We start from the raw sequence: 576716 nt of genomic DNA, 5'->3' as shown, positions 1-576716 counted from the left end.
TCAGTGTACATTGAAGGTGTACATTGACATGAGGTTTATTGAAGGAAATTTGGCAGTATTTATCAAGCTTTTATATGCACATACCCTTTGACTCAGCAATTTCATTTCTAGGAATTTATATTAAAGATAACACACAGGTAGGCAGAGATGTAAGGAATGTTTGCTGTAATATTATTAGTCATATTAAAAACTGGAAATAATTTAAATGTCCAAGGAAAAGACGGGTTAAATTATGGTATATCCATTTTACACTATTACAGTTCTTCTAATTGCAAGCAAAAGAAAAAGGTTCTGGGTGGTTTTGGGGGGAAATGAGAAAATACTAAAAATATACTATATTTCATGAAAAAGAAGGAAAAGTTGAAGCATAAATACTCAGGAATGAATGTAATCAGGGCAGTTTCAGAAATGGGGGAGTTGTCCTATTTACTTCATATAATTCTGTACTGTCTGTGTGTGTGTGCGTATGTGTAATGAGAAGGACTCATAATGTTTATAATTTTAAAATCTATAGGAAAGACTTGGTTTTAGGTTTTGTTTACACAAAAGCTAGCGTAAATGATGTATTCTTAGGGCAGCAGTTTAGATTCATTAGGCCTAGTTTTACTGTTTGTGCAGACCTCAAGTCACTCTTTCAAAATTCTTCTAGACATAGTAGATTAGTTTTGTTTTTTTTTAAATTATTTATTATTTACTTTTGGTTGCATTGGGTCTTTGTTTCTGTGCGCAGGCTTTCTCTAGTTGTGGCGAGCAGGGGCTACTCTTCACTGCGGTGCACGGGCCTCTCATTGCAGTGGCTTCTCTTGTCGTGGAGCACGGGCTCTAGGTGCATGGGCTTTAGTAGCTATGGCACATGGGCTCAGCAGTTGTGGCTCGCAGACTCTAGAGCGCAGGCTCAGTAGTTGTGGCACACGGGCCTAGTTGCTCTGCGGCATGTGGCATGTGGGATCTTCCTGGACCAGGGCTCGAACCTGTGTCCGCTGCATTGGCAGGCGGGTTCTTAACCACTGCGCCACCAGGGAAGCCCCCATAATAGATTAGTTATTTGCTACTGCATAGCAAATTATTCCAAAATTTGATGGTTTAAAATAGCAAATATTTATTATTTCACAGTTTGTGTTGGTCAAGCATTCAGAAGGCGCCTTGCTAGGTGGTTCTGACTTAGGGTCTGTCTTGAGATTTTAATTTAGATGTCAACTGGGGCTGCGGTCATTTTAAGATTTGCTGGGGCTGGAGAATCCACTGCCAAGATGGTTCACTCACATGGCTGTTAGCAGGAGGCTTCAGTTTCTTGCTGGCTGTTGGCTGAGGGCCTCAGTTCCTCACTACATGGACCTCTCTATAGGGCTGCTTGAGTGTCTTCACAACATAGTAGCTGCCCTCCCACGAACCTTCCAGAGAGTGATGCAAGAGAGAGCAAGGCAAAAGCCATAATGTCTTATTATACCCTAGCCTTAGAATGAACATACCATCACTACTACAGTAGTCTACTGGTCACAAAGACCAACCCTGATCCAGTGTGAGAGGGGATTATACAAGGGAGTTGTTTAGGAAGATGTACTGTTTTCCTTTACTCTCACAGTCTAATTCTGGTCACCAAATATGTGGGGATTTTCCCACACTGACCAGTATTCCAACACCAGCTGGTTGTCCTGTAATTCAATTCAGTTCTGACATTATCCACCTAGAGCTGGTGTCAGACGCCATAAGTTAGGGGCTTGGTCCCATACGACTGTCCTCACTTCAGATGTCAGTCGCAAGTACCAGGTTGTCACCTGTATTTCTGATGACTGACAAGTTATAAATTGGGGTTCCCACAACTCCATCCTCAGGTTTGATAATTTGCTAGAATAGCTCACAGAACTCAGGGAAACACTTATGTCTGCCATTTTATTATGTAATAAAAGATATGATGAATGATACAGATGAACAGCTAGATGAAGATATACATAGGGGGAGGTCTGGAAGCGTCCTAGACACTTCTGTCCCTGTGGAGTTGGGATGTGCTACCCTCCCAGCATGTGGATGTGTTCACCAACCCAGAAGCTCCTTGAACCCTATATATACTTCAGGGATTTTTACAGAGGCTTCATCATGTAGGCATGATTGATTATTAACTCAGTCTCCAGCCCATCTCCTCTCCTCAGGTAGGAGGTGAGGCTGAAAGCTCCAAGCTTCTAATCATAGCTTAGTCTGTATGGTGACCAGCCCCTATCTGAAGCTATCCAGGAGCTGACCAAGAGTCACCTCATTAGAGCAAAAGATGTTCCTATCATCCAAGAAATTCCAAAGGATTGAGGAATTCTGTGTCAAGAATCAGGGTCAAAGGCCAAATGTCAAAACAAAAATGGGCAATTCCCTGGCAGTCCAGTGGTTAGGACTCGGTTCTTTCACTGCCCAGGGTGCAGATTCAATCGCTGGTCAGAGAGCTAAGATCCCGCAAGCCGTGCGGCCAAAAAAAAAAAGATGTTCCTAGCTCCTTTATCACTTAGAAAATTGCAAAGGTTTTCATTGCACTGGCCAAAGGGCTAGGGATGAAAACCAAAATATATACTTAGATTTTATCACAGTATCAGAGGGGTCACTACCAGGAGGCAGGAGTCACTGAAGGCCAGCTTGGAGGCTTCTGGGAAGTGGAAATAGGTGGTTTGGGGCCAGTGCAGGAAAGGAAGCTTCTCCCTGTATATGCTTTATTTATGTATGTATGCATTTATTTATTTATTTTTGGCTGCGCTGGGTCTTCGTTGTGGCACACGGGCTTCTCTAGTTGAGGCGCAAAGGATCTACAGTGGGCAGGGCTCAGTAGTTGTGGTGCAAGTGCTTAGCTGCGATATGTAGGATCTTAGTTCCCTGACCAGGGATCGAACGCGGGCTCCCTGCATTGGGAATGCAGAGTCTTAACCTCTGGACCACCAGGAAAGTCCCCATATGCTTTTGTATTTTAAAATTTTTGACCCATGTTGAATGTAATACCTATTTAATAGAGTAAAGGAAAAAAATTCTCCCACCAGTTCCCTGTTATTTAGACTGGTTGTTCTCAAATTTAGCATGTATCAGAATCACCTGAAAGGCTTGTTGAAACACAGATTGCGGGACTGCACCATCAGAGTTTCTGATTCAGTAGGTATGGGGCAGGGATTGAGAATTTTTATTTCTAACAAGTTTTAGGGTGATGGTGATATTGCTGGTCCAGGGACCACACTTTGAAAACCATTGATTTAGATCCTCTTGGTCTAATATGATAGCCACTAGCCACATGTGATTATTAAGCACTTCAAATGTGTCTAGTCCAAATTGAGATGTGCTGTGTAACATACACACTGGATTTTAAAGACTTAGTAAAATAAAGAATGTAAAATATCTCCTTCGTAATTTTTAAAATTGATTCTATGTTGAAATGATAATATATATATATATATGGGGTTAAAGAAAATATATTAAAAATAATTTCACCTGTTTCTTTTTACTTTTAAAAAATTTTTATTGAAATATAATATAGTTGATTTACAATGTGTTAGTTCCAGGTGTACAGCAAAGTGATATATCCATATCTATATCTATACACACATATACATATATGAATATATTCTTTTATATATATATTCTTTTTTAGATTCTTTTCCATTATAAATTATTACAGGATATTGAGTATAGTTCCCTGTGCTATAGAGTAGGTCCTTCCTTGTTGGTTTCTTTCTTTTTACTTGTTGGTTTGTTCCTTTTTACTTTTTGGTTACTGGAAAATTCCACAGTAACATATATGGCTGGTACTGTGTTTCTATTGTACATTGCTGATTAGATCATTCTTCTCTCCTGTTCAGTGCTTACTATTTCTGTGTCCTTCAATACCAGGAGTATGCTAAGAGATAAACTGGTAAACTAAATTGTTCATAAGTGATGATGACTTAGTAAATTCACTCCCAGTTAAACTATTTTTATTTTAACAGGAGGCTCTAATGGCCACATAAAAAAGAGTAACTAATAGGAGGATTTTTCTGACATCTTGACAGTCAGGTGGAAAAGGTACCTTTGGTCAGGCAGACCTTTTCAACCCTTCCCAGCTTCCACTAAACTCCAACCACTTATATGGCCTCAGTGTATTGCAGGAGAGGGCCTGAAGGGCAAAGAAGAATTCATTCCTTTTTCTCAGGCTTGAAAGAAGTTTTTTCTTGTAATGCAGGCATATTAAAAAAGAAAAGCTAAATTAATGTGAACTACGCAACAGTTCTTTTAAAGTCTTTTCAGTTATTGCTTCATGAATGTCATGTTCTTTTCTTTAAGTGGGTCAAAATAATTCACTGAATTCATTCAGTAGTAAACATTTTCACATTTTAACTTAATCATTTTTAGTTACTGTATCAAGGAGAAAAATTAGCTTTTAATTTCCATATAAGAATTCCAACAAATTTAGTCATATGAGTTAATTATTAATATAGTATCCTTAATAGAATTATGTAAAATATTTTGTAATTAGTTTTCTCAAAGTTATATATTCTTTTTTTTTTTTTTTTTTTTTTTCCGGTATGCGGGCCTCTCACTGTTGTGGCCTCTCCCGTTGTGGAGCACAGGCTCCGGATGCGCAGGCCCAGCGGCCATGGCTCACGGGCCCAGCCGCTCAGCGGCATATGGGATCCTCCCAGACCGGGGCACGAACCCGTATCCCCTGCATCGGCAGGCGGACTCTCAACCACTGCGCCACCAGGGAGGCCCGTATATATTCATTTAATTTGAGTCAAGCTGTTCTATTACAGTTTTATTATGTCAGACAGCAGTCTTCCTTTCTATTTTCTGTTCTCAGATTGTTGTAGATTGGAAATAGATTTTTCCCTCAAGGTCATTCACCAAGTCTATACACTAATTAAAAGGTTTCCAACAACAGTGCTCCTATTGGGAAGTTTGATTCCTTTGTTATCCGTCCACCCTTTAATGAAATATTTTCCCAAGTGGCAAACAAATTTCACTTTCTCAAGTGATTTTTTGGGAATTTACCTCCCTATCTGTAAAATAACATGCATTGCTGCTTCTTATTTTTCAAATTCAGGCATTATCTATTGTCTTCCTTTCATGAAAGATGAGGATTGAACTCTTTTGCCATCCCCTACCATGTCACGTATGCACCCTTCCCATTTCCTTATCCTTCTTGTACATTTAATTTATAATTTCAATAGATCAACATATAACATTTATTTTATTATGGCTATGTAAATGATAGTCTTATCAAATTTAGTATTATACTATGAGTCCTTTTCATTTCTTTCACATTTTGCCTTTTGTGGGGTTATCTTGTTTTTTAGATTATTTAGCTTTCTACTTATTTATTATTAATCTAACCCCAAACTTCATCTGGCTATATAAATCTCCTGAAACATTTAAAAATAGTAGTATTCTAGCAGTAATATTCTTTTTTTTTTTTTTTTTTTTTTTTTATATTTGAGATTTTTAATACATATTCTAAAATGTCAAGCTTGACTTAAGCTAGCTCTAGGTTTCCTTCAGGTTCTAAACAGCTGTGATTTGTGCACAGTGCAACCAACTCCAGTAGCGTCTCAGTTCCCACGTTGCTTCCTTTTCTCACTTCTTAATCATCTTTGAGCCTTGAGCAGCTAACTCTTTCCACCTCTCTTTGTTCTGCTGGATGATGTCCACCAGGTTGTTTTTGAAGCTCTTCAGGTCCACGCTTGCAAGGGAGTAGTCTGGGGAATAGGTTCCATCATTCATGGTGCCTTTCATATTTGATCGTCTGCTTGCTCCATAGGAAGGAGTTTTGGTTTTTGAGTCTTCCTCTATAAGAGGAATAATAATTTTCTCTGTTGAGTCTGTCAGAAGAGAAAATGTTGGCTCTACTATGAAATCAATGAAACCTATTTGGGACTGGGCCACCATCGTTGACTTCCGATCACAAAGTGGGGAAAATGGAAGCCCTAATTCAGCTTCTTTATCTCCCTGTAGGAAAAACTCCTCCATCAGGGCCATGGTCCATCGGTGGTGCAGCTGCCAGGATTTGGCTGGGTGACTGATGTCTGCTGCATGGAGGATCAGGGACATGGTTTTGGCTTTGTCAAGCCCTTCAGGCTGCTGCAAACTGTTTCTTATATTTTTAATTTGCTGGAAGTGACCAGACATGTCTGTAGACAAAACCATTTCAATCACTAGGTTCCGAAGATCCCTCCAGTCATCTTTGGATAAATTTACCAGAACATTCATTTCTTCTTCTTGCATAAGTCGATAAGCTGCACTCACATGGTGATTTTCAAGGACAGAGCGATCATTATACAAAATGGCAACATCTGACCTTGTCTGAATATGAAAATTGTTTGTAGTTCCCGTATGCTCATAATCATGAATGGCAGCAGCAAAGACCATTGCTAAAATTTCCAGTTCAGTGAGCCAGTGCTGGGTAGGGCAAAGCGGAGAGATTCCCGCACAGAGGATCGGTGCCAACCGGCACTCACCAGCCCGAGAGGCTTGTCTGCTCGCCCGCCGGGGCGCGCAGCGCTGGAAGCTGAGGCTCGGGCCTCGGTCAGAGCGCAGGGAGAGGACTGGGGCCGGCGGCGAGAACTCAGCCTGAAGGGGGCCAATGCGCCACAGCTAGCCGGCAGGGAGTCCGGGAAAACTCTGGAGCTGCCGAAGAGGCAAGAGACCCCCTCTTCCCTCTTGGTTTCCCGGTGCGCCAGTAATATTCTTTCGATTTAATCTTATTTTAGACATCTTTTCCAGAGTCTTCTGATTGGCTCTAGTCTATATTGGTTCCTCTTCAGGCCTGTGCCACTGTCTTGTTGGAGCTGCCTTTGCTATCATCCTAGAGTTTTACTTTTTTGGTTTTCTGTTTTGGTTGGACCCTCAATATTTTGTCATATTTTTTCCTCCTTCTTGGTTTATTCCTTCGTTTTGGTGGAGTCCATTCCTTAGTTGTTTTTGAGAATAGGTAAATGAGGAGCAATTGTTTTTTGAGATGTTCTATGTCTGAAAATATTTTTACCTTACTTTCATACTTAATTCATAATTTGGCTGAGTAGGGAATTCTACGTTGGAAATAATTTTCTCTCAAAGGAATTTCCTGAGACCATACATTAATATTTTCACAGTAGTGTTGCTGTTGAGAAGTTTGATGTCACTTTGATTGTTTTTTTGTTGTTGTTGTTGGTTTTTGTTTTGGTTTTTTTTAACATCTTTATTGGAGTATAATTGCTTCTTTGATTGTTTTTTAAAATCTTGCTGGAAGGATTTATTCTTTGTCCTTGGTGTTCTGAAATTTCATAGTGATGAACCTTGGTGGATGTTCATTTTTCATCCATTTTGCTAGGCACTTGGTAGGCCCTTTCTGTCTAGAAACTCATGTCCTGTGGTTTGGGAAAATAATTCTAAATTATGTCTGGATTATTTTCTCCCCTCTATTTTTCTCTATTCTTTTTTCTTTCCTTTTTTTTCACCTCCTAATATTTGAAAATGTCATCCATTTCAGCCTGATCCCCTATATTTTTCTCTTCTATTCCCTATCAGTTTTTTTTTTCAACTTTCTGGGAGCTTTCCTCAAATTTAACTTCCAAAACTGCTATTGAGATTTTAACTTCTGTGATCATGTGTTTACTTTCCAAGAGCTCTTATTGCTCTCTAAAATTTAGAATTTAAGTCCCTTTTAAAATTGTATCTTATTCTTGTTTAACAGATAAAATATCTCTGAAGATATGAGACATAGTTTTTGTGTTTTCTTCTTGCTCAACATACAGGTTTCCTCCAAGTGGCTTTTTCTCTTTGCTTTGGTTACTGTGTTTTATATGAGATGCATGGCTGTGTGCTCATATTTAATTGAGTTGCCTCTAGGCTCTGCAGGTGGGACTTATTCACTGTGGGCCTTTACTATTGGGCTGGCCAAAAACTTCCTTCAGTTTTTAAGTAAAAATAAAAGACACATTCTTCATTTTCACCAAGAGCTTTATTGAACAACATATTCACCATTTTATGGACTTCCCCAGTGGTCCAGTGTTTAAGACTCCACCCTTCCACTGCAGGGGGCACGGGTTCGATCCCTGGTCGGGGAAGTTCCACATGCATGCTGCGTGGTGTTGTCAAAAAAACTAAAACAAACAACATATTCACCGTTTTGTTCTACTACCTTCTGCCATTTTTCAGGCAACTTCATAATTCCATCTTCCCAAAACATTTTATTTTTTTGGGCAAAGAACTGTTCCAGGTACATTTTACGGCCTTCCAGGGAACTGAAATTTTTTCCATTAAGATAATTTTGAAAAGACGAAAATAAATGGAAATCCGAAGGTGCAATGTCTGGTGAATAAGGCGGATGAATCCCAGCCAAGCTGTAACTGTTTTTGCCTGGTCATCAAAGAAACATGCGGTCTTGCATTATCCTGATGGAAGATTATGCGTTTTCTGTTGACTATTTCTGGATGCTTTTCGTTGAGTGCTGCTTTCAGTTGGTCTAACTGGGAGCAGTACTTGTTGGAATTAATTGTTTAGTTTTCCAGAAGGAGCTCATAATAGAGGACTCGCTTCCAATCCCAACATATACACAACATCATCTTCTTTGGATGAAGACCGGGCTTTAGTGTGGTTGGTGGTGGTTCATTTCACTCGCCCCACGATCTCTTCTGTTCCACGTTATTGTACAGTATCCACTTTTCATCACCCGTCACAATTTGTTTTAAAAGCGGAACATTTTCATTACGTTTAAATAGAGAATTGCATACAGAAGTGTGGTCAAGAAGCTATTTTTGCTTACCGTATGTGAAACCCAAACATCAAAGTGATTAACATACCCAAGCTGGTTCAAATGATTTTCAGCGCTTGATTTAGATATTTTGAGTATGTCGGCTATCTCCTAAGTGGTATACGTTGATTGTTCTCAATTAATGTCCCAATGTGATCACTTTCAACTTCAACTGGTCTACCTGACCATGGAGCATCATCCAGCGAGACTTCACAAACCACTTTTGACATGTTTGATCAGTCACAGCACCTTCTTCATACACTGCACAAATCTTTTTTTGTGTTTCAGTTGCGGTTTTTTTTTAATTTTTTTTTGTCTTTCAGTTGCGTTTTTACCTTTCTTGAAATAATAAAGCATAATATGCCAAAAATGTTGTTTTTTTCTTCCATCGTCAATATTAAAATGGCTACACAAAAATTCACCAGTTTTTTTCAATGCATGCTGATATGACACCTGTCACAATACAATCTAACAGAATTGTTTAGAATGAAGTTAAACACAACTCATCTTTATAGACCTGGCCATCAGCATTCTGGAAGCTGAGGCAGGAAGAAAGCTAGGAAGTAGGGGAAGCATCTTAACATTTATTATAAAAATTTTTCACTTACTAAACCTGTTTTTAGCATGAAACTCCTGCCTTCAACTGAACCTGGTATCCCCCAGACCAGAGACCCTATGTTTTACCCTCTCGAAAGAATAAGCTTCTATTCTCCTGCCAGTATGGAAGAAGCAGAGTTGTTTGTCAGCATATGTGAAGGTTAGCATCTAGGAGCCTAACATTTCCTAATCATATTTTCAGTCAGTCTTCCTGTTTTTAGCCACTCCTTTCTCCCCAATTCCAGAGGTACCTGGTGCCAACAATTCCTGAGTCTTTTATGAGTTCTCTGACAAAAATCGGATGGATGCTCTACTTTCTCCAATGCTGGTTGAAGACTGTGCTTTCTTAGGTCTTACTAAGTCAGTTAATACCCATCCATTTCATCTACATTCCAGCAGCCAAAGTACTGTTGCTGTTGCCTCCCTTCTTGTTTTCTGTATTCCTGCTGGTTTATGCCTCTTTAAAAAAAAAAATTTACTGTTGCTATAATGGAGTTTTGGCAAGAGGGAACTTTTTGGCAAAAAAAAAAAAAAATCACAGCTGTTCGAAGTAACTTTTTAATAGAAGTCAGGAATATTTTAAATACTGTTTAGAAAAAAATTAGTATAAAACAGATGTTGAGAGACTTCCCTGGTTGTCCAATGGTAAAGAATCCATCTTCTGGGCTTCCCTGGTGGCGCAGTGGTTGAGAGTCCGCCTGCCGATGCAGGGGACACGGGTTCGTGCCCTGGTCAGGGAAGATCCCACATGCCGCAGAGCGGCTGGGCCTGTGAGCCATGGCCGCTGAGCCTGCACGTCCAGAGCCAGTGCTCCACAATGGGAGAGGCCACAACAGTGAGAGGCCTGCGTACCGCAAAAAAAAAAAAAAAAAAGAATCCACCTTCTAATGCAGGGGACATGGGTTCGATCCCTGGTGGGGGAACTAAGATCCCACATGCCACAGGGCAAATAAGCCCACTCACCACAACTACTGAGCTTGCGTGCCTCAACTAGACAGCCAGCTTGCCGCAGACTACAGTGCCCAAGTGCTCTGGAGCCCATGCACACAACTAAAGAAAAGAAAACCCTCATGCCACAACTAGAGAGAAACCGTGCCACAACGAAAAATCCCGCATGCCTCAACAAAGATCCTGCGTGCTGCAACTAAGACCCGATGCAGCCAAAAAAAAGATAATAAAGAAAGAAAGGAAGAAAGAAAGAATATTTTAAAAATAGAGGGCATGCACACGTTAAAAAAAAACAGATGTTGAATTGGACAATGTAGTGAACAAATCACACACATTCTACTTCCTATCTCTCCAGTTGCCTGATGAAATGATTCAAGAGTTGTAAAAAGGAAAAATTTTATCATGCTTTCAGAAACTAAAGAGGAACCCCTTTCACACCTTAGCCTTCAAGTAATTCTTGTGGAGCTGAGTCACATGAAAGGTTTGGAGGAGAGTAGCACCTATACAGGCAATTTTTAAAAGTCTGGGATTAATTCATTTAAGGATGAAAAAGAGGGCTTTCTCACAGATTACCTTTATTTGGGAAAAAATATAAGCTGCTATCATCTTTATTTTTGGTTACTGAAGGATAAGCCACATCTAAATATATCCTACTCAACAACATTGCAAAGTGTTGATAACAGTTGTAGCTGGATGATGTGTACATGGCAATTTATTATGCTTTTTATTTTCTACTTCTTTTCAAAAATTACATGGTAAGAATTTTTTAATCTAAGGAAATATATATCCTACTCATTATATTCAACAGATATTCATTGAGCACCTATTATGTGTTGAGTACTGTTCTAGACACTGGAGATTGAATAGTGAACAAAACAGACAAAATCACTACCCTTGTAGAAGTTATGTTCCAGCAGAAGGAGAGGTAATAAATAATAAACATAATAATTACTAGTTTATGTGGTATGTTGGAAGATGGTAAGTGCTATGGGAAAAAATAAAGCAGAGGACAGAGAGGATCAGGAGCAAATTGGTTGGAGGGCTAGTTACAACATTATTTAGGGTGATCAGGGAAGGCCTCATTTGAAAGGCATCATTTGAGTGAAGACTTGGAGAGGTGAGAAAGTTAATAGTGAAGTTATTTGTGGGAAGAGTGTTCCAGGCAGAGAGAACATTAGAGCAAGGTGACCACTGTGTCTGGAATAGAGTGGGGAGGAAAGCAGTAGGAGATTAGGTCAGGGAGGTGAGGTGGGGTGGAGGGAACTTCAAATCATATGGAGTCTTGTTGGCCATTGTAAGGACTTTTGTTTTTACTTTGAGTGAATGCAGTGAGATCATTTTAGGAGACTATCTCAGTCATCCAGATGAGAAATGATAGTGGCTTAGACTGGGGTGGTCACAATAGACATGGTGAAAGGTATTTCACATCAGTGAAATTCCTTAAGCCTCCACCACCTCCCTTGCTTTCTTGCTCTGGGAGGGTCTTCACTTGCAGGCCTGTTCCATGCCCATGGGTTTACCCTGGGGGTAAAGCCAGCAGGATGCTGTAGGCTTGGAGTGAGAGGCCTTCCTCAGGGGAAACTGAACAGGTCAGTGACTGATACAAGTTCTGAGGGAGTGCAAACCATCTATCAACAGAGATTTTTTCCTTAAGGAAGTACTGCAGCAAAATAAAAAATGAATCACAATAAAAGAGGACAAAAAGGGGAAGCATGATTTATTAGAAACTGTGATAAGCAAAGAAATCAATAAAGCTTACAGTTAAGTATAAATAGTTTTTGATAAAGTGATTTTGAAGTTTAATGAAATTCTTTGGAAGAGATCTTAAAATAAAAGAGAACAAATAAGAAAAATTAATAACAATTTTGAACTGAATCACGATAAAAGTGGAAGTGAGGTATAAAGTAGGGGAGAATGAAATCTTGTTAAAAGTATCCTGTGTAGGGTAGCAAAATTATAGATAAACTATCTTGATGCTCATAAACATATTGGCTCATATCATAATTCTTAACAAACTATGGGCAACCACAAGTAAAAAAAGATTTAAACAGAAATTGCAAACCCAAATGTCCACAGGGGCCAGAGAGGTAATGTACATTTTTTTTCTTGAAAAAATAGTGTATTATAGTTAGCTTGGGCCGCCATAACAAAGTACCATAAACTGGTTGGCTTAAACAACAGAAATTAATTTTCTCACAGTACTAGAGGCTGGAAGTCTGAGATCAGGGCGGCATGTGGGATCTTAGTTCCCCGACCAGGGATCCAACCCATGTCCCCTGCATTGGAAGGCGGATTCTTAACCATTGGACCACCAGGAAAGTCTCCAAATTCCGGACTTTTAAATGTTGACTCAAAACTTTTAAATACCCTATAAGACAAACACCCCAACCATATCTGGGGGTTGAATATAAAGCTATCAATTTGCAACCTCTGAGGTAAGACTTCAAACTTACTAAAGAATAAAGCAAAATACATAGACTGCATGAGCCAAAATAGTGAAAATAAAAACAAATATATGATTAATCACTATAAAGGCAAATATAGTAAATTCTTCCAATCAGAGGCATAGGTATGTTGAGAAAAGAAAAAACAACAACAAAACCCCAGCTAAAGATGCAGCTAAAACAGACATGACTAAGAAAGTTTGAAAATAACAGGAGATGTTCATTTCAAAGCATACGCTAACAAAAGGAAGGCTTTTGTGGCTAAAATGATAAGGAAATGTGTTGGCTCATATAACTGGAAGGCTAAAGTTAAGGTGGGGTTTATGGTTATTTGTTTCTGTAGCTCAATAATTTTATCAAGGACCCAATTTATTTGGTCTATCTGATTTGCCACCTGCCAGATTATATTCATCCTAAAGTTGGCCTCTTTTATAACAACAGGATGGCTGCCAATTACAATCTGAATATAGATTTTCATGTTTATGGGTAGTGGAAGACAGTTGCTTACCCAACTGTTTTTAAAAAAAAAAGAGAGAAAGCCCATCCCTTTTGTCCAGTTGGGACAGTTTAGTAAATTGCCTATTCCCAAATGGATAATGTTTACCTGGAATGCCACATTCTGATTGGTTTAGGTCTAGATTCCTAAACCAACCTGTTTTAATTATCTATTACCACATAACAAATTACCCTAAAACTTCATGGCTTAAAAGAACAATAAACATTTAGTATCTCTCAAGGTTTCCATGAGTCAGGAGAAGCTTAGCTGAGCTGTGCTGGCTCAGGATCTCACATGAAGATTCAGCCAAGAAGTCAGGTAGAGCTGCAGTCCTCTGAAAGCTCAACTGAGGCTGGAGGGTTTCTTTTCAAGGTGGCTCACTCACATGGCTGATGCCTCAGTTCCTCTCTTGAGGGTCCTTTCCATGAGGCTGCTTGAGTATCCTCACAACATGGTGGCTGGCTTCCCGATTCATTCTATGAATGACTCAAGAAGGAAAGCGCAGAGTAGAAGTTATGTCCTTGGAAGTCACATAGCACCATTTTCATCATATTCTATTTTTTAGATGTGGGTCATAGTAGAAATGAACTTCTTTTTCCCAATATGTAATTTCAACCAAAGTTGCAGAATTGTTTCCTGTTAGCCTTTCCCGGGCCATCATTACTCTGGCCAAAACTGAGTCTTGTAATAGCCCTTAGAGCTGAGGTGTTGGATCAGTCTCATCTGAAACACATGGACTGAAAGTGGGGGAGAGATAGTTCCCCAAAGCAAAATCAGGGTATCATTTCCAGAAGAAGAAGGACTAGATACTGGACAAGCAAAAATAAAAGATGCCCACTATAGTGTCTTTGTATTATTTGAAATTGTTACAGGAAGCGTGCTTTACTTTTAGTAAAAAAAAAATTAATTTCAATACACAAAAAGTTTAAAGATATTAACGGTGGTTATCTCTGCATAGTGGGATTACAGTAAAATTTTTCCTAGTTTTCTGTTTATTCCAAATATTCTTTCATGGGCATGTCTTACTTTTATAATCAGAAAATAATAATAACTACTATTTTATAAAAGATAAAATTCACCACTATAAGAATGGAAATAGAATGCAGTACTGCAAAAATAGAATGCAATACTACATTTTTTTAAAATAAATTTATTTATTTATTTTTGGCTGCGTTGGGTCTTTGTTGCTGCACGCAGGCTTTCTCTAGTTGTGGTGAATAGGGGGTACTCTTCGTTACAGTGCATGGACTTCTCATTGCGGTGTCTTCTCTTGTTCCGGAGCACGGGCTCTAGGTGCACGGGCTTCAGTTGCTGTGGCATGCTGGCCTCAGTAGTTGTGGCTCACAGGCTCTAGAGCACAGGCTCAGTAGTTGTGGTGCATGGGCTTAGCTGCTCCGTGGCAAGTGGGATCTTCCCAGACCAGGGCTTGGACCCGTGTCCCCTGCATTGGCAAGCAGATTCTTAACCACTGCACCACCAGGGAAGCCCAGTACTACATTTTATTTCAAAACCTATATAGCCAAAGTCACAGACAGAGAAAAGAAAGAAGGCATGACTATACAATGGGTGGAAAATGTAAACCATGATTGCTGGAGCAAAATCAGATATACCAGTAGTTAATATATGAATTTTTTTAAAGGTAAATTCCAGCTATATGTTATATTGACCACAAAAATAATGCAGAATTGTTGAGAATTAAGTAGAAACTAAGTATAATTAAGTAGAAATCACATAATTACAAAATTGTCTTTCTGGGAACAAAGCATGTCCCTCCTTTCATTAAAAGCCTCTTCTGTATCCCTTTATTGTTTTGTGGCTATTCTCACATAGGTCTTTCACATTTCTTATTGACTTTATCCCTTATTCTTATTCTTTATTCTATATTCTTAATCTTTATTCAGTTTTTATTGCATTTATAATCTTTCTTTCCATTATGTTTCCTAACTTGCTATGATTTGTATATAGGAAAATCACTGCCACTACTGTCAGGAATGTAAATTAATAGAGTATTAAATACTTTCCAAATAGTCAAATCTACAGGAAGGACAGTAAGAGCATCAGGAGTTGTAATTAAGCAGGAAAATATAAAAGACTGCTTCCTTTCTTGTAATTCACTTGAAAGACAGTAACTGTTAAAACAAAACAAATGTAAGGAGGGGCTTATAATGGAGAAGGAAAGGATATGAACATATTCATATAAAGTATAAGAGGGTAGGTGAATTTATTTGTAAATTTTTATTTGTTATAAAATTATTTCATTGTGAGGCAGGAGGTGTCAGATAAGTAGGATAAGGCTTAAGTAGAAAGTGGGAAATGGGAAGAGATATATTTAGTATTGACTCTAAATAGACTCTAATAAGTTAAGAATACATATTATGAGCCTTAGAGGAAACACTGAAAAAGTAATAAAAAGAGCTATAGCTAAGCAGCTAATAGGAAATAAAATGAAATATTTAGAATATTAGATTGTTATTCCATTTATAAGAAATTCTAAAACAGAATTAATCAATAGTACTAGAAAATCACATTGGTGGTTGCCTGGAGTGGGGCAGCTGGGGAGATTGACTGCAAGTGGGGCACCAGGGAACTTCTGGGGAGATGGAAATATACACCTTGAGGGCTTCCCTGGTGGCGCAGTGGTTGAGAATCTGCCTGCTGATGCAGGGGACACGGGTTCGAGTCCTGGTCTGGGAGGATCCCACATGCTGTGGAGCAACTGGGCCCGTGAGCCACAACTACTGAGCCTGTGTGTCTGGAGCCTGTGCTCCGCAACAAGAGAGGCCGCGATAGTGAGAGGCCCGCGCACCACGATGAAGAGTGGCCCCCGCTCGCCGCAAGTAGAGAAAGCCCTTGCACAGAAACAAAGACCCAACAAAGCAAAAATTAATTAATTAATTAATTAACTCCTACCCCAACATCTTAAAAAAAATATATATATATATACACCTTGATTGGGGTGGTGGTTACATACATGTGTACATTTGTCAAAAGTCATCAACCTATACACTTAAGACACATAACTTTTATTGTATATAAATTATGCCTTAATGAAGTTGCTTTTTTCCAAAAATTATTATATCTTTGAAGAGTAAATCCACTTGGTGACTTCAGCTGTGGTATACATCTATAGTTTTTGCTTGCCAGCTATCTCTGACCTCATCTTTTGGTAATATCATCTGATGTTATTTTCTTAGGTAACTACTACTTTTCTACTTGAGATAGTCTTTTTTGTTTAACCTGTTTTATTTATTTCTGGATCCCCACATCCAGAATATGGTCTGGAATAAAATGTATGTTCATTAAACACATTTTTTAAAAATAAATTTATTTTATTTATTTGTTTTCTTTTTTTGTTTGTTTTTTGGCTGTGTTGGGTCTTCGTTGCTATGTGCGGGCCTTCCTTAGTTGCAGCGAGAGGGGGCTACTCTTCCTTGTGGCGTGCGGGCTTCTCGTTGTTGTGGCTTCTCCTGTTGCAGAGCATGGGCTCTAGGCACACAGGATTCAGTAGCTGTGGCACACGAGCTCAGCTGTTGTGACTCACGGGCTCTAGAGCGCAGGCTCAGTAGTTGTGGTGCACAGGCTTAGCTGCTCCGCGGCATGTGGGATCTTCCCGGGCCAGGGATTGAACCCGTGTCCCCTGCATTGCAGGCAGATTCTTTTTTTTTTTTTTTTAATAAATTTATTTATTTTTGGCTGCGTTGGGTCTTCGTTGCTGCGCACAGGCTTTCTCTAGTTGCGGCGAGTGGGGGCTACTCTTTGTTGCAGTGCGCAGGCTTCTCATTGTGGTGGCTTCTCTTGTTGTGGAGCACAGGCTCTAGGCACGCGGGCTTCAGTAGTTGTGGCTCGTGGGCTCAGTAGTTGTGGCTCACGGGCTTCAGTAGTTGCGGTGCACAGGCTCTAAAGCACAGGCTCAGTAGTTGTGGCACACGGGCTTAGTTACTCCATGGCATGTGGGATCTTCCCGAACCAGGGCTCGAACCCGTGTCCCCTGCATTGGCAGGCAGATTCCCAACCACTGCTCCACCAGGGAAGCCCCCAGGCAGACTCTTAACCACTGTGCCACCAGAGAAGTCCCACATTTTTTTTTTAATTGGGGTATTGTTGCTTTACAATGTTGTGTTAGTTTCTGCTGTACAGCAAAGTGAATCAGCTATATGTATACATATATCCCCTCCTTTTTGGATTTCCTTCCCATTTAAGTCACCATCTACTTGATATAATCTTGGTGAATAGTCATATATATTGCCTTGTCCTCCTCTGGCCAAAGTTGGACATGTGACCCAAGCTAGCCAGTATGACCTTCTATCCTTGGAATTTGAATCTTGAGTGGTGTGATCCCAGGACCAAAAATGGTTGGAGCTGTTTTATCCTGCTAGTGTTCAGCTCTTCCAAGATGGTCCATGCCCATCACTGCTTTTGGATCTCAGAGCTTCTTGAGAGACAGATTTCTCTCTCTCCTCCATTAAGGGCACTCTCTGTTACATTGGAATTGTCAGCCCCTGTGACAGGCTGCCAGTGGCCAGCTCTGGCTGTCTCAGGATCTTGGGTATACAGAAATCATTCTGCTGTTCTGAGCAACTCTTGGGTTACTCAAAGCCCTTCACAAATGCCGGTTATCCCCAGGTAGTCATTATACCACGCCCATATCATGCTGGGGTGCCCTGTGATGTTGTCTAAGGCCCATCTGCCTGGGCCTATTAAGCTGCATTTCCTACTATGTGTTCTTTACTCTCTTTATGGATTCTAATACTTATGAAAGTAGACCTTCTGCATTCACCGCCCCCCCGCCCCAAATCTTTTTTTCTTTCCTACTCTAGGACCCATGCAGGGCTGTGGGGGTGAGGGGTGGAGGCGGTGAAGGCACAGGGCACAGGGCACTTCCACATAATCAGTTTCCTATACTTTCCACTTTGGGCTTTCCCCCTTCTTCCTTTCTCCTTTCCAGCAAAAACAGGCTTGTGTAAGGGATGGGGAAACTGTTTTCATCAAATCTACTGTGTTGTCTATGTATGTAAGTTCTTTCTATTCCCCAGCAGAGCCTAGACTTTTGAAATGCACAAGCAAAGAAAAGGATCCTTGTTTCCCTCTTCTGTGTCCTCTCATTTAAAACAAACGAGCATAGAACCATTCTATCTACCGCCTCAATGGGGGGAAGGGTGGTTGTTCATATTTTAAAATGAATATCTTACCACATAAACAAACTGTATGAACATCTTTATACATGTCAGTTTAAACATGTGAGGAAACATCTATAAATTAAGTTGGAATTTGCACGTTTTTTAAGGCTCTTGATATGTATTGCCTAAATGTTTTTTCCAACATAACTTTAGTGTCTCTAGCTATGTATTTAATACTTTGTCTTCTTATTGGGCTAGCCGATCACTCTAATGTGAATTTTTGTGAAATACAAAGATATTTTAATACCACTTTGTGTTCATTACGATGGCTAATTATCAAAAAAATGGAAAATTACAAGTGTGAGGATGTGGAGAAATTGGAACGTGTATGCATTGCTGGTGGGAATATAAAATGGTACAGCTGTTGTGGAAAACAGTTTGGCAGTTCCTCAAAAAGTTAGAAGTAGAATTACCATATGAGCCAGCAATTCTACTTCAAGGTATACACCCAAAAGAATTGAAAACGACTCAAACAGATGTTTGTATACTTTGTTCATAGCGTTATTCACAATTGCCAAAATGTGGAAACAACCCAAATGTCTACGAACAGATGAATGGATAAAAAAATGTGGTATATACATACAATTGAGTATTATTTAGCCTTAAAAAGGAATGAAATTCTGATACAAGGTACAACATGGATGAACCTTGAAAACATGCTAAGTGAAATAAGCCAGACACAAAAGGACAAATATTGTATGATTCTACATATTTGAGGCACCTAGAATAGGTGAACTCACAGAGACAGAAAGCAGATTAGAGATTACCAGGGGCTGGGAAGAGGGGGGAAATGTGGAATTACTGTTTATTTATTTATTTTATTTATTTATTTTTGGCTGCTTTGGGTCTTCCGTTGCTGCGCACGGGCTTTCTCTAGTTGCAGCGAGCAGGGGCTACTCTTCACTGCGGTGTGCGAACTTCTCATTGCGGTGGCTTCTCTTGTTGCGGAGCACGGGCTCTAGATACGCGGGCTCAGTACTCGTGGCATATGGGCTCAGTTGTTGTGGCTCGTGGGCTCTAGAGCACAGGCTCAGTAGTTGTGGCGCACGGGCTTAGTTGCCCCACGGCCTGTGGGATCTTCGCGGACCAGGGCTCAAACCTGTGTCCCCTGCATTGGCAGGTGGATTCTTAACCACTGCGCCACCAGGGAAGTCCCCACAACATTTATTGTCTTGTCCTCAAGATGCTTAGAGGCCTGTTGGGGAGATAAGGCATCCACATATGATGTAATTAAATTATAAGATATCATTATAAGAGATGTTACATGGAAGATTATAATGTGATCTTTTAACTTTTTCTTTTCTCTTGAATTATACATTCTCCCTCTCTTTTGATATACTCTTTTTACTCTCTTATCTTTAACTATCCTCAAAAATTATCAAGTTTCCCCCCCCCCAAGTCTTGAAACCTTTCCCAAGTCTGCCTGTGCATCTCATAGAAACCTCATCCTTAAAAGATCCAAAACTGGACCCAAACTCCTCAGTATGTTGTTAAGTTCAGTAAATGACCTCACCACATATTTTGTCTTCTAGGTTAAAAATCTGTATCATTTGTATATTTTGACTAAAAAGTTTGGTGGGGAGTTGGATGTGACTCGAATGCCCTTAGGTAGGATAATATCTATACAAGATGGCTCAAGAGTTATATGACTATATCACTTTGTGTATAGTTTACTTTGTTCCCATTTTCTCTCTTTGAAAAGTTAAAACTTTTCATTGTCACAACTAAAGAACCACAACTTTGTTTCACAATTTTGCATGTATTTTTTTACATTCTGAAAATTAGAAAATTTCCTAGAACTTGGAGGTATAGTGTCAAGGTGAAATGAACTCACTTATACTGTAATTGCTCAAGTAAATCTATTCGTGTTATTTTCCTATGAACTTCTTTTTTAAAGGATTTTATTTATTTGGCTGCGTTGGGTCTTTGTTGCTGCACGTGGGGTCTCTCTAGTTGCGGTGAGTGGGGACTACACTTCGCTGCGGAGCGTGGGCTTCTCATTGTGGTGGCTTCTCTTGTTATGGAGCACGGGCTGTAGGTGCATGGGCTTCCGTAGTTGTGGCACGTGGGCTCAGTAGTTGTGGCTTGCGTGCTCTAGAGCACAGACTCAGTAGTTGTGGCTCACAGGTTTAGTTGCCCTGCAGCATGTGGGATATTCCCCGACCAGGGCTTGAACCCGTGTCCCCTGCATTGGCCAGCGGATCCCCAACCACTGTGCCACCAGGGAAGTCCTGAACTTTTTTTTAACTCTTATTGCCTTTATTTAAAAAAAATTTTTATTGGAGTATAGTTGATTTACAATGTTGTGTTAGTTTCAGGTATATATTTTCCTATGAACTTCATTGCAACTGAAAATACTTTGGGAATTGACCTATTTTGGAACTTTTTTTTTTTTTTTTTTTTGCGGTACGCGGGCCTCTCACTGTTTTGCGGTACGCGGGCCTCTCACTGTTGTGGCCTCTCCCGTTGCAGAGCACAGGCTCCGGACGCGCAGGCCCAGCGGCCATGGCTCACGGGCCCAGCCGCTCCGCGGCACGCGGGATCCTCCCAGACCGGAGCACGAACCCGTGTCCCCTGCATCAGCGGGCGGACTCTCAACCACTGCGCCACCAGGGAAGCCCCTATTTTGGAACTTTTATATGACTATTATATCCAGAACCAACTCATTATCTCCTCACTACTCTCATGATATCCTGTGCAAACTCTATCACAGTATTTCTCACATTATATTGTGATTGTTGATTACATGTCTGTCTTTCCAAGAATGAACTTCAAGCCTTTATTCCATGCACTGGACCAGCACTAGCAGCAGAAATACAAAACCACTCAGACCTTCTAGGCTAATCCTCTACTTCTGAGTGTCAGGGTTAGTAGACAGACTGCATACAGGGCACGTTCCAAGTGGATTTCCTCAAAATTAGGACTGGCAAATGATAGGTTTTATTTTCTATTGCTCTTAGGGCCAAATGGGGGTGTTATGTATGTTAATGAAGACAGTAGAGATCAAGAATTGGGGAAGCATCCTAGTAGGTAGCTGTTTGGATTAACTTTGGAGACAGGAAGCCACATGTAGCAAGCAGGGTGAATTTAAAGGGGTCAAGACAAGATGGACAGTAACTATGAACATGTCCAAAAAACTCCTGAGTTTTCTGCAGATATGGGTAATGGTACTGAGGGATGAGAATTGGGCAGGATTTCCTATCTTCATTGTTTCCCTAAGTGACAAGAACTGGTTGGCAAAGCCTTGCTCTGTTCTTTGACGGTTGCAAGTATCAGGACCCAGTCATTTTGCCTATATGATGTGTGCTGCCACAGGTGTGCCTTGATGATTCTATTTATGAGGTCCATGTGATTTTTGGCCTGTGGTTGATGGGTGTTGATTATGTGGATTTAGACTTGGAGGGCTCTGAAAAAGGCTCTTCAAATTTAGAACAAGAATCATTGTTTCCATTCTGATTCTCTTTGGTTAGGCAGTTCATTCTTATAAGTAGTATAGCAGAGCCATTGTCAGAAAGTTAAGAAAACTGTCCAACACAGGTTATCAATTGTCTCATTCTCATGAATGAATTCATATGTTTAGTAATGTATAACCCTGAGAGGGAATAGGTTGACTATGGAGTCTAAAGTGATGGATTCCTGGGAACTTTAGGGGATTGGAATGGGGTGTTCCAGTGACCTGCTGTGGCATAACCACTATAACCTTAGTGATATAAATGAAGAACCATTTTATTATGCTCCTATGGGTCAGGAATTCAGACCAGAGCAGGGATACTTGTCTCAATCAGTTCCTTGATGCCTGGATCCTCATCTGGACTGGAGTGGCTGAAGGTAACTCAAATGTCTTAGAGATGAGGAATCATCTGGAGGTTTCTTCACTGAAACAACTGGTACCTGAGCTGGGATGACTCAAAGGCTGCATTCAGCTGGGATTGTTGACTGGGAGTGTTTACACGTAGCCTCTCCACGTGGCTTGGGCTTACTCAGAGCACGGTGGCCTCAGTGTAGTTCATCTTTTTACGTGGTGGCTCAGGAATCCAAGAGTGAGTATTCCAGAGAACAAGGTAGACTCCATATAGCCTTTTCTGGCCTAGCATCACTTCTGCTGTACTCCATTTGTTGAAACAGACACAATCCAACCAGAGTCAAGAGCAAGGTATTGCTCAATACTTAGACCCCCACATCTCAATGAAGGGAGAACCTGTAATTTAAAAATGGTCAAAATGTGTATTGCCTCTTAGGATTTCCAGGATTCCTTCTGGACCAAGTTCATGTCTCATACAGCTCTGTATAGTGCAAGGCTTTCTGCCAAATTTGAGGCCACCAGTAGTCAACGGTTAAAGGAGATTTGGTAGACTGTAGGGATAACATTGTGATACAAAGGACCTCTGTCCGCCAAAACGTATAGATGGCCATGACAGTTTAGCAGGCCTCTTCTGTATTCTATCCTTCTGTAGCTGGGAGTGCATGATTAGAGATCTTCCTCCGGCTCTGCTGGTCATAGATGATTACTGTCTTCTTGCTGACACACAAATCTGATCCTTTTGCTTCCTTACAATCCTTTAAGGATTCCCTATCATCTCCAAGATGAAGTCCAAGGTCATTAGCATCACATTAGCCCCTTCACGATCTGACCCTGACCACTGAAAACTCAGATGTTATGCTATCATACAGAATATGAAAGGCAGTATTTATATAATAATAATAATTATTATTATTATTTTTCATTACGCTGGCCTCTCACTGTTGTGGCCTCTCCCGTTGCGGAGCACAGACTCCGGACGCGCAGGCCCAGCGGCCATGGCTCACAGGCCCAGCTGCTCCGCGGCGTGTGGGATCTTCCCGGACCGGGGCATGAACCCGTGTCCCCTGCATCGGCAGGCAGACTCTCAACCACTGCGCCGCCAGGGAAGCCCCTTTATGTAATTAGGGAGTTCAAATACCAGCTCTGCTGGGACTCGTTAATTTTCTAGAGTACAAGGGAGAAGCTTTCTTCCCTCAATTGAGGACAGTCCACAACAAAAATGGCCTAGTTTCCACTAGTTTCTCTGTTCATCCGGTTCACAAGGGTCTGGCCTGCCGATGGATTCTAATTCTGGATTTAGTGCCTTAAGGTAGGGATTCGTTGTTTATGTGAAATTAAAATGTAACTGGGCAGAGCTTCCCTGGTGGCGCAGTGGTTGAGAGTTTGCCTGCCGATGCAGGGGACACGGGTTTGTGCCCCGGTCCGCGAAGATCCCACATGCCGCAGAGCGGCTGGGCCCCTGAGCCATGGCCGCTGAGCCTGCGCGTCCGGAGCCTGTGCTCTGCAACGGGAGAGGCCACAACAGTGAGAGGCCCGCGTACCGAAAAAAAAAAAAAAAAATGTAACTGGGCATTTGTATTTTTTTACTTGCCAATTCTGGCAACCCTACCTTAAGGCCAATCACAGCTTTCCCAGGTTCATGGACTACAGAGAAGAACTGGTACAGACTGAGAAGAGGACTAAGTGTGTTTCCTTCTTTCTTTCCTACCAAACTATTTAACCATTTAACATTGAAATAGCAGGGTGAACTGGAAGAGCCACTTCCAATTCCTTTAGCTCTAAATGTCAGCACATTATCATCATTGTTTTCAGGTTTTACATTGCTACAGCGTGACTACGAGATTGACAGTGTCACCAATTACGGCCAGTCATTTCCTTGTTAAATTCCTAGAGCAGAAAGATGTTGCATAAAGTTCTTGAAATCACTGACTTGGAAAATTAAGTTACATAAGTAGCAGATATTCAGGCTGAGGACGGAAGGAAACAGATATCTTCATTTCTGTTTTACCACAGTCATATCACAGTTACCATTTAGCCCTTTTTCTCTCACCACTATTTGTAAATCCATAATAAGGCTAACCTTCCCACCAAATTCTTCTAAAACAGTTCTCCCCCCCCCCTTTTTTGGTAAGTTTCATTTAGAAAAAGAAACATAGTAAAGTTCAAACAGGTCAAATGGTTACACAATGCAAGTCTCCCTACCATCCTGATCCCTAGTTCCTAGGCCAAAGGTTCCTAACTTGGCTTAGGGACCGGAGTCTAAGGGAGGGTTTCCAGAGTAATGTGAATTCTCTGAATGCATGATTTTTAATGGACTGATAACTCTGCATCCAAACTTCTACCTGAGCCTGGAAAGGGTCCGTGCCTAAGAGCCCCCGAAGCAGGATTGGCTGAAAGAACTGATGCGGCCGGTGACTCGGAAGGAGCTGCTTAAAAACCTGTCATAACTTGTCGCAGTGAAAAAAGCTCACCCCCATCCACGAAACTCCAGCGCCCTCGGAAAGTATGTTCCCCGAGGGCGGGATCACGGATCTTTTCTTCCCAAGTGTTTCGCCTGCCGCATTCCTTCCCTCCAGCGCGTCGGCGTATGCTGACGTCATGACGCCGCACACGTAGTCCCGCCCCTGCAGAGAGAGGCACTGGGACGGATCCCAGGGTGCTCGCAAACACGGAATGTGAGGCCTCGGCCTGGCTGCCCCCGGATCCCTGGCCCGCTGTCCACACGGGCCTGCGCCCGCTTCCGCCGCCCGCAGCTCGCCCGGAGGAGCCAGGGCAGCCGCGCCCTTCTGCTGTGTGCCCGCGTGGCCGCCGCCGCCCCTCGGAATCCTCCGGGGCCGCCGAGGAGTTCGCTACGGAGGGAGGCGGGGGCCTTCGGGAGGAGGAGGCGGAGGAGGCGGAGGAGGAGGGAAGGAAGATGGCGGCCGTGGAACTAGAGTGGATCCCAGAGACCCTCTATAATACCGCCATCTCCGCTGTCGTGGACAACTACATCCGCTCACGCCGAGACATCCGCTCCTTACCCGAGAACATTCAGTTCGATGTTTACTATAAGGTATGGACCGTGGGCCAGCGCTCTGCTCTCCTGCCGCAACCCCGGGGGCCGCACCCCCTTCCACGTCCGCGAACCCCCGCGTTTAACCCCTTACCCCTTGTAGCAGGGTCGTCTTCCGAGACATATGGGGCGGTGTCGGGGTGACCAGTATAGAAACACCCCATCTGGTAGCCTCTGTCCCGCAAGCTCTTGGGCCTTGATGGATACGTCTTCCTAAAGAGTCTTTTCCCCCCTTTGGTGTTCCCTCCTACATTGGGGCCCCTTTGGGTAGGCCTTTTGCGTGGACTTCCTCTATTGCGCCCTTGTCCCACTCAGTCTTTCCCTTCTAGCCTGTGTCTTGGGGATATTTTCTGCCCTCCCTTCCCAATTAGGTGTCACCATCAGCTGGACTTTTCTTTGCTCTTTTCCCCTCCTTTCTAGTTTCTTTTCTCGCCGCCTTCCTTCCCAAGTTTTTTTTTTTTTCTTCTGCTTCTTGTTCCTTAACTTTACTTATTTCTTCCTAATTGGGAGGGAGTTGAGGAATTACTGGAAGTAGTCGTGTGCCTTATTCGCATATCCTTTAAAGCTTTGGTTTTTGTTTATACTAGGGGTTGAAAAGGGGGGTTTATTAACATGGGAGTGGTGATAAACTACTTGAAAGGGGGGAAATCCTTAAAAAAAAAAACTTTAGAATTTAAAGTATGTTCATATATTTACAAGTTGTAATCTTGCAGCATTCCTAAATCGCTCCCCCTCAGAAATCTGAACAAAAAGTTTCCAAGTCAGTCTCCAAGTAGTTTCAGGGGTAAGTGTCTTTAGACGTGGACAGTTTTGCAGTGTTTAGAGAGGGAGGAGAACTTTATGGACTGGGAGCCTCCCTTTTCCTCTCCCCCCACATTTGAATGTGAACAGTGGACTTATTATTCAATCCTCTTTGCCTTGAATCGGCGTGGATAACGCCTCTTCTCCTGTAGCCACCCACGCAAAATTTGACTAGAAGTAAAGTGTGATTTATTTTTTAGATCTAAACACTTCCTCTTGATTTGTAAGTTGGCTGGAACATTGTAAATTGATATTTAACAGATGTGTATGTTCTTATATATGTATGATGTTTTATGGCAGTTGTTTCATCGGGAAGGTTGCCCGCTTTCTCCACCCCGAATATTTTTTCAGAAAGCAGCTGACTTGCTGCATTCTACTAAATCCAGCTGCTTTACACCAATTCTAACAATTAAATTTTTTTCCCCCTAGATATTTGGGGAATATTCATTTTGGTCATTTATGTTATTATTTGGGGGGAGGGGAAGTTAGAGAAAAATCTCCCTTTATTCCAGATCCCTTTGATACATTGATTTACTTTTGTGCATATCTAAGGAAGTTTAATATATTTAAGATTCATTCCTCCCAGGAAGGATGAGTTGGATTTCTTTCTCAGGCTGGGAAACTGCAGCTTTTTGTGTATGCTAACTCTATCTATTTTAATAAATCACGTGTAATCTTTTACACTTTTTAGAGAAAATCATTGGAAATTTAATCAAAGTATATTTAGTGGTTGAATTCTCTCAAAGTACTTGGATATCTTCTAGTAACTTTATTTCTAATTAAAGCTTTTCATTTGTGGATTATTAATAGTGAGTATGAACAGATGGTGCTTTTGCCACATTTTCTGTTTCACATAGTCCACAAAGTTTTAATATGGTGTCTTTTTTGGTACACTTGTACTCCTTAATAGCTGTGTGCCTGTAGGGAATATGGCACTGTACTAAGGTGAAGGAAGGTGTTTAACATGTGCCTGGAACTGTAAGTGCTTTTACACAGTTATTTTGTTTAAGCCTCACAATTAAATTGTAAAGTGGGGTATAACCCTGTTTTATAGGTGAGAAATTTAAGTAATTTAGTCTAGGTCTCATACCTAATATTTAGTTCCTGAGTTCCTTGCTTTCTTGCTTAATGTTTACAGTTTCCACTTTTCTCCAATTTAGAGCCAAGGAGAAACTCACAGTCAGATCCCTCCCTCCAGCTGTCCCAACTTCCATCAATAGGCATAGTCATAGACAAAATAATAGTATTTGTGCAGTCAAAAATTTCCCCATCCTGATTCACCATAGTCCAGTGTCACTATGTTAGTTTTTGTCAGTAGCTTCAGGTGAAGGCACAGTCATAAAGCTTTAGGAAATGGGGTTATGGAATGAATGGGAGATGAGGTAGACAGGCTGAGTGCTCCCTAAAAAGGGAAGGGAGAGGGGTATTGATATGTAGAAAGGATAAAATGTGAAAGTTGTTTTTTAAGAATGGAAGATGTTAGAATATATTTATTGGCTGAATGGCAGAAACCAAAACGAAATGAGAGGTTGAATATACAAGTAAGGCAGGAAATAAATTATGGAGCGGAGTCCTTGAGTAGGAGCGTTAAATTAATGAGCCTTGCCCCTTCCTTCACCCTGCATAAATTAAGGTATTAGTCTTTTTATTTATTTATTTATTTTAATGTATTTATTTTTGGCTGCATTGGGTCTTGGTTGCTGCGCACGGGTTTTCTCTAGTTGCGGCAAGCGGGGGCTACTCTTCGTTGCGGTGGCTTCTCTTGTTGCGGAGCTCGGGCTCTAGGTGCGCGGGCTTCAGTAGTTGCGGCTCGTGGGCTCTAGAGCACAGGCTTAGTAGTTGTGGTGCATGGGCTTAGTTGCTCCACGGCATGTGGGATCTTCCCGGACCAGGGCTTGAACCCGTGTCCCCTGCGTTGGCAGGCGGATTCTTAACCACTGCGCTACCAGGGAAGTCCAAGGTATTAGTCTTACATTGGAGTTGAGGAAGGAATACTTCTTCCTCTAAGATCAGATGCAGAGTTAAAGACATAAAGTGTCTACATAACTAAGTTTGCAAAGAATGGTAGTTTTGAATTAGGAGGTAAGATCATCTGCTGAGAATCAGGGATAGGAGTGGTGGCTTTTATGTAGAAAGGCTAAACAGAAGTTGCAAATGGCTACTAAGTTATATAGAAAGGGAGGCTCAGTAAAAATATGTTTTAAAAAAAATGATAGGAGATATAGATGGTTCCATAAAACAGTATCCTACAGGATAATCTTTGAATCAGAATGGGTTTTCTCTAAGGATACTCAACAATTTGGGTATAGAAGTAGGTAAAGTGAATAGAAAGAATTGTAAAATTGTAGACCAACTGAAGGCAAATAGAGTGAAGGGCTGGGTTCTTCAAAGAGTGAAGTTTATGAACTTTTCTTTTTATTGCAACTGCTGAATGGTCTATTTTATCCTGTTCCAATTACAGAATTTTCCATAGAGTTAAGTTTTGACCCAGTGAAGTGTTTCCATAATGTGTTCTATTTATTGTTTTCAGTCTTAAACTTAATAATTTGGGATTTTAAAAAATTATTATTGTAAGTCTCATGCTGAAAACTATACGAATTAATGCCTGATTTAGTATTAGAGTTGAATTAATTTTTTCTTTTTCTGTGTTTATTTCTATTCTTAGTTATACACAGCCTCAACTAATATTTTTTTTAATTGGCTGGTGACAAATTGACAAAAAAATCTTGCCACATATTTGACAACCAAAGAGTTAATATTCTTTTCACATAAAAAACTCTTAGGCTTAATAAATTGAGAGCAAAAACTTTAGGGGAGGCAGGGCATAAAAAAACATAAATAGCCAGCCATACCATGTATCTGGATGAGAAGGTAATATGTTGTAAATACGTCCACTCATGTCAGTTTAAGCTGTGAATTTATTACAACTTGAATCAGAATCTCAGAATTTTATTGGGTGTAGGAAACTGATTAAATATATTTATATGGAGGAATGAATTACATGAGAATAAATGAGCCAAGGAAATTTTTAAGATGTACAGTATTTAGGATAGTCAAGTGTATTAGAAGGCTATATATTTTTAAACAACATGGTATTGGCATAAGAACAGCAAAGAGGGAAATTGATTTATAGAACATAGTAGACAGAACATTACTAGAACATAGTAGACAGACTAGATAGAAACCAAAGCATATTTAAGAATATATTACATAATAAAGTTATAGGAGAGTGCTGTATTTTAAATAAATGGGGGAAAATTGGTTATTTGGGGGGAATGTTAGACTTCTACTTCACACCTTATACCAAAATGAATTCCAGGTGAATTAAAGATTTAAATATGGCAAATGAAATCATAAAAGTATCAGAATAAATTATGGGGTCAGTATCTTAGAGTGGGAAATGACTGAAATTCTTTTTTAAGAAATTATTGAGGTAATTTACAAATTTAAAAAATGTCAAACTTTATAAAAATGAGTAATGTAAAACGTGAAGTTCTCTGTTACTCATCTTGCCAACACTAATGCTGTCTTGGCATAGAGAAGGCTTTTCTAAGCCTGAAACCAAAACCCAGGAGGAAAAAAAAGAAATTGATACTTTTGAGTACATTAAAAAATAGGGGGGAAATTGTAAGCACATTTTTTTTTTTTTTTCGGTACGCGGGCCTCTCACTGTTGTGGCCTCTCCCGTTGCGGAGCACAGGCTCCGGACGCGCAGGCTCAGCGGCCATGGCTCACGGGCCTAGCCGCTCCGCGGCATGTGGGATCTTCCCGGACCGGGGCACGAACCCGTGTCCCCTCGGCAGGCAGACTCTCAACCACTGCGCCACCAGGGAAGCCCTAAGCACATTTTTAAAAAAGACTTTGCAAATGGCAACATTAGTCACATGAGGGGTGAATATCCTAATACAGAAAGATCTAATACTAATTAGTATGTAAAGGACAACCAACTTGTTTTCAGAAGACCTGAACAGCTGGCTTATACAAGGAGAAAACATCTAATACTAATCATAATAAATATCAAAAGATGCTCAGATGAAATGCAAATTAAAATGCAGTATCAAGCTAAGTCAACCATGAAGAAGAAAGAAAATCTGGAGGGCTTACACCATCAAATATCAAGCTGTAACAAGGTAAGATGGTTTTGGCACATGGGTAGACAAATAGACCAATGGAGCAATGCAGTCCAGAGACAGACTGACACATGTATACTGTCACCTGGTTTATAATAAAAGTGACACAGCAGCACAATGGAGAAAGGAAAATCAAATAATGGTGTCGGTCAGTTAGATATCCAGGTAGGGGAAGAAGGATCACGATCTTAACTTATATCATACACAGTTACCATTTTTGGGTGGATTGCTGATCTAAGTGTGAAAAAACAGTTTTTTAGGAAAAAAAGTTTTCACTATGTCAGCAAAGATTTATTAAATAGAATACAAATGAGCTAAATATAAAGATAACTTGAAAAATTGGACTACGTTAAGATCAAGAACATCTAATCATAAAAAATACCATTAAAAGGGAAAAGCTGGGGCTTTCCCGGTGACGCAGTGGTTAAGAATCTGTCGGCCAGTGCAGGGTACACGGTTCGAGCCCTGGTCCAGGAAGATCCCACATGCTGCGGAGCAACCAAGCCCGTGCACCACATCTACTGAGCCTGCGCACCACACTGCTGAAGCCCGCGCACCTAGAGCCCATGCTCTGCAACGAGAGAAGCCACCACAACGAGAAGCCCGCGCACTGCAATGAAGAGTAGCCCCCACTCACTGCAACTAGAGAAAGCTCACGTGCAGCAACAAAGACCCAACTCAGCCATAAATAAATAGATCGATAGATAGATACCATTAAAAGGGAAAAGCCAGGGCTTCCCTTGTGGCGCAGTGGTTAAGAATCTGCCTGCCAAAGCAGGGGACATGGGTTCGAGCCCTGGTCCAGGAAGATCCCACATGCTGCGGAGCAACTAAGCCCATGCGCCACATCTTCTGAGCCTGCGCTCTGGAGCTTGTGCACCACAACGACTGACTGAAGCCTGCACACCTAGAGCCCGTGCTCCACAACAAGAGAAACCTCCGCAGTGAGAAGCCCGCGCACAGCAACAAAGAGTAGCCCCCGCTCACCGCAACTAAAGAAAGCCCGCATGCAGCAACGAAGACCCGACACAGCCAAAGATAAAAATAAATAAATCAATAAATTTTTTAAAAAGGGAAAAGCCATGCCACAGAGTAGAAGATATTTGCAGCTCATATATCTGACAAAGGAATCATCCTGCATCTAAAGCACTAGAAATTAAGAAAATAAGAACCCATTTTTTTTAATGGAGAAATAACTTCAATAGACATCCAAAAGGGGACAGTCCAAGGGCCTGTCAAACATCTGGAAAAATGCTCAACCTCATTTTGTCTTCAGGGAAATTGCTGTCCTCCTCTACTTTCCTCAGAATGACTAAATGAAAAAGAAAAAAGTGTTGGTAAGGATATGGAGCAGTCAGAACTCTCATATACTGTTAATGGGAATGTAAATTGATATACCATTTTGGAAAACTAGCATCATCTACTAAAACTGAACATATATATACCCTATAATTCCATCTCAAGATATATACACTTAAGAATGTTCAGGGAGTCCCCTGGTGGTCTAGTGATTAGGATTTGGTGCTTTCACTGCCATGGCCCAGGTTCAATCCTTGGTTGGGGAACTGAGATTCCACAAGCTGTGCAGTGTGACCAAAAAAAAAAGTCATAGCAATACTATTCGTGATAACCAAAAAGTGGAAACTATCCCAATGTCTATCAGTAGGAGAATTAATAAATAAATTGTGGAGTAGTCGTATAGTGGAATATTTTGCAATGAAAATGAATGAATTGCAACTGTTAGAAACCATATGGATGAATCTCACAAATGGTGTTGAGTGAAAGAAATCAGTCATAGGAGTATGTATCAGAGGCTCCCAAACTCTCTCCCCTCATAGCACCCTTAGGCCAAAAGAAATACCTAACAGTTCTGTTCATTAAGTAGATATAAACAATTAATCATACTTACATCCTAACAACTTAAGAGCCATTAAAAGAATAGTGCACAAAAATTGAAAGAACAAGGAGTAGTGTACTTCATTCTTAAATAACCACAGTTACTTATTACTGGGTTGTGTGTTTGTCGGGCACTGTACAACTTCTCACATCTTGGAATCAGATTGGTCACCACCATTCCATTTTCTGTTCCATAATGATTTTTGCACATTACTTTTATTATAGCAACCACTGAAAATGCTGCTTCACAAAGATAAGATGTTGTTGAAAGGAATGTAGCAATCTAGTATTTGGCATGGTTTAATACAGATGTGGAATATTGTTTCTTCCAAACTTAAAATATCTTGCAGTGCCCCCAGGGAACCTTGGTGCAGTTTGGAAAATGTGGATAGGTAGTGAGATTCCATTTGTTTAAAGTTCAAAAACAGGCAAAATTAATCACAAGTATATAAGTCAGGAGCAGTTATCCTTGGAGGATAGTGACTATGCAGGGCCACAAAGGGAGATGTGTGGGATTCTGATAATACTCTGTTTTATGATCTGCATGTTGGTTATGGGTGTGTTCACTTTGTGAAAATTTATTGAGCTTTACATTTTATTCTTTCATTTTCTTTTTTAAATTATATACATATATTTTTAAATTAATTAATTAATTAATTATTTTTAGCTGCATTGGGTCTTCGTTGCTGCACGTGGGCTTTCTCTAGTTGCCGCGAGCGGGGGCTACTCTTTGTTGCGGTACGTGGGCTTCTCATTGTGGTGGTTTCTCTTGTTGTGGAGCATGGGCTCTAGGTGCGTGGGCTTCATTAGTTGTGGCACGTGGGCTCAGTAGTTGTGGCTCACGGGCTCTAGAGCACAGGCTCTGTAGTTGTGGTGCCCGGGCTTAGTTGCTCCGCACCATGTGGGATCTTCCCGGACCAGGGCTCGAACCTGTCCCCTGCATTGGCAGGCGGATTCTAAACCACTGCTCCACCAGGGAAGTCCTAAATTATATATATTTTTTATTGAAGTATAGTTGTTGTACAGTATTATACAAGTTACAGGTGTATAGTATAGTGATTCACAATTTTTAAAGGTTATACTCCATTTATAGTTCATATAAAATATTGGTGATATTCCCTGTGTTGTACAATATATCCTTGTAGCTTATTTTGTGCATAATAGTTTGTACCTTTTAGAGCTTTATATTTTAAATATGAATTGTGCACTCATCTGTGTGTATGTTATACTTCAATAAAAAGGTTTAAAAATTAACATTCATCTTCACTTACTAGATTGTCATGGTTTAATGATTCAAATAACTCATACCCTTTAATCCACAATACCATTAAATTTTTTTTTCCTACAGGAATGCTTGTTGACTGTGTAGAAAATTCTATTTGGGGATATTAAGTACAGTATTGTTTATGATGGCAAAAATTGGAAACAACTATATGCTAATCAATCAGGAATGGAATATCATACTGCAGTTAGAAAGAATGAGGATGCTGGGACTTCCCTGGTGGTCCAGTGGTTAGGACTCCGTGCTTCCACTGCAGGGGGCATGGGTTTGATTCCTGGTTGGGGAACTAAGATCCCACATGCCACATAGCGTGGCCAGAAAAAAAAAAAAAGAAAGAATGAGGATGCTGTGTATACTGAGGTAGAGAGCACATGGGGAGAATAAAAAGCTTGTTACAAAGTAGTGTGAATAATATAATCCTGTTGTTTTTAAATGGAGGAATATATGTGTACATTTGTATATGTGTTGAAAAAAATTAGAGGAACACAAAATTTCATAGTGTTTATTCAAGGGATAGGATTATAGTCATTTTTAACTTTGTACATATATTCTCTTAAATAAATGATATCCATTTATTGATGTTACTATTGGCTTACTGTAATATTCTAAGTAGAATAAATTCCTCAAATTACTAGTTTTATCATGCTCACTATATTACCTTTAAAAGGTTTTAAAATTAAAATAATTTAAAATGTTTCCTTAGCTTCCAAGACATTTGAGAGTAGGAAAAAAGAATCCACTCAAACATCCTTTGACAGATTTTTTTAAAGAAACTTGGATCAACAAAATTATTTCCTAAAGTATCTTCCAAATATCCTAAAATCCAGGAACATTATTAATATTTTAATTTAGTAGGTTGTGTTTTACACTTAACATTAATAAAGGTCTCTAATTATTTAAAGAAAGATAACAAGCAAAGTACTTATTATGTTGTTTTTGTTTATTATCCTCTCTTTTTTTTATACTGCTTGGATTTTTATGACTATATTATTTTGATATATAAAAGAAATAAAATTGAATTCTTGAGAATAAGATATCTGGGACATGAAGTTGTACTAAGAGGGGAATAGCTTAAAAATTGATATTCTAAAATATTAGCGTGACCAAGAAATAAGTTGAGGGACTTCCCTGGTGGCTCAGTGGTTAAGAATCCGCCTGCCAACGCAGGGGACACGGGTTTGAGCCCTGGTCCAGGAAGATCCCCCATGCCACGGAGCAACTAAGCCCTTGCGCCACAACTACTGAGCCTGCACTCTAGAGCCCTCAAGCCACAACTACTGAAGCCTGCATGCCTAGAGCCTGTGATCCGCAACAAGAGAAGCCACCGCAATGAGAAGCCCGCACATTGCAACGAAGAGTACCCCCTGCTTGCCGCAACTAGAGAAAGCCCACGTGCAGCAATGAAGACCCAACGCAGCCAAAAATAAAAAAATAAAATAAATAAATTTAATTTTTAAGAAGTCTTTAAAAAAAAAGAAATAAGTTGAGGTGATTGGTTTAAAAGAAAAGTAAATAATTCAGCTAAGTAGTTAATTCACTAGCTAGCCAGATCAACAAGTGTGAGAGAAAGCTCACATTCTCAAAATTAGGAATGAGAAAGTAAAAACAACCATAGATACAGTGGAAAGGGGAAAAATAGCTTTTTAAGTTATAGAATAGCTTCTTTAGATGTACAGTAGCTTATGTAATTCTGTGCTAATCAGTCTGAAAACCTTACTGAAATTGTGTTTCTAGGAAGATACAAATGATCCAAGAGAGAAGTTGATAGACTAAAAACTGTAAAAGAACTGAGAAATTGTACTTTTCTCTTTGTTCACATGCCTCCTCCCTCAGCAGACAAAACTCCCGCCAATGTTAGATACTTTCTTGGGTATATTCAAATAACATTTGATATTATTGGTATTTAAGTGATTTTTCGGACTTATTTCTGGAGCTGTATACTACATATTCAACATTCTTGAAGGGCTAACCAATGCAGTTAGAATAAGAAAAATCTAGCAAAATCAAGTGAAAAACTACAATAAGATAATTCAATAGGAGGATGATTACACATTTATAATTAAAAATTTGATAATTTTTCTATATGCAATATAGGAAAGAATATGTTTGACTTGTTAAAAGAAAACATGCCATGGAGTAAATCCAAAAAGAGGTGTACAGAAATCTGAAAGTCTTCAATAAGTGTAGAAGAAACATATTTTCTTCTTAGATTGGAAGATTCAGTTTTAAAGATATGATTTCTCCGTAACTCTTGTGTCTTGGAACCAAGTTTAATAACTTAAAAATGTGTAATGAAAAAAATAGTTTTTAACATCCATAATGGAGAATTAAAATTTATGAAACATAGTGAAAACTCCTGCAAATCAGGAAGAAATAGAGGACCAAAAAGAAACGTGTTGTCATGTTGACAGTGGTTTTCTCTAGATGGTAAAATTGAATGAATGTTACTCTTTTTTATAAATTCTTTTCTATATTTTCTAATTTAAAAATGTATATATGGGCTTCCCTGGTGGCGCAGTGGTTGAGAGTCCACCTGCTGATGCAGGGGACCACGGGTTCGTGCCCCGGTCTGGGAAGATCCCACATGCCGTGGAGCGGCTGGGCCCGTGAGCCATGGCCACTGAGCCTGCACGTCCAGAGCCTGTGCTCTGCAATGGGAGAGGCCACAACAGTGAGAGGCCTGCGTACCGCAAAAAAAAAAAAAAAGTATATGCAATTCTGGAATCAAAGGGAAAAATGTTTTAAAGTTGGCTATCTAGAATACAGAAGTGAGTTTTTGGGGGGTTTTTTGTTTTTTACAATTAAAAAAATGCAGTATAGTTGATTTACAATGTTTCAGCTGTAGAGAATGAGTTTTCTTATAGAGGCAGAATGTTTTGTTATAACCATACTATCTTCTTTCTAGTGCTTCATGGATACACTCCTAATTTTCACCAAGATTGGTAGTGAAGCTTTAAGAAGAGGAGTCGAGAAACTTCTTACCCAAATGTAGAGATCACTGATACGTATTGAGTTTTATGTGGCTGGTTATCATTGTTGGTTAGATTTTACATCCAACTAGTTTTTTGTTTTGACCTTCCATTTGTACCATGGTAGCATCTTCCACCATTAGCACAATCATGGTATCTTGAAAATTATGCCATTGACCCATCACATGAGAGACAGAGTTAGAGAATCTGTGTATTAGACATAAGTTCATTCTTGTAATGATTGGGGAAAAAACTCAATTTCTCATTTAATGGATGGCAAATCTAGTATCATCTTTATATGTGGACGGTGTATTTAAACGTTAGGAAAGGGTTGCCTTCCCGTTTGAGAGTTAACTGTTTCTTGTGCTTTAAATAATGTGAACATTTCCACTTAACCTTTTGCTTACTTAACCAATAAGCAAAGCACTTTGCCCTGCAAGATAAAAAAATCATGTTTGTTGGTCAGTTGTATTTTTTTTTAAAGTATGACATAGAACCAATGAGTGGAACAACTGAGCAATTAAAATGTTATAAGAAGCAAGAAATTAAAATATTTGGTTTACCTCCAGAAGAAAGCATTTATTGGGTTGGCCTAAAGGTTCCTTTGGTTTTTAGGTAAAAATAAAAGACACATTTTTCATTTTCATCAAAAACTTTATTAAACAACATATTCACCATTTTGTTCCACTACCTTCTGCCATTTTTCAGGCAGCTTCATAATTCCTTCTTCGCAAAACATTTTATCTTTTTGTGCAAAGAACTATTCCAGGTGCTTTTTACAGTCTTCCGGAGAATTGAAATTTTTTTCCATTAAGAGAATTTTGTAAAGACCGAAATAAATGGAAATCTGGAGGTGCAATGTCTGGTGAATACAGTGGATGAATCAGAACTTCCCAGCCAAGCTGTAACAGTTTTTACCTGGTCATCAGAGACATGCAGTCTTGCATTATCCTGATGGAAGATTACGTGTTTTTTGTTGACTAATTCTGAACGTTTTTCATTGAGTTCTGCTTTCAGTTGGTCTAATTGGGAGCAGTACTTGTTGGAATTAATTGTTTGGTTTTCCGGAAGGAGCTCATAATAGAGGACTCCCTTCCAATCCCACCATATACCCAACATCACCTTCCTTGGGTGAAGATCGGGCTTTGGTTTGGTTGGTGGTGGTTCATTTCGCTTGCCCCATGATCTCTTCCGTTCCAGGTTATTGTACAGTATCCACTTTTCATCACCCGTCACAATTTGTTTTAAAAACTGAACATTTTCATTACATCTAAATAGAGAATTGCATGTGGAAATATGGTCAAGAAGCTTTTTTCGCTTAACTTAACGTGAAACCCAAACATCAAAGTGATTAACATAACCAAGCTGGTGCAAATGATTTTCAATGCTTGATTTGGATATTTTGAGTATGTCGGCTATATCCCATGTAGTATAATGTTGATTGTTCTCAGTTAATGTCTCAATTTGATTGCTTTCAACTTCAACTGGTCTACCCGACCGTTGAGTATCATCTAGTGAGAAATCTCCAGTACAGAACTTCGTGAACCACTTTTGACACGTTCCATCAGTCACAGCACCTTCTTCATACACTGCATAAATCTTTTTTTGTGTTTCAGTTGCGTTTTTACCTTTCTTGAAATGATAAAGCATAATATGCTGAAAATGTTGCTTTTTTTCTTCCACCTTCAATATTAAAATGGCTACACAAAAATTCCCCAATTTTGATAAGTTTTTTTTAATGCACGCTGATATGACCGCTGTCACAATACAGTCTAACAAAATTGTTTCGAATGAAGTTAAAGAAAACTAAGTGCTATTAGAGCCATCTTACAGGAAAAAACGAATGAACTTTTTTGCCAAGCCAATGCTTTTTAATTAAGTGTGCGTTATATTAAAATACTTCTGTGGTACTTTAATCCAAGAATGTGTAATCTGACAACACGTTAAGATTGTAATTAAACAACAGATAAAGGACATTACATGTAATATACAATGTAACATGAGAGCAAAGTAAAGGAATATCAAGTTATATGCCAAGGTTAATTTTTTCAGAGCTACATTTCAAGTGAATTTTGAGATTAGAGAACAAGAATAAATGTATCTTATGTGTGTTAAACAAAACAAAATATTACTTTATTTTTATTTATTTTGGCTGCGTTGGGTCTTCATTGCTGCGCACGAGGTTTCTCTCGTTGCAGCAGGCGGGGGCTACTCTTTGTTGCAGTGCGTGCTCTCGTTGCAGTGGCTTCTTTTGTTGTGGAGCATGGGCTCTAGAGCACAGGCTCAGTAGTTGTGGCACATGGCTTTAATTGCTCTGTGGCATGTGGGATCTTCCCAGACCAGGGCTCGAACCCATGTCCCCTGCATTGGCAAGCAGATTCTTAACCACTGCACCACCAGGGAAGTCCCTAGACCATAGTTTTGAACTTGATTTCTTTTATATCTTTTTCTAAACCTTTCTGAGTTTTTGTTTTGGGGAATAAGCCTAGATTATTTTGGGTTTGTTTTGTTTTGTTTTTGATTTTTTTTTTCTTTTCCATTATTATTTATCATGGGATGTTGAATATAGTTCCCTGTGCTATACAGTAGGACCTTGTTGTTTATCCATTCTCTATGTAATAGTTTGCCTCTACCAACCACAAACTCCCAGTCCATCCCTCTCCTTCCCCCTGTCCTCCTTGGCAACCACAAATCTGTTCCCTGTATCTATGAATCTGTTTCTATTTTGTAGATAGGTTCATTTGTGCCATATTTTAGATTTCACCTATAAGTGATACCATGTGGTATTTGTCTTTCTCTTTCTGACTTCCTTCACTTAGTATGATAATCTCTAGTTGCATCCATGTTGCTGCAGATGCCTTGCCACTTCTTAATTGTGTGATTTAGACCAGATTATTTAACTTTATATGCCTCAGTTTCCTCATCTGTGGAAGGACAGAGTGAGTTGCTTATGAAAAGCACCTAGAACAGTGCCTGGCACGTACATATAAGATCTCTGTAAGGATTAAATGCTCTTTTTATTCTGGATTGGTATTCAAAAATCCCATTCATAAAATGTAGAAATTTTCATTTTTGGGGATAAGCCTAGTAAGGATTTTCTTTTTTTGAATTATAGTTGCTGTACAGGAAAGGATGGTTTGAAACAGTTAAATCACTACTCTCTCCCCAGAATTTAAATGCGGACCCCTTTTTAGCTAGAAAAATTAAACGGCTGAGAGAAAAAAAAAAAAGCTTGTGTTTGTTAATAGGCATACTTATATTTAAAATTGTTACTAAAGTTACTACTTTCCTAAATTTTAGTTTCAAATCCATTTGTTAGGAAATTTTCAGTATTAAAGGGATACTATGAGTTGTAGAACATATAAAGTTTAGTTTAATTGTCTTTATTTGACTAGTAAGTGTAGGCAAAAAAAGTTGTACAACTTTCCATTTCTTCTGTCTTACAAAAGAAATTCTAAGCCTTAAGTTTGCTAATGATGAGTTACTTTGGTAAGAAACTAAGGTTTTTTGGTCCTGTACTGTTTTTGGAGTATGTGTATGTATATATTTTGATACGTGCATTTGTTTTTCTGCCCCAAATCAGAAATATATCACAGTGTTAAGCCCCCAAATAGGATGTGATTATAAATTCTCAGCTTTATTTTCCCTGAGTTATTCTTTATTGGTTAACTGTGAAGGTATATGTGAGGGAAGGGAATTTTATCATATACATTCCCAGAAGCTTTTTTTGGGGGGGGCCACACTGTGTGGCTTGCGGGATCCTAGTTCCCTGACCAGGGATCAAACCTGTGCCCCCTGCAGTGGGAGCGCTGGGTCCCAGCTACTGGACTGCCAGGGAAGTCCCTGTTTTTCTAACCTCAGAAAACATCATCTCCAAAAATAGCGAATCTTTCCTTATGAAAGTTTATGGTTAAGATGAATATCCAATCACTGTTTGAAGATAACATTTCTGCCTCCCCTTCCTGAGCATGTGGCACTCCCTGTCCCCTCCCTTCCAGCAGTCATTATTGATTTGTATTCCTATATCTACCTAATCTGACCTGGCCTCCATTATGACTAGTGATTTATGCCTAAGAGTTTGCTAAATGAGTTTGTAGTATGTTTTCCCTGTGCAAAGTTAACTGGCCCGTTTGGCAGATGAATTCAGGATCATGTTCTCTTTCTGAAACCCATGTTATTGTCAAATGAGCTAAGTGTTAAGTGCTTACTAATGTAAAGTGAGTTGATATAATAAAATTCCTGCCTTCTGAGGCACTGTATTTATATAGCATATATAAATTCAGTAACATTTGGTGAAGTTGAAGCAGGGGAAAGAGGGGCAGTACTATTTTTTTTTAACTGTGTACATATATTATTTGGGATAAACATTTAACACATGTATTAAAATACTATTTTAAATGGAAGTTTTAAAACATCAGGCAGATCTTGAGTTGCAGTGTCAGGGACAGTGCTTCTGCACACAGCCCGGCCCGCTGAGCTGAGGTGTCAGCACAGCCATTTCTCACTAGGCACTCTGATCTGAAGTACTGGGTGTGAGGCCTCTGCATGAAGCACCCTGTGAACAAGTGAAACCAGACAGAGCACAAAGGAAAAGAAAAAGAAAAGCAAGCTCTGCAAATCCTCTGAAAAAAATGCCTCTGCACCTCTAGCTCTTGCGGAGGTTGGTGTCTTCAGTGGAGCCTCCTATTGCACGGGGACCTTCAAGATGGCAGAGGAGTGGGACGTAGAGATCACCTTCCTCCCCACAAATACATCGAAAATACATCTACATGTGGACCAACTACAGAACACATACTGAACGCTGGCAGAAGACCTCAGACGTCCCCAAAGGCAAGAAAATCCCCACATACCTTGCAGTGTGGCTGACAGGGTCTTGGTGCTCCAGCCTGGTGTCAGGCCGGCCTGTGCCTCCAAGGTGAGAGAGTCGAGTTCAGAACATTGGACCACCAGAGACCTCCCCACCCCACGTAATAGCAATCGGCAAGAGCTCTCCCAGAGATCTCCATCTCAACACTAAGACCCAGCTCCACCCAACAGCCAGCAAGCTCCAGTGCTGGACACCCCATGCCAAACAAACAGGAACACAACCCCACCCATTAGCAGAGAGGCTGCCTAAAATCATACTAAGTTCACAGACACCCCAAAACACACGGCCAGACGCGGCCCTGCCCACCAGAACACAGGCACCAGTCCCCTCCACCAGAAAGGCTACACAAGCCACTGAACCAACCTCACCCACTGGGGGCAGACACCAAAAACAACAGGAACTACAAACCTGCAGCCCACGAAAAGGAGACCCCAAACAAAGTAAGTTAAACAAAATGAGAACACAGAGAAATATGCAGCAGATGAAGGAGCAATGTAAAACCCCCCCAGACCAAATGAAGAAGAAATAGCAGTCTACCTGAAAAAGAATTCAGAGTAATGTGAGTAAAGATGATCTAAAATCTTGGAAATAGAATAGAGAAAATACAAGAAACGTTTAACAAGGACTTAGAAGAACTAGAGAGCAAACAAACAGTGATGAACAACACAATAAATAAATTAAAAATACTCTAGAAGGAGTCAATAGCAGAATAATTGAGGCAGAAGAACGGACAAGTGACCTGGAAGATGATATAGTGGAACTAACTACCACAGAGCAGAATAAAGAAAAAAGAATGAAAAGACCTTGGGACACATACAGACTGAAAGTGAGGGGATGGAAAAAGATATTCCATGCAAATGGAAATCAAAAGAAAGCTGGAGTAGCAATTCTCATATCAGACAAGTAGACTTTAACATAAAGACTACTAGAAGAGACAAAGAAGGAATCTACGTTAATGATCAAGGGATCAATCCAAGAAGAAGATATAACAATTGTAAATATTACGCACCCAACATAGGAAGACCTCAGTACATAAGGCAAATGCTAACAGCCATAAAAAGGGATATCGACAGTAACACAATAATAATAGGGGTCTTTAACACTCCACTTTCACCAATGGACAGATCATCCAAAATGAAAATAAATAAGGAGACACAAGCTTTAAATGACACATTAGACAAGATGGACTTAATTGATATTTAGAGGACATACCATCCAAAAACAACAGAATACACTTTCTTCTCAAGTGCTCATGGAACATTCTCCAGGATAGATCATATATTGGGTCACAAATCAAGCCTTGGTAAATTTAAGAAAATTGAAATCATATCAAGTATCTTTTCCGACCACAACGCTGTGAGACTAGATATCAATACAGGAAAAAAAACTGTAAAAAATACAAACACATGGAGGCTAAACAATATACTACTAAATAATGTAAGAGATCACTGAGGAAATCAAAAAATACCTAGAAACAGATGACAATGAAAACACGACGACCCAAAACCTATGGGATGCAGCAAAAGCAGTTCTAAGAGGGAAGTTTATAGCAATACAATCCTACCTCAAGAAACAAGAAACATCCCAAATAAACAACCTAACCTTGCACCTAAAGCAATTAGAGAAAGAAGAACAAAAAACCCCCAAAGTTAGCAGGAGGAAAGAAATCATAAAGATCAGATCAGAAATAAATGAAAAAGAAATGAAGGAAACAGTAGCAAAGATGAATAAAACTAAAAGCTGGTTCTTTGAGAAGATAAACAAAATTGATAAACCATTAGCCAGGCTCATCAAGAAAAAAAGGGAGAAGACTCAAATCAGTAGAATTAGAAATGAAAAAGGAGAAGTAACAACTGACACTGCAGAAATACAAAGGATCATGAGAGATTACTACAAGCAACTCTATGCCAATAAAATGGACAACCTGGAAGAAATGGACAAATTCTTAGAAAACCACAACCTTCCGAGACTGAACCAGGAAGAAACAGAAAATAAAAACAGACCAATCACGAGCACTGAAATTGAGACTGTGCTTAAAAATCTTCCAACAAACAAAAGCCCAGGACCAGATGGCTTCACAGGTGAATTCTATCAAACATTTAGAGAAGAGCTAACACCTATCCTTCTCAAACTCTTCCAAAATATAGCAGAGGGAGGAACACTCCCAAACTCATTCTATGAGGCCACCATCACCCTGATACCAAAACCAGACAAAGATGTCACAAAAAAGAGAAAACTACAGGCCAATATCGCTGATGAACATAGATGCAAAAATCCTCAAAATATTAACCAACAGAATCCAACCGCACATTAAAAGGATCATACACCATGATCAAGTGGGGTTTATCCCAGGAATGCAAGGATTCTTCAATATACCAAATCAATCAGTGTGATACACCATATTAACAAACTGAAGGATAAAAACCATATGATAATCTCAATAGAAGCAGAAAAAGCTTTTGACAGAATTCAGCACCGATTTATGATAAAAAACTCTCCAGAAAGTGGGCATAGAGGGAACCTACCTCAACATAATAAAGGCCATATATGACAAACGCGCAGCCAACATCGTTCTCAGTGGTAAAAAACTGAAACCATTTCCTCTAAGATGAGGAACAAGACAAGGATGTCCACTCTCACCACTGTTATTCAACATAGTTTTGGAAGTTTTAGCCATGGCAATCAGAGAAGCAAAAGAAATAAAAGGAATCCAAATTGGAAAAGAAGAAGTTAAACTGTCACTGTTTGAAGATGACATGATACTATACATAGAGAGTCCTAAAGATGCTACCAGAAAACTACTAGAGCTAATCAATGAATTTGGTAAAGTAGCAGGATACAAAATTAATGCACACATCTCTTGCATTCCTATACGCTAACGACGAAAAATCTGAAAGAAATTAGGGAAACACTCCCATTTACCATTGCAACAAAAAGAATAAAATACCTCGGAATAAACCTACCTAAGGAGACAAAAGACCTGTATGCAGAAAACTACAAGACACTGATAAAAGAAATTAAAGATGATACAAACAGAGAGATATACCATGTTCTTGGATTGGAAGAATCAGCATTGTGAAAATGACTATACTACCCAAAGCGATCTACAGATTCAGTGCAATCCCTATCAAACTACCAATGGCATTTTTCACAGAACTAGAACAAAAAACTCCACAATTTGTATGGAAATACAAAAGACCCCGAATAGCCAAAGCAATCTTGAGGAAAAAAAACGGAGCTGGAGGAATCAGGCTCCCGGACTTCAGACTATACTACAAAGCTACAGTAATCAAGACAGTATGGTACTGCAACAAAAGAGAAATACAGATCAATGAACAGGATATAAAGCCCAGAGATAAATCCTTGCACATATGGGTCTTATCGTTGGTAAAGGAGGCAAGAACATACAGTGGAGAAAAGACAACCTCTTCAGTAAGTGATGCTGGGAAATCTGGACAGTTACATGTAAAAGAATGAAATTAGAACACTTCCTAACACCATACACAAAAATAAACTCAAAATGGATTAAAGACCTAAATGTAAGGCCAGACACTATAAAACTCTTAGAGGAAAACATAGGCAGAACACTCTATGACGGAAATCACAGCAAGATCCTTTTTGACCCACCTCCTAGAGAAATGGAAATAAAAACAAAAATAAACAAATGGGACCTAATGAAACTTAAAAGCTTTTGCACAGCAAAGGAAACCATAAACAAGACAAAAAGACAACCCTCAGAATGGGAGAAAATATTTGCAAGTGAAGCAACTGACAAAGGATTAATCTCCAAAATATACAAGCAGCTCAATATCAAAAAAACAAAGAACCCAATCCAGAAATGGGTAGAAGACCTAAATAGACATTTCTGCATAGAAGATATACAGATTGCCAACAAACACATGAAAAGATGCTCAACATCACTAATCATTAGAGAAATGCAAATCAAAACTACAGTGAGGTATCACCTCACAGGGGTCAGAATGGCTATCATCAAAAAATCTACAAACAATAAATGCTGGTGAGGGTGTGGAGAAAAGGGAACCCTCTTGCACTGTTGGTAGGAATGTAAATTGATACAGTCACGGAGAACACTATGGAGGTTCTTTAAAAAACTAAAAATAGAACTACCATATGACCCAGAAATCCCACTACTGGGCCTGTACCCTGAGAAAACCATAATTCAAAAAGAGTCATGTACCAGTGTTCATTGCAGCTCTATTTACAATAGCTGGGACATGGAAGCAACCTAAGTGTCCATCAACAGATGAATAGACAAAGAAGATGTGGTACATATATACAATGGAATATTACCCAGCCGTAAAAAGAAACGAAATTGAACTAGTTGTAGTGAGTTGGAAGGACTTAGAGTCTGTCATACAGAGTGAAGTAATTCAAAAAGGGAAAAACAAATACCGTATGCTAACACATATATGTGGAATCTAAAAAAAAAAAAAAGGTTCTAATGAACCTAGGTCAGGACAGGAATAAAGACACAGATGTAGAAAATGGACTTGAGGACACAGGGAAGGGGAAGGGTAAGCTGTGACAAAGTGAGAGAGTGGCATGGACATATATACACTGCCAAATGTGAAACAGGTAGTTAGTGGGAAGCAGCTGCATCGCACAGGGAGATCAGCTCGGTGCTTTGTGACCACCTAGAGGGGTAAGACAGGGAAGGTGGGAGGGAGATGCAAGAGGGAGGGGATGTGGTGATATATGTATACATATAGCTGATTCACTTTTGTTACACAGCAGAAACCAACAGGACATTGTAAAGCAATTACACTCCAATAAAGATGTTAAAGAAAAAAAAAAGTCAAGCAAAAGGCATAAATGATTGTGACATGATCAGAAATCCTGCCATGCTGGATTACTTTAGATATAATTTACTGTTAGTCTGCTTGTGAAGTTTCATGCCTGGAACTGAACTGAGGTTTTTGTGGTCTGAAGAGCCCTTAGTGGGGCCTAGTGACCAGTTCTGGCTTCTAGATATTATCTTTGATATCATTTTGATAATTTTACTTTACCCAGTTTTGTTTTTAAAAAAAAGTTTAAAAAAGAAAGTTTAGTTTCTTGAATATAATTGTTCTTTTTTTTTTTTTTTTTTTTTTTGCCGTACGTGGGCCTTTCACTGTTGTGGCCTCTCCCGTTGTGGAGCACAGGCTCCGGACACACAGGCTCAGCGGCCATGGCTCACGGGCCCAGCTGCTCCGTGGCATGTGGGATCTTCCCGGACCGGGGCACGAACCCGTGTCCCCTGCATCGGCAGGCAGACTCTCAACCGCTGTGCCACCAGGGAAGCCCTAATTGTTCTTTTTTAATCAATTTATCTGTTTATTTTTTGGCTGCATTGGGTCTTCGTTGCTGTGCGTGGGCTTTTTCTAGTTGCGGCGAGCAGCGGCTATTCTTCGTTGTGGTGTGTGGGCTTCTCATTGCGGTGGCTTCTCTTTGTTGTGGAGCATGGGCTCTAGCCACTCCGACTTCAGTAGTTGTGGCACGCGGACTCAGTAGTTGTGGCGCACGGGCTTAGTTGCTCTGCAACATGTGAGATATTCCCGGACCAGGGATCGAACCATGTCCCCTGCATTGGCTGGCGGATTCTTAACCCCTGTTCCACGAGGGAAGTCCTGAGTATAACTGTTTTTAGTGTTTAATAAATAAAGTAATTATATAGCACTTTTTAGTACTTAGCATGTACCATATACTATTATACAAATATTAATTTCTAAATATTATATACAACTATTAAAGTGTTCTCTATGAATTATAGAGATTTGTTAACTTAGCGTTACATTTCTCTTAGCATAAGCATCTTCCCTGATATTACTGTGTAATCTTCACTTTGAGTAATAGTCATAAATTCATCAAATATTAACTCCATCAAATTATATTCATAAGTAAAGTAGAAATTGAAATTAAATTAAAAATTTTAAATGTTATCTTTTTTTGTTTGTTTTTAATTTCAGCTGTACCAACAGGGACGCTTATGTCAACTGGGCAGTGAATTTTGTGAACTGGAAGTTTTTGCTAAAGTATTGAGAGCTTTGGATAAAAGGTAAACTCACTTTGTAACAGTTGTGGTAAACTGTACATATCTGAATTTTACCACTGTGACCATATTTTAAGTGTACAGTTCAGTAGCAGTAAGTACATTCATATTGTTTTGAAACCATCAGTACCACCTTTGCGTTTTGTGTTCAAGAAAGACTGAATTCATCTTCCCCGTTCTGGCTATTATGTAGTAGGAGTTACATGTGGATGTAGGTGACATGGCCTTTGATTGTCCTTGCTGTTCTCTTCAGCATTCTTGCCTAAATTTGCTTGAAATGCCATTTCTTTTTCCGAACCTACATTTCTGGGAAAATAAGAATGTAGTTTTACAAAATATTGTTAATCTCTAATTTGAATGTTGCCAAGTTAAGTAAATACTTGTTAGAATGCGTAGTATATGTCAAGTACTATTCTAGATGCTGGGGTTACAGCAGTGAATGTTTTACAAGGTCTCTTCGTCATGGAGTTTGTATTTTAGAAAGAGAAGATAAAATAATCAACAAGTAACATGTTAACAAATTAACATGATTTCATTGATTAGGGATCCCTTTGGATGTGACCTGTGTACTAAGCCTAAGAGAAATTTCTTGGTTAGTTGACTAATTAAAAATTAATCTGTTAAAAAATAATAGATGAGAGCTTCATTTTGGGACAAGAAGGCCATAGAAAAACTTTTTAAAGAAATTCTTTACTCTTGGAAAAGGTTAGCTTTCTAGGATTTGAATTTCTCTATGCAGTTCTAAAGATGGCCATTATAAAGATTTAGTGGACTACCTCTCTTTCATCTCTCAGGTTATCTTTTTACCAAGTCCAGATCCCTTGGTAAGTGTTTAATATATTTGTGAAACTAAACGCATGTAGTTTGACTTTTTTCCCCCTTTATGCAAAGCAGTGACTTGGTTATTTACAATTTTGTTTAAAGCAGTTTTTTTATTGAGATAATTCACATACCATAAATTCATCATTTTAAACTGTACAATTCATTAGTTTTTAGTATATTCACAAATTTTTGCAACTATCACCACTATCTAATTCTAGAAAACTTTCATCATCCCCAAAAGAAACCCTGTACCCATTAACAGTCACTCCCTATTTCCCCTTACCCCTGGTCTCTAGCCTACCATTAATCTACTCTCTGTTTCTGGGTTTATCTGCTCTAGATATTTCATATAAATGGAACTATACAGTATGTGGTCTTTCGTGACTGGATTTTACCTATAATGTTTTCAAGGTTCATTCATGGCTGTTGTTTGTATCAATTTTCCATTGTGTGGATATACTATGTTTTGGTTATCTAGTCATCTGTTGGTGAACATTTGGGTTGTTTCTACCTTTTGGCCATTATGAATAATGCTGCTATGAATGCTCATGGACAAGATTGTGTGTGGATGTATATTTTCAGTTCTCTTGTATGTATATATAACTAGGGTAAACCTAGGTTTAACTTTTTGAGTAACTCCTAAATTGTTTCCCACAGCAGCTGCACCATTTTATTGGGTTGGCCAAAAAAGTGACTTTGGTTTTTAAGTAAAAGTAAAAGACACATTTTTCATTTTCACCAAAAACTTTATTAAACAACATATTCACCATTTTGTTCCACTATCTTCTGCCATTTTTCAGGCAACTTCATAATTCCATCTTCTCAAAACTTTGTATCTTTTTGAGCAAAGAACTGCTCCAGGTGCCTTTTACTGTCTCCCAGGGAATTGAAAGTTTTTCCATTAAGAGAATTTTGTAAAGACAGAAATAAATGGAAATCTGAAGGTGCAATGTCTGGTGAATACAGCGGATGAATCAGAACTTCCCAGCCAAGCTGTAACAGTTTTTGCCTGGTCATCAAAGAGACATGCGGTCTTGGAGCTCATAATAGAGGACTCCCTTCCAATCCCACCATATACACAGCACACCTTCCTTGGGTGAAGATCGGACTTTGGTTTGGTTGATGGTGGTTCATTTCGCTTGCCCCATGATCTCTTCCGTTCCAGGTTATTGTACAGTATCCACTTTTCATCACCCATCACAATTTGTTTTAAAAACAGAACATTTTCTCATTACATTTAAGTAGAGAATCCATGCAGAAATACAGTCAAGAAGGTTTTTTTTTCTTAACTTATGTGGAACCCAAACATCAAAGCAATTAATATAACCAAGCTGGTACAAATGATTTTCAACGCTTGATTTGGATGTTTTGAGTATGTTAGCTATGTCCCGCACCATATAACGTTGATTGTTCTCAATCAATGTCTCGATTTGATTGCTTTCAACTTCAACTGGTCTACCCAACTGTGGAACATTATCCAGTGAGAAATCTCCAGCACGAAACTTCGCAAACCACTTTGGACATGTTCAATCAGTCATAGCACCTTTTCCATATACTGCACAAATATTTTTTTGTGTTTCAGTTGCGTTTTTACTTTTCTTGAAATAGTAAAGCATAATATGCTGAAAATGTTGCTTTTTTTCTTCCATCTTCAATATTAAAATGGCTACACAAAAATTCACCAATTTTGATGTGTTTTTTTAAATGCACACTGATATGACAGCTGTCACATACAGTCTAACAAAATTGTTTTGAATGAAGCTAAAGACAACTAAGTGCTGCTAGAGCCATCTTACGGAAACAACCAAATGAACCTTTGGCCAACCCACTATGTCCCTATTACCAACGTATGAGGGTTCCAATTTTTCCATATCCTTGCCATCAACTGTTTTTTAACAAGTAGTATTATAGCCATCCTAGATAGTGTGAAGTCGTATCTCATTGTGAGTTTGATTTGCATTTCCCTAATCACTAATGATATTGAGCATCTTTTCTTGTGCTTATTGGCCTTTGTATATTTTCTTTGGAGGAATCTCTGTTCAAATCTATTGCCCATTTTTTAATTGGGTCATTGTTGAATTACAAGACAATTTGGTTTTTAAGATTGATGTTAGAAGTTGTTTTCATCCTTCATTGTCATCAGCTTACATATACAGAATCATTCAGTGATCCACTGAGTAAAAGATACTAGGCTAAATTGTGAATTATTATGACCTCATAATTCATAAGGCAAACAGTTGCTTTTTATCTTATTCCATCTTTGAAAATAATGGTACTGTTACTTCAAAAGAGCAAGTTAGCACTTTCTTTTTTCTTTTTTTAGATTGCAAGTTTTATTTTTGAATCCCCATTGAAAGAAATATGTTAATCTTTGAAACATGTTTGGTTATATGCCACTAAAATTGTGCCTAGAGCCCCTAGTGATAGTCATGCCCCATTCTGGAAAACACTACCGTAGGGAATTACTGGAGGTACCCTGGGGAGGTAGGATGAGGCCACTGTTTGTTGAGCAAGGGTCATCTGTGTCCCAAGTAAGCTGCTTGCTGCTGTTCCTAATTCTCTGAGCTCCACACCTACCAGCATATTTGATCTCTCCTGGCCGGCAACGCTTCGGTGACTCCCTGTCCTCTTCTAGATAGAAGAGTAAACGCCGTAACATAACCTACCAGGTCCTTGGGGATCCTGGGATAGGCCTACCATGGCCCCATCAGGCTGGTGAAGAGAGAGAGACAGGAGACAGGGAGGATCTCCTGGAGGAAGTGACATTTGAGCTGAAGTCTAAGCGATTTAGGGGAGAGAACTAGGTGGTGGTGGTGAAGAGCTTTTTCAGGTAGAAGGAACAGCACGTGCAGATTACCCGAGGCAGGAAGGAACAATGTGCGTGAAAGTTAGCACTTGCTCAAAGGACAAAATATGTTACCTTTCTAAAAACAAAAACGACCTTTTCCTTCTCTTGCAGACATTTGCTTCATCACTGTTTCCAGGCTTTGATGGATCATGGTGTGAAAGTTGCTTCAGTGTTAGCCTACTCATTCAGTAGACGGTGCTCTTACATAGCGGAATCCGATGCTGCAGTCAAGGAAAAAGCCATTCAGGTTGGCTTTGTTTTAGGTAAGTCATGGTAAAACAGAGGGGTGTTTTGTCCTGTAACGTGACTCAGAACTAAGCCTGCTGGCATTAAAGGATTCTCACAGGACATTCCCAAGGACAACATGGGAGGTTATGAGAAGAACTAGATGTGGTATATTAAACATTAACTTTGTGCTAAGTACGATACTATGTATCTAAATGCTGTCTTTCGAGAAAATCCTCATGACATTCCAATGATGTGAAGGTATTCATAGAGTTTTAGAAATGAGGAAACGGACTCAGAAAAGTTGAGTAACTTGCTCAAGTCACATAGTAATGGAGCTGAGTTTAGAATCCTGTGGCCCTGTGATTCCGAACCACTTACCTTTCTACCATGTCAAGCTGCTACCAACCTCTTTCACCAGCTTACTGTGTGTTGTGACATGGGACTTAATCCTTTTGGGACCTCAGTTTTCCCATCTCTAAAATGAGGGTAAATCTCCATTTCCTCATGGGTATGAGAATTCTAAAAACATAAATGGAAAAGGATTCTGAAAAGGTTTTGTATGCTACACACATAGAAAAATATCATTTAATGTTTGCATAACATTTTAGTATGGCTTTTACAAATCTACATAGATAAGTATGTCTCAGGCAATTATTTATTCAAGTTATTGCTACCTTTTTACTTTGTTTTTGGAAAAATTTTTATTTTGAAATGATTGTAGATTTACAGACAATATCAAAACCAGGAAATTGATACTGGTTTAATACTGTTACCTAGACTATAGACCTTATTTAACTTTCATTGGTTTTTACATATACTCATTTGTGTGTGTGTGCGTGTTTTATTTAAAAGTAGTTGACATACAGTATTATGTTGGTTTCAGGTGTACTGCATAGTGATTTGGAATTTGCATACTTTATGAAATGATTGCCACGACAAGTATAGTCCCTGTATAAAGTTATTACGATATTATTGACCATGTTCCTTAGGCTGTATATTACATTCCCATGGCTTATTTATTTTCTAACTGGAGGCTCAGACCTCTTAACCCCCTTCACCTATTTCACCCCACACCTCACCTCCTTTCTCTGGCAACCAACTGTTTGGTCTCTGTATCTACGAGTCTATTTTCATTTTGTTTTGTTTGTTTTGATTTTTAGAGTCGACGTATAAGTGAGATCATACGGTATTTGTCTTTCTCTGTCTGACTTATTTCACTTAGCATGATACCCTCTAGATCCATCTGTGTTGTCACAAGATTTCTTTTCTTCTTTTTTTATGTTTAATTTTTGTGGTTGGGTAATATTCCACTGTTGTGTGTATAAATATATCTCACACCTTCTTTATCCGTTCATTCATCTATTGATGGACATTTAGGTTGCTTACATATCTTGGCTATTATAAATAATGCTTCACTGAACATTGAGGTGCATATATCTTTTTTGAGTTAGTGTTTTTGCCTTTTTTGGATAAATACCCAGAAGTGAAGTTGCTAGATCATGTGGCAGTTCTACATTAAATTTTTTGAGCAACGTCCACACGGTTCTCCATAGTGGCTGTGCCAGCTTACAGCCCCACCAGCACTGCAGGAGGGTTCCCTTGTCTCCACACCCTCGCGAACACTCGTTATTTGTTGTTTTCTGGTGATGACAGCCATCCTGACAGGTGTGAGGTGGTACCTCATTGTGGTTTTGATTTGCATTTCCCTGATGATTAGTGTTGTGGAGCATCTTTTCATGTATCTATTGGCCATCTGTATGTCTTTTTTGGAAGAATGTCTATTCAGATCCTCTGCCCATTTTTTTATTTTATAAATTTATTTATTTTATTTATTTATTTTTGGCTGCGTTGGGTCTTTGTTGCTGCACGCAGGCTTTCTCTAGTTGCGGGGAGTGGGGGGCTACTCTTTGTTGCGGTGCGCGGGCTTCTCATTGTGGTGGCTCCTCTTGTTGCAGAGCACGGGCTCTAGGCGCACGGGCTTCAGTAGCAGCGCACGGGCTTAGTCGCTCCACAGCATGTAGGATCTTCCCGGACAAGGGCTTGAACCCGTGTCCCCTGCATTGGCAGGTGGATTCTTAACCACTGAGCCACCAGGGAAGCCCTACCTTTCATTTTTAACTTCTCACATTAATGTGTGTGTGTGCATGTTTTCTCTCTCTCTCTCTCTTTGGCACGTGCACATTTACTTTCTTTGCCAAGTTTTCATGATCATTTCCTTCAGTATTAGGAAAAAAAATTTTTTTTTGTAGTGGTCATAGACAGTTTGCTTGGAGGAACTTAAGAACATTCTTTTCCGAAAACAACCTTCAGCATTTGTCCTTTGATAGTCCTGTGGAATATAAATTGCAACAAAGAATTGTGACTAAAGAATGTTTCTTAATAGAGTGTTTGTGACCTAGATGAATGTTAATATTGACATCCATTTAGTCCTAGGTAGTCATGTAAAAATCTATGTGGGAGATGTTTAGTATCGAGGAAGATGAAAGGCAGGAAGGCTAATGTTCACTGAGGTCCTCTGTTGTCTCTTCACTTGTACCCGTCTGGCTACTGTAAGGAGCCAGATGGAACAAGTATCTTGGAGTTAGAACCAAGTCCTAACAGATTCAGTTATATTATCAGTCTTGATCCTAAAATTACCAAAACACTGAAAACCCTTCATACCAGAAGTATACATGATGGAAACTTTTAAAAAATAACAGCTTTATTGAGATATAATTCACATACCATACAGTGCACCCATTTAAAGTATATAATTTAAAGGTCTTTAGTATTTTCACAGCGTTCAGTCCCTGGTCAGGGAACTAAGATCCCACAAGCTGCATGGCGTGGCCAAAAGAAAAAAAAAAAAAAAGAAGCTTGAGGAGGTACCTCGCAGAGCTGGGATGCTGCTTGGCTGGTAGAGGTGCCTCAGATTTCTGAGAAGGGAGCTCGTGGGTCTAGAATCCCGACCTCTAGGAGGGACACCCGACTGGCTGGTACTGGTGCCTCTCCGATGGGGTGCTGTGAATCAGGTTCTGTAAGTGTTGGAAAACTGCAGCTGGAATTGGCTTACTGAGATGAATTGCCACTGCCAGAGTAAAGAAACATTACCCTGGGACACTGCTGTTAGCAGGGGCATTGCTGGCAGAAACTGGAAGCTATCAGGGAGTGTCTCTTACTTCTCCAGTCTTACAGTCTTTCTCTCTCGTGCCTTCTTTGGTAGAGACTACTAGGGAGCCAGCTGGCAGAGGAGAAATGTGGTTATAGAGTCCTAGCCCAGCGTCATAAAAGTCTAGAAGGGTTGGTTTGAAGCTGAGAGATAACAGCCTAATAACCCAGCACAGTGCACAATATGTTGAGATAATGAGTAGGAGGTTGCTTCATATGAATATTATAATCTCATTATTCCAGTCATTCAGTGAGGACCCTAAAATGTCATATTTGGGGGGATAAAAAAGTGTTCTAAAGCACACTTCTCTCCAGTTAAAATATTTGTTTCACTTCCTATAGCTTTGATCAAACATGAAACACCAGTCTGAGCAAAATATATTTTTTCTTGACCCAGATACTATTGACGCTATTAAGATTAGTTGACACTATCAAAAAATGTATTAAACTATTAGGAGGGGGTCAGGAGCCTCTAAAAAGATGGACAGTGTCCTAAGGAAATGAGGCCCATATGCCCCATGCATTACGACTGTTGGAGGACAGCAGTTTAATTTTTTGCTAAAAAAACATTAAGATGAGCAAGCACTACTGTCCCTTTCATCTGTGTAACCTCTGTGATGTGCTGTTATGCTAAGAAGATTAAGTTTATTCAGATGTCTTTATCCTCTTTGGGATTGGGTATGGAGAGATTGGAAAGTTATGTTTACCCTGCATGATTAAAATGTTAGACAAATCACTAATTATAGTGGCTAATGAGCTGGAAAATGTCAACTCTGAGGCGATGAAGTACATTTAGAGGGCTAAAACTTTTTTTTTTTAATTTATTTATTTTACTTATTTTGGTGTGCACTGGGTCTTCGTTGATGTGCTGGCTTTCTCTAGTTGCAGCGAGCAGGGGCTACTCTTTGTTGCTGTGCGTGGGCTTCTCGTTGCGGTGGTTTCTCTTGCTTCAGAGCACGGGCTCTAGGTGCACGGGCTTAGTAGCTGTGGCGAGTGAGCTCAGTAGTTGTGGCTTGCGGGCTCTAGAGTGCAGGCTCAGTAGTTGTGGCACACGGGCTTAGTCGCTCCGAGGCATGTGGGATCTTCCCGGACCAGGGATCGAACCCGTGTCCCCTGCATTGGCAAGCGGATTCTTAACCACTGCACCACCAGGGAAGCCCAAGGCTAAAACCCTTGACTCCTGGGACTTCCCTGGTGGCACAGTGGTTAAGAATCCGCCTGCCAATGCAGGGGACACGGGTTCGATCCCTGGTCGGGGAAGATCCCACATGCCGCCGAGCACCTAAGCCTGTGCGCCACAGCTACTGAGCCCGTGTGCCACAACTACTGAAGCCTGCGCACCTAGAGCCTGTGCTCCACAGCAAGAGAAGCCACCGCAGCAAGAAGCCCGCGCACCGCAACAAAGAGTAGCCCCTGCTCACCGCAGCTAGAGAAAGCCCGCGTGCAGCAATGAAGACCCAATGCAGCCGAAAGTAAAAAAACAAAACAAAACAAAAACTCTTTACTCCTTATTCAGGGTCTCAACTTTGATCTAATTTCCCTAGTTTGAAAGTTCCTTTTTTTTTTTTTTTAAATTTCACAGTTAGTATCTTTGTTTCAGACTAAACAGGGGTTTTTTCATTTTAGGTAATAATCATTGTAAGCATGTCATTTTAGCTTTCAAGTGATTTATTATATTATCTAAAGCTTTTGGTTTTTCTTGTCCCTTAGGTGGCTTTCTTTCAGATGCAGGCTGGTACAGTGATGCTGAGAAAGTTTTCCTGTCTTGCCTTCAGTTGTGTACTCTACATGATGAGATGCTTCATTGGTTTCGTGCAGTAGAATGTTGTGTGAGGTGAGTTGGAACAGTCCTTTAATTACATGCTGTAATGGTATTAGTGGCTTTTTAAAAAATATTTATTTATTTTAGGCTGTGTTGGGTCTTTGTTGCTGCGTGCAGGCTTTCTCTAGTGCAGCGAGCGGGGGCTACTCTTTGTTGCGGTGTGTGGGCTTCTCCTTGCGGCGGCTTCTCGTTGTAGAGCACGGGCTTCAGTAGTTGTGGCATGCGAGCTCAGTTGTGGCACACGGGTTTAGTTGCTCCGTGGCATGTGGGATCTTCCTGGACCAGGGATCAAACCAGTGTCCCCTGCATTGGCAGGCAGATTCTTGACCACTGTGCCATGAGGGAAGTCCCTTCTTGGTTTTTTGTGTGTGTGTGTGTGTGTTTTGTTTTGTTTTTACTGTGCTCCGTTTACATTTTTGGAATTGTACATAACCTGATTAATATTTTACTTCTAAATAACCTTTTTTTTTTTTTTTTTGCGGTACGCGGGCCTCTCACTGTTGTGGGCTCTCCCGTTGCGGAGCACAGGCTCCGGACGCGCAGGTTCAACGGCCATGGCTCACGGGCCCAGCCGCTCCGTGGCATGTGGGATCTTCCCGGACCGGGGCACGAACCCACATCCCCTGCATCGACAGGCGGACTCTCAAGCACTGCGCCACCAGGGAAGCCCCTAAATAACCTTTTCTTAAAAAAAATCTTTATTTATTATTTATTTGGCTGCATGGGGTCTTAGTTGCGGCACGCGGGAATCTTTGTTGCTGCTTGCGGGATCTTCGTTGAGGTGTGTGGTGGGATCTTTAGTTGTGGCATGTGGGATCTTTTGTTTTTAGTTGCAGCATGTGGGATCTAGTTCCCTGACCAGGGATCGAACCCAGGCCCCCTGCATTGGGAGCATGGAGTCTTAGCCACTGGACCACCAGGGAAGTCCCTAACCTTTCTTTTTTTTTTTTTTTTTTTTTTGATGTGGACCATTTTTAAAATCTTTATTGAATTTGTTATAGTATTGCTTCTGTCTTATGTTTTGGATTTTTGGCTGCGAGGCACCTGGGATCTTAGCTCCCTGACCAGGGATTGAACCCACACCCCTGCATTGGAAGGCGAAGTCTTAACCACTGGACAGCCAGGGAAGTCCCCCTAACTTTCTTTAAAATACATTTTTTTAACAGATGTACTTAAATGAAAGGCAAGCAGATACAGAAGTAACTCTTTGATTTTACTGTCTTTTTTTTGTATATGTAACGTTTAGTTTTAGCTATTTTCTGTAGGTTTTCTCTCTGTCCGCCCCATTTGATTTGACATTTCTTAAAAAGAATTTTTTTATGAAACTAAGGGGAAATCGAAATAAAGTTGAAAAAATAACAAAATAATTCTTTGTCCTAAATTAACTAGAGTCTGGTCAGTTTATTGAATTTATAGTCTTCTATTTTTTTGAATAAGGGGTCATATTTTTTTTTGTACCTTAGAGATGAGTTAATTAAATCTGCACTTCTTCAGAGCTAGAATACAGGTTCTTCTATATAAAACCATTGTTGATTTATGCTACTGTTGACTAAAGCTCTCTCTGCTCAATCTTTTGAGGTTATTACTCCATTTTATACAGGGCTTACCTGTGTTAGACAAACATTCAAATCCTGAAGTTAATTTTATAATGTGCAAACTTAATTATAAATAATATTTTAGAAGCTTAGGATAATTTCCCACAGATATTTATGATAAATTATAGTAATACTTGTGCACAGAAACTATAAAAGGCTTGGTACTGGACCTGTAGTTTGTAGTACTGACAATCTGTGTCATCTTTCCTCCCCACTTCTGCCCATCCTAGGAATAGAAGACTAGACTATCTCATAGGGATTTTAGGGGCTAGCTAAATGTTTCTTTGTGTATGAACTAGTTAATTTAGAACAGAAAACCCATTTTGTGTCCACAAGAACCTTTTTTTTTTTTTTTTTTTTTTTAACGGTACATGGGTCTCTCACTGTTGTGGCCTCTCCCGTTGCGGAGCACAGGCTCCGGACGCTCAGGCTCAGCGGCCATAGCTCACGGGCCCAGCCACTCCATGGCATGTGGGATCTTCCCTGACCGGGGCACGAACCCATGTCCCCTGCATCGGCAGGCGGACTCTCAACCACTGCGCCACCAGGGAAGCCCCAGAAAACCCATTTTGTATGATTTCATTGTAGATTGCTCTTTCACTGCAAGCAGTCTTTTGACCAAAAGGTAAAACATTTTCTTCTTGTAAGTGCTTGCTTTTTATGCACAAAGTCAGAAAATTTATTCCATCCAGATAACTAACATTTCTCCTATCTGTCTGATTTTAAGTCTCTTATATAAATTTTGCATTAATATAACCAAAAGATTTAGTTTTCTCAAAGGACCAGGACTCCTCTTCTTTTTCCTATTTTGTCATCTTTAGCATGTAGCTCACGTCATTATGTTTGCAAATGCTACGGGCAAGGAGAAGGGCAAAGGGCTCATGCCCGCTGAGTCTGCTTCCTTTTCCTTTTTTTTTTTTTCAGTAAGAAAAAATAGCTTTCCCAGAGGCCTAGCCTTATCTTCTTTACTTATTACCTCTCTTTGAAACTGGGAAACTGGGACACATTCTGCACATCCTCCAACCAGTATAAGGTGGTCTGGAGAGCAAAACATTTTTAACTGTGCATTTTGCTGCCCCAAATGAACTCACGGGTCTACATTAAGGAAGGAGGAGAGGGGAATATTGGACAGGTAACTGTAAATACTGTGAGTGCTCGGGCTGTTTTCAGAACAAGCACATGTGAATAGGAAAATACCTGGGCCAAGAAACAAAACTATTTATACCAGCTTACTGCCTACATACCTAGACATCTTGTTCTTAAGAATTTTAAATTTCAAAATAAAATTTGCTTCTACACAGCTTTGCTTGCTAAATTCTTGGCCATTACAGATGTTAAGATAATTTTTATTATTATAGTAGTATTTTTTGAAAAAATATTAAATTATTCTTACTTAGCTTTTAACTGATTTGGGAGAGGATTATTTTGGAGAACAGATACTAATGAAATCCTTTAGCCAATCCCAGGAGCTTTGAGCCTAATGTAACAGGGTGTTTTTAACTTTAGTAGCACAAAACCATTTTCTAATCTGGGGCTGGCATGGAAGCAGTATAGAGCAAATATCAGAGACTCTTCTTGTTATACCTGGTACCATTTCTCAGTCTTTGTTTTATTCGTTGAAGTCTCTGCCTAGTTTCGTTTACTTGCTTTCTATTTAATAGCTTTGTTTGTTCTGCTCATGTGCGTGTCTATTACCAAACAAATTGAAAACATACAGAAAACTATGAAGAAGAAAATAAATATTATCTGTAACCCTGCTGCCTAGAAATAACCACAATTATTATTTTGGTGTATTTGGGGGATTTTAAGTGAAAAATGGAACTTCCTGAACTGGAGGGAAAAGACTTGAATCTAGATTGAAAAAGAATCTTGAGCCCGAAGCACGTGAATTTCTTGAAATCCAAGGATAAATAGGAGTTAGAAGCTAAGAGAGAAGAGCAATATCTCAATTACTGAGAAAATACTGCACTTCACAAACTTTTAGGATAAAATTCAGATTTTTCAAATTTGTAGATAACCAAATATACCTCCAGGTACTTTATCTGAGGAAAATAGTCAATGAATATCTCTGACCAAATAAAAGTTCAGTAGTAACAAATCTCAAGACAGGGGAAGCTGGTGTAGAAACAGTGGTAAGCAGTGAATATTGTCATATATAGTTGGACGTAATGGAGTGGAAAGAATGAAGAGAAAGTGGTGAATTTGTCATATGTCTTATGTAAGGATTTTTTTTCAAACTGGAAATGAAAGGGAAATTTTAGAAATAACAAGACAGAAATTCTCAGTTACCACATACTATTAAATGTAAGATAAGTTTGTTTGTGTTTTTTCCACCTGAAAATTGAAAAAAGAGTTGCCTTACAAAGTCCCTCATGTTATGTGATGTTCTTTCAAGTCTCTTGTTTTGAACAACAAAGTACTGTTTGGGAAAGAAATGTTAGCCTGAAACTCAGCCAGTGCCAATAACAGGAAGCTCATAGAGGTCACCTGGCAGAATTTTCTTTTTACAGAAGTAATGGAATTTAACATAATTTAACACAAAATTTAGAATTATTCTAGGGGTCATAACCTTATAGTTGTGTTAGATATCTTTAAACTGGCTTCTTGGATATTACTTTGAAATGTGATGCATTAAGTGGTTTGGTTGTGGAGATTATGGGTGTCTACTTGTCTTAGGTGGAATGGGAAAGCCCAACTGTCTTAATGCTTTGCAAATGATTGCTGGTACCTTTGGATAACATTTCTAGGGACATGATACCAGACTCAAAAGTGCTGATTTTCAAGCAAGTGAAAATGTTTTACTCTGAAAAACTGTTAGATGACTCAGAAGTAGTTTGGTGATGATGAAGATAAATGTTTTAAGATGCATGTGAATAGTTTGGGTAACATTTCATAAATTATAAGAAGGAGAATTAATTTTTGAAAATTTAGATTTTAAATATGTATCTATAACATAACATAAAGATGATTTAAATATTATAAATTTCAAAATGTTATCACATATATCCCTAAAACTTGATGTATTCAAGTTGGCAAAAAACCTTTTTGGATGGAAAATTGAGGCTCATGTTATTATGTTCAGGTTGCTTGCTGTTGGGCATATATTATATAATAGCCTATTTTAAAAATACATATTTGGGAAAATGTAGTAGTATAAGAAAGTATTATAAAGGTCTCATCTTGGTAAGGGGAATATGAATGCCTATCATTTAATGTTCAAACATTGTCAGTGCTAGGGAGGGGTATATAATAAATTGACCAATGGAAAAATACAATAGACATTCTAAATTAGAATAGTGGGAGTAGGGGTAAGAATGATTGGAAACTTGTCCAAGGTAGATAGATAAGCAAAGAGAATAGAGGAAATAACTAAGTATGATAACTGAAAAATGTGAAACAGTTAAAACCAAATATAACTATGACCATGTAAATGGGCTCCATTCCCCTATCTAGAAACAGCGACTGCCAGGAAGGTTAAAAAATGAAACCCAGGGACTTCCCTGGTGGTCCAGTGGTGAAGAATCTGCCTTCCAATGCAGGGGATGCGGGTTCCATCCCTGATCGGGGAACTAAGATCCCACATGCTGTGGGGCAGCTAAGCCCCCGTTCCTCAACTAGAGAGCCCGTGTGCTGCAAACTACAGAGCCCACATGCTCTGGAGCCCACGCACTGCAAACGAAAGATCCCACATGGTGCAAGGCAGATCCCACAACTAAGACCCGACGCAGCCAAAAATAAAAAAATAAAGCAACTCTTTAAAAAAAATAAAATAAATAAAAAATGAAACCCAGCTATATATTGTTAAAAGAAAATACCCCTAGACAATAATATTAACAATAAAAGCAGAATTCAGGATAAAAACCATTAGTTGATACAAAAGGGATATTGATAATAAAATGTACAATCCACAAAAAGGCCATAAACCCATTATAGCAAATAAGATAGTAGCCCTCTGCATAAACACAGCACCCTAAAAATACAAAGAATTTGATGAAAAAGATACTACAAAATCGAGTACCTCCAGGATGGGTTAATTCAGAATTCATAGAGGTTAAATATCCCCAGTGATTTTAAGACTGCTGCTGTGGTTTGAGGTATCACATGCAGATTCCACATTGTCCAGCAGAAGAAAGACCATATTTTATCTCTAATGACAAAGGAGCCTTTCTCAGAAACCACCTAGCTGACGTACCCTTGAGTCTCATTAACCAGAGCTAGGTCATTTGTCGACCTCTAAATCAATCAGTGGCAATCTGAATGGGATCACCATGTTAGGATTGGCTTAAACTAATCATGATTTACTTATGAGTCCTATGAGAAAGGGGTCAGTGCCTAACAAAATCAGGGTTCTGCCAACAAGCATGAGATGGGAAAGATGACTTGGTTAGGGAGCCAGCAATATCTGCTACATCTCACAGTGCTTTGCTTCCCCACTTAAAATTAAAACCACACCAGACAGGTATTTCTTAGAAATACACAAGTTACCTAAACTGACCCAAGAAAAAAATGAAAATTCTGAACAAACCTATAACAAAGAGATTGAATCAGTAATCAAAAACCTTCCAAAAAAGAAAAGTCCAAGACCAGAAGACTTCAGTAGTGAATTGTACCAAACATTAAAAGAAGATAGGGACTTCCCTGGTGGTCCAGTGGTTAAGAATCTGCCTTCCAATGCAGGGAACGCAGGTTCGACCCCTGGTCAAGGAACTAAGATCCCATGTGCTGTGGGGCAACTAAGCCTGAGCACAGCTAGAGAGAAGCCCGTGCACTGCAACGAAGAGCCCTTTTGCCGCAACAAAAGATCCTGCTGCCACAATGAAGATTGTGCGTGCTGCAACTAAGACCCGATGCAGCCAAATAAATAAATAAATATTTTTAAAAAAAATTAAAGAAGAATTAACACCAGTTCTTCTCAAAGTCTTAAAAAAAATCAAGAGGAAGGAACACTTCCTGACTTACTCTATGAGGCCATCATTAACTTATATCGAAACCAGAAAAAAGGCATGAGAAGAAAAAAGAAAAGAAAATTACAGACTAATATCTCCTATCAATATAAATGCAGGAAGTCTCAACAAAATACTAGCAAATTGGATGCAATAGAATATAGAAGGATTATGCACCATTACTAAGTGGGATTTATCCCAGGAACGCAGAGGTGATTCAACGTAAGAAAATTAATGCAGTATACACCACATTAGTAGAATGAAGGGTGAAAACCATGGTTATGTCAACTGACACAAAAGACATTTGACAAAATCCAGCACCTTTTCATGATAGAAACATTCAGAAAACTAGGAATAGAGGAACCTCCCTTAATATGATAAAAGGCATTTATGAAAAACTCACAGCTAACATTATATTCAAATCTTTCTCCCTGAGATCAAGAACATGACAAGGATGCCTGCTTTCACTACTAATATTCATCTTTGTCCTGAAAGTTCTAGCCAAAGCAATTAGACAAAAATAAAATTAAATTAAATGCATCCGTGTTGGAAAGAAAGAAGTAAAACTATCTCTGTTCACAGGTGAATTGGAATTCACCAATATTAAAAACTTTTGTACATAGAGGACATTATCAAGAAAGTGAAAAGACAGCCTATGGAATAGGAGAAATATTTGTAAATCGTATATCAAATAAGGGTCTAGTATTCAGAATATTTCAAGTACTACGATTCAGCAACAACAATCAACCCAATTTAAAAATGGGTAAGGGATTTGAATAGACATTTCTCCAAAGAAGATAGATAAATGGCCAATAAGCATCATTTGTCATTAGGGAAATGCAAATCAAAAACAATGAAATACCACTTCACATCTGCCCGTTTGGCTGTAATGTAAGAAAGAAAAGAAAAGAAAACGAAAGGGGGGGAGGGAAGGAAGGAGGAAAAAGAGAGGGAGGGAAGGGAGAGCAAAGAAGGAAAGGAGGGAAGGAAGAAACAAAATAAGTGTTAATAAGAATGGAGAAATTGGAATCCTCATGCATTGCTAATGGGAATGTAAAATGGAGCAGCTGCTTTGGAATATTTGGTGGTTCCTTAAAAAGCTGAGCAAAAAAAATTACCATATGACCCAGCCATTTCAGTCCTAGGTATAAATATCGCAGAGAATTGAAAACTGGGACACAAACAGATACCTGTGTGTTAGTGTTCATTGCAGAATATTTCACATTAGCCAGAAGGTGGAAATGACCCAAGTATCCATCGACAAAAGAACCCTTAAACAACGTGGGTTTGAACAGCGAGCGTCCACTTAATACACGGATTTTTTTTTTCCAGTACATACATACTACAGTACTACACAGTCTACTCTTGGTTGCATCCACAGATACAAAGGGCTGACTGTAAAGTTATATGTGGATTTTTTTTTATTGCCCTGGAGGGTCAGTGTTCCTAACCCCCTGCCCCCCGTCACGTTGTTCAAGGGTCAACTGTATATACAGTGGAATATTATTCAGCCAGTTTTGATGTATGCTACAACATAGGTGAATTTTGAAAGTAATATTCTAAGTGAAATAAGACAGATATATAAAGACAGAATACTGTATGATTTTACTTAAATACCTAGAATAGACAAATTGATAGAAACGAGAAATAGATTAAAGGTTACCAGGAGCTGGGGGGTGTAAGGAGAGAATGGGAAGCTATTGTGTATTATAGTGTGTGTTTGGGGTGATGAAAAGTTATGGAAATGCATGGTGGTGATGGTTGTAAACATGGTAAATATAATTAATACCACCAAGCTGTACATTTAAGAATGGTTAATATGACAAATTTCATGTTATATATTTCACCACAATTTTTTTAAAAGCCCACCAGTCTTTTTTTAAAATTACCCAGGGCTTCCCTGGTGGCGCAGTGGTTGAGAGTCCGCCTGCCGATGCAGGGGACGTGGGTTCGTGCCCCGGTCTGGGAGGATCCCACATGCCGCGGAGCGGCTGGGCCCGTGAGCCATGGCCGCTGAGCCTGCGCGTCCGGAGCCTGTGCTCCGCAATGGGAGAGGCCACAACAGTGAGAGGCCCGCGTACCGCAAAAAAAAATAAATAAATAAAAATAAAAATAAAAATAAAATAAAATAAAATAAAATTACCCAACCCTCCCCTTTCAGTTTATCATTTATTTCTAAAATTCTTAAGTAGTTCGTAGAAAAATATGCTTGCATAAGCAGGAGAGAAATTTTTTCCTTTGGGTTTACTTTTAAGATTTTATTTTTGTCATGTCTATCTAATGAGGATCTAACTAGTCATCTTGATCAATCTTATAGTAAATATATTTATAAACTAGTGACCTCTAGATTTGTATATTTTCCACTTCAAACAATGAATAACTTAACTAATTAAATAGTAATTGCTTTTTTAAATTTATTTTTTAAATTTACTTATTTATTTATTATTTTTGGCTGCATTGGGTCTTTGTTGCTGCGCACAGGCTTTCTCTAGTCGTGGCGAGCGTGGGCTCCTCTTCGTTGCAGTGCGCAGGCATCTCATTCAAATGGCTTTTGTTGTGGAGCACGGGCTCTAGGCGCACGGGCTTCAATAGTTGTAGCTCGTGGACTCTAGATCGCAGGCTCAGTAGCTTTGGCACATGGGCTTAGTTGCTCCACGGCATGTGGGATCTTCCCGAACCAGGGATCGAACCCATGTCCCCTGCATTGGCAGGTGGATTCTTAACCACTGCACCACCAGGGAGGTCCCATAGTAATTGCTTTTGATAATAGCTATTGATCAAGGAGCTATGATTTTATGTTGTCATAAAAATAAAATACTATGGGGCTAGAGGAATATGGGAAATCTCTATCTTCTCAGTTTTGCTGTGAATCTAAAACTGCTCTAGAAAATAAAATCTATCTTTAAAAACTATTAAAATAAAATACTGTGCTTACATGGCAGTGCCACATTTGGAGAGCCTTGAGAACCTGCCTTTTTATTAGGCTGAACGTTGAGGCAAAATTAGATCCTTAGTTGGACCAAAAGTTTTTTGGATCCTTCATCCTGCTCGTTGTCAGCCCAGATGGACACACAGACCCTGAAGAGTCTCCATATGTTGAATTTGCCCTTTTGTTTCAATAGATCATCAGTGGAGACTGGAGAAAATATCAAGCTGTGCTTTTCTGGCATAAAATATGTAGTCTGCTACCCCCACCAATTACTAAATAATTTCCAGAAACTAATTTTTAGGCAGAATATCTATAGTGAAGTTTGCTGGAAATGCAGTTCTTAGTATTGTAGAAATGATTGGTGAGCACTGTTCTTTAAATTCTCTAAATTTAACTTTTTTCTCATTTGGCCATTTGGATAACTATCAAATCTGTATTTCTTATACCAATCCTTTTTTTCTCAAGGGTTTTTTTTCTGGGCTGTTGTAATATCTTCTGTCCTGGTTGCCTTGCTTCCGCTCTTGGCTTTACTGTAATCCATTCTCCACACTGCAGCCAGAGCAATCTTTCTAGAGTTGCACTGTTCAGTATGGTAGCCATTAACCATATGTGACTATTTAAATTAACATTATGGGACTTCCCTGGTGGCGCAGTGGTTAGCAATATGCTGCCAATGCAGGGGACACCGGTTCGAGCCCTGGTCCGGGAAGATCCCACATGCCACGGAGCAACTAAGCCCATGCACCACAACTACTGAGCCCATGTGCCACAGCTACTGAAGCCCACGCACCTAGAGCCTGTGCTCCACAACAAGAGAAGCCACTGCAGTGAGAAGCCTGTGCACCGCAACAAAGAGTAGACCCCGTTTGCCACAATTAAAGAAAGCCTGCACACAGCAACGAAGACACAATGCAACCAAAAATAAATAAATAAATAAATTTTAAAAATTAAAAAGAAAATTAATTAACATTAAAAATTTAAAGTCAGTCCTCGGTCACACTAGGCAGATTTCAGATACTCAGTAGCCGCTTATGGCTACCAAACTGAGCAGAGCAGGTATAGAACATTTCAGGAAGTTCTATTAGATAGCGTTGTTCTACAGCATAAATCAAGTAATCTCACTTTTGCAACCAAAATGACTTACCATGGCCAGTAAGACCCTATAAAAATCTTTCTTTTCTCTACTTTCTCATCTCTCTTTATATAATCTGTTATTCAAAATACTCCAGACACATTGGCCTTCTAACTGTTCTTTGATTATGCCAGAACTTTTTTCCATTTCTCAGGGCCTTTGCACTCGTTACTCCTTCTTTTTGGAACATGCTTCCCCCAGATCTGCACATGATTGCCTCTTCATCATTAAGTGTCAACTCAAATGTTACCTCTGCAAGAGAATTCTTCCCTGTCTACCCTAAGCCCTTCCTTTAAGAAGGCTTTGATCATATCACCCCGTTTTTATCATCTTCGTAGCATTTATCTTTGTCTTACTTAATTGGTGTGTGTCTGCCTAATACACTTTTCCCCACTAGAATGAAGCTTTTTTTTCTTCCAGCTTTATTGAGATATAATTGACATATAGCACTGTGTAAGTTTAAGGTGTACAACAAAATGATTTGACTTAGATACATTGTGAAATGATTATCACAAGTTTAGTGAGCATCTATCATCTCATACAGATACAAAATTAAAGAAATAGAAAAAAAATTTTTCCTTGTGAGGAAAATTCTTAAGATTTACTCTTAACAACTTTCATATATAACATACAGTAGTGTTAATTTATCATGTTATAAATTATATCCCTAGTACTTATTTATCTTATAACTGGAAGTTTGTACTTTTTGTCTGCCTTCGTCCGATTCCCCCTCCCCCCACCTCTTACCTTTGTTAATCACAAATCTGATCTCTTTTTCAATGAGTTTGTTTTTGATGTATAATTGACCTACAACACTATGTTAGTTCCTGTTACACAACATAGTGATTCGATATTTCTATACAACTCAAATGATCACCAGATAAGTCTAGTTACAGTGTGTCACCATACAAAGATATTACAGTTATTGACTGTATTCCCCGTACTGCACATTTCATACCTGTGACTCATTTATTTTGCTGCTGGAAGTTTGTACCTCTTAATCTCCCTCACCTATTTCTTTCCCTACCCGCTTCCCCTGTGGTAACCACCTGTTCATTCTCTTTGTCTGTAACTCTGTTTCTGTTTTGTTATATGTTCATTTGTTTTGTTTTTTAGATTCCACCTATAAGTGAAGTCATACAGTATTCGTCTTTCTCTGTCTGACTTATTTCACTTAGCATAATACCCTCTGGTTCCATCCATGTTGTCATAGATGGCAAGGTTTCATTCTTTTTTATGGCTAATATTCCACTGTGTGTATATACCACATCTTCTTTATCCATTATCTGTTGATGGGCACTTTGGTAGCTTCCATGTTTTGGCTGTTGTAAATAATGCCGCAATGAGCATAGGGGTGCATATATCTTTTCTAATTAGTGTTTTTGTTTTCTTTGAGTAAATACCCAGGATCTTTGCCCATTTTTTAATCGGGTTGTTTGTTTTGTTGATGTTGAGTTGCATGGGTTCTTTGTATATTTTGGATATTAACCCCTTACCAGATGTATTGTTTGCAAGTATCCTCTCCCATTCAGTAGGTGGCCTTTTGGGTTTTTGATAGTTTTCCTTGCTGTGCAAAAGCTTTGTAGTTTGATGTGGTCCCATTTGTTTACTTTTGATTTTGTTTCCCTTGCCTGAGGAGATATATCCAAAAAAAAAAAAAATTACTAAGACTGATGTCAGAGAACTTACTATCTATGTTTTCTTCTAGAAGTTTTATGGTTTCAGGACTTAACACTTAAGCCTTTAATCCATTTTGAATTTATTTTTTATGGTATAAGCAAGTAGTCCAGTTCGATTCTTCTGCATGTAGCTGTCCAGTTTTCTCAACACCATTTATTGAAGAGGCTGTCTTTCCCCCATTGTATAGTGCCTCCATTATTAGAATGAAGCTTCTTATGGTCATGGATTCTTTCTCTCCTGTTTACCACTATATCCCTTGCACCTAGAGAAATAGAAATGACCGGCACATATAGGTGTTCAGTCAATATTTGACTGTGAGAGTCTCTGAAAACTTTATCATCTGAAGTACATACTTCTTTTTACTATAATATTTTACTAGATTTCACTTTTTTTTCATAGTGACAGGGATCATTGCAGACTGCTTGGTCATTAGATCAGCAATTTGACTGTCAAGTGATATTGTCTCTTTATTCTGTATGAGTATACTTACTTTAGCATGAAAAGTTGCCTGTATACAAAACATATTTTTTCTACTTTTATATTTCTGCTTTAAAATATAAATCTAATCAACTCACCATTCTAGAGTTGCCTGATAATTATATTTATTCTTTAAGTTGAAATTTTGTAATATGAAATATACTCCATTCAGATTTTTTTTGGCCGCACTGGGTCTTCGTTGTGGTGTGCAGATTCTTCTTCATTGTGGTGTGTGGGCTCAGTAGTTGTGGTGTGCAGGCTCTCTGGTTGTGGTGCTCGGGCTCCAGAGCGCTCGGACTCAGTAGTTGTGGCGTGCGGGCTTAGTTACCCTGTGGCATGTGGGGTCTTAGTTCCCCAAGCAGGGATCGAGCCCACGTCCCCTGCGTTGGAAGTCTGATTCTTTTTTTTTTTTTTTTTTTGCGGTACGCGGGCCGCCTCTCACTGTTGTGGCCTCTCCCGTTGCGGAGCACAGGCTCCGGCCACGCAGGCCCAGCGGCCATGGCTCACGGGCCCAGCCACTCAGCAGCACGTGGGATTCTCCTGGACCGGGGCACGAACCCGTGTCCCCTGCATCGGCAGGCAGACTCCCAACCACCGCGCCACCAGGGAAGCCCCGGAAGTCTGATTCTTAATCACTGGGCCACCAGGGAAGTCCCCAGAACTTTTTATTAACTTCAATACTGTATTTTATTTGAGGGTTTTAGTCTTTTCTAAAAGCAGATAACTGTATTGTGAGTGTTGGGAGGATACACAGTGGCATTGTGTAATATTTGCCACCTTACTTATTGAATAGTACTGATAATTTAAAATTACTCTCTTTTAGAATAGACTGGAGGCTGCCACGGGGAGAGGGGAGTGGGAGATGGATGGATTGGGAGTTTGGGATTAGCAGATGCAAACTGGTATATATAGAATGGATAAACAACAGGTCTTACTGTATAGCATGGGGAACTATATTCAGTAGCCTGTGATTAAACCATAATGGAAAAGAATATGAAAAAGAATGTATATATATATATATATATATATATATATATGTAAACCAGAGTCACTTTGCTGTACAGCAGTAATTAACACAACATTGTAAATCAGCTGGACTTCAATTTTTTAAAAAGTAAATTAAAAGTACTCTCTTTTTTCTCACTGTACAATGGAATGATAGACATCAGAAGATTGTTAAGAGTGTTTCTCAACTTGGGTTATTGATCTGTTAATATTTTTGGAATAGATATAAAAATTAGAGTTTAAGTATCTGGGTTTTATTTAATACTCCTGAAGAATGCTTCCTAACCTCTTCATACTTAGTTTTCTTTTTTTAATACTTGGTTTTCTTTTAAATTACATTTATATTTTGTTCCATCTCAGGGCTGAGCATTTTCAGAAAATTGTCATGATACATGGACATAATGTTTTAGCCAACATTATAATAGATACATAAATATATGTCCAGTCCTTACTCTGTTCTCCTGTCTTGTATGGTCTATACAGATGCATAGTCTGTTGCTGTCTTGACCTCATTCTGACCTAAAGCATTTTACTACTCTTACATATCACTAGATAGCATGGTTTTGGGACTTCCCTGGTGGTTCAGTGGGTAACATTCTGCACTTCCAGTTTGGGGTGTCCGGGTTCGATCCCTGGTTAGGAACTAGATCCCACATGCATGCTGTAACTATGAGTTTGCATGACGCAACTAAGAGTCCACATGCCGCAACTAAAGATCCCACGTGCCACAACTGAGACCCAGTGCAGCCTAAATAAATAAATATTTAAAAAAAAAATCTAGATAGCATGGTTTTACAGATACTTTGTGTAAAGAATTCTGTATTTTTCCACCATAGAGGATAAAGGTTATAAAAGAAAGAACTGGCAGTACCACTATTTTCAGTGAACTTATCTTACCGGAAAGATAAGTAAAAACAACTTATATGAAGCAACTTAAAATGAGTGGTAACTGATCAAGGGTTGCACGAATATACTAAAAAAAAGAATGGTAGGTAATAGAATTTCATGTTGATTTTTATTGTCTTCATTGTTTTCCAAATTTTTTATAATGAAACTGCATTACTTTGGGATTTGGAACAAAAAGAATTAAGTGATAGATGTAGCACATGGTAAGTGCACGAATACACAAAATATTTAGAGAAGATAAGGAATCGAAGTTGGATGAGATAACCATAGGTAGCTTTCTGGAACGAGCATATACTTTTTTCTGTGCATTAGTCGGTCCCAGCTTCAGCCGGATGGTTGTTTTCCAGTGCTGCCTCATGTCTTCTGTCTCGTGACCTTAACTCATTTGGGTGCTACATAGTGGTCAGTAAGAGGTTATCAGTTCTACCATTCTGGAAATAGCTATCAGAAATAGAGTAATGTTATTTGTGCTTCTGCAGATTGCTTCATGTACGAAATGGAAACTGCAAATATCATTTGGGTGAAGAAACATTTAAGTTAGCTCAGACGTACATGGATAAACTCTCAAAACATGGCCAGCAAGCAAACAGAGCTGCGCTCTATGGAGAACTGTGTGCACTCCTATTTGCAAAAAGTCACTATGATGAGGTGAGTGTTTTGAAGAACATTTCATTGTGACCAGTAAGTATCTATAAAACAAAAGATAAATCCTGTAATGTCATATTGGTTTTAATAGATCTCATTTTGACATATTAGGTTTACCTAAAGCAATATACATTTGTAATGGAATATTTTAAATTAGGCAAAGGGATTATTCTGTGAGATGGATTTTAAACATACATATACAGTTTAGAGCCTGTTTTTGCTTTTGTTTTTAATTTGACCAAATGTATCTCTGCCTAAATTATTTTGAGGGCATGCTCTGTTAAATGAACCTTTAATAGGTGCTTTTTTATTGGATGTGTAGCTCTGGGTGAACTCTCATAACTTGAAGGCATTCGTTTCAGTGGGAACCTAGATTTTATTTATACTTTATTGCATTGTTTTGCTTCTGTCTCTGCATTATGAGAAAGATAGCCTCATTCTTGGCTTTATACTGTTAAATTAAGGCTTTGGTGCTAATGAATACATAGTTGAGAAGTGAGCTGTGTAAGCTTAACTCCTTTATTTATGGAAGAATATCATAATTGCTTTATGCTGTCAGATAGCTGTCATTTAGCTTTCATATTTTAAAATTATCCCTATCTCAATTTTTACCCTGTAATATAAATACGTGTATGTTCCATATTTAAAAGCAAGTCATCATTAGAAGTGAAACTGGAGAATTCTAGAATAATTGTGAAGTGATGTTTACAATCCCAGTGCTAGGATCATCCTGCTTTTAATATCTAAGAGGTATCATCAAGGAATGCATTTGTTGAATCGTATGGTGAGAGTATAAGTTTTTTAGGGAACTGCCAAACTGTCTGTACCAGTATACATCCCACCAGCGATGAATGAGAGCTCCTGTTGCTCCGTATCCTTGCTAGCATTTGGTGTTGTCAGTGTTCTAGATTTTCGCCGTTCTAATAGGCATGCCTCATTGTTTACATTACCTATTTTTGAAAGCTTAACAATTCATTATAAGATGAGTAAGTTCTGAGGATCTAACGTACAGTGCGGTGACTATAGTTAATACTGTATTGTGTATTTGAAATTTGCTAAGAGTAGATCTTAAGTGTCCTTGCTCATCACACACAAAAAAGGTAACAGTGTGAGGTGATGGATGTGTTAATTAGATTGTGATAATCATTTCACAGTGTATATGTATATCAAGTCATCATGAACACCTTAAATATATACAATTTTTATTTGTCAGTTATACGTCAATAAAGTTGGGGGGAAATTTTTTTAAGTTATTAAGTGTATGTGTTAAAATCTAAAATCCTTATCAGCATGCCTGCATTTTCTCAGGAGGTTTATCTAAGTTCTTCGGTTATTTTTGATGCTGAATTCCTGTGTCTGCTGAACTCGTTCTGTCGATGGATTATTTTGCCACCCCTTTTATGCAGACTATTCCATAGCTTATTGACCCAGATATAGAATTTGGCCCCTTTCTATGATTTCCACACACCAAAAACAAAGAACCCCATTCACAGAGGGCCTTTGTGTGGATAGCCTTTACTAGAAATGAGAATGAAGTAAACAGCAACAGTTCAAGTATTAGAAATGCCTACCTTAAAAGTTCTTCTGGGAATTGCCTGGCGGTCCAGTGCTTTCATTGCCGGGGCCCCGGGTTCAGTCCCTGATTGGGGAGCTAAGATCCTGCAAGCCGCATGGTACGCCCAAAAGAAAAAAAAATTCTTCAGGTGCCCCACCATCTTTTTATCTCTCTGCATATGTCCTCCTCTTCTTGGCCATCTCTGTTTCCTCTTTCATTGTTTCTTTTCATCCTCGTTTTTCACACTGCCCTGCATCCTTCTTTCTGTTCTATAAAGTGAGTCATGTCTTGCCATTTTTTACTCATGTACTCAGCTCCAGACCCACCTTAATATGTCCAGACTCACCGATGTATTCAGTGGAAGAAAAGTACCTTTTATTCACCAGTTTCCACTTTCTTTTTTTTAATATTTATTTTTATTTATTTACTTATTTTGGCTGCACTGGGTCTTCATTGAGGCACTCAGGATCCTCATTGCGGTGTGTTTAGTTGCGGCATGCGGGCTCATAGTTGCGGCATGCAGGCTTCTTAGTTGCGGCATGCTGACTCTTAGTTGCCTCATGTGGGATCTAGTTTCCCATCCAGGGATTGAACCCAGGGCTCCTGCATTGGGAGGGCAGAGTCTTACCCACTGGACCACCAGAGAAGTCCCACCAGTTCCCACTTTCTTTACTAGGCAGTTACTATTTAATTGACAGTTATTTTCTTTCTGAACATTTGAATTGGGGTGTCATACTGTGTCTTATTCATGATCTTTGCAACTCGCACATTCATGAGGAGTTTAAGTCTATAGATGTTTCTTGGATAATCTTGATAGTTTATAAATTTGTCATTGTATCTACAGAAAAGTACAGAAATCTTGAGGATATATCAATAGTTTGATGAATTATCACCATATTCTGTTATTAGTCCATGTAGGCTAGGTTATGCTAAGGTAGTATCAACCTCCAAATAGCACTGACTTGGAATAATAAAAGTTTGTTTCTTGCTCATGCTACATCTCATCTTGGGAACTCTGTGGCTCTGCTTAACATCCCATCTATACTTTGATCAAAACCCTGCGTTGTGGAGCAGCCTGTATCTAGAACATTACCAGCCTTGAGCAGAGGCAGAAACATTATGGGGAAGGGATTACTGGTTCTTAGAGCTTTCTCCCAGAAATGCCATGTTTCACCTCTGCTTATATTTTAATTAATATTTTGGCTAAAGGAACTCACAGAACCGTTCTCGTCTTTAACGTGGAGGGGAACTTTATCTTTCCCCGAGGAGGGGCAGTAAATATGTTAAAAGCAGTATTACAACTTACCACAGATTTTACCTTCTTATTCTGGAACAAAATCAGCTTATTAGTATCTTACAAACAAATCAGGTTTTTTGGCCTTAATCTCATATATTTCCTTTTTGCATCAAAATTGCTTCTGAATAGCTACATCTTTTAGGTGGAATGGAAGAGACGGAAGCTTACAGAGGAAAACAAATGTTTACTTTCTAATATTTTCAATTTGTTTTCCCCACATTTTTTGTGATCCCTTCATAATATTATTTTGTTTCTTTGAAGCAGTTCTTACTATCTAAAGTAATTTATTTTGCTTTTTTTCCCCACTAAGCACTAGGAGACGAAGGACATTTTCTGTTGTGCTCCCCAATAGATACCTATGTGCCAGCACATTGCCTAGTACTTAACCTCTCTGCACCTCGTTTTCCTATAATAATAGTACATATCTCAAAGGGGTGTTGTGTCAATTAAATGTGTTAGTGCACATAAAGTGCTTAGAACAATAATTGGCACAAAGTAAGCACTCAACTGAACAGGCAATTAAGATACAAAATAATAAGTGTTACAGTAGGGGAAGGGAAGTACAGGAAGCCTAATCTAGGGCTGAAACCTGAAGGACAACTTAGGTGGTTTAAGGGGTCGGAGGGCGGAGGGGAATGTATTTTAAGGCAGAGGGAACGGTATGTGCAAAGGCTTCTGGGCCACAAAGAACATGCCTCTGATTTCCTGAATATGTGTCACATATCCAAAGAAAAATGTAACAAACTTACACTTTCAAGAAGACTCAGCCTCTGAGAGAAAATTTTAAGTGTAAATATTTTGTATGTGTTCTTATTCAAGTACTTGTAAGCTTGCAGGAAAAATTCATAATCACTTCATTAAATATTGTCAATTTGATATATCACAGGTTTTGCTCTTCTGTAAATATTTTTTAGGCATACAAATGGTGCATTGAGGCAATGAAAGAAATCACAACAGGCTTACCAGTCAAAGTCGTGGTGGATGTTTTAAGACAAGCTTCTAAGGTGAATATAATGTTGAAATTATTAAATGGATTATAGGATTTAGTAAGCTTTAAATGTGTGTAAATTAACCTACTATTTAACAAATTAGGCATTGCATACTCATGGATAACAAAGTCTATTTTCTAAGTTTCTCTGCTCAGTTTTAGAAATCTGGCTTCTTCTTAAACCTTTACAGCAACCTGAATTCCTTATGTCATAGTTGTATGGGCTTTCGTCACTTTTCTCCTAAAAAATAGCCTGGTATTAAATCTTTTAGTCACAGTATTGGCAGTGTCACAGTGTGATAGCTTTTTTTTCTTGACTTGGTAGGCAATACTTATTTGATTTTTTTCTCTAGTTTCTTCTTAATCTATAAAAAAAAAATGCATTAAGTCTTTGAAGCTATTTAGTAATATTTAAAAATTGCTGCTTTTGTACACTGAGGCTCTTTGAAGCATTAATGTACTTTTCAGATATACTGTTTCTACCCAGAGGTTTTTCAGTTTTGAATATTCCATTTTGGTTGGTTTTACTTATGGAAATTTCAATTAGAAGAATTATTCTAAAATTATAGATTTAGAAGAGTTTAAGATTTCTGTGAAATTTATGAAATATGTCATTTTAGAGCAAGTAAACAGCATAAATATTCAGGTTATTATTAGAGCTAGAGGAGACATTAATATGTTTTTAATTAATTTAAAACATTGAATATACATTTAATATAAAGACAGCTTAATATATATGCAAGATTTACATTTCTGTATGCAAATAATATTTACAGTTAAAGACCACTGGCTTTCTCATGAATCAAAATATTTTAAGAAGTAATAGGAATACTTGGAATTCTGTTCATTTAAAAGTTATTAGATGGAAAACTACAAAATAGTTGTAAGCCACTGTAGAACGGGGATATAAATAAATACCTTAGAAAATAATACGGTGAACCCTCCCCGCCTCTATTTTAATAATATGTAAGGATGGGAATATACCAGCTTTTAAAGGTAACTTTGTTATAACAGGTTTGTTCTGGGCATGACTATCAAAATTTTAAGTTTTGTAATTTCCCAGGATATGTACAGATCTGTTTATAATGGAATTTTCAAATACTTGGAAGGAAAGAAATTACAAATAGAACCATTCTATTTATGTTTGAAGATGCTTTTTTCAACCATTATAGTTTGACTATATCAATATAAGCCACACTTCTTTCAACACACTAATTAACTGTTTCAGAGTTATTTAACAATTTTTCACTTTATCTTTAGGCTTGTGTTGTAAAACGTGAATTTAAGAAGGCAGAACAGTTAATTAAGCATGCAGTGTATTTGGCACGGTAGGTGATTGTTATTAAAAATACCATTTCAAATTGTTTCTTTCTACTTTATATCCTAATAGTTTTGTATCTTTTTATAGGGATCATTTTGGATCCAAACACCCAAAATATTCTGATACACTGCTAGATTATGGGTTCTACTTACTCAATGTAGATAATATCTGTCAGTCTGTTGCAATTTATCAGGTATGTTAATAGTTACACTTTTTTTCTTTCACGTAAATTGACTTGCTGACCTATAATTTGTGATGTATAAACCACTATCTAAAAATAACTTTCTGAGCCCTTCCTCATATATGGTACTCCATTATTTTACTAAATAATACCTAGAAGGCTTAAAACTTAATGTTTTAGGAATTAAAGAGAATCATCCAGGAAAAAAGTTCGGGGGTTGTGGGTCAGTATTTAGGAGTAGTTTTCCACCTTTCATTTACCGAGATGATGGCTCGTCTTTGTTGTTGATTTAGCACAAATCATTATAGCTGCCTTTGTAGTAGCAAGGAGGCTTGATAGCAGTTATTTTAGGCTTTACCTCAGTCAGTCTCAGGAAAATGAGGTGTTGTGCCATCACTCTGGACAGGGTATCCTTGATTTTATAGTTTACTTCCGAAGAGGACATAGAGGAAAACGCTAATGTTAATTCCTAAGACATGTGAATGATTTTACTATTAAACCATTGCCTTTTAAGTCAGACTTACTCTTTAGAAAATCAGGCTGTAGGTGAATTTTATGTTCTGTTGTGATTTAAATACAGCAGGACTTTTTTCAAAACTGATGGGATTGAGTATATAGAATATATATTTAAATTACTAGGATGCTTAATTTAACTGGGTAGTGTCTTTTAAGGATTCACAGTATTACCAGTTATTCTCTTGACTCTTTCAGGCAGCCCTTGACATTCGGCAGTCAGTGTTTGGTGGCAAAAATATCCATGTAGCAACAGCTCATGAAGACTTGGCTTATTCTTCTTATGTTCACCAGTATAGCTCTGGGAAATTTGACAATGCACTGTAAGTTCCACTTTCCTTTTCAGTGAGGGATTAAATACTGTTGCTATATTTTGTTTTGTTTTTTCCTAATACAATACTTTTCAGTGTATCTTATGGATTAAATTTGTCCTCCTGGAACTTGAACAAGATACCTAAAATGTTCTTGGAGTCATTTAAAATCATATCAATATAAGCCATTTATTTAGATCTTATGTGGTTTAATTTTAATGTTGAGACATATATCTCCATATAGAACATGACTTATTTTTTAAGTGTCTCCTTCAGTAATTTTTCATTGACTAATACAGTAGTGTCTGGTTAAATCACAGACTTAACCTAAAAACTTGCTTATAACATGCAGAAATACTGAATAATGTAACAGTCATCTTTTTAAATGCATAACTGAGCTTGTAAGAGAGAGAAGAAATCCCCAAGGGCCAGTAATGGACTAAAATCCAAAAAGGATAGGCATGATCTACAGTATGAGCGTTCTGGGGTGGAAAGGCTTAGAAGGCTTAGACGTTTCTGTAACCTTGGTTGAACAGCAATCCTGGGTTTAAGAGACAAGGCATTTAGCCCATAGGAAGCTGTGGCTTAAAAATGAAACCCTCACATGCAGCCAAGATCAAGGCTACACCCTCGGAGAAAGAGTAGACTAGGGAAAAAAACTGCCCACTGGCAAGAGAGGTGACATGGAAATTTGTCCAACTTAAGTTGGGCCCTCAGTTGAAAAAAAAAAAGGAGCCTCACAGGGGAATTTATAATGTATAGATGTCTACGTTGTGTTTGGGCATCATGTATGCAGGAACCCCCAAACTGAGGAAAACATTAAGAAGCACTTTGGGACTGCCAGTTCTCCTGGGATGCTTTTCAGGAGAAAATGCAAAACTCTTGGAAATAATTAACCTTCCATCCAAGCCATACAGACTTCCCATAGATCTAGCTGTACCTGAGATGAACTCATCATAAAAAATATTTAAATAAGGGAACATTTCCCCCATGGGTGAGTCAGCAGACATAATGATCAAGATTAGAACACTAAAAATATCAGTTAACAGAACTTTATGGCTGATACTATAAAGTAAGGTTTCTTAAATGTTTAAAGATATAAAATGGGTTGGCAAACTATGGCCTGAAGGCAAAATAAAGGTTTATTGGAACACAGCAGTGCTCATGCACTCATGTATAGTCTGTGGTTGCTTTTATGCTATAACAGCAGAGTTGAGTACTTGGGACAGAGTGTAGCCACATAATCGGAGGCATTTACTATATGGCCCTTTACAGAAAAAATGTGCTGGCGCTGATACAAAAGAAGGAATCGGTAATATTCTGGAGGGAAAATGAAAAAAAAAGGCAGATTTAAAAATAAAACAACTGAGGGAACTATACTCAGTATTTTGTAATAACCTATAAGGGAAAAAGAATCTGAAAAAATATATATATGTATGTATAACTGAATCACCTGGCCATACACCTGAAACTAACACAACATTGTAAATCAGCTCTACTTCAATTAAAAAAATAAAACAACTGATACATCCTACAGCATGAATGAACCTTTAAAACGTTGTGCTAAGTGAAAGCAGCCAGTTACAAAGGACCACATATTGTATAATTTCATTTATATGAACTATCTAGTTACAGGCAAACAAGTAGAAACAAAGTAAGTTGGTGGTTGCCTAGGGCTGGTGGAGTTGGAGGAAAACGAAGTGACTCCTAAGGGGCACAAGGTTTCCTTCTGAGGTGATGAAAATATTCTGAAATTAATTGTGATGGGTACATAACTCTGTAATATACTAAAAACCTTCAATTGTACACTTTAAACGGGTGAATTGTGTTGGTATGAATTGTCTTAATAAGCACTTTTGTTATAAAAAACATTATAATAGCTGGAATTGGAAAATAGTCATTGACATGAAAACTCAGTAGACAAGTTAAACAGCAGATTAGACACAACTAAAGAGACAGTGAACTGGAAGACAGATCTGAGAAAATTATGATTACCTGGAAGGTGGGAATAGAAGGCGTGGAGTTGTTTGAGAGGATCTGGCAGATAAAATAGACAAACAGCTTGCCTTCTGTTTGACGAGATGGGCCATGAGCAAATAACCAAACATGTCAGGTGAGAATACATGCTATGAAGGAGAATAAAGTAAGCTAAGAGTTTAAAGAGTGATGGTAGATTTTTTAGGGTCTTTTGTGTAGGCTGGTCTGGAAAAACTTCAGTGAGGGTAAGCCATGTGGATATTCAGGGGACAGCCATTACAGAGAGACAGTAAAGCGAATGCAAGAGTCATAGGTGAGCACGTGCTTTACGTGTTCAGAAAACTGCAGTTCCTGTGTGCCTGGAAGGAAGAGAGGGGATTGTTTCTGAGAATGGTAGGAGATGAGGTCAGACAGGTAGCCCAGTGAAAGATCATATTATATTGAGCCTTATAGGCTGTGATAGCAACTTCACAGTTGATTCTGAGGGAGATGGGAATCCACTGGATGTTTAAAAAGTTCAGTCTACAAAAGATTGGAACTTTAAAACAAACAAAAAACTGGTCCTTTTCCACAGATAGTTTTAGAAATTCTCTCAGTATTATAAATTGTGATTTTTTTAAATGCTTAAATTATTTGTAACTTAAAAGAAATGCCAGAGTATATCTATCTGTATTGCAGATTTCATGCAGAAAGAGCTATTGGTATCATTACCCACATCCTACCTGAAGATCATCTTCTTTTGGCTTCTTCAAAGAGGGTGAAAGGTACCCTTTGTAATCTAGTCTCCTATATATATATATATATATATTTTTTTTTTTTTTTTAAGATTTCTTTCGCTGTCAATTATAAGAGATGTCTACTCTGATACTTTAAAATCGATGGTATATGGTATAAAATAGGGGTATTTGTTTATTTCCTCAGGATTAGACTGCATATTACTAAAATAGCCAATTCACTGATTTAAAGTATTTGCCTACAACTCTAAGAATTTACGGTGGTTCATAATGAAAGGTTGTTCATGTCTCTCATATAACATTGTTGATAGGCCAGAATACATTTCTTTTGCCTCTTTGTTTACCTTTTCCTACCTTCCTTCCTCTCTTTCCTTTCACTCATTCATTCATTCATTCAGTCCTTTCTTTTGAGGAGAGGATGGAAGAATCACAAATCATTACTGTGCAGTGACAAGGGTAGGAAACTTAAGATGGGTTTTTCTCATACCTTCAGTTTTATCATGCAAGCTTCTGAAACTCAGTTTCATATCAGGTTACCCTTAAGGCTCTTACCACATACTACTTTCTTCTTTTCTTATTAACTCTTCTGCAAATCACTACCAAGGCTTTCATTTTGCCAACATGATTGGGTCACCCATGTGGTAATTCCATGCATGTTGGGTGACTTTTACCTTAATTCTGGAACTGGGTTTTACCTCCCCTCTAGGTTTGCATTTTTAAAGTCATGCAAGTAATACATGATTAATGTCAAAAATTAAAAGTTAGAAAAGAGAAAAAATTAAGTTACCTGAAATCTCATTGATCCAGAATCAACATTTTGGTAAATATTTTTTTAGACTTTTCTTTCTTCAAATGCTGAAATGAGTGAATAATTTTTTTTAGTTCTATAATCTGCTTTGTTCAATTAATATATTATCAACATTTTCCCATTTCAGTACATGTAGGTATATATCTTGTTTTCTAATGTTCTTAACCTCACCTGTCTTATTGGACCTTTAAATTGTTTTTTAACCTTTTGTTCTTTAAAAATGCTACAGTGAACTAAATCTCTTTTTACTTTTGTGCACATGGACAATTTTCCTAGAAATAAAATTGCCTGGTAAAAGAATATGTGTTTTTAAGACTTTAAATGGAATTTGAGGGTCTTGAATGGGACTTTGAAGTTAAATTATCTTCTTGACTGGTTTGATTGGTCAAGTGAGTTAGGAGGAAACCAGTTCTTTTAGTTGTATTTGGTTAAAGGTTATATAACTTACAAAGTGTGGTTTCAAAATTTTCAACAGTGCTTAGGTACTCCTTGACAACTTTTTTACAACTTTAAAAAATATGCCTCTTTATTCTTGTCTTCCTTGTATTTGCTTAAACAACAAATTCACATCAGCAAAGCATAACAGGTCTGGTAAAATAGAGAGTAATTCTGAAAAATAATTTGTTGTATACCATTGTTTTTCTTAAATTTGAAATTCATTATACTGTGCAAAATAGAATGACCCCAAAAGTGTATTTTTTCATTAAAATGGAATACTTTCATCTTTACCAGTTCTGTGGTATGGGATATGGTTTATGGTTCTAAACCATAAGCATATATAAGTATATACAACTAACATTTGTAAAATTTAGTTTTAAATTTTATGTTCTGATTAGCTTTGATACATGGTTTGGAAATGCACTAATTTTATTGCCTTCTTATTCAGCACTTATTTTAGAGGAGATTGCAATTGACTGTCATAATAAAGAAACTGAACAGAGGTTGCTTCAAGAAGCTCATGATTTGCACCTGTCTTCACTCCAGCTAGCTAAAAAAGCTTTTGGGGAATTTAATGTACAGACTGCAAAACACTATGGAAACCTTGGAAGACTTTATCAGTCAATGAGAAAATTTAAGGTTAGAAGCACGTTTTACTATATTTTTTCTCTCTAAATAATCTTAGGTAATAAAGTATAATCTTAAATAATAAATAAATCTTAAATAATGCTTCTTTAGTCATCTTAAATAATAAGGTATACATTTATTATACTCCTACATTATTTCACATAAGAATTGAGAAAATGGCTAGTATAAAATGACAGGGGCTTCCCTGGTGGTGCAGTGGTTAAGAATCCACCTGCCAATGCAGGGGACACGGGTTCGAGCCCTGGTCTGGGAAGATCCCACATGCCGCGGAGCAGCTAAGCCCGTGAGCCACAACTACTGAAGCCTGCGTGCCTAGAGCCCGTGCTCCGCAACAGGAGCGGCCACTGCAATGACAAGCCCGCGCACTGCAACGAAGAGTAGCCCCCGCTTGCCTCAACTAGAGAAAGCCTGCGCGCAGCAACGAAGACCCACTGCAGCCAAAAATCATAAACAAATAAAAATAAATAAAATTTTTTTAAAAGACAGTCAAAATATAAATAAAATTCAAAAATACAGACCCTAGAAAAATAAATACATCAAACCATAAAGACTAAAACAGTTATTATAGTTAGACTTAAAACATAGCTCTTAGCTAGTAGTTTAAGTACAGCACTTAGCAGAATGCCTGCCACATAGTAGGTATGCAAGAAATATAAGATATTGCAAGTGTTATTAATTATAGTGATAAAAGTTTACTGAATTTAGTTCCCTTTTAGAATTTTGGGTTACAGATTCTTACTATTGTTCATTACAGGGTCACAATAAGGAAGGGATGAGAGTTACTGCTTAAGACATTCATTTTTATCTAAAAATCAGTTTACACATTCCTCAATTAACCTGAGTTTGGTTTGTTGGAATAAAAATTGTCAAAACTCCAAAAAATAAAATAAAGTGTACTTCTATGTAAAATAACATAGTGTAGAGTTTCTTAACAAGGTTCAATTAAATTTTGGAGTGTATTAACTGAAAGAAGAAATTTTCATTTTAGAATATTTTGATGTTAATTTCTTCTAACAATTTTTTATTACAAGGACAGGTTTTCTTTTGTCATTTTGGTATAGGACACTATTACTCTCATCAGCTTATGTGCATAGCTTCCCCAAACCAGTAAGGCTTCCCGTAGGCAACTTTTGGAAGAATATAGTGTGTTCTCTGATCAGATTACCTTATGCCATCCATAAGATGTGTTTGGCATTTAGAAGAATCTTAACTCATGGGGTAAGAATTGTTGACATAAGAAAAAGTATAATCTAATGGTTAATACACCTTAATTATTTTTCAGGAAGCAGAAGAAATGCATATCAAAGCAATTCAGATTAAAGAGCAACTTCTTGGTCAAGAAGATTATGAAGTAGCCCTTTCAGTGGGACATCTGGCTTCTTTATATAATTATGACATGAATCAGTATGAAAATGCTGAGAAACTTTATTTGCGATCCATAGCAATTGGTATGTTACTTTAAAATTTTCTTAGTCAATTGATTAGAGATCAACATGTCATATGTTGTAAAGGGAAGTGTTATTATTAAGACTTAAGTGAGTTTAGAGCTGCTAAGGATATCCAGGAACCACTCAAAAATCATCTGAAACATTTTGCTAAAGATTATTTATTGATGTTGAAGCCACTAGTAAGAAATATGACAGTAGAGTGTCAAGTAAAGGCAAAAGTAGTTATTTTTAAATATTTGTGTAAATACTACCCCCAGCCCATCCTCTCCCTTCTTCTGATTTTAACATAGACCCAGTTTACCTGTTTCTTAACTTGATATAAATGAAATCATACAATGTATATTTTTATATGCGTGGTTTCTTTTGGTGAACATCAATTGTGAGATACATCTGTGTTGTTCATATCACTGTTGCTTGTTAATTTCCAGTGCCGTGTAATATTGTATAGGATTAGTATATCATTATTTAATCCATTCTACTGTTAATGGATATTTGGAACATTTGAATTGTTTTCAGTTCAGCCCTATTACAAAATAAGATACTGTGGTCATCATCTGAATGTTGTGCCTATTAAAACTCTTCCCCATTTTTATATTGACTTGTCTGTCATTTTCATATTGGTTTATAGAAGTTCTTTATATACTTTGGATGTATCTGTTGGTTAAGTGTGTTGCAGATAACTCTCACTCTACTGCTTCTTCCTTCCTTCCTCCCTCCCTCCCTCTCTCTTTTTTTTTTTTTTTTTTTTTTTTTTTGCGGTATGCGGGCCTCTCACTGCTGTGGCCTCCCCCGTTGCGGAGCACAGGCTCCGGACGCGCAGGCCCAGCGGCCATGGCTCACGGGCCCAGCCGCTCCGCGGCATATGGGATCCTCCCAGACCGGGGCACGAACCCGTATCCCCTGCATCGGCAGGCGGACTCTCAACCACTGCGCCACCAGGGAGGCCCCCTCCCTTTCTTTTTTGATTGGTTGTACCGGGTCTTAGTTGCAGCAGGCGGGCTCCTTAGTTGTGGTGTGCGAACTCTGTCTTCTTTAAATTTTTTTAAATATTTATTTATTTATTTATTTTTGGCTGTGTTGGGTCTTTGTTGCTGTGCGCAAGCTTTCTCTAGTTGCAGCGAGTGGGGGCTACTCTTCGTTGCAGTGCACGGGCTTCTCATCGATGTGGCTTCTCTTGTTGCAGAGCATGGGCTGTAGGCACATGGGCTTCAGTAGTTGTGGCTTGCGGACTCTAGAGCGCAGGCTCAGTAGTTGTGCATGGGCTAAGTTGCTCCACGGCATGTGGGATCTTCCCGGACCAGGGCTTGAACCCGTGTCCCCTGCATTGGCAGGCGGATTCTTAACCACTGCACCACCAGGGAAGTCCGTGTGCAAACTCTTGGTTGCAGCATGCATGTGGGATATAGTTCCCTAACCAGGGATCAAACCCGGGCCCCCTGCATTGGGAGCATGGAGTCTTAACCCACTGCGCCACCAGGAAAGTCTCTATTCCTCATTTCTTAACGGTGCCTTTCAAAGAACAGAAGTTCTTAGATTTTAATGTAATCAAATATTGCTCTTTTCTTTTATGGTTAACACTTTTAATATTCTGTTTAGGAAATCTTTTCCTACCCCAAAGTCATGGAGATACTCTTTTGGAAGATTATCTTCTGGAAACTTTATTTTACCGTTCACATTTAGATCCACAGTCCTGAAATTGATTTTTGTTTATGGTGTAAGGTAGCAAACAAATCCCCCACCCCCCGCCTTTTTTTTCCTCCGTATGGATATACAGTTGACCAGGACCATTTTTTCAAAAGACTGTCCTTTCCCCTCTGCTGTGCTACCTTTGCCAATAAATCATATATCCATGTATGTGAGATTGCTCATTATCCGTAATATATTACCTTGCTCAATCCTGGAAGTCCCATATTTTCTGTGTATCTTTTTGCACAAATGTTCAGATACATAAATATTTTATTTTCCCTTTTATACATAGAAGGTGGCAAACTCTTGGTACTTATTTTGTACTTTGCTTTTTTTTTTAACTTGACAGTATACCCTATAAATGACTCCATGTCAGTTCATAAAGAGCTGGGAGCTCCCTCCTCTGTTTATAGCTGCATAGTATGCCTTGAATGGATGTTCCATAGTTGAGTGGATGTTCCATAGTTGATTGAAACAAATCTTCATTTGTTTCTAATATTCTGCACTTAAAAACAATGCTGTACTAAATAGCCTTGTGCATACGTATTTTTCGACTGTTGAAGGTGCTGCCATTCTTTAGATCTCTTTTAAGTCTTAGAGGTAGATTATGGGTAGCACTATGTTGGTGAATGCTGATAAAAGAATTGAATCTATTCTTTTTAAGGGAATAAAACGAAGCCACCTTATTTTAAAGAACTGAGCTTGTGTTGTGGAAACTACTTGTTATTTCATTATTTATTTGAGTTTTCTTTCTTTTTCTGTTTACTTTCAGGAAAGAAACTTTTTGGTGAAGGCTACAGTGGACTAGAATATGATTACCGAGGTCTCATTAAACTTTACAACTCCGTTGGAAATTACGAGAAAGTGTTTGAATATCACAATGTTCTGTCTAACTGGAACCGGCTGCGAGATCGGCAGTATTCAGTGACCGATGCTCTTGAAGATGTCAACACCAGCCCCCAGTCCACTGAAGAAGTGGTGCAGTCCTTCCTGATTTCTCAAAATGTTGAGGGACCGAGCTGCTGAGGGAGGACCTCAGTTAACTAATTTACCTTTTCCCAGATTCCAGGGAATTCATACTGTGAAATCAAAACCATGTTGTTTTTTCGGGGCTGGAATTTGCATTGAAACACTGGTCCAGTCCATTGACCCTATTTGGGTGATCCCTATCTTGCAGAGTGTCCGTAGGAATAAGCATATATTCAGTTATATTCAGCATGTACCGCATGTATAAGTAATCTGGCCCATATTTTCAACCTAGTAGAACAAACAACAGGAATTTTTTTTTTCTTTTTAAAAAATAATTCATTTTGCAGAAAGCCTGAAAGAAAAAAAGAATCCCTAAATAAAACTATTTAAGAGTTTAAAAGAGTTGCATTCTTATTATGTAAGGATGATTTTAACAACTTTTTAACATATAATTCTTCCTTGAGGAGGTATTCAATACTGTATTGTAAAGAAATTTTATGGGGCAAATCTTTATATGCAGTATAGAAAAGTTAACACAAGTACTAATAGAAGAGGGACATCCAGACTTAGGTTTGGCTGCCTTACCCAGAGAAGTGGATGCAACCACTCCAGAGCTCTATTACAAGGGAAGGACTGTCAGATTCATCTGAACTGGACCAGTGTTGATCTGTAAGTAACAGGAAAGCTGATAAACCAGCAGTTTTAACTCTTTGGTTGTTTTGGTTTTGTTGTGTTTTTTTGGGGTACAAAAATGCAAGATGCTCTGATAGCGTTTGCTAACAGGACCAGGAGGATCTGAAAAGGACCAGCCTAATGTAGAAAGGGGTTATTTGGACCAGAAGCTTTAGATTATTATTTTAGCCCCTGCCTATACTTTTATCAGTAGAATGATTTCATTTAGATGTATAATGAAAAGTGATCATGCAAAAATTATATTCATGTAATAGACACCAAACTAGGGAAATTTGGCAATTTCAGTGGCATATTTTAGTGAAGGTACACAGATGGCAATGCCATAAGCAAGTCTATAAATACCTGCTGCAGCCATCTCCCTCATTTTAAATGTTACCCTAATAAGCAACACAGTTAGCAAGTATATTGGCTGAGAGTCATGAAGTAGCTCATGTCCAGATGGGAATTATCGGTTACTGTGTGGTTTATGGGGATTAATGGAGAAAGGAATTATGGAAAACAGCAAGTCTTCTTAGAAATCCTTCATGTTTATGGTAAATAATAGTGCAACTTGGTCGTTTAATTTGAAATTCAAGAGTCAAGTGGAAAGATTCCCCTAATGATATGTCTAGTTCACTAACTTGTCTTTCTGTTTATTGGGTTTTGATTTTTTTTTTAAGCCAGTCAGGTTATTTAATGTTGAGGTAATATTCACATTGGAGACGTTGTGACATGTAGCAAAATCCAAGAAACAAAACAGGTCTTTTGCTGTTACCTCAGTTCTTATCATAGTGGCCTATTTGGTGCCTCTATAGTTAAGAATCAGGGTTTTCCCCCCTATTTTCAGGGGTTCATGACTTGGCTGTTAGAGATGTTGCTCCTGGCTAATGCTGGGAGTGGTCTGTGGGTGAGTGGATGTGTGCTGAATTTTGGTTTTCTTTTAACAGGCACGTTGGGGTGGGAGGGGGAAAAAATCTAAACTGTCCACCACATTGACTACAGAAAAAGTAATTGGAGATTTCAGATAAATGTGATTTTAAACACTTTTTTGGACTTCCTAAATACAACCTTGTTTAAAACTGTTATTTGCCATCTTGTTAGTTATGAGCCAGTGTTTTTAAGTCCCGAAGTGGGCGCTGACTAGGGGAGGAACCTAAAGAGATGAAGCAAGCCCAGACCCTAAGATTATAGCTATGTGATTTTGAAACCTGGGTTTAATCCTCAAATTGAATTATTTTTAATTTTGAAAAGAGTACATTGGCACACGTGCACCTCCCCTTCCAGTTTATTACAATCTAATGCCAAGAGGCACCTCTTTATTAATTACCAAATAGTCTGTGTGACCAAGGACTAACATTTTTAAGTTACTCAGCTCTATCCTCATGGGCCTATATATTTAATACCTCCAAAGATACTTTAAGGATAGGCTTTGTATACTTTTGTTGGTTATTTAGAGTCCTGTGGTATGTTTGTGGTATAGGAATGTCATGGTAAATTGTTTTTCAATAAATATTTTGAAACTTATGTTTTCATATGAAGTTTTTTTTTAATCTATATTTTTGGTTTTGTGCACATATAGCATTTCCTAGGATAAAATCAAGCAAATGACTTTAAGGCCTCATCTTCTCTAATTCAGTTTGAACTCAACTTAGCTCACACTCAGTGATAAAGCAACATGATATTTAGAAGCCTAGGATCACAGGGTGATAATATTAAACGGCAGCCAGTTTTTCTTTTTAAAAAAGTCATTATTGGTAGTTCCCCCTTACTGCCACTGCTTTAATGTAGTTTTCTGTAAATCCATATACTTTGACTTAATGCAGACACTCTAGGTTGAGAAGAGAGATTGCCAGTTTCTGTTAGTGATGTAACTTAATGTGCTATTATTTCTGGTTTTAATGAAGAATAATACCCTAATAATTTTTAAGTGTGGGATTTATCCTTTCAGTAGGGATGTTTAGGATAAGTTAGGGAGGTAAATATCATCATGATTTTTGGGGTTAGAAAAAAATCTCAAAGAAAAGAATAAAATTACCTCACAATAGCCAATTGCTTGAACAAACTTTTTATATATGGTGGAGTTGTGTGTAAGAAATCCTAGACCAACTTAAAAGATTTTTCTGGAAGTTCAGCAAAGTAATATTAAATAAGGGGCCTTTGGTCTCATCCTTCCCTGGCTTTCATTTTTTCTCTCTTACCCAGTCTTTTTCCTAAAGTTTGGTGCTACTCAAGTTGGGTGCATCAGGGAGCCCTGTAACATTCATGAGCCACACGGGTGGTCGGTCACTTCTATGTTCAGTTTAGGAGAGCCAGTTGGGTTTTTTAGACCATAATTTTTATGGGTCCCCAAAGCTGACTTTGCCCGAAGCATTAGGACCCTTACTATCATCAAAATTTGTCTCTTTTCAGCAAAAAATGAACTCATTATTGCTTTGGGGTAATCCCCACACAGGTGTGCTTTCACTTGTGAAAATGAAAGATTTGACAAAGACCTTTGTTCTTAGCCTGTTAGAGAAGGGTTCATAATATTGTGAAAACTAGGTCCAGCGGCTGCAATCATAAATAATGAGAGTGCCATTTGGCTGCGCCTTCTAGTGCAGACAGAATGCTGAACAGTAAACACATGCCTAGAACGTGATTGAAGCTTTTGGCCATACTTTACAGACTGAAAGAATGATTTGCTGAGTAGCAGGTAGAGGCTTTCACCGCTATCCAAAAGTAGAGCGTTCCCACGAAACCTCTTTAAGCCAAAACAGGTGAACAGCAGAGAGGCAGTTACCTTAGGACATGTCTTGCTAATGGATGCACAAAATAAATTGAGATAAGCACGGAAACTCGCACAGTTGTGGCTTGAAGCTGAGATGCTGAGCGTAGTTCTAGGGGAGGAGCTTGGCAGTACCACTCCTGCTCAGGGTGCCACAGCCTCTATAACAGCTGTCTGCAAAACAAGCGCTGAAAGCTGTTTTTGCTTTTCACCTTTTTTCATAAGAGTGAAGATCCTTCTGGATTTTTTTCGGTTAGCGAAAACAGGTGCTAATATAGGTCTTTCATAAAAGCAAAGTAGCATAAAGTGAATTTTCAGAAAGCGGAGGATACCTGTATTAACTGCTACTCAGTTTTGTTGTTTTTTTTCCCCTGAATTTGTAGCCTTGCTGCTTCCAAACTGTTCTTTTTCTGGATGGCAAAGTTACTACTGGAAAAATACTTACTTATAAGTAAAAACGTCTTTAAGAGTTTTATTTTTGCTTTAAGAATTAACATGTATATTTCACCTCTTGGCTTTGGAGGACCTCAGTTCTTGCTAGAAAATTCCTTTTTTTATCTGACATTTGAATTAATCTCCAGCTTGAACACTAGTAGTTGTATTGTCCACAACTCTCAGGAATGTTTTAGGCAGAAAACTGGTTTTTACCCTGTTGGTGATCTGAAGGAGTGTGCTTCGGCATTTTTTAAAATAATGCTATTCTTTAATTACAGTCCTAGGCATCTATAGCATGAGTGGCCTTAGTGAGTTTTTTGAAGTGCACATTTTTTTTTCAAAAGTAAAATTTAAGATTAAAAATATATGCTATATATAGGTGTCTAGAAAACTCGGTTTGTGGTGCACAAGTGTTGGATCACTAAATAACTTTGCAGGTACCATTTGTGTAACATTACTCATTTCTGTAGGTTTCTGTGATGGGAAGATATGTTGCCATGGTAACTAAAGCTTTTCAATTTAGTTCCACTTTTATGATGTGAATGAATGCTATGTTTTATTAAATATTACCAGGTCAGTACTATTTTTATACTTTACTAAGCAACAGGGGATTTTAGTTTAATAGACTCAAAGATCTCTTAATGAAACAATTAAGAGCAAATCACTATCAATTCTTTACAGGAAAATCCCCACTCATAGTGCCACAGTAATTTCTATAGAAATATCTAAGGTCATTGATAGAGTTTTTTAAAGGCAATTAATTCTTCATTGTGTCAGAATGACCTTTCATGTCATCCTTATCACAAACTTGTAGTGCCCACCATTATTTGTAACCATTAAACCATACTAAGTGTGTTTGTAACCAGCATTGTGATATATTCTGTACTTGTATTGCTAAAAATGAATTATTGACTTAATAAATATAGTGTTCCTGCATTCATAGTGTATCTGTTTCCAATTTAGTTGTGCTCACTTTTGGTTGGGACTTGGGACTGCTGAGACGTCACAGACTTTTTATTAGAGAACATTATGAGAGAAACTGTCGGAACTAAAACAACAGTGTGAGCTGTGTGGCAGAGAAGACACATGGGAACAGCATCTGGAGATGGTGCTCGTGAAAGTACTTTGGAAACGATAAGCACTGCATTAATGCAGGGGGCTTTCTGGTCTTTACAGAATTAATCACACCACTCTTTTCCCTAGTCTTCTAACTCGAAAAGGCCGAGAATAGGGGGATGGGACCTGGTGGAAGTTCTGGTGACAATGGGGAAAACCCTGGGTGTGTGTTAGGGTTCAAGCCCTGCCTCTCAACAGTAGGAATTTGAGATATGTCAGTACAAGCCTCTTGGTGTTTTATTTCCTCGTATGAATGGCGGGGTCACATTAGGTCTTTTAAAAAATCCACCGTGAAACAGCATGACTCTAAAGCACTCAAAACAGTTACAGGAAATGAAACGAGAGTTTAAAAGATTACAGAGAAAATTGATCAACATTTAGACAGAATCCCACCTGCACTTGGAATAGTCAGCCCTGACTTCATCACCTGCCACCTTTGGTGATAATGAATTTTTTTTTTTTTTTTTTTTTTTTGTCTGCACTGTGTGGCTTGCGGGTTCTTAGTTCCCTGACCAGGGATTGAACCCAGCCCTCCACAGTGAAAGCATGGAGTCCTAACCACTGGACCACCAGGGAATTCCCTGGTGATACTGAATTTAAATTTTTTTCCTTTTACATCTCCATGACTTTGAACATGCTATTTCCTCTGTTGTATGGAATGCCATTTCTTGCATAAAATCTCCTTCATCAAGCTGAAAGGACAAGGGAAGCTTTCCTTTAAAGCTTGAGTTGCCGCTTCTTGGTACTTAATGCAGCATTTTATTTAAAGCTTTGTTAAAGCCATTGTCATGATCATATGTACACCCACGTTCATAGCAGCATTATTCGCAATAGCCAAAAGGTGGAAGTAACCCGAATGTCCGTCAATGGATGAATGCATAAAAAATGGATAAAAATGTGGTACAGGGGCTTCCCTGGTGGCGCAGTAGTTGAGAGTCCGCCTGCCGATGCGGGGGACATGGGTTCGTGCCCCGGTCCGGGAAGATCCCACATGCCGCAGAGCGACTGGGCCCGTGAGCCATGGCCGCTGAGCCTGCGCGTCTGGAGCCTGTGCTCCGCGACGGGAGAGGCCACAACAGTGAGAGACCCGCGTACCACACACACACACACAAAAATGTGGTACATACATACAGTGGAATATTCTTCAGCCTTAAACAGGAAGGAAATTCTGATGCATGCTACAACATGGATGAACTTTGAGGGCATTATGCTGACTGATATAAGCCAGTCACAAAAGGGAGAGGAGAGTGAGTAAGTTACTGGATGGTTCCACTTACATGAGCTATCTAGAGGAGTCAGAAAGTGGAAGAGTGGTTGTCAAGGCTGGAGGGGCGGAAAGTGGGGAGAGGCTGCTTAATGGGTGTAGTAGAGTTTCGGTTTTGCAAGATGAGAGTTCTGGAGATCAGTTGCACAACAATGAATAGAATGAACAGTACTGTGCACTTAAAAATAGTTAAGATGGTAAGTTTTATGAGTTCCCACAAGTTTTAAAAATTTCTGGACAACTGTATAAAATAGTTAAGCCAGACAGGATATATAAAGTTTGAAAAGAATGTGATCACTTCCAGACAGTACCTTATTTTTTTTTTAAAGGAGGGTTTTTTTAATATATAAATTTATTTATTTACGGCTGCATTGGGTCGTTGCGGTGTGCGGGCTTCTCATTGCAGTGGCTTCTCTTGTTGCAGAGCACGGACTCTAGGCACACGGGCTTCAGTAGCTGTGGCTCGCGGGCTCTAGAGCGCAGGCTCAGTAGTTGTGCATGGGCTTAGTTGCTCCGCGGCATGTGGGATCTTCCTGGACCAGGGCTCCAACTCGTGTCCCCTGCATTCGCAGGCAGATTCTTAACCACTGCACCACAGGGAAGTCCTGGATTATTTTAAATCAAATCCAAGAATCATATTGTTTTGTCTACAAATACTTTACTGTTTATCTTTAAAATATAAAGACTTTAAAAATATATAACTCCAGGGACTTCCCTGGTGGTCCAGTGGTTAAGACTCCATGCTTCCACTAGCGGGCAGGGATTCAAACTCTGGTCGGGGAACTAAGATCCTTCATGCCACGCAGCATGGCCAAAAAAAATTAAAAACCTTAAAATATATATATTGGAATCCTATTACACAACTTAAATCAAAATAAATTTCAGATAGACCAAAGATTTAAGTGCAAAAACTGAAACCCTAGTGCTAGAAGAAGGAAAGATAGAATTTTAAATATTCTTTGAGTGAGGAAGACCTTTCGAAGTCATAAAGAAGCCATAAAAGAAAAGACTGATAATTTAACTATATAAAAATAGGAAATGTCTGCCTGAACAAAGGAAAAAAGTTGTAAAGTCAAAACCCAGGAGCACTGGATGTGAAGTCAGGAGACCTGGAAAGTCCATCTCAGTTCAGCGGTGGTAGCCCCTAAGCCGCTCCTTTCTTCTCTGTAATGGGGTGGAATCTCCCTCACAAGTTTGACATGAAGGTCTGAGGAGAATGGATGCAAAGCACTTTGCCATCTCTCCTGAGTCATAGCATTTGCCGGAGTGTTATTACGAAGAGGAGATGGCCAGGAGACTCTGGTAGCCTGGGGTGGGCATGGGTCAGGTCGCAGTCAATCATTACATCTGTAGTCAGGAGACTCCTCTGTTTGAGACTTCAGGGAAAGTATCCATTATTCACTAGGAGAGGAGCCATCAGTGAGGCATGTTCTTCAGGGTGAGCCTATCCACAGGCAGCTTAGGTCAAGGTGTGGTTTGGGGTTTCCACCAAGGCTCTCCACCCCCAAATAACCTCCCCACCCCCTATTTCTGGTGTCCTCAAGTCCACCTTAGAGATATTGTTACTAAGAAAATACAGCAGATCCTAGGAGAAGTCGTACATTGGGTCTTGTGTGTTACTGACATTTTGTGGGAAGTGAGCGTGTTGGCTGAGAGCAGGTGGGACATGTGTCCGTGGTGTGTGGTATGTGTCATCAGGTCTGAATTCTAGTCCCCCTTCTGGCATTGACTTCCTTCTCAACCTTGGAGAAGTAACCTTTCCTCTTGGGCCTCTTTTATCCCCTCTGAACCCGGTGGTGTTTGGGCGAAAGGTTTATTTTGTTTCCTTTATTCATTAAATCATTAATTCATCAAATGTGTGTTAAGTGCCTGCTACATGCTGGGTACTATTGTAATTGCTTGGGAAGGAACATTCCAGACAGAGGAAAACAGCCAGTGAAAAAGCCCTCAGGCAGGAGTATGCTTGACAGGTATGAGGAAAGTAAGGATGAGGGGAGAGAGGCAACAGAATGGACGGGGATGGTTCATCCAGGGCCTTGTAGGCCGTCGCAAAGACTGGCTTTTAACCTGCATGAGGGAGAAAGCTTTGGGAAGGTTTTGCTTGGTTTTTTTTTTTTTTTTTTTTTTTTTTTTGCGGTACGCCAGCCTCTCACTGTTGTGGCCTCTCCCGTTGCGGAGCACAGGCTCCGGACGCGCAGGCTCAGCGGCCATGGCTCACGGGCCCAGCCACTCCGCGGCATGTGGGATCTTCCCGGACCGGGGCACGAACCCGTGTCCCCCGCATCATCAGGTGGACTCTCAACCACTGCACCACCAGGGAAGCCCCTGTTTGTTTGTTTTAATACATTATTTTCAGAGAAGTTTTAGGTTCACAGAAAAATTGAGCAGGAGGTACCCAGATTTCCTGTATACTGCCGTCCCCACACATGCACAGCCTTTCCCATTACCCACATCCCCCATCAGGGGAGTAGATTGATTACAACTGATGAACCTGCATTGCTACAACATAATCACCCAGCGTCCATAGTTTACATTAGGGTTCACTCTTGGTGTTGCACATTCTATGGGTCTGGACAAATGTATAATGACATGTATCCACTATTCTAGAACCATATAGGGTATTTTCACTGCCCTAAAAAGCCTCTGTGCTGTTGGAGGGTTTTGAGCAGAGCTATGTCATGTGATCTGCCTTTTTAAAATTCTGAGATCCTACTGAATTTGAGGAAGGAGTTAAGAGGCCGCCAAAACCAAGCCTCACCTGTTGCCCATTTTGCTTTCAGGCCTCCTGATTGTCCTCAAGGCTGGTAGGAAGCTCCCCCATTTCCTCCTGGTCTCCATCTCTTTCCACGGGAAGAAGAAGGCTGTAGAGCTCCATAGTTCCTCTAGGTGGCGGTGCTGCCCCGCACACAGGGTTCACCTTCTTATTCTGATCCGTTCCCCAGACGGCCAGCCCTTTCCCTGGGACTTGTCAGTGAAACCTCTCAGAGGAGGGGAGAAAATTGGAGAGCCCCCAGTCGTCAGGGTTACCCTCCAGCCTGCTTGCCCTTCTCTCACAAATCCTCCCTGCTTTTTTTTTTTTTAACTTAATTCTTATTTTATATTGGAGTATATAGTTGATTTACAATGTTGTGTTTGTTTCAGGTGTACAGCAAAGTGATTCAGTTATACATATGCATATACCCATTCTTTTTCAGATTCCTTTCCCATATAAAATCCTCCCTGCTTTGTCAGGACTGTCAGGAACACCCAGTAAGGCTGATCCCAGGTCCCTGCCTTAGCCTCTCATTTTGCTTCTGGGAGGCCGTGGGTACCAGGAGCAAAGAAGCAGCTGGGGCTGCCACCTTCCCTATTTATGCTTCCCTGTACTTGGTCTTCAAGTCTAGACTGATATTCATTTTAACATTTAAAATCTTTGATGATATTCACTCCTGAGTACAAATTGAGAGAGGAAAGGAAAAAGGGTCACACACATTTGTACTGGTCCCATCCACTCCAGCCCATACTGGGCACTGTATGTTGCTGCCTCTAGCAGAGTCCTGATTCTTCTGTGTTCTTGGAATACAATTGGACCGGCTTCTCCTCCTGGAGTTGACCTCCATCCACCTGGCCTTTCTAGCCAGAAACAATGTACCACCTTCACTTCCTCCTCTTCCCTTCCTGTCTCATCTCCCACTTCTGTCACCAAAAACTGTCAACTTTACCTTAGTCTCACAAATTCACTCCTCCCCCATTCATGCACAGCTTCATTGCATTTGTATATACCCTAAGGGTAACAAATACTAAAGGCTAAGAGGATCAAAAGGTGATAGAAAGGAAGTAAAGAAGACCAGTGTGTAAGGCAACAGGGAGTGTGGGGACTGTGGCGAACTGGAAAGAGTATCAGTGAAACCTGAGCCCCGTGTGTGTCTCAGCCCCAGCCAGGTGTGGTCATTTGAGAAGACAGTTCCAAGTGTGGCCAGTTTTTTAAACTGCTCTTGTTTCTAATGTGAAATGTACCAAGTTAATATTGGCAAGTGACTTTTTTTAATAAAAATGTTTTAAACAAGGAGACCACCACAAGGGGCAAACAAAACACATCAGGGGTCTGAATTCAGCACATGGGCTGCAAATTTTGGACCACAGGTTTGAACCAACATCCTAGCTAAGACTTTTTTTATTTCATTTTTAAAAATTGAAATATAGTTGATTTACAATATCGTGTTAGTTTCAGGTGTACAGCACAGTGGTTCAGTTATACATATGTATGCTATTCTTCTTCAGATTCTCTTCCCTTATAGCTTATTACATAATACTGAGTATAGTTCCTAGCTAAGACTATTAATATGGTTACTTCTTTGGTCTCCTGCCTCTACTCTCTCTCACTTCCATGCACTTTGCCTGATAACCGAGTCACACCAGCTCATTCCTGGCATCTCCCTTCTCACTGTCCCCCCGCTAACTTTCCCACGAGATCAAGGGCAGACAGTTTAGGCAGGTGCCAGAGTTCTCACTCTCTGACTGACCCCAGGCCCATTCCGCTCCCACCTGTGCTCTTCCCTGGCAAACACATCAGCGCCTGTGTTACCTCCCCTGAGGTCTTCCCCAGGCACCTGTGTCACCCCGTTGTAATGTCTATTTACATGTATCTCCACCCAGACGGATGGTCCTTGACACAGTGACCACCTTAGCCAAGTCAAACTGTATTAAGGATGTTTATTTCCTTGCCCCATTTATACATAATTAAGACCTGAGCATCCTTTTGACAGAGACAAGTTCTTCTTTCCCCTCATTGGTCCCCCACGCTCTCAGGTACAAGTGCTCTGGGATCCAGGGCGAGCTGGCCGTCTGCCCCAGCTGGGTGTTCTTATGGGCAGGTCTCTGGAGTTTCCGGGGGCTCCCTTAATCTTCTTTCTCTTGAGTTTTGGTTTTTGAGGAAGTTTCCTTAAAGAACCTGAAAAAGGGAAAGTCAGAGACAGTGCTGATGACATCACGAATAGTAAGAGAATCTCAGTCTGTAACATGTGGGGGGCATGGTAGGGACTCAAAGGAAGAACAACAAAATCTTATCTTGCTTCCAACATATGTCCCTTACTCTTTTCTCACAGAAACCCTGTGGGGTAGGGAGACGGTATCCCTCCAATTTACAGTTGAGGGATCTCACACAGGCACAGAGTAAGGAAATAGGCTGCTGTTCAAAGCCTAAAAGCCAAGCTAGGGGTACAGTCGGGACTAGACCTCTGGCTTCCGACTCTGATTCCTCCCCACTCCTCTCTCTAGTTTCACAACCCAATTCCCAGTACTTTGTTGCTGGGTTGTTTGCAAACACTGTTGCCATCTTTTTCCTTAAGAACTGACTCATGAACATGGTGCCCAGGAAACACCATGCAGGTCACTTTTAATTGCACGATAGACTTGGTGATTCACTCAGTCATGGTGGCTCTACCAGGTAGTATGTGTTATCTCATGTAACACAATGTGAAAAACACAGCCTCGTCTGTAATATATCCCAGCCAAAAACATGTTTAACATGAATTCATCGAGACTCTTGACCTACAATCCTGCTCCTGGATAGAGGAACAAGCTTCAAAGATACCAAAAGGAAGCAATAAGAAAACAGCAGAAACTGGAACATTCTTCAGAATAGCCTGATCTCTTTGACAGGCCAGGGTGTAAAAAAGGGGACTCGGTTAGGTTAAAAGAGGCTTAAGAGACATAACCAGGTGAAACACATGGTTTGGGAAACCAGTGCAAAAAATGTCTTTGCTGGGAAAATTTGAAAGTGGAGTATTTAATCCAACAATTAGATGAAATGAAGATGTTAACATGGAAGGTTTCTATAAGTAACTGAAAAAAGCAAGTTCAAATCAAAATCCTATATACGGCATGGTCTCATTTTTGTTTAATACAGGTATTTATATGCATAAAAAACATCTGGAAAGTGCTAACTGGATGACAATGTTTATATTTTCTTATTTTTTGCTGATCTGTATTATCTAATTTTCTAGGATATGCTTATGCTTGTAATAAAATGTTATTTTAAGAATTACAATTTCAAGCCCAATTTCTTTTTTTTTTTTTTTTTTTTCGGTACGCAGGCCTCTCACTGTTGCGGCCTCTCCCACTGCAGAGCACAGGCTCTGGATGCGCAGGCTCAGCAGCCATGGCTCACGGGCCCAGCCACTCCGTGTCATGTGGGATCCTCCAGGACCGGGGCACGAACCTGTGTCCCCTGCATCGGCAGGCGGACTCTCAACCACTGTGCCACCAGGGAAGCCCTCAAGCCCAATTTCTTATCCCACCATCCAAGCCTTTTTCCTGTTACCCGCCAGCCTGCACCTCTGCAATGTGCTTGGCCATTCACCCCTGAGCCAGCCTGTCTACTCACTGCCCCCTCACCTCCACGCACACGTCCCTCCCACCTCTTTCCCCTCCCCCCTCCCTCTCCTTATTCCTTTCTTTAAATCCTGTCCCAAACCTACCTCCTCCAGACGTACCCTTTACCCTGTATCCTGAGATTGCCCATTTGTAGGAGGGGGATAATAATGCCCATCTCATCAGGATGCTGCAGGCTTTGAGTGAAATTAAGAGATACAAAGCTCTTGGTACAGGGAGATGCTGGCCCAAAAGCCTGCACCTCAGTATCCTCATCTGATTCATGGACAGCTTGGCCTAGATCATTTTTTTAAATCAATTAATTAATTTTATTTATTTGGTTGTATTGGGTCTTAGTTGCGGCAGGCAGCCTCCTTAGTTGCGGCTCTCTGGCTCCTTAGTTGCAGCACGTGAGCTCTTAGTTGTGGCATGCATGTGGGATCTAGTTCCCTGACCAGGGATCGAACCTGGGCCCCCTGCATTGCGAGTGCAGAGTCTTAACCACTGGACCAGCAGGGAAGTCCCTGCCCAGGAATTTGTCCTCTGTCTTCTGTCCTCTACAACAATCTCCAGAGTCTCCCCCAGGCTGGCTATGCCTTTCTGCCTGGCCTCAATCATCCCTGCCCGTGGCTCCCCGAGGACTGTGGACAGTCCTTGCCCCTGTTCACATCAGGGTGTGGGTGTGGAAGATGAAGAAATGTCTAGAACGTGAAGCTGAGTCTCTGTGCTCTTCAGCCCCACTCTGTGCCCACCGCAGGGGCAGTGGCGTCTTCCTCAGGCAGTGATTGCGGAAGGGACTGAGGGGTGCTGGCTGTATCCGAGGGCCCTTCAGGGAATCCCCTGGTGGCCCCGTGGTTAGGATTCCCGGCTTTCAGGGCAGGGGGCGCCGCTTTGATCCCTGGTTGGGGAATTAAGATCCCACATGCCGCGCCCTTCAGTGGCGGGCCTCCCCTCACAAGTTAAGAACACACCAACCAACCCTCAGCTGGACCCTGGAGGAACCTCAGCAGGAACTTGCCTGTCTGGTTGTAGAGCCTGTGAAGCTGCTTCGCCTCAAGTTCTGAGAAGAGGGAGACAAATCGCCAGAGCATCCTGCAGGGGAGGAGTCCAAGCCCAAGGCTGAGGGGGGTGGAGCACGGCCCCTCTCCCTCCAGCTTTTGTCCTGTGACCAGGACCACCCAGGGGGAAATGCTGCCTCCTTAATTTTTGGTTGGGGACATGGAGTAACGGGGATTTGCCACACCTTGGATACCCTGTATGGGTGAGGAGCCCCCCACACCACACAGCACTTATTCGATCAGAGGCCATTCCCCCCGGGGTCAGGAGAGTTCTTTGTCCACTCAGTGCTGCCCTGAGTCACTAGCGGGCCCTGTTCTCCCCATCCGCCTTCACCATGCTCACTCCAGGATCCTGACTCTTTCACACTAAGATGAAGGACTAAGAGATTTTCACTAAGGTGTGACCTTGATTCTAGAGGGGTCGGCCCAGGAGTGAGTGCAGTGGTTAGGGTAAGGAGGCTGCCTTACTTCCTCCAGTGCTGGACTTCCCAGGCTTGGCAGTAGCGCTGCAGAAAGGTGTTGATGTGGTCCCCTAAGACCACCAGGCTCTGCTTCATGTACTTCAGCTTCTTCTCCTGGGGTAGGTCCCTGGGCAGGTGCAACTTTCGCAGGAACTTCTTCAGCGGCCTGAGATATTCTTTACACTTAGGAGGGAACAGGTGACGTGAGGGGCCACAGGAGAAAGAGGAGGCAGCTGGGAAGCCCCACAGAGCCAGCAGGTTGGCCCAGCTGCAACCCTTATGGCCCAGGAAGTGTTGAGGAGGCCCCCATCAACCTCTTACCCCACTTCCTTCCCAAGGGTGTGTCCAGTGGGGCTGTGAACTATGAGTCTGAGGCCAATTTCTGACCCAGGTCTCCTGACCTGTGGGGAACAGGGGACAGGGTCCTGGGCTGGCCCCTTACTCACAATTTTGAAGGTGTCCTGGGCCAGGCCCTTGGCCTGGCACACAAGTGAGTCTCTGGCAGGGATGGTGCTGGAGCTCCCCTCTAAGCAGGGTGCGTCCGTCCCCTGGGAGGAGGCAGGGGCAGGAGTCAGCTGGGGGGCTTGGGCTACTGCTCCTGGAGGGCAGTCCGGATGCCAGCCAAAGCCCTTCTCCGTTGTCCCAGTGACCTCGTCCTTGAGCCAGCACTCAGGTGAGTGAGCCCCGGGCAAAGAAAACCATCTCTGAGCATCCCTGCTTAGAAAACCTAGAACGCCTCACCCATTTCTTTTATAATAATTATAGCACAGTATACTAGCTAACTTTGCAAAGCACTTGATAAACATTAACTCATTTTACTCTCCCACAGATTCCGTGAGGCTAGAAATCATTATTCCTGGTTACAGATGAGAACACTAACGGCACCAAGAAGTTTAAGTAACTCCTTGGGGGTAATGATTAGGGATTCATTTACTCCTTCATTCAGCACTTACTGAGGGCCTAAATCCCAGGCCCGTGGGCTAATGGGCACTCAGAAAGTGTATGACGGTGATGGTGATGATGAGAAGGAACTTTCTGACAGCAAGCTGGGGCAAAAAAAAGCTGAACATTCATAACGACGAAGTGACTGTGGAATAATACTTGAAGTCAGAGCACAGGATTAGCCTGACCCGAGATTCACACCTGACCTTTCAAAAGCCTCTCAGCAAAGTGAGCATTAATTCCTGCCTGTGTTCAGGGAGCACAAGGAAGATCCAGGCCCAGACCACTCTGAAGGGAGAGACAGGGAAAGGGAGGGAGAAAGGTGGAGAGGGAACGGGACACAGGCTCCTCCAGACCCGAGAGAGAGGGGACTCTGGCTGATCAATTCCATAAACACACCACACAAATCAGGCAGACCTCACAGACCATAACGCATGTGCACACACACACACACACACACCCGAGCCTGTGTATCTTCATAAACAACAATCATCCTGCCGAGAACCTTCCCATCATCTTGCCGGGTATATATGTCCTTGACAAACATCTGTCTGAATGAATGAACCTTCTCCTGTTCTTTCAGTCTCTTGCCAACTCGTGTACCTCACCCTTTTTCTTTCTTCTCTCCTTCCTTGAGTTTCATACTCTCTGCCTTCCCAAACCAGCCCCTCCAGGGCCCTCCTTTCCTCCCTCCCTCACATGCCCGACCCCACTGCACCTTCTCTAGTGGCTGGTCCCCTTTACCCCTCTGCCCATCTAAGGCTTCCATCTCAACAGGTGTGCTGATGGGCTCCAGAGGTAGCGCTCCTCAGCCCCCTCGGGCTTCTGACCTACTGCTTCTGGAGCCTGAGTGTCTCAGGGAGTGGGCAGGTTGGCACTCAGAACTCGGAGCAAAACCATGGCAACTGCCAACACAGAGCGCCGTGCCCCTCCCCCTCCGCGGCCCTCGTTCCTGGGTGACCAGTCTCTTCTTCAACTGGGACTGGCCTGGGGAAGTGAGCAGGTTGTGCCAGGTAGACCCCGGACTTTGTCAGAGCGCACAGCTGGACAGGAGGGGCTGGCACCCCTTCTCCCAAGAGAACTGTCAGATGCTGTCCATTTTGAACCCGGTTAAGGCTTTTGAAGTCATTTTCCTCCGTGTGTACCATTCATGCCCCTTCAGTTACAGCGTGGGCTTCCCGAGAGTGAGAACCAGGTTTTGTAACATCCCTTTCCCGACTGGGGACGATGGACTAGAGGGTGTAGGGAGAAGGGAACACTATAAATCTGTCCTGGGATAGATCTTCTCTTCCACCCACCGTAATCTCCAGGAAGGGAAGGAGCCCGTTGTGTTGGGTGGTGGTGGTGTTTCCAGAGACGTGTAGAGAAGTACTAGCCACCATGTATTATCTCAACTAACTCTCACAACAGTCTTCCCCGGGGTAGGTCCCAGCTGTGATCCGCATTCATAGAAGACTAGCTGAGACGCAGAGGTCCCGTAAATTGCCTTGGGTCCGCCGCCACTAGGTGGAGCGCGAGGGACTGGGTCGGATTCCAACCGCCCTGGCTTTTCCCTCCTGCGTCGCCCTCGGGGGGGTCAGAGGTCGCGGGGAGGTCCTCGGAGGCTCTCGGGGGCGCGGGTCCAAGCCGCCCCCTCATCCCTACCGCGGCCCCGGTGGCCGCTCAGGGCGCACAGAGGGTCGGGACGCTGGTAAGATCGTGCGGCCTCAGTCCCCTCACCGTGACCCTCATCTTCCTTGGATCGCGGAACTCCCTCTTCTGGCCCTTGCCTTTCTGTCCTCTGGGCCCGGGTCCCGTTTTCCCCAATCCGTTTGGCCCTCCACCTCCCCTGCCTTCGCGGGCACTGGGTCGGACGGCCGTCGGCCAGCCCAGCCCGGGCTGAGGCTGCGGCACGGTCCTCCCACGTCTCCCTCTCGCCATCTGGCAGCAGTAGCCGCGTTTGACAGGGGCATTTGGCTCCTGACGTTCCTAGGGGACAAGGTGGCTTTGCCTCCAAACTGGAGCACCAATTCAAGATTATTTTGCGGCTGTTAAGAAGGATAATTACATTGGCAAGAGTGAGGGGAAAGGAGCTCTTTTACAAGCTTCTATAGGGAGTAATAATTAGTAAAAAAAAAAAATGTAATTTAAAATGTTAAATATGCATTCCCTTTGACTCACAAATTCTACTTCTAGGAATTAGCCCTACGGAGAGATATATGTATGGGGACTGTTACAGTGGTGACAATTTGTAAACAACTGAAGGGTAATCCATAGGAAAGGGTAAATACATTGTGGCACACACATACTTAAAAATACTACTCTAATATTAAGGTTAAGGTTAATTAAAAAAATACTTTACTGGGCCTCCCTGGTGGCGCAGTGGTTAAGAATCCGCCTGCCAATGCAGGGGACACGGGAAGGTCCCACATGCCGCGGAGCGACTAAGCCCGTGAGCCACAATTACTGAGCCTGTGCTCTAGAGCCCGAGAACCACAACTATGGAGCCTGAGAGCCACAACTACTGAAGCCTGCATGCGCCTAGAGCCCTTGCTCCATAAGGAGAGAAGCCACCGCAATGAGAAGCTTGTGCACCTCAATGAAGAGTAGCCCTGGCTCACAGCAACTAGAGAAAGTCTGCGCGCAGCAACAAAGATGCAACACAGCCAAAAAAAAAAAAAAAAAAACCACTTTACTACTAAAATACTACTAATTATTAAAATACTACCCTACCAAATTAAATTTATAAGAATAAATTTAAATTAAATATGAATTGAAATTTCTAAATTGCTAATCTATATCTGTATTTAATGACATGGAGAACAGGAACTGGAACAGCATGTATGATATGATCCCCTTTATTTTAAAATTTATTTTATTGAAGTATAGTTGATTTACAATGTTTTGTTAATTTCTACTGTACAGCAAAGTGATTCAGTTATACATATATTTACATTCTTTTTCATATTCTTTTCCATTATGGTTTATCATGGGATACTGAATATTGTGCACCTTGTTGTTTATCCATTCTCTATGTAATAGTTTGCATCTACTAATCCCATACCCCCAATCCATCCCTCTCCCACACCCCCGCCCCCTTGGCAACCACAAGTCTGTTCTCTATGTCTGTGAGTCTGCTTCTGTTTCATAGATAAGTTCATTTGTGTCATACTTTATTTATTTTAAATTTATTTATTATTTATTTTTGGCTGCGTTGAGTCTTCACTGCTGCACGTGGGCTTTCTCTAGTTGCAGCGAGCGAGGGCTACTCTTCGTTGCGATGCGTGGGCTTCTCATTGCAGTGGCTTCTCTTGTTGCGGAGCATGGGTTCTAGGTGCGCAGGCTTCAGTAGTTGTGGCTTATGGGCTCTAGAGCGCAGGCTCAGTAGTTGTGGCGCAGGGGCTTAGTTGCTCCGAGGCATGTGGGATCTTCCAGAACTAGGGCTCAAACCCATGTCTCCTGCACTGGCAGGCAGATACTTAACCACTCCACCACCAGGGAAGTCCCTGTGTCATATTTTAGATTCCACATATAAGTGATATCATATGGTATTTGCCTTTCTGACTTACTTCACTTAGTATGATAATCTCTAGGTCCATCTGTGTTGCTGCAAATAGCATTATTATTATTTTTTTATGGCTGAGTAATATTCCATCGTATATCCATTGTATACCACATCTTCTTTATCCACTCATCTGTTGATGGACATTTAAGTTGTTTCCATGTTTTGGCTATTGTGAGTAGTGCTGCCATGAACATAGGGGTGCTTGTATCTTTTTGGATTATAGTTTTATCTGGATATATGCCCAGGAGTGGGATTGCTGGATCATATGGCAACTCTATTTTTAGTTTTTTGAGGAACATCCATACCATTTTCCATTTAGACCAATTTACATTCCCACCAACAGTGTAGGAGTGTTCCCTTTTCTCCACACCATCTCCAGCATTTGTCACTTGTAGATTTTTTTGTAATGGCCATTTTGACTAGTGTGAAATGGTACCTCATTGTGGTTTTGATTTGCATTTCTCTATTGATTAGTGAAGTTGAGCATCTTTTCATGTGCCTGTTGGCCATCTGTATGTCTTCTTTGGAGAAATGTCTATTTAGGCCTTTTACCCATTTTTCAATTGGGTTGTTTGTTATTTTGTTGTTGAGTTGTACGAGCTGTTTGTATATTTTGGAAATTAAGCCCTTGTTGGTCGCATCATTTGCAAATGTTTTCTCCCAGTCCATAGGTTGTCTTTTTGTTTTGTTTATGGTTTCCTTTGCTGTGCAAAAGTTTGTAAGTTTGATTAGTTCCCATTTGTTTATTTTTGCTTTTATTTCTATTGCCTTGGGAGACTGACATAAGAAAATATTAGTATGATTTATGTCAGAGAAAGTTTTGCCTGTGTTCTCTTCTAGGAGTTTTATGGTGTCATGTCTTATATTTAAGTCTTTAAGCCATTTTGAGTTTATTTTTGTGTATGGTGTGAGGGTGTGTTCTAACTTCATTGATTTACATGCAGTTGTCCAACTTTCCCAACACCACTTGCTGAAGAGACTGTCTTTTTTCCATTGTATGTTCTTGCTTCCTTTGTCAAAGGTTAATTGACCATAGGTGTGTGGGTTTATTTCTGAGTTCTCTATTCTGTTCCATTGATCCATATGTCTCTTTGTGTGTCAATACCATGCTCTTTTGATTACTGTAGCTTTGTAGTATTGTCTGAAGTCTAGGAGGCTTATGCCTCCTGCTTTGTTCTTTTTACTCAGGATTGCTTTGGCAATTCTGGGTCTTTTATGGTTCTGTATACATTTTAGGATTATTTGTTCTAGTTCTGTGAAAACTTTCACGGGTAATTTGATAGGGTGGTATGATCCCTTTTTTTTTTTTTTTTTTTTTTTTTTGCGGTACGCGGACCTCTCACTGTTGTGGCCTCTCCCGTTGCGGAGCACAGGCTCCGGACGTGCAGTCTCAGCAGCCATGGCTCACGGGCCCAGCCACTCCGTGGCATGTGGGATCTTCCTGGACTGGGGCACGAACCTGTGTCCCCTGCATCCGCAGGTGGACTCTCAACCACTGCACCACCAGAGAAGCCCTGATCCCATTTTTGTAGGTATTTATATGCACATAGAAAAAGTTTTGAAGACTACACTTCAAAATATTGTGGGTGATTTTTCACTTTCTTTGCATATTATCTGCATTTAAAAAAATAATGAATATGGGGTTTCCCTGGTGGCACAGTGGTTAAGAATCCTCCTGCCAATGCAGGGACATGGGTTTAAGCCCTGGTCCAGGAAAATCCCACATGCTGCGGAGCAACAACGCTCATGTGCCACAGATACCGAGCCCACTAACCACAACTACTGAGACCACATGCCACAACTACTGAAGTCCACGCGCCTAGAGCCTGTGCTCTGCAAAAAGAGAAGCCACCTCAATGAGAAGCCTGCACATCGCAATGAAGAGTAGCCCCCGCTCGTCGCAACTAGAGAAAGCCCGTGCGCAGCAGTGAAGACCCAACACAGCCAAAAATAAAATAAATACATAAAAATAAATTAATTAATAAAAAAACATAGTGCTAAAAATAATGAATATGCTTTATTTAGATTTACAATCAGAAAGAAAGGAGAGCTCTGTTTTTAAAAGCTGTTTAAGGAATAAATAACATCATTAAAAATGTAATATAATGCTAAGCTTAAGAACATAATGCAAAAGAGTATTACATTATAACTCATACTTAGGTAAGTGGATGTGAATATGGACCAAGACTGGATGAAAACAGAGAAAAGAAAAAGAGAAGAAACAAAGAATATATGTACATTTATTCCTCCACAAGCCCCAAACGATATCTAAAATTCAGAAGGGGGAATTAAGTATCAGAGCCCCAAAGCTTATCTGTCTCTGCCTGCTCCCTCACCACACTCCACCCCTCCTTTTCTCTCCCAGAGCCTCCGGCAAATCCTAGACTCTGGATGTCTGCCCTATTCCCATAATGGTTTTATTATAAACCATAGGAAGTAGCCTGAAGAGACAATTAAATCTAACAGCGGTCACGAATAATGGCTCAAAGCTCAGTGTTAACTAAGGCAAAATGAAAATCCATTGCCTTCGGGAAACACTCTTCAAAATCCAATTGGTCAGGGTTCCCTGGTGGTGTAGTGGTTAAGAATCCTCCTGCCAATGCAGGGGACATGAGCTCAAGCCCTGGCAGGAAGATTCCACATGCCACGGAGCAATTAAGCCCGTGCACCACAACTACTGAGCCTGCACTCTAGAGCCCGCAAGCCACAACTACTGAGCCCGTGTGCCACAACTACTGAAGCCTGCGCACCTAGAGCCCGTGCTCCACAAGGGAAGCCACTGCAATGAGAAGTGCGCGAACCGCAACAAAGAGTAGCCCCTGCTCACCGCAACTAGAGAAAGCCCGTACGCAGCAATGAAGACCCAACACAGCCAAAAATAAATAAAGTAATTAATTTTTAAAAATCCAGTTGGTCAGCATAAAATGACTCTATAGGGCAAGACAACTCTTTCAACAGTCATTCCTCCAATATTTAATTTAAAAAATAATCCTGTGTGCCACATACTTTAGGCAGGAGGAGATGGGGGTAGAAAGGTGTGTGAATTTGTCCACCCTCCACTTTCTGCAGGCTGGCATGTTCCTTGATGGTATGGACCAATTTCATAATCATCACATCTCACCCCCACTGTAACGTGAAAACTGGGTTCACCTCTTGGTGGGTGTCGAGCCAAAAGACACAACCAAACCAAAGATCGGGAGAAGGAAGGATTTATTACTTGCAGCAAGGAAGGAGAACACCGGGGATCTTTCCCAAAACAGTGTCTCCCAATGGCATAAGTGGGGAAGTTTTAAGCTAAGGGTACATGCATCTTTGTGAAGGGGCTTGGCCAAAGAATTCAGCATAAAATTGGGGCAAAGATTGAGAGTCCAAGCTTCAGTTGATTGACATCATAGGGTCAGAAAAGGTCAACATCATCATTCCAACCCCTTAGATCCTGCAGAACTCAAAGATAAGTATCAGATTTTTATGTGTATCCCTTGAGGAGGAACTAGGGCTCTGTTTTTTTTTTTTTTTTTTTTTTTTTTCGGTACGCGGGCCTCTCACTGTTGTGGCCTCTCCTGTTGTGGAGCACAGGCTCCGGACATGCAGGCTCAGCAGCCATGGCTCACGGGCCCAGCCGCTCCGCGGCATGTGGGATCTTCCCGGACCAGGGCACGAACCCGTGTCCCCTGCATCGGCAGGCGGACTCTCAACCACTGTGCCCTAGAACTCTGTTTTATCACTGAACTATTGTTTCTTTTTCTTTCTTTTTTTTTATACTTTCTTCTTTTTTAAAAAATAATTTTTATAGATTTATTTATTTTTATTTATTTATTTTTGGCTGCATTGGGTCTTCATTGCTGCCCGCGAGCTTTCTCTAGTTGTGGCCAATGGGGGCTACTCTTCCTTCCGGTGCGCGTGCTTCTCATTGCGGTGGATTCTTTTGTTGCGGAGCACGGACTCTAGACGCACGGGCTTCAGTAGTTGTGGCTTGCAGGCTTAGTTGCTCCGCGACATGTGGGGTCTTCCCGGACCAGAGCTCGAGCCCATGCCTGCATTGGCAGGCAGATTCTTTTTTTTTTTTTTTTTTTTTGTGGTACGCGGGCCTCTCACTGTTGTGGCCTCTCCCGTTGCGGAGCACAGGCTCCGGACGCGCAGGCCCAGCGGCCATGGCTCACTGGCCTAGCCGCTCCGTGGCATGTGGGATCTTCCCGGACCGGGGCCCGAACCCGTGTCCCCTGCATCGGCAGGCGGACTCTCAACCACTGCGCCACCAGGGAAGTCCCTGAACTATTGTTTCTTGATTGCTTTTCCTTTGTTCCTGCTTTCTCTCACTTTCCTTAAGATCATTAATTACTGAGACCTGTTCAAGGGCAAGCATTGCAGCCAGGCTTAGATGACAAAATGGCTTAGGCTAAACTGGCTTCTTTTATGTCAAGAAAGCCATGACTGGTTCTTTTTTCCGGGGATCTCCTACTCTATCTGCTTATACCACCCCCCAGTGCACATGGTAGAGCTCACAAAGTTCTATGCTCTGAATTCAGTGGACATGGAAAATGACTTGAGCATCTACTGCCTACGCTTCCTCTCATAGACTTGAAGATTTTCCCATCTCTCTCTCTCTGGGTTAAACAGTGACTCAGAGACTTTTTATTCCCCAAAAGAACTCTGCTCTCTTCCTCTTGATGATAAGAAACCCCAGGGTATTCTAGCATTGCCAGAAGAAGCCTCTTGATCTTACTTTGAATTATCCAATTATCCAAATAGAATTATATCAAGACTTCAAGAGAAAGAGGGTCATTCAATTTCCTGTCATAGCTGGAGTGCTGGATCTTCAGGGCTTGAGACAGTTCCCAGTGGAGGGCCAAGGCATCCCTACTCCAAAGCTACCAGGGTCTGAATCACTACCTAAGGCACAGTCTCTTTCTCTCTCTCTCTCTTTTTTTAAAATTTTTATTGAAGTATAGTTGATTTACAATGTGTGTTAGTTTCAGTTGTATGCAAAGTGATTCAGTTATGCATATGTATATAAATACATATATTCTTTTTTTACATTCTCTTCCATTATAGGTTATTACAAGATATTGAGTATAGTTCCCTGTGCTATATAGTAGGTCCTTGTTGGTTATCTAATTTATATATAGTAGTGTGTATATTTTAATCCCCAAAAGAGTCTCTTAATATGGATCCACTGATGGGCTTGAGGAAGTCAACAAGCCCTTTGGAACTCTAACTAGCAAATTGTATGCGGGGACCCACAGCCTTCATCAGGCAATCAGAGAAGTCTATAGCCCCCAGAAAGTTAGGAACCAGTGATCTAAGAGGTTGCACCTAAGAGTGTGAACCTTCTCAGCTGTAGTTTTCCAGATGGGTCTTTAAATCTGAGCTCGTGCAAGCAAACAGAGACACTGAGAAATGCCAGAAACACAGGTAGTCTGGAGAGAAACAGGATGGAGGAAGAAGGCAAGGGGTTTTAAGGCCTAACTAACCATATTCCAGACCCAACCGAAGAAACCAGGGACTAAGCAGAATGCCAGTGAGGTCCTTGACTATGTCCAGTAAAGCTAAAGCACTGTGTCCCCTGCCAGGGACCTACAGCCAGCCCTTACCAGTGGGAAGGAAGTATCTCTTGTACTAATACAAGGGTGAGAGCCTGTCAGGACAGGGCTGCCTGTGTGAGGCTTTTCCCTCCATCACTGGCAGGACCCAGGCACGTCTGTGCATGCTGATCAGCCACCTCAATGAGAAGCCCGCACACCACAATGAAGAGTAGCCCCCACTCGCCGCAACTAGAGAAAGCCCACACAGCAACAAAGACACAATGCAGCCAAAAATAATTAATTTAAAAAAAGTCATCTCTAAAAAATAAATAAATAAATGAAATAAAAATCAAAATTTATGTATCAGAATTTAGGCATTAAAATGAGTACTAAAAAAAAAATGAGTACTGATATTCAAAGTATTCTCTGATAAAAAAAAAGTCCCAAAGGACTTATGCTCACCTCCCCCTCTTCCAGGGCACCATATTTGTACCCCCTGCCTTCAGGCCTAGATTTGTTGGTACTGGAGGCTCATATCAGGTTTTCCAGACTGAGACAAATTCTGATGAGTAAAATCAATTCACCTCAAAGCTTTGGAATCAGAATCTCTCACGAGGGCCTGGGAATCACTATTTTAATAGATGTCCCAGGCAATTCTTATCATCAGGCACATTTGAAAGATGCTGGAGTTGAATCCCAAATTGGCCCTTGTTGGGTCTAATTTACTAAATAATGGACTCTCCAGCGTTGTGCTAGAGCTAGCTCTGACAGGCTCTAACAGGCTCACCACAGCTGATTGGTAAATTTTCAGGAATTTTGTCAGCTGTTTGTTAAACACAGACATTAAATGATATTGAAACTCCACATACTTGTACACTAATGTTCATAGCAACATTATTATCAAAAGCTAAAAGGTGGAAATAACCCGTGTCCATCAACAGATGAATGGATAAACAAAATGTTGTATATACATACAATAGAATTTTATTCAGCCATAAAAAGGAATGAAAAAAATTTTTAATTTTATTGAAGTATAGTTGATTTACAATGTTGTGTTAATTTCTGCTGTACAGCAAAGTGATTCAGTTACACACATATATATTTTAATTTATTTTTTTATTGAAGTAGAGTTGATTTACAATATCATGCCAACCTCTTCTGTGCAGCAAAGTGACTCAGTTATACACATATACACATTCTTTTTTCATATTCTTTTCCATTTTGGTTTATCCCAGGAGATTGGATATAGTTCCCTGTGCTATACAGTAGGACCTTGTTGTTTATCCATCCTGTATATAACAGTTTGCATCTGCTAATCCCAAACTCCCAATCCTTTCTTCCCCCTTGGCAACCACAAGTCTGTTCTCCATATCTGTGAGTTTGTTTGTTTCGTAGCTATGTTCATTTGTGTCATATTTTAGATTCCACATATAAGTGATATCATATGGTATTTGTCTTTCTGACTTTCTTTGCTTAAGATGATAATCTCTAGGTCCATCCATGTTGCTGCAAATGGCATTATTTTATAAGGAATGAAATTTTTATATATGGATTTTACAATATGGATGAACCTTGAAAACATTATGCTAAGTGAAATAAGCCAGATACAAAAGAACAAATATTGTATGATTCCACTTATATTAAAAAGACAGAAAGGAAAATAAAAGTTACCAGCATCTGGGAGAAAGAAGGAATAGTTACAGTTTCTGCTGGGGATGATGGAAAAGTTTATTGTTGGAAATAGATAATGGTGACAGCTATACAACATTGTGAATATACTTAATGCTACTGAATTGTACACTTAAAAATGGTTAAGGGCTTCCCTGGTGGCGCAGTGGTTGAGAATCCACCTGCCAATGCAAGGGACATGGGTTTGTGCCCCGGTCCGGGAAGATCCCTCATGCCGCGGAGCAACTGGGCCCGTGCGCCACAGCTACTAAGCCTGCGCTCTAGAGCCCGCAAGCCACAACTACTGAGCCCATGTGCCACAGCTGCTGAGGCCCACGTGCCCAGAGCCCATGCTCCGCAACAACAGAAGCCACCACAATGAGAAGCCCGCTCACTGCAACAAGGAGTGGCCCCCGCTCGCCGCAACTAGGGAGAGCCCACACACAGCAATGAAGACCCGGTGCAGCCAAAAAAATAAGTAAATTAAAAAAAAATTTTTAATGGTTAAAATGGTAAATTTTGTGTAATGTATATTTTACCACAATAAAGAAGGTAATTCTGGGACTCCCCTAGTGGTCCAGGGGTTAGGCTGCCCTTCCAATGCAGGGGGCGTGGGTTCGATCCCTGGTTGGGGAACTAAGATCCTATATGCCATGCAGCGCAGCCAAAAAAAAAAAAAGGTTAATTCTGTAAAAATAAAATTATAAACTTAGTTAAATAAATTATATCGGAAAGAAAATAATATTCAAAACTCAGCACTTCTTGATTATTTTTGTACATTTTACAATGATCTTTGCCTGGGAGGTTTTTATGTCTATTGTATCTGTTTGGTGGAGATATATATCACGGTATCCTGTTAAGCATCTCTTCCCATCTCCAAATTCAGTGATGTCATATTGGTAGCTGGATGTTGGCTGCAGTAGGGGTATTTACACAGCAGAAACCCAAAACACTACAAATCAGGGTCTTCTTCCCACCAAACCGTTGGTTAAGCATTTACCAGCACCCCACTGTCTCTAAGCCATAATTTCCTCAATGGTCAAAAGGAGATAACAAAACCTACCTTAAAGAGTTTCTCTGAGGATTAAATAAAGATAGTTCTCTATGTGAGGTGAGGGATGTTAATTAAACTTACTGTGGTGATCGTTTCACAGTATATACACATGTCAAATCATTATGTTGTACACATTAAACTAATACAATGTTAGAGAACAATTAAAAAAATAGAACAAACAAATAAAGTTTGTTCAGGTAAAGGGGCCCATTCACATGCCTGCTGCACAGGAAGAGCTTGGTTGGCGTCCCTTTCTCTAGAGACCATGAGCTTCTCCAGCAACTTTATAACTCCGGGGGCAGAAGGTGATACCTGCAGGCAAGGAGCCTTATCACCAAAAAGAGATAGCTAAGATGATGTGAACGAGAAAATGAGAAGAATTTGGCCTTTGTTTTTACTTTCAGTCTAGAATGCCAGAGGAATTCCCTGGCGGTCCAGAGGTTAAGACTCTGCACTTCCACTACCGTGGCCTGGGTTTGATCCCTGGTCGGGGAGCTAAGATCCCGCAAGCTGCGGTGCAGCAATCCATCAAGGCATGCCAGAAGGGAGAGGAAGAAAGAGGGGACACTGCAGAGCGAGAAGCCAGCAAAACAGATAATGATAAGCTGGCTCACTGTGGGGTGAGTTGGAAGTTGGGTCAGACGGAGACTACACTTCCAATGACATTCCTGGGAAAGGGTGGCCAAAAGGATTAATATGGATTGTATTCACTGGCTGTAAGGTACAAGATGCAACCCTTCACTAGAACCCTTCATGTCTACTCTACTCAACAGCCTCGGATTCGTGTTTCTTTGGGAATGAGATGAATCAGAAAGAATCTAGGCTATCTTATTTTGGGCCCTGGTTGCCAGTGAGAGATAAAGGGACAGCTAAAAGATAAGGTACAGAGGGAAAAATTCAACCAGAAGTTACCACCATGGTGACATAAATTCCTGGGAATTTGGAGAAACCTTGAAAAACACTTTGGACTTCTATCCTCTACAGATTGGAGATCTGCATAAATTTTCTCTAGATTTTAAGAAGCTGGGAGATCTCGGCTGTCAATAGATTGCATTCAATTTTGTTAAAAAATTTAGAGCTATATAATGTTGCATTGCTTGACAAGTGGGGATTAAGACATTCTGGTTTATTTCTATAGTTCAGAAGGTCAGACTTCGAGAAGATTCTTTGTCTTTTTGGACTCCTTCTGGAATTAGGAATATTTTGAGTAAATCCATAAAACCTAAGGCCATTATAGTGTCAAATTACCCTGCTCTCTTTACAAAATGGTTTTTGATGCCCATCAAGATCCAAGCTATCCAAAGAATAGAGTAGGAACAGAGAATGTTAGTAACTTTACAGTGGAGAAGACTGGTAACACTAAATCAACCTAATGATGAAGGTTAATATAACCAATGATGTCATGTGGTTTTCATGTATGCACTCCCAAATATGATGTGTGATGAGAAGGGCGGTTCAACTTCACAGTATTTTTCAAAAAACCCATAACCCCAGTCTAATCACGAGAAAAACATCAGACAAAACAAGATTGGGAGACATTCTTCAAGGTATCTGGCCAGTCTTCCTCAAGACTGTTAAGGCCACGAAAAACAAGGAAAGACCAATAAACTGTCATGGACTAGAGAGGACAAGGGAAACATGACAACTAAATGCAAAATGGTACTCTGCATTGGATCCTGGAACAGAAAGTGAACATTAATGGAAAAACTGGTGAAATCCAAATAAAGCCTGGAGTTTAGATAATAATAATATACCAACGTCTATTTCTTGGCTTTGACAAATATATCATGATAATATAAGATGTTAACAATGGTGGAAGTTGAGTAAGGAGTATATAGAAACTCTCTATAAAACCTTTGCAACTTTTCTGTAAATTAAAAAAGTTTATTTTATTGAAGTATAGCTGATTTACAATGTTGTGTTAATTTCTGCTGTACAGCAAATTGATTCAGTTATACACATATATACATTCTTTTCGTATTCTTTTCCATTATGGTTTATCACAGAATATTGAATATAGTTCCCTGTGCTATACAGTAGGATCTTGTTGTTAAAAAGTTTATTTTTAAAAAATCTGGGACTTCCCTGGCGGTCCATTGGTTAAGAGTCTGCGCTTGCAATGCAGGGGGTGCGGGTTTGATCCCTGGTCAGGGAACTAAGATCCCACATGCTGTGTGGCGTGGCAAAAATAAATAAATAAACAAACAAACAAATAAATAAATAATAAAGAAAGAAAGAAAGAAAGGGTGGAAGTGACCAGCTCTCCATTTAAAAATTTAAAAAAAAATCTGAATTACATGGCCTTTGGTCTAACCCAGGGAACCCACATATCCTTATGTTCTGGGCTTTTCTGTTTAAGGAAATATAATTATATGGTTTATATGTGCCACCTGGCAGAGTATGTTTCAAGGAATCTTCATTTATCCCCACTGGCAAAAAAATGAGTCTCCTAGCCCACAAAAAAGAGATGCATTTGGGAACCTGGTCTCACAAAAGACATTCTCCCTTAAGCTGTTTCAGTAGGATCAAACCTGGCTTCCTTTCCAGGCCTGCACTTGGGATGAATTACCCATTGATGTTTCACTTGTACAACTGTACTATATTGAGATTAAGTGCAACTCTGTGCAGAATTCTGTCCTGAGTAGTTGCATGAGATACAACTACAAGGGATCAACTTGTAGTAGATCAGCTACAACTACAACTACAAGATACAACAGATACAAGGGAAAGAAGCAAGCAGGTACCATTTGGAAGGAGTTCAGAGTTAGTGGAAAGTCCATAACTTCATACAAATCCATGATGATGGTACAAGTGGGTGACGTCTCCATAAGTGCAAGATCCCCATGTTTCAGGTTGAATCCAAAGGGCTGGTGAGAAGCAGAGTATAGAGATTGAGAAATGTGAGGTAAGAGTGATTTCCTAAAATAAGTAATTTGTAGGCCAACTCTGACGGATTGGCAAGAAGGGATTAGGATCTCTCTGTGGAAGGAATAGCATAGGCAAAGTCACGGAGATGGTAAAAAAGGAAGAACTGTGTGCAGGAAAGGGATCCCATTAGCTTGACTGGAGTGGAGAAGCCAGATTAGAGTGAAGAGATGAGAATGTCAAGGAGGATAGCCACCCAAACCAAGGGCAGCATCTCTGATGTCCTCTACAGGTAGAGAAGTGAGCCAGTTAAAGAAGAGAGATGCGCTAGGGCTGGGGAATGGGAAGAGAAAGGGAAGGGAGAGAGAACACTCACAAAGGGCATGGCGGAGGGAGGTATTTGAGGCCATAGTTTCTCCACCTGTTGGACAGAAGGGACTCAATTTCTTTCTTTTTTTTTTATTGGAGTATAGTTGATTTACAATGTTGTGTTAGTTTCTGTTGTACAGCAACGTGAATCAGTTATACATACACATAGATCCACTTTTTTTTAGATTCTTTTCCCACATCGGTCATTACAGAGTTCCCTGTGTTATACAGTAGTGGGACTCAATTTCTCATCTGTGAAGGATTTTGTATTTATAGGACTAGCTTGTGTACGTTGAATGAGGTAGAGAATTCATTTACCAAATACGTATATTTACACTGTGCCAACCACTATGCTAGACTCTGGGGATATAGAAGTGAGTGAAACAAGCCCAGTCTCTGCCCTTGGGGAGCTTTATTGTCTACTCGAAGAGAAAGATGTCAGTCAAGTACTCCCAGAAATTTGTAATTAGAGTGACAAGAATGACATCAGGTATCATGAGAGCTATAACAAAAGGACCTGCTGACCAAAAAGATCTTCAGATTATTAATTTAGTTTCCCACGTTCCCTGATGCTGGAAGGGGGAAATTCTTTGTTTATTTATTTATTTTTTGCCTTGCCACGTGGCTCATGGGATCTTAGTTCCCTGACCAGGGATTGAACCCAGGCCATTGGGAGTGAGAGCACGAAATCTTAACCACTGGACAGACAGGGAAGTCCTGGGAAATTCTTCTTTTTTTAAAATTTAATTTATTTTTTTGGCTGTGTTGGGTCTTCCGTTGCTGTGTGCAGGCTTCCCCTAGTTGCGGCGAGCGGGGAGCTACTCTTCGTTGTGGAGCGCGGGCTTCTCATTGTGGTGGCTTCTCTTGTTGCGGAGCACAGGCTCTAGGCACCCGGGGTTTGGTAGCTGTGGCACGTGGGCTTAGTTGCTCTGCGGCATGTGGGATCTTCCCAGAAAAGGATTGATCCTGTGTCCCCTGCATTGGCAGGCAGATTCTTAACCACTGCACCACCAGGGAAGTCCCTGGGAAATTCTTAATAGAGACTAATATTATCACATATCCTGGAAGAAATTTCTCCTATATCAAAGGCACTAACCATTTAGGTATGTGTATTTGTTTCATGGGATTTTTTTTTCAGTTTAAAATTCAACTTTACTGAGGTAAAGTGAACCCATTTCAAGCCTAGAGTTCAGTGAGTATTAACAAATACAGCCTTATAACCTATAGAGCTATAATCAAGATATAGAACATCCCCATCACACCAAAATTTCCCTTCTCCTTTCCCAGCCAACCTTCACTCCTCCCTCTTCCTTCTGCCCTCACCCCCAGGCCCAGGCAACTATTGGTCTGCTTTCCATCATCACAGTTGTCTTTTCTACAGTTTCATATGAATAAATCATACAGGATGTACTTTTCACAACTGATTTCTGTTGCTCAGCAGACTGTTTTTGAGATTCTTCCATGTTGTCACATGGATGTATAGTCTGTTCCTTTTAATTGCTGAGTTGTATTCTATTGTATGAATATATCAGTTTGGGGGGAGTTTTGTTTGTTTTTTTTCTAAATGGCTATCCAGTTGTTCCAGTACTATTTGTTGAAGAGGTTCTTGCATGAGTTATCTGCTGCTGCTGGAAAATACATTGTTTTACATTTTAATGGCTTAAGACAATCAATACTTATTATCTGACACAATTTCTGTGGGTCAAGAATCTAGCAGTGGCTTAGTTTGGTGAGTCTGACAATGTTTCTCATGAAGTTGCAGTCAAGATGTCAGCCAGGACTGCGTCATCTGAAGACTTGACAGGGGCTGGAGCATTCACTTCCAAGGTGACTTGCTTGCGTGCCTGGCAACTTAGTGCTGGTTGTTGGCGGGAGGCCTCAGTTCCTCATTAGCTGGACCTCTCCATAAGGCTTTTCGAGTCTCCTCAAGGTGACAGTCACGTCAGACTTCTAGCCTACAGAACTGTAAGAGAATAAATTTTGTGTTGTTTTAAGACACCAAGTTTGTGTTAAATTATTACTGCAATAGAAAAGGAATATACTAGGTCATAAAAGACATGTGCCTCCTTCCTTGCAGCCTCTTTTTTTTTTTTTTTTCTCTCCGAACACTTGACTGGGGGGAAGCTAGCTGCCATGTTGAATTTTTCATTTCAGGTATTATATTTTTCACCTTTAGAAGTTTTATTTGGTTCTTATATCTTCCATTTCTTTCCTCATTATGTTTGTGTTTTCCTTTAAATACCCCAATATAGTTATAATAGCTGTTTTATCATTCTTGTCTGCTCATTCCATCATCTCTGTCATTTCTGGGTCTATTTCTGTTGACTGTTTTTTTTCCTGGTTAGGCTATTCTTCTTCCTGCTTCTTGGCATATATGGTAATTTTTTTATCAGATGCTAGGATGTTAACATTGTTGAGTGCCTGAATTTTGTAGTCTTCCCTTAAATACCATAGGCCTTTGTTTTACCAGACATTTAGGTTACTTTCAGATTAATATGATGTTTTCGAGGCTTGTTTTAAAGTTTTGTTAAAGCAGGTCTAGAGTATAATTTACTCCAGAGGTAGTTTAGACCAACTGGTAATGTTTGACACTTCTGAGGTCTCTCTTGAACGTCTTGGGTGGTCAGTGAGGTCTTTCTACTCAGACTGGTCACAATGTTTCTTAGCCCTGTATGAGCTCTGGGAATTGTTCAGTTATATCTCTTTGATTATTCCATGCTCATTCTCCTCGAATTTAACTCTACGTATGGCCACATTAGTATCCAGCAAAGACTCAAGGCCCTCAGCAGATTTTTGGAGCTCTTATTATATAACTTCTTCCATTTTGCTATTTTGTCTAGCAACTTCCAGCTGCCACAGAGACCCTGAACTCCAATCTCTGTCTTCTCAACTCAGTGAGACTGCTGTGTTCTGCCATGTTGTGAATTTATGATCCAGAATGTGCTTCTAGGCATAAAGCCAGGGCAATTGTAGAGCTCAGCTCATTTGTTCTTCTTCTCTCAACGATGTCAGTTCTGGACTACCTATTGTCCAATGTCTAAAAAGAATTGTTTTATATATTTTGTTTAGTTTCCTAGTTGCTATGGCAGAGGGTTAGGTCCCTTTAACTCCATCATGGTCAGAAACAAAGGTCCTCTGTTTCATGGTCATTTTATTAGCATAATCCAGTCTGTGAGAAATGATCAATCTGATAAAATGGAGTTTGTAAACCTAAAAGTTCCTCAAGTGAGGTGACTGCAGTAAGATTAGTGTCAACCTGGGAAGATTTTTATGGGCAGCTAACAAGTCTGTCCAGGTGGCATCTCACCCCAGTTTCTTACCCCATATGGTTATTTGACAAATGTTTGTTGAATAAGTGAATTACTAAATGAACATAATTACATTTAAGCGAGGTCATTCTAGGATCCAGAAGAATGGGCAGACTGATTTGCTCTATCCTAAGAATTTACTAACTCCTTGATCTATGAGTCTAATGGCAAAGAAGTTATCTAAGCATACTCATCATGAGAAACAATGCTAATTTATCAAAGAATGAATGTTCAGCATATGTGTGGGCAAAACTCATCAATATTCTCACAAAGGAAAAATGACTCACAAAGTAGCAACATGCTTAAGTTCACACTTTATTTTATTTTATAATCCATAGTGTAAGTATAGGTTATGAGCATGATTCTGGATCTAGATTGCCTGGGTTCAAATCCTAGTTCCATTAACTAGTTGTATGACTCTGGGCAAATTATTTAAACCCAATAAACTTCAATTTTCTTCATCTGTTAAATGGAGATAGTGATAATATATACCTCATAGGGCTGTTGTGAAGATTAATGATTTGGGACTTCCCTGGTGGTTCAGTGGATGAGAATCTGCCTGCCAGTGCAGGGGACACAACGTTCGATCCCTGGTCCAGGAAGATCCCACATGCTGCGGAGCAACTAAATCCGTGCGCCACAACTACTGAGCCTGTGCTCTAGAGCCTGTGTGCCCTAGAGCCCATGCTCCATAACAAGAGAAGCCACCGCAATTAGAAGCCCATGCACCAGCGTACCACAATGAAGAGTAACCCCTGCTCGCTGCCAACTAGAGAAAGCCCGCGCATAGCAACAAAGACTCAATGCAACCAAAAAAAAAAAAAAAGATTAAATGATTTAGCAATATATATAAAAGATCTTAATCCAGTGTCTGACACATGTAAGAGCTCAATAAGTGCTAGCAATTATTATTAACTTGTTTAAGAGGATGATCCTTGATTACATATCTCGCAAATGAACTCTTTATACATCTTTGGTAGAGCTAATACTAATTTTTAGGTGATAACGCATCTGGTGTTGATGCAAGGATTTCAGAATAATCAGCTTTGAATGAATAAAACTGTATACGTGATGGCCATGAATAAATGTATTAAATGGCCAGCATGTGCTTGTAGAGGTACTTACCGTTCCTACACTGGGGCTTTTACTAGTGATTATTCTTTGCTTGTTTGGGGATTGTGACACTGACTAAAAAGACCCGCCTTCTCTTTAAGTGTCCTTTTCAAACTAGAAACATGAGAAAGTTGTTTCTGGGCAGCCACTATGTTTAGAGTTTGTGCTCTGGGAGCACAGTGATGGTTCTTCAAGAGAGCTAATCCCAGTCTCTTTTTGTTACAAGGAGGCTGATGTGCAACCCTCTGTAATTTCTCCAAAAGCTGAGCCACACTTACAGATGCCTTTAGTGTGTAGGTAACGCAAAGACCATGGAGAAGCTGAGTTTCAGCGAGGCCAAATCTCCCCTCTCAGAGAGGGATCTTTCCAAGACTAGCTCCTTAAGGAAATGGGATGTGGAGGAATGTAGGCTAAAGTATGGGAGGTGATGGTGTCTTCTTGTAGACATCTGGGAAAAGGGAGAATTAAAGGGTCTTAAGGTCCAAAAGTTAATAGAAAGGTCAAGTCAGGACTTGCCCCTGGAATGAAATATATCAAAATATTAATGCTCAGAACCTATTTCATTTTCTTTGAATTTTGACTGTTTCACTATTTTATTTGGAATTAATTTCAAGCTTACAGGAAAGTTGCAAAAATAAGAATAGTACAAATAATACTTGTATGCCCTTTACTCAGATTCATGTATTGTTAACATTTTACTGAATTTGCTTTATCATTTGCATTCTCCCTCTCTCCCATTCTCTTTATATATTTATATATATAAATACATATGTACGTATATATACACACACACTACATATATATGTGCCTACAATGCATATATATATATATATCTTCTGTCCTCAGATGTAACACAGTGCCATTTCTGCTGCATTCTATTCATTGAAGCAATCACGAATTTCTGCTCAGGCTCAAGGAGTGGGGAAATTGTTTCCAGAAACTGTGTGTGTATAAAGATAGTCTTTTCCTGAACAATTTAAAAGTAAGTTCCGGGCTTCCCTGGTGGCGCAGTGGTTGAGAGTCCGCCTGCTGATGCAGGGGACACGGGTTCGTGCCCCGGTCCGGGAAGATCCCACATGCCGCAGAGCGGCTGGGCCCGTGAGCCATGGCCACTGAGCCTGCGTGTCCGGAGCCTGTGCTCCGCAACGGGAGAGGCCACAACAGTGAGAGGCCCACGTACCACAAAAAAAAAAAAAAAAAGAAAGTAAATTCCATACATCATGGTTCCTTTTCCCTGAATAACCTCAGTGTATATTTACAAAGAACAGGTGATCAAGTCAAGAAATACTGTATTCAAAACACAACCGAGGAGCCTCACTCACAGCTGGACCTGATCTAGATGATGAGATCCCAGACTCCATGTCTGATCCTGATGTCGTAATGGGAATTTTGGAGAAAAGGGTGAAGGTATATTGCATATGGGAAGAATGTAAATTGTTGTGACCAGAGGGCAGACTGTGGCACAGCAAAACCTCTGGAGACTATTTCCCCTCCCTCTGAGCTTGGGCAGAACTCTGTGACTGTCTCAAGGATTAGAATGCAGCCGAAGTGACACTGCATCATATATGAAGCTACAGCATAAAAGGTGATGTAGCTTAGGCTAATCCCCCGCCCCTGCCCCGCTCATCTTTGGAAGCTAGCCACAACATTGTGAGGAAAGAAGAAGCACATTACACGTGTAATCCTTCCACTTGACAGTGCCAGCTATGGTCTCAGCCAAAACCAGGATCAACTGCCAGGCACGTGAGTGATCAAACCCTCAGAGGATTCCTACTTCCTAGCTTTCAAGCTGTTGCAGCGGACACTAAATGGACCAGAGGTTAGTTATCCCCACTGAACCTTGCCCAAATTGCAGCTTCATGAGCAAAATAAATGTTGTCATTGTTGTAAGCCAGTAAGCTTTTGGGGGTAATTTCTTGTGCAGCAGTAATAACTAGAATCACATGCAGCAGCACAGGCATACTCACTCATGTAAGCAAAGACATACGCACTAGAATATAATTCCAACGAATGCTCTAGCACGTCAGAAGAGCGAAAAAGTTGAGGAACGGAGTGAGGGATGGAGTATTGAGCGTAGAGAAGATCCTTACACTAGTGTTTGTGTAACGCTAAGTTGGGTGTCGTTAAATAAACGCACGCAGGGGCCTATTAACTAGAATTTAACTCTGCCCATCTTTGTTTTTGTTCCATAGCCACAGAAACTAGAAGATTTAGGTTAATTTAACACCCTTTTTTCAGAAGGTTGCCCATGAGTCCAGGATGTGGTCTGAGCTACTAATTAAAAGATAGTTTGACTGAGTGGAGGAGATTTGAACCATTTTCCTATGGGTTTCTGGGAACAATCTTTGTATTTACTGGCTACTCTCTTAGATTTTTGTATGAATTAATTAGGATGTCAGTATTATTTACTAATGTACACAAAAGTATGGGCCTCAACAGTCTCTTCTGAGTGACATCCAGGATAAAGTTCATGCATTTGTAGAGACCTACTTTCAACCATTAATTTTTTTTTTTGGCTGTGCTGCTCACAGGATCTTAGTTCCCCAACCAGGGATTGAACCCTCAGCAGTGAAAGCGCAGAGTCCTAACCACTGGACCACAGGGGAATTCCCTCAACCATTAATTATTATACTTTAGCGTAATTCATTCTTTTAGATCAAATTTCAGTGGTGCCTCTTGTCCCGAGAACCTGCTGTCCAGTATTGCCCGTTGACAACTCAAAGAGATCACAGCAAAATAGAAATCTCACAAAAACAAACTAAGTTCTAAAAAAATCTACCTGAAAGCATTCCTCAAATGCATATAATTCTTACCGAGTGGTAAAAGTGAGCACTGTTGCCTTGCTAGTTAATAATGGATTTCGATTTTTCAGTTGTTTCAGCAGCTAGCTTTGATTTTGTTGGTACAAAAGGCATTTCGTTTTTTAAAAATTCCATTTATTTATTTATTTATTTTTGGCTGTGTTGGGTCTTCATTGCTGCACACAGGCTTTCTCTAGTTGCAGTGAGCTGGGCTACTCTTCATTGTGGTGCGGGGACTTCTCATTGCGGTGGCTTCTCTTACGGTGAATCACAGGCTCTAGGCGCGCGGGCTTCAGTAGTTGCAGCACACGGGCTCAGTAGTTGTGTCGCATAGGCTTAGTTGTTTTGCAGCGTGTGGGATCTTCCCGGCCCAGGGATAGAACCCGTGTCCTTTGCATTGGCAGGTGGATTCTCAACCACTGCGCCACCAGGGAAGTCCTGGTACGAAAGGCATTTCTGATGAAGCAGAGCTTCTTTGGAGTTCTACTTTATATCTCTGTGCCTTTATTCACACTTTTCTTTTTTCTTGGCATGCCCCCTCCCCTTATTTGCTTTCCTACCTCCCTGGCTTCACCTTCTCACTAAGTCTTCTTGCTTGTTCCCCCATCTCTGAACTTCTAATGTTGGAAGCCCTTTGGGAGTGGAACATGTCCTTGGAGACCTTATCCAGTCTCATGACTTTAAATGCCATCAATCTCTAATGACTCCTCAATTTATGTCTCCAGCCTGGACTCTTTCTAACGTCAGACAAGTATTTAACTCTCTTCACTTGGGGGTCTAACAGGCATCTCAAACATAACAGGTCCAAAGCTGAGCTCCTGATCTTGCCCCACAAACCTGCTCCTCCAATTGCCTTTCTCATCTCAGTGAATTGCAATTCTATCCTTCCAGTTACTTGGGCCACCAGCTTGGGAGTCACTCTTGAATATTCTCTCAGACACTGCAATCCAATCTGTCGATAAGTCCTGTTGGCTGTTCCTTCAAATTATTGTCTTGGACCCAGCCTCTCACCCCTCAACCTCACTGCTTGGATATCTGTAATTGCCTCTTAACTGGTCTCCCTGTGTTTACCTTGTGTTTATCTCTTCTCTCACCTGCCCATTTTCAACACAGCAATTAAGAAATCGTTTAGGGCTTCCCTGGTGGCGCAGTGGTTGAGAGTCCGCCTGCCGATGCAGGGGATACGGGTTCGTGCCCCGGTCCCGGAAGATCCCACATGCCGCGGAGTGGCTGGGCCCGTGAGCCATGGCCGCTGAGCCTGCAGGTCTGGAGCCTTTGCTCCGCAACGGGAGAGGCCACAACAGTGAGAGGCCCGCGTACCGCAAAAAAAAAAAAAAAAAATTAAATTAAATTAATTTAATTTAAAAAAAAAAGAAATCGTTTAAAAATAGGGTGTTCCCTAGTGGTCCAGTGGTTAGGACTTGGTGTTTTCGCTGCTGTGGCCCAGGTTCAATCCCTGCGTGGGGAACTAAGATCTCACATGCTGTGCCAAAAAGTTAAAAAAAAAAAAAGTGAATGAATGGCTGATTTCTTATTTATCCTTCAAGCCTCCTGTCGCCCAAGACCTCCCTCCCTCCCTACTTCTTCAGTTTGGACTAACACCTCTCCCTACTTTCGGTTCCCATAACATACTGTGTTTATCCTGATCATAGTACTTCCCACAGGCTTAAAAAAGTTCACCTTCGATTCAGCACAGTCCTTTGCACACAGAAAAATGCTTACTGTTAAAATGAACTATTGGCAACATTCATACCAAATGTTGGGGCAGTGGGAAGATGTCAAATTAGAAGGAGCGAGGGACTTGTCAACTTCCTGTTTTATTATGAGAATTTCCTTCCTCTTTCAAAGAAATCCAGATTTGATTCGAACCCCCAACCCCTGGGGGGCCTGTAATTGAACATAACTGTCAGAAAACTTTTGACCAAATGCTATTGTATAGCTTTCCAATCCTTTTAGAAGAAAATACTGGGATTTAAAAAAAAATAAATTTATGTATTTTATTTATTTATTTTTGGCTGCATTGGGTCTTCGTTGCTGTGCGCGGGTTTTCTCTAGTTGCGGCGAGCGGGGGCTACTCTTCGAGGCCGTGCACGGGCTTCTCATCACCGTGGCTTGTCGTGCACAGGCTTCAGTAGTGTGGCTCGATTCTTAACCACTGCGCCACCAGGGAAGCCCAATACTGGGACTTTAAACGATGTTAGTTGTTGGATCAGTAACATCAAACAAACGTTTCACCTAAACCTACAATCACAACTTACACATACTGTATAGCTAGCTTCACCTCCTAACTCCTTTTTTTTTTTTTTTTTTTTTTGCGGTATGTGGGCCTCTCACTGTTGCGGCCTCTCCCGTTGTGGAGCACAGGCTCTGGACGCGCAGGCTCAGCGGCCATGGCTCACGGACCCAGCCGCTCCGCGGCATGTGGGATCTTCCTGGACCGGGACACGAACCTGTGTCCCCTGCATCGGCAGGCGGACTCTCAACCACTGCGCCACCAGGGAAGCCTTCCTAACTCCTTTTAAGACTCCAGTGATTTACTCCATCCTCACTTCCACTGTAAACCCCTGAGTTTTCAAAGTATAGCACAATTACTAGCTATTAAAAACTGATATGTAGGCAGGTGCATCTCTGTATCAGAATTTTGGAGTATCAGACTTTATTTTGGGGGGCAGTTTTAGGTTCACAGCAGAATTAAGCAGAAGGTACAGAGATTTCCCACTTACCCCCTGCCACCACACATGCATAGCCTCCTCCATCAAAATAATAAGTTATTGATCAAAAGGAAGCCTCAAGAGATGGAGGACAGTTAGACAAACAGCAGACTGGGAGTTCAGTAAAAGGTGGGAAACAGAATAAAAACATTGCATTCATTAGCCATGTGAGAAAAAAACTCAGCCTGAACTAAAAATAAAAACAGATTTGAGGACTTCCCTGGTGGCGCACAGGTTCGAGCCCCGGTCCGGGAAGATCCCACATGCAGCGGAGCAACTAAGCCCGTGCACCGCAACTACTGAGCCTGTGTGCCACAACTACTGAAGCCTGCGTGCCTAGAGCCTGTGCTCCGCAACAAGAGAAGCCACTGCAATGAGAAGCCCGTGCACCACAACGAAGAGTAGCCGCAACTAGAGAGAGCCCGCACGCAGCAACGAAGCCCCAGCGCAGCCAAAACCAAATAAATAAATTAATTAAACAAACGAACAAACAACCCCCCAAAAGACCAGATCTGAGCTGGCAAGAGAATGTACATTTCAAGAGGTAGTAAGATCATAGAATTTAAGACTTGAGAAAAGCCTGACTGAGTTTAAATTGCTCATCTACTAGATGAAGAAATCAAAGTCAAAGGTACATTTGGCATTTCTCAGATATCTAAGAAAGGTATTAGACTGATAAGCTGGACTTTGGATGACTTGACAAAGCTATTTAGAACCTAGAAACTGAAGTAAGGTATATCCTATCTGTTCAGAGCTGGATTCTGTATTATTCTATGTTTTAATTGCTGAGTGGAATTCAATTAATGGACTTATTCTCAAACTTGTAGTTCCAATTTTGCTGGAAAAGACTGGCCTAAGAGGACAATGAAATTGCCATATGGGAAGGAATAAGGAGATCAGAGGAGGACTAAAAGGAAGCTGATTGGTTTTTCAGTGGCTGACAAGAAAAAGCAGCCACTGATGGTCCTGTCCTTAAGACCCATTGCCTAACATTTGTAAACTATTAATTTAAAAAAGACACAAATACAAGTTAATTGCAGGTGGGGTGGAGAAGGGCAACAGAGGAGCATTATAAAGGCAAAACATCTACACACAGGTTCAGTGGGTAGGGTAAAATGTTCGCCAAGCATGGACTGTGGTTAAGACAGAAGAAAACTTCTAAAGTAGGTCTAAGTGAAAGGCCCTCACTCTGAATGTTGTACTTCTTTCCCGTTCTCAGTTTTAGCTTTTAGTTATCTTGTGAGTTGGAAGCACTTAGGGGATGGGCCCTGTCGAAACCTTGCCAATTTTAGGCACCTTTTTAAAAAAAATTATTTGTTTATTCATTTATTTAATTTTTGGCTGCATTGGGTCTTCACCGCTGCACGCGGGTTTTTCTCTAGTTGCTGAGAGTGGGGGCTACTCTTTGTTGCGGTGCGCAGGCTTCTCATTGTGGTGGCTTCTCTTGTTGCGGAGCACGGGCTCTAGGCTCGCGGGCTTCAGTAGTTGTGACTTGCAGGCTCAGTAGTTGTGGCGCACCCGCTTAGTTGCTCCGCGGCATGTGAGATCTTCCCGGCCCAGGGCTCACACCCTTGTCTCCTGCATTGGCAGGTGGATTCTTAACCACTGTGCCACCAGGGAAGCCCCTAGGCACCTTTTTTTTTTTTTTTTTTTTTTTTTTTTGTGGTATGCGGGCCTCTCACTGTTGTGGCCTCTCCCGTTGGCGGAGCACAGGCTCCGGACATGCAGGCTCAGCGGCCATAGCTCATGGGCCCAGCCGCTCCACAGCATGCGGGATCTTCCTGGACCGGGGCACGAACCCGCGTCCCCTGCATCGGCAGGCGGACTTCCAACCACTGCGCCACCAGGGAAGCCCTAGGCACCTTTTTCAGAACGATAAATAGGAAAGAGAAACATCTCTAATTGCTGATTAGAGAATGACATCGCTTTAGTCATTCTTCAAATATTTTGTCCAGGTTTAAAATGAAAATGAATTTCATGTCTAGAAAAGCAGGGGTTCAGTTCTTTGTTCATAGGATTTGTAATAGGTAAACGGTAATAACAAAAATCAGCTTAACTTGATATTAATGTTAGCAAGGGTGAGGAGAAACTGGCTTTCTCAGATACTCTTGATTAGAATGTAAATTTTATTTTTATTTTATTTGTTTAGATTAGAATGTAAATTGATCCAACTTTTTAGGCAGGCAATTTGGCAACATCTATTAAAACTTAAAAGGTGCATACTCTCAGACTCTGCCATTCCACTTCTGGAACTTCCAGCTACAGATACACTCACATATGTAAAGAAGGATATATGTACTAGGATGTTTATTGCAACAGTATTTGTAATATTGAAACACTTGAAACAATCTAGTGTTCATCAATAGGTAACTGGTTAATTATACATTAAATACAGCATACTATGCTTCTGTTAAAAAGAATAAGATAGATCTGTATGCTGAGATGAAAAGCAGTCTGGGATATTCTATTAAGGGAAGAAAGAAACTGCAGATCAGTAGGTAGACTGAAAAATATGTGTAAAAATAAAGGGAGTATAGATGCATATCTTATATTCATGAAAAATATGGTGGGTATAGTCACAGAAAAGTGGAAAGATAAACACTCCTAAGGAATGAGACTGGGTGAAGCAGGGAGTGTGATCTTTTGTTTTAGATACACTTTTGTACTGATGGAAAAATTTTTTTTACAATGAGTGATATTATTTTCATTAAAAAATAGCTTAAGGGACTTCCCTGGTGGCACAGTGGTTAGGAATCTCCCTGCCAATGCAGGAGACACGGGTTCGATCCCTGGTCAGGGAAGATCCCACATGCCGCGGAGCAACTAAGACCGTGTGCCACAACTGCTGAGCCTGTGCTCTAGAGCTCGTGACCCACAACTACTGAGTGTGTGTACCACAACTGTTGAGGCCCGCGTGCCTAGAGTCCATGCTCCATAACAAGAGAAGCCACGGCAATGAGAAGCCCACACACCGCAACGAAGAGTGGCCCCCGCTCGCCGCAACTAGAGGAAGCCCACGCACAGAAACAAAGACCCAACGCAGCCAAAAATAAATTAATAAATTTATTTTAAAAAAACCCAAAAAACTTAAAATGCTTTAAATAAAAATATAATACAAGTAGGGAATTCCCTGGCAGTCCAGTGGTTAGGATTTGGTGCTTTCACTGCTGTGGCCCTGGGGAACTAAGATCCTGCAAGCCATGAAGCACAGCCCCCCAAAAAACATATATATGGTGACCACAACTTCACATTGTGTCACCATAAGGTAACAAGTCCCTAATTCTGGAAAATCAGTTCTCTTATTATAGAGTCATACTTCCTACAGTGTTGGCCTCACTTTGTGGCAATCCAATTATACAAAAGTCAGGTGCTGTTCCACCCCTTCTTTATTGTATTGACCTCCCTGTCTGTGACTTAAGCTTCTTTGGTAAGTACTAAAATGACTGTATCCTATTCCTATGTCAATTCTCTGGGAATATAAACTGAGGAACACTGTCATTTGGATTGCCCAACTGGAAGTAGAAATTACATACCAATCTCCCATGCTTTACATCTTCGTATGGATAACTCTTTCACAGACATGTAATCATAGTTAAAGCAACGGTTGCCCAAGTGCGACCTAAAGCTTCAAGTCAGGGGGCTGGTTAACTCTTCAATGGATGAAGTGAAAGATGATGAAACTGAACAAACTAAATGATTAATAGAATTCCTTTCAGCATGGCAGGTAGGCTTTAGATTTTCTACATCATCAAACTTAAGTGCTGTATCAATTTTAAGTTATAGAGGGATGTTTAACATTTGACTGCCTGATACCATGTAATACAAACCGAAAGGCAGGTTTTAATCCCTGCATAACATTTAAAATTCTCATCAGACATAACTATCTGCTTCACTGACTTCAATAATATGCTTAATTTAACTCAGACAAGGGAGAAATAGTACTTCCTAGTTTTCTACCTCAACCCATAATTTTGAGTTGTGCTTAATCCATGGTAAAAACTCTGTGATGGGGTGAAATTTTTTATGGCTCTAGGGGAAGCTGGGCCTAAAACCAAGGAGGGAATCTTAAAAGTTCTTGTGTATTAGTACTGCTCTTAAATCTTTCATTATATAGTTTATCTTCTATTCTTTCCTGAGTATTTTGTAATGATTTACTATTTCATGAGATAGATTAATTCCAACCCAATCCTACCTTTCAAGCGGGGCAAGTACTACAAAGAGATAAAACAATTTACTTCCAATTCTACTGTAAATCAAGAGGGTAGATAATCACCCAGGTCTGTCCTTCGTACAGCAAGGTCGCCTTTAGGTACTGATTATTTAGGACAGTAATAATGCCAAGGCATGTTGCAGTTAAACTCTTGAGGGTCCTATCTCCACAGCTGAGCCCTTTCTTAAGATTCACTTCCCATTAATTACTATAATCTAACTGCAGGCTGAAGATGACTGAGTTGTTTTGTCTGGAGACTTATGTCTATGCCAAACTAATCACCCGGAAATTAAAGGCTTTGAAGTACATTCCCAACCCCCTTACTCATGGCCTTTTAGTAGTGAAACTAATCTGAGGCCTTAAAATGAACTACCTCACAGTGAACTGGAAAGGGCAGCACTGTGACTAATGCCACGCCGCTGATCTAGTCTGCCAGGAAAGATGAGTAGAGAAAGAGTTATTACCTTCTCTCTCTAGCAGGACATATTATAATATGTTGGCTTTAGGAACTAAAAATCCTTTTGTTGCCCCTCAATTACCTAAGTAGCACCTTGAGTCTAATCTAATCCAAAGGCTTATTTTTCAAATAAATGGTTGTGTTTCCTTATCCAGAAGTTTGTTGCTGTGGCTTTCAGGGTGAAGACTAACGAAAGCAAACTGAATTAAAAAAAGCAAGGAACTGAATGTATTCCATTGTACGCATATACTGTATTTATTTATTCATCTGTCGATGGGCGAACTGCTTCTACCTTTTGGTTACTGTGAATCATATTCTATCAACACAGATGTATAAATATCTGTCCCTGTCCCTGTTTTCAATTCTTTTGGGTATAATTTCACAAGTGGAATTGCTGGGTCATATGGTAAACCTGGGAAATTCTGATACTGTGCTGCAACACGGACAAAACTTGAGGACATTATGCTAAGTGAAATAAGCCAGTCACAAAAAGGGAAGTACTGTATAATTCTGCTCTTGAGATATTTAAAAATGGTTGGCATGGCCAATTCTCTTATACCGTACCACAATTAAAAAATACTAATAATTAAAAAAAAGCGTAAGAAACGCTGTTATCAGTCTTGTAACTCCCACATTTCTGGCAGGGAGCAACTCTTGCAGATCAGCAAGCTAAGCCTTTGCATTAACAGCTTCCAAAGCCTGTGTACACGAAGCAGGCTCAGAGCAGGAGGTGCGCCCAGGGCCGGCTGGCTGAGCGTATGTGAAAGGAAATCTAGCTTCAACTGGGATGGGGGATGGGGTAACGCGAAAAGGAAGATCTTCTCAACTTTGTCACAACATTCGCTTTCCTTAAGGATCGCCCCACTAGGATAAAGAATTCTCTGGTGACATGAAATCCTTGAGAGTCTCCTTTCCTTTCACAGCTCCCTCCCAATCAAAAATGTCCTTAACGTTAGGAATGCACCGTCTGCCCGCTCCTTTCTCTCACGAACCGCACCGCTAGGACCCCGGCACCCTAAGATTCCATTTCTCTTTCAAGATGCGTCTGGGCCCAGGCCAGACCAACACTCAAGGGCTCCGACCCCGCCCAGCGAGCGCAAGAACGGGTGGGCGGGACGACTGCCTCGAGCGCCCCGGAAGTCACTGCCCCCCAGGCGGGCGGAGGCTCCTGGGCCTCGCGGCTTCGGATTGGCCAGAAGGTGGCGATGATACGTTACGCGCGAGGTCTGGCTCCGCCCCTACGCCCCTGCGCGCGGCCGGGCGGGGTGGGTGGTCCCTGGCGGCCATTACCCGGAACAGTCCCCGGCCTCGGGTCAGGTGACCCTCGGCGGAGCAGGCGGGAGGCGGGGGAGGGAAGAGGGCGTGAGGAGGGAAGGGAAGGGAGGGGAGGAGAGAGGAGAAGGGCGGAGTAAGAGGGAGGGGAAGGGGGCGGGGTGCGAGCGGGTCACGTGATTCGGCATGGAGGCGGTGGCGGCGGCCGGGAGGAGCCGCCGGGGCAGAAGCCGCACTTGTTAGTGTTGGGGGAGGAGGAGGCTGGGGGACGCTAACACCGTCTGCCCGGGACGCCGAGGAGAAGGCGGGAGGGGGGTGGGGGCGAGATCGGGCTCCGACCCCCAGCCGAGGGGATGAGGGGAGCATGGGCGCCAAGGAGTCACGGATCGGATTCCTCAGCTACGAGGAGGCGCTGAGGAGAGGTGAGGGGGGAGGGGTCTGGGCGAGCTGCCGGGGAGGCCGGCGACGGGCTGCCCTGAGGGTGGGTGACCGGGGAAGGGGAGGGGAGCTTGAGGGCGTGGGGCCTGAGGCGGAAGGGAAAGGAGGCCACGATGGGGATACCGTGGGGCAGAAGAGTCGGGTGGGAGCAGTGTTTGGGGATTGGGATCGTGTGGACGGGGGCGAAGCTTTCCCAGAGAGAGGGGTGTCAGGCGCTAGCAGGGCACTGCCCTTGCTCTGTGGTGGCGTTGTTATCCTGGATGTGTCCAGGGAAGTTCCTCCTCCCCCCTTTTCTTGGGTGGCACCAGCCCTTCCAGCCCCCCTCATCCTTTACTGCCATTTTCTCCTATCACTCCTTCATAAACCCTCCAGCAATATCCTAACCTCCTACCTAACAACCCCGGCTGGAAAGGGAGAGGGGAGGCGGCTGCAAAGCCCTCCTTTTGCGAAGTAGAAGCCCCTTCAAGCCCCTTCCAATTGTAGTGTCTCTGCCTTTTCCAAGGGCTTTTGGCAGTCTCTTGGGGGCTGTCACCATCCCCTGCCTGCCACCCCCTCACCCTTTGAGCAGCTGACTTTGATAAGAACGACCTGAAATTGAGTTGTGTTTGAGGTGAGATGAGACTGGACAGCTGGTGTTGCCAGAAGATCTTGTCTTCGGTTTCATCGCCTCAGACATTGGTCAGAGCCTTTCACTGCACTTGATCCCCAGTTCTCATCCCCTCCTTCCCCATGAAATGGCATTCGGAAATCCAGCATTCTGATATTGTGTTATAGCTCCCTTTAGAGACCGGCCTTGCTGTCAGTCCTAGCCTGCTGCTTATTGGCTCTGATGCACTGTATGTTGTCAGCCACCTCCAACCCCCTATCACTTACTCTGATACCGCTGTCCATGATCACTAAGGCACACGCTAACTCGAAGTGTCTATTGCACGGTTTATGGCCGGAATGTGACTTAATTTTTCATGACTGGGATTTCAATGTGTGTGTGTGTGTGTGTGCGCGCGCGCGCGCACGCGTGCGCGCTTGCTTGTATTTATTTCTTTTCGACATTTAATGGATTTTCTTGGTAAGAAGTGAAAAACATTAAGCAGCTTAGGTGCTAGGCATTATTGGTAACAGGTTTCTAAGTCAAGAAACCAGCCGTGCTCCAGGTGATGGTTTTAGTAGCTAAAGATATAAAATAAAAAATCTAGATTACAAGACAGGCATTCAAAATGAGAATTTAATAGTGAACTCTTGTTCATGTGTAGGAAGGAAAGGGGTAAGTTCAGTGGGCCATCACCTGGAAATAGATACAGAATTTTGATATATTCCTGTGGACTGACCAGAATAACAAAAGTATGCTTTTTAGGTCTTTTTTTTTTTTTTCCCCCTGTGGAACAGTATACTGATTGTTCTTAGGGACAATCTCACTTGAACTTTTTTCCTTTCTTCAATATGAGAAATACTCCAAATTCTTGATGTGTTTCCAGCTCTAGAAGGCTAGTCATTTCTGGGATGCTGTTGAACCTGACAGGTCTGGCCTCAATTAGGCAGTGGCTTACATGGCATGAAAGAGGACATCAGTCAAACTGAATTCACCTTCAAGGTTTAGCAGCGTTTAGTTTCTTAAGTTTGAGGGTGTTTTAGCTGACATTAAGGAATTCTGAAATTAAACTTTTATCCAACTCTAGCCTGCCTACTTTCATATAAAACTAAGATTCTACCTTTGTAAATATAAAGGAAATTAATAGTTGGTGTATTTTAAAGTGATTTGACCGAAGGTATTTGTTCAATTTGTTAGGAAGTGTCTGCTTGTTGAATTTTAAAGCATATATTTGAAGAGGTAGCAAAATATTTGTTAAAACCTTATTTAACTGTTGTTTGAATGAATTTATGTTTTATCATTTTTGCTGCAGAGGAAAACTAAGGCAAGAAAGAGAAGCAAGTTGATAACATAGCATTTCTAAATGTAAACCAGCAGCTCTTTCTTTTATGAAGTGGGTAGTTCTTTTGAATATGATACTGTTTACACTAGTAAATGTCAGATTTTGATATAGAATTTTTTTTAGTAAGGTTATAGAAGGAATTTTAAAGCTTTTGATAGAGCTAGAAAATAGTTTGAGAACTTTTTTGGGGCATGTGAATAATGTAAATAGGTACTGAAACTTCCATCCTTAGTCTTAGCTGCTTGCTTATATTGTATAAGGTGAATGGGAAGGGGGAAAGGATTGGACAAATACACATGGTGTGTTATATGAATCATTGTGCGAGTAAAAAGCAAGCTTGATAAACTACTGAAATACCTACTTGCTTGGCTTTACTTAAAAGTACTGAGCACTAAATAATGCCTAACCACAATTAGATAGTATTAAAAAATATCAAGTACATATTGCCACCTACAAATACGGAGTTACAAGCAGTTTATCTTGCAAAATGGGGCCTTGGAAATGGAGTGTTATGTGACAGATAACTCCTACTGAAAGGGCAGGCTAGTGACTTCTCATTTACATTTCAGAAGCTCTAGAAATTAGAAAGATTGGTTTTGCATACTAATTTAGCTACACTGTATATCAGTTTAATAAAAATTAATAATTTCCTTAAAATATACCTTAACTTTTTTTTTTTTCTTTAAGGGAGATGTATTAGTGGTAGCTTTTACTTTTGGCTTGTATCTATCTTTCTTAAATAGAACACAAGCTTTCCTTTGAAGGCTTGACTCTGGTTCAGTTGCATGTATTTTCTGAAGTACAGTATTACTGTACTTTATGGATAGTGAGAATTTTAGCATCTAAATTCTTCATCTCTTTACTTCATTTCCTTATTGCATCTTAAGTTTGTGGCTGTGTATTTCTAAAAATGTATTCTAAGTGCTTGGAACATAGCAATAAAAAAACGTTGAATGAAAGGAATTGCAGTTTAGAGCATTTCAGAACTCTCAAGAAACCTTAAAAAATCTCCAGTTCTTTAATTCTTTCTTCCTCCTCCTCTCTTCCTTCCTTGCACCATTCTGGAAACAGAATTATAAGGCTTTTTTTTTTTAAAGTAAGAATTGACTGAATTAAAATTGTCCTTAGCTTTTAAATTGTAGTAATAAAATACAGTAGGTAAATTTCTTCTAATCCCTTTCTTTAAGTAGAATTTGGCACTTGTATTAGACTAAGCAGCTGGCTGATGTCAAAAAGTTATGTTGTGGATTCACGTTTTCAAGTGTCTCTTTGCTCATACATTCAGCAAATTTTTACTGAGCGCTGTCTCTGACTTAGACACTGAAGAAACAGAGATGACTAAGACCCCTCTCCTATAGCCTGGGTGGATGATCTCCACCGAAGTGTACAGTATATATTGTAAGGTGTGTGTAGGACTGTCCATGGCAAGTGGGAATAAAATATCAGAACTTCTATGTTAAGATTCTTTTTTTGTGTTTTTTTGATTAATGGGCATAATATTTTCAAAAAGTAGTATATATGTATTTAATCTATAAATGATTAACATGCAGTATATTAAGTGCTCCAGTGCTATAGAAGGGAGTGCTGTAGGAATGTGGAGTGTGTGTGGGAGTATTTGGTGATCTGGAAGTGCCATATCACTACTCATTTCATAGTATGTGCTCAATTAATTGTTTATTAAAGAATTTAATTTCCTAGTCACTTAAAGGTTGTTGTGTTTGCTAGTGGAATAATTAGGCATGTAATAGTTGAGGATTTCAGAACTTTTCATTTTGCTTATCCACCAACCCTAATATGCTCTAAAACATTGACTCCCCAACCAAAATTTTATTCTCCATGTTTTGTAGTATTAATATTAAAATTTCATTAGTATTATACTACCTATGATGTGATGTTAACTGGTTTAGTATAAAATATCATTGTATAAATGGAAATTGAATTTCACATGTGGTACCTTCTGGGATGCACTATTCTCTTTTATTAAAGCACTAATTTGCCTTCATCTAAATTTGCTAAATTTACCAGTGAACGCTCTAGCATTAGTGTGGAATGGTAGGTTTGGGTCAAGCCTTTTGCAAGTATGCCTCGCCAGCTGTTATTATATGTAAAGGAGAAAAATGGTGCAATTTTAAATTAGTCTGCTTATATGTAGTCACCTAAGTAGTTACAAAGGTTCTGTTCTTCATAATCTCCAGTTTGACACTCCATATGAAGTGTCAGTGACAAAGAGGAGATAAATACACCAATGAACCCTGGATATGGGGGGAATGAGCAGAATGAGGTGACATCACTTGATGGTTAATGGCCTCCCCATTTACCAAACTGGACAGCTGTTGTTTGTTGTTCATTGTTTGTCTTCGTGCTTGGTTAGTGAGACTTCACAGTGACAGCATTCAGGGTTGCCTTCCAGAAAGATGTGTAAGTCACTTAGACTTGGGAGTGTGGTGACCAACCAACAGCCAGGTGTTTTCTCAGGAGACAGGGAAGAATTTTGGCACTTGATTTTATGATAGGTCCCAGGAAAAGTTAGGGAAGTGATTATTATTCTTGCTGTGGCTATAGAAAATCTGTTTTTGGAGCACTAGAGATTAATGCTGAGAGTTTAGAAGCTCCAATGTTAAACAGCTGCAGAGGTAAAGAGGTTTTTACTTATAAATTAAAAGTTGGTGGTTTGATAGTAGTACTGAGAAGGCTAAGATGGGACTGACAGTTTTTTTTTTAATATTTTTAAACTTTAAAAAAATTATTTAAACAATTTTATTTTATATTGGAGTATAGTTGATTTACAGTGTGTTAGTTTCAGGTGTACAGCAAAGTGATCCAGTTATACACATACATATATCTGTTCTTTTTCAGATTCTTTTCCCATTAAGGTTATTACAGAATATTGAGTAGAGTTCCCTGTGCTATACAGTAGGTTCTTGTTGACAGTTCTTTCCATACTGTTTCTAGAAAGCATGGCTTCTCTTTTCAGGGCTTGTTTATGCTTCTGCTTTTACCTTTTGGGCTTCATGATATTTGTGTTTAAATTGAGCCACCCACTCAGCCTCTTTCCTTTCTTCTAATAATAAAGAGCTCTTGGAGGTCAGAGGTGGATAGTTAATTACTGACCCAAAAGCCTGATAAAACTAGCTTTATGGTATTTACTGTTATAGTCAGAGACCTGTCTGTTAGAAGACCCATCTATTCAAAGATGAAGGCTTTCCCTTGTCACCCCGTTTTCATTAGGGATTTAATATTAACATAAGGCTCTTTTTACTTTAGAGGAATCCCAGGTTTATCACTATCTTGGAACAAGGTTCAGGAAAATTGATGGTTGTTGGAGTCCTTGATAACTGGACTGCATTAAGAGCAAATCTATGCTAAAATGAGGTTTTACAGAGGAAGTTCTCCTCTTTCATTTCTGTAAAGTTAGAATGTCTTAGCATCTTACCCCTTGCAGAAAAAACTTTCAAGGCTTGCTGTGGTGTCTTGCCTTTTCCTAATGACTTGTAAAAGAGTCTAGAGAGATTGCATTGTGAAAAGGCCCTTCTATCAAGCTAGGCCTCTCCTCGTCTTTCCCGTGGCAGTAAATGGCACCACTCTTCCAACATGGTGGGTAAAGCCGAAAATCTATAGACATCCTTACTTCCTCTCTTTCACAGTCTGACCTAACCTCTTATCCCCAGTTTGAGTCTGTTGCCTAGTCATGTAGTTTGGTATCCAGTCCAGTCTGTTGACTTCTCATCTTCACTGCCACTACTCTAGTCCCAGCTGCCATCCTCTCTTGCTAAGATACCATGCAGTGGTTTCCCAGTTTCACACAGTGGCCAGTGTAATCTTAAAATTCAAATCAGATCCTGTCATTCCTTTCTTCTCAGGCTGTTTTCCTCTCAGTCGGGAAAGGCTGTTTATACATTTTCACATGTCTGGCTCATTCTTCATACCTGAAGTCCTAACTCTGGTTGCCTCAGCTTGGCCTTTTCTTATCGTCTTATATGAAGTTGTCTTCTGTCAGTATTGCACTATTCTGTATAGTTCATAATTTGCGATTATCATGTTTATCGTCAGTCATGATGCTGAATCCCCACTGCCAAGATAGGTTCAGTGCCTGGTGTATCTTGTGCTCAGCAAATATTGCATGACTGGGTGAATATACAAATGATGGAGAGAAGATTTGGAGAACTGCATAATGTTTGTGAGGTTGGGGGGTAAAGAGTGGAGTATTGACAGGGATTGAGTATACTGAGCAATCCATCTCAGAATTTCTTTGCCTTTCATCAGCTTTGAAAATCTTTGAAAAAAATTGCTAAAGGTTTTGAATCATAGTTAAAAACATGGGAGCCTTAAAAGTAATATGTAATTTTGTCTGTTTAGTTCAGATATTTAAGTTCATACCTAATAATGTAAAGTCCTGAGTAGTCATTGAGAGACTAGTATGGTGGTAAGTATTATGTTTATGAACACTTAAGAATGTCTTTTAGTAATACTTAATATTTAATAATTTGGCTCATAAAGTGATTTTTTTGAAGCAATTTATTTTATTTTATTTTTTTAATTTAAAAATTTATTTATTTTATTTATTTTTGGCTGCATTGGGTCTTCGTTGCTGCACGTGGGATTTCTCTAGTTGCGGCGAGCGGGGGCTACTCTTCGTTGCTGTGCGTGGGCTTATTGTTGTGGCTTCTCTTGTTGAGGAGCACAGGCTCTAGACATGCGGGCTTCAGTAGTTATGGCACGTGGCCTCAGTAGTTGTGGCTCATGGGCTCTAGGTTTCAGGCTTAGCAGTTGTGGTGCAGGGGCTTAGTTGCTCAGGGGCTTAGTTGCTCCGCGGCATGTGGGATCTTCCCGGCCCAGGGCTTGAACCTGTGTCTCCTGCATTGGCAGGCGGATTCTTAGCCACTGCGCCACCAGGAAAGTCCCTAAATTTATTAATTTGGTCTTTATGTCTTGAAATTATATGCTTGTATTGCTACTTTTTTTTTCCATTTAAGGAGTATTTATTGTGTTCCCACTATTAAAGATGAGGACTTGGCTCTTTTTCTATACTGCTACCAGTCCTCAAAGGACACACGTGCTCCTATCCTCCCATTTCCTTATCTTAGTATATGCATGTTTTAATTTTGGTTAGGGATCATTGTTCGCTGTTTACATAATTAGGCCTTTGTAAATGCTGTTCACAGCTAAGCTATTTAATATACTAGGATTACTTTTCCTTTCCTGTACACTTGATTTCCTCTTAAATATTTCCTTTAATAATTGCTTTTTATATTATTTGCTTAGGTTTCTATTTACTATAATTCAACCGCCAAAGTTACCAACAAATGTTAAATCTACTCCATATGTTTTGTTTTTTAAAAAAATTATTTATTTATTTATTTTTGGCTGTGTTGGGTCTTCGTTGCTGCATGTGGACTTTCTCTAGTTGCCGTGCACAGCCTTCTCACTGCAGTGGCTTCTCTTGTTGTGGAGCACAGGCTCTAGGAGCGTGGGCTTCAGTAGTTGTGGCGCATGGGCTTAGTTGCTCTGCGGCATGTGGGATCTTCCCAGACCAGGGATCGAAACTGTGTCGCCTGCATTGGCAGGTGGATTCTCAACCACTGTGCCACCAGGGAAGTCCCTACTCCATATGTTAATATGCATCAGGTGTTCACTCAGTTCACCATATTAGAAAAAACTTTTCCTGGAACTTTCTGGCCTGCTCCAATCTGTACCTTTTGCCTTTGTGCTTAAAGCATAGCTGCCATCCTGGGATCTTCCTCAGCATTATTCTGGGGATTTCCTTCGCTGTCCTGTGTTGGATCCTGTTGTCTGTATTCTTCGTTTCCTCTTTCTTGATTTACCCTTCCATTTTGGTGGGACACCACCGCGCAGCTTGCGGGATCTTGGTTCCCTGACCAGGGATTGAACCCGCCCGCCAGGCAGTGGACGGGGATCGAACCTGTGCCCCCTGCAGTGGAAGCACAGAGTCTTAACCACTGGACCACCAGGGAAGTCCCGAGTCTGGTGCTTTTTTAAAAATAATTCTTATATCTCTACTTTTTAATTTCCGAGAGGCCTTCCATGCTTTTACCAACTAGTTATTTTGAAGTTCCTTTTTAATAATCCTTATACTTAATCTTCAGTCGTGTGGATCTTAATTTAAGGCTCAGGGCAGATTCACTGCAGTGTTCACTTAGAGACTGGGGTAGGAGGAAGACATTGCCACAGAATACAGTTTTCATGATCATATACCACTAGGGTATAAAACTCCATGAGGGTGGGGAATTGTCTTACTCACTGCTGTATCCTTAGCACTTGCACAGTGCCTGTCACACATTAGCTAATCAATACATATTTGTTGAATGAGTGAATTTTATATCAAAGCAATCTTTTCTAAAAACCACATTGAATTTTTAGAGGGAAATTGGTTCGGATATGTGTGTGTGCTCATGTATGTGCGCCCAGAGGCTTAAAACTCATGTTTTCTTATCTATAGTATATATGTATTTAAATGCATCTTTTACTTTTAAAAAATGGTTAGTTGTATCAGGCATGTTATTATGTCATTTTTGGCTCTGCTTTAAAGTTGGTTTTGGAATCTGTTGGTGAGTAGCTGTGGTAGGAAGCTGTGGTGGGTTTGGAACAGTTGTTTGATTAATAAATTTGGTTTAGAGATTCTTTAGTTTATGTAAGCATCTATAAATGAAATCTTTCACTGTATAGAGTTTTATAGATCAGAAGTTATTCATTTTGTCAGAGATGCTGACTTGAGAATACCTCTTTACAGCTGATTATGGAGGGACAAATTGCTTATTCTTTGTAGGCTTAGAGGTGTAGTAAGGAGCAATTACCTAATGGTGGAAACATTTTATATTGTCACATTGCTGGTACCATAGAGATTCAAACTGAAGTTGACAGATGATTGCCAAGCAAATATATTTATTTTTAAAAATTTTTATTTATGGCTGTGTTGGGTCTTCGTCGCTGCGCGTGGGCCCTCTCTAGTTGTGCCGAGTGGGGGCTAGTGCGCGGGCTTCTCATTGCGCTGGCCTCTCCCGTTGCGGAGCACGGGCTCTAGGTGCATGGACCTCAGTAGTTGTGGCTCGTGGGCTCCAGAGCGCAGGCTCAGTAGTTGTGGTGCATGGGCTTAGTCGCTCCGTGGCACGTGGGATCTTCCAGGACCAGTGCTCGAACCCGCGTCCCCTGCATTGGCAGGCAGGTTTCTAACCACTGCACCACCAGGGAAGTTCCAAGCAAATATATTTAAATAATAAAGGAAAATAGGACATCAACTGAATGAACACTTGGCAATGAATAACATCTCATAGAAAAATGTTCCATTTTGAGTGGAGCATGTTTCTTATATTATTTCAGTAGACTCCAAAACTAAATGCAGCTTCGGGCCCAAGCCAGAAACCTAGTCATCAGTTGAGACTCTTTCTTTCCTCTGTTCACATTTAATCAGTCACAGTGTCCTTTTGGTGCTACCTTCATATTATCTTCTGTTTCTTCTCCACCTTTAAAGTCATTGCCTTAGAAAAGGGCTTCATCTGTCCCCTGGACTATTAGTCTCATACCCCTCCAATCCATTATACATCTGGAATAGTCTTTCTGAAATATACATCTGGTCATTTTACTCAAGTGCCTTTCAGTGGAAGGTACACATGGTTTGATGTCAGTCTTTTTAGCATGGCAAGCCCTGGTAGTTTCTGTGATTTGGTCCTTGTCTGAATACTCTGTGCCTTTGAAAATGCTGCTTCCTAGATCTGGGAATGCCCCCCTTCATTACTTACATACAACAAAATCTCACTGTACAGCTTGATGAAATTTTAGGTATGTACCCAAGTAACCACCATGCAAAACCAAGATAAAGAACATTCCCACAGCCCCAGTAGGTTCCCTCCTAACCTCTCCCAGTTGATACTGCCCTTCAGAGGTAACCACTGTTTTGACTTCTATCACTGTAGATTAGTTTTGCTTATTTTTGAGTCTCGTATGAATAGAATCACGCAATATTTACTTTTTTTGTGCACAGTGAACTCATTAAAAAAAAATTGAGTGTGAACTCATTTTTAAGACCAAATTTTAAGCCTTTTCTCTATGAAGTAAATTCTTGAGAAGATTACTAGTATCTTGAATTAGCGTCAATGTATTATTTTCATTTCTAGAAGCTGACGTAGAGGCTGGCATGAAGCACATGCTCATCAATGAATTTACATACATCTTTCTCCCTGAACCATCTGCCTTACTAGATCCTCATCCATCAAAACTAAACCCAGGCATCAAGTCCTTTTAGAAGCCTTCCCTGATACTGCTCCGACTTTCTCTCCTGCTGTAATATGCTTTTATTGTAGTAGTTATCCCACTGCATTATAGCTGCTGGTTTAATTGGCTGTCTCCTCTACTTTATGTTGAGTTCTGAAATCCTTCAGAATGAGAACTCTGGGGTCTAGAAGGTGCCTGGTAGGGCTTATTAAAATGTTGACTGAATGAATGGGACAACTTAGTGCCTTTTGAATAAAGGAGAACGCTCACAGAATAAAGCTAGTAGTAATAATCTGGTAAATTGTATTTTTACAGGATAAATTATGGTTGTTTCATGATATTTATGCAAATATTTAAATGTTCCAGGAATATAAACATTTAAAATTGGGTTAAAAACTGGCTCTATACTAAAATTACATGAATCCACAAAGCACTCCATAGAAGATACGAAGGAAAACAGAAACATGACCTTATATGCAAGGACTAGTAGATTCCTTTTTTAAATATTTATTTATTTATTTATTTATTTATTTTATTTATTTATTCGTTTGCGCCAGGTGTTAGTTGTGGCAGGCAGCTCATTAGTTGCGGCTCGCGGGCTCCTTGGTTGCGGTTCGCTGGTTCCTTAGTGGGGGCTTGTGGGCTCCTTAGTTGTGGCTTGCCAACTCCTTAGTTGTGGCATGCAAACTTTTTTTTTTTTTAATTTTTAGTTTTCTAAAAAATCTTTATTGGAGTATAATTGCTTTACAGTGGTGTGTTAGTTTCTGCTTCATAACAAAGTGAATCAGCTATATGCATAAGTATATCCCTATACACCCTCCCTCTTGCGTCTCCCTCCCACCCTCCCTATCCCACCCCTCTAGGTGGTCACAAAGCACCGAGCTGATCTCCCTGTGCTATGCAGCTGCTTCCCACTAGCTATCTATTTTACATTTGGTAGTGTATATACGTCCATGCCACTCTCTCACTTCGTCCAGGGTTACCCTTCCCACTCCCTGTGTCCTCAAGTCCATTTTCTACATCTGTGTCTTTATTCCTGTCCTGACCCTAGGTTCATCAGAACCTTTTTTTTTTTTCTTTTTAGGTTCCATATATATGTGTTAGCATACGGTATTTGTTTTTCTCTTTCTGACTTACTTCACTCTGTATGACAGACTCTAGGCCCATCCACCTCACTACAAATAACTCAATTTCGTTTCTTTTTATGGCTGAGTAATATTCCATTATATATATTTGCCACATCTTCTTTATCCATTCATCTGTCGATGGACACTTAGGTTGCTTCCATGTCCTGGCTGTTGTAAATAGAGCTGCAATGAACATTGTGGTCCATGTCTCTTTCTGAATTATGGTTTTCTCAGGGTATATGCCCAGTAGTGGGATTGCTGGGTCGTATAGTAGTTCTATTTTTAGTTTTTAAAGGAACCTCCATACTGTTCTCCATACTGGCTGTATCAATTTACATTCCCACAAACAGTGCAAGAGGGTTTCCTTTTCTCCACACCCTCTCCAGCATTTATTGTTTGTAGATTTTTTGATGATGGCCATTCTGACCAGTGTGAGATGATATCTCATTGTCGTTTTGATTTGCATTTCTCTAATGATTAATGATGTTGAGCATTCTTTCATGTGTTTGTTGGCAATCTGTGTATCTTCTTTGGAGAAATGTCTATTTAGGTCTTCTGCCCATTTTTGGATTGGGTTGTTTGTTTTTTTTGATATTGAGCTGCATGACTTGCTTGTATGTTTTGGAGATTAATCCTTTGTCAGTTGCTTCATTTTCAAATATTTTCTCCCATTCTGAGGGTTGTCTTTCATCTTGCTTATGGTTTCCTTGTTTATTTTTGTTTTTATTTCCATTTCTCTAAGAGGTGGGTCAAAAAGGATCTTGCTGTGATTTATGTCATAGAGTGTTCTGCCTGTGTTTTCCTCTAAGAGTTTGATGGTGTCTGCCCTTACATTTAGGTCTTTAATCCATTTGGAGTTTATTTTTGTGTAAGTGTTAGGGAGTGTTCTAATTTCATTCTTTTACATGTAGCTGTCCAGTTTTCCCAGCACTACTTATTGAAGAGGATGTCTTTTCTCCATTTTATATTCTTGCCTCTTTTATCAAAAATAAGGTGACCATATGTGCGTGGGTTTATCTCTGGGCTTTCTATCCTGTTCCATTGATCTATATTTCTGATTTTGTTCCAGTACCATACTCTCTTGATTACTGTAGCTTTGTAGTATAGTCAGAAGCCCGGGAGCCTGATTCCTCCAGCTCTGTTTTTCTTTCTCAAGATTGCTTTGGCTATTCGGGGTCTTTTGTGTTTCCATACAAATTGTGAAATTTTTTGTTGTGGTTCTGTAATAAATGCCAGTGGTAGTTTGATAGGGATTGCATTGAATCTGTAGATTGCTTTGGGTGGTATAGTCATTTTCACAATGTTGATTCTTCCAATCCAAGAACATGGTATATCTCTCCATCTGTTTGTATTATCTTTAATTTTTTTCATCAGTGTCTTATAGTTTTCTGCATACAGGTCTTTTGTCTCCTTAGGTAGGTTTATTCCTAGGTATTTTATTCTTTTTGTTGCAGTGGTAAATGGGAGTGTTTCCTTAATTTCTCTTTCAGATTTTTCATCATTAGTATATAGCAATGCAAGAGATTTCTGTGCATTAATTTTGAATCCTGCTACTTTACCAAATTCGTTGATTAGCTGTAGTAGTTTCCTGGTAGCATCTTTAGGATTCTCTATGTATAGCATCATGTCATCTGCAAAGAGTGACAGCTTTACTTCTTTTTTTTTTTTTTTTAATGGTACACGGGCCTCTCACTGTTTTGGCCTCTCCCGTTGCGGAGCACAGGCTCCGGACACGCAGGCTAAGCGGCCATGGCTCACGGGCCCAGCCACTCCGCGGCATGTGGGATCTTCCCGGACCGGGGCACAAACCCGCGTCCCCTGCATCGGCAGGCGGACTCTCAACCACTGTGCCACCAGGGAAGCCCTTTACTTCTTCTTTTCCAATTTGGATTCCTTTTATTTCTTTTTCTTCTCTGATTGCTGTGGCTAAAGCTTCCATCTATGTTGAATAATAGGGTGAGAGTGGACAACCTTGTCTTGTTCCTGATCTTAGTGGAAATGGTTTCAGTTTTTCACCATTGAGGATGATGTTGACTGTGGGTTTTTCATATATGACCTGTATTATATTGAGGTAAGTTCCCTCTATGCCTACTTTCTGGAGGGTGTTTATCATAAATGGGTGTTGAATTTTGTCAAAAGCTTTTTCTGCATCTATTGAGATGATCATATGGTTTTTCTCCTTCAATTTTTAATATGGTTTATCACATTGATTGATTTGCATATATTGAAGAATCCTTTCATTCCCCACTTGATCATGGTGTATGATCCTTTTAATGTGCTTTTGGGTTCTGTGTGCTAGTATTTTGTTGAGGATTTTTGCATCTATGTTCATCAGTGATATTGGCCTGTAGTTTTCTTTCTTTGTGGCATCTTTGTCTGGTTTTGGTATCAGAGTGATGGTGGCCTTGTAGAATGAGTTTGGGAGTGTTCCTCCCTCTGCTGTATTTTGGAAGAGTTTGAGAAGGATGGGTGTTAGCTCTTCTCTACATATTTGATAGAAATTGCCTGTGAAGCCATCTGGTCCTGGACTTTTGTTTGTTGAAAGATTTTTAATCACAGTTTCTATTTCATTACTTGTGATTGATCTGTTCATATTTTCTCTTTCTTCCTGGTTCAGTCTTGGAAGGTTGTGCTTTTCTAAGAATTTGTCCATTTCTTCCAGGTTGTCCATTTTATTGGCATAGAGTTGCTTGTAGTAATCTCTCATGATCCTTTGTATTTCTGCATTGTCAGTTGTTACTTCTCCTTTTTCATTTCTAATTCTATTGATTTGAGTCTTCTCCCTTTTTTTCTTGATGAGTGTGGCTAATGGTTTGTCTATTTTGTTTATCTTCTCAAAGAACCAGCTTTTAGTTTTATTGATCTTTGCTATCGTTTCCTTCATTTCTTTTTCATTTATTTCTGATCTGATCTTTATGATTTCTTTCCTTCTGCTAGCTTTGGGGGTTTTTTGTTCTTCTTCCTCTAATTGCTTTAGGTGCAGGGTCAGGTTGTTTGCTCGAGATGTTTCCTGTTTCTTAAGGTGGGATTGTATTGCTATAAATTTCCCCCTTAGAACTGCTTTTGCTGCGTCCCATAGGTTTTGGGTCGTCGTGTCTCCATTGTCATTTGTTTCTAGGTATTTTTTAATTTCCTCTTTGATTTCTTCAGTGATCACTTCGTTATTGAGTAGTGTATTGTTTAGCCTCCATGTGTTTGTATTTTTTACAGATCTTTTCCTGTAATTGATGTCTAGTCTCATAGCATTGTGGTCGCAAAACATATTTGATACGATTTCAATTTTCTTAAATTTACCAAGGCTTGATTTGTGACGCAAGATATGATCTGTCCTGGAGAATGTTCCATGAGCACTTGAGAAGAAAGTGTGTTCTGTTTTTTTTGGATGGAATGTCCTATAAATATCAATTAAGTCCATCTTGTTTAATGTATCATTTAAAGCTTGTGCTTCCTTATTTTTCATTTTGGATGATCTGTCCATTGGTGAAAGTGGGGTGTTAAAGGCCCCTACTGTGATTGTGTTACTGTCGATTTCCCCTTTTATGGCTGTTAGCACTTGCCTTATGTGTTGAGGTGCTCCTATGTTGGGTGCATAAATATTTACAATTGTTATATCTTCTTCTTGGATCGATCCCTTGATCATTATGTAGCATCCTTCTTTGTCTCTTTTAATAGCCTTTATTTTAAAGTCTATTTTGTCTGATATGAGAAGTGCTGCTCCAGATTTCTTTTGATTTCCATTTGCATGGAATATCTCTTTCCATCCCCTCACTTTCAGTCTGTATGTGTCCCTAGGTTGAAGTGGGTCTCTTGTTGACAGCATATATATGGGTCTTGTTTTTGTATCCATTCAGCCAGTCTATGTCTTTTGGTTGGAGCATGTAATCCATTTATATTTAAGGTAATTGTCGATATGTATGTTTCTATTACCATTTTTTAAATTGTTTTGGGTTGTTATTGCAGATCTTTTCCTTCTCTTGTGTTTCCTGCCTAGAGAAATTCCTTTAGCATTTGTTGTAAAGCTGCTTTGGTGGTGCTGAATTCTCTTAGCTTTTGCTTGTCTGTAAAGGTTTTAATTTCTCCAACGAATTTGAATGAGATCCTTGCTGGGTAGAGTAATCTTGGTTGTAGGTTTTTCCCTTTCATCACTTTAAATATGTCTTGCCACTCCCTTCTGGCTTGCAGAGTTTCTGCTGAAAGATCAGCTGTTAACGTTATGAGGATATCTTTGTATGTTATTTGTTGTTTTTCCCTTACTGCTTTTAATATTTTTTCTTTGTATTTAATATTTGATAGTTTGATTAATATTTGTCTTGATGTATTTCTCCTTGGATTTATCCTGTATGGGACTCTCTGTGCTTCCTGGACTTGATTGGCTATTTCCTTTCCCATATTAGGGAAGTTTTCAACTATAATCTCTTCAAATATTTTCTCAGTCCCTTTCTTTTTCTCTTCTTCTTCTGGGACCCCTATAATTTGAATGTTGGTGCGTTTAATGTTGTCCCAGAGGTCTCTGAGACTGTCCTCAATTCTTTTCATTCTTTTTTCTTTATTCTGTTCTGCTGTAGTTATATCCAGTATTTTATCTTCCAGGTCACTTATCCGTTCTTCTGCCTCAGTTATTCTGCTATTGATTCCTTCTAGAGAATTTTAATTTCATTTATTGTGTTGTTAATCATTGTTTGTTTTCTCTTTAGTTCTTCTAGGTCGTTGTTAAACATTTCTTGTGTTTTCTCCTTTCTATTTCCAAGATTTTGGATCATCTTTACTATCATTATTCTGAATTCTTTTTCAGGTAGACTGCCTATTTCCTCTTCATTTGTTTGGTCTGGTGGGTTTTTATCTTGCTCCTTCATCTGCTGTGTGTTTCTCTGTCTTCTCATTTTGCTTCACTCACTGTGTTTGGGGTCTCTTTTCACAGGCTGCAGGTTCGTAGTTCTCGTTGTTTTTGGTGTCTGACCCCAGTGGCTAAGGTTGGTTCAGTGGGTTGTGTAGACTTCCTGGTGGAGAGGACTAGTGCCTGTGTTCTGGTGGGTGAGGCTGGATCTTGTCTTTCTGGTGGGCAGGACTGTGTCCAGTAGTGTGTTTTGGGTGTCTGTGAGCTTATTATGATTTTAGGCAGCCTCTCTGATAATGGGTCGGGTTGTGTTCCTGTCTTGCTAGTTGTTTGGCATAGGGTGTCCAGCACTGTAGCTTGCTGGTTGTTGAGTGGAGCTGGATCTTAGCATTGAGATGGAGATCTCTAGGGGAGCTTTCGCCATTTCATATTACGTGGAGCCAGGAGGTCTCTGGTGGACCAATGTCCTGAACTTGGCTCTCCCACCTCAGAAGCACAGGCCGGACACCCGGCCGGAGCAACAAGACCCTGTCAGCCACATGGCTCAGAAGAAAAGGGAGAAAAAAAGAAAGACAGAAAAAATAAATAAAATAAAGTTATTAAAATAAAAAATAATTATTAAAAATAAAAAAATTTAAAAGTAAGAAAAAAAAAGAAAAAAGAAAGGAAGAAAGATAGAAGAGAGCAACCAAACCAAAAAACAAATCCACCAAGCACTAAAACTATACTAAAAAAAAAAAAACGCTAAAACTATACTAAAACAAGCGCTAAAACTATACTAAAAAAAAAAAAAAAAAAAGGACAGACAAAACCCTAGGACAAATGGTAAAAGCAAAGCTATACAGACAGAATCACACTAAGAAGCATACACATACACACTCACAAAAAGAGAAAAAGGAAAAAAGTATATATATATATATAAAAAAAAGGAGGAAGAGAGCAACCAAATCAATAAAGAAATCTACCAATGATAATAAACTCTAAATATTAAACTAAGATAAACATAAAGCCAGGAACAAATTAGATGCAGAAAGCAAACCCCATGTCTACAGTTGCTCGCAAAGTCCACCGCCTCAATTTTGGGATGATTCGTTGTCTATTCAGGTATTCCACAGATGCAGGGTACATCAAGTTGATTGTGGAGGTTTAATCCACTGCTCTTGAGGCTGCTGGGAGAGATTTCCCTTTCTCTTCTTTGTTCGCAGAGCTCCTGGGGTTCTGCTTTGGATTTGTCCCCGCCTCTGCATGTAGGTTGCCTGAGGGCAACTGTTCTTTGCTGAGATGGGACGGGGTTAAAGGAGCGGCTGTTTCGGGGGCTCTGGCTCACTCAGGCCGGGGGTGGGGAGGAGTACGGAATGCGGGGCGAGCCTGCGGCGGCAGAGGCAGACATGACGTTGCAACAGCCTGAGGCGTGCTGTGTGCTCTCCCGGGGAAGTTGTCCGTGGATCACGGGACCCTGGCAGTGGCAGGCTGCACAGGCTCCTGGGAGGGGAGGTGTGGATAGTGACCTGTGCTTGCACACTGGCTTCTTGGTGGCTGCAGGAGCAGCCTTAGCATTTCATGCCCGTCTCTGGGGTCCATGCTGAGAGCCGCGGTTTGCGCCCGTCTCTGGAGCTCATTTAGGCGTTGCTTTGAATCCCTTCTCTTCACGCTCCCCAAAACAATGATCTCTTGCCCCTTAGGCAGGTCCAGCCTTTTTCCTGGACTCCCTCCCGGCTAGCTGTGGCGCACTAGCCCCCTTCAGGCTGTGTTCACGCAGCCAACCCCAGTCCACTCCCTGGGATCTGGCCTCTGAAGCTGGAGGCTCAGCTCCCAGCCCCCACCCGCCCCGGAGGGTGAGCAGACAAGCCTCTCAGGCTGTTGTGTGCTGGTTGGCACCAATCCTCTGTGCAGGAATCTCTCCACTTTGCCCTCTGCACCTCTGTTGCTGCGCTCTCCTCCATGGCTCTGAAGCTTGCCCCTCCCTTCCCGCCACCCACTTTCTCCGCCAGTGAAGGGGCTTCCTAGTGTGTGGAAATTTTTCCTCCTTCACAGCTACCTCCCAGAGGTGCAGGTCCCGTCCCTATTCTTTTGTCTCTGGTTTTTCTTTTTTTTTTGCCCTACCCAGGTATGTGGAGAATTTCTTGCCTTTTGGGAAGTCTGAGGTCTTCTGCTAGCATTCAGTAGGTGTTCTGTAGGGGTTGTTCTACATGTGGATGTATTCTTAGTATTTGTGGGGAGGAAGGTGATCTCCAGGTCTTACTCCTCCGCCATCTTGAAGGTCTCGGCATGCGAACTCTTAGTTGTGGCATGCCTGTGGGATCTAGTTCCCTGACCAGGGATTGAATCCCGAACCCCTGCATTGGGATCTTGGAGTCTTTTTGTTTGTTTGTTTGTTTGTTTAATTTTTTTGGCTTCGTTGCTCTGCGTGGGCTTTCTCTAGTTGTGGCGAGTGTGGGCTACCCTTCATTGCGGTGCATGGGCTTCTCATTGCGGTGGCTTCTCTTGTTGTGGAGCATGGGCTCTAGGTGTGTGGGCTTCAGTAGTTGCAGCATGTGGGCTCAGTAGTTGTGGCACATGGGCCCTAGAGCACGTGGGCATCAGTAGCTGCGGCTCACGGGCACTAGGGCACACAAGCTTCAGTAGTTGGGCTGTGTGGGCTCAGTATGTGGCGCACAGGCTCAGTAGTTGTGATGCATGGACTTAGTTGCTCCGCAGCTTGTGGGATCTTCCCGGACCAGGGCTCGAACCCGTGTCCCCTGCATTGGCAGGCGGATTCTTAACCACTGAACCACCAGGGAAGTCCCGGGACTAGTAGATTTCTAATTTGTGTTATAATTAGTACCTTTAAGTTTGAGTGCCTCCTTTTTGCAGATGAGCATTGGTTTGATTGGTTCTGAGACACATTTCTCATAAACAGTAAATACTTACTGATATGAATAGAAAGTAAGGGAAAGTCATGTCAAAAGTCCATGCAATTTTTGGAAACTTTTTTCATATAATTTACCACACTTCGATATATACTCCTACTTAAAAAATTTTAACTTCTTTACAGTAAGCATTATGTGGGCTAATTGGTTGGTACTCCTCATTTCATATTTCTGTCATTTGTCTGGGTGACTTTTTCTCTGCTTTCATTTATTCTAATAATTTTATATTGTACAGAGTGTTGGACAGGCAAGATGAGGCTAGAATATGCAGGGTTTGTTCTCATTTGATTCTACCCATCTTTCTGGACTTCTAGACTTTGCCTAAATTGTACCTTCTTCTCTGGAATGTTCATGGACTATCCAGCACTTACCACTTTTGAGCTCCTGTGACTCTTAATTTGTATCCTTGTTATTTTAATATTTTTACATACATATGGTATTGTTTTATGTTTATTAATTTAATCTTCCCACTAGATTGAAAATTTCTTGAGGAAGAATCTTTTTTTTTTTTTTTTTTTTTGCGGTACGCGGGCCTCTCACTGCTGTGGCCTCTCCTGCTGCAGAGCACAGGCTCCGGACACGCAGGCTCAGCGGCCACGGCTCACGGGCCCAGCCGCTCCGCGGCATGTGGGATCCTCCCGGACCGGGGCACGAACCCGTGTCCCCTGCATCGGCAGGCGGACTCTCAACCACTGCACCACCAGGGAAGCCCAGGAGGAATCTTTAAAAAAAAAAACACTGGGGGGGTGGGATGAATTGGGAGATCGGGATTGATATATATACACTAATATGTATAAAATAGATAATTAATGAGAACCTGCTGTATAGCACAGGGAACTCTATTTCAGTTCACTATACAGTAGAAACTAACACAACATTGTGAAACAACTGTACCCCAATAAAAACCAACAACAACAACAAAACCCCACTTTGTACTGTTTTAAACACAGATAGATGTTCAGCATTTGTTTGGTGATCAAGAGAAGCAGATGGTTACAGTCATTGGTGTCTTTACATGATGATGTGTTGCATTTTAAAATTAGTAGTTATTTCTTATTTAGTTTTATTTTAAGATATACAGTTGGCCCTCTGTCCTCCTTGGGTTTTGCATCTGCAGATAAGGAGGGCTGACTGTATTCATTGTACTGTACCATTTAATGTAAAGGACTTGAGCATCTGTGGATTTTGTTATCCACAGGGGCTCCTGGAACTAGTCCCCCACAGATACCGAGGGACAACTGCACCTTTTAAATTTCATTTCCATGTCTTCATCTGAATGTTTAAATAACATGTGGCTCATACCTCAAACTCCCAATTTGCAAGTTTGTAGAAATGTGACTGAAGGTTACAATTATAGGTCCAAGAGAGCTGCACTGCATGGCAGTTCTGTATGTGTTAGAAGAATTTATTAGAAGATAGACAATTGTAGGTTGCACTGCGATTTAGAAGACTTTTGTCATCTTATATATTTGTGTCAGTTTGAGGATTTGAAAATGCACCCAAGATGTCTACTTCTCACCAGTGCCTTTGTGATCCTGGCAGGGGTAAGCTAAGCTGAAAGGGTAGACTTTTATGTTTATCTTAGTATCCTGAGTCCTTATACCTGGAATGATAGATGTTTACGTATTTCCCTGTGCAAGTGGAAACACTGCAAGTGGAGTTTTCAGCCTTTTAAAGTTTTCACATTTATTAAGTCCTTCACAATTATTTCCAATAGTTAAAAAAAAATCTAATTTGACATTTGCACTTCTGTAAAACCCTTTCTAAAAGCTGTGTGTGTGTGTGTGTGTATGTGTGTGTGTATTCCTAACATTAACAAGTAAAATAATATACTTTTCTCATACATATGAGATAGAGAGCAAAAATTATACTCAGTTATGATTTCTAATTGCAGTAGGAACATAGCCTTTTGACCAGTATTGTATTTCCAACTGTCTTAGCATTGTCGTAAGGAACTTCTGAAATGTTTCATGTGAATTTTTGTCTCATCTTCACCGACTCAGGTATGTAATTAATTTTGTTTTTTTTTCTGACTTCAGTCATTTATTATTACTATGGTAAACTATACATAATATTAACTTTACTCTTTGAACCATTTAAAAATGCATAATTCACTGGCATTAAGTACATTCATAATGTTGTGCAACCATCACCAGTATCTATTTCTAGAACTCATTCATCATCCCAAACAGAAACTCTATAATTATTAAATAATAACCCCTCCTCTGCCACCCCCTAGCCCCTAGTAACCTCTGTTCTACTTTCTGTTTCTGAATTTGCATATTCTAGGTACCTCTAATAAGTGGAATCATGCAGTGTTTATCCTTTCATGTCTTATTTCACTTAACATAATATTTTCAGGGTTCATCCATGTTGTAGCATGTAGCAGATTTCATTCCTTTTTATGGCTGAATAATATGTATATTATTAATAATAATGAATATACTACATTTTGTTTATCCATTCATCTGAACATTTGAATTATTTCTACCTTTTTGTTATTGTGAATAATGCTGCTATGAACATTGGTGTACAAAGATCTGTTGGAGTCCCTGCTTTCAGTTCTTTTGAGTATATACCTAGGAGTGGAACTTCTGGGTCATATGGTACCTCGATACTTAACAGTTTGAGGAACTGCCAATCTGTTTTCCAAAGTGGCTGCACTATTTTACACTCCCACCAGCAATGTATGAGGGTTACGGTTTTTCCACATCTTTGTCTATACGTGTTATCTGTCTTATTTTAGTCATCCTAGTGGATACGAAGTAGTATCTCCTTGTAGTTTTTTTTTTTTTTTTAAGATTTAATTTTATTTATTTTTGGCTGTGTTGGGTCTTCATTGCTGCACACAGGCTTTCTCTAGTTGTGGTGAACAGGGGCTACTCTTTGTTGCGGTGCATGGGCTTCTCGTTGCGGTGGCTTCTCTTGTTGCGGAGCACGGGCTCTAGGCTGTGGGCTTCAGTAGTTGTAGCATGCGGGCTCAGTAATTGTGGCACGTGGGCTCTAGAGCGCAGGCTCAGTAGTCATGGCTCACAGGCTTAGTTGCTCCATGGCATGTGGCATCTTCCTGGACCAGGGCTTGAACCCATGTCCCCTGCCTTGGAAGGCAGATTCTTAACCACTGTGCCACCAGGGAAGTCCCAAATTTTCTTCATTTTAAAAAAGTTGTTCCTTTTCATAAAATTAAAAATCAGAGTATAATTGACAAAAAAATTGAGTGATAACGAGTGCATATTCTGAGTTACTGCTTTTTTTTTTTTTTTTGCGGTTCGCGGGCCTCTCACTGTTGTGGCCTCTCCCCTTGTGGAGCACAGGCTCCGGACGCGCAGGCTCAGCGGCCATGGCTCATGGGCCTAGCCGCTCCGTGGCATGTGGGATCTTCCCAGACCGGGGCATGAGCCCATGTCCCCTGCATCGGCAGGCGGACTCTCAACCATTGCGCCACCAGGGAAGCCCAGTTACTGCTTTTTGATTATGTATGTTGGAAGATATGAATTATCCTTTCTTTCCAAATTAATTTAGAAGTTAAAGATTTGTTGGGAAAATTAAAAATGACAGGCCAAAATTATTATTTACTTTTTTCACTTTCCTCCTACTGTCATTTTTGTGCTTAGAATTCACATCTCAATTCTGATTGTCATGTTAGACTTACTTCTGCAGCTTTCTGTCAGATTGCCTCTACCAGTGTTGATGGGATAAGGGTAATCATAACTCTGGCCTTATCCATGGAATGTACTCAGCTCTACTTAATTTAAAATAGGAAAAGGAAAAACAGTATTGACCAAAGACATAATTTAGTATGTGTTATTTATACACTTTATGGGTGTGTATATATGTGTTTGGTCCTAGAATGCAAATTCTGGCATTGGGCTGTATAATTTATGGTTCATTATAGATATTTCTTTAAATGCTCAATCATACTGTTTCTTTAGTACACTATAACTTAAATGATCAGAACTTAAAAAAATTTCTTTGTAAAAAACCTATCAGGAGTAGTTTCAAGCTTCCTTCTTGTTGTATAACCTAAAATATGGAGTGGGCATCTTTTCTTTGGTGAATTGTCATAGTCCTTTCTAAGTATGGGTTACTTCCAACACTTTTTCTCTTTTCAATGTTGTGAAAGTATCTCTGAGGGTTCCTTAAAAGTTTTTTTGTTTTTGTTTTTTTTTGCCAGTGCTGCTTCTTCTGGGACATCTTCATCCTTTTCAACACAACTACTTTCCTTATTTACCTTTCACTAAGTTCCTCTAAATGCATATCTAGTGTCTCTTGAAAGGTAGCAATGTCAATATTTCCATGGTCAGCTGTTTCTTCTAAATCTCCATTTATGTTCAATTTGAATTTAGCATTATCAGTTCATTTATTTGCTACATTTTTATCTTTGTTGGCGAGTTCCCTCTTTTGATTCTCCATTTTCATAAAATATCATGTGGATTTATTATGTAACTACCTTTGCTCTCCACATGAGAACTAAATAACAGATGCTGAGTGACCAGTTATGGACAGACATTTAAAGAAGTGACACTGTTGGTCACTGATCATGATGTGCATCTTTTGTTTACATAGGGATTTGTGCACTGAGGAGATAGCAGTGAAATTTGTACTTTATGTAATTATTTATAGTTAACATAATGTGATGACTGAAATTTGAGCTGTGTTTTGGGGGGACTTGGGTTATTCAGCTAAGCTGTAGTAACTGAAATTCATGCATGTGGAATTTCTTCGATTTCTCAAGAAAGGAATAAATGTGTATGCGGTTTGTAGAGAAAAGGACTTGAGGCTTACCTATATAACTTCAGTCTTTTCTTACACTTAAAAATTCTACGAGCTTACTGCCTTTTTAAAAAATTAATTAATTTATTTTTGGCTGTGCTGGGTCTTTGTAGATGCGCGCGGGCTTTCTCTAGTTGCCGCCAACAGGGGCTGTTTGTCGCAGTGCGCGGGCTTCTCAGTGCTGTGGCTTTTCTTGTTGCAGAGCATGGGCTCTAGGCGTGCGGCCTTCAGTAGTTGCAGCATGCGGGCTCTAGAGTGTGCGGGCTTCAGTAGTTGTGGCGGGCTCTAGAGCACAGGCTCAGTAGTTATGGTGCACGGGCTTAGTTGTACCATGGCATGTGGGGATCTTCCCAGACCAGGGATCAAACCCATGTCCCCTGCATTGGCAGGTGGATTCTTAACCACTGGACCACCAGGGAAGTCCCAAGCTTACTGCTTTTAATGTAGACAATGTATGATGTTGCTTACGTTCTGTGGGTAGTTTTTTAGATGTTTTTCATTTCTTACCTACCTTGTGGAGCTGATTAACAAAGATATTCTTTTTTCACCAAAAAGATTTAGTAACAGTTACTTGTTTTAGATTGTTTATAATTTTAAAAAAATTATGAACAGCTTAAGTATCCACCAGTAGATTAGTAAAGTGAATTATGTTATATCCACACAATGAATATCATATGCCCATTAAAACTGATACTGTAGAAGAATACTTAATAACATGGAATGCTGTTCACAGTATGGTATAGTGAGGAAAACATGAAGTAATATAATGTGTGATCTCATTTTTGTAAAAATTATATACATGTAAATGAAAACAAATTTGAAGAATATATTGCAAAACATTAACAGATTGACAGGTTATCACTGTGTTGTGAGGTTGAAGGTGATTTTTATTGTCTCTTTGTATATCTGTGTTTTTCAAAAAAGTTTAAGTTGTATTTTTAAAATTATTTTTCTTATTACCAAAAAAAAAGAAAAAAAAAGGCAGCATCATGTTTTAGGCCACTTCATAAGTGACCTATGTTTGTTTCATATTTAGCTGTAATAAGGAGTTCCATTTCTTTTGGTATTCCAATGGGATTAAAGTCCCGTTGTAAAGTTTTTTGTGACTTTTTTTAAGGTTAAATTTTCAGGTTAATATGTAAATGCTTTTTGTGTGTTTTCTAGCCAGTTGTTTCATAAAAATAGATTTGTGTTTTATGAAGCTTTCAACAGCTCTTATTAATTTATATCCTTTGCCATTAGTAGCTTTTTAAAGTTTTTTGAGTAGCAGAAAAATTGAGGCTATTTGTTGGCATCACCATTCAAAGTGTTTGTGTTGAGAGAATCTGATCAGGTTAAGAGCTTGTTGTTGATCAATATAATTGAAAAAAATTTTCTAAAAAATATAATACATTCTCTTCAACATCAAAGTTTTAGAGAATCATCTGATATCTGCCTCTTTCATTAGCTTATGAAGAATTTAAGACGTTTTGAGTTTATCCTTAAGGTAATCTAGGTAAGTTCCTATTAAAGACTTGAATAATACTTTGTCAACCTGAGTTATATAGAGAAGTAAAAGGTAGATTATTTTAAAAATGTTAAAGTAGAAAAAATGAAATTTAATAGTAAGAAATGACATTTCCCTTTTAAAAGTCTCTTCTGTGTGTAATTTATTAGCTCCTTTTGCCTTTTTTCCCTCTTTTTAAAAATTTTATGGTCTGTTTGATTTGACAAAAGCACTTAGATTTCTTATTGAAATAAATAAATAATTGAATGATTAATTATTTATTAAATGCCTACAAACTGATCTAGGCTCTGCTGAGTGCTAGGTGTATCAAGACAAATAAGGCATGATACGACCTTCAGGAGCTTATTATTCGTACAAGATAAAGCAGGGTCATGAAGGAGACAGTAGTTTGGGGATGAAAGGAAAGAGGAGGTGATTTTTTTTTTTAATTTATTTTTTATTTTTTTATTTTTTTATTTTTTATTTTTTGCTTTATAACAAATTTAATCAGTTATACATATACATATAGGAGGTGATGTTTTAACCAAGTCACAAAAGATGATTAGGTGTTCAGGTGGCATTGTAAAAAGTAGGGTGGTATCTATAGAGAAGGATGGAGCGTTGTAAATAAAGGCAAACAGGGATGTCACCTAACAGCCAATAGCACTTTTGTAAAATTTGCTTAAAAATTATAAAAGCAATACAATAGTATTACTGAAAGACCGGAAAAGGGAGAGAATTTCACTAATGATCCTGTCACCTAACACAGCTAATTATTTGCTTTTACTCTTTTTTCAAATAAATGTTTTCTATTATTTTAATCATAACACATGCAGTTTTATATCTTTTAGTTTTTTCTGAGATGTCTATTTTTATCGGTGCTATACATGCATATAGCTTAAAGTGTTAAGTAGTTTGTATAAGATTTGTTGAATAATAAGCAGTTGCCTAACCTTCCTTGGTATTTTCTTCTCAGAAGAGACTACTTTATATTCTAGGCATTATCTATTGACTTCCCACTTCTGAGCATGTGAATTTAGCTTTCTTCCCCCCTTCCCCCTTAGTCACTTCCTCTTCACCTCTCCCTATTACTTCATCTTACACTACAGCTATATGGTAATCTTGGTTAGATAAATATTCAGTGTTTACCTTATGACCGTGTACATATGATTCACAGCCGAAGTTATGTAGTGAGCTATGATTACTTTTCTAGCACAATTTTTTGTTTTCCCTAGAGCTAATAATTGTGGTTTTATTTGTGTTTGTTTAGTATTCTAAGTATCACTAATTCAACCCTAAACTCGCCTCTCAGGATTATCAGATGTTTTCAGTTGCTTCTAATGTTTTTTGTGTAGCCTTTGGACCGGCTTCAAACTAGATTGGCTACTCTTTTTTTTTTTTTTTTTTTTTTTTTCCCGGTACGCGGGCCTCTCACTGTTGTGGCCTCTCCCGTTGTGGAGTGCAGGCTTTGGACGCACAGGCTCAGCAGCCATGGCTCACGGGCCCAGCCTCTCCGCGGCATGTGGGATCTTCCTGGACCGGGGCACGAACCTGTGTCCCCTGCATCAGCAGGCAGACTCTCAACTACTGCGCCACCAGGGAAGCCCTAGATTGGCTACTCTTTGAACCTGGTCCATGGTTATGATCCTGGCAACTCCCTTCACCCTTATCCTGGGGTTTCTCCTGTACTAGATCTTTGTTACTTCTATCCCATATCTTCTGCTTTCTGGATTTTTTCTTGTTTTGGTTTTCTCCAGGAACTTTTTGAGCAAGAGTTTATTAGAGGTAAATTATTGAAATTTCTAAATCTGAAAATCTCTTAAATCTGTCCTCATACTTAAAGTTTGTCTGAGTTAGAATTCTAAGTTAGAAATCATTTTTCTTTCTTTTTTTTAATATTTATTTATTTGCCTGTGCTGGGTCTTAGTTGTGGCATGTGGGATCTTCGTTGCAGTGTGTGGGATCTTTTAGTTGCGGCACTTGGGATCTTTAGTTGTGGCATGTGGGCTCTTAGTTGCAGCATGCAGGATCTAGTTCCCTGACCAGGGATCAAACCCTGGCCCCCTGCATTGGGAGAGCAGAGTCCCAACTGCTGGACCACCAAGGGAAGTCCTGGAAATCATTTTTCTTCAGAATTTTGAAACAGTATTGCTTCATTTTTAGCTGGGCTTTCCATTTGCTGTTGAGATATCCAGTGCCATTCTAATTCTTGGACCGTTGTATTTGTTTCTGTTTCTGGAAGCTTATAGGATTTTTATCTAAAATGTTCTGAATTTTCACAGTGATGTCCTTTAATATGGCTCTGTTTTCACCTATTTATTGCTAAAAATGAGCTCCTTTAATCTGAAGCCTAATCTCTTTCAATTCTGGGAAATGAAAAAAATTATCTCATAGATTATTTCCTCTCTTAGATTTTCTTTCTTCTTGCAACTCTTATTTGGATATTTGGATATTGGACCTCCTGACTGATCCTCTAATTTTCTTAGCTTTTTCCATCTTTGTCTTTTTACTGCTTTGGGGGAGATTTCTTTAAACGTACCTTACCGTTTTTCAATTGATCTTTGTCTTTCTGCTCTCATTTTTAAATTTTTTGAAAATTTTTATTTATTTTGTTTATTTCATTTTTGGCTGCGTTGGGTCTTTGTTGTGTGCGGGCTTTCTCTAGTTGTGGCGGGCGGGGGCTACTCTTCGTTGCAGTGTGTGGGCTTCTCATTGCGGTGGCTTCTTTTGTTGCAGAGCACGGACTGTAGGCGCCTGGGCTTCAGTAGTTGTGGCACGTGGGCTCAGTAGTTGTGGCTCGTGGGCTCTAGAGTGCAAGCTTAGTAGTTGTTTCTTTTTTTTTTTTTTTTTTGCGGTACGCAGGCCTCTCAGTGTTGTGGCCTCTCCCGTTGCGGAGCACAGGCTCCGGACGCTCAGGCTCCACTGCCATGGCTCACGGGCCCAGCCGCTCTGCGGCATGTGGGATCTTCCCGGACCGGGGCACGAACCCGTGTCCCCTGCATTGGCAGGCAGACTCTCAACCGCTGCGCCACCAGGGAAGCCCTCATTTTTTAATTTTTAAGAGCTCTCAAAATTTTTTCTTTACTGAAAATTTTCATTTGATAAAATTATATGTGGTAAAAGGCACAAATCTTAAGTGTACACTTCAATGAGTTTAAAAACATGCTCTCATGTAATCTACACTCCTAGCAAGGTATAGATCTTAAATGTTTAGTTGAGTGATTTCTGACAAATGCTTTACAATTATGTTATTACCCAATTCAAGATTTGGAATATTTCCATCACCCCAGAAAGGTGCTTCATGCCTCTTTCCAATCAATCATTCTCCACCCACCAGAGGCATCCACTTTTCTGATTTCTATCATGATCTATTAGTTTTGTTTGTTTTTACACTTAATATAAATGGCATCGTATAGTATCCTTTTGCATCTGGCTTTTTTTTTTTTTTTTTTGCTCAAAAAATGTCTGAGAGATGTGATATTCATCCAAGTTGTTGCTGAGTAGTATTCTACTGTATGAATTGAACACAATCATTTATTCTTCAGTTGGAAATTTGAGTTTCCTAGTTTTGGCTATTATGAATACAACTGCTATAAACATTTTTGTGCAAGTCTTTCTGGACATAAGCTTCCATATATCTTATATACCTAGGAGCAAGGTGGAATGGTTGAGACATAGAGTAGGTATGTGTTTAGCTTTCTTAGACACCATCAACTAGTGTTTCAAAGTGGTTGTACAGTTTGTTTACTTTCACCAGTTTCGGTTGCTCTGCCTCCTTACCAATGCTTGGTGTTGTGAGTCTGTTTAATGTTCACACATTCAGATGAGTGGAAAGTAGTATCTCAGTGTGGTTTTAATGTGTATTTCCTTAAAGTCTAAGAATGTTGAACATTTTCAATTGTGCATGTTGGCCCTTTGTATGTCCTTAAGAGCCCTTTTTTGTTCTATGAATTTTGTTTAAATAGTATCTTGTTCTTTTTTTTCATCTTTTATCTCTTTGAAGATATTAGTGGTACTTTTTTTTTAGTAGATCTTTATTAGAGTATAATTGCTTCACAATACTGTGTTAGTTTCTGTTGCACAACAAAGCAAATCAGCTATATGCATACACATGTCCCCATATCCCCCTCCCTCTTAAGCCTCCCTCCCATCCTCCCTATCCCACCCTTCTAGGTCATCACAAAGCACCGAGCCGATCTCCCTGTGCTATGCGGCTGCTTCCCACCAGCCAATTATTTTACATTCGGTAGTGTATATATGTCGATGTTACTCTCACTTTGCCCCAGCTTCGCCCTCCCACCCCATGTCCTCAAGTCCATTATCTGTGTCTACCTCTTTATTCCTGCCCTGCAACTAGGTTCATCAGTACCATTTTTTCTTTTTAGATTCCATATATATGTGTTAGCATATGGTATTTGTTTTTCTGACTTACTTCACTCTGTATGACAGACTCTAGGTCCATCCACCTCACTACAAATAACTAAATTTCGTTTCTTTTTTTTTTATTAGTTTCTGCTTTATAACAAAGTGAATCAGTCATACATATACATCTGTTCCCACATCCCTTCCCTCATGCATCTCCCTCCCTCCCACCCTCCCCATCCCACCCCTCCAGGCGGTCACAAAGCACCGAGCTGATCTCCCTGTGCTTTGCGGCTGCTTCCCACTATCTATCTACCTTACGTTTGGTAGTGTGTATATGTCCATGCCTCTCTTTCGCTTTGTCACAGCTTACCCTTCCCCCTTCCCATATCCTCAAGTCCATTCTCAAGTAGGTCTGTGTCTTTATTCCCGTTTTACCCCTAGGTTCTTCATGACATTTTTTTTTTAATTCCGTATATATGTGTTAGCATACGGTATTTGTCTTTCTCTTTCTGACTTACTTCACTCTGTATGACAGACTCTAGGTCTATCCACCTCATTACAAATAGCTCAGTTTCGTTTCTTTTTATGGCTGAGTAATATTCCATTGTATATATGTGCCACATCTTTATCCATTCATCCATCTATCAATGGACATTTAGGTTGGTTCCATGTCCTGGCTATTGTAAATAGTGCTGCAGTGAACATTGGGGTACATGTCTCTCTTTGAATTATGGTTTTCTCAGGGTATATGCCCAGCAGTGGGATTGCTGGGTAATATGGTAGTTCTATTTTTAGTTTTTTAAGGAACCTCCATACTGTTTTCCATAGTGGTTGTATCAATTTACATTCCCACCAACAATGTAGGAGGGCTCCCTTTTCACCACACCCTTTCCAGCATTTATTGTTTCTAGATTTTTTGATAATGGCCATTCTGACTGGTGTGAGGTGATACCTCATTGTAGTTTTGATTTGTATTTCTCTAATAATTAGTGATGTTGAGCATCTTTTCATGTGCTTCTTGGCCATCTGTATGTCTTCCTTGGTGAAATGTCTATTTAGGTCTTCTGCCCATTTTTTAACGGATAATTTGTTTTTTTGATATTGAGCTCTATGAGCTGTTTGTATATTTTGGAGATTAATCCTTTGTCTGTTGTTTCATTTGCAAATATTTTCTCCCATTCTGAGGGTTGTCTTTTTGCTTGTTTATGGTTTCCTTTGCTGTGCAAAAGCTTTTAAGTTTAATTAAGTCCCATTTGTTTATTTTTGTTTTTATTTGTATTGCTTTAGGAGGTGGGTCAAAAAAGATCTTGCTGTGGTTTATGTCAAAGAGTGTTCTTCCTATGTTTTCCTCTAAGAGTTTTATAGTGTCTGGTCTTCCATTTAAGTCTTTAATCCATTTGGAGTTTATTTTTGTGTATGGTGTTAGGTAGTGTTCTAATTTCATTCTTTTACGTGTAGCTGTCCAGTTTTCCCAGCACCACTATTGAAGAGGCTGTCTTTTCTCCATTGTATGTTCTTGCCTCCTGTGGCGTAAATTAGCTGCCCATATGTGCATGGGTTTATCTCTGGGCATTCTATGTTGTACGACTGATCTATATTTCTGTTTTTGTGCCAGTCTCATTGTCTTGATTACTGTAGCTTTGTGGTATAGTTTGAAGTCAGGGAGCCTGATTCCTCCAACTCCGTTTTGCTTTCTCAAGATTGCTTTGGCTATTCGGGGTATTTTGTGTTTCCATACAAATTGTAAAATTTTTTGTTCTAATTCTGTGAAGAATGCCATTGGTAGTTTGATAGGGATTGCACTGAATCTGTAGATCGCTTTGGGTAGTATAGTCATTTTCACAATATTGATTCTTCCAATCCAAGAACATGGTATATTTCTCCATCTGTCTATGTCATCTTTGATTTCTTTCATCAGTGTTTTATAGTTTTCTGAGTACACGTCTTTCGCCTCTTTAGGCAGGTTTACTCCTAGGTATTTTATTCTTTTTGTTGCAGTGGTAAATGGGAGTGTTTCCTTAATTTCTCTTTCTGATTATTCATTGTTGGTATATAGGAATGTCAGAGATTTCTGTGCATTAATGTTGTATCCTGCAACCTTACCAAATTCACTGATTAGTTCTAGTAGTTTTCTGGTGGCATCTTTAGGATTTTCTATGTATAGTATCATGTCATCTGCAAACAGTGGCAGTTTTACTTCTTCTTTTCCAATTCATATTCCTTTTATTTCTTTTTCTTCTGATTGCTGTGGGTAGGACTTCCAAAGCTATGTTGAGTAAGAGTGGTGAGAGTGGACATCCTTGTCTTGTTCCTGATCTTAGTGGAAATGCTTTCAGTTTTTCACCATTGAGTATGATGCTTGCTGTGGGTTGGTCATATATGGCCTTTATTATGTTGAGGTAGGTTCCCTTTGTGCCCATTTTCTGGAGAGTTTTTATCATAAATGTGTGTTGAATTTTGTCAAAAGCTTTTTCTGCATCTATTGAGATGATCATATGGTTTTTATTCCTTAATTTGTTAATGTGGTGTATCACATTGATTGATTTGCATATATTGAAGAATCCTTGAATCCCTGGGATAAATCCTATGTGATCATGGTGTATGATCCTTTTAATGTGCTGTTGGATTCTGTTTGCTACTATTTTGTTCAGGATTTTTGCATCTGTGTTCATCAGTGATATTGGTGTGTAATTTTCTTTTTTTGTGATATCTTTTTATGGTTTTGGTGTCAGGGTGATGGTGGCTCCGTAGAATGAATTTGGGAGTGTTTCTCCCTCTGCAGTTTTTTGGAAGAGTTTGAGAAGGATAGGTGTTAGCTCTTCTCTAAATGTTTGATAGAATTCACCTGTGAAGCCATCTGGTCCTAGACTTTTGTTTGTTGGAAGATTTTTTTTTTTTTTTTTTTTTTTTTTTTTTTTTTGCGGTACGCGGGCCTCTCACTGTTGTGGCCTCTCCCGTTGCGGAGCACAGGCTCCGGATGCGCAGGCCCAGCGGCCATGGCTCACGGGCCCAGCCGCTCCGCGGCATATGGGATCCTCCCAGACCGGGGCACGAACCCGTATCCCCTGCATCGGCAGGCGGACTCTCAACCACTGCGCCACCAGGGAGGCCCTGTTGGAAGATTTTTAATCACAGTTTCAATTTCATTACTTGTGATAGGTCTGTTTATATTTTCTAATTCTTCTGGCTCAGTCTTGGAAATTTGTACCTTTCTAAGAATTTGTCCGTTTCTTCCAGGTTGTCCATTTTATTGGCATATAGTTGTTTGTAGTAGTCTCTTATAGTCCTTTGTATTTCTGCAGTGTCAGTTGTGATTTCTCCTTTTTCATTTCTAATTTTATTGATTTGTATCCTCTCCCTTTTTTCTTGATGAGTTTGGCTAAGGACTTATCAATTTTCTTTATCTTCTCCAAGAACCAGCTTTTAGTTTTATTGATCTTTGCTATTGTTTTCTTTGTTTCTATTTCATTTACTTCTGCTCTGATCTTTATGATTTCTTTCCTTCTACTGACTTTAGGTTTTCTTTGTTCTTTCTCTAGTTTTTTTTAATTTTATTATTATTATTTTTAACATCTTTATTGGAGTATAATTTCTTTACAGTGATGTGTTAGTTTCTCTTTAGATGTTTTAAGTGTAGGGGTTAGATTGTTTATTTGATATTCTTTTTGTTTCTTGAGGTGAGACTGTATAAGTCAGTATATTTAGGTCTTTACTCAGAGAAGTCCTCTCAAGTCTTCTGTCTGGAGGGTGAATGTCTGACTGCCAGACTCCGGAAGCTCAGAAGAGGAAGAAGGGAGATATCTCTACATTCCCATTCATGTGTTTATTTAATACCCATGTTTTTAGGATGACTTATCTAACTTCATTTATGTCTGATGTCCATAGAAGTGTTTCATATCTTCTAGACAGTAAACTTCTAGTCTTTTGCCATAGTTGGGGAAGCTTAGTGGCTAGGCTTGTGAAGTGGAGTTGGGTGTCTCTGGAATGTCACTGTTTCTTAGTTAGCTTTGAGCCAAGAGCACAACTACCTTCTTTACTCCCACCTTCTAGAGATACCCTGGTCCCACTAACTCCGAGCCTTTATAGGATTCTGCATGTAAAAAGCTCACCTCCTATTGTCAGCTTAGGGATTCAGCTTTATTATATCTACTAAGTCCTGTATTTAATGTTGAATATACATCCATCTGCTTTACAGCTTCCAGAATTTTCTTAGTTTTATCTCCTATCCCGATTTCTTTGTCTTTGGGTTTATGCATTTAAAGAAGCAAACAGTCCCTTAATTGAGTTTTAGTGGGCTTCAAGAAGGAAGTGAAATTAAATGTATTTCAATCCAGTGTTCTTTTATTAGAAGTCTGTATTTTTTGTTACATAGTGTATCATATCTTATTTTTTTCAAATTGTTATATTTTCATAATTATAATGATTCTTGGTTGCTTGATATTGCATTGCCTGGATTGCCCATAATTTACTGTTGCCTTATTACTAGATATTTAAGTTTTTTCCAGTTTTTCACTTATTACATTATGCTGAAGTGAACATCTTCATTAATTTAAGATTCCCCCAAATTTAGGATTATTCCCTTAGAATAGAATTCGAGAAATAACATCTTTTTGAATTTTATTTCTTTTTTTAAATTAATTTTATTGAAGCATAGTTGATTTACAATGTTGTGTTTTTCTGCTGTATAGAAAAGTGATTAATTTATACATATATATATTCTTTTTCATTACATTTATTACAGGTTATTGAATATCGTTCCCTGTGCTATATAGTAAGACCTTGTTATTTTGTAATCATTTTCTGAAAGTGATATATGAGTGTTGATTTTACTAAACACTTATCAGAATTTGGTATTATAATTTGCCAAAAAAATTTGCTAATTGAATAGTCTAAAATGGCAGCTTGTTTTAATTTGTATTTTTTTGTATTAGTTGTCAAGGTAGAAACTTTCCCCACGTTTTTGTTAGTTGTATTTACTCACTGTCTTTTTGTCCTTTGTTCTTATCAACATTTGTAATTCCTAAAACATAAAAAAAATCAATTTGTAGAACCTCTTTATAATAAATGCCTTAAATGTAAACTGTCAGATTTGCTATAAATATTTTCTCCAGTTGGTTTACCATTTTTTGATTTTTTTTGCTATTTTTTAATGTGCGTGAGTTTAAAATTTGTATATAGTCAAACCTGTGAACTGTTGTATTTTGTATTATTTTTGAAGTTTCACATTTTTACTCTAACAGATCTCTGAAAAATAATCGATTCTAATTTATGACTTTATATTTTTAGTATTGAACTTAAAAAGAAATTACCTGAAATTTATTTTTGAGTGTAGTAAAAGTTAGTATCTAAATTTATGTTTTGTTTTTGTTTTTAAAGCTGCTAAGCAGCTAATCCAATATGAGCCAGGGGATCATTTCCATTCTTAGTTTTTAAAAAATCTTTAAAAAAAGAATTTGAATATGTGTAATAACTCCTATTTTACCTCATAGATTCTGTTCTAATTATTCCTCCATATAGTTTTGCATCAGAAACTTGTGTATTCCCTCAGAGAAACTTGCATTGCATCATATGTAATCTAGACTTCCTTATTTTAAATTAAGTTGTTCTGCTTTGGTTGTTTGGGAAGTGTTTGTACACTTTTGCTTTTATGTAATAAAACTTCAGAATGTTGCCATCTTGAGGTTGTTTATAAAGCCGTGTATGGTTATCAGGAAATTGCTGACAGTTATGAAGTGCTTATTGTGTGCAATAGGGAAAAGAAACTCCTAGACATATTTTATGTTTATTTTTTGATGGCCAGATTCAATTCTGGTTTTAATAGTTTGTTTTGTTTTATTTTTGTTTTTTAACTAGGACCTTAGTTTAGAATATATTTTCCCTATAGCGTTTTTTCCCCCCACTACAACTAGTAGTTGGCCCTACAACTAGAAGCCTTGTTTCTTTTGAATCAGGGCTGTTTGGTGAAAAGATTTTCTTCTAGTAGCAAAGATCCTTTAGATCTTTATATCAGGATTTCTTATTAACAATAGAACTTCTCTTTTCCTTGATTACTAGAAAGTAAAAAAATGGCAAAAAAACCCACTGCATATTGAAATGAAATTTAGTGTTTATATAACTCTGTCAAATTTTTTAAAATTTTACATTAAAATAAATAAACAGCAAGTGGAACACTATCCAGTACTGTAGTACAGCATGAAATGCTTCATTATCTCTAAATACTTTATTTTTCTTGCAGCAGGAAGGATGAAATTGTGTTTTATGAAATAGGATGAACTTGGTTATATGGAATTTTTACTTCCTGTCAGCATTTTCTTTTTATTTTTTTGTTGGTTGGTTTGTTTATTGCCTGTTAGCTTATATGGCTCTTTGAGTTATATGGGTTTCTTTTAAAAAGTGGGCTTAACAGGGAGATCAGCTCGGTGCTTTGTGACCACCTAGAGGGGTGGGATAGGGTGAGTGGGAGGGAGACGAGATGCAAGACGGAGGAGATATGGGGATATAGGTATATGTATAGCTGATTCACTTTGTTATAAAGCAGAAACTAGCACACCATTGTAAAGCAATTATACTCCAATAAAGATGTTAAAAAAATAAAAATAGAAATTGGGCTTAAGATTCTTATCCACTTTAATAATAGCAGTGTGTTTCTGTTTATGGGAGAAAAACAACAGCACCACAATTTTCAAAAATAAACTTAAATTAGAATATTTTTAGAATTATAAAAATCAAGAATCAATAACAGACTCTTACCAAATCTAATTATAGTCATTTCTCCTAAAAGTGCAGTGAAATATTCATTTCAGTTTTAAATGTCAGAGTACTAAAACTATTACTATAAAAATGAGTTAATTTCTTCAAAAGGCAGAAGTTTGTATTCAAGGCCAAACTCTTTTTGGCACCTTTTTTTTTTTTTTTTTAATTTAGGGCCTCTCACTGTTGTGGCCTCTCCCGCTGCGGAGCACAGGCTCTGGATGCGCAGGCCCAGTGGCCTTGGCTCACAGGCCCAGCCGCTCCGCAGCATGTGGGATCCTCCCGGACCAGGGCATGAACCGATGTCCCTTGCATCGGCAGGCGGACTCTCAACCACCGCCTCACCAGGGAAGCCCCTCTTTTTGATTCTTTTGTTTTAATTTTTCCTCATATATTTATTCTGTGGCATTATTTTTGATATTTTAATAAAATTATGTATAAAATTTTATTTGTAAAAATGACTTCTCTGAATGAATCCTTTTAGTAATTACTTTTTTTCCTGACGACTTAATAACCACTGCCATGAAGTCACAGTGTAGAGTAATGAAAAAAATAATAAAATTTTTGTACATAACTAGGGCAGGAATTCCTTGGGGAAATATTGAGTGAATGATTACAGGAAAGGTAATTTCTTTAGTTACAGATTGTCTTGAAAGTTAAATTCAACTTTAAAACAGAGTCATTTTTAAAGCAATAAACTTATTTATGAAACTAGATTAACTGAATAATTAGAGCTTGGTTGACAAGAAAAACTGGAAAACAATGACCATTTTCTTCATTTAAACAAAATTAACTTTCACTTGTTGAAATAACTTTTTATTTTTCTTCAAACCATAAACTGGTAATGCTGTTATCTGTTACTCTACCTGAATGTTTAATAAAACAGTAATGATTTTTCCCTCCAATGTTTGTTGGTAATCATTACTGTAGAAAATCTGAGATAAGAGAACTGGTAATGGACAATATCTAAAATACTCATGAAAATTAAGTATCTGTGGTACATGAATTCTTTCTATAAAAATTTGAAGCTGTTAGATTTTCTTATAATTTTAATTAAAAATTTCCAGATTAAAGTATTTGTCGGGCTTCCCTGGTGGCGCAGTGGTTGAGAGTCCGCCTGCTGATGCAGGGGACGTGGGTTCGTGCCCCGGTCCGGGAAGATCCCACATGCCGCGGAGCAGCTGGGCCCGTGAGCCATGGCCGCCGAGCCTGCGCGTCCGGAGCCTGTGCTCCGCAACGGGAGAGGCCACAACAGTGAGAGGCCCGTGTACTGCAAAAAAAAAAAAAAAAAAAAGTCATTACCAGGTTGGTTTGCACCTGCTTATTATAAAGTATGGGTAAACACTGTTGAGAAAATATAAAGTAAGAACTCGGTTTGACAATGTAAGTCCGTGAATTTCTTTAAAGAATTTAGAATTGTCCACATCTGACTCTTATCCATTTAAATAATTTTGTTCTGAATTGCTTTTGGTAGCAGAAGGAATAACATATGAAGGTTTTCAGATGTTATATGTTGTTATCATCAGTAGTACTGAAAATGACATTTTTTCCTGTCACTTATTAGGTGTAGTGGCTGCCAAGGCATCAGTTGATTTTCAACAGTTCTTCCTAAATGACAGCAGTGTTGAGAATAGAGGCACTGTATGTGTTCTTTTTCACCAGTTTGTCAGGAAAGATGTTAAAAATTTAGTTATTTCCACTCTGTATGGAAAGTAGAAGAACAGTTCCAAATTTCATTAACATGTTTTCTTCTGACTAATACATTGGGTTTTTTTGTTTCCAAATTTCATTAATTTGTTCTCTTCTAAGGTGGTTTTTTTTTTTTTTTTTTTTTTTTTTTTTTGCGGTATGCGGGCCTCTCACTGTTGTGGCCTCTCCCGTTGCGGAGCACAGGCTCCGGATGCGCAGGCCCAGCGGCCATGGCTCACGGGCCCAGCCGCTCCGCGGCATATGGGATCCTCCCGGACCGGGGCACGAACCCGTATCCCCTGCATCGGCAGACGGACTCTCAACCAGTGCGCCACCAGGGAGGCCCTAAGGTGTTTTTTTTTATAGTGCCTTTCAGCAAGGATCTTAATGACACATAAGGATGAGTGAATTCTCATAGAATTGTGGGAAATTTTTCATGGTTTCTTAATTGAAAGGTACAAGAAAATGACTTTCAACTTGAGTATTATGGATTTATCTAGTACTAGTAGTAGAATGTAGAATATCTGACTTAATTCTGTAATCATTTGATAAAGATGTACACCTGGGTTGTCATTTGTGGCTTTCTTTACAAATGGGAGCCTAAAATATAAAATTTGACTGTTGCTTGGAAGGTGAATCTCACTGGAGGATTGAGCTTTCTTTTCTTTGCAGACATCATAGTGAATAATAAAGTTTCTGGAAAGGGGAGATTTAGGATATATTATGTTATAAAAGACTGCTCTTAAAGGGAAAGAGAATGGAAGTAATAACTAATTTTAAATTCATGGATATTAAATGTGATTGGCTTAGCAGGTTTTGGGGGATGGTGGTGAATGAAACATCATTGGTTTCCTTAGGGAACCTGAAAACGTACATATATGTGTGGGCCGGCCTTCTCTTCCTCCCATCTCCCCATCCTTCCTCCTTGCCCTCCTTTCCCCTTGCCCTCCTCCCTTCCTTTTTTCTTGCCTTTCTGCCTCCCTCCCTCCCCTCCCTCCCTTCCCTCCTTGCCTTCAGTCTTTTTCTCTTTCTCTCCTCTCTTCAATACAAAAGAACCAGTACAGAGAAATATGTTCTCCTTATCTGATGAGCCTATTGCAAAAATCTTTTTTTATTTTTGGCCACGATGTGCAGCTTTCGGGATCTTAGTTCCTGGACCAGGGATTGAATCCAGGCCCTTAGCAGTGGAAGCTCAGAACACTGGACGGCCAGGGAATTCACCCTTTTTTTTTCTTTTTTTAAGAATCTTATGAGATAGTGTCTTTGAGTGTGCTTTTTAAAGAGTAAAATGCTAGGTTAGAAATAACACTTATTATTAATCTTTTTTTTTTTAAGGTTAAAGGCACTAATGATAACTTGTCATTACATTTTGGTTAGACTTGCAGAGGGATTTGGGCTACTAGATGTCTTTTGACTAAGTTTTTTTCCTCTCTGGGGGAAAGGAGGGTACTTGGAAACATACATTTTAATGTAGTTGAACTGATGAGTGCCATGTTGCTGATAGCTCAGAAGTTTATGAACCAAGAGAATGATAAATTGTGTGTTTGATTTGAGAAACTGCTGAAAGCAAGTGAATGAACTAGAAAACTTGTCATCAACATACATTAGATAGTCATTTTGTTTTATTATGGAGAATAAAAAAAGCTAAGGAGGGCTTCCCTGGTGGCGCAGTGGTTGAGAGTCTGCCTGCCGATGCAGGGGACGCGGGTTCGTGCCCCGGTCCGGGAGGGTCCCGCGTGCCGCGGAGCGGCTGGGCCCGTGAGCCATGGCCGCTGAGCCTGCGCGTCCGGAGCCTGTGCTCCGCAGCGGGAGAGGCCACGACAGTGGGAGGCCCGCATACCACAAAAAAAAAAAAAAAAAAAAAGCTAAGGAATACTTAAAGGCATTCTTTCCATGACTTTTTTTTTTTTTTTTGCGGTACGTGGGCCTCTCACTGTTGTGGCTTCTCCCGTTGCGGAGCAAAGACGCGCAGGCTCAGCGGCCATGGCTCAGGGGACAGCCGCTCCGCGGCATGTGGGATCTTCCCGGACCGGGGCACGAACCCACGTCCCCTGCATCGGCAGGCGGACTCTCAACCCCTGCGCCACCAGGGAAGCCCTCCATGACGTTTTTAAGACCCTCCTGCAGCGTTTAAGTATACAACAGATTTCCTGTGACCATAAACTAAGTGGTGTCCTTTTTGATTTATGTTCTTATGGGCAGTTTCCAAAGACATATTCGTCCCCAGAAATTATTTGAATTTGTTAACTGTAAAGTGGCGTATTTGGCATGTTTCAGAATGTGAGCTGCTATTCTTAGTAGAAGAAAGCTTGTACAACTTGCCTATTTCTCCATTTGTGCTCTAGGCTGATAAGTTGTTACTGGTTCATTCATTGATAAACTAGCTTAGCTGTCCAGCACACATATTCCATTCTATATTATTTTTCCTTCACATTTTTATGCTTGGTAATAGAAACTAATAGAAAGGAAGGAGCAGAATTTTCTCTTAGACTACTGCAATTTTTTATGCAGTGCAGCAAAGCTCAGGGATGCTGGGGAACAGAAGTAGTGGCAGATGGTCCAACTTGATGCTCTGCAAAGATAGGGTGGTTCCTTTTGATTACAGACATTGGCAGTCTGTGAAGTGAAGATATGGAGCCACAGTCTATTTTACAGCATGCACTAACCATGTGTGTTGTGGTAAAGCCAAGAACAGCTTTGTATGGGCATAGTAGAAGAGATGACTGTATTCACTTCTAGTTTCCACACACCCACACATAACAATACTGTCAACCTTGTATCTTTGAGCGCTAAGGCTAAATGGTATATACATTGCCACACTGTTTTCTGCTTTGAATTACAGATGATGTGCTCAGGGATAAAACTAGGACATAATAGCAGGGAGCTAGATTTATACCTTCTCAATAACAAGAGAAATGAAGATTTATTTTCTTCATTATTTAAACAGCTACCCATACAGGGCCATACAGGATAGATTCATTTAGAAATTTTTGTTCATTTGAATCACAGAGACTATATAAACAACAGTGAATAAAAGGCTAGGAAAAGCACAATTATAGGAATGTAAATTGGTAGAGCCACTTGGAAGTTTGGTGGTATTTATTAAATGAAAAAAATGTAAGTGGTCTAGTTCTTACTAGAGAAGCATATATATTTTTTTTTCTAAGGAGACATGTACATGATTTTTCATGGCAATTGTTGTATGAAAGAAAAAATGAGAAACAGGCTAAATGCCAAAAATAAGTGACATCTAGATGATCTATAGGATTGTTATGTGATGGAATACTAATACTATGCAACACATAAAGGAATGAGCTACATTTCTATGGGTACTTCTTATGAAAGCATGCAAAGAGATCTGAAAGGAGGTAGACCAAACATGATTATCTCTTGGGGAAGGGTGAGGGATCAAGACCACTGGGAGTCAGTGACTAGGGTTTACTAGTGGTGATGCCTTTAGCCTTATCTGTATGCACTGTTTGACTTTAAAAGAAGAATACTTTTACTTATTACTTGTGTAATAAAAAATTAATCAAAAAATGATCCCAAAGTACCACCCAATACAACAACCACTTTGTTTTTTGCATAATGTCATTCAGTTTTGTGTATATTCTGTACACTTTTAATAATCTTCGGTTAACTTATTATACTACAAACATGTTTTCATGTTTCTATAAAATCTTTTTTTTACCGTCTTTTCTGATACTCTTAAATTATTTCTTTAAATGAAATTCCCAGGAATGATCCACATGATCGAAGGATATGAACATTTCCTGCTCTTCTTAAGTATTGCCATATTACTTTACAAAGGATTTTGCCAGGGTATAATGCTACCAGCAATGGTGAAGTGCACTAACTTCATGACCTCAGTGTTCAAATTTCTTCTTTTTTCTTTTTAAAATTAATTAATTAATTAATTAATTTTTGGCTTGTTGGGTCTTCGTTGCTGCACACGGGTTTTCTCTAGTTGTGGTGAGCGGGGACTTCTCATTGTGATGGCTTCTCTTGTTGTGGAGCACAGGTTCTAGGCACGCAGGCTTCAGTAGTTGTGGCGTGCAGGCTCAGTAGCTGTGACTCACAGGCTCTAGAGCGCAGGCTCAGTAGTTGTGACGCATGGGCTTAGTTGCTCTGTGGCATGTGGGATCTTCCTGGACCAGGGCTTGAACCCGGGTCCCCTGCACTGGCAGGTGGATTCTTAACCACTGTGCCTCCAGGGAAGCCCTCAAGTTTCTTCTTAAAAGCATAATGTAGAGATTAAGAGTATGGACCCTGGAAACTGAGTCCTTGGGTGCAAATCATGCTTCTGTCACTCAACTGTGTGACCTTGGGCAAGTGACTTACCTTTTGTGCTTCAACTTCCTCATCTATATAAAATGGGAATAATAACAGTGTCTACTCTGTAGGGAAATTACAAGGATTATATGAAATAATATTTGTAAAACACCTGGAATACCTGACATATAGGTCAAATGTTAGATAAAAAACTTTTTAAAAAAAGGATAGTTTGGAGGCGCTTTGGAGCAAGACTGGGTCATATCCAGTTTGTATCTTATCTGCCTTGTTTGATATTGTGTGATTATTTTTCTTCTAAAATTTGTCACTTTTTATCTTTTGAAGCAAAAACATACCACAAAAATGTATAAATAGTAATTTTTCAGCACATGGTATCTGTTTTAATGATAAGGAAAAAGATGCATTTATCAGAGTTAAGAGATTTTGAGTCATTATTTGATTTTTTGCCTTTGCGCAGGTAAATGTCTAAATTATACCTATTCCACAGTACTTTTAGAATTAACGTACTATATTTCCCACCTGGGTTTCATTCAGTAGGTTACTAAATGAACTCGATTGAAAATTGGTTTTAGGCTGAGGAAAGATGTGAGCAGAAGATACATTTAGTGATGACAAACATCAGGTACAAGATAATGAAAAAACATTTTTATTGAGCCCTTACTATGAGTCAGTACAGTTTTAGATGTTGTGGTTCAGTAATAAGTGAAAGGCTGTGAATAGAAGAACAGATAGGACATTCATTTGATCATCAAAAAATCTAAATCTTTATCCAGAAATTTATTGAACATCAGTAGTATTTAAGGTTCTTTCATAGGTGTTGGGATACAGATTAGTAAGACCATTTCTTTGCTCTCTAGAGCAGAGGGGAGATAGACAATTAAATTAACAAATACAGTATAAGTTGTGTTATTTAAAGGTTAAAACATCGAAAGTTTGATACTGAGTAAATGGTGGTAAGGAAGGTCATTCTATGGGAGGGACACCTACCTTTAGGTAGTGGGGCATGGAAGCCTTTAGAATATGCTTCAAAAAAAAAAGTAAAAGAGAGACATTAAGCCAAGTCTTGAAGGATGTTGGGCCAATTAGAGTAACTGGGGATAATAGGCAGAGGACTGTGCAAGGATGATGGCAGTGAGTATTAATATCATTAGGGAAGGTAAGTACAGTTGACTCTTAACTCAGGTTTGAGCTGTGCAGGTCCACTTGAACTCAGATTTTTTTTCAATAGTAAATACATATAGTACTGTATGATCGTGGTTGGATAAGTCTGAGGATGTGGACCTGAGGATAGAGAGGAACCATGCATATGGAAGAACTGCAGATATGGAGGACCAACTATAAGTTATATGTGGATTTTTCGACTGCATGGAGGGTTGACACTCCTAGCCCCCTGCATTATTCAGGGGTCAACTATAGTTTGGGATAGTTGGAGCCTTTGTATCGCTACTTCTCATTCTAAGGTTTACAATTAAATTTTTCAAAAAAAAGATTAAAAAAAGAAAGCGGACTTCCCTGGTGGTCCAGTGGTTGGGGACTCTATGCTTCCACTTCAGGGGGCAGAGTTTCAATCCCTGGTCTGGGAACTAGGATCCCACATGCCGTGTAGCCAAAAAAAAAAAAAAAAAAAAAAAAAAGATAAAATTTTTCATCTATTTATTGCATGCTAGAACATTTTAGATCTTTTTGTTCTAAGACAAGGATCCTCATCATCAATATTCTGGTCTTGGCTAGTTTCTCCAAATTTGATCTATAATAAACTCCGTCTGTAAAAATTACTTTCATTTTAAATCTAATTTTTAGATGTAAAAACTCTTGCTTGGGACTCCTGTTTTCAAAGTGGTCTTTTATATTCTTGATGTACAGAGTAACATTATCTTTATTAAACCTTGCCTTTACTGGTTTTCTGATCCTTTGAATTTTGCATTATCTACATTTTTCTAGTACTATTTCTCAGTTGTGAGGTTCTGAACTATAGTAGATTTGTTTCTGATTGCCCCCTTATACATTTTATATATTCAAGTAGCCATTAATTATATTTAATATGCTCTCCTTATTGTATTAAATAAAAAGGTCTACTTCAGAAGTTGTTCTTTTCTACTAGGTTAATGTATGTCGTAGTTACCTTTGCAATCTATTCATGCCAGGCATAATTTATTCATCACTAGTTTGCTTTTTGCGATTTTCCCATGTCATATTTGTAGAAATTTCTTTGTTTCTATTGTGGAATTTCTTCTATATTACTTCTGCTTTTTTTTTTTTTTTTTTCTTTTTGCGGTATACGGGCCTCTCACTGTTGTGGCCTCTCCCGTTGCGGAGCACAGGCTCTGGATGCGCAGGCCCAGCGGCCATGGCTCACGGGCCCAGCCGCTCCGCGGCATATGGGATCCTCCCAGACCGGGGCACGAACCCGTATCCCCTGCATCGGCAGGCGGACTCTCAACCACTGCGCCACCAGGGAGGCCCACTTCTGCTTTTATGTTTAGTTTACCATTTATATATTGTCATTCTTTTCCTCTCTAATAGATACTTTGAAAACATTGAAGGAATGGTTATTTTGGCTTTTCCTTCAGAACGCTATATTTCTGTTTTAGTTTAGAGTCAAAAAACAAAGTACTGTGAATGCTTAAAGGGATTTGTGAAAATTTATTTTGGTAGGCATGTTTACTATCAAAAATTAGATTTGTACTATTGAGTGATTTAATGATGTTAGAGAAACATATTGAATTAACTGAGCTATTGAAACATGTTTTTTTAATCTAAGAGAGTAAGCTAGTTTTAAAGTACTCTATACATTGACTTCCAAAAGTTTACTTGGAATTTAAAATTTATTTCTCCATAGAAACAGTGTTATAAATGATGATTAGATTCATAGAGTGGTGACTTACAGAAATTTAAGTCACTATGTAGCTGAAATACTGTATATTTGCAATAAAAAAAAACAGAAAAAATTCTGTGGGAATACTAGATGAAGCACAATAACAGTAAAATTGAAAAGTCATTTAAAAATGTATCTAAATGCTAATATTTGAAGATGTGTGGAATACTATTCCCTGCTAGGTCAGTGAGTCCTTTTCAGATGCAGCTTCAGAGTGTTTATCAACTACTGTTAGTCACATAGAGGGATAAGAGTATTCGTAGGGAATTTTTTCCATTCGTAAGTAGCTGGGGAGTTGTCAGTACATCAGGTATTTGTATTTGTAGGACTGTTCCTGTGCATTTGGGATAGGTTTATTAGTTTTTCACATAAGTAGAATCTACTCTTTTTTTTTATCAGCCTTCTTTTGTACAGTATAATAACTGTGAGCTTCATCCATGTTACTTGGTTGAGTAGCTTTTGCCTCTTCAGTGCTGAATAGTATTCTGTAATATTAATATATCATAATTTTTTGTTAACTTGTTCTATGAACATTTGGGTCATTTCCAGTTTTTTGCTATTATCAGTGAAGTTACTGTGAACATTTTGTACAAGTCTTCTGGGATCATCATATGTTTTTATTTCTCTTAGGTAAATACTTAGTGAAATTGCTAGGTCATAGGATAGGTATGTGCTAACTTAATAAGAAACTGCTAAACCTTTTCACAAAGTAGATATACCATTTTCCCATATTCCCACGACAATGAGTAAGAGTTTCAGTTCCTCTATATCCTTGCCAACATTTGGTGTTCTCAGGCTTTTAAATTTTAGCCATTTTAATGGTTGTGTAGTAGTATCTCATCATGGTTTTAATTGGCATTTCCTTGATTGCTAATGAAATTGAACACCTTTTCTAATGTTCTAATGAATACCTTAGCTATCCTCTTTTGTGAAATGCTCATTTAAGTCTTTTTTTTCCAACTTTCAGTTGGGGTCTCTGTCCTTCTAATGTTTGTTTTTTAAAAACAATTATCTTCCTTTAGGAAGATAATAAAAGGAGTCTGATAGTTAAAGATCATTCCCTGTGACATGAAGTTGTAGATATTCGGAAGCAGTGTAGTTAATACTCTTAAATCTGGCGATGACTGTTTTCTGGGTTGATGAGGGTCTTGGCATTGGACTTTTAATGATCTCATTTCCTTTTTGTATTTTGATAGATGGAATTCAGAATAAGTAGAAAGCTTATTAATTTAGACTGTAACAATAGAGTTTATACTTTGGGTTCACAGGTACAGCCATAACTGCCATGATCTGCCACAGAAACTGTTTGTATAAACATTGTTGTAACTCCTATGAGCCATTACTTTTTTTGAGGACAATATTGCTTAGAGATCAAAATCAGTACTTATAGTTTTAGCATTGTCCTTGATTAGCCAAATCAATCTTTTTTTTGCCTCACTTATAAAAATTGGGAACTTTTTTCCTGTCTTATGGTGGTATTGTGGAAAATTGTGACGCTCAGAAGTCCTTTAATCTTTTTAGAAGAATAAATACATAATCATTAAAATTAGTTTTTTATATTATCTTATTTAGAGCTGATTTCCTATATCAAAACGAATTGATCATTTAGAAACTCTAGTTTACAGAACAAATGTTAGGCCAGTTTCAGAACTTCTAATTTTGTTCCACTTGATTAAAGATTATGAATATGTGTGTGAGTTTAATCATTCAGCCTTGCTTTGCCCCTTTTTAATTTAATTTTATTTGCTTATTTAAAAAAAATTTATTTATTTGGTTGCATTGGGTCTTAGTTGCAGCAGGCGGGCTCCTTAGTTGTGGCATGCAAACTCTTAGCTGTGGCATACATGTGGGATTTAGTTCCCTGACGAGGGATCGAACCCGGGCCTCCTGCATTGGGAGCATGGAGTCTTAACCACTGTGCCACCAGGGAACTCCCTGTCCCTTCGTATGAGGGAAAAAACTCTTATGACACCATTTGGCCCTAGATATATTCTGAAACTCTTGTTTTCTGAAGTCACTAGTGGCAAAAAACGTGCTGGTTGTGGGCTGCCTCTTACCTGAGATGTTCCATTTAGGTTGGCCTTTATTGTCTACTTGAAGTGGCTTTGCAATAGTTTTTGCTATAGGTAGTCTGCTAGATAGACTTTTGGTAGGTAAATTCATTTTAGATCAGCTGCGCCAAGCACATTTTTAATTTAATATTGGTTGTGATTTCTTTGCTACACTGGGCATTTTCCTTCTTCTGTATTTGGAAATTCTTACTCTAGTTTGGCAGTGAAAGGCATATTTCCCAGTGTTTGTTTACTTCTGTGGTTATCTTCTGATTCAGATGTTGTTAAATTTTCATCCATGCCTTTGGAACTAAACTGTTAAAACAGCAATTCCTATCTTTTAGCAAAAATCTGAATGCATGACAAGCTTTGGCTCTATGAGAAAGATGAAGAAATAGATTACTTGGTCCCTGCTTTCGAGAGACTTAAAATCTACTTGGAGAGATAAGACTTAACCATTACCTTTGAAAAAAAGTTGTGATATAAGGCGGTATATGATAGGAGCATAGAGCACCAATATTCTGGTCTAATCTGAAATATTTCATAACCATGTAATGAGTAATAGTGAAGTACTGAACATTGTTTAAAGAAAAAGCTTACCTTTACAAAAGTGGATTAAAGTTCATATACTCCACATATGTATATGATTTATTTATTTTTTAAAAATTTATTTATTTATTTATTTGGCTGCACCAGGTCTAAGTTGCGGCATGCGGGATCTTTAGTTGCGACATGTGAACTCTTAGCTGTGGCATGTGGGATCTAGTTCCCTGACCAGGGCCTGGGCCCCCCACATTGGGAGTGCAGAGTCTTAGCCACTGATCCACCAGGGAAGTCCCCTATATGATTTAAATGGAAGTAAAAAGAGTGTAGTTACAGCTAGAGTTCAGGGAATGCACATGGAAATGAAAACATCCAGCCTGTATCATTGCAGAAAAAGTTTGATAACTACTGGTATAGATTAAAAAAATTTTTTTAAGAGTTTAGAGATGAGCGTTGTGCTGTTCTTTCTTTCACACTGAGTTTTTTTTTGGTGAGATCACTAAAGTACAGACTTTTGTTTTCCTTTCAACGACAGTGAGTTCTAATCCCTTCCTCTGATCCTGCAAAAGCCATTTAAATAGCTTTTCTATCTAAATTAGGAAGGAGGAGTCAGCCTATTTATTATTCGTACTGTAAATATTGTATTGGTCTGCTGTAACAAAATACCATAGACTGGGTGGCTTAAAAAACAGAAACTAATTTTCTCACATTTGTGGAAGCTGAAAAGTCCAAGATCAAGGGTCTGGCAGGGTATAGTTTCTGGTGATGGCTCCTTTCCTGGCTTGCAGATGGCCGCCTTATTTCTGTGCCTTCAAGTGGCTTTTCTCCTGTGTGCTTGAAGGGAGAGAAAGAGAGTTCTCAAGCTCTCGGGTGCTAATCTTATTTTTAAACAATCAGGACCCCACCTTTCTGACCTCATTTAACCTTAATTACTTTCCAGTCTAAATATAGCTACACTGGGGTTTAGGGTTTCAACATATGAATTTTGGGGGACATATCAGTTTATAACATTCTGTCCGCTGGCCCCCCAAATTAATGTCCTCCTTGCACTGAAAATATATTCATTCCATCCCAGCAGCCTCCAAAGTCTTAACTCATTCCAGCATGAACTCTAAAGTCTGAAGTCTATATAGTCTCATCTGAATATCATCTAAATCCAGGTGTGGATGAGGCTGGAGATAAGCTTGCAAAAATGCAATGCTGGGACAGAATAGGATATACATTCTCATTCCAAAATGGAGAAGTCGAAAGAAGAAAGGAGTGACAGTTCTCAAGCAAGTCTGAAATTTACAAAGGCAAATTCCATTAGATTTTGTTTTTAATATTTATTTATTTATTTGGTTGCACTGGGTCTTAGTTGTGGCAGGTGGGCCTCTTGGTTGCGGCTTGCCGGCTCCTTAGTTGCGGCGCGTGGGCTTCTTAGTCGTGGCGTGTGAACTCTTAGTTGCGGCATGCATGTGGGATCTAGTTCCCTGACCAGGCATTGAACCCGGGCCGCCTGAATTGGGAGCACAGAGTCTTAACCACTGCGCTACCAGGGAAGTCCCTCCATTAGATGTTAAGACTTGAATAATCCTCTTTGGTTTCATGCACTGCCCTCCAGGTGCATTGGGGAAGCAGTGTCACCCCCAAGGCTCTGTGGGGAAGCCTTGCCCCCAGCCCCTGGGCCATGGCCTTGCTCTTGAGGCACTGGGTGGTGGCATCTTGGTTCCCCACCTGCAAACCAAGGAGGCTGCACCTTTTTTTTTTTTTTTGCGGTACGTGGGCCTCTCACTGTTGTGGCCTCTCCCGTTGCGGAGCACAGGCTCCGGACGCACAGGCTCAGCGGCCATGGCTCACGGGCCCAGCCGCTCCGCGGCATGTGGGATCTTCCCGGACCGGGGCACGAACCCGTGTCCTCTGCATTGGCAGGCGGACTCCCAACCACTGCGCCACCAGGGAAGCCCCCGCGGCTGCACCTTTTGAAGATGAGGAAGAGACAGCACTACCCCCTGGACGGGTGGTGGGAGTGGCAGTCCTGCCCTCTCAGAATCGCCTTTTCTTGAAGGATGATGCCTGTTTGTAGCTGGTAACTATTGTTCCCTCCTGTACAATCCCAGACAGCCTTCTTTCATTCTGTCCCATTTGTTTTCTATTCCTTTTAGTCCCAGCTAGCAGTGTTTCTGCTCCTATAATCCCATCTTTATTCCTGGCTTCTGCTGAAGTGGTTGATTAAGTTTGTGGTTCACCTCCTTATCAAATAGATGTTAGCCACATCTATTGTTAGTGTTCTCTTCAGATCAAGCCTTTATCATTTTTTGCAGCAGTATGGATAGGCTGAGAATTTTCCAAACCTTCAAGTTCCGGGTCCTTTTTGTTTAACAATTCCTTCAATTTATCTCTTTCCTCACATTTTACTAAAAACAAGTAAGAGAAAAACAAGTCTTCAACACTTTGCTTAGAAATTTCTTCACCCAAATATCCAGTTTCATCACTTGAAAGTTCTGTATTCTACAGAACACTAGAACATGACAACAGTTCAGCCAAGTTCTTTGTCACTTTTTAGCAAGGATCACCTCTCCTCCAGTTTTTTGTTCCTCATTTCTGTCTGAGATCTTTTTTTTTTTAATTTTAATTTTTTATTTATTTTTGGCTGTGTTGGGTCTTTGCTGCAGCAAGTGGGTGCTACTCTTCGTTGCGGTGCGCAGGCTTCTCACTGCGGTGGCTTCTCTTGTTGCGGAGTACCAGCTCTAGGTGCGCAGGCTTCAGTAATTGTGGCACACAGGCTCAGTAGTTGTGGCTCACGGGCTCTAGAGCACAGGCTCAGTAGTTGTGGTGCAAGGGCTTAGTTGCTCTGGGGTGTGTGGGATCTCCCCAGACCGGGGCTCAAACCTGCGTCCCCTGCGTTGGCAGGCGGATTCTTAACCACTGCGCCACCAGGAAAGTCCCTAAGATCTTTTTACCCAACCGAACTTGGGTTCACTTGCCCACCATGCAGTAAAGCCAATCTACTGACACCGGGCTGTGGTGAAAGAAAGTATGGCCTTTATTTGTAGGTCACCAAGCAAGGAGAGTGGGCAGCTAATGATCAAAAAACCTCAACTCCCCCGTGGCTTTCAGGCAGGGGTTTTAAAAGGCAGCATTAGGGATGAGGGTCACAGAGTACATGATCAGCTAGTGGACATTTTTCTGATTGGTTGGTGGTAATGTTCAGGAATCTTAATCATCAACTTTCTGGTTCCAACCAGTTTAGGGTCTATGTGCTTGTGGTCATGCTTGTGGTCAGCTTGTAGTTACCATCCTCCACTGGGTTGGGGGTCTTAGTTTTGGGAGAACAACTCAGAGATACACATCAGACTGTTATCTGTATCCCTTCAGTGACTTAGTCCTGTGACTCCATTGTTCAAGTTATTATTACTTTTCTTGCTTGACTGCTTTCCTTTGTTTCTGCATTTTCCACTTCTCTAATCATTAACTGCTTGAGTCTGCTCTTTGGCCAAACAAGCGGGGGACACAGAGGGGCTAGTACCCAGGAAGGCTCTGCAGGGTCCCACTTGGTTTCAGTCCCCCCTTTTCTTTGATATTCCTCAATCCTGAGGGGAAAGGGGTGGGACAAGAAAGGGAATAAAGTTTTGGATAGAGAGGTTAATCATAAACTCTGCAGGGGAACTTGGTTTTAGGGGGACTTGGTTTCAGTCTCACCAGAATGGCCTTAAGCATTCATATTCCTAACCTACATTCTGTTCATGATGTATTCTTTAAGATGACAAAGACTCTCTCCATAGCCCTCCTCTTTCTAAACTCTCCCCAGAACTGCCTTTGATGTCCATATTTTTGCCAACAGTTTCTTAACAGCAGTCTAAGCCTTTTCTATCAAGTACCTCAAAACTCCCCCAGCCTCTACCCATTACCCAGTTCGAAAGCTGCTTCCACATTTTTAGGCATTTGTTATAGCAGCAGCTCACTTCTCAATACCAAATTCTGTATTAATCAGCTTGGCTACCATAACAAATATCACAGACTGGGTGGCTTAAACAACAGAAATTTATTTTCTCACAGTTCTGGAGGCTGGAAAGTCTAAGGTCAGGGTTCTGGCAGGATTTGGTTTCTGATGAGGACTCTCTTGGCTTGCAGATGGCTGCCTTCTCTCTGGCTCCTCACATGGCCTTCTGTGTGTATGTGGGGAGCTGGGGGAGAGGTGGTGAGTGCAAGCTCTCTGGTGTTTCTTCTTAGGTGGACACTAATCCAATGGCCCCACCCTTATAATCTCATTTAACAGTAGTTACTTCTTAACTCCAAATGCAGCCACACTGGGGGTCAGGGCTTCAGCATATTTTGTTAGTGACATTTTGTTAGTGACGTTCATTTAGTCCATAACAGAAATGTAAATACAGTTGACCTTTGAATAACTTAGGAGTCCTGGGTGCTGACCCATAGTTGAAAATCTGTGTATGACTTACAATCGGCCTTCTGTATACAAGATTCCTCCATATCTGTGGTTCCGCATCTGAGGATTCAACCAACCTCGGATGGCGTAGTCCTCTGGAAAAAAATCGGCGTATAAGTGTACCTGAATAGTTTAAACCCACGCTGTTCAAAGGTCAGCTGTACAATGTGAAATATTCAAGTTTTTCTATAGACTTGGTCTTCATCAAGTCTGAGTATAACTTAGAACCAAGCAGACATCTAGAAATCACCATAGATCCTTTTTTCTTTCTTGTTTTTTTCACAGCTAATTATTCATTGAACTCTGTTCAGTCAACTCTCGTATCTCTTGAATCTGTCTTACCTTACCTCCCTTTTATAGTTTAAGTCCTTAACTCTTGTCTGAACTAACACAGTAGCCTCTCAGCTGCTCTTTATGCTGCTTATCTGGTGTTTTCCCAGTCTTTTAAACACATTAATATGAGTGTGAACATAAATCTGATTGTAATTTCTTTGTTTAAAACTCAGGAATAGCTTAGAGTGTCGTTCCATGCAGTTGCATCTGATATCTCTATCTAGGATTAAGTTTGGATGAATATTAAACAGAAAATATGTGAGATATAGTTCTTTATTTTTCTCATACATAAATCTGGAGATAGAATATCCAGAGGTTTTATGGCAGTTCTGTGGTCGTTAAGCTTTTTCTGTCTCTTTGACTTCACCATCTTTAGTGTATGGTTTTTTTTTTTTTTTGTGGTACGCGGGCCTCTCACTGTTGTGGCCTCTGCCGTTGCTGAGCACAGGCTCCGAACGCGCAGGCTCAGCAGCCAAGGTTCACGGGCCCAGCCGCTCCGCGGCATGTGGGATCCTCCCGGACCGGGACACGAACCCGTGTCCCCTGCATTGGCAGGCGGGCTCTCAACCACTGCGCCACCAGGGAAGCCCTAGTGTATGGTTTTTAACTTCAAGTTCACTTATAGTGTAAAATGGCTTCTGGAGAGGCAGCCATCCCATCTTGAGATCCAGGTGGGAAGAAGAGATAATAGCAAAAGGACATAGCTAGCTATCTGGAGCTTTTAAGGTGTCTTCTTGGAGCAATTTCTATTACATTTCATTGGCTATTTCTAGTTCCATAGCAAGGGAAGCTGGAAAGTATAGTCTTTTACCTGGGAACATTATCACCTCGAAAAAAGGATTCTGTTTATCTGCCAGTTATCATTCCAACCTCATGTCCTGAGGCTCTGTTTCTTGTACCCTGTACTTCATTTATATCAGACTACCTGCAATCCCCTGATTATCCTTGCTACTTTATTCTTTTATATATGTTTTCCTTACATGGATTACACTTCTGCCCTTTTTGGCCAGGTGAACTCCTATCCTGCAAGGGTCAACATCTCTTGGAAGCCTTTCTTAATTACCAGCTGGGACAATTAATCACTCGCTATTTGGGGACTCCATTTTAATACCTCCTCTTTAACATTTCCTATCTGGCATTGCAGTTATTTTGGTTGTGCCTTTTTTCCCTACTGAATTTTGAAGTATTAGAATGCAGGGACTATGTCTTATTCATTTTGACTGTGCCTGACACATAGTAGACATTTAATAAGTGATTGTTGAAAAAAATCATCTAAAAGTACAATTTAATAACAGCTAGGTGGAATGTTATTCTTGTAGGCCACATGCAATTAGGAACTGCCTCTAAGAACTACAGATAATGAATATATAGGGTATGTGGACTATAACATTAAAATGATGGAATTAGAGAAAGTTCTGAAATCCCTGGTTGAATGATTTGAACATATTTATTGCTTAAAACAAGGTGAAACATAATTAGTGTTGATAGCTCTGCTTTGTAAATGAATTTTTGTAAATGAATTTTTTTTTGGCAGATTATGGTTCCCCCTCCTCTTTTAAAACAGTTATAACAAACTAACAGTTATAACAAACTAGGTCTGTTTCATCTTTGATTTTCTTTCCCAAGGACATTGTGTCCATTGCCTTGCTAAGTTGTACTTCATTATACAAGTCAAGTTGACTATGAGAAAAGAGAAAATATTCATTTAAACTTTCAGGAAGGAAGGCTGTCAATGGTCTTAGAACCTCAGATCAGGAAGTAAAGCTAACCTAATTTTTTTTATCCTTTTGACTTGGAATATATTTTCCCTCCCTCCCTTCCTTCCTTCCCCCCGCCACCCTTCTTTCTGCAGATTTTAGATACCGAAGTTCTTTGTGAAGAAATAGATCACAGTCTTCTCTCCCCGCCTCCCCTTTTTTTCTCTAAGGCTAGGTTACTCCTAATTTCTGAAATGCTGCCCTTAGATGTAGTACAGATGGGATTTTGATCGCTCCCAATGGGGTTGAGAGTTTAAATCTTCAGTTTAGCTCTCTTCGGCTAGAGGTAATGGTTTAGTATTCCTGAAGGAGAGTTGTATGGTTGACTATTTTAGGGCCAACTTCTTTAGTAACACTTTTGATGGAAGTACCATTTTCTTTAGTACTTAATGTATCTAACTTGTGTTACAGAGATTTGTAAATATTTAGAAGAGTAGTATAAGATGTGAAATTCTTCAGATGCCTATGGAGAAAAGAAAACCCAGTACAGATGTAATACTTAGTATTCATGTTTATGGCAGATTATATTTTCAAAAGATAGCTATGACAAATATCTCCCATCCCACAAGCTGGTTACAATGTGACTTTGACACATTAGAATCTGTGGTTGCTCCTCTTGAACCTGGGCAGGTGTATGACTGCAGCAGAAGTGACAGTCTTGTTATTTCAGCTTTTAAAATTTGGGATACCAGTGGAATGTATGTTGATTTCCTGCGCCTCTTTGTCTAATATTTTCTCTCTAATCTTTCTGTTTTCACTTTGTTAACTTTCTTGTTCTATTTGCCTTCTTTTTCCTCAATCTTGTTCTCTTTCTGTTCCCTGCATCATTTCTTTCTTTGGCCAGGGAGCGAATGATGGGCATTTTGGTAGACATCTTTCCATAATACTGGAGACCTTAAACCGAGGCCGAGTGGCCCTTCCTCCTTCTTCTCTGTTATCAGAAAATGAGATAAAATGAGGAGGGATGGATTTTTAGGAGGGCTGATGTATGTCTCTCTGGCTTTCTTTTTCAAATTGTAAACTTTTTCAGTGTGGAACATGTTGTGTCTCTATGAACACTGAGCACTTAATAGAAGTCTTAGATTTAGTTTTTCATTAGCTTCTAGATTTGCATTCCTAATTTAAAAAATTTACACCTTATTATATACTTCTTTCACACTCTTACCAGAATAACTCCTGAAAAAGTAAAAACTCATTAGCATATTTATCACCCTAGATATTCCTTCCACTTCTCTTCCCATACTTTTCTGTTTTGCAGTCCCCACACTTTACATTCCGGCCTCTCAAACTGTCCTCTAAATATTCCTAACATCTTCTGACTTCTGTGTCATTGCTCACTCCGTTCCTGATACTTGACATGTTCTCCTGTCTCCTTGTCTTGTACTCATTCTTAACTTTCTAGTATGGGAACTGACCCCCTTTTATGAAACTTTCCTAGATTCCTCCCTTGTAATCTTTTCTTCTGTACTTCAGTATCACTTGTTTATACTCTTTAGGCTATTTATTACAGTCTATTTTGTGTTATTGGTATGTTACTTATGTATTCATTTATTTAGCAAACATTTGAATCCCTGGGTCCTACTTCCGGAGACTTCAGTTTATTGGTTTGGGATGGAGCCTGAGCATCAGAATTCTTTAAATGCCCCTCAGTTGATTCCAGGATTAACAACTAATAGAATAAAGATATAACACAGGGCTTCCCTGGTGGCGCAGTGGTTGGGAGTCCGCCTGCCGATGCAGAGGACACGGGTTCGTGCCCCGGTCCGGGAAGATCCCACATGCCGCGGGGCGGCTGGGCCCGTGAGCCATGGCCGCTGAGCCTGCGCGTCTGGAGCCTGTGCTCCGCAACGGGAGAGGCCACAGCAGTGAGAGGCCCATGTACCGCAAAAAAAAAAAAAAAAGATATAACACAGTGCCCACCTGGCCTGTGGTAAACACTCAAATATTTGTTGACAGATTTTAAGCTTTTAAATCCAAGGACCATAGTTTATTTTTGTATACCCCATAGCACCCAACACACTATTGCCTACTATTGTATACAGGTTTTCCCTATTATCCGAAAGTAGAGCATTCCTGTGAAACCTCTTGTAAGCTGAGATGGCATAAAGCAAAGAGGCAGTCACCTTAGGACACATCTTGCTACCAATGTACAAAATAAATTGAGATACAACATAAATGCTCACAGACATAGTTCAGAGCTATGGCAGCTTGATGCTGAGATGCTAGTGTAGTTCCCAGGGAAGGAGCTTGGCAATGCCGCTCTTGCTGCTTGGGGTGCGTGATGCCTCTATATTAGCTCTCTGCAGAGCACATACTAAAAGCTATTTTCGCCTTTTTTTGTAAAAGCAAAAATCCTCTTTAGATTTCTTTGGTTAGCGAAAACAGGTGCTAACATATGTTTCTCATAAAAGCGAAGAGGCATAAAGTGAACTTTTGAAAAGCGGGGGATACCTGTATATAATTAGGTGAAATACATAGTTCTTTTCAGTTTTCATGATATTTCATGTAGTTGCAGGGGCCATTCAGAATATGCTTGGATTACTATGTAACTAGAAGCTGCTAGACAGCCGTAAAATGTTTTTTCTGCTCTTTTTTTTTTTTGGCTGTGCCTGCGGGGCAAGTGGGATCCTAGTTCCCCAACCAGGGATTGAACCTGCGCCCCCTGCATTGGAAGTGTGGAGTCTTAACCACTGGATCTACAGGGAAGTCCCTGTTTTTTCTGCTCTTGTTTGTATTTTTAAAATAAATTTAAAAATACCCTCTAGAGAAGTCTTGGATTTACTGAACTCTAAACTAGTCTTGTGTTTGATCTATGGGTTAAATATAGAATATGAACTCCATTCTTTAATCTGATACAATGTAGTCTTCATAAAATGTGACTTTAGTTCAAATATGATTAGGAGCTTTTATAGATAAATATAATAAATATAGCAAATGAATGTACCCATGCTTCGAGTAAATATAATATTTAGCCCAACCTATAGCCAGTGCATGCAGCAGAATTATCAGATTGAACCTTTGACCTATTCAGACCATATGGCTCCTGACTTGCTTCTTTTATGTGATGTTGATAGCAAAATTTGTTTTACAAAGGAAGGTTTTATTTTGTTCATAATTTTGGGGAATGTTAATAACCTTTTAATTAAAAGTGCTTATGAATACTCATACTTATGTGACTAACCTGGCTTTGAGTAAGACAGCACTCATGGTCAAATCTAATGCAGTTGGCCCTCTATATCCACAGGTTCTTCATCTGTGGATTCAACCAAGTGTGGATCGAAAATATTTGGGAGAAAAAAATCCAGAAAGTTCCAAAAAGCAAAACTTCAATTTGCCACTCCTGCTACACACAGACAACTATTTATATAGCATTTACATTGTATTTACAACAATTTATTGATACCTAGTATTTACACTGTATTAGGTATTATAAGGAATATAGAGATGATTTAAAGTATAGAGGAGGACTTTTGTAGGTTACATGCAAATACTACACCATTTTATATAAGGGACTTTTTTTTTTTTTCTTTTTTTTGTAGTACGTGGGCCTCTCACTGTTGTGGCCTCTCCCATTGCGGAGCACAGGCTCCGGATGCGCAGGCTCAGCGGCCATGGCTCACGGGCCCAGCCGCTTCACGGCATGTGGGATCTTCCCGGACCGGGGCACGAACCCATAACCCATGTCCCCTGCATCGACAGGCGGACTCCCAACCACTGCGCCACCAGGGAAGCCCTGTGTAAGGGACTTTGATCGTCTGTGGATTTTGGTATGGGATGGGGGTGGGGTGGGTTTGCTGGTCCTGGAACCAATGCCCCGAAGGTACTAAGGGTTGACTTGGGTACGTTCTTTACAATTAATGACAATACTTTCTGTATGCTTGTCTGTCAAACCTACAGAAATTGCCTTCCTCTTCTTGATATTTCCCTTCCTCTTCTGCTTGCTCTCTTTTCCTTTCCTCCCCTTTGTTCCAGTGTTAGGTGGCAGCTGGATCTGCTTGGATGGTAACATTAGTCTATAGGTAAGGAGGAAAAAGGATAGGGGAAGAAAAATTTGTTGTTGTTTGTTGGACTTTTACCTCCTTTCTCCAGTCCTCATTTTCACAACTTTCCTCCAGAGTTAGGAGTAGAAAGTAAACAGGGGCTGCTCTCATTACTGCTAGAAATCTCCTCCTCCCCACAGACTGTCATTATTGGGCATCCATTATTTTTCTGTCTTTGTTTTATACATATATATATATATGTAAGTGACCGTGTTGGATTCGAACATATATATATTTTGTTTGTGTCCTTAACCATTTGGCCAGAGGTTGCCAAACTTGGCAGCTGGTGGGCCATATTTAGACTGCATGTTGATTAATTTTTTTTTAATATTAGCTGCTAACACTTTTAATGTGGAGAGATTTCACAAAAAATTCATATTCCTGGTTTCCTCATTGCCACATTGCAGCATAGGCCTGGAACTCAGTAGCAGCTTCAAGCTGTAGGAGTATGTGCTCTCTAGGGTTCCACAGACCCCACCTGGCCCACTTCATCATTTATATTATCCTCCGGCTCCCTGTAGGTATTTCCGTTTTTGAGGTTTGCATCATCAGTCTTTACTACCACCAGTAATTCCTTTTATGCTTGAACTTGTGTTCCAGAGCAGGGGAGCTACAGAATATTTTTATTCATACAGCTTTTCTTCCCAGCGTGAGGTCTGAGAATAGTCAAGTGTAAGGGAGATGCCTTATGTTTCTGGCCTTTTGAGTTGGAATTACACATATATTTTCATTTATTTGGACAATATTTATTGATAGTGATGGTAAAGGATCAGATGAAATGTGGTTCAGAAATAGCAGAGAGTATTAAAGAAACACAGGTTTCTTGTCAGTGCCCACGGCCCTGAATATGTAGTCCTTCAGCGAGACATAGACTGCCTGGAGTGAATTCAGTGTCCTCGCCTTAGCTCACCACAGTACACTGTTGCCTTTCACCCTGCTCCGAAAGCCAAGTGATGAGAAAGGGTGGGAAAGTCTTGGATGAGAAGGTGTCCAGGAAGCACAAATTCGTGGCTACAATTAACTCAAATCAGCCATGTTAGTCACAGTTATATCAGCTGATATAACCTGTAAATCTTACTTAGCTTGGAAGACTACCATTTTCTCTTAAAAACTGGTGATTAGGTTGTTTATGCTGATAAGTTGCTATATTAGGTTTATTATAGATCAAATAGGTCTTGAGAATGTCATGCTATAGATGATCAAATGTAAAAAGAATTCACAAGGAGATCTTTATAGAGAGTATATATGCAGATAATCACTAGATGCACCTAGCAATCTGTTTTGCTCTAACTTGTGCTTAGTAATGTAGTTTTAGAGCACTCTTCCCCCTTTTTAGATGTTCTTCCTCTGTGCACAACTATGTCTTTTGTGTTTACTATATTGTCATTGTTTATTCATGAGTCAGTCTCTTGGCTGTGAGTTCCTTGAAAGCAGACTTGGAGGTCTTACTAGTTTTGTGTTCCTCATGGCCTAGCACAGTGTTTGGGCATATGATCAGTAAGGGCACAGTAGTCTTTAATTAATTAATGATTTGTTGCTTGATTGATTGCATTTCAGGAGCGTCTTACTGGAAGGATTCTATTTCTGTGGTGGGGACCATAATCTTTGTTTTATCTCTGTTTCAGTATTTGCCCTTTCTGTGTAATTGCTTTTACTTTTGTGCTATAATCATTACGTGATTATCAAGTACTTTCTTTTTCTTACCATATCTTGGTATTTGATTGTGAGTTGCTAATTCTCACTAATGGAATATTTTGAAAACTGACATGTCTTGAAATCACCAAGGCTTTTTGTTGGATGAGATTTGTGTTAAATTCTCTTGAAAATCTGTTTTGATATGAGAAAAGAAAACTTTCTCTGTTGGTTCTTTGCCTTGGGTGTTCCCTTGTCTTTCATTCACACTTACTTCCTGTTTGAGGAAGGATTTTAGTTCTGTTTCTGTAGTTTTCAATAAGATTCTGGTTAGTTTCTTGACTTTTTTTTTTTTTTTTGCGGTACGCGGGCCTCTCACTGCCGTGGCCTCTCCCGTTGCAGAGCACAGGCTCCAGACGCGCAGGTCCAGCGTCCATGGCTCACGGGCCCAGCCGCTCAGCGGCATGTGGGATCCTCCCGGACCGGGGCACGAATCCGTGTCCACTGCATTGGCAGGCAGACTCCCAACCACTACGCCACCAGGGAAGCCCAGTTTCTTGACTCTTAACGACGGTGTTATAGGTGGACTTGAAATGTTTCTACAGTTCCTTAGATTAAGAAAAACCTAAAGTAAAACCAGCCCTTGAGATTTTTTTTTGAAGGTGAAATACCTCTTTAAGCTATTCCCATTGTGGTCAAATATATTAGTTTACTGTCCAAATGTATTAGTTTACTGTCATGCTTTCCTTTTTTATTCTGGAGTCCTTCATTTCTAATCTAGTCTTGTTCTCTAGGCTTATGCATCGCTGTCCTGCTGGGATATCATATCATAATCATCCTAGAAATTCCCTTTACCTCTCTCATGCTACAGTCAGTGTTTCCTGGATCCCTTTTCTTTCCTTTGTTTACCCCCTCATTTTGTTGTAGGACATTCTCCTGTAGCTTTCTGGAAAAGGTACAGGAGAGATTGTACTTTTTCCTTGTTATATTTTTATAGTACCCTATTCTTATTTGGCTGCAATTTTCTTTTTCTCCTTTTCTGAGAATATTTGGAGGTTTTCATATTTTTTTCTTCTTTCTTCATTATTTCTGTTCACCCCTCCCCTTTCCCCCATTTGTTTGTTTTGGTACCTTTCTTTTTGGAATCTTCCTCAATTTTTGGTGTTCCTTGTCAGTTCATTCATTTTTTCAGTCTACTCTATATATAATTTACATACAATAAAATGCACAGATTTTAAGTATTCAGTTTAGTAAGTTTTGACAATCATATTCACTTTTGTAGCCACCACCTCAATCAAATATATAAGACATTTCCATCAACTCAGAAGGGTTCCCTCCTATCTCTTTGCAGTGTCTGTTCCCTACAATTCCAGCCACATACTCCCCACTTCACCACCTGTCAACCACTGTCTTTGACATCACAGCTAGTTTTGCCTCTTTAAGTCTTTTTTATAATGCAGTCGTATGGTATATGTTCTTTTGTTTCTGGCTTATTTTGCTCAGCATAGTTTTTGAGATCCACTTATGTTGGTGCATGAATCAGTGGCTTCTTCATTTTTATTGCAGAATACTATTCCATTGTATGGATATACCACATTTATTCATCTGTTCAAGGATCAAGGGGTTGTTGTTTCTAGTGTTTTTGCTATTGTTAATAAAGCTCCTTTGTATGTTTCTGTACAGTATTTCTTGGGTGAATAGCAAAGAGTGGAATTATTGGGTCATAACGTAAGTATATGCTTAACTTTATAATAACTGCCAAACTGCCTCTTTATTTTAAAGAGTGATGCATTAAAAGATTGACTGGAAGAGTTACATGTTTGAGTATATCGCTTGTTGACTTGTGGATTTTCCTTTTGGGAACCCAGCCATTTCTAAAGGGGGAATGGAGACATTCCCCTCACCCCATGTCAGTAACAGTAGGTCTTTGTTCTAGAATCATTTACTTTCTTCCGAGAAGAATCCTCATTGATTCTGCCAGGTGATATATATATGAGAATAGGGCAAGGGAGGACAGCTGGGTGCAAATGCTCACTTAATCTTCACCTTTTTTCATACCTCATTGTCCTTCCTATAGCTCTCAGCTAAATCTGGTGTTTCCATGTATGGAGCCTTTCTGTGTCAGTGTCTCCAGAGAACGTATCTCTGGTTTTTGATATATATCTACATCTAAAAGTGATGTGTGGGGGTGGGTAGATGGTAGATTGGTGCGTGACTGTGTTGTGCTGCAAGGGACCCTAGAGTCTAAGCACTTCTCATATAACTTTCAACCAATTTCTCTTCAATCCCACCTTTTACCCTCACCCTTTTTTTTTTTTTGTGGTAACTGGTACAATTAATTCGAGTCTCTTTTGGGTGCTCTAGACAGAGTAAGTTAGTTCACTTTCTTGTTCACATTTCTCAACTGCTGGTGCTTACATTTCAATTTTATTTTATCTGCTCAGGTCAGTCACTCCTCCAGACACTAATGTTCCCCAGAAAAAAATGACTGCCTCTTAAATCCTCAGTTCTTTTTTCTCCTATTCTCTTTGTCCTTGTGAGTTTATGTCCTTTTTTATTCTTGCTGTAATTTTAGTGAAGTCTTTGGAGAGAGAGGAGATAGAAAAACCACACATGTACAGTTTTCTATTTTTTCCAGAAATTGCTTTTTCTTTCTAAAACTAAAATAACTGCATTAATATTATGTTTTCCTACCCTAAAATTTTACTAGGCTTGATTCTCTTTTGTTTTCCGTCTTGCCTGAATCTTTTTTTTTTTTTGGTACGTGGGCCTCTCATTGTTGTGGCCTCTTCCGTTGCAGAGCACAGGCTCCGGACGCGCAGGCTCAGCGGCCATGGCTCACGGGCCCAGCCGCTCCACGGCATGTGGGATCTTCCCAGACCGGGGCACGAACCCGTATCCCCTGCATCGGCAGGCGGACTCTCAACCACTGCGCCACCAGGGAAGCCCTTGCCTGAATCTTTATTTTTAAAGTTTTCAAAGTTTCAGTTGTACAATGAACACTTTTATGTATTCCTTATCTACAGATGAACTAATTGTTAGCTTGTTTATTTTGAATAAAAATACTATTTATTTTCAGTAAATATGGATCTCTGGCAGTATTTTAGTGTCTGATAGTTTCTTTTGTGCATATACAATAACTTATTCAATCTGTCTTCTGCTGATGGACATTGTTTGCTTTTACGAATGCTTTAAAAAACTTATATGTACATTTTCTCCTGTTATAAGGGAATAAATTCATTAGTCATCTGGTTGCTATTTTTTTAACATATTACCAAACAGTCCTTCAAATATCTGTAACCAACAGTGTATGAGATTATCATTTTATATCACAATGACTGATTTTTCTTGTCTCCTCCACTAGACTATGAGCATCCTAATTTGTTAGTAAAACCATTAATGAAAATTAGGCATATTGAAGAAATAGGTATTCCGGTAGCTGAAGTAATTTCTTCTTTTTTATTGTAATTTATAAAATGAGCTTTGTTCTGTTTCTCACTTTTGTATTCTAAAAAGGAAAAAAAATTAGTAACTTGGGGCTATTAATATTATGAATTCATTTTTTAATGAATTAAGCATCTAGTATTCATACTTTTCTCTAGCTACTTATTCAAGTATTAGTTCTTATTGTTTTATCATTGCCCTACAGGTTGTTGAACTCATGAACTTTCCCTCCCTACCACAGACTTTCATTGAATGATAATCTATGTGCCAGGGCACTCTTTAGTCTTTCTCTTGCTGGCCCTTTCTGCCTTACTTGAGACTGTAGACCAGCCCTTTTTCTTGTCCTTTGGAGACTACACTCTTGTTTTTCCTGTTCTAACTATTCCTTGTCGATCTCGTTTGAGTATATTTTCTTTCTCCACAGGTACTGTAAGCTTTGGTTTCTCCCAGTTTTGTCTCTGTCTCATTTGTGCTCTTCAGTCATGGCTTTAGTTGCCACCTATAGGTTGATGACTCTCATCAATCCTCTCCTAAGCTTTACACTCATAATTGTAAAAACCCAATGGATCTCCCCAAGGTTCCTCATTTTCAGTATGTCCTTATCAGAATTTATCTTTTTTTTCTTCCTCACTATTTTAAAAAAAATATTTAAAATTTATTTATTTGGCTCTGCTGGGTGTTAGTTGCGGCACGCAGGATCTTTGTGGCCGCGTGCGGGATCTTCATTGCGGCATGCAGAATCTTTAGTTGTGGCATGCAAACCCTTAGTTGCGGCTTGTGGGCTCTAATCTAGTTCCCTGACTAGGGATTGAACCTGGACCCCCTGCATTGGGAGTGTGGAGTCTTAGCCACTGGACCACCAGGGAAGTCCCCACTTCCTCACTTACTCTTTTTCGTACATTCCCTTTCTACGTGCTAATACCATCCTTCAAGTTTCCCAGGATAGAATCCTGAGTGTTATTCTAGATTGCTTCTACTTTTAGTCAAGCTTCAGATTCTACTGACTTTTCCTTCTAAATATTTCCCAGATTTAGCTCCTCCTTTTCTTCTCTTAGTAGCAGTCTATCTTTTGCTTCCACATTTGTTCCATTCTCTGTAGAACTGGTAAACTATCTGAATTTTATCTGACTGTGTCCTGTTTCCTGTCTGCCTGGAGTTTTTATCTGAATTGTGTCTGACAGAATCCCTTCCTTATTATGACAGAACCAAATTTCTCTGAATTGGTCAATGACTGCTTTAGGTTTATCACTTACTACTCCCTGCCTTATTCATTTTGTTCTAGTAACATACAATTCTCCATACGATCTATACATCATGCTCTATGCATTATACTTTGAAACAAACTATTATGTCTGCTTGGCATGCCCTTGTCCATTTTGCCTGGGTAAAGTTTAAGTAATCATCCTCTCTGTCCAGAAGTCTTTGTCTTTCTTCTCTAGCATGGGATAAAGGTACTAATTCTGTGCCTCCATAGTGATGATTGTACTGACCACATAATACTAAAGAGTATTTATTTTTCTGTCCTTGTAGACAGAGATTGTTCTATTCAGTGGAAAAAAGGCTTCAATGCCTAAAATAAAGTAATGGCTCAGTAATTTTTTTTTTGAGAGTGGATGTCTAAAAATTATAGTTTATTAGAATCATCTATTTATAGGTTACTTTCTTTGTAGATGATGACACGGTCTAAACTAAACTTAGGGGGTGTCTTCTGCATGGATAGATACATGCTCAAAGAGTAGAAATAATATAATTTTTATCCCAGAGGCAATGAGTGCATTGCTGCTAAAAACATATTAATGCCAGCATCTAAGGCCATTTAGCTTACTTGCTAATTCGAAGTACTTGTTACCTCTTCCTTACCCCTGCCTAAAATTTGTATGTATAATTTAATGTTCTGTCATTTGAAAATAGTGGGTCAGGAATTTACATATTTATTTTCTAGATTAGATTTGAAAATATTAGAATTATGAAAAATATCTTTGGGTTTATTTGACTTATTTGGAAAGAGAAATAATATTTGCCAATTTTTATTAGGAATTGGGTTGAAAAAATGTAAAGATTTTGAGAGATGACTTTTCTCCTCTAGTTTCTTACGCATCTTCTCTTTCTGAATTTCAGTTACAGATGTAGAGCTGAAACGACTGAAAGATGCCTTCAAGAGGACCTGTGGACTCTCATATTACATGGGCCAGCACTGCTTCATCAGAGAAGTGCTTGGGGATGGAGTGCCTCCAAAAGTTGCTGAGGTAATCTTTATGTTCTAGGTTTTCCTTTGAGATAGTTACTACCAACCTGAATTCTTGAGGGTTCTCCTGGTCTTGACAGATTTAATCTTCCCTACAGTTATTTTTCTTGCTGAGTAGGTTAACAGATCTTGTTTTAGATGTCAATATGGCTGTGTTCTTAGAGGCCAAATGGGAGTACTGCAGAGCTGCAATTCTGCTTCTGTGTACTTCTGAGCCTTAATAGCCACTGATTATTATCATGGGACCATTTATATGACTAGCTTCTTATTCTTATAAACTTCATCACTCTGAGATATAATTTTTATGTTGGGAGTATTTTTATAAATTTTGAATTTAAAACCTTTCCATATAGTAAAACCTAATTAAATTAGTTCTGTGAAATTAAATGTTGTACATGAAACACTAGCTTATTGGAATTTGTAAAGGCTTATTTAAATTCTACTAAAAATTTTTAGGTAGAGATAAAATGAGCTAAGTTGATATAAATATCCCCTTTCTAACATTAAGTTCACTATTTTATAGGTATATACACAGATATGTATTATGTCATTCGAAAGGTGAAATGAGAATAGAATTAATAAAACAGTGAAAATTATAATAAGAATTTTAAGCTTGGTGTATTTCATAAATCCTTGATTCACCATTCCTAATTAGTGACAGTTGATATTTCTAACCCATGCTGTGTGCTTTTGAATCTTATGGTTTACATAATATAGAAATTACATTTATTGTTTTTTTGCATGTTTTAATCTTTTTTTTTTTGGTGGGGATATATGTTGCATTAATTCTGTTACATGTATTCTTGTGTTAAATTAAGTACTTTCTTGCTCTGTCATTATTTTGGATTTATGACAGGATTAGTTTTTTTCCTGATACTATTTATTGGGTTCTCTTTTTCTGTATGAATTCATCTTCCTATTTTCTTTTAATTTATTTGTCTTAAGTGCTAGTATAATATAAAAATTTGGAATTCAGAATTTTTCATTTTAGGATATAACTAGCAATTTAATGAGATAATGTAAGTTGCCCATTAGAGGAAGGGATTTAAACTGAACCCATAGTATTTAAAACAAGATGCTTCCAAATTCAAATGTATACTAACTTGAGCCTTTCTTTCCCTCAGCTTCTTCCTTAAAGTCAAAACTGTCAGTCTCTGTAAATTCATGGTGCTGGAAAACTTAGGTCAGAATATCTGATTTATCTCTTTGGATCATGTATAAAGATTTACTTGTGTACATCTACATACCTATAAACAGATGTCCATTGAGGTCCTTGTCCATTTTTTAATTGGGTTGTCTTTTTATGCTTGAGATGTAAGAGTTCTTTATATATTCTAGGTCCCAGTCCCTTATAAGATACATGATTTGCAAATATATTGTCCCATCACTCTCTTGATGGTGTTCTTTGAAACACAAAACTTTAAAATTTTGATGAAGTGCAGTTTACCTGTTTTTCCTTTTATGCCTTGTGTTTCTGGTGTTGTGTCTAGGAAACCACTGCCTAACCCAAGGTCACAAAGATTTACTCTTCTGTTTCCCTCTAAGGATTTTAGCCCTTACCTTTAGGTCTCATCCATCTTGTGCTAATTTTTGTGTATGGTGTGATGAGTCCAACTTCATTCTTTTGGAAATAGTTCTTTAGTCATCCTGTTACCGAGTCCAAGCTCCTACTGCTCGCCACATGACAGGTCAGTAAATTGAGAGACGTTTTGTGGGGGCAAGGAATAACGACTTTATTCCGAAAGCCAGCAGACCAAGAAGATGGTGGACTAGTGTTCCAAAGAACCATCTGAGTTAGAATTCAGACTTCTTTTATAGTAAAAGGGGAGAGGGTGTGGCCTGGTTGTTGCAGACTTCTTGGTGCCTTTGTTCTTGCAGCTGTCCACGGAGGTCTGATCACAATGTTCCTAGACCTCCTGCAAGGCAAATGTTATTCTCTGTTCTGCAACTTTTTATCTCTATATGAATGAAAAAGTGTTATACCTTTAAAAAGTCAGAGCCTTGAGAATGGGCTATCTTGTATATTTTAGGCTATAGGCAACATTCTTTTACAAAAGATACAAAGCCTGCATGACTAAGCACAGGCAACAGAGTGCAAAGGTTAGAGCTAAAGGAATAGAATCAATATGGAGTCAGGTTTATTCTTCTCTGTTATAGTCCGAGCAACTGTTTGTTGAAAAGATTATTCTTTCCCATTGAATCGTCTTATCACTGTTGTTGAAAATCAACTGATCATAAGCATAAGGTTTTACTTCTAGATTCTCAATTCTATTCCATTGCTTTCTGTGTCTATCCTTGCATCAGTATTATATTGTCTTGATTACTCTAGGTTTATAGTAAGTGTTGAAATCAGAAAGTGTCATTTCCCCATCTTTCTAATTTTTCAAGTTGTTGTGTCTATTCTGGGTCCCTTGCATTTACATATGAATTTTTGTATCAGTTTTTCAATTTCTGCAAAAGAAGCAGCTGAGATTTTGATAGGGGTTGCATTGAATCAGTAGATTGATTTGGGGGAGTATTGCCATTTTAACAATATTTAAGTCTTCTGACTCACAAAATTAGAATGCCGTTCCATTGATTTAGATTTTTAATTTCTTTCAGCAATGTTTTATAGTTTTCAATGTACAAGTCAAATGTCCATCAATAGAACAAAATGTGGTATATCTAATCTATAGAATGGAATATTGTTAATAAAAAAGGAATGAAGTCTTCTGATACGTGCATGGATGAACCTTCAAAACATTCTAAGTCAAAGAAGCCAAATACAAAACACCATGTATTTTTTTATTCTATTTGTATGAAATGGCCAGAATAGCCAAATCTGTGGAGACAGGAAATAGATTAGTGGCACTTTGTTAAAATTTTAGCTGATTTTTTTCTTACTCGCTTGCATGGTAGCTGCCTCTTCCTGCTGTTGTTTTGGAGGAATCTATCTTTCTTGAAATGTCAGATACAGGTTGCCCTGTTAACTCAGTTCTCCGATATGCTCAAGAAATGTAATATGATAGTTAAATGACTTTTTCTTGTTTTTAGGTTAGGAGTGACACTCAGGCTTTCTACATCTAAGGTGGAAGTGGAACTCCTTGGAGTGTCATTTTTATGTGAATATTTCGTAAATTTCATTTCACCCAAAATTATTTCAAGAGTCTCTGTCCTTTGGACTATCTTTTAAGAATCATCACTGGCTAGAATAATTAAAGTATTGAATAATTGTTTTACAAGAATGATCTTAATTTTAAATTGTAAAATCCATAATGATAGTTTCAAATTTCAGTTTCATTGTAGTTAACACTTTTTTGTGTGTAAACTCTAGCACAGTATTAAGCACAAATAGAAATTTTATAAATGCTTTTAGTGATGATGGTGAACTTCATTTATCCTACTATTTACAGACCTAGGTTTATTTTAAGTGAGGAGGAGTACTATTAGCATGTGAATATTGATTAGTACATATAACACTGTGTAAGTTTTAAAGTACTATAAGGAACTAAGTACTTCTGTCTTTAATCTCTCGTATTTTCTCATGAAAAGATGTCTTTATAGTGTCTCATACAATAATCTCAAAGGATGAGTGAACCCCATCAAGCTCAGTTCTGGAACAGTTCCAGCATTTATATAAAATGAGCTTGTAACTTATTTCAGGCATCTCTCCAAGACAGGCAGGTTAGTAGATAGACTTCAACTTTTGTGTGTATTTGGGAAAGGGAGAGAATTTATGAGTATGTTTCATCTTGCAGAGTACAAAGTTATTTGCTAAAGAGGAAATAGTACATTTTAAGTAAAATGGAAGTATAGATCTGGGCAGATAGTTTTGAAGTTTGAATTTAGATGTAGTGGGTAGGCAGACTCATAGAATGGAGGATCTGTATTCTGTAGTTGCAGCAAAATCTTGTTAAATGATGGGATTTCTAAACAAAGTGATTAGTTGCAAAGCTAAGGAAGTAATCGTTAGACTGTAGGTGGCTCTTCTGCGATCTTTCTTAAAATCCTTCTAAGAGTTTCCTATGATAAATTCCAAGACAGGCTATTTTGGATAAGGAAAAATAACTCAAAGCAGTTTAAAATTTTTAGAATCAAAGCATTGATTTCATTTGACTCATTATTTTCTAGGATAGATTAGTGTAGTTAATATTTTGATGTAATTCTGATCTTGCTTATAATAATAACTGTGTTATTTGAACAAAATATTAAATGAATGGAATTTGAGGGAATTAAGAAAACAAGGTCAAAACAAAGTGAATGGAAAACTGTGTTCTACTTGAAATTGGACTTTTCTGAACCAAGGCCACTCACTCTTAATTATTCAGTGTTTTTTCTTCAGTGTGTCACCCATCTCCCAACCCCTATTCCCCCAAAGAAATCTAATGACAAAACATTTCCATGTAGTATTGATTTGTAATCATTTCCTCTTGTTTTCATGTTCACTTAAAACTGTTTTTCACCATTTACAAAATATGCGGTGCAAGTGAATTGATAGTTGCTACTCCTTAACTATTTCTTTTAACTGGAAACTCTTAAATCTCTATCCCAGTATTGATTTCAATTCTGGATGGCTGTCTAGGATAAAAATTCCACTCCACCTTCCTCCATAAAGCTGTCTCTGACAATTTTAGCCCACACTGTTTTTCTCCCATCCTTAAACTCTTAACAGGCATTAAAGCCTCCCTCTGTACTATGTAGTACATTGTTTTTATTAGATAATGACTAATTGTTCATTTAAATCTTGTCTCAACTAAGTTATGATTCTTGACGGGCAGACTTTATGACTTTTAAAAAATTGGCCCCAGAGTGTTGTGCATACAATATAAACTCAGTGAGTATTTTGATTTTTTTGTTTTGTTTTGTTTGTAAGTAATTGTATATTCTGCAAAACCCTATTGTAAGAATGACCAGGACAATGACCAGGAAACCATACTCCTAAAGTCAATTAGCTTTGCTAGCTTTGCAGTCCTTGAACATTTAACCTTTTCCAAATTAGAGGAAAATGCACCTTTTAAGCAAAAGCAATCATAGAGCCTGGAGTGTTTTTAGACATAGTGGTCAACATGTGAAAACAAGCAGCTGATTAGTAGGATATTTTTCCATTAGTGTTGGTAAATTTATGCTGAGGTATTCATAATGCATTTAGATGCCCCTTGGGACTAGGGACATGCATTTATTGAGTTGGCCAAAAAGTTTGTTCCAGTTTTTCAGTAAGATGTTATGGAAAAACCCGAACGAACTTTTTGGCCAATCCAATACTAGACAGTCTAGGTTTAGGGGGACTATCTGAGCATAGAATAATGATTTGTGATTGTTTTTTTGTTTCGATGTTAGTTGATCAGTATTATTGATTACATCCCTTTATGTTGGATTTACTAGCATCATGGATAACAACTTTCTTGACAACTCTAGCCATTGTCAGCTCTTGATGCTGTTGATCATTGACTATTATAATATACTAAAATAATACGTTTATATCAACCAGAGAAAAGCAGCTAATGTTTTCATGTTACATTAAATCCTAGTCTTGACATTATGGCTAGCAGTAGAACACTAAGCAGGATACTGGTTTAAAATCTTTCTCTGGAACTAGAATCTGTAAAATAACCACTAGTCTTTATCTTAACTGCATCACTTTCGTTCAGCGTAATATTCATGCTAGTTCTTAAATTGCATTGTTGTTGGTTTTTTTTTTTTGGTATTTCTCTTTGTAAGACCAGACAAAAAAGATTCCAAGGGCTCTCTTAGATGAAGATAACAGAATACATCACTCCTTTCTTGTAAAATTACGTATGGACTTTAAAAAAATATATACATTATTGTCTTGATGGTTCTTAACTGCCAAGTTTTATCCTAGAGCAATATTTAAACAGTTTCATAAGCTATTGAAAAACAAAGTTTATAGTAGAAGAGCTGACATGTTATTAAGCATAATGGGACTAGGGAATTCCTTGTATAAAACATTACATCAAATACATTACATAAATTATAAGTGTTCTAAGTGGTATGCCAGATGTCAAAGAAGTTACTTATATTGGTACTAAAAAATACTCTTATAGAAAATAACTTATGCATAATCACTTATTTTGAATCCTTGGTGTATTAAGTGAGCCACTGACGTGACTAGTGTAGTAGATAAAAATAATTAACATCCTTTTCAAGTCAGTCTTGATAAGACACTTCTATCCAATATCATATTCCTTAATTGGTATTATGAGGTAAAATAAGGTTGATTTAATTTATAATCGAGAGTGTTAAAAACCTCTGCCTAAATTTAGCTGATAAAATTCAGCTGAGTTTGACTACAGAAGTTGGAAATTTTATATAAAAAGAATTCTAAATGGTGGGAAAAGCAACTAACATCTTCTAAACTTGGGTGAATGTAAAAGGAAGGCATATTCATTCTTATCCTTTTCTCCCTTTCTGCATGCCCATGGAATAAATATAGCTGTATTTTATTGAGCACCTACCTAATAAATTTCTTTTCTTTTTAAAATTTATTTATTTTTGGCTGTGTTGGGTCTTTGTTGCTGTGTGTGGGCTTTCTCTAGTTGCGGAGAGTGGGGGCTACTCTTCCTTGCAGTGCATGGACTTCTTATTGCAGTGGCTTCTCTTGTTGCAGAGCACAGGCTCTAGGCACGCGGGCTTCAGTAGTTGTGGTGCGTGGGCTCAGTAGTTGTGGCTCGGGGGCTCTAGAGTGCAGGCTCAGTAGTTGTGGTGCACGGGCTTTGTTGCTCAGCGGCATTTGGGATCTTACTGGACCAGGAATCGAACCCGTGACTCCTGCATTGGCAGGCGGATTCTTAACCACTGTGCCACCAGGGAAGTCCCTAATAAATTTCTGTTTGTAGTAGAAATGGAATGATTTTTATGTTTGCCTTGCATATGGTAGTTATTATCTTTTAAGACTATCATCTTTGAGTAATATGAATTATTATATTCAATACTTAGATTAAAATATAGGGAGAAGAGTTGTAAAATACAGTTGAACTTCCTGTATTTCCGTAATTTTGTCATTAAGTGATAAATATGAGAATCCTTCCTTAATGTACTTCTAAATGTAATTTCTGTTTTTAAAAATAATTTTATTTATTTATTTTTGGCTACGTTGGGTCTTTGTTGCTGCACACGGGCTTCCTCTAGTTGTGGTGAGTGGGGGTTACTCTTCGTTGCAGTGCACAGGCTTCTCATTGTAGTGGCTTCTCTTGTTGCAGAGCAAGGGCTCTAGGTGTGTGGGCTTCAGTAGTTGTGGCATGCAGGCTCTAGGGCGTGCAGGCTTCAGTAGTTGTGGCACACGGGGTTAGTTGCCCTGCGCCATGTGGGATCTTCCCAGACCAAGGATCAAACCAATGTCCCCTGCGTTGGCAGGCAGATTCTTAACCACTGTGCCACCAGGGAAGTCCCTAAATGTAATTTCTTGATGCTTTATTTTTTATGAGTAGCTGATTGAAAATATAAAGAGGAAAGAATTTATGTTCAGAGTCATTTATTTATTTGTTCTTTTAAAATTTATTTATTTTATTTATTTATTTTTGGCTACGTTGGATCTTCATTGCTGTGTGTGGGCTTTCTCTAGTTACGGCACACAGGCTTCTCATTGCGGTGGCTTCTCTTGTTGCAGAGCACAGGCTCTAGGCACGTGGGGTTCAGTAATTGTGGCACACTGTCTCAGTAGTTGTGGCGCACGGGCTTAGTTGCTCCGCGGCATGTGGGGTCTTCCTGGACCAGGGCTCGAACCCCTGTCTCCTGCGTTGGCAGGCGGATTCTTAACCACTGCGCCTCCAAGGAAGTCTCCAGGGTCATTTATACTTACAGCTTTAGGGTACACTTTTTCCTGCCTAGTTCTCTATTAAGTTATAAGAACATCCTGAAGCACCTTTCTGAGAATCTGAGGTGTTGTCCCAAAAATGCTATTATAAAAAATGATGGACTTAAAGAATTTATTAGCTGTGTAATGGTTAACATTTCATACTATATACATCATTGTCGTTTTGAATGCAAATACATACAGTAGGTAAACAATATAACCACATATATTGTAGTTTCAAATATAGGTAACACTTTATAGTCATCAAAAATTGTGATTTTAGGATTAATTTTGTAATTAAGGAACATTGCAGTCAACTGTGGGATTTTCGAGAGTGTATTCTCAGGAAACAAATGGCATGAAGAAACAACAATATATCCTATGTTCACACAAACTAATACAGGATAGCAAATCATTTATTGAAAAATGTTAATATATTATGGCTAAAAAGGAAGTCCTTAATATAGTCTATCCTTTTTTCTTTATTTTACAGTGTTGTTCTTTAGTAAGCATCTCGTTTATTCCCATTATTTAAAATAAATATTTGTTGTGAAATGTCTCTGATTTTTTGTGAATGCATAAAAGTTTTTTGAAATGAACTCAAAATAATAGTATATAATAAATGATTTGTAATACATACAGTAATACATATCATTGTATTTTCTCCTATATTAGTTAACTTTTCTCAGCAACATACATTTAATAACTAGTCCACGGGAATGGGAATATATTTTAAAGAAGTCTTGTCCTGTATTTTTAGCTGCTAAAGCTAGATTATTGAAGTCTTTAATTTATTCTTATTTTTCCTGAGAGTTTGATACTAATACAATATATTTCTTCACTGGGCAGTCTTTCTTTGACCTTCTTCCTTTTAAAATAGAAGCGTATTACAAAAGGTTCATTCTGCTTATTATAAATATAGTAAGATGTTTTTCATGAGGATTTTCTTTTTACTACTTTGTAAAATTATATTCAGTGACTTAAAAGTAAAAAGGAAGACCTGTTGGTACACACATAACATAAGTAAATCTCCCAATCACTATGCTAAATGAAAGAATCCAGTTAAAAATAGAGCACATGCTTATGATTCCATTCATATAAAATTCTGGAAAATGCAAAATCTATCATGAAACGAAGCTTACCGAGAGCCTGGTACTGGTGTTGGTGCAGGAGGAAGGAGAGGGAGGGATAAATTACACAGGGACATGAAACTTGAGGGGATAGAAATGTTTGTTACTTGTTTTTTTTTGGCTGTGCTGGGTCTTCGTTTCTGCGTGCGGGCTTTCTCTAATTGCTGTGAGTGGGGGCTTCTCTTTGTTGCGGTGAGTGTGCTTCTCATTGCAGTGGCTTCTCTTGTTGTGGAGTGCAGGCTCTAGGCGCGCAGGCTTCAGTGGTTGCAGCATGTGGGCTCGGTAGTTGCAGCACGTGGGCCCCAGAGCACGTGGGCTTCAGTGGTTGCAGTGCGTGGGTTCAGTAATTGCCGCATGTGGGCTCTAGCGCGTGTGGGCTTCAGTAGTTGTGGTGTGTAGGCTCAATAGTTGCAGCATGCGGGCTGTAGAGCATGCGGGCTTCAGTAGATGCAGCGTGCAGGCTCAGTATTTGTGGTGCGCAGGCTTAGTTGCCCCGCGGCATGTGGGATCGAACTCGTGTCCCCCTGCATTGGCAGGCAGATTCTTAACCACTGGACCACCAGGGAAGTCCTGTTACTTGTTTTCTTGATTGTGATTATGGTTTCAGTGGTATGACATGATGTGTGACAAAACGAATCAATTGTACACTTTAAATATATGCAGTTTATTGTACTTCAGTTATTCCTCTAAAACTTGGTAGAACATTTAATTAGATGTACTTATTGAGCTTTTCAGGAAGCATACTTGTTCTACTTGGAAAAGCGAGCTGGAAATATAAAAATTGACTATTGACAGACATATGATTTCCTTTTCGTTCTTCACTAAGATATTTGGATTTTAGTTCTAACTTTATTATTTACTTCATGATCTTTTCCTAGTCACTTAAGTTCTGAGGCAAAAGAACCTCCAAACCTTCCATCAGAATTATTGTAGGAATTTAGGTATATGACCAGCTTGACTATAATTAGAAGAGTTTGAAGTGCAGTTAAATTGTTTTATTCATTTATTTATTTATTTATTTGGTTGCATTGCGTCTTAGTTGCACCTGGTGGGCTCCTTAGCTGTGACTCATTGGCTCCTTTAGTTGTGGCACACGGGCTTCTTAGTTGTGGTACGTGGGCTCCTTAATTGTGGCTTGCCAGCTCCTTAGCTGTGGCATGCGAACTCTTAGTTGTGGCATGCACGTGGGATCTAGTTCCCTGATCAGGGATCGAACCCGGGCCCCCTGCATTGGGAGCACCGAGTCTTAGCCACTGTGCCACCAGGGAAGTCCCACAAAGTGCAGTTAAATTGTAATGTTCTACTGTTGACTTTGAGATCTGCCTGGATTGGAGGAGAGATGGATATTGGTAGGTTAGTCTGGGAAAGTTGGGGCAGTGAAAGGAAAGAATTCCCAGTGATAAATTTGGAACTCTGCCTTTTTCTCCTGATTTAAGTTATGGATTAAATTAAGCTTTTAGAAAATAAAAGTGAAAGCAAGGCAATTCTAGAATGAGATCATTAATCGTAGAAGATCCAGGATAATTAGCTTCCAAGAAAAGTATGGATAATAAAGTAGGATAAGAACAGACAAGGGGAGTCAGTTGTGAGGACAGGGATCCAATCTTAGGATCATGGATTAAGATGTGGAACAGCAAAGAAAAAAGCTAGCCAGGAAATCTCTCTAGGCAGAATTCAGGGATACTAACTCCAAGGAGAATAATTTTGACTTAAAACTTAGTAGTTGAACCTGCAGCATTAACAGGTTTCTTTCTTCAAGCATCAATGGGTTTAAGGAAAATTCAGTTTCTTCCTTGGGATGGGAATAGATCAGCTGTAAGGGACAAATATTTGCTTTAAAGGAAGCTAGTGAGTAGAAGGGGAGTTACAACCCAGAACTTCAAAGACATTACTTAATGATGTTAAATAAACCAAGGCCAAGCTAATTGAGAGAGTATACTAAAAATTTACCTCACCGATGTGTAGTTTATGCTCTGAGCCTTTTTTGTAGTTGTGTATTTGAACAGACATAAGTAGACAAGGTATCTTCAGAGATGAGAAAAGAGGCTACAGACTGACTCTTCGGACTTGCTATCCAGTGTGGTGGCAGCAGGAAGTTACCTAAGACAGAGGTAATAATCTGGTTTGTTCAGTCAGTGCTGGGGTTAGTTTACTGGTCCGACAGTCTGTCAGATACTAAGTAATTAATGTACAGAGGTATTCTGAACATTTTGTTTAGGCAAGGCTCCTTTGCTGTTGGGCTGGAGGAAGGGAGAAAAGTAATAAGGAGTGTTCTGTTCTCTACATTTAAGAAGAGTATTTGTTAGTAACTTACTTTCTGACTCTTATATTTAATGCCATGGATTCATGACTACCATATAACAGTCAACAATTCTGTGGGATATATACCTGACACAGGCCTAGGATAATTCTTAATATGAAAAATAATGGATTGTAGGACAAATATTAATGAAATATACCAAGAATATGGAGCAACTAACATGTTTTAGTTTTTTTCTGAAAATAGTATTTAATATTTTCCCTTCAACAATAAATTTCACAATTTATTCTTTAACAATAAAATAAGTTGACAAGATAGTAATCTATATAAATAAAATTAATTTCTATCTCTTAGAACATCCTGTGAAAATAACCAGACTTATTTTCATAAAACTTGGTAAAGTCTGTTTGGGGAGATAGGACTTATAGACTATTCTATACTATGTTATAGACTGTTCAATACTCTGTGCATGAACTTTTCTTTGGTGATTCTTTAGGGGAATTTCAAGGAGAGAGGCACCTTACATAGTATTTCATGCTGAGGTCCAAGGATTCTATGTGGCTTACCACAAGTATTAAGTCCCTATAGAATGAGAAAATAAACTATGGTGTCAAATATGGACCTCAAATCAAGTTACAAGTTTAGATGGTCTGACATGCAGGCTTTGATTTATTATTGATCTATGTACCAGTGGGAAATGCAACACCACTCTCCCCCACCTAAAATCCACAGTGACTAAATATATTAGTTTTGTTTCTCTTTTATGTAAAAGAATTTCAAAGGTAGGTATTCTAGGGCTTGAATGGCAGCTACCCTATCATTAGGGACCCAGGTCCTATTTGATCAGAGAGTCTTTTCGGAAGTCCACCCACTGACTTTCAGTTTTATCTCATTGGCTATCCCCAGTTGCAAGAGACTCTAGGAAATGTAAAAAATGTGAGTTTGAACAGGTATAATAACACCTTAGAAGAAATTGGGGTTCTATTACAAGGAAGAAAAGAAAAATGGTTATTGTATAGATAGCTAACAGTTTCTGCCACAAGCTATATCATACAAGGTGTATTATGATCCAGGGTAAAGTAGCAACAGGAATATACTTATACAGATTGGACAGTTGAACATTTTATTTAATAAAATTGCCTTTTAAAAAAGGTACGCAATAGGGCTTCCCTGGTGGCGCAGTGGTTGGGAGTCCGCCTGCCGATGCAGGGGACACGGGTTCGTGCTCCGGTCTGGGAAGATCCCACATGCCGCAGAGCGGTTGGGCCTGTGAGCCATGGCCGCTGAGCCTGCGTGTCCAGAGCCTGTGCTCCGCAATGGCAGAGGCCACAACAGTGAGAGGCCCGCGTACCGCAAAAAAAAAAAAAAATGTATGCAACAAATGTTTTAGTTATTTATATTGAATTACACTGCTTTTTTGTTTTTAATTGCTCTGTATTTCATGTTTTATAATCCTGTGAACTGTTTTCAATTGATTTAAAAGAAATAGGTAATGTGTGTGTATGACACACTATTTAAAACTTACAGAAGGGATTCCTTGGTGGCACAGTGGTTGGGAATCCACCTGCCAATTTAGGGGACATGGGTTCGAGCCCTGGTCTGGGAAGATCCCACATGCTGCGGAGCAGCTAAGCCCGTGCGCCACAGCTACTGAGCCTGCGCTCTAGAGCCTGCGTGCCACAACTACTGAGCCCGCGTGCCTGGAGCCCGTGCTCCACAGCAGGAGAAGCCACTGCAGTGAGAAGCCCGCGCATGGCAGGCAGGAGCGGCCCCCGCTCGCCACAACTAGAGAGAGCCCGCGCGCAGCAACGAAGACCCAATGCAGCCAAAAATAAAAATAAATAAAATAAATAAATTTTAAAAAAATTAAAAAAATAAAACTTATAGAAGAGTTTTAAGTGAAAAGTTAAGACTTCTCCATTTTATCCCCATTATCTAGAGTCCTTCCCCAGCAGCAACCAGTTACCTGTTTTGCAAATAAAAATTTTAAATTATTATTTTTATCATAGTGATATATGCATATAGTTAAAGTAGAATCAGAAAGAGAGTGAAAAACAAGAATCCTTGTCCCCACATACCTAAATCTCATCCCGGTTCCAGAGGCAACCACTTTCTAGTAATAGTTTCTTGTATATACCTCCATTTTCTAAATACTGTTCTTTACTGCTAATTCTTAGTTAATTTTAGATTTTATCCTTTGCTTTCCAATTGTAGAAGATATTTAGCGTTCTTACACACTCCACACCACATCATCCTAATGCGATTGTATCACAATCTTTGGTTAAATTGGTATTTGTTATTTATAGTGTTATGACTATGTAAATATTCTCTGCAACATGGTGTACTGTTATTTAGTTTTCTTTCTTATTCAATTTTCTGTTTTTTCCTGGAATTATAACAGTTTCCTTATTTCTTAGAAATTGAGGTATACTCGATTTACAGTATTTTATAAGTTTCAGGTGTTCAACAGTGTGATTCACAATTTTTAAAGATTATACTCCATTTATAGTTGTTGTAAAATATTGCTTTATTTTTTCATTTGCTTAGTTTTCATACCTGTGGCTAAATTGTTCTATATCTTCTAATTTTTTAGTATAATTTTCTGTGAGACAATGGTTAATTTTTTATACTGATCTTCTAAATGTATTTTTAGCTTAAGTATTTTAGTTGTGGTAGATACATATATACATATCATATATTTCTTTCTTTCTATCTATCTGTCTGTCTATCTATCTCAGGCTGTCTTTGTTTCCTCTAATAATCCGTGAATTTTTATGCTTTTTGGCCTTCTTTGTCCCAACCATGAATAAAAAAAAAAACAATGCAAGATTTAATTAGTGAGTTTTCCTTATTTGCTATTGAAGTAATGTGGGACATCAAGACAAAATATAGGGGCTTGGCTTCCCTGGTGGAGCAGTGGTTAAGAATCCACCTGCCAATGCAGGGGACACGGGTTCGAGCCCTGGTCCGGGAAGATCCCACATGCCGCGGAGCAACTGAGCCTGTGCACTGCAATGAAGAGTAACCCCTGCTCACCACAACTAGAAAAAGCCCGTGCACAAGAACGAAGACCCAATGCAGCCATAAAATAAATAAATTAAATAAATAAATTTATTTTAAAAAAGATATAATATAGGAGGTGAATTGAGGATGAATTTTAATTACATCATTTGCATGTTGTTAAATGACCATTAATAACAATGGAAATATACTAGATATAAAATTCCATCTGTACAAAGCAGCTGACCTCAGAGGAAGGAGAAATCAGGCTTAAGAATTGTTTTAGTTATTTTTTCCCTCTCACGTGAAAGAAGCTGAGATATTCTTTAAAATCAAGTTAGGGCTTCCCTGGTGGCGCAGTGGTTGAGAGTCCACCTGCCGATGCAGGGGACACGGGTTCGTGCCCCGGTCTGGGAAGATCCCACATGCCACGGAGCGGCTGAGCCCGTGAGCCATGGCCGTTGAGCCTGCGCGTCCGGAGCCTGTGCTCTGCTACGGGAGAGGCCACAACAGTGAGAGGCCCACATACTGCAAAAAAAAAAAAAAAAAATCAAGTTAGTAGCATCTATGAAAATGTGTTTTCATTTTTTACAGATTCTGGCTAGAGTTGAGCTTTTTAAATAGTTTATAGTTTAAAAATCAGTTTATAATTGGCACTGTTCACAGAAATTAGTAGTAGGCAAAAAGTTTTAAGTTATTTTATGTATGGTTGGCAACTTTAATAGTATTCTAGCTCTGAAGAATAATTTCTTCATTAATTTCCAAATGACAGAGCAGTAAAGGTATTCTGACAATTATACAGAAAACTATACTGGCATATAATACTTCACGTTAAGATTCATCCTGAAGTATTTTTCCCATCTTTGCTCTTTCTTGTAGTTATATTTGATTTTCAAAAATTTCAGATTAGGAATAAAAATACTTATAGAAGCAGTCTTCAAAAAAGTGTATTAAACCAACTTTGCTGTGTATACCACTTCTTTGCTTTAAATGAAATAGTGCTGTTTTTTCCCTAGCAGCTTTTTCCTTAACAGTTCTGTAATTATTGAGTTATAGTACATGCTATTCAATTCACCCGTTTAAAGTATATAGTTAATGGCTTTTAGTTTGTTCACAGAGTTGTGCAGCTATCACCACAATCAGTTTTATCACCCCTAAAAGAAACCTTATTCTCTCCATCCCCTCCTCTGCCAGCCCTAAGCTAACTAATATACTAGTTACTTTCCATCTCTATAGATTTACCTATTCTGGACATTTCATATAAATGGAATCACATTGTATATGGTCTTCTGTGACTGGCTTCTTTGACTTAGATGAATCTCAAAAACATTATGGTATCTTGCAGCATGTGTCACTTCTTCATTCCTTTTTAATAGGACAATATGCTATCGTATGGATATATCACATTTTGTTTATTCATTAATCAATCAATGGATATTTGAGTTATTTTCACTTCTGGGCTATTATAAATAATGATGCTCTGAACATTAATGTGCATTTATGTTTTCATCTCTCTTGGGTATATACCTTAGATGGAATTTCTAGATCTTATGGTAACTCTGTGTTTAACCTTTTGAGGAGCTGTCAGACTGTTCTCCAAAGTGGCTGCACCATTTTACATTACCACCAACAGTGTGTGAGGATTCCAGTATTTCTCTACATCCTTGCCAACCTTGTTATTAACTGTGTTTGATTATAGTCATCCCAGTGGGTGTGAAGTGGTATCTCATTGTGGGTTTTTTTAAAAATTAATTAATTAATTTTTGGCTGCGTTGGGTCTTCGTTGCTGCGTGTGGGCTTTCTCTAGTTGCGGTGGGCAGGGGCTAATCTTCGTTGCGGTGCGTGGGCTTCTCATTGCAGTGGCTTCTCTTGTTGTGGAGCACAGGCTCTAGGCATGCCGGCTTCGGTAGTTGTGGCACACAGGCTCAGCAGTTGTGGCTTGTGGGCTCTAGAGCACAAGCTCAGTAGTTGTGGTGCACGGGCTTAGTTGCTCCGCAGCATGTGGGACCTTCCCAGACCAGGGCTCGAACCCTTGTCGCCTGCATTGGCAGGTGGATTCTTAACCACTGTGCCACCAGGGAAGTCCCGCTCATTGTGGTTTTGATTTGCATTTCCCTCAATAGTGGTATTCTGAAATAAAGTTTTTAATTTTTAAGGAAGATTATTTGAAAAGAATCTCTAACTGTTCAGATATCTTGATTAAATATGTTAGTGGATCTGAAGAGTATAGTAAAGGTTTATACATTCTGTGATGTACATGTATATGGGAGTTTGTGTTTGGCTTAACTGACTCAAGCCATTTCAGGGCACTGAAGAATTTGAGGTTTTTTGTATTTCAGCAATAGATATTTTTGAAAATTTAAAGTAATAATCATTCTTCAAATTTAATGTTGATATAAAAGACTTAATCTATATTGTATATGGTGGCTCTATAGAGTCCAGGTCTAGAACTCAAGGACTATCTCCTCTTTTTTGAACCCCAACTCAGTTAATTTTGATGTTTTCCAGTCTTGATCCTTTTCTGAATTTCTACTTTTTAAAATCCATTTTTAACAATATCTATATATCTGTTAATTTGTATAAATAAAATTTTGTGAAGTTTTACTAATATAGGGAACCAAGATGAAATGCCATTGGCTTTTAAATCACTTATTCATTTTCTTGGTTTGTAGTATAATACTTACTAAATTCATCTAAGAACAATATTTTAAACACATAAATAAATATGATTTAGTTCTGCAGAGCTACTATGCATCTCACTCTAAAGAAACAGCATGTTGAGTCTCAAGATATATTAAACATCTTGTATAAAACAGTGGACCTGTTTTGTACCTAGTAGTCACATTTTACTTATTTTTTTCTTAGTCTCATAGGACTTATATTTTGATACTATTTATTTTTGTTCATTAACTTTATTCAGTAGTCATTGAGTGCCAACTATAGGCCCTTTATCAAAAAGGGGTGACTAAAGTTGTGACAAAGTTGAAATACACTGTCTCGTAATCTCAGAGTTATGAAGAAAGTAACCTGATTAAAATAATTAACACTGAGGTGTTAATGACTAGTATAGTTGGCCTTCACAAGAAGTTTTCACTCTTAAAAGTTGAGCTTGTTTTCCCAGGTTTCCAATTAGTAGACCTAGGGAAGTGATTTTTTTTTTTTTTTTGGTTGTTGTATTCTTCAGTTCTAAAATTTCCATTTGGTTTCTATGCTGAGACTTTCCATCTTTCCATTCAAAAGTGTTCTCATTTCTTTGGGCATTTTTATCATGGCTGCTCCAAAATCTTTGGTAAGTCTAATATCTGTCTCGTGTAATTGTTGATGCCTGTTGATTGTAGTTCCCTAATTGAATTGAGACTTTACTGGTTCTTTATATGCTGAGTAATTTTGGATTGTATTCTAGACATTTTTAAAAATTAATTAATTAATTGATTGATTGATTGATTTTTGGCTGCATTGGGTCTTTGTTGCTGCTCACGGGCTTTCTCTAGTTGCGGCAATCAGGGGTTACTCTTTGTTGCAGTGCACAGGCTTCTCATTGTGGTGGCTTCTCTTGTTGCGGAGCATGGGCTCTAGGAGCGTGGGCTTCAGTAGTTGTGGCACACGGGCTCAGTAGTTGTGGCTCGCAGGTTCTAGTGCACAGGCTCAGTAGTTGTGGTGCATGGGCTTAGCTGCTCCATGGCATTTGGGATCTTCCCGGAACAGGGGTCGAACCCTTGTCTCCTGAATTGGCAGGCGGATTCTTATCCAGTGAGACACCAGGGAAGTCCCTATTCTAAACATTTTTAATTTTTTAATTTTTTTTTAATTTTTGGCCACAACATGCAGCTTGCAGGATCTCAGGTCCCCTACCAGGGATCAAACCTGTGCAATGGCAGTGAAAGCGCCAAATCCTAACTACTAGACCACCAGGGAACTCCCTCTAGACATTTTTAGTATTATGTTATGAGATGCTGAGTCTCTTTAAATCCTATGGATATGTTGATACAGTTGGCCTTCCAGATCTCCTGGGTCCCCCAACTGCGGATGAAAAACTTGGGAAAAAAATTCCAGGAAGTTCCAAAAAGCAAAACTTGAATTTGCCACAGGCTGGCAACTATTTATATAGCATTTGCAACTATTTACATAACATTTACATTGTATTAGATATTATAAGTAATCTAGAGATGATTTAAAGTATAGGAGAGAATTACATAGGTTATAGGCAAATGCTACTCCATTTTATATAAGGGACTTGAGCATCCGCAGATTTTGGTATCTGCCAAGGGCTTGGAACTAATTTTCTGTGGACACCAAGGGACAACTGTACATTTGTTTTTATCAGATAATGGGTATTGATGGGTTCAGGCTGCAAGTTCCAACCAGTCGTCTTTTGGTTGTGTCAGTGAAGCTTTCACAGCCTTTGCAGTGCTATTTGGATCTGTTCCACACGTGCAACCACCCAGTGGCCAGTCTGGAACCTGGGCATTGACCTATCCTCAATTTGTAATTCTGTTTAGGGTCAGATCCATGCATGTGCAGTTATGTGACAAACCCAGGAGTTCAAAAACAACTTTCCTGAGCTCCTTCATCCTCGCAATATCCGTAATACTTCCCTTTCCCTGAGCTCCCATTTTTAGTCCTCCTATCAGGTGCCTTAGTTACTCTGCTATGCCACGTACTTCCACTACTGTGCCTGTGTCCAGAGCCAAGCTGGAGGACAACAGAGAGATGACGAAAACAATGGGAGTTTGTCTCACCCTCTTGGGATCGTAGCTACTCTGATTGGAGAGTGTGGTAGGCTGAATAATGGACCCCCAAATCTCCAGGTCGTAATGCCTGGAGCCTGCATGTGGCATGTGTCTGTGGAATTGTGGTAGTAAATGTGCATGTTCTAAAATGCCAGGTTTATTACTTTACCTGAAAATATTTTTACTTATTTAATTGAAGAAATCTGCCTTGGCTACTGGAAATAGGTTTATATAATTATATATTCTTGGTTGTTTAATTCTCAGTTTGAGATTTCCAGGAGTGATTACTCTCTGAAAATTTATTGTATGGGTGGTATTTTTCTAATGATGATATTGAAGATACTTATAACCTGTCCTGTTTTTTTTTTTTTTTTTTTTGCGGTACGCGGGCCTCTCACTGTTGTGGCCTCTCCCGTTGCGGAGCACAGGCTCCGGACGCGCAGGCTCAGCGGCCATGGCTCACGGGCCCAGCCGCTCCGCGGCATGTGGGATCTTCCCGGACCGGGGCACGAACCCGTGTCCCCTGCATTGGCAGGCGGACTCTCAACCACTGCGCCACCAGGGAAGCCCCCTGTTTTGTTTTGTAGTGAGTATTCTAGTTGCCCTTGTGATTTAATAAAATAACATTCATCTGTTGACACAGTGTTTATCACACCCTATATGTTGAATTGGGTCTTGATTTTACTGTTTCTCATAGTTATGTAGTATTTACCTAACAGGTAAGTGGTACAGTGTTTAGGTCAGTATAAGCTACCAAAGGTTGTAGGTAAGGGCAGGAACTGGCATGAGTTTGGAAGAGTGTGCTCTGAGCATTCCTGGCTCTTAGTTGGAGAGGCAGGTCAGACTAATAACTGTATATTACTGTAGTTTGCTCATTTCTTGTCTAGGTGAGAGACTGACTATGAAGGTGGTTCTCAGAATAGCCCTCCTTACTGCAACTTTTACATTTAAGAAATAGGTATGATATACCGCTAGATCAAACAAATCTTTTTCCATCTCAAAGGACTTTTTTTTTTAAGATGTCGGGGGTAGGAGTTTATTAAGTTATTTATTTATTTTTGCTGCGTTGGGTCTTCGTTTCTGTGCGAGGGCCTTCTCTAGTCGTGGCAAGCGAGGGCCACTCTTCATCGCGGTGCGCGGGCCTCTCACCATCGCGGCCTCTCTTGTTGCGGAGCACAGGCTCCAGACGCGCAGGCTCAGTAGTTGTGGCTCACGGGCCTAGTTGCTCCGCGGCATGTGGGATCCTCCCAGACCAGGGCTCGAACCCGAGTCCCCTGCGTTAGCAGGCAGATTCTCAACCGCTGCGCCACCAGGGAAGCCCCTCAAAGGACTTTTAAAAAATCTATGAGAATAAGTCTTCTTTCAAAACCAAGACACTTTTAATGAGTTGAAGACTATGAGTAAGGAAGCAAATTAAGCACATGTAACAGAAGATGTATACATCAATTTTTGGTGCCAAGAAAGAACAATTAAGTTGTTCCTTCTTCACTGTCTCCCTTACCCCATTTGATGCCCGGCACATAGATAATATTTATTATGTGGGGTATAATTTTTATTATTTATTTGACTTTACGAATAATTTGTGTCTTCCTCTTTTTTTTTTTTTTTTGCTGCGCTGTGTGGCATGCAGGATCTTAGTTCCCTGACCAGGGATCGAACCCGTGCCCCCTGCATTGGGAGTGCGGAGTCTTAACCACTGGACCACCAGGGAAGTCCCAATTTGTTTCTTCTTTTTAACTTGAAAAGTGTTATGTTATTTTTTGTTTTCAAAAAAGTTCATGTTGTAAATGTGTGGATCTTTGTGGAATTTTTTCCCTTGGTCATGTGCCCTTAGGAGAAGAACTGCCTGTTACAGCTAGTGGTAGGGAGAAAATATTATTTAGAATACATTTAATATAAATTTTTCCTAAAAAATTCTTTCTGGAGAACATTTACTCAAATATTCTGAAGACCTGTTCATCCTAAATCTTTTTTTTTTTAAAGGTTGGTGGGATTCTCACTTTTTAAAAAAAATTAATTAATTAGGCTGCATTGGGTCTTAGTTGTGGCACGCAGGCCCTTCATTGCAGTGCACGGGCTTCTCTAGTTGTGGCTTGTGGGCTTCTCTCTAGTTGTGGCGCACAGGCTCCAGAGCGCACGAGCTCAGTAGTTGCAGCGCTCGTGCTTAGTTGCCCTGTGACATGTGGGATCTTAGTTCCCTGACCAGGGAACAAATCCGTGTCCCCTGCGTTGAGGGTGGATTCTTAACCACTGAACCACCAGGGAAGTCCCCATCCTAAATTTTTTAAACTGAAATTTTTATTAAGATAAATACAGATTCACATGCAGTTAATAAGGAAGAAAACAGAGATCCTTTTTATATTTTTCCAGTTTCTCCTTGAAGATAACATTTTACAAATGCATAAAATCACAGTCAGGATATTGTCACTGATGTTATCTACTGATCTTATTTCGCTTTACCCAGTTTTACTCTGTGTGTGTGTGTGTGTGTGTGTGTAAAATTCTGTACAATTTTATAACTGTGTGGGTGCATGTATCTACCACCACAGTCAAGATACTAAATAGTTGGTAAAGTCACCAAAACTTGATAGTTGATGAGCTTTGAGTTTTCTGGCGTTATAGGTCTTCTGTTGGTAGAAGTCACAGAATGGAACCCAGGTGCGATATGGTTTGCCACTGTCCATTTATCAGTCTTCTTCCAGCAAAGTTCCTTTGGTTTCTGGTTCCGATTGAGTCGATTGAGTTTGGTTTGGGGCACTTCTCATGATACCCTTTAGTTCCTGAGAATTGGAGCCCCTCATTCAAGAATGTTTGAGGATCCTTTTGTTTGTCCAAGAGAGCCCTGAAAAAGGATCAGCAGCTTAATTTTACTGGTATTTTGAAAACTATGTATTGAAGTTTTTTGGACTGAAAAACAGTCCCCATTACTGATTTTCATTTTCTTTTTTCTTCCTCATTAGGGTCGGGAATATTTTTCCAGTAACCCCTGGGAACCACATTAAGCCCTCACCAGCCTATTTATTTGAAGGATAATAGCATGTTTATTTCATATCCTTGAACTCCAAAGAGATACTACCTGAACTTATTATTAGTCTGTTCTCTGTTAGGTCCGTTGAGAGCATCATGCTATAATGGCCAAAGTTGTTAGTTTTATCCTGCTACGGGTAATTTCAACTGAACCCAAAATTGGCAATGTCGTAGTTATATATAATAACATGGTTTGCAAATGTTACAGGAGGTATAAATAAAAGTAATTTGTTTATTTGAAAACAAACCTTTCCCTCAGAGATACTGTATGACTGTGAGACACTTTGGTTGTGGCTTATTAATATTATATGCTAGCTACTTTATTAGCTGCTTTGCAAATATGTCATTTAGTACTTTGAACAACCACATTATGCTGTTAATGGGCATGGTAACTTTGAATACTTGGTAAAGATTGTGTTTTCCTAGTGAATTCACAAATTTTTATCTATTAAGTTATATGACATTTGTCATGATGCAGGTACTAATGTTGCTACCATTTTTTTAAATACAGATAAGTACTTTGAAAAAAAGTTTATTAATTAATTAATTTTTAGCTGTGTTGGGTCTTTGTTGCTACACGCAGGCTTCCTCTAGCTACGGCGAGCAGGGGCTACTCTTTATTGAGGTGTGCAGACTTCTCATTGTGGTGGCTTCTTTCGTTGCAGAGCACGGGCTCTTAAGTGCACAGGCTTCCGTAGTTGTGGCGCACGGGCTTCAGTAGTTGTGGCGTGCGGGCTCTAGAGCACAGGCTCAGTAGTTGTGGTGCACAGGTTTAGTTGTTCTGCGGCATGTGGGATCTTCCTAGACCAGGGCTCGAACCCATGTCCCCTGCATTGGCAGGTGGATTCTTTTTTTTTTTTTAACATCTTTATGAGAGTATAATTGCTTTACAATGGTGTGTCAGTTTCTGCTTTATAACAAAGTGAATCAGTTATACATATACATATGTCCCCATATCTCTTCCCTCTTGCATCTCCCTCCCTCCCACCCTCCCTATCCCACCCCTCTAGGTGGTCACAAAGCATCGAGCTGATCTCCCTGTGCTATGCGGCTGCTTCCCACTAGCTATATATTTTACGTTTGGTAGTATATATATGTCCATGCCACTCTCTCACTTTGTCCCAGCTTCCCCTTCCCCCTCCCCGTATCCTCAAGTCCATTCTCTAGTAGGTTTACATCTTTATTCCCATCTTGCCCCTAGGTTCTTCTGACCATTTCTTTTTTTTTTTTTTTTTTTTTTTTTTTTTTTTTTAGATTCCATATATATGTGTTAGCATATGGTATTTGTTTTTCTCTTTCTGACTTACTTCACTCTGTATGACAGTCTCGAGGTCCATCCACCTCACTACAAATAACTCAGTTTTGTTCCTTTTTATGGCTGAGTAATATTCCATTGTATATATGTGCCACATCTTCTTTATCCATTCGTCTGTTGATGGACACTTAGGTTGCTTCCATGTCCTGGCTATTGTAAATAGAGCTGCAATGAACATTTTGGTACATGACTCTTTTTGAATTATGGTTTTCTCAGGGTATATGCCCAGTAGTGGGATTGCTGGGTCGTATGGTAGTTCTATTTTTAGTTTTTTAAGGAACCTCCATACTGTTCTCCATAGTGGCTGTATCAATTTACATTCCCACAACAGTGCAAAAGGGTTCCCTTTTCTCCACACCCTCTCCAGCATTTATTGTTTGTAGATTTTTTGATGATGGTCATTCTGACTGGTGTGAGATGATATCTCATTGTAGTTTTGATTTGCATTTCTCTAATGATTAATATGTTGAGCATTCTTTCATGTGTTTGTTGGCTATCTGTATATCTTCTTTGGAGAAATGTCTATTTAGGTCTTCTGCCCATTTTTGGATTGGGTTGTTTGTTTTTTGGATATTGAGCTGCATGAGTAGCTTGTATGTTTTGGAGATTAATCCTTTGTCAGTTGCTTCATTTGCAAATATTTTCTCCCATTCTGAGGGTTGTCTTTTGGTCTTGTTTATGGTTTCCTTTGCTGTGCAAAAGCTTTTAAGTTTCATTAGGTCCCATTTGTTTATTTTTGTTTTTATTTCCATTACTCTAGGAGGTGGGTCAAAAAGGATCTTGCTGTGATTTATGTCATAGAGTGTTCTGCCTATGTTTTCCTCTAAGAGTTTGATGGTGTCTGCCCTTACATTTAGGTCTTTAATCCATTTTGAGTTTATTTTTGTGTATGGTGTTAGGGAGTGTTCTAATTTCATTCTTTTACATGTAGCTGTCCAGTTTTCCCAGCACCACTTACTGAAGAGGCTGTCTTTTCTCCACTGTATATTCTTGCCTCCTTTATCAAAGATAAGGTGACCATATGATCATGGGTTTATCTCTGGGCTTTCTATCCTGTTCCATTGATCTATATTTCTGTTTTTGTGCCAGTGCCATACTGTCTTCATTACTGTAGCTTTGTAGTATAGTCAGAAGTCTGGGAGCCTGATTCCTCCAGCTCTGTTTTTCTTTCTCAAGATTGCTTTGGCTATTCGGGGTCTTTTGTGTTTCCATACAAATTGTGAAGTTTTTTGTTCTAGTTCTGTGAAATATGCCAGTGGTAGTTTGATAGGGATTACATTGAATCTGTAGATTGCTTTGGGTAGTATAGTCATTTTCACAATGTTGATTCTTCCAATCCAAGAACATGGTATATCTCTCCATCTATTTGTATCATCTTTAATTTCTTTCATCAGTCTTATAATTTTTTGCATAGAGGACTTTTGTCTCCTTAGGTAGGTTTATTCCTAGATATTTTATTCTTTTTGTTGCAGTGGTAAATGGGAGTGTTTTCTTAAGTTCACTTTCAGATTTTTCATCATTAGTGTATAGGAATGCCAGAGATTTCTGTGCATTAATTTTTTATCCTGCTACTTTACCAAATTCGTTGATTAGCTCCAGTAGTTTTCTGGTAGCATCTTTAGGATTCTCTATGTATAGTATCATGTCATCTGCAAACAGTGACAGCTTTACTTCTTCTTTTCCAATTTGGATTCCTTTTATTTCTTTTTCTTCTCTGATTGCTGTGGCTAAAACTTCCAAAACTATGTTGAAGAATAGTGGTGAGAGTGGGAAAACTTGTCTTGTTCCTGATCTTAGTGGAAATGGTTTCAGTTTTTCACCATTGAGGATGATGTTGGCTGTGGTTTGTCATATATGGCCTTTATTATGTTGAGGAAAGTTCCCTCTGTGCCTACTTTCTAGAGGGTTTTTATCATAAATGGGTGTTGAATTTTGTTGAAAGCTTTTTCTGCATCTATTGAGATGATCATATGGTTTTTCTCCTTCAATTTGTTAATATGGTGTATCACATTGATTGATTTGTGTATATTGAACAATCCCTGCATTCCTGGGATAAACCCCACTTAATCATAGTGTATGATCCATTTAATGTGCTGTTGGATTCTGTTTGCTAGTATTTTGTTGAGGATTTTTGCATCTATGTTCATCAGTGATACTGGCCTGTAGTTTTCTTTCTTTGTGGCATCTTTGTCTGGCTTTAGTATCAGAGTGATGGTGGCCTTGTAGAATGAGTTTGGGAGTGTTCCTCCCTCTGCTGTATTTTGGAAGAGTTTGAGAAGGATAGGTGTTAGCTCTTCTCTAAATGTTTGATAGAATTCGTGGCAGGCGGATTCTTAACCACTACGCCACCAGGGAAGCCCCCTGTTCCTACCATTTTATGAATGAGAAAAAGATACTGAATCTTAAGGCTGTTTGGTTACTTGCTCAAGTATTAAAGCTAATGAGCAGATCCAGAATTCAAGTCCAGGTATCCAAATCCTTATTAGCTACTGTTCTGTGTTGCCTCCCCTGGATGATGATAATAACTAAAATTTATGGAGTTATTTAGCATGCACCTGGCTTAGGGTAAATATTTATGTAAATTATGTCATTTAATTTTCACCACACCATGTGAATGTTGATATTATTAATAGCACCATGGAGGTGCTATTATTATTAATCCCATTTTCTAGACTAGCAAATTGAAGTTATATAATTTATTCAAGACCATACAGCTCCTAATTAGAAGAGCTAGGATTTGACCCCAGGTCTTTTTGGTTCCAGAGCTGTTAACAATTATGTTTCACTGAAAACTCAAGTGCAGTTGCAAGCTCATACATTTATTTGTCATGTTGATTCTTTTACTTTTATATAAGATGCACAACACTGTCTTATTTGGTCTACTGAAAATCTGTCTTGTCTGGTGACTATGGCTTCATTTTTTACCTGATTTAGATCTCTGTCAGTATGATATGGCTTGTGAGGACAATTAGGAAATACATGTCATTTTTTCTTTCTTATTCTCTTTCTGTACTTTTTAACAAATGATACATTCTCATGGTTCAAAATTTTAAAAAGAACAGACCGTGAAAAAAATCTCCTTTCCACCCAGTCCACTAGGCATCTAGTTTCCCTCCCAGAAGGAAGGACCTTTCTTACCACTTTTTTTTTTTTTTTTTTTTTTTTTTTTGCGGTACACAGGCCTCTCACTGTTGTGGCCTCTTCCGTTGTGGAGCACAGGCTCCGGACGCACAGGCTCCGTGGCCATGGCTCACAGGCCCAGCCGCTCCGCAGCATGTTGGATCTTCCCGGACCAGGGCACGAACCCGTGTCCCCTGCATCGGCAGGCAGACTCTCAACCACTGCGCCACCAGGGAAGCCCTCTTACCATTTTTTTTCTTTTTTAGATTTTTTTTTTTTTCTTCTGGCTGTGCTACTTGACTTGTGAGATCTTAGCTCCCCAACCAGAGATCAAACCCAGGCCACTGACAGTGGAAGCACAGAGACCTAACCACTGGACCTCCAGGGAATTCCCTCTTACTAGTTTTTGATGTATCCTATTAAAGATGTATCTTAAAGGTATGCATTGGGATATTTACTCTATTTTTTAAAAAAATTGCCATCAGAGCAGTTTCTTTAGATTCCTAAAACACTTTGTTATCCTGGAGTTTACAGAATGTAACTCCTGGGGTTTTGTTTTTTTTTTTTTGGTAAGAACATTTAAGTTCTCTTAACAAATTTGAATTAGTGGCATATAATATAGTGTTATCAACTGTAGTCACCATGTTGTGCATTAGATCCTCAGATCTCCTTATTCATCTTACAGCTGAGAAGTTTGTGCCTTTTTACCAACTTGTCCCTGTTTCCCCCAGGCCTTGGAAGCTACTTTTCTACTCAGTTTCTAAGAGTTTGACCCTTTTTTTTTTTTTTTTTAAAGAGATTCCACATATAAGTGATACCATGCAGAATTTTTATTTCTCTTTCTGGCTTATTTCTTATAGCATAATGCCCTCAAGGTTTATCCATGTTGTTGCAAATGGCAGGATTTTCTTTTTTCTCATGGCTAAATAATACTCCATTATATATGTATGCCACACCCTTTTTTTTTTTTTTTTTTTTTTTTGCGGTACGCGGGCCTCTCACCGTTGTGGCCTCTCCCGTTGTGGAGCACAGGTTCCAGACGCGCAGGCTCAGCAGCCATGGCTCACGGGCCCAGCCGCTCCGCGGCATGTGGGATCTTCCCGGACTGGGGCACGAACCCATGTCCCCTGCATCGGCAGGCAGACTCTCAACCACTGCGCCACCAGGGAAGCCTATACCACATCTTTATTCATTCATCCGTTGATGAATACTTAAGTTGTTTCCATATCTTAGCTATTGTGAATAATATATGTTTCATTGAAAATGGGAGTATATGTATGTCTTCGACATCCTGTTTTCATTTCCTTTGGATATATTCTCAGAAGTGGAGTTGCTGGATCATATGGTAATTCTATGTTTAATTTTTTGGGGAACCTCCATACTGTTTTCCATAATGGCTGCATCAATGTACATTCCTACCAACAGTGCACCAGTGTTCCCTTTTCTCCATATCCTCACCAACACTTTATTTTTTTCTTCCAATTTTATTGAGATATAAGTTGACATACAGCATTGAAGTTTAAGGTATACAGCATAGTGATTTGATTTACATATTTCTTGAAATGTTACCACAGTAAGTTTCATTAATATCTGTCATCGTATATAGATATAAAAAAGAAAAAATTTTTTTTTACTTGTGATAACAACTCTTTTGATTTACTCTCTTAACAACTTTCATATATGCCATACAACAGTGTCTCTTGTCTTTTTGATGATAGCCATTCTAACAGGTGTGAGGTAATACCTCCTTGTGATTTTGATTTTGATTTTCCTGATGATTAGTGATGTTGAGCACCTTTTCATGTACCTGTTGATCATTTGTATGTCTTTGGGAAAATGTCTATATTCAATTCCTCTGTCCTTCTAAAAACCAGGTTGTTTGATTTTTCTTTTTCTTTGCTATTGTGTTGTATGAGTTCTTTATATATTTTGGATATTAACCCCTTATATATAATCTACAAATATTTTTTTCTCATTGTATAGGTTGCCTTTTCATTTTGTTGTTGATTTCCTTTGCTGTGCAGAAGCTTTGTAGCTCGATGTAGTCCTACTTTTTTTGTCTTTGTTGCCTAGAATGAATGTGTGTTTGGGTTTGTGTGGTGTTTCTCAAATTTGCCTGTTGATAAGATATCCCAGAATGCTATTTATTTGTTAACTGTATTTTTGGTTACTGAGAGAAATAGGAAGATAAGAGTATCTTGGCACAAAGATCTCCATTCTTTAAAATGGCATTTTAGAGCCCACATACTCTTTTTTTCTTAAACATGTTACATTTTATTTTATTATTATATTTATTTATTTTTTTGGCTGCGTCAAGTCTTAGTTGTGGCACTCGGGATCTTCGTTGCAGCACGTGGGATCTTTCGTTGAGGCATGTGGGCTTCTCTCTAGTTTTGGCACATGGGCTCCAGAGCACGTGGGCTCAGTCGTTGTGGCATGCAGGCTCTGTAGTTTGGGGCACACAGGCTCTCCATTTGAGGTGCATGGGCTCAGCATCTGTGGCTTGCGGGCCTAGCAGCCCTATGGCATGTGGGATCCTATTTCCCTGACCAGGATTCGAACCGCGTTGCGCACATTGGAAGGCAGACTCTCAACCATTGGAGCACAAGGGAAGTCCCCGGAACCAACATATTCTTAAATGTAGCTACAAGGCAGCATCTGCATATGACAGCACCTTGCTGGTATTCTCTTAGTCTCACTGTTGACTTCCCTCCAGGTTTATTATTACCAGTAGCCAATGTATGTACGTGCAGAAAGAGTGCTCTTTGCTCATTACTTCTTTTTTTTAAAATTTATTTTACTGATGTATAGTTGCTTTACTATGTTGTGTTAGTTTCTGGTGTGCAGCAAAGTGATTCAGTTATGCATATAGATAATAGTTTCATGCTCATTACTTCTTGACTTGAACTGGATTCATGAGAATAAGGCACGAACAAAGGATAGCCAAACATGTTATTACCCTGCTTGATCGATCCACCTCTAGAAGAATGGTGGTCTCGGTTCTGGGAATGTGATTTTGGGTAGATGTATTATCAAGGACATTTCTGGCATGTAGGGACTAGATAATGTGCACTGCCCCTACTCCAGTTGCTCATTCTTTCTTTAGTTTACTTTTGTTTGCTTAATAATAATCTCAGCAGTGGGGACTGCGTGGGACCAGGAAAGAGAAGAGAGATGGACTGAGACATTCGTGTTGTCTTTTTATTTCCTTTTTACCACATAGTGTGCACATTTCCCTGGAAATAATATTTGTAAATAATGACTGCATTCCTGTACTAGCCTCTAAGCTTATTTAGTTCATAATACAGATGAATACATTCACAGTTGTATACTTTTAAAGTCTTCTTTAAATTATTGTTGTTAATTACTCAGTATTTTAACCACATAATAATTTAGGTAGAATTCATGGGGTTAGCCAGGGAAATCTGATCATTGATTATGAGAGAAAATGCATTCTGTATTCAAACAGTTCTTTCCACAAGGTATAGTTTGTGAGTGGGGAATGCTTTCCTTGTTTCTTTTTTTTGTTTGTTTTTGTTTTTTTTTTTTTTGCATTACGCGGGCCTCTCACTGTTGTGGCCTCTCCCGTTGCGGAGCACAGGCTCCGGACGCGCTGGCTCAGCGGCCATGGCTCATGGGCCCAGCCTCTCCGCAGCATGTGGGATCTTCCCGGACCTGGGCATGAACCCGCGTCGCCTGCATCGGCAGGCAGACTCTCAACCACTGCGCCACCAGGGAAGCCCTCCTTGTTTCTTAATAACTAAACTGCTTGTGAGTTATTTTAAGGGCTGCTTTTGGGTTAGGGTTTTGATTGATTTTGCTAGTCAGTCTTTGGATTTTCTAGGTAATTCCATGACATCATAGATTTGGACTGGATGAGTGAAGTAGGTCAGGCCTCAAATAAGTCACTTTCTTTGCTGGATATTACTGAGCTGAGAGAGAGCAAATAGTGTTTGTGTTAAAATATATATAACAAAATTTGCTGTTTTAACTATTTTCAAGTATACGTTTAAGTGGCATTAATTACATTCACAGTGTTATGGAACTATCACTACTATCTTTATCTAAAATGTCTTCATCACCCCAAACAGAAATTCTGTGCTTATTAAGTGATAATAACGCCACCTACCCCCCACCACTTCAGCCACTTTCTGTGTCTATGAATTTGCCTATTCTAAATATTTCATATATGTGAAATCATACAATATTTGTCTTTTTGTGTGTGGCTTATTTCCTTTGCATAATGTTTTCAAGATTCATCCATGTTGTATTATGTGTTACAACTTCATTTCTTTTTATGGCTGAATAATATCCCATTGTAACTAATAACTTTTAAAAGTGGTCAGTTTTATCTCAAACATCCTTCTCTGTAACATTTCTCTTACATTGTTGAAGTTTTTGTGTCTTGCTAAGAGTTGGATGTTGTAAATCGATGTGGCAAATCACCTTGAAAATATAAGATATCATGAATTCAGTGAAATTTTTGTTTTTCATTGTACCCCCTTTAAATTTGGAGGCATTGAAACAGTTCTATATATCCACCTGACCTAGTCCCAGCCTCATTTTCTAGTTTTAGAGATAAGGGTGGAGCTAGGAGCCACTGGGGATTTTGGCACGGTATCGTGGTCTCAAAGTTTTTGCTGTCACTACTAGAACTCCCATTGGAAATCTGCTACCCCTCAGAGATGGAATTAAGCTATTTGAATTGGGAAATGGGAACCTTCCCTTCTAGGCACATGAACAAGTCCTTTTCCCCTGCTGCTCCTTAACCATAGTTAATATGCACACTGGTTAATCCCATGCTGCTCTCTAGATGGAATTAGATTAGTGAACAGTAGGAGAATATTTAAGTCTTTAATCACTACCATGCAGCATAAAATTGTATTAGCTTAAGCAGAAAGGTCATAGCTTTGTTAGCTAAAATTTCCAAGCTTGATCATGTTCTTCTATCGTTATGTATAATACTGAGTTTTTAAAAAATTCTGAATATATTACATTTAATCTTGTTGCATTTAGCCTAGTGTCCCTGCCTAAGATGAATTTGATTCTATATTCTGCTACCTATTTTATTAGCCATTCCTTCCATCTTTGTCATTTACACAATTAACACACACGGCTTCTATGTCATAATCCAAATCACTGGTAAAAAGTGTTTAATAGTTATGATAAAATATAAAGTCCAGGTTGGCACTTCTTTATAGCCTTTTTTTCCAAAGAAGGTATAGAATTTTTAATCAACACTCTTTGTGTTTATAATTTTCAATCAGATTTGCATGACCCTAACTATAATTATTCAGTCCACAATTTACTATATTATCTAAAATGTGTTATTATGAGACCTTGTCAAATACTTTCCTAAATAAGTCAGCATGTTTATCTTAATTCTTATTAGTTAATTTGATCACTTTACCATTTTAAATTTCTGGAACATGATCTTTGTCGTAACATGGAAGCTAATTAACTTTTTGTAACTTCTAGGCTAGCTTTATAGTTAGGCATATGAGGAAATTGGTCTACTTCTTATGTGATCTCTTAAAGGGAAAGGTATATTTTTTTAAAAATTCACTTTTCAGCATTTATTTTATTTTATTTTCATTTTTGGCCACAGCGTGCTGCTTGCAGGATCTTAGTTCCCCACCAGGGTCTTAGTTCCCCATCAAACCCGGGCCCCCTGCAGTGGAAGCTCGGAGTCCTAACCACTGGGCCGCCAGGAAATACCCATAAAAATTTACTTTTCTAGAGGTTTGAATTGAGTCCTTTTTGAAAATAGTAGTAGAAAAATGTGAGAATTGATATATTCAATGATTAAATGATTGTTTCATTCACTTGAAAATAGTTATTTACTATATTATGGTAAAACAAAAGGTATGTCAAGTTGACCTTTTGCCAGTTCCTATAGACTGTTTATTTTTCCAAAACTAAACATTCATCACCTCCTTGTAGGAGAATCTGAAGCATAAGATTAATCCAAGTCTAAAATTAATTTTGCTACGATTTCTATATAAGATTCAAAATCGTTTAAGTAAAAACAAGCAATATCTGTATAAATTTGATCTAAAATGCCCTACTTAAGGAGTAAACAAATGACTTATCTATTATAATAATCTTTAAAAATGTATTTTTCTAATATCATTTATATAAAAAGGAATAGTGAGTGCTGAAAAGCAGTACACAATCAGACAAAATCCCTGTCCCTCATGTGGCTTACCTTTTTGTCAGGAGAGGCAAATAATAAGCAAAACATACAAAATGAAAAAATTGCCCATCTTTTAAAACTCTCAAATGACTGTACTTTGTATAATTTATTCTCTTCAGCTTTCCTTTAAGATAACATTAACAGAAGGGTGTATGTTATTAATTCTTTTGATCCTAAGGAGCAGAGAATCACTTAAGTTTCCTTAAATAAATGGTTGGTTATAAGGAATACAAGAAAATAGGAATCTTAGACTACTACTGTGTCTGGTTTTAACATTGAAATGGGCTCACATTCAGAAGAATGAAATGGAGTTCAGGAACTTCAAAATTGTCTAGGATCCTGTATAATTTAATAATTAATGTGTCCCATGAATCTACTCCTAATTTCTTACGGTTGATAGCATTTTAATGAAAAGTGAAAAGATGCAACAGGGAAGATTGCTGGTAGGTTGGTCAGAATGGGACTCTAGCTGCCAACAAACCTGGATGGTGGAGTGAAATGTCTATTTTCTGTTTTATTATTTTACTTAATTAATTTGGCTGCATCGGGTCTTAGTTGTGGCACATGGGGTCTTTCATTGCAGTGCTTGGGCTCTTTGTTGCAGAGCATGGGCTTCTCTCTAGTTGTGGCACAGGCTCCAGAGCACGCTGGCTCAGTAGTTGCAGCACGTGGGCTCTCTAGTTGTGGTGTATGGGCTCTAGAGCGCGCCCCCTGCATTGGAAGGCAGATTCTTAACCACTGGACCACCAGGAAGGTCCCTGAATGTCTATTTTCTTAAGTGCACTCAATAATTCAAAAAATATTTGCTGTCTGTAATGTATGAGGCACTAAAGGATTTATTGCAGCATTTAAGATCTACCAAAAATGTAAAGAAATAAAGCAGAATAAAAGCATTTTCTATACAGATGAAATTCTCTGTACCTTTCTCCCCACAATGTTCATTTCCCCACAGAAATCATAATTGTTTTCCTAAAATTGATGTTTCAGAAAAGTGGTGTTTCCAAAAATTGGTGTTTTAAGCTTTTGGGTTGGAACAAGACAGGTGTTTTAAAGTGGGAAACAAAATTCAAAGCTGCTTTCTAACAGTAACTTAATAGGTTAAGGCACTAATTGTCTATTTTAAAAATCTTTTCTAAACAAACAAGGAGAACATTTGTGCTGAACAATCAGGTATAATCAGGTGTTTATTATTAGTTGATAGTGATAAACAGGTTCTAAGTAGAAGTTCTCCCATGTTTGTTTGTTTATTTTTTGTATGTTTTAATTGTGGTAAAATATTTATAACATAAAATTTACCATTTTAACTATTTTTAAGTACATGTTTCAGTGGCAATAATTTCATTCACCATGTTATGTTGTGTCCAGTCATCACCACTATCTATTTCCAAAGTTTTTCATCACTCCAAATAACATAAGGTTATTTTTCAGTCATAAAAATCCTGTTGATGGAGTTGGGTGACTCTCCATGACAGCTCTTTTTGTTGGTTCAGCTTTACAGGCGGTGTCAATTTTCCCTCCTGTTTTCTTTTTTTCCTGCACTGAAGCCAAAATGTTTATTTTCAATTTGTTACTCATTCATAAGACAATAGTGCACATTTTAGTGGGTCTTTTTCTTTTAATGAATTTTTTTGTGTGTGATATAGTTGATGTACATATATATATAAGTTTCAGGTGTACGAAATAGTGATTCACAATTTTTAAAGGTTTTATTCCATTTATAGTTATTATAAAATATTGGCTGTATTCTCTGTATTGTACAATATATCCTTGTAGATTATTTATTTTATACATAGTAGTTTTCATCTCTTAATCCTTTACCCCTGTCTTGCCCCTCCCCTCTTCCTCCTCCCTGCTGGTAAACACTAGTTTGTTCTCCATATCTGTGAGCCTGTTTCTTTTTTGTTGTATTCACTACGTATTTGTTTGTTTGTTTGTTTTAGATTCCACATATGATATCATACCGTATTTGTCTTTCTCCGACTTATTTCACATAGCATAATACCCTCCAAGTCCATCCATGTTGTTGCAGATGGCAAAATTTCATTCTTTTTTATGACTGAGTAGTATTCCGTTGTGTATATGTATGTGTACACACACACACCCCGCATCTTCTTTATGCATTCGTCTGTTAATGGATACTTAGGTTGCTTCCATATCTTGGCTATTGTAAATAATGCTATGAACATTGGGGTACATGTATCTTTTTGAATTAGTGTTTTTGTTTGGCAGTGTCAAATCTTTGGCACTTACATTTCAGAAAGAGCATCTATACACCAGCAGTGAAGTAATGGAAGTCATGCTAGGGAGAGGTCTTGTTCAATTAGGTGCATGGCCCAGAAGTGGCGTCTGTCATTTGTATCCATAACCTTTTGACCAGAAGTAGTCATACAGCCCTCTTCAGCTGCAAGAAGCATGAGGAAATGTCTCCATGCCTTATGTCCCCAAAGAAAGGAGAACTACCTTTGTGAGAGCATCCGAAGTCTTTCCTACAAATATCTAGGCCCAGTATTCTCATGCTTTATGCTCTCAGATTCCTTTTGAAGTTACCGCTTAGAATCATCTTCTCGTTCTCTTACTTCCATGTTATGTTAGTTCAGTGATGTCCTCTAGAAAGGAACATAGAAACATTGTTAATATTGAAACATTCAATCGATATCAAAATGTAATGATTAGTTGGAGATGAAATGGAAAAGATTGCATGTATATGGGAGTGTTAGTATACGTTCATGATGTGTTTTACTTTCCTAGATCTGCCCACTGAAGAGCGTGAGAAACAGTCCCTAATACCCAGGCAATAAGCACCACTGGTATCCCAATGGTAATCTCTAAATGCAGCTTTTCCCATGTGAAAGAACACGGCTGTTCGGAAGGATGTCGGATTCTAGGCCCGGGTCAGGGAGTTTATAAAGTGAGCTGAGAACATCTTGTCATACCAGAAAGTAAGGAAGGTGTAAGACACTACTTAGACTCATACAGAAGGGATTCAGGAGCCAATTCGAAGAGTCTCCCTCTACAAAGGGATGGGCAAGAATGGGGAAATTGATCATCCCCAAGGATAATTGTAAGGAGATTGAAACATATCAAACATATTTTTAAAAATACCCCTTTTGGGACTTCCCTGGTAGCGCAGTGGTTAAGAATCCGTCTGCCCATGCAGGGGACACGGGTTCCATCCCTGGTCTAGGAAGGTCCCGCATGCCACAGAGCAACTAAGCCCGTGCGCTACAACTACTGAGCTTGCGCTCTAGAGCCAGCGAGCCACAACTACTGAAGCCCACGCGCCTACAGCCCCTGCTTCTCAGCGAGAGATGCCACCGCAATGAGAAGCCCGTGCACCACAACGAAGAGTAGTCCCCACTCGCCACAACTAGAGAAAGCCCACGTGCGCCGCAATGAAGACCCAACACAGCCAAAATAAAAAAATAAAAATACTCCTTTTGGACACAGGTTTCCAAGACCACCCCCAGATTCATGATGAACAGGAAGGGCTCCCAGGTCTGAACATATAGTCGTACTCACTATTGTGATTTATTATAGCAAAAGGATACAAAGCAAACTCAGCAGAGGAAAGGAATATGGGGCAAAGTCTGGAGGAGACCAGGTGCAAGCTTCTAAGAGTCCTCTTCCAGTGGAGTTGCACAGGGTGTACTTAGTTTCTCTAGCAATAAGTTGTGACAGCAGGTGTGAAATGTTGTCTACTAGAGAAGCTCTTTAGAGAAACTCAGTGCTCAAGGCTTTTATTGGAGCTGGTCACCTGGGTACCTTCTACCTATCACATACCAAAATTCCAACTTCCAAAAGAAAACAGGTGTTGAGTATAAGCCACATTGTTCTTTGTTTTTGTTATAAATTCATTTATTTTATTTACTTATTTTTGGCTGCGTTGGGTCTTTGTTGCTGCGCGCCGGCTTTCTCTAGTTGTGGCGAGCGGGGGCTACTCTTCATTGTGGTGTGTGGCCTTTTCATTGCGGTGGCTTCTCTTGTTGCAGAGCATGGGCTCTAGGTCGCATGGGCTTCAGTAGTTGCAGCACGCGGGCTCAGTAGTTGTGGCTCGCAGACTCTAAAGTACAGGCTCAGTAGTTGTGACACACAAGCTTAGTTGCTCTGTGGCATGTGGGATCTTCCGGGACCAGGGCTCAAACCCATGTCCCCTGCATTGGCAGGCGGATTCTTAACCACTACGCCACCAGGGAAGCCCTGCCACATTGTTTTTATAAACAGTTTAGGTAGTTAACCACATTTAACATTTAGGGAATGGTGGAAATCTTCCCAAAATCCAAGTTCACAGATATCAGTCAAGGGCCAAACTTTGAAGCAGACCTAAGGATAGCAGTCTGAGGTCTTCTATATTTTCTTTTTTCTGCACAGATACCTTTGAAAGATGATGGGAAACCAACTCATATTTTAAAAACTGATTAATGAAGGAAAAGAATCAAACATTTATTCTGGCTCTTCTATACAAAGTGCATCTCAGGGTAACCAAATAGTAGATCAGGAGAATTTTCTCTTTATCGAAATATTTCAGCCAATAAACAAAAGAATTACCAGCCTTTTGTAACCTTTAATGAATTTGTGAATCTAGGCAGTGATCATTAATGGCTATTAATATCACAAAAAGAGAGATAAGCAGTCATTATGTGCCTCCTGATGGAGATACAGTAGCACCAACTGGGAGATGGTTCTTGCCAAAAAATATAATTTAAAAGTGATCAATTCTTTGGATTTAACTCCCAATTTACAGGAAATACAGAGGATAGACAATACAATAATCAAAATGCAGACTTTGGAAAACTCCACAGGACAAACATCTTGCTTTCTTCAGCAAATAAATTGTGATGAAAAAGAGAGGGAGTGAGAAGAAGAGGGAGAGAGAAAGAAAACCTACAGCTCGAGAGAGTTAAGAGACTAGCAACCAATTATATATTTTAGATCCCAAGCTGAGCAAACAAGTTGAAAAAAAAAATAAGACAGTTGGAGAAATTTGAATACTGACTAGATACTTGATGATACTAAGGAATTTTTGTTAGTGTTTGTCTTAGTCCACTTAGGCTGCTGTAACAGAATACCATATTCTGGATGGCTTATAAACAGAATTTTATTTCCCACAGTTCTGGAGGCTGAGAAGTCCAAGATTAAGGTGCCCGCAGATTCAATGTCTGGTGAGGGCCCACTTCCTGGTCATAGATGGCCATCTTTTCGCTGTGTCTGCCCATGGCAGAAGGGGCAAAGGAGCTTATTAGGCCTCTTTTATAAGAGCACTGATCCCATTCATGAGGGCTCTGCCCTTGTGACCTAATCACCTCCCAAAAGTCCATCTCACACTGGGTTTCAACATACGAATTTTGCTAAGACAGGTTTTTTTTAGTTGTGATAATGATATTATGATTATATTTTAAAAGTATCTTGTAGAGATAGACGATAAAATATTCACATATCAAATTAAGAATAAACTGTATATCAGGTTTTTAAACTTTATTTTTAAATTTTTTTTATGGAAATAGAGTTGATTTACAATGTTGTGTTAGTTTCTGATATACAGCAACATGATTCTATACACACACACACACACACACACACACACACTATTTTATACCCTTTTACAGGATGTTGAATATAGTTCCCTGTGCTATACAGTAGGACCTTGTTGTTTATCCATATTCTGTATATAATAGTTTGCACCCGCTAATCCCCAAATCCCAATCCATCCCTTCTCCACCTCATCCCCGCTCCTGGCAACCACAAGTCTGTTCTCCATGCCTGTGGGTATGTTTCTGTTTCATAAATAAGTTCATTTGTGTCATGTTTATTTTTAAAATTTATTTTTTGGCCACACCACGAGGCTTGTGGGAGATTGAACTTGGGCCCTCATCAGTGAAAGCACAGAGTCCTAACCACTGGACGGCCAGGGAATTCCCTGTGTCATATTTTAGACCCTACATATACGTGATGCCATGGTCTGGAACGCTTCACGAATTTGTGTGTCATCCTGGCACAGGGGCCATGGCTGTCTTCTCTGTACCACGCCAGTTTTAGTGTATGCGCTAACGAAGTGAGCACTAGCAGGTCTTTGTTTTTTTTTTTAAGCACAAAGAGTTTGTTGTTGTTTAGACATTTCTAGAAAAATCAGTTCCATTTGTTTGGCTGCGTCGGGTCTTAGTTGCGGCACTCGGGACCTTTGTTGTGGCAATGTGGGCTTCTCTCTAGTTGTGGTGTACAGGTTTTCTCTTCTCTGGTCGTGGCGCACAGGCTCCAAGGCGTGTGGGCTCTGTAGTTTACGGCACACGGGCTCTAATTGAGGTGCGTGAGCTCAGTAGTTGTGGCACGCGGGCTTAGTTGTCCCGCGGCATGTGGGATCTTAGTTCCCCGACCAGGGGTTGAACCCACGTCCCCTGCACTGGAGGCGGATTCTTTACCACTGGACCACCAGAGAAGTCCCTATTCTTCTTTCTTTTTAATAGCTAAAGAAGATTATTAGAGGGATTTTAAAATAAAGATCTTACAACAAATTATAGTAATAAGTTAACACTTATGTGCCTTTTAAAAAGTAGCATCAAAATATCCTTGCCAGGCTTCCCTGGTGGCGCAGTGGTTGAGAGTCCGCCTGCCGGTGCAGGGGACATGGGTTCATGCCCCGGTCCAGGAAGATCCCACATGCCATGGAGCGGCTAGGCCCGTGAGCCATGGCCGCTGAGCGTGAGCGTCCGGAGCCTGTGCTCCGCAATGGGAGAGGCCACAACAGTGAGAGGCCTGCGTACCGAAAAAAATATATATATATATATATCCTTGCCTATCCTGTGCACAATGCCTCTCTTCAATCCTAAAAACAGAGTGAATAGTAATGAGCGTGGCACTTAATATTTCATTAATGTTAAATCATTGTCAGTTATAAGGTGACTGTTGATTAAAAATAACTTTTTGAGGGTGAAAAAAGATATTACACATTTGATGTTAGATGCAGGATTTCTGACACATTAATAAAAGGTGGAAAATGCATACATCTTAGAATTCAGGAGATGTGATTTTCCCAGGCCTCCTTTCATCATCTGTTATATGAACTTTTGAAATTGGTGGTTTTAGAAAGTTATTGCTGTTGTTATATTTTGGGAGTGAGGGACCAGTATATTCCAGCATTCCAACCAGGTGAATTCAAAACAAAATCTTCTACATTTTACAAATACTTGCAAAATTGAAAATGTTATCTTACCCAAAATTTCTTTCTCAAGTTTACTGTTACTACTTTGCTCTCTTTGTACTAAAGTCAGTGATCAAAAGTGAAAAGACCACATTATCAAGTTAAAGTGGAGAGAAAGGGATGCCAAAAACAGTGTCTGTAGATTGGGTTTGTGATAGTTTGAAATTTCTTAATCTTCAATATATTTCACCAAAATGGTATACATCTTGCTGGTGATGTCTTTCATTTCATATAATACTAGAGAATGTATATAATTGTACTATAGAACTGTGAAGTGGTTAAGAGTTCAGTTTCAGGAACCTAGGTTTGAATCTTGACCCTGCAGCTTCATTGATGTATGGCTTTGGACAAGTTACTTAGATCTCCTTGGGCTCTAGTTTTCCTCAGCCATAAAATGGGGACACCAGTAATGTCTTCCTCATGGAATCATCTTGAGGCTTAATACTGGTAAAGCACTTACAACAATAGTTATATGCCATGTAATAACCATTTAAGTGTGTTAGCTATTGTTTTTATAATAATAATAATATCAATGGCGTTGATGTTGGGTTAAACACTATAGTGCTATGATTAATTTCTTGCTGACTGGCAGTGTACAGACCGAGATACATAGTATAATATCTTAGTATACAACAGTATACTTCCAATTTCTCTGCCCCATCTTTTGCGCTGTTGTCATGTGTTTTACATATGCTATAAGCAAATTAAAATTTTACTATTATTCCATTAGCCAACCAGTTGTCTTTTAGAGCAATTAAAAATTAGAAAACAAGTAAATTTTATATTTACCTTCATTTATGCTATTTCCTACTCTTATTTCTTTGTGTAGATACATTTATCTGTTTGATATCATATTTCCATCAGCCTGCGGTACTACTTTCTTTTGCCCTTTTATGTAGTACACGTTCGTTGGTAATGACTTCTCTGTTTTTTTTGTTTTTTTTTTAATATTTATTTATTTGGCTGCATTGGGTCTTAGTTGCGGCATGTGGGATCTTTGTTGCAGTGTGCGGGATCTTCAGTTGTGGCATGCAGGATCTCTTAGTTGCGGCATGCAAACTCTTAGTTGCAGCATGTGGGATCTAGTTTCCTGACTAGGGATGGAACCCGGGCCCCCTGCATTAGGAGCGTAGAGTCTTAGCCACTGGACCACCAGGGAAGTCCCATGACTTCTCTATTTTCATTTTCCTGAAAAAGTCTGTTTTTCTTTCTTTTTCAAAGATATTTTCATTGGGTATAGGATTCTCAGTTTGTTTTTTTTTTTCTTTAGTGCTTTAAACATGTCATTGCACTCTTTTCTAGCTTATGTAGTTTTTGATGAGAAATGTTTCTCTCATTGTAATGCGTCCTTTTTCCTCTGGCAGCCTTAAAGATTTTCTTTTTATCTTTTGTTTTGAATAGTTTGTGTATGGTTTGTCTAGTTGGCTTTGGGGGATTAAAAGTATGATTTACCCTACCTGTTCTCTGAACAACTTATATCTGTGGTTTTGTGTCTTTATTAGTTTTGGAAGATCCTCAGCCTTTATCTCTTCAGATATTTCTTCTGACCCATTCTCTTTTACTTCTTGGATTTCAGTTACATGTATGTTAAATCATTTGATATTTTCTCACAACTCTTGGATTTTCTGTTTTGTTCCCTCCCATCCCCACATTTTTTTTCCCTCTGTGTTTCATTTGGATAATCTCTAACTTGAGTCTGTTGAGTTTACTATTGAGCCATTCCAAAGCTTTATTGAACTCTATTCCCATGTTTTTCCTTTGTCAGTATGTGAGGTTTTGGGTGTTGTTCTCTGCTTCCTTGTGTGACTTATAATTTGTGGTGGAAAGATAGATGTTTTATATAGGACAGTAGAGACTGAGCTAAATAGTATTTATGCCTGGCTAGGTCTTTAGCACAAGTAGTTGTCAGTCTAGTCTGTAGTTGAGCTGGTTTTTTGTGTTGCTATGGCTACTCACAGTGCACTACAGGCTTCAAATTCCAGACTAGGGTTACCTTTTTTAGGGTAGAGTCCTGTTTGCCAGAGGACATTTCTAATGTCTGCTCTATCTTTAACTTTTCTTTCTTTTTTCTTTTTTTTTTGTGGTACGCGGGCCTCTCACTGTTGTGGCCTCTCCCGTTGCGGAGCACAGGCTCCGGACGCGCAGGCCCAGTGGCCATGGCTCACGGGCCTAGCCGCTCCACGGCATGCGGGATCTTCCCGGACCGGGGCACGAACCCGTGTCCCCTGCATCGGCAGGTGGACTCTCAACCACTGCGCCACCAGGGAAGCCCCTCTATCTTTAACTTTTGATTTTATTTTCTCTTTGTTACTGTACCACAGAGAAGATCTCTCTCCATACTCTTCCCTCTCCTTTGGCAGTAGACTGCTGTTATTTATTCCTCAGTGTTTGCTAGCACAGTGGCGGAGGTGGGTGAGGGGTACCAGGGGCGGGGGGACATTCTCTGTTGTCCTATTTCTGTCTCAGTTCTAGGGGGTCATTATGTCTCTGGATCTTGGAGGGCAAGACTTTCTCAGTGATTCTGCTTTTTCCCCAATGGTAGGGGATTTTTAAAGGTCTGGGACTTTAAAAATCAGGGATAGAGGGGGTTTTCTGTTACCTTCCTCTGGTTATGCAGGGGCTAACTAAAAATAGTTATTCTATGAAGTCTACTTCTTATGTTCTTTTTATGTTTTATATATTCTGATTTGGGGCCATCTCCCTATGCTAGTTTTTGCTCTCAGTGGCACTAAACACACAGTTTTTGGCATCAGTTGTCAGAGTATTATTAAATATATTTATAAATATCATTTAATGAATATGTATTTTCATATGTTGACCATTTAAGTTTTATTCCTTGAATTATCTTTAATCGTGTATTTCAATGACAAATTCTGCATGGCAGATACTAGGTATTTATTATACCAGTTTATAATAAACTGGTATAATAAATACCAGTTTATTATAAAGGATATAACTCAGAAACAGCCAAATGCAAAAAGATGCATGGGATGGCGGGGGGCAGTTAGGAGGGCGATGGTGCACAGTATTTTCTTGTCCTTTCTGGATGTTCTAACCTTCTTGCACCTTGATGTGTTCACCAACAAACCCGTAGTTTAGGGGTTCTTATAGAAGTTCCATTACATAGGCATGAATGATTAAGTCACTTGCCATTGGTGATTAGCTCAATCTTCAGCTCCTCTCCCTTTCCCTGACTTTGGGAAGTGGGGCTGAAAGTTCTAACCCTCTAATCACATCATTAGCTCCTCTGACTACCAGCTCCCATTCTGAAGCTTTGTAAGGACTCACCAAGAGTCACCTTATTAGCATAAATTCAGGTATGGTTTAAAGGGGTATTATCAATAACAAAAGATGCTCCTTTCACCTGTATCACTCTGGGAATTCCGAAGATTTTAGAAGCTCTTGTGTCAGGAACCTGGAGGAAGACCAAATATATGTTTGTTGTATCACACTATCACACTAGGCACTCAACACAGAATTGTTGAATAAATGAATTTATGTGATTGCTGTTACTGTCCCTTTCTTATGAATAGCTTTTCTTCTTTATTTCTGATTACCATAATACTCAATTCTAAGAGTATAAAAATGTCTTTCTGTATTTTCTTCTTTTTTTTTACTTAAAATTTGAATATGTTTGACATATAACATTGTATAAATTTAAGGTGTACAACATGTTAATTAAGTACATTTATATATTGCAGTATAATTGCCTCTGTATTTCTGAACATTCACTTAGAGAATGTTGATCTTTCAAATCAAAATTATGTATTTATGTTTAACAGAGGTTGAAGGAAGTTGCCTAATTGCATGAAATCCTTATCACATTGGGACTATTGAAGGGGAGGAACTTATCTTTTTGGACCTTGATGAGGACTCCCAAGAGAAAGAAAATTCAGTGTGTGAGCCAGTGATATATGTACTTTAGGATAAGTATAGTATATTCTTGGCTGAGTGCCATAACAAGGTGTAAGGGAGGAAGAAGAGGGAGAAACAACATCATTGCACTAAAATTTACCAGGACCTTGTTTGGAGATGGAGATAAGATTTGTTAAAGGTGATATCAGCCTCACATTCCTGGACAACTGAAATGTCTATAGTTGACCGTATCATTCATTTTCTCCTAGGTGATTTATTGTTCTTTTGGTGGAACATCCAAAGGACTGCACTTCAATAACTTAATAGTTGGACTTGTCCTTCTTACAAGAGGCAGAGATGAAGAGAAAGCAAAATGTGAGTACTTTTATTATCTCAAAATGTTAAAATACTACATCTGTGTACAGAATAATCTACCTCAAAATTTTGATGACAGTCAAAGGATTTGAAGTGATGTTCCTCCAAAGAAGATATACAAGTAGCCAGTAAGCACTTGAAAAAATGTTAAACATAAGTAGTTATTTGGGAAGTATAAATCCAAATTACAATTAGATACCACCTAAGTGTAAGATAGATAATGAAGCCACTTTGGAAAACTGGCAGTTTCTCAAACTGTTAATCACTGAGTTTTCATATGATCCCACAATTTCATTCCTAGGTATATACCCAAGAAAACTGAAAACATATATTCATTAAAAAAAAAATGTTCCTAACAGCACTGTTCATAATGGTTACAAAATGGTAACAACCCTAATGCCCATCAACTGATGCATTCAGCATAAACAAAACGTGATATAACCAACAATAGAATATTACTCAACAATAAGAAGGAATAAAGTACTGTGTAAGAGCGGAAAAAATTACCCTTCTAGGTTCTTTGGCTGATCTAATAATTAAGTTGATATAAGACAGATTAACAGGAGAAAACTAAACAAATTTTGTATGTACGTACAGGAGCCCCATAAAAATATGAGACCCAAAGGGCAGCCAGGTAATTGAGGCTTATATAACATTCTGAGCTAAGGAAAGGGATAGGGATCTGAGGGTACAAGAGGAAGGGAGTCCATTCACAGGAAGGCAGAGAAGTTTGGAGAACAAAGGTTGCCCTGTTATACTAGTTTCTTAGGTAAAAAAGTATCTCTGATAATAAGTCTCTTTCTGGTATAGGCCTTTTTTCCAATGTAAATTTAGGCTGTTGATGGGGAGGTAATGAGCTTTTCTGAATCTGCTGGGTTTTGATTGCCTTTAAGCTCAAATAATTGTCAAGCCAAAGTGACGTATTTGGGGGCAACAAATTCTGCTCTCCTCCAACAGATACATGCTACAACATAGATGAACCTGAAAACGTTATGCTAAGTGATAAATGCCAGTCAAAATAGACCACACATTATGTGGTTCCAATCATATGACATGTCCAGATAAGGCAAATTTATAGAGACAGAATATAGATTAGTGGTTGCCAGAGGCTAGGGGGAAAGGGAAATAGAGAGCTTACTGCCAATGAGTATGGGGTTTCTTTTGGGTGAAAATGTTCTGTAATTAGGTAGTGGTGATGATTGCACAGCTGTGTAAATATATTAAAAAACACTGAATTGTACACTTTAAAAGAGTTAATTTTATGGAACGTGCCTTACATCTCAGTAAAGCTGTTATTTAAAAAATAATTCTGAAGACATAGATTTAGCAATCTATTCTTGCCTTACTTCACAAATACAACCAGAAGTTCACTTGATAATACTTTATACAAATTCTTGGTAAAAGGTTTAATTATTTTTAATGGTTTTACTTTTAACTTCAGAGATGAATTTTATTAGGTGAATTATGTAAGCCCAGAAGAGGATGGCACCTTTAAGTTCTACTAAGCAGGGAAATTTTTTTTTTTTTTTACATCTTTATTGGAGTATAATTGCTTTACAGTGGTGTGTTAGTTTCTGCTTTATAACAAAGTGAATCAGTTATACATATACATATGCATATGTTCCCATATCTCTTCCCTTTTGCGTCTCCCTCCCTCCCACCCTCCCTACCCCACCCCTCTAGGTGGTCACAAAGCACCAAGCTGATCTCCCTGTGCTATGTAAGAAGGGAAATTTTATATTACAATGAGACGGCATCATATACCCTCTAAATGTGAAAGGGAAGACAACCTTAGTTGATCATTCATTGTCCATCTGTGTTTCCTAGGATATGCATTTATTTACTTAATTTTTAATTCATTCATTTAATTACTTATAATGTCTTATGTTTCCTCATTCTTTTCTTTGAGCTCCCCCCAAGGCAAATCTGCTCTTAACAAGAATATTAGTAAACAATGTAAATTTTATTGAAAAATTTCCAGGGGAGATGAGAGGGAAATGTCAGATGACAGTTAAAATTTAAGTGACAACATGGGAGGAGTCAGCTAGAATTGCTCTATCCCTGACACTCTGACCCCAGTGTCTGGCACATAGTAGGAATTCAGTAGTATAATTTGACTATTATCAAATAGGGTAGTATAATTTGACTATTATCAAATTCAGTAGTATAATTTGACTATTATCATAATTAATGATTCTCAGAGCAAAACATGGGAGAAAGACCAAGACCAAAAGCTAGCTTGACCAATTACTATATGTATGACTCTGGGCCTCTTCCTTGATCTTCTGAGCCCCTGTTTTTCATCAATACAAGGATGAAAGTAACATCCACCAAAAACTTTCATTGTAAAACTCAGAAGAAAAAATGTATATAAAGCACCTGGCAAGTATCAAAAACTAGTGGGCAATCAATAAATTGTTAACTTTTACTGTTTTCTCAAAGTGATTGTTTATATACACACATATGTACCTACAGTTAAACGTGTGAAAAACATTGAGGCCAAAATAAACTTTCAAAGAAGAAAAAAAAAGCAGAAAAATTTCCAGGGGAAGTTTAAGAAGGTGTTTATACTAAAGAGTATGACATTTTGCTCTAAAAATCCCTAGAATTTTACCCTTGCCCACTGGATGCTGGTCTTTCTCTCTTCTTTCTTCCTTTTCTAAGCTGCCCTCTTACTGCTTCTAAATCTCTCAGAATCTTCTTTCTCACTTCTGAATTTAGACTGTTGTTCTTCAGCTGTTTCCTTTTTTACAGTTTTGTTGAGGTATAATTGATATACAATAAAATGTACATATTTAAAGAGTGTACATTTTGATGTTTTCAGACATGTATATATCCACATTATCACAATCACGATAATGAACATATCCCTAAACCCAATTTTATGTATTGGAATTTAACTGAGATCCTGATTTTTTCAAATTAACATCCCTCTACCAACAAACACATACTCTGACTTCAGGTAGCCAATAAATAAAAGTAACCAATTTGAGGGTCATAAACACATATATTTAAAATTTTAAATCATTTTTATTATACAATTGTATTAGTTTCCTAGGGCAGCTGTAGCAAAGTACCACAAACTGGGTGGCTCAAAACAACAGAAATTTATTATCTCACAGTCTGGAGGCTAGAAGTCCAAAATTAAGATGTTAGCAGGGCCTTACTCCCTCTGAAATCTACAGGGAAGAATCCTTCTTTTTACCTAACTTCTGGTGGTAGCCCTCAATCCTTGGTATTCCTTGGCTTGCAGTTGCATCACTCCAATCTCTTTCCATCTCATCATATGGCTTTCTTCCCACTGTTTCTGTCTTGTCTTCTTATAATTAATCATATTGGGTTACGACCCACCCTAATGACCTCATCTTAACTTGATTATATCTGCAGAGACCCTGTTTCAAATAAGGTCACAATCATGGGTACTGAGGTTAAGACTTCAACATCTTTTGGAGCGGTGGAATATAATTTAACCCATAACAGATGGTCAGAGGCTTCTAGCAAGTATTCCCCTTAAGAGAATCAGCCATGGCATGTGGGAGGGCAGGCAATGGAACCCACTAGGCCTTCAGAGGGATGGAATGTCTCTTCTATCTTTCTATCTCCTGTCTTTACAAATACGGTCATATTCTCAGGTACTTGGAGGTTAGGATTTCAGCATGTCTTTTGCGGGGATGCAGTTCAACTCAAAACAGGACTATTTCAAACATACATGTAGTATGTACTTCCACCCAGCTTTATTATTTCTTACCATTGTGTCATATTTGTCCCAGATCTTGTTTTTTAAGAAATAAAAGATTATAGCCAAGGTGAGGCTCTTTCTCAGTATCCCTCCATGTTCCCATCCACATTCTTCCCTTGACAGAAGTAACCACTCTCATGAAATTGGTGATCTTTCATTCCTCATGCAGGTCTTTATACATTTATGACATTTGTATGTATCCTTAAACATATCTTCAACTGTTTTACAGGTTTAAAACTTTTAAAATAAATTGTATACTATACAGGTTTTGCAATTTGCTTTTCCCCCTGAATATTACTGATATTTACCCATGTTGAAACACTTAGTTCCTTTATTCTAACTGCTATATAGTATTTCATTGTGTGTGTGTGTCTCAGGTTACCTATTTTTTTTGTTGATAGACATTTATCTTTTCTTTCCTAAATTTTGCTCTTACAAAGAATACTTCAGTGTATGTTGTACCTCATGCATGTATGTATGAGAGTTTCTCACAAGTGGAGGTGGAGTTGCCTAGAAATTGAATTTCTAGCATAAATATTCATCTTTACTAGATTTTGGCAAGGTGCTCTCCAAAGTGTTGCAGTAATCTGTACTCACTAACAGTATATAAGAGTTCCTGTTTATCCCAGTTTATTGCTAACACTTGGTATTGTCACACCTAAACATTTTTGCAAATTTGGTATTTGAAAAGATACCACATTCCTGTTTTAATTAGCATTTTTTAAGGAATAAATTAAATTATATATTTATAACGTGCTTGGCACTAGTAATCACTCAATAATTGTTACCCTCCCTACTTCCACCAGAGTACATTTAATCTATGATAAAATTGCTTTATTCTTTCTTTCTCCTAGACATTTTTAGTCTTTTTGCAAGTGAATCCGGGAGCTATGTTATACGGGAAGAAATGGAAAGAATGCTCCATGTGGTGGATGGTAAAGTCCCAGATACACTCAGGAAGTGTTTCTCAGAGGTATCAAAGATTTACATTTCATCCCTCCCTGTGGACAAAGTATTAACTCTTAGTTGTGTAATGAATTTAGCTGTGATGAATAGATGTTTATGTGTAGCATATTCTTGACATTTTTCTACTTAATGGTTGATGCTTTAACAATTTGTGTGCTATGCTCAAAGGTCCATGACACTTACTACTGCTGTGTTTGTGAATCTGAAAATTCCCAATTCCCAATAAAGGCAACTGTCTATACTTAACGGTATAATGAAACATACTCCCCCACTGTCACACCAGCACACGTACAGAAACACACACAGGTGATCCTGCAGACACAGCATTGCTTAGGTTGTGGTGCTCATTGCTTTCCAACATGAGCATGTAGATATATCACTCATTGGCCTTGAGCCACAGGTGACTTCTATGATCCATCAATGCCTATTTTATCATTTATTTTACTTAATTGATTTGCATAGTGAAGTATTTGGGTTGTAAAATTTTGTCATTTTCCTGTTTTCATAAATAATATATTTTCATTGTAAAAAACTTTAACAACAGAAAATGTGTATCTTTAACAGAGAAAATTCTTTTGTTTCTTTTCAGAGGTCTGCTAATATGGGGAAAGTCCCAAGAGATGGCAGAGTAAAGTCCTTTTACAAGTTTCTGATTCTTTCCTGCAGCACTCAGTGCTGTATGATTTATGGGTGGCTATTTGACCCACTTCCATTTCACTTTCACTGGTCTTGGTTTTATTCAGAGAGTTTTAATTCAATTTAGTTTAATCACCTTCCTAACTATATAAGCATTGATTGTTAATACCCCAGCCATATGTGGTTCTTTTTTTTTAATATAAATTTATCTTATTTATTTACTTATTTTGGCTGTGTTGGGTCTTCGTTGCTGTGCGCACGCTTTCTCTAGCAGTGAGCGGGGGGCTACTCTTCCTTGCAGTGCGTGGGCTTCTCATTGTGGTGGCTTCTCTCATTGTGGAGCACAGGCTCTAGGCACACGGGCTTCAGTAGTTGCGGCATGCAGGCTCAGTAGTTGTGACTCACGGGCTTAGTTGCTCCGCAGCATGTGGGATCTTCCCGGACCAGGGATCGAACCCATGTCCCCTGCATTGGCAGACGGATTCTCAACCACTGCTCCACCAGGGAAGCCCATGTGTATGGTTCTTACATCTCTTTGGACTCTCTGGCTTTACCTTTAGCTTTTCATCACTCTGGCTTTAAGTTTCCTCTGTGTTGATAGCACCTGGAGATTTCCCTTTCTTGCTTTTGAGCTTGGCTAAGCAGTTTTTGGTAGTAGTTATGGTGTTACGTTTTACTAAACATTTCTGTGTGTTTGGTGCAGAAGGATTGTCCTCCTGCATTTTTGGTTCTGACTTATTGACTGGAAGTTGCTGTGATGGTATTTCAATACCTCAAGACAAACTAGATCATTTTTTTTTCCCCTAATAAAATTTGCTGACCAGAAGAAAAAAAGAACTGATCTAATCTTTACAGGCCTGATTACTTGAATTTTTCACAGAGATGTTAAGTGCTTTGCTCATTTCCGGGGAGAATGTATATATATATATATATATATTTTAAAATATTTTATTTATTTGTTTGTTTTTTTGTTTATTTTGCCAGGTTGGGTCTTAGTTGTGGCATGAGGGATCTTTTGTTGAGGCATGCGGGCTTCTCTCTAGTTGTGGTGTGAGGGTTTTCTCTCTCTAGTTGTGGCACGCAGGCTCCAGGGCACGTGGGCTCTGTAGTTTGTGGCACACGGGATCTAGATGAGACGCGCAGCCTTAGTTGCCCCGCGGTATGTGGGGTCTTAGTTCCCTGATCAAGGATTGAATGGGCATCCCCTGCATTGGAAGGCGGATTCTTTACCACTGGATACCAGAGAAGTCCCTATATTTTTTTCATTTTAAAAAGGTTTATGCAGACATTACCATTTTATAGATGGGGATTAAATGTGGTTAGCCACCCAGTTCTCTTATAATTTAGGCACAATAGCAGGTACATATATTAGATAATAATTAGTGCTATAGGGAAAAATAAAGTAGACTACAGGGCATAGGTGGTGATGGGGAGGAGGTAGCCAAGTGTAGGTATTTTGTATAGGATAGTTAGGAGAGGCTTATCAGAGAAAGTGACATTTGAACAAAGAATCTTAAGGAAGTGAGAGAGAAAACCCACACAGATATCTAGGGAAAGCATTTTTCATGAAGAGAATATAGCAAACACCCTCAGGGGAAGTGTGCTTGACTTGTTCAAGGAACAAGAAGAGGTCAATTTAGCTGGAAGGGAATGAGCAAGGGAATAGTAGGAAATGAAGCTCCAGAGGTTGGGGGAGGGGTGGGTTGGGGGAGGGGTGTGATGGGGTAGGGAGATCACACATGGCCCTGTAAGACAGGGTGAGTGCTTCAGCTTTCACCCTGAGTGAGATAGAAATCTTTAGAGGTATTTGAGCAGGAAAATATATGAGTTTTTGTTGCTGTTGTTTAATTACTTTTTTTTTTTTTTTGGCTGCGTTGGGTCTTCGTTGCTGTGCGCGGGCTTTCTCTAGTTGCAGCAAGCAAAGACTACTCTTCATTGTGATGCATGGGCTTCTGATTGTGGTGGCTTATCTTGTTGCGGAGCACAGGCTCTAGGGTGCACAGGCTTCAGTAGATGTGGCTCGCGGGCTCTAGAACACAAGCTCAGTAGTTGTGAAACATGCACTTAGCTGCTCTGCAGCATGTGGGATCTTCCTGGACCAGGGCTCGAACCGGTGTCCCCTGCATTGGCAGGTGGATTCTTAACCACTGTGCCACCAGGGAAGTCCTAATTACATTTTAAACGTCATCATTTTGGCTCTTATGTAAAAAGTACACTGAACAGAGTCTGATTAAGGTATCTGAATAATCCAGGGAAGAGGTCATGGTGTAACAGTGAGGTGATGAGACCATTTCTTTTTTTTTTTTTTTTTTGCGGTACGTGGGCCTCTCACTGTTGGGGCCTCTCCCATTGCGGATCACAGGCTCCAGACGCGCAGGCTCAACGGCCGTGGCTCACGGGCCCAGCCGCTTCGCGGCATGTGGGATCTTCCCAGACCGGGGCACAAACCCATGTCCCCTGCATCGGCAGGCGGACTCTCAACCACTGCGCCACCAGGGAAGCCCAGGACCATTTCTTGTATTGATGATGGGCTGTGAGTGAAAGAGAAAAGGATGATTAAGGTGTTTCGCTTGATTTAGTAAATGAATGGAGTTGCCATTAACTGAGATGGCTAACGCTATATGAGAGGGAAGTTGGAGGTTTCAAAAGCAAGAGAAGTTTAAGATACAATTAGAGAATCATATTAGACATTCAGGTGGAGTTGTAACTGTGCTTTTTGACATATAAGTTGGAGTTCAGAGGAAAGGATTTGTTGGCTTATAGATGTGGATGAGGTCATCTAGGAGTGAATTAAGATAGAAAACGGATTGGAAGACTGAGTCCTGTACTCTGACGTATGGCGAGATGGTGAAGAATCAAAACAGGAGCCTAAGGAATAGTCTGTGAGGAGGAACAAAAGAGAATGGTGTCCTAGAAGCCAAGTGATAAAAATGTTTCAAGAGGAAGGAGTATTTAACTACGTCAAATAAACCGAAAGATCAAGTGAGTTGTCCTTTGATCACTGAGAAGTTATCATTAGATTTGACAACGTGAAGTGTAGGTGATTGGTGTAGGTCCTGTGGAGTTAAAAAATCACTGGAGTCAGGATACTAGAAGGAGTGTGCTCATAAGAGGAAATTGTGACAGGGAGAGTGGAATGCTTAAAATTGCATTTATTGGAAAGGGAATGGATTTATAATAAAAATATCAATATAAAGACTATGGTAATAAATGGTTGGGTTAGTCTTGTATGAAGGACAAGACCTATGGAAGAGGGAGGATCAAAGAAATGAGAGGCCTAGGTTTTGGGATACTCATGTGTGTAGCTGTTTAAATCATTAGGTACTTAAGGTTGATTAAAAAACCCCCAAAAAACAAGACTGTAAATGGGCTAATTTTACCTAATTCAACTATTTGATGTATTTATCTGGTGTAATTTCTGAGTAATGTGTGTGATGTGATCCAGACCCTTGCTTTTCAAGTTACCGTGTTTCAGTAGCTTGAAATGAAGGAAATCCACATAGGAGTTATATTGTTTTTTTCTTACTGAATTTTTTTGGTTGTTGATTCTCAAGGTGGAAATTCATATTTTACATTGTTATTCAAAGTTGTATCAGTTTCAGAAGTCTGTTTATTTTTAATTGCCTTTTATAGTACTGGAAATTTTTTTCTAGACTGCTATTATGACAGTTTATAAAAGGAGACTTTCCCTTTACTTCCCTTTTCTAGAGCCATGATTCAAAAACATAAAAAGTTAGGTTTGGCAGATGGAATTTTGGTGCTACCAGTTATATGGAGTGATCCCAATGGGCAAGTGGATTTCAGAGATTGCTTTATATTTCACTAAGTCAGCCAGGCAGTGAAGTGTATAGTTTAGGCACAGAGACTTTGGAACCTTGACTACCTGGGTTCAATCCTATCTCTGCCACGGTATAACCTTGAATGCATAACTTTTAGGAGCCTCAGTTTTCTCATGTGTAAAGTGGGGATAATAGTATCTCCTATAGAGGGTTGCTTGAGGATTAAATGAATATAAAAATACTTAGAATGGTGCTTAGGGCATTGTAAATACTCAATAAATATTACCTATATGTGAAGGCGATAGAATAATTGGCAGCTTCTTTCTTTCTTAGTGGTACATGAAGGTGCATCTTATAACAAAATATTAGCTTCACTGAAACCATTGAAACTACCACCTAAGATGGTGATATCTAAGATGCCATCGATTAATAAGATGCGCTTTTATGTATTATAAAGAACAAAAAACCTGCGAGTTACAATTGAAGGGTATTATTGATTTGAAGACTTTTCCCAATGTCAGAGATGTTAACTTGTAAAAATGTGCATCAGGGCTTCCCTGGTGGTGCAGTGGTTGAGAGTCCACTTGCCGATGCAGGGGACACGGGTTCGTGCCCCAGTCTGGGAAGATCCCATATGCCACGGAGCGGCTGGGCCCGTGAGCCATGGCTGCTGAGCCTGCGTGTCCAGAGCCTGTGCTCCGCAACGGGAGAGGCCGCAACAGTGAGAGGCCAGCGTACCGGGAAAAAAAAAAAAAAAAATGTGCATCAGCTTGTAGGGTTTATACTGCAAACCCTCTTTCTAGACTAAATGTGGGGTAGAGAAAGAATATGGCTATGATTCTCTAAACATGTTGGCAGTGTCCTCATATCCCTGCAGCAAGTCTGAATGCCATATTCTTCCATGTAGAAAAACAAGACTTCCAATGTTGTCTTGATCGTTTGGATTGCACTGTTAAGTGTTCTGAAACCATGAGGCTTAAGCATGTTGCTATACTTAATAGGATGCTACTAACAATATAGAAATTATTTCTACCATAACTCTTTTAGGTTCTAAGTTATTTGTATCCCTTAATATCTCCATCAGGATTAGAGCTGCTAGGCTCCTGAGTGTCATTCTTCATTGTATTTCTATGTGGGGTGCTTCTGCCTTTTTTCTCATAGAAACATCTGGCCCTCCCTCTACCTGGGTCCTCTTGTCTTCCAGTCAAAGAGATTGACTTACACAGCCATATGATGTTCTTTCTCAGCCTGGATACTTTTTTTCTCCAGAGATTTAGCAAGACAAATACTTGGAAAGAAAGCAAAGAAATAGAAATCTCCTTGCTTCTTTTTGTATTCTAGTTGACTTGTGAATACATGTTTTCAGTGATGTCTTTTGGAGGAGGACTCCTGGATAGATTTTAATTCGCCAATGAAATTTAAAAGAGTATTTAAATTCCATACATATTTAATTAAAATATGCTAATTCTGACCAATTGAAGTACTGAAGAAGAGGGATGAAGCAAGTGAAAAGTTGGTTTTATTAAATATTGAAAGAAATTCAGTTTACTGATTTCAGGATATACCTTAGCAAATAAAATGTGACTTATTAGTAGAAATGCACTGCTTTAATGACTTGATGAAATAATTTGCAATTAGCATATAGATTTTATGCAAATGAAAGTTCTGAAGTACAATTATCTTTGAAAACAGTTTTATCTCCAGGTATATAGCATATAGTGATATTTAGATAATTCTTCCTTTATAGATGGTAGAAGGGTAAATGTCAATTAAATGCAAATTTCAAGTTGTATAAGTTCCAAGTAGGTACCTTAAAATTTGACTAAACCTATGTTTTCTTGTTTTAATTTTAGGGTGAAAAGGTAAACTATGAAAAGTTTAGAAATTGGCTTCTTCTAAACAAAGATGCTTTTACCTTCTCTCGTTGGCTACTGTCTGGAGGTGTATATGTGACCCTCACTGATGATAGTGATACTCCCACTTTCTACCAAACTCTGGCTGGAGTCACACATTGTAAGTAATGGCATTTCATTGTGTTCTGTTCACTTTTTAATACAATTGCCTGGTAATACGAGAATATGAGAATATGCCTTTTATCAGTGGGGTTTTTTCTTGCAGAGTATAGTAAAATGGAATGCTGGAGGCTTGAGTACATAGCGCTGAAAAGGAAAACTCTCTTTTTTGTCTACTCACTGAATACTTTTGTACTCCAAATGTGTGGGGTGTTTTTTTTTTCCCCACACCAGGCAATTCTCCAGTGCTCTATGGATACCAGCTGGGTGTCCTGCGTCTCAGTTCAGTCTGACACTGTCTACCTGGGGTTAGCACAGACCCCACAGTTTTAGGGCTCAGTCTCGAAAGACTGCCCCCCTCTGCTCCCCACTTCAGACACCAAGTCCAGACTGTGACCTGTGCTTCTGACCAACCACCTATAAATGAGACTTCCCATGACCCCCTCCTTGGGTTTGGTAATTTACTAGAACAGTTCACAGAACTTCAGGAAACAGTTACATTTACTGATTCATATACAGATGAACAGCTGGATGAACAGATACATAGGGCAGGATCTGGAAGGGCCCCAGACACAGGAACTTCTGTCCCTGTGGAGCTGTGATGCCCCAATTCTTCTGGCATGTAGATGTGTTTACCAGTCTAGAAGCTCTCCAGACCCTGTGCTTTGGGGATTTTTGTGCAGGCTATTACATAAGTATGACTGATTATTAACTACATTTCTAGTTCATCTTCCCTCTCCAGAGAATGGGGAATGGGGCTGAAAGTTCCAAGTTTCTAATTAGGGCTTGGTCTTTCTAGTGACCAGCCCCTTTCTAAGAGCTTACCAAAAGTCATCTCAGACATTAAAACAAAAGATTCCTATCACCCAGAAAATTGCAAAGAATTTAGGAGCTCTGTGTCAGAGATTCCTATCACTCAGGAAATTATAGGAATTTGGTCAAAGAGCAAATATTAGCAGGAACCAGGGTCAATATTACTATTTCACAATAGCCCTCTACTAATTGTCCTTAACCAAGCTGTATTAGTTTCCTAGGGCTGCTGTAACAAATTACCACAATCTGTAAACTGAAAAAACAGAAATGTATTCTCTCACAGTTCTGGAAGCTGAAATCAAAGTGTTAACAGAGCCTTGTTCCTTCTGAAGGCCCTAGGGAAGAATCTTTCCTTGTCTGCTTGGTTTTCAAAAAACATTTTCTTGCCTTCCTGTGAGAAATCATCTCTCCTTCCTCTGAACTCTCATAACACCTTTTTTGTACCCTTCTTGAATGAACTTATCACTTTTGTCCTTGTATTATATTTATTTATAGCATTCCATTTATTTGTACATGTCATCTCTCTTAAATCATAGAGAGTCTGTATTATTTTTTTATTCACCCTGTGTCAAGCCTTAAATAAGTATTTGTTGACTGAGTAGAGGACCTTGGGTATCAAGTGATATTTGTGTCTATTTGTTCATGTAATTTATGAGTTGGCTTCTAGTTATACACCAGCTACTTTCCCTCTCATTTTCATTCCATTGTCACCAGAAGTTCTGACAGATAAATTCTGGCATGAATAGGCAATGAATTTGATGTTTCTACTTTTCAGTGCCCCCGCCTTTATTTTTGATAGGAAAGCCTTTTAAAAAAAATTGTTTTGTATAAAAAATTAGGGAATCTTTTTATACTTACTTTAAGCTCTATCTAACTTACAGTAATACTTAAGTTATCAGTCATGTGGATATTCTGGTGAACTCTTGCTTTCATTTGTGATTGTATGGTAAATTATTTTTCTATTATTATTGGCTAAAGGTGTGATTACTTTCCTTGAATGACTTATGTTACAGAAAAAATTATTCTGACATTTGTTAAAATGGTAAACAAGACTTTATTCAAGACTTTTGCAGTAGCATATTGCAATAGGGAAGAGAGATTGGTCTTACCTCCAAATATTATAAGGACAAGTAATTTATAGCCAAGGAGCAAGGTGAGGGGGTCAGTGGAGAGAAAATTACTAAGAGGAATCATCAAGGGTAGGGGAATTCTTGCTAAAAGTAGGCTGAAGACTTATTCACTAAATATGGGGTATGTGGAACTTGATCAGATATCAAGAATAGAGGGATGATTTAGCAGGATTCTTTGCTAAGGTTCAGCTGGGCAGGGCTTCCCTGGTGGTGCAGTGGTTAAGAGTCTGCCTGCCAATGCAGGGGACACGGGTTTGAGTCCTGGTCTGGGAGGATCCCACATGCCGCGGAGCAACTAAACCCATGCGCCACAACTACTGAGCCTGCGTTCTAGAGCCCAGTAGCCACAACTGCTGAGTCTATGCGCCACAACTACTGAAGCCCTCACTGGTAACCACTAGTTTGTTCTCTGTGTCATCTGTGAGTCCACTTTTTTTGTTGTTGTTATATTCACTAGTTTGTTGTATTTTTTAGATTCCATGCCTCCTGTCTTTTCCATCTTGGTTACTAGTATCTGTAATTCTACTAAATCCAATTTGAGGTTACCTTTGACTTCTTTATCAAGCTTCATATTAGATCCTATCAATCTTTTATATATATATATATATATAAATTTATTTATTTATTTATTTATTTATGGCTGTGTTGGGTTTTTGGTGCTGTGTGCAGGCTTTCTCTAGTTGCGGCGAGTGGGGGCTACTCTTTGTGGCGGTGCACGGGTTTCTCATTGCGGTGGCTTCTCTTGTTGCGGAGCATGGGCTCTAGGCGCGCAGGCTTCAGTAGCTGTGGCACGTGGGCTCAGTAGTTGTGGCTTGCAGGCTCTAGAGCTCAGGCTCAGTAGTTGTGGCGCACAGGCTTAGTTGCTCTGCGACATGTGGGATCTTCCCGGGCCAGGGCTCAAACCCATGTGTCTTGCATGGGCAGGCAGGTTCTTAACCACTGCGCCACCAGGGAAGCCCTAGATCCTAACAATCTTAACTCAGCCATATTTCTTACATCTTTCTCTGCTACTATCATCATTGTGATAGCTTTCCTTATTTATCTGACTACATGTTAATGATAGGAAAGAGTGAAAGACAAGTTTTCTGGTTTTGTTTTTTGTTTTCTGGTTTGTTTTGTGTTAAAAAAAAAAAAACCCAAAACCATTCTTAATTTCCCTGCTTAGAAACCTTTGAAAATTTTTCATTTTCTGTAGAATAAAGTTTTAAAAGCCTTAGTATAACTCTAAAATCTCTTAGTTTATTATTCTTAATTTTCCATACCTGTTTCTCCTCACATATGTTCTCTGCTTCAACTGCAGAGCCCTGGTCAATATTCCATGACTATACCATGAACTTTTATAGCTACCCTATCTACCATCACTCCTAATATTCCTTCATTTAAGAACACATTCCATCTTTCAGTTCTTGACAATTGAAATACTTTGTCATCAAACCCAACTCAGATGCTGTCATGCCTTCTCCATTTTTCTGCAGTTTGAATTAATCACTTTTCTCTTTGCATTCCTGCACACTTAACATTTCAATTAAAGCAGTTAAGATGCTTTTTGCCTTACCTTAGAGTCAGTTGGAAATGTCTTTGTCTTTCATCTGAAGTTACAAGTCCCTTGAGGACAAGACTTATATCCTATTCATCTACATTCTAAGTACTGATTTAAACATTTGATTTCCCCAGGAGTGAGCAGGAAGAATATGTTGTTTTAGGATTGTAGGACTAAACCCATACGAGGGAGAAGGACCAAGATAAATCATCATGTTTGAATAAGGTTTAAAAGCTTCATAGTATGTGAGTGTTCATATAAAGACATACATTTTTAGGGGGAGAATGAATTATATTTGTAAATTTAAGGAACTGCTTAAGGTTGCAAAGTTACTTGTTCTTAGATCTTACCTTTAACATTTTTGGTTAGATAAATTATGTGAGCTACAGAAAATTAACTTACTTCAAATACTATAGAGAATAAGCTATCTGAACTAATTATCTTCTCCTCCTATAATGCACCCTTTGGTTTCCTTGGTGGCCATAGAAGTAAGTTGGTAGTGTGTGGTAAAAACTTGAAGAGATAAACTATGCTTTCAGTTTTCTCCGTTATCTATAACATTTTTAATTGCTGACCTCTTGGCTGAATTTTGTTGTATCCTTTTTTCTTGTAAGAGGAATACACCAAAATAAAAAGTTAATCAACTATTAAACCACTATTGTATATTGGTAGTTACTAGCCTTTATTGAGCTTCAGAATTATTTGAAGAGGGTATTAAAAGTGCAGGTTACTGGTTCTGTCTTCAAAGGTTTTTATCAGTGGTCCCTAGGACTCTGTACTTTTAATAGATATCCAGGGTAATTCTGATATAGATGGACCATGAACTATATTTTGAGAAATAATACTCATGTGGTATTTAGGAGTTCTTCGGACTCTGAGTCAGACACTCTGGCCCTGCTACTTATTATTCATGTAGCTGTGGGAAATTTAATCTCTATGAACTTCTTTTTTCATCTGGAAAACAGGTATAATGATACAACTGTACCTCATAGATGTGTTGTAAGGAGAGTGGGGAAGGAAAAGTATTTTCCTCTACTTATCTTGATTTCATTGGGTGGGGCCCTTTAAATTAGACTAACAAAGACAGATAACAAGAAAAAAACATAAGCTTACTTTCTTACTATTGATACTTAACTAACTTACTTATGTACCAGAAGTTTCAGTGATGAGTAACTCAAAGGGGTGGTTACAGCCTGAGCTTATATAGCATCTTAGCAAAGAGCAATAATTTTATGGAGATGTGACAAGACAAAAGAAAAGGACTTTGAGCTGCTAGGGATGGCACATTGTGGGAAGGCAAATACATGGAGAAACTGTTGATTGATATGGCTGGTTAATAAGGTTTGTTATGTAGATTCTTTCCTTTGGTGCTATCTCCAGGTTGCTAAGTATCTAGAGTGGTCTCTGGTGATTAACTTCTTCCTGGTAGAAGGGCAGGTAAGACATCTTTATAAATTAGGCTAATAGGGGGAGGTGGAGAGCTTCTTTTTTGTATCAGCTTCTTCTCAATTGCCTTCAACTCAAAATAACCCTTATGCTAAAGTGGCATGTTTGGGGTGGTATATGGTGCTACCCTTCAGGAATACATGAGATAGTACCTTTTTTAAGGGACTCAGAATTATGCCTGGTATAGAATAGGTAGGTGCTTTACAATGAATATGCATCCTCTTTTTTTTTTTTTTGGCTGGGCCCTGCATGCGCTGCATGAGGGATCTTAGTTCCCTGACCAGGGATCAAACCTGTGCCCCCTGCAGTGGAAGCATGGAGTGCTAACCACTGGATCATCAAGAAATTCCCTGCATCCTTTTGTATTAGTGAACACTTGGCTTGGGAATGTCAGTGAGCTTCATCCCACTTTCTCCAGAGAGTAATTGTTTTGGGAGCAAGCAGTTTTCTAAGAGAGGACTGTAGATCAGTACAAAAATTAACTCAGCCATGTCTGTGGGAAGAAAGTGTTTTTCTTACCAGTTTGCTTTCTTTTATTTTAGAATTTATAAAAATAAAGAACAAAAATAAACTAGTACAACAGACAACTCATTTGCTTATGGCTTCAGCAAATGGCTCCTTTCTTAGTGGGCTTTCCTATGAAAGCATTAAGACAAAGTCAGAATTACTGCTAAATTTCTTACAGAAATTCTGACATCGGTAGGTTTACATTCTGATGTCTGTGATTTATCATATTATTTATAAATTCTCAGCTTCTGTGGATGTCTTTGCAGGCTTTTTCACTCAAAGAATATTTGGTACATTAAACTTTTCAAATAATGTGTCAGGAATGTGGAAACGTGGGATAAAAATAGAGAATGTTATTAACTGATTTATAAGTAAACAGAAAATATTTATTTTAAAGCATCACTGACTCCATTTAAATTTGTGTAATGACCCAAGGTATCTAGGAAACAAAGAGGAGTTATAATTTTTCACTTGTAAATAACATTTATGTTAGCGTGCAGATGCCTTTAATTACTTTTTCACATACAATTATAAAGTAAAATTTGAAGTCACAGTAACTTGAACATACTGCCATTTTTAATCAAATTTTTTCTCTTTCGTGTAAATCACAAATGAAACTGGGGCACTATTTGTATTCAATACAGAGTTAGAATAACTAACTGATTTGATTTACACAAGATTTTAGATTTTGTCATGGCCAGTACAGTTTTTAGAACTTCAGATTCCAAACTATTGTTACCTTACCTTTTATTTAACTTTAAGAAATTGAATTAGAACTAGAACTTATTTTTGGCTGCACCACCTTGCAGGATTTTAGTTCTCCAACCAGGGATTGAATCCGGGCCCTCAGTAGTGAAAGCACTGAGTTCTAACCACTGGACCGCCAGGGAATTCCCTGAATTAGAACTTTAGCCAAAAGTCCAAGTTTTTATGCTTGAGTAGATCTTAACCAGATTTTTATCAAGACTGATATATTTTTCTTGTATAATTTGCTGTTTAAATACCTAAGATTAGATTTCCTAAAAAGACTTTTTTTGTCAAATATATAGTGTTTTTAATGACAAGTTAATTTTTAAACATTTTGATATTCAGAATCAGAGAACATATATAGAGAACATATACATGTTCTGTATAGTTAAATGTTTGAAATAGTTTGGTACAAATTTATTATTATTATTATTGATATCTGAAAGAAGATCCTACTTTCTAAGACTAACTAGTCATTTGGCTTTTTCTTGTAATAGCCTTTCCCCACCCATTTTGTTCATGGTTATTTAGCACCACATAGTGTTGGAATTTGGAGCCACAGACTACAAACTCATATTGTAATTTGTTTTAATCAGCTTTTTACAAATTTAGTTCAGTGTATCAAATCCCCTACTATTGTACATGCATAGTCCTATCCAATCACAGTCTGGCATCTCTCTGCTTGAATTTGAATTGAAGGCTTATCCTTTAGATGCTAACCTTTGAAATGTCTACATTCTAACCGAACTGTCTACTAATTCTAGGTTGAACTGCCATCTTTAACACTCTTTTTTTGTCACTCACTGGAAAGTAAAGTTCTCTCTTGTTTTTGTCTTTTATCTTGTGTCCATAGCATAAATCCTTCTATAGGTTATCCTCTTCCTTATTTTTGAATTATAGCAGAATACAACGATTATTCTTTTTGTTTTTCTGTCCTATCACTACCTGTTTTTCCTAGAGACTTTTACATATGCTTTTTTACTTCTGCTTGCAATATCCTTCTTCTGCCACACTAGTTTTCCTTTCCCTGGTCAACCCTAAGATGTTCTGTGTGTACCTCTTTAAATATCAAGACTTCTAGGGCCTCACTGCTTATGTGCTCCCTGAAAACCCTGTGTCTCTGTTCCTTCATTGTACTTTCCACACTGGATTAAAATGACCCATTTTCTCTTCTATTAGAATCTAAACATAATTATTTTGTTCACAATCATGTCTATAATTTTTAGCGCAATGTCAAGCACATAAAATGTTTTTATTGAATGTTTGTAGAATATTAAATGATCTTGACTATAGCTCCTGTACTTTTTTTTTTTTTCCCCAAAAATGCTTTGGAAGGTTCCAATTTACCACATACAGACTGAGCCCTTACTAAAGGAGGCACTATACTCCTTGTACATTATCTCATTTAATCCTTGTGCCACCTCTGAAGTTCATTTTATCTCCATTCTAAATATGAGGAAACCACAGCTACAAGAAGTTAAAGAAACTTTCTCAAGATCAAATGGCTAATAGGTGCCAAAATTGGGATGTTTGAACCCCAGAGTGCATGCTTAGTATCATTTTAGGATTTGAAGACAGTTTATTGACACACAGTCATTTTTTTCTTTAATCTTTCATGAGCAGCTTGTAATTGCAGGTAAAAGGAGGTGGTCATGTGATAGTTGTGGTTGTGGTGAACCATCTTCCTCAGACTCACTTCAGACAATCTTGCAGCTTCACTTTTCCAATTTCCTTTTTTTCCCCCTTGGGATACCTTCAAATGATTATTGTTTTAAATTTCTCTTTAATAATTAACTTCATTTGATCCAGGCATGGTCACTGAATGATTCCCCATTTACCAACAGTGAAATAGGTAATTAGAAGAACTAAGATTTTAAGAACTATGTTTTAAGAACTAATTGAGAGTTTTTTTCCTTAATGGTAATCATCTTTTCATAGAGTTTAGCTATATTATTTGGAAGAAAATATGTGTGCTAACTCTTTCTTGTAAATATGTTTTTTAGAGTTTCCCTAAAATGTATCATAAGAGTGATTTCTTTTAAGTAGTAGAATCTGGATACTGAGGTAATTAATGTAGTATTTTGGGCTAATTTTAGGGCCATTGAACTCATTTTGATTGGTTTTCTTTTCTTATCTAAGTCAAATTTATATAACTCAAATGCTTTATTTTAGCATTTATTATCTCAACTAAAAATATGCATATTATTATATTCCCTTGCCACATTTTAGTTTGCAATGTTAAAACCTCCTTTCAGTAAGAGAAAAGTACTTCCGTGATTCTTAGGCCATAAACTGCCTAGTAAATCTGCATGTCCCTCCTTCATTGTCCTCTTATCTGGTTGTAAATGATGTAAGCCTTAAAATAGATCGCAGAAGGTCATTGCTTTTGAGAACAGGTTGCTTCCTCACAAATGTTAAAGAACTGTGTTACTGTTTGAAAATACTTGGATATTTTGCTTGGCTTTGTTTTTGTTTTTAAATAAGAATCCAGTTCTGGCATTAAAGAGCAATTTCTGCAGCTGGAGCCTCCGGTAAGGTGGGACTTGATTAGGATGGCCCAAAGGGCAGGCCAAGAACTATTTAGAATGTTGGGAATATAGTATGCTGCTGTTGTGAACCAGAAAATATTATACCAATAGGTGGGTGATAAATTCATTCCCATTTAGCTAGTAAAGGATAAGTTTTGATATTTATTTATGAATTGCAAATAGAGTAACTACTGCAGTTGTTAACCTCTAACTTCTTTAAGTGAAAATAAGGTTAGCTATCTTTCCTCTTCTCAGCGGTTCAGCTGCCAACTCGTGTAAAATGTTTGGGTAATGATAATATATATAATTTACTTTAGCATGCTTTTGCAAATATTTGATTAACAAATTACAGTCTGTAACTATAAATGAATAGATCACATAAACTTAAAAGGGAACTGTAGCCATAACCAATCTGATCATTTTTGTCTTCTAAATATACTTGTCTTTCCACATTTCTACTTCAACAAAAAAAATTGTGTTGTTTAAGATTAATGAACTTAGTTTTCAAAGGTAAAAACATTTGGGAGGAAGTTGATGTGAATTTTCTGTGTTCTAATTTAGTGTATTAACTAAACACCAACTGATCAGAAGTACTCATTGAATACCCATTATATGCTCAGTACCTAGATGTATAAAAATGAGAACATAGTTTCTGTCTTCTACCTTTGGTTTCAGTGTCAGATATTTTTAATCTGCAGATCTACTACTTGGAAGAAAATTTAGAGTTTGAGAAAACTGTTTCTCTGGAGGAACAGAAGAGATTTCTCTTTCTTTCTTCCTTTCACATCATAAAAGGAGTAAACAGACATCTTATTTAGGAAAATGAGGCAGTAATGCTCAATTTATATATCAAACTCCTGTGATTACTCTCCCTATTGCTAAAATTTTAAATTATTCCTCTTAAATAAATTCAGTCATCTGGGTATTTGAAGTAGATACTTCTGTTTAAAAAAAAAAAAAGAAAAAGAAAAGAAAACTATGGGAATTCCCTGGTGGTCTAGTGGTTAAGACTCAGCACTTTCACTGCAGTGGCCTGGGTTCAAACCCTGGTCGGGGAACTAAAATCCCTCAAGCTGTGCAGCACAGCCAAAAAAACTTAAAAAAAAAAAAAAAGAAAGAAAGACAGAAAAACCAAAACTGCTAAGGAATAGAGTAAGAATGAATACTTTGAAATCACTAAAAATTTAAAATACATTGTTCTTGTCTTGCCAGGTAACTTGTAAGCTACTTGTCCATTAAAAAAATATTTCTGGAGTGCTCAAAATGTACCAGATATTATTCTAAGTTTTAGAATATAGCAATGAATAAAATAGACCAAAAAGCCTGCCTACAAGGAGCATATGTTCTAGTTGGAGGAAACAACAAACAAAACAAATAAGTCTTAGGGAACAAAGTAAAGCAGGGAAGAGGGATGGAGGAGCATCATTGGATGGGGTGCAGTTTAGAAGATCCGAGAATGTGACATCGAGTAAAGATCTGAAAGAATTGTAATAGCCATGCAGGTATCTTGCGAGAAGAGTGTTAAAAAAGTTTTGAAGCAGAAAAGTAGCATGATTCTGCTTAAATTTTTCTTCTGAAATGATGTTTTTATTCTTAGTGAAATTAACTTCCCCCCTTTTTATGAATTGTCTGTCTTATACTTGTTAATTTATTGTAGTCTTAATGCTTTTTAATTTCGTATATTGATGATTTAAACTCACTTCTGTTCTTAGCTGCCCACTAGGCTATTCTTAACTCAGCAGTCAAGAGTGATCCTGTAGGTTGGATCATGTCACTCCTCTGCTTTAGATCCTCCATTGGTTCACAATTTCACTTAAAATCAAAGTCCTTACAGTGGCCTATATAATCTGACCCCCATTTTCTTAACTGACTTTTATTTTTGGATATTTGTTTCTTGTGGGGAAATTGCTATTATTGTTATGCTTTTTCTCTTTTATATTTTCTTACATGTTATTAATGAGATATAGGAAAAACATTGATTTTTATATATTTATTTTATATCCCTACAGGTTTTTAAACTCAATTATAATTTTTTTTTTTTTTTTTTTTTTTGCGGTACACAGGCCTCTCACTGTTGTGGCCTCTCCCGTTGCGGAGCACAGGCTCCGGACGCGCAGGCTCAGCGGCCATGGCTCACGGGCCCAGCCGCTCTGTGGCATGTGGGATCTTCCCGGACCAGGGCACGAACCCGTGTCCCCTGCATCGGCAGGCGGACTCTCAACCACTGTGCCACCAGGGAAGCCCTCAATTATAATTTTTAAATGTTTTCTCTTTGAGTTTTTTGGAATGCATTCTACTTATATGCAAATAATAACCTTGCTTATTTTCTAACATTATACTTCATATTCGTATCTTATTGCATTGGTGAGAATTTTCAGAATCATGTTAAATAACAGGAGAAGGGTTCTACTTTAGGTTGGGAAGTAGAAAGACATGAAGGATCTTCATTCCCATTTTAATAACACGAAATCACTACGTAAACCAAACAATCATAATCTTTAAAGCCACTGAAGACATATCAATACAAAGAAATTTTTAAAAACAAAACAAAACTGAACTCCAGAGGGACAAGTGCTTCCTAGGTAATCAAAGGATATAAAGGTGCTTTCATTTCTGAGGCCAGAGGCTGAGACTGGGGCTAAGGCTGCCAGAAGAGTGAGCCTGCCTGAGGACAGTCTTTGCTGGGATAATGAGAAGCCAGCCAAACTTTGAAAAGCCCGTTTCAGATTTAAATCTGAAGGAACCGCAAGTGCAAAGATAATCGTCTCCACCCCGTAATTCTGTCCTGTGGAAATTTTGCTGAGACTGGGGTTAGGCAGTTTCATGAGCTCGTAATTTTGAAGTCTCAACATCTTGAAGGTTGCGATCTTAAGGCTCTGTGGTCCTGAGCTGCTGTCATTTCATGGAGTTGCAGCCTTGAAGTCCTGTGGTTACGCAGTTTCAACACAGGGATTGACAAACATTGTCTTTAAAAGGCAAATAGCTAATATTTCAGACTTGTAGGCCATATGGCTCTTTGTTACAATTACTCAACTCTGCCATTGTAACACATTAGCAACCATAAACTATATGTAAGTAAATGGCATTGTTGTGTTCTAATAAAACATATTTATACAAACATGTATGCAGCCTTCAGGATGGAGTTTATAGATCTCCAGTTTCAAAAACTAGCAGTTTCTGAGCTCTCCTGAATAGAAATCTGAGCTCACCTTCAGAACATTTGAACTAGAGGTAAACTTAGTCTAACCAAAGCTCAACTAAACTTCTATCCAAAATCTGTCATGATTAATGATATCAGATGGATATTATGGGCTGGGTGTTTCCTGTTTTTATCATTGCTCTGTGTAGATACTGATTTCCATCTGGTATCATTTAATTTAGTCTGAAGAACATCCTTTAACATTCCTTTTGGTACTGTTCTGCTGTTGATGAATTCTCTCAGCTTTTGTTTGTCCAAAAAATACTTTATTTTGCCTTTGTTTTTGAAGGATATTTTCATAGGATATAGAATTTGAGGTTAACAGGGGTTTTTTTTCTCCTTTCAAACCCTTTTCTCCCCCCATTAATCTTCTGGCTCCCTTGTTTCCGAAGAGAAATCATTGCTTATCTTAGTTCCTGTGTTTGGAATGTATCTTTTCTCGCCTCTCATGCTGCTTTTAAGATTTTTACTTTATCAGCAATTGCATCGTGTCTGGCCTTGGTTTGGTTTTCCTTGAATTTTCCTTGCACAAGTTTCACTGAACTTCTGGATCTATGGGATTATGATTTTAATCAAATTTGAAATGTTTTCAGCTGTTATTTGTTTTAAATATTTTCTGCCCACTCTTTTCTGGGACCCCAGTAACATGTATGCTATACTTTTGGTATTGTCTTACAGGTCACTAAGAGTCTACTAATCTTTTCAGTCTTTTTTTTCTCCTTATGCTTCCATTTGGATAGTTTCTATTGCTCAGTCTTCAGGTTCACTGACCTTTCCTCTGTATTTTTTAATCTGCAGTTAATCTCCCATGAATTTTTAAAATTTCAAGTACAGTTGACCCTCCATATCCACAGATTTAGCATCCACAGATTCAACCAATTGGGGATTGAAAATATTTGAAAAAAATTTTTTCCAGAAAGTTCCAAAAAGCAAAACTTGAATTTGCCACGCACCAGCAACTGTTTATATAGCATTTACATTTTATTAGGTATTATAAGTAATCTAGAGATGATTTAAAGTATACAGGAGGATGTGCGTTGGGTATATGCAAATACTACACCATTTTATATAAGGGCCTTGAGCGTCCTTGGATTTTGGTATCCATGGGGGTCCTGGAACCAATCTCTTATGGATACCAAGGGATGATTGTATTGTACTCTTCATCTCTAGTAGTTTCATTTGGTACTTTTTTTTTTAATAGTTTCCGTTTCTCTTCAGTATAGTCATGGTTTTCCTTAAATTCTGGAGATATTTATAATGGATGTTTTAAAGCCTTGTCTGCTAATTCCATCATCTCTGTTATTTCTATGGCTTTTTCTATTGACTGGTTTTTATCCTGGTTTTGGATCGCTTTTTCCCGCTGTTTTATGTATATATATATATATATATATATATATATATATATATATATATATATATATATATATTGGATGCTAGACATTATGAATGTTATATGGCTAATGGATTCTGTTGTCATCCTTTAAAATAGGAAGTTTGTTTTGTTTTGATAGGCAGTTATTTTTGGATCAGGTTGATATTTTCTAGAATTTTTTTTAAAGTTTTTTGGGGGCAAGTCTGGAGTAGCCTTCACTCTAAGAGTTAGTTTTTCCCCTACTGATTAAGTGACCCTCTGAGTCTGTGAATGCTCCCAGTGTTCAACAAGGTATCTCTGCTCTGGCTGGTCAGAACTTAGGCATCTCCTAGTCCAGCCTCAATGAATTTCACTCTATGCATACATAGCTTAGTACTCTGCCAAAACTCAGCAAGACTCCTGTTCATATTTCTGGAGCTCTTTCTCTACATAACTCTTTCCTCTCCAGTATTCTGCCCTGTAAACTTGAACTACCTCAACCTCCCTGAACAACAAGTTCTATTCTTAACTCAGTGAAATTTCACTGCTTAGGTTCCTCATACCTTGCCAAGGTCTGGGAAGAGGCTGCAGGCAGAAAGCCAGGGTAATGGAAAGACTCACCTTGTTTGTTTTCCAAATCTTACTTTAGTTCCTTGGAGGGGAAAAAAAAAACAATGCACATATAGAATGTAACCATAGTTGGAGTTTACCTGTGATTTTTTTTTTAAATACATCTTCTGATGAATGAGGAGAAAAAGATGTTCATGTTTTCATGATGCCCCTATTACCTATCACATTATAAATCCTGTTCTACCCTCTGTCTTATTTATTGACTTTATTACTTATAACATCTTTTGTCACGTTCATTTTCATTTATTTAATAAGTATTGAATGTGTGTAGTTACCATATCGACAGGATGGATCAGACATGGGATCCTGCTATTAGGATGTTTATAGTGTAGCCAGGAGAGAATACGTATATAGAATCACTAAATCCAAGATACAGATTGAAAATTACCAAAAATGAGTACAGATAAAAATGGTGTGGGAAGCCATAAAGAAAGGTCTCAGTTGTTTCCTGTTTTACATATTGGATTTAAATGGGGAACTGCAAAAAAAAATTTTTTTCCATTTTAAAGTTTCTTATATGTTAATTTGAATTTAATTTTCATTCCATTTTAAATATAATGTATTTGTCTTTCAGAGTTTTGTTTTAGGTAATTTTTAGCAATTTAACTGGGAAATTAAAATATATCCTTAGAAGTTACATTATCAGGATGAACTAACTGCCCAGAAGAGAAGGCTGAGGTTTTATAATCTTGTTTGATTTGACTCTCAGTGGAGGAATCAGACATCATTGATCTGGAGAAACGCTATTGGTTGCTGAAGGCTCAATCCCGAACTGGACGATTTGATTTAGAGACATTTGGCCCATTGGTTTCACCACCAATTTGTCCATCTCTAAGTGAAGGTAGGTATCATTCTATTTCTACATTGTTCCTTGCTAAACATACATAAGACCATCTTTTATTTCTAACCAATACATCTTAACTCTAAAAGGCTATAATGTGACAAGTTTGCAAGAGTCTTGCAAATAGTGTAGTTCAGTGGGAAAAAAAACTAAATTGGGAATTATAGTCTTGAGCTTCCTAGTCTATCTATGTAGCCTTGCATAAGTTAGTTTTGCTCTCTCACCTGTACATTCTCATATATATAAAACGTTTTGACCGAGACGGTGGTTACAAAACTGTACTCCAGTGAGGTGCCTCAGCATCTGGTGCAGGGATTAGGGGGGTGGCCACTGAGCAGGCAAAGCTCTAGGTTTCCACACATAGCCCCACCTCTTCCCTCACCTCAAGAGCCTCCACTGTTTTTCTTTTACATAAGAAGGTTCCACTGGGGAATTCCCTGGCGGTCCAGTGGTTAGGACTCTGCACTTTCACTGCTGAGGGCCCAGGTTCAGTCCCTGGTTGGGGAACTAAGATCCTGCAAGCCATGTGGCGTGGCACCAAAAAAAAAAAAAAAAAAAGGAAGAAGGTTCCACTGTTGTATCCCTCCCTCCTTCCCCTGCCCCAAAAAGATTAAGAAACCACTAGACTGGACCATCTCTATGTTCCCCACTTAGCCCTAAACTTTTCATTGCTATAACTTTAAAAAATAAGTTAGTAATGCAAAGGGTAGTTGTTGGTGATATCACAAAAACCATATTTGGAATCTGAATACTTGGGTTCTGCTTCCGGTTCAGACCTTTTTAAACTTTTCTAACTTTTGGCAAGTCATGTAACTACTTCTAGCTTTGATTTTCTACTCTTTAAACTGAGGGCACAGAAGTATAGTCTTACAGAAAATCTGTATTCTTCGCATTCCCAGTGTATTTCAGAAATACCTGTTAGGGGAGCCAGAACAGATAGGGCTTGTACCTACTTCAAAGGTGCAGTTGTAGGGGCTTCCCTGGTGGCGCAGTGGTTGCGAGTCCGCCTGCCGATGCAGGGGACGCGGGTTCGTGCCCCGGTCTGGGGGGATCCCACATGCCGCGGAGCGGCTGGGCCTGTGAGCCATGGCCGCTGGGCCTGCGCGTCCGGAGCCTGTGCTCCGCAACGGGAGAGGCCGCAGCGGTGAGAGGCCCGCGTACCGCAAAAAAAAAAAAAAAAAAAAAAAAAAGGTGCAGTTGTGTTTTTACCTTTCTAGAACTGGAGAGTGATAAGTCATTTTATTTGAAAACAAAATTATTCCATTTCTATTTTTTACAAAAAGTTTGAAAACCACAGGATTATATTATAAATTCCCTTTTATTTCTGAATTTTAAAATATTTATAAATATTAAGTAATACAAAGAAGACTGCAGTACAGAATTTCTTTCTTTGGTAATATAGTGTGTTATTTTTCTTTGCTTCATGAAAGAGCTTAATGGAGCTTATTAATAACAACACAGTATATCTTTGATACGCAGTTCAACTTTTCTTCTTTTCTCCTTTTTCTTCTTAGTCTTTCCAAATAAGGATAATTGTGATCTCTGACATTTTTTTTCAGTTCTTGATTTTTTTTTTTTTTTTTTTTTTTTTTTTTTTTCGGCACGCAGGCCTCTCACTGTTGTGGCCTCTCCCATTGCGGAACACAGGCTCTGGACGCGCAGGCTCAGCGGCCATGGCTCACGGGCCCAGCCGCTCCGCGGCATGTGGGATCTTCCCGGACCAGGCCACGAACCTGTGTCCCCTGCGTCGGCAGGCGGACTCTCAACCACTGCGCCACCAGGGAAGCCCCAGTTCTTGATTTTTTAAACTGATTTTTATTTTTTACATGCTGAAGTCATTTTTAGCTATAGGAATTGATATAAGATAGAGACAGGCAGGCAAACAAAACCAAACACTAAATGATAGTAATGTATTTTCTGCTAGTAAGTTAAGTTTTATAATTATACCAGGAAAAAGAGAAATACTTCCTAGGACAATGGGAACTACTGATAAACTTTTTTTTTTTTAATTCAGTCAGTTTGTGGGAGTCATGCCTCCTTTCATAAACATGTCATTATTAACATTAGGAAGTTTGTTGTGATTTACATTGTCTTCCTATTTTACAGGTTTGTTTAATGCTTTTGATGAAAATCGTGACAATCACATAGATTTTAAGGAGATATCCTGTGGGTTATCAGCCTGTTGCAGAGGACCCCTGGCTGAAAGACAAAAATGTAAGTGTGTTAAACATTGTCACAAAATTTACAAACTATACAGCAAAAAAAAATCAGCATTCATTCCTATAAAAATCATCTGTGGATTGAGGCTTGAATTTTCATTACTCTGGCAAATAGCAGTCTCATGTTGAGGTTTTACTGAGGTCGCTGTAAGGATTCAGTCACCTATTTTCTGTGGAGTGATTTGTGATTTGTCATTAGTAACGGGGTTGATTTTTCCTGATGAATGTGCAGTTCATGATAAATGAACTACATCAGTCATAATGTATTTGAAAATGTTACACATTTAGAAAATATTTTCTGGTAGTCTATAGAGAATTTTGTGTCTTGTATGACTTGAAGTATAACTTATTTTCTGTCACTTGAATACATTAATATTTTATTAGCAAAGTGAAATTTATGATCAAAACACAGTTTTATTAAATACTAAAATGGTCTTTTAAGCCTAACTAAAATGTTATAGTGTAATTTATAAGCATAAGTATATTAAATTAATAAATCTTCTATATTTGAGAAAATGCAACAGTTTACATTTAATTGGAACCTAATTCTAATGTATTTACAAGTGTCATTATCTCTGTGTCTTTCTAAAAATACAGCTTCACAAATGTTGCCTATTTGGGGTATGCTACTTGTTATTTGATATTCTTCAGTAATGTGCTGTGATGCACTCCGTGATTTAAAAGCATAATTATTATGGGAGTATATGAAATAGATAAGTATGTAATCTAAAAAATTTATATTTCTTTTTTCTTCCCTGATATGATATACCATTATTCCAACCTGGCTTTATGATAGATTATTTGTTCCCATTAAAGTTCAAATATTAAATAAAGAGGCTGAAATCTTTGCTTTTCAATTGAGGTTTGTTATTGCCTTAAAATTTTTTTAAATTTCTTTTTTGCTACTGGAAGTTAATAAACTAGAGTGATTCGTTTGTTAATTAGCAAAGTGCTGCTATTTCTAATTCTTAGTCTGTGTATATAAACAAAGAATTGAAGAGTTGAAATTGCTCTTTGGCAAAAAATGAGTGTGCCTTAATTACATTGGAGAGGCAAAATCTTTATACAGTTATCCCTCAGTATCTGCTGGGGATTGGTTCTGGGACCTCCTCGGATACCAAAATCCATGTATACTCAAGTCCTTGTATAAAATGGCATAGTATTTGCATATAACCTGTGCACATCTTCTTGTGTACTTTAAATCATCTCTAGGTAACTTATAATACCTAATACAATGTAAATAGTTGTAAATACAATGTAGATGCTATGTAAATAGTTGCCAGTGTGGCAAATTCAAGTTTTGCTCTCGGGGACTTTATGGAAAAATTTTTTCTTAATTTTTATGTATTTTCAATCTGTGGTTGTTTGAATCTGCAACTGTGGAACCTGTGGATACAGAGGGCCAACTGTACCACCTTGTTATTGTTGATTCTTAATGTAGATAAAACATTTTCAGCATTGTGAGAATCAACTCTGAATTGATCAGTTTTAAATATTAGAAATTAATTTAAAGGCTTGAATTACCTCCTCAAAATCTGTAAGGTATTGTATAGTAATTTGGCTCTTATTTTTCAGTTCGCAAGGAATTTAACTCTAGTTTTGGGGGAAGGATAGCGTTCTCCAACCTGGCTAGTGTTGTAGATAGAGAGACTTAGCAAGTATGTGTAGGAAGTCCTACAAGTTCAGAGGACTTTAAAGACATAGTCTGCTCCAGATGAGCAGACTTAATCCAGAATATACTTGCTTAAGAAACTAAGTAATTTTACTAAGGCAGCTTCCAGTAAAACGTATTGTACTTCAGAATATAAAAGTAATTTCCCTTCATAAGAGTTTCTTTTCTTTAGTTTGCTTCAAGGTGTTTGATGTTGACCGTGATGGAGTTCTCTCCAGGGTTGAACTGAGAGACATGGTGGTTGCACTCTTAGAGGTCTGGAAGGACAACCGCACCGATGACATCCCGGTAAATTCTGGTTGTATACATCTTGTTGCATGTAAATTTCCAACAGGAAAATGGAGTGAAAAATTTTTTAAAGAGATCAAGAGAAAGGGATTTGTTATTACCTCTAGTTGCTATATTATGCTACTCAAAATATCCATAGCTGAAGGTACAAAATTGGGGAAAGAACTTGCCTTAGAAAATTTCATAAACTGAATGTATTGTGTAAAGTAAAAATGAAACCAGAGGGAAATTGGCTTAATTTTTAAAAGCAAGTGTAACAATCTATTAATGGTAATTTAAAAAAATACTTGACCAAAATATCGTATACCTTAGTCACTGACTAATAAAGATGAAATCTACTCTTTTCTAATTACTTCTTTGGGTTTCTGTTTTTAAAGGAATTACACATGGATCTATCTGACATTGTAGAAGGCATATTGAATGCACATGACACCACAAAGGTGAGTCTTGCTGGGACTAATCCTTTTCTAAAAATATCTTGTACTCTGAATTGGTATATGTAGTTTATATATATATTTAAATCTCTTCTACCTCATCCCCACCAAGTGCTTATTTGGATCTGTGGTTACAACACCTCCAAGTTGTCTCTAAAGATAGCCCATTTCATCTTTAAACAACTCCATTAAGTGTTATATACATAAAAACATTTATTATATTTTATAAACTAGGCATTTTATAAAAATTAAGTAGACACAGCCCTTGCCATCATTTATAATCTTTATTTCTTCCATTTTAATAAGTTATGGTAGGGCTAACCTTATACTGAGTGAAAGAATGCACAGAAAAAAAGAACACATATTGTATTATTCCATTTATATGAAGTTCGAGAACAGAGGCAAAACTTAAAAATGGTAATAGGTGTTACAACAGTGATTTCGGGGATGAGTGATTTAACTGGGGAGGACCATAAGGATATTTGGGATGATGGAAATGACCTTTTATCTCAATCTGGGTGGTACATATATTCTTTTAAAAAATTTAAAAAGTAATATTGGTAAAGATCTCTTCTGAGTTATTTAATGGCAGCCAGAATAAGCATGTAATAGCTTATATATATTTTGCCTTCTGTATGAAAATGTAATTTTTGGTACACTTTGACACCAAGAAAATATTGCTTTACTCAATTATAAGAGTAATGTTAAATTGTATTTTGGGGAAATGTAATGTAGATACTCATTTTTTTATATTTATTAAATTCTTTTAAATCTCTAAGAATTCTGATAAAATTGCCAGATATTTCTAAGAAGGTCTTAGAAAATTGTTAGGATCAAAGGGCATAATCCAAAGAGTCTGCAAAAATGCTTTCAAAATTAGTAAATGCTTCATTTTCCCTACTCGGGGCCATTTGTGGGTTCCGTAAGTAACCTTTGAACCAGAAGATACTGTGAGTTATTTCCCATGTCTTATTGGAGGAAGAAGATTGTTGGTGATAAATTGTCCTCATTGCCATTGACTATTTCAACAAAGTTTGGTTACTTTTAAATTTAACCTAGCTGGCCTACTTCTCAGATAAACACATATCATCTACCTTAAATTATTGGTTTTCTTTCAGACATATGACAATTAGAAGTTTAATAAACCAGGTTTTATTCAAATACTATAAAAAATGAGATATTTTACAATACTGTTTCTCTTTCAGATGGGCCATCTTACTCTAGAAGACTATCAAATCTGGAGTGTGAAAAATGTTCTTGCCAATGAATTTTTGAATCTACTTTTCCAGGTATGTTTAAGGTAAATGACAGGTACAGAGGACAGTGGTACCAGTAGTTCTGCATCTTTTCCATTATGTAATGGTTATTACAACCAGGCTACAAAACCATATATTATAAAAAGAACTACATTATCCCGTACACGACCTGAAGGATGGTGAGAGAACATGAGTGCCTACTGGAGTTTCTCAAAGTCATGAGACGATAGGAGGGTAGAATAGAGCTGATTATGTTTTATTTTACAACTAATGACAGAGGAGAATGTAAACACATAGAAAATAATTTAAATTGTAAAAGCCATTATAATTTGCTATTTTTCTTCATTGTTGTCTTGTTTAAAGGCCCCTCCTAACAAGTAAGGCTGTGTGAACAGAGAGATGGATCATAAGTAGGCAGCTGTAAATTTTTCACAAAATATACATTCTTCCCAGTTAGGAGATTATCTTAGATGCAAGACCGTTTCTCAGTTTTGTTTTTTTTTCTAACTCTTTAGAAGGTCCAAAAAGATTGAAGGAGAAGGAGGAAAGAATAGCTGCTAGGAGTGAGCAGCCATATTTTAACTGTTTTCCCAGTTAAAATACTTCTCTTGCTCCAATTAAAAAAAATAACTTATGGTTTCCCATTTTTCATGGTTCTTTATAAATATTTGTTGATTTAATAGTAATATTTTAGATTCTCCTTATTATATTTTCCTTTCCTTGTAAAAGCATCCCTGTGAAAGCCAGAAAGGTTTAGTATCTTTGAATGTATCATGATCTTCCATTGCAAATAAAGAGTAACTTGTCTGTGGCACAACGATGTTAGAATAAATGGAAATGGAACTCTTCCTGATAGCTAATGACTCATTAATGTTTATTTAAAGCATATGCAATCTGATAAGCCTATAATATCCATATAAATCACTCAGCTGCTCCACTCTCAGTTTTCAGCAGGGATTTAAGTTGATGGCTTTGCAAAATAAAAAATGTACAAAAATAATATAAATCACTACTATAAACAGAAATGACTTACTTGGTAATATGAAAATGGATCAGCTATTTTTTTTATCTCATTTGAAATAATATTCTCAACTACTTTAAGTCATAATTAGTTATATAAACATTTTGACCACTTAAGTAAACTTTATGTTCACTTAATATATGAGTAAGCAGACTGTTATGCTAATTAGTTTTATTTTCTATCTGTGTCTTAAAATAGGTAGAGTTAGCTGGTAAGTTCAGTGATAAAAGCTGGAATTACGCTCTTATTTTATTTGCCAAGATCCCACTCTTGCCTGAGTATTTAAGTGTAACATAAGTATCAATAGAATTAGTAAACCATTCCTGTGGTAATACTTTATTTTCAATCCTTTTTAATAAACTCAGTGCCCAATATTTTGCAGAGGAAGCATGCTAAACATGAGCAGGATCTTCTATCTTATACATTTGTCAGAGAGTATCAAATGTTAAATAATGTGGTAAGCAGAATAACGCACCCTACCCCCACCCCCACCAATATCCATGCCCTAATCCTTGGAACCTGTAAATATGTTATTTTACATGGCAAAGGGGATTTTGCAGATGTATCAGTTTAAGGACTCTGAGGTGGGGGGATTGGCCTGTATTATCCAGATGGGTCCAGTCTAATCACATGAGTCCTTAAAAGTTGAAAATCTTTCTCAGCTGTGGTCAGAGAGAAAGAAATGACGTTGGAAGAAGAGTGAGAGAGGTGCAAGTGGCTAGCTTCGAAGAAAGAGGAAGGGGCCATGAGCAAAGGAATGTGGGTGAACTCTAGAAGCTGGAAAAGGCAAGGAAGCATATTCTTCCTTTGACCTCCGGAAAGGAATACAGAGAGCCCTGTTGCCATCTTGATTTTTAGCCTAGTGAGATCCATGCCTTGCTTTTGACCTACATAATGGTAAGATAATGAATTTGTGCTGTTTTAAGCTGCAAATTTTGTGATAATTTGTTACAGCAGTAATAAAAAAAACCGATACAGAGGGAGAGAATCCATATTTATGGATTGGAAGGCTCAGTACTTTAAAGATGTCAATTCCCCTTCAGTTGATTTTAAGATTTGTGCACTCACAATCAGAATCCCAAGAAGTTAATTGTTGTCATTGTGTTTTTGCAGAACTTGACAAGCTGATTCTAAATACACAGAGAAGTATGAAGGGCCAAAAATAAAAATAGCAAAGGTGATATTAAAGAACAGTGGACTTGTATTACCGGATATTAGAACTTGTTATAAAATAGCAGTATTAAGACAATGTGATATCTGCATAAAGTTAGACAAACCAGTGGAACGTATTGAGAGTTCTTAAACAGACCTACATAGGTGTGATCACTTGATTTATAACAAAGAAGACATTGCATTGCAGATGCAAAGGGGTGGTCTTTTCAGTAAGAGGTACTGAATTAATTAGTATTCACATGGTGAAAACATGCATCATTATTCCCACCCCATTATAATACATGAAAAGTAATTTAGGTAGATTATAAATCTAATAAATTTGAACGGTAAACAGTAAAATGTCTAGAAAATAATATAGGAGATATTTTAATGACTTTGAGGTGGCAAAGAGTTCTTAAACAGGACACAGAGAGCACTAAGCATAAAGAAAAGTTTTAAGTTGGACTTCAGTAAAATTAAGAATTCTTTTTATCAAGAGATACCATTAAGAAAGTGAAAAGAGGGACTTCCCTGATGGTCCAGTGGTTACAATGCCATGCTTCCAATGCAGGGGACATGGGTTCAATCTCTGGTTGGGGAACTAGGATTCCCCATGCCACGCGGCGTGGTCAAAAAAAAAAAAAAGTGAAAAGATAAGAATATATTTGCTGTACCTGTATCCAACAGAAGACTTGTATATAGGGCATACAAAGAGCAAAAATCAATGAAAAAAAGGCAGAAGCTCAATATCAAAGTGTACAAAAAACTTGAACAGGTGCTTCACAAATGAGAATATCCAAATAGCTAATAATTATGAAAGGGGATTAACTTCTTTAGTCATAATGGAAATACATTTTAAAATCACACTTGGAGTACCATTAGACATCCACTAGAATGGTTAGCTTTGAAGTGATATGAAGCATTGTTGAGGATAACAAGAAACTGGAACTCTTACACATTGCCAGTAGGAATATAAATTCTTAAAAGTATTTTGGAAATTGTTTGGCTGTTTTTATGTATACTCTATGACTCAGCAAATCTACCCCATGTATGTACCCTACAGAAACTTGTATATCTGAGCACCAAAAAACATAGAATAAGTTCTTATAATCACTTTTTGTTACAGCCCCAAACAGAAAATGACCCGAGTACCTATCAACAATAAATACTTAAACAGAAATGGTGGCACATGCATACATATGGTTTACTTTAAAGCAATAAAAATAAATATACTAGTGCTACACACAACCACATGGATGAATCTTACATAATTTTGAGTGGAAAATACTGGACCAGAAAATTCAAAAGCAGACAAAACCAATCCATGGTGGTAGAATTTAGTATAGTGAACACATCAAAGGGGTACAGTGGTGTCTGGGAAAGAACTCAAAGTGGAACTTTGGGGGAGGTAACAATGTTCTGTTTCTTGACTGGTTGAAGGTTACATAGGTGTGTTTACTTTGTGAAAAGTCACTAAACTGTACACTTAAGATTTGTTCACTTTTATCACTTCGCTGTACACGTGAAACTAACACAATATTGTAAATCAACTATACTTCAATTAAAAAATCTTTTTAAAATATTGTTCACTTTTAAGCATGTATATTATATTTCCTTTTTATTAAGTTTGCTTACAAAAACCCAGATACCTGTGCTTCCCTCATGGCGCAGTGGTTAAGAATCCACCTGCCAATGCAGGAGACATGGGTTTGAGCCCTGGTCCAGGAAGATCCCACATGCCGCGGAGCCACTAAGCCCGTGCACCACAGCTACTGGGCCTGTGCTCTAGAGCCTGTGAGTGACAACTACTGAGCCCATGTGCCACAACTACTGAAACCTGCGTGCCCTAGAGCCCGTGCTCTGCAACAAGAGAAGCCACCACAGTGAGAAGCCTGCACACCGCAACCAAGAGTAGCACCTGCTCACCACAACTAGAGAAAGCCCGTGCGTAGCAACGAAGACCCAACGCAGCCAAATATAAATTAAAAAAAAAAAAAAAAAAACCCAAAGCCCAAGTATGCATCAGTAGGAGAATGGATAAAATGGTATTTTCAAACAGTGGACTGTTACTCAGCAATAAAAAAGAATGAACTACTGATACGTGGATGAATCTTATAAACCTAATTTGTGTACTGTTAAGTAAATTGTACCTCAAAATGTAAACAAAACTATAAACAGGCATGCTGATGTATTTACAGGGAGCTGTACTAATAGCTGTAATTTACTTTGAAATGCATGCAAAAATTAAGATGATGAATTGAGGGATGAATAGATTAAGTATAATAAAAATGTTAATGTTAGACTTAGGTAATGGGTATGAGGTGTTCAGTGTAAAATTCTTGCAACTTTTCTGTATTTTTGAAAATTTTCATGTTAAATGTTGGGGGGAAAATCATCTTTTGTGATAATATTTAGAAAAGGCAAATAAATTGAGGAGAAAATGAGCCTTAAAAAGCATATTTAGCACTAGTGGCAATAATGTTTTTCTTAGAGTTGTTCAAATTGAAGTGCCACCATTATCCTTCATTTTCTGTGTCCTTTTCATCTCCCCTTCACCTCTCTGCCCAGGTGCCATGGTATGCTCTTCAGATTTCAGGAAAGGAAGTAATTTTCTCTATGTGAGATAATTAAGATATATAGTGTTAATGAAATATTCTGAAAAGTAGTTTCTTTCTTCCTTTCTTTCTCCTTTTCTTCCTTTCTCTGTCTCTCTCTCTCTCTCTGTCTCTTTATTATCACGCAGAGATTTGGAAATTGCCTTCCATTGCAATGGTTTGTTTAAAAAGAAACAACAGGGCTTCCCTGGTGGCGCAGTGGTTGAGAGTCCGCCTGCCGATGCAGGGGACACGGGTTCGTGCCCCGATCCCGGAAGATCCCACATGCCGCGGAGCGGCTGGGCCCGCGAGCCATGGCCGCGGAGTCTGTGTGTCCGGAGCCTGTGCTCCGCAACGGGAGAGGCCACAGTAGTGAGAGGCCCGTGTACAGCAAAAAAAAAAAAAAAAAAAAAAAAAAAGAAACAACAAAACAGAAAACTTAAGTTTAAAGTTCAGATTTGCTTAAGTGCATCATTGATAATTCATCAGTTGAAAGCTATTGCTGATTTAGATTCCCATCTAGAATATGGATCTCATACAGAGAATGTGAAATAGTCTATAGTCCAGTCATTGGCACCAAAGAAGTTTAATTTACCACTTTTATCTCTAGGTATGTCACATAGTTCTGGGGTTAAGACCAGCTACTCCAGAAGAGGAAGGACAAATTATTAGGTAAGTCTGTAGTTTCAATCTGTATATTTTTCATTATATAGTTGAAATTTCTGACACCTGAAATATATTGTTACTGAGTAACAGCATGTCCTATTTTAATGTTATCATTACAATAGCACTTTGTTTCTCCAAAATAGTTACATAATGAAATGTTTTTGTTAAACTAACTTCCTAACCAAGGGTTAAGATATTTAAAGTGTACAATGTGGTGACTTGATATATTGTATACATTATGAAAGGATTCCACCCATTGAGTTAATTAACACACCATCATCATCAGCTCACATATTTATTTACCTTTTGGGGGTGGGGGGTGAGAACATTTAAGTTCTGCTCTCTTAGCAGGTTTCATTTATATAATACATTGTTATCAACTATATCACATTGGATTTGAAGACCTTATATACCTTATAATGGAAATTTGTACCTTTTTACCGACCTCTGTTTCTCTCAGCCCCTGGCAGCCACTTTTCTCTTTCTGAATTTGACTTTTTTTTTTTTTTGATACCATGCAGTATTTGTCTTTCTCTGTCTGGCTTATTTCACCTAGCTTAATGCCCTCCAGCTTCATCCATGTTTTTGTAAATGACATGATTTCCTTCTCTTTTAAGGCTGAATAAAATTCCATTTTATATATATAAAAACACCACATTTTCTTTATCCATTCATCCGTTTTGGGACACTTAAGATTGTTTCCATACCTTGGCTAGTGTGAATAATACTGCAATGAACTTGGGAATAGAGCTGTCTCTTCAAGATAATGATTTTGTTTCCTTTGGATATATACCCAGGAGTGGGATTGCTGGATCATATGGTAGTTCCATTTTTAATTTCCTGAGAAACCTCCACACTGTTTTCCATGATGGCTGTATCAGTTTACATTCCCACCAACAATGTACAAGGGTTTCTTTTCTCTACATCCTTGCCAGAATTTGTTATCTCTTATCTTTTTTATAATAGCCATCCTAAAAGATGTGAGATGATATCTCATTGTGGTTTTGATTTGTATTTCCCTCATTTTTAGTGATGTTGAGCACCTTTTCATGTAGCTATTAGCCATTTGTATGTTTTCTTTAGAAAAATGTCTATTCAGGTCCTTTGCCCATTTTTTTTTCTTTGCCCATTTTTTTAATTGGATTGTTTTGGTTTTTTGCTAGTGAATTATATGAGTTCTTTGTATATTTTGGATATTAACCCCTTATCAAATATGTGGTTTGCAAATATTTGCTCCCATTTTATAGGTTGCCTTTTCATTTTGTTGATGGTTGCACTATTGACACTCTATCACATATGCTCATACATATATACCTCTGATGGAATTTGTAAATTTTTTACAAAAATGAGAATATTCTGAAATATAGTTTTACTTTCTGCTTACATTTCCACTGCAGATAATATAAAATGACACTTTTATTTATCAATAAAATCCTCTTATAATTTAAATGATTGGCTAATAGGTCCTATTCATCCCCTAATTTTACCTCTATTTTTCTTTAACATAAGTATATTGGAACAATTTAGTAATAAAGTCTATAAGCCTTTGATTAGGGATTTACTTAGGCAGAATTACTTGAAGTCATATACCTGGGTTAATGAGCCTGTATATTTTTATACTTATAATTCAATTTTTAATACCTTAAGTATCTTTCATTGCTTTAGGATTACTCTTATACTACATGTTTATATAGATAGTTTTAGAAATATGACTGAATCTCTACTAAACTTTGCTTTTAGAATAAAGTCTTAACATATAGTTTGTCACTTGACTTTTTCCTAAAGTAGTGTGTATACCAATTTTTTAGTAGTTTCTTTTGGCTTTGGACTAATGGATAAAAGAGATTTTACTGAAACAGAGTTGTTGGGAACACCACAGAACAAGATTACATAGTCACATTTAAATAGGCAGTGCCAATTGAGATTTAGGTTAGTTGAAGTAGTAAATATATTTTGCAACTTTTTAAAATGGATTTTTAAAAATGGTTACTTCTTAAAGAAGGTTAGGCAAAATCCATTTTTTAAAATGTTGTTTTCATAAAAACTGTAGTCTTGTGTAGTCTTTTTAATTTTCATACTCAGAAGGCTTCTTCTTATTTACAGTTTACAGATGTTGACAGTGTTGTTTGATTTTTCTCTAATGTTAACTCTCGTAAAATAAAAATTAAAAATACATTGAAGTGTACAAATGAGGTAGTGTAAGGAAATACTAAAAGGCTTTTATGTAGCTGCAGTAGCTTTTTTTTCTGACAGCACTGCAATATAATTTCATATTATACTGATATCTTCTTAAGTCATTATGACTTAGCATAGATATTAAGAATGCTGTGTAAACTGTATATATATTTCTTGGCTAATTATTTTGCAAATGTTCATAACAACCCTATTTAAAATATAATGTTGAGATAATCTTATATTTTTATAAAACTTTGTTCTTTGCAAAATACTTCCACTTGGATTATTTCATCTAGTCCTCAGAATAACGGCATGAAATTAATTTCATCATCCCATTTTGTAAAAGAGAAAACTGAGATTCACAAAAGTTGAGGATCTTACCTAAAATTACATGGAGGTGGCAGAATCAAGTCTAGGACTTTTTTCATTAAAAACACAACTACTGCTTTCCGTATTTCTAATTTTTCAATAAATCTGAATTTTAAATCCTAGATTCCAAATTTTTTATTTCATTTGGATTTCTGAGTTTTGTTTTATTTTGCCTCCATTTTTAACTTCAGAAATTCATTTTACTGCGATGGTTTTTGATGGATGAGTCAGGGAATCACGCTTCTAGTTGCTAGACGGGATGCTACCTGATTCATGAATCATTGAATAAACTGAATTAGATCTTCAAAAAAAAATTTTTTAATAAAAAATAAAGGATGAGGGACTTCCTTGGTGGTCCAGTGGGTAGGACTCCGTGCTCCCAATGCAGGGGGCCCGGGTTCAATCCCTGATTGGGGAAATAGATCTGCACGCATGCCGCAACTAAAGAGTTCACATGCCACGTGTAAGAGCCGCATGCCGCAGCTAAGAAGTCCACCTGCTACAACTAAAGATCCCACGTGCTGCAACTAAGACCCAGCATAGCTAAAATAAGTAATAAATAAATAAATATTTTTAAATAAATAAATAAAGGATGAGTCAGGTTGGTACATAGGCAATGAAGTGAAAGAAATATTTGTCTCAAAAAAAAAAGAAAGAAAGAAATATTTGTCACTAACTTAAAGAATCAGTACTTCGTTTAAAAATCAGTATCATGGACTTACCTGGTGGTGCAGTGGTTAAGAATCCACTTGCCAATGCAGGGGACACAGGTTCGATCCCTGGTCAGGGAAGATCCCACATTCTGCAGAGCAACTGAGCTTGTGTGCCACAACTACTGAGCCTGCGCTCTAGAACCCGTGTGCCACAACTAGAGCCCCTGCTCCACAACAAGAGAAGCTACTGCAATGAGAAGCCTACGTACCGCACTGCAACAAAGAGAAGCCCCCGCTTGCTGCAACCAGAGAAAGCCCACACGCAGCAATGAAGACCCAAAGCAGTCAAAAAATTAATTCTAATTAATTAATTAATTAATTTAAAATTAATTAATTAATTTAAAAAATCAGTATCATGATTTCTGCAATGGCTGAGTGAAGATCTCAGCAAATTCTCTCCCCGAAAAGCAACTGGGCAAAATTGTCAACCAGCCATTTCAGGACTCTGGAAACTGAACAGAGTTATTCAACAAATTAAGAAGCATTTATTCAAGAAAAACTACTAAACCTTGGTAAGAATAATGGGATTCTGTAGTATTTCTACCTGAGACTGTTCCCATGCCCTCCCATCCAACAGATCTGCATGATAGTTTTACCAGGGCAGGCCAGAAAGGGCTGACTTGATTTGCAGTAGAGCAGGGCTGAGTGCCTGGCCAAGAGAATTATAAAAAAAAAATGGGGGTAGGGGGTGGAATTAGAAGTTTGGGATTAACATATACACACTACTGTATATAAAATAGATAAACAACAAGGGCCTGCTGTATAGGGAACTATATTCAATATCTTGTAATACTCTATGATGGAAAAGAATCTGAAAGGAATATATATATATATATATATATATATATATATATATACACATATATATATATATATAGCTGAATCACTTTGCTGTACACCTAAAACTAACACAACATTGTAAATTAACTATACTTCAATTAAAAATGAAAGCAAAAAAAATAAGAATATAAACAATCTTATAAAAAAATTATAAAAAACAGTAGAGATCACATGGTGGCAAACAATCAGGGAACGTCGCTAGCTTGGGGTTGAGGTACTGGTTAAGGGAAGCAGCAGACTGACAGCCCAGTCAAAATTTTAACAAAGAGATCCAGAGAACAAGGTAACCATAGTGAGTATTAATAAACTTCCCCATATTCTAAATGATTTGGAAGGCTGCTAGTATATACAAGACTACATGCAAGCTCAGAAGACACCAAAGCGAGCCTTAGCTGTCTGTTCATTCCTGGTTTAATGGGAATCCTTGCACATGCAGAAAGTAACAGCCTTCTCTTGCACAGAGAAGGTTTGTAACCTTTCTGAACTCTGCATGTGTTTCTCAAATGGTGAGCACAGATCCATCAGAGAAAAGGTGCAAGCGGCTCCAGATGTTTAAGCACAGCCTCTCGCCAGTCATTGGCTGGCAAGTACGTTATGCTCTTCCCAAGAAATCCAGGCTTAAAAATAAATATAAGAAACAATAATAAAGAAAACTGGGACTTCCCTGGTGGTCCTGTGGTTAAGAATCTGCCGTCCAATGCAGGGGACGTGGGTTTGATCCCTGGTCGGGGAACTAAGATCCCACATGCCGTGGGGCAACTAAGCCCGCATGCCACAACTACTGAGCACACAGGCCACAACTAGAGAGTCCATGCATTCTGGAGCCCACGCGCCACAGCTAGAGAGAAGCCCACGTGCTGCAACAAGGAGCAGCCCATGTGCCACAGCGGAGGATCCCACATGCCTAAACAAAGATCCTGCATGCCACAACTAATACCCAATGCAGCAAAAAATAAAATAAATAAATAAATATTTTAAAATAATAATAAAGAAAACTGAGCAGCCTTATACTTGCAGAAGAGACAGACTCTACAGAATTAGTTCAGGAAGTCACAAGGAAGAACACATTGGGGGGCGGTCAGAATCCAGAGTTGCTGAAATATATTATCAAATATGTCTGGTTTTCGATAACAAAAAATTACAAGACATTCAACAGAATAGGAAAATATGACCCGTATAAGGAGGGAAAACTAGTTGATAGAAACTGTCTCTGAGGTGGCCACTGATGTTAGACTTAGTACACAGACTTCAAAGCAGTATTTGAATATAAGTGTTTTCAAAGAACTAAAGTAAGCTTTGTTTAAAGAATTAAAGTATCATGACAATGACTGCTCAAATACAAAATATCAGTAAAGAGACAGAAATTTTAAAAGAGAAGCCAATAGAAATTCCGGAGTTGAAAAGTACAGTAAGTGAAACAAAAATTCACAACAGATTTGAACCAACAGAGAAATAACCAGCAAAATATAATATAGACCAATAGAGATTTTTCCAATATGAACAGAAACAAAAGAATAAATAAAAGTGAACAGCACTTCAGAGACATATGGAATGCCAGAAATAAGTATACCAACATAAACATAATGGAAGTTCCAGAAGGAAAGGAGAGAGAGAGAAAAGAGCAGAGAAAAATATTTGACAAATTAATGGCTGAACCTTCCAAAATGTGTTGAAAATCAGTAATTCAAGAATTCCAGTGAACTGCAAGTAAGTGAAACAAAGAGATTCATATCTAGACACATGGTCAAACTGTTCAAATCTATAGGCAAAGAGAAGATCTTAAAAGCAGGAAGAGAAGAATGACTTCTTTTGTAGACGGCAACCCCAATACAGTCAACAGCTGACGTTCTTAAAAGATGGAGGTCAGTAGCCAGTGGGATGGTATTTAAAATGCTGAAAGGGGAAAAACTGTCAATCCAGAATTCTTTATCCAGCAGAACTATCTTTCAGAAATGAAGGTAAATATAAATACTGAATTTGTTGCTAGTAAACATGTCCTAAGATAAATGCTAAAGAAACTTCTTCAGGCTGAAAGGAAGTGACACCAGACGCTTGGTAATTTGACTCCACACAAATAAATATAGAGCACCAGTAAACATAATTACATAGTTAATAGAAGACAGTATAAATATATATTTTCTGTTTCTTTTTACTAATTTAAAATTAATGAGATAGTGATTTAAAAATTGTGTTTTTGTAACATAGAAAATGTGTGACAATAATAATGCAAAAAGTAGGAGGCAGAGCTATATTTGAGGAAGGTTTCTATATTTCACTGCAATAATTTAGAGTTAATCTGAAGTAGAATATGTTAAGATCCATATTGTAACTCTAGAGCAGCCATGAAGAAAATAATCCCAGAATATGGTTTCTTAAAAAAAATTAAAGTGATATACTAGAAAATATCTATTTAATGCAAAAAAAGGAAGTAAAGGAGGAATAGAGGAACAAATAAAAATACTTGAGGGCTTCCCTGGTGACGCAGTCGTTGAGAGTCCGCCTGCCAATGCAGGGGACATGGGTTCGTGCCCTGGTCCGGGAAGATGCCACATGCCGCGGAGTGGCTGGGCCCGTGAGCCATGACCACTGAGCCTGTGCATCTGGAGCCTGTGCTCCGCAACGGGAGAGGCCACAACAGTGAGAGGCCTGTGTACCGCAAAAAAAAAAAAAAAAAAACTAGAAATAAATAGAAAACAAATAACTAAATAGTAGGCATAAATCCAAACCAATAATTACCTTAAATAATAATGAATTAAACACTCTAATCAAAAGCTAAAGATAGACTGAATCTTTTAAAATCCAACTACAGACAGTCCCTGAGTTATGATTTTTTGACTTTATCATGGTTCAAAAGCAATAACATGTTTAGTAGAAACCATATTTTGAATTTTGATCTTTTTCTGAGCTACTGATATGTGGTACGATACTCTCTTGTAATGCTGGGCAACAGCAGTGAGCTGCAGCTTCCAGTCAGCCACTTAATCACAAGGGTAAGCAACCAATACACTTACAACCATTCTATACTAATACAACCATTGTGTTTTTCACTGCCAGTATAATATTCAATAAATTGCATGAGATATTCAACACTGAATTATAAAATGGGTTTTGTGTTAGATGATTTTGCTCAACTGTAGGCTAATATAAGTGTTCTGAGCACGTTTAAGGTAGCCTAAGCTAATCAATCTATGATGTTCAGCAGATTATGTATATTAAATACATTTTCAACTTAAGATATTTTCAACTTATGATGAGTTTATCATGCCATAACCCCATCATAAATTGTGGATGATCTGTACTTGAGATTTAAAGACACAAATAGATTGAAAATAAAAGGATGAAAAAGATACAACCATGCAGATAGTAATCATAAGAGAGCTGGAGTGGCTATACTGATATTAGAATTAAAATGGATTTTATGCAAAAAAATGTTACTACAGACAGACATTTTATAATGATAAAAGTTTCAATTCATCAGGAAGATATAACAATTGTAAATATATATGCACCCAGTAACAGAACCCTCTACCCAGCAAACAGCAGAATACATATTCAAGTGCACATGGAATACAGTCTAGGACAGACTGTGTTCTAGGCCATGGGTTTTCATACTCTGGCCCTTTGGCTAACTTGGGAATACTACCTGATTTTTATACAGCCTGCAAGCTAAAAATGTTATTTTACATTTTTAAATGTTTGAAAACCGTCAAAAGGGGATTAATAATTTGGAACACTTTACAATTAAATGAAACTCTAATCTCAGGGTACACAAACAAAGTTTTATTGGAACACAACTATGCACATTCAAAGAAACCTTTGGGGAATGGAAATTAGTTAACCTGATAAAGATTTCTTGAAAAACCTACAACTGATATATCTAACGGTGGAACACTGAAGACTTTTCCCATAAGATCAGGACAAAGGCAAGGATACTTGCTCTCACCACATCTATCAACTTTGTATTAGAGGTTCTAGCCAGTGAAATCAGGTAAGATTAAATAAATAAATTTTTAAAAGTCATCCAGATTATAAAGGAAGAAGTAAAACTGTTTCTATTTGCAGACATAGATTCTAACTCTTAAAGAATCCACAGAAAATCTATTAGAATTAATAATTAGTTCAACAAGGTTGTAGGATACAAAATCAATATAAAAAATCGATTGAATTGCTATTTACTAACACTGAATAATTTGAAAGTAAAGTTAAAATTAAGACTCTAGTTCCTTTCTCAATAGAATCAAATAAAATCCTAGGAAACAAATTTAACGAAAGAAGTGTGAGACTTGTGCACTGAAAGCTACAAAGCCAGGATGAGAGAAATTAAAATCTTTGTAAATGAAGAGACTTTCCATGTTCATGTGTTTGAAAACTTAGTACTGTCAAGATAATTCTCCCAAACTGATTTATAGATTCAACATGATGCCAATCAAAATCCTAGCTTTTTTGTAGAAACTGACAAGATATTCCTAATTTTCATATAGAAACACAAAGAACTCAGATTAGCCTAAACAACTTCAAAAAAGAACAGAATTGGAGAACTTCCTGAATTCAAACTTACTATAAGGCTGCATTAATCAAGGTAGTGTGGTACTGGCACATGGACAGACACACAGGTCAATCAAAGTGAACTGACAGTTTAGAAATAAACCTTTATGTATTTGGTCAATTAATTTCCTACAAATTTGCCAACAAAATGTAATGGAGAAAGGGTTGTCTTTTCAACAGATTGTGTGGGAATAGTTGGATATCCACCTTGAAAAGATTTAGATCCTTACCTGTACCATACAAAAACAATGTAGTCCAAATGGATCCCATAGACCTAAACATAAAAACTAAAACTGTAACACTTCTAGAGAAAAACAATAGAAAGTCTTTGTGATTGGTGTTGCCAAGGATTTCTTAGATATAACACCAAAAGCACAATCCATATATGAATTTGTTTTGATAAATTTGACATAGTCAAAATTAAAAACTTTCAAGGTTCAAGAGACACAATTAACACAGAGACTGGGAGAAAATATTTGCATATCATTTATTCAATAAAGAACTTGTTTCCAGGTTATATAAGTGAGTGTTACAACATTAGAAATTTTAAAATCCAAGTAAAATATGCAAAAGACTTGAATAGGCATTTCACTAAACATATATGAATGAATGGCTAGTACACCCATGCATTTTCAGGGAAGGCAAATTAAAAGCACAATGATAGCAGTGACTCAGTGAAACTGGTGTAGTTCCAAGAGCCTGTCTCTCCACAGAAACAGTGAAAAATAAAGGAAAAACTGTCAAAACAAACTTTGTTAGAACTCTCAAAAAGAGTTGAAGGTTTATAGCAACGAAGCAAATGCTGGATTTAAAAAAAAAAAAAAAGGCCAACAGAAAAAGCAGTAGGAAAACTCTGGCAATTTTATTTGCCCTTATCTGGTTCATTGTCAGTCTTGAAGATGTCAACCCATGTTCCTGGTTTAGGCACCTGTGCTTGGTTTCACATGGAACAGAGCATACCATGTTCACAAAGATTTGTGTTTGTTTGTTCTAACCTGTCTGCGTTTATTTGAAGAACTGACACAAGGAGTTCATCTCTAGTATGCCTAACTGAGAACTTAACCAGACTGGCAAAGCAGTGGGCATTCCTCAAAAATATTGTAAAGCAAATGAACAAACCGTAACCACCTGGGGGAAAAGATTATAGTTGAGCTGTACAACAGAGTGCCAAAAGTCTAGGAGGAGAAGCTGGAGAGAGTTTCCTTGGAAAATTAGGGCATTTGAAAGCACACTTATGTATACTAGCAAATTTAGAAAGCCTTGCACATACTTGTGGCAAGATGCATGCTCAGAATAGACCTGAGAATACCTCTATATTTTCACCCCTGGCTAATCTCTAGACTGAGGGCATGTATAAAATGAAGGCTAAGGCAGCTGTAAAGAACCTGGATAAGCACTGAAGAATTCCCCAACACAGAGCTATTCTGTAAAGACAGGAGTGGTTTTTGTTTCCTCCTCATCTTCCTCTCCCCACCCTGCCCTCCTCCATCCCCTCCTCCCTATTCTTCCTCTCCTCCTCCCTCTTTTTCTTCCCCCTACTCTTCCTTTTCTCCTCCTCTCGCCTCGCTCCTGCCTTTCAAGGAAATCTCTGTCAAAACACTAGCTGAACACAAGTGAAGTGAAGAGAGACTTCAGAGACAACACATAACAGACTTTACAAAAAATAGTTTAGGAATGTTCCTAAACAACACTATAGCAAGCAACAAAAACCAGTGGGGGCGGGGGGAGGATCAGATTTCCAGAGTTGCCACATTATAATATTCAAAAGGTCTAGTTTTCAACAAAAATTATGAACCATGCAGCAAAACAAGAAAGTCCATTGCACATTCATAGAAGAAATTAACAGAAACTGTCTCTAAGGAAGCACAGACATTGGACTTAGTAGACAAAGATTTTAATCAACTATCTTAAATATGTTCAGAAAGCTGCTGGAAACCATGAACAAAGAGGTTAAAATAACCAGGAGAATGATGTATGGACAAACAGATAATATCAGTAAAGAGAAAGAAAGTATAAAAAGGAACCAAGCACAAATTCTGGAGCTGAAAAGTACACTAAGCAAAATGAAAAATTCAATAGAGAGGTTCACCACCAGATTTGAGTGGATAGAAGAAAGAATCAGCAAATTTAAAGGTAGTTCAATTGAACTACCCCAGACTGAGGGTTAGAAAGGAAAAAGAATGAAGGAAGATGAACAGAGCCTAGGAGACCTGTGAAATAGCAGCAAGCATTAACATGATGGGAATCCCAGAAGGAGAGGAGAGAGAGGAAGTGACAACTTACCAAATTTGATAAAAGACAAGAACCTAAACATTCAAAAAGCTCATTGAACTGCAGGGTTAAACTCTAAGAGATCCACATCAAGACACATTATCATCAAGTTGTCAGAAGCCAGGAACAGAATTTTGAAAGCAGCAAGAGAGAAGCTACTTATCACATACAATGGATCCTCAATAAGATTTAAAGTGCTGAAAGAAAAAACAAAAACCAAGAATTCTATATCCTGCAAAAATATTTCTCCAAGAATGATTTGGATTTTGAAATTAATTCTTATACGTGACCCCCAAAGCATAAGCAACCAAAGAAAAAATGGATAAATTTGGCTTCATCAAAATTAAAAAACTGTTCATCAAAGGGCATTGTCAAGAAAGTGAAAAGAAAGCCTACAGAATGAGACATAATATTTGTAAATCATAGATCTGACAAGGATCAAGTAAGTAGAATATATAAAGAACTCCTACAGCTCACCAACCAAAAAATAACTCAATTCTAAAATGGGCAAGGGACTTGAATACACATTTCTTCAGAGATGATATACAAGTGGTTATCCAGCAGTTGAAAAGATGCTCGAAAACATTAGTCATTAAGGAAATTTTGCAATTCAAAACCACTTGAAATTCCACTTTGCACCTACTAGGATATTTTTAATTTTTAAAATGGAAAATAGATTTTTTGATGATGTGGAGAATTTGGGATCCTCATTGCATCACTGGTAGAATTGTAAAATGGTGTAGCTGCTTTAGAAAACAAGTTGGTACTTCTTCAACGTGGAATTACCACATAATCGAGCAATTCCACTTCTAGGTATATACCTAGAACAATTGAAAATAGACACTCAAATACTTGTACCCAAATGTTTATATCAGCACTATTCACAATAGCCATACGGTGGAAACAGCCCAAATATCAACCAGTAGATGAATGAATAAACAAAATGTATATCTATGCCATGAAATATTAGCCATAAAAAGGAATGATGTACTGATACATGCTACGTCATGGATGAGCCTCACAAATGAAGAAGCCAGACACAATAGGTCACATATTATATGATTCCATTTATATCAGTGGTTCCCAACCTTTTCGGCACCAGGGGCCGGTTTCGTGGAAGACAATTTTTCCACAGACTCGGGGGGGTGGGGTGGGGGGGGAATGGTTCAGGCAGTAATGTGAGAGATGGTTCAGACGGTAATGAGAGCGATGGGAGCGGCAGATGAAGCGTTGCTCGCTTACCCGCCACTCACCTCCTGCTGTGCGGCCGGTTCCTAACAGGCCACGGACCAATACTGGTCCGCGGCCTGGGGGTTGGGGCCCCCTGATTTATATGAAATATCCAGAATAGGTAAATCTATTGGTACAGAAAGCAAATTGGTGATTGTCAAGGGCTGGGGGAAGGGAGTAATAGAAAATAACTGCTTAGTCGGGATGTATGAAAATGTTGTAGAGAAGTTCATATAGCATAAAATTAACAATTGTAGCACTGTTTGTGGGAATATAAATTGATAACAGCCACTATGGAGAACAGTATGGAGGTTCCTTAAAAAACTACAAATAGAACTACCATATGACCCAGAAATCCCACTACTGCGCATATACCCTGAGAAGACCATAATTCAGAGAGAGTCATGTACCCCAATGTTCATTACAGCACTATTTACAATAGCCAGGACATGGAAGCAACCTAAGTGTCCATCGACAGATGAATGGATAAAGAAGATGTGGCACATATATACAATGGAATATTACTCAGCCATAAAAAGAAACGAAATTGAGTTATTTGTAGTGAGGTGGATGGACCTCGAGACTGTCATACAGAGTGAAGTAAGTCAGAAAGAGGAAAACAAATACCATATGCTAAGACATATATACGGAATCTAAAAAAAAAAAAAAAGGTTCTGAAGAACCTAGGGGCAGGACAGGAATAAAGACGCAAATGTAGAGAATGGACTTGAGGACATGGGGAGGGGGAAGGGTAAGCTGGGACAAAGTGAGAGAGTGGCATGGACATATGTACACTACCAAATGTAAAATAGATAGCTAGTAGGAAGCAGCCAAATGTCACAGGGAGATCAGCTCTGTGCTTTGTGTCCACCTAGAGGGGTGGGATAGGGAGGGCAGGAGGGAGACGCAAGAGGGAGGAGAAATGGGAATAAATGTATATGTATAGCTGATTCACTTTGTTATACAGTAGAAACTAACACACCATTGTAAAGCAATTATACTCCAATAAAGATTTAAAAAAAAAAGATTGTAAAGTATACAATTCAATGGCATTTAGTACATTTAAAATGTACAACAACCATCTTATGTTATGTGAATTTCTCCTCAATAAGAATAGTGTTTTAAAAATCACAGTGTGGGGACTTCCCTGGTGGTCCAGTGGTAAAGAATCCACCTTACAATGCAGAGGACATGAGTTCGATCCCTGGTCAGGGAACGAAGATCCCACATGCCATGGGGCAACTAAGCCCACACGCCACAACTACAGAGCCCACTCACCACAACTACAGAGCCCACGCACCTTGGAGCCTGCATGCCACAACTAGAGAAGAGAAAACCCACAGGCCACAACTACAGAGAAGCCCGAGCACCACAACAAAGATCCCACATGCCATAACTAAGACCTGATGCAGCCAAAAATAAATAAAGGAAACCATAAACAAGACGAAAAGACAACCCTCAGAATCGGAGAAAATATTTGCAAATGAAGCAATAAACAAAGGATTAATCTCCAAAATATACAAACAGCTTATGGAGCTCAATATCCAAAAAACAAAGAACCCTATTAAAAAATGGGCAGAAGACCTAAATAGACATTTTACCAAAGAAGACATGCAGATGAAGAGGCACATGAAAAGATTCTCAGCATCACTAATTATTAGAGAAATGCAAATCAAAACTACAGTGAGGTATCACTTCACACTGGTCAGAATGGCCATCATCAAAAAATCTACAAACAATAAATGCTGGAGAGGGTGTAGAAAAAAGGGAACCCTTTTGCACTGTTGGTGGGAATATAAATTGATTCAGCCACTATGGAGAACAGTATGGAGGTCCCTTAAAAAACCAAAAATAGAGCTACCGTATGACCCAGCAATCCCACTACTGGGCATATACCCTGAGCAAGCCATAATTCAAAAGGACACATGTACCCCAATGTTCATTGTAGCACTGTTTACAATAGCCAGGACATGGAAACAACCTAAATGTCCAATGACAGATGAATGGATAAAGAAGATGTGGTACATATATGCAATGGAATATTACTCAGCCAGAAAAAGGGATGAAATTGGGTCATTTGTAGAGATGTGGCTGGACCTAGAGTCTGTCATACAGAGTGAAGTAAGCCAGAAAGAGAAAAACAAATATCGTATATTCACGTATATATGTGGAATCTAGAAAAATGGTAGATGAACCTATTTGCAGGGCAGGAATAGAGACAGACATAGAGAATGGACATGTGGACACAGCAGGGGAAGGGGAAGGTGGGACCAACCGGGAGATGAGGTTTGACATAAATACACTACCATGTGTAAAATAGATAGCTAGTGGGAACCTGCTGTGTAGCACAGGGAGCTCAGCTTGGTGCTCTGTGATGACCTAGATGGGTGGGATGGGAGCATGGGAGGGAGGTCCAAGAGGGAGGGGATATAGATATACATATAGCTGATTCACTTCATTGTACAGCAGAAACTAACACATTGTAAAGCAATTATACTGCAATAAAAATAAATAAATAATAAATTAATCTTAAAAATAAAATCACAGTGTGACACCACTTCACACCCATTAGGACATTTGTGATAGAAAAGACAGACAATAACAAGTGTTGGTGAGAATGTGGAGCAACTAGAACCCTCATACAATAACTGATGGGGATGTTCAATGGTGCAGCCACTTTGGAAAACAGCTGGCCAGCTTCAAATTATCAGGTGTTAGACAGATAAACAAAATATGGTGTATGTATGTATATATATAATAATATACCTATGGAATATTATTCAGTAATAAGAAAGCACAAACTAGTGATATGTACTCCAACATAGATGAACTTCAGAAACATGCTAAGAGGCCAGATATTAAAGACCATGTGATAACATTCCATTTATTTAAGTTCCTTGCCCATTTAAAAATTGCAAAATGTTCATAAAAAGGAAATTTATAAGAGATAGAAAATAGACTAGTGGTGTCTTGTGGCTGAGGGCAGTAATTTGACTAAAAAATGACTAAAAATAGGCATAAAGTATCTTTTGGGGGTATCTGAAATGTTCTAAAATTAGATTGTGGTGATGGTTGCACATGACTGTAAGTTTACCAAAATCATTGAGTTCTTTACTTAATTCAGGTAACTAGTATGTTATTAAATTATTCCTCAGTGAAGCTGTATTTGAAACATCAGTTGGAGGCTTAATAGTGGTGTTATGACTCCAGAAATTGGCTTATCAATGTTTCACTAATTTAAAATGTGGCCATCTCCCGAGTATATCCATTTCATGTTTTTCCTTTGAAACATTTCTAATGATAATTTGTAGGTGCATGGTCATATGTTTTATACACCATTTGTTGTCCTGAATTTCTTTTGTATGTACAGAGGATGGTTAGAACGAGAGAGCAGGTATGGTCTGCAACCCGGACACAATTGGTTTATCATCTCCATGCAGTGGTGGCAGCAGTGGAAAGAATATGTCAAATATGTGAGTAAGATTCCTGTTTATCTACATTTTTCATAGGAGTATTAACTCCATCAGACTTTGTGTGACTAGTGGCCAGTAATAAAATGCTCCAACCTAGATAAAGATTTGAAGGGGAAAGAAATGAATGCCTATATGATGCTACCAACTTGCTTTTCTAAAAAGCAAGTTCCAGAGAAAGGAATAGATTCATTAAGAAATCAGTTACTATACTCAGCATTTGGAGCACGTTATGAAAACAAAAGTAGGAGACTATAATCCTCACTTGGGCAGTGGTTGCATAGCAAAATCACATAGAAAGCTTAAAAGAAAAAAAAAAAGAAATGCCTATGCTCCACTCTAGACCAAATAAATCAGAAAGCATAATTGAAGAAAAAGTTTGAATTAATTTAAATAAGTCATTTTTGTTTACTGAAAATTTTCTTTTGAAATCTAATTTAAATGGAATACGTTTTGTTGGTATGGACTCAATATCAGAAAAGCTGTGAGAAGATCAATATTATCTTTAATAAATTGCTATGAAGTCTACAAACTGAAGTCCAAACATATTAATAATATAAACTAACTACTCAGGCCTACTTCACAGGCCATAGGTCAGTGTGATTCTATTGTTCCATTGTCCATATACAATTTTTTTTTTTTTTTTTTTTTTTTTTTGCGGTATGCGGGCCTCTCACTGTTGTGGCCTCTCCCATTGCGGAGCACAGGCTCCGGACGCACAGGCCCAGCCGCTCCGTGGCATGTGGGATCTTCCCGGACCGGGGCACGAACCCGTGTCCCCTGCATCGGCAGGCGGACTCTCAACCACTGCGCCACCAGGGAAGCCCTTTCCATATACAATTTTGACTTCTTTGATGGATAATTGAATTTAAAATATTGATGGCCCCAAATCCATACTTAATGTAGACTCCCAGTTTTTAATCATTTGTGTACTATGGTCACCATTTTTTTACCATATAGTTCCCATACTATTATTTTCTTAGTATGTTTATATAAATAACTTTATCATTTTTAGGTAAATATATTTTATTTTAAAAGGAAACTTTATATCATATCTTAAATAGAAAATCAGTGTCTCATTCCAGAAATAGAGGATCAAAATAAAATCAATGAAAATAAAATATATTATTAAAGTCTAGCCAAGTAGTGTTGCCTTTTGAAGACTGATACTGAAACCTGTTCTCTGTCAAAAAGAGAAATTGTCAAGTATTAGATTAGCAGATCAAGCATTAGATTAGCACATTAGTACCAAACTGAGACCCTGTCCTTGAAGTAATCAGAGGATTGAAAGAGAATTGAATAGGGAATAATTTTGTCATTGTGAACTAGGGTTATTTAATACCCAAAATAATCTGGTACCTTTCCCATATTTTAAGAAAGTTAATAATTAATAGAAGATGCTAACACTTGGATCTGTAATAAAGAATGTGAACCTGTGTGCTTCTGAACTATTTGAAGTTTTAACAATAAGGCTATTTAAAATTTTCTAGTCCAATAACGTTAATTGGTATGTAGAGAGAAATCTAGGTTTCATTCTCATTCTTACTGCCACTCTTGATTAAAGGCACTGGAATTTCTTCAGAGCTGGCTTCTGAAGGATTTACAAATTGATAGTCTTCACCTGCCTTACAGATCAAAGAGGGAAAAAAATCTAATAAAAATATTGACACAATGTCTCCTTGTTTTGGCTAAAATTAGGGATGCTGTAATTTCATTAAAAGAATCTAAAGCATCCATTATGCTGTTGCTATGCTGTGACTTGGAGTTTGTTTTTTAAATTTGATGTTTTTCTGGGGTTTCAATGAGCTACTTTATAAGCTGTGCCTTCAAGACCCACAGCCATTGATCAGTTTCATCTACTAAAATTTATGTCATTATTTATTGAATGCCACTTGAGATCCTTTACCCATGCTACTGTCTATCATTCTCAGATGCCTATGGGATCTTGTTCTACTGGTTAGCCCCTTTAGTCTTTCTCTTTACCCTCTCACTTAAAAATATCCTGATCTTGATTGATTGATTGATTGATTGATTGATTGATTTATGGCTGTGTTGGGTCTTCGTTTCTGTGCGAGGGCTTTCTCTAGTTGCGGCAGGTGGGGGCCACTCTTCATCGCGGTGCGCGGGCCTCTCACTATCGCAGCCTCTCGTTGCGGCGGAGCACAGGCTCCAGATGCGCAGGCTCAGTAATTGTGGCTCACGGGCCTAGTTGCTCCGCGGCATGTGGGATCTTCCCGGACCAGGGCTCGAACCCGTGTCCCCTGCATTGGCAGGCAGATTCTCAACCACTGCGCCACCAGGGAAGCCCTATCCTGATCTTTTTAAAACACTCACAGATATACATTCTCATAGCACCTTCCCTCCAGCTTCTCCTCAAGTCTTAGCTCTCTCTCTTTTTTTTTTTTTTTTGTTTTTTTTCCACAAGTAAACTTAGTAGAGAATAGTTCTATGCTAGTGGCCTCTGCTTCTGGTACTCTGCATCTCCTGATTTTTCTCTGGCCATTCAGACTCAGTGTCCTTCCCAGATTCTTCTGCTACCTATCCTGTAAATACTGTACTCTCCTTATTCTACATACACCATTTTCTTGTCCTTCCAGAAGTCTGTTGAGCTTCACATTTTTATATCTAGTCTCTTTCTCTGTCCTGAGCACTAGACTCAAATGTCCACATATCTCAAACCAGAATATCCCAAAATAAGGTCATTCCCAAAACGATTCCAGTCACCAATACACCTTATCTTATGAAGGTGTCAACTCCCATCCAGTCATCTAAGCCAGCACCTCATGTCCGACCTTGGAATTATCTGTGCCCCTCTTTCATACACAATTAGTTGTCAAGTTTTTTTTTTATCTCCTAAATCCGCGCTCTTCTCTCTGTCTCCTTACTTACGGATCTAGCTTTTTATGGTTTAGTGCCTCTTCATCTCTTGCCTGAATTATTATAGAAGTCTTCTAACTTGTGTCTCAATTTTCAGTTTCTGCCTCAAATCCTTTCTACACACTAGAGTTATTTTTAAAGCAAAAATTGGGTTATGCTATTCCCCTATTTAAAAGCCTCTCACAGAAAAATCCTATCAATATAATGTTAAGGGAAAGAAAAACTAGCAATATGCTGTATTTAAAATGTGATATCTAACAACAACCAGAATGACAGTTCACATTTACTAAATGCCAGGCATAAAACTGAGGTAGATATTAATACTAATATTATCCTAGTTTTTACCCATGAAGGAGCTGAGGCTTATACGTTTACTTATTGTAAAAGGTCACAGAGCTGGGAAGTCAGTGTCCTGCCCTTAATTCTAACTGTATTCTCCACATTTATTTTTTACATATATGTATATGTTTTCAGTCACAAAAAATAAATGATGGCATCTGAGTACTTGTGATATTTATTTTCTTCATATTTTTCCATATTTTCTATAATAACAATGTAATCTTTAATAGTAAAAAGAATAAATATTATTTAATTTTTTAGTATCAATAAAAGCCTTCCATGATTTCCAACTTTCAACAGAATAAAGTCTAAATTATTTTATGTGGCACAGAGTCCCTTGCAGTCTGTTCCCATTCTGCCTTACCAATTTTATTTATATACACTACTCCCCTTTGAAGAAATTAAAATTTAGTTATACATCAAAATGTTTTTAAGTGGCTGTAGCCAACCACAGGAAGATTAGAAACAATAGACAATTTGCGGATTCATTTTGAAGGCTGCATAATTGGCAGATTATTAAATTTTACCTCTTAATTTTTGACTTCATGATTTTTAGGATGCCAGCCCTGTTGCAATTGAGCCGTCATCTGTTCTGAATGGAGGAAAATATTTATTTGGAACAACAGTACATCCTATAGAGCAGAGTGAAGATAGAATCGGAGGAGGCAGCCCCAGTTATGTGAACAACACAGAAGAGAAATTTTCAGACAACATTTCTACTGCATCTGAAGCCTCGGAAACTGCTGGCAGTGGTAAGCATAGTTTGTTTTCCAAGAGGTTTAGGCAGGGTCATTTCTTAAAGGGGTACACTTTGTCAGAGAGTGTGCTTGGTAGGATATGGGGCATCAGGTTTCCATTCACAGAAATAAGTTTCGAATGAAATGGTCAATTAATAGATTCTTGAATGTATTAGTAGCTTTACAAAGAGGAGCTCTTCTATATTCTACCTCATTAATCTCTCAATTTGAAAATATTTTCACAGTTTTCATTGATTAAGTCAATCTTTCCATATTGTTATTAAATCATTTTGTCAATAAATTTAGATTTGAGAAGACATAAGAAAATCTAAATTTTTATCTCCAGAACTCTCTCTAACCATAAGCATACATTCATTGGATTAAATGTACCCTCATATCAGATTCTACAGACATTGCAGGATGGAATTTGGGGGTTATTTTGTTAAAATATTTAGAAAGACTTCATAATGTTCCCCATAATCCCCTTCCGTTGTTGATACCTACATAAAACTTAGTGGTTCTACACTTATGGGGAAGATGCCTTGGTGTATTTTGGCCCAAATGAATTTAGTTGATCCCTATTATTCTGCTGATACAGTAGCAGGACTCTCAACCTTATTCTGTTGTTGTTTCAACTTTGAGATTTTTTTCTCCTTTTCTGTGGAGGGAGAAGGCAAATTGGACAGAGTTAGCATTTTCTTTACAAAACTCTTTGTAGAATCTACTGCTTCTTTTTCCCCATCTGACGTTACAGAGATCACTTAGCAGTCCTAGAAGTGCTCTCTCTGATCAGCTTTCACACTAAGATTGTTTCTTGACCCTCCCTAAGATCCTTTTTGATATGTGCTCACTCTGTATAATCTGTGCTATACACATGCTGAGCCATACCACAGATAGAAGGTTCAAAGTAAATGATGCCTAGAAGGTTTACCTGAGATTAACACGTGGTTGAGAGTTGAAATACCTTAAGATACCACTGGGGTTCACAGTCATCAGTCATTTTCCTGTGTGTATTTTTCTATTGTAACATTCATGCCTTCCTTTCAAATAGATTCATTAGGGAACAGTTTCTTCCCTCCCAGCACTCTCCTGTTGGGGTTCTTGTTTTAGCTCCTTCCCTTTGGTTTAGAGACTTGTTATCACCATTATCTACCAAGAACCTTTGCAGGTGGAAGAGAAGAATTAAGGGAAGATATGTGAGAGCCCAGCTACTTGACTGTATTTCTTCCTTTCCTATCAGAGGAAAGGAAGAGGACATATAATTCTTGTGAATTATTAGATATTCTAGGAGTCTGGCCAAACGTTCATTTGGTAACAATTTTCAAAGCTTTTATTCTACCTAGTGTTATACTAGGTATTGTCCAGAAAGGAATACCTCTCTAATTCCTATCTTCTACAGAATTAATCAGAATCGAACCCTGTACTGACCTGACCACAGAATAATAGCATTAACATAATACACGGACATTGAGTTTGTATATTCAAGCCTATTTATGTATAATAAAATAAAGAGATTCCATCTTCTTTTTCCTTACAGGCTTTCTGTATTCTGCCACACCAGGGGCAGATATGTGCTTTGCTCGACAACATAACACTTCTGACAATAACAACCAGTGTTTACTAGGAACCAGTGGGAATATTTTGTTGCACCTCAATCCTCAGAAACCAGGGGCTATTGATAACCAGCCACTAGTAACTCAAGAACCAGTAAAGGTAAGTAATTTGACATCTCTTTCAAGTTGCTAATAAATTTCATTCTACAGATTTTAGCACATAGAAAATGTCTGATTCATTTTATTAACCTGTTGTAGATGGAAATGTTTCTGTGAGAATATTTCATGACTTAGTACTTGCGTAGAAGCAGTTTAGTGATCCTTAGAAATGTTTTTCTTACTTGGGACAGCTACTGTAAAAATGTAGTTTCACGTGTATGTGAATTGTTTTTTCAAAATAATATTTTTTACTGTTGGAAAGAAGTCTGTGAAAACTTTTATTATTTCCAAATGTTCCAGTGACTTTTTTCAAATGATTTGCCTTGAGTTTCATTTCTTAGTTTATTTTGAAAGTTCAAAATAAAAATCTTTTAGAAAATTCATTTTTTTCTAGTGACATGAAACTGAGTAGTGACGCGTTTATTCTCCTGTGTCTAGGTTTTGTTAAAACACAAGAGACTGCAATTTTAAAAATCAAAATTTGGGGGAATTCCCTGGCAGTCCAGTGGTTAGGGCTGCACACTTTAACTGCTGTGGGCCCGGGTTCCATCCCTGGTCTGGGAACTAAGATCCCGAAAACTGCAAGGTGCAGCCAAAAAAAAAAAAAAAAAAAAATCAACATTTATATTCCATTCTTTCTAAGGCTACATCATTAACACTAGAAGGAGGACGATTAAAACGAACCCCACAGCTGATTCATGGAAGAGATTATGAAATGGTTCCAGAACCTGTATGGAGAGCACTTTATCATTGGTATGGAGCAAACCTGGCCCTACCTAGACCTGTAAGTATAGCCAATATTGCTTTATATAAGGAGCAGTTATAGATGGGGTCTTCTATTAATTTTTTATGTGAACCTCACTATCTACAAATTAGTTCTTACCCATGGTAGCAGAGTATTCAGTACCTGTTCAAATTAGCTGAATGAATTTTAGGTTCTTTCATATTCATTCATTCATTTACTCATACATTTATTGAGCACTACATTAGGTACCAACCATACAATGATGTTCCTTTGGGAGTGGGTGACTTATATGGAGTGGAGGAAATAGTCACTGGACTAAATAGAGTCGAGGAATTATGAGGCTAGTCTATTAAATAAGTCATCCACATAAACATAGCCATTAAGATAATGCAGAACTCAGACTGGAGCAGAAGTCTGAGAGCCAGTGCCAAAAAGTTCAGTGAATGTAGAGGAGGTGGTACAGAGGTTACTTCTAAAACTGTTACTCCCATTAACCACACAGGCATCCACTTAGGGATTGGATTCATCTTGTAGCTGTTGGTGGATTTTTGTAGTTTGTCTTTTTGAAGGAGGGGCATATAAAAGATCACAACATATAATAAAAAGAATTCAAAGCTAGTGAATTCTGATTGTTGCCATTACTAGAATGAGTCATTTAGAGCATAAGTAAAATGCTCTACAGTAATTTAAAGGGCTTGGAGTGTGTAATATCAAAATATTAGTGAGTTAACTATTCAACATTATTCGTTCTGCTTATACAGTAAACAGCAGTACTCATTGCCCTGAATACTCTTCACATTACTGATGCAGTAAAATACTTTATAAGAAGATTCTTTTACTGTATCAAGAAACACTCTCCCTGTATAATGTCCAAGCTAGAACGTTTTTATACCAGGAAGGTTTTACATGAATAAGATATAGTAAGTTAGATCACATCCAAAAAGAGTAAAAGTCTGCTGTATATCCGTACTCTATAATTTTGATAATGATTTTGAGTTATTAATAATTATGTTTTTTAAAAATTATGTTTAAATCACAATCAGGAATTTAGGGTTTGTGTTTGTTGGCTCCAAAAGGTTTCTACTGTATTTGTCAACAGAACTCCTAGGTAGATACATATGAATATACATAGATACATTTACATACATATTATATTCTTTATTTATTGGGGAGTGGGATAGTCCTTGAGTTAATCACTTAATTTCTGGTGGGACTTTCCTGCTCTAATATTCTTTTTTTTTTAAATAAATTTATTTATGTATTTGTTTGTTTGTTCGTTTATTTATGGCTGCATTGGGTCTTCGTTGCTGCATGCGGGCTTTCTTTAGTTGCGGCGAGCAGGAGCTACTCTTCTTTGTGGTTCGCAGGCTTCTCATTGCAGTGGCTTCTTGTTGCGGAGCACGGGCTCTAGGCACGTGGGCTTCGGTAGTTGCAGGGCGTGGGCCCAGTAGTTGTAGATCATGGGCTCTAGAGCACAGGCTCAATAGTTGTGGCACACAGGCTTAGTTGCTCCGAGGCATGTGGGATCTTTCTGGACCAGGGATCGAACCCGTGTCCCCTGTATTGGCAGAGGCAGATCTAATATTCTATGTCTGTAGGAGAATCATTGTGATAATTGTGTTGGATGGATAGGTAGGTAGGTAGGTAGGCAGGCAGATAGATAGATAGATAGATAGATAGGTAGATAGATAGGTAGGTAGATAGATAAGTAGATAGATAGGTAGATAGATAGATAGATAGATGGATTGAGTGAGTGAGTGAGTGAGTGAGTGAGTGAGTGAGTGAGTGAGTTTGATGTTTTGGAGTCTGCCTGGATTCAGATTACCAGTGTTTTAATCTCTAAACCTTAGTTTCCTCATCTGTAAAATGGTGATAATAATATCTACCTCATTAGAGTTGTTTTGATAAGTAAATAATACATATGATTAGCACAGCACCTTATTTATAGTAAATGGTCAGTAAATTTTGCCTGTTGCTACTATCATCACCATCATCATTATAATTATTAAACAAGTTTTTTTGGAGCCTCACAAAAGGTCATGTTTTTTAACATTGATGTCACATAAATATTAGTTTAAATAAGCAGTAATTTTACTACATGAAAGCTTCGGTTGCTGGCTTGATAATATTTTTTTACCTCTAAATATGATAAATTTACCTGATTTGAGGAAAAATTGCTATAAAAACATTTAGAATATGGTGTTTCAAGTTAAAGAATACTAAATATATTTGCCACAGCAAGGTTAAAAATAAATACTCTCATCTTCATATTTATATAAATCATACCATTTAAAATAGCTTTATTTAATTTGCACATGTACAAGCTCAATGATAACAAATTAAGCAATATAGAAAAAATAAAGAAGAAAATAAAAAGCATACCATATCTACCATATCCTACTACTTAAGAGATAATTACTATTAACATTTTGGTGTTCATCTTTCCAAACATTCCTCTGTGCCTATTCATATACATATATAAATATGTATAGATAATTTAATGAAATTGAATCATATTATACTTGATGTCTTGTGATCTGCTATTTTCAGTCTAAGATAGATGCTATTGATATCTTTCTAGGTTAATAAATTTAGATCTATACCATTATTTTTAATAATTGCATAGTGTTCCTTAATTTATTACATATACACGCATATGTACATAAATCACAATTTATTAACCAATCACCACTGATGGACTTTTAGTTTGCTTCTAGATTTTAGTTGTTTAAAGCAATTTTCTGGGACTTCCCTGGCAGTCCAGTGGTTGAGACTCTGTGCTCCCAATGCAGGGGGCACAGGTTCAATCCCTGGTCGGGGAACTAAGATCTTGTGTGCTGCACCACACGACTGAAAAAAAAAAAAAAAGCAATTTTCTGGTGAATAGTCTCTTTCTAAACATGTGTGATGATCTCTTTAAGGTAAATTCCTGTAAATGGAATTGCATCTATTGTTTGCCGGTTATGGTTGAAGTTAATAAGTTCATATACAAGAATAATTAAAATGTAAATAAATATGTATTTATGTATGATTGTGCCTGTATGTATAAGAATTTGTTAATCTGTAATTTGCTCCCCAAATCACTTATCTTGGAGAGCAAGCTACAGATTATAAAAATTACTTCTTTGTCACTTCAGATTCTGCCAAAAGTATGTTTTTTATGTAGCCTGACGACTATAGATGCAGAATTATTGATCTTTCCCAAAATCACAGTTAAACTGAAATCATAAGAGAATTTTACTGTTGGCTTTGCAGCTATCAGTGACTCTCTAGAAATGGACAGACTTTGTTTTCCTCCCGTGACAGGGAGAGCTCCTTTTACTGCTTTAAATAGGAGTTGAACAAGCTCTTAAGTGGAGCTTTCCTAGTACCATACTATAGCATATCAGAACATGTAGAATACTTTTAAGAAATAGTCCTAAAGGTTTGGTTTGTAGCATTGTTTTTATCTGGCTCTTTACTGCCCCCTCTTGATATTAAAAAATGCTCTGTTGCAGAATATATTGGTTACTAAGGCAAAAGGAAATGAAACAAAGCCCAATCACTTGAGACTATTAAAGTAAGATTTTATGTTTTAAAGATTTTGAGTGTTGACCCTGCTATCCTTTTGGAATGCTAAATTGATAAGGTGCTACTCTTAACTCTTAAAGCACTACTTGGTAATATGTTTTCCTGTGTTTGGGGGCTAGCAAGCAAGTTATGAGAGGGATTACTGAAAAATCCTGTTTCAACCGTGTGACTTCCAGTTTTGTACATCCAATTTAGTTGTTTTAATCATAGACAAAAAATATATGAACAGTCCAGTTACACAAAACACATAGATAGTACATTTTTACGTGGAAACATTTTTGTTCTCACTACAAATACAAGAAATAAAATTTTAAGCAAATTTATAATATTCTTGATATGTATTAAAGAAATGGGGTTTGTTTTTTAATTTTATTTATTATTTATTTTTGGTTGCATTGAGTCTTCGTTGCTGCGCACGGGCTTTCTCTGGTTGTGGCGAGCAGGGGTTACTCTTTGTTGCGGTGCATGGGCTTCTCATTGCGGTGGCTTCTCTTGTTGCGGAGCATGGGCTCTAGGTGCATGGGCTTCAGTAGTTGTGGCACGTGGGTTCAGTAGTTGTGGCTTGCAGGCTCAGTAGTTGTGGCACACGGGCTTAGTTGCTCCATGACATGTGGGATCTTCCTGGACCAGGGCTCGAACCTGTGTCCCCTACATTGGTAGGCAGGTTCTTAACCACTGCACCACCAGGGAAGCCCAGAAATGGGGTATCTTTAAATGATGTCCAGTGATAAGTTTTTGGGAAAGTAATACATTCATACATTTCCGGGAATATTCCTACATTTTAGGTGGCACTATGACTTATGTAGTTAATGACATGAATACTTTTGTACTTTTTTACTAACTCCATTCCTAAGAATTTGTCCTTTAAAATACCATCATTTATATGTATGAAATATGTAAAAGTGAAAAGAGTTACGGTGTGAGAGTGCTAGAATTGTTAATAATATTTAAGATTTTTCCCCTTAATTTTGACGTTCCTTGCTTTTAAATGAAAGGGGAGAAAATACCCACCAGGAATCCTAATCCTGGAAAATGGATTTAGGTGCAGGAGGCTGAGGGTCTTTAAACCCATGTAATTTAAACCTGTGAATTTCTGTAATCTAACTGAAATATAGGCAGTGAACCTATTGACCATTTTAGTTTAAAAATAAATCTAAGAAATTAGGTAAAAAATGGCAAGTTTTTTTTTTTTTTTTAAATTTTATTTATTTATTTATTTATTTATTTATTTATGGCTGTGTTGGGTCTTCGTGTCTGTGCGAGGGCTTTCTCTAGTTGTGGCAAGTGGGGGCCACTCCTCATTGCAGTGCGCGGGGCCTCTCACTATCACGGCCTCTCTTGTTGCAGAGCACAGGCTCCAGATGCGCAGGCTCAGTAATTGTGGCTCACGGGCCTAGCTGCTCCACGGCATGCGGGATCCTCCCAGACCAGGGCTCGAACCCGTGTCCCCTGCATCGGCAGGCAGACTCCCAACCACTGCGCCACCAGGGAAGCCCAAAATGGCAAGTTTTGTTTCTTTTATAGTGATCACTTTATGTCTTTTAAAACAATAGGTAATCAAGAATAGCAAGACAGAAATCCCAGAGCTGGAATTATTTCCTCGCTATCTTCTCTTCCTGAGACAGCAGCCTGCCACGCGGACACAGCAGTCTAACATCTGGGTGAATATGGGTATGATGAGCCTGAGAACGTTTCCTCAGCATTTACCAAGAGGTAACTTAAGAATGCAGCAAGAATACCATGCATTTCCTTAAAAAAATAAAAACCAATTTGCTCATAGTCTGGTGCCACTGTACTAATACACATTTTCATCTGTTTTCCTACAGAATCAGTAAATCACTTGTGGGGCTTAGATCTACGGTCATGCGCAAGAACTAGATGGGGTAGAGGCAGAATCTCAGCAGCAAACTGAGAAGTGTTGTTCCCTTTTTTGGCTTGTAAACATACAAAGATGATACGTAGAAGTAAATTTTATTTACTCTGTTTCTTTGAGAGCAAGACATTGTAAATTATGTGCTTGACCTAAATTAGAGTCTGCCAGTCAATGACTGGTCTTTTCAACTCCACTCAAATTTCTAAGCAGTGATTTCTTTGGCAATATCATCTTTTTTTGTTTGTTTTTTGGGGTTTTTTTTTAACAAAACATGATACATTTCTCATACTAGGTCCAAGGAGCCTTTATAACAGACAGTTAATACAAAGGAAAAGATACATTTTTGAAAATGAAATTGACACATTTTCTTTCAAAAACATCAAGCCTATCAAAATGACATATAAGTTCTCATTTTAATGTAATACATGCAAAAAGTTCCCTTTTGATTTCTCTATGCGGTTAAATTTTATTTTATTTTATTTTTCTAACATCTTTATTGGAGTATAATTGCTTTACAATGGTGTGTTAGTTTCTGCTTTCTAACAAAGTGAATCAACTGTACATATACATATCCCCATATCTCCTCCCTCTTGCGTCTCACTCCCACCGTCCCTATCCCACCCCTCTAGGTGGTCACAAAGCACCTGAGCTGATCTATGAGGTTAAATTTTATTGATGGGCTGGACTTGCTCAATGCTTCTGCCTTGCAAATATTTGAAATAGTTCTTCTTCAGCAAAAATAATGAGTTCATCCATTTACACAAAGTCCCAGACTGTGTTAACAATACCAGAATGTTGTTATAATTAATATAACTTAATATGAAAGAACTACCTTTGAACCCAAACCAACCTTATAAAGTATCATCCCTCCTTTGAAATGTAATAGAGTAGTTTTATGTCTTCATTAAAGGTTGTATTCAGATTGGAGATTCTTACGCATAATGTTTGGTAAGAATTATAGCAAAGCAGTGGCCTCTGCCTAACCAAACTTTGTCTTGGAACACATTAAAATCAAGGAACAGTGAAATAAGAATCTCTGAAACACTCTTGATTTAATTTTCCATTGAATAATGATAGTATTTGCCTTGCTTCCATGGCACCCTTAGTACATATCTTTTTCAATTTTCTTTGAAAGATAACATGAGAGGCAAGATGTGTTGTTGCGCTTTTAGTAAGTATTCTTTGGAACTCTTGTGCTGATCCTAGATTTTTGCTGCTTCTGTAAATTCCACTAGATTTGTTGGTGCTATTCAAAAGCACGAAATTATGTATAATAAGTGGCTGCCTGCTTAATGAGCTATGCTACAGAAACTGTCTAGAATTCAAATACATTTCTTATGTGGCTTAAAGACAATAGAAATTGACTTGGACACTACACTTGCAAATGCTTCTGAATCCTAGAACTGGATAGTTATTATGCTCCAAATTTGTTCTTAATTTGAAATTTTATTTCTTACTAATTAGTTGTGAAATCAATCATTAATCATTTTGAAGTTTATAAAAATATGCTTTCTTGCTGTAATCTTATAACTAATCCTCTGATGTGTTTTTGGAGAAATTTGCTCTTTTGTTTTCTTCTAGGGATTATTCTTTGCTTGCTGATAGTAAATGATTTGCTTTGCTAGATGTTTAAAAATTGATCATAGTTGGGTTTGTTCTCCATAACGTAGTTTTCATCTTTCTCATTACTCAATTTATCACAGCTGTTTTCTAGGCTCTTTTTTTCCTTTTGGAATGACAGGTATACAAACCTTGCCACAGTTACAATGACTTAATTGTAGCCTTTTCAACAGAAAAGAAGTCATTGTTAGATGATTTTTCAGCTTATTTTAGGTGAGTTAATTCTTGGAAGCTCTGAAAAAGTGGATGATGCCAGTACTTTTCTCCTCTGTTTAGTAGGTAAAGACTCAAAGCACATTTAATGGGAGGAAAAAAGCTAAGTCACCATTGAATGGATGGAAAACTACCTGGAGTGTGTAATTGTACCCTTCATGGATTATATTGATATGTTAAGTGTATTTTAGTTTTGGGTTGCTCAATAAACTATAACCTCCCCTAGGCAGAGATGACCATTTTAAGCTACAGCTTTTGTCTAGATTTTTGGCTGAATAGTTACCCAGGGTTTAGCAGATTGTTTTAGCAACCTGTTTTTTATTTCCATTATCTCTTATCATTTTATCACCCTTTTCTTTTGAAGTATGTGGTTAGACTTGATATATTCTTCCTTCAGTCTTCACTCTTTCCTCTTATTGCCTCTTTTTGTTTCCACCTTGAGCCCTTCAAGAATTCAAGGTCATGTCTGCTTTTCTCTTTTCGGGTGGGCAGGCCATATGATTCCCCCCTTACTACCTTTCAATAGGGCAATTTTTTTGTCACGAGAAGTTTCTTGGCTTCACTTTAAAGCTTTGTTTGGCCAAGTGACATCTATGCCTACTTAGAATTCTAAGTACAAGTAACAATTCTTGTGTAATTGTACCAGTGTGCCAGGTAATTGGGCTACTTAATGAGAGTGATGTGATTAGTAACTCAAAGACAGTTTATTTTAAGAAAGTAGATCAGGTAAATCCAATTATCTATCTGTGGAATTCAAATCCAGCCCCATTTTATCTTCCCCATTCTTACACTGAGTTTTGATTTTGCTATTGAGTGTGACTTAGCTGAGGGCAGCCTAGATGTTTGCCAGTCTTCTTGGGATCCAGATACTGCCAATTATTTGGGCCTCTAATTTTGTTGTTCTTCCTTTCAAAGTTAAGGCTTACTCTAAGACACTTAATTCTCCTATCTTCATTTTAAAGCTTTCTCTTAAAGTGTCTTACTTTATAAAATTATTAAATCTGTAACTCTCATTTCTCATCATGTCCAAAAATAGTATGGTCCCCGTTGCTGAGAGGGGTGCTTTTTTTTTTTTTTTAACATCTGCGTTTTTCCTTACTGTGATTACTGTGACCATAGGAAATGTACCTTCTCCGAATGCACCATTAAAGCGGGTCTTAGCCTATACAGGCTGTTTTAGTCGAATGCAGACCATCAAGGAAATTCATGAATATCTATCTCAGAGGCTGCGCATCAAAGAGGAAGATATGCGCCTGTGGCTATACAACAGTGAGGTAAGAGACATGTTGGAGTCAAGGAAAGTCCTAATTAAGTGTTAAATCCATGTTTCATAAGTATGGGTTATTTTTATCTACACTAATTGTTTTGAAAGCCATGTCTTGGAATCGCAGTGGAAACTTCAACTTTTAAATTACTGGATGCATACATGTAGATATTTGTCATCTGAAACCCATAATACCATCTTGTAAAGATTATTATTATAAAGTAACGGCAAATATCATTTTTTAACAAATAGTTTATTTTTGATTTGCCTTAAAGTAACTTATATACATGTTAAAAAAATTCAAACAATACAAAAGTATGTATTGAAAATTCTTCCTTTCCATCCTCTGACCCCTGTCTTCCATTCTCCTCAGAGGCAGTGCTGTTAATTGCTTATATATTCTTCCTAACACATGCAATATATTTCCATTAATACTCTGAAATTGGATCATAAGTAGTTTTAACCAGTTCTTTATTCCCTAGTTCCTTCTTTCTTACATCCTCCTTTGGTCACCATCGAGAGGTGACCAATAGTATAATAAGTTAAGAGCAGAAGTCCTGGAGCCACACTGCCACGGATTAAATCTTGGCCCTCACACTTGTTAGTTGAATAACCAAGGGCAAGTCCCTTGACTCTCTGTCACAGTTTTCTCATGAGTAAATGGGGAAAATAATAGTATTTCCCTTAGGATAGTTGTAAGAATTAAATGAATTAATTTTCTGAGCACTTTAGACAGGGTGAGCATCAACAAAAATGTATAATTCTATTGCATGACATTTGGTTTTACATTTTCAGTTCCTAGTAAATAATCAAGTTCCATCTTGACCACAAGCACATTTACTGAATTTCATACTAGATACTAAAAAAAACTTCTTTTCTATAAGCTGTTCAGAAAATCTAAATCTCAGTGAATTTTGGTTTGATGTGTGATGAGTCTTTTCTGGTCTCCCCCAAATCCTATATAACTTTTTTAGAGACATAAAGTATGTGTTTACAAAGTATACATTGTCTTTCCCTCATTTTGCCACCAAAGTTAGAAGTATTTCTGAATAACTATAATATGCTAAATATCTGTCACAAGTTATATAACTACAAGGATGTTTTTAATTGTCATTCATTTTTATTTCCATATTTGTTTCAAGTTTAGTAATTAAATTAACAAAACATTTCCTCCTCCATATACAGAATTACCTCACTCTTCTGGATGATGAGGATCATAGATTGGAATATTTGAAAATCCAGGATGAGCAGCACTTGGTAATTGAAGGTACAAGATGGAAGCATGCATTTGTATTAGATTTTTAGGGGAAGAATTTAAAGATTTAATTACTGATAATCCATTTTATAGTTTTTCCAACTGGTATTTGATCACTATATTCTATATAGTAAAGAAAACCCATTAAACCCTTATGTAATCCTACTATAATGTAATACTATTTATATTGCTTTAAGAGAAAAACATGTCTACATTCATTGGCTGGCAAGGGTGGAAACAGTGGGTAAAAACAAGTGAATTCAGTTATAAGTTTATAGCTCCTTAAAATTTTCAAGCTGCTTCTTTGTCAGGAGACTTTCTTGCAGTAGTTAGTGGTGCAGGCTTTTCATTAGTCAACACTAGTCATTCACCAACATAAGCATAGATTTACACACTGGCATGCACACATCATTGAAAACTTAGTGTGTGTTTTCTCATCAAGATTCATGAAACATTCCTAGCTGCCTTTGTATTAAAATGAATAGATTATTCTGGCAGTTGTCACAACTTAAGAAAGCATTGTAATAGTTCCAATGTATTAAGTTTAAGAACTTTAATTCCTCCTATAGATGGTTGAGTATAATTTTACTTCAGGTATGTAACTTAGGGATTAGCTTACTAATTAATTCTAACCAATAAAGTCTCCAGTGTAAAGAATTGGAATGGTTTCAGAGGCAATTACTAAAATTAACTTGATTTTGTTTTTCAGTTTCTGATTTAGAAATAAGAACTTTTTTTTTTTTTTTTTTTTTTTTTTTTTTGCAGTATGCGGGCCTCTCACTGTTGTGGCCTCCCCCATTGCGGAGCACAGGCTCCGGATGCGCAGGCCCAGCGGCCATGGCTCACGGGCCCAGCCGCTCCGCGGCATATGGGATCCTCCCAGACCGGGGCACGAACCCGTATCCCCTGCATCGGCAGGCGGACTCTCAACCACTGCGCCACCAGGGAGGCCCAGAACTTTTTTTTTTTAACAGAAGCAATATAGTGGGTGTGATTTGAATAGATAAGGAATTAACACATTGCTGTCTCTGTTTTTCCAGTTCGCAACAAAGATATGAGTTGGCCTGAAGAAATGTCTTTTATAGCAAACAGTAGTAAAATAGATAGACACAAGGGTAAGTCTACAGTGTACTATTTTTAAACAATCTTAAAATTATTCTTTTATTTTTCCTTCTCTCAACTATTGAAGTGTTAACAACTTGTAGCTTTCTAGCTCAAAAGCGATTAGGCCCCCTGTTATTTTTCTTTTTCCTGAAGCATCAAATTTCTTTCTAACCATGCAATTAAATAATTTATATATTTTGAAAGACATAATTCTAGGAGAGAATTGTTTGAACTCTAAAAAATGATCATAGCAATTAAAGAGAATCACTGCTGCTTCTAGATTACAGATGAGCATAGATTATCATGATTGCCGATGATGCTCCATTAAAAAGCCTCTACTTAGCATTGCAAGACCCAATAGAGAAATATTAGCTCCATTTAATTGATTAGAAGAGTTATAAAAATCATTGCATTGAATACAAATAACTGTTTGGTCATGACATCTTGCTATAGCTAGGCTTCCATTCTCGTGTTGTTTGTTCCAGTTCCGACAGAAAAGGGGGCCACAGGTCTGAGTAACCTGGGAAACACATGCTTCATGAACTCAAGCATCCAGTGTGTTAGTAACACACAGCCACTGACACAGTATTTTATCTCAGGGAGACATCTTTATGAACTCAACAGGTAATCTTCCTTGAGTCATTGGCTCTTAACTTTTATAGCTTTGCTATGAAGGCAATATTACCTAAATCTCCTCTTTCTTCACCCTGGGGGAGGAAAGTCTTAATCTTATTTGCCCTATTAAGCGTGAAGTAAGGACCAAATGCTACTTCTCTTATTTTGAAAAGATATTTTGATGTGAGGAAACAGACTCTAGGTATTTCTGTGTCTACATGATTGTGAATTATAAGAATCTTTGGCAACAAATTTTCCTCTCAAACTTCTAGGACAAATCCCATTGGTATGAAGGGGCATATGGCTAAATGCTATGGGGATTTAGTACAGGAACTTTGGAGTGGAACTCAGAAGAATGTTGCCCCATTAAAGCTTCGGGTAAGCATGTTAAAATAATATAAAGGTATTTAAGTCCTAAGCAGTTATGTAAGTAATTATTTTTCTCTACATGTTTTTTATATTTAGCTTTTTAGTTTTAGTGTAATGTTTTTGGGCCCTTCACAAGGCATAAACTGGATGTCAGATACTTTTACTTCTTCACATATATGTAAAATACTACTGTAGACATAGTGGGTAGAAAAAGATCAAAAGTATAGTCTAAATTTGGGATGTCATTCATTTTACTAATTTATCAGGTATCTTACTTGTATATACAGTAAACCTTTCTTTCTTAATCCTTCACTATTAGCAGTATTCTAACTGCAAGGTAGACCTGAGTCTAATTAATGATACTCGGTACATTTTTAACATTTCTGAGATAATTAGTTCTATCTGTAGAATTTTAAAAAGTAGCAGAAAGAAAGAATTTAATTAATGGATACAAATTTGACATTAATATCATATGCAGTGAATTCTAGTTGATGTTAGGATTACCAGCCACTGTAATAATTATGTATTAACTCATTTAATCTTCTAAATGGCCCTACAGTATAAAGCAACATTATTATCCCCATTTTATGGCTCAGGAAACTAAGACTCATCGCAGTCAAATAGCTTGTCCAAGGTTGCAAGCTAGTTACTAAGTCCTCACAGTTGAACATGAGGCTATTCTGCCTCTAATAATAAAAGTTAGGATACGACAAGACCAGAAAAGCTAACCGTAAAAGAAAACATTATAAAAGGGAATCTTCCAATGTGAGCAAATGCTATTTTAATATTTCCATCTTGTATCTTAAATAGCTATGTACCTAAAGAACTGTTTGCTTATATGATGCTAAACCAGGACATAGGATTGGCCATAATGCTTTTTTGGGGCTGGGGGAGGGAGCATCATTTGAGATTAAGATTAGAAAGATTCCATGATTATCCAAAATATATTTGCTGAAATAGAGACAGACTAAATACTATACTATTTATCTTCTTCTAATGCCTCTGATAGAATTCTGGGCATGTTCATTCTAAACTTTATGAGATAGCAAATAATGAGTTTGATTCCTCTTATATTTATAGTGGACCATAGCAAAATATGCTCCCAGGTTTAATGGGTTCCAGCAACAAGACTCCCAAGAACTTCTGGCTTTTCTCTTGGATGGTCTTCATGAAGATCTCAACCGAGTCCATGAGAAGCCATATGTGGAACTAAAGGACAGTGATGGCCGACCAGACTGGGAAGTAGCTGCAGAGGTTTGTCAGTTTTGAGTTTCGAATGTAAGCAATAGATAAAATATTCTGACCACAAATACGTGTTGCGCAACTTAATGCTAACTAAACTATTCTGTGGTCAGAATTTTACTGCGAAAATGAAGGAATTTATATTTCTCTGCTTATTTCTTGTGCAGTGATCCTAAAACAAAGCATCTTTAATGAAAATAGAAAAATATTTCCTCTTCAATGTAAATTTGGGGGAGAGGATGTAGGAATTATTATTCAGTAGGAATTTAGGAGTCCCCATAATTGCTAAAGTAATGTGTACAGTGACCAATAGGCATATTTTATCTGCTTTTTAATGGACAAAGAACTCATCATTGTTACCTGGTAAGAAGAAAGAAAAAAATAGGGTTTTCCATCTAAATTTAATATGTTATAGATTGAGCAGAAAGAATCACATTCCATTCTGGACCACCAGGGAAGTCCCGATGGTGGTATTTTTAAAGAAGGGAAATATGTAAGCCCAAAGCTGCCTATACGGAGTGATCTGGCTATGTCACTACAGTCTAGATTTACCCCAGTGAGTGCTGCTGCTACACTTGGCAGCTCTTCTGTGTTACCACTGTTGCCAGAATTCTTGAAGTATTTTATGTATTTCTCTACTATCTCAGTAGGCAATATATTTTAAATTATATATCTGACTTGTAAATTTGTAGGCACAAAGCTTTTATTTTTTAAGGATTATATTCTTGACATTTAGATCTAATATATTTAACCATTTTCTTTGAATTTGGGGAGATAAAAAATTTCTCTAATCATTTTTCTTGCTAGGCCTGGGACAACCATCTGAGGAGAAATAGATCAATAGTTGTGGATTTGTTCCATGGGCAGCTAAGGTCCCAAGTCAAATGCAAGACATGTGGGCATATAAGTGTCCGATTTGACCCTTTCAATTTTTTGTCTTTGCCACTACCAATGGACAGTTATATGCACTTAGAAATAACAGGTGGGTCGCAAAGTTATGAAAAATTATTTAATTCTATTGTCTTTTACCTTATTCAAGCAGCCTGAATTTGTAAGTATAGTCATTTGTGTGTAATGCGTTCTCATAAAGATTGATAGTCAGCATGTTATAATTTTTTTAAAAATTTTATTGGTGTTAGTTGGTTTACAGTGTTGTGAGCATGTTACAAATTAACAATCTAATTTCAGGCATGATTTGAGGTTTGAAAGACTTGGAACATGGGTCCATTTTTGTGCCCATTGAGTCTTCTGTCAGTTTCAAATGTGCCAGGAACTCTCTTTAAAATCTTGCAAAGCCACTCACACTTCTGTATCAGATGAATATTCAAAAAATAATGATTTTACTTAAGATTATCTTTAAGCACCATCTGTCGTAGTGTTTACATATAAAATTAAAATTCTAGACTGAAATGTTTGCTATTTCCAAGTCTCTCTCACACACACACACAGACACACACAGTGTAAAGCTTTCATTGAAACCTGAATTTTACTGGTAAAAAATCTTTCCTCTTTACTAGTTATTACGTTGGATGGTACTACCCCTGTACGATATGGACTAAGACTGAATATGGATGAAAAGTACACAGGTTTAAAAAAACAGCTGAGCGATCTCTGTGGACTTAAATCAGAACAAATCCTTCTTGCAGAAGTACATGGTTCCAACATAAAGGTGATATTAACTGTTCTTTTTAGGAAACTCTTGATTCCATCCTTCAAAGATCACAGTTTTCTCAATTAATTATTGTGTCAAATGACCAAGGGAGATAATAAAACACAACAAAAACTGGAAAAAAATTTGTAAAGTTTTTCATTCTAGAAGAAACTTAAAAGAGTTGTCTACCAGAATAAAAGAGTAATAATGATGGTGGTATTTTTATTATTATTATTTTTTTTGGCCACACTGCATGGCATGCGGGATCTTAGTTCCCCTACAAGGGATTGAACCCATGTCCCCTGCAGTGGAAGCACAGAGTCTTAACCACTGGACCACCAGGGAAGTCCCAATGGTGGTATTTTTAAAGAAGGGAAATATGTAAGCCCAAAGCTACCTATATGGAGTGATCTAGCTGTGTCCCTATAGTCTAGATTTACCCCCAGTGACTGCTGCTGCTACACCTAACAGCTCTTCTGTATTACCACTATTGCTAGAATTCTTAAAGTATTTTATGTATGTATGAATGTGTTCTTTTAGTACTTATTTATGAATATATATATACCTGGCCTTTCAACACACTGAGAAATTAAAGAGTAAAGACAAAGTGACACAAATCACTTCTTCTTGCATACCAGCTGGAGAAACTAGAAATTTAATAAATATATTGCCTACCCTAAATTGAGCTCCTACCACTGGTATTATTTATATTCATCTTCGGGGTTTCTGAACAAACTCCCACCTCTTTGACATTTTTTTTCATATGTAATGCGGAGGTGAGATCTCTCTGGGGATTTTGGGTTTAGATTCTTGAAATGACGGACAAAACTTAAGAAGTCAATTATACACATCATACTGCCCTCCTATGAAAGGGGATAATGGTTTTGTCAGGAAGGTTAGTTTTCACTTAGTTTATCAAGCTTTCATTTATAGTTATTTTAGAAAAATTATTCAGACATCTTATTTGTTTTACTGATAAAAGGGTCTAAGACATTTGCTTCAGATATATCAGAGAGATGATTCTCCATTTTATCTGAAACTTCTCCCCCTTCTCATCTCACCTCTTTTTCTATAGAATTTCCCTCAGGACAACCAGAAAGTACGACTCTCAGTGAGTGGATTTTTGTGTGCATTTGAAATTCCCATCCCTGGATCTCCAATTTCAGCTTCTAGTCCAGTACAGACAGGTAAGATAGAACTAGAGCTGCTGCCCATGATTTTAGCTTTGAATAACAGTCTAAGGGTTGTCCTCCTTTTTAGGCTTTTGTTTAGGCTAAAAAATATTAGAGCAAAAGAATTTTGGAGCCTGAAGGAAACCTTGGTGATCATTTATCTCAAATCCTCATTTTATAGGTGAGGAACCTAAAATTCAGAGAACCTAAGTTAGATAGGTAGTTATTAGCTAAATCTACCACTGGAATTCAGATCTCCTTTAACTCTTTTATCTAATATTAACATGGTAACAGATGGTATGAGAGAAATGTACTATCAGAAAACAAAATAATAAATTTGACTAAAAAGGAATCTGTTTATCTAATATTGCCTGTGATTTAATATGGTCATCCAGTGAGTCTTTTTGGCCATTAGTGGGGTTTGTCTCCTCTTTATACTGTTGGCAGTTAGATTCATTCCCCAACTATAACATGCTTCAGAGAGAATGAGGCTCCTCTCATTGGCAGTCAGTAGATAGTACTGATGGTTGGGTTGGTGGATGATTTAACATTGCTTTTTGGTTATCATCACTGTCCAATAGAACTCTCTGCAATGAGGAAAACTTTCTGTAATCTTTGCCATCCAATAGAGTTATCTACTAGTCACATGGGCTGTTTAGCACTTGAAATGTGGCTAGTCAAAGGGAGGAAATGAACTTTTAATTTTAATTTAAAAAGCAGCGACTTTCATCAGTTGTAACAAATGTTTCACTCTGGTGGGGCAGGTTGCTACTGGGGGAGGCTGTGCTGGGTGGGGGCAGTCAGCAGGTGGGAAATCTCTACCTTGCTCTTTATTTTACTGAGTCTAAAACTGCCCTAAAAAATAGTCTTTTTTTAAAATCAAACAATTTTTTAAAAACCCATCATCTGGCTTGGGACTACCGTCTTAGAACATTTCTAGAAGAATGGAGAAAATGAATTTTTAGAGGAGAGGAAAAAGAAAAGCAGTAGAACTGTTTTCGTGCCACAACACGGTGCTAATAAAGATTGTTGGAAAAATTCTACTTACTCTTTCTATCAGTTACTCGTGCTTTGTCATTTAGTCAGAAGTGTGAGTTATTAAGGTAAAATCTGAAATTAAAATCTTCCAATTAATCTAGAATTATCATTTGACTTATTCCTCCCTGTCCTCTGTTAAATGAGACTGTCAGTGGTCTGAGTCCCAGCAATATTTGAGAAAAGAGCAAAGATAAAGGTACCACAGACTTGTGATGCTATACTTATCTTTGAATTTGTAGATTTCTCCTCTTCCCCATCTACAAATGGAATGTTCACCCTAACCACCAATGGGGACCTGCCTCGATCAATATTCATCCCCAATGGAATGCCAAACACTGTTGTGCCATGTGGAACTGAGAAAAACTTCACAAATGGAATGGTGAATGGTCATATGCCATCTCTTCCTGACAGTTCCTTTACAGGCTACATCATTGCAGTCCACCGAAAAATGGTTAGTTTAATGTTAGGCAAGTTACTGCTGGTCTTGCCAGTGTTATTTATGAAACAGCCATTTTCTGTCTTTGCAACATCTTCAGTGTGTACACTTTCAATGTGTTATGTTCTAAGTGATTGCAGCCAGGATTTAATATCACACATGACGGCCTACGTATGAAATGACATTCCTCACTCATGTATCAAGCAGCAACAGGAGAGCTGGTGCATCTGAATATAGTACTACTGTCTTTAAAAAGTTTGTGGCTCCTATATGTTCATGTAGCCATGTACATCTTCTCCGCCATATAAGTGTAGATGCCTTTGGAGAAGGTTTTGTTTGTTTTGGAGGGAGAAACAAGAAGATTCTTGGGCAAGACAAGTTGTTTCCTAGGATTGCTGTAACAAATTACCACAAACTTGATGGCTTAAAACAACAGAAATTAATTCTTTCACAGTTCTGAAGGCCAGAAGTCTGAAATCAAGGCATCAGCAGGGTTGTGCCCCTTCCATAGGTTTTAGGAGAGAATCCCTCTTGCCCCTTCCAACTTGTACAGGAATTCCTTAGCTTGTGGCTGTAAAACTCCAATCTCTGCATCTGTCTTCGCCTTCTTCTCCTTCTTCCTCTGCCTTTCACTGATAAGAACAATTGTCATAGGATTTAGGGGCCATCCCAATAATCCAGGATGATATCTCAATTTAATTACATATGCAAAGACCCTTTTGCCATATAGGGTCACATTCATAAGTTCTTGGAGTTAGGATGTGGACATATCTTTTTGGGGACCACCAAAATTCACTACAGAAATCATTTATCATAAAATTATCATTTATTCAAAAAACCAAGTACCAAGAAAAAAATTAAATACCTGGAAATAAACTTTACAAAAAATATACAAGGTATCTGGATAGAAAACAATAAAATATTATTGCTAGAGATTAAAGAAGACTCAGATGTTTGAAGGAACAGACCGTGTTCATGGATTAGAAGACTCAGTATTTCAAAGATATCCGTTCTCCACAAACAAATCTACAGATTCAATGCACAATCCCAATAAAAATGCATACTCTGGGCTTCCCTGGTGGTGGAGTGGTTGAGAGTCCGCCTGCCGATGCAGGGGACACGGGTTCGTTCCCCGGTCCGGGAAGATCCCACATGCCCCGGAGCGGCTGGGCCCGTGAGCCATGGCCGCTGAGCCTGCGCGTCCGGAGCCTGTGCTCCGCAACGGGAGAGGCCACAGCAGTGAGAGGCCCACGTACCGCAAAAAAAAAAAAAAAAAAAAGCATACTCTGTATGTGTATGCTTGTGTACGTATAACTTGATAAGCTGATTCTAATATATGGAAGCACAAAGCACTAAAGTAACCAAGACAGTCTTGAAGAAGAACAAAACATGAAGAATTGAGCTACCAGATATCATGATTTTTTTTTTTTTTTTTTTTTTGGCGGTATGCGGGCCTCTCACTGTCGTGGCCTTTCCCGCTGCGGAGCACAGGCTCCGGACGCACAGGCCCAGCAGCCATGGCTCACGAGCCCAGCCGCTCCGTGGCACGTGCGATCCTCCCGGGCCGGGGCACGAACCCACGTCCCCTGCATCGGCAGGCGGACTCTCAACCACTGCGCCACCAGGGAAGCCCACCAGATATCATGATTTTATAAAACAATGACACTTGAGACATTGTGATATTGGTGTGAGAAAAGGCAAATAGACCAATGGAATAAAATAGAGAGCCCAGAAACAGGTTCACATACGTATGAACACTTGATTTATAACAAAGATGACATTACAGAGCAGTGGAAAACAGTTTTCTTGGTAAATGGTGCTGGGATAATTGAATAGCCATATGAAACTTGACACACCTACCTCTCACCACATAAAAATCAGTTCCAGGTGGACTGCAGAATTAAATATGAAGGCAAAACAGAAAAGCAGACCCTAGAAGATAATAAACGTGAATATATTCATGACCTTGGTTTAGAGAAAAAGACTTCTTGAATAGGACACAGAAAGCACTAACCATGAAAGAAAAGATTGATAAATTGTACATCATTAAAATTATGAACTTCAGTTTCATCAAAAGACATCACTAAGGGCTTCCCTGGTGGCGCAGTGGTTGAGAGTCCGCCTGCCGATGCAAGGGACACGGGTTCATGCCCCGGTCCGGGAAGATCCCACATGCCGCAGAGCGGCTGGGCCCGTGAGCCATGGCCGCTGAGCCTGCGTGTCCGGAGCCTGTGCTCCGCAACGGGAGAGGCCACAACAGTGAGAGGCCTGTGTACCGCAAAAAAAAAAAAAAAAAAAAAAAAAAAAAAGACATCACTAAGCAAGTCAAAGGCAAGCCTAGGAGTAGAAGATGTTTGTAACTCATATAACCAACAAAAAGGCTCAATCCAGAAAATATAAAGGACTCCTATAGTCACTATGAAAAAACAATTCAATAAAAAAATGGCTAATACTTAAATAGGCACATCACAGAAAGGATATCTAAATAGCCAATAATCATATGAAAAAGTGATCAGCCACACTGCTAATTAGGGAAATGCAAATTAAAATCACATTATGAAGACTTCCCTGGTGGCGCAGTGGTTAAGAATCCGCCTGCCAATGCAGGGGACACGGGTTCGAGCCCTGGTCCGGGAAGATCCCACATGCCATGGAGCAACTAAGCCCGTGTGCCACAACTACTGAGCCTGAGCTCTAGAACCCACGCACCACAACTACTGAGCCCACGTGCCACAACTACTGAAGCCCACGGCCTAGAGCCCTTGCTCCACAACAAGAGAAGCCACCGCAATGAGAAGCCCGCGCACCACAATGAAGAGTAGCCTGCGCTCTCCGCAACTAGAGAAGACCACATGCAGCAACGAAAACCCAAGGCAGCCAAAAATAAATAATTTTTTTTAAAAACCCACATTACAATATCACTGCACACCCACCAGAATAGCTATCATTATTAAACAGGTTGACAGTGTTGGTAAGAAGAATTGAGCAACAGGAACTCTCATACACTGCTGATGAGAGCATACATTAATACAGCTACTTGTAAAAATAGTTTTCTAATTAAAGATAAGTAATTCCACTATTCCATTTTGTGTTTTTATGAAAACACAAAATAAAACCACTAAATGTCCATTAGTAGTAGAAAGGATAAGGAAGTTGAGACATGGTCATATAATAGAACATTATACAGCAATGAAAATGAATGAATTTTTAGTTATACCCAACATAAATGAATCTCATAAACATAATGTGGGAAAGAAGCCAGACACAAAAGAAATACCAATAATATGATTCTATTTATAAATAAAAACTTTAAAGACAGGGAAAATGAAATTTACTGTTTATGCGTTGGGTGTAAAATGATAAAGAAAAGCAAAGAATTGATTACCATAAAACTGAGAAAAACTGTTACTGTTAGGAGGAAGGAAGACTTTGTGATTGGGAGGAAGCAAGAGGAAGGCTTTGGAGTGCTGGCTGAATTGTTTCTTGACCTGACTGGTGATTACACAACTATTTGCTTTGTGATAATTCTTTGAAATGTATATTTTCCCTCCTTTGAATCAGTAACTCCCGAGTTAAAGTGATTTTCTGACCATGTGAACGATGTTCTGTGGGACATATTCTAAACAGGATTGTATGAGTGGACATCCTAGAGAATTAAGGGATATATTTCTGTCTTGGAATTTTGTTTAAGCACAGCTCCAACAGGTCCCATCAGCTAAAATAATTGGGGTGATTCATTCATTTCCCCATGTCTTTTTTAACGGAGCATTATCAGATCATATATTAAGAACACTGATGTATTTTTAATCTTTCTTAGAAAACAGCTCTCTTCAGTTATCATGTATATGTTACATAAAGTGCTTGTAAGTGCTAAAGCATTATATATAGGTTTTTGTAATTATTGGACCATACAGCCATATTGTCAGCTCTAAATTTTCACCTTTTAACCAGTTCTCTGTTTCCAGTTTCCTTCATGATCTAGCAGCTTCTTTGGGGAATGCCTAAAATTGATTTTACAATCTGTCCCAAGTCAACTCCCCTTTCCCATTATTCATGTGAAAGGCAACACCGTTCTTCCATGCTAAAGGCTAAAGGCTAGAAGTGTTCTTACATTTTTTTCCCTCTTTTCTTCTAAAACCCTATATTCAGTATATCATTGTGCCTTTTAATTTCTTCTTTCAAAATACTACTTGAATTTACCATTTTTCGTCATTTTCATTGCCACCTTCTTCTTTCAGACCCTTTGATCTCATGGTTGACTTACTTTGAAAGTATTTTTCTTCGACTCCCTTCTACAAGATAGAAAAAGAAGGGGAATAAGGCAAGGTAACATAGGCAAGAATATTCAGAGACTAAAGGGAGAAATAGTGTTGTGTTGACAGAACAACTAAAGGGAAGTCAGTTTCAAAAAAAATTAAGAAAGATGTGGTTACATAGGCCAGAGACATCAAAAAGAATGAAAACTGAGAAGTTGGGCTGTGTAACCAAGTAAATAAATAGGGCAAGAACTTAGCACAGTTATAGGTCAAGTGAGTTTTTTCAGATTAGAGAAAAAGTCGTTAGGAGAGGACACAAGGAAAATTCCTGGTGCAGTAAAGCTGGGAGCATTATTATCCCATGAGGAACGGAGCAGGTATGGGCCACAGGGCCCTGGGAGCAGTTACCTTCAAGAGGATGAAAACTGTGTGGGTTTAGAAGAGAAATACAGGGACTTCCCTGGTGACACAGTGGTTAAGAATCTGCCTGACAAGGCAGGGGACACGGGTTCGAGCCCTGGACCAGGAAGACCCCACATGCCGCAGAGTAATTAAGCCCGTGCACCACAACTACTGAGCCCATGTGCCACAGCTACTGAAGCCCACGCACCTAGAGCCCATGCTCTGCAACAAGAGAAGCCACCACGATGAGAAGCCTGCGCACCGCAACGAAGAGTAGCCCCCACTCGCTGCAACTAGAGAAAGCCCGCGCGGCAACGAAGACCCAACGCAGCCAAAAATAAATTAATTAATTAAAAGAAAAAAAAAGAAGAGAAATACACTGAGAAGAGTAAAAGAAATAGTTGCTTAAATGACCTCATTTATTTAGTAAAATAAGTCATCTACCAGGAGTTGGAGTGGAAGAAAAGTAGAAGTTTTAGGAGAGAAAAACTCATCTCAGTTTTTTGATTTTTAAAAAATAGTTCTGAACTCTGTCCACATTTCTGTGGGTCTTATAATAATATAACTACCAACACATGAAATGGGGTCTTAAAATCATGTATTTAGCTAATCTTAAGTGAATAACGGAAAAATAAAATACTTGAGGGTCTGAAATAAGAGAGTCTTTTCACTTAGAAACTAGTGGGTTTATAAGTTGTTGGCTTAGCTTCTCTACTGTATAAAGACCAGACTTAAAGAATTAAATGTCCAAGTGCTCATCAGCTTTTTTGAGTAATCCTGCAACTCCCAGCAGCCTTTCTGTTATGCTGAACTTTTGTTTTAAGCCATCATTTCCAGGCTAATTCTGTGCAGTATCTCCATGTTAAGAAATGATTAAAATCTCCTTTAACATACTCAAAGCAAACGTTTTAAAAGTTTACGTTACTTTTATTCTATCATGTAATTAAGAATATGATTTTTAATTTTTTTACATATGATTCAGTGTGTGTGAGAAATATTTATCAGAGAAAAACTACGCAGTTTGAAAATAGTAAATGCTGAAAACCCAAGTTTGATAGAGAGCAACTCTGAAATTGGCAATACCTCAACCTTTCAGTGATTCCACTTTGAATAACCATTCTCTTCATATTAGTAAAAGATGGTCCTATAAATAAAGAGAAGTGTGATAGCGACTGAGTTGAAAATGGTAGTGATGCCTGTTTTTGGCAGTCTTAGAAGAATGAGAGGGAGGAATCAGAGGCCTATCTTCTCCGTTCTTTCTTCTCTTGTTTGTACATACAGATGAGGACAGAACTGTATTTCCTGTCATCTCAGAAGAATCGCCCCAGCCTTTTCGGAATGCCTCTGATTGTTCCGTGTACTGTGCATACCCGGAAGAAAGACCTGTATGACGCAGTTTGGATTCAAGTATCTCGATTAGCCAGCCCACTCCCACCTCAGGAAGCTAGTAATCATGCACAAGATTGGTGAGTTTCAGGGCATCTTCCTAGATCTTTGGTTTCCAAATGTAGAAGATGAATTTATGTGAATTCTGTGTGATTTATAGGACCTATTCCATGTCAGGTTAAGCACTCCTTGAAGAACCATCCAGAGAACATACAGTTCAACCATTTGGTTTGGTCTTTTGAGTAGGAGAGACTGTACACCTTCCTTTCATCACCTAGACAATCCAGTGTCTAATAATCGTTGTATTCTCCGATCTCCTACCTAAATCTTTTCAGCTAGTATTTTATATGCTTCAGGTAATATCCTTGGCTTCTGTTACTACAGAAGTAGAGGGTATGAATTCACCAGGAAATTTGCATCATCTCAACCCTCTGAAATTCTGAATGGGAGCAGTATCTATACGTGCATATCTATACATGAACTCTGAAAAAGTCTCATGCCATAACAATGATTCAGTTGGTTTATCTCCCTACCATGTCATTTTAACATGGAGTAATTTCATAAGCCTTGGTAAAGAAAATAAGCATCTTCTGTTTTTTTTCCATTCCTTTTACCACTGTTCTATTGGATTAGTAAATGTATTTACTTCTAATAATCTTTGGGATTGTGTTGCCTTTTATATCTCATTTGAATTGAAGATCATTTTCTTATTATCATGGTGCAAGTGGGAGTTCTGCTTCTGTGTTAACTGAGTAAAGAAATTATTTTTGCTGATAGGTTATTTGTTATGGTATGAGGTTCTTTTGATAATTAGGATAAGGCTTAAGGTAAATAAATTTTAAAGGAAAAGTACAAATAATAGATAAGTGATTTAATTGATGAATGTTGTGTTTAGTAAAAATGACAATAGGGCAAGATTAAATTTGAAGTGAAAATTTAATCGAATTAAAAGGCTTCTAGATGAGGACTTTTCCCAGGGCTTGCTAATGAAGCAGATATGGAGTATGAGGGGAGGAGGAATCCAAGCTAGATTTTCAGCCTGAACAATTGTCTGTGAATGCTGGTACCGTTTAATGAAATGAGGAAGACTGGAGAAGGAGTAGGTTTTGGCAAGCAATGACAGGAATCAAGCTAAATTCAAGATCTGTGTTATATTTTCAAGTGGGAAATAGACTTAAGGTTTTTCCAGGAGGTATAAATATAGGTGTCATCAACAAATAGTTGGTATTTAAAACCCTGAGACCAGTTGATATTATTTAGGTAGTAAGAGAGATGATGCCTAAGATCTAATTCCTGATGCATTCCAGCATTTAGAGGCTGAATAATGGAGGGAGAGACAGCAAAGGAGATTCAGAAGGAACAGCCAGTGAAGTAAGAAGAAAGCCAGGAGTGAGTAGTGTCCCAGAAGTTAAGTGAAGATAGTGTTTAAGGGAGGACTGATCAGATTAAGAGAAGGACTGGGAATTGACCACTGGCTTTGATAAAATGGCAGCCTTTGGTGACCTTGCAAAAGCTGTTTTAGTGGAGTAGTGTAGATGAAGACACAGAGGTTAGAGTAGGTTAAAGAGAAGATGGTCCTACAGACATTAAAAGAATAATAAGAGCTTATCTTTTAGAGATAACACAGTGAAATATTTATGGATGAAAATGATAAAATGCCTCTGATTTTCTTCAAAAGTTATCTAGTGGGTCACAGTAGCCAAGAGGTGGAAACAACCCAGAAGTCCATCAACAGATGAATGGATAAACAAAATGGTATATACATACAGTGGAATATTATTCAGCCATAAATAGGGATGGAGTTCTGATACATACTACAACATGGATGAGCCTTGAAGACATTACACTCAGTGAAATAAGCTAGACACAAAAGGACAAATATTTGTATGATTCCACTTTTATGAGGTGTATCTCGAATAGGCAAGTTTATAGACAGAAAGTAGACTAGAGGTTAATAAGGTCTGGGGGGAGGGGAATTTATTATTGCTTAATGGGTAGAGTTTCTGTCTGAGAAGATAAAAAGGTTCTGGAGCTGGGTGGTAGTGATAATTGCACAACACTGTGAATGTACCTGATGCCTCTGAGTTGTACACTTAAAATGTTAAATGGTAAATTTTATGTATATTGTACCACATTTTTAAAAAATGGAATAAAAGAATCTAGTGGGGCTAGGTAAGGGTATAGATGAAATAAGAGTGGCCAAGAGTTGATAATTAATTGTAGTTGGGTGCTGTTCATTGTACAGTTCTCTACTTTTCTGAGTGTTTATGTCAATAAATTTGAAAATTTAGATTAAATGGACAAATTCCTGGACTTGAGGATCCATGCAGAAGATGATTAGTTTGAGGGACAGTGGATAAGGAGGAAAGTGAGAATTTGAGGGCAGTGATTGGAGGTTTATGTTGGGTCAGAATTGTTAGAGTAGTGATACTTAAATAAGTGATCCAAGAAGATAGGAGATGTTTGTTGCAAAGTAGGATGTTTGGAATTGAGATTTTTGGAGATGGTAAAGTCCTTATCATGGCTTCATTACCTTCAGCAGCCATGTAATAGCCACTATCAATTGACAAGATCTAGAATATGACCATTGGAGAGGGTAGATCAATATAGAATGGAGATTATTGTTGTAAGAGAGAAGGCCGAGGAGTTGTTAGATAAGTTACATTGAAGTCACCAAGAGTAATGATGGAAGTGACAGAGAGAAAAAGAGTGAACTGCATTCTAAAATCTTTAGTGAATAAAGAAGAAATGTCCCCACCAAGGAGGAATAGCAAGCAGGTGGTATAATTCAGTAGCAGATGCTACATAGAAACCAGAATTTTACCAGAAGTGGTAAAGAGGAGTAAGGAGGAGACCCATATCACCTTCAGGTTCTGGGGTGTATGAGAAGAAAGCTAGCACTTAAGAGGTGAACTGGAAGCGAAGTCCTCAGGAAAGCCAGGTTTCCGTTAGAGCAAAAAATTAAAGAAACTTTTTAGAAGAGAGGTGCTGCACAGTTCTCTGCCAGAGTGCTACCTGTTTGTTTTGTCCCTTTATCTTTCTTTGGATTCCTCACTTACCATCGACCTGGTTTTCATTGACATGATACTGGGCAGCATGGGCTATCAATAGTCATTCAATCAACAAGTTATGCAGAAAGCTGGGAACTGCTGTGACAGGCATGATACTCACTGTTGCCCTTACAGTGAGTCCTTATCATGGTTTTATTACCTTCAGCAGCCATGCAGTAGCCACTACAAATTCCCAAATGATCCATAAAGTATATTGCTCTTATGTTACAGTCCTTTTATTGCTTCTTATTGGCGCAAGGATGAATAAATTTTTTTAAACTTGGAGAACTCACAAGGCTATCTTGCAGTTAAGACATTACCCTAAAAATGTTAAGTAGTTTTTAGCTTTAGATAGTTAAGGCAAGGAAAAGGGGTATCTGTCATGTACCACATCAGGGATTCTGATTAAAGAAACTTCTAAATATATAGTTAGTCAACTCCTCTGATACCATTATGACCTTTCAGCTTTCTGTGGTGTGTCAGTGTTCTTGTCATGGAAGAGGTCTGGTTTAATGTGAATTAGATCTCTTGATAGAATTAGGGCTGAAGGATAATTAGCATTTGATTTCATGATTAGCTTATTTTATGAAATTTGTGTGGACCACATGGACTCTCTCAGAGACATCTGGCAGTCTGCTGTGTCTCCCCCTCTGTAAGCAGGGAGCCCTGAGTGTGGTTGTACAGGGCTGCAGTTAATGGGTTAGGATAACCAGCACTGAGCTGCCAATGTGAACATACTGCTCTGACAGATGCCCCTTTCTAGGGTTAGTTCAAGAGAAGATGAAAGAGACCTCAACTAAGAAATGTTTCTTATACTCTTTGGTTTATGTTCTGTTTCAGTGATGACAGTATGGGTTATCAGTATCCATTCACTCTACGAGTTGTGCAGAAAGATGGGAACTCCTGTGCTTGGTGCCCATGGTATAGGTAAAGTGACCTTCTGCAAAAGAAAAATTTTAGAATTGCAGCTTCAGATATTATACCCTTTTCATAAGGTTTCCAGTTTTTAGAAGTAATAATAAATAATGAAAAGCTTGAAATAAACTTAGGAATTCTTCATTCATCTCTTCCCTGTGAGGTCTATAGCTAAGTTTTGCTCTTGAGATTTAGCTGGTTTTGTAAACTCTACAATCCTCATCAAATTCATAGCTTATGACTAACATTTATCATTCTATACCTTCTGCTCCTTAGCTGTAAATCAGTTTAGCAATTCTGAGCCCAGTAAGACATAGTCTATTTACTAGACCTTGCTGGAAGTCTATTTTTGGTTTTTAGAAGAGTTATGGAGATTGATTGGCCATTACTGTCCCAGCTTGGAAAATGCCTGAGTACTGAAGTCAGCCTTCAGAGAACTGTAATAGCTTTAGCAAACTGAGTCTGTATAGGCCTTGGAACCATGGCCTTTGTCATGGTTCCCTCCCCCCTGCCATAAATTTTTATATGTATTTATTTAATGTGCCATTTTACAAACAAGGAAATAGGCATGGTTATGCCAGATACATTGTCCTACCTCCAAGCATTTAATAACTAAATTTAGAATTTCTTGAGGGTGTATGGTCTCAGATAGCCAATTCCCATATCATTTATTTGCCATAAAGTCCATATATTCATGTGGATTTACAAATGGTTATCAAGTACCTTGAAAAACCAAAGATTTGAGAAGTGATAAGCAGGATTCCCTGAAATAATAATAATTACTAGCATATATTCATGCATTTATCAGTCTGAAGTTAGAAGCCCATGACAAATTGGGACGCCCAAGAAGGAAAGTAGAGAAGTAGAAAGGGGAACTTCCCTGGTGGCATAGTGGTTAGGAGTCCACCTGCCAATGCAGGGTACATGGGTTCGAGCCCTGGTCCAGGAAGATCCCACATGCTGCACAGCAGCTAAGCCCGTGCGCCACAACTACTGAGTCTGCGCACTCTAGAGCCTACGAGCCACAACTACTGAGCCCATGTGCCACAACTACTGAAGCCCATGCTCCTAGAACCCATGCTCCACAACAAGAGACGCCACTGCAGTAAGAAGCCCATGCATTGCAGTGAAGAGTAGCCCCCCCGCTCAACGCAATTAGAGAAAGCCCGCAGGCAGCAACAAAGACCCAACGCAGCCATAAATAAATAAATAAACAAATTTATTTAAAAAAAAGAAGTAGAAAGGGAAAGTTTTGGGGGTTTTTTGGGTTTTTTGTGTTGTTTGGTCACACCCCACAGCTTGCAGGATCTTAGTTCCCCTACCAGGGATTCAACCCAGGCCGTGGCAGTGAAAGCGACAAGTCCTAACCACTGGACCTCCAGGGAATTCCCGGGGAGAATATTTCTGATAAAGAAAATTTGGATTCCTTCATAATTACTCTTTCCTCAGTAGATCTTTTTTCCCCCTTTAGATTTTGCAGGGGCTGTAAAATTGATTGTGGGGAAGACAGAGCTTTCATTGGAAATGCCTATATTGCTGTGGATTGGGACCCCACGGCCCTTCACCTCCGCTATCAAACATCACAGGAAAGGGTAAGTACTCAAAGCCATCGTAAGATGGTGGTTTTCCTATGTACAATTTTTCCCAGCTTAACTGTATCATGGCATTTCTATTTTCAGACAGTTTAAAAACAGCTAGAAAAACATTCATTGGCATTCTCTGTGGCACTTTTCCCACTTGTAGAGTTAATTGTATTGGAGCATTGAATTTCAAAAATATTAATAATAAGTAAATCTTGAAACAAAACTTTGGGCGTAATTAAGAAGTTATATTCTCTGGCCATGACATATCAAGCGTGCCAGTCTCTCTGCCTGTTTATTAATTATTATTGAAGATGCAGCATTTGGTAACCACTATTACTTAGCTCAAGTGCATTCCAGGGCTATAGCTGCTACCTTTAATGGGCATAGTGATCAGAAAATTAGAGAAAGAACTGAATGTTTCAAGACTGGGCACCTAAGAGTACATCTCCATGCCTGTTCTTCACACTTAGCATTCCTCTACTGCCACTCTGGCTGGAACAGTTTTTACATTTTGAAAATGTAACTTCCAAAAGAATACTACCTCCATATCTAAAAATGCTTGCCAAATATTGTTTGAAGGGTAGATTGACTGGATAGCTTGTGCATAGAGATATGAAGAATCTGGTGGAAATGTAAAAGCAACAGAATCAAAAGAGTTGTTTTAGTCACAGGAAGAGTAGTAGTGGCTTTTGCATTTATATGATTCTTGATGGAAATTTCCTTCACTGTTTTTTAAGGCATTCCCTTTAGATAAGTTAGTAACGAGAATTAACTTTTCTGTCTTTTTTTTTTTTTTTTAAGTATAGTTGACTTACAATGTTGTGTTTCTGGTGTACAGCAAAGTGATTCTGTTATACATACATATATATTCTTTTTTATATTCTTTTACATTATGGTTTATTACAGGTTACTGATTATAGTTCCCTGTGCTATATGATAGGATCTTGTTGTTTATCCATTCGCATATATAATGCACGTATAATAGTTCTCATCTGCTAATCCCAAACTCCCAATCCAACCCTCCCCCACCCCCTTGGCAATCACAAGTCTGTTCTCTATGGACTTTTCTGTCTTTTTGTGCTATTGAGTAGTGGGGGAACTCCCAGTTCCAGACCAAATTCCCTATTTGGATCCCTAAATATGCCCCCACACACCCTAAGGCTCTCACTAGCCAAGGATGAGTACTATTTGTGGATACTTGGCCAAATGAAAGATCATTGGGCTAAAGGAAGCTGAAGAGAAGTAGATGTTTTGGCAGATTATGCTCACTGTAGCAAGGTAATTCAATAACCTCAACCATGGTTACTTTGAAGAGGGAAAATTTTAGCAATTGAAAGAAAGATTCTTAAATCTTCATCAGCACAAAATCCAACAGGACATTACTCCTGTCAAAGATGAAAAATTATTTGGCTGTAAATCTCTTTCCCTTTTTAACAAACCCAGTGTGCAATCTGAAAAACTCTGGAGGACATCCTGTTTTATGGAAGAGGGACCTACGTGACCTGCTAAATCTCATCCCACTTCCATTTTCAGTGATGCTCTTAAGATACCATGGAAACCAAGCTGCTATTGAGATACCCTTCCTTGCTGGGGAATGGGGCCACATGACTAATTTCTTCCTACATGTGGTTTCTGCATGTGCTTGGAGAGTCACGTAGACAAAGGAGATTGAAAATTGAGATTGTTGCCTGTATGTTTTATGGTTTTTACTCCAGTAATTCCCCTTTTAAGAATTTATCCTAGGGTAATACTCTGTGATTTGCTGACAAATTTCATCATAGCATTTGTTAGAATAGGAAAAATTAGAAGCAACTTGTATTTGTCCCACACTAGAGGCATGTGGTATAGAAATTGGATAAAATATTATGCAGCCATTGAAAATGCTGACTACCAGGAGTTTTTCCTGACATACATAGAGAGATGCTTATGATGTCTTGTAAAGTTTTTTGTAAAGCAAGATATAAAATTGAAAAAAAAGATATAAAATTGCATACACTGAAAAATCTCTTCATATAAGAAAAAGGGCAGAAGAAAATCTGCCAATATTTTGACAGTTTGCCTTTATATTAAGAGTATAAAAGGTTTCCTGCCTTTTTACATTTTTCACTGCTTTCCAGAATTTCTACATGAATGTTTTATTTGGTAAGGAGGGAAAAATATAGGCAATTGTGCTTATTCTTTTTACTTTTCCCCTGTTTGGACCTCATATTCCTTAATAAAAAATTAAACTAGATAACTTCTCAGATCTCCCTCTTTTTCTAATAGTCTTATAATGTATGAAAGCTTATTATTTCATTCCTTTATGTTTTGGGCTAAGGATGAGCTTTCAAGCAACTTAGTTTAAAAAAAAAAAGGAGGCGGGTGCCAATAATAATTTAGACTATTTGAATAATTGTAGAGGATCTGGGAATGGATCCCAAGAGGTAAAGGGAATCTTTGTCATTTAGGGAAATTTTATTAATAAATAAAAATTATTTTTGTCCACAGATATGTTTTTCATCTATCTCCTTCTTCCCTGTCTCCATCCAGCTCTATAGCCTGTGTGTTCTATAGAAAATATAGTCAATAAAAATCAACATTCTTTACTTACTTACTATAATTTGTGGTTGGCCATAAAGCATCCCTGGTAGAGATAATAATACAGATAATGTTTCACTGGCTGTGAGAAAAGAGACAGTACTATATTTAATACACCTCTTTTTCTACTCTGATTCTAACCACCATGATACAGCATGTTTCCTTTTGAAGCATGTCAGTTTTTCCCTTGGATGACCAGCCCTAAAAATGATGAGAGTTAGTATCAGAAAAGAAGTTGAGGTCAAGCTAGACTTTGCTTCCTAGAAAAAAGAGGTTTCCTCTAAGTTCCCCTTTTTAAATAAGCTCTTTAGAAATGGATGGCGATGCAATGCTAAAACTCTTCATTGCATAATCAACCCCAACCTTGATAGTTATAAAAACATTTGACAGCCTGTGACTCAGCCATCTTCTCATGTAAGGAAAAAGTCACACCTGAAAACCTGTTCTAAACTGTGAGCTCAGGAAGGAAAACTTGAGGGAAATTGCCTCAGGCAAAGAGAACCAATTCACCTCCAGAAGGGAGGAGTAATAAGTGGGGTGAGGGACCTGTATGTGAACTTTGTCAAAAAGAGAGGCATTCATTGTTGTACTTGTCGTCCCGGCTGCACCCTGCGAAGTAATCCCTGTGGAGTCTCACGGTCATTCATAGTCATGCTATGTATGCCTCACCTGCCGTGGTTCTTGATTGCTTATTAAGTGGCAGCCAAGAATTGGAGAGGGAAAAATCCTTCCTTTCTGTCGCATTCTAGGCCCCTCCTTGTCTCCTTCCTCCTGATTCCCACACCACCTCCAACATACATCCTTGCACATCTACCCCCCTTTGCTCTCTCCTTCCTCATATTTACCTCCTCCTTGCTTCAAAGCCTAGCATGCTGGTTAACAGGACCACAGAGGTTTGGGCAGGTATTAGGGGTCTTCTCAGCAAAATCAGGCTTTTTTGAGCCTGCTGTTCCTTTTATTGCCATCTCAGATAGAAAGGCACCAAGAGGCAGGAGACAGATAATAATACACATGGTATTTTGATAACTCTGTGTTATGTGGCATTAATATGCAAATGAGTTGTAGCCTGTGAGTTTTAATGCCCTGGGGGTTGTCCTCTTAAGGTGAGCTTTTCTGTATCCTTTCTTATTTAATCCAGATTTGGCATCTGTGTTTCAGTGATATTATTTCTCCTAGCCTCTGTAAAGCCTGCAGCACACTATAATGTTCTGTGTCCCTGTTAAAAAAATAAATGGCCTAATCTCAACACCCTGGCTTGAGAGCCAGTCCGCATGTAAGCTGTTTTAGGATTTCAAATTGTAAAATGAACAGGCAATTCCTTGTTTGTTTTTGTTTTTGTCATTTGGAAGCATGCAGAAATTTTTCCCACACAAGCTATGGTCATATAAATAGAAATTTGATCAAGGATGTTATTGATGTGATATTTGTGAATAAATGTACAAATGCCCTATTTGCTCAGACTCTAGTTTGGGTTGTATTTTTTTCCTCATGTAAAGTAAATGAGGTTGAGTCACCTAGAGGATGATGCATGGCAGGTGACCATTGGAAACCCCCGCCCTCCCACCCCTTCTCCCGTTCCTCCTGTCCCCTCCGCCTGCAGGTTGTAGATGAGCACGAGAGTGTGGAGCGGAGTCGGCGAGCACAAGCTGAGCCCATCAACCTGGACAGCTGTCTGCGTGCTTTCACCAGTGAGGAGGAGCTGGGGGAAAATGAGATGTACTACTGCTCCAAGTGTAAGACCCACTGCTTGGCAACCAAGAAGCTAGATCTCTGGAGGCTCCCCCCCATTCTGGTATGTTACAGTCCCACCTCTGAGAGAGCAAGAGTCTAGCTTGAAGGAAAGAAGTGGGGAGCAAATAAGAGTTTTTGAGAATAAGACCCTTCCTGCAGCAGTGTTTAAAACACATTTGCTGTTGCACACAGAGATGAATTGTACTCCAGGTATTTGCTAGTTTAGTATCCTACAGAGCATACAGCCTAGAAGGGGAGAGAAGTCATACAGACCAGTAACTGCATTAAGTGCAATATATGAGAAGTGCCACGAGTGGTACAACCTGGTGAATTTACACTTCAGGAAAAGGTGAAAGCACTCCTGGCTCTAGGCAGAGAGGAAGCTTTAGGCTTGTGCTTATGGACTACAGAAGAGAACAGAGGCTGAACCTCCGATCCCGCTGTGCTTCATCACATAGCCACAACACGCTGCTGGATTAAATGTGTAGGCACAAGTGCACTGGGGCTTACATGTTCTTTCTGATTTGATGTACTTCTGCCTTCTCCATTCATGGATTAGGAGACCCGCCTGTTGCTTGTCAAGAAAGTTTGAGGTGTCAATTCCTCCTATTCATTTAAGAAGGTTTTTTCCTTAAGGGAGGAAATCATATCAAATGTAAGGCACTGGTGTATTGTAACCAGACCTTGTGTGTATTTTTTTAATCATATCTTCTTCCTACTACTGTGTGAGACTGTGAATGTAGACCAGAACAACTTCCCGGGGAAGGATGCACAAGAAATTACTAATGCTGATTAGCTAGCTCCAGGGAGGGGAAGCAGGGCACAGGGACAGGCTTGGGAACAGGTAGGTGGGAAGGGGGAAGGTTTTTTTTTTTAATTGAGGTGTAGTTAACATGGAATTAAATTCATAGATTTTAAATGTCTTGTTTGATGAGTTTGACAATTATATATACTCATATAACCATCACATAAAACATATCATGAAGTATTGGCATTTGTAAAACTATGTTTTTGAGGTCTTTAAAGAATAATGAGGAGTAGATGTTATGGTGAGAGCTTGGTGGGCTTCTCTTAAATCCACACACCAGCATGCCCCTTAGAAAGGGGTTCTCTTTATATAAACAGTAAATTATTAAGCATTTAGGGTAGGGGCTTCCCTGGTGGCGTGGTGGTTGGGAGTCCGCCTGCTGATGCAGGGGACACGGGTTCGTGCCCCGGTCCAGGAGGATCCCACGTGCCGCGGAGCGGCTGGGTCCGTGAGCCATGGCCGCTGGGCCTGCGCGTCCGGAGCCTGTGCTCCGCAGCGGGAGAGGCCACAACAGTGAGAGGCCCCCGTACAGCAAAAAACGCCCCCCACCAAAAAAAGACTTAGCATGGAGATGATCAATAAGTGAATATATGTCTCTCTCTCTCTCTCTCACACACACACACATACACACATTCAAATAAATATTTAAAAAAAAAAAAAAGCATTTAGGGTAGAGGGAGCCACCCAAATAACTGTGCCCACAGTAGAGAGCATAATAACACTGTGTAAGGCTAGAGGAATTCATTGCTCTTGAAAAGAAAAAGAGAAGCCAAAAAAGAGAAGGGAGATTCTTATGCTCTTCAGGACAGTGAAACTCCGTGGTAGCAACTGAAGGTTGTGCTAAGAAGGAAGAGGCCTCCTATTGGAGATTGGATAAGTTTCCTCTGTAAAAAATGCCTCCATTTTTCTTCAAAACATTCAGTATATAGTATTCTATCCTCATGAGTGTGTTTATGAATGGATCTTCTGTGATATTGGAGAGAGGTAAAGGTTGGTGTGTGTCACAAGCCCAGAGAACATGCAAGTATAGGCTCCTAGGATATTGAAGGAAATTAGGAGGATTACCATGTTAGTCATATAGCTAAAGGGCAGTGGCCTGACTGTTAGCTATGTTACATAATAAAATATATTCTTTTGGGGGAAAAAAAGTTATGTTATATTTTTGGAACATTTACGTGTATTAGACTTGGGGTTTTTTAATGTGTATTTTGTATCTTCAGAACTCTTTAATGAAACTGTTTTCTATTCTTCTCCAGATTATTCATCTTAAACGATTTCAGTTTGTAAATGGGCGATGGATAAAATCACAGAAAATTGTTAAATTTCCTCGTGAGAGTTTTGACCCTAGTGCTTTTTTGGTGCCGAGAGACCCAGCTCTCTGTCAGCGTAAACCACTCACACCCCAGGGAGACGACCTCTCTGAGCCCAGGGTTCTGGCAGGAGAGGTGAAGAAAGTGGATGCTCAGAACTCAGCTGGGGAAGACAACATGCTCCTGAGCAAGAGCCCATCCTCACTCAGCGCGAACGTCATCAGTAGCCCTAAAGGTGAGGAGGCCTGGGGGACTTCACGGAGCCCAGACATCACTCTGCAAGGGGCTCTCCAGGGATCCCTCTAGGCTGCGTGTTTCCCTGTTTTCCACTCCGGAGCAACAGCTTGGTTGTACAAGGAACCTGTCTGAAATGTGACTTTTAGCAAGAAGTACAGCCTTGCTAAATCTATTTCCTTGTTCATAAAATGAAGATAATACTAAGTTCACAGAGTGAGAAATTGATACATCAAGAGTTAAGCACTTTAGGACTTCCTTGGGTCCAGTTGTTAAGACTTAGTGCTTCCAGTGCAGGGGGCACGGGGTCAGTCCCTGGTCAGGGAACTAAGATCCCACATGCCGTACTGTGTAGCCAAAAAAACCCAAAAAAACAAACAAAACATTTAAAAAAAGAAAAAGAGTAAAGAACTTTACATAGAGCCTGACATTTGGTGATCATGAGTGATAGTTGTCGTCCTTGTTCCCTTACAGCAGGGGTTCTCAAAATATAGTCTGGGAACCCCTAGAGAGTCCCTGAGACCCCTTCTGGAGGATCAGAACTGTTTTCATAAAAATACTAAGTATTTGGGGGTTCCCTGGTGGTCCAGTTGTTAGGACTCAGCGCTTTCTCTGCTGTGGCCCAAGGTTCAATCCCTGGTCAGGAAACTAAGATCCCACAAGCCACACAGCAAGGCAAAAAAAAAAAAGAAAAAGGAAAAAATACTAAGTATTTGCCTTTCCACTCTCATTCTCTCACAAGCGGAGTCAGAGCCAACAATACGTGTGATATTGTCAGTGAAATAATGCTTGTGTGGGACTTCCCTGGTGGTGCAGTGGTTAGGAATCCGTCTGCCAGTGCAGGGGACACGGGTTCGAGCCCTGGTCCGGGAAGATCCCACATGCCAAGGAGCAACTAAGCCCGTGCACCACAACTACTGAGCCTGCGCTCTAGAGCCTGAGAGCCACAGTCACTGAGCCAGCATGCCACAACTACTGAAGCCTGCGTGCCTAGAGCCTGTGCTCTGCAACAGGAGAAGCCACCGCAATAAGAAGCCAACACACCGCAAAGAAGAGTAGCCCCCGCTTACCGCAACTAGAGAAAGCCTGCGTGCAACAACAAAGACCCAACGCAGCCAAAAATTAATAAATTAATTAATTTAAAAAAGAAAGAAAAATATATGCTTGTGTATTGTGTCTTTCAAATTCCTCAGTTTTAATTTCTAGTATGGTAAATATTGATAGATAGAACTTATATAAACGAAAGTTCTAGAGGTCCTCAACAATTTTTAAGGGTATATAAGGGGGTGGGGAGCTGTTTATGGCCCATTACTTTACAGGATTGTTGTGAGAGGTGGAGATGATAGAGTTGCCAATATCATGCCTAGCAATAGTAAGTGCTTAATAATTGCTGATCGTATTTTTAATCTAATTTTACAAAGAAGAAGAATACGTATTGGTAAGACTCCTTAGTCTAATATTGTTTTGAACTGAATCTGTCCTAAATCATCTTTCTGCTCTTTTCTAAGTCTGTACTTAGTTGTACTTCACATTTTCAGGACATTGCTGCCTTGAGAGGGTTGGTGTTGAGGAAGACAAGGATGTAATTTACTGTCCACATAACAGGAATAAAGAGTAGCCAGTCAGGACACCCCTGTCTTTACCTTTATGTGTACACCTGTGAAGTTGACTTCATACTTAGCATTTGGTGGCTGGTTTACCTTGTAGCATTTGGATTTATCTTTTCTTCCCTTTCACAGGTTCACCTTCTTCATCAAGAAAATGTGGAACCAGCTGTCCCTCCAGCAAAAACGGCAGCCCTAACAGCAGCCCCCGGACTATAGGGAGGAGCAAAGGGCGGCTCCGGCTGCCCCAGATCGGCAGCAAAAGTAAACTGTCAAGTAGCAAGGAGAACTTGGACGCCAGCAAAGAGAACGGGGCTGGGCAAGCTTGTGAGCTGGCTGATGCCTTGAGCCGAGGGCATGCGCTGGGGGGCAGTCAGCCTGAGCTGGTCACCCCGCAGGACCATGAAGTAGCTTTGGCCAATGGCTTCCTTTATGAGCATGAGGCCTGTGGCAATGGCTACAGCAATGGTCAGTTTGAAAACCACAGTGAAGAAGACAGCACCGATGACCAAAGAGAAGATATTCATGTTAAGCCTATTTATAATCTATATGCAATTTCGGTAAGTGGTTGGTTGTATGTATTCAGAATGATCTGCACTTTCAGTGGTTTGTTTGCTCATCTTCATTCATTCATTCATTCATTCATTCATCATTTTTTCAGGGCCTGCTTATTTGCTGGGCATTGAGCTTGGTGCTAGACCAAGTTAGCAGTAGATACCTTGGCCTTTTGGGTAGAATCCAAGATGCTCACAGTGTAATAAAGGGAACAGCCGTGTAATCATTGTAACCCGAGTCACAGGTTCAAGTCATTCACAACTGTGTGTTTCTAAGGAATTTGTGCTTTCCAGAAATAATTACAACAATAAAATGGTAAGATTCAGAGTTTAAAAAGTTTTAGTTTTCCTCTTTGATTTGTTTTCGGAAGAAGGAAACACTTTTTTTCCCCGAAAGTGTTTTCCTGAGTGGATCCTAGTACTGTGCCCTGCCACCTGCTAATACACCTCCACTGCCTTCTCTCTTGTAGTGCCACTCCGGAATCCTGGGCGGGGGCCATTACGTCACCTATGCCAAAAACCCAAACAGCAGGTGGTACTGTTACAACGACAGCAGCTGTAAGGTAAGGATCCCCAGTCCCTGAATAAACGGAACAAACGCCAACAGAACTGGGGGACAGTTGTCGGAATAATGGACCTTCTCCTGAATAGGGAATACTTATTGCCATTAGAATCAGGAGAAAAGAAACAAAAATTCCTCCAAGGCAGCATCATTATATTGATGCCTTCAGTCTAAAGGAATACAAGTGATATGCAGGGAATTCCCTGGCACTCCAGTGGCTGGGACTCGATGCCTTCACTGCGAGGGCCCGGGTTTGATCCCTGGTTGGGGTGGGGGGTTATGCAGAGCAGAGAATGAAAACAATGAAGAGGAAGAAGGTATTGGTGATAAGAAAAATTTCTTAGCTTTTGAGCTAGTAGAATTTGATGGGTGGTTTTGTTTCATTTTTTGTCATTCTTTTGACTTGTCTACGGTATGAATACTTTCCCCCCAAAATCAAACATTGAAAATAATGGGTCTTATTTTTTAGGGGCAGGTGTGAGACAGCCAAAATATTAAGCTGAGTGGAAGCAATCAGGTTTAGTCATTAAAGAGGGTTGGTCCTCCCTTCCCTGGTGAGGATTAAGAGCCAGCATAGTGATGGCTTTTTAGTTAAAGCCTTTCTTGCTCCTTCAGGAACTTCACCCTGATGAAATTGACACCGACTCTGCCTACATTCTTTTCTATGAGCAGCAGGGGATAGACTCTGCACGATTTCTGCCAAAGGTTGACGGCAAAAAGATGGCAGACACAAGCAGCATGGACGAAGACTTTGAGTCTGATTACAAAAAGTACTGTGTGTTACAGTAAAGCTACCACTCTGGCTGCTAGACAGGCTGGTGATGAGGGAGATGACTCCCTGTAGCTGACATTGGGCAAAAGCGTCACTGAAAGGCAAGCTAAATGTGTAGTTATTTTATCCCGTGACCCTGAAGCACAAAATAAAAATCCTAATTAAAATAGCAGTTAACATAACAGTGGTAATAATTTTGTTTGGAAGTGTCTCACACGAGCTCCCTGGTAGAGAACTTTCAGGCAGAGCCCACCATTAGCCTGTAAACAAAAGGGTTTGGCACCAGCCACCTAGGACCAAATAAGAACTAAGTTGTGCTTGTCCAGATATGAACAAACATGTAGCAAGTATAGTTTACCAATAATCATAACAAAATACTAAGAATTTCCTTGGAGTCAAAGTAAAACAAAAAATTGTAGTGTTGTCTGGGGACGACATGACATGCTACCTCCTTTTTCCTGAAGTTTTATTCCACTGTAGTGACTGACACGATGGAGAAAGCAAGATCACAAAGGCGTGCGGAGGATTCTTACAGCAAATGGACACAGATCTTTCGATTTACTTTTTAAACCATTTTCCCACTCTTTCTATGTCTTTATTGCTTTTTGTTTTTGTTGTTGTGTTTGCGTTTGAGACACAACCAATCACTGGTGGTGGCAGAGGCATATATAAGTGGTAAGTCTGAAAGGGAGACTCTCTTAAGAGTTGCGTGCCTTCTACCCAGGGCCTTGGTTGGGAGACCCTGCAGAAAAAAAAAAAAAAAAAGCATCCTGGGAGATCCAGCTAAAATAAAATAACCCTCCAGATAGAGGCGGCCTACTTTGAGGATACTTCAAGAGCCCTCAAAAATGTTTACCACCACTGCTGAGTGTGGGAGGGGAGTTGCCAAAATTTGCACCATCTTTACATGCACTGTTGCACAGAGAGCTTCTGAGAGGGAAAGTGGCAACAAAGCTAGATGGTATTTTACAATTAGTGGTTGTTTGTTCTTTGTTTCTTTGTTTTGCACTTTAAAGAAAGAATACGTGCAAATGAACTTTTCAGAACTTGTTCATATTTGATGGCTATAAGGGCTATAAATTAACTTAATTGGGGTATTTTCCCTCATCATATTAAATTTAACAACAAAACACATCCCAAACATTGATAGTGTATAAGTATTTTTAATGAAATTGGTGGTTTTAGGAAGTAAACTTTTGTTTGCATGTCCATATACTTTTTTTATTTTGGTGTTTGTCCTTTTTATTTTTTATTTTTTTACATTTCACAGTAGTGGTCATCAAAAGTTATGTTTCTTTGCTCACTTCCTTTTTTCCTTCAATAATTCAAGACTGGAACAAAAGTACATAAATGTTATTTATTTCAGGCAACATTTTTTTCCTGTGTGTTGTTTTTAAATATGTATTCAAAGTAAATATTTCACTTTTTTTTCAGTCTTTTTTTATTCATCTGGACCCTGGGAGCTGATTCTCATTAATTGTCAGATTCCATTATCCTTCCTTCCTCATAGATAGTAAGTACCAATGTAATTAAGCATTTGTGTTCTGATATCTGAGGTCGGTTGCTATCCAGCTCTCCTCAGAGCATTTGGAAAGGTTGTCATAAATGGCTCTCTAAGTCGAAACCCTATTCAGAAGAAGACTATAATTGCAGGTAGGAAGGAGTGGCCTAAATGGTATAATGTGATAAAGTCAGACAAAATGCAGACTTTATAGTTTCATGATTTTCAGTGTATAAAATCTGTCCAGTCCTAACTGGACAAGTCCCACGAAAAAGTGGAAGATTTTAAAGAATTTCCTTACAGATGTTTTATTTAAGCAGGTAGCACAATCTACTAATGTTGTTTGATCTGTGTTGGTTATATTGGTTGTAATTAATTTTTTTAATTCATGATTAGCAGAAAATTTATTAAATTAACTAACTACATTCACTTTGTAAATTACTGTATAAAACTTGTCGACAATGCACTGACTTTAGAAAGATGTTAATGTATATAAATAGAGTGTAAATAAAATAGTGTTGATGTACTGAAATATGAACTGTATAAAAAAGTATTGGTAATTGTATATGGAGTGTAACTGTTTATCTGTAACTATTATCCAAACAAATTAAATACTGTGGATGCATCTATGTGCTGTTTTTCCTCTATACAAGTAAACACAAAAAAGTCAAATTCTTTAGCCTTCCTCCCTGTGACCCTGTTTTAATTCTCCTAACCTGAATAATACCTACCTGACTTACAGAGTTGGAGGTTCTGTCTCTGAGGGAATGCAAGCTGTGTTGAAGGTAGAACAAGATACCTGCAGTGACCGGATAAATTGATTTAAATTTGGTTCACATCCCTGTTAGGAAATTGCTTCGAAGGCATTGAAGGGGTTGGGGAGAAGGGTGGCTTGCTGGTTTGGAACCGAGAATTGATGAAGGAGGTTTCGCAATAGTTTTCCTGCAGATTAAGAGATAAGGTGAAGAAGAGGCCGACTTCTTATTTGTAGAATGCCTTGAGATGATCCTGGATTTATAGGGGCCTCTGAGAAACCAGGGATACCCCTGGTTGTCGTTCTGGGAGATCTCCAGGGAGGCAGTTGACAGTGTTGAGAAGAGTCAAAGATTTAAGAGTTGTGGGTCCTTCACATTCCGTCCTATCTATTTACCTTTAAAATCAGAATACCTACCTCTGGGGCTTATATTAAGTAAATGAAGTATATAAATGCCTGACACAGTTTCTTGGGAAGTGCTCAATGAATGTGAAATCCTACCCCCATGAGATCAGTCCTATACAAGGAGGTTTTTGTATTCCCTTGCCGTATTGACACTAAAAGAATTTGATAGCTCTCTGCTCACATTCTCCAGAAAAACAGGAATACACATTAAAAATGTGTAGAATGAAACATGTTGAATCAGCAGCAATAGTAGCTTGTTTAAGGAAACGAACAAACAGGAAAAGGATCAGAAAAGTCATCAGAAATGAAACACGGCTTCCAAAGTGCAGTCTGTGTCTCTGGCTTTTTAAAAAACAACCTTGAATATCTTCATCTTTGTATCTCAAACATTGTTCCTGGCGCATGGAAGGTAAATAATATATAAAATAAATAATATTTTAATGAAAAAAAAAGACAATCTTGAAAAGAAACAACATATAGAGATAGGCAGGCATTTTATTTCTGGTTCCTGAATGGCCCTGTAAATTGAGAGTGGTCATCAGCCTCTCTGGCTAAGGCACTTCAACATGGAATCTCCCTTCCACTTGGTGGCATTGCTCACTTATGGGTTCTTTTCTTAGTTGTAGATACCATTGAATTGGAGCAAGTAGATGAATTGCCACATTTTCTCCAACTATTTTAAAGGTTGACTATAGAATTTTACTAGGCTAGAGCCAGAATGTGCAGCTTAGGGAACAGAGATCCCAGCTTTCCTTGATGATGTACCACCAGGTTTCTTAGTATTGAAATCAGAAGGTCAGAAACACACCTACGTCTGTGATCAGAGACCCATACATGATAGAGCAATAAAAAGAGGCTGCGTTTAGGTTTGCCAAACTTCCTACCAGTGGAAAGCAAGGTAGTAAATAAGAGTGCAGGAGTTGCAAACTCAGAGACCTATAGGGACCAGGTTGGGAACAGAGTGTAAGAGAAGCTGGTCTAGCTGTGGATGAGAATGGGGAATAGTGGTGAGTTGTAGGGCACACATCCTTCTAAAGGCTCCATTTGTTGCCATGCAGGAATGCGGGCCCCAGTGTTAGACCAAACCTTTTTTTTTTCCCCCTAAAGAGAAGCCAGAAATCCAGATATTTATACAAAATATCCAGTTTAGACACGTTGGCAGGTTTTTTAAATTTTTAAACAAAGTTCTTTAGACCCTGAGATTTCTCATGCCCAATGAGAATACCACTTTACTTCAAAGGATTATTATAAGGAATAGATAATGAATGTAAATAGGCACAGGCCCTGACACCTACTGGGTACTCAAATAATAGTATTCTTTCCCCACTTAGAGAAGCAGAACACAGGTATAACATAACAATAATGTTATGCTCAAGTTCATTACCAGTCAAGAAGCTTGACTGGTAATGACATATGAGCACATTCTAGGTACAGAGTTCTGTGCTAGATTCTCTGAGGGCAGCTGTTCCCAACCTGGCAATTCATGAGCACCATCAAAATCAACTAGGAGCTTGTTAAATGTGCTGATTCCAGAGTCCCACCCACATTGTCATATTACATCTGTGCTGTGTGCCTATTGACACCCAGATTTATGAGATCATCTCCCAAGCAGTCCAAGAATCTGCATTTTTTAATATAAATTTATTTATTTTATTTATTTTGGCTGTGTTGGGTCCTGTTTGCTGTGCGCGGGCTTTCTATAGTTGGGGCGAGCAGGAGCTACCCTTGGTTGCAGTGCGCAGGCTTCTCATTGCGGTGGCTTCTCTTGTTGCAGAGCACGGGCTCTAGGCGCGTGGGCTTCAGTAGTTGTGGCTCGCAGGCTCAGTAGTTGCGGCTTGCGGGCTCTAGAACACAGGCTCAGTAGTTGTGGCGCACGGGTTTAGTTGCTCCGCGGCATGTGGGATCTTCCTGGACCAGGGCTCGAACCCGTGTCCCCTACATTGACAGGCAGATTCTTAACCACTGCGCCACCAGGGAAGCCCCAGAATCTGCATTTTAATAAGTTCCTCAGGGGAGATTATTTGTAGCCAGTTGGCACTGTCCTGCAGATTGGTCATTTATGGAAACCACTGCTCCAGGGAATGAATCATAACTTCCAGTCTAATTAGGGAAAGATGATATGCATATGCACACACCTAAGGAGGATTGGTAGGTATAATTGTCTCTGATGATGTGCTGACTGAGGACGTTGGACAGTAGCTGTTGACAGAGTACTTAGGGAAAACCATATGGGAAAGGGAAGTGAGCAGCGCCGTGAAGCAAGACCAGGATTTTCTTGTCAGAAGTGTGCAGAGCAGTGTAGCAGTCTGAACAGCAAAGGGAGCCGGGGTGGTGCGTTCCAGAGGCTGTGGAGGCCGTTTGAGGTGAGCTGAAGGTGCACGAGGGGCATAGTAGAAGCTAACAAGCAGGAGAAGCATGTTGTGAAGGCCTGAGAAGGTCGGACCTGCTCTCATAAAAGTGTTTCACATTGCCAAGTATTTTGGTATGATTGCAAAACATTTTCCCTTGGTTTTCATTAAGTTCACACTAATCTGAGACCACTTAGTTATAAACAAATTTGTGTTTTCTGTAACTTTCTCTTTTTCAAATACACAATCCCCTTCTGAAATTTCTCTTGATAATGAACTTTGGACTTTACCATAAGCCCAAGAGGAATGCAGGTGGAAACTAGGCTTCAAGTGCTCCAAGAAGATCAAAGGAAGTAGAGGAAAAAGAAAGAAGGAAACAGGCAGGAAATGGGAGGAAAACTAGAAGGGCTGTGGAGAAAGAGAAGGAGGGCAAGCCAGAGAAAGGGGCCCGCCTAGTGTGGCCCCGAGAACGGAGGAGAGGAGGACCAGGAGGGAGAGTGGGCTGGTGGCCGTGTCCAAGATCCTTGGAGGCCCCGGGGGTGGGCGTCTTCAGTTCTTCATGGCAGGATCCTCTGCACTGATGGTGAACCCCAGCGCTCACTGGGGTTATAGAGAGGGGGCCTTCTGAATTGGGGATCAGCAGGGAGCCCCCCAGGATGGATCAGGAGATGCCCGTGGTCAGCAGGGCTGCTCCAGCCCCTAGTTCAGGGCCGTCATCTTAGGTGACCCCACAGAAGGCACTATTGCTCTGCTGCTTGCAGAACAGTATGACTTTGGGGTAGGTCACTTGTCTCCCCTGCACCTCCGTTCCACTGTGAATCATGAAGGGTTTACCTGATGTCAGTGGTCTTAAACGTTTATTTTGAAACCACATTGGGGCAGGACCCTTTCCTCCAATTGTATTATTTTTATATATAAATTTATTTATTTTATTTATTTATTTTTTGACTGCATTGGGTCTTCATGGCTGCGCGCGGGCTCTCTCTAGTTGCAGCCAGCGGGGGTTACTCTGTGTTGCGGTGCGGTGGCTTCTCTTGTTGTGGAGCGTGGGCTCAGTAGTTTTGGCACGCGGGCTCTAGAGCACAGGCTCAGTAGTTGTGGCACACGTGCTTAGCTGCTCCACGGCATGTGGGATCTTCCTGGACCAGGGCTCGAACCCGTGTCCCCGGCATTGGCAGGTGGATTCTTAACCACTGCGCCACCAGCAAAGCTCCCTCCAACTGTATTTTATCTGAAGGACCTATAGCTGAAGCAGGTGAGGTTGGAGTTGCTCAGGTTGAAGTGAGGGTGGGGGATGGGGTGCTGCTTGAGCAGCCTCTGGGAACTCTGGATCAGATGTTCAGTAAAGCACCTTGGGGCTTCCCTGGTGGTGCTTTGTGGTGCCACAAGCCGCGTGGCACAGCCAAAAAAAAGAAAGAAAAAGAAACAGTGGGCACGGAGGGGCTTTTGTACCCAGGAGGGCCCACGGGGTCTTGCTCGATTTCAACAGGAGAGCATTCTCATTTTCTGCTGGAAATCGCCGTGCCAGCAGGGTGGGCCTTTCCAAAGCCATTTTGCTACTCTCAGTACATCTGGCTGGGCAGGGAGGAAAAGCCAGCCAACTAGAGTGAAGGCCAGTCAACTTCCCTCCCCTGCTGCAGAGTCTACTGGAGCAGCCTGTGGCAGGGCATCTATAGGGACCCAGCCCCAGGGCCTGTGGCCTTTCACCTTGGCAGCTGGAGAAAGTCACTGCTGCCACTCCTTGTTTGCAGAACTCCCTGCGGCTTGGAGCTGCAAATAAACATCCTCTCACTTTGGGAGATATGGGAAAGGGAGAGGGCAGAGTTTATCACTCATACATCAGATGTTTATTGAGCACTTACTATGTGGCATAAACGTTAGAGAAAAGGTGAAGAGGGCACTTAGCCATTAAATGGACGTTTACTGTTTGCCAGACCCCAAGCTCTGCATGTTTCATTCATTCTTTAATGCTCACCGCAGCTCTGTGAGGGATGCATTATCATCTTTTTTTATAAATGAGGAAACAGGATCAGTGAGGTTATAGTATTGTGATAATCACTGAATGAGAAAGTGAACGTGAACCCCTTTTACCACCAATGACGCTTATGCAAATGCAAAGTATTATTGTGACGTAAGGAGAGGAGGTAGGTGTCCTGAAAGCAGCCTCCTCTCCCTCTTCCTGGAAGATGAAAAACCCTTGGGAACAAATAGCCATTCAGTGACTCTTGAGGGAGACGACTTCCTAGGTTTGTTCTCTTCACCTCTGGAGGCCCAGGGGCTTTAGGAGCCAGACGGAGGGAGGAAGGGGTGTTGAAGGGAAAGTGGGAGCAGGGAGGGAGAAAGAAAGGACTCTGGGGCTGCGGCAGGTCGAGGCCACTATCTCCAAACTGGACTTTGTTGGAGTGCCTGGTAGTATCAGGGATTTAGCAGGGAGGGGATTGTGCCAGAGGCAGGATGGGAAAGACCAGGATTGAATGAACTGGTTTCAGGAAGGCAGCCACCAGCCAGGGAAGCCGTGAGAATCCCATGTTCCCCACGGGCCCCCTGCCAGATGGGCTACCTGAGATGCCTGACCTACCAAGTACAATGCCTCCTCCCTTCAGCTGAGGCCTTTTCCTTCCTGGCCTTTCCTGGGAAGGGAGGGAGAACAATCGAGCCTGACCATTTATAACTAGGTGTTTGCGCCCATAAGCCTGGGCTTCTAAACCAGATACCACATGTCCATCCAGCCCACATAGTGGGCCAATCACGCAGCAGGCTGACTCCTCAGCGGCCTTCCATTCAATTCTGACTGTGCTGAGCCCCAAACAGGCAGCCCATTGTCTTTTTCCCCAGGGTTTATGAGCCCAGCTTTGGTTTTCTCATCTCTCCCCTTTGATGATAATGAAATGTCAAGCCTCAATCCAAAACTCATATACGTCAGGAGAGAGAAAGCATGCCTAATCTGGACTCTGGGAACATAAGCAGTATAAATGTAGAGGGAAATCTAAACTCCCCGACTGATTAGAAAAGAAAGAGAACGTCCTGGAAGTGGCAGCATGGCCACAGCGCCCGGCAAAGGCTTGGAGGAAACATTTCATCTAATCCTGTTTTCATGGCTATTTGTTGAGGCAACCTTTTCCTCATCTAGAGCGCAGACCAGCCACATCCTGCTCCCTGAACTTGAACCGTCACCAAATTCCACACGACAGCGTCTGTGAACCAGCTTCTGTGCCGACTCTGCTGGCCTGGCCAAAGCAACCTTGGGCTCAAGTGAAGGTCACTCTCTGAATACGCAGGTTTCAATGGATCTCACTCTTACTCCTGCAAAAATCCCACTCTCCGTCTACACATTGATGCAGTCTCTGGAGGGTATCTAAATGTGTCTTGAACTAGTCCTTTCAGCTGTCATGTGGTGTCCGCTGGGCAGGACCTCCTGATCTTTTAGGCACCCCTAATCCAACACCACCACTGCCTCCCCTCACAGACTGGGCATCAGCATCGGAGTCCCCCGCTGGGCCTTTCTACTCTGCTAGAGTGTTCCCACAGCAGAGCTGCTGTCCCCCACGTTAGTATTTAGGTAAAATTGCTCATCCGCTTTTTATAAGCCACTTCCATTCCCCTTATGACCCCAGTGAATCCCAGAGGCTGACTGAGAGATGCCACAACAAACTCCGCATCCCTTCACCCCTACAACTCTGAGGCTTCACGTGGACCCAGCATGTCACACCCAATGCCTCTCCCTTAGGAGAGGTGCCTCCCAGGAGGCCACTCGGGAAATAGACCCAGCACCCGTGGAGGGTCCTATGACCCTCCGAGCAGCTCCAGTGTGACTCAACCCTTGATTGCACATGAAGCCACAGCTTAAACTAGAGTGAAACCCCAATTTGACCTGAAGCCTTGTGGAGCCTGGCCAGGCCTGCAGGATGGAGGGGCAAAGGGCCTTAGGGCCCAAGGATGGGGAAGCGGATTCACCGGGAAGAACACATGATGCTGGGGAACAGCGGAAGCCAAGGATCAAGCACCTCGTACAGGGCTTCCCTGGTGGCGCAGTGGTTAAGAACCCGCCTGCCAACGCAGGGGACACGGGTTCGAGGCCTGGTCCGGGAAGATCCCACATGCCGTGGAGCAGCTAAGCCCGTGTACCACAACTACTGAAGCCCGCATGCCTAGAGGCCGTGCTCCGTAACAAGAGAAGCCACCGCAATGAGAAGCCCGTGCGCCGCAACAAAAGAAAGCCCACGCGCAGCAACAAAGACCCAACGCAGCCAAAAATAAATGAATAAAATAAATAAAGCACCTCGTATGCCCTAGCCCCACATGTGGAAACAGCTGTTCAAACTATAACAAAACCAGGTTGATTGTGTCAGTTACTGAAGGAAAGTCTGCATAAATAGAGCTCAGAAAACCAGGATTATCTCTCAGGATTGCCCGGTGGGCAAGGTAAATATTTAGTCCCAGCCCTGGAATGGTGCCTGCTAATCCTGTGCTTTACTATCATCTTTCCCTTTATTCACTCACGCTGACAACATTTGTTGCCTGCCTCCCTCCCGCCCCCCCACCTCCGCGTGGCCAACCCTGGCCTGGCACTTCCATCCTCTGATGGCTCAGACGGGATCCTCCAGTCTTCCCTTAGGGGGTCTTGGTGGAGAAGGAGGGGAGCAGGGATCGGGGAAGGCTTCACAAAGGAGTTAACTTTCAAGCCAGGTTTTGGCTGCTGTGTGGACCTCGTGAGACAAGCCACAAGCAGGGGAAGGGCAGGGAGAGCATTGAAGATCTAGGGAACAGCCTGTGTCCCCAGCATCTCTGGCCAGACTGGTGGTTTCTAAATCCAAGCTTCCCTCTGAGGACTCCTTAGAAGCACTTTCAGGCCAGCAGCACTCCGTTCAAGCAGGGACTGTGGGGCTTGTAGATCGCGTGGCCACTCATGGGCTGGCAAGGGGCGAGATCCTTTACCTTGCTAAGCCTTGGTTTCCTTCCGAAAAGGGATGGTAAGAGGGTAGGTTTGAGTATCAGATGGTCTGGGTCCAAATCCTACTACTGCTCTCCTACTTGTCAGCTCTGGGTCCCGTGTCTCATCTCTTCATCTGAAAGTGGAGGACAGGCCCATCTCAGAAGCTCGTTCTAAGGATTGAGACAGAGAGCGTGTCAAATAGTTTCACCTGAGTAAACGGTAGCTGCTCTGATTATACTGTTATTTGTGCAGAGTCAGGAGCAGCAATGCCTGCCCCAGGGTTCTTCCAAGTAAGTATTGATTGAGAGCCCACCGTGTGCTCTGTACTGTTTGGACACTTGATGTCCTTGGGGCTGGCTTCCTGGGAAGCCGATGGCCTTGCGTGTGCAGGATGTTTATTAAGGAGCACCTCGAGGATCAATACCTTTGGGAGGGAAGAGAGAGAAATAGAGCAGCCACGAGGGCCCAGTGCTAACCTCAACTGGCCCCACCGAGAGCTCTGATGCTGGAATGGCTCTTTGGGGTCACCCTAAATGGGGCCGGCCCTTTAACCCGCTTTTTCCCCTGTTGGTCAGTCAGTGGCTGGCGTTCTGCAGAGAGGAGTGTGACCTTGAGCAAGGAAACCTCCCCTTCCTGGAGAGGCCAACAGATGAAGAGGTCCGCACGCCATAGCACCCAGAGCTGGGCCGCACCATTCCTTGAAGGGGGCTCTGAGCCATGCATCCCAGTGCCCACCTCGAGCGGGAAACAAAACAGGTGAAAATCCCCACTGTCCTGAAGCAGCTGTTCCAGTGGGAGTTCACCTTCTAAAGGTTGTTGTCAGGATGAGATGAGATAGTAGGTGTAAATTACCTTACAGAGGGCCTTGCATAACAGTGCAGGAGTGCAGAGTGAAAGCTAAAGGCCGTTAAACAGATGGGGAGAGTACAAGGTGAGAGGAGTTAGAGGAAGAGCAGCTAATTTGAACGGACCCGACTCTGTTGTCTGTTCGTGTCTCCATCCTTCTCTGCCTGCACCCCAGGCTGTGACGTGGACGGGCGTTTCAACCCCGTCGGGGTCCTGCACCTCTTGAGACTCAGTTTATAAATAAAATCCTGGCATCAGGCCCCTTCAGACCCCTCCTGGGACAGCAGCCAGGCGCTCCCTGAGGGCTCCCTTCCGCGAGAGGTGGCTGGCATGATGGGCGGGAGCCCGACCGCAGGAAGGGAGTCCCCGGCACATCCAGCTCAGCGAGGGGGGGCTCGGGCAGAGAACAGGAAAGGGAGATAAAGAGATTTCCTTGGCACCGGCCTCTCCCATTTCTCTGGAAAACAGTGGGGAGGAGATCCACTGGCAGAAGGGCCTGCTCCAGCTCCCTTCGGAGGTGGGCCCAGCTGCCTTCCCCACGGGGAGCCCGATACACCAGAATCTCCTATTCGGGGAGGGAAAACCAGTCCGCTAGCAGTTCCTGGGAGGTGTGGCCAGCCGGAGGGAGAAGGAGAAGGGCCAGGAGGAGGAAGGGGCAGTGGTCTCAGCCTCTTGTCCCTTCTGTTGCCCACCCTTCTCTCTTGGCCTCAGTTTCCCCGGCGTAGGTGGGATGAGGGTAGGGCCATCAGATTCCGTAAATCCAAATACACGGCACTCGGTGCAATGTAAATCTCAGATAAACAACAGGTAATGTTTTAGTGTAAGTGTGCCCCATGCAACTTGGGAGGGATATATTTAGACTAAAATTTCCTTGTTTATCTGTTTATTTGTTGTTTATACTGTCCGGCAACCCAGACATGTGCTGGGGGAAGCCTGCAGCAAATGCGAATAGGAGAGGCCCGCTGGCAGACAGCAGGGACAGAGCCCGTGCTGGAGACAAGGACGGATCAGAGGGCACGTGCGTGAGTTCGAGGCTCCTTGGGAAGAGGGAGGGGAAGGGCTGGAGGAAGGTGAAATAGGAGCCCAGTTCCCAGCGCAGTCAATCCCACAGCAGCAGAGCAGGCTCCCACCCTGACCCCACCTAACAAAGCAGGGACAGGAGAGCTGCAGGCAACCTGGGCCTCCACTGGCCCCCTTGGCTCCTCCTGATGTCCTGAGTGACCCTAGGCAACGCTGGGCCAGGGTCGGGCTGGGAGGTCTGGCTCATGGACTGCTCTGTGCATGGGTGGGGTGGAGGGCTGGGGGGACGTCCCTGGGTGTCTGAGCAGAGCGGCAGTCCCCGTGAGTGTGCTGGGGATGGGAGGGTCCTCCCTTGGGTGGGCGCAGCACTGCTACCCCACCAAACATTAGCTGCTGATCCCAGAGGCGAACCAGTGCATCGCCCCTCAGAATTCCAGCCTCTGCCCACCCCTCCCTATCTCCATCCCTGGAAGCAGCCAGTTTTTCCCCATCTGTAGGCCTTACCCATCCTTCAGGGCTCTCTCTCTAATAAAAAGAACCACAATAGTAACTACAAATTATTGAATACATCCTCCTGGCCAGGCATCTTGTTTCATCTTTACAGCAACCCTATGAGGTAAATACCGTCCCCGTCCCCATTTTACAGATGAGGAAACAGGCTCAGAATGGTGAATTAAATTACCACAGTCACCTCACCGAGCTGGTCAGCAGGGGAAAGGCACTCAAATACCCAGGTCTGGGGCCTCTGTGCGCCCCTCACGGCCTATGTTTTGTAGGCCCTCCGGTTGGGAGTCCTGGGGGAAAGGCACAGATGGGCCTTTTTCTCCCTGAATCATCAGTCTCTGGCACAGAGGAAATAATAGTGTTTGTTGAAAGACTCAATCTTGTTGAAAGAAAACTCTTGTTCCGTGTACCCATGTCCCTTCCCTGGCCCCTGTGCCTATCCCCTCCCAGGCTTTGCAGCAACCAACACTTGGAATATGAGTCCAGTCTCAGCTGGGACTAGGGCTCTGAGGAAGGAACTGGCTTGTGACTTGTCCTGTCACTCCCTCCAAAGGAAGCCACTCCCTGGGCGCAGGGGGGCCAGGAACATGTCCGTGGTCCCTAGAGGAGATAATGCCTTTGTCCCTATTCAGATAAACAAGCAGAGCCGCTAGAACGCGTGTAATGCAAGGTGCAAGAGCAGAGTCCCACCCACAGACACGGGCCTGGCCTTCCTCCCAAGGTCACCAGCAGGAGCCTGCGGACAGCTAGGCCCCGTTAGACAGAAGGGCCAACCTTAGCCCATTTTGCGGGGGGATAAAGAGGCCCGTAGCCGGGAAGCCACGCTTCCATCCCTGCAAGGTTACCAGCTTCCTGCCTCTTCCCACTCCTAACCCACTCAGAAGCACGGAGCCTCAGGGCCCACCACACCGGGGCAGCGTTTACAGTGCGGTCTCCGTACAGGCAGCCCCTGGAGTTTTGTGACACAGCAGCCTTTACACTTACATGTGCGCCTGGGCACGTCCACCACCACCACCCTTGACTCTGGGCCCCTACAGACCCTACTACTCCCCCCACCCCCTTCTTCCCTTATCCCCCTCCCAACACTGGCAGATCAGAGCCACAGGAACCGGGGCCAGCAAGTGTGCACGCTGAGAGCCAAGATGGGGAAGTTTATTTTCTAAGAATCATCTAAACACATGGGGAGTATTTTTAGCCCCTGGCTCCCTCCCAGGTGCCAAATCTAAACAGGGGGCCAGAGAGACAGCCCATCAGGGATACAGAGCAGCATGTGGGGACAGGGTGGGACAGCATGCTGCAGACCCCACCCCACCCCCGTTCCAGAGGTTGGATGACTGTCAGAGAGAAAGCTGGCCGTGGAGCCCAAGAGGCAGAGAAGTGACCCCGGGTTCTGACAGGTCCCCTAACCCCTCTCTGTGCCTCAGCATTCTCATCCGTGTGACAGGAGAAATACCCCCCTAATAGGATTGTCGTGTGGCCCATGGCGGCTCCTGCAGGCATTCAATGAACGTGCATATGGTCTGTGCTAAGGGACCTAGAAGTCAGGTGGTGACCCAAACCTTCAGCCATGGAGCCTTCCCCAGCCCTGGTCGGCCGCAGTGAAGTGTGTGTGCTTGTGTGTGTGTGCTCGTGTGTGTGTGTGTGTGTGTACGTTGTTGTACCCAATGCAGGGACTCAGGAGTGAATGAAGGTAGGGCTGGGGGCTGCTGGTAGCCCCCATCGTCTGTGGGGGAGCTGTGTCAGGAGCCAGGCTGGCTGGGCACAAGGAGCTTAGAGCACCTTCTCCAGAGAAGGGGTCTGCAGAGGGTGGGGGGCGGGGGCTGGCGGGGGCAGGGGAGTGAAACTGCTCAGAAGAGGAGGCTCTCAGGGGCACACACACAGCTCACTGGCCTCAGCCTCCAGGGCGCAGGGGCCAATTCCAGGGGCGGGGCTGCCCACTCCCAGGGTGACTGGCCAGCAGTGACCTTGCTGTAAGTCGAGCGCTGACAGCACCTGCTCTGGCCTCCGGGTGCAGGGGCCTGGACAAGCTGTGCCCGTTCTGGCCCCCACTGGCCAGGTTTATTACTGCGGAGTCAGAGGGACGGCGGCGGGGGGCGGGGGGAGGGTCGTGTGCCCGCAGCCTGGGGTTGGAGAGGCCCAGGCTCCCCTACTTGCCAGAAAAGAGCCGGGACTTCCTGATTCTGCTGCCGCATTATTCACCGAATGTTGCCTTGAGGGTGTAGTTGGGGGGGAGGGGCAGCTCAGACTTCTGAGAGCCCTGAGCCTGAAAGGGGGAGGGGAGGAGGAGGGCGCAGCTTGGATCTTACACCCCCCCAGCCTGCCTGCGTGGGAACCAAAGAGAACAGGTTCGTGTCCACACACCCCCTGCTGACACAAGCTGCCTGGTGTTGCCATAGTGACAGTAATACCAACCCCCCCCCCACCAAGGCTGGCTGTGTGGTCAGCAGTGAAGGGAGGGGGTGCTTATTCTTGGTCACGAAGGAGGAAAGGGAGAGGGAGGCTGCTGCGGAGGGGAGCAGCCCGCGTCCCTCAGCCTGGCTGCGGTGGTCAGGGACTCTGAGGGTATCTGAGTGGGAGAAGGCTTAGAGGTCACCTTCTCCAACCAGCCCCCTCCAGAGACCAACGGCAAGCCAGGGCCTCCAGCACCCGGTGGTGGAATCCCATGTGTGCTGGCCTAGCCCTGCGTCTCCCTGTGGGAACCTATCTCATCACCTCCAGACGGGAAGCCTGTTACAGAGAGGTTGTCCCCGCACCAACTGACCTGGCCCCGGCCCCAGGGCCCCTCGCCACCCAGCAAGGCCCATTCTTGGCCTCTTCCCCTCTTCTCATGCTCGTCCAAAATCCATTCTTTTTTTTTTTTTTAAGTTTATTTATTTTATTTATTTTTTTTTTGGCTGCGTTGGGTCCTTGCTGTGCACCGGCTTTCTCCAGTTGGGGCAAGTGGGGGCTACTCTTGGTTGCGGTGCACGGGCTCTAGGCATGCGGGCTTCAGTAGTTGCGGCACGTGGGCTCAGTAGTTGTGGCACGTGGGCTCTAGAGCTCAGGCTCAGTAGTTGTGGCGCACGGGCCTAGTTGCTCCGCCGCATGTGGGATCTTCCCGGACCAGGGCTCGAACCCGTGTCCCCTGCATCGGCAGGCGGACTCTTAACCACTGTGCCACCAGGGAAGCCCCCAAAATCCGTTCTTAAAATCCATCTCACGCTCCTCCAAAACTCCAGCCCTGCCCTGGATGATGAGGTCCCAGAGCCTGAGGCCCCTCAACCCCTGGCCCCCGGGGCCCAGCCTGGCCAGGGACCCACCTGTGGGGCCCTTATTTCTTTCTCCCTGTTTTCTGGACCCTCCTCTCTGCACCTGCTGCCTCCTAGTCTCACTCCCTTCTTGGGCCCCAGAAAGGAAAAAGCCGTTAGAGACAGGATTGTGGGGGGGGGGGAGGGGGGCCTTCATTGACAGCTCCTAAGTTCAAGGGCCAAAGACCCTTGGATTCACCTGTGACCCAGTAGCTCCTGGATGAGGCATCAGGCTCCTAACTGCTCCCCGTACTCCTCACCCCTGCAGCCCCTGCACCACAGCCCCCGCTCCCCTCTCCCCCTTCCCCCTCCCCACCCTCCTCTCGCCCACTGTCTCTCTCCCCCTCCCTCCCCTCCACACATGAACACTTGCTGGCCTCCAGGTGGCCTCCCCCCACTGCCTCCTGCAAGTCTTCTGATGGATGCCCCTTCCAGCCGATTGACCCCAGCCGTCTGATACGGTGTACAATGTGCCTCTTTATTTATAGTGTCTCCTGCTAGACTGTGAACTCCAGGAGGACAGGCATTTTATCTGTCTCATTCCCCGCCACAGCCCCAGTGCCTAGAACATAGATGCTCAAGAAACACTGGGGCAAATAAATGAACCCCACTACCCACCCCGCCTAGGCTGTACCCACACAGGACCCGCACTCTCCACCGCTAGTACAGGGCGGAAGGTGCTGGCCGGCTCTCAGCTGGCTCTGCCGTGGCCTCACTATGTGGCCTCCACCCAGCCTCCTTTCCTTTCTGGGCCTCAGCTTCCCCCATTATATAATGAAAGGCTGGATTGGAACTTCTCCAGCTGTGGCTGTGTTGGAGCTCTGAGGTCCCTTCGGCATCTCTCCAATTGGGGTGTCAACGGGGAATTCACAAAGGTGGGAGGGGTGCCGGCTCAGAAGAAATCTCCAGGCCCTAAGGCCCCTACCCTGGCACGCTGGGGTGGGTTGAGGGGAGCAGGGCAGCAGTAGTTGTGGGAACTAAAAACAGACGTGAGAGAGGTTTCCCCAAAAACATGTCCATATTTTAATCATCACCAAAGTCCAACCCGGGAAGCCTGAGGAACAGAGGCTCAAGCCCTCTTAAGGGCTGAGACCAGAGGTCAAGCGTCCAAACGTGAGTCGTCATCGGAGGAAGCCTGCTGTCAGGCAGGCGAGCACGGGGGTCAGCAGGGTGGGCAGCGGCACGGGCAGCAGCCGTCCCGGGGCCTGGGACCTGAAAACCTGGCGCTGCCCCCGGGGCTGCAGGGGCCTGACATTGTCTGTCATTTTCAGTTTCTTCTCGTTATCATAATACAGCTTCTGAGAGAATGCCAGGATCTGTGGAAGGCACAGGGCTCAGCAGGGAGGGATGAAGCTGGTGGAGCTGCACTCCTCACTGTGTGACCTCAGGCCAGTCGCCTGGCCTCTCTGAGCCCTCTCAGGTTCTTGTGCAGAGGAAAAGAATCAGGGATGTAAAGTGCTTTGCATCCATGGGGGCTCAGCTCCCATGAGTGTCCTAAGCAGAGGGGACTCACAGCTCTGGGCTTTGAGGGCCTGTGATTACTATTACTATCATCACTGTTACCAGAGAACAGTGGTTCTCAAGCTTGAGCTTGCATTAGCCTCACCTGGGGGCTTGTTGAGCCCCAGACTGCCTGGGGCCCCCCGCAAAGGGACAGTTTCCAGGAGCTGACGCAGGGGAGGCTGCACCCTCGGCCGGGCCCCGTGTACCTGGTCCTTGTGGAGCTGAATGGGCTCCTGGAACACGGTCCAGACCACCTTCTCATCGCAGCCTGGTGTGGTGAGTGAGCCCAGGTAGCGGAAGTAGTGCCTCAGTTTCTCCTTCTTGGGGAGCAGGTCGAAGAGGCTGATGTTGTCTTTCAGTATGGTGCTCATATCTGGGGAGACTCACACTCCTCACTCTGAGAGTACAGGCTCCTCCACCATCCAGACCTTCTTTTGTAGGAAGAAGTCTTCTCCCCTCCCCCAGCCCCCCGCCTCCCAGTCCTCACCATCCTGACTCACTGGGACTGGGGATGTCAGACAGCGCCTGCACCAGGGGCTGGAAGTTAACATTCTCGGATCCGGCCTGGAACAGGAGGGAAAGGGGCTTGAGAGAGGCTTGTGGGGAGCCGGTGGTGACCACCAGTTCACTCTCCCAGTCTGGGGTGGGGCGGGCACGCAGCTTCTGGGACTGAGGCCCTCAAAGGCCCTGGGCTCCCCACATGGGGATGTACAAGTCACTGAGAAACAGAGGGGAAGTCGGAGCTTCTCCAGCCCCCTCCTGCCTTGCTGGGATCCCAGGTCTCTGGATCCTAAGAAGCAGCCCCTCGAACCCTGAGGGATGGCAGCCCCACCTCCACCACGAAGGCCAGCACTGCGATCTCATCTTTGGGCTCCTGGTTCTTGCTCGTGTTCCTCGATGTCCCCTTTTCTTTCTCATGTACTATGTGCATCTGGTAAGGGGTGAGAGGGATGGAGAGAGAACCCGTCAGGGTGCTGGACCCTCCTTCTTGCCCAAGGCAAGTATACCCAGAGCCCAGCCAAGGCATCCACCTGGGAAGAGGTCCCTCACCTCCATGGCAAAGCGATCCCCGTCGAAGCTGTGCTCCGAGCCCCAATCCAGCACCTTGGACCAGTGTAGGTGCAGCTGCTTGGCCCGGTACCGGGCGGTCAGTCCTCCTTCAGCAATCGAGGCCTCGTCCCCCAGCAACATCATCACTGGAGGGCACAGGACGGGGCAGAGTCCTCGCACCCCCCTCCCCCAGCCTCTCCCAGCCCCTCACCCCGGCTCCACCCGAGCAGGACCTTCTCTCCTACCTCGCACCCTTCACGGGCTACGGTCCCGGGCCTGAAGGGACAGGAACAGTGGACCAGCCTGGACCTTCCCCTGGCCCCCCATTGGCCTCCCTGTCTGCCTCTCCCCCTGTACACCCCTCACCGCCCGAACATGCAACTCAGCCCAGTCCCGCCCGCGCTTCAATGCCCTCCACGCGTGGTGCCCCAGTGTTCCCAGGGCCACGTCCAAACTCCTCAGCCCGGGGCGACCTGCCCCAGGCCCGGCTGGACTGACCCTGGGCGGCGCTGGCCCCTCCTGGCTTCGCCCTGTCCTCCATGCACATGGGGCCACATGCAGCCCTTTGAACCCCCCAAGCTGTTTCACGCCTCTGTGCCTTTGCACATGCTGTTCCTTCTTCCTAGAACCTGTCCTCTCCACCCCCTACAGATTGCTCTGATACAGGATTGAAAATACTGATAGAATGTTCCCTCCTTTCCAAAGTCCACCCTGCTTTCCCCCCCCGCCCCCCCGCCCAGGGCTTTTCAGCCTCTCCTCAGCAAAAGTGGACAACCCGGTGTCCCCTCCCAGGAGGAGCCCAACCCTCCAGTCCTTGGGGAACTTGGGTTCCAGGATCCCGTGCCCCTGCTGTCCGGGGCCTGCATCCAGCCCATCTGAGACCTACCTGAGTGGCCACTGTTTTGCACGGTCCACTTTTGCTTCTTGTCGTAGCCGGAGAAGGAGAAGGGTCCCAGGTTTGGGTCCAGTAGTGTCTTGGCAGTGGCGATGTTGATGGGGGACTGATGGTCATTCTGGCAGCTATCGCCCCACTGGTCCGGCCCTGAGCAGGGAGGGAGGGTGGGCTGGGAGTCAGGGGCGCCTGGCACCGAGGTGTGGCGTTCTCCACCCCACTCAGGTCAGGCCCAGCTCAAGGCAGCAAGATCTTTGGATGGCTGGCAGGCTGTGCTGGGGGGATGCCCAGCACAGAACTCCGCCCTCACCCTTCTCCTTCCTCAGACACTCACACTCACACAAAACCAGCAAGGCGTGGTGTTGGACAGGGTGGGGCTAGGGTGTGAGCTCTGGGGTAGGGGACCACCTCAGATGCTGGGCTGTGAAAGGAAAGCTCCGTGATAACCTGCTTCCTAGGGGTTCCGAAGTTTAAAGGAGGTGGATGGGAGACTGCATGGAAGCGGTGGAGTCCCCTGGAAGGGCTGCTTGTGAAAGGACCCCGTGACTTGACACTAAGCCTTATCTGAGCACTGGGAGGCAGGGAAGAAGCCCCAGGGGAGCCCAGCCCCCTGCACCCGGGACCTCCCACACCAGTGAGCGGGGCGGGGGTTGGGGAGCACTGTCCCGTCACCAAAACAGCAACGGTGGGAGGAAAGCAGATTGCAGGAAACCGGGCAGCACTTGAAAAAGTACAAAGAACTGCCACCCAGGCCCACATGCAGGGGTGTCACTGGAACAGAATCAACTCTCCATTTTGTTATGTGAAGGAGCAAAATGAATTTCTCCCTTTGATGCTGCTCCTGATTTATTTCAGAGGACCAGAGGGCTGACTCTCTTGGGGCCAGAGATGATGACAGGAGGTCCCAGTAAAGACTCAGGTCACTCTACATTCCCTGTGCCCTGAGCACCAGGAGAGACAGAGAGAGAGAGAGAGAGAGAGAGAAAGAGAGAGAGTGTGTGTGTTAGGAGCTGATATCTGACTGGGGCCACCATCACCTCATCCTTCTCACCTTCCCTGGGTCTCCATTTCAACTTGGAGGGTCCCTACCACAAGACTCGCTGCACTTACCCAAGCAGGTGTAGTTGGAGGGCTTGACTTGATTCTGGTAGCACCACTGTGACCCTGGAACAGAGAGAGGAAGGATGTGAGACCTGTGCAGAAGCATGTCAGTGTATCTGTGTACACACACGTCTGTCTCTATGAGTGCCGGTGAGCTGTGTGCACACAAGCAACTCTGTGTGTGTGTGTGTGTGTGTGTACACAGTGGGTCAGAGGCTGGGAATATCCCTGGAGTCAGAACCTGGCCTGGGATGGGATAGAGTATTCCTGGGGTGCCATCCTGGGGGACAGAAGGCCCAGGGGAAGGAGCCTTAAGAAGAAAATGTAGGGATGGAGAAGGAGGCGGTCGAAACAGCCAGGCTCCAGGCATCCCTGACCCACAGCCAATCCACTGGTCCCCTTGCCCAGGGCACTGTCCCCAGACAATGCAGACCAGACAGCCAGCAGCCCTTGAGGGGCCCTCCAAGGTGGGTCAGCTCTCCCCAGGGCTAGCCTGGACACTCTCTACCTGTTGCTCATCAGCCTCCCCCTCCCTCCTTGCATCCCCTCCCTCAAACCTGGAAGGGAGGCTGGTGAGAGGGGAAGAGGAGGGTCCCCCAGGACAATACAGCCACGTTCAGCCTGGCTGCTTTCCCAGAGTTGATGGGATGATGAGAGAGATTAGGCTAGTCCCTCCCTGGAACACACCCTCTTGTGCTATTAACACCCATTCTTGCCTAAACTCTCACAGTCCTGCAGGGAGGAAGGCAGCTAGGTCTTTTCCCCTGTCCCTCCAACCTGCAGTCCTGGTGTTTGGGACCAGACAGACTTGCCTTCCAATCCCCCACCCTGCCTCCGGACAGGAGAACCAACATCTCTGAAAAAAGCCTGCATCATGGATGTAGCTCACTAATGCAAGATGTTGACAACAGGGCAAACTGTGCGCATGGGAACCCTCTCCTCTGTGCTCTCTGCTTGATGTTTCTGTAAACCTGAAACTGCTCTAAAATTAGTCTATTGATTTTTAAAAGAAAGTCTGTGCCAGCAGGGTGGACAAAGCATTTGATCAGAGCTGGAATTCTAGCTGGGCCACTTAGGAGCTGTGGGTTTAGGGACAAGTCACTTAATCTTTCTGAGCCTTACTGTTGCTGTCTGTAAAATGGAACTAATACCATCCACCTCATAGGACTGTGGGGAGGATTAAACGAGAGATGGTAGAGAGTGTTCCAGGCAGTTGGAATTTAGTCAAGTCCCTGACGAATCCTTCCCTTCTCCTTGGCTCCCTCCCTCCCTCCTCTCCTCAACCTCCTGTCAGGGCACAGATGGCCAAAGTCAAGGAGAGAAATGAAGTGAGCTGGAAAGAACTCAGGGATGAGGAAATTCCTAAGAAAAGCAGAGCTTCCTGCTCAGCCTGAGCTAAGGCCTCTGAGCACATCCATCCCCACCCAAGCCCACCTCCCCTGGGGTCCCTGCAATGGGCATGGGGTGGAGAGGGGGCAGGTTCTCAGTAGGGGCTGGGAGGAAGGCCAGGGGACTGAGCATCTGTAGGAAATTGGCCACCCCCGCACTCTGGGCCCTTCAGAGCCACCTGGGCTTTCCCAGTCTCCCGGGTCTGGATCAAATGCTGTGCCTACTTTGCTGGCATAGCCTCTTTCAGAGATGAACAGTCCCTGCAGTGTCTTCCCCTGGCCAGTCCACCCCCTGCCCGGGACAGGCAGGACTCTGCTGACCCTGGGACTTGCTGCATCTGGGGAAGCCTGACGAGGGTCAACTCTGCAAAGGGCAGTGGCCACTTCCCATCCAGGCCCGTCTCTGCATGTTGGCAGACTCTGATGCCGGAGCCCATTACCCGGCCTCCAGTCCTGGCTCTGATTCTTGCTTATTCTCTGCAGGAGAGTTCATTAACTTTTCTGAGCCCACTTTCTTCCTTCCTTCCTCAGGCAGAAGGAGCTGCCACTGATCTCCCAGAGTCAGTGTCTAAGGACACACTGGATGGGAGGTCATTTGCATCCGTGAAAGGCTTCCTGTTATGATTCTCCTGGGTCTCAGAGGTCCTGAAGGCAGAAGGCGCCTCTGAGGTAGAACTGGCCCCTCCTGGTGGCTGATACCCAGGGGGAAGCTGTTTTCAGGGGAAGCCTGGCTCCAGCCGGAATCCTCAGGAGCCAGCTCTGATGGGTGGAACCCCTGTCAGCCTCCCTGGAGCCCATCTGGTCCAGCCTGAGCTTTTCTTAGGAATTTGCTCTTCCCTGCTTCTGGCTACAGCTCCTAGGGTTGTCATGGTGATCTCTGATCCACTGTCTTAATCACAGAGACTTTTGACCTTCTTGGTTGAATGCTCTTGAAACTACCCTCTTTAGGAAGCAGAAGCCAGGAAAACGTGATGTTGATGAGGCCAAGGCTGGGGGTCAGGTCTGTATCCAAAGGCTAAAGGTAGGGGCTGGTTTTTAGGCAAGTGGTGACAGGGTCACGGACCAGCTCAGGCTCCTGTACTGGTTCATGAGGGAGTGGCCCTTACAGATAATTATCAGCCAGTTCTCTCAGGCCACTTCCTAGAGGGTCTGGTAAGGAGAGGAGCTACCCACAGGTCTTGGCTCCCAGTTCAGGATGCTGCCTAGTCCATCTGCCCTGACCAGAGATGGAGTGCGACAACTAACGACCATCGCCAGTCACCCAGCCACTGTCCCCCACCCTTGATGTACCCACCACCCCAGCCCCCTGCTTTAGAGCTGATTGAAGAAGTTCTCTCGGGTGAACCTTGCTCACCGCACCCTCCCACTCCAGGCGGAGGGAGGAATCCTGAAAACCAGCTCAGCGAAACCTGAAGATGCCCTGGGCAAAGTCTCAGCAGCTACTGGCTAGGTCTGGGACTCTGAAGGGGACTATGACCCTCTCCCCTCCTCTCTCCCTGGCAACAGATGGTCTGAGGACTTTGATGTACAGCCTGGTCACTCTCCAGCCTCAGGTTCCCTAGGAGATGAAATGGGGGAGGAAGGCAGGACCCTCGGCAGCTCCCAGTCAGAAAGCCCCCGCGCTTAAGGGGAGCACAGCTTGTGAGAGGGGGCGGCTGAGAGAGATTCCTGGCTGGTGGGGCCCAGGCCATGTGGCTACGGAGTGCCTGCTGTGTGCCACACAGGCACAGCACTAAGCACCTACGCCCACTATCTTATATGAATCCTTAGAACAATACCTGAGTCAGAGAACTCTCTGTTTTGTAAGCGAGGAAGCTGACTTACCCAAGGAGGAAACTGACTTACCAAGGAGGAAAGTGACCCAAAGCCACACAGCTACAAAGCAGCCACATTAATTGCAAAGCATTTCTCTTTCTACAAGCCCAGCAGCTTAAGTAGGTTTCAAACCTCCAACCCTACATATAAAAATGCTCACATCCCGCCTTTTCTGCTTCCTCCTCTCCTAGGAAGAGGCCGGGAGTTGCTGCAGGATGCCCCTCATACCCCACCATGGGCCAGCTAAGGGTCTCCTTCTCTGCTGCTGAGGGCACCCTCAGCCCTCACCCATGACTCCAAGAGAGGAGCATCTAGCTTTAGAGAGGAGATTCGGCCAGGTGGACCCCAAGGACCATCTGAGGGGTAGCTGAGATGGGGACTGGCAGATGGGGGCCTCCTTCCAAGGAGATGGCTCCCCGTGGGGTCGCAGAGAAGGTGCCAGATTGGATCCCTGTGCCCAGACCCTGGAGGCGCCTTCAGCTCCTTATCAAATATTAACACCCCTCTCCTGCCACCTTCCACATAGGCGAATAATTAAGAGCTCGGCCTCACCATTAATCTTTAAACGAAAATCACCCCGGCCGGAAAGACCGGCTTGGCTCGGGTCTCCGGATGTCCCCCTCCAGGCTCCCTGCACAGTTCTGGAGGTGAAGGGTACTGGCAGCGTCCAGGGACAAGGCACCCAGGGTGGGAAGCGGGGATGACCGGGCCCCACCGCACCCAGTTTGTTGTCCTTGCCCCGGGCCGGGGGCATCCACCAAGCACTGAGCCCCCGCGGGACGGACAGCGACCCACGACAGACGGAGGAGCACCAGAAAGGGTAAGAAACGGAGGCGTGCGCCGCGGCGGCTCAGAGACGCATCCTTGCCCCGGACCCGCACGGCGCCCGGCCGAGGGCCGCGGGCCCCGCACACCGCAGTCGCGCACACGCTTTGCACCCGCTGCCCCGCGCCCGCCGCGCCCGCCGCGCCCGGCCGCCCGTGCCTCTCCGCTCCCGGCGCCCGCGCCTCTCCGCTCCCGGCGCCCGCGCCGCCCCATCGCCCGCGGGCGCAGCCTCGACAGGGGGCGCGGGGCCCGAGCGCCGAGGGGCCACGGAAGGGCCACCGAGGGGTCCCGGGGCCGAAGCCCTCGTTCACCTGCGCGGGCCCAGGGCCGGGCGGCGGCGAGGACCAGGAGCGCCGGCAGCAGCCGCATCCTGCGCAGGAGTGGCGACGCCGCCGAGCTGGGGACCGCGCGCTGAGGAGGCCGCCGGGGGTCCGCGGTCCTGCCGACCCAGGTTTTATAGCGGAGCCGCGACGGGAGGGAGCCCCGACAGCAGGACGCGGGTAGCGGCTCCTCCCCCTGGCGGGTCCTCCCCTCACCTGTCCCCGATCTAAGAGCCTCCACGCCCCAACTTGCGCTCCGCACCCACCCCCACCGCCTGGTCACCTTCCGACTGGTGCGCGAGGGCCCCTCACCCACCCGCGTCCTTCACCCGCCCTCCTGCCTCGCTCCTCCCCCGCCCCGCACCTGGTCTCTGGTTTGGGACCAGGGTAGCGACATCGCAAGATACTCGATCCACACAAGGGTGGGGACCCCGGATTCCTGCCTTGGATCGTTTTGGCGTGGACCGCTGCGCAGCCCTCTCGTCTCCGAAGCAGCCCGCGGGGGGCCTTGGAATGGGCTGGGGCTGGAGGCTCGGGGAACGGAGATAGCCTCGGAGGGATGACGGAGTTGAAGGATGTGCGATGGTGTTTCTTGAATCCGGTGTCCCCAGAAAGAGGGCTTGCTTTTCTCTCTCAGGCAGTGACAGCTGATTCTCTGGGTCTTATCTCTTTTTCTGTTCCCTCCTAGGCTGCTCCAAACTTAATTTCTAAGCAACCCAGGTACTGCCCCGGTGGTCCAATGGCTAAGACTCTGTGCTCCCAATGCAGGGGGCCGGGGTTCGAGCCCTGGTCAGGGAACTAGATCTCACATGCCGTAACTAAAGATCCCGCATGCCGCAACTAAGACGCGGTGCAGTCAAATAAATATTTGAATTTTATTTTTTAAAAAAAGCAACCCAAAGACTGTTCTTCTAACACAGAGTGAGGACACCTATGAATTTCTGTGCGAGTGTGTATGTGATGGCCAGCGCTGGGGATGCTGAGGGGGCGAAACTGAGTAATGGATTGCAAAGAGGCTCAGTGAGAGAGGAACTAATGGGGTCAGAGGAGAGGGGCTGGTCCTGTTGAGCGCACCGCCCCCGCCCCCAGACTTCAGAGATGAGATGGGAAGAGAAGAGACTGGGGTCTGAATGGACCTCTCCATTTCTCATCTGCCGGAATCTTCAGAGGAGTTCAGGGAAAGAAAACTTTCCTTGGAGGAGGCCCTAGCATTTAGGGAAATGGGGCTGGGGGCCTCCACGAGAGGAAGCTGCCTCTTGTCTCAGGAGGGATGCTCCCTCTCCTGGACTTGGCTCGCCTGCTACAATGCCTCTATAGACTCCTTCATGGCTCTAGGTACTGTGTGTCCCACATGGGGTGGGGACTTCCGTGGCAGTTTGAGAAGCTCACTCAGACTTGAGTGGGGAATATGGACTTGGGTGGGCCTGGGCCCCCTCCTTCAACAGGAGGCCCCAGTTTTCTGGTCTAGTCACTTCCCCATCTTCTGCCAACCTCTCAGCACCCACAGGCCTTTGAACTTAGGCAAGAGACCTCTGAGGAGGGATTGCCTCCTCCAGAACTATCTGGGCAAAGGGGCTTCCTCCCTGCTTAGAGTCCTGGCTGACTGCCCCCCACCTTCTGGCCCAGGATCACACAGCCTCAAGGAGCAGCTTTGATCCTCCAGAGAGGAGGGGGGCGGGAATCCACATCAGGCTTAGGGTCCTATTGTCTGTGCTGCATTAGAATTTCATCACCAGCCTGGGAGTTGGACCGCCAGGGGAGGGATTCCACACCCTGGGATCTTTTCTGGTGGAGTGGATTTGTGTTCACAAGGCTGTAAAAATATATCTTTTAGGACTGGGGAATGGAGTGGGGAGGAAGCCCATTCCTGGAAATGAAGTCTACTTCAGGGGTCCCTGTAACCCCAAGCCAGGCCCCCTTACAGGCAGGAGAGAGACTTAGAAACCTTTGGTGGGGTTAAGAGGCTATTGACTGGTGACCTTAGAGTCACTTCAAAGTCCCTTTGGGAAGAGGAAGAGGAAGCTGATTTCTAAGTAATCCTCTCCCTTCCCATCAGCGCACCCCCTACTATGTTTTGGGCCAGTGAGCTGGGGGAGGAGAACCATGCCCCTGTGTGGTGTTCCTTCTGAGGCATGGGGAGGGGAAGGAGGTTAAGAATGGGCACTTCCTCAAGGATGCGTCTTAATCACGGGTACCACTGAGACTGCACATTTGCGACGTGGGAAGTCAAGCGGGGTGGCTCCTGCTCTATCCATCATCTCTGACTCCAAGGTTACACAAGGCAGGTTACTTTGTGTTACCAAGGTCACCCAGCCTTATCTCCCAGCCTGGACCCCTGTCCTGCCTGCCATAAACTTGTCACCTGTCACTGTCTAGTCACCCTGGGCCTAGTTTCCCTGGAGGGGACATGACCCCTCATTACAGCAGGGATCATTAGATCCGGGCTGGGCCCTGATATGTCTCTAACACTTATAGGGCCCATAAAGCTGCCAGCCCAGGCCCAGCTGTCCCAGCCCTGCTACAGCCTCCTTCCTCTTACTCCACACAGGGTCCCCGAGCATCCTGCGTTCAAGTCCCTGCTCTTCCTTTGACTCAGGGGTGACCTAGGGCAACTTTCTTACTCCTCTCTGGTTGCAACTTCCCCATCTATAAAGGGGGGATGATAACCCTGCCCTGCTGACCTCTGCCAATAAACAATTACTGGGCCAGAGGCTGCCCAGCCCAGACTTTCACAACCAGCCTCCCGGTGCCTTGGGTGTAGCCACTGGCCCACTGCGGATGCAGAAATGAATCACAGTTCTCATCCTCTGGGGCTTTTCACGCCATGGCCCTGTCTGGAACAGGAGGGAGGCACTGGGGGAGCTACAGGGCTTTGAGATCAGACAACCCTGGGTCACTTCTGACTCTACCCACTTGCTTTGTGACATCAGCCAAGCCTTGGTTTTCTTCATCTGTGAAATAAAAATCATACCCCTGTCTTCCTCATATGTTTCTTTCTTTTCTTTTCTTTGTGATGTGGACCATTTTTAAAGTCTTCATTGAATTTATTACAATATTGCTTCTGTTTTATATTTTGGTTTTTTGGCTGCGAGGCACATGGGATCTTAGTTCCCCAACCAGGGATCGAACCCGCACCCCCTGCATTGGAAGGCGAAGTCTTAACCACTGGACCACCAGGGAAGTCCCCCTTATAGGTTTCTGATTCTCATAATTCATTGTGAGAACTCAAGTGACTAAAGCCTGAGGAGCGCTGGCCAGGGGCCTGGGCACATTAGCACACTTCACCACGACCTGTATCTAAGTAGACTTCCTTTCACCTGGATTGAACATGACCCTAGGCAGGCATGGATGTGACATTGAGTGGAAGCGGACACTGAACTAGGCCCAGGGAGGGGCCCTGGCCCATCGAGGCTCCTCTTGGTCTCCCAAGACCTAGGGAGGGGTGAGGAAGGCTGAGGGACAAGGAGGGAAGCCCCAACTGCAGGGACCCAAAAAGGTGAGATTCGGATTCAGCCTCTCCTGGAACTCTGATGGGCTTGGGGTGGAGACACAGGGGAGCAAGACGCTGCACTCCTGGTGTTCATAGGTCAGAGGAGGCCTAGGACATATCCCTTAACAGGAGACTACCAGGTCTGTGATCAGGGAGTGAGGTGGGCAGATGGAGAGAAGGCAGAAGCTTAGAATAGGTTTTGGAGCAACACTGCCCTGGATTCACATCCCCACCTCACACTCACCCTTCCCTCCTTCAAGCTCAGTGTCCTGATCAGGAAAATGGGGATGAAGACAGCACCTCCCTCACATGTATGGTTAGGATTCAACTAGATAATGCTGGGTAAAGGGCCTGGTGGAGGTCCAGGCACTTAGCAAGCGCTCAATAAATCTCAGCTGTTAAGTATAACTGTTACGGGTAGGAATAGCAGATGCCCATGATTTAACAGGAGCCCAGAGGACTGGCACCTGGCCCAGCCGGTGGGTGGGGAGCCGGGAGTGGGGGAGGGGGAGGCTTCCTGGAGAAAATGAGACTCAAGCTGAGTATTGGAAGACACACAGATGTTAACACGAAAAGGGAAGGGAAATCCAGGCAAAGGAAACAGACTGAGAAGGCATAGAAGTGGCGTGAGAGGGAGAGTGCTCAGGGATGAGGCTGGAGAGGTATTTGGCCCCAGAGAGAGCAGACTGGTTTGCTGGGATTAGAAAGTTGGACTGATTTTTCCTTTTGTTTTTTTTAAAACAAATTTATTTATTTTTGGCTGCATTGGGTCTTCGTTGCTGCGCGCGGGCTTTCTCTAGTTGTGGTGAGCAGAGGCTACTCTTCGTTGCGGTGCACAGGCTTATTATTTCAGGCTTCTCTTGAGGCTTCTCTTGTTGCGGAGCATGGGCTTCTAGGCACACGGGCTTCAGTAGCTGTGGTGCACAGGCTTACTAGCTGTGGCTCGCGGCCTAAGAGTGCAGGCTTAGTAGGTGTGGCGCGCTGGTTTAGTTGCTCTGCAGCATGTGGGATCTTCCCGAACCAGGGCTTGAACATGTCCCCTGCATTGGCAGGTGGATTCTTAACCACTGCACCACCAGGGAAGTCCCCTGACCTTTCCTTTGATAGGGGGTAGATATCAAGATCCTGATTTTTTTTTTTTTTTTTTTTTGCAGTACGCGAGCCTCTCACTGCTGTGGCCTCTCCTGTTGCGGAGCACAGGCTCCGGACGCGCAGGCTCAGTGGCCATGTCTCACGGGCCCAGCCGCTCCGTGACATGTGGGATCTTCCCCGACCAGGGCACGAACCCGTGTCCCCTGCATCGGCAGGTGGACTCTGAACCACTGTGCCACCAGGGAAGCCCAAGGTCCTGATTTTATAGGCCAGGAAATATTCTGAGTCACTCAGCCGTAGAAAGAGACAGGGATTCTCAGCTACTTTGAGTTACGGAAGAGGGAGCTGAGGCTCAGAGAGCGTAGTGACTCACCCATGTTGCCCAGCAAGGAAAGAGCAGAGCTGGGATTGGAACCCTAGTCTCCTGCCCCACCCCCATCCTCCTTCCATGCATCTCATCCCCCCACCACACACACCTTCCTCCCATTGGAGCCCCCAGCCTCCATCTCCCCTTGCTTTCTGCACCTGCAGAGTCCCCTTCAATTAACAGGGAAACGTTTGCAGAGACTCCAGCTTTCGTGTCCCTGGATATTGAGATTAAACCTACATGCAAAGGGAGCACATGCAGGGGCTTCCCTGGTGGCACAGTGGTTAGGAATCCACCTGCCAGTGCAGGGGACACGGGTTCGATCCCTGGTCCTGGAAGATCCCACATGCTGCGGAGCAACTAAGCCTGTGCGCCACAACTACTGAGCCTGCGCTCTAGAGCCCGTGCTCTGCAGCAAGAGTAGCCACCGCAATGAGAAGCCTGCGCACCGCAATGTAGAGTAGCCCCTGCTCGCCGCAACTAGAGAAAGCCAGCGCACAGCAACGAAGACCCAACGCAGCCAAAAATAAATAAATTAAATAAATAAATTTGAAGAAAAGTGGGGGGGAGCACGTGCAAAGTGGGCTCCGCTATTCCGGAACCTGGATCTCTGCCATGATCTAGCAGAGACAAGAAAGCGCCTCTCCAGCCAGCATCTGTGGAAGCTGCAGTCCCTCTTCCCTGGTCTTCACACCCACCCTATTTCTCTGGGGGAGCAGGAAGTGGGGAACAGAAAGGAGCTATCATGGGAGCAGAATTGGGACCTCCTTAGTAGAAAGGTTTGTGGAAACTTCTGCCCCTGAAAAGTTTGAAATAATAGTAGCAGCAAGAAGCATGGAATAATCCAGCAATGGAGATGCCATATGTCTGTTCCTGCCCCGTAGAGAGTTCAGGAAAACTCCCCCACGGCTGTCCCTCCCCTCTCAGCCACAGGAGTCGGATCACACCAGCAGGAGGCCGGATCACACCAGCAGGAGGCCGGAGTCAGAGCTGCTTCGGATTTTCCAATGTAGTATTCATATATATTCTGGTTTGTGGTGGAAGGAGCTCTAAAGAGGGTGATGAGGGTGGAACCAGGTGGGGAGAAAAGGCAAGAGCCACATAGGCTGCCTTGGGGGGTGGGGGGAAAGCGAACATTCCTTCCTCAGTTAAATGGTATGGCAACACGGAGAGAACAGGCTCTTTTAGGGGTTTGTGTGTGTCTGTTAACTTCTTTTTCTCTGGTTATCCAGATAATACCTACTCATTGTAGAATACTTGGAAAGAAGCAGGGGAAAAAATTGCAGATAACCTTATCTCCCAGAGGTAACCATTTTACAGTTTAACATATTTTTTAAAAATTTATTTATTTTATTTATTTATTTTTGGCTGCATTGGGTCTTTGTTGCTGCGCACGGGCTTTCTCTAGTTTTGACAAGCAGGGGCTACTCTTCATTGCGGTGCACAGGCTTCTCATTGAGGTGGCTTCTCTTGTTGCGGAGCACAGGCACTAGGCACACGGGCTTCAGTAGTTGTGGCACAAGGGCTCAGTAGTTGTGGCTCCCAGGCTCTAGAGCACAGGCTCAGTAGTTGTGGCGCACGGGCTTAGTTGGTCCGCGGCATGTGAGATCTTCCCCGACCAGGGCACGAACCCGTGTCCCCTGAGTTGGCAGGCGGATTCTTAACCACTGTGCCACCAGGGAAGCCCATTTTAATGTATTTTTAAGAAAAAATATTTTAAAGAAAATAGTCATCCACCCCCACCTTAATCCATCTGTTTCATTTTTCCAACTTCTCTTTCAAACTTAATCTATATGCAAAACACTATTGACATAGTCCTGTTTTTTAACCTTCACCTTCCAGTGTCAACATGAGTCCATGTTACCTCACAGCCTCTGCAACTGTCATTTTGTGGTTCCACAATGTACACGGCTTGTGTCATCAGCTTACTTTCCATTGTAAATAACACTGAAGAGAATATCTCCCCGCTGGAGAGGCAGGGCCACAGACTGGGGAAGGAAACCAGGGGTCCCAGATCCTTTCCCCAGCTCCTCATTGAGAAAAACTACCTTCAGTTTATGAAAATAGTTTGGAGGTGGGGTGAGGGTCCACGGGACCCCCAGAGGCCAGTTAAAGAATCTGAGTCAGGAGTTCTAACTCTTTGATCTCTGAAGTACCTGTAAGATAGGGAATATGGGGGGGCACGGTTCACGGGGTAAGGAGTGTGTTTCTGTGTAGATTTGCAGGGTAGAGACGGTGTGAGAAAAATTGTGTGCCTGCGGGCCCCTCCTCTTACGGGTGTGTTTGCACAGCAGCGCCCTCTGCTGTCCCTGCTCCCCCAACAGTCCTGTACCGTTTACAGTTTGAAAGTCCTTCCCCCTAACTTTAGTCTGTCTTTCCCTATATTTCTTTTTCAGTTGTGCGGAGCACAATAAAATCGCATTCAAAGAGTTGAAAAACAATTCTTTAGGTCCACCCTATACCCATTGCCCAAATCTTTAGCTCTGATAAAAAAAAAACAAATTCACCTGAGTAAATTTTAAAGATCTTATTGGCTTTATTCAATGATTCATGAATTGGGCAGCATCCAACCTAGCAGATGGAAGGGAGCTCCGAGGAGCTGTACAAAATGAAAGACTTGTATAGGCAGAGGGAGCGGGAACAAGGAAGTTATACTAGACAAAAAAGCAGATTGGCTGTGGCAAGGGCACTTTCCTTTAGAGAACGATAGGGGTCATTCAGAATGAGGCAGATTACTTAACTAGTGCTGGTTAGGCAATTCCTGACTGATTTAAGATTCCATTTTGGGCAGAGATGAATCTAAGTTAAGTCTCAGTTGGGCGATGTGGGGCTAAGCGTAAGTGACTCCATTTGTCTTGTTTTGAACAGCCCCCTTCAGGAGACTTCCAGGACACTACTATCATGGGCAACCTCATTTAATCTGAGCTACTCTTAGGTGTCATAGGGAAACTGAGACAAGAAATTGAGAATGTGTCAGCAAGTCCCCTAAAGACCCCACCCTAACCACTTCCTTCAGGAAGTGACTCCCTGGCCCTGGCTCACCCATGCCCTGGGAACAGATGAGGGTGTCAGAGCTACAGATAGAAGCTGAGACTTAGCAAGGCTGCATAGATAGCTCACCTCCCCGCCCCTGATAACAGCGCCACATGGATACCTGTGGGATGGTTAGATCAATCTGCCTGACTCTTCTCTTATTGTGGCAACAGAGGACGGGGGTGGCCGTGGTTCTGCTGTAGTAAGTATCCCCAAAGTTAACCTTGAAGGGTAAAGTTTATTTAATGAATCCCACGTGGAACGGGTAGGGGCAGGGCTGCCTTCAAGGGCATGGGACTTGTGTAGTTGCACAGGGGCTGCACTTGGTTTAATGTTCTGCTGTCGCCGTCTTGAAATTCTTAATTTTTGAACAAGAGGCTCTGCATTTTCATTTTGTAGCAGATCAGAGTTGGGGGCGGTAACGTGCAAGTCTTCTCACTGGATCTCCACACTCCCAGAGCTGTCCGGGAAGCAGCTGCGCAATGGCGCCTGGGAGAACCTGTGGACCAGCGGCCACTTGTGGAGTCCTCGGCTGGCTTCGGTTCCGCTTTCTCGCAGGAAACGTTCCACACTCGCTTGCCCGAAACCCACGGCGCCGCGCTGCTGCCGCCCCTGCCTTCGAAGCCGGCGGTTCTACGTGCCGGTTCGCGCCTAGGCCAACGGAGCGCTGCCGGCTCCGTGCAGAGCTGCGTGACTCTGGGGCGCGCGCCACTCCCAGCCCGAGCGCCGGCAACCCGGGTCCCGCTGGGAGGTAGTGCCGGGCGCTTTCCGCAGGCTCGGCCCTCCTGGAACGTGCTGGACAGCACTCGCAGGCCCTGCGCTGCAGACTTCTGCCTCCACTATCTGGTTTCACACCGTGCCCGGGGCTGATGATCAGAAGGTGCAAGAAGGCCCCGAGCTGCGTGCGGTCCTGGAAGACCATGCAGGGGCACAGCGGAAACGCAGGGGCGGCAGGGCCCTCCCAGGGCTCGGTGGAGTGCACGAGCCCGGCGTGCTGGCTCTTCATTGTACCTTCTGAGCCCTCATTTCTGAACTAGCCCCAGCTTCTCCGGGCTTCCCAGAATTACTACCATTGCGGTCTACACCCTCAAGGGCAAAAAATCTGGACCGGGAGATACGGTACTTTACATTGGGAACAGCTGGCACCTTCCTCCTTGCCCAGTCTTTGGGAGGCACGGAATGGGGACGCCCACACGAGCTGGGGGTCACCCAGAGTCGAAGGAGGGCATAGTCACTGTGTGAAAGGTACATGCGAGGAATTCTAGGGATTTTTCTCTCCTGTCTTGCAGGTAGCAGAGTCTGCAGAGCTTGGATGCTTGTAAGGGGGTTGAGTCCGTGAAAACTGAGGGAGCCTTCCCAGTCTCACCAACAATTCACAAGACAGGTTTGGAGTGGGCAGGGACTATGTCCATAATGTGTGAGTTCCTACCAGCCCCAGGACGGAGTATGGGATTCGAGTTTTGCCCACCTCGCCCGCGGTCCCTGGGTCTGGTCAGGTCATGCACATTCTCTCAGGCAAGCTCGGAGCTCCTGCGTGCCTCCAGTTCAAACCGGTGATGGTCTGAATTGTTGAGGCAGACGATGACCCATGCGGGTTATTGGACCAGTGTGAACATGCCCTGGAGTTCGTGTCGGATCCTGAACAGGGGACGCGTCTTCTCCTAGGGGGCGGAGGCCTTGGGGAACTTCAGCACCATGGGATGGACAGCACCCTGGAGGTGCAGGCCTAAGCGCAGTAGGGGCTGTGAGCGCCCAACTCCCCCATCGCGAGCTTTAGGGTGAGAAGCCAGGCGGAGGGACGGTCCGGACGGGGTCAAGCTCCCGGACCCGGGCCTCAAGCCCCAGAGGCTGTGTGGGGCTTGGGGCCAGTGCTCAGAGGATAGGGCCCGAGTTTGAGGTCCCTGCTGAGGGGGAAGGAGGCGGGGAGGGAGCCAGAGCCGAGCTAGCCTGGGAAAGCTCGTGTTCCAGAACCGCGGAGCCCACGGCTGAAGGCGAGTCCTGGTCAGCCCTCCTTGAGCCTCCATCCGTTTCGCTTGGAATTCCAGTGTAGACGCTGACTCTGGTGTTCTTTGCGACAGATCTCTGGCATTCGCAGGCCCAGGTATGCAGCCTCCACTACCCGCCCCAGATTAAAAAGAAAGATAAGGGCATCTCTTGAAGGGAAATGGAGATGTGCAAGGGCTATTCCAGGGGAGGGAGGCAGCGGACTCGGCAGAGCTGACCTGGTGACCGCGAGTAAAGTTACAGACTTCGAGGAACTGTATAAATGACCCTTCACAGGGTTCAGGTTACACACCCCACGGAAGCAGAGCCGCCTCCCTGAAGCCCAACCGTCCCCAGCGCCTGCGGGGTCCGGTCGTAGCGCGTCCCTGTCGGACTGCAGCCCCCGGACTGAGCGGACAAAGGCGGAGGGGGAGGCGCTTGGGAACCCTGACAGGTGCCCCCTCCCCATCCCAGGGCCAGGATGAAACCCAGGGCCCCCACTAAACATGACTCCATCTAGACACAACCCCCATCTCCAGAACTTGCATTTAAGGCACCGGTCACACCCCACTAACTCATCTCTGGCCACATCCACTCCGCAGACAGTCCCAGGGTTCCACCTCCTCGCTGTTTCGGCCTCCTCGAATTTCTGATTCCACCCACCCGGAACACCCTTCCTAGGCAGGCTTGAAGATCCCCTTTCTCCTGAAATGTCCTAGTTCCAACACCTCCAACCGGGCAGCATGTGCCGGGTCCTCCCTCTGCCCAGGCTCCCTGCTCTTGTGGCAGATGTCGCTCTGCGGGTCTCTCCTCTCTACGCTGGTCTGTCTCTCTCAACCCCAAGGCCCTGAGTTTTCTCAGGTCAGGAACCGGCTTGGCTTCTCCACAGTAGGAGCTCCACAAATATTTGTCAGTGAAGGAGGCTTGTCTTGCTTTACTCAGCGTGGGTAGCATGGACTGAGGAAAGGTGGGCTCCTGAGGGCCAGTGGCTCAGGATCACCCCGGGGAGAGTCTCAGTGAAATGACTGCCCCCCTGATCCAGCCGCTGGTCCCAATCTCAGTTTATCCAGTTGTAGGATGTATTGGCAGTGTTATGAAAATGACATGACGGGGGAGAACATTAGGGTCTCGGGCGTTCTGAATTTATTTTACAGATAGGGCCACAGGCCCAGAGACGGGGCTGTAATTTGTCCCAGGTCACATAGCAAGGTAAGGGAGGGCCAATGTCAGAGGGTTTTTAAAGATGAACAGATGGAGAAAATCAATTTCCAGCCCCAGAAAACTGAACTGGGGAAAACCTGGCTGCAGTGTGTGTTACCTCTCAAAAAGCTTCAGCTTTCCAACCCTGGCCTGGCAGGATGGCTCCTGCAAAGAAGGGTGGTGAGAAGGGCTGGTCCGCCATCAACTAGGTGGTGGCCAGAGAATACACTACCAACATTCACAAGCACATCCATGGAGCGGGTTTCAAGAAGTGTGCCCCTCAGGCACTCAAAGAAATCTGGAAATTTGCCATGAAGGAGATGGGGCCTCCAGATGTACGCATTGATACTAGGCTCAACAAAGCTGTCTGCGCCAAAGGTATAAGGAAGGCCCCATACTATCTCTGTTGTGTGGTTGTCCAGAAAACATAATGAAGATGAAGATTCACCAAACAAGCTCTATACGTTGGTTACCTATGTACCTGTTACCACTTTCAAAAATCTACACAGTTAACGTGGATGAGAACTTACTGCTGATTGTCCAATAAAGTTATAGACCCCCCCAAAAAAAAAGCTTCAGATGTCCCTGGCCAGGGTGAGACCACTGACATCATCCAGAAACACACAGGCGCTGATCCCGGGTTTGCTGGGCCAGGATAAACGAGGGACCGTAGAGACCGTTTTTGTCCCACTCATACATTTTATAAGACCCAGAGAGAATAGATCACCGGCCCCAAGCCACACCGCGAGGTAGGGAGAGGGCCTGGGATAGTGTTCTTCTCGGATCTGAACTGTTCATGGACTATCTCCTTCCACGCGAAGGAACCTCGACCTCCCAGACACGCATGAGGCAACCACCTAGCAAGGTCCTCCAACTTAGCAAGGTCCCTGCCTCGGGCCAGGGATCTGCCACTGATCGAGTGCACGACGCTCTACTTCTAGTCTTGAGTAAAAAGCAGGAGTAATCGATTGGTTTCCCTGCCCGGCGTCGCCGAGCACTGATTGGCTCTGGTTTGGAACTGGGAGCGAGCCGGGGGCGGAGCGGTGGGAGGGGCTTGGCGCCGAGCCTGAAGGTTCTGGAGGAGTAGGAGAGCAGTCTTGTGCAACAGGTACTCGGAGCCCAGAAGCGCTGTCCCGTCGCCAGGTGCTCAGTGAGTGCAAGAGGCCGGGCAGGGGCCGGGGGTCCCATTCCTCCTCACCGCCATGGGGTCTAAGTCCCACCTAGTCCTCCTTTTATTTATTTATTTATTTTTTTGCGGTACGCGGGCCTCTCCCGTTGCGGAGCACAGACTCCGGTCGCGCAGGCTCAGCGGCCATGGCTCACGGGCCTAGCCCCTCCGGTCGTGGCCTCTCCCATTGCGGAGCACAGGCTCCGGACGCGCAGGCTCAGCGGCCATGGCTCACGGGCCCAGCCGCTCCGCGGCATGTGGGATCTTCCTGGACCGGGGCACGAACCTGTGTCCCCTGCATCGGCAGGCGGACTCCCAACCACTGTGCCACCAGGGAAGCCCTAGTCCTCCTTTTAAATCGCCCTCAATCTGGCGCCTCCTTGCCGCGCTCAGAGGCCCTTCCGAGGCTCGCAGTCTCTATTGGCTCCTTCGTTAAAACTCACCCGTCTTATAACCAATCCTTCAGTCTCGATTTTAAAGTAGTTGTTTTCGAAAGAAGTCATTTGCAAGCGGCCCTCCCGTGCTGAAAGCAGTGCTGGGGGATCTAAGTTCGCGAACCCCTCTCTACACCCCTGGCCTCTGGGGTTCTGCCTTCAAGCACATTCCCGTTCTCTCTTGGTTGCCCGTAATACACAAAACGGTGGTCTTGGAACATTTACTCACCTGGTCACCATTTCCTCAGCTGGAAAGGGAGCCAAGTTAGAGTAATAAGATTTGGAAAAACAGCGACAACAAAAATCACAAAAAATGTTACTAAATGCAATGCCATTTGAGAGAACAAGCTGTCAACAAAATACACTCAATTCTCTGGAAGCGGGGGCGGGGAGGGGGAAGGAAGATGACTCTGGAAAATTCCTAGCTGTATTGATATAAGTAATCCAAACCTAGATCCAAGAAGTGCAGGCCCAGCCGGTTTAGGGACAGCCGTTTTCCCAGCTTCCCCTGGGGATTCCTGGGCTTTGCTGCCTGGAATCACAATCACACACAAGCTCCCTGAGGCAGTGCTCTGATGGATGTGACCCCAGCCCAGCTGTGTCCTACCCTATGGATAGTGTAATCACTGAGTCTGCCCCAGGGAAGCTGGAAGCAGGCCAGAAGCATCAGGTTCCTCTGAAGGCCCCTCATATTCATGGAGGTGTGGTCCAGGGCCAGCCCCAGAGGCCAGAGGCAGATTATTGCCCCCAGGAGCCTGGTCTGCACTGGGGGCAGTGGCAAGGGCTCATGGAACAGAAGGCCTGGAGGAAGGGATTCTCCTTCACTCCTTCAGTCCTTTGACCTTAAAGAAAATTCTCTGTACTCCAATAAAAAGTTTTTTAAATTCTCTATAACTTTAGATTTTCCAGCCCTCTAAATAGAAACTTGGAAGCAAAACTCTGTTTTAACATTTTCCAGCACCTGACTGCAAACATCTGGAGTCCTTTAACTGGACTGGCTCAGTGTGACCGCACTGGCCCTGTGCTACCAGTGTCACCTTTTCACTCTTACAACCTTGCAGCGTGGGTGGAATCACCCCATTTTATACATGAGGAATGCAAGGCTCAGAGAGGTGCAGCTGAGAAGCCGCTCAGCTAGCAGGGGCAGAGCCAGTATTCTGACTCAGGTCTGTCTGATGTCAGTCTCTCCGTGGCCCCGCCTCCCTTCCCAGGCCAGACAGTTAGATGCTCACCTTCCGCATCCAGCCTCTGGTGTGTTTTCAAGTTAACCAGGAACCAGTGGCTAATAATTTCCTCCTGAAACTGAAAAGGTGGAATAATGAAAGTATCATTAGAGCAATCGCTGTTGCTGCATTGATGCTGCAGCTTTGCTTAAAAGCTTGAAATGTGGGAGTTCCCTGGCAGTTCAGTGGTTAGGACTCGCGCATTCACTGCCGAGGGTGTGGGTTCAATCTCTGGCCGGGGAACTAAGATCCCACAAGCCATGCGGCACGGTGAAAGTTTGAAATGTATTTTACTTTTTTATGAGAGCTATATCATGCTTCTTCATAAAGGTTTAGTTCTACACTCAGCACAAATAAAAAATTATTTTTAAAAACCCCTCAAACTGCCCTCAAGCTTGGAGAAATACCTACGCTTTGAAGAGGCAGATGGGAGCTGAGACTTGCTGAGGGGCTGAGGGCCCAGCAGAGTCATGCCTCCCGCCTCAGGCTCAGTCCTGGAGAGGAAAGGAGTGAACTACCTGCACCTTTTGAAATGCTTTCTTCCTCATTTATTTTATTTTTAAAAAATTTATTTATTTGTTTTTATTTGTGGCTGCTTTGGTCTTTGTGGCTGCATGCAAGCTTTCTCTAGTTGCGGCGAGTGGGGGCTACTCTTCGTTGTGGTGCATGGGCTTCTCATTGCAGTGGCTTCTCTTGTTGCGGAGCACGGGCTCTAGGTGCGTGGGCTTCAGTAGTTGCGGCACAGGGGCTCAGTAGTTGTGGCTCGCGGGCTCTAGAGCGCAGGCTCAGTAGTTGTGGCACACAGGCTTGGTTGCTCCGCAGCGTGTGGGGGATCTTCCTGGACCAGGGATCGAACCCGTGTCCCCTGCATTGGCAGGCGGATTCTTAACCACTGCGCCACCAGGGAAGTCCGGAATTAGTTCACTCTTAGAAGTAGAATTACTGGGGTCCAAGTTATGAAGATTAAGCTTCTTGGTGCATACTGCCACAGAAGTAATAGGAGAGATTATGCCCAATATATATAACGCCCCAGTCAAGTTGACATATAAAATTAGGCATTGCAGGGTTGAATAACTGACACATGCTACAACATGTATGAAACTTGAAAACATTATGCTAAGTGAAAGAAGACAGTCACAAAGGACCACGTATTGTATGTTTCCATTTATATGAAATATCCAGAATAGGCAAATCTATATAGATAGAAAGTCTCTGTAGTGGTTGCCTAGGGCAAGGAGGAAGGATGGATTTGGAGGTGATGACTGAGGGGTGTAGGACTTCTTTCTGGGGCAATGGGAATGTTCTAAATTTACCATGGTGGCGGTTGTACAGCTCTGTGAGTATAATTAAAGGCATTGAATAGTACACTTTAAATGGATGCTATGTGAATTATATCTCAATAAAGCTGCTAAAAATATAGCAGTCATTCATTTTAGCCAAAAGAGGGGTATGTTTGATATTTTATGGGTGGCAGCACATTGACCTTATTTTTGTCCGTGCTTAGACAAAATTATGAAGGAGCCTTATTTTGTCTCATTTTATCATGGTCTCAGAATAACCTTGACTGAGGTTGGTATTCTGTGATTGTTTATGTCTGACAGTAAGAGAAAATGACCTGGCTCTGAGTGTCTGAGGTCTAACTGTGAACATCAGATCAGTTCTGGATGTCAGGGGCTGCTTTTTCTTTTCCTCAGCAGACACTGGGAACCTCAGCTGGTCCCCCAGGGGCCCACAGGAATGTGAATAAACATACTTGGAAGGTCCACAGAAGCTCTGGTCCCAGCCTCCTGCTGGTGTGAGCCTGGGCTCCCATGCCTGGGATCTGGGAGGTGGGGCCACCAGGCCTGAAGAGAACATGTGTCACCTGACTTTTTGTGCTTGTTATGTTTGTTGCTATTTCAAAATATTTCAAGGCAGAAGTTTCCCCCACTGGCTGTGCCAAGGAGGCCCCCCAACATACTCCAGGGACCATGTCCAGCTCCCTCCCTGCTCCGTTTCCTCCCCCAGGACTCCCTCAGTAGCTCAGGGAGGACTTGTAGGGTGGGGGTGAAGGGGACGGGAGGGGGGCTGCAGCTGTTTCAGGCTTGGTGAGAAGGCGACTCTTCTTGTCTCTGCCTTTTCTCCGTTGCAGAGATCCAGACTGGGAGTTCAGGCTGTTGATTAAACTTTATTTGTGTTGGGTTTATCTCAAAAGACACCAAGGGGGTATCCAGAGTCCCTGCAGACCCTTGCTGGTATCAGCGGCCCATCAGCGGATGCAGAGGGCAGGATCCAGTAGGGGCCAGGTTCCCAGTGAGAAGAAGGCAGCGGAATGGCGTGGAAGGAGCACTAGCAGGGGGCAGAAGCCTAGGGTTTGAACTCCAGCCCTGCTCCCTTCCTGCAGGAGATGGAAGGCCTTATTCCTAAGGAGAGCCACTCTTGTCTGGGCTTTCTGGGCTTTCTCTCCTATTAACTCAGAGAGGTGGTTGAGCTCCATCGTTTAGGGTCCAGTGACCCCTCACCTGTTTCCTCCCCTATAAAATCAGTGATCCCAACAAATAAGCTCACCCCTCTGGCTCCACAGACCTCCTGTCCAGCCTCACCTCTCAGTGTTCCAGCCTCTCACCAGATGCTCTGTACCCCCCCACCTCTGTGCCTTCTCTCACTCCGGTCCCTGGGCTTGGATTGCCCTGCTTTCCTTCTTTGGTTAAAGTCTGCTCCTTTCGAAAGACTGAGGTCAGTCGTCACCTCCTCCAGGAAGCCTTCCCCAATCTCCTGCCTACTGGCTGGGTTAGAAGCCTGATCGATACTCTTCTGCTCAATACCTCTGGGCCTAAGGCTCTGCTTTGGCGGGGGGTGTTGTTGGCCTTTCCCTGAGCTGTCAGGACCAGGAGCGCAGCGCCTCACTCCCCTGTGTTTCTTCCCCATGTCCAGTATGGGTCCAGGCAGAAATGAATTTAAATCTTACATTATCTGGGGGCGGGGGAGGGATAAATTAGGAACTTGGGGTTAACAGATACATGCTATTATATGTAAAATAGATAAACAACAAGGTCCTACTATATAGCACAGGGAAATATATTCAATATCTTTTTTTTGGGGGGGGCCAAGCTGCGTGGCTTGCGGGATCTTAGTTCCCCAACCAGGGATTGAACCCAGGCCCTGGCAGTGAATGTGCCGAGTCCTAACTAGTGGACTACCAGGAATTCCCTCAAGATCTTTTATAACTCATAATGGAAAAGAATCTGAAAAAGAATATATATATATATTATATATAACTGAATCACTTTGCTATATACCTGAAACGCTATAAATCAACCATACTTCAATTTTAAAAAATCTTACATTATTTGGTCTGTATATATCCTCCCCATTGTAACCTTCCTCTCACTGCTTCCCACTCCCATTACTGGGTCTTGGTGGTCCAGGAATACCCTGCCCTGTACCTGGGGCCCCAGGGACAACAGGGTGATTGAGCTCTTTTTTTTTTTTTTTTTTTTTTTTGCGGTACGCGGGCCTCTCACTGTTGTGGCCTCTCCCGTTGCGGAGCACAGGCTCCGGACGCGCAGGCTCAGCGGCTATGGCTCACGGGCCTAGCCGCTCCTCAGCATGTGGGATCTTCCCAGACCGGGGCACGAACCCGTGTCCCCTGCATCGGCAGGCGGACTCTCAACCACTGCGCCACCAGGGAAGCCCTGAGCTCTTGTATTGGGGACCACACAGACCGACTATCCCCTACTGACTCAACCCAAGGGCTCTTTTTCTAGAAATGCTGGGTCCCTGCCCATGAGGGGCAGGTTTCTGACTTGAGGTTGTGAGTTAACACCTGGGTTTGGCCCAAGGCATAGTGCAGGAGACAGAGCCTGGCACAGCTGCCCTGAGGCCCCAGCCTTCAGTGACCTCTCTGTAAAATGGCCTCTGAGCAGGTTAAAAAGCCAGTGCATATAAAGCACTTGGTTCCATGCCTGACACAGGCTCAGGGTACCCCAGAAGTTAGCTGGATTACTTGTGGGAAGGGGTTTACTGGGGTAGCCTGCCCGCCCCTCACTGGCATCACTGGCATCTGTTCCCACAGGGGCAGGGGCAGTGTTGAAGACCGGCAGGGGGAGGACAGAGGCTCCTGGGGTGACCACAGGGCCACTGAGTGGCAGCCCCACACTTGGTACAAGAACATATTGTAGAGCCTGATGGTTCAAAGGGAACCACCTGCCGGGGCCTCACTCATGACTTAGCACGTTTGCTTTCATAAGACCTTCTTTGTCCATGGACCCGGGCTGCCAACATCCATGCCTAAGAGCGTTGAGCTCCTGTAGTGTGCCAGCCCTGGGCCAGGCACTGGAGGTGGGAGGGTGGGAGAGAGCGATGAAGAGTGCATCTTTCACGCTTTCTGGGAGCTCTCAGTCCTCTGGAAGAGACAGTCAAAGAGACAGATGGGGACAGGAGGGTGAGAAGTGCCGTGACTGAGGGCAGTGCCGGGGGTGGTGGGGACAGAGGGGGGATGCCAAGCACGGGCAACGGGAGAGTGCATCTGTGAGATCTGTGTCAAGCAGGGGAGTGGCCCAGGCCTCCGCTCCTGGACAAAGCCTGAACTTCCCCAGAATGCAGAGCACATGGGCTGTGGCGACTGGGATCACCTCCCACGATCCGCTCAGCAGACCAGGGCTGGACTTGGCCTGAGGCCCACACAGCTAGTTTCAGTGGTTCTCTGGTGGCTTTAAATTTAATTTATTTGAGGAATTCCCTGACAGTCCAGTGGCTAGGACTCTGCCCTTTCATTGCCAAGGGCACTGGTTCAATCCCTAGTTGGGGAACTAAGATCCCACAAGCCCCGCATGGCACAGCCAAAAAAACCACAACTTTGTGTCTAAGTAATACAGGCAGGTGGTTGAAAAGAAAAAGAGTACTGTGAGGCTTATAACAGCGTCCTCCTCCCACATGCTCCAGAGCAGCTCCCTACTTTGAGAGGCAGCTGCTTTCAGATTGTTCTGTGGTTTTTGGAGCATGTATGTCCATATCTTTAAATCATATGCTTCTGTTGTTTCTCACTGAGTTTAAAATTTTAGACATCTGTTCACTTCCTACTTTGATGAGGATTTAGCCTTTACTTTCTTTCCCTACAGTCTCGATATTATTTTATCACAATTTCTGATTAAGTTAGTTTGCAATGTCTTTATTATTATTATTATTTTGGCTGTGCCATGCGGCTTGCAGGATCTTAGTTCCCTGATCAGGGATCAAACCTGGGTCCCAGCAGTGAGAGCGCCAAGTCCTAACCACTGGACCACCAAGGAATTCCCTTCATTATTATGATCATGTAAATGTTGTTCACAGCAGAGCCTCATAATGCAATAGAACTGAATTTCCTATGTTGTAAAATGTTTTGTTTTTTCCTGTAGTTAATAGTTAACTTATTTTTCACTTGCTTAGTTTCTTTTATAGTGCATACATTTTGTCATATTTAAGAACTCTTTCCCAAACCCTTTATCACTCCTTTGTTTTCTTCTAGAATTTTATAGTTTACATTCTTACATTTATTTATTTATTTATTTATTTATTTATTTATTTATTTATTTATTTATTTATTTATTTATTTATTTAGCTGTACGCGGGCCTCTCACTGTTGTGGCCTCTCCCGTTGCGGAGCACAGGCTCTGGACGCGCAGGCTCAGCGGCCATGGCTCACGGGCCCAGCCGCTCCGCGGCATATGGGACCCTCCCGGACCGGGGCACGAACCGGCGTCCCCTGCATCGGCAGGCGGACTCTCAACCACTGCGCCACCAGGGAAGCCCTATTTATTTATTTTTTAATATTTATTTATTTATTTTTGGCTGCGCTGGGTCTTAGCTGCGTCACACAGGATCTTTGTTGTGATGTGCGGGATCTTTTAGTTGTGGCATGTGAGCTCATAGTTATGGCATGCAGCCTTCTTATTTACAGCATGTGGACTTCTTAGTTGCGGCATGTGGACTCTTAGTTGCGGCATGCAGACTCTTAGTTGCGGCATGCATGGGGGATCCAGTTCCCCAACCAGGGATCAAACACGGGACCCCTGCATTGGGAGCGCAGAGTCTTACCCACTGGACCACCAGGGAAGTCCCCCTCCTTACATTTAGGTCCATGATCCATTGTGAGTTAATTTTTCTATGTAGCATAAGATTGTAGTTGAATTTTTTTTTTTTTTTTTTTTTTTTTTAGTGCATATGACAATTTGTTGAAAAGCTTGTTCTTCCCCCTATTGAATTGCTTTGGCACATTTGTCAAAAATCAGTTGACTGGGAATTCTCTGGTGGTCCAGTGGTTCGCACTCCATGCTTCCCCTGCAGGGGCATGGGTTCGATCCCTGGTCGAGGAACGAAGATCTGCAAGCTGCATGGTGTGGCCAAAAAAAAAAAAGAAAAAAAATCAGTTGACCATACGGTATAGGCCTCTTTCTGGATTCTCTATTCTGTTTCTATACACTTATTATTAATTCATTCCTGACCTGACCACAAGAGCCAGCAAACATCCACTGATCATGCTGGCAATCACGGCACGTCCCTCCGGCTCCCTCTCCCCTACGGGCATCCTGGAGACTCTCAGACCTCACGCTCCTGTTTGGATTGGGAGCTGCCTAGTTCTGCTGCCATGTAACTGTCACCCAAGAGCATCCCTACGCCTTCATCTGGGGATCCCCAGGCCCCTCTCCTGTAACAGGTCCTCTTTTTCTGGATCTGGATCCCATGGCTTCCTCATTCTTTTTTTTTTTTTTTCAGATCTTTTGGCCGGACACGGTTATTTCCCAACCAGGGATCGAACCCGTGCCTCCTGCACTGGAACCGTGGAGTCTTAACCACTGGAACACCAGGGAAGTCCCGGCTTCCTCATTCTTAGTTCACTTCTTTCTGTTTGTCGTGGAGCATATTCTCTGGCAGTTTCCTGGTAGAGGCACATGGAAGGTAAATTTTTGAGACCTTGAACATCTAATGATATTTTCTTTCTACCTTCACGTTTGGTTGATATTTGAATGGACAGGTAATTCTATGTTGGAGATAATTTTCCCTCCAAAGTTTGAAGTTTTCTTCTATATTCTTCTAGTGTGCTGTAACAATTCATAGTCCCTAGTGTGTGGCTACTTTTTTTGCAGAAAGTTTTAGGATCTCTTTATCTATAAGTACTGTTAAAATTGCCAGTGCTGTGCCTTGTGTGACATTTCTCATCCATTGTGTGGGTATGTGGTATGAGTCCCTTCAACCTGTCAACTCATGCTCTTCCATTACGGGGATTTAAAAAATAGCTCTAAAAATTTCCTCCCTACCATTTTCTCTTTCTAGAACTCCTACTAATATATTTTTAAAAATCTATTCTGTAACTCTCTGGGAAACTTTTCTTAACCTTAGCCTCCGATTCTGCCTGTTTTGAGGGGATGAGAGTATATAGAATTGGGGATGGGGTCAGAAGAGGGGATGGGGACCACCCTGGAGATGTGTATGGGGCGTTGTTACTGCTCCGTACACTGCCCAGTGTGATGTTCCCAACCTCGCCCCCGGTAATCCAGGCTGTGGAATTCTCGTTCACATGGATGCCCAGTCATTCAATTTGGCAGGATTCTTGCCACACTGGCCTTTAGAGAAGCTCTTTCTTGGTGGTCCCCTGCAGTGGCCCCTCCACTGCCCTCACTCCGCCAGGCCTGCTGGATGTGTTTGGACTCACATTCTTCCCCAACAAGAGCCTGGCACAGCTGTGGCTCTCCTACTGCAATAAGGAGCTTAGGCAGCACTCTGGCTCACCACCTGAGGGCCCAGCACGTGCGGGAGGTGTCAGCACTTGCACCAGGCCCCCTACCCTTCTCCCAGAGTTTGCCCAGCAGCCCCCTTCCTTCTTTGGATGCTGTTCATGTCCTTGCCATGGGCTGTGGGGCCAGCCACGGTCAGGCATGTTGGCCCTCAGGCCACAGGAGCCCTCCTCACGTCCTCCTAGGATTCTGTTGTTGAGAGTCTGGAGTGGTTGTTTGTTACTTACCGTGGTAACCAGAGCTGTTTGGCTGTGACGGAGGGGACCGCCATTAGCATCGGCTCCTTGACGGATGAAGTGGAGAGCATGTGACAGGAAGGAGGGTGTTGCAATAAGCTGAACATCGGAAAGTTGGGGGAATTACCTAGTAGACCAGTGGTTAGGACTCGGAGCTTACACTGCCATGGCTCCAGGTTCAATCCCTGATCAGGGGAACTAGATCCAAAAAAAAAAAAAAAAGTTGGAGTTTCTCTGGGGCTTTGGTGACTGTCCCATGCCTTCTCTGCCCCTGTTTTCCCATCTGCCTAATGGGTTTGCTAATATCCACTTTGCTCTCTTGGGGTCACTGTGATGCCCAGGGCAACGTTAGTTATTAATCCATTGCCATGGGGGCTACAGTATGGGTCCCATGCGTTGGGGGATGGGGTTAGACCTTCTCATTCTGTGGTTGACTGTCCACTGCTGTCCCACACACGTATGTCCCTTCAAGGGGCTAAGCGGCACTGGCCATCTTCAGGCACTCATCCAGGGTGCACCAGCAGGCACCCTGAATAAGGAGAGGGGTCAAGCAACTTGATTCAGCATGCAGCACAATTTTAAGAATCCTCATTCTGGGATGATTCAACAATCCTGAGGCTGCCGCCTGCTCTTCCTCATGGTGTGAACTCAACCCTGCCACCGTGCATTGTCCCCTGGGGCTCTTTTGAGCCACATCCAGCCAGAATGCACTATATACCCCAGAGAACCTTAAACTGGAGTTGCCTGGCGGTTATGGGCACTGAACTTGGGTACTTTCATGCATCTGAGGAGACCAGGACATGACATTTACTTTTGCCAAATGAGTGCTGGCCACAGAGTCAGCTCCTCTGGAGCACCCTCTTAAAACTCTCTTGCCTTTGGGGCTTCCCTGGTGGTGCAGTGGTTAAGAATCCGCCTGCTAATGCAGGGAACACGGGTTCGAGCCCTGGTCCGGGAAGATCCTGCAGAAATAAACAAAAACAAACAAACAAACAAAACTCTCTTGCCTAGACTTGTACTTCTGTCTCCAAGCCTGAATTGAGGCTCGGCTGATGCTAAGGAGGTACGACTGGGTCCTGGGCTGCCACGATAGCTCTGTGGGGTCCTGGGGTGAGCCAGACATGGTAGGTCCAGTGTGGGTTTGGTCCTGGACACCAGTGGCTGCTCCTTCTGGCATCTTACCAGCCCTCTTTTCTGGTCTGATTTCCGCCCTGTACCCAGCTTCTTCATGCTGCCCGGTATCACGGCCATCACAATTATGCTCAAGTCACTGGGCAACCGTGTCATTTACTCCTTCGAGGGCAAGATTCTAGACTCCAAGTTGCAGAGCCCTTCACTGGGGACACCCGATCTCCCCTGCCTGCCTGGACGTTGGGTTGGGGGGAGGGGTTGTGAACATCCACGGAAGTTGAGGGTCATCCAGAATGGAGGGAGAGGCATCTTCACTACAGGGAATGTGTATGGGAGGAATTCCTGGGACGGTCTCACCCCACCCCCTTCAGGTAGCAGGGCCTGCTGGGTTTGGATGCAAGTGGGAAGAATTGAGTTCCTGGAAAGTAAATGGACCCTCCCCTGGGCCCAGTCTCCCCATATGACTCATAGGACAAGTCAGGAGGGGTCAGTGGAGATGCCCATAGTTCTCCTGGTTTCAGGATGGAGCACAGGAATTGGCTACTGTCCACTCTCCCTGGGCCTCCTCATGGAAGCTCGGGCCCCTGAGGCGATTCCAGTTTAAACCCGCTAGGCAGACAAGGATCCTTGTGGATTATTAGGCCAGTATGGACGAGGCCTGGAGCCTGACAGGTTGGGAATGATCTCTGTTCTCAGTTGTCAGGGCCCGGGACGCTTCAGCACCGTGGGCTGGACAGCGCCTTCGGAGCAAGCGAGCGGCGCCCTATGGGAATGACTGTCAACTCTGTCAGAACTTCTCACCGAGGGGACACGGCAGAGTTTCTGGGGCGGGCCCCGAGGGGGTGGGGGAGGGAGGGGACGAGGCATCCTTGACCGCGCGCAGGCCCAGCATTTGACCAAAGAAGGGAAGGCAAAGAGGGTGGCGAATTAAGGCTCTGGAAGGGCGAGCGCACGTGGCACGAGAAACCCTAACAGGTTGGGATCCCCGCTGGGGCTGAGACGAGGCGCAGGGCTCCTGTTAAAGCGCGATTCAGTGTATACGTAACGCCCGGTCTCCTAAGCCTGGCTGCTCTAGGCCGGTCACAACCCGCCTGCAGGGACTAATTTCTGACCAGTCCCCGCCCGAAAGCTCCTGGACCCAGAACTTCCTGGGCAAGGTCTGCCCGGCTGGGGCCCCTCATCCTGGACTTCACTCCCTTGGTGCAGAGGTCACGGGGCAGGTCACTGGTTTGCTCCCTGCTCGGTCTCCCCACCCCATCCCCACCCCCAGGAAAGGCACCCGATCGGCTTCTGTCCGCGGCCCCAGCGCCCCCTCCGTGCCGGGAAGAAAGTAAAAGCAGCTCCATAATTATTTGTCAGGGGACGAGCTTCACCTTTCTTTCTTCGGCGAGGATGGCGGGCGCTGGAAAACAAGCCCGAAGTGCAGATTCCTGCGAAACCTTGTAGGCGGCGCTGTGAGGCACGTCACCTGACCTAGCCAGAGTCGCAGAGTCGCCTTAAGCAGTGCCCGGACGTGTTATGCAAATGACGTAGGCGGGGAGAACCCGGCTCCGCGGGCACGTGTGCTGCCTGTGGCCCCAGCCGCCAGGTCTTACTTACCGCAGGGTGTGCGGTCGGGCTACTGGCCCAGGGAGGGTCTGCGAATCGTTCCAAGCCACACAGCGAGGCAGGGGAAGGGCCGCACCGGGTAGGACCTGCAGCGCTGGGGAAACGTCATTCCAGCTCAGATCTATGCGGGAAAACCGCCGAACGGCAGCTCCGAACTTAGCCTCTCGCGATGGACTTGTGGACCCTCAGTCTGCGTGACCACTTCTCGCCTTTGTCAAGGCGACACATACAGCTGTGCTAGATACTCCAGACAAGCCCTCAAGGTCCTGGCAGCATTAAGTGTTGTTTTGGGTTTTTTTTTTTTTTAGGTAATTTAAATTTATTTATTTATTTATTTATTTATTTATTTATTTATTTATATTTTTGGCTGCATTGGGTCTTCCTTGCTGCGCGGGGCTTTCTCTAGTTGCCACAATCGAGGGCTACTCTTCGTTGCCGTGCGCGGGCTTCTCACTGCGGTGGCTTCTCGGTGCAGAGCAGGGGCTCTAGGCTCGTCGGCTTCAGTAGGTGCGGCGCGTGGGCTCTTAGAGCACAGGCTCAGTAGTTGTGGGTTATGGGGCTCGAACCCCTGTCCCCTACATTGGTAGGCGGATTCTTAACACTGTGCCACCGGGGAAGTCCCAGCCTTTAGTTTTGGACACTGTTCTGGGGTTTGTTGTGGCTGTGAGGCAGGGGGACTGGTTCTCAGGCCACAGCTGTCCCCTCCAGTCCCCGTAAGCGGAGAATGTGTCTGAAGGAGTGCTCCCTTGCCAGCTGCCGGGAGACCCAGAGCTGTTTGGATCTGATTGGGAAGACGAAGTGCAGATATCAGCTGTCTCCAGGTGTTCTGTTGAAGAAGAGCGGTCAGGTAGAGGTGGATGGTACTGTGCCACCAGAAAAGGCCTATAAGCAGCATGGCTCCAGCATGTTTGTATGATAAGAAGGATCCAGGGGAGACCCCGATGCAGGAGCGGGCACTTTTTAAAAGCCATGTTCATTTTTATTTTTTATTTTTTTATTAGTTTCTGCTTTATAACAAAGTGAATCAGTCATACATATACATCTGTTCCCACATCCCTTCCCTCTTGCGTCTCCCTCCCTCCCACCCTCCCTATCCCACCCCTCCAGGCGGTCACGAAGCACCCATGTTCATTTTAAACTTCTTACTTTGAAATGCTGCTTTGAAATGTACAGAAGAAGGTGGTACGAAGAACTTCAGTGAACCCGTCGCTCATTTAATTATCCTTAATATTTTGCCAGCTTTTCACAATCCTCTGCTTCCTGTCTCTCTGTGTGTGTCTCTCTCACCCTCTCGCTGTCTTTGTCTCTCTAGCAGACTCACACATTTGTTGTTAACACTATTGTTTTCGAACCATTTGTAAATAAGTTGTATATTTCTTACCCACAAGGGGTCTTTGTGAAGGAACCAGGTCTTCGGGCATTGCTGGGAGCTACAGCCCAGTGGGGGATCAGCCTAAGCGAGATGGAGAGACTTAGGAGGGGGTAGGTGGGGAGCGAGATGGAGAGACTTAGGAGGGGGTAGGTGGGGATCTAGGTAGAGTGGTAAGTTCAGTGGGGACACTGAGGGAGCCTGAATCTCATGGTTCTCATCTCTTTAATGAGCCTGTGGGGTGGGTTGTTGCATCCCTCAAAAGGAGGCAGGCAAGGTCCCAGCCTCTGTCAGGGGAAGTGCCCAACCAGGGGAGGAAGCCAATCCTAGTCCCTAAATCGGTGTGCAAGCTCCCATTGCGGGGCTGGAGTTGGGGAGGGGACTGAATTATCCCCCTACCACTTCCTGACCACCATCTACCATATTCAGCTCTGTGCCCTCCCTTTGGTGGGACCAGAATCTTGGTGGGAGAGGACAGGTGGGGCATTGGGAGTAGGAAATGGGTCCTGTCTAAACAGAGTGGGACACCCATACAGCCTTACCTGGGGCCCAGTGGGCCCTGTTGAGACAGTTCTGCTGTGTTTTCCTCCTGTCTTGGGCCCAGTTTTGTCACTTTCCTTTCACTCTCTCTTCTCCCCTCTCTCGCCCCCTCTCTCCACAGTGTGCTCTCCTGTTCTGTGTCTCTTGCCCAAAGTCCCCTGGCCCCTGGTGGATCTTGCTGCTGTTTCTCATCTGCTGTGTGTCCAGGGAGGCACTGGACAGCTAAAGGTGATCAGAGCTGTCAGGTAAATTCCAAGTCCACGGGCGTGGGCCCCATGAATGCAGGAGGACCAGCAGTGGGACCCACTCGGGCTTCTCAGTGCTGGGACATCTCGTCTACCTTTTACTCCTGCACACGGGGCGGTGAGAGGACTGGGCTGGGCTGCCCTCCTAGGCACTCACTGGGAGGCTTGGGACTCCAGGTTGGAAGGAGTCACCCTGCTGGCCACCAAGCAGTCTTTGCCCCCTGCCCAGGGAGACCCACAGGAATAGAGGCCAGTCCAGGGCACAGCCTCAGGTGAGATTACAAGACTCCTCGGAATGGCCGGATCCCTGAACTCCTCAGAAAACTGGGAGCCACCTCTGGCTTTCCCCTTCCCAAAGGGACAGACAGGGAAATGAGAGGCAGGAACGGCAGGAGAGGCCCGTGCAGTGTTGAGGGGCAGAGCCATCCTTGAGGCTGGGGACGGGGACGCAGACAGCAGTGCACTCAGGGGCTCTAGTCTCTTGCCCTTGGGGTGGCCCCCAAGTCCCAGGGGTGTCAGGCTGCAACCTCTCTTCCAGAACATTCTCCAGCTAGAGCAGTAGCCACACCTGCCACCCAGATGAAACCACTCCTGCCCCAGTGCACTGTGACGCCACCCGGGAGTTCACCAGTGTCTGTGTGGGAAATGTCTGAGTCACCCGGGAAGCAGAGGGGCGTGAGGACGGCTGCGGGCTCAGGCACAGCGCTCCCGGGGCACGGGGATGGGGACAGGGGCTCGGGGGGTGGGGCTGTGGCCCCCGGGGGTGCTGCCTTGCTGCCCACTGGGGCCGCGAGAGGTTATGGACCAACTCAGCCGAGGGCTTTGAAAGTAAAGAGAAACAAAGAAGAGATGGGGGAAGAGAGACAGAGAGAAGGAAAGAGAGACAGAGACTGAAGAAGGAATTTCAAAAGGCGCAGGTAAATCGGACTCCCTGACTCCCTCCTGCTCCCTGAGTGAGTGTCCTGAACGGAGACTGAGAGGCGGCTGGGGCCTCAGGCGGTCTCAGCTCCCGCTGCCTCTTAAAAGCTTAGGGATTTCTCCAAGCTATGGGTTGTTCCAGGGTTGTTCTTACACGTACTTTCTGACTTTTGTGCTGACGTTAGGACCTAACCTTTATGAAGGACTCTAATATATTCAAACCTTTACATCCCTGCAGGAACAGGTTGCTAATAGCTCTAATGACACTTTTGTTTTTCTCCTTTTTCTGTTTGAGGCTGAAATTATTAGCAACTAGCTCTTGGTCAGCTCAGAAACATGCCCGGAGGCTGCAGGTAACTGCTTCCCTCACCAAGCGCGCATGGCGGAGTGGGGAGTGTCTGACCGTCCGGCCTGAGGGGGCGAGGAGGGCAGAGGAGGGTGACCAGGCAGCGGACAGAGCTGGGTTGGAAGGCCGGCTCCGCCGCTGCTGCATGGGTGGCTCGGGCAAGTCATGAAACGCTTTTGGGCCTCGGGTTCCTCGTGTGTGAGGTGCGGGTGACACCACCCACACTGCAGCTTTCCCTCTGGGAGGTATCTCAGACCAGGGCTAAGGCTGCATCTCTTTCTTCCTAGCCTCTGTCCATTATAGGACATGTCCACATGTTCACCCACACTGTCCCTGAGCTCAAGGCTTAAGGTGTGTGGCTGGATTTACTCAAAAGAAATCCTGCTTGTAAAACACAGGCCCATTCAACCATGATCCCTCCTAGCCAAAGACTTCTTATGGGGGCACTTAAATTAGAATTTCTGGGACTTCCCCGGTGGCACAGTGGTTAAGAATCCACCTGCCAGTGTACGGGACATGGGTTCGAGCCATGGTCCAGGAGGGATCCCACATGCCACGGATCAACTAAGCCCGTGCTCCACAACTACTGAGACTGTGCTCTAGAGCCAGCATGCCACAACTACTGAGCCCGCGTGCTGCAACTACTGAAGCCCGCGCGCCTAGAGCCTGTGCTCCGCAACAAGAGAAGCCACCACAATGAGAAGCCTGTGCACCGCAACAAAGAGTAGCCCCCGCTCGCCGCAACTAGAGAAAGCCCACGCGCAACAACGAAGACCCAATGCAGCCAAAAATAAAATAAAGCAAAAATTAAAAAATAAATTAGAATTTCCTTGAACGTTTAGATGAATTAGGGGATAATTAGCGTTTTTAGTACAGAAGATTAGCATTCCACTACTTAGGTTCTCTTTAAAGTTTTTCTAATTGTTTTATAACTTCCTCCACAACATTTTATGATAGCGTTTTTATGGATTCCCCATGAGCACTTTGGAAGAGAAGGGTATGACTACCCAGGCAAAGTCAGAACGAAATGTGGCTGGAAATTTTGGCCAAAGGAGGAGGAAGTAAGGATTTGTAGTAGATGCATCCCTATGTTCATTGCAGTTTAAGTCAACCAACCCGTGTTTGTTTTCCACAGGCTGTTTTGAAGAATAGTGCCTAGTTTCTACAGAGAGGGCTGATCCAAACAATTCTCCTGATCAGATGGTTGCTTGGCCACACCGTTAGTGTTTTCATTTTTTTCAATATGCATAGGCTGAGAATCTTTAAGTTCTGCTCTTTTTTGCTTAGCAATTCCTCCTTTAAGTCATTTCTCTCTTCTCACATTTTATTGGATGCAGTCAAGAGGAGCCAGGCCAGACTTTCAAACGCTTTGCTTAGAAATTTCGGCTAAACGTCCAGTGTCATCACTTGCAAGATCAGCCTTCCACAGAACTCTGAGACAGGAACATCGTTCAGCCAAGTTCTTTGCCACTTTATACTAAGGATCACCTTTCCTCCAATTTCCAATGTTCTTTAGTTCCTTCTGAGACCTCATCAGAACGGCCTTTACCATCTGTATTTGTACCAACATTCTGTTCACCACCACTTAGGTATTCTCTAAGATATAGCTCTCCTCCTCTTCTGAGCCTTCACTCAAATCACCTTTGAAGGTCCCTTCATGGCAATGTAGGCTTTTTCTAGCGTGCATCTCAAAACTCTTCTGGCCTCTACCCATTATGCAGTTCCAAAGCCACTTTCACATGTTTAGGTTTATTACTGCAGTACCCTACTTCTTGGTACCAATTTCTGTCTTAGTCCACTTGGGCTGCTGTACCAAAAATACTATAAGATGGGTGACTTATACAACAAACATTTTTTTTCTCACAGTTCTGGAGGCTGGGAAGTCCAAGATCACAGTGCCAGCAGATTTGGTGTCAGGTGAGAACCCGCTTCCTGCTTCACAGACTGTCATCTTCACACTGTGTCTTCACGTGGTGGAAGGAGGGCACGAGAACTCTCTGGGGTATCTTTTTTTTTTTTTTTTTTTTGCGGAATGCGGGCCTCTCACTGTTGTGGCCTATCCCACTGCGGAGCACAGGCTCTGGACACGCAGGCTCAGCGGCCATGGCTCACGGGCCCAGCCGCTCCGCAGCATGTGGGATCTTCCCGGACCGGGGCACGAACCCGTGTCCCCTGCATTGGCAGGCGGACTCTCAACCACTGCGCCACCAGGGAAGCCCCCTGGGGTATCTTTTATAAGGGCACTAGTACCATTCACGAGGGTTCCATCCTCATGACCTTATCACCTCCCGAAGGCCCCACCTCCTAATACTATCACATTGGGGGTTAGGATATCAATGTATGAATTTTGAGGGGACACAAACATCCAGTTCATAGCAGCCTCCTCGCAGGCACTTGGTATTGCCAGTGTTTGTAATTTTAGTTATTCTAGTAGGTGTGTGGTGTTAAATTGTGATTTTAATTTCCATCTGGTATCATTTTCCTATTGCCTGAATAACTTTCTTGTGCAGATCTGCTGATGAAGAATTCTCATGGCTTTTATTTGTCTGAAAAGTTGTTATTTTATATTTAGTTTTAAAAGATGGGGAAGGAAATGGGATCTTACTTCCTTTTCCCTGCTCCCCACTGAGCAGAGTTCCTATGCATTTCTGTGTTGGGACCCAGAGTAGGCCACCGCAAAATGTGCCTCAATGGTATATTGATTATTTTGAATTAAAGTTGCTTAAGAAATGGCCAATGCAAGAGGGATGCTCTGACCCTCCTTGCTGTCTCCTTGAAAGCAGGGAAAAAAACCTTGCATGTGAAAGATGCACTCCCTGCATCTGGAGGTAGAAGCACCCCCTTATTGCCACAGATAGGGAATTTGGGCCGAGAAGCCTATATAAACAATCCTTGTTACTTCAATTTACTATCCCAAGCCCAAACTCTGTTCTAATTCTTCACTAGTTGGGCACCCAAAATCTGTTTCTTTGTCTTGTCAGTTCCTCACAAATTTATTGTTTCTTTGTCTAGAAAGTATAAAAGCTGCCTGCTTTGGCCTATTCTTAGGTTTCATTTCTATGGGACCTCCATGCGTATGAGTTAAATTTTGTTTCTTTTTCTCGTGTCAATTTTATTATTAGTGTGCTAATTACTATTGGGGCACTATTTATTATTAGCAGCAACCACAAGAACTCAAGAAGCATAGAGGGGGAAATTCTCCCTCCCTGACATCTGCCATGTGGGAGATAGAGGTGAGTTAGGAGGTTTGTGCAAGCCCCACTCCCACTCCATATGGGACCTTAAGAGGTTTCGTGGAGAATCTGTCTGGGAAGTCCTGATTCCTTTGATCTCTGCCCTAGGAAATGTACGGTGGGAGATATATGTTGATTTGCAAGTGGGAGAGGGTGGGAGAAAAGTGGGGGGTTGTGGGCAGTAGGGTGTATTCATGAAACAATGGTGACCTTTAAGGTCTGTGCTCTCCCATCCGTTCTGCTGTAGATAATGCAGTTATTTTTCGTTTGTTGTTTGGAAGTTCTCCTTGGAGTCTAACTGAAGGTCAGACTGTCATTGTCTAGAGTTGGGGAATGAATGTCATTTTCAAGATAAACTAACACGTAGAGAGTTGGAAATGGATGACTTGGAAACCACTCCAGCAGAACCTCAGGCCTCCTTTATTTGATTCGCACCAGCAACCTCACCCCCTTTAACATCTGAACTACTCTCTTAGATACCAGAGAGTACGTGGAGGGGAGGAGGTGAGAACCGGGCAGTATAGGTCCTCTAAAGATACCATCCTAGACACTTCTCTTGCTGCCGCCAAGAGGGCAGGGGGATAGAGATGTTAGGGCTGCAGAAAGAAGCTGAGATTTCGCTACACAGAGAGCCCAGCCTTATCAGCATCTGGCCTCAGATAAGGGCAACATGCAGCCCGTGTGCCCTCCCCATCATGGCGTCAGGGAAGGTGCCGGGCAGTGGTGCACCCGAGTTAGTGACCTGAAAACTCCCGAAGCTTTCACCAGGCCATGTGGGGTGGCCACCTTCCAGCTGGATATCCACCCCAGGGGTTGCCGAGAAGCGCAGGGCGATGGGCACCGCGGGAACTGCCCCTGGACAGCCAGGCGCATTTGGAGCCCTTGGCTGGCCTTGCGTGGGCCTTACTTTCATGGAAGAGACACCTCTGCCCATCCGGTCGCCTGCTTCAGCCCCGCCCTCTCGACCCTCTCTCCCGCCACTTGGCGATGATCGAGGCGCCGGGCAGTCCTGTATTTACTCTTCCCTGAATGGCGAGACAGTATGGCCTCCCACGCAAGGTCGGTGCGAGCGGTGCTCCAGTCCAGCTCAGGCTACGCCAGGGCAAATCTCGATCTGGAGCGCCCTCTGGCGGTGCTGAGTGCCGGGCCTGGGAGTCCACGCGCGTCTCCAGACTTTGGCGTTGGCGCCGGGCTCGGCCCGCCTGGAATTTGCTGGACAGAGCGTGCCAAGCAGCGGAGCTCTGGAAACCGTTCTGCCTCGATCATTACCTCGCCTCTCTCCAGGTCTGGCACTGCTCCTCGGCTGACGCTGAGAAGGCGTGAGGCAGCCTTAGACAGCCGCTAGGAGAGCGTGTTGGGGGACCAGGGAGAGCCAGGCCACATCAGTGCGGACATCTAATTGCTGGGCCCAGAGTCATACCCGTCTTTCTTCTCTGAACTAGCCATTGCCCAGAGGAGCTGTACTCGGCGTCCTCACTTCTCGGCGTCCTCACTTCTTGGTGTTCCCCAACCTCATCACCATCAGAGATGAGCCACCTTCTTTCCTGGATATTGGAGCAAGAGGGGTACGTCTTTCCAGGGAAGCTGGAGGTCACCCAGAGTAGAGGAAGAGGTATTTTTACTGAATGCAATGTGCATGAGAGGAATTCCAGGAATTTTCTTTTTGCTGGAGTCACCATCTCTGGACCCAAAGGTAGGAGAGTCAGCGTGGTATGGGTGTGGGTGGGGTCAGGTTGAGCCCCTGAAGATTGTGGAGACTCTCCATGGCCTCAGCCTCCAAACACAACTCACAGGAAAAGTCTGTGTGGGCAGTGGTGATGTACCTAGTAGGAGAATTTGTGCTGGTGCCAGACAGGGCATGGGGTTCAAATGTGGCCTGGACAAGTCACTGACCTCTGGCCTTCCCTGTTAAGCATGGGCTCTCTGGAATACTTCTGGGTCAAACCAGCAGTGTTCACAACTGTTGAGGAATACAAGGAATGCTGCAGATTATTAGGTCAGTGTGGAAACGTTGGATTTTGGCCTGAGTTCTGTTTGGAGGCTGGAGGCACGGGCAGCTGCATGCTGGGGCAGGTAGGCAACCGGAGGGGCCGGCGCCACTTCGGCACTGAGGACTGGACAGTGCCCTCAGGACAGTCTGGCAAAGCCAAAGGAGTGATGGATGGTCACTCAAGCCCAACCCCAGCATGGGTCACTGAGGCTGACAGTGAAACCCTTTTAGAGGGGCCTGAGGTCCAGCAACCTGGGCTCCAGGGACTTGGGGCCTGGAGCCCATGCTCATGGGATAGGGACCAGGGCTTCAGGAGAGTTGCAGACTCTTCCTAGATATCCCATAAATAACCTTTTGTAGCACTTCAGATCACAAACCTTTTTACAGTCTCCTCCCTGCTTTAAATAGCTCAGGAAAGTAGGCCTGAACATCCACTCTAATAGATGTAGGGTAGACAATTGTCCAAGTCACACAGCCAGAGAGGGCTTGGAGCTAAGACTTGAATGACTGCTTTGGTTGTAACAGATTCACCCCCACAGACTGTGACAGTGGTTCGGGGCTTTTATAATAGTGAGATCCTGAGGGCTGATGGACCAACACAAAGGGGAGGCTCTTGGGGGTGAGGGTGACCTATGGCCCTAAGAGGGCACCCCACACGTGTGGGCTGGGAACCCTGGTTAGGCTGGACAATGCTCAGGGCTTTGAGGAGGAGCAGGGCTCCCAAAAAAATGTGACTTTGTTTATTTCTAAAGCCTGTGGTGGCATTCAAGGCCCATCACAGTTCACCTCGCTGGACCAGGATCCCCACCTTTGGGCCGGAGGTAACTCACCTGTTCCCTGGCTAATCAATCCCACCCAGGGATTCTCCCTCCTGCCTTCACTCTAAGCCTTAAGGTCCCAGAGACCGTGCCTGCTAATCCCTGGGTGTCCCCAGCCCAGCATCTGGGCAGTGCGGGGCTCACAGTTGGAGCTCAATAAACATCTATCAGCGGCCAAGCCTCATCTTCCTTTCCTGTGCGAAAGATGGCTGGGAAGGGCACATGTGTGTCATGTGATTTAACGGCCAGTGTGTGGACTTCTCATGTGCTAAAAAAAAGCAAATGAGATGTGCGGGGAGAACCCAGTGCCGGTGCAAGACTGAGAAAGTCCAAGCCAGAAGGTAAAGGACATTTAATCCCAAGTATTCTTTTTACATACATACAGGGCAACAGAGCTGGAGAGTGACAGTGACTTGCTGCAAGTCACATGGCCGCGTAGGGACAGGGACAGGGCTACGTAACAAGTTCTTCGACGCCGTGACCTAATCAGAGAGAACCTCTGATGGGGGTACTGGTTGCGCATCGAGTGCATCGACTTTCTACTTCTCAGGCCTGAAACAGTGAGCTAGATCAATCCATTGCTTTTGACTGCCAAAAGTGCTGCGCGCTGATTGGTCCTGGTTAAGGAAACGGAAGAAAGAGCTTGCACGTGGGACCTGCGGGGAGAGGCCTGGGCGCCGGGGAGAGACCATGGCGTCGCTCAATTGCAGCACAGCTGTCTGCATTATCTGTTTGGAGAAACCCAAATACCGCTGCCCCGCCTGTCGCGTGCCCTAGTGAGTGCGGGGTTTTGGGCTGCGGACGGGTGGCGGGGTGGCGAGAGGGTCTGCGCGGCCTTCGGGGCTGACGCGGCCTGTGGTTTTGTTTTTACAGCTGCTCGTTGACCTGCTTCCGGGAGCACAAAGGTAAGGCCCCCCTCCTCGTGCACGGCAGCCCCCACGTCCCGTCGCCGTCCTCTGCTCCCTCCCGTCCTTGCAACGCCTGATCCTGTGGGAGCTCCCCTTCCCGGGCGGGGTGGGGGGGTGGGCGGATACCCCTACCTGCGAATGTCTGTCCACATTTTGGACAATCAAAACCTTTTCTTCTGGGGCTTCCCTGGTGGCGCAGTGGTTGGGAGTCCGCCTGCCGATGCAGGGGACGCGGGTTCGTGCCCCGGCCCGGGAAGATCCCACATGCCGCGGAGCAGCTGGGCCCGTGAGCCATGGCCGCTGAGCCTGCGCGTCCGGAGCCTGTGCTCCGCAACGGGAGAGGCCACAAGAGTGAGAGGCCCGCGTACCGCAAAAAAGCCCAAAAAACCAAAAAACCAGAAAACCCTTTCTTCTGCCCTGCCTTTCCTTCTACGTACCATTCTCTCTCTCTCTCTCTTTTTTTTTTGGCATGTGCTGCGTGGCATGTGGGATCCTAGTTCCCTGACCAGGGATGGAACCCCTGCCCACTGCATTGGAAGCGCAGTCTTAACCACTGAACCGCCAGGGAAGTCCCCTATCCTCTTTTTCTTCTTTAAAAATAGTCGGCCAGTTTTGCCGTAGAAGTCTCCCCTAGCTGTTCCTTCCTCTTAGTGTTCTGACGCAGCTGCGCATCATTTGCTGCGCTGGCTGAGGTTAACGACGTTTTCTTTCTTTTAAATAATATCTTGATAGAAACGTGGAGGTAGATCAGTTTACAATAAGGAGCAAGGTCTTTGTCAAGTATGCTTTTTTTTTTTTTTTTTTTTTTTGCGGTTCGCGGGCCTCTCACTGTTGAGGCCTCTCCCCGTTGCGGAGCACAGGCTCCGGACGCGCACGCTCAGCGGCCATGGCTCACGGGCTCAGCCGCTCCGCGGCATGTGGGATCTTCCCGGACCGGGGCCCGAACCCGTGTCCCCTGCATCGGCAGGCGGACTCTCAACCACTGTGCCACCAGGGAAGCCCCAAGTCTGCATTTTTTAAGTCTCTTCATCCGCGCCTCTTAGTCCTTAGGGACTCTTTCCCACGACCTCTGTCAATGACTGTTCGGTTAAAGTTGCTCATTGGTGGTTTGCCTGTAGTTTCATCCCCTCCAGTCTCTGATTTACAGCTGTGTGTTTCAAGCACCACCCTCTCCGCTCCCCGCCTCCCCCACCCCCCTTTTTATCTTAACCCTAATGTCTCTGGAGCATTTTCAAAAGAAACCTTTCAGCTCAAGATAGACAGGAAAGAAGTAGAAATGCTTTGCTGCAACAGGGTTGGGGAGCTGGGTGTGGAACGCTTCCCTCTAGTCCTGCAGCCCAGTAAGGCCTCACCAAGACCCCCTAGGGCAGTCTGGAGCTCTTAACTGTGAGACCTGGCAGCTGCCTGGGTGGCTTTTCTGAAGCGCAGATTGGAGCAGTTCACTCCCTCGGTGAACACTCCAGTCTCTCTGGTAGTGTCGTTGTCGTTGTGTTGTTTTTAAGTGAGATATAGTTGATTTACAATGTTTCAGGTGTACAGCAAAGTGATTCAGCGATATATAGATACTCCTCTTTCAGTTTTTTTCCATTATAAGTTATTACAAGATAATGTATATAGTTTCCTATGCTATACAGTAGGTCTATATTGTTTATTTTATATATGTGTTTCTGTTAATCCCAAATTCCTAATTCCTCCCCCACCCCTTCCCCTTTGGTAACCATAAATTTGTTTTCTATGTCAGTCTGTTTCTGTTTTGTAAATAAATTCACTTATCATTTTTTTTAGATTCCACATATAAGAGGTATCATGATATTTGTCTTTCTCTGACCTACTTCACTCAGTACGATAATCTCTTGGTCCATCCATGTTGCTGCAAATGGCATTATTTCATTCTTTTTTATTGGCTGAGTAGTATTCCATTGTGTATATATACCTCATATTCTTTATCCATTCATCTGTCTGTGGATATTTAGGTTGCTTCCATGTCTTGGCTATTGTAAATAGGGCTGCTGTGACACTGAGGTGTATGTATCTTTTTGAATTAAGAGTTTTCTCTGGATATATGTCCAGGAGTGGGATTGCAGGATCATATGGTACATCTATTTTTAGTTTTTTAAGGAACCTCCACACTGTTCACCATAGTGGCTGCACCAGTTTACAGTCCCACCAACAGTGTAGGAGGGTTCCCTTTTCTCCACACCATCTCCAGCATTTATTATTTGTAGACTTTTTTTTTTTTGGCTTACTGAATTATTTATTACAAGGCAAACACCACCCAGATGAAGAAAATAGAACTTTGCCATCCACTCCGGAAACCCCTCCACACGACCTGTCCTGATCCAGTGCGCTCGCTTCCTATAAATAACCACTCCCTGGGACTTCCTTGGCGGTCCAGTAGTTAGACTTTGCCTTCCAATGCAGGGGGTGCAGGTTCAATCCCTGCTCAGGGAGCTAAGATCCTACATGCCTCGGGGCCAAAAAACCAAAACATAAAACAGAAGCAATATTGTAACATATTCAATAAAGACTTTAAAAAACGGTTCACATCAAAAAAATAAAATCTTAAAAAAAAAAAGGTAACCACTGTCCTGACTTTTATAGTAATCACTTCTTTGCTTTTTTAGTTTTATTATGTAAATATGTGTCCTGAAAGCGTATCATTTAGTCTTGCCCATTAGAAAAAGGTGATATTTCTTTCTTTCTTTCTTTCTTTCTTTTTTGTTGTTTTTGGGCCATGCTGCTCAGCTTGCAGGACCTCAGTTCCCTGACCAGGGATAGGGGTTGAACCCTGGCCCCAGCAGTGAAAGTGCCGAGTCCTAACCACTGGACCACCAGGGAATTCCCCAAAAATGTGATATTTATTTATTTATTTATTTATTTATTTTATTTATTTTTGGCTGCATTGGGTCTTGGTTGCTGCGCGTGGGCTCTCTCTAGCTGCGGAGAGCATGGGCTACTCTTAGTTGCGGTGTATGGGCTTCTCATTGTGGTGGCTTCTCTTGTTGCCGAGCACGGGCTCTAGGCACCCGGGCTTCAGTAGTTGGAGCACGCGGGCTCAGTAGTTGTGGCATGCTGGCTCTAGAGCGCAGCCTTAGTAGTTGTGGAGCATGGGCTTAGTTGCTCCGTGGCATGTGGGATCCTCCTGGACCACGGCTCGAACCCATGTCCTATACATTGGCAGGCAGATTCTTAACCACTGTGCCACCAGGGAAGCCCCTGATATTTCTTTTAAGTCTCTTTTAATCTGTAAATTCCTCCCCCATCCTTTTTTTTGTTTTTTGTTTTTTTTCTTTACAATTTCTCTGTTGAAGAATTCAAGCCATTTGACTTGTACAGTTACCCACGGTCTGGGTTTTGCTGATTGCGAGCTCATGGTGCAGTTAGGCATACTCAATCCTCTGTTTCTTAGAAATTGACAGATCAGAGACTGGATCAGAGCTCAGGGTCAATCTCTCTGGCAAAACTACAGGTGGTCTTAGGCATGACTATAGAAGGTGCATAATGTCTGGTGGTCTTTATGTTTTTTTTTATTGAAGTATAGTTGATTTACAATGTGTTAACTTCTGTACAGCAGAGTGATTCAGTTATACACATATATATATGTATATATAAAATTCTTTTTTCTTTATATTCTTTTCCATTATGGTTTATCACAGGGTATTGAATATAGTTCCCTGTGCTATACAGTCTGGCCTTGTTGTTTACCCGTTCTATATATAATAGCTTACATCTGCTAACCCCAATCTCCCACTCCATCCCTCCCCCAACCCCGTCCTCCTTGGCAACTGCAAGTCGTTTTCTATGTCTGTGAGTCCGTTTCTGTTTTGCAGATAGGTTCATTTGTGCCATATTTTAGATTCCACATGTAAGTGGTATCATACGGTATTCGTTTTTCTGACTTACTTCACTTAGTATGATAATCTCTGGTTGCATTCATGTTGCTGCAAGTGGAATAATTCTTTTTAATGGCTGAGTAGTATTCCATTGTATATACATACCACATCTTCTTTATCCATTCATCTGTCGATGGACATTTAGGTTGTTTCCACGTCTTGGCTATTGTGAATAGTGCTGCTGTGAACATAGGGGTGCGTGTATCTTTCTGAATTATAGTTTTGTCTGGATATATGCCCAGGAGTGGGATTGCTAGATCATATGGTAATTCTGTTTTTAGTTTTCTGAGGAACCTCCATAGTGTTCCATTGTGGCTGCACCAACTTACATTCCTACCAACAGTGTAGAAGGATTCCCTTTTGTCCACACCCTCTCCAGCATGTTATTTGTAGAACTTTTTTTTTTTTTTTTGTGGTACGCGGGCCTCTCACCCGTTGTGGCCTCTCCCGTTGCGGAGCACAGGCTCCGGACGCGCAGGCTCAGCAGCCATGGCTCACGGGCCCAGCTGCTCCGCGGCATGTGGGATCTTCCCAGACCGGGGCATGAACCCGTGTCCCCTGCATCGGCAGGTGGACTCTCAACCACTGCACCACCAGGGAAGCCCTGTAGACTTTTTGATGATAGCTATTCTGACCAGTGAGAGGTGATACTTTGTTGTGGTTTTGGTTTGCATTTCTCTAATAATTATCAATGTTGAGCATCTTCTCATGTGCCTGTTGGCCATCTGTATGTCGTCTTTGGAGGACTGTCTATTTAGGTCTTCTGGCAGTGGTTCTTAACCTGGGTATTGCGCTCCCTAGAGACACGTGGTCACAGTGTTTTTCTCACAGTAGCGGAGGCGATGGTGGTACTTCTGGTAATTGGTGTTGACTCACAGAAACAGCCTGGGGTGTGTGAGGTCATCCCACACCATTAAAGATCTTTCCAACCTGAATACAGTAGCGCCCTCTCTGAGGGACACTGGTCGGGGGAAGACAGGCAGACCTATGTGTGGCATTCTTTTGCTCGGCTTCCTCCTCTTGTGCCCTGGCCACATGCCAGGCCTGCCCCGCCCATCAGCTGCCGGTTGCTCATCACCATCTCCTTGCACCTGCCTGCTCTTCCAAGGGTCCGGTCCAGCCATGGACCTTTGCCTCGGCCCCACATGCCCTTTCCACCTGGCAGCACCTTCCCCTCTCATCTCCCCGCCCTTTCAGGTGACTCGGATCAGACTCTCCTTATCTTGTCCATATCTCTGTCATCGGTGCGACTAAACCCCTCCAAGGGGCTGATGGCTTTCATCTGTGTGTCCCCAGTGGCGTGGTACATGCAAACGAGGGCCTGATGGCTTTCATCTGTGTGTCCCCAGTGGCATGTGGTACATGCAAATTTGGTATCGGAAACTGCTGAGAACCCAGTTTGATGCTGATTGAAGTCAGTGTGCTCCTGAATCGTGGTGAAAGCCCTGTGCGATTCGGCCAGCAGGGAGGTTGGAGTCAGGCCCTAGGGGTTGCACGAGGCCTGCTTCCTCAGCCCTTCTGCCGGGCTCAGGCTTTTACTGGCCCTTGACTGGATATCTCACTTCCTCTCCATCCCCACCCCCACCTAAGTCCCTTAGCCCATACACATGCTTCCCCCTAGAGCCTGGCTTGGTGGTGGCGTGTGCAGCCTTGTCACTCAAGTGGAGGTGATGTGCACCTGAGATTTGTGTCTTTTTCAGAGCAGTGCAACCCTGAAACTCGTCCTGTCGAGAAAGAAATAAGATCGCATCTTACTGCAAAAACTAAAAAGCCTGTGGAAAACACAGGTGGGTTGGTTGATTCCAAACAAACAAACCTAGAGAAGGGTTTCAAATAGAATATGTTGAAAGGAGAGAGGAGAGGAGACTGGGCTGGGGCCAGGAGTCAAGTTCATTAGGGAGCAGCAGCTTCCTCAGCCCTGAGCACTGGGGCTGGGGGCACACGTCACCACGGGTGATGTTACAGAGCCGCCTGACGGTTCAAGAGAAGCAAGATGGGGTCAGGAGGCAGAGGGGGAGAAAGGCCATCGCCATGGTTTGGGGTGAGTGGTGGACACTGCTGGCGGGAGCCTCCTCCAGTCATGGCTTCGGGTCCCCGTCCCTGGGCCTGGCTGGGGCTGTAGGTTCACCTGAGCTGGGCCTAGGCAGGGTGCTGCCTTTGGTCTCGCTGCTGCTGGGGCCCTCAAAGCACACAGCGGGAGTGGGCTGTCATCCTCTGCATTCATCTAGCCTTTCTTTAATGCCTCCTGCAGGCGATGCACCATGCCAGGCTCTGGAAGCAGCCCCTCCCCGCACCACCAAAGAGGCATTGAACATTCCCAGCCAGGGGATGGCCCATTTCTGCCCTTTGAGAAACTGTTGTTGGGTTCAGAAATTTCTGCCCATGCTGAAATCACAGGGGAATCATGTCAGTGGGTTTTTCCAGAGCATCTAATTTTTTGGCCATGGCAGGGCTGGAGCCGCCATGGTGAGGGGAGATGGGGTGGCAAGAACTGGAAAATAAGGCCCTAAAGCCCACAGACCACAGGGAAACAGAGTAAGCGTGTGAACACTAGGATGCGTTTGTTAGTCACCAGTTCTTTGCTTTCCTAAAAGGAGTGTTGGTTTAGTCACAAATTCCAGAGAAGAGGTTACTTTTCTCTGTACCCACTTGCATCCTGTCGCATGTGTGCACATATATTTTTTATCTATTGGAGGAGTTATTAAAACCTGGCACCTAGGTTTCTTTTTCAGTCATAAGCAGTTGTGTTATATTCCTCAGATGATGATGACGACTCTGTAGCTGATTTTCTCAATAGTGATGAGGAAGAGGACAGAGTTTCTTTGCAGAATTTAAAGAATTTAGGTAAGTCTGTGCTGTGCTCGTTTACTTTGTCAACCATTGAGATACATTGGATTGTATAGAATGTGATTTTTAAAAATAAATTTATTTATTTATTTATTTTTGGTTGCATTGGGTCTGCGTTGCTGCGCGCAGGCTTTCTCTAGTTGCAGCAAGCGGGGGCTACTCTTCCTTACGGTGCGTGGGCTTCTCATTGTGGTGGCTTCTCGTGTTGCTGAGCACGGGCTCTAGGCATACGGGCTTCAGCAGTTGTGGCACGCAGGCTCAGTAGTTCTGGCTCATGGGCTCTAGAGCGCAGGCTCAGTAGTTGTGGTGCTTGGGTTTAGTTGCTCCGTGGCATGTGGGATCTTCCCGGACCAGGGCTCGAACCCGTGTCCCCTGCGTTATCAGGTGGATTTTTAACCACTGCGCCACCAGGGAAGTCCAGAACGTGATTTTTTAAAGCTATTAAATGCCTTAGTATGGCGGGCAGAGGCCTTCCTCCGGCCACGTGATTCTGTAGGCACACAGGCCTTCTACACCTCCCAGCCTGCCTATAAGGCCTTTCTCTGGCCTGGAATCCTACTGACTTTGTGGGTTGGCAAAAATTCTGCTCCTCTCTCTGTTTTTTTAATAAATTTATTTATTTTTGGCTGCATTGGGTCTTCGTTGCTGTGCATGGGGTTTCTCTAGTTGCGGCGAGCGGGGGCTACTCTTTGTTGCAGCGCGCGGGCTTCTCATTGTGGTGGCTTCTCTTGTTGCTGAGCACGGGCTCTAGGCGTGCAGGTTCAGTAGTTGCAACATGCGGGCTCAGTAGTTGTGGCACATGAGCTCTAGAGCGCAGGCTCAGTATTTGTGGCGCACGAGCTTAGTTGCTCCGCGTCATGTGGGATCTTCCCAGACCAGGGCTTGAACCCATGTCCCCTGCATTGGCAGACGGATTCTCAACCACTGCGCCACCAGGGAAGCCCAATTCTGCTTCTCTTTCAAGGCTTGGTTTAAATTTCCTTTCGTCAGCTAAACTTTTCTTGACCTTTTGTCTTACTCTCAGAATTAGGTAGTTTTTCAGCTTCCCATGGTGCCCTGTAATACACCACCCCCCACGTTCTGTGGCAGTTTGTCTCTCTCACACCAGTCAGGGGCCTCCGTTTATTCCCAATCCCAGTGCTCACTTTACAGTCCAGTCATTCATGCAGACTGGGTCATCCCAGGATTTGATTTTTCAGAGGGACACGGTGTTCATAATGCCCAGCATTTTTGTAGGACTGCATTTCTATTATGGGTATAATTAACGGGCCAGTGTAATTCCTAAAAGTGGTGTTATTTTCATTTTTCCCATTTCACAGAGGTGGTGCTTTGTACCCAGTCCCATGGGAGTGATTAGTTAGACTGAGGTAGGAGCTGAGCTGGGTGTATGTGTGAATGACTTTGTAAACTGTAAAGCACCATACACGTTAGTGTCAGTTCACTGCTACTCATCCTGCTTTATGCTGGATCAAGCGCACACTGAAACACCATTCAGAGATCTGGTGTACCTGTCCTTGTCGCTGAGAACCTTCATGCTTATAGAGAGAAAACATGCCAGCATGCCGCCGTCGTTTGTATTTGTGCTGGTGAAATAATGCCATTTCAGCTAAGAAAAAATTCAGTTAAAATATTTACAGAGATACAAAGAATAAGAATCTCATAGCGTTTAAGTTGGAAATCATCTGATACGCTGATCTCACCTTATGTGAGTGCTGGGCTAACTTGTGGGTTTAAAGGGTTAAGGGGATGCCACGTCCTTGGTGTTTATTACATTTGAAACAGTTGGCTTTCAGCTATCTCTGCCTGTTCCCACTTGAACTCAGCTTGGCTCTTTCCCTGTTCATTTTTAAGGGGAGTCTGCAGTGCTGAGAAGCTTACTGCTCAGTCCACACCTTAGACAGTTGATGGTCAGCCTCGATCAGGCAGACGACAAGGCAAAGCTCATGCGAGCCTGCATGCAGGAGCCTTTGTTTTTGGAGTTTGCTGACTGCTGTTTAAGGATCGTGGAACCGTCCCCGAACGAGGATTCTTAAGGTGGATTATTGTGCTGCCCGTTCCTCCCAGGAGGCCAGCTCGCGTGGGGCCCTAAGCAGGGGCGGCGCTTTCCAGGACGTTGAGGGGCTGACGTCGGGTAGGTCCTGCACATCCTTATGTCCATTGCTGCAGGCTGGGGTGCAGGCGGATGGAGGTACTCCAGGTGGCAAACCCTTTATGGAGAGAACTTGACATTCAGATGGTTGTTTTTAAATGTTTTATTTTCGGTACAATTAAGACATAAATGATACGGTTTTCACACCCATTTGAGTTAAAACTTGATCAGTGTTTCAAAATAAAGTGTGGTGGTTCTGTGGTGCATTGCATTGCTCATCATTCTTGATTCATAATCTAGTTGCTTGAAATTACATTAAACAACAAATATTTAAATAGTAAGGCTTTGTTCCTTTTAAAGGAACTAAAGGCAAAATTTCTGCCAGCCAAAATTTAGAGCTCGTTGCAAGCTGACTTAGCCTGTGGGGTTGGAGGAGCGGGGTGCCTGCTGTCCACTGTCCAGCACCACCGAGTGGGGTCTGTGAAGGCCCTGAAGTTTCTTAATCCAGGTTTGGTAGCTACCAGCCCTGTCAGGGCTGGAGGCGTAGATCGGCGCCCCAGGCCACTGGTGTAGCTGCCGCCCCGGCCTGGCCTGCAGGCTGGAGCCGTGGCTCCCCGACGTGTGCTCCGAGTCGCTGTGGGAGTTGTTTGGCAGCTGTGTGTTGATTAGATGTCTTTGGCAAGGCAGCTGGCAGGAAAAGGCCTTGGAGAAACAAAGGCACCAGGGAGGGCCCAGCCAGGTGAGGATGGAACGTGAGGAGAGATCACACGTGGCCCAGCCTGTGTCTTTCCAGCAGGATCTGATTAAAGCCGGTAACACTGCTGGGCGAAGGTTCAGGGTAGATGTCAGCATAGCGCAGCGGAGACTTTCTGCAGTGAAACTTTACCGAGCCCTGGGGAGAGAGACGCAGCTTAACCCCAGCTCCCAGGAGTGCCAGGGCCAAAGGTACCTGCCGGAGTGAACGCTAGAAATGCAGGGAGGCGGGGACAGGTAAGTAAGCACCCAAGTGAGAGTCACAGCAGCAGCAGGGTTGAGTGAGTCAGTGCTGTGTGTCTCCTTATTCTAAAACAGTGGCAGAGTCCACAGCAGTATTAAAATGTAAAATTTCACACCCATTCAATGCGAGACAGATGAGGAAGCGCTAGGAGGGAGCCCCCCCCCCAGGAGGAGTTGGCCCGTCACGTCCTTATGCCTGCTTAGAGCTGGAAGATCAGAGAACTGCACTTCCTTACACTCTGGCTGGCCTGTCTGTTGTCGTGGAGATGTTACCTAGATTATGTCCTATAGGAATTCCTCTGGCAGGAAATTCAGTGTTTCCTTCCTTCTGCCTTGTCAGTGTCACCTAATCCTTGTAAAAGGTTGGTATTGGCCCTTTTCTGTGCTGGCTGGCTCTTTCCCTGGCTGCTCATAATGTAAATTCTTGGACCACTGACTTAGGTGCTTGTCATTTCCTCGGCTGGAATAGGGTAAACCAAAGACTACAACTTGGGGAGAACGTGGTGCCAAATCCAGCGCCGTTGGAGGGAAGAAAGCTGTTGTCATCACAACCACAGTGTTTTGGACGTTGGGCTAATTTAAAGGTGATTCAGAGGAGACGCTAGATCATGTAGAGGCAGCTTTTAAAAAGTGAAAGGGCTCTGGAAAACTCCTCGTAACGATGCGAACAATCCAGCCTGCGGCCGGCTGGGACGTGCAGGCTTCTGGTTTCCCCAGCAGGGTCAGGAGGCTCTCCTCGCAGCCTCAGTCCTGCTCCTGCTGTGACTCCCGGGCTCTGCCCGCTGCCCTCCACAGTGGGGCGTGAGGGATCTCGAGCCGTCCTGGCAGGACGGCCAGCCCGTCACACGGCTCACCTGAGGCAGCGCTCGGATGGACGTGACTCCAGCTTGTTCTTGTGCTGTCTGGACAGTGTAGCTGCTGGGGCTGCCCACGGGGAGCGGGAGGCAGGCAAAGACCACCAGCTTCCTCCGGAAGCCACGAGCACCCACAGCGGCGTCGGCCAGGACCAGTCCCAGGGGCCAGAAGCGGGTTACGGCCTCCAGGAGCCTGGTCTGTGCCTGCGGCAGTGGCAAGGAGCTCGGGGAACAGGTGACTTGAGACGAGTGTTGTTCTTCCACACCATCCAGTTCTTTAGAAGCAAGGAAGGCCATTCTAATCTTAAAAAGAACACAACTTTATAGCTTTCTCTTAATGCAAAACAGAATCCAAAAGTCTCTTTAATAATTCAGCTTAACAAGGTGAACTGAAGGGCACCTGGTTTGATGTGGCACAACTTTATACCCAAGGCAGCTGTGCTGAGGCCTTACATACGTTGCTTTAAAAAAAATAAGTCTTTGGGGTGTGCTCCGAGCAGGGGGTCTGAAGAAATGGCTCGTCTGTATACAACACACCCGACAGGAATCAGGGTTCATTGTGACAAGGGGCACAAAACTTGTGGCCTTCCTATGAACAGATACCCAACACGTATCCCCCCTTCACCTGCACGTGGCTGCTGGGCAGGACCAGTGGGACAGGGCTCAGTACTGGAAGGAAAGCTACAGTATTTAGTGGGGGTGTTTGTTTGCCGCCTGGAGCCTGTCCGGTCCACGTGTGGCTGGGCCATGAGTGGTGTTATAGGCATAAAGGCTTTGAACCCCCCTCTTCAAGGGGAAAAAAAAAAAAAGATTCCATGTATATGCCATTCTGGAAAAGGCGAAACAATGGAGCTGATAAAAAGATCAGTGGTTGCCAGGAGTTTGCGGGGGAGGGGAGATGAATACATAGAATACGGAAGTTTTTATGAGCGGTGAAAATACTTTGTATGATATTATAATGATTTTGTCATCATACTTTTGTCCAAACCCATAGAACGTGCAACACTATTCACTTCATAAAGCGAACCCTAAGATGAACTATGGACTTTGGTGATTATGATGTGTCAGTGCAGTTCAGCCTTAGTTTAAAAAAAGTCTTAAAAAGAATTAACACTCAGGGTAGATGTTTTTGGCAAAACCTTTGTTTCACTTTTATATACGTATACACATTATGTATGTGTTTGTTGGACTGTGATGTAAAATGTGCTTTTTAGAATGAAAAAGTTTGCAGGTTACTGTAGTTATACTGGCAAATAAAAGCAGAAATTAATTGAAAAAGAAAATAATAGCCTTACTGAGATCTAACTGAAATACCATAAGATTCATGCTTTTAAAGCGTACAGTTCCGTGGTTTTTAGCATATTCCCAAAGTTGTTTGTGCCACTCTACCGTGTCATAACCGTCCTGCGGTGTAGGCGGCGGCGTGTCCACTTCATTCATGAGGACACGAGGCCGCCCGCTTTGCAGTGGCGGGGCCAGCACTCCAGCCTGGGTCCATCACTGCCCACCCCGACTTCTCGGGTCAGTACTCACTCTCCACTCCTGCCACATGCGTTTGATGACCGTGGCAGCTGCGTGCAGCCTCTGGATGTGCTTCCGAGTCAACCAGGAACGAACAGCTGAGGGGTTTGTCCAGAAACAGGAAACAAGAGTAAACGTTCGTCAGAGCTCTCGGGAACCAGGCTGCAGCAACACCAGAGCAGCCGTAAACGTTTGAATGAATGGCCACCTGTGCCACTGCATGAGGTGAGGGACTAAGTCAACACGTGAAGCAGACCTGGCTCTGCAAACCACAGCTCAGACTGCCCAGACTTGGACATAGATACCTACACATCAAACGGGCAGCTGCCATGGGGTCACCTCCCAGCTCGGGCTCAGTCTGAGGTAATGCCCAGGGAACAAGAGCGGTCTGAACTGTCTGCATCTTTTACCTGTCTTTTTGGAAACTCTCAATTGAATTTGCTTGCCTGCGTTATGAATCCACAAACGGCACCACCATACAGCCACGCACTGGAGAAGGTAATAACTGGATGGGGAGCTGATCAGGGGGCAATTCTCACTGTCTTCTTTTGAAATTTCAGCATTTTCTGATTCGTCTTGGTACAATCATATTCAGAAAATGGGCTATTCGACTAAATACTAACAAACACATTTGGATTCTGAAAAACTAAAAAGTTTAAAGACGCGTAAAACTCACCTATTATCTCACCAACCCAGATAGTTCGACAGTATTTCCTTTTTTTTTTTTCAGGCCTGTACACGCAAACGCACCTTATGAAGGTGGCATCACCTTGATGTGCAGTTCAGCACTCACATTTGAACATCATGTTGGAAATGTTTTTCCAGTAGATTAAAAATATTCTTCAAAAACACTTCTTAGCTAGATAAGGATCGTCCATAATGTAGCCATGACTCCACCACTGTCAGATATTTGGGTTGTTTCTGGTATTTTTGTTTTTCAAAATGATGCTGCTGTGTCATGGTTCATACATTGCTTCCTTAACCAGATCTTCTCAGTTTTTACCTTCTCCTTAATTAAACTCAGCACGCCCGGGAGCCCAGGTAATGATAAGAGTTGTCATGAAGGGAAAAAAAGGTGGCACAAACAGCCATCTAGGACTGGGGAAGGGGAATTAAAGGCAACTTCTGAGCCTCTCCTACCTACACAGCACCCTTAGTTGTGGTGTGGCCTGGTCTGCACTGAACTGGAGATGCTCTGGGTGAACTGGACAGGGAATTCGAATCCCAGTGCACTACAGAGACATGCAATTAACCTCTTGAGGTTGGGACACAGTCAGCTTTGGTCTGTGGGGACTCCAGCAGCAGCATTTCGAAAGAAACAGGTATCACGTGGGCTGGGTCATGTGCAGCTGCAGACAGTGGCCGCATCTAGGCCCACCTGCTGGCCAGGAGCGATGACTACCGGCCCAGGGCCCCACCTCTCCTACCTGCCTGGATGAGCACGGCAGCCCGCCTCTGCCTCTCCTGCTTGCGGCCCCGGTGTCGCCTCCAGCCACCCTGGATGCGGAGGGCACACTGCTCCAGCACCTGGGCACGCCCGCGTTCCAGAAGCTCCAGCTGGGAGAAGGGGCATCCACTGAGGTCCTCCCCCTGCCCTCAGGAGGGCCCAGACCCTGTCCTGCAAGGACAGCACGTGGCTGTGGCCGCTCCTCATCCCAGGCCAGCTTACCGTGCAGTCAGTCATGAACACCTTGGTCCTGCCACAGTGCACGGGGGCCGGCGTGGCCTCAGCTGGTGCCCGAGCCAGGGTGGGCAGAGTGTGGAGGATGTCCTGGAGGAGGGCTTGCAGCGAGGCCTGCTCGGAGTGTGGAGACCATCCTGGGGGACGGAGACAGAGGTCCCATCAGTGCTTCGCTGTCTACACACTTCTGTGGCCTTAAGAAACCGGTCTGGTCTCCCAAACATTCCACAGGATTCTTTCCTGCTGTTCTTGCCTCTAACCGTTTCTACCTCCTTCCTTTCGAGAGGAGGCCACAGGTGGCCTCCCACTGTCCCTCAGGTCCCTGGCTGGTCTGAGGAATCTCCAGATCCCATGTGAGGCTGTGCCCTGCACTGGCCCGCAGCCTCCATTCCTGTGGGTCCCTTTGGGCAGGGTGGCAGAGGGCACCGGGTGCCTTGACTCCCACGTGGACTCCCGGGCTGCTGAGCCAGCATCTGTTTCTACGGCCCCAAACATGCTGAGAGCCAAACAGGGCAGCCGGGCCACTCCCTCTGCCCCTGAGCCCTCCCGCCACTTGATGGGAAAGGGGGGAACAAATCCCAGCCCCATGGAGGCCCACCGGGTCGCCCTGCCTGCCCTCCCACACCTGGCAGGGCCGGCTCCTGGAGAGGGAGGATTTACCTGAGGGCTCTGACCACCTTTAGCTGCCCAGTGCCTCTCTGGAGGCTGCCAAGGGAAACGCCGCAGACGAGAAACAGCAGCAAAATCAACCAGGGGCCAGGGGCCAGGGGCTTTGGGCAAGAGACAGAACAGAAGAGCACACCATGGAGAGAGGGGGCGAGAGAGGGGGGGAGAGAGGGTGAAAGGACAGTGCCAAGATCGTGCCCAACAGAGGGAAATAAAAGCAGTACTGGGCCTGGGCTCTGCTGGGCCTGGGTGTGGGGTGGTGTGTGCGTGTGTGTGTGTCCCCTTGGCCTCTTCTTCCTCCATGTGTATATATGTGTGTGTCTCTCCTGTACTTGGCGTCTTCTCCCTCCGTGTGTGTCTCCTGTCCTTGGCCTTTCTCCGTGTGTGTCCTGTCCTTTACCTCTTCTCCCCCGTGTGTGTGTATGTTTCTCCTGTCCTTGGCCTCTTGTACCTCCGTGTGTGTGTGTGTCTCCTATCCTTGGTCTCTTCTCCCTCCCTGTGTATGTATGTGTGTCTGTCCTGTCCTTGGCCTCTTCTACCTCCGTGTGTGGGTGTGGGTGTGGGTGTGGGTGTGTGTCCTGTCCTCGGCCTCTTATCCCTCCGTGTGTGTGTTTGTGTGTGTCCTGTCCTTGGTGTCTTCTCCCTCCATGTGTGTGTGTCCTGTCCTTGGAGTCGTCTCCCTGCGTGTGTGTGTGTGTGTGTCCTGTCCTTGGCCTCCCTCCGTGTGTGTGTGTGTGTGTGTGTGTGTGTCTGTCCTGTCCTTGGCCTCTTCTACCTCCGTGTGTGTGTGGGTGTGTATCCTGTCCTTAGCCTGTTCTCCCTCCGTGTGTGTGTGTCCTGTCCTTGGCCTCTTCTGCCTCCGTGTGTGTGTGTGTGTGTGTGTGTCCTGTCCTTGGCGTCTTCTCTCTCCATGTGTGTGAGCGTGTGTGTCTGTCCTGTCCTTGGCCTCTTATCCCTCCACCTGTGCCCAGGCCTTCTCACCGACTCCCACAGCCTCAGTGAGGCCACGTGCAACAACCCCAGCAGACCAGGCCTTTCTCCTGAGGTGGAGCCGGCCGGTACCTTGCGGATGTCTCCACTGGCCGGGCAGGGCCCGGCAGCCTCCCCAGACCTCTCTTCCCCACCAGCCGGGCGTGGCTAATTCTCTCCTCTCCCCTCGCTCTACATCGAATCACACGCTTGCCAAGTCTGGCCAATTTCTTTCCAACATTTCCCGGCTATGCCCACATCTCTAGCTTCTCTCCCCTCTGGCCAACCACAGGGCGCCCCACGGTGGCCTCCAGAAAGCATGAGGCTGACGCCACTCCCTTCCTCCCCCGAAGTGCCTCCCATCTGCCTGGAGGGGAAGGTCCAGCTTTTGCGAGTGGGCCTGCCTGTCCCCCAGCCTCACCGCCTACTGTTCTCTGCCCTTCTAAGCCAGCAACACCGAACAGCCTGGAGCTGCTCGAACACACACTGCTGTCCCTGCCTGTGGGTTGCCCCTCACCTGGCTGATCCCATCTAGCCTCAGACACCACCTCCAGGAAGCCTTCCCGATTCATACCTCTCTGGCACCACCCACAGCATCCTGTTCCTAACTCTGTGTCTCCACTTTCCCCATTGTTTGTCTTCCTTTAGTCTGTTTGCTGCACTGAGCCAAGAGCCACGAGGGCAGGGCTGTGTTTTTTTCACCTCTGAAGCCCCAGCCCCCCGCCCTGAGATGGCCCAGGTAGGTGCTCGGGACACTGGGTGAACAAGCGACTGGCAGATGGGCGCCTCACCTGAGCGCGCTTCATCTGGAGGTGGGCCATGGGGGCGGGGGGCTGCGCCAGGACAGAGCCTTCTCAGTAACTCGTACCGCTCCAGGAAGTTCCGGTGAGAGACCCTGGAAGCCAAAGCAGGTGGAAGGAGAGATGAAGTGACTTTGGCCGTGAGCCAGGAGTCACTGTTTCATCTGCTCAACCCCCAGCGAGGTGCTGCCCTGACTGTGCCCACTGAGCGGATGGCATTACTAGGCCCAGGCGGGAAGCCCGTGGAGACCACTGTATGCTGGGCCTCCTGCTCCTGCAGCCTTGGTCCTACCCAGACAGAGCCTCGCTCTTCTAGGAGGGGATTTGCAGCCCGCCCCCTCCCGAAGGGGCTCGCCAGCCTCTCCCCAGACACCTGGGTCACTCCTGTGCACAGGGGCTCAGCACGTCTCCCCTCTGACGCCACGGCCCCCTCCACTGCCTCCCGGGGTCTCAGCTCCCCGTCACGGCAGCGCTTCTCTACACAGCGGTACTTCCTCCTCCTGAGTCTGGCTTCTGTCCCCAAAACTGCACCAGCGTGGCCACCAACTCCAGGAGTCAGTGCTGTGACCAGCCTCTAGGCAGCAGGTGCCCAGCTGACCCCTCTCCCTTGCAGAGCTCGCTCTCAGCCTCCAGGACACCCACAGTCCTGGCTTCCTCCTTCACCCCGACCCCCTCCAAGTTGTTGCTGGTTTCTCGTCATCCACCCTCTCTAACCGTGAGCGCTCCTCAGGGCATGGCCTCAGGCCTCCCTCTCCCCCTGTGATCTCCATCTTGCTCACGGTGTTAAGTCACCGAGGACGGGCCCTCACGTGCCCCTCCATCTCAAACCGGACTCTCCCCTCTCCCCCAGACCATCCTGTGTCCCGATTCACCCACTTGCCTCAGATGGAAGCCTGGAAGTCGCTTCTGCAGCCTGGAAGTCAACTGCTCCCCTGCCCCGTACGCCACGGTCTATCCGTTCACAGTCCCATTTCTATGGCAAGCCACACTCCACTTTTACCCACTTCTCTCCATTTTCACCGGGTCACCGTCACACCTGTTCTACCTGTAACAGCCGCCCGCTCATCTCCCCCCTCCTGACCCCAGGGCAGCCTCCACACAGCAGCCAGGGAACACGAACTGGCGCGCAGCGCGCCCTGCTTACAACGCCCAGCGGCTCCCACAGCCCTCAGGAAGCCCGCAGTCTTCACGTGGCCTAGAGCCTCCCCACCTCCCCACGTCTGCTGTGTGTGCTCCGGTCACTTTAGCATCTCTCAGGTCCTAACCTGGGAGCTTTGGGGTTGCTGTTCCCTGGGTCTCGAATACTCTCCCCTCCTCCAAGTCTTCCTAGGCTGGCCCCTTGGCTTTGCTTCCTTAGGCCTGCTCAGAGGGCCCCTCCCTGAGCAGTCCTGACCCCTTCCCCATTTGTCCACCTAATGCCACTTTTTTTTTTTTTTTTTTTTTTTTTTTTGCGGTACGCGGGCATCTCACTGCTGTGGCCTCTCCCGTTGCGGAGCACAGGCTCCGGACGCGCAGGCTCAGTGGCCATGGCTCACGGGCCCAGCCGCTCCGCGGCATGTGGGATCCTCCCAGACCGGGGCACGAACCCGCGTCCCCTGCATCGGCAGGCGGACTCTCAACCACTGCACCACCAGGGAAGCCCCGAACGGCACTTTTTGTTCCTTTCCACAGCGATGTACACCCCAAGAGGGCAAGACTCACCTTTCTCATTCACTGATACACACCAGACACAGTGCCTCCACAAAGCAGGCCACAGAAGGTGAGCACAGCCCTAGAGCTCCAGGCCGACTTCTGGGGACCTGCGTCTTTCTCTTCATCTCCACATCCTGCTCTGGGCTGGTCAGGATCTCGTCTGACCTGCGCCCTGAGCTCCACCCTGGCATTGGCCCTGCCCCCTGCACTGGACGGACCAGCCCACTCACCGGATGGGGAAGCCGGCGGCACTGATGTGGATGGTCTCCACGAGGCCACAGGCCTCCAGCTGGCTCAGGACCTGCAGGGGTGGGGAGACAGGCTGCAGCACGGGGCCAGCAGGCCCCAAATGCCACCCTTCCTCTGGCCCTGCTGGTGTGGATCTGCAGGCTCTCCTGATGGGCAGACAGTCTTTGGGGCAGTGAGAAACCAAGGGACCTTGAGAAAATCTCCCTGTTAGAAAGGGTCCTGGTGGCCCCAGGTCCCCTTATCTGAAGCCTGGCTTCTGGTACAACTGAGGCCAGTGCTAATCCTGGCTATCTCACTGCTCCTGTCTTTGCCTCACAATGCAGCCCAATCCAATTCCTCTTTATTTATTTTCTATTCTGCAGTCAACAGAGTGAGTCACAGCTAAGAGGCAGGGGAGGTTATACTGTGAAGATGCTTCCGGGACCCAACCAAGGTCTTCACCACGGAGCAGGGTCCCGACTGTGAACCCTAAGGTCCTACCTGCCAGTCGACTGTGGGACACTCTCCAGCATCGTCCAGCTCTCATATCTCTACCACATCCCTCCAAAGGGCAAAGGGCAGCTGCTGGCCACAGAGTGCTTTTGTGCAAATTTTAGAAACTATCCTTCCATCAGAAACAGTGCACTGTGTCTGGTCTGTAAGGTGACTCAGGCTTTCAGCTAATCACAAAAGACACCCATTCCTCTGGGCAGCCTCAGTCTCTTGTCAGGGCACATGGCTTGGTGAGCAGAGAGCAAGATGCAGCGTAGCCCCTACTTGACTCCTGTGGTTGGGCCACCGTGCAGTACACAGACCACACAACTGTACATGACTGTCCTGCCACAGCTGGGGAGATAAGCCCTCCCTAATGTTACTCCATTTGGAGCAGACGTCCTGCCCCTTACCCCTCCAGGGTCTTGGCTGAATGGGACCCTCCACAAAGCAGCTCTGGCCCAGTGTGAATTACCTCCTCCTGGTGGAACATCTGCGCCCGGCCCTGGCTGTTGGGCTTGATGCAGCGAATGTAGTGGGGCGTGGTGCTATGCAGGACCTGCAGAAGCTGCTCCAGGGAGGCCTGCAGAGGGGAGAGACCATGGGTCAGGCTGCTGGGGGGGCACCAGCTGGGCCCTGGTTAGTGACACCTCCAAGCAGCCCTCCCAGCTCCGAGACCTGGATCCTCACATGCCCTGAATGACTCCTGGCGGCTCTCACTGTGCCCAAAGCATACTCCACTCCTCACCTCTGCCTCCAGGGACCCTTCTTGACTTGTGGCCCTCCCCACCGAGTTGGTCTCCCTGCATCTGGTCTCAGCCGCCCCCCACCAGAGCAACCTTTCCAGAAGAGAAGCATCTCAGAACCCCCTGCCATTTGTTCGGGCGACTAAGCCCATCCTGTGTGCTGGCAGCCTTGCCAGGGCTACGACATGGCCGTCTGCCGTCGCCTCACAGCTCAGGGCCTAACAGGCCTTGCAGACGTGGGATGGGCTCTCTCAGTGGTGTGTCTGAGGCTGGGCAGGAAAGGGCTAACCAAACCTGGGCTCCCCTGGTTGCCTCCTGTGGGAGGTGATGAGAAGGCTGCGGTTGGAAGGAGGACGAGGAATAAACTACGAGAAGGGGCGTAGAGGGCGGGAGTGAGGGTGGAGCCAAGGGGTACGTGCAAGGGCGGAGAGACGGCAGGAGGGGACAAGTCTGCTGTGGCAGAGGACAGAGTTTGAGCAGGAAGCTAGGGAACTGGCAGTGGGCCAGTCACAGAGGTTCAGGTAACTACTGCTCTTCCACGATCACCCCATCAGCAGTGGGTGAAAGGCCGCACTGCCACCCATGGGCCCCTAGGCTTCCTGTCACGTCAACTACACACAAAGTCCCTCTGTCAGTTTCCGGTTTCTGTCTTCCGTGGACCAGGACCACGGCTACCTGACTCCTCAGAACTCCCAGCACACAGCACTGATCCTGGGAGGTGCTTGGTAAGCACTGGAGATTGATGAGCAAACCAAGCACGTCACATCAGCACCACCGGACCCACCTTGAACTTGGACACTACGGTCAACACAGGGGCCCTGCTCTGGCCAGAGGGCTCCTCCTGGGACTTCTCTTCAGGGTCAGCAGGAAACAGCACCTTGAGCAGGGGGTCCTGGGATTGCTGCAGGAGCCTGGTCAGCTCAGGGGGGATGGGGTCCTATGGGGGAAAGGACAAGGGTGAGAGCAGGCGTGGTGCTGCCCACGGGCTGCCAGCCCTGCTCACCCAGGCCCCAGAAGGGCAGGGCCTGAGCCCAAGAGACTCAGAGCTGGTCTACTGGGTGCCTAGAAGCCAGGAAATGCAGTCATTTCTGGGCAGGTTGTGCCTGATGAGCAGAGACCTCAGACAGGAGGGCCCCAGAGGCGACCCTGGATCCGGGAGGACGTTCAGGAGGGGAGGACGCACGCACAAGCTTCCACACACATGCAGCGATGACTCAGCATCTCGTTTCACGCAGGGGCCCACGGGCCACGGCCCAGCCCGCACCTTGTTCTTCTCCACCAGGCCTGCGGTGTGGTACCGCACGGACCCCGCATAGTGCACCACGATGAAGCTGGGCTCCCGGCTGAGCCTGTTGTGGCCCAGGCAGGGGCTGCCTGCCAGGGCACTCTCAATGCGTGTCTGCAGCTGGGCCGCACTGCTTGGCCGATTCAGGCGGCATTCCTGTGTAGGCCGGGATGGGACAGGTGGTCAGCCACACAGTGAGAGGGGCTCACAACCCTCACAGTCCCCACCCCGTGGACCCATGGGAGCATCACAGTGACCCTGAAAAGAAGGGGTGATAGGGCTAGCAAACCCATTATGCAGATGGAGAGAAAGAGGCACACAGAGGGCACAGGATGGTTTTCAAGGTCCCAGAGAAGCCCAAAGCCCCACTTGGGTGTTCCGCACACTAGCTGACCCCCCACCTCGTTTAGGAGGGAGCAGATGCTGACGGGGCTCCCCTCGATGAGATCCAAGCAGGTCTGGTTGTCCTGGTAGCTGACAGCCGACCACTCCAGGCCCTCAGCTGTGTACTCCTCCTGGGGGCAGAGGGGGGAGTCGGGTGGCAGAAGGCAACTGCGGTCTGAGGTCCAGCTGGCCACCCCACGGCTGGCCTCGGCACCACAGCGCGTTCCAGAGCGGTGTGAAAGAAGGAACCGAAGACGCCTGGTCAGGTCCAGGGGTGGGGCTGGGGGCCAGGGACAGAGAGGACGCAGGACCACCCTGCCGCTCACCTGCTGGGCCCTGAGGTAGTGAGCCACAAAGTGCTGCTGCAGCTTCTCGTTGGCGTAGTTGATGCACAGCTGTTCCAGACTGTTGGTGGGGAACGACTCGAACCCGTACACGTCCAGCAGGCCTGGCAGGAAGGGGACACCCCGTGGGGCCAGTGCAGGAGGCGGCGGGGCCCGCGGGACGGCAGGAGCCCGGGGTGAAGCCTCAGGCTCGGCAGCCCGAGCACGGTACCCAGCGGCGAGCACAGCACCTCCCCCCCAGCGTGGCTCCCAGGGCAGCCTCCTGTCCCCTCAGAGCTCGGAGCAGGAAGCAGCCGAATGAGGCATCAGGGGACCAGGTCCTGGGGAACGCCGCGTGTCCAGCCCGGTCTGGACGGCCTGAGTCTCACGCGCTCAGTCGGTGCCTAGAATTCCACCATCCCGTGAGCAAACTTCACCGACGCTTCTGAGCTTTACTTCCTCCCCTAGCAGGTTCCCATGATGTTACCACGTCCCCCATGTCCCTTCTAATCTAGCTCCTTCACCGTCGCCCACTACTCTCCTGAGACCGGAGCTGGGTCTCCGGGGAGAGGAGGGGCCCTCGTGGCCCGGCCGCCAGCTGAGCCTGCCTGGAGAGCTAGGGACGGTCAGACGCGGGCACCGGAGGGCAGAGACCTCGCCCACACACTGGTGGAGGGTGAGGAGACGGGTGCAGAGGGAAAGGAGCTGCCCGGAGTCCCGCAGTGGACCCAGGGCTCTGCTCTCTGCGCCGGGCCCTCCTGTCCTTTTTCTGAAGGAGGGTGAGCCCCTGCTACCTATGAAAGTGGTCCAGGAGCCGGGGTCCGCACAGATGCTGCTGTTGATCACCGATACCAGCCAGTCAAACAGCCTGTTGGGGCGGGGCAGGGGGAGTGGGCTCTGGTGAGAGGCGTCAGGCTGCGCCCGAGGGGCGGCAGGACTGTCCCTCCAGCCTGGGGGCCACACCTTGCAGGGCCTGTCTTCTGAGCCTGACAGGTCAAGGGCTAAACACTCTCCTCTCGTGTCCTGCCCATCCTGTCGTGACCTACTACACATGCAGGCTGTGGTCATGCACGTTCCCGGGCACACGAAGACCTGGCCTATCCGCGAGCAAGACTGAGCACGGGACCAACTGTAGGCACATCCCTTTTTATTGTGCTTTGCTTTATTGCGTGTTTTACAAATTGAAGGTCTGTGGCAACCCTGCATCGAGCAAGTCTATCAGCGCCATTTTCCCAACAGCATTATTTTTAAATTAAGTTATGCACATTGTTCTTTTGGACATAAAGCTATTGCACACTTTAACAGTCTACAGTATGGTGTAAATATAACATTGCTATGCACCACAAAACCAAGAAATTCGTGTGACTCACTTCATTGTGGTGGCCTGGAACTGAACCTGTGATACCACTGAGATCCAGTATAGCCTCTGGGGCTAGACAGGGAGTGGGTCTGCCTCATTCCCCTGGCCCGACACCCAGCTACATCTTGATGAGAAGGGGCTGACGGGCAGCTCTGGGTGGGCCAACTGTGAAGAACTGAGTTCACTGGGCTCCCCTGCAAACCTCGGCCTGCGGAGGCCAGAGCTCAAGGCCCCACCACATCCCCCTACTCCGTCCTGCATGAGGGGGCCCCGAGTCACCCGAGGTGGACAATGGCATCCTGCACTCTGGAACTGTCGCCCCTGAGATGACGGGATGGTTGCTGTATAACGTGGTGACACATATGATACTATATAAGGGTTTCTTCCTTACCATTCGTTTAAGTAATCGCTCTGCAACTTTTTTTCATTTCAGTAAATAATTCCTATTTTTGCAACAAGGGCTTCAAATACCCATTTGAGGTACTAAAAATGAGTGACCTAGTGATACAGTGACCTGTTTGCTGTGTGTAAAATGATCCATGATTAGAGACTCACTGTGTCTGTGATCATCACACTTTACCTGCTCATTTTGCAATGATATGACACAAAAGCTTTAAAAATCTTTGGCCTCAAATTCTGACCTGAAATTCGCTTCTAGGGAGTGAGAACAGAGTACCTTGCTGAACTGGGTTCAGTCTGGGCCCAGCTGCCCTGGGCCATTTTCACTCAGAGGATCTTATTCCCTTAGCAGAGCTTCTCAGGCTCTTAGCTCTTGAGAAGTTCGTGAAACCAGGGGACCCTCTCCACAGGTACCCAAGTTCCTATAAGCACGTGCACACGCACATGCACACACACACACATACGTGTTCTGTCCCATAATTTCAGAGGATCCTGGGCCCCCAGACACCCTCAATGGCACCCCAAAGGGTCTCAGAACCCAGAGTAACAAACCACTCCTTAACCACACGGCCAAAGGGTAGAGATGCCCACAGAGCCAACAGGAAAAGGACAGGACCCCCGCCTTCCCCCTGTTCTGGGATCCACTAGCTGCACAGTGTTGCTCAAGACTGTGGGCACAGCTTCTGGCTCTACCACCATCTATCACATTCCCCAGGTGACTGCCAAGAGTACAAGGGCACACACAGCCAGAGGAGCCTGTTCACCCATGGGTCTGCACCTGGACCTGGGAGGGACCCACATCACCTCTGGGGCCGGCCTTGCCAGCAGAGGCAGGCAGGCCTTCCTCACCTATCGCCAAGGTCAAGGCAGGCTCCTGTACTTTAATAACATGCTGAATCTAGGCCAGGTGGCAACTTCTCCAGGCAGAGTAGTCCGGAATCAAGCCAAGGGCCTTGCTCGGGGAAAGCCCAGGAGCCACTCCCTCCTGCCCCCCAGGGTCTGGGGAGCAGGGCAGGGAACCCGTCTGCTTTACCTGGCAGCCCTCAACCCGGGCCCAGCCGTACTGCCTAATGGGTCTGTTCCAACTCCAGATGGGGGGCCTGGGAGGAGGGCAGGGCCCAGAGCGCTCACCGTGCATACACCAGTTTGGCCAGACAGTCTCTGCGGGTGTCACACTCGGCCCGGGAGCAGGGCTTCCGGAACACCTGCTGCCGCCTGCCTGCCCTGATGGTTCGAATCCGCAGTGTCTCCAGCAGAGGGTCTTCTGGGAGCCGCAGCAGTGAGGCCGATGTCCTGACAGAGCCTGGGAGGCACAAACACCCTCCATCCAAACACCCCTCTGCACAAGGCCCCGTGAAGTCATCCCAGTGGAACCACGACCCACCCGGTGGGGCAGAGTGAACCCAGGTGCAGGTGGGTGAGGAGGCGTGGCCAAGGCAGAGGAAGGCCTCGAACCCAGGGCTTCTGTGTGCCAGTGCACACGGCCACGAGTGGGATAAACCACTCTGTAAACCCTCCGACGCTCATCTTCCCATCTGTAAGATGCGGGTGATGCTACCTGCTGCAGCAGAGGTGGGGTCAGGAGTAACTTCTCCAGGGCAGAGCCCTAGAGCTTATGGCTTCAAGGGCACTGATTCCAAATTTCACCTTCTGGCCTCCCTCCCACCCGATGCCACCAAATGTTGCCTCGTTTCCGGCAGGGCCTGCCTTGCTCCCTGGGCGTCTGACCAAAGCCTGAGGTGCAGGCCCCCCATCCTTGCACTCACACTTAGCATCGTCCATCAGTGGGCAGGGCTGGGCTTCGTTCCCGGAGTCAGCAAACCGGGTGTTGCCAAGGTGCAGCAGTCCCGCTAGGGCCTGGGGGGGGGGCAGGAGAGGACACGAAGTGGGCCCCTTCTCAAGGTCTGGAGCCCAGCCTGGGAAGGGTCTCTCTCCTGCTGAATATGATAATTATGATAACAGAATAACAACAGCTCTCAATTACTGCCCACTTACTCCATGACTAGGCCAGGCCCAATTCTACACAAGTTACACGCATCACTTCCTGCAATCTTTTCAACAACCAATGAGGCATGTGCTATGGCGGTGCCCATGATAGAGATGAGACGGGGAGAGGTTAAATCACAAGCCCGAGGCCACACACTTGGTAAAGGAGAAAGGCAGGATGAGAACCCAGGCAATCCAACTTCAGACCCCTCCCGGGGCAGCCACTGGGGCCACCCCGTCACCCCCAGTCTGTCCCCCTGCCCCCCGACTCCAGGAGCAGACTGTGTGGGAAGGCCGCTCCTGTTCCTCATGGACTGGCCCAACCGCTGTGTGGCTGGTGGGGGCTTGGCTCTGGCTCCTTCTGGCTCTTTCTCAGCACTGTTGGGCTCCTGACAGCCCAGCCTAGGGCAGGATCTGTGATCTTGGTCTCTATCCAGTGGGTGCTCCCTTGCCTTCGCACTCAATGACCCACATGGATGAGCCCCCAGGGGCTGTAGAAAGGGGACCCCTGGGTCCAGCGACTTGGAAACCTTTGGACTTGGTATCAGTAGAGCAGGGCCTCTCCCACCATCCCTGTCTGGTCCCAGAAAGGGTGTGCCCACATGCTACTGGCTTTCAGGCCACAACCCAGCTCAGGAGAAGACTCCTGTGCTGATGGGCAGTGTGGCTGGGACAGGTCAGCACTGCTGTCCAGACTCCTAGTGTTGTCCACTTGTCCTATGTGCTGTCCCTCTGGCCAAGCTCTTGGCTGGCGGTGCCCATACTGGCTGTGATCTCCCCCTACAGCCTGAGCAGCCCCCTTCTGGAGGTGGAGGTCTCTTTCCACTGCACTGCCATCTCCCTGCAGCGGCATCCCTGTCTCTGCTGCCAGCCAATCCTACAGATCCCCTCCCACCGCTCCGCAGGAGTGAGGAGAAAGATGGGAGAAGGGAGACCACCAGTGGGGATGAGCGGGGCCCAGTTCCTCTGGGTGAGCGGTGTCCCAGGAGGAAGAGGAAGCGGGTGGGAAGTCGGAATCACTACGTCCGGCACAAACTCTATCTGCACCGCTCGGTGCTGTCTGGCCGTGGGCAGGTCTCTAGTTTTCTCAAGCCTAAAATGGGAATAGTCTCCACACCCATGGGTCTGTTGAAAAAAACCAAGTGAGCTAAGAGGTGTGAACATGATTTAAAAACTTTTAACACACTAGACAACCACATGGCATCGTTTCTCTATTCTGATTAATGGAGCAGTAACTGACCCAGGCACTTTGCCCTTTGACCTCTGTGGGTCACTGTGCTGGCCTGTTCTATAGAACTAAGTGCCCTGCCACTGTCCTCTCTGCCCCCGTCCACCCTGACCCCCAGTCTCCAGGCTCAGCCTCACCGAGAGGCGGGCGACTCCTTGGAGATTGTGCAGTGGGGCCTAACGTCCTAGATTCTCAGGAAAAGAGTCTCACACGTTGAGAGAAGGGCCCTATGCAAGGGGTTGCCCATCACCGCTGCCACATGTCAGTGGTGTGACTTTTCCTCTTACCTGAAAGATGTTGTTCTGGGTGGGGGCATCGATGCCCAAATGAAGCATGGCCTCCCTGGTCACCTCGAAACAATCCTCTGAAAAGGAATCCAAGTCACAGCCCAGTGTCAGGACCAGAGGTCAGCAGGGGCAGCGAGGGGTGAGGGAGGCGGGCCCTGTCAGGATGGGTGGGTGCTGCCGGGCCGGCCCAGGGTGTTGGGTAAGGCTCCCCCTACCTTCCAAGGTCCTCTCTGGGTTGGGCAGCCAGGAGAAGACGGCTCCCTCAGGGAGGTGCCACTGGAGCCTCTCGTCCGCACTGGCTCCTTTGCAGATCTGTGGGGATGGGAACGGGGTCTGAGCTGGGGGTGCTGGGGAAGCCTAGGCCTGCGTAAGCCTGGGGCTGGGATGAGAGCAGTGAGAAACGGCAGCAACGTCACAAGACTGAGGGGTTCCTGTAGAGAGCCCAGGGCAGGCAGGGGGGCAAAAGCAGCAGCAAACAGTTCTGGGCGTCTCCACCCGATGCAAAGAAACTCACTGAGGGGGTCTGCAGTATGATGAAGAAAGCAAAACTCCACCTGGGGAGCCCCCAGTCCCAATCTGAGGGCAGGGAGACGTAGTATCCATGCCTTGGGGGTCCCCCAGTCTGATGGAGGAGGCACAGTCTAGGGAAGTCCCTGTTCCCAGTTGCCGTTTGAGGACAACCCTCTGTCTGAGAGTGAGAGTTTCCATTGCACGGACAGTCCCAGCCTCAAGGACCTTCTGACCTGACAGAGAAGGCAAGTGCGTTCCCATGCCAAAACCAGCCCGGGAGCCGAGATCCAGTGTGTGGCAGAAGTGTTACGTGAAGTTTGCAGCAGTAAGTGGTGGCGTTGCTGAAACCAGGTGAACAGGCAGGCATGAAGCAAGGCAGGGAGGGGAAGGTTTAGGGGCACAGACCCATCTCTGCCCTGCATCTGGGCAGCTGTGGGCCCCACGTGGTACAGACCTGATAGAAGATGTGGAAGTTCCTCTCGCTGGAGGCCTGGCGGGCCACTCGAGTCTTCTCTAGCAAGTAGGTCTGAACTGCAGCTCCAGTCATCTGCTGGGCCCTGGGTACAAGCAGGCTGGAGCCCATTAGTTGCCTGTTCATTCCATGGACATTTATTGGGCACTTACTGTGTGCCAGACTGTAACCTCCCCCAACTCTTCCACTTAGGCAATGGGGGTTGTGAGGACTAGGGACCACTCAGCAAGTCCTTGGTTGGGGGTCTGGGACATTGCCCTCCAACCAGCTCAGGGGCAGGACCAAGGCCTCTGTACTTTATTTTGCCCCATCCCGAGGCAGGAACAGAGCCCCAGCTTCAAGCTCAGAGGTGTGGCCAAGAGGTGGCAGTTTAGCTAGAAGTCTCCGAGCAAGGGTAGACGTCAGAACACATGGGCTGCACAAGCATATTGCCCCAGGGTCCCTCAGGCGGGAGTAGTTAGAGTTCTCCAGGTTCAAAGGTCACCCTCGGGTTCACTTATCACACATAAAAACATGCCAGGAGGAACTGAGTTCTGCCCACAGGGGTGGCCCAGGCTGGGCACTGCCCCAGCCACTTTCACACTCCCCCGCCCCCAGCAGCCAGACTGGCACAGAGACGGGCAGCAGAGGTTACCTGTTCAGCTGGAGCTGGATGAACTTCCCAAAGCGGCTACTGTTCTTATTCCTCAGTGTGCACGCGTTCCCTACAGATCACACCTTATGTTTACAGAGTCCCCAGGGGCTAAGGTGGCCTCAGGTCTGCTGGGGCCAGGTCTCTATCCTCAAGTCACCTAAAGGCCCCTTTGTTGGTTTCCATGTCACAAGGGACAGGACTATGGACTGGGCACTCGGGCTTTAGCAAATGCGATCCAGCTGAGTTAGAACTTCCTGGCAATGAAGTGGAAAGAGCCAATCTAGGCAGTCGGGGACTATTTTCTTTGAAGGAGAAGGATCAAAAACAAGCTGTTACTATTGAGGCAGACGGGAAGGCACAACATCTAGAGGGCCAACGTGGACACTAACTGTTGTGCATCCTCAGACAAGCTCAGGAAGCTGTTTGGAAGGAGGGGGTTTGGACTGGCTGAGCCGGAAGGTCCTCTCCAGCACCACTGCGACACCTGCTTAGGCTAGAGGGAGGGGACGACAGAGTGACATCACCTCTACCGGAAGGAGGCTAAGGGTACCTGGGAGGAAGCTGGGGATCCATGGCGGTGAATGATAAACTATCCTCCACCCCTCTCCTAAAGAGAACACTGCTCCTTTCCCTGGAAGGTGGCAAATCCCAGAGGAAATGGGACTGAGGTACAGTGCCGAGGACACCAAGCTCACCGAAAGCTTCCATGACAGGGTTGGAGTTCAAGATTCGCTGTTCGATCCTCTCTGCAATCTTGTGGTTTTCCCAGGATGTGGGTGACGCGGCCACCACAGCGTAGAACTTCATCAGGCAGCGGGATGTCCATGTCTGTGGCAGAAACAGTCCTGTGGGAGCTGTGTCCACGTTCCCTCCCACTTCTGAGCCTGTCTGCTACAGCCCTCTTTTCCACCATGTATGTTGCTGACCAAAGGGTGAATGCTGAGTTCAGCTGTATCCTTGGGCAAGGCACTTCCCCGTCTGTGAAATGGGGACACTTACTTCTGCTTCTCCTAGCTCCTGAGGATGCATTTAAGAAATGAGGGGGGCTGGGGCAGAGGAGGACAACCCACCCTGACCTGAGCAGGCTACTGACCTGAGACTTTCCATGCATTTTCTTGCCAACCCTACAGACGCAGATGCAATTACATACTACCTGTTTTCAAAATGATGAAACTCAGGCATAGAAAAAATTTAAACTTTATTGAAGAGTACATATCTAGTAAATGATAGGGCTCTGATTTATACCCAGGCAACCTAGTTACAAAATTCTCACTGTTTTGTTTTTAATCACCTGAGATGAGGTCTATTTTCATTTTAATTTCCATTTGTTCATTGCTAGGACAGAGAAACAATAGATTTTAATATACTGACTATCCTGTCACCTTGATAAACTCCCTACACCTCATTACAAGTTTTTAGCTTTGTTTTTGTTTCGTTTTGGATCTTTTGGGTAGCATTTTTGGTAAATTCCTTTTTTTTCTTTTTTTTTTTTTTTTGGTAAATTCTTTTAGGTCTCCCTTTGAGGTGGGAGGTGCTCCCTCTCTGCTATTTTCTGAAAGAATGTGTATAGAACTGGTAACATTAATTCCTTAAATACTTGGTAGAATCCATAAAGTGAAGGCACCTGGGCCTGGAGCTTTCTGTGAGGAAATTTTTTTTTTTTTTGAAGACTCAGGGCCCCCTGCATATCCATGCTGTGTTACTTCTCACTCCTCATGTCTCTCCTGTTCCCTTTGTGTTTGTGTCTTATTCCCTTATTTATTTATTTATTTATTTTTGGCTGTGTGGCTCTTCGTTGCTGCACGCGGGCTTTCTCTAGTTGTGAGTGGGGGCTACTCTTCGTTGCGGTGCGCAGGCTCCCATTGTGGTGGCTTCTCTTGTTGCGGAGCACGGGCTCTAGGCACACGGGCTTCAGTAGTTGTGGCTCGTGGGCTCTAGAGCGCAGGCTCAGCAGTTGTGGCGCACGGGCTTAGTTGCTCTGCAGCATGTGGGATCTTCCCAGACCAGGGGTCGAACCCATGTCCCCTGCAATGGCAGGCAGGTTCTTAACCACTGTGCCACCAGCGAAGCCCTGAGGAAAGATTTTTAACGATGACTTAAATCTGTCTCATAGATTTAGATATTCAGGTTATATGTTTCTTCTTATGTGAGCTTCAGCAGTTTGTGTATTTCAAAATATTTCTCCATTTTATTAAACTGTAGAATTTATTGTAATAAAGTTAATAAAAATTTCTTATCTGTAGGATCTTTAGTTATGTCTATTCTTTCATTTCTGACATTTGTAATTTGTCTAAGTTTGACTAGATTTTATTAATCTTTTCAAAGAAATAACAATGGGTTTCACTTGCTTTATTATTTTTGTTCCTATTTTACTGGGGTTTTTTAAAGTTTATTTCCTTCTTCTGCTTACTTTGGGTTTCCTTTATTCTTTTTCCCTTAGTTTAAGGTAGAGGCTCAGGTCACTTACTTCAGTTTATACTTTTCGAATATAAGCGTTCAACGTTACAACAAATTTCCTACTAGGCACTGCTTTTTTTTTAAGCACAAATTTTGATATGTTTTGCTTTAATTTTCACTCAGTTCAAAGTGTTTTCTAATAACCCTTGTGATTACTTCTTTGACCCAAAGGATATTTAGAAAGGTATTAATTTCCAAATGCTTTGGGATTTTCTAGATATCTTTGTTATTTACTTCTAGTTCAATTCTACTCAGGGTAGAGAACAGTTTGTATTTTAATCTTTTCAAATTGAGATTTGTTTTGTGGTTCAGAAGATAGCCCATATCAGTTCCATGTGTACTTGAAGAGAATGCACAAATATCAAACTATTAATTTTGATTTTATTTCTCCTTTCAATTGCTTTTGCTTTGTGTATTAATTTAATTACTTCAGCTTTCCTTTGATTAGTGTTGGAATGGTATATCTTTTCCTATTCTTTTACTTTGAACCTATCTATATCTTTACAGTGGGTTTCTTTAAGACATTATATAATTTGAGTCTTGCCTTTTTAAAGAAAGCCACTCTGACATTCTCTCTTTTTTTTTTTTTTTTTTTTTTTTTGCGGTACGTGGGCCCCTCACTGTTGTGGCCTCTCCCATTACAGAGCACAGGCTCCGGATGCGCAGGCTCAGCAGCCATGGCTCACAGGCCCAGCCGCTCCGTGGCATGTGGGATCTTCCTGGACTGGGGCACAAACCCGTGTCCCCTGCATTGGCAGGTGGACTGTCAACCACTGCGCCACCAGGGAAGTCCCTCTGTCTTTAATTGAAGAGTTTAGTCCACTTACATTTAATTTAATAATCACTATGTTTGGGTTTAAATCTACCATCTTATTATTTCTTTCTGAGTTGTTCCATGTGATTTTTGTTACTTTTTTCTCCTTTTATTGCCTCTGGTTGAATTGAGTACTTTTATGATTCCATTGTACCTCTACAATAAATTGTTACTATGTTCACCTTAGAATGAATGATTTTTTTTTTTTTTTTTTTTTTTTTTTTTTGCGGTATGCGGGCCTCTCACTGTTGTGGCCTCTCCCGTTGCGGAGCACAGGCCCCGGACGCGCAGGCCCAGCGGCCACGGCTCACGGGCCCAGCCGCTCCGCGGCATATGGGATCCTCCCAGACCGGGGCACGAACCCGTATCCCCTGCATCGGCAGGCGGACTCTCAACCACTGCGCCACCAGGGAGGCCCAGAATGAATGATTTTTAAAACAAATTTATTTATTCATTCATTCAGTTTTTTGGCTGCGTTGGGTCTTCATTACTGCACGCGGGCTTTCTCTAGTTGTGGCGAGCGGGGGCTACTCTTTGTTGCCATGAGCGGGCTTCTCATTGCGGTGGCTTCTCATTGCGGAGCACGGGCTCTAGGTGCGTGGGCTTCAGTAGTTGTGGCTCACAGGCTCTAGAGCACAGGCTCAGTCGTTGTGGTGCACAGGCTTAGTTGCTCCACAGCATGTGGGATCTTGCGGGACCAGGGCTCGAACCCATGTCGCCTGCATTGGCAGGAGGATTCTTTTTTTTTTTTTTTTTTTTCCTAAGAAGATGTTGGTGGTAGGAGTTTATTAATTAATTTATTTATTTTGCTGTGTTGGGTCTTCATTTCTGTGCAAGGGCTTTCTCTAGTTGTGGCAAGCGGGAGCCACTCTTCATCGCGGTGCGCGGGCCTTTCACTATCGCGGCCTCTCTTATTGCGGAGCACAGGCTCCAGACACGCAGGCTCAGTAGTTGTGGCTCACAGGCCTAGTTGCTCCACGGCATGTGGGATCCTCCCAGACCAGGGCTCGAACCCGTGTCCCCTGCATTAGCAGGCAGACTCTCAACCACTGCACCACCAGGGAAGCCCAGCAGGAGGATTCTTAACCACTGCTCCACCAGGGAAGTCCCTATCATTCTCATCTTTGTTCCTCTTTATGTATATTTTCCTGCTTCCTTAAAGATTTTTTCCTTATGTTTGTTTCAGCAATTTGACTATAATGTGCCTATAGGTGTGTTTTCTTTGTATGCATCCTACTTAGTGTTTCCTGAGCTTCTAGGATCTATGCTTGCTATCTTTTGCTAATTTTCTAAGATATTACTTCTGACCCACATTCTCTCTCTTCTCCTGGGACATCAATTACAAGTATGGTAAACCATTTGTTATTGTACCAAAGCTCCTGATTGTGCTTTTCTTTTTGTTTTTCAATTTTCGCTCTCTTTTTTGTTTTGTTTTGTTTTGGCCACAACATGTGGCATGTGGGATCTTAGTTCCCCAGCCAGGGATCAAACCCGTGCCCTCTGCAGTGGAAGCACGGGCCCTAACCACCGGACCACCAGGGAATTCCCCAAATTTCTCTTTATTTTTTGATTTCTACTGACTCACTCTCAAGTTCACTGATGTATTCTTCTGCATGTCTAGTCTGCTGATAAGAGTTGTTCATGCTTTTATCATTTCCATTTAACTATAGTTTCCACCTCTCTCATGAAGAGATTGGAAGAATCTTTTCTGGAGATTCTGACAAGCTCATAAGACAAGTTATGAACATTCAGGGTCCCACCAGTTTAGAAAGTTTTCCATAATGAGGCCTCCTGTCCATAAACATAAGAGATTCTAATCAGTTGCTTAATGCCTTATTCTGAAGTATGAACAGAAATTCAAGGATCATTAACTATTTGGTAAACTTCTTTTACATGAATGACAAATATCACAACAAAGGAAGAAAAGGAACTAGAAGGAAGTAGAAATGAATTTTGGAAACAGAAATGAAAGGAACAGAAGACAAGTAAAAATCATGAAATATCCTCAAAGATAAGAGAAGAAATAAGACCAGGATGCTGGGGGGAGAGTAATATTCAGAGAACAAGAAAGAACTCTTAGAATTAAAATTTTTAATAAAAATTCAAAATTCAAAAGGGTTGAAGGGTAGAGAATATCTCCCAGAAGACAGGACAAAATATTAAGAGATAGAAGAATAGATGAGGAAAACAGGATATTAGACAATTTATCAAACTTCCTACTAATACAAATTCCAGAAAGGGAAAACAAGGGGAGTAAATTATTAAATTATTATCAACAGATATAGTATTTTCCCAAACTAAAGGACATGAGTTTCAAGGTTAAAAAGACCCACATAAAGTATCCAGAACAGCAAGTGAGAAAAGACACGCCACTGTGAATTTCAATACCTACGGATAAAAAGGATGACCCTAAAAACTTTTGGAAAGAAAACACAAATCACCATTTATGGATTGGGACTTTCAAGAGCAACACTCAAAAGAATATATAAGAAAATAACTTATAAATCCAGAAAGAAAATGATTTCCAATTTGAAATTATAATATCCAGCCAACATGTCAAATTAAGGCAGAATAAACATGTGCAGATGTGCAACAAGTCAAAAATACGCCCTCCAAGTAACCTTTGTCGGGAAGCTACTAAAGAATATGCTCCGTAAAAACAAGGCAGTAAAGGATGAAGAGGAATCCAGTGGGCTCCAACAAGAGATTTATCATAGAACAGAGGACAATCTGGATCCCCAGAGTGAGGCAGACAGCTCCCAGGTAATAGCTGTGTAGCAGCAGCCCTTGGCAGCCACCAGTCTGGATGCGAGTAGGAGATGTGAGAGCTCTAGGGAGGGCAGCGCCAAGAAAACAAAGCACCTGAGGGAATTCCCTGGCGGTCCAGTGGTTGAGACTCTGTGCTTCCACTGCAGGGGGCACGGGTTCGATCCCTGCTTGGGGAACTAAGATCCTGGAAGCAGTGCGATTAAAAAAAAAAAAAAGCACCTGTTGGGCAGGTGTTTTCCAGTTTTGGTGACAAGTTTGATAATGAATTAATAATAGGTATATAGAAACTAAACAGTGAAAAAGTGGGGGCAATTATTAAGTAGAGGCAAAGTAAAAATTACACAAACAAAGAAATATAATCATAGTATGTTACAGGGCTCTGCTGGGAACAATACATACATACTTGTAATTACAAGTACTATATGTTAACTTACCCAGAAATCGTGATATAATTACATATGTATTTGGGGGCAGGGAACCAGGGCTAAATCCTCATCAAAGTAGGAAATGAACAGATAAGGTCAAAACTGAAAAATCAATAACTAATAATATAAGCACGTTGTTTAGAAATATGGATGGAGACACCCAAACAAACTGCTAAAAGATGTGAAAGCATAGGGTTGAGAGATATGGGGCAGGGTTGCTGTTTTTTTATGTAAGCCTTGTAGTATTGCTTGATTTTTGAGCTATGTCACTGTTACTATTTATCAAAAATAAATTAAAATTGAAAAAGATACCAGGCCCAGCCCATGATCACAGTGGCTGTTCAATAAAGGGTTACTGAGCTCTGGGTGCATGGGTCCAGGGTCAGGTCCAGCCTCAGCTGCCCAGAGAAATTCTGGAGGACAACGGGCTCATCCAGGAGCTGGGCATCAGCCACTACACCGGCGACCTTGATATAGCTCTCAAAGATCCCCTCTTTCACCCAAGTCCTAGCCCTCATCTCTGCAGTTTGCTGTCTCCATCTGCTTCCTTGTCTGTCTTTCCCAGTGAGCTAAGAGCCCCCTGAAAGCCAGACGTTGCATTTTTCCTCTGTTCCTCCCCCTGCCACTCCTTACTGGCTAGCCCAGAGCCTAGAACCTGGCACGTGCTCAGTGCTCAGCAATGCTTTCACATGTGAGTGTAGGCAGAGGGGGTTTACGATCCAAAGAATCCCTTGTGCAGGTAATGCTGAGGAAGGGTGGGGTGGCTGGTGAGGCCCGACAAGAGGTGGCGAGGCCTGGGCCAGCAGCCTCCTCTGACCGCCCGTGCAACTCCTCACTCATCCCTGGACAACATTCTGTCTCACGTACTAAGACTTTGCCACCTAGGGACCACACGACCGCATCAGGAGATTCTGTCCTTCCCCACAGCTGGCCCAATGCACTGCCCTTGCCATCAAGGGCAACCCAGAGATGCAGGGGGGCTACTTCCTTATTGGAATGCTAACTACTTTTGGAGGAGTGCGGCCATGTGCCCAGCATGCCCCCGAGTGCCTTATGCGCACTAGTTCATTTAACTCTCACAGAAGTCCCGTGAGTTACATGTTGGTCTTTCCTCCCTGCCATTTTACACGTGAAAGAAATGAGGTTTACAAAAGCTAAGTATCTTTCTGATGTGCTCTTAAGCACTATGTTGGAACCCCCAACAGCTGACTTTCGTTTCCAGTGGTGTCAGAGCTGAGAGAGTCCTTCAGTGAGAAAATGAAGGCTCAGAGAAAAAAGAATCTCACCCAGGGTTACAGCAGAGCTGGTGGAAGAGCCTGGACTGGAACCCTGCCTCTTGACTTCCTGCCCAGCTCCTGCCCACTGCTGCACACCGAATCCAAGAGGAGTGACCTCCTCTGCCTCTCTGCCCGTCCAGCCAGTCACGAAGTTGACAGGGTGGGAAAGAAGCCCTCTTACCTTTCCAGCACCACTCTCTCCACTGATGACAATAGACTGGTTGACTGGCTCGATCAGGCTCTCGACATTCCTGTAGGTCTGTTCACCCACAGTGAAGATGTGGGGCTTCAGTTTCTGAAACACCAAGGGGTGAAAGGTCATGCGAGCAAACACCTGTCTTCAAGGAGTGGTTGATCCAATGACGGCTGAGATGGGGAGCCTGCCCACAGCAGTGGCAGAGGCTTTGTCTAGAAAAATTTCCTGGAAGTAACAATGTTAGGCCCAGCTGTGGGCTTTACCCATTCATCTTCTCTCAGTTTGGAAGCAGTGCTGGCCTTGACTAGTCTATGACATTAACACTTTATCTTCCCATCTTATCGCACCTCAACAGTCTTATTCTGCTATGTGTTATTTTATGTTATTGTACTTTGCAATTTGCAAGAACTTTCTTACAAGGTATTGCAGAAGAAGTCTGTACATTAGTTGGATAGCTAACTGTATTTTATAGATGAGAAATCTGAGGTTCAGACAGGTTCAATAACCTTCTCACACAGCAAATAAGTCCACACAGCAAATAAGTGCATCCATGTGATTTGAATTCCAAAGTCACTGTTCTCCTTTCCATCAACGAGTATTAATTGCCCTCAGTGTGCTGGGCACTGAGGAAACAGAGGGGACTAGGACATGGCTTTGCCTTTGAGGAAGCAGAGAGTCAGAAAGATATGGGCTCTCTGGCCAGGCCTCCCCTGGTTTCCACTCGGACACTAACCACGCGTGAGCCAGGCCACCTGCACAATGCACAGCCTGTGCGGCACCACCTGGCCAGGAATGAGTGCTTACCTACAGCTTCTCGGAGGGAGCGGACATCACTCTGGATGGTGTCAGACCCATCCCCCTCTCCCCCTGCCCTCCCCCATCCACCTCCCACCTGGACTGTTACAAAGCCTCCGACTGTTCTCTGTCTCCTGTCGCACCTTCCTGAACCCAACTGCCCCGACCTCCAAGGTAATTATCTCCACAGTCAGCTCCGTTCACAGCCCCACCCCCACGCCTGATGAAGAACCTCTGTGGACACTCTGCCTGCTGTGGTGCATCAGGCCCTTCAACAGTCCTGGCTTATCTCACCTCCTGCCTCTCTCTGCAATCCCTCCCTCTGGCCAGCAAGTCTGCTCTTGCTTCTCCCTGCACTTTAACATCAACTGGTCTATTCCCTGCCTGCACCAGCTCCATCCTCACCCCCACAAGAAGTTACTTGGCAGACTTCCCTGGTGGTGCAGTGGTTAAGAATCCGCCCACCAGTGCAGGGGACACGGGTTCGAGCCCTGGCCCAGGAAGATCCCACACGCTGCGGAGCAACTAAGCCCGTGCGCCACAACTACTGAGCCTGCGCTCTAGAGCCCATGAGCCTAGATCCCGTGCTCCGCAACAAGAGAAGCCACCGCAGTAAGAAGCCCGCGCATCGCAACAAAGAGTAGCCCCCGCTCGCCGCAACCAGAGGAAGCCCGCGCACAGCAACGAAGACCCAACGCAGCCAAAAATAAATAAATAAGATAAAATAAATAAATTTATAAAAAAAGAAGTTACTTGGCATTCCAATCAGTGGAGATGAACACGTGCTGAATTTTCTAGGGCAATCCTCATCACATGTAATTTTACCCTTTTCCCAAAAAAGTGGTTTGTTAAATACACGAATGTACCCTTGTAAATTCTCTCCTACTAATAAATTCACAAAGAAGATAAAAATCACCTATGTCCCTCTTTTAAGTTCCAAAATCAGTTGAACAAATATTTAACTCCAACTTTGCACCTACTGGTTTATGTCCAAACTTCTGTGAGCTCCTGGTGGGCAGGGCCATGGCACCAGTAGCCTTTGAATGACTACATGGCTGGTGAATACATGGATAAGGACAGGGAAGCCGCAAGGTAGCCTAGGGGAGGAGGGGGAGCCCTGAGGCCACAGGCAGCGGTGAGTCTTACCTGGGGCTGAGGAGCAGCATGGTACTCTTGCATCAGCTCTGGTGAATAGAGCTGAGGGATGGGCTTGAAGGGGTTCAGAGCCACCAGGGTGCAGCCAGCGCTGGTGTAGAATGTGTCTGCCGTGTACCGGGCCTGCAGACACCTCAGGACTGAGGCAGAGGTGCCTTTAGCAAACTCTGGCTCAAATGGAGACATAACTACACATACAAACACCCACCTAACAGTGCTCCCTTTGCAATTAGCCAAGAGCCATTAGATCCCAGCAGTTCCCTGAAGAGTAGGTACAAGATCTCATTAAGCTGAGCCCCACCTCTGGAGCAAAGGCTGCACTGGGGAGCCCGGGGGCAGCTGCCAGGCAGAGGTCTGGCTCCAGGTCAGGAGTCCTGCCTGCCTTAGTCTGGCCAGGGGCAGCAGTGCTGAATACCCTCATCACACCTCCACCCACTGGAGACAGCACACTCGAGGAGACGGGGGGGTCCATACCTGTCTCCAGCGTCACAGGATTCACCTTGGTGAGGTCATCCAGCTGGTGCAGCGGGGCCTCCCCGCCCAGGAACTCCTGCAGGTCTTCTCTGAGGGGTTTTCCGCTATGGGCTTCAGAGCCTGAACTGTGGCCATTAACCTGGGAGGGAGTAACAGGGCCAGGAGAGCTGGGACTCAGAGCAGCTGGCAGCTACATAAGGGTGGGGGCCTGTATAGCAGAAAGAGAACAGGCCTCTAGTATCGTAGCCTGGTTGTTCAGACTTCAGTCTGCCACTTACTAGGCCTGTGAGACTCGGTAAGTTACTTCACCTCTCTGAGCCACAGCTTCTTTATTTGTAAATGAGGAAAAATAAAATCAACTCACAGGGCTAGTTGGAAGAAAAAGAAGAAGACATATACAAAGCACTTAGTCAAGTGCCTGGCACATAACGTGTACTCAGTAAATCAATAAATGCTATCCCCTCTCCTCTGCCATGAGTTCCAGCTTCTAGCCGGGCCAACTATCAGCATTACTGGGCTGGCAGGGGTGGGGCCCGAGGCGGGGGTGCTGCTACAGGAGAACTGCAAAGGAAAAGAACCATGGTTTGGACCTTTGTTGAAAGAGACCATTCAGCCTGAGATGAAAAATCAGCTATGAGGTAGCCCCATGCCTTCATCACCCGCCTCTTGGGGCTTAAATTTAGCCTGGTTAATTAATTAGCTCCTGCTGCCCTGGTCTACTTGAGAAGACGCCTGGCTCAGAAGTCAGATGAGGTCAAGAACGAGCACCAAGGGGAAGTGGCCCTTTCTCCCTGTCCCTTGCCCATCCTCAATGCCAACGCTTTCCACATGTTTCCTCTCCCCATTTTCCTCCTGTGATCCCATCGCTCCTCTTTTCTCCCTGGGGGCTGCAGGAAAGATGGTGTGGGTAATAAAAGAAGACAGTAACTTGGCTGAAATCTGCTTTTGGAGGAAGGGGTCCGTGATATAACGTGTGTGGGTTTCTAATGAGACTACTTAACCTTAGAGTTCAAACCCTCAAGCCAAGGAGGCAAGTGTCATTTGAGAGGCCCAGTAATAAGTTTCTTTCCAAAGATGTTGCCTTTCTCTGAACTTGGGCCCATGGTGATGCATGTACAAAGCAGGCTCTTGGCCTCCAGGATAACTGCCAAGGTCAGAGCATGACTGGTTCCACGCGAATCCCTCTGCTCTAGGGGAAAAAAGAAAACCACCCACAAACCCATCCATACTTTTTTTTTTTTAGCTTTTTTTTTTGGCTGTGCTGGGCCTTTGTTGCTGCACGTGGCCTTTCTCTAGTTGCGGTGAGTGGGGGCTACTCTTTGTTGTGATGCACAGGCGTCTCACTGCGGTGGCTTCTCTTGTTGCGGAGAACGGGCTCTAGGCACGTGGGCTTCAGTAGTTGCAGGACGCGGGCTCAGTAGTTGTGGCGCACGGGCTTAGTTGCTCCACGGCATGTGGGATCTTCCTGGACCAGGGATCGAACCCATGCCCCTGCATTGGCAGGCGGATTCTTAACCACTGTGCCACCAGGGAAGTCCCCCATCCATAATTTATGAACAGCTCTTATCCTACCAGACAGGCAGTTGAGTATCATGGTCCTTGACTTGGACTTGAAAGTTAGATTGCCTGGGTTTGAATCCTGATTCTACCACTTCCTAGTTGTATAATCTTGTGTAAGTTTCTTAATCTCTCTGTGCCTCAATTTTCCTCATCTGTAAAATGGGAATGGTGGTAGCATCTACCTCATAGATGCTAACAAGCACATAAAGTATTTAGAAAAGACATCTGGCCTCTTCCACCAAAAGTTAGCTATTATAATATAATTTTGTTAAAAGCAGTCCTTCTAATTAGGCAATAATATATTAAAGGCCTTAAAACTACGTATGTCCCTTAAGCCTGCAATTCTTCCTCTAGAACATGATCCTATGTAAAGGTCGTAAAAATGTTCAGTATATATAGAAACATTTACAATTGCAAAACAATTGAAAATAACCCAAATGTCCAAATAGTAGCTTAAATTATAGTACATCCTTACAATGGAATAAAGCAGATTACAAAGAGAATGATACCTTTAAATATTTTTAAAATTCATATTTAGGGAAAAAAATCTAGGCCATTCTCTGAAATGTTGGTTATCTCTGGGCAGTACAATTATGGGTAACTTTCATGTTCTTTTTGCTTATCTATATTTCCCACATTGCTTATAATGAACTTGACCTTGAATAAGTCACTTAACTGCTCTGAGCCTTATCTCCAAAACGGGGATATAATAACACTATATATAGAATATGGTATCTTTCTCAAGGACTAAACAAAACTATATGTGTAAAATGCTTAGTACAGTGCCTACTACATAGCAAGGGCTCAACACAGAGCAGCTGCTAGTACAGTGACGATAAATGTTACTGCTTTTTAAATAAGAAATAAGTCAAAAATGGACAATAAAAAAAGCCCAGAGCAGATGACTGTCCTGCCTGCTTCTCTCCAGCCTTCAAGCCTGTTTCATCAGCCAAAAGGCTGGGAGAAGGTCAAGCAGCAGAGTCTACCATGACTCCCTTGAGGCTGGCTGACCTCACTCTCGGTTATCCTGCCCTACCAGCCTAGGACTCCACTAGACCGTGATCTCCTAAAGGGCAGGAATCATCTGCCTCAGGCCAGTGGCAACACTCAGTAAATAAAAAGTCAGCAACTACCTACTGGCATTGCCTTTGGACCAAGAGGTGCACGTGAAGGATGATATGGGGATGAGATAGGGCTCCACAGTGAAGGGCAGGACTGGGGCCAGAGGCGCCTTTCAGAGGCAGAGGCCTGGAGTAAGGGCAGGTTTCAAGTCCCTACAGCAACCCACCGTGGACCCCATGATCCATTCCTCAGAATTCTTGTATATTTCCACATAGGTCATCTTCTCTCACATTTTCGCACAGGCTGACCTCCTGGCCTGCACTGCTTATTTTCCTTCTCCACCTGGCTAACTCCCACTTTTTTTTTTTTTTTTTTTTTTTTTTTTGCCACACTGCATGTCACGCAGGACCTTAGTTCCCCAACCAGGGATTGAACCCGTGCCCCCTGCAGTGGGAGGGCGGAGTCTTAACCACTGGACTGCCAGGGAGGTCCCAATTCCTACTTGTTCTTTAAGGCTCAGCTTCAAGGAACACCTCCTCTTGGAGGCCACAGCCTTCCACTTGCCTTAATAACTCAGGCTGCGAGGGACATCTCTCAGGACTTCCTCACTGGTTCAGGCTTGTAAGGTCACCAAACTGCCCTAAGGATTCCCTCACCCAGCCCATCTTACCCATCCCAGGGAAAAGAGCTAAACACCACAACAGGGGAGATTCAAATTAGGTATCAGGAAGAGCTTCTTGGAGACAGGTGAAAGGCACCGGAATGACTATCTGAAGACAGAAAAGAAGAAAGACCTTGAAGGGGTCTTTCCCTTCCTTCCAGGTCAGAGCAGTGGAAGCTTCATTCAGGTAAATGAAAGATGCGGAGGTGCCTCAGGTGCTTGAGGGCCAGGGTTCTGGAAGGGTGAGGGTTTACCTGCTGGAGCATCCTGCTTCAATGTGGTCAGCCAGGGTTCTGGGTCGCAGGTACAAGGAGTGCTATCCACCCGGTCATGGGGGCACAGGCTGGGGCATGAGTCCTGCAAAGGGCTCAGTTCTTGAGGAACCTCTGAGACGAATCACCCTAGAGCCTGTGGCATGAGAGAGAAGACAAGGGGCACACACAGGTGAGGGCTTCTCCAGGGTGACTCACTCCTGCTCCTCACACCAAGCAGGAAAACCAAAATGAGAACCAGGGCGAGCCTGGGCAGAGAGGGAGAGTCTGTCCCGCCCCCTGCCGAGGAGGGAGCAGGGGAAACTTACAGGAGCCTCCAGAGGCGCCCTGGGCTCCTTCAGGGCCAGTTTTACTACGGGGTTTGAGGTGGGGCTACAAATCTTCTGGGTCAGCGTGCCATGCAGGATGAGGACACCGGAAGACAGAGATGCCTCGTGCCCTATCCTCTCCAGCATACAGAAATGTCCTATCTTAGTACAGTCAGTAGGCAGTGGGGCAGGGAGGCCGGAGCCAACTTCTGATGTTCCAGGAAAGTTGCCGTGTGGGACGGAAGCCGCAGCTCAGTCCTTCACCGGTAAGCCATCACACCTTCCCCACCCACCTTCATTCCTCATCTTGTCTACCTCACAAGGAGTGGCTGTGAAGAGCCACCAGGTGAAAGCACCCTACAAAGTACAAATCTGAATATTCATTCAGAGGGGAAATACTGTTAGTACTAAGGATGGATGATCCATTTGGGAGCACTAATCAGGTGGAACAGTTCAGTGTCAACTTTAAGAAGGCGAAGGTTTCAGAGGAGGGGAACCCGTCCGAGAGAGGCGGTGTTGTGAAGCTGGGCTTAGGCCAATGTCTGAAAAACTGTAAGTGACTCACAGACTTGGAATTTCCCAGGCTTCACACTTCCCCAGCAAGGAAGGATGAGGATGAGAATGAGGGGTGTCAGTAATGAATTGACCTTGGTGGAGACTTTCTTGAGGCCCTGAATACATCCAGCCTTTGAAAGACCTCAGGGATAGGGGCTGCCATGGAAACTGGAAAAACGACAATTCAGGCAGAGGAGGGCATCAGGACTGTGGTGGACACGTTCACCCCGGACACTGACTGTACCCCATCCAGGGGACAGCCATGCAGAGGGTTCCAGAGACTCAAGGCCAACAAAGTTCCCTCAAGTAGAAGCTCATCTTAAGAGAGAGGATCAGACGGGAACACAACAGGCTGTAGGGTTAGACTCCAAAGCCCACAACCCCTCAAAAGCAGTTCACAAGACCCCTCTAAGCCTTATGCCGTTCCCTCATTTGCATGAAGGACTACTAATACCCAGACCTCACAATGCTGAGTTAAGGATCAAATGGGATAGTACCTCGGAGACCGCTTTGCAAATGCTGGTTATTACGACGTAGGGTCCACTTCTTGCCAGAATCAAGTCAGATTAGAGCGGTTTTCTCCAGTTCTCCCAGCTCTTGCTCCCTGTCGGCTTCGCGATTACCAGCCAAGAATTTCTGGTAAGGGAGTGACCACTGTGGGCCGGAGGGAGACGGTAATGAATAGATGAAAACCTCTAGTCTGGGCAGGTGGCAACCTGAGCAACAGCTCTCCCCCTCCCACCTCCCCTCCAGCCTCCGGTTCTTCCTCGGCTCAGACGACAGTGGGAGGGCAGACGAGAAGAGCAGGGTGAGGGTCCTGGGAGCCCCGCCCCCAGGTTCCCGGCGGGAACGGGCACTCCTTGTCCCCGCGAGCTGCCCGCCGGGCCCAGGGCTGGGATGCCGCTCCGGAAGCACCTGGCACGGGGACAGTATGTCCTTCCTGGGAAGGTGGACGTGACCCCAGCCAAGGGCGCGGCTGCCCCGACGCCTCCCGGGGCCAGCCGCCCCCTCCCAGGTCCCTAGGCAAGGAGAGGAGAGGAGCGGGACCTTTCCCCCACCCCGGGCCGCCCCCTGCCGGCTCGGTGGTGAGTGACTATGAAAGGTCCTTGTTCTGGAAAAAGGCAAAGAGCTGGGCTACCTCCTCCTGGGATACGAGAGGGTCAAAAAGAAAAGGGCAAAGGGAAGGGAAACGGCGCTTTGGAAAGGGGAGGGAGAGACGCCCCCTTCTTCCCCAGCGCCGCGGGGGCCCACCGGCCTCCCCTGTCCCTTCGGGCACGCAAAGGGCTTCGGACTCGGCTGGGGGTGGCACTCACCGGTCCCACGACCTGAGCCGCCGAGCGTGCGGCCCGCGCCGGCCAGACTGGAAACGCAGACGGGCGGGCCGGGTGAGGCGGCGGGAAGAGCCCGGGGAGGGGAGGGCGGAAGCGGGGGCAGGAACCAGCCGGAGAGGAGGGAAAGCTGGGAACGCCGGGTCGCAGCCGCGGGCTGCAGCTGGGGCCAAGTGGCTGGGAGCCAGCACGCTCCTCCCTCGGGGCGGGGCGCGCACTCGCGGCGCGGGGCGCACGTGGCTCGTCCGGGGCGCCGGCCTCCGGAGTTGCTCGCTCCGGGACAAAATATTCTGAGAGCCTGGGGTGAGATGCGGGGGAGAAGGGAGGGAGGGCTTCAGGGCCTCCGGGCCCTCACGGGGCTGTGGGTCTCTCCGTAGGGAGACCAGGCGCCCTGGCCACCCCCATCCCCCACTGACGAGGCCTTGCCGTGGGGTCTGAGGGCCAGTGGTGAGGTGCGGGAAGCGCCTTTCCCACCCGAGCTCCTCTGACCGACCTGCCCGAGGCCAAGGCCCGAGAGCACCTGGGCTAGGCAAGCCCTTGACAGGGAAGGACGCGCATGGGGAGCCTGCGGGGCGTGGGAAACGAGCACCCTCGTGGGCGGGGACGCGCGCGCGGGGGGCCGGCCCAGAAGCGCAGGCCGCCCGGCGTCGGCCGGAAGCGCTGTTCGGGAGGCGGAAGCGGCTGGTTCGCGCGTGTCCCGCCCTTACGGCCCCGGCTCTCTTACGGGACCCTTTACCTGTGGGCGCAGAGACCACCAGGAACACGTGAGGTATAACGGCCGGCGCGGCCGGGGCGCGTGTCTGTCGGGAAAAGGGCTCTTTTATTTTTAAAGGCCTGCAGGTTCGGATCGATTTGTTCTCGGGAGGTAATGCTGCTGGGCCCAGATAGGCCATCACGCATGCATGCATTCTTTTATTCAATATGGTTCTTGTTTGGCCAACAAATATGTGTTCTTCCCAGGTGCCACTTTTCAGACATGGATATGTGGCAGAGAGGTGTTTTATATCCCTTTAAAACAATTAACACTAGTGTGTACTTGACGGCCCCTACTGCTCCTCCACGATTGGCATCCATTGTACCTACCTACACCTTAACCTGTAAATGAGGTAAGGAGTAGCCTGGGGCTCAGGAGATCACTGGAGGATTCGCATTTTGTACTAGAGGCAGGAGGTTCAGAGAGGCTCAGGACAGAAACCAAGGCCCCCAACTCCGAAGTGTACTTAAATACCTTCTCCTTCCCTGTCCCTCTTCTCCCGTCTCAGATTTGACTCTAAATCATTAGTGAGGTGTGTTCAATTTTCATTATATTATCTTCATGACCTTTACATGCTTTGTAGTAGGAATTTCTATCCTACCGTGAGTCCACTCTCAGGTTTTGTATCTCAAATTCACTTTCTTTGTGAGTCTGCCTTATACTGAGAATAGCTAAAGCATTTTAACCAGTAATTTCATACTGTAAGTATGACATCCTTATCCTCATATACTAGCGTTAGGCTTCTTCCAGCAATCCTTGTAAGGGGAATCGCAAGTCCTAGGTTCTGCTCCGAAACTCAGGAATAAGAGTAAAATCAAGTCAGGTGCATATTTATGCAAATTACCAAGTCATGTACATATATATGCCAGTTCCACAGGAACGTTGCTTTCCACAAATGCATCTTAGTTCTCCTACCAGGGATCGAACCCGTGCCCCCTGCAGTGGAAGCAAAGAGTCTTAACTACTGGACTGCCAGATTAGCCCCATCCCTTTGCTCTTGTTTTCACAGGAAGAAGAAAAAATGTCTCAAAAGCAGATGAAGGAAGCTTTTGTCAGTAACCACAATGGAACGAGCGTGCTGGAAATCACCGAGGGCTTGTGCTTACCTGCACTCTGTATCCTGTGTAGAGGGCTCCTGATCATTCTCTCCCAGCACTTAGGTTGTTCTTCACATACCTGGAGAACTCGATTCCTCATTGACTTTGCTTTCCTAATAGTTCCCGTGGTGACCACTTTGACCATTTTCGCTTCATTTGTCCTCCTTGAGTATCTCATTGTAATTATCTTTGGGGCAGGGCTGCTCTATGAAACATACTGCAGGAGAACTTGCTATGCCAGAATGCCTGTCGGGAAAATCCTTGAAAAATTCTTGAAAATCAGTATAGAATCGGAATACATCCCAGCCATCTCCTGTTTCCGTGTAATTAACTGTGCATTTACTGCTGTTGCCATTTTGGCTGTGGACTTCCCTCTTTTTCCCAGAAGATTTGCCAAAACCGAGCTCTATGGGACAGGAGCAATGGATTTTGGAGTAGGAGGCTTTATTTTTGGGACTGCAATGGTTTGTCCAGAGGTTAGGAGAAAATATACAAAAGGGTCCAGACTTTGTTATCTTACAAAGTCATTGTACTCTGTTTGGCCATTAGTCTTCCTAGGAGTGGGACGATTAGTCATTATAAAATCCATAGGCTATCAGGAACATTTAACTGAGTATGGAGTTCACTGGAATTTTTTCTTTACCTTAATAGTTGTGAAATTGATAACATCACTGCTTTTGATTATTTTTCCCCTAAATAAATCCTGGATTGTGGCTATCAGCATTACTGTATTCTACCAGCTAGCCCTTGATTTTACCCCACTGAAAAGGTTAATTCTGTATGGCAGTGATGGCAGTGGCACAAGGGTTGGTTTATTAAATGCCAACCGAGAAGGAATAATCTCTACCTTGGGGTATGTGGCAATACACATGGCTGGTGTTCAAACAGGATCATACGTACTTAAAAAAAGATCACATATCAAAGACTGGATCAAAGTAGCATGTTGTATTCTATTGACAGCTATTGGCTTCTTCATATCTCTTTACATAGTTCAGGTAAATGTAGAAGTAGCATCTCGAAGAATGGCCAATTTAGCCTTTTGTATTTGGATAGTTGCTTCTTGCCTGATCCTTCTTAGTAGTTTATTACTGGGTGATATAATTTTGAATTTTGCCCAATTTCTAATTAAAGGGGCAACAGTACCATGTTCTTGGAAACTCATCCAGTCACCTGCTGCAAACAGAAAGCATTCAGAATCTCTAGTCTCTGAAGCTGAAAGAGAGGAACCCACTCTTTGTTTAATCACAGCAATGAACAGAAACCAGTTAATTTTTTTTTTGCTGTCAAATGTAACAACTGGCCTAGTCAACCTGTTGGTAGATACATTACACAGCAGTACCTTGTGGGCCTTATTTGTACTCAATCTCTACATGTTTACCAACTGCTTAGTTATATATGTGCTGCACTTGCAAGATAAGACGGTAAAATTTTGGTGATCAGTACAGGTAGTATATGTTTTGAGCAATATTTTAATGAGGAAGAATAAATATAAAATGGGCTTTTGGCAACTCAGTGTTAAGTGTATTTTATTATAAAATTTTCATTCCTACTCTAACAGTAGTGATGCTTAATATTTTAAATGTATCTCAACACCAGGTAAAACAAACCAATACAGAAGAAACAAAGCCTTTTGACTTGTTAGAATATTTATAAATTTCAGTATTTTAAAGAAACTGTTGTGTTTACAGTTGTCATACTGGAAGATTGGAGGGTGAGGAGGAGGATTTCTACTTTCCATCTTTTTTTTTTTTTTCCTCAGTACGCGGACCTCTCACTGCTGCGGCCTCTCCCGTTGCAGAGCACAGGCTCCGGATGCACAGGCCCAGCAGCCACGGCTCATGGACCCAGCCGCTCCGCGGCACGCGGGCTCCTCCCAGACCGGGGCACGAACCTGCGCCCCCCGCATCGGCAGGCGGACTCCCAACTACCGCGCCATCAGCGAAGCCCATCTTTTTTTATATATATAAATTTATTTATTTTATTTTTGGCTGTGTTGGGTCTTCACTGCTGCACACGGGCTTTCTCTAGTTGCAGTGAGCGGGGGCTACTCTTCATTGTGGTGTGCAGGCTTCTCATTGCGGTGGCTTCCCTTGTTGCAGAGCATGGGCTCTAGGTGCACAGGCTTCAGTAGTTGTGGCTCACGGGCTCAGGAGTTGTGGCACGCAGGCTCTAGAGCGCTGGCTCAGTAGTTGTGGCGCACGGGCTTAGTTGCTCCGCAGCATGTGGGATCTTCCTGGACCAGGGCTTGAACTCGTGTCCCCTGAATTGGCAGGCACATTCCTAACCACTGCGCCACCAGGGAAGCCCCTACGTTCCATCTTATATCACCTATTATTCTGTATTTTATATTGTATGTATTTTATAACATTTACATTAAAATATCTCAGTTGTGGAACTGTCAACACTACTCAATTTTAGTCTTTTTAAGAAACCTCAGTATAAGAAAGCAAATGTTTAAAATCAAATACTTATAAAGTCAGAAAACAGTTAAATCCTCCATAGAATAGACGGAATTATTTGTTGTGAGACAAAGCTATTGTCTCAAGGCAAAACGATTCATTGTTTTAGCCTACTCTCTGCTAGGGATGATAAGCAAAAATTTCCTGATATCTTGGAGCCTGCAATCTAATGGGGGAAACACATGAAACAACTGTTATAAACTGTGTTAAGTCATGAAGTATAGGTTGCCAAGAGTGTCAAATCAAGAATTGACTTTACAGTAGAGTCAAGAAAGTTTTCCCCACAGATGGTATTTTTTGAGCTAGAGCTGATGGATGGGATGAGGAGTTAGTGTTTGTGTGTCTGCGGAGTTGAGGGGCATATGCTGGTAAGGGAGGGGGTAAACAGCAAATATGACTTATACTAATTAGTTTACTTCAATTTGTTATATTGATGATGGCTAATTTGGTATTTATGTGGCATTTTATCCTTGCTAACTACAGTCAGTTATATTTGGAGGTAATCTATTATTGAAAGAAGTTTCCCCCTAAAAAAATCAGTCTATTGAATAGTTATATAGCTATAAAAACAAAAGTCAGATTTTATTTTCAGTTGAAGACTTGGGGCTTCCCTGGTGGCGCAGTGGTTGAGAGTCCGCCTGCCGATGCAGGGGACACGGGTTCGTGCCCCGGTCCAGGAGGATCCCACATGCCGCGGAGCGGCTGGGCCCATGAGCCATGGCCGCTGAGCCTGCGCTCCGCAACGGGAGAGGCCACAACAGTGAGAGGCCCGCGTGCTGCAAAAAAAAAAAAGGAAGACTTGAGGGACTTCCCTGGCGGTTGGGTGGTTAAGGCTTCGACTTTCAATGCAGTGGGTGTGGGTTCAATTCCTGGTCGGGGAGTTAGGATCCCACATGCCTCAGGGCCAAAAGAACAAAAATGTAAAACAGAAGCAATATTGTAACAAATTCAATAAAAACTGAAAAAAAAACTTGAAATTTAACCAATAAGATTATAGTATGTAAATTAAACATGACTAGGAAAGGTGATTGGTTTTCCTGCTATGTCACAGTGCTAATATCCTACAACTTACCTGTTCAAAGCATTCATAGGAGGCTGAGAGGCTCTAACCATATTGTCCTCTCATTAAAAAAATAGTAATTTAAAGTATTTGATGACTTAACGAGCATGTGTCTAATTGGTCTGCTGCTTCTTGTCCTAGGTCTTAAATATCTCTCAGTAAGTTTGTCTCCCAGTTACAGACATTGAATCACAACTAAGAATGAAATGTACTGTGTGTTTATTCCACCTCCAGTTAGGAAAGTCATGGAAGAGCTAATGAAATTGCATTAATAAAAACAGAAATTAATAAGAAAGACCATTCTGACTTGATTTTAGTTTATAGAAGAGAAAGAGATCATTCAATAAAGATTTACTGAGTTCCAGTATGTCAGATATAGGTCCCGGGGGAAACAAAAGAAAATAAGACCCAGCCCTCAAGGAGCTTACATTTTAACTTGTGGATCTTATTTTTCCTTTAAAATTTTTTTAGTGGGGAAAATGTACCTCTGTTTTTGACAGATAGAACACAACTTCCCACTGTCAGGTCATGGAAAAGAAAACCCAATTCACAGATAGTCAGATCTGGACAGCTGTGGCAATTTAAATAACATCCTGCTGTTGATTTTGCTACCACATAAAACAATGTGGTTACTACAGAGAAAACAACAGTATGTATTCTAATGGATTTTCAACTGTCAATTTTGAGGACAGAGAAGCGAGGGGGAAAGAGAAGGAAGGAAGAATATAATCGAGTCTAGGACCTTATCCTATGACCTTCAGAAAGTGACTCATTCTCATGCCTTTAATTTTACACAATTAGAAACTGGGGATGTCTACCACATATATATTAATAGCTTTGTGTTCAGAAAATGACAATTTTTATTGAGCACCTTGTCCAATAGGTTGTATAAATTATACAAAAACATACTTTGCTCCCTAGGAATTCGTGTATAGTCTATGAAGATAGGAGTATAAGGGGACACGGGTTCGTGCCCCTATCCCGGAAGATCCCACATGCCGCGCAGCGGTTGGGCCCGCGAGCCATGGCCGCGGAGCCTGTGTGTCCGGAGCCTGTGCTCCGCAGCGGGAGAGGCCACAGCAGTGAGAGGCCCGCGTACAGCAAAAAAAAAAAAAAAAAAAAAAAAAGGAACAAATCAATATTCTTTTCTTTTAAACCCAGGTAGCTTGGAGACTAGTCATATCTCATTTATGTCTGAGTTTTGTGCTTGGCTTCTCACACATTGTGGACCTCCCAGAGAAGAAAAAGAATGGTATTTTGCTGATAATTTACCACATCTCCATCACACCAGCTGTTCTTTATGAGGTACCAGCAAAATGTCTTCTGGTGTTGACTGCCCGCTCTTTCTTGGCCTTTAAAATTCTTTAGCCTTGCCCTTCACATTGCCAATGTCGAAATTCAACAACTGGCTTTTTTTTTCCGGTACGTGGGCCTCTCACTGTTGTGGCCTCTCCCGTTGCGGAGCACAGGCTCCGGACGCGCAGGCTCAGCGGCCATGGCTCACAGGCCCAGCTGCTCCGCGGCATGTGGGATCTTCCCGGACCGGGGCACGAACCCGTGTCCCCTGCATCGGCAGGTGGACTCTCAACCACTGCACCACCAGGGAAGCCCCTGGCTTTTTTATGCAATCATTTATTTTGTTAATTAAAGGTAAGCTCTCTGAGGCGGATACTTAGTCATGAAATATTTGCTGCAGCACTAAATATGATATTTGCTTAGTTGATGATAGACCAATAGCGAAAAAGAGTGCCTGCTCTAAAATGAAGATACATAGTTAAAACGTCTAAAAATTGTTTTACAGGGAAATAATTTTCTAAGCATTTTCCCCTCAGATGTTGGTTTTATCACATTTGTAGCGCCCAGGCTACCTCCTTGAGAAAGAGCAATTTATCAAGCAAAATTAGCTTTTTAACCTTACAATAAGTACTTATTAGATACCTATAGTATGTGAAACATTGTCCAGAGATACTAAGCAGTGTGCTCAGTGGATCTAAAAGACAAATCCAAATCAGGGAAAGTAATCTCAGATGGAAAGAGACTGTTGTGGTCTCCTCGTTTTGTTACGTTTTATATCTGGGTTTTAATGCCTTTTCTAACTTAGATTTAAACCCCCAGGGTGAATACTCTTTCTTTGCTAGTACCCAGTGTGTACTCAGTAATGAAGGTTATTAAAGTTAGCACCTATATATTGAACTTGTCATTTTCAATGTCCTTTACCAACCGTCATCCAAAGTAAGTTTAAAAGGTATAAAGTAGGCACATTAACCGACATAGTCTTTAGAGGAGCACCTACAGATCTTAAAAGCCACAGTATTCTTTTTTTCCTTAGGAGGGTTTTACATAAAACACAAGATTCTCTAAAAATGTGCAGGCTTTAGCTATGTAGTCTAACTTGTCAGAACCTACATGCACATCCTATATACCTATTGAATTTAAGCTAGGGACCATACACTGTTCTGCTCTCCTAACATGGCCAAAGACATAAATACTTACTGGATAATCACACCTTTGGGACTGAACCATGGTTCTTCCAGTTTATGATCACCTAACCTAACAGTGACCACGCAATGTCTTAAGTGAACATGGCTAAGGGGTTGCGTGCACTATGGGGTTTTTTGTTGCGAATCTCTACGGTTTCATGTGGCGACCAACTTTTTAAAGATCAGTATCACAGCTCTAGCCTATTCTACCAGGATTAGTTAGTTTTAAGAGCAGCAAATGTATTGATCCTTAACATCGTGAAGACTTTCATAGGCACAATACTTTCCAACAACTATACTGGCCTCCAAAGCCTTCAGGGTAGGAACCGAGTACCTGATGGCACGCAGTGCCTTGACAGCAGCTCCGCTTCTCAGGAGAGGGTCAGAGGGAAGGGCCTTTGGCCAGCACCAGCACTTTGCCCAAGGGAATCGCTGTCCTTTCTGAGCCTCCAAGTTAATATTAACCCAGTCCAAGAAGTTTCTCTGCCCAGGACGCATACACAAGCCACTCTCCACATAGTCTTCTATTTGTCTCTAGTGTAACAACGACAACAAAAAGCTGTCAGCACTTAAATATTTCCTGCCCCCTCGGCGGGATCGCGACTTGAGTCTGGGAAGCAGTAATGCGGGGGCTCCTGGTAGATCAGGGGGTCAGGGCAAGCGGCGTCAAGGACCCAGAGTTTGTCCCTTAGCCCCCAGATGCACGTCTCCACTCCCTCACTCCCACCTTTTGCTCTCACTGATTTGGAAAGCCTCAGCTCCTGCCCACTTACCCAAGTCCTCACTGGGCCCCGACCCTCGGATCGGCCCTGAGTCACCTCGGCTCCGCTCCCTTCGCCCCTCGGCCCTCGGGAGAGCGGTTTCCAGGCTCGCGCAGCGGAGGACTGAGTTTAGGCCTACTCATCCCTCACAGCAGCCCTATTTCGTATTTATTTGAGTAGCTAGACTCAGTGGAGGGTGCCGGCCACGCGTTGGAGACAGCCGGGGGAGCACGGGAGCACCACCCCACCCCCTCCGCTACGGCTTCGAAAAAAGCGACTCTGGAGCGTGGGTCTGGAGTCTCGCGAGAGGAGGCGGGGCCCCCGCCCGGCGCTCTCAGTCCCTACCGGCCTCACCCTCCCTCCCCATGTCCCCCGCCTTCCCTCTCCATGTCCTCCGCCTTCCCTCTCCCACTCCCCGTGGCGCCAGCGGCTGACTGAGCCTGGAGAGGAAACGGCATTTGGAGCCGCGCTCCCGCCCAGGCCGGCCCTGACGCGGGCCTTGTCAGCCGGTAACGGGGAGCCGAGGTGGGGGTCAGGGAGGCGACCACGAAAACGGTGAAGGTCAGAACCGCGAGGCTCCTCTGAGAAGGGATAGGAAAAGGGTCTGAGCCTTTCACCTCGGACTCTGCAGAGCTGAGGCGGGGTCGACCCCTCCCAGGGGCGGGGTCGCGCTGGGCAACTGCCGCCCAGGGGACTCACTGGGCGGGGCGCGCTCTTAAAGGGGGAGGAGGGGTCAGCTGGAGGCTGAGGGCCCCCGAGCAGCGGGCTGCGGGCAGTGGAGCGGAGGCCGGGGTTGGAGTCCTAAAGCCGGGACTCCGCTGACGGGCTAGGGAAGCCCCGGGGCCGGCGGGTCCCCTTCGCCTCTCCTTTGGACCCTGACTGGAGGCCGGTGGGGTGGGGGTGCGGGGTGGGGGTGCGGGGTGGGGAGGGAGAGCGGTGCAAGGGGGCGGGTCCCGGCGTTGCTCGGCGCTGATTGGCTGAGCGCGTGTGGAATCGGGTGATGGGAAACGCAGCTCAGATCTCCCGTCTCTCCTGCTCCTCTCCCTCCCCCCCGTGGCGAATGTGCTGCGCGGCGGCGGGTGCTTACGCTCGCGGGGTTTGGCTCTTGCAGGCAGGAGCTGGGAGGAGGCGGCAGCGGCAGGAGCGGCGGCGGCGGCAGCAGCAGCTGGGAGGAGGTGGTGACGGTGGCAACGGCAGCGTCGGGGACGATGGCGCGACTGGTGGCAGTGTGCAGGGACGGGGAGGAGGAGTTCCCCTTCGAGAGGAGGCAGATTCCCCTCTACATAGACGACACCCTCACGGTGAGCGGGCCGGGCCGGGCCAGGCTCGCCGCTCCCCTGGCAGCTGTTTCCCCTCCTCCCCCTCCCCCAGGCCGAGCGCTGCGCACTGGAGAAAGAGTGTTGCAACTCCTAGGCGAGGCCTTCTCTCCGGCAGGCCCCGCAAACTCGCCTTTGCAGTGGGTGGCTCGCTAACCTTTGCGGGGCCCCAGGCTAGCGATCCGTACGCACTTTGAGCCCCTCTCCCCAGCTCTCCCTTCTTTTTTCAACCCTGTAGCTTCACCCTTTCCCTTTAGCAGACGGTGCTTTTGCCAAAGCACGCGCCTCGGAGCCGGGTTGAAGGATATTGGGCGTCAAGGGCCTATCCCTTACAGAAACCACCTACCCTCGGGGAGGCTTAATTATCTGGAAATGTCGCAGCTGCACTGCTACCTGTCTGTTTTCTATCTTAATACTACAGCTCTTCATAAGCATAATTACTGAGAGCAGAGTGACATGCTCTTGCACAGTAAAGATTCCACTAAAATGATCTGATTTCGTTATAGTCTCAATATGCCCGTACATTAAAACTGTTCGAAATGATTGTATTGCTAGGCCATGACTCTTCAAAATGGGCTTCCTTGTCATTAGTTATTCTTTACAGGTAGCCTTTTCTAAGGAAGCAAAGTGATTGAATGTGTAAGAGCATTGTAAAAAGCTGATTGCTCATCTTGAATGTCAAAACCCAGTTCTGAGTAGTTTTCCTTTTTAGCGTGGTACAGCATTACAGACCCTCTGCCCTGTGTTGCTGTAGTATTTCCTTTAAAAGGAAATGGTAGAAATTTGAATTGAATCTGAACAGGAAATGAGTGCAGTTGCTTGCCACAATTTCTTAAGAAATGAAATGATCCTTTTCTGAATATCTTGAAATCTGCGTTTTGATGATGCTGAAGCTTTGGAGTATACATTTGCCTGCTTTGATAAGGTGTTAAGTGTCTTCATCGTAACACCTTTGGCTTTTTTCCTTTTCAAAGGCAGTTGATCTGTTTTGTTCCTGAATTTCTTTTTTGCAAATATCTACTGAACTTTTTTCAAATTTTGTATAAACTGCAAGTCATTGTAGAGATGCCAGTCTATGCCTTTCTGTTTGCCAGTCTCAGTTAAGACTTGATTGAGCTGCAGTACCTTTAAAAGGATTAGAGGAGCTATTGAATGACTTAATTTGTTAGAACTTTTTAAGTGAAAGTATCTATAATTATCCAAGTGCATTTTTTTTCATGGAAAAAGGTAGAATGATTTGGGCTGATATAAGGTAAATAGAATTTGTGTTGATGAATTAGAAAGTGTACTTGTATGCCTTGGTTATGATTTCTGCTCTTTTTGCATTAAAAGTATAATGGACTTGTATTTTAAGTAGTTTTTTAAAAAACTAACACTGATCAAATTAAATGATGCATTTCTCAGTTTGAAAACTAATATGAGTTCATGTGTTGATATTTTCTTTCTTCTCTCTCCCTCCAAAACAGACACTTTTCTAGAGCACATAGTTTGGTATCAACCTTTTATGTTTATTGTCCCAGAAAGCCTTTGAAGTTAAAAAAAAAGAAAAGTTCTGTGTGTTTGGACATAAGATTACTATTGAGTGTATACTATCAAAACAGGGGAAATCAAACATAAGTTTGAGTATTTACAAAAATTTAAAAGACACTGATTCTCCTTATGCTCACATAATCACCTTTAATGTGAATGTAGCATTGATCCATCCATCATGTAGTGCTTTAAAATAATCAGCTTTGCGGGGTTTATACTCTATTCTCTACACAATGATGAATTTCCAAAATTTTCCAAAGAAAAAGAGGTAAGCTGCCCTGTGATTTGTTATTGTACTTATTTCTCTAGAGAAGTTGGGATTGGACTGACCTGTTGGTTGAGTTTCGTTTTTATTGTATTGTGGACTTGTGACCCAGGCAAATAAAATTTAGGCTTACTCAACTTAAATATCTTAAAGTAGCATTTTATTTAGGAAAAGGTGCAGTTTTTCTTTACTGTGGAAGGGTTTTTATCACTAGGGAATGAGTGAGACTATTTATTGCTTTGTTATGGAACTTATGCACGGTCATTGAATGCTGGTTAGTGAAAAATCTTGTCAGGAATGCATCATATTTAGGGAAACAAGTTTCAGAACCATTCTACCAAACACTACTTAAAGGAATAATGTAGAGCAAACACCTGTTGGGGAAGAGGGAGGGGAGAAGCCTGCAGCAGAGGGTTATGCACGGGTCCATTGTTAGTTTGATGGCATTGTCACCCTGAAGTTAACTTGTCGTTTGGTCTTTGTTCCTAGGGTCCATAGGTAATACACTGAGGAAACACTGTGTGATCATTATTTCAAGTAGTCTTAGAATCTTGTTAGCTTCTAGATGTTAAGTCTAGTTGTAATGTTTACAATCAGTTACAAATATTTATCGTTTTAGTAACAGAAGCTGAAACCTCTAGCCTTAGGTAAACTGGGCGATTTTAAGTTGGATTTGTAAAATGAAATTAACAAGCTTGTATGTGAGGAAGTAGCCTCCTCTTTTATGTGGTATGTTGTAGCCACATTTAAAAGACTCATAATGGCAGTTTAGTGGGTTTGAATACTTGAGTACAGTGTTGATGTAGGTGTATTTCAGAAAATCTCAAATAAGTAAACTGGTGGAATATTCAGGAAAGTGGTATGCTATGTAGCCAAAATGCTTTTCAGTGTTATTAGAATTATAGAATAGCAGATGGACAGAATACAGATTTTATTTTAAAGACATCTTTGAAGAATTAAGATTTTTAAAGTATTTTTAAAGGAATTAATAGTCAAAATATATACTCCTTATAAAATAATCTTGAAAAATAATTGCAAAACAAGTTATCCTTAACCCTACTTCCAAGAGATAGCTAAGAATATAGCAGCATTTGGTGTAGTTCCCATCATAGACACACACAGATGCAGAGTTGAGATGTATCATTTTCTGTAACACTTTATATCTTGCTTTTTTCTCACTAAATGTAATATTGAGAACATTTTCTCTTGTCATTCTTAAACAGCTTTAGTGGCCATGTAATATTTTGTTGTGTGACATTCCATAATGTAATCATTCTCCCTTTGTTGGACATAGAGGTGGTTCTAGTTTTTACTATGAATAATACTCTTAAGAATATAAATAATGCATAAATCTTTGCATTAACAATTTTTTTCAGGGTTTTGGAGGAAAATTACTGTATCAAAGGATAAAAGCCTTTTATAAAATTCTTGATGCATACTGTCAGATTGCTACAATATTTCTGGAACACAGTTTACCCTTCAAATTCAAACCAATCTAAAAGGGACTAGAAACTCTGATAAGGGTTTTTGATTGAGACTTAAAAAAGATTTTAAAATGTAGAATATCCTTTTGGGGATTAGGTATTTAGCATGTTAGAAGTTTAGAATTTATTGTTTGCTTTCAACTCTTGATTAAATATTTAACTAATTTACCAAAGGTGATAGATGTTGCAGGTGACTGTGAGGATAAGGAAGTAAAAAAGTGAAACTAAAGGGACAATGATTTTTAATAAATACAAGCTTAGTATTGTTGGGTTAGAGCTTGTGAGAATGTGCTAAGAACAGATTATTTGTGGTCAGGAGAAAGCAGGACAGATACTTAAGAGTGAAAGTGGGTAATGGATTCAATACACTTTATAAAGCAGTAATTGCAGGACAATGACTTGTTCTATCTTTGGCTTGCTAGGGATAGGCAACCTCATCATGAAGCCAAACACTAATGATTCCTCTGTGAGACCACACCTGAAATACTTTACATGACTGTCTTCCTTTAGGTAACCTAGAATCTGAAGACTAAGTCAAGGAAGTGGTTTTAAAGAATGGGGAGAAATAGTGCTGCTATCCTCTACCTCTTTTTCTTTTTTCCCTTTTTCTTATTGTGGTGTCATCATTGAAGAGCATATAGTGATTGGCCAGTAAACAGCAAGGTAAAAAGCCATTGTCCTAAGTGAAAGGCAACGACAGTAATTACTTAGTGTGAGTGCAAAGTTTCTAACCCGGTGGTATTGAGTATGTACAAGAGAAAATTTAGTATTATCCAAGCCAGTGAAACCCAGGAAAGATGCAGTAATAGACCTGATCTTGACATTTATCTGTACTAGTTAGGTGAAAATGAAATGGTTGGAAATGAGGGATTTTGGTTTTTTTAAAATTTTAACCCTGTTTATAGACTTTTTAAAGAGGATTCCTAAAGTAGGTATTATCCATTAAATTTTATATACATATATATTTTAAAGGTCAGCTGGTAGGTCTCAATATGTTAGGTGTATTCTTTGACCACTGCTTTAATTTTTTTTTCCTATAAATTTATTTATTTTTGGCTGTGTTGGGTCTTCGTTGCTGTGCGCAGGCTTTCTCTAGTTGCGGTGAGCAGGGGCTACTCTTCGTTGCAGTGCGCAGGCTTCTCATTGCGGTGGCTTCTCTTTGTTGCGGAGCACGGGCTCTAGGCGCGCAGGCTTCAGTAGTTGTGGCACGCGGGCTCAGTAGTTGTGGCTCGCGGGCTCTAGAGCTCAGGCTCAGTAGTTGTGGCGCACTGGCTTAGTTGCTCCGCGGCATGTGGGATCTTCCCAGACCGGGGCTCGAACCCATGTCCCTTGCATTGGCAGGCACATTCTTAACCACTGTGCCACCAGGGAAGCCCCTGCTTTAATTATTAAAACAATAAAATAGGGCTTCCCTGGTGGCGCCGTGGATGAGAGTCCGCCTGCCGATGCAGAGGACGCGGGTTCGTGCCCCGGTCCGGGAAGATCCCACATGCCGCGGAGCGGCTGGGCCCGTGAGCCATGGCCGCTGAGCCTGCGCGTCCGGAGCCTGTGCTCCGCAACGGGAGAGGCCACAACAGTGAGAGGCCCGCGTACCACAAAAAAAAAAAAAAAAAAAACAGCAATAAAATATAGTTGATCAGAATAAAAATAATTCACTTACACAGAGTCAGTTTTGGATTTCACCTATGACCTGGACTGGAGAGACCTTGATTTGGTAAAATGAGTAGCTTTGATCTTAAAGTAGTACAGGTAATTGTCTCAGTTCTTTTTATGGTGGCAATTAATATGTGGTGAAATGGTGTATATTTGTATAAAGCAAGTGGAAATGCAAATCAAGGTATTATTTGCTTAAATGGTAGATGTGGAGTGACTTGCAGTGTTCTGTTGAGCTGTGTGGCTTTAAAAGTTTATCCTATACCTTTTTTATGACTTGACAGTTAATTTCTTTGTGTTTTAAACCATGTGTGGTGATTCCAGAAAACATCATGTGGCTTAATTGCACTATTCTTTTTTCAGTCTTCATGGGTCAGGATTTCTAATACCGGGATTATTTAGATGACTAGATGACCAGTTTTACTTTGTACTGTTGGCAAAGTTAATATATGACAGTGTTTAGAACAATGGCTAGTATGCATAAAGCTACATTAAATGTTTTTATTATTACCACCACCACTCTTTGGAGATAAGACAACTCTGAGAGGGAAAACTGGAGAGAAGTTGATTAACCTGAAAACTGGATAACTGATCCTAAATTTGTGAGATAAGGACATGTAGTCTGTATGTATGGAAGAAGAAACTTCCAGAATAGTAAAAGCTATTGAAATGGAAACATGTCTCTGAACATGGTATAATGAATATAGAATTGGAAACAAGGAACAGTAGCTCTTTCCCTGGTAATAAGTGGTAATATGTGTATTATAATACATTTGGGAAAGATAGGAACATGTAAAGAAAAAAGTCATATATCTTTTCACTGCGTAGAGATAGCCACATCTAATATATTACGTATTTTCTTTTTCTGTAAGAAAATATACACATAAAAATTTGAATCATATTGTACATGCAGTTTTTGAGTGTGAAATACACTGAAGTCCTCTGGATTGTTGAATCGGTGTTTGCATCATTGTCCATCCTTAGTATCCACTTGTCTTTCTAGTTCACATATCCAGTAGACCCTTCTTAATAAATAAAGAAAAGGTCTTATATCTGTTGCTTACATTTGCCTTAGTTGTTTAGTCCTCACTTTACTGCTAGAAGAAGCATGTTTTTAGGCTCTCATTTCTAATGTGGAGGGGAAAGAATGGTCACTTGATTAAAGAAGCAGGTCTTTGTGGTGCTGGTTGGTGAAGGGAGGAATCTTTTTAAGATCCCATTCAGGTGGGTGGGGTTTTTTAGTTTTTTGGTTTTGCCTCAAATGGTCTCTTTATCCTGACTTCACTCTTTGGGTGTGTAGGAGTTTGTGGCCCTTGTCATCTGGAAATAGAAGTTTGTTCTAGCACAGTATGTTTGATATGTTTAACAATGTTTTAGTTAAGATACAAATGTGTTACTTTATTTCATTGTTTTGAAGGCATACTTTTTTTTCACATTTAACATCTCTGAAATTGGTATGCTTCTTTCGTTTGGTGACATCTTCCAGTTATAATGGCTCTTTCCTAGTGGTACATAACTAAGGTACTTCGGTGGTGTCACAAATCAGTGAAATGTGCTGATTACTAATTCCCATTATCTGACATCCTGAGACATCCTTAAGCTTTATGTAGCCCTCTTCCTCTGGTAGTGAATTTTGATAACCGAATAAATATCTCAGTGTATTTTTTTCTGTTCATGATTAGAGCAAACATTTACTATGTGCTGGGTATTATTCTGAGTGTGTGTGTGTGTGTGTGTGTGTGTGTATAGTGAAGTCATTATATATATAGTCATTTACATGGTAAGGTTTATTATATTCTGTAGTTGAGGAATAACTGAAAATATCAGGATATTTAATGTAAGATATCAGGTTATTTCACTTATTAAATGCTATTATTAGCCACTGCAACAAACATTTTAAAATATAATTTAGGGCTTCCCTGGTGGCGCAGTGGTTGAGAGTCCGCCTGCCGATGCAGGGGACACGGGTTCGTGCCCCAGTCTGGGAAGATCCCACATGCCGTGGAGCAGCTGGGCCCGTGAGCCATGGCCGCTGAGCCTGTGCGTCCGGAGCCTGTGCTCCGCAACGGGAGAGGCCACAACAGTGAGAGGCCCGCATACCGCAAAAAAAAATAATAATAAAATAAAAATAAAAATAAAAAATAAAAATAAAATAAAATATAATTTAATCCTCACAACCCATTTGATGAGAGATATGAAAAATTATTGTTTAATCTCATTTTACAAATGAGGAAGCTGAAATTCAGACAGGTTAAATAACTTGCCCAGAATTATGACATAAATTGTAAGTGATAGAGCTGGGATTTGAATTCAAGTCTGCCTGACTTCAGTGCCCTTGCTTCTAATGACTGTACCATTTCTAGCTTTAGAAACTGTAACTTGGATTTTTTTTGTTTTAACTTTTTGATGGAGGTGGGAGGGAGCAAATCGGGCTTTAGGGGTCTGTTTCTATCCTAGGAGACTGTAAAATAGTCTGTATCATGTGCTCAAAGAGGATAAAATAATTGATTTTTATTCTTTTGCATATTCAGATGGTGATGGAATTTCCTGACAATGTGTTAAATCTCGATGGGCATCAAAATAATGGTGCACAACTAAAGCAGTTCATTCAGGTAATAGTTTTAAAAATTAATGTTTTAAATGTGTGTGTGTGCATGTGCGCATGTGTGTGTATGTATGTATGTGTGTTTTAAAGAGTCATTTAAAATTTTACCTGTAAGTATTAATTTTGTTTTACCTAGGACTCTTTAGGTCTTAAGATTGCATTGAAGTTACTTTCTTTTACTGTTGTTCCAGGTATATTTACATACCTGTGATGTGAAAGATTTGGTGGTGGTGTGTTATCATTTTACATGTCTGTAAGGCTTTAATTTCACCAGTTTAAGTTTAATTTCCCTGTTTTTAGAAGGTAGGGCAGACAACTTTTCATTGAGAACTTCGTTTTTTTCTGTAGTAATTGTTTTGTTCAGTAAAAAAAACTAATCTTGTATAGTGAATTTTCTGATTTTTATTTAATTGTTTTTTAATTTAATTTAATTTTTTATTGAAGTATAGTTGATTTACAATGTTGTGCTAATTTCTGCTGTACAGCACAGTGACTCAGTTATACACATATATATGTTCTTTATATTCTTTTGCATTATGGTTTATCCCAGGAGATTGGATATAGTTCCCTGTGCTATACAGTAGGACCTTGTTGTTTATCCATTCTAAATGTAATAGTTTGCATCTACTAAGCCAAAACTCCCAGTCTTATTTAATTCTTAAACAGTGTGATACTTTGTAAATACACTATATACGATCAAGATAAAGGAAGATAAATGGTTACTTTATCTCAAAATTCTATTTCAACTTTTGGAGAAAACTTTGAATGAAAGGTTAATAGTAAATGTGAGAATATCCTTTTTGGGAGTTATCTTACTTTCTCATCTGTTTTTTTTTTGTAAACTGGAGGTATTACTTGTAGTATAACTATAACTCCATCTAAGTAGAAGATATTTATGAGTTTTGCCCATTTCTCTACAGCCATGGTTCTCAGTCATTTCTCTTCCTTGTCATAACCAACAGATAACATTCATATGCACCAGCATTTTAGTTACTCACTGCAGGCTCCTACATAGGTAAGATAGGCCTTGTTCTCTCCCACTAACCCATGGCACACCTGCGCATACCTGCAGGTTGAGAATGGCTGCTCTACATGATCACTATCCTAACTTGACTTGTGTAGCTAAACGTAGTGTGTTGCTAAAGATTGAGAAAAAGACATGGTAAAGCTGCTTTGTATCTTTATTCTTCTCTCTTTTCTTTCTTTCCTTTCTGAAATTTTTTATTTTAAGTGAGAGTACTAAGCTTAATGCACATTTGACAGGCACTAAATTTCCACATGCAGGGCTTCTTTTTGCTATGCTGGGTCACATACTGCGTAGCCCTGGCATCCTAAGTGGAGTTTTTTGTACCCTAGATTCTAGAACAGGGGGATTTGTGGAGCAAACTCAGTACAGCATGGACAAGGCTGACGGCCTTGCCTTACTGGCTCAGTTGCAGGTAGAGATGGCAAGCCCTGCCCAGGCTGTACTCACTGCACAAGGATAGGAACCAGAAAGAGTGGTGAAAGAGTCATTTCATGTCTTTCTTACGAACTCTATTTTTCTTTCCCTCTTCTCTCAGCGACATAGTATGCTTAAGCAGCAAGATCTAAGTATTGCCATGGTGGTGACATCACGTGAAGTCTTGAGCGCACTTTCTCAGCTTGTCCCATGTGTTGGTTGTCGTCGAAGTGTGGAGCGCCTCTTTTCCCAGCTTGTAGAGTCTGGAAATCCTGCCCTTGAACCCCTGACAGTGGGGCCCAAGGGAGTCCTATCTGTAACTCGAAGCTGCATGACTGATGCAAAGAAGCTTTATACATTATTTTATGTACATGGGTGAGTATCATCAATTAGGAAACAATGAGTTTGTTAAATTTTTAAACTTGGTGACAGTGGCAGCTTTTTTTCTAAATTTGGTTGGGGCAAAGCTTGAGTCCAGATTCAACACTTTTATTGAGTAACTTCTATGTGCCAGTGACTGTAAAGTTTCTTTTCTCATGTGGGGAGAGGCAGGCAGTAAACAAACACATAAATTGTCAAGGATGTTAAGTTACAAAGACAAACCAGTAAGGGAGATAGACAATGAGTGGGTAGAATTCATATGGAGAGTGGTCAGGGAAGGCCTCTCTGATAAAATGACATTGAATATAGACTTGAATGAAGTGAGTGAGTGAACCATGTAGATATCTGGGGGAAGGCAAAGAAGGAGCAGCAAGTGTAAAGGTTCAGAGGTTGGAGTCTTCCTGGGATGTTTGAAGAACAGCCAGGGAGCCATTGTGGCTGGAGCCAGATGAATGAAGGGAATGGTAATAAAAGATGAGGTCCCAGGAGTACTGAAAGGCCTAATTATGGAGTGCCATCTCGAGGTCTTTTGTTTTTTTGAACTCGGAGATGGGAAGATTTGGGAAGGTTTTGAGCAGAGGAATACATGGTCTCCCTTGAAGTTTTGCTTACTATCACCTCTGTGTGGAGAATAAGTAGAAGCGTCATGGAAAGGTGGAGAAACGGGCTTGTGTAATAGTCCATGCAAGAAATAATAGTGACCAGTCTAGTGGCCACGGAGATAATGAGGAATGGTTGGATCCTGGATATAGTTTGAGGGATGAGCCAACAGGATTTTGGGGTAGATTGGACATGGAGGAGGGCATCAAGGATGCTTCCCAGATTTGGGGTCTAAGGCGCAGGACAGATGGTTTCCATTTCCTGAGGTGGGGAGGCCTGGAGGAGGGAGGAGCACTGTTGCAGAACTCACTTTTGGGTGTGTTAATTTGAGATAGCAGTTGGGCGTCCAGGTAGAGTTCAGAGAGTTCAGGCCTAGAGATATAAATTTGTGTCATCAACGTATGTATAGTATTTATATGTATATTAAAACCCATGAGATGAGCGGTGATCACCAAAGGGTAAGTGGAAATAGGAAAAGAGAAGAGGTCTGAAGACCAAACCTACTTAGAGGTGGTGGTAGAGACTTTGGATTTTTACTCTGCCTGAGAAAAGAAGCCTTGGAGGGTTTTTGAATAGAGAAATAACATAAAGTGATTTTTCTTTTGAAAAGATGACTCCAGCTGCTAAGTGAAACATGGTGTGTAAAGGCAAACGGTAGAAGCAAAGAGACCATTTGGGAGGCCAGCTGTTGCAGTTGACTAAGCTAGAGAGGCGAGTTGGACAAGGGTGGTAATGGTGGAGGTGATGAGAAGTGATTTGATTCTGAATATATTTAAAAGTTAGAGTTGACAAGCTTTGCTGATTGGATGGATGCAGGGTTTGGATAGTTAGCCTTATGTATTTCTATATCTGCATAAAATTTCTGTTGAAGGCTCCTCATCAAGGATAGTGTATATTTATTTTATTTTATCTTTTATTGTTTCCTTTTTTTTTTTTTTGGCCGCACTACGTGGCTTGTGGGATTTTATAATAGTTCCCCGACCAGGGATTGAACCCCGGCTCTCAGCAGTGAGAGCACGGAGTCCTAACCACTGGACCACCAGGGAATTCCCAAGTATAGTATATGTTTAGATATCTAATGTTTGGACAAGGGAGTATGGCTGAGAGTCAGGTAGCAATCAGTCATAAAATATTTGAGTGCCAGGCACACTGCTAGACACAATGCAGATACAGGGATGAATGAGACACATGTAGTCTAGGGGCAAGAGTATGTTGAATAGGGCAGGTCTTCAGTGTTTCGATAGGCTGGGAATGGAAAGGGAATATAAATGTACTGACTCTTGGGTTAGAGTTTGATGAGAAATTTTCAAAGTAAGTGATATGTCTAATACTTTAAATATACTTCTCACTAAAAGGCGTAGAGATTTTGAAAATTCTAAAGAAAAGTTAATATTAATCAAACCTTTAATGGTTTATTTTTAATTAGGTCCAAACTAAATGACATGATAGATGCTATTCCAAAAAGTAAAAAGAACAAGAGATGTCAGTTGCACTCCTTAGATACGCACAAACCAAAACCTTTGGGGTAAGTAGAATTGATTATCAGGATGCTTTGTCAGTGTTAAGATTATAAATGTTGATCACATTTGGTAAAGAGGAAAGAAACCCTGCTAGTTTTATTTCATTAATTGTTTACACTGTGACATAAAAACCATATAATTGGTCAAAATAAATGTCTCCTGGTTCTGTAAGCCTTTTTGCATTGGGACTATATAGGTTTGATTTTTTTTTTTAAGTTTTTTTTTTTTCCTTGTATTAAATATGTTTCAGAGAAAGGAGGTTGAGATCTTTGTGGAAATTTATGTAGCCAATATTAAATTTTTCAAAGTCGTGGTATCGTTTTTTTAATCTATGTACTAGTCATAATGTATAAATTATTTTTCTTCCTTGTCTCTAGGTCTCCCTAATAATTTATCAAGGATTTAAAAAAACATCTTGAATCAGTTATAGCAATGTGAATTTATGTAACTAACTTGCAGTTTTCTTCTTGGTTAGGAGCTACAGTGTCCAAGGCTGCTTCTGCCCCCATCTCCTAGCACAGTGTCACAGTTGCCCCTTCAAAATTGCTTGGGGTTGGGGTTGGGGTTGGTGAGGAGAAGCAGTGGAATTCGAAGGGAGTTTCTAAGAAGGAACTTCTGTCTGGGGGGAGAATGAGATGATGTACAACTAGACTTCTGAATTAATTTTTTAAATTAGTTTTTTTGGATATCTCATTGGTAGTGTTGACACCATTGTTAAATTGACATTTTCCACTCTGGTAAAAAGACCTAGATGACCAGAGGGTGGTGTGTTAATAGTTAATAATCCTTTTTTTTTTTTCCTATACTCAGGAACAAAAAAGTTTTAAAACTTTTGTTATGAAAACTGTCAAACACATAGAAAAGTAGAGAGACTATACAAGGACCCTCTTACGCCCAAATACCTTCACCCAGACTCAGTAGTTATCAAGATTTGGCACATTTATTTCATTTGTTCACCTTTTCTTTTGCTGAAGTTTTTTTTTTTCTCCTCGTTACGCGGGCCTCTCACTGCCGTGGCCTCTCCCGTTGCGGAGCACAGGCTCCGGACGCACAGGCTCAGCGGCCATGGCTCACGGGCCCAGCCGCTCCGCGGCATGTGGGATCTTCCCGGACCGGGGCACGAACCCATGTCCCCTGCATCGGCAGGCGGACTCTCAACCACTGCGCCACCAGGGAAGCCCTGCTGAAGTATTTTAAAGCAAGTTCCAGGCATCATGTTATTTTACTACTACATATTTCCACATTCATCTCTAAATACAGTGATATTTTCTTTCATGACAGTGCCATTGTAACACCTAACAAAACTTCTAACTATAATAATCTAATACCCAGTTCATATTCAGATTTCCCCAACTCTCTCTAAAAGTATCTTCTCACACTGATCTGTTAGAATCAAGATCTAAACAAGAACCACACATTATATGATTTCTAAGTGTGAGAGCTCTGAACCCAGTAAAGCGCTACACAACCTAAAGTGCTTATCTAAGGATAATTATTTCATATACCTGATTTACCAATATCTTTAAAGACTTTCTGAATGCAGAATCCATTCGAATTTTCTCATTAGACAGTAACCTTTTCTGAATAACCTGTTGACTAAAGCCACAGAGTCGTATGATATAATACAAAGGCTGCCTTCTGTGTTTTTGTTATGAATATTCTTCATTGAGGAGCTGAAAAGCAACAGCTACCTCAACATCTTAAACATCTGTGCTCATTGCCACCTTCCTTCAAAGACCAGTCCTTCCACTTTTGCTCCGGATTCCAGCTCTTCTCTTTTTCTCCCTGACTTTGCTTCATCAATTATCTACTTTTATTAAATTGACATACCTATATTTCAGCTTAAACACAAAAAACAAACCTCCACAGACTTCACATCCTGCTTCAGCTCTAGCCCCACCACATGGGAAGACAAATGTTTTGGAAGGTTGTTTGCTGAGTTATGCAGTCAGTGTGAGTGGAGTTAGTTAAGCAACACCTCCTAAGGTAGCTTCAGTTATTCCCACATGCCATGTGGATAGCAGGCCAGAGAGTATAGTCTGCTTAGCCAAGACTTCTCCTCCACTTTGGATGGTCACTGCCATTCTATGCTACTATGACTTTTCTTTTTATATTTTCCCTGTGTTGTTCCCCCCTTTCTCTCTTTAGATTTTCTTCAGGGGAAAGTGTAATACAGTTAATTAGCTTTTAGCCTAATCAGTAGTAACAATCTAGTTCAGTCTTCTTGAGAGTATTCTAACATTCATGCAGGTAAACCCAAGTTATTGTCTGGGAGTAAGTGCGAGGTCTGAAAGAAAGGTCTAGGCCAGAGTTGTAGGCCTGTAGCTGATGAACGATATACAGTTGACTCTTTTTTTAAAAAAAATAATTAATTTATTTATTTGGCTGCGTCGGGTCTTGGTTGCGGCACGTGGGATCTTCGTTGGGGCATGTGGGATCTTCGTTGTACTACGCAGGCTTCAGAGCGCCTGGGCTCAGTAGTTGTGGTGCACGGGCTTAGTTGCCTTGCGGCATGTGGGAATCTTAGTTCTCCGACCAGGGATCGAACCTGCATCCCCTGCATTGGAAAGCAGATTCTTAACCGCTGGACCACCAGGGAAGTCCCTACAGTTGACTCGAACAGTGCAGGGGTTAGGAGCACCGACCCTCCATGCAATGGAAAATTTGAGTGTAACTTCTAGTTGGCCCTTTGTGTACATGGTTCCTTCGTATCCTCAGATTCCACGAACTGCAAATTGTGTAGTACCGTGGTATTTACTACTGAAAAAAATCCGTGCATAAGTGGACCTGCGCAATTCAGCCTCATGTTGTTCAACTGTATAAGATCACCTAGAGGAAGAGAAGAGTAGTAGAAAAGAATGCTGAGGAATTCAGTTTAATGGTAGAAAGAATAAGCCTAAAGAAACTCGGGAAAGAATCGCCAGAGAGGTAGGAGGAAGCCAAGGGAAAAGAGTGTGGGGCGGCGGGGGGTGGGCGGTGGTTGGTAAGCTGTGTTGAAGGTTGCTGAATTATCAAGGACCCAGAAGTGTCTGTTGGATATAGCAACACTGAGATAATTGGTGACCTTGATGAGCAGATCTGTGGTTGAATGGAAACAGTCTAGATCAGCATGGGTAGAAAAGTGCATGCAATGCAAGGTTGTACTGGGTTAAACTGTGAGTCGAAGGTGGAGTAGAACAAGGAAGTGAAAAGACTTCCTTTTTTAGAGAGCTTGACCTTGAAAGGAAGGAGTGATACAAAGACATGTGGTCTGGAGAGACTATGGATAAAATCTTGATTTGAGCTGTAGAATTTGTTTTCAAGCCTTTTTTTAGAATAATGCTTTCACATTCTGGTGGTATAATAATCATTCCCCAGCTCTGATTTCATGAACCTTTTCCTCAATAATGAGAACTTGAGTTAGAGAGTTACTCAGTTTTAGATTATGGATCACTCAGGCATAGAAAATTGCAAATTTGGGAGATGAGAATAGAAGGATATAACATGCAAGGCAGAGCAGGAGTTGAGGTTTTTGTTTCAAAAATAAGGAACGTTGATCCTTGGCCTGAGCCCTTGTGAGATGGGAGTAGGGAGCTGAATTGTACGTATGACCTTATAGGGTGGGCAGGGGGTTGAGAAATACTTATTTAGCTATACAGAGTAGGTTAAATAAAGATTCAGAAGTTTTTCCATCTCAAGCATCCTAGGTAATGAATTTCTAGGACTGTAGTGAGACCCTGCAGAAGAACAGACAGGAGCCAGTTGTTCAGAATCATGACAAATCAAGAAGACTATCATTGAATGGAATATAGAAACATATTTCTCTTGGAATGCACATCTGCAACAAAGCAAAATGCATGACCAGCGCCACATTGCAACCTATGGGGGAGGGAGAGTCTGGGAAGTTTTTAGTAAGTTTTTAAAAAATTATTTGTATAGTACTACTAATTTAGGCTGTGTAAAGTGTTCATCTTAGTATGCTATCTTTATTTTAGTAAATATAAAAATTTATTTACTATAATTAGATAAATCTGTGACTTTCCCAGTTACTTGTAAATGTGAAGGTAGATAAGAATTTTGTTGCCATGGGCTAGCTATAAAATCACATTAAGTAGATCAACACTTGTTAGTATTTTCAATTTGTGGAAGATTGATCCATGTTTATAGGTGAAAATATTTTATCATTTTTTTTCAGCCCTTTTGACTTTAAAACATTCCAAGTAAATTTGCTCATAAAATGCTCAGTATGTTAACCAGTTACTATCTTGATAAGTGTAAATGTTGTTAAATTATATCAGGTAAACTTAAGAGTTGAGCAGAAGTTTTTGTATAAAGATATGAGCACCTGTCTAAGTAACATTTTAATATGGTTAAATATGTAATTATATACAAATCTGCAAACCTACCCTACTAATACCTTAATGTATTAAAGAGTTCATGATTTTAATTTAGACTGTAGAAATTATCCCTTCAGATTATCTCAGTGTCACTAAGCTTTGTACTGTACCGCACTACAGTGAAGGGAGCAGTAGCAGTATCAGCTCAGAGACGTTAAGTACAGATAAGAGAAGTAGTGGAGACCACAGGAAGGACAGCAAGTGTAGGATCATTTTCCATTATGGACCTTTCCAGGGCACAGCCAGGTAAAATCAAGCAATCCTTTACTCGCCTGTTTTAAATGTTTTACCCTTGTATATTCCTTCTTCTCACTAAGATTTGTTTCTTTCTGCAGAGGTTGTTGGATGGACGTATGGGAACTAATGTCCCAAGAATGCAGGGATGAAGTAGTTTTAATTGACTCTAGTTGTCTTTTAGAAACACTAGAAACGTATCTGCGAAAACACAGGTAAGTCCAAAGATCATCATGGTGTAGTTGGAAGGTGCCTTAGCTGTCAGTCTTCCAGACTGACCTGTCACTGACCTTCTTCACATAATAGTACTTCAGCCTTCCCGTTAATACCTGACATGAGGCGGAGTTTAATGTTAGGGTAGGCAGTTCCTTTATAGGACGACTCTCAGTGTTGGCCATCTTGTGTTAGGCCAGCATTTCCACTTTTCGTAATTTCTACCTGTTGGTTCCAGGCCAGCCTTCCAAGAAACGCAAAATAACTGTAAATCAAGTAAAGTGTACTTAATCACTGTGGAAATTCTAGTACTCCTTGTTTTTTTTTTTGTTTTTTTTTTTTTTTTTTTTCTTTTTGCAGTATGCGGGCCTCTCAATGCTGTGGCCTCTCCCGTTGCGGAGCACAGGCTCCGGACGCGCAGGCCCAGCGGCCATGGCTCACGGGCCCAGCCGCTCCGCGGCACACGGGATCCTCCCAGACCGGGGCACGAACCCGTATCCCCTGCATCGGCAGGCGGACTCTCAACCACTGCGCCACCAGGGAGGCCCGTAGTACTCCTTGTTTTTATGACAGAAGCATTTCCTGATGTCATTTTTCAAAATTAACGTTAAAATAGCAGCTTTTACTTAGTAATATTTTGAATTATTTTTTCTTTAATTGTCAAGACCTAAAAATAGAGTTGGAATTCATGTGCTTCCTGTACTATAAAAGTAACTTCAGATTTTTCTTTTTAGAATACTACTTTACAAAGGAATTTTCTAAGTGTCATTAACATTTGGAAATTCCTAGGGAGGGAGAGTGCAGTAGGAGAGGAAACTGGTAAAGGAGCCATCTAGAGATGGCGTTCTTGCGGGGGAGTTGTACTGTTTTCGTATAAATTTGTCACATGTTGGGTTTGTGGTTGTGTGTTCTTTGACTTTGGGAGAGATGTACACAATTACTTTGGGGATACTTCTAGAAAACACGTAAATAATAAAAACTGGCATTATCAAGATTGATGTTTGTATGGCAATGAGCTAATGGTTTTACCTGCATACTAAGTTTATTAAGTGTGTTTTTTTTTAGAATTACAAACTTTCTTGTTTTTTGCCTTCGTTGATTATACCCAAGAGAGTAGAGAATATGTCAATTATTTGGAGTTTGGGAGGGGGATTTTTAACCGTAAAACATAAATGTATAGGTCTGTTATAGATTCCTTTCTCTTTCAATATGAATTGATCCTTGTATTCAATATGAATTGGTCCCCAAAAGATAGCTTTTTTGGGTGATAAATTACTAGTTACTATAGCTAATGTTTTGGAATTTCCTATATTGGTTTTAGATATTTCCTGTGTTTAGGGGGCAGTAATTTATAAGAAAGGTGGAGTCCATTTTATAAATACGTTAAGGATGAGGGGAGAAGTACAATTAAGAGAGCAATTAAGGGAGATTGCATTGAATCTGGGTTCTACTGATTATAACTTTGTACAAGTTACTTTTCTGTGCCTCAGTGTTTTTCTTCTTTAAGATAAAAATAATGATAGAAATGGTCTTAATAGGATTTATTATAAGATTAAATTTGTCGTGAGGATTGATGATACATAATAAGACTTACTTAGAACAGTATCTGGCACACAGTAAGCACATCAGTGAACCTTTGCCTGCCAGATTTGCAAGTCCTTGTTAATCTTGTGTATCTAGTTGTTTTAGGTACAGGTTGAGTTTTTGAGGTACAGTCAGTTGAAAATGATTTCTAAACGTCTGAATAATGGACCTTCTTGGCACTTCTACTTTATTTAGGGGACTTTTCTGAGCACTTTATAATAAAGATTTTAGAACACTATTTAGCCAGTTAAATATTATGATAGTACATTATTAGAAATGAGGTGTTAGGAAACGGAAACCTCTGAATTAAGAAAATGTCTTTTTTTTAATTTGTGTGCAAGGTTACTTTTGAAAACAGGAAAAATCACTTTCATTCTTGTGGCTTACATATAAATTTTTAAATTGCTGTTTACTTATGCTTATGTTACTTATGATTACGTACAAACATATTAGACTGAGGATTTAAAGCAGTAAGATATGGGGAAAATATTTCAAGTTTCATTGTTGGTACTGTATGACATTTAACCATTTATTTACTCAAAAACCTAAACTTAACCATTATAGCTTGAAAACGTGGAAGTATTTTTATTTCTGTGTCCGTGACCGTTTCTCCCACCAAGGGGAAGATTTTTTTAAATTGTGATAAAAAAACATAACTTATACTTGCCCTCTTAACAGTTTTTAAGTGTTCAGTACAGTATTGTTAACTGTTTGCTCATTGTTGTACAGTGGATCTCTAGAATTTTTTCATGTAGGATGACTGAAGCTGTACCACATCCATTGAACAATAACTCCCCATTTACCCCTCCCCGCACCCACTGCAAGCCACCATTCTGTTTTTTGTTACTTTCAGTTCAGTTACTTGATATGAGTATGGAATCATGCAGTATTTGTATGAGTGGAATCATGCAGTATTTGTCTTTTTGTGTCTGACTTATTTCACTTACCATAATGTCCATAAGATTCATCCATGTTGTAACAGATGACAGAATTTTCTTCTTTTTTGAGGATGAATAATGTTCCATTGTATGTATACACCACATTCACCTATCAGTGGACATTTAGGTTGTTCCCACATCTTGGCTATTGTGAACAATGCTGCAGTGAACATGAGTGTGTGCAAAAAGCTCTTCAAGATCCTGTTTTTAATTCTTTTGTATATATTCCCAGAACTGGGATTGCTGGATTATATGATAGTTCTGTGTTTAATTTTTTGAAGAAACGCTGTACTACTGTTGGATTGGCCAAAAAGTTCGTTCTGGATTTTCTGTACAATGTCACGGAAAAACCCAAACGAACTTTTTGGCCAACCCAATATAATATTTGCCGTGCTGGCAGCACCATTTTACAACCCCATCAACAGTGTACAAGGGTTCCAGTTTCTCCAGATCCTTGCCAACACTTGTTATTTTCTAATTTTTTGATAGTGGCCATACAGTGGGTTTGAGGTGATATTGTGTGGTTTTGATTTGCATTTCCCTGATGATTAGTGATGTTGAGCATTTTGTCATATGCTTATTAGTTATTTGTATATCTTCTTTGGAGAAACGTCTATTCATGTCCTTTGTCCATTTTTTAATCAGGTTCGTTTTTTGTTTGTTTTGTTATTGAGTTGTAAGAGTTCTTTATTTATTCTAGATGTTAACCCCTTATCCAGTATATGGTTTGTAAATATTTTCTCCATTCCATAGGTTGTCCTTCACTCTGCTCATTGTTTCCTTTGCTACGCAGAAGTTTTTAAGTTTGATATAGTCTCATTTGTCTGTTTTTTCTTTTGTTCCCTGTGCTTTTGATGCCATATCCAAGAAATCATCATCTATTCCATTATTACATTTTCTTCTAGGGTTTTTAGAGTTTCAGGTCTTAATGTTTAGGTCTTTAACCCATTTTGAGTTAATTTTTGTGTACTTCTGTGTCTATTTTTTAAGCATTAGTGAAACATAATGATTTAACTTCACTTGTCAACATTATTGCCTCTGTTTACAAAACGGGCTTAGAGCTTCTGTTTTAACATATATTCATTTCATTTCACGTCCATCCTTAAAGAAGCCTTCTGCAATTCCCATAACTAGAATTCAACTTTCCTATGTGCGTGCACGCACACACACCCACACACGCACGCACGCACACAGTGGACTACTACTCAGCCATAGAAAAGAATGAAATAATGCCATTTGCAGCAACATGGATGGACCTAGAGATTATCATACTAAGTGAAGTAAATCAGAAAGACAAATACCATATGATATCACTTGTATGTGGAATCTAAAATATGATACAATGAAACATTGACAGAACAGAAACAGGCTCACAGACGTAGACAAATTTACGGTTACCGAAGGGTGAGGGGAATAGAGGAGGGATAAATTAGGAGTTTGGGGTTAGCAGATACGAACTACTATATATAAAATAGATAAGCAAAAGGTCCTATTGTCTAGCACAGGGAACAATATTCAATATTCTGTAGTAAACCATAATGGAAAAGAATATGAAAAAGAATATATATATTTATATATCTGAATCACTTTGCTGTACACCAGAAGCTAACACAACATTGTAAGTCAACTATACTTCAATTAAAAAAAAAAAAGTAGTCCATTATATATCTGGTGTGTATGGGGGGATGGGGTAGAGTAGAGGGACCATGAAGGGAGAGGTGAATCTTGGGAAATAAGGCTGGAAATAGTAGATTGGGTAAGAGAAGTCACTGAAGGCCTTAATGGGTTTGAACTTTATTCATAGACAGTGGGGAGTTTTTTAAGCTAAGAGTGAGGTAATGAGATTTGTTTAAAAAAATTATTTTGGTATGAGAGATGCATTAGAGCTTGTAAGAGTGGAAGCACGGAAACCTGTTAAGAAGCATTTTTAAAAATTGTCTAGGCAATTGAAAAGAATTGACCTTCAAGAGAATTTTAGAAAGAATTGATACCAATTGGCTCCACCCCTAAAAGCAGGACCTAAGGAGGAGTTGGAATTAACTGAGGTTTTATCCTGGGTGACTGTGTGAACGGTGATTTCTTTATTTCATTTTATTTCTTTATTTTTTAACATCTTTATTGGAGTATAATTGCTTTACAATGGTGTGTTAGTTTCCGCTTTATAACAAAGTGAATCAGCTGTACGTATACATATATCCCCGTGTTGAATGGTGATTTCTTAACACAGATGGAAGGGAACATAAGGGAACCGTGTTGCCCTTGGTTTTGGACAACAAATTTAGTGTGTTGCCTTTTGGACATCTGTGTTGCCACCCATTTTTTCTGTATGGGTCTGGCCCTCAGGCAAGGACAGAGACTTGAGCAGAGCTCAACTAGAGTCGAGAGTCAGACATGTTGACTGAAGCTGTGGGAATAGACGAGCTCATCTGGGTAGATGAATCTAAATCAAAGAGAGCAAAGTTTCCTCATTCCACCACAGCTGATCTTCTCAGAGTTATGAACATGGTGAGCCTGGCTTTTTCGCCAGACCGAATTCTTCCTTATTTCAGGAATTCAAAAATAAAGAAACCAGGCTTTATTCTTTTTTCTTTCTGATTGAATAGTGAATTATATGTATATGATATGTTACTGTTGATTTTATTTGCATTTCTTTGATTACTATTGATGCTATTTATAGTGGAATATATTGCCCACCACCTTAAGTTACTTCTCTGTAAATTGCTTGGTTGTAGTCATAATTCTATTATTTGTGAGTTATTTTCAATTGTTTATAAAGTTGTATTTTTATCTTTTTTTTTTTTTTTGCGGTATGCGGGCCTCTCACTGTTGTGGCCTCCCCCGTTGCGGAGCACAGGCTCCGGACGCGCAGGCCCAGCGGCCATGGCTCACGGGCCCAGCCGCTCCGCGGCATATGGGATCCTCCCGGACCGGGGCACGAACCCGTATCCCCTGCATCGGCAGGCGGACTCTCAACCACTGCGCCACCAGGGAGGCCCATAAAGTTGTATTTTTAAAAAATGGTTTCTAAAAGAAAACTTTTCTGCATCCTTCTACATTCACATGCTCTTCTGTACTTTTTTTTTTTTTTTTGGCCGTATGCGGGCCTCTCACTGTTGTGGCCTCTCCCGTCGCGGAGCACAGGCTCCGGACGCGCAGGCTCAGCAGCCATGGCTCACGGGCCCAGCCGCTCCGCGGCATGTGGGATCTTCCCGGACCGGGGCACGAACCCGTGTCCCCTGCATCGGCAGGCGGACTCTCAACCACTGCGCCACCAGGGAAGCCCGCTCTTCTGTACTTTTACCACATTGTGTACAGTCAAGTTTAAACCACATTTCTACATATATGTTGTCTATATTATGACTGAGCGTTGAGAAATATGCATTTTCTTTTGGAGGAAAGAATTTGAAATTTTGGAAATTACCAGTAAAGGAAAAATTACACGTACCACTTTCCCATTCTTCTTGCCCGTCCCACCCCACATACTTAGCTAGTGATGTATTAAAATGTAAAAATTTGAATCAAGGTTTACTGGCTGAAGATACCAACTATCTTCAGAGGCTGAAAGGAGAGGAATCCTAGAGTCATTGGCTGGTAGCCTCTTTTGTTTTATTTTCTGGCCTGCACGAATAGCTCTTGAAGTGAAGATATGCTAGTCCTTGGCAACTAATATTTTCTGGCCATGTATTTTATGCACTAACAGGTATCTATCTGCCTCATTCTTTTAGGCCCATGTGTTTCTCTAGTTTAAAAAGCATTTGCAAATGGAGATCTAGCTATACCCACGTAATCCCTAAATGTGTATTTACCTTATATGTGTATGTTCTCAATGTGTGTATGGAGGCTTTCTCTAATGCTCTACATGGGAGGGGAGTGTCATTGCCTAGTACACTTTTATATACCTCATGAAATAATTACACGGCCAGTTCTTAATTGTGAGGTTTTTCTTTTCAACAGATTTTGCACTGATTGCAAAAATAAAGTCCTCCGAGCGTACAGTATCCTTGTTGGTGAACTTGATTGCAGCAAAGAGAAGGGCTACTGTGCTGCACTTTATGAAGGCTTGCGGAGCTGTCCACATGAGCGACACATACATGTTTGCTGTGAGACAGACTTCATTGCACATCTTTTGGGCCGTGCTGAGCCAGAGTTCGCAGGAGGGTATGAGTATGTAATTTGCTAGAATGGGCTATCTAGCGCTTTGCTTCATTTTATCCGTCTGCCTCAGTACATATGATATCTGTATAAATTAAAGTGTGCCTGTAAAGAGTTTGCTTTCTTTAAAATATGCATTTAGTTGACGGAGTAAAAAAAGGGAGAAAACGTCGATCAGTTGTCTGCTCCTTGTTGCTTGAAGTAGGCAGGCTTTTTTTGGCTTTCATTATTATAGCTTATCATTTTCATTTGAAAATGATTAGAAGGGATTTTTTTCCTCCTCCATCTATGCGTTTCCATGTTTAAATTTTGTTTATAATGATGGTTTTTGCATAGGAAGTGAGGTCTTTGCAGCAGGGGGTTAAGAAATACTTTACTGAATGTAATTCATGAACTGTGTATATTACTACTAAATTATACAGGAAGCTAAAATTTTATCTCTGGCTTTGTTGTAAAAAGAAAACCAAAAAAGTTGTTCACAATAAATTGAACCCACCTCCCCTTGTGTTTTGTGTATCAGCTCTCATTTGAGTGCCTACTTTCTGCTAGGCATTCAGAATACAAACACTTCTTTTATCACTGAAGTTCATGAACACTTCTACTGAAGACTGGCCTAGAGGGCTTTTGCCCATGATTGAATCACTTTGGTGGTATTGTCTTTCTCCTCAAAAAAAAGAACAAAAACCAAACAGCATTTGCTGTAATTGGAAGGTGAACTGTCATGCCTACTTGAGCTGGACACTTAACATATGATGACTTCTCTGTGCTCCGAAAAACATCTCTTTAGGGCCAGTTCCTGAATTACCTTACGTTTAGCAATATTAAGGCTGAGTTCTACCTGCATGTGTATTTCTCATTGGTTTTATACATGTGTGCTCGTGTATTTATATATACATTGAGTTTGAATGTATAACTGTCTTGTTATTATTTTGTTACTAGGCATGCAGACTGTGTTTAAAACCTGAACTTGCACAGGTGTTATCCATCTTTTACTGTTTCAGCTTAAGGGTATTAGGAAATATGTGTGATTTATTCTCCTTTATAGGAGAAGAGAAAGGCATGCTAAGACAATAGATATAGCTCAAGAAGAAGTTCTGACCTGCTTGGGAATTCATCTTTATGAAAGACTGCATCGAATCTGGCAAAAACTACGGGCAGAAGAACAGACGTGGCAGATGCTTTTCTATCTTGGTGTTGATGCTTTACGCAAGAGTTTTGAGGTAACAACAGTGGACTGCTTCGGTGTCCAGATTGCTTAGTTAAGTTATTGGACTGAATCTTAATGTTAATCACCACTCTTACCTTACCTTAGCTGTGATCTACTGGTCATGGCTTTTGGGGGGTTAGGAGAGGAATTTGCTGGGGAACTGAAATTTAGAAGTTGTTTATGGATTTTTTTTCTTTGTTTTTTAATCCCGTTACTCTGCCAGCCTTGATTTTTAGACATTCTGAAAGTAGAAAACTGAAATTGATGATTATTTAATGAGAAGCTGCTATGAAACATAACTGTTGACAAGTTAAAAGCAGCCCAAAAATAAGCATCAAAATTAGAAACATTTAATGAGTCCCAGTTTGCCTGCTTCTTTCCAATCATATGGAGTAAATGGTGTCTGAATGCCATGATATAAGAGCTACTTTTTAGAAGCACACTGAAGGCTCTTTATAATGCTGGTATTGGGTTTCATGCTTGTCATTTGGTAACATTATTTTCAGTTAGACTCTGTAGAACATAAATTTTGGGCTAGTGAATATTTTGTTATATTCTAGGGCATGGTTGTAACTCTTTAACTGGTCACCAGTCCTTTTTGAAAATGGTACGAAAGCTATAAACCCTTTCTTCAAAAGCCCATCCACAAACTTTAAACACTGTTCTGGGGAGTCTGAGGAGGTTTGTGCTAGTTTTTTGCTGAACAGATTTCTTATTCTTTTTCTCTTTGAATGTTTGTGTCTTCAGAAACTAGATCATTTAATCAGGTTAGTCTTCTCACTGTATGAAGAAATAGATGAATATTTACTTTGCTGTGTTAAAATTCTGAAATTTGAAAGTAGAATATTTCTGGTTTGAAATTGGAGTATGTATAAGTCTACCTTTCCCGTAGGAATTAGTTGTATATTCATTTCCCGAGTAGATTTTAAGACTGTCATCATTTAAGGTATTAAAATTTAAAATTCTTTGTGGGGACTGCCTGACAAAACACAGCAAAGTAAATATTCATCCATTTCTTCATACAGTGAGAAGACTAACCTGACAAAATTGCAGCATGACATACCAGTTTCTGTGTGTGTGATATCACTTAAAATTAACAAGTGAGAATTTCCATGGAAAATAAAGGGAAGTTTGGGCCAGTATTCAGTCTCAGCTTTGTTTTATAATAGATGACTGTGGAAAAAGTACAGGGTATCAGTCGATTGGAACAACTTTGTGAAGAATTTTCAGAGGAGGAACGAGTAAGAGAACTCAAGCAAGAAAAGAAGCGCCAAAAGCGGAAGAACAGACGAAAAAATAAATGCGTCTGTGACATTCCTGCTCCCTTACAAACAGCAGATGAAAAGGAAGTAAGCCAAGAGAAGGTAGTATTTCTTGATATTGACTCATAAATATATTGCTTTTTTCTAGATTTCAGCACTTTTTCTGTGCTTTCCCAGAATGTGGCTCCTTTGGCTTCTTTATTGGCTTTTTTTCTTACTCTAATCTGTATAAGCCAAAATCTTTAATGTCGTGTGTTTGTTTTCTAGAGACAATGTCGGCTAGTTAACTTATTACATGACCTTAGTATTCTGCTAGATCATAGTCCAAATGTGAAAAGTTAACTCCATGCATGACCTAGAGCAGTTCTCAACTTTCAGTCTCAGGACGCCTTTGCATTTTTCTGTTTTGTTTTGTTTTTGTTTTTTTGGCCGTGCCATGCAGCATGCGGGATCCTAATTCCCCTACCAGGGATCGAACCCATGCCCCCTTCACTGGAAGTGTGGAGTCCCAACCACTGGACCGCCAGGGAATTCCCTTCCTTGCATTCTTAAAAAATTAGGGAGGCCAGTGAGCTTTTGTTTATGTGGATTATACTTATCAGCATTTACTGTATTAGAAATTAAAATGGACAAATTTAAAGTTATTTATTATTCTTTTAAAAATAATAAGCCCACTGTATGTTAAAATGAGTAACAGTTTTTGAAAAATAACTAGAAAAAATTGAGAAGGGTGGCATTAATTTATATTTTTGCAAATCTCTTTAATATTTGGCTTAAAAGGAATCAGGTAAGTTCTCATTCAGTCTGTTAGCATATGTTGCTTGGTTATAGCATGTGAAGAAAGTCTGACTTCACCCAGATATATATAGTAGGAAAAGGGAGGAGTATTTTAATATAAATCTTTTCAGATAGTTGTGGATATTCTTCTTTGGCATTATAACTTGACAGGTGGTGGTAGTTTCTTAAAGATTAGTTACAGTGTGGAACCTGACACCTTATCAGTGACCTTTTCATACTTTTAAATTAAAACCCATTGGTCTTGGCACTTTGAATAGATTTTATTTATGCATGATTCTGTAACATCATGCATTGGTCATTTGAAAGATAATGGTTCACTGAGTTTTGCAGATCTTTCCAGATAGTGACATTCATTATATAATATCATATAATCATGTTAAAACCACTACTCATCTCATCAGAAAGGTCTTTTAAGTATTGGGAAGCTTCAAGCTCATTGTGCTTGTGTATGCAAGTTTTCAAAATTCTGATTGTAGTTTGAATTTTATCAATGACTGTCCATTTTATTCCTTGAAGAGATAGGCTGACTTCATTGCTTTTTGAGAAAATGTCTTTTAAATATCCAAGTCTGAATAACCATAATTTGTCTCTTATTCTTTCTTTCAAGTGAAGTTGATGTTCCAGGAAAAAGCAGCTAGTTTAGCTTGCAACTTAAACAGTTGCACAAGTACTTTTACTTGAGACAACCGTTATACATTTGGTATGCATCAAAAGTGCTTTAAGCATTCTTCCCATTTATCACAGAGTAATAAAAAGACCTCTACACCATGAGTTCGTATTTAATAAAATTCGTATTTTTACTGCTTCATCAAAGACATTCATAAGTGAAATATCGTTTTATCTATTTATTTCCTGATGAGAGTGCTTGACAAGTGAAGAATACGGTGACTGTTAGTACACACTTTGGTTGCCTCTGCCTTGGTTTGTGCTAAAGAAACTTTTCCCACCATTGCTTTTATATTATCAGTGTAAGTGTCAAGACAGTGAAAACGGCAAATCACATCTCAGTGTTATGATGAAAATGGTTTTGACCTAGGGAACCCCTGGGGTCAGCAGATTGCACTTTGAGAATAGCTCTCCTAGACTTCCCTGATACCATTAAGTCTTAACTTACTTTTGTTGGTTCTTGGTCTTGAAATGAATTAGTGATTTTTCATGAGAATAATTTTTGTCAATTTTTAACCTTGTAACTCCTATCTTAGGTTAAGGAAATTAAAATATAGCCAGTATGGAGGTAAAGCTTTTTACTATCTCTTAATATTGATCCTTAAAGGAAACAGACTTCATAGAAAACAGCTGCAAAGCCTGTGGCAGCACTGAAGATGGTAATAGGTGTGTAGAAGTAATTGTTACCAATGAAACTACATCCTGTACCTGTCCTAGCAGTGGCAATCTTTTGGGGTCTCCGAAAATAAAGAAAGGTAAGTAAATAGTTTTAAAAAATTAACTCTTAAGTTGATTCTTTTTTTTTTTTTTCTAAATATAAGAGCTTTTAGAGATCCTGTAACCTAGAATTTAGGAACTGCTTTACAGCCCTAAGAATATCATAAAATTTAGTCAGACACTTAGTATTTCCTTTTTCTTTATGGTGTTTGATTTGTTAAATAGTAACAAAATCAAAAATTGTAAAGCTCCAATCATATTTCCATTATTTCATGCACTTTTTACTTTCAGTAAGCCATCAATTTTGAAATTTTTCTGTGGTTCCCAGTTGGTTCATCCTATGTCATAATATATTTATTGGCATGTTAATTGTAACTCTCACTTGATTTATTCTCAGGCTTATCGCCACACTGTAATGGTAGTGATTGTGGATATTCATCTAGCATGGAAGGGAGTGAAACTGGTTCTCGGGAGGGTTCGGACGTTGCCTGCACTGAAGGCATTTGTAATCATGACGAACACGGTAGGTTCAGATTAAGCTTCCCAATTATTTCTGCTACATGGCTGATTTAAACACCCAAATAAGAGATGATTGATTTCTGCAGGTGATGACTCCTGTGTTCATCACTGTGAAGATAAAGAGGATGATGGCGATAGTTGTGTTGAATGTTGGGCAAATTCTGAAGAGAACACCACCAAAGGAAAAAATAAAAAGAAGAAAAAGAAAAGCAAGATGTTGAAATGTGATGAACATGTAAGTGTCATAACTTGGAATCCTTAAACCTTTGTTCTTTTCCTTGGAGTGGCAAGTGTGCAGCTTAGCTGCTAGGATTTTTTTTTTTTTTTTTTTTGAGAATGAGTACCTATGCAGTTCCATTGGTTGCTCATCTTGTGAATTTATATGCATGTGTGTGTCTGACGTGGTCATTTGTCCAACAGTCGATGTGAGTCCTAAATCCAATTCATTCTTTTCATAATAGTTTTTAATCTTTTAGCTCTGTAATCTTGAGCAGTTTGCTTGATCTGTTTTCCCGTCTGTGAAATGTCGATAACAGTCCCTGTCAGATTAGGTTCTGTGAAGATGAAATTATATTGGTGGGTTAGCATAGTGTTTGGTGTGCAGTAAATGCCTAGCAACTGCCAGCTGTTGCTGTTATTCAGTATTCCTGCTAAAATCTTAACACACTCTCAGGGCGTTTTTTTTCTTTAAAAAATAGTCATTGCTATTATTCCCTGCCTTTTTACCTGAGAAATCCTTTTGCTGTGGTTTCAGATCCAAAAGCTTGGAAGCTGTATTACAGATCCAGGTAATCGAGAGGCCTCAGGAAATACCGTGCACACAGTGTTTCACCGTGACAAGACCAAAGATACACATCCTGAAAGCTGTTGCAGCTCTGAAAAGGGTGGGCAGCCACTGCCTTGGTTTGAGCATAGGAAAAATGTACCACAGTTTGCAGAACATACAGAAACGTCATTTGGTCCTGATTCCGGAAAAGGTGCCAAGAGCTTAGTTGAACTCCTTGTAAGTAAGCCATGATTATCTTTCTGTGGATAACTGATTGTTCACGGGGTAGATGTGGGAGGGAACGTACTTGAGGGTTTAACGTTGGGAATGGGAGGAGGCTTTTAAGCAGTTAAGGGCAGTATTTCATTATTTTTTGGTGACTTCATTCCTGCTCTTCCACTTAACTACTCTGGAGCACATTTCCTCGTCTTCCCTTGTCTCAAAGGTAGAAAAGATTAGCTGGGAGACGGGGATAGAGTTAGCATTATGTCCAGGAGTCTGACTCCTTGACGAGCGTTATTATAAGCAAACTGCCTTTCTGAGTGGCAATTTATGGTAGCCACCCTTCCAGACCAGGAAAGAATATAGAATCTGAACTAGAGCCCACTTTCTAGGTTACTTCCTTTAGGTGTCATGTAGGATAAAAGCATATAACTGAACTTGGAAAATCTTTTATTACTGACTCCAATTCTTGATACTTTAGATGAATTATACCTGATTCCAAGTGACCCAGTGCATAGTTTGTGTGGGACTTGGAGGAGGGGCAAAGAAGGAGAAGGGTGGTATCTTTTCTCTCGTCATTATGGGATCCCAAGGGAACCAAATCCTTTAGAATATTAGCTCTTTCCTTTTTCATATGGTTGTAAAGTTTAATGGTGATGCTGTGTATTTCATAAGTTTAAAAAAGGTTATATTTTATTTAATGTGTAGAGATAAAAGTTTCAACATAGAACCAGCCCCAGATAAGTCAGGTTATTTAAAATTTGGTAGCTATTTGTAACCATCCCTAATCACTTTTGAAGGCTGAAGTGTGTTGGGAGTCTGCTTGTAGGCTTCTAGGACAAATTACAGATCCAGAGTTTTAAACCAAGTTGAGTTGCCTTTTATTCTTACTTAGTACTTTCTAAGACAGAATGACGTTATGCTTATCCTGTAAACATTCCAATTAAACTAAAGGTTAGACTGCTTTCATTTTTCTCTGTCCTCCATCACCATAGCATTTTGCATTCTTAATTTAAGTCATAGTCTTTACTACTGCTTTGATTTGCAGGATGAGTCTGAATGTACTTCAGATGAGGAAATCTTTATCTCACAAGATGAAATACAGTCATTTATGGCTAATAACCAGTCTTTCTACAGCAATAGAGAACAATACCGACAGCATCTGAAGGAGAAATTTAATAAATACTGCCGCTTAAATGATCACAAGAGCCCCATTTGTAGTGGCTGGTTGACAACGGCTGGAGCAAATTAAATAAATAAAATAGCTCTGTCTTTTCAATGAAACACTCAAGATGACTACTGCGCCTTCTCTTTCAAAAAAAACTCTTAATTTAGTGACTTATGGCAAAATTTTATCTTAATGTGATTCTTTCTTGTTTTGGGAGACGGTGGAGGTAACCTCCTTAGTTTGTTCTTTCCTCAGGCTTGTGTCTTTAGTTGTGTGGCTGCGCAGGCCTGCCGTATGATTTAAGCCATCCCTTTTCATTAAATGTTTCTCTTCCTGTGAGACTTACTAAAAAGCAACTTAGTGGCAAAAAGTAATGTTGTACTTATACTTCTGTACAGAAATGACAATGAGCTGAATATATGGTTTTACAAAGTAGACATCCACTTGCGAAATGTTGGGATGTAATGTTAAAGCGCAATGTGCAAAATTTAAAATAAAGAATATTTATTAATACGCATAGTAAAATTTGGTGTACATGTTTCTGCTTAATGTGTGGCAGTATTTTAATTTGCCACCTGTGGTCTTGGTACTTGGCCAGTGTTGATGTTAGAGAGGATGAGGAGCCAATGAGGAGAGAGATGCAGATTGCTGAAGACAAATTCTTCCCTTCATCAGAGCTGACAACCGAGGAAAGCAGTTTCCAGTCTTCTGTTTTGAAAGAATAAGTTTGCTGTGATACCTTTAAATACTGGCTAGCATCTTATTCCTCATGAGACTTTTAATTGCTGTTACTAATAAATTCCCTGATACAGAACACAAAGCACCTTAAATTCAGAGGTTCATATTGAACTAGAAGAATGAGAACAAAACTTGGCAGAATTTCAACCAAAGGTTTGCTGATAAGTAATTACTCAGCATGTAGAGAACTGGGAGCAGAAGGCTGCACTGAGAGCTAACCACACTGCAGTCTGTGTAAGCGCCTGTTGCTTATCTGGTTTCCAACAATAAGGTCACTATGGCATTACAGTTTACTGCTTTCACAAGCTGTCTGTGAGTACTGAAGAAGGAGAGATTCCCCTAGGAGTAGCATTTGGCTGCCATTTAAAAGGTTGAGTCAGTAATTCCGTAAACTCATGTGCTTAGAGTTTTGTGTCCACAGGTTGATAATACTTGGTGGGCAGCAAATAGTGGGACGGTCAGTACCTCTGTGCGGTGGGGATGGAGTGAATTTTATAGGCTTTCTACCACTTAATCAGACTTCTAATCAGATTTCAAATGGGCAACAGCAGAAGCTTAGTGAGATTTAACTTTTGTAGTTGGTGGCATTTTTTTTGATCCACCCGAGTTGTCTTTTCAAATCAAAGTGTTGTATAGGGATTGGGGCGGAGGTAAAGTGAGTCATTCCTTTCTGACTCTTGGGTGCTTTCATCCTGGAATCCATAAAAAATGACTAAGGGTCTCCCAGAGCCCTTGGCTCTGAGCCCAAACCCCTCTCCACCACCTGTCGCAGTCAGGTTCTCTTGAGATCCCTAAATTAAGCAAGGGCTGGTTTTATTTTGTTTTCATCTTTGCCCCTGGGGCCAAACACAGGAGTGCTTGTTGAATGAATAAACCAGCCACATTCACTGCTTATTCCGTTGCTTGCAGTAGCAGGATTCCAGTAGCTATGCAGAGATGTTTTCTCTTTGGAAGGATGCTATATAAAGAATGCAGAAGTGAGGCAGTTTTCATGCTTTGATGGAATATCCTTAGTGGTCAGAAAAGTGAGTTCTACTTTGGACAGAACCAACAACCTAAGAAGAGACGAAGGAGAATGGAGTGCAGGCAGTTTAGGAGCGCATCCCCTGGCCTAATACTGGACTGCTTGCCATCCAAGCCAGGCTTCACATCTGTCTCAGTATAGTCTATAAAACGAAAGTGTTAATAGGTACTATCTCATATGGCTCTTGGGCATATTAATATATTTATTTATTTATTTATTTATTTTTTGCGGTACGCGGGCCTCTCACTGTTGTGGCCTCTCCCGTTGCGGAGCACAGGCTCTGGACACGCAGGCCCAGCGGCCATGGCTCACGGGTCCAGCCGCTCCGCGGCATGTGGGATCTTCCCGGACCGGGGCACGAACCCGTGTCCCCTGCATCGGCAGGCGGACTCTCAACCACTGCGCCACCAGGGAAGCCCCATATTAATATATTTAAAGTGCTTATAAAAGTGCCTGTCACACAGTAAGCGCTCAATAAATGTTAGCTATTGCTTTAATCTCTTACATACACCGTGCTAACATTTGCTCCAATGGGAGTGGGAGGGCTTAAGGAAAGTTGTAGACTGTAGGCCATTAGGGGACACAACCCCCCCCAGTACACGTGTACTTGGGGGTCTTTGCATTTTTAACCATCAGTTCTCCTTGGTGAGTAAGGCCAAGGGATCAGGTAGGGTTGAAAGCCCCTCCCAAGGTCACCCAGCGTTGATAGCTGAGACACTCACAGCCCTTTCTGAGCTGAATCCTTCCCATCAGCCACCGGCTGGTTTAGGAAGGCGTTGGAGTCACCTTAAGTGCCCTTAATTTCTCTTCCTGGCCTTAGGGGTCAGGAACAGGGAAGGCAGACCGAGCAGGAAGCAGGAGTACGTGCGTTCTCGGGCCTGGTGCAAGCCCCCGCCAAACTTCGTTTTCCTCCCCGGAGGGTAGGAGCTCACCAGGAAAGCAGGACCGCGAACTCCCAGCACCCTCCGGCCCTGTCCCACGAGGAGCCGTTTCCTCCCGGCGCAGACTGGGCGGGGCCGGAGGGGGCGGGGCCGTGCCCTCGCTGCAGGCGCAGGGGGCGGGGTGGCCAGGCCGCTGTTGGTTCTCCGGCGGGATGTGGCCATTCGCGGAGCAGCGGAGGGTGGAGCCGGGGGCGGAGGCAGGCCAGAGTGGAGGCAGGTCCAGGCGCAGCTCTGACTGGGGCTGGTCGGCGGCGGTTGCCGCGGTGGTGACAAGAGAGGGGTCGGGCCCCTACGACCCGGGGCGGAGCTCTGCGATCCAAGTGCTGGTCTCCCCAAGCGAGGTGGGCGGGCGGCTCGGGACCCTGGCCAGGGCCGGCATGGAGCGGTGGCGTGACCGGCTGGCACTGGTGACGGGAGCTTCGGGGGGCGTCGGCGCGGCCGTGGCCCGAGCCCTGGTCCAGCAGGGACTGAAGGTGGTGGGTTGTGCCCGCACCGTGGGCAACATCGAGGTAATGCCCTGCTGGGGAACGGGTCGCTCTGGGTGACGTCGTTTCTGCCGGGCTAGGGTCCAGGTGGGGGATGGGGAGTGGTCGGAGCCAAGCTGTCACGCTGCCCTCACTTGCCCGCCACCCCAGGGTCACTTGCAGCAGGCTCAGGGGCAAGAGAAACGGATGCCTAGGTGGAGGGGAGGCTGCTTTTGGACCCCTCAGGGCAGGACTCCACCTTCGCTTTTCAAAGTCCAATCTTTTAAGGACCCTTTTCTCCTGACGGCCTCTCCTCCAGTATACCAACTCTCTGACTCACTGGCATCTTTCTCCTTCTCCCCGACCTGCATGCCCGGGTTGGCTGAGGAAGGGAGAAGCCAGAGATCAGGGGCTAAGCCAGGGAGAAGGAAAGAAAGTTTCCTGCCTCAGTGGCTAAGCTGGCTACTGGATTGCTTCCTCTGGTCCCCAGACCTAGCCCACAAAGCCAAGCAGTGAGGTTTTGATCATGATCATTTTCACCCAGAACTGCGAATGGGGTTGTGGTGGGAGTGGAACTTTTCTGACGAGGCTCAGCTCCATCTTCCCCCGAAATGTGAGGGTTACCTCCTACCGATGGACGTAAGGGACGAATGGGATATATAGGTAGACGTTTCTTCAATCTCACTGTCCCAGGTGGGACTGACTAGGTGAAATAGGGCATTGAACATGTGAGCCCTGGGGGACAAAGCATTCTGGAACTGAACCTCCTGGTTTTTCTCTTAACGTGGGTTGGGAGCCCCAAGAGTTGTGAGCAGGGAGGAAGAATACAAGAAATTTCCGTCATAGGATCACTTTGGATTTGCCCCTGGCAAGACCCCTCTCAGGGATTGGGCTAGTGCTTAGCTTTGTCTCCACTCTTGCTCAAAGTCCCTGGGCTGGGAGAGGGTGAGGAGGTCTTGGGTGGGGGCACAGCGGGAAGGTGTACCGGAAGGAGGACGGTGTCCCCCCCCCGCCCCCGCGCCCTGCCGCTGACCAAAGGTGCACTTTATAGCCTCCTAGATAGTCCCAAGGTCACCTGGCTATACTGTTGCCCCACTCTCCCCCTCCCTTTCTCCTATCCTGAGGCGCTCAGGGCCCAGCCTGCACTTTGGAGCCTAGAGGATCAGACCAGGGATTAGACCACTTGATTCCCTAATTCTAAAGCCACTCTTGCCTTCTCTTCCTACCACCTCCCGACCCCAAACCAGCCAGGAAAGGGGTCCCTGAGCCCAAAGGAGATCCCCAGGCTGGTCACGAGGGTAGATGAGGACAGGTAGGGCACAGAAGGCGGTGACAGGGAGCCCCTCCATTCTGGCTTTGCTGCAGGGCTTTGAGTCGGGAGGAGGAAGGGAGAAGTTGCATGCCAGGGGAGGGGAGAATTCCAGGCTTCTTTGTCCACAGTCTGCTTTTATGGATTGGTTGATTCACTCATTCATCGATACGAAAACAAAATTTGAGTTCTGGCCTCCTACAACGAGAAGCCCTATTTCCTGAGGTGGTCGTGAGTAGGTGAAAGGGGACTTCTGGGTCCCTGAGGACTGTATCTCTTAAACTCTTGGAAAGTTAAAGCAGAAAAGAATTTCCTAGGTCACCTGACCCGGCCCTTTACTCTCCGCTTGGTCTGGGGGAAGGAAGGTGTTCCCGGGCAGCTGGCCAAGCCGGCCTTCCTCTAGGGCACCCTGCACCCACCAACCCGATCCCTCCCACACATGTACGTAGTCACCTTCATGAGGCTCAGGTGCCCGGTCGGTCACTGGCCTCCAAGGCTACCACGTAGCTTGTTTTCTCCCTGATTCTGAATGGCAGCTTCCCTCATAGCCATCTCTCAATGGCCCGTCTTTCTCAGATCTTTCTCTCTCAGGGATCCTCAGTGTCTTGAGGACCCTGGCGATGCACAGGGGCACCCAATGTCACCTGCCACCTGGCTTGGCTCACAGTACCCAGAGAAACTTTGGGGTGGAGGGTGGTGCACCGTGGGTCAGAGAGAAAGAATCCGTCCTGACTTTCTGACCCTTTCTATAGGCGGAGTGAGGGGCGACTGGCAGTTGGGCTCAGCTGAAAAGTACGTGTGAGGACCCTGAGCCAACTGGCTGCAGTTTGTGGAGGGAGGGCGATAGTTTAGATATAAGCCCTGCCGGGAGGGACTGGATGCAATGATGGGAGAGAAGAGAATCGAGGCCCTGGTGTAACCAGCTCAGTGACTCGTGGCACCGGCAGAAGCAGCAGGGGGGTGGGGGAGGCTTGCATCTCCCCTACGAGCAGAGGTGTGTTCCTTTGGGGAGAGAGTCAGAAAAGAGATATCACTCCATTCCCAGGGTCCCTGGGCCCCTTCTCTGACACGCTCACAGCCCCAGCCCTTCTCCCCTCTTAGACCTGAAGACTCGAGTTTATCCCTCAGGTTCCTCCATGGATGATCTCAGCCTCCCCCTCCCTCCCGGCTCTCACCACCCACCCCCCAACCCCAGGACTTTGACCAAAGAGGACACGCTTTGGGGATAGGCAGTCCCAACATCTCTGTGGCTGCAAGGTGGCTGCCAAAGGCGAGGGTTCTGTGAGCAGTGACACCGGTGGGAGGTTATCTCTGGGTGGGGAGGCGTGGAGTGAGCGGCTCACCTCAGTTAGACCCCTGTTGGGTTTCATAGGAGCTGGCTGCCGAATGTAAGAGTGCAGGCTACCCCGGGACTTTGATGCCCTACAGATGTGACCTGTCAAATGAGGAGGACATCCTCTCCATGTTCTCGGCGGTCCGCTCTCAGCACAGCGGTGTGGACATCTGTATCAACAACGCCGGCTTGGCCCGGCCTGACACCCTGCTCTCAGGCAGCACCAGCGGTTGGAAGGACATGTTCAATGTAAGGGCTGAAGGCCTGTGGCTGGGGGTGACAGGGATGGGGGAGAGGCTGGGAGAAGAGCGGAGAGCCAGGAGCCAGGGTGCTGCTGGGGATAGACATCTACTGAGAGGGGCCTTCAGTTTCCTACCTGGGGCACTCTCCCCTGCTTCTCCTCCCCGGAAGGAGAGAGAGTGGATGAATGGCCATATCTTTTTCATTCTTCTTTCCTTTGAGCCCCTGGGGGCAGTTCTTCAAGTCTAGGCTGATTTCCTTCTATTGGAAGAGATATGGATAGGAGAGAGAATGGCTGTCTGAACGTCCCCAAGTGTCAGCACTGTGCTGAGTGCTTGGGACCATGGTCTTACGGGAAGAAAAGGGACCGAGAGACAGGAGATAAAGAAGATGATCAGCCCCGCCAGTAACTATGTGGCTTCAGGCAGGTAGTTACGCTGTCTGAGCTTGTCTTGTCACATTTAATTGGGATGAAACACACCTAGACCATCCATATCTGGGGTCACAAACTCCACTGTCCCCTGGGGCTGGGTAGGTACGTAAAGGAGGGAGGCGGGTCATATGGGAAATACATGGATGTCTGGGGGTGGCTGCGCTGCAGTCTGGGCAGTGCGGGCAGATCCTATGACCTCTCTGAGAGCAGAGAGGACCTAGATTTTCATGTGGAACCTCACCCCTCCCATTCACCAAAACCTCAGCTCCAGGAGGGCAAGGAGTTTTGTCTGTTTTCCTCTCTGTCACAGCCTCAGCCTGCAAACACTCCACAGATACTTTTTGAATATATGAAACCTTCCAATACATATTGGAAGTGAATTTTAAAATGTTTCAAAACCACGTGTGGACCAAACACAGCCGTCAGGACGTGGGTTTTCAACTTCTAGACTGTATTGTGAGGCAATATTGGGGTATGAAAATATTCTGAGACGTTGAAAGCATTGTGTACATGGGACGCTTCTTTCCCCTCACAATCCTTTTCACATGTGCTCCCAATAGATTTAGCGCCTAACAGGTGCTTGGGCCCAGAGATACGCAATGAAGCTTGAAACAATAAACGGGAAATGAAGCACTGCCTTTTCCCTCAGAGAGCCTTCTGGGGGATCCGGGTTGTGGTCGTCACCTGCAGTAAGGGGGTCTTTAAACCTGGGCCTCAGCTTACCCATCTGTAAATTGAGGCACACATATTAAGTCCCTAAGACCCCTTTCAGCTTGAACACTATATAATTCTCTTAGGATCGTCTTATGAGGCATCTCCCAATAGAACCACATCATTAGACACACAGGGAACCCCTGGCCCTATACCTAGGAGAATCCACTCCCCTGGCCCAAGGGGATCTGTTTCTCTGACTCCATCCATCCGTCCTCAGGAGCTCAGTTCTCTGCCTCAGAAACCCACATTGTTAAGAGGACCAGAAGCAGGGCTGGAAACCTCTTACGTCCTGCCGTGAATGCTGGGGCAGGTTTACACCGAGAGTTATTTGTCCTGATGCCTGGCTCTGACACCTGATAAAGAGAAACATCTAATCTCCTGGCTGGTCTCCTCTCTTCCCCAGAGGAGAGAGCGAAGACCTGCTGAAAGCTTTATCACTGCTTGTCCTCGTGGGTGAGGCTAAAGGGGTGGGGCTGGGCAGGAGCTTTAGAGCAGCGACACTTCTTCAGGCCTCTGTTCCAGGAAGGGCGGGGATCTGGGGTCACCTCTGCCAGAGGAGCAGGAGTGGGAGGGTGCCAAGGAAGGCAGGAAGCCCCCATGCCCTTGGGACGTCCCTTGCCATCCTGTGACAAGTTACCCCACCCTCTGAAGAGTCTCTGTGCCTAGTCTTACAGATGGAAGAGAGGTTAAAGGAAGGCGCAGGATGAAGGAGGATCAGGCCTTCTCCTGTCCACTGTAGTCTCAAGGGAGGGACAGGAAAGGCACAGAGAGCAGTGGGTAAGGTAGGGAGAGGCTAAGATCTGTCCTGAGGAGAGATTTTTTTTTTTTTTTTTTTTTGCGTTACGCGGGCCTCTCACTGTTGTGGCCTCTCCCGTTGCGGAGCACAGGCTCCGGATGCGCAGGCTCAGCGACCATGGCTCACGGGCCCAGCCGCTCCGTGGCATGTGGGATCTTCCCAGACCGGGTCACGAACCCGTGTCCCCTGCATCAGCAGGCGGACTCTGAACCACTGCGCCACCAGGGAAGCCCCTGAGGAGAGATTTTTAAAGTCTTTTTTGGAAGGATTTTAGGCTGTTTAGGAGAGAGGCGAGCCAGTGACTCTGTCCCAGAGAAGAGTAGGGCATTTGGAGAAGAAAGGAGATGATTCCCTAAGGTAGAGGTCCTGCTGTTTGCACAGGAGACGGCCAAGACAGGGAGGGTTCCTGGGTTGTGGGTGCGTTTGGGGGGCATCGTCCAGGGAGAGGTGCTTCCTCTGCTGTCAGCTGGGGCTGGAGGCTTGAGGGGGAGGAACCTAAAGCCAGGTGACCTGTCCCCTTCATGGGTCTCTGGTAGGATCTGGACTCTGTTTTGGATGCCACCCGCCCCCCCCCATCCCACCCCAGGGTGCTCTGTGGCTCCATCACCTGCTCAGATGGGCCCAAGCTGGAGACACCCCACTGCCCCTCTGGCCTGCAGGTGAACGTGCTGGCCCTCAGCATCTGCACACGGGAGGCCTACCAGTCCATGAGGGAGCGGAAGGTGGATGACGGGCACATCATTAACATCAACAGGTGAGGCCGGTGGCTGAGGGCCGGAGTTCAGATCACCACGCGCCCTCCCAGCTGGGTGATCGCCTGCGGCCCATTTGACCTCTTTGGACCTCAGTTTCCTGGGTGGTAAAACAAGGATTTAATACCCAGTTAATACCCAAATGGCACGACTGTGGTGAGGGGAAGAATAGTATGTGTCAAGTGCCAGCCCCTAGTTGGCTGAAAGGGGTAGCTCAGCCCCGTTGCAGCTGAGGCCTGGGGGCTCTCCTGGGACTGAGGTTCTCCATTCCTCAGGCCGCAGCATGAACCTCACCTCGTGGCACAAAGACTGCACAGTCTCTGTCACTGGGGAGTCCCCGGAGACGTGGCCTCTGTGCCACAGATCTCCCAATAGAACCACATCAGTGAACACACAGATGAAATCGAGAGAGTTTTGACAACCTGCGTGGACTGGAGAGTGAATGCTGGGGTCGGCGTAGGGAGGACTCCTAGGAAGAGTGGGGCTCACAGGAGCTGCTTGAATTACAGAAGCTGGGCCAGTGGCCGTGACGATGGCCTCTGGAGGTCCCGTTTAGAAGGCGTCCAGGGGGTGGGGTTGGCTGGTACAGCAGGGGGCACTGCTTCAATCTCTTCTTTCCCCTTCCCTCCCTCCACCCAGCATGTCTGGCCACCAAGTGCCACCCCAGTCCGTGGCCCATTTCTACAGTGCTACCAAGTACGCCGTCACTGCGCTGACAGAGGGGCTGAGGCAAGAGCTTCGGGAGGCCCAGACCCACATCCGAGCCACGGTGAGGGGTGGCCTGGCCCTGGTGGGGGTTGGGAGGCACAGGCCCGCTCACCCCACACACTTGCGGCCCGGGGGCCCATGTCCTGGCTGTGCTGCTTAGAGCTCCCGAGTCTGTACTGGGCCCACATCTACTGGGCTCTGCTGCTACTTGCATGGCCCTGCTCAGTACCTGAGTTCCCGCATTTCTCGGACTTTGAGGTGGGAGGCGGGTGACCTGAAGGGAACGTGGTGGGGTGAGACTGAGGGAAAGCAAGGGATTGTGGGAAACCACAGCTGGAAAGTGGGACTCTGGGCTCTTCCCTTGAAGGCTGTATGACCTTGGGTGACTCGCTCAACCTCCCCAAGCCTCAGTCTTCTCATCTGTAAAATGGAGATGATAATACCTGTCATGTTATGAGGTTTTAAGGGACACCACTTTGTAAAACTGACCTGGCTTATAGTAACGGCTCTGTAGCTGATAGCAATCATTCGGATAATCCCCAGTGGCAGCTTTGGAGGGAGGAGGTGGCTGCTGGACATCGGGCAGCCATCACTGGGAAGCTGGGGCCCTTTGGCTTCCATCCTTTCTCTGCAACCTCCCCAAGGCCTGGCCTCTGACTGGGGCTCAGCTCCTGAGCAGGCTGTCTCTGTTGGCCCAGTGCATCTCTCCAGGAGTGGTGGAGACACAATTCGCCTTCAAACTCCATGACAAGGACCCTGAGAAGGCAGCTGCCACCTATGAACACATGGAGGTGGGGCCCAGTGAAGCCATTCACTTCCTAAATGAAGGCAGAGGGAACCCTGGCCTTTAGACTTAGCCCTTCTAGCCAGCCTGTCACCCCTCCTGCAGGGTGGTGGTGGGAATGGAGGTGCTGGAGAGGACCTCAGTGGTGGGAGGGGACTTGGATCCATCCTTCCCTCATCTCACCCCTTTCCCCTGGTGCTCTCAGTGTCTCAAACCTGAGGATGTGGCCAAGGCTGTCATCTATGTCCTCAGCACCCCGCCACACGTCCAGGTGAGTCTGGCCTTGGATGTCCATCCCCTGGAGGAGCCCAACCGTCCCCAGAGGAGAAGAGCAGGGAGGCTTTAAGGGGGTGGGGAGAGTGTCCTGGCTGCCTCAAGCCTTGTGCCTTCCGCAGATCGGAGACATCCAGATGAGGCCCACGGAGCAGGTGACCTAGTTTCCTGTGGGGAGCTCCTCCTTCCCTCCCTGCCCCTCAAGGCTTGGCACCTGCCTCTGGATTTGGGGTGTTGATTTCTGGACCCTTGGATTCCACTTCCTTTCCCCACCCCCAGCAGGGGCTAGAAAACTTGTTTGAGGTTTCATATAATCTTGTCCAGTTGTTTCCACCGAATTTGAAAAATGGGCAGGGGAGAGGAGGTGGTGTCCCTGACTGTTTTCCCTGCTGATTCATTCTTGGTCTCCGTCTTGGGCTCCTTGGCCTTTGTTTGCTGTCCTTGGTCTCTTCCCTTTGACCTGGGAAAGGGGCTGTGGCCAAAAGTGGGGCTTTCCCCTATCTTCTTGCACCCCACCCCCGTCCCTTCAGGATGGGCGGCAGAGGAAAGCCCTCACCTTCCATCTGAGTGGCTTTCGGGGCTCTGGGCTTCCTCCTTTCCCTGCATCCCACCCCCACCCCATCTACTCCCCGTCCCAGTTCTCCAGCCCCACTGTGGCTTCTCAGCCCCCGGAGGGGTCCTCACTCCACTCTCTGGCAGCAGAGTACCAGGGCCTGCCTCCCATGTGGGTTTCACTGTGATCATTAAAAAAGAAAAACTGCGACAACCTACCTTGGCTTCAGAAGTGTCTTTCAGGTCTTCCCCCTTCCTGTGATCAGGAATGGTTGTGTCTCGGAGTTTCTTCCAGGAGAGTGGGAAGGTGGATGGATTGGGGGCATCGCTCCTGGAGTGTGGATTACCTTTGGGCTGGGTCTTGAAAATGGGTAGGAGTTTGCCTGCCAGAAAAGAAGACAACAGGGCTTGCAAGGCGGGGAGGCCCGGAAGAGCACGCAGTATTGTGGGAACAGCACAGAACTTAGTGCAGGAGTGAGGTGGGGCTGAAAAGGTAGCTCCTTGCCTGGATCCCCCGGGGGTCTGAGTGCTGAGCAAGGAGTCTGGCCATTACCTGTGGGCCAAGGGCATCGGTTGGTTTGTCAGCAGGTGCAGGTCAGGCACAGAGCTGTCACTTAGAGAATCAGCGCCATGGCACAGGAAGTTATTGGTGGGGTCCTGCTGACTGGTGCCGATGGTTTGACAGGCAATGGAGGTGTAGAGTAGGGGCTGGATGTAGGAGAATCTTCTGAGGAAAGTCACCAGCGCCTGGTGGAGGACGGGATGTGGGGAGGGAGTCACCACGACTAACCAGGTTGAATAGGGAAGCCAACACATCCCCTTAAAGTGTCCTTTGCTGGTACTAGGGTGAATGAGGTCCTCCAGCCTCCTGGGACCTTGAAGGGTGCAGAACGCAGCCCACGGTAGGCTCAGCTCAGCGGCGAGCACCCCTCGGGCCAGTGACTGGGCGGTGGAGGTCGTCGCTCAGCCGGCCCTCCAGGGGGCGCTGTGGGCATGCGCCGTGCGGCTCCAGGCCGGGGGCGGGGCCGTCCGAACGCGGAAGCGGAGTGGTTCACGTGGGGGCCAGGAGGGGCCTGTCTAGGTTCCGCGGCCGGGTTCTGGCCAGCACCCTACTGGGAATGCTGGCCTTTCCTGTATCTGAGTGGGTGGGCCGGGAGCAGCCTTCGGGTCCCCTTCACCCGCTTTCGGGGCCTGGGAGCGGGCCCAGGCGGGGTTGACCACTCCTGAGGACGCAGCTGGGGCATCGACCATGGCACTGCTCTCGGCCGTCGGGGGCGCGACCTGGCATTGCTGCGGTCGCCTCCTCACGCGTCCTTTCTCCCAAGCGGCGGGGCGTGGGGTGCGGCCCGGCGGGGAGGAGCTAAGCCGCCTGCTCCTGGATGACCTGGCGCCGACTCCGCGGCCGGCCGGGGGGCTGGAGGTTCTGTTTGGCCTGTCCCCGTGTCTCCTGGCTCTGCGGGCCGCCCGCCGCCGCGTGGCCCGGCTCCTGCTCCAGGCCGGTAGGTCCAGGCTGCAGGGGGAGCGGGCCGAGCTGCTGCGCGCGGCTGAGGCGCGGGACATCCCGGTTCTGCGGCCCAGACGGCGGAAGCTGGACGTCCTGTGCCGCTACCAGGTCCACCAGGGCGTCTGCATGGAAGTGAGCCCGCTGCGGCCCCGGCCCTGGGCTGAGGCCGGGGAGGCCGGGGAGGCCCGGCCAGGAGACGACCCCCAGCAGCTGTGGCTCGTCCTCGAGGGGCTACAGGATCCCCGGAATCTTGGGGCCGTGCTGCGCTCCGCTCACTTTCTCGGAGTGGATAAAGTCATCACCAGCCGGAGAAACAGGCATGGCCTCCCCTTATTCCCCGTGTGCCCCAATTTGGAGGCGCAGCCGAGTTCCTAAGCACCTTGACCCTTGGGTGGTCCCTCAGCCAGGCCTCCCCAATGCCAAAATTCTCACCCCTAACTCTTGGGGGCTGGGGGGAGGGCACGGCACCGGGCTTGAGATTACCCAGCCTCATACGGTGGCATGGGGAAACCTTGCAGCTGCCCGCTCAGTCCTGTAGTCAGCAAGGCCAGCGCCGGGGCTATGGAGGTGATGGACGTGTTCTCCACTGATGACCTGGCCGGTTTTTTACAGGTAATGGCGCGGAGAAGGAGGGGGGGCGGGGTGTCAGTAAAGGAGAAGAAATGAGCCAAGTTAAGTCTCTCCAAGGGCCCCCAGCTTAGCAGCTGATGGACGAAAGGGAGAGAAGGGGACGTGTTGGTATCGCTTCCGACATCCTTCTAAATCCCTTTAGGAAGAGAAGGATCCGGAGTTTTAAAAACCACACATGGTGGGACTTCCCTGGCAGTCCAGTGGTTAAGACTCCGCGCTTCAAATTCAGGGGGCGCGGGTTCCATCCGCGGTCGGGGACTAAGATCCCACATGCCCCGCGGCGCGGCCAAAAAAAAGGAAAACACACACGCACGGAGCAGAATCTGATGTTAAGGACTTCTACCGCACTCCCTTCCGAGGCGTACATCTGTGCTCCTCCTGCGGGTTTACGCAGTGCCTCACTGCCCAGTAAGCAGGTATTCAGTAAATGCTCAGCTGTGAGGAACAGGTGGCTCCTGGTTCCTCCAGGAGGGGCGCGGCTTGAAAGGCAACCTCAACAGGGACTAGTCCATGCCTTTCCCCTCGTCCCTCCCACAAGCGAAGAAACAAAGCAACAAAAGAAACCCTCAAAACCACCACCACCGCCAAAAAAACCACTTCGATATCTAAGAAGAAAGGGGCAAACCTAAGTATTAATAAAACCCCTCTCCTGGTCCATACACATTTTTCTTCAGCTGTGCTTCCCTTGCTGGACACAAGGGGGCAGTACTGCCCTGTATTTAGCAGCTTCCCTGACCATCCTCTCCCAGGGCTCCCAAGTCACAGTCCTTGGATCTCTTTTCTGTATATATTCATTTCTTGTTGGTCGCATCCAGTCTGATGGCTTTAAATGCCATCTATATTCGAATGCCTCCCAAACTTGTATCCTCCTGGATCTTGCTCCTGAACCTCAGATTTACATATGTAGTTGCCTGCTCAACAGCTCTTTTTTTCTGTCTTATGATCATTTCAAACAAGATTTCCAAATGTTGTTCCTGTTCCTTTTGCAGACGTGCCCAGCTCAATTGATGGCAACTCCTCCATGCCTTCAGTTGTTTAGGCCCCAATACCTTGGCACCCTCCTTGATTCTTGCTACTCTCACTCACCATGTCCCACCTGTTGTCATATCCTTTTGTTTTTACCTTGATGTTATTTCCACGTTCTCACCATTTCTCACCATCTCCACTGTTACCACTCTGGTCCAAGCCACCATCATCTCTAGCCTGTATCATTGCAGAAACCTAACTGGTCTGCTTGTTTCTGCTCGTGGTTCTCAACACAGGCAGAGTGATTCTGTAGAGACATAAGTCAGACCATGTTACTAGTTCTCTGCTCAAAAACCTTTCAAAGCCTTTGCATCTCTCAGAGTAAAAGCCAAAGGCCTTCCAGTGGCTTTTGAGGTCCTACCTCACGTGGCCCTTTGTTTCCTCTCCTGTCTCAGTGGCTCCCTGTCCACTGGCCACCTTGTTCTGCTCTTCCTCATGCATGCCAGGTAAGCACCCGCCTCTGGGCCTTTGCACTTACTGATCTCTTTCTAGAATATTCCTCCCCCAGATGTGTACATGGTGCTCCCTCACCTCCTTCAGGTCTGCATTCAAATGTCACTTCGGTGAGGCCTTCCCTGACCACCCTTCTACGAGGCTGGGATTTGGGCCTGTTTTGTTCATTGCCTTATGCGAGTGCCTAGAACAGAACCTGCCCATTCTAGGTGCTTAATAACTATTGACTGAATCTGGTGGCTCAACGAGGGAATGAATATATGGGCAAGGCCGGGGCTCTGATGGAGGTTTGGTGAGCTAGAGCATGATTTCTTCTTCCCTGTTTCAGGCCAAAGCCCGGCAGGGCTGGCTCGTGGCTGGCACGGTGGGCTGCCCGGGGCCTGAGGTCTCCCTGTCTTCTGAGATCCCCATCACTAATTGCTTGGAGTTCCGCTGGGACCGGCCTACTCTTCTAGTGCTGGGTAGGTAGATGCCCCTGCTTTTCTGTGCTCAGACATGCATTTTCTGAGTGCCTGTGTGAACAGCTGGGGCCTCCCTAACCCTCTGGCCCCCGTACCCTGCAGGGAACGAGGGCTCTGGTCTGTCCCGGGAGGTGCAGGCCTCCTGCCAGCTTCTGCTTAACATCCGGCCCGGCCGGCAGCTGCCTCCTGGACTCGAATCCTTAAATGTCTCCGTGGCTGCAGGTGAGCCTCCACTCCCCTTACTTCTCTCCCTTTAATCACACATGTACAGCTGGTTCATCCTAAACAAGTTTCTCAGTCTTTGTGTGTCTCTGTTGCTTTATGTGCCAAATGAGGAAAATACCTACATCCTCTTGAGGATGAAGTGAGGGAGTGCCTGGCACATGGTCCCTCCGCTTCTCCATCCTTGCCCCTCTGTCTGTGCAGGAATTATTCTTCACTCCATTTGCAGCCAGAGGAAGGGTTTCCCGGTGGAAGGGAAGAGAGAGCAACCTCTTCAAGACCCCCAAGATCCCTCGGCCTCGTCTGAAGCGCCCAGAGTGGCTCAGCACCCGGGACTGTCCTCGGAATGAGAAAAGGAGAGGCAAGACGGGGGCTGACTTGGACCGTCCGAGGTGTGTGTGTGCTGTGGGGGCACACACATCCACACGCTTGAGTGTGCCGGGGTCTCTTGCCTTCTTGCCTGAGTACGTGCACCCATGTTGATAAACCGCTCTCCCGGGGCTGGGAGCTTTGTGGTGGAGACCAGAGGAAGTTGTTTCCCGTTTTGGCTTTGGACTTGCAATTGGAGATGGCAGCTTGTTAATTTCCAGGCTGTGCTGCTACAGAGGGTCTCTTTCTTTCCAGGCCCTGCCTGGAAGTCAAGGGGAAGTTCAGACATCAGAAGGGAATCAGGTGGCCCAGTCCAGGGGTCCTCTTCCTCTTGGACCAGCATGAGAATGTAGAGGGAAGCCCTGGGCTCTCTTGTGGGCCAGACAGGTGCTAATCCAGGCTCAAACCCTGCCCTACTGGGGCCTTGCGCACGTGGCTTCATCGTGGCTTCATCTTTTTGTGTCTGGGGGCCCTTGTCTCCACCTCTCTCACAGGGCTGTTGTGAGAATCCAGTAAAACATCACCTGGTATCCAGCAGGCCCTCAACCAGTGAGCCATTATATCTGATTTCTCCATTAGGTGGCAGCCTCGCTCTTTGGTCCATAGTCTTCAGGATGCTTTCACAGACACCTGGGGAGATTCCTGGCTGTGGCCCTCCCTCCCCACCCAGAGGCAGGGGAACGATCAGCAAATACCTCCCACCCTACTGGCCCACCGATAACCCCCATGGGTGAGTCATCAGTCAGTCTGCCTCTGTGGAGGGACCCGCTGAACCAGAGCCTTGGCCTTTGAGTCTGGGAGGTGGTGAGGACCTCACAGCATCGCTGTTTATTGTACAACCCGGACAACTTTGGTACTCCTGCCCCAGGGTCCCACAAGTGGAACAGAGGCCACTAGGATAAGTAACGTAGAGCAGTGTTGGCTGCACATTGGAACCACCTGGCAAGCTTTAAAAAACAAGTGACACTGGGGACCCACCCCTCCCAGCCTGATGTAATTGGTCAGTGTGCAACATGAACATCTGAATTTTTAAAGCTTCCCAGATGGGTTTCATGTGCAGCCCAGACTGGGAACCACTAGTGTTCTCAGCCTCAGCAATACTGACATTCTGGGCTGGGTAACTTGCGAAGGCCTGTCCTGTGCATTGTAGGACGTTTAGCAGCATCTCTGACCTCTGCCCAGAGGCCCAGTTGCTGGTAGCACCCTTCTCCCCCTAGTTGTGACAGCCAAAAATGTCTCCAGACACTGCCACGTGTCCCCTGGGGGACAGAATCGCTCCTAGTTGAGAACCAGTGCTCTGGAGCATGGATCTGGAGGACAGCAGCCCTAGGTGTGGATCCCGATGCTGTGTGACCTTGGCCATTTCCTTACCCACCTGCGCCTCAGCCCCCTTCTCAGTCAAAGGGGGATAATCATACCTTCTTGGGTGGCCGGGAGGACATAGAGGGTGATAGGAACTCAGTGCCTTACACATCATAGGTGCTTGGTAAGTAGTACTGCCCTTTTCTCTGTGGAATGGATTTATCTTGGAATTCTAATGGTGATGCCAGTTTAGAAAGACATTTGAATTTGTTTTAAAAATGCCTAAGATGGCTTTAAATTCAAAGTTATTCCTCTCAAGAAGGAGGAAGAAATCCCTTCATAAACGCCATAGATCTCCATTGCCCGGGTCCCGCCTTGAGCTTTGTCCCTGACTGCCACACAGGCTCTGACCTCTGCTGGCACATGTCCATCTTGGGGGTACTGCACCACCTCCCATATCCCTGCTGCACTCTTGACCAAGAGCCTGGTGTGGTTTTTACCTGTGGCTGTGCCTTAGTGTCCTGGGATCAGAGAGTGGGTGGGTGGGGGCATCACTTTAATAGTCCAGGTGCCCAGAGGCACCAGGCTGATTGGATCGGCATCTCTGGGGAAGGTGCCAGGCACCAGCATTTCTTAAGAGTTCCCCAGCTGATGCCAGCGTGCAACCAGTTCAAGAATCACTGGCTCTCAGACCACCCGCAGGTGTCCAGCTGCTTCCAAATCATTCACACCTATGCTTTTGAGTGCATGCCTGAAAGTTTGGGCCAAGCAACCTTTCACCTGTCCCCAAGGTTCTTCAGAAGATGCTGGATCCAGCCCTGACTCTGTGGCTTCCTATCTGGATGGTGTCTTGGTCTCCTCATCTGTAAAATGGGGATAGTGCCATCACTACCTGCTTCAGCTACCCCCTCCCCAATAGGGAGGTTGTAAAAATAAAAAGTATTCTGTAAACTACAGGGCTGTGCGCCCCAGGACTGGCACATGATAATACAAACCTGGATGTGAGGGTTCAGTTTATGTGTCAACCTGACTGGGCCATGGGGTGACTGGATATTTGGTCAAACACTATTCTCTGTGGTTCTGTGATGGTGTGTTTGGATGAGATTAGCATTTGAATTGGTAGACTGAGTAAAGCAGATTGCCCTCCCCAGTGTGATGGGCCTTACCCAATCAGTTGAAGATCCGAATAGAACAAAAAGACCCTTCTGCAAGTAAGAGAATTCTCCCTGCTTTTTGGAACTGAAACATGGCCTCTTCCTGGGCCTTGAGCTGGCTGGCCTTCAGATGGGGACTATATCATCAGCTCTCCTGGATGTCTAGCCCCACCCTGCAGAACTTGGGGCTTGTCAGCCTCTATAATCACATGACCCAATTCCTTATAACATACATAGTGTGTATCTGTATGTGGATGTGTATATATATATCCTATTGGTTCTGCTTCTCTGGAGAACCCAGACTAATAGACCTGATGAAATCAAACTGAGGTGTCCTGGTGCTCCCCTGCATGTGCGGGTACAGAATTTAGTTCTGCTCTCTAGAACTAAACCCAGCATGGAACCTAGAAGTTGGGGTTTGGTGTCCTTGGGGTCCAGAGCCCCCTCCTTCCCACGGACTCCTCCGTGGTGTCTGGAACCCTATCTAACCTGCCTTGGGCCTGCTGTTCATCAGCTTTCTGATTCCCAGTGGTCTGGGCCACCTAGAGGGCCACTCCCCTGGGCAGACAGACAGGCCCAGGCGGCTCCTCCCTGCTTCACCCGCTGGGCAGCAGGCTGGCTTTCCTCTGGAAAGACAGGTTCACTTGGACCAAAGGGAACTGAGGCCATAATTACCTGCCAGGTACACACAGGTGTGTAGTTAGTCATGCAAACCAGGCACTCCCAAGACAAAGAAAATGCACCTGAGGCCCTAAGGCCGAGGATGAGGCCTGATTCTCTTTGCACGTGGCCTCAGGTGCTGGCTTCATAGAGGCTGCTCAGCTCAGCAAGCGCAGTTAAAAGCCCAGGAGCTGGGGTGGCTGTGGCCATGGGTATGAAGGGTGGCAAGGTCGGGATGCAGCCAGAGGAGAGCACAGTGGTGGCTGAGAACATGACCTTGGCTGTTCAGCAGTGTTTGCTTTGAGTTCCAAGCCTGACACTTGCTAGTGGTGTAAATGTGGACATGTCCTTTAACTTTTCCAAGCCTTGGTTTTCCTCATCTGTAAATGGGGACAGTAGTGTCCACCTTGGAGGATCGTGGTATGGATCGTTTTGAGATTGTGCACGTAAAGCCCTCAGCCCCGTGCCCTCAGACTTCAAGGTGTTTTCACAGTGCCTGGGGGCCAACCTAGAGGTCAGGGCACTGGGCTCTGCCCTCCTACCAACCTGGCCTCAATTTCCCCATAGGCTCTAGGGCCCCTTTCAGCTGCAATATGCAGTGGTTTACCGCCAAGAACTGAGGGAGTTGGGGGAGGGGCGGGGGTTGAAATGACATTTGCAGGACCCTCCTTTGTCAGGGTCCCCCAGCCAAGAGGGGACAGGTCTCAGAAGGTTGGTGTTCCCAGAGCAGCTCAATTGTGGCCAGCACCCCTGCCCCCTCCAGGGCTGGCATCTTTTTCTTTTTTTGGCAGGAGGTTAAATTGCCAGTACCCACCCCCAGGCTGGGGTCCTGAACTCGACCCCCCTCCCCACTCCTGCAGGGCCAGGCGCCAGGGAGCCCCACAGTTTGTAAATGTAATCAACCTTGAGGTCTCTGGCTTCCACAGGTGCAGTTAGCATGCCCATCTGCTAATCCCTGATTAATGATGTTTACAAACATGGGACTCCACTCTCAGAGCTGCTCAGCCCCTCCCTCCTGCGCCGGGAGGCAGGGGTCTTCCTAGCACCCCCAGTCCACTACTTCAGGCCTCCCCAGCCGACACCCCTCACCATCCCCTTCCCCAGGCAGTGAGCAGAGATGGAGGTCCTTCCTCAGAGCCCCCTGGCCCAACTCTTACTGCACACAGATGGAAAGGAGACCCAGCGAGAGCACCCAGGGAGACCGGAGGCTGGGAGGCCTGGGATCCTGCTCTTCTTTCTTCCCAGTTCTGGAACTTCCAGGACACACGGTGTTGCCTTTACTCACCAGGCCGGCTCTAGCCCCGGGGCCACACATACATACCTCCCTTCGTGGAGGTGTGGGCCCGTCCCCAGTGCCCCAAGGTTTGGGATCCCCAGCCTCTCCCCAGACACCCCTCCCACCTTCCTGCTGAGGACTGTGTGGGTCTAGTCAGAGGCCCAGTGGCGAAAGCATTAGGAACACACTTCTCAGGGACCTATATTCAGTGTCCTGGGATAATCCATAATGGAAAAGAATATGGGAAAGAATTTGCTGTACAGCTGAAGTTAACACAACATCGTAAATCAACTCTACATCAATTTTAAAAAAGAAAAAAACACACACTTCTGGATCAGACAGTCCTGGGTCCAAATATTGGGTCTGCCTCAGGCCAATCACTTAACCTGATTGAACCGCAGTTTCTTCATCTGTGAAATGGAGATAGGAACAGTACCTATCATAGAGGTCGTTGTGAGCATTAACGATTGGATGTATAAAAAGGACTTAGCACCGTGCCGGCGACACAGTAGGTGCTCAATAAATGTGAGCTTTTTTATGTCAGTGAAAGTAATGACAATGATAAGAATAATGATGATGATGATCAAAGGAGGCATCAGAAGCTACAGAGATGCCCAAGGAGTCCTCCTCCCTGGGGAGAAGGGCAGGTCCCAGCTCATTACTGGTGGGGGCTGGGTGGAGGTGTCAGATTGGAATCACTCCTGGGTCTATTCGCAGCTTCTCTGTTTCATTAACACCTCCCTGGTGGTCTTCAGCTCATCCTGCTGGGGGAGGTGCCTCCTAGAGCTCCCTGCTCCCCACTGCTGGGTCTGTGTTCAGACCCACATACAGAGAGTTTTATGTGGGAGAGAGGTGTCCACTGGCTGGGAGGCTGTCACTGTCCCCTCCCCCCAAGGTCCTGGGGGCCTGGTCAGGGGGTGGAGCGCCTGAGGCTGCCCTTCCTCTCCCCTCCCCCATCAACCTCTCATTCCCCACTGCATCCCAGCCTGGCCGCTGCTTCCTTCCTTTCGAATCTCGAATCTCCCGTGACTCGGTGTGAACACAGCTTGATCTTGGGTTCTCATCCTGACCCACCTCTTCCTAGCTGGATGACCTAAGGCAAGTCGCCGTCCTCTAGGACATTTATTCAGTTCTGTAAAATGGGGCTACGATACTCACAGCCTGGTAAATTGCTAAACTCTCTACCGCCGTTGTTGTTATTTACAGGGAACAACCGCTGCTCTCAGAATTATCATTTTAAACCGCAGGACTTTCTTTAGCCAACTGGGGTAGGGGAGCAGGACCAGAGCCCTGAGGACCATTAGGGTCAAAGAAGCAGGAAAGGGTGTGAACTTTGCCCCAGTTAATTGTCCCAGTTTCCTCCCCAGACTGGGAAAGGGAGTGGGGCTGGTCACTGAATTGGGACCGGGAGGTTTATACCTCGGGGCTCCGGGAAGGCTGCTTCTAAACAAGGTTCCCCTCCACTACGCTCCAAGAAGGATTCTTATGGAAATGCCTGTCCTTTGCCCCCTGCGTGCCCTCTCTGTCACAATATTCCATTTCAGAGGACACCCTTCACCAGCTGCGGCGGGCCGGGAGGAGGGGCTGGGCCCGGGCTTCCCACACCCCGCCCCCAAACTCAGCAGTCTGGCTGAACTTGGCCCCTTCTGCGTTCTCCTGCCACCTGGTCCGCCTCAGACACCCTGCTTTTTGCTGAGGTTTGTGGGTGTCAGAAGGGAGGCTCTAAAAAGTGGTACCTTTTGTGGTTTATCTGTCACCTCAAAAAAACGTCCGTGGGCTGAACAGTTTCCTTCAGAAAGAAGAAAATGAGACACAAGTCAGCAAACGAGGGAGACAGACAGTGGGCTTGGTCCCTTCTTGCAAGCAGCCTTACAGGCCTCCCCGTCCCTTGGTCCCCACAGGCCTCTGCAGACACTAAGCCCCTCCCACTGCCTAGGAACACCCACTCCCCTCCTTTAGACTATGGGGCAGGAGTTAGCTTTACTCCTTTTGTATTCCCGGGTCCCAGCACAGGGCCAGGCACATACTGGGGGTTTAAAAACCATGAATGAACAAGCAAATAGGTCCTGAGATGGGAGACTAATTGCCTCCCCGTCCTCTTCTCTATGGTGGGGTGGGGGGGCAAATCTCTCAGCATGTTTCCAGCTGGCCCTGACCTTTCACCTTTCAGAGGAGGCAAGATGCAAATGGTCCTCCAGCCACAGCTGCTCTTGATTCTCTGAAACAAAGAAGCTAATCGAGGGCTGAGGGGTTGCTCTGCAGAACCCCTCAGCCCTCAGCCCTGCTGAGACCCATCTGCATCCAGGCCTTGCACAGATGCCCCTCCCGTAGATGGGGGTACTAGCTGCAGGTCAGATACTGCCAGGGGCTGGATCTTGTTTAAGTCAGAGCCCTGGGACCAGTACACGTACACGACAGTCTCGCCATGGTGAGTACGGGACCCACAAGCGGTGTGCCGGCAGCAGGGTGATGATGATGATCATGATTATGATGATGACGATGGTGGTGATGGGACGAATGTTTATTATCTATGTGTCATGCGCTAGCAGTTTTACATGCCTCATCTCCTTTAATCCTTATGATGCTTTGGGGTGGGCAGTGTTACTACCTTTGGTTTATAGACAGGAAATAGACCCTGAGGGGTTGAGTAACTGGCCCAAGGTCCTGGTGTGGCAGTCCGAAGGGTTTGGGAGGGAGGGAAGGAGGGAAGGGAGAGGGGGTGGGGAGCTGGGGTTGGCAGGAGAGGACCTGCAGCCCAAGCATCCGCCAGGAGGCTGCTGCTCAGGAGGCCAAGCCACGTCTGCACACAGCCACCCTCCCTCACCCGAACACCAGGCCCCTCCCCCATGCAGCACCCCACCCTGTCTCCCCACTCCACCTCTTCCCAACCATCTCCACAACCTCTAAGTGGGTCATCCCAGTGCGGGAGCACCTCCACCAGCTCCCGGCTCAGTTGTGGGTGTTATGCTCAGGCTGGGAGGCCAGAGTGACAGCTCAGGGCTGCTGTGGGTGGCATGTGTCCTAGAGATACCCAGACTTGGGTTTAAATCCTGGCTCTGCTCCCACATCTAAAGGCTCAGGCCTTAGCTGAGTTTCTGAACCTCTCCACTTCGTTTCCTCCCTGTAAAATGGTGCCCAAACTGGCTTTCTCCCAGGGTTGTGCTGGAGCCTGAGAGAAAACGCGCTGGGCACAAGGTAGGCCTTCAGAACTCTTCCTTGCCCCGCTCTTCTGTCTCTCGTGGGGGCCTCCCTCTGTGTCAGCCTCTTTACCCTTCTGAGCTCAGGGTCTGGTTCTTCCTCCCCTTCTCAGCTCTGCGTCTGTTTTCTGATGATCTCCATCCTGTCTGCCTGTCACGGGGGGTCCCTGTTGCTGCTCCCTCTCTGGGGCTGTGTCTCCACATCCTGTATGTCCCTGTCTTTCCCTCTCCTCTGGCTCTACCCTGTAGGGCAGATCGATGGCCGCCGCTAGTTATCGATTGGGGTGGGCATCCAAGTGTGGCTGCCGGAGGCCAACATTGACGGACAGGATCGGTGCCCAGGCTGATGGAGGGGCCGTTGGAGAACCTGGGGCTGCAAGGCAAGAAGGGCTCCCACCTCTCCTGCCAGGACGTGGGAGTGGGAGTCCTTAAAGCTGCAGACCCTGCCGCTAGGATGGGAACAGAGGGCGGGCCAGAGGGCCTCTGAGGACAGACAGCCAAGGCTTAGCTCATGCTGTCGTTTAACAAGTATTTATTGAGCATCTACTACATGCCAGCTGGGGATACAGCAGTGAGTGTGAGTCAGCAACAATCAATAAGTAAAATTATATAGTGTGTTATGCAAGAAATAGAGCAGGGAAAGGGGGATGGAAGTGCAGTTTGGGGGAAGGCTCCATTTTGAATAGTGTAGTTAAGGATAGGCCCCCTTGAAAAGGTGATCTTTATGCAAAGACCTGAAGAAAGAGGAGGGGTGAGCCCTCTGAGAGCGTTCTGGGCAGTGAAAGCACCAAGTATGAGCAGAGACCCTCTGGTGGGGGCAGGCTTGGTGTGCTCTAGGCTCCCAAGGAGGTTGGTGGTGGAGTGAGGAATAAGGAGAGCAGGAGGAGATGGGTGGGAGGGGGAATGGGGGGGGGTAGGCGCATGCATGGCTGGGGGTGGACAGTCAGTCCAGGGCTGTCAGCTGCCCCAGCTCCAATCTGAGAGGCCTGAGCAGCTCCCACACAAGGGTAGCCTCTAGAATATGGTTCTGATGCTCCAGCCATGCCCGGAGGTTTTGTTTGTTTGTTTGGGGTTTTTTTGTTGTTCTTTTTTTGTTTATGTTTCGGGTTTGTTTTTTTTTTTTGCGGTACGCGGGCCTCTCACCGCTGCGGCCTCTCCCGTTGCGGAGCACAGGCTCTGGACGCGCAGGCTCAGCTGCCATGGCTCACGGGCCCAGCCGCTCCGCGGCATGTGGGACCCTCTCGGACCGGGGCACGAACCTGTGTCCCCTGCATCAGCAGGCGGACTCTCAACCACTGCGCCACCAGGGAAGCCCTGTTTTGGTTTTTAACTGAAGTATACTTGGTTTACAACATTGTGTTAGTTTCAGGTATACAGCGCAGTGGTTCAGTGATACGTATATATGTGTGTGTAGATATATATTCTTTTCCCTTATAAGTTATTACAAAATATTGAGTATAGTTCCCTGTGCTATACAGTAGTCCTTGTTGGTTATCTAGTTTATATATAGTAGTGTGTATATGTTAATCCCATCCTCCTAATTTATCCCTCCAACAGTGACCACGTTGGAGGTCCTTCCCTGGCTTTGTCAATGAGATAATGATCACAGCACCCCTCTCAGTAAGAATCTCTCAGTCCTTGTTGAGTTGGGGAGACTGAGGCTCAGAGACATTTGGCAACTTGCCCCGGATCATGCAGCTAGGAAACGGCAGAGCTGGGACTCCCACCCAGTTTTGTCTAATTCCAAAATCTTTGCTTTTTCCTTCTTTTTTGCCTACCACCTTAACCATTTTTAGTGTACAGTTCAATAGTTAAGTATATTCACATTGTTGTGCAACAGATCTGTGGATCTTTCCGTCTCACAGAATTGAAACTCTACACCCATTAAACAACAACTCCCCATTCCTCTCCCCACCACCATTCTATTTTCTGTTTCTGTGAATTTGACAACTTTACTCACATATGTGGAATCATATAGTATTTTTTTATGACTGGCTTATTTCATTTAGCATAATGTCTTCAAGGTTCATCCATGTAGCATGTGATAGGATTTCCCTCCTTTTTAAAGGCTGAATAATATTCCATAGTATGTATATACCACCTTTTGTTTATCCATTCATCGGTTGATAGACACTTGGTTTGCTTCCATCTCTTGGCTATTGCTGAATAGTGCTGCCATGAACACGACAAGTGTGCAAATCTCTTTGAGGTTCTGTTTTTAATTCTTATGGATATACCCCTAGAAGTGTGATTGCTCGATTATATGGTAGTTCTGTTTTTAATTTTTTGAGAAACCGTCATACTGTTTTCCACAGTGGCCGCACCATTTTACAATCCCCCTGACAGTGCATGAGGGTTCCAGTTTCTCCAGATCCTCACCAACACTTGTTATTTTCTGTTTGTTTGTTTGTTTTTGATAGTAGCCATTCTGATGGGTGTGAGGTGATATCCCACTGTGGGTTTGATTTGTGTTTCCCTAATGATTAGTGATGTTGAGTGTCTTTTTTTTTTTTTTTTTTTTGGCCACACCAGGCGGCATGTGAGATCTTAGTTCCCTGACCAGGGATCGAACCCACGCCCCCTGCATTGGAAGCACAGAGTCTTAACCACTGGACTGCCAGGTAAGTCCCTGAGCATCTTTTCATATGCTTGTTGTCATTTGTAAATCATCTTTGGGGAAATGTTTATTCAAGTCCTTTGCCCAGTTTTTAACTGTGTTATTTTTTTGTTGATGTTGTTGTTGAGTTGTAGTTCTTCATATATTTTGAATATTAATCCTTCATCAGACAGTGATTTGCAATTATTTTCTCCCATTCTGTAGGTTGCTTTTCACTCTATTGAATGTGTCCTCTGATGCACAGAAGTTTTACATTAAAAATTTTTTAATGTTATTTTTATACAATTTTTAAAGATTACTTTCCTTTTAGAGTATTACAAAATAGTGGCTATATTCCCTGTGTTGTACAATACATCCTTGAGCCTCTTTTACACCCAGTAGTTTGTACCTCCCACTCCCCCATTCCTAGACTGCCCTCTCCCCCCACTGGTAACCACCAGTTTGTTCTCTGTATCTGAGTCTGCCTCTTTTATGCAATATCACTAGTTTGTTATAGAAGTTTTAAATTTTGACGTAGTCTCATTCATCTGTTTTTTCTGTTATTGCCTGTACTTTTGGTGTCATATCCAAGAACCCACTGCCACTCCTCTCTGCAGTCAACAGTTCTGCTGACACCTTTGGGTGGGTGGGTGGGAGGTAATGGGGAAGGACAGTTTGCAACAGTTGAGGGAATGAGGAAGTGTTTAGCCAGGAGAGCGGAAGCCCATGGGTGGTAGTGGTAGGAGCAGTGGCCGTGGTATTCAAATTACAGAAGCGCTTTCATGGGTCAGAGCAACGACCCAGAGGGCAGGATTGGGCCCAGTAGGAGGCTCAGGGAGCCAGATAGCAGCTCAGTCTAACAGGATTCCAGAGGTTGAATGGGGTACTTTGGAGGTAGTGAGCTCCCTGTCACTGGAGGAGTGCAAGCATTCAGATGACCACTCCGGCGGGATGTGGCACAGGGGCTTCAGGCACATGATGTTAAGTTTGGGTTGATGGCCTCTGATCCCTTCTATGATTCAGTAAGGAAGGAGGGAACTTCAGCCTGTGGGGTGGGGTAGACAGGATTCCACCTGACAAGTGTCCTCTCTTCTGTGTCTGGGGAAGTCTTGTAATTTGGGGTTGAGCTGTGGAGGAGATTCCCTGAGTTGCCGTCACCCTGGAGCCTGAACCCAAGCTCTGACCTGGATGGCCCCAGGATCTTGGAGCCCTGGGCTGGAAGAGGAGAAGAGAGGTGAAGATGTGGCACCTTCATCGCCTGCGAGGTGCTGCTTGTGAGCAGAATGAATTGAGGGAACACAGACTTCAGGGCCTGGCAGACCTTGGTCAGGTGCTGCCTTGGGCACTTGCAACCTGGGTGGCTGTGGGCAATTTCTTTAACTTCTCTGATCCTCACTTTCCTCAGCTGAGCAAGGGGCCATTGCCTCTCTTGCAGGGTTTTCTGCAGAATGACGATAACAAGTGCCTGGAGGCTGGCTAGTGCTCAATAATTGCCTTTCTCCACCCTCCAAAGCCAATGACCTTGAGTGAGCTGTACAACCACCACTCTCCGGTGCTGCTTCCCACTGTTCTTGGCCTTGGCCAACCCCTCTGACCTGGGTGGACCTCAGTCCCTCATTCCTTCTGAGGCTGGGAATCCAGACTCCTGGATCCAGATCCAGAACCCAGCCTGGCCATTGAAGACGCCCAAGCTGGCCCAGGGGCCCTCTCGGCCTGGTTGGGCGGGGCTGGATGGCAGCCTCATCTCCCCTCTGTTGGTCCTCTGTCAATGCCTGTCCTGATGGCTACTGGCCCTGGAGCCTCCTCAGTGCTGGTTGCCCAGTCCCTCCCAGCCCTGCAAGCTGTGCCTGGGCCCATCTCCTTGTATGTTGCACCCAGAGATCCCCCACCCAGTAACCCCCAGCCCAGCACCCCCCATTGGGGCAAAAAATCAAATCTCATTAAAGGCCATTGATTTTCCTGCAAATTTGCTGCTAGTACACTTTGAGGATTCTGAAGAGGGTGAGAGGACTGGAGAGCTGTCTGCCAGAGCCCCCAGCCCGCTCTTGCCCTTCAGCACAGCAAGGTTCTGGATATGCCACTGATTTCTGGGGAGAGAGTATTTCTCTGTCTGGCTGCCCCCATCTTCCTACAAGGCTGGTGTGTGTTTCTGTTTGTGTATGTCTGTCTTTGTGTGTCAGTGTGTGATTTTGCATGTCTGTGTGTGTCCCTGGGTGTCGGTGGTGTGTCTCTGTGCATCTTTGTGTCCACTTGTCTCTGTATCTGTGTATATATCTAAATGTGTGTGTGTGTGTGTGCGCGCGCATGACTGCAGCAGGGGATATGACGCTTGGCTGGCAATTGAACCCCTGATGCTCTGCTGCCCATGAACCAGGCAGCCTGGGGAAGGGACTTGACTTAGGGTAAACCCAGGATATGGATCTGGATCCTCCAAGGGGCCAAGGGCTGGGAGGGCTCTGGAGCGGGCATAGGCTTCCCTGCCCTCTCCTACCTACCCCTGCTGCCCCTTTGTCATCTTGGAAATGGGACACCTTGCTGGCTTTGTTGGGGTGTTAATTTGCGGTTGGGGGGCTGGTAGAAAAGATTCACAGCCTGATGTTAGGGGGCGGTGCATGAATTCCTCCCTCCCCTCCCTTCCCCCTGAACTCAGAGCCCCAGGTAAATGTTTAGAGTCGAATGGACATATATTCACCTGGTGAGTCTGGAGAGAGTCGATTAGGAGAGGTTGGGCAGCGAGGGTGCCAGGGAGAGGGTGGGCACAGAGGGCATTCCTGTCTGCTGGGGCCATGTTCCTAGCGCAACATCCAACATCAAGGATGGCCTCAATGGGGATAAAGGTCACCCAGCGGCCCTTTGGCCTTCATGGGGTGAAGTGGTTTATGGCCTGACTGTAGGCTGGGCCGTTGGCCTCTAGCCCACCTGCCAGGGGCAGAGGTCAACCGTGGTGCTGGACTGGCCTTCCAAGCCCTGGGACATAGCTGAGATGCTCCAGCGAGCAGCCTCGATGGAGCCTCCTACACTTTTGGGGGTGGAAGGGGCCCTGGGTGTGTGCCCTCAATGAAGCCTCACCCACCACATCTGCCCCAGGCCTGCACAGGCATGTCATGTGAATTCACGGATGAGCATGTGTGTTCGCACCACGGCCTCTGCCGGGAGAGCTGGGAGCAGCCCTCCGGGTTCCGGGGACAGGCCAGATTTATGGTGCTGGGAGAAATATTTAGGCCCAAGACAGTTTGGTTGTGTTAATTATGGAAATCTAAAGATAATCTATATTTAATGCTGAATTTTGTCAAATTTGCTAAAGAATTAGGGGAGCATGTGCAAACAGTGACACTTCCATGAAGAACAAGGTGCAATTAAACTCTGAAATTTACAGTGGAATAATTGGAGAGCATGACAAATACAGTTATCAGCAGCAACTAATTAGGGGTGTGCTCGAGGTTTCTGGGCTTGATTAATCTCACCTAGATGCTAATAAGTTATGCTGGGCAGCTGATTCCCTTTGTCGCCTCCTACTTTCCACCCTCTCTCCAGAGCACCTGGGGGGCGGGAATGTGGTCTCCACCCCTGGAACAGCCTGGCCTGAAGGGGACAGTGGGGGCACTGGAGCTCCTCTGCTGAGACCTCTCTCCTCAGCTAAGGATGACCTGAACGCTTTGAGCCTCCCCTGCTCAGGCATCCTGGGGTCTCACTGGTTGGTAAGTTCTTCGTGGTGTCTCACTTGAGGCTTGTTGAGACTGAGGGAGTGGGAAGGGGTGCTGAGCCCCCCTTCCCCCAGATAGATTCCATGTGCACCCTCCTCCTTCCCTCTGCTAATCTTCCTTGCTGCTGATTGTGGCCAAGGCTTAGATCCACTGATTAAAATTTAGGCCCGAGCTGGTGCTCTTACCCGGCTGGAGTGTGGCCAGCGCCCTGGGCATTGCTGCCAGGCTCAGCTATGAACTAGAATTGTCTGCTTCCTCTCTGCCTCTCACCCTGCCTCTGAGTCTGTTTCCTGCCCAGATGCCTCTCTGAGACCTGCTGTCCTTGTCCCCGTTCAGGGGCCCACCCTTTCCTCAGAAGTTCTCCTGTCTGCCAGGTCCCCCACTCGGGGTCCCCCAGGGCTGCTGGGGCATGGACCCCATCCTGGGCGGCCCCTCTGCTATTTCCTCCCTTTACTCAATGTCATCTGGCACAGGACAGGGACTCCGATCGGTAGCCTCAGATGAGGTTGGCGCATCTAAACTGGGAAGTTGGGTGAACTGACATTTTTTGTGAATGTCTTCGATACGCCAGAACTCAGCATGAGTGTGTGTGAGCGTGTGTCCATGGGAGGCTGGGATCCTGACGTGGCTGGTGGAGAGACTGAGGGGGTGGGGTGGGGCAGGAGGGGGACAGGGGTCTTGAGAATGCCTCCCCGTGGTAGCTGGGCCAGAGTGGTCCTCCATCCGGGAGGAGGGGGCCTTGCTTCCTGGAGGCCTTCGTTTCTCTTCCTGCTTGTGGTCTGAGGAGCTTTGAGGTCAGACCCACCTGGGCTTGTGTCCCGGCCCTGGGGGTCCTGGGCTGTTCCTAACTAGGACAGGTCTTGGTTTCCTTCTCTGAAACAGAGATAATTACTTCAGGGCACTTGCCCCATGGTCACGAGGACCTGGGGTAAAAGGTGAGGACCTGAGCAGACCCTCAGTAAAGGGGGCTCCCTCGCTGCCCCCCTTCCGACGCCCCCATTTCATCTTTCAGGGGACTTACATACCTCTTCAGTCCATTTGGGGCCCCGACTGAAGGAGGCCAGAGTGGGAAGCAGATCCTGGAGCCTCACCCTCCCCAGCACCTGCCTCCAGGCAGGGACCCCACGCAGCTTGAGGCCTGTGTGCAGTGGTTAGAAAAGGGCTTGTAAGGTCTCCAGTCAGGCCACGAGGTGTTGACTTTTGTTCATGGAAGCAGGTGGCTCCCATAGCCTTCGTGCCTCCACTTCCTCCCCAAATGAGAAGCCTGAAACACAAATCAGATCTTTCCCGTCCTGGCTCAGGAACCTTCAGTGGCGCCTCCTTGCCTCCAGGAGGAAGTGCAGACTTCCCAGCCTCAAGGTCAAAGCTATCCACACTCTGCCCCAGTCTGGTTCCGACGTCCTCTTGGGCCCCTTGAAGTCCCTTTGCTCCACCCCTTTCCCCTACCCAAACCCTCTTCCCCAACCCCCGTGGCACCTGACAGTCTGAAGGCTCTTACCGCGGGCGGTTTCCACTACCTGAAATGTCTTCCTTCCTGCTCCCATCCCCGTGTCCACCTTCTGGGAGACCCAGCTCAAGTCTCACTGCCCCTGGCCCCCACAGATCCTGCCCACATGCTCCCTTTGAACCTGTGTGTCCCTTCCCCACCCCCATCTGAATCCCTTCTGGTCGCAGAGTTGTCCCTTGTGGCTGTGTCAGACTCCTCCACCAGGGGGCAATAGACGCCGTGGGCACAAGCCAAATGGACCCGCCCCCTGCCGCCCCGCGCCCCCCCACCCGCCCTGGCTGTACCCCTCCTTGGGCCTACCTCTGCTGTGCTGTCTCCTGGACTTCAGGGCTGGAGGATTTGGGGGCAGGGAGTGTTTTGTGCCCTTTTCTGCAGAGCTAACACCCTTTGAGAGTTGGATGAAAATGACAGAACAAGCTTCTTAATGTGTTTGTACGCTGGGGCAAGTCTACCAGGCACCACTGACGTCCTGGGTCCCCAGGGCAGGCCTTTGTTGGCCCATTTTACAGATGGGGAAACATGTCTTGGTCATTGCTTAAGCTTTCAGAGTCTGACAAGTCACAGATGCAGAACGCATTGGATAAACCGAGGCTCAGAGCAAATGTGCTGAGGGTAACATGACCTGTGAGGGGGGAACTGGGACTCAAACCCAGGCGTCTTCGATTTCTAGGTTAGCAACTTTTCCTCCACACGAGTTTTTCCGCTCATTCAAGACTCTGGTCCAATCCCTCCCTGTCAATGTCACAACCCCTGTCTCTGAAGCAACTGCAAATGGTGCCTCAGTCTTCTGACTCCAGCCCCCAAATCCTCAAGTGCTGTGTGTCTTTGGACAAGTCACTAGCCTCTCTGATCCACGGCGATCTGTGAAATGGTCAGGCGATGCTTAGAGATGCAAAGAGATGATGGGCGCAGAGGCCCCTCTCCCCTAGGATGGATCCCCCGCGAACCTGCGCTGGGACGTTCTCCCGGGGACTCTTGGTTTGTCACTGCAGCTGGGAGGGGAAAGAGCAAACACCTGCAGGTCTCGTTCAGCCCTTCTCTGGGGGGAGAAGAGAGGTCTGGGGGGATCCTTCCTCAGGAACCTCCAGCCCTTGCAGCTGCTGGAAGTGATAGGGCTCCGTTGCCATGGCAACTCGGGCCAGCCGCCGTTGACCTTACTTAGAATGATTACCTTTCAGCAAATAAAATAATTGTGTTAATAAAGAGGCTGTTCGCCCCCTTGTCCCCCACCCTGCTTTGGCCCATTCCCCATTCCCAGCCTGGGGGAAAGAGAGGCCTCCCAGACCCAGTTACCCCTGGCCTGTGGGACGCCTTATTTGTAGATAAGTTGTTGGCCCAGACCCTGACTTGGTTTTAATTTTTCCTGTTTTAAGCATCTCTCACCCTCCCTAGCTTGCCCTCAGCCTCCTTGCCCCGATGTCTCTGTTGCAGAATTGAGATGACACTGCTCTTCCTGTTTTCCTTCGACATAGCTTTGAACACCAACCGGGCCTCCCAACTATCAGCATAATAAATTCTACTTATGGAGGGCCTGCTGGGTGTTACACGCTTTACAAGTACCTCCAAATATGTCCTCTTTATTCCCTATCAAGTCAGGAGCTTCAGTACCGCTTCACAGAGGAGAAGACTGAGGCCCTGGGAGAGGAAATGTTTGTTTGGACAGGGCTGGAAATCTGGGTTGGTCTTGCCCCTGGACTGGAGAATGGGCTCTCCTCACAGGTGTGGCCGTTTGGCCTGGGGACATTCAGTTCAGCTGCTGGTCGATATACACCATTGGCTTGCCACCGGGCTGCAGAGATGGACACATCCACAGAAAACAGAGATGCAAGATGCATGTGACACGTGCTCTGAGACCAAGAAAATGGCGGGGACCCAGCTCGAGGTGCTGTGAATCCCCGTGGGAGATGAGGAAGACGAGACTGGCCAGTATTGAGCCTCTGGTAAGTGGCTGACGCTGCCAAATGCCTCAGGTTTGTCATCTCACATGATGCTCATTACAACCCCATTTCACAGGTGAGAAGAGTAAGGCTCAGAAAGTTTAAGTGAATTTTTCAAGGTCACACAGCTGGTATGGGGCAAGGCTTCAAACCCAAATTTGCCTGACCTCACTGCCCATGCTCAGTGCTCTTTCGACTTTATCAGCCAGAGAGAGAGAGAGACAGAGAGAGACAGAGAGAGAGAGGTGAGGTGGAACACGGTTTCCATACACTGTTCATTATGTGAGACTCTTATTCAAAATAAAGAGGGGTTACCAAAATGGCGGCTAGTACTTTTCACCAATGAACACAAAATAATGCCACGTGATTAGGCTATTGGAAAGCTCACTTAAAGCTTTACAGGGGCTTCCCTGGTGGCGCAGTGGTTGAGAGTCCGCCTGCCGATGCAGGGGACACGGGTTCGTGCCCCGGTCCGGGAAGATCCCACATGCCGCGGAGCGGCTGGGCCCGTGAGCCATGGCCGCTGGGCCTGCGCGTCCGGAGCCTGTTCTCCGCAACGGGAGAGGCCACAACAGTGAGAGGCCCGCGTACCGCCAAAAAAAAGAGAAAGCTTTACAGTAATTGTTAGATCAGGGCTTTGTGGGCAGTGCTGTCCTGTGATGGGGCAAAGCTATTGAATTGTGAGGGGGACCATCCTCCCTAGGTTCTGGGGTCTCTCTGTGACTGGAGGAATAGTGTCACAGGACAGAATGTCAGCAGGCTGGATTTGAGGCCCTTGGGAAATGAGTCCCAGGCTAGAGACCCTTCCTGGTCTTCACCCCTGCCCCCTTGAGAGGCCCTGCTCCAGACAAAGTGAACGGACTGGGCAGGGCCAGGCCGAGGCTGGGGCGCCCGCCGGGCACACTAGGTGGCGCTCTGACATCGGTCAATCCTCGGAGCTCCTGGCTGTGCTGTGGCCTGAGGGCCCGGCAGGAGTGACTTTGAGGGGGAAACAGGTCACACTGGACCTGACGCCGGCGTTAGGGCGAGGCGAGGGGCACTGGCGAAGTCAGAAGCCAGGCCCGGGGTCAGAGCATTGTCCCTCCCACTCATGACTCCTGGTCATCCTCAGGGCCCCAAGTGGTAGGGACTGGAACAGTGGCAGTGGGAGGGACAGAGAGACCAGAGGTGCTGTGTGGGGATGGAGGTCAGGGGGTGAGGCCGGAGGAGCCCAGCCGTGTAGGGGGGACCCTGAGCTGGGTGTCCTGTCATTGACCACTAAAGCCCAGGGTTCTAAACCCAGGGCCCACCTGGAGGTGAGGTTTGCCCACCTTACCTGCCGTTGGAGCCCAGGGCAGGTAAGATGCTGGGGAGGAAGCGGTATGTTTAAGGCCTCCAGCCTCTATGCAAGGAAGCCTTGAGGGGACATCCCTGGTGGCGCAGTGGTTGAGAATCCGCCGACCAATGCAGGGGACATGGGTTCGAGCCCTGGTCTGGGAAGATCCCACATGCCGCGGAGCAACTAAGCCCGTGTGCCACAACTACTGAGCCTGCACGCTGCAACTACTGAAGCCTGTGCGCCTAGAGCCCGTGCTCTGCAGCAAGAGAAGCCACTGCGATGAGAAGCCCATGCACTGCAATGAAGAGTAGCCCCTGCTCTCTGCAACTAGAGAAAGCCCGTGAGCAGCAACGAAGACCCAACACAGCCATAAATAAATAAATAATTTTATATTTTTTTAAAAAAGGAAGCCTTGAGAGATGTTGGCAAGGGAACAGCTTTGCTCCCAGGGCAAGATACAGGCACAAGACCAAAGGCCTTGAATTCAAAGGTCTCTGTTTAGCTGTGTCCTAGCCATGGGACTAGGGGCAGGCCACTGAGACCTCTGCTTCATTCTTTGTGAAATGGGCATGATTCTCAGAGTTGTTAGGAAGCTGAAACGAGACTGTGCACACAGAGGCGCTCAGTGTGCCCCGGTGAGTGTCCCTCTTGGCTGTCCGTTTGCAGGAGTGGCATCTTGCTTCCTTTCCTTGTCTGAAGGCCCAGTAAATTCTCAGTGATGTTGGTTGATTAACGCCTGGGGTTGGAGGCAGCTGGAGTTGGCAGTGTTCCAAAAGGGCCTTCAAACCTTACCCCTCGGGGGACCATCCCTGAGAGACCCCTGCCCGCAGATTTTAGCGTTTGCCTGTTTAGGAATGCACACCTTGGAGCTGGGTCTGACTGCTCCACATACCTGTCCTGTGTCTCTCCCCTTGCAGGCCCCTCACTGCGTGTCTGGGGCTCTGTGGGATCTAGAGAGAAAGGGGATCCCCAGCACCCCCTTGGGGTAGAAGGCAGTAAAGGGGCCTCCTTTCTGGTAGTCTGCCTCCTTTCCTCAGCTCTGGCACAGGTAGGGAAACTGAGGCAAGGGGGAGCCGTTGGATCAAACCACAAACCCCTGACAGCTGGTAGGTGTGGAGAGGGAGGTGGCGGATTAACTTGCCAGCCGCCTTGGGGGGCCTGTGGGTTCTGTGACCCTAACCTCCTGGGGGAGATGCATCACAGTCTGGCTGGAGCCGTGCAAGGAGCCAGGAGAGAGGGCGGGAACGGTCTTGAGGAGAAGCCAAGGGCAAGGGCAGTGGGGGCAGACTTATTCCGTCAGTAAACATGCTGCAAGTGTTCAGTGGCCCTTAGTGGGCCACACACTGTCACAGGTGCTAGGGATCCAGGGGACCCACCCCGGGGAGGGTCCATGGAGCCAGGCGGCTTGGGGCTTGGCTCCAAGTGGCTTCCCCACAATGCCTAACTCATCTGTGAAATGGGGAGATGGGGACAATAATAACATCTCCCCCATGGGACTGTGTGAACGTCAGATGCCTGGAAAGTGCTGAGCACCAGGCCGGACACTGAATGAATACGAACGACTGTGGGATGGTCAGTATTATCATAGTCACTAGCTCTGGAGAGTGTGACCTGGATTCAATTGCTTACCTTCCCTGAACCTTCCTCATCTAAGAAATGGGTTCAAAACATCTGCTCTGCCCACCTCCCAGGACCCTGTTGTGAGGTTTAAACCAATTAAGATAATGCATGGGGAAGGGTCAGTTTGTTTGTTTGTTTGTTTATTTATGGCTGCGTTGGGTCTTTGTTGCTGCGCGCGCGCGGGCTTTCTCTAGCTGTGGTGAACAGGGGCTACTCTTCGTTGTGGTGCGCGGGCTTCTCATTGTGGTGGCTTCTCTTGCTGAGGAGCACGGGCTCTAGCCGCGTGGGCTTCAGTAGTTGTGGCATGAGGGCTCAGTAGTTGTGGCTCGCGGGCTCTAGAGCGCAGGCTCAGTAGTTGTGGCGCACGGGCTTAGTTCCTCCGCGGCGTGTAGGATCTTCCCGGACCAGGGCTCGAACCTGTCTCCCCTGCATTTGCAGGCAGGTTCTTAACCACTGTGCCACCAGGGAAGCCCGGAAGGGTCAGTTTAAACTGTGTGTGTGTGTGTGTGTATGCGGGTGGGTGTATCAGGGACCCCAGCATTTGTGCTCTATCTATCCTGCAGGCCACCGGAGCTCAGGTAAGCCATCAGATGGCTGCGTGGTACCTGGCAGTTCGTGTCAGGACATCTGTTCCTGGAGCCTTGGGGCTGGGACTGAGGTGTGGGTGGAGATGTGGAGATGAGGGCCAGGCTGAGAATTGCAGCGTTTCTCCAAAGGCCTAGGGAAGTCAAGAAAGAAATCTCAGAGACTGAGTTAGGATGAACCCCTCTCCCCGCCCCAGCTCTGGGCCGGGGCCTGGCGGGCCTGTCTGCCGAGGTCAGGGGGTCCTCTCCCCGCTCTGTGAGCATCCTCTTCTGCGTGAGCCTCCCCCTCTGCCCACTAACTTCTCCTTCTAGGCCTAATTCTTGCTGCCAAACTATAGAATAACCCAGGGGTGCATATCAATAATACAGTGGGGCTCTATCTCAGAGGTTTTTTTTTTTTTTTTTTTTCGGTGTGCGGGCCTCTCACTGTTGTGGCCTCTCCCATTGCGGAGCACAGGCTCTGGACGCGCAGGCTTAGCGGCCATGGCTCACGGGCCCAGCCGCTCCATGGCATGTGGGATCCTCCCAGACCGGGGCACGAACCCGTGTCCCCTGCATCGGCAGGCGGACTCTCAACCACTGCGCCACCAGGGAAGCCCAGAGCTGCTTTTTGATTTCTTGTTCTGGAGCAGGCTGGCAGAGCCTGTCCCTAACGGACAGCAGGCAGCAGGCAGAACGCAGGCTACCGGAGGATGCGCTGGGCCCTTTTCCCTCCCTGCTTCCGGCTCTAGCTCCCTCCCTCTCTCTCCCCCTCATCTCCCAGGTGGCTCCTTAGGCTCCTTGGTGCTTCCTGAGAGCTGCATGGGGTGGAGATGATTTTTTGTTCCTTCTCATTTTAGACGGAGCTTGGGATTTCTCATGCCCAGCCACTGAGTGTGGCTTTGGTCCTCTTTGGGGGCCCAGGGGGTGGGTGGGGAGCCCACACTTCTCTCTCCCTCCTTTCTTCCAGAACCCAGCCCATCCTTCACGGGCCTCCAGTCCCCCAAAGGGAATCTTCAAAGCTCCAGAGCCCCTCCTCCCAAACCATGCCCTGTCTTTTTTCTTTCTTTTTTTTTTTTTCTGTGTTTTTTTCTTAAATGGACTTACTCCAAAAAGGATCTAAAGAACTTTAATTTTTTTTTTTTTTTTTTTTTTTGGCTACGCTGTGAGGCTTGTGATATCTTAGTTCCCCAGCCAGGGACCAGGGATTGAACCTGGGCCCTAGGCAGTGAGAGTGCGGAGTCCTAACCCCTGGACCACCAGGGAATTCCAAGAACTTTAATTTCTAAACGTTCACATTCTGGTCAGTTCTTTCTGGATTTTTACTGCCTTCGGGGGTGTTTTTGGTTACCTGAAAGGTCTGGAGGTTTGGGACCTGATTTAACCCTCCCACGACACCGCGAGCAGGGGCGCTGATCACCTTTTACAAATGGAACAACCGAGGCTTATGAACAGCATTAACCGATGAGGTCGGATTTGAACCCAGTTCTCCCCAGCGCTGGTGCAGGGCTCAGTCCTGGATTTCCTGCTTTCACCTAACATCCACTCATGCAGACATTTTCAGGGTGGCAGAACCCACTGTCTTGTCATTTCAGTGACCACATGGTGTCCCGTCCTGTTGACGGATCATCACCTGGTTTGGTCACTCCCTCGTTTGTTGGGTATGTGAGGGATGTCTAATTTCTTACTGTAATAAATGCAGCTGCCGTGAGTGTTTTGCTCAAATCACTTGCACTGTCGTCTTCATCCTCAGTGTGTCCCAGGACTCGGTCCAGGTGGGGCACCCGGGCCCTGCCCCCAGCTGGGGTCGCACTCGTCAGTCCTTGGTATCTTAACTCAGAGCATGATCGATGCAGAGGAGGATCCAAGCACCTCTTGTGGTGGACTTAGATTCACCTCCACCCAGAAGAGGTTACACCACCCCTTTCGGAGCCAGTATACTGGTGCAGCGTAAATTCCGTATGTGCACACACGGCACGGTCTGGATTACTTCACCACTACATAGCCACCACCACATCAAAAACCAAGAGCTGAAGTGACCCGGAGAATAAATCTGCCTCAAACATTGGCCGGGGAATTGAATGTTAGCCAAATAGCCAAGGTCACCAATAGCCGGCTTAACACGGAACGGCTAATGCATTTCCCCAAACAGGTAGTGAGATTTAGAGCCTGAGCATGGGTAAGTGGTAGAACCATAAAGTTCAGGCTTTAGCCGCAACACGTCTACACGTTTGGGGTAGAGCATACATGTTATGAACAAAGTAGGTTGTATGAGAAAGTGGAGTCAGCTACAGGAAGAGGCCCTTATTTCAGTTCCAGTGGAAGGGAGGTCGGTGGTTCAGGTGGTGAAGGGGTTTGGGAACTTAGATGGCCCTCCCAGGGTGTGAGGCTCTTATGAGCTGGCAACGGAGGGAAGCAGAGGGCATTGGTCACTGCAGAGGGATGAGGAAGGGGCAGGTCATCCCAACTCAGGGGGAGGTGACGGCACAGAGCAGGAGGGGACGTGCCTGGGGTCCGGATTGGACTCCCGTGGAGTTCTAGCCTCCAAGCCAAGCTGCCTCCTGGTTTTGCAAAGCATGGATATTAATAAGGGTGATTAGTAATCATGACGTGTGAATAATAAGGGATGGTTAATTGTCCTGGTTATGATGAATAGCAGTCACTGGGAGAGGGTGGGGGAGTTGGGACCCCCGAACACACACACAGACACACACACACACACATGTGATCTATTCTTTGTTGCTGCTTATGAGACCACAGAGCCAGCAAGCTTAGGGGGTATCAATATTTAAAAACATTGAAGCTAATAAGGCAAATTTCAAAATGCACTTAACACGTTCTTGGCAGAAAATTTGGAAAATACGGAAATATTAAGGAAGGAAACAAAAACACTATACATATTTAGGTGTACATCCTTCCAGTCTTCTATGTATGCACAAATATAGCCATAAGCTACATGTAAAACAAAACATAAATAGGATTATACTCTGCACAATATTTGATAACTTGATTTTTTTTTAACTTACAAATACTTCTCCTGAACTTTCCATGCTGTCAAATAGTCTGTGAGAGCATGCTTTTTTTCATGAGGGAAAAATATTTTGGGCAAGGGGGAGCCCATTAGACAAGAAGCCCATCCTTTCCAGCCTCCTCCAGTTGGAGAGGCTGGGGTTCTTCAGAGCTACAGGACGGTGGTACAGGGGTGGGGCAGGGTCAGTCAGTGGGCCCAGTGGATGGGGAAGTGGGGCAAGATAGGGGCAGGGCTGCTTCAGAACCTGAGCTTGATGGAGGAAAGTATCTTCTGAAAACATATTTTCCTTTCATACTCAGTTGAGGATAGAAAACAGCCAGAATCCTCCATTGGGTATTGATGCCAGTGTTATTATGTGGTCCTGGAGACATTTGCCCCTCAGAGCCTCAGCTTCCCCATCTGCATGTAGAGGAAACAGCCCTTACCTCCACCCACCTCCTGGAGGGCTATCACCAAGGCCTGAGACACAAGCCCACTTGGGATGTGGAAGAATAGTGACCCCGGGGCTCCCATCAAATGGAAAGAGAGCAAACCTCTGGGTATAGAGAGGGGACCCCCCCGTGTGGCCTGAGGGAAGTCCGTCCTCTCCTCGGGGCCGACTTTCCTCACGTGTACATTGCCGAGCTGCACCTGGCAGTCTCTAGCATCCTTAGAGCCTTCAGTTCTGCACTCCGACTTCCTCTGATAGGCTGCACTGGGTCCTGCTGTGGACCTTCTGGACACCTGGCTGGTGCCAGGGTACAGGAGGGTCAATGATGCTGCTGCCTTGAGGGCCCCGTTCTTGGGAAGGGCTTACAGCTGGAGCCATAGACCCTTTGTCTCATGGGTGGACATCTGTGAAGAGAACATCTTCTGGTTTGATAGAGGTGAGGGATCGAGTGTGATTTCACCCTTCCTAAAAATGGGAAAGAAATCACATGACAGCGAGTGTTGACCTGAGCTCAAGGGCTTTCCCACGAGCCCCAAGAAGCCTCAGCTCCATAGAGCTCAGAGGCCAGCTGCCTCTGCCTCTGCCTTGCTCGGCACACCCAGTGTTCATTGGCTGAGTGTGTGTGGGGGGGGTCTACAGGACCACTGGCACTTCCATACTTGTGGCTTTGTCAGTATTTTTCTGAAATTTTCATTCACTCATTTATTCATCCACTTGATAAATGAGAATTATCCACATCTGTTTCCTGAATAACACTCCTGCTACCAACACGCTTTGTGACCATGGACAAAGGGCTTCACCTGTCTGTCCTCAATCTCCTTATCTGTAAAATGGGGCTATTATAATGGTCCCTATCTCATAACGTTGATGGGAGGAATAAGATGAAATTGTAAACGTAAATTGTGCTTAGAACAATGCTGGAACATAGTGCTCAGTAACTCTTAGCTATAAGCATCATCATCATCGTCGTCACCATCACTATACGACTCCTGTTATGTGTTAGGTACCGGATAAAGGGATGACTGAAATCACTGAGACCCAGGACCTGCTCTCAGGGAGCACAAAATCAGCTGCAGGAAGCCCTTAGGTCTGGACAGGGTGCTCTGGGAGCACAGAGAAGGGAGCGCCTCCTGGGTAAGATATTGGCGAGCTCCCCGCAACCCCATCTCCTGCCTGCTTCCAGCTGTGGCTCCTACAACATGTAGCCCATCCCCACCAAGACCCAGCCTAGCACGCAGCTTCCTCCCAGCCTTAAAAAGCCAGGCCAGCCCCTCCCCCAACCCTCAGCCCCCAGCCCACTTCGGCAGCACGCAGGCTGTTTGGAGAGGTGACAAAAAATTAAAATTAAAGCTAAATTAAAAAGAAGATTCCCGGGACTTCCCTGGTGGCGCAGTGGCTAGGACTCTGCTCTCCCAATGCAGGGGGCCCGGGTTTGATCCCTGGTCAGGGAACTAGATCCCACGTGCATGCCGCAACTAAGAGTTCACATGCCACAACTAAGGAGCCAGCTTGCTGCAACTAAGGAGCCCATGTGCTGCAACTAAGGAGCCCTGGAGCCACAACTAAGGAGTCCGCCTACTACAACTAAGACCTGGTGCAACCAAATAAATAAATATTTAAAAAAAAAAAAAAAAAAAAGAAGATTCCCATTTCCTCTCCCCATCGCACTTTCCACCTTAATTTTATCGCATCTTCCTTCTCGTTTTATTGACTTTCAGAAGCATTGCCACAAGATTTAGTGCGGAGCGGGAGGGGAGGTAATAAATGTGGTGCTGCTCTGGCCTCCAATTAATGCCTCCAGGGGGTGGGGGCCGCTGGGGGAGAAGGGGGCCGCCTCAGGGTGTGAAGCCCCGAGGAGAGAAGCGTAGAATCCACAGAGGTGAGGGCGGTTACCCCAAGGTGGAGGCGATGGTTGCTTCTGGCTTTTGTCCCCTCCCTGGGCCCGTTTCCTGGAGACCCAGAGAAAAAGAATTACGCTGAACTGGGCTAATCAGCCCAGAAAACAGAAATCAGAATTTAGTCTCCTTGGTCTGGCTTTACAAACAACTCCAGAATTCTCCCCTCCCCCAGACTCCACCCATATTTCCTGGGACGAAGATTCCCCACCCACCAAACAGATCTTTATTTAATTTTATTTTATTTCATGCTCTGTTGGTGCAAGGCAGCTTCCCCTCCTCTCCCCACCCTCCCTCCTTCCTTCCTCTATTTATTTTTTCTCCCCCCCCAATCTCTAATATCATTTTCACCCACCCACAGCGACGCTGCGTGTTTGTAATTTTCTTCTGACCCTAATGGCTCCGGTTTCCCCTCAGTATTTAAGCGGAACAAGACAGAGGTAAGTGGCAAATAAACAGCGGTTCCTATTTACGCTGCCAATTTCGGCCGATGGTGGAGAGGCTGCCTTGAAATTAACTCTGCCGCTGTCTGCTGCGGAGGAACGTCTGTCAGGTACGGAGAACAGCAGGCTCCCTGCCGCCCATGACAGCCCCTCCCGGTTATCCGCTGGGGTTGTGCTGGGTGGACGGGTGGCCGTGAAGAGGTGGTCCCCAAGGTGGTGTTGTTGTTGGGGTTTTTTTAACAGGCCCCTCCCCTTCTTGGCTTTGGCCTTTCACCTCTAGGCCAGTGGTCCTCCCACTGTGGTCCCCGGGACCAGCAGCATCAGCGTCGCCAAGGAACTTAGTACAGATTCAGATTCTCCAGCCATCCCAGAACTACTGAATCAGAAACTCTCGGGTAGGCTTCAGCAATCTGTGTTTTTAAAAAACAACTTTATTGAGGTATAATTCACATACCATCAAATCCACCCTTTGAAAGCATGCTATTCAATGATTTTTTTAGTAAATTTATGGAGTCGTGCAACCATCACCACACCCAGTTATAGAACATTTCTACCACCCCAATAAGATCCATGATGTCTGTTTACAGTTAATTCCCCCCCACCCCCACCCCCAAGCCCTAGGCAACTACTAATCTACTTTCTGGCTGTATAGATCTGCTTATTCTGGATGATCTTTTGAGTCTACCTTCTTTTACTTAGCATAATGTTTTGTTTTGGTAACAGCTTTTTCGAGATATAATTCACATACCATACAGTTTACCCATTTAAAGTGTACAGTACAACGGCTTTCAGTATATTCACAGTGTTATGCAACCATCACCACAATCAATTTTAGAACATTTTCATTACCTCAGAAAGAAACCCTGCACCCCTTAGCTGTCACTTCCAAATTCCGTTATCCCCCCAACCCTGGGCAACTACTAATCTACTTTCTGCCTCTAGTAGATTTGCCTATTCCGGACATTTCATATGATGGACTCATATAACACGTGATCATTTGTGATTGGCTTCTTTCACTTAGTATGATGTTTTCAAGGTTCATCCGTGTTGTAGCAGTGTAAAAGCAGTTCAGTCCTTTTATTGCTGAATAGTATTCCATTGTATGGATATGCCACATTTTGTTTATCCACTCACCACTTGATGGACATTTGTGGTGTTGCCACCTTTTGGCTATCATAATAATGCTATGAAAATTCTGTTCAAAAAATTCTGTGTGCATGAACATAAGAAATCCTTATTTGAATCTGATCGTGCTAAACTTGAGGACCACTGGTCTGGGCTTCATCCCCCATCTCTCTTCTCGATTGTTCCCTCCCTCTCCATCTTCCCACATCAAGCCCCGTGCGTCCAGTCTCTACCTTCTTTCATTCCTTGAAAAAACATTAACGCAGCACATACTGTGTGTGCCATGTCCAGGTTATGGTGGACTCGAGGGCTCACAAGAGGTCAGAGTACTTGTGCTTCTCAGCGTCCTTCCCATCTAAGCTACTTGCCGGGAGTGTGACCGTGGACCCTTCCTTAACCTCTCACTTTCTCAGCTGGTAAAGTGGTTGTATTGCTGGCCCTCAGGGATCACCAGAGCATCACTGGATGGTGCGGATCCACCCGGTGAATAGGGCTCCCTACCCTCTACCCCGCCCCTTTTCTACTGATTAAGGGCACCCAGTAGGTGACTCGGTCGACTTTAGATCCCTCTCGTTTCTACATCCTGCCCTGTTCCTGGCTCCTCACCAGGGCTGCCTTCCCTTCCTGGAGCCCACTGACCCCTCTTCCCCACTGCTTCCACAGCCCGCCTCCAATACCGCCCAGTCCAGGCCAAGGCCCAGAGCGCTCCAGGCTTTCCTTCCCACCCTTCCCGGGAGTGGGTCCCGCTTCCCAGGAGGACCAGGCCTGGGGAGCCTGAGGCCCTGGGCTATCCGCAAAAATCTTTAAAAATGCAAGGTCTTTTGATGGACACCAAGGGGGGAAAGTGGGGGTGGTGGTGGGATGAACTGGGAGATTGGGATTGACATGTATACACTAATATGTATAAAAGTGATAACTAATAAGAACCTGCTGTATAAAAAAATAAATAAAATAAAATTCAAAGAAAAAAAGACTAAATGAGAAAAAAAAAAAAAGCAAGGTCTTTTGGAATCAACGGGTCCAATGAGGCCGGGCCCAGGGCGTACCCGCCGCGTCCGCATCCCATCCTGGGGCGGGGCCTGTGTACCCCCAACTGCCCGGTGTTTCAGGAGCCCCTGCTCGATGCCCAGACTCCCTCGCCGAATGTCAGTGTCCCATTCTCTCCGCTGTGTGAAAGCAGCCAGCGTCCCTCCCGGGACGACGTTCCTTGGGGCGCCCCCTAGGGCACCCTCTCGGCCTCCACCGGCGCGCTCCACTGCCCGGGTGCCTCGGCTCTCGCCCCTCGCCCTTCGGTCTCCTTTGCTCCCCCTCTCCTTCCCCTGTCGCCCCCTCTAGGGGGGGTCGCTGCCCTCACCCCCAGCGCCCTCTTCCTGCTCCCCCCTCCTACTCCGGGCCACGAAGGGTGCGCTCGGGTCCTCACCACTCGCGCTGCCCACCCCGCATTAAAGCTGCTTATTAGCGTGTTTGTTTTTATTGGACGCACAATAACCATAATGGGCGCCGGGCGCGCTCTCTAATTACAGCTATGAATATTCATAGAGCGGGGGCGGCTCTCGGCTGGGGGACTCCTTGGGGAGATGCGCCGGGGGAGGCGGGGGTGGGGGGGCACTGGTCCCGGGCGACCCGGGGTGCCGCGCTGGTCCTGAGGACCGCCGAAGCAGGAAGATGAGTGGGATTGGGGCCCCCAGCCGGAATCAAGAGGTCCTCGGAGCCCACAAATCAAAACACCAGCTGCAAACTTCCCTCCCGTGCTGTTTCTTCTTTTCTTTTCCTTTCCTTTCCTTTTCTTTCACCTTGGCTACTTGGCGAAATACTGATCTCTAGTGGGGGGTTTGGGATCTAGAGACGGCCGCACCGCACAGTACGGACTCCGCAGGGCTTCCTACTTCCCAGGACTCCACCTAGGTCTTCCCGGCCGCCTCGGTTCTCTCCTTCCCTCCCACTCTCTGTTATTCTGTTATCCGGTCTATTTTTCTTTGTTTTCCCACCCACCGTTCTCTGCCAAGAAAAGTTCCTGTTACACAAACTCCTGGTGGGGACAATCGAGCTGGGTGCCATAAAGGGAAGCGTGTGCCTTGTGAATTAAGAGATTTAGTCACTTGTGGAATGACTTTATTTTATAGCTACTTCCTCCCCGACTGAGTGATGTTGCATGCATTGGTTGTATTTATAACTTAATAGCTTTTCTCAATTTTATTATACTTTTTATGATACTTGTGGCTTTATGGGACTTCATAATTTTTCTCAGATTCATTAAATCCAGCTGAGGGTGGAGCTAATGACAGGAGCAGGTACCAGATTCCAAGATGGCAGGTGAGCAGGTAGGGTGCCACCCTCCCCATCCCCTGCTCCCCTCAGGCAGTCAGCATTTTGCTGACTGCTGGTCGTGGTGATGGGTCTGTGGGGTCATCTTGGCTTAGTTTACTCCTCTGAGACCTGAGATTTCCAAGAGAATCTGCCAGAGAGACAAAGCCCCATCCAGAGTCGTCCCACCTTTGGTCATGTACTGCGTCTGATGTGGGCTTATCCTGGGCCCTCTCTCATTCTTTCCAACACTAATTCCTAGAGCCAGGAACACTTGCAGCCCAGATGTCCAACCTCTTCATTGAACGGATGGGGAAACTGAGACTCAGAGAGAGGCCGTTACAGAACTGGGGACAGGCAGAGCCACATCTCCTTACTCCCAATCGGGGCCTCTTTCTACTGCTCTCTGCTGATTCCTAGCAAGAGCTTTGGACACTCTTTAGCTTTGCTCCCAACTTCCCTCCTGCCCCCAGATTTTATGTCCTGTTAAGAACCTCAGAGGGAGACAATAATCATAACAGTTAACATTTACGGAGCACATGCATTATGTCCTTTAATCTTCACAGCAGCCCTGCTCTTGGTTGAGGGAAGGGATGGGAAGGCAGAAGAAGAGGTGGGTCAGCTGTGGGTGGAGAGGTTGGTGGGTACCAGTGCCTTCCCCCAAGTGTCCGTGTCACCCTGGCCACCTCTGACATCCGGAGGGTAGCAGCTACTCTTTGTTAGATGGATGCCTTTGAGTGCTAGTCCCCTGCCCTGCTCAGACTCTCCCTATTGGCCTCTTCTATTTCTGAGGTTCTAATACATTTAAAAAGGAAGAAATGCCAGAAAGGATCGAAGAAGTGTCATCTGATTTACATTCCACAAGTTAACACTTTTAACTCACAAAAGACAATGCGTATAATTGTGCCTCTCACAAAATCATTTCAAGACTGAGAAAACTGTGAATGTAAGATAAGTTCCACACAGCAGGCTTTTTGTCCCCAGTTTTGTTCCCTGCTGTAGCTGCAGCCTCTAGAGCGGTGCTTGGCACACGGTAGGAGCCTGAGAGCCTTTGCTGCTCCTCTGAGGAGTGAATGGTGCACTCCCGGCAGTGCAGGCAGATGAGACTCCGGTTTAAAGCTGTAAGAGAAACACCTTTCAACACTGCTGGAGTGGCCCTGTGGCTGTCAACATAACCCCGTTTGGAGATCATAACAAAAGTGTAAATTGCAGCCTTTGGTGGCTGTGGGGCGAGAGTTGTGTGGTCATCCTGCTCTCCTCCCTCCCACCTCTTGCCCCATGTCACCTTGGTGCTGCTACACTGCTTTCCTTCCCAGCCCTTCTTAGGATCTGCCCCCGCAGGGAGTCTTCCTGGGCTGACCTTGCCAACCCATAGCCTCCAGACCCTGTTGCTTAAAGGCCCCGTCCCATTCAGAGGCTCCTGGACCCTTGAGGCTGTGGACCTTGGTTGGAAAGGAACCCTGTAGTTCTTGCAAGGGGCTCTTCTGACCCCCAAGTGTGCCTCCCATTGCCACCAAAAGCGACTCTGTCTTGTCTGTGTTTTAATTTTTTTCCAAGAATATGGTGATGAAAATTTAAATTCCTTTAAAAGTGTGCTTGGATTTATCGTAGCGTTGGGTCGTTGGGCACTTTTCTCAATTTACAGATGTTTAGAAGTAGAAACCACTAGTGTGCTTGCGAGTGCCTGGGGTGGTGGAGTGTCGAGTAACTTTGGGATGCTAAAAAAGATCCTTGGAATCTGGAGACTTGGACACTTCTGCTTCAGAGGATGCTATCTTGTTCAGTTTACAACCCGTCAGGTTTACCACTCACGTGGCATGGTGGTGGTGTGACAGGTGTCTGCTCAGAAAGTGTGTTCAATTTCTCAAATAAAACTGGCAGAACAAGCTCCCTGAAGGCAGTGGTGGGAAGGGTGTGGAGTCAGGGAGCCTGGGTTCAAATCCATGCTCTGCTTGTTAACTAGCAAGTCATCTTGAGCCAAATCACAGCCTCTCCAAGCCTCAGTTTCCTCACCTGTAAAACAGGTGGAATAAAAACCCAGTTAGTTCCCTCAAGGGGTGGCAATGACCAGGAAAAACCTTCTAAAGTGCCAAATCCGTGGTCATGGCCGTCACCACCACCCTTCAGGTCCTTAACGTGCATGCAGTGGGCACTCCTCAAGGGCCAGATGAAATAGGAGACACAGAATGACCAGCCACACAGAAAATAAAATGTTCCTCCAGCTCCCACCTTGAAGTTCCCCTGGCTTGAGTGAAGGCTGTGCCCCAGGCTCACCCTGCTAGGGGCCTCCATTACAGACCTCGGGTACAGGGCCCTCAAGATGCATTTGTAATTTTTATTGTTATATCTTTTAATTTTATTTTGCTCTCCCTGCTGTCTTGAGCAGGGGAGATAGGGAGCTGGTATTTATGGCTGCTCCCGCGACCTACCTCTTGGAATGTATGTATCAGTTAATTTAATCTCCCCTGGTTTTATTTAAACTGTTTTTCCTGATTCACTCTCTTCACTCTCCATCCACAACCCCCCCTCCCCTCTCATTCCAGCCTCTTTTTTGTGTCTGTTTCTGGGCTCTGTCGCTTTCCTCCTTCCTTTCCCGTCTTCTTCTTTCTCCTCCTCCTCCTCCCCTCCCCCGTTCCCCTCCCCCGTCCCCCTCCCCCAATCCTCCTGCCTTGCCTCTGGCCTGGGCCTTTCCATTCCCGGGTTCCAGGAGGGTGAAGAAGCCTCTTACACTGAGGTTGCTACAGTATTTTCCTGGCCCCTTTCTCTCTCCTCTCTCTCTCTCTGTGCCCCGTTGCCTGATTGACATTTACAAATTACCCAGCTGAAAGTGTTCAATCCCTGACCCGCCTGTTTCTGTTCAGCAATGAGTGAGATTTGCAAGCATTTTGTCATATAATTACTGCAAATCCCTTGAAAATTTCCACAACAAGGCCAGATGAATGGTAATTTGGGCGCCTCCATCTCCCAGTCGCCTTGCCGGTTGACGTGTCAGATATCTGAGGCCAGAAATGCAAACCAGCCCCCAAGTCCTGTGTATTTATTTATTTATTTTTTTTATGGAGGGGGTGGTCGTTTTATTTCCCCCAGAGATTTCTGGGAAAAACTTGAACCGCGCAGACATACACACTTCTCCACCTTCCTCTTTGTGGTGCGCGTGCTGTAAAATGTTTGGATTGGGAGATTTATTTGCTTTACACGGGTGTATTTGTGCTGATTTTATTGTATTGACTAGGCGCATTTTTCCTGCGTTCCACTACAGTTTTATTGTGTGCCAGTCTCGGGCATACATCACCTGCATTGTTTTCTGCAAAAATTACGCCCCGTTTCACTGTGTGTTGATGGGACTTCCTACCTTAGTACCTAAGTGGGGAGATGTGCTGCTGTCCTAGCTGACCTGCTGCCTGGGGCCGCCCCATCTGGGCAGCACCCAGCACTTTGGCCTGAAGACACAGGCACCTGGGTTTCTGTGCCTTGAGGACCCTGGACCTGGGGACGGGGATGGACGATGGAGGGGGTGGTTAGGGTTGGCCGAAGCTGGGGTGGGGGGGAAGGTCAGCAGTCATGGGGTTGAGGGTGGAAGAGGCCACAGCTGGGCAGTAGGATGAAGAGGGAATGAGGTCCCCAAAGAGGGGGACCCTGTTCATTTGTCTGCTTCCTGCCAGCATTTGCTGGATTCATCCCTAGGGAGCATTCATGGGCCTTTCATGGTTTCCCCTGGGGACTAATGAGCATGACGGAGACCCTGAGTCCCACACTTACCGTAGGCAGAAGGTTTGGCGGACGCCTTATGGCATAGTTGCTCTCCCCACTTTACAATCGGGCGAATGGTGCCATGGAGACACATGGTCACTTGCCTTGGGTCACAAATTGAGCAAGTGGTGGGTGGAGATTGGAGCTGATGACTGCCTGACACCAGAGCCTGCTACTTACCCCTTGGGAAAGCCCAGGAGGAAGGAGGCATGTTCCAAGGATGGTGATTTAAGGCAGGGGAGTTAAAGCTGGGAAGACTCTTAGAAACCATCTAAACTGCCTCCCCAGAGATGGGGAAACTGAGGCCTGGGAGGGGTTAGCAACTTGCCCAAAGCCAATGAGTCTGTTGACAGTCAAGCGGAGGAGCTTTATTTTCCTTCTCCTGGGACTATTTAAGGGGTTGGGGTCTGATTTGGGTGTCTGCCTGGCCTGCCTGTTTCCTCCGTGGTGTGAGTAAGTTTCTGTGTGTGTGTGAGTGCGTGTGTGAATCTGTGTGTATGTGCGTGTCAGGCAGAGGGCAGGAGGAGTGTGCCGTGGCCTGATTTGGCGCGTGAGATGGAGCGCCTGTGTTAGGCCTGGGCTCTCGCTGTGCCCCAGGGTGGTGGTGGACTTGGCCTATGACCTCACTTCCCAGCGTTTCCTGAAGCCGGCTCAGTGTTTTACTGGGGGCTCTAGGATAGATTTGGGTCTGCCCCGTTCCCAGAACTTCCACAGTCACCTCCTCACTTACACCCGTGCGCTGTGTCCGGGTGGTCAGCGTGCACACAGGAAAGGCAAAGAATTGATTTCAACATCTCAGCCCCTCCCCCACTCCATACCACTTTAAAGAAAACCCCCAAAGATTATATAATTAAATTAAAAAATGTGTCCTCGGCTTCCCTGGTGGCGCAGTTGTTGAGAGTCCGCCTGCCGATGCAGGGGGCACGGGTTCGTGCCCCGGTCTGGGAAGATCCCACATGCCGCGGAGCTTCTGGGCTCTTGAGCCATGGCCGCTGAGCCTGCGCGTCCGGAGCCTGTGCTCCGCAACGGGAGGGGCCACAAGAGTGAGAGGCCGGCGTACCGCAAAAAAAAAAAAAAAAAGTGTCCTCTAATAAACTGTCTTTCCTCATGGTAAAGTCCTATTTTTGAGGTAGAAGCTGCAATATCATATCTAGAAATGTTTTCCTTTGGGTATTAGCCATCTCTTTCACTTAATTGTTTCTACCATCATATCATGAGCTCGGAAGAGCAGCCCGGCCTCCAGGAGGGTCCTCTGGAAGGAAGCAGCTGAACCGCAGAAGTCGGGGCAGGCTTGAGGCTGGGACAGTCTGCTCAGGCCCAGCCGGCTCCCGGGGACAGCCCTGGGAGAAGCGCTGCGCACAGGGACCCCTGCCGGTGGGACCGGGGAAGCCGCTGCTCCTTAACCCGCAGGCGCGGGCATGTGCTTTGCCCTCCTGCACGCACATGCGCATGTGAGCCAGCCCCACGTGCGCAGACATGCTCACAGCCACAAACATCACGAATGTGTAGGCAGACAAACCGCCCCATGCAGACGCGAACTCAACTGTGTGAACGAATGCATGCGGGCTTTTGCACGTGGTGGGCACAGCTGGCACTCGTGGGTGTGCAAACTATATATAAAACTCCTTCCATCAAACTGAAGTCAGCCTGTGGTTTCAGAGTCAAGAGACCAGGTTCCAGCCTTCTCCCAGCTGTGACTCTGTGTAACTTAAGGCAACTCCTTCCTTCCCCTCTCTGGGCCCTGCTCTCTCTCAGTAGAAGAGGTACCGGCCCCAGCCCACTGTAAGTCTTCCTCTCCTCGTGGTTGTTTGCTTATCTCTCACTCAGGGTTTTTTCTCAGAAGGAGGCAGGAGGGGTCTCTCCCCATCCCTGACCTCCAGCCCCTGCTCTTGTCTCGTGCACTCAAGGTACCCACGCTTCCTCTGACCACCCTTGGTCCCAGAGTCCTTTCCTCCCCACATCAAGAGCCCCGTGGTGTCCAGAGGAGAGCCCAGTGTGGGCCACAAGCACGGGAAAGTAGGCCGTGGGTGGACTGACCATGGCTCTCCCCTCAATAGCTGACTGTCAAGGGCATGACCAGATAAGCCTGAAATTTGGGTCTGGCTGGGAAGCTGTAAGGGGTCTCCTGGGTGCCCCCACCCCAGTCCTGAACCTTTCTTCCCTGCGCATCTCCATGCAGTGTCATGGCAAGGACAGCTCATCCCAGCCAACTTGGAGCAGCAAGGGAGCAAAGGCTGAGGGGATGGGGCGGCAGACGGGGAGAAGCAGGAAGGAGGAAGAGAGAGGCTGCGGAGGAGGCGACGCTGGTAGAGAATATTGCAGATTCTCTACCCCAAGGACACCTGTGCCTCCCCTAGGGAGAGGCTCAACTCGGTTTCCCCTGACAAAGCCAGAAATGGAAGTAAAAAAGTTTGCAGTCAGGTATATGTGTTCTAGATGGATTTACGTAGCATCTCCTTATCTCCCCCCAAATTAATACCCTCAGTGGTTAGTGGGGAGGAAGAGGGGAGAGCAGGGTGGTAGCCAGGGGCAACCCTCCTCTCCCTCCCTCATCCTGAGTTAATGCCGCTGAAGAGCTCTCCATGGCCAGCGAATCACCCACATAATTATCCCTGGAGGTAATGGGCTTGGAGAGGCGGGGGTGGGGGGGTGGAGCTCAGGATGAGGGGTTTGTTGAAGCTGGGGGAACAGAGGGATCTCCCCCTCCGTGGGAGGTGGATGGGGACAGGATGTGGGTGCTGGGCAGGTGTGGGTCCCAGCTGCCAACTCCCCATCCCCCACCCCATGTCTGCATTTCCCAGAAGAATTGGATTTGAGGGTTGGGTTTGTCTTCTATTGTCTAGCTGGAAACGTGTGTGTGTGTGTGTGTGTGTGTGTGTGTGTGTGTGACAGAGAGAGAGAGAGAGAGAGAGAGAGAGAGAGAGAGAAAGAGAGAGGGAGAGAGAGAGAGATTCAAGGGAGAGAGAGAGAGAGAGAGAGAAAGAGAGAGGGAGAGAGAGAGAGATTCAAGGGAGAGAGAGAGAGAGAGAGAGAGAGGGAGAGAGAGAGAGATTCAAGGCTTTCTAGTTTGGGGAGCCGTAGGAGAAATAGAGGAGTGGGCCAAAACTAGGTACAAGAGTATTGTGTTAGGTTCTCCTCCTTCTCTTCACACTGAAGTTCTTTCCTTGGAGGAAGGTGTGTGGAGGAGGGGTGGAGGGGTGTAAGACCCCTACCCCGTTCCTGGATTTAGGAGGAAAACTGTAATCTAGGCTGACAGCTTGCTACCCTCACCCCCATGACACGTCTTTCTTTTTTTTTTTTTATTGAAGTTGATATACAATATTGTGTTAGTTTCAGGAGTACAGCATAGTGATTCAGTTTTTTTGTAGATTGTATTCCATTTTAGGTTATTACAAGATATTGGGTGTAATTCCCTGTGCGCAACACATTTCTATTTAGAGCTTAGAGGGAGTGTGTGTGTGTGTGTGTGTGCGTGTGTGTGTGTGTGTGTGACAGACAGACACAGAGAGAGACAGTGAGGTGGTGAGGGGTTAAGCTGAACCAGGCTCCCCTGGGAGGTGGGGAGGGTGTGATCTTTGGGGATGGAGCTAACTTCTGGGCACAGGGCCCCAGATTGCAAGGCGAGCTTGGGGAGCAGGTCCAATGGCTGGTCTGTATCAGCGTCTGGATGCTTCTCTGCCTCCCGCCAATCCATCCCAGCTCCAGCACAAATTTGCATTTAAATAGAGATTTTTTTTTTTTAATGAGAAGGACCCAAGGGAGCCCCCAGACTATTAAGTTTTCTTCTGGGGGCTGTGTGGATCCTTCTTCATTTGCCCCTCCACCCGAGCCTCCCACCCCTCCTCCCCCAACCGTCATATTATTCTGCGGCCATATATTCTGAGGGCCAGATGAGGCTCTGGCTCTGACAATCCGAGGGCACTTGTGGGGACAATGGGGCCGGCGCTCCAGGGAAGATAGAGGACGCATAGTGCTCGACCCTGATACCTCCTTCCTCTTTGTCTGCCGAGGTCCGAGCACCCCACCCTCGACTCTTTAATCTCTCTCTGCTGTCCCTGGGGACTGGAGGGACCTGTATTGGGAGTCCCGGCTGCTGGCCCCGGGCTGCAGGCAGTAGTGGCAGAATTCATGTTATCATCATATTTGGCAAAGCATATTCATTAGGTGGCAGGAGACCCAGTTTGAGTCCTGGCTCTGCCATTCCCATGCTGTGTAACCTTGGGCAAGTCGCTCAACCTCTCTGAGCCTCGATTCCCTCATCTGTGGAATGGGGATACTAATAGCTCCTCCTTATGGGTGAGTGTGAGGTTGAATGAGGTAACTTGTTTAGCACAGTGCCTGGCACAGGTTAGGCCCTCAATGATCAAACTGAGAAGACTGGGTAGAGAGAGATTTCAAGGAAAGTGTCTTGATGCTGTAGTGGAAAGAGCAGGATTTAAGTCGAGAGACCAGGGTTGCTTGTCCTGCTTCCTGGGGAAGCTGTGAGGCTTTCCCATCTCTAAATTAGAGATTCTGAGTTAAAACTCAAAGGGCTCTTGTGAGCATCAAATGATACAGCCAGGGCTCAGGGTCCCTGGCACCCAGTGGGTACTCAGTAAAGGTCGACTCTCCTCCACTTTCCCTTCCACAGCGGGGGCAAACCGGCAAGGTGTTTCAGGGACTTGGAGAATGTTTGGGAAGACTGGTGGGGGGAGGGTATTGGGGTGTCGGGGGGTGTTGAGGGGGGATCAAAGATCTGAAGCTCTGGGGGGTCTGTGGGTGGCCCCAGAGCACCCATCTGGGGAAGCTCGGGGGTTGAAAGCCCCAGATAAAGGATGCCAGCTCTGCCCTGCCCTGCCTTCTCCCAGACAGCCCCTGTTGGGGGCTGACACAGCTTTGTGTGTGTTGGGGGATCATGGATATGAGGGTGTCAGTGCGCCCGTGGCCGACGGCTGAGGAGCTTGGGAGGGAAATTGAAGGTGAAAAGGTCAGCTCCGGGGGGGATCCCCCTACCTCTCCCCAGCTCTCATCACTAGTTCTGGGAGAAGGAAATGAGACATGACAGGTCCCTGGCCACCTGGGATGGGCTGAGAAGGGAGACAGGATGGGCAGGGGATGGGTGTGTGTGTGTGTGTGTGTGACCTGTTAATCCTGATTCACTCTTCGCCCCCAACCCTGACTGCTGGCGGGCCCAGATCAGTCCCGGCATCTCAACTAGCAGAGTGACAGTGACAAGTTCTTTGATTAGAAAAGGCTCCATGGTTTGATCCCCCGCTTCTTCCTCTGCTTTCTTTTTTCCTTCCCTTCTCTCCCTCTTTCTCTTTCCCTTCCTTTTTCTCCTCTGTCTCAATTTCTATTTCCCTTCCTCTTTTTCCTTTCTTTTTTCATTTTTAAGGAAATAATGTCTCCTAGACACAGTTGAAGAGCCCCTCCCTCAGGGCCTGGCTAGCCCATGAGATGCCTCTGTAAGAATTAGGAAAAGGTGACCCCTCGGGAGGGCCCAGCCTTGTGGGTACAGGGCAAGGCTGGTGGAAGGCGCTTTCTGTGAACAATCAAAGGCCTCCTTCCTCCTGGTGGACTCAGCCTCATACCAGGTGTGTCTTGGCAAGTAGAACGAAGGCTGGACTTTAGCTGTCGCCGGCCCCCTTGGGCAGTGAACAACCTGTACTCCCATATGGGGCGGTCCTCCACCCCTAGCCCCACCCCTCCCTCCCACCTAGGGGCTCCATCTATCCAGGCGCCGGTGCTCATCCTTCACATCCATGTTTTTGTATTTTTAAATATTTCTTTCCTTTTCTGGGCTCCTTCAATTCCTTTCTCTTCCTCCTTCTCTTCCCAGAATTCATCTCTTCCCAGAACAAGTCTTATATGCAAGTGTTTTTGCACTTCTGCTTGTGTCTTTATGTAGCAAGTATAGTGCGTGTACATTGTCCTCTCTTCACAGGATGTGTGTCTCTGTGTCTTTGTCTTAGGGCTTGGCACATAGTAGGTGTTGAAAATTGTGTGACTGGGTTGTGTGTCCACGTGTGTCAGTTCTCTGGAGCCATCCCAACTGTCCGTCTCCTCACCCGAGCTTAGAAGGGAGAGGGAATTAGAAGGGGAACCCCGAAGGTGGAGGCTCTGTACCCTCCAATCCCCTCTCAGTCTGACACCCAGTCTTCCATAGAGCACCCAAGAAGGGCAAACTGAGGGCCACCTTGCGTTGCCTGCAGTGGCCTTTGGGGTGGGCCCCCTCTACCCCACTTTCTAAGCTTCCCAAACCCTCCAAGACCAGAGCTGCTGGGGCAGAGGCGGGGGAGGGAGTAGATAGGAGGGAGCCTGAGGAAGCTGGGCAGGGGCTGGCGGCCCCTGGGACCCCTTTCCACGAGGACAGAGGCGGCACCAGCTGCTCCACAGAAGAAATATTCCCCAAAGTCAGAGTGATCGTCTCGTATTTTAAGTGGCCCTTATTTATCACCGTCCTCCTGGGCTCCGTTTCGTGGCAAATGATGATAAAAGACAGCGAGGAGCGGGGGCACGGGGGCTGTTCCCGGCTGGCCCTGCAGCTGTTGGGGGTGGCAGCACCAGGGGAGGTGCAGACAGCAACACATGGGCACAGCGACACGCACACACAGACACACCGACACACATGCACAGTGGTGTGCACAGACAGATGCAGACGCAGACACACAGTGCCGGACATGCCAACCACCTCACACACACACACACAGGTTCAGCTACAACAATGACGTGCCCACAAATGCTGACCACACACACATATGCGGAGTGACACCCACAGCTGTGAGCATACACAGAGCCTGATCTATGCCCAGGGACACACATATACCAACACACATACAGTGATGGACACAGACACATGCCAGCACATACTCATGTGATACGCACACGTATGCTCCCCCAAACAAGCCTGCATTACATGCCCGTCCGGGGTACTTACTGGCTTCTCCTGCCCATTGTGCCCACGTACCCTTGACCTTCAGTGTGTCTCTACGTGTGTCTGCCTTAGACGGCCCCTACATGTGCGCTCCCAGATTAAGTGGCTTTCTCTGTGTGGCAGCCAGCACACGGGTGTGTACTCCTCTCCAGACACATGTATCCACACATGTGGATGTGCAAATGCACTCATAGTCCAACTGAAAAAAAATTAACATCAACCCTTACCTCGTACCACACACAGAGGTTAGCTCAAAATGGATCACTGACCTAAATGTAATATGTGGAAACAATAAAATTTCTGGGAAAAAAATGTAAGAGAAGACCTTCATGACCTTAGGGCAGGCAGAGATTTCTCAGGAAGAACACTCATAACCTGGAGTTGCGTGTAGCACAGACTTTGAAATAAAACCTCTCTTTGGTTCCTGTTTTGTTACATAACTGGCTGCATTTACTTTAGTAAGTTACTTGCTTTCTCTGACTCACATGTCTTCGTACACTGAAGGTAACCTACTACCTGCCTCTCTGGGTACCTGTAAAGTCCAGAGAACTCATGCATGTGAAATACCCTTTAAAAGTTGTGATGCATCTTACAAAGATCAGCTAAACAGAAAAAAAAATCAGTTTTGTGTGTTGTAATTATTCGCACACATATACCTGGGCACACCTTCTAAGCAGCAGTCCATAACCCCTACACCTCCCTGTCTTCTCAATCAGGGGAGCCAGGGCTGGGGGCCGTGTTGATCGTCCCCCTGCCCAGGGAAGCCTCCCCTCGCCACACTCATCCCTCACCCTTTTCCGCATTAGCTACCCGGTTGCCAATCAACCTCCCTCCCCAGCCTCAGCCCATTAGTACAGCTCCCTGGGGGAATCTATTTTTTAAAGGTTATTAGCAGATTATTGGTTCTTTATCAACCTCAGGCCCCAATCTCCAATCTCCCAATGAAGCCACTGTTGCCTAATCAGATGCACTTGATAATCTTGGCATGAAGGTGGTAGCCGGCCTGTTGGGGGTAGGGGCAGCTGGAAGGAGGGAAGGGTTAATAGCACTGCCCCGCCACCACCCCTTCGGTCCTCAAATAGCTGAACTTCTGTATGTTGTAGTTTTCAACTGCAAATCATCTTTAATAGCAGACATCACGGGATGGCTCATTACATTAAGCTATTTTTCATGCTATCTCCTGTAATATCCTTTAATCCAATGCGTTTCAAATCACCTCGGGCTAAAATAAGAGACATAGCGAGGTAATAGCCTAGTGTATTAGTGGGTTAATTGCCCTGTTGTACTCTTTCTAGTAGCTATCTCTGGAATGACTTCTATATTAATTGTAAATTGCTTAATACATTTAACTCCTTGCCACCGCCCCAGCCCCTAACGAAGGAGGCCACTACCCAGTTGCTTGATGGGACTGTGTGTGTGTGTGTGTGTGTGTGTGTGTGTGTGTGTGTGTGTGTTTTGTGGGCACTCTTTTCCAACGGCGGTTCCCCTCTGTCCTCTCAGCCGGAGCTGGTAGAGCAGGCTTGGAACATACTTCTCAGCCTAATGAGGGGATGAGCCAGCATTTATTGAACACCTGCTATATGCCAGGCCCTGGCCTTGGCCCTTTCACCAAATGCTGTCTCCTTGAAGCTTTGTAAGACCCTGAGTAGCGGCAGTAGTCTCTCCAGAGGTCATGTGACTTGTTCAAGGTCACAGAGCAAAACTACAACAAAGCTGGATTTGCATCCAGACCTGAACACTCCTAGAGCCATAGTGCCTGAGAACAGGGCAGGACCCCGGGGCTTTGAATACCAACTCAGCTGTGGTCAGCAGGATAGGGGGTGCGGAGGACACACTCCTGGTCTGGAGGGGAGAGACACAGCCTGATGGGGGGACAGAAACCTCTACTCTGGGGAGCCGCCACTCTGATGGGGGGACAGATCCGCTGCCAAGGGGAAGCTCTCAGGCAAATGGGGGATGCAGCCCCTGTTCTGGGGAGCACCCAATCAAATGGGACTGTCTTGGCGGTGGGGGGGTGTCTCCGGTCTGATGAAGAAAGCACAGCTTCTGTCCTGGAGGAACCCTCAGTCACATGGGGGAGACACCTATCTCTCCGATCCACACAGAGGAAGCAGAAATAGGGTGCAAGTGAATGAAATTCGAGGCACAGCGAACGGACACTGCAAACAGTGTGCTCGGAGCAAAAGGGCAGCACTTCGACCCCTGCAGTGCCCAGCGCCTCACTTCCGGATTGGGGCGGGGCCTAAGCGCGGGCCCGGTGAAGGGCGGGGTCAGCACCTCCTCTCCCTTCCTCTGTGTTCATTTCCCCCTGCCCTGACCCCTCCCGTGACTGGCAGGTGGGGGCACCTCAGGCAGGGCAGGGCCGGAGACCCTCCTCCTCGCCACCGTCCTGGTTCTCTGCGCCGACAGCTCCTCCTTTTCCAAACAGGGCCCCCGTGACCTGCGTGAGCAGGACTTGGGGTCTCTCCTGTCTCCCCCTCCCTTGTCTTCGCACGGATGGACAAATGGAGATCCCCGGGGTGGAGGAAAGGAAGATCCGGGAGGGAAAGATCAAGGAGGGGAAAGAAGGGAGCAGGGCTCATGAAGCCACGTCACAACAGAGCCACAGAGATGGGTTAAATGTTTACCGCCGCCGGCGAGCACTTGCGCACCTTCTCCCTGCATTGTCAGTGACACCCACAAGGCAGTTCCTGCATCCGAAACTAGTCCGTCTGTGGACTCCCCGCACCGAGCGGAGCAAAGGGGCCCAAATGTCAGGTTGTAGCTACATAATGAACGCCTCGCCCGTGTTCCTTATTCCCTCCGTCTGCCATAGAAAAGTGAACTTGAGGTTCTTGGTGAGTTTGGGCCGGGACCCTGTGGCTGCCTGGTCCCGGAGATGAGTCCTTGGGATAAAAATTGAGAGAGAGAGAGACGGAGTCAGCAGGAGAGAGGAAGGCAGAGGGGGCGCCGCAGACGAGGCCGGGAGCCGTCCCTTCCTGGTCTTCTTGGCTGTGCGGGGCTCTGAGCCCGGGTCCTAGGCGGCGGCGGCGGCGGCTTTGTTGGCGGCCGTCTCCGGGAGCAACCTTGAGCGCGGGCGCGGAGACAGTGATTTAGGGGCTGGCATTGAAGCGTGAAGGTAAATGGCCACATTTCACCGTCAGAAGGTGCGCGGGAGGCGCCCGCCTCTTCCCTTCCCCCAAGGCCCCGGGGGTGGGTGTGGGGAGCTGTCGCCGGCACCTCCTTAGATCCCCGCCGAAATCCCTGAGTCCCTGCGGCGCCGGAGGAGGGATGCCAGACGCCCAGCACCTCCTTTCCCGACCCGTTGCTATTTGGGGAAGCTAAGTGCTCTGGGACCACGGAGGAGGGCTCCCCTGTCTCCGGTCCCAAAGCTGCTTCAGGAGAGAAGTTGAGAGGCCAAGGCCCAAAGCCCGAGGACCTGCGGGACTGTCTGCTTGCTAGGAGGGGGTGTGGGAGGCACCATCTCCTTAACTCCTTACAGGGATCCTGAGGCAGGATCTGCCTTATGCCCACAGTGCAGATGTGGAAACTGAGGCTCAGGAGGTTAAGTGACCTGCTGGAGACCACCCGGCTGGGGAGGGACGAGGAGGCAGGGCCGCAGGTCTGTGGGGACCACCCCCCCACCCTGTGTTCAGCCCCCTATGGCCCCAGTACATTGCTTCCGGGAGCTCTGGGGTCCGGGTAGGGGTGGGGAGCTTGTGGGTGCATGAAATATTGGCATCCAGCCACCTCCTGCTGCTTTGAAGATAATACATGAAAATAATACAGGCTCTTCATATTCCAAAAATACAGAAATGTGGGTGTGATGAGATAACCCTTCATCCTGACCACGCTACCCCTCCCTCTGGGCAAATCTTCCTTCCCGGAGACCCCTGCATCGCTCCCACAGGACTGAGCCCCTTGAACCCTCCCGGTTCTGAGTCAAGCACATGTAAGTGGAATGTTGAGTAATTTGATTCATTTTGTTATTTTGCTGAGAAAAAGAGGGGAAAAGAAAGAGGGCCAGGCTGGGGCATGTGTGCCTTGCTTGAGTGGGGGCATAACATTACAGATTGCCCCCAGCCCATCACTGCCCAGGCTTGAGCCACAGAGAGAGGCAGAGTGGGGAGGAGGTGAGGGAAGAGTAAACCCAGGGCACGAGGTCAGGGAGGCCTCCAGAGGGTGGGAAGCAAACAGCTCCCTGGCTCCACTTGGGGCAGCTTTGGTCACTTGTATTCATCATAGCTGCTTTTTACTGGATGCCTACTAAGTGTTCAGTATACTTTTAATCATGCCAGCAACCCTGTGAAGTATGTATTGTTACCCCCATTTTATAGATAAGAACACTGAGGCTAAGCCCCTGATCTAAAACTCCACTGCTGAGAGGTAGAGGTAGTGGAGCTGGGATTGGACCTGAGTCCCGTTGACCCTAGAGAGATTCTTCTCCCTGCTGTCCACTGCCTCTCTACTTCACTGGGGAGGGGATTGCAGAGGCCTAGGGGGGCCCACCCAGAGCTCAATGGGAAAGGAGGCTGGCATTTACCTCCCTAGTGTGTTTTTCCTAGCGCCAGTTCTCCTAAGGAGTCTGGGTCGGACCCCAGGTCAGGGCAGAGGGTAGTCAGGTGCGGTAAGTGGAGGTCTGAGTTCTCAGCGGACAGTTTCCCTCAACCCTGGGCAGACAGGAGGCAAAGGCAGACGGAAGAGCGTCACTCTGTGTGTATGTGTGGGGCTGTGGGTCCTGAGGTTCCAGAGGAAGCTACCCCGGATGGGGCCTGGGGTGGGAGAGAGATGACCTTTCATGGTCTGAATTACTCCTGGAGGGGCCAAAGAAACCAAGTAGAGAAATTCCATGGGGCCAGGGGGCAGGTGTAGACATTCCAGGGAGTCCGTCCTCCCTAGGACGGGGCCTGGGTGGGAGCAAAACCAGCCACGGGACCCAGGTGCACACAGGTTCAGGTGGTGGGGAAGAGAGACCCATTATCAGAGAGCCCTGGTTCCTCAGACCCCAGTTAACTACGACAACTTCTAATAGCTGTCATTTATTAAACACTGACCAGGTGCCCCGAACTGTGCTAAGCCTTCTCTTAATCCTGACAGCCACCATATTCTGTAGGAACTCTATTAACCCCATCTGACAGATGAGTAAACAGAGGCACAGTCTCCCCTGGGCTGACACTGTCTCCCAGGCCTGCTTCCTACCCCTATAGGAGTGGGGCAGGGGGGCATGGCGTATGGAGAGGGGGCTCCAAACCCTTGTAATCTCAGCACAGGGCCTGGCTCCTGGAAGCCCTCAACAGAAGCAGCTCTTATTATTACTCTTGGCTTTCGGTGGGTGGGGGGCGTTGGGTGGGGCCACCTTGCCTGTCAGCCCATTAACTCCGTGCTCGGCTCTGAGAGCCAGGGTCCTGTTTCTTACCCGGGGTCTCAGGGTACACCTCTCTCTCCCAATTTCTGAGTCTGCTCTTGTACCTCCATGTGGCGCTTGATCTAGGGAAGATGCATGTGGGAGCATGTGTGTGTGTGAACGAGATGAAAGGAAGTGGGTGGCTTCAGAGATGTCTCTTGTCCTGTGAAGAAGGCCAGGTGGAGAGCAGGGAAGGGTGTCCCAGAAAGGTCCTTCCCAGAACAGGGTCTGATCCTAGGTCTGGAATTTCCCCAGCCTCCGCCAGAGTGGGGAGCTTCAGGATCCCAATTTCTGAGTCAGTCACCTGGATGGAGGTGGGCTGCGTCAGGCTAACCTCTGTTTTTCTTTAAATTTATTTGTTTATTTATTTATTTACTTATTAATGGCTGTGTTGGGTCTTCGTTGCTGCGCACGGGCTTTCTCTAGTCGTGGCTAACGGGGGCTACTCTTCGTTGCGGTGCGCGGGCTTCTCATTGGGGTGGCTTCTCTTGTTGTGGAGCACGGGCTCTGGGGCGCACGGGCTTCAGTAGTTGTGGCACGTGGGCTCAGCAGTTGTGGCTCGCGGACTCTAGAGCGCAGGCTCAGTAGTTGCGGTGCACGGGCTTAGTTGCTCCGCGGCATGTGGGGTCTTCCCAGACAAGGGATGGAACCCATGTCCCCTGCATTGGCAGGTGGATTCTTAAGCACTTCACCACCAGGGATGTCCCCAGGCTAACCTCTTTTCCTGTCATCTACCTTCATAGTGGTGACCAGACCAGGGGTCTGTCCTCTTTCTGGGTCCTTGGCCCTCTACTGCCCCCACCCTGGTCCTGGGCAGGGATCCCAGATTCCAGCTTGTCCAACCCCACCTTTTGACAGATCAGGAAAGGGAAGCACAGAGAAAGGGAGTGACCTGCACAAGGTCACACAGTGAGTTTGTGGCAGGCCTGCCGTCTCTGGATGATGCTGGGGAAGGGAGCCAGAGGAGGCTCTCCTAGGGCCACCAGTTTGGAGGGGCCCCGGGAAGCCAGGGGTGCCCCCTCCCTCCTCTTTCCTGGGGTGTTGTCAGCTTGAGCACTGGCTACCCACCCCCATCCCCGTCCACGCACCAGGTGGAATTGTCTTAATGCAGCAAATTGTTCGTACACATGTAAGCAAATATCTCCTCAAATGATCTCTTATCACCAAACAGGCTGCGATGCTCACTGGCTGGAGGGCCGAGGTTGTCTTTCAATCCGCTGACGATGGGGAGGGGGCAGGGGAGGGGGGCTGGCTGACACCAAAATAAACCAGCTGAGCGGGGATGGTTGTCGCAAGGGGCAGAGCGAAGTTGTCAGGCGGCGAGAGCGTGTGCGGCGGCAGGACGATAATGTGGCATGACACTTCTGAAACGAGCGGCCCGTTGCCATGGTGAGCAGCCAGGAGGGACCGGCTCTCCCGAGGCTGAAATAAAACACGCTTTAAATGATGTTTGATTAGAATTTAGATCATGTAACCGAATACCTCAGTACTCCTCTTCCCTGTGCTTTTCTTCTTTTCTTCTCGATTCTCCCTTTCTCCCCTCCATCCCCTCCGCTCCCTACCAGGGGCAGACAGATGTATGCACACACTTGCACACACATGCCCTTCTCTCTCTCCTCTCCACAGTTGTTCTATGCCTTGGCTGGACCTTGTTTCAGAAAATCCAGCTCAGAGAAGGTGCCGGGGACTGCTTGGTGGGGTCACAGCGCTGGCCTCGGGGTCCTGGTTTGAGTCTCTGCTGTTCTGCTCTAATATCAGTAGCACTAAAACAATTCACAGGGTCTAAGCCTCTTGTTTGTGCCCCTCACAAAACTCTTCCAAATGAAAGCTCATATTTATGCTCACCACAGCCCTTCGCCTATTTGCCATCCTACTCATTTTATAGATGAGGAAGCTAAGGCTCAAAGAGGCCAAATGTCTTGTCCAAGATCACGCAGCTGGCGAGATGTGAATCCAGCACTGCCATGGGCTGCCCTTGGGGCTCTTGGGAGGAGCCTCTTTAGGAGGAAGTGAGCAGAGCCTGTTCTCCATCCTCCGGACTCTCAGACCTTGACTTGTGTAACTTGTTTTGAAGTCCTACTTTGCTCTTGGTCTGCTTGTGTGAACCACCCCAAGGATGGGCAGAGAGGCCCCGACTTGCTTCCAGAGGGCTTTGGGACACACTTTGTGATTTTCTGGCTACATGCTCCTGCTCTTTTGTTTGGTAATGGACATATATCTGTGGTGGTTTTTCCAGGGCATGCTGCCCAGGTGGGGAAGACAGCCAGTCCTGGGAACAGAGGGCACTGCTGCTGATTATCTGGAGTGGGTCACGGAGGGTAGGTTGGCATGTATGGCAGGGCAGGCAGGGGTGCTCCCGGAATCTCCACTGCTCTTGGCGCCCTGGATTTTCTTGGAGGCCCTGGGGAGGTTATCATCATCCTTCTTCTGTGTCAAAGGGACATGGCTTGACCCAGTGTCCGTCTTCCCCAGCAGACCAATGTCTCCAGATTGTCTCTCTCACCATCAGCCAGTCCATCCATGCATTCACTTAGCCATCACGTACTCGTTCAGCATCAGCTGTGCGCCGGGATGCTAACTGCAGAGGCAGCCCTGGTCTCTCCACCTTCACAGGTGTGGGGCTTTGTGGGCCAAGGGCAGGTGACCTGGAGTCAGACACCAAACACACACACACACACACACACACACACACACACACACACACACACACACACACACACACACACGGTCTCCTTCGGCGCAGAGTGTGAAGTGATCTGATGGAGGAGGAAGCAAAGTGCTCTGGGAACATCAAGGATGGGAGCCTCCCTGTGTAGGGTGGGGGCCAAGGAAGGCTTCTCAGAGGAGGTGATATATGAAGAAAGACAAGGACTTCTCCGAGTGCTCAGACACAAAGGACAGCCTGGGAGGAAAGCCCTCGATGTGCAAAGGCCCACCGTCCCCAGCAGATTGGAAGCTCCCTGGGTAGGTGGCGGGGGTCTGGGTCTCTCACATCAGACTCTAAGCTTTTGAAAGGCAGAGATTGAGCCCCTGGGCACCTCCCCCAAGATGGGGTTACCCTAAGGGTGTGGGAGTGTCTTCTATGTCTTTTACCTTTTCTCCAAATCAAAAGGAATTCATTTCTTTGAATATCCTGTTAGCTCTGAAAGTAGGGGCCCCTCCTTATATGTATAAGTGTCTGGCCTCCCTGGTGTCTGGCACAGGACCTGTTATACAAAAATGAGTCAACATTTGTTGAGTACTTACTGTGTACCCGGCATTGTGCTAAATGCTTTACACGTGATTCACTCCTTGACCAGCACTTGACCAGCAACAATTCCCTGGTTTTTCAAGGGCAGGAAAGAGCAAGCAGGGGGTTTGGCGAGGAGAGAAGCCATGGACCAGTGTCTGGGGTCCCCAAAGGGAAGAATGGAGGGTGAGAGGAGCACACAGGTCTGGACTATTTAGCCAGTCAAGGTTGGGAAAGGCCAGAGGAAGTGGGGCCACTGAGATTGACTGGCGTGGGGCAGGGGCGGGCAGGGGCTGGCAGGGGCAGCAAGAAATGCAGGCTGGGGGGCAGCTATCACTTAGAACCAGGTGTCTCTCTTCCCTCCCCCTCCCCTTGCCCATCCGGTCACTACCAGCATTTGAATCCAGCCCTTCACTTGCAGCCCCACAGCCCCTGCCCTTGGCCACCAGTATCCCTCGCTTGGACCTCTGCAGCCTTTCTCACTGGCTCCTCACCCCAGGCTCTCCTTCCCCCACCTTCCTCCACTGGCTACCTGTTAGCTGCCTATAACTTAAATTTGATTGCTTCATTCCTGTGACTCCTGTGTGCCAAAACCCTCATGGCTCCCCATGACCCAGGGGCTACAGCCCGGACCCCCCAGCCTGTTCTCAAGCCCCACCATGATGTGATCCCAGCCTGCCTTTCTGGCCTTGCCTCTCTCAACTTCTCCTATTCCAGATTGGTCAGTTCTTGATGCCCTTTCTTATATGCACCTGTGAAGACTCAGAGTGCCCTCTGCGAATGCCCTCTCTCATCCCCAAGTCAAGGCCGACTCATCTCTTTCTTTGTAGGCTCAGCACAAATGTTTCCCACTCTTGGACCCCTTCCCTGACCACTCCTTCCAGAAGGCATGTATCTTAGTCAGCTTAAGATGCCATAACAAAATACCATAGACTGGGTGGCTTAAACAACAGAAATGTATTGTGCACAGTTCTGGGAAGTCCAAGGTCAAGGCACTGGCTCATTTGGTTCCCTGGAGGGGGAACCTGGGTTTCCTGGCCTGCAGATGGCTGCTTTCTCTCTGGTGTCCTCACGTGGTGGACAGAGAGGGAGAGAGAGCTCTAGTCTCTCTTTCTCTTCTTGCAAGGGCACTAATCCCATCATGGGGGCCCCCTCCCTCATGATTTTGTTAAACCTAATTACCTCCCAAAGGCCTCAGCTCCAAATACCATCACATTGGGGGGTTAGAGCTTCAACAAATGAATTTGGGGGGAACAACGTTCAGCCTATAATAGCATGTCTGCTATATGCAGGTCAGATTTTCATGGTGTCTAATTGTTTCAGGTTATTTCCTCAATTTGACTGTAAGCTCCCTGAGCAGCAAATTTTGGATGGCAATAATTGTGTGTTGATATACCTGGTAATAATACCTACCTATTCTATTACAGGATCTGAAAAAAGTTTATACCCAAGGATTTCCGTCCCCAGTCTTTACCCTTCCTCTGCCCCCAAGTTTCTGTATTTGGCCCTTTTGAGCCTCTGTAGGCATAGTGGGTTGGAAAGAAAGTTGAAAGAAGCCCAGAAATCTTAGAATAATTTCCTTCAGAAAAGACAGAGTGTCGCTCCTGGCTGAAAAGTATAGAAGAGGATAAAAGGCAGAGGGGAGAGCAAGGAGAGCCAGGCACCTGCATCGGCTGGGTTTGGTGAGGGTTGTGGAGCCTGAGGCACCATGGCCGAGCTATGGGAGGGAGTGGGAGATGGGAAAAGAAGACTCAAGTAAGTGTCACTTTGTCTTATGAATGTACATGTCCTTTGAGATGCTTGGTAGGAACTGAAGCTGCATTTCCATGTGTTTTGCTGATGGACTGATGTTTTCTCTGGATGTAGCACCAATGGAGACTGGCCACAGGTGACCTAGTTAGGTGATTATGCTGTCATTTGGGCACTGCCTGCCCTGGGGTTAGGAGCTACATTTACCTGTACTGTTTCTAGTTCTCAAAGTAACACAGCAAGGTCGGTGCTAGGAATGCCACTTTACTGATGAGAAAACTAAGCTTCAGAGAATTTAGGGACATTGAGGGGAGAGAGAGAGGAGGAGAAGGGGTGAATATGGTCCTGACTCAGACCTGTAACCTTTGACCTCTAACCTCAGAGCTGTATCTTAGGATGGAGCCACCATGCCCATTAAGCTCCATGTTGGGGGAGATGTAGGAGGCTCATTAGGCTGGAAAATGATTCTATCAGTTCTGCTCTATCTACGGGGGTCAAAGGTGACCCAGGTCCAGGCCTCTCTAGCCTTCAGAGCCCAGATGACAGTGTGATTCACTAACCTGGGAAAGCAGTCCTATGAAGCCTGAAATGGGAGAGAATGGCAGGGACGGGGGTCCTGGGGGATGTGCAGAGAAAGGGCTTGGGGCAGCTGGAGTACTGACCAGGAGGCCTTGTGACCAAGGATGATCTCGATTGCACAGCTCACTGTCTCCCTGGGCTTCACCTGTTAGCACGTGGGGCCTCTTTGGTAAGGGGACAACCTTACAACTGAGAATAACTTTATTTGGGGGTAAAAGGTAGGGCTTGGTTCACTGCAATACAGGAGGAACACCCAGGGCTTGGAGGTCAGGAAACCTAGGTTCGAGGCCCCCACATTTGGTGCCAGGGGGTGCCTTAATTTTGCTGTGTGCCTGAGTTTCTCCACTGATAAGTTGTGGATGCAAGAGCCATGTTGCTCGTGTCACATGTGCCACAGAAGTGACGGTGATTGGAGAGGTCGAGTCCACTGTTCACTTGTGAGCTGGGTGAGGGTGGGGTCACAGTGACTCTTTAGTGAGATGAAGCCTGTGAGGACCAGCCCATCACAGGTTCACCCTTGGTGCTGACAGCCCCATGAGGCGGGGCGTCCATGGTGAGATCTCTGCAGGGACAGAAAGGGGCCCAGGCAGGGCTGGAATCTGTGGAAGGACAGAGCCGGAAGAGGGGTCCTGGCAGACAGGGCCTGCCACCCGTGCTTTTCAGGACCCCGTGGGAGAAAGAATTCTCCCCTCCTTTCTTTTCTTTTTCACATCTTTTTTGGAGTATAAATGCTTTACAATGTTGTGTTAGTTTCTGCTGTACAACAAAGTGAATCAGCTACATGTATACATACATCCCCATATCCCCGCCCTCTTGAGCCTCCCTCCCACCCTCCCTATCCCACCCCTCCAGGTCGTCACAAAACATCAACTTCATCTTCTTGTGCCGTGCGGCTGCTTCCCACTAGCTATCTATTTTACATTTGGTAGTGTACATATGTCAATGATACTTTCTCACTTCATCCCAGCTTCCTCTTCCCCCACTGTGCCCTCAAGTCCGTTCTCTACGTCTGCGTCTTTATTCATGCCCTGCCACTAGGTTCATCAGTACCGCTTTTTAAAATTCCATATATATGCGTTAGCATACGGTATTTGTTTTTCTCTTTCTGACTTACTTCACTCTGTATGACAGAAACGGAGCAGGACCCTATCCTACGGTCCTTGCCCCCCATGTCCTCAGCCTGCCTTTTGTCTGTGGAAAAACTTTAGCCAAAGAATACGTTTAATCAGAGAAGTGAGAAAATGCAGAAACAGAGGAGAACATCAAAGGAGACGAAATAATAATAGTTTACTCATTAAGCATAGACAGGGGCCTTTAGTTCCCCTCAAGGGCTATAGATAATATTCTGAGCCTATCCTGTAAGCTGTCTTATAGATACTGAAGCCCCCCACCAGGTGGAAGAAGTTAACTACATGATGACCAGGCTGTAGCCATGACATAAGCTGCCACAATTCCGAGAACTGGCCTCAAAGAAATGGGAACAAACCGCACCTGGAACTGAAGGTTAACTGTGCCTAAAACAATCAAGATGACACGGGTAGGACCACTGATGACCAACTTCAAGATGACTGTCAGAGCTGACTGCTGTTTCTGCATGTAGCCCCCTCCCTCTGTCTATAAAAGCTCTTGCCCCCTGATTGTCAGGGCGGGGGGTTGGCCTTTGGACAGGCATCCGCCCTCGTCCCCGGTTGCCAGCATCCAAAATAAAGCAAACTTTCCTTTCCACCAACCTGGCCTCTTTGTTGGCTTTTGAGCGGCAAGCAGCCGGACCCCACTTTTGGTTACACTCCTGTCAACCAACCTGGAGCCTAGCAATGAACACTCTGCCTCAGAACAACCCTATGTAGAGGGTACTGTTTTATTTAATTTATTTATTTATATTTGGCTGCGCCGGGTCTTAGGTGCGGCCCGTGGGATCTAGTTCCCTGAGCAGGGATCGATCCCAGGCCCCCTGCATTGGGATCGCGGAGTCTTAACCACTGGACCAGAGGGTCCCTAGGGTGCTGTTTTAATCCCCACTTTACAGATGCAGAAACCAGAGCAGTTAAGTGACCTTCCCACCGTCACAGAGCTTGTAAACGGTGGAGTAGTGACTCAGTCTTGGATGGTCCAGGGCTTGTACTGTGCTATCCTGTTGGGAACTAATCCTGAATCCTTTATGCTTCAGAGCACGACTCCTCAGCAAAAGGGACCTCGTTTGCCCCACATGCCAAGGTCCCCTCCCCATTCCCCAAACAGAAGACCTAGATTTGAGTCCCCTCTGGCAGCTGCTCCCTGCTTATGTGTTCTTGGGCAAGTTAGCTCATCTGTAGAATGGGTGGACACACATTTGTTGAGGATCTCTTATGTGCCACATTATTATTACTTTTTTTGGCCACACCACATGGCTTGCAGGATCTTAGTTCCCCGACTAGGGATCAAACCCGGACCCCGGCAGTGAAAGCACCGAGTCCTAACCACTGCACAGCCAGGGAATTCCCTCATGTGCCACATTTAATTTAAACCTCACTGCAACCTGAGATTGGCATTATTTCCTCCAATTAACAGCTGGGGAAGGTGAGGCACAGAGGGGTGAAGCAAATTCCCCAAGGAGCTGATATGGAGCTTAGTCTGTCTTATTCTGGAGCTTATGCTCTTTCCACTTCCCCTCATTGCTCAAGTTGTAATCCATAAAGCCTCAATTCCTGGGGGTGGGGGGGGCGGTTGATAAGTGTTAATGTGAAAAAAAAAATTCCGCGATCAACTCTGATTAGGGAAGGCTCTTTTCAAAAAGTTAAAGAGGTTATTTGCTGCAGGACTTTTCAGAGCCTTTATTTTTATTTTTTATTATTTTTTTTTTGTGGTACGCGGGCCTCTCACTGCTGTGGCCTCTCCCGTTGCGGAGCACAGGCTCCGGACGCGCAGGCTCAGCGGCCATGGCTCACGGGCCCAGCCGCTCCGCGGCATGTGGGATCTTCCCGGACCGGGACACGAACCCGCGTCCCCTGCATCGGCAGGCGGACTCCCAACCACTGCGCCACCAGGGAAGCCCTCAGAGCCTTTATTATGCTGGTGTGCCTTGGGGAGTTCCAAGAGAAGAGCAGAGTTAGTATTAACTTCTTTGCTGTGAAAAAGTTGGGGAGAATCTTGTGGGAGAAGCATTCCTTTGGGAAAAGCTGTGCCTCACCCCGCTGCTGCCCTGATAACAATAGTGACGGCAGTAGCAATAACAGTAACACGGTGAAAGAGATCATCACGGTCACGTTCGTTTTGCGTCCATTGCAATGATATGTTTCTGTGCATGATTTTTTTTTTTTTGCCTGAGCCTTGCGGCACATGGGTCTTAGTTCCCTGACCAGGGATCGACCCCGGGCCCCCTGCAGTACAGACGCGGAGTCTGAACCACTGGACCCTCAGGGAAGTCCCTGTGCACGATTTTTTGGAGCTTTTTTCTGCATTCTCCCACCCCCACCCCGCTGCTGATTTAAGCACCCTGATCCCTTCCTTGAGCTCAGGGCACTTCCAGCCCCCAGGGGCTCGCTGTTCCTGTGCCTGGTGCTCCTCTCTTACCTCCAAGCCTTTGCCTGGTGGTGCCCCTCAGGTTGCCCTCCCCTTCCTCCCGCTCCTCGCCTTGCTCCTGGGGAAAGTGAAGGAGGCTCGGAAAGGGGAAGCGATGTGTCCGGGGCATGTGGTGAGATGGGCACCCCGCGTCTCCTGCCCCTCTTCCACAGCCCACCTGCACAGGACACCCCTCTTCTGAGAAGCATCCCCGATGGACTCATCCCGGGGCCAACCACGAGCTATTCTGATTCTCCCTCAGTCCTTTCATACTTGGTCTATATTATGCACTGCAAAACGAAGTCAGGGCTGTCTTTGGTGTACCATATTTATTTTAAAAAACAGGGTTTGTTTAAAGTATAATTTATAAGCCATAAAATTTACCCATTATCATATTCGTTTTAAAATTTTTATTATCATTTTTTTTTTTTTTTACATAGAGAAAAGAGCACAAAGCAGTACAGGGAGTGATGAAGTTTTGCAAAGTAAAAACCCCTGTGTAATCAGCACCCATCTCCGAAGCAGAACATCTCCCGACCCGCAGAATCTCCCTGGTGCATCCTCCCCTCACCCCAAGGTGAACGCTCCTGACTTCCAATCCCACAGAGAGGTGTTTAAAAAATAAACTAACAATCTATCCCTTTCCTTTTTCCTTTTTCTTCTTCCCTCCTCCCTCCCTCCCTCTCCCCTTCCTTTATCCCCTCACTCCCTCCTTCCTTTCTTACTGGTTCCACTCCCATATTGTTTATTTGAGGTTTATAGTAAGAGGTGCAACAAGAGAGAAGGTAAATGTCTTAACACAGTGCCTTGGGGGGCAGTGTGAGGTGAGGGTCAAGTTGCTGAAAGACCTGACTCCAGACTGGCCACTGCCAGCTGTGAGGCCTGGGGCTTGTGACAGAACCTCTCTGTGCCTCAGTTTCCTTATCTGTGGAGTAATAATTCGACTGACTCCAAAGGGTGTCGGGAAGACTAAATAAGGTATTTTCACCTTATGCCTGCAAAGTGTTTAAGTGCACCTGTACCAGGAAGCCTTGGTAAAGGTCTGCCACATAACTACGTTTCTTCAAGACGGGACTTGTGGACAGGAGATGAGAATCACTGCCATTTGTTGAGTACCTACTGTGTGTTAGGGTTTTGCCTCTCATCGGCATGGCTGTCCTGCTAGGCGAGATTATTATCTCCATTTTATAGACGAGGAAATGAGGCCTGGAGAGGTAAATCCTGAAGACGTAAGTTGGTAAGTGTTGCACCTGGAGCTGGAACCCAAGGAGGGTGTGGCTTGAATGTCCTTGTTCCCAACCAGGGGGCCAGCCTTGTGCTAATGTCGCCCAGCTGTGAGCTGAGCACCGTCCTCTGGGGGGGATGTCCTTTGCTAAAGTCCTGTCCTCCCAGGGACTCAGTGCTGCCCCCCTTGATGAGCTGGGGAAATCCTCCTGGGGCAGGGGTGGGGCTCTGGGGAGGGGGATGAGTTGCCCCGGGCAGAGCGTGGAGGGGACCACCTGGCGGTAGAGGGTTCAGACTGCCCTGGGTGTGCGCAGCGCCTGGGCTTCCTGGAAGCACGACCTTCAGCCCAGGGAAGCTCTGGGGCCCTAGGCAGGGGTGGCCACTGGGGCATTGGAGAAGAACAGCCTGCACCCTGCTGAATCTCCTTGTAGGGCCCTGCCCTGCCCGTCAGGACTCATGGGGTGGGGTCGGAGGGCACAGAGCAGGGCCAGGCAGGTCAAGCAGGGGGGTGTCGGTGACTCCTTCAGCTGGGGCAGGACTGGGGTGGTGCGATTTGTCCCCCACCCCTGCTGAGTGCTCAGTAAACAGCGGGTCATAGATGGGGCGGATTCCTGCTATGTCCCCTCCAGCAGAGGGAGGGCTCAGCAAGCAGAGGCTGTGTCCTCTCCATCAGACTGGCTCCCCAGGCCAGTTCTGGGGCCCTGAGGCCTCCTTCCTGCCCATCTCCTAGAACCAGTGCCTTGTGGTGTGGCCTCGGAGTGGAGGGCAATAAGGGCACCCACCCCGCCCCCCGCTGGTGCCTCAGCCAGCCCCTCGCATCTCCGTGAGCCTCGAGGGAGTGCTGACATCCCCTGCCCTCTTGCTGGCCTCAACTGTCCCTACCCTGACCTCGGGGCTCGTTGGGGCCAGCCCGGACATCTGTATCCATCTTGCCCCAAACTCTGGAGATTCTGACAAATTTCCTTTCATTGCTTGCAGCCATGTTATTTAAAGTAATTAACCTTAATTTATAAATTTTTATATCAAACTGCCTTTTAACTTTTAGAACTACGGCAGCAGCTTATCCCTGGGCTGCTAATAGTTCTCCATTTAATCAAAATTCATCCATCAGGTTCCAGTGTTAAATCATCTTTTAATTGGGAGTTACATTCTGGTTAATAGTTTTATAATTCGCCTCCTCTAATAGTTTTTACCACAGGGATCGCTACTCCATTTTTCCTCACTCTATTATTGAGGGCGTGCGGTTCTGCGGGGACGGCTTCGCTGGGCCCCGCCTCTCTGGCCTCTGCTGGTCGTCGCCTCTTTTGTTCTTGGTGGTCTCATTAATTCCAGAGAAGAGTTCTCTCTCCTGCTCAATACTAGGGCAGAACTACCCTGCTCGTTTCCACGACCTTCGGAGCTGTGTCCAGCACCTGCTTCTCTCCAAGAAGAAGCCAGAGCAACAGAAAGGGAGAGAGAGAGAGATGGAGATGGAGAGATGGAGGGAAACACAGAGAGTGTGGGAGGAAGGAAGGTTCTGGAGGCCCGCAGGTCAGGGCCACAGCGGACGGGCAGCAGACTGGGCGAGAGAAGCACAGGAGTTTGGAGATGGATGCAGCCCCAGAACTGGCTCTTTCCTGACTCCTGGCCACCACCAACCAGCCATGCCCCTTCCACTCGGGAGTTTAAAGATGCAGGAAGGAAAGTGGCCCCGTCCGAGACCCAGAGTGGCCAGGCCTGGAGCATTCCTGGAGGTGGGCAGGGAAGTCCAGGCCACGTCGCATTCACTCAGGGCGGCTCCATCAAAATTGTCCCAGAGGAGCCAGCGGGCGTCCTGATGGGCAGGAGCGGGAGGGTGTAGAGACCGCAGGATCAGAAAGGGGGGAGAGGCCAGAGAGAGGGCGGTGGCAGAGAGTCAAGAGCAAGAAAAGAAAGGAGAGAAAAAGGGCAAGAAAGGAAGGCAGACGGACAGCGGAGGGGTAGAGAGGACGGGTTCCTCCTGTCAGGAGCCCTGGTCGGTGAGCAGACAAGCCTGTGTGGGCACATACACACACACACGTGTGCACACACATGCTCACACGAACCCACACGCTTGCACAGGCCTGAAACCAGACCTAGAGGCGCCTCGTGCAGGGCTGATGCTGGGCTGGGGGCCAGGCTCAGAGCCTGTGAGTGGGGATCTCTGAGAAGGCATCCAGGGGAGGCGGGCTGGCAAGGGTGAGGGAGGGGCTGGGGACCCAGGGCATGAGCTGAGGCTGCAGATGTGGGCTTCCATGGGGAAGGAGGACTTGGGGGCTGCCTCAACCCTGAAGTCATGTCCTGCTGAGCCTCCCTCCTCAACCCTCTCCAGTTGGTGACTTTTCATCTCAGTGGGTCTCAGCCCTGACTGCATGTTAGAGTCACCTGGGGAGTGTTTAAAATCCCAAGGCCCTGGCTCACCTCACACAATGTGGTGGTTTTAAAATATATCTACAAATTCTTTGATGGTTCTCCTTCCAAAGATGGAGTCAAATTCCCTTCCCTTAGAACGGGGGTCCCTTCTAACTTACAAACAAAAAAAGCAGAGTGACAATGTGTGATTTATGATGTTAGGGCATAAAAGGCACTGCGGTTTCCTTTTTGAACTCCCGTGGATCACATGGCCAGCTGCCATGTCACAAGGACACTTGAGCAGCCCTACAGAGAGGCCCATGTGATGAGAAACTGAGGCCTTCTGCCAATAGCCATGCGAAGGAGTCGTCTCAGCAGTAGAGCCTCCAGCCCCAGTCAAGCCTTCTGATGACGCAGCCCTGAGAGCCACCTGAACTACAGCCTCGTGAGAGATCCTGAGTCAGGACCACCTGGCTAAGTTGCTCCGAGATTCCTGACTCTCAGAAACCTTGTGAGAAAAGAAATGTTGTTTTAAGGTGCTACATGTTGGGGGGTAATTTGTTATGCAGCAATAGATAACTAATACACATTCATTCCATCAGCATCCCTGGGGGTGGGGCTGGACACAGGCATGTTTCAAAGCTCCCCAGGTGACACCAGTGTGCATCCAGGGTCGAGGATCACTGCCCTAAGGCCTTTGTGTGCTTGTGAGAGTATGTGTGCCCGTGACCTGGGTATGTGCACATGCCATGTGCATGTATATGGTGGGGGTGGGGGCACCATGACACATGCATTTGCCAGGATGTGTAAGTACAAGCATCCCCTCATGTGCATCCCTCTCGGAGTGGGTCAGTACATTTGGCCCAGGTACCTGTGTCAGGGCCTGGCTCAGGAAGGTCTGGAGCATGGAAAGAGCCTTGGAGGTTTTGTGGCCAGACCCTCATGGGTCATCCACCACTTCCTTTCTGTGAGCCCTCTCTGAGTCTCAGTTTCCTCATTTGTGAAATGGGGACACGCAGATCACCATTCTGCCCAGTGCTTCAAGGAGGTACTCTTGGAGCTGGCTGCATACCTCCTGGCCTGGTTTTAGCAATAGTTTGGTAGCACTGAGTCTTTTGCTCTAATGGCTCTTGGTGTGATGAGATCTGACGTGTAGCAGTGTAGACATGAAAACAATCAAGTGTGTGGCCCCCTCTGCAGGACGTGACCTGAAGGAGGGTCTGCCCTGGGGGACATCCCTGGGGATGGGGGTGGGGAGGGGGACAATATTAGTCATGGCTGGGTTAGGGTTTGGGGCTTGAGGCCAATAACTAGTCTTGCTCTCTAAATGCCAAGTGGTTCAGATGGGCAGGATGAGAACCGAGGTAAGCTGCTGGTTCCAGCTGAGTCTACACCCCTCTCGTCTGTGGGTCCTTGGCTGAGCCTCTTGTCCTTGCTTGGCCTCGGTTTCCTCATCTATGAAGTGGAACAGCAAACCATCTCCCACCTGTGCATGTGACATACTGCGGCTCCCCACCAGAGCCCCTGGCTGGGAGGTTGGGAGAGGGGGGATTCTGGGTGGGGGAAGCTCCTCTGGGCCTCTAATCACCTGCAGACAGAACTGATTCCCAGCCCTGGCTCTTCCTTACTGTTTGACCTTAGGGAAGCCACCGCCCCTCTCTGGGCCTTGGCCATCATCGGTAGGTAACAATGCCTGCCTCGTGCAGGTATGGAGAAAATGGACAAAGACGCTGCGTGGGGTGTCCCCTGCATGGTACTTGGCATCCAATAAAGGGCAAACTCGCTTGTCACAAGCTCCAGCCAAACTTTTTCAGGTGTAATGAGAAAACAACCAGATGTCTTCCATGGAAGGTGGCTTCTCATTTGCATGAGGAGGAGGGAGAAGTGGGGGAGAGGGGAGAGGAAAGCAGCATTTGTTGTGAGCCCACCAGGTGCCCCAGGGGCTCGGTGCTCAGACTGCCAGCCCGTTGTGGCATCTTAACCTGGCGACATTAAGGACACCTGATCCCACTTTACAGACAAGAAACTGAGGCTCAGGAAGTTCAAGGAATGTCCTTGCTCAGTGTCATATGGCTAAGGAGTGCAGAACCAGGCTGGAGCCCAGGTCCAGTGGCTGCAAAACCTGGGCTTTTCTGTGGGCACCTGAGGGCTGGGAGATGTCCAGGCCGTGGGCCCCACCTGCTCCCAATGGGGGCCGTTGACCTCATTCCTTGTTGCCTCCAGAGGCTGTCACCAGGTTAGGGGTGGGTGGCTGTAAATGATGGTGGAAAGGTCAGTGAGAGGTGCTCAGGACCGCCCTGAAACTTGAAGGATTTAGGTTAGACTTGTGGGAAGAGTGCAGATCCTGAGTGCCCAGGGTGGCAGATGCAGGGAGCCTGTGGGGACCTCCTCCCTGGGGTGCCCAGGCTCCCCTCACATGCAGTCAGTCCGAGCTTGGGAAGGGGGGCAAAGAGGAAGGGGCAGGGGCATTGTCAGGTTGACCTCTGCAAGGACGCACCAGCCTGTGTTTCGGTGGACGGGCCACAGCTGAGTCTGCTGGCGCAACTAGTTGGTCAAGTTCACAGCCTCCAAATATAAGAGCTTATATTCCAGCCCTCAGCACCTGTGAGCAGAGTGATCTTGGACAAACCACCTAACTCCCCGTGCCTCAGTTTCCTTATCTATAAAATGGGAAGAACAACCTGTGTCACGTGTGACCATTAAATGAGATAAACTCTGCACAGCATGTAGCCAGCTGCTGGGCGCATAGAAACCACGTGGTACGTGGTAATGACTGTTATCCATTGACTGAGAAGGCGTGAGGGAAACAGCACACTCCCTGAGTCTGCAGTCCTGCCTGGGTAGTGCTGAGTGGTCTGAATCCTACTTCTCCCTTTCTGTAAGATCTTGAAAAAAAGGTCCACCACATCTCTCTGGGCCTCAGTTTCTTTAATTGCCAGCTGGGAACCAAGTTCCTGACCTTCTCTGGGGACGGAGAGGCATCAGTGGCTAGAAGCGTATTGTAGATGCTCTGGGTGTGAGCAGAGCCCATCCCTCGTCTGACTCACAAGGGCCCCTTACAATAATTTTTGTCCTCACTCCCCCGTAACAAATTGAAAAAATATTTACTGAAACCCTCTGTGCCAGGCACTCTGCCTATGCTACCAAAGTTACTAGGAGCACTTGCTGGGTGCCAGCTCCCTGTTCTAAACACCACACAGCCATCTGTAACCTGTGGGCGTGGGAGACACTCACTCCCACTGTGCAGATGGGGATGATGCAGTTTGAGCTCTTAGGGAAACTGCTGAGGGTCACAGAGGAAGACAGTCACCCAGCCGTGATTCGAACCCACCTTTTTCTGCCTCCAAAGGCCCATCTCCCACTCCCTCCATCCTATCACTTCCTGTGGAACCCACAGGGTACTCCTGGGAGCTCAGGATTCTTGTGGTTTCTATAAATGAGCCGTGGAGATTCCCAGAGGCTAAATACCTGTCCAATGCCCTTCCACGGGCAGGTGGCCAAATTTACCCCCAAACTCAGGTTCCTCTGACCCTGGAGCCCTGTTCCCTCTTGCCCCCCCCCACCGTGGGACACAGATTCCTTTTAGTCCTAGTCTCTGTTTTCCTGTTTTCTTTGTGACTCTGGGTCCCCGAAACAAGCCTCTGATCTCCAACGACTCTGCTCATTGGGGAACTTTGTAACTTACAGGGTCACCTGGGGAAGAGCTCTGTGCATTGACACCTGAGGATTGTTCAAGAAGGTGTCACAGTCCCCACAGCACATTAGCCAACCCTGGCCCTTCGTGTTGATAGGAAAACTCTCACTGAGCCCATTTCACAGATGAAACAGCTGATGCTCAGAGAGCCTGAGCGGGACCCGGCCATCAAGGCGTTGGAGCAGCTGCGACTCTGGTCTCTGACAGAATGCGAGGTGAGTGCAGGTGCAGAGAAAGAGGGAGAGGGAGGGCGGAGGCAGCAAAGCTCCAGGCAGAGTGGTCCCTTGGGCCGAGGAGCCCGTGTGTGTGTGTGTGTGTGTGTGGGGGGGGGGGTTCTGAGGAAGGGGACGGAGGGATTAGCGCCTCTAGCGCCCTCAGCAGCTGGAGCCAGGCTGGCGTTCACGCTGCAGTGCGGGCGGGCGGGTGGATGTCCAGCTCTGGGCCTGGGTTGGCCGCTGATCAGCCTCCTGGCCCACTTTGCTCCCTTCCCAGGAGGATTGTCACTGAGCCCAGGGGCGATGGACCAGTTGAGGGGGCAAAGAGGGGGGACCTGGCAGCAGAAAGGGGAGCAGGGCGGAGAGGTTATTCCTTGCAGTCTCAGGGCTTTTAGCACTGCCAGTTGGGGCGGGGGAGGTGTTAGAACCCCTCCGGCCTTACAGAATGAAGTGTTTGTTTTCCCCAGGGGCCGAAGTCAGTGATGGGGGGAAGGAGTGGAGGAGAAGAACTCACCGAGACACAGAGACCGGGAGACAGAAGCGGGGAGAGAAGGAGAAAGACCAGGGAGGGCCAGCAGCAGCCGGACCCGAGGCTGTAGATCCCGATCGAAAAAGGGAGGCAAAGCTTGCATCCTCGGAGCAGTGGCCAGGCCCCAGGTTCTCCGTTTCCATGGGGAAGAATTTGGACTCAGCTGCACAGGGAGAAACCCAGCTTCCCCTTTTGGTGATGGAGGGGGGTCAGGCAGGGCTTCTCCAGGTCAGGGTCCCCCCACTTCTCCCGCCCAGATCCAGCCTCTCTCTCCCCACCCAGGCTCTCCCACCCTCTGGCTCCCGACCTGGGAGAAGCTGCTGGTTCCTAAGACACGATTCCCAAGGCCGTGCTCTGCTAGGCTACAGCCTTAGAAGGAATCACCTTTCTGTCTCACAGATGGGGCACGGGGGCCCTGGCAGGAGCTCTGCTCAGATTTGCGTAGGTGAAGCTGGACAGCAGCTTAGAGTAATGACGCAGCCCCGAGCCCACTGATGCCGAGTTCTGGCTGGGTTTTCGTTTTTCGATTATCCTGGGAAAAGGGGGCACAGATCCAGGCCCCCTTTTCATCCCCAACGCCACACAAATGACTTTCTGGTGGGGAAGTGAGTGAGGCTGAGAGGCACAGGGGTGTAGGGGAGGGGCAGGAAGCCTTTATCAGAGGTCTCCTGGGAGCGGGCGTTTTATATCCCTGCCCTTTTGACCATCACCATCTGTGGGGCAGAAATTATGACTCTCATTTTACACGTGAGGAAAGCTGGACTCAGAAAGGTTAATTAAATTGCCCAAGGTCATTCAGCCAGTGATGATGGAAATCGGGATTTGAATCCAGGTCTGGTCCCAAAGTCTGGCTTTTTCCGTGCTGCTGTGTGCATGGGATTAGGACTGGGAATGGAGGGAGAACCTGCCTCACACTGGGCCTGGAGAGAGGGACACAGGCCAGGTGTTGGCGGGGGGAGGCGGCTGGGTGCTGCGGTGCCGGGCGTGTCCTCAGACCTGGAAAACCTCGGCTAGAACCCTGGATTTGCCACTCTTCACCCAGGCGAGGTTGGGCAAGTCCCTTCTCCTCTCTGAGCCGTACGTGGATGGAGTGGCTGTGAGGTGCCTTCTCCCGGGTGTTTGGTGAGTGAGTGAATGAAAAGGCAAGTGAAGGCGTGAGGAGGAAGGCCACTTATTCTAACTTGGGTCTAAGGCTGGAGCGCCATCTCTGACTGGGGATAGAGTCCCTGCAGGCACCCAGCCCCCGAATCTCCGCCCCTCTCAGTCCTAAATGAGGACCTAAATGAGGTCCCCCAGCCTTCCCCTTGCACTACCCAGTCAGGAGATCCAGCTGATATGTGGTGAATGGCAGTGCACATCCTCGTGGCCTTGATTCTGGTGGCTCCCTGTCACCCTGCGGTATCCCCTCCCCTGTGAAGTCACCCTGAGGTCTCTCTTTCTGGGCTAGGTTAGTTGCTCTTAATTAAACCAGTTGTTGGACTGAATGCCCTCCCTATTAACATGTCTCCTAGACCTATTAATCCCCCACCAGTGGAGGAAGAGGATGGGAGGTGTGGGGGAGGGGAGACCAGAGGGTCCTAAAAACCAAGCCAAGGGCTTCCCTGGTGGCGCAGTGGTTAAGAATTCACCTGCCAATGCAGGGGACACGGGTTCAAGCCCTGGTCTGGGAAGATCCCACACGCCACAGAGCAAGTAAGCCCGTCCATCACAACTACTGAGCCTGCGCTCTAGAGCCTGCGAGCCACAACGACTGAGCCCGTGTGCCACAACTACCGAAGCCCGCACGCCTAGAACCTGTGCTCTGCAACAAGAGAAGCCCGTGCACCGCAACAAAGAGTAGCCCCCACTTGCCACAACTAGAGAAAAGTCCGCGCGCAGCAACGAAGACCCAATGCAGACAAAATAAATAAATTAATTAATTTAAAAACAAAAAAACAAGCCAAGCTGCCTTCTGGAAAAAAGAAGGCTCCTGAGAGACTCAAGCCCACCCCTTTTTCCCTCTTGGGAGGCTTGGAAACTTTCATTCCAGCCTCAGAATTCCTGGAAGCTGTCTGCATCTGCATCCCAAGAGGTTCAGCTGAGGATTTTTGGCCGCCATGACCCTTGGGACCTCTTTCCCACTCAGCTTCCTTTGAGCCTCTGGGGCCGGGCTAGCGAGAGTGGAAGTGACTGCATGGGTTCGAGGTGGGGGTCAAGGGCTTACCTGTGAGGCCAGAAGGGAAGGCTGCGTGGGAGCGAGGCTTCCAGTTGCAGAGCTAGGGTTATCCCAGCCTTACCCATGCATGCCTGTCCCAGTTCTTTTCCCTCTGCAGATCCCTGGGGCCAGGTGGGGCTCCCCAAACACCTCATGTCTCTGCTCAGGCCTTCCTGGGGGTGGGTGGACCTGGAGGCCTATGTTGGGCCCATGCACGGATGCTCAGACTTCTGGTCGACCTCCCCCTCGTGCCTTCTTCCTTTCTCCTTCCCTCCCAGCTGGCCCTGCCCTGCTCAACCCCACTGTCAGGGGCCCGCCGGGGCAGGGAGGGAGCCAGGGTGGGGCCAGCAGAAGGTGCATAAATCATTATTGGCGAAGACCTCAGCCCTGAGCCGCCGGGTGGAGGCTGCCGTTCACAGTCAGGCCGGGGCATAAATCATAATTCCCCTACAATAGATCCTTCTGCAGCCGCCATCAGGAAAACTGTGTTGGTTTTATCGATTTTTTGACACGGGGGCCTAGGCAGCGGGCGGCTCCTGAATCATTATGAAATGAAACTGATTAGGAATTCATGGAATACTAAATAAACTTTACGAGCCCATTGTAAGTTTTTTGATGCATGGGGAGCGGAAAATGAAAACTAATGATATAAAAATTACACAGCGTGCTGAGTATTATTATACCGCTATTGATTTGTTTCAAACTGTACATCAAAATCGAAGAGGGCTGGGGCGGCTCCTGCAGCAATGCTGGGGATGTTTGGGCTCACCAGGGCTGGAAGGCTTTTTTTTTTCCTTCTGTTTTTATTTATTTATTTTTCTACCTCTTTCCTCCAGCCTCCCTGCTCTGTAATCTGACTCCTTTCTCCCCACCCCTGCTGCCGAGGGAAGGCCCCAGGGGGCCACCTAGCCACCCATCCACAGGGCAGCCTCCTCTTCAGCTTGGAACCTGGACCCTGGCTCAACTTGAATTCCTGGCCTCCACTGGCCTTTCTCTCTGGAGTTGCATTTTCAGTCTGTGAGTTTCTCTTTTCCCTTCTGCCTTTCCCCTGATTTCTCTGGGAAAGGGTAGTGTGCTTCAGGGAAAAGAGTTGAAGATCTGTTTCCTGTTAGCACCTTGCTGTGTGATCTTGGGTATGTCACTGTGCTTCTCTGGGTATCAAAAAGATTGGACTCATTAGATCAGCGTTTCTCTAAGTATAGTCTGTTGACAGCCCGTATGTCATCTTGAGAGCTTGTCAAAATACTAATTTCCCAGGTCCTTCCTTCGATGAACTGGCTCCAAGAGTTCAGGAAAGGGATCAGGGAACCTGCATTTTACCCTTGTGACTCCCAGGCATGTTTGATGGCAACCACTGTGCCCCCTGATCCAAAGTGATGTGTCTGAGCCACTTATCCCATTTGGTTGTTAGAAGGGGCCTTAAAGCTGTGATGCTGGGCTTCCCTGGTGGCACAGTGGTTGAGAGTCCGCCTGCCGATGCAGGGGACACGGGTTCGTGCCCCGGTCTGGGAAGATCCCACATGCCGCGGAGCAGCCGGGCCCGTGAGCCATGGCCGCTGGGCCTGCGCGTCCGGAGCCTGTGCTCCGCAGCAGAAGAGGCCACAACAGAAGAGGCCCCAACAGTGAGAGGCCTGCGTACCGCAAAAAAAAAAAAAAAAAAAAAAAAGCTGTGATGCTAACCTCTGTATTAGTCAGCTTTCGCTAGTTTGGGACGCAGTAACAAACAGTCCCCAAATCTCAGTGGCTTACAGCAACAGTAGGTAATTTTTTGCTTATGGTACATGTCTGCTGAGGGTTGTTTGTGGCTCAGCTCTGTATATTTTCATTCTGGGTATCAGACTGAAAAAGCAACCCTAATCAAAGACATGTTATTTCAGTGGCAGAGGAAAAAGAGCAAGAAAGATGGTGGAAACATTTGACACTCCTATATGTCACTTCTGCTCCCATTCCATTCACCAAAAAGAGTCATGTCATTAAGTCTACTGTCAATGGAGTAGAAAGTACACTTATTTCTCCCACAGGAGGATGGGCATCGGGGGGGCGGCCCTGTATGATGGGTTGGGAGAGAAGGCAGCGGATACTGTGATGCCCTGAACCATACCCTCTTGGGCTTGATCTTTGGTCCAGGCTGCCCCAGGATTTGGGGTCCAGGATCTTGGCCCTGTGCAGTTAGGAATGGTGCTGCTTTACACAGGTGTGCCCCTTGTACACAATCATGCATCTCCATGACAGTTGTCCACTGACTTTTTCCTCTGCCTGCTCTGAGATCCTCACCTTCCTCTCAGGGGTCCTCACTGGGCAGGGCTTCAGCCCTTTGTCTTTAATGTCTTTGTTTCCTTCATTTCTGCCTTCCTGCCAGGGAAACACCCACTCTGGATCCTTAGTGGAACCTGCTATAACAATTAGAATCCTTTTATAAAATTGTCCTTTATCCTCTAAATTCAGAGGATAAATTTAAATTCTGGGTCTTGGATTTTCTCAAGGTGGACACACTCAGTACTTTTTTTTTTTAGCAAGTGTCTCACTTTTTCACAAGAGATAACTCATGAAAGATACCTCTTTTGCTAGTATTATTCTTATTATGTTCAACTTTATATTAGCCTGAGTCTCAGAAAGGTTGACCTCTTCCCCTGGACACATAGTGTGTCATTCCCAGAACCACATGACTGCCCAGCTCTGGGCATGACAGAGTGCATCCTCGGGAAGTCCATTGATACTTGATGTCCAGGGATCACCTGGGGGGACCCACTGCATTAACTTGGGTCTGGGAGATGTCAGGCATGTCCATGGCATAAGGTTGGCCCTTGGGGACCTCAGTACTTCTCTGAGGACACAGAAACACACACACACACACACACTCTCTCTCTCTCTGTATTTATATATACACACACACACACACACACACACACTGTATATAGATGTTTTCAGAACTAGACAAATGTATCACAATTGCTCCAGAAAGCACACAGGAGTAAGAGTCTTAAGGTTTGAGTTTGAACCTCAATTCTGTCCCTAACTGGTTCTGTGGCTTTGAATAAGTAACTTTAAAAAAACCTCTGGGATTCAGTCTCCTCCACTGCCCAAGATGGACTTGACTCCATCGTCCGAGACTCCTTCCAGAGGATGAGAGTGGGCAAGGTTCACACGCAGGCACAATTCCCACGGGATGTTGTTGCCTACATCTGTCCCAGTTCTTTTCAGTTTGGGGAAAGAGGCTGATAGAAACCTAAACTCAAACTGGCTTAAGCAAAAAGGAGGTTATTGACTATTAAAGAGGCCAAGGGTGTCTTCAGGCACTGTGTGACCTGGAACTTCAGACATGATCAAATATCTGTCTTCTTCTCTCCGTTCTTTTTGTCTTCTACCCGTCTTTCTCAGGCAATGCTTTCTACTTATGGTGACAAAATGGCTCCCAGTAGCACCAGGCCCACCTTCTAATGGCTCAACAAAGGGAGCATCTTCTTTCCAATAGGAACAGTAAAATTCTCGAGACTGAATGTCATTGGCCCAGCTTAGGTCACATGCCCACTTGTGAACCAGTCACTGTAGCCGGGGGCAGAGGGAGGATTTAGGCCTATAGGCATCCCTGGCTCTCTGCCCCTGCAGAACTTCATGGACTCATAGCGGGAGAGGGATGCAGGCTCCCGGGAAAATTTGAGGTACAGTTTCGAAAGAGATCAATTCTGGATAGATAAAAGCCACAGATGTCCACTGAAGTCCCTGAGGTCAGGGACAGGAGCAGTGGGGAGGGTGAGGCCAGAATAGGTGAGGCTCTTCTGGCCCTAAGTCATGTCTAGAACTTGGGAGACAGCTGGGATAAAGCCCAAGGTGGGGGGTGAGGGGTGCTTCACATGTCAGGGGAGCTTGAAGACAGCAGTGTAGCACCGAGGCTGCCCCGGGGAAAGGGAAAGAGCCCATCATCACCACCAGCATCCTCCTCTCTACCTAAGCCTGGTTGGTACGTCACGAGCAGGGCTGGGCTCTAAAATTACATACCCGGGTTCACATGCAGCTTTACCTCTTTTCAGCTGCGTGACTCGGAGCCAACCCCTACTCTGAGAAGTGAGTTTCTGAGGATGCAGTGAGAAAACGTAAGTGCGGGCCCCAACCTGGCTCCCAGACGCTGCTCAGGTAAGACTCGTTTGCTCTCTGGCCCTAGAAGCTGGCCTTGCACGCAGAAATCCTCCCAGGATCTGAATTGATATGTCTGCTGTGTGCTCCCCTCTGGTCTTTGACGGAGGGCAGGACATAGCACATACGTGATTGTCCCCAGGTACCAGCTGTACCTGGCGTGCAGTTTACCTCCACGAATGGCTGTGGGATGAATAACAGGGACAGCTGATTGGTGACCCTCCACATGTGGGGCCTGAATGCAGCTGGGCCCCTCAGCCTCTGCTCTGTGCCCGCGCTCACTCTGTAGCAGGCATCACATGTATGTCCAATTCCCAAAGTGTAGGCGAGCAGAGTGGATTTTCCTGAAGTTTTCATGGGAAGACAGGAAGCAGATAACATCACACACCACACTTCCAAACTCCATCACACATCACACCACCCACTGGGCTTCTCTCTTCTCTCCTTCCAGACATCACTCCTTCCCTCCTCTCCAATCTCAGTTTCTTAAAAAAACAAAAACAAAAACCAAAAAACCCCACAAATGCCCAAATTCAAACTCTCGTTTTGCATCCACACAGCAAAATAAAAGCCTGATAGGACACAGACCACCTGGCCCCATTCGACCTGCGTCCTCTCCTTCTTTGAACGGTGGCCAACCACCAGGCCTCTGTGCCCCTGCACCTCACCAGCCCCTCAAGCTGCCCCCATGTTGATTCCCTGAAGCTCAGAGAGGCCACTGACTTGCCCCGTGGCACCCATCCCCGGTGCAGGGCTCCCCCAACTGCAGCTGCGTTGTTGTTGGCGCTGGGGTCTGGGCTTGGCTCCCTCGCTGTGCCCGTTAGCCCCTGTGGGTGACAGATGTGGGGTGGGGCAGGATGGCTCCTGGCGGGCTGGCTCCCCGCTTGGAATTTGGAGCGCTCCCCACATTGGATTTAGATGTGGCTCTGAGCAGGCCGTTCATTCATTCCGGACCATATCGACTGCAGAACTGAGTGCTACAAGTAAGAAGCGGTTTAGCTATTATTCTCCTACTGATGCGATTTAATGTTTGGTTTATTCCTGGCCTGCTCCCCACTCCTCTCCTCATCAGTGTGACATTTGCATAGTGTTTCCCTGCAGTTTTGTCAAGCACACGGTTTTTCTGGCAACTCCCTGCTTTGGCTTCTTTGGGGGAGTTTGGAACTCGATGAGGCATCTTCCTTCCCTTCCCTGAACTTTTTCCTTCCCGCTGCTGGGGGGAGGGGCACACAAATAACCAGATCTCCCTGGTTCTTGCCCCTTTGTGAGCCTGTAAGGTTTCCTGTCGCCTGGTGGCCTTCAAGTGTTTCTGAGTGTCCTAGGTGGGTAGGGGTCTCAGCTCACTCATGAATAAGTCTGCACTGCCCACCCCCCCCTTCCTGGGTAACGTCTGCTCCTCTCCAGGCACCTCTGCCAATGCCTCGAAATCCTCAGGGCGCTCGAGCTGCCCAGCGGTGAGGAGGCATGTTCTCTCCCCTGTGTCTCGTGGTGCTGCCTTCTGCTAGAGAGGCTCCCACAGCAGGGCTGCCAGGGCCTCAGGGTTTGCAGAATACCTGGCTGTCTCAATTTGATGTCACCCAGAAGCAGGCTCCGAGACAAGGAGTGAATGGAAGTGGTTCACCTGGGAGGTGAAAGAGATCTCCGGGAATTGTGGGATGTGGGACGCAGAAGGATACCCTCGTGGGTAGTTGAGGTTAATCCCCCCCCAGTTCTTCAGGTTACTTAACAAGCCTGCGCCCCTGCGGTGAGCGCCCCAGGGAGGAGAGAGGATCAGGCTGGGAAGCCTCCTCCCCACGAGAAGGCAGCCGAGCCAGCTGGGCAAGAGCTCAGACAGAACGGGGGAGCTCTTTGGCAGAAATCTGCACATTCCTGGGCCCCCACTCCTGCACTTGGACCCGTCTCTCCAGCTGGCCCTAGAGCAGAGCCAGAACCGGGGGGATGAGCTGCAGTAAGGCAGCTAGAAGCCCAAGAGGAGGCTGACGCGCAGGCAAATGCATCAGCAACGCAATGATGAAAAGTGACCAGGCAGAGGTTGAATGATCACCTGCCCAGGGGTGCCATCAGCAGAAGGTGAGGAACTAGCATGTATTAGACACCTACTGTGTACAAGCCCTAGATATATGGGACTAGAGCTCAAGCTTCTTCAAGGCTGGGCCCATGTTTTATTTCTCTTTGTATTCTCAGTGCCTACCATTGGGTTGGGCTCCTGGTCATAAAACCTAGAATAACAGGAAAAATAGCCACCATTTACAGTCACTGAGTAGGCACTAAGTGCCTTATATTTATTGTAGTGAATCCTGTGACAATCATTCATGGTAGGTACTATTATCCCCACGTTACAGGTGAGGAAACTGAGGCTCAGTGGCATTTAAATGATTTGCCCAGGGTCACACATCTAAGTGGCAAAGCCAGGATTTGAACTCAGGTGCATCTGCCTTTCAAGTCCTTGGCTTCCCCCCTCCTTTGTGGCATGTCCCCGCACAGGGGGGTGGGGGCAGTTAGACTACAGATGTCCTTGGAAGGCCCCCCAACTTGTGAGGTTCTGTCTTGTTAGCCGCCATCCCCCTCTACCCCCTGCCAACCACAAAGAAAGGAAAAGTCCTTCGCTCCTCCTCAGGTGGCTCGTGGCGGATTACTTAGTGCTTGACATGGCGTGTCTCTGTGTCACTGTTCCCGGGTGGAATTAAATCAGGACAGGAAAATATTAATTTGGAGTTGGGGATGGAGGCCGCTCCTTTCCAATTACTCTCCACCCTGTCAGGCTGATCCTGGCGCAAACAAGGAAGGAGGCTGGATTAATTGCTTTGGACTCTGCCCCGCTCCAGTCCCAATTACTGGGCCGGCTTGGCTCCCAGCATTATGAAGTGCACTGCTGTGCAGGAAATTGTGTGAAATTTTAACGGATTTTTCAGACGCAATAATGGATCACGGGATTTGGGGCCAGTATTTGGCAGGTGGCGGGGCCCTTTGTGCCTTGGCTGAGGTTAAGCTATTTGGGGTTTCTTTGTGTATTAAAGGATCATCTGGTTAACCCCAAAGCCCAGGGCCACCAGAACGGTTCAGGCCCTGACCCTGCAGAGGAAGGGCGGGCTCCTGGAGGCCGAGGAAGCCCACTGCCTTCATCATGATAATAATGATGACTCCATTTTCTGAGCCTCCACACATGCCAGGTGCTTATTCACAACATCTGCAAGCCTCATCCTTTGAAGTTCTTATTTTTCCCCCCACCTTATAAAGGAGGAAAAGGGGGCACAAAGAGGTTCAGTAATTTGCACAATGTTAGCTAGTTCCTTAGTGGCAAAGCCAAGATTTGAACTCAGGTCTGTCTCCAAAGCTGTTCTATTTTGGGGGCACCACTCTGCTTCTTCCCTTCTTTTTTTTTTTTTTTTTTTTTGCGGACACGGGCCTCTCACTGTTGTGGCCTCTCCCGTTGCGGAGCACAGGCTCTGGACGCGCAGGCTCAGCGGCCATGGCTCACGGGCCCAGCCGCTCCGTGGCATGTGGGATCTTCCCGACCGGGGCACGAACCCGTGTCCCCTGCATCGGCAGGCGGACGCTCAACCACTGCGCCACCAGGGAAGCCCCATTCCCTTCTTCTTAAGGATGCGTTATAAGTGCGTCTCTCCTACCACACTTGACCTTCTAGGGGATGGGGTCCTTTTTCTTTCCTTCTCTGCATTTTCAGCCACTGTCAGGGCACCTGGCACACAACAGGTACCCACGAGAGGTGTGTTGAACTGCACTGAACTTGACCTGGTACCTGGACTCCAGGATTTATTAACGGGATGAAGAGGGTGAGCTGCTGCGACCCAGACACATCTCTGGGTCAATGAGAATGAGCCCCATTTGGGCCCATCTGGAGCCCATGGGAAGGGGTGAGGGGATAAGTGTGTCCCCAGCCATAATGTGTAACTGGTGTTGCCTGGGTGCTTCCCACGTAGAGTTTCTGTCCATCCTTACCAAGACCTAATGAGATAGGTGGCATCACCCACATCTGAGAGCTGTGGCAATGAGACTCAGAGAGGTGAGTGGAGTCGTCCGGGGTCACACAGCTAGTAAAGGAGGGCCTGATATGTCCCAAGACTTTGGTTTGCCTTAGTCCATCGGGGCTGGAAAGGCCCGGGGTGTGGATTTCCAGCTGCAAGGTTTTCACGTCTCTTTAACATCGTGGCACCACCCGTGGTCTAAATAGTAAACAAAACTCTGCCCACAAGGTTAATGTGTCAAGCTAGTAAAAGTGGAAATGCTCTGGTGAAAGAGGGACATGGGGACCCTGTGTGGCTGCAGAGGATTTGGGGGAGGAGGACAGAGTTGGCAAGAGGGGTGACCGACTTGGAGAAGGGGACAGTGGTGTGGAGCTTGGGGAAGTGAGTGCCGCGTAGCTTACAAAGCTCAGACTCCAGTGGGGCCACTGCACCGAAGGAGAATCAGACTTGCGTGGTGGGGCCCACAGAGGAGGACCCTGGAGACGGTGAGGGTGGCGGAGGGATGAGGGTGAGGCGTGCCGTGACCATCAGTAGCTGTCCAGTCTCACCTGCCCCTTTTAGCCAAAGGACAATTAATTATGTGCAGGGGGTGCCCCTTAATGGCCATCATTTAGTTTACTTTAAGAAAACAGGCCTCCCCACTCCCCACTCCCATCCCACACTGATGCCAGCAACGCCGCCATTAGCAGCTGCACTGATTAATGGCCTCCTGCTGTTTACATGAGAGCAGAGGTTCTCAAACTGGAGTGAGCCCCAGACTCTCCTGGAGGGCTCATCAAAACAGTTTGCTAGGCACCGTCCCTGGGTGGCGTCCAATAATTGGCATTTCCAACAAGTTCCCAAGTGATGCTGATGTTACTGGTCTGGGGAACACCCTTTGGAAATTGCTGGAGTGGAGACAGGGTTTCATGTAAGCACCATCCAGCACTTGAGGGCTCGGCCCCTCACCCCAGCAGGCGTCCTCTCATCTAATGGGGGAGGGGCATGGCCATCTCTGTCATTTTACTACCCCCAAGTGCACCCATCCTTCCAGTGATGTGTAAGACAAGTGCATTTTTCTTAGCATCTCAGTAGCCCCTGCCCTGGGCGTTTCTGCTCAGGAATGGAGGGAGGGAAATGTCAAGGGCCTGATTCCTTGACTACGCCACCTAGATGCAGCCCCTCCTAAGCTGGATTCTGGGGACACCCACTTGCTTCATCCTCAGCCCCAAGCCCAGAGGGGCCCAAGGGAAGCTGGGCCGTATTTTGCAGGCTCTCTGCTCCTGCCCACCAGGTGAGAGAGGTCAGGCAGCGAACATCTCCAGAGGCCTGGCAGCGGCAGGAGGAGGCCTACGGTTACAAGCCTAATGGTGGGCCACGGGCTGCGTCCCCCCACTGATCCGGCTCTGCAGGCTGCGCCAGGACTACCATCCAGAGAGCGTGTTTGCACCTGCATCAAGGCGCGCTCAGGAAACCTAATTAGCTAGTTAGGTGTTTTATAATTAGGTCCTTTAAAAGAATTCATAGGTGGCGATAATAAGTCCATTTAGAAATCTATTAAGCTTTGGGGGAAGTTGAAGGGAAACCGTGTAACCATGAGCACACCTGTTTTCTCTGTCCGTGTCTCTTCCCTCCACCTCTCTCCAGTTCTGCTCCTTCCTTTTTTCCTCCTGCCCTCTTTCCCCGTCTGCGTTCTCAGTTACTCTGACTCCTGCACATGCTAGACGCTAAGACCTTTTGATTGCCACTCGACGTCAGGCAGCGGTGCCCACTGATTCACTTAATCCTCCCTACAGCCCTTGGAGTGGGGGCTGATCATCATCCCCACTTTACAGATGAGGAGACTGGAGCGCAAAGAGGTCAAACATCCCCTCGGAAGCTACACGCCCTTAAGTAGCTGAGCCAGCAGGTCTGGCTCTTAATTCCTCCCCAAGCCCCACTTTGTCAGCCTGCATCATCCTCTCCCCTCCAGAGCCCCAGACCTCCTTGTTCTAGTGCTCCCACCAAGCTGGCTGAGCTGGAATTTTACAAATCACGTGCCTGTTTTCTCAGAGAATTGGTGCCAGGGCTTCAGAGCTAACTTCAGAGGGGTCTGTAGTGGACAGTGGCTTCAAATACACTTTGCTTCTATAGCGACTCTTTCCATTTGAATTTCTGCCCTTTTGGAGGCTGAATGCCTCCCTCCTTCTCTCCTTTTTCCTTCTTTCCCTCCTTCCCTCTCTACTTCCCTCCCTCCCTTCTCTGTACCAGGGCAGAGGAGCCAGAGGTGAAGTCAGCCAGCTTCTAGCTGAGAGCCCAAGGGAGTCCCCTCATGCCTCCATATCTGCATGGGACACCCTGCCTCTCTCTTATCACCCTGTATGTTTCCTTCATAGCACTTATCACAACATGACATTTTCTTGAAGATCTGTTCACTTACTCATTTTCTTGTTTATTACCTATCTCTCTCCATTAGATACAAGTGCCCTGTGTGTGGGTGAG

The 576716-nt window shown here is 43.6% G+C and overlaps 11 protein-coding genes, 1 long non-coding RNA gene and 1 pseudogene across 29 annotated transcripts; 9 read left to right on the top strand and 4 right to left on the bottom strand.

Annotated features, from left to right (window-relative positions):
• Positions 1-5571: 5571 nt before the first annotated feature.
• Positions 5572-6388, bottom strand: LOC309793452 (dual specificity calcium/calmodulin-dependent 3',5'-cyclic nucleotide phosphodiesterase 1A-like; the record flags this gene model as incomplete). The annotated part of the gene is made up of 1 exon (XM_082603920.1): positions 5572-6388. Exon 1 carries the CDS (start codon positions 6361-6363, stop codon positions 5572-5574), a length of 792 nt encoding a protein of 263 aa, XP_082460046.1. The 5' UTR covers positions 6364-6388.
• Positions 6389-24822: 18434 nt separating this feature from the next.
• Positions 24823-88484, top strand: APPBP2 (amyloid beta precursor protein binding protein 2). The gene is made up of 13 exons (XM_082603200.1): positions 24823-25241; positions 47153-47241; positions 51017-51168; positions 55991-56114; positions 71249-71417; positions 75181-75270; positions 76515-76582; positions 76663-76768; positions 77468-77592; positions 80236-80321; positions 81986-82176; positions 83468-83633; positions 86092-88484. Exons 1-13 carry the CDS (start codon positions 25104-25106, stop codon positions 86343-86345), a joined length of 1758 nt encoding a protein of 585 aa, XP_082459326.1. The 5' UTR covers positions 24823-25103; the 3' UTR covers positions 86346-88484.
• An 8898-nt stretch (positions 88485-97382) lies between these two features.
• On the bottom strand, positions 97383-102989 carry CHCT1 (CHD1 helical C-terminal domain containing 1; the record flags this gene model as incomplete). Its single annotated transcript, XM_082605431.1, is given in 6 exon segments — positions 97383-97415; positions 97417-97469; positions 99870-99982; positions 100417-100592; positions 100856-101123; positions 102838-102989. Coding segments are annotated over 6 exon segments (795 nt in total).
• Positions 102990-132521: 29532 nt separating this feature from the next.
• USP32 (ubiquitin specific peptidase 32) lies at positions 132522-342873 on the top strand. 2 transcript variants are annotated; one of them, XM_082603170.1, is made up of 34 exons: positions 132522-132667; positions 198283-198410; positions 242293-242398; positions 246992-247110; positions 253372-253531; positions 268131-268262; positions 270369-270476; positions 272326-272441; positions 272819-272881; positions 274081-274164; positions 279509-279570; positions 295078-295180; positions 298950-299145; positions 300668-300843; positions 301486-301626; positions 306711-306828; positions 309983-310137; positions 311313-311394; positions 312423-312497; positions 312972-313110; positions 313374-313479; positions 314551-314724; positions 315520-315694; positions 316230-316381; positions 317439-317550; positions 318813-319024; positions 324949-325133; positions 328944-329030; positions 330490-330610; positions 334779-334970; positions 336974-337262; positions 339001-339425; positions 339890-339982; positions 340597-342873. In XM_082603170.1, the coding sequence occupies exons 1-34, from the start codon at positions 132610-132612 to the stop codon at positions 340768-340770; spliced, it is 4818 nt and encodes a 1605-aa protein (XP_082459296.1). In that variant the 5' UTR covers positions 132522-132609; the 3' UTR covers positions 340771-342873. The 2 variants fall into 2 exon arrangements, with proteins under 2 accessions (XP_082459296.1, XP_082459295.1); XM_082603169.1 differs by having other exon boundaries at positions 306711-306870.
• Positions 342874-357361: 14488 nt separating this feature from the next.
• CA4 (carbonic anhydrase 4) lies at positions 357362-365342 on the bottom strand. The gene is made up of 8 exons (XM_082603607.1): positions 365237-365342; positions 360907-360960; positions 359791-359946; positions 358905-359050; positions 358687-358785; positions 358355-358418; positions 358061-358227; positions 357362-357667 (listed from the first exon to the last, which is right to left on the bottom strand). The coding sequence occupies exons 1-8, from the start codon at positions 365292-365294 to the stop codon at positions 357473-357475; spliced, it is 939 nt and encodes a 312-aa protein (XP_082459733.1). The 5' UTR covers positions 365295-365342; the 3' UTR covers positions 357362-357472.
• Positions 365343-376568: 11226 nt separating this feature from the next.
• LOC309793724 (large ribosomal subunit protein eL31-like) lies at positions 376569-377044 on the top strand (annotated as a pseudogene). Its single transcript has one exon. The product of its transcript is annotated as a large ribosomal subunit protein eL31-like (transcript).
• A 21067-nt stretch (positions 377045-398111) lies between these two features.
• Positions 398112-409180, top strand: ZNHIT3 (zinc finger HIT-type containing 3). 2 transcript variants are annotated; one of them, XM_082603226.1, is made up of 6 exons: positions 398164-398305; positions 399971-400196; positions 400294-400325; positions 405922-406008; positions 406982-407065; positions 408920-409180. In XM_082603226.1, exons 2-6 carry the CDS (start codon positions 400111-400113, stop codon positions 409099-409101), a joined length of 471 nt encoding a protein of 156 aa, XP_082459352.1. In that variant the 5' UTR covers positions 398164-398305; positions 399971-400110; the 3' UTR covers positions 409102-409180. The 2 variants fall into 2 exon arrangements, with proteins under 2 accessions (XP_082459353.1, XP_082459352.1); XM_082603227.1 differs by lacking the exons at positions 405922-406008; positions 406982-407065 and having other exon boundaries at positions 398112-398305.
• Positions 409181-409305: 125 nt separating this feature from the next.
• Positions 409306-444851, bottom strand: MYO19 (myosin XIX). 4 transcript variants are annotated; one of them, XM_082603186.1, is made up of 26 exons: positions 444764-444851; positions 443948-444104; positions 442570-442723; positions 439033-439171; positions 438550-438698; positions 436594-436707; positions 429366-429498; positions 428671-428740; positions 428019-428136; positions 427270-427366; positions 427055-427131; positions 425320-425410; positions 424685-424856; positions 422589-422662; positions 421798-421919; positions 421489-421602; positions 421067-421243; positions 420587-420739; positions 419532-419639; positions 418567-418637; positions 416636-416739; positions 414198-414346; positions 413956-414085; positions 412541-412626; positions 411008-411310; positions 409306-410049 (listed from the first exon to the last, which is right to left on the bottom strand). In XM_082603186.1, exons 3-26 carry the CDS (start codon positions 442579-442581, stop codon positions 409921-409923), a joined length of 2892 nt encoding a protein of 963 aa, XP_082459312.1. In that variant the 5' UTR covers positions 442582-442723; positions 443948-444104; positions 444764-444851; the 3' UTR covers positions 409306-409920. The 4 variants fall into 4 exon arrangements, with proteins under 4 accessions (XP_082459312.1, XP_082459313.1, XP_082459314.1 ...); XM_082603187.1 differs by having other exon boundaries at positions 428019-428121; XM_082603188.1 differs by lacking the exon at positions 421067-421243.
• LOC309793058 lies at positions 412791-413379 on the top strand. Its single transcript, XR_014291862.1, has 2 exons — positions 412791-413026; positions 413259-413379. It is a non-coding gene; the product is annotated as an uncharacterized lncRNA (long non-coding RNA).
• PIGW (phosphatidylinositol glycan anchor biosynthesis class W) lies at positions 444310-448184 on the top strand. 4 transcript variants are annotated; one of them, XM_082603204.1, is made up of 2 exons: positions 444310-444535; positions 446542-448184. In XM_082603204.1, the coding sequence occupies exon 2, from the start codon at positions 446554-446556 to the stop codon at positions 448063-448065; it is 1512 nt and encodes a 503-aa protein (XP_082459330.1). In that variant the 5' UTR covers positions 444310-444535; positions 446542-446553; the 3' UTR covers positions 448066-448184. The 4 variants fall into 4 exon arrangements, with proteins under 4 accessions (XP_082459330.1, XP_082459328.1, XP_082459327.1 ...); XM_082603202.1 differs by lacking the exon at positions 444310-444535 and adding an exon at positions 444996-445081; XM_082603201.1 differs by lacking the exon at positions 444310-444535 and adding an exon at positions 445088-445547.
• A 5565-nt stretch (positions 448185-453749) lies between these two features.
• GGNBP2 (gametogenetin binding protein 2) lies at positions 453750-485531 on the top strand. Of its 8 annotated transcripts, XM_082605320.1 has the most exons (15): positions 453750-453914; positions 454501-454690; positions 462169-462249; positions 463805-464058; positions 466091-466189; positions 470681-470806; positions 470896-471009; positions 477484-477693; positions 478727-478901; positions 480058-480252; positions 482222-482369; positions 482729-482854; positions 482937-483085; positions 483605-483853; positions 484887-485531. In XM_082605320.1, the coding sequence occupies exons 2-15, from the start codon at positions 454598-454600 to the stop codon at positions 485088-485090; spliced, it is 2223 nt and encodes a 740-aa protein (XP_082461446.1). In that variant the 5' UTR covers positions 453750-453914; positions 454501-454597; the 3' UTR covers positions 485091-485531. The 8 variants fall into 8 exon arrangements, with proteins under 8 accessions (XP_082461446.1, XP_082461444.1, XP_082461442.1 ...); XM_082605318.1 differs by lacking the exon at positions 470681-470806 and having other exon boundaries at positions 453751-453914; XM_082605316.1 differs by lacking the exon at positions 470681-470806 and having other exon boundaries at positions 453824-453950; positions 477484-477687.
• A 2428-nt stretch (positions 485532-487959) lies between these two features.
• DHRS11 (dehydrogenase/reductase 11) lies at positions 487960-496285 on the top strand. Of its 2 annotated transcripts, XM_082603223.1 has the most exons (7): positions 487960-488218; positions 490855-491064; positions 493658-493752; positions 494390-494519; positions 495157-495249; positions 495448-495513; positions 495638-496285. In XM_082603223.1, exons 1-7 carry the CDS (start codon positions 488087-488089, stop codon positions 495677-495679), a joined length of 768 nt encoding a protein of 255 aa, XP_082459349.1. In that variant the 5' UTR covers positions 487960-488086; the 3' UTR covers positions 495680-496285. The 2 variants fall into 2 exon arrangements, with proteins under 2 accessions (XP_082459349.1, XP_082459348.1); XM_082603222.1 differs by having other exon boundaries at positions 487991-488218; positions 495448-496285.
• An 828-nt stretch (positions 496286-497113) lies between these two features.
• Positions 497114-501278, top strand: MRM1 (mitochondrial rRNA methyltransferase 1). The gene is made up of 5 exons (XM_082605032.1): positions 497114-497888; positions 498090-498183; positions 500009-500141; positions 500244-500363; positions 500568-501278. The coding sequence occupies exons 1-5, from the start codon at positions 497317-497319 to the stop codon at positions 500711-500713; spliced, it is 1065 nt and encodes a 354-aa protein (XP_082461158.1). The 5' UTR covers positions 497114-497316; the 3' UTR covers positions 500714-501278.
• Positions 501279-576716: the final 75438 nt, after the last annotated feature.

The sequence above is a fragment of the Mesoplodon mirus genome (genome assembly GCF_964341445.2).
Source record: "Mesoplodon mirus genome assembly, chromosome: 18".
NCBI classification, from domain to species: Eukaryota; Metazoa; Chordata; class Mammalia; order Artiodactyla; family Ziphiidae; genus Mesoplodon; species Mesoplodon mirus.
Note: the sequence above shows the minus strand (reverse complement) of the source record. Positions and strands in the feature narration are given on the sequence as shown.

Bases quoted from the DNA above. Each gene is read 5' to 3' on its own strand.
- CA4 (XM_082603607.1), bottom strand. From the start codon at position 365,294: ATGCGGCTGCTGCCGGCGCTCCTGGTCCTCGCCGCCGCCCGGCCCTGG. The intron at 359,947-360,906 runs GTAAGTGCAGCG...CTCCCTGCTCAG, and splicing joins CTCCAACTACACCTGCTTGG to GGCCGGACCAGTGGGGCGAT. The intron at 358,228-358,354 runs GTGAGTCAGGAT...GAGTCTCCCCAG, and splicing joins GTCTGACATCCCCAGTCCCA to ATATGAGCACCATACTGAAA.
- USP32 (XM_082603169.1), top strand. From the start codon at position 132,610: ATGGGCGCCAAGGAGTCACGGATCGGATTCCTCAGCTACGAGGAGGCG. The intron at 272,882-274,080 runs GTGAGTCTTGCT...TTTCTCTTTCAG, and splicing joins ATGCACATGACACCACAAAG to ATGGGCCATCTTACTCTAGA. The intron at 311,395-312,422 runs GTACAAGATGGA...CTGTTTTTCCAG, and splicing joins GCAGCACTTGGTAATTGAAG to TTCGCAACAAAGATATGAGT.
- MYO19 (XM_082603186.1), bottom strand. The intron at 436,708-438,549 runs GTAAGACTCACC...TTGGTGTTTCAG, and splicing joins ATGCTGCTCCTCAGCCCCAG to AAACTGAAGCCCCACATCTT. The intron at 410,050-411,007 runs GTGAGCCGTGTG...CTCTCTCCCCAG, and splicing joins CCATCCGAGCGCTGCCTCAG to GGCTCGGTAAAGTTTCACTG.
- MRM1 (XM_082605032.1), top strand. From the start codon at position 497,317: ATGGCACTGCTCTCGGCCGTCGGGGGCGCGACCTGGCATTGCTGCGGT. The intron at 500,142-500,243 runs GTAGGTAGATGC...CGTACCCTGCAG, and splicing joins GCCTACTCTTCTAGTGCTGG to GGAACGAGGGCTCTGGTCTG. The intron at 500,364-500,567 runs GTGAGCCTCCAC...CTGTCTGTGCAG, and splicing joins AAATGTCTCCGTGGCTGCAG to GAATTATTCTTCACTCCATT.
- ZNHIT3 (XM_082603226.1), top strand. From the start codon at position 400,111: ATGGCGTCGCTCAATTGCAGCACAGCTGTCTGCATTATCTGTTTGGAG. The intron at 400,326-405,921 runs GTAAGGCCCCCC...TGTCTTTTTCAG, and splicing joins CTGCTTCCGGGAGCACAAAG to AGCAGTGCAACCCTGAAACT. The intron at 406,009-406,981 runs GTGGGTTGGTTG...TATATTCCTCAG, and splicing joins AAAGCCTGTGGAAAACACAG to ATGATGATGACGACTCTGTA.
- DHRS11 (XM_082603222.1), top strand. From the start codon at position 488,087: ATGGAGCGGTGGCGTGACCGGCTGGCACTGGTGACGGGAGCTTCGGGG. The intron at 488,219-490,854 runs GTAATGCCCTGC...TGGGTTTCATAG, and splicing joins GCACCGTGGGCAACATCGAG to GAGCTGGCTGCCGAATGTAA. The intron at 494,520-495,156 runs GTGAGGGGTGGC...CTGTTGGCCCAG, and splicing joins AGACCCACATCCGAGCCACG to TGCATCTCTCCAGGAGTGGT.
- PIGW (XM_082603201.1), top strand. From the start codon at position 445,335: ATGGGGAGCCTGCGGGGCGTGGGAAACGAGCACCCTCGTGGGCGGGGA. The intron at 445,548-446,541 runs GTATAACGGCCG...TTGTTTTCACAG, and splicing joins GACCACCAGGAACACGTGAG to GAAGAAGAAAAAATGTCTCA.
- APPBP2 (XM_082603200.1), top strand. From the start codon at position 25,104: ATGGCGGCCGTGGAACTAGAGTGGATCCCAGAGACCCTCTATAATACC. The intron at 76,769-77,467 runs GTATGTTAATAG...TGACTCTTTCAG, and splicing joins AGTCTGTTGCAATTTATCAG to GCAGCCCTTGACATTCGGCA. The intron at 77,593-80,235 runs GTAAGTTCCACT...TCTGTATTGCAG, and splicing joins GGGAAATTTGACAATGCACT to ATTTCATGCAGAAAGAGCTA.
- GGNBP2 (XM_082605320.1), top strand. From the start codon at position 454,598: ATGGCGCGACTGGTGGCAGTGTGCAGGGACGGGGAGGAGGAGTTCCCC. The intron at 478,902-480,057 runs GTAACAACAGTG...GTTTTATAATAG, and splicing joins CTTTACGCAAGAGTTTTGAG to ATGACTGTGGAAAAAGTACA. The intron at 482,855-482,936 runs GTAGGTTCAGAT...TGATTTCTGCAG, and splicing joins TTGTAATCATGACGAACACG to GTGATGACTCCTGTGTTCAT.